Genomic DNA, 557,384 nt, shown 5'->3' on the forward strand with positions numbered 1-557,384 from the left:
TTTGAGAATTTGAAAGGTATTCAACATTATAGGAAATAAACTGTTTCCTAATAACATTTTTTTTTAAGTCTGATAAATGTCTTAGGGTATTCCATCTAATCCAGGAGTTCTGCCTGCTTTAAAGGATATTGTAGCAGACTGGAGTCCCTCCACTGTAATCAGGCCTTCACTCCTTTTGAGCATCGTTTAATTTGCTTTGGTAACTCTCTGGAAAAAAGTTTTGACCACATTCTATTTGAATAGTTTACTGATGGAAAGAGAATATCTTGAAGACATTTTTCTGATCTTTATCCAAATGTCTATGTAGCATTTCCTCGTGATCTGAAACAAGTTTAGAGATGTTGTTGTTTAAAACATTTCTTTGTTGGAGTCTCGAGAACAGTTTTGTACATTTCTCCCTAGCCGTTATCAGCAGACACGTTTACGACCTCTCTTCCTGCAGGACTCAGGACTGTGGATTAATATTACTTTTACCAAGGAACAAAGGAACTGATCAATGACTTAAGTCTCCCTCTCAGACAGGATATTATGAACTATTACAACACCTTGAATAAACAACCGAGCGGAGACAGAACACTCTGCTATCTACGAATTGACCCCAAAGACATGAACTATGACTGAAACCAGTCTCTGCAAAGTCGTAAAATTGACCATCTGTGGAAGGATTGCTGAAGAGCTGAATTAAACCACAGCGTTCAATTCTGCATCAAATGAACATTTATGTCTTTCTTCATCTAGATATTTGTAATTGTCACATTGAATGTATTATAATCATCTTTTTAAACTCAAAATCTGATCTTCAGAATAGGAATAAGAGTTATATTATGTTTAATAGGAATTTGACGTGGATCGCTATTGCCATCTAGTGTTAGAATATCCATGAATACGTAACCTTCATTCATATACATTTAGACGTGTTATAAAGCATACTCTTTGATATTAGCTATAGAAGGTGTTATTTAAAGATGCCAATTTCTTTTCCTACTTTATTAATATGTCTTATTAAGAATGTTGACTGTATAACATGTTTTTGTTCACCTACAGGCTGGGATTAACTGAGGATGTTCCCAGATGGTGTGATTTTCATCTCAACATGAATCTGATAGAAATGTTTGTCTAAATATATGACGTGAACCTACATCAACGTGGATCTGATATGTTTAGATTCTTATTCTTAATCTTATTGAGTAAACTCGGTTTAGTTTAAACAATTGTCCTCCGGTCAGAATGGGAGTCACCCGTGGGCGGCACCCCTCTTTGCCTGCAGACCCCCCTCCTCCCATCCAGGTGATAAGAGCTCACACTGAGCTCAGATCTTTGGTTCTTAGTTTTGGTTTCTTGAAGTTTAGAGCTTCAGCTCTTGCTCTCTTCTCTTCGGACTTCGGTCCAAATCCCTTCTTTTAAGTTTGTGCCGTAGAGACGAGTCGCTGCCGAACTTTCTTTTTCACGCACAATTTTTGGAACATCAATTCTTTCTGGCTCAAGCAAGGCTTTTGAACTTTCTTCTCCAAAGTCTTTGCTCTTCAATTTTGAACGCCAATTCCTTAGTTTGGATTCATCGAGATGGCCATCCGGTTAATCTGTATTGGAAATCGACGTATCAAAAGGCTCTTTAATATTTTTTCCTGTTGGATCCTCTTGGAGCTTCTGAGACAACAGCTAAACCGACGTACAATCTCCATCCCAGCTGCACACTCCGACCAAGTTGTTAAGGCATCTAATCTGGAGTCTAATCAGGAGTGTCTTAGGCAGGTCATGACCAGCTCTGCTGATAATGTCAGCCATGACCTCTACACCTGCATAGTTCAAATGGTTCAGTTTCAACAGGGCCTGTGACACAATTGAGCCAAAGATTAATATTTATGGGCTAGGTATGTAAACTAATCAGTGAAATCTGTCTTGCTCAAATAATGAGTTTGGCCTGGCCTGAGTCAGGCCTCAATGCAGCCGTTTCTATAATTACTGAGGTTGTATTTCTTCTTTTATTTGAATATAACGCTCTCAATTGTCTGTGTACGTCAGTTTATGGCAAAAAAAGAAAGTATGAGGGTGAAAATGACTGGCACTGTGATGTCTTCCAGCTGTGTGGCATTCTGCCAAACAAGTCCTCAAGGCCCAAAACACGTTTTCTAAAACACACTTGAAACAAGAACAAGGAGGGAAATGTTTGCCACAGTGAGCAGGATAAAACTTCACAATGTTGTTTAACATGCAGATATCTTTAATAATCAGACACAACGATCTATTTCCTTCTACAGACTTCTCTTGCAGTGATGGATTTAAAAATGGTTTCAAGTCCTTATAAATGAGCATCTACCCAAACACCTTCAGTGTTCAAGTTGACCCTTCAAATGAATGATATCCTTATATACTCGTGGTTAATATATCTGTTATAATTGTATAACTATATAACTGTAACTGTAAAACCATCGAAGAGAGCCAGAGTGCAGGTTTCCAGAAGAGCTAAAAGGACCCCTCCTGGTAAAAGTGGGTAGCATCCTGCATGACTTATTTTACTGTTAATGCCAAAGAGTATCTTCAAACATGTTGGAGATTGAGGGGTTTTACAGGTATTGCAGCATATTCCCCATAATTATTATATTATTATTATTATTATTATTATTATAAGTAACAACTTAGACTATAATAAAGCTCAAAGCTTGATCAGGAGGATTAAAACAAATCTGTAAGCTTGATTTTTTTTTTAAGTGATAGCCTTTAAGTTTGATTCATTGATTGAATTGCTAAAATAAATAATGTCAAACTAAAATAAATATTTGCCAGGCTCACTGACTACCAACCCAAATGATTTTTAATGAAGAAAAAAAATGATACACGCTAACTCAAAATCTTCAGAAAACAACTTTTACTTTTATTTTGTTCACATAAAGCATTTCATCCCAGTGCAAACACAGAAAATCTGAGGTTCACTGCACACGTGGTACTATACAACAATTCTGACATCAGACCGCCCTCAGACTGGACCCTGTACCTAAATGACATCACAAACTGACCTCACATGAAGCAGTTATTATCTAACCAAAATATGAAGAACACTCAAAGTCCCAGAGCCTCAATGGAGAGGAGACAATAATGTGGTTGCTGGAAGCTGGACAGATGACACACAGATGACTCACCTCGACACTGTAATGATCCACAATAAACCAGGACATGACCGTAAAGGATATGTATTCAAAGCAATCACCAGTTAAACACATTATACGCTGTATGTGAAACTTTGGTGGGCTGGTACAAGGCAATACTGTCACAGATCTAAACTGCAATCACATCCTTAAAAGTCAGTTCTGACACACTTTTCTTTTCTCCCTGTAGCAGGCTATAGCCTTAATACAAACATCATGTCTCTTTTCCCTGTCTTTCAAGTCCCTTCTTGGATCCCATCCCTTCTTGCAATCACTGTGACCTGCCAGTGAGAGCCGCCATTGCAGTGACAATCCCATGAGTTACCCCAATTAGTTCTGGGGACCACACGACCAAGTCAGAGATATCACTCGGATTGGAACTCTGACTAGACAGAGAGGCTTCAGAAAATCATTTAAGAACTGTTACATCTTCTTGCACTCCTCCAGGTGATATAACAATAGAAAATAACTGAAGTAGCACTTGAGATGACGCTTAAAGTGAGAGTTCAAATGTGTTTAAATAAAATCTTGGAACATTAGCTGGTGAACATATTTCAACACTGAATAACTTACTCATTATTCTCAGCCAGTTTACAAATGGAGTAACTTTGTACTTTCTGTATTTTTATTTGGCTGATGAAGAAAAGCTATGAGGACAGATAAGCAATGTCCAATATAGATCTTCTTTTATACCATTTGTATCTTCATTATGCACATTAGCCCTTAAAACACAAACATTCATCAGCAAATCACCCCCCTGAGGGGTATTAAACAAGAAATACAGCTCAAATATTTGACCAAGACTAATGTTTCAGTCTATGTTTACATCTCCCATTTACACTCTATATACAAAACACCATTTTAAAATCGTTTGATTTTAAAAGATATTTAAAACACATTCAAAAACGCAGGGTAAAAGTTGTAAGGTTGAGCATATTTACATTATAATTGCAAGTTTACAAGCACAACAAGTGAAAGACTGAGTATGTATGGTGAAAAAAAAGTTGACTAATTCAAACTTGCAGATAAGAGCTAAAGCAGGTCTAGCCAGGAAGAGACATCGAGAAAATGACAAATGAACATTTGGCTCCAGTGTGCACTGCCTGCTCTCTCCTAAGACACATTGGTTTATTCAAACCAGCACTGCTGTGCAGTATGCCATCTACTGTACACAGTGGGAAGGCTTTTCAGTACAATCAATGCCAAAAACAAGGTTTGTTTTTCAGCTTTCAACCATTGAAAATAAAAAATCCTGCACACTACTCTTGGTCAGCATCACCTCAGAAGCTTTGTCAAGTGTGTACTTTAACAATTTCCCCACCAGGATCTGGGGGCTTGTTTGGCTGTTTTGTTCCTGTTGCACATCATATTTAACACATACAGTACTGTATGTAAGTTTGTTGTGAAATGTTTCTTTAGCTTTCTACATCTGCTTCATTTTCTGCACATTTGGTTAAGTTTGTAAGTCCAGATTTTACAAGTTGGTGAGTTTTGGCTTTGTTAAATAGTTCAGTTTAACTTTGACTAAACATACTTGGTGTAATTCTGTTTGTCTGACTGTTTGTGTTTTTATTCACATCAGAGTTGGTCATTTGGTGAGTGGGTGTCTGGCTGTATGCGTGAAGTGTTTTGGACTGTGTTAGGACATCTCATCATTCAGGATCCAGGGCATAGAAAAGGCAACACTGCCAGAGAGAGGTGGTAACATTGACCTTATTGTCAACAGAGGGGCAGTGTACTGGAGTTTATGTCTAAGAGTCTCATTGATTGATTTAACGATGTATGTATAGATCCAGAGAGACACGTCAAAGTAGAACATTGGTGGAACATTGTCTACTTAAGGTCATGGTGGGGAAACTGTTTGAGGACAAACTTGGAAAAAGCTTCAGAGGGACCGAAACGTTGTGGTTTAAAAAAATAAAAATAAAAATATGATTAGCAGTGTGCAGGAGCTTCCTTTTCATTGCCCTAGATTTCTGTCCTACTCATCTACTTCACGAGATGGTTGGATGTGCGAAAACCTCGTTTTAATCAAAGCTTTCAACCATGACTATTGTAATAAATACTTCAGGCTGCATGAGTAACTGGAGTTGATAATTGCAGCTAGCTATTGTTTCCACAGATTTTAAGTAAAAAGGGATTCATCATAATAATCCTTTCACTCAAGTACCCAAACCTCTCATGGCTGAGGAATTTCTGCCACTTGTTTTACATAAGTCTGATGGCTGAGAGAAAGTCCAGGAACCGGCTGGCAGAACAGTCATGGACATTTAAATTGAGTTTTTTCAAAGTTGAATTTATAAAGTGGCCTTTACACAACAACTTATGGAGACGTAGTGCCTGACAGCAGGCTGAAGGAGAGGAGTGTGGATGGAACATGATTGTCTGCTCAGACAAGAGGTTCAGATGAGACCTGCAGAGTTGACTTTTGGTCGACAGCATGAATTGTAAGGAGTGTGTCTGTGTGTATCGAATGGCCTGTCGGATACACAATCAGCACCACCCTGAGCTAGGAAACACAATTTACAGGACCAAAACAAAAAAAATCTTGTCCACTCAGGTGGAGCGTGACGTCTGATAGTCAATACTACTCCAGCCTGGATAAAAAAAAAAGCTAAGAGACACACTCCTACGATAGTGCAAACACTGCTGTTGACTTCCCTCATACCCCGGCTGGGTAGTCTTGATGGGGCAACTCTTTTTACAGCCAGTTTTGGAGTGTAACCAGGTTCTTGTCCATCCAGCGCTGGTTTAACCTGATGGTTTCCAAAGCTTCCTGCACGCTCCTCATCTGAGAGCCACGCTCGTTTAGCCCGGAGAAGAAACTCTTTACCTGCAAAACACAATCACACCCACAATAGTCAAGTTAGCCCTCAAATAAACACACTTCAGTTCATCTCTATCAGTACCTGCACAGCCCGAAGATACACTTAAGTATTATTAAACTTTTTGAAATACAAACCTGATCAAGGTGTGCCTGCGTGGAGAACTGGGAGGTGGCAGATTTGATGATTGATTGGATTGCAAATGAGCCCACAGGGAACCTCGAGAAGAGACACAAAGATGTTTATTCATGAATTCATCTCCAAGTGAAATCATCTTTTTTATTCATACGTTTATTGAATTGTATTTTTTTCCACAAGAATAACATTTATACAAGTATGTGTATATAATGTATATGTAGATTAATAAAACACTTAGGTTTTATAACTATTATCTGATATGATTTTGTTGTCAATGCTACAGAATCAAACTGATTGCAATTCAGTCCTAGGCGGGAAAAAATAAATAAATCGTGGTCTGACACCTGCGAGGTGTAGAAAGAAAAGAATACTCTTTGTTAGAGGGGTGGAGACTCTAGAAGCTGACAGATCAATCGAGCGTTATACAACTAACCATAGAAATAACACACGTTCCATATCACACACGGCTATGATACTATTTCACGTGGAACATTGTAGGAAAAAAAGTGGAGAAGAATTAAGAGACGGCATCGAGCTAGTACTCTCGTAAAGCTAAATGTCTCTATCCTGGTCCAATGATAAAACATGATTAAAGAAACAAAATCTTTCCAATGTTGAAACATTACTGACCCGTACTGTAGGTAAAACGATCTTAAAATGGAGTGTCAGTGATAACATGTCTGAAACTGACAAGAGGCTTACTTCTCTATGAGGCTGTCCCAGTTCTCTTGTATAAAATCCCAGACGAATAAGTAGCCAGTGAATCCGCTACACACAGTGCTGATGACCAAAGGAAGCTCCTGGGTCTGGATGATGTCCCCCTTCAGACCAGCATGAAGAATCCTGCAGAAAGTGAGATCAGTTTTTCTGTTTACACAAAAAATGTTTCTACACACCCACACTTTCCTCACCTACGTACAGCAGGAGACTCAAATACACAAATACAGATTTGAATTATAACTCAGATAATAACGTTTCTATCGAGTCTCAGACATCTACAATTTAAAGTAAAGCTCTCAGCTGTAATCCTTGTGATTTTTTTTTTTTAAACATTGCATTTGCAGAATACAGTAAACAAGAAGAGAATAGCACAAAGTGTGTCGTAAGAGAAAGGGTTCTCAGTTATGGTAGAATTTGTGTTTTGTGTTCTTGTGAATTTTATGAGGCAACATATAACATCAGCTGAAAAGAAAAATTCTTCTTTTATTTAACATAGGGCATCTTTTGGTGGAATATAAGTAGGCACTGAAAAAGAAAAAACACTGCAACACTGAAAATACTGCAAACTGTATTCCTGCACAATCTGCTTGGCTTTACCTGAGTAGAAGTATAAACAAACATTTACCAGACTATTCGCCAAGCGTCTTGAGTGGATGCGAGGCCCCGAAGCATTTTTCGTTTCTCTGCATCAAAGGTGACATGAGTGTACAAGTCGCGCAAAGTCTCCCAGTCTTCATTTGATTGAGCAGCAACATTGAACACAGCTTGCTGCAAATCACCTGGGATCCTGCACAAATATATAACAACGTTACTCAGGTTACTATAACAACAAATGTATTTGAACTTCATCAGCTATAATGATAAAACAGATTAATGTCAATTCAATTTAATTTCATTCCCCCGACCCTGTTAAAGATACTTCTATGTTTGAGCCCCTCAGGCTGTTGTCACTGTGGCCCACGTAATGAATGTTTCTAGGATGCTATACGTACCGCAAGGTCCCGTTGGACTCAACATAACTCTTGAACAGGGCTTTGGCTTGCTGAGTGCAGTTTCCTTCTTTCAGGTGACATGCTGTTTCCAGCAGCGCTGAGCGCAGCTCCTGATTGGATACACTCTCCTCCTCTCCCCATGTTTGTTTCTCCATCAGGGAACCAAAATGATGCATAATATAGTTCTATCAAAAGATAAAAACAGACAATCATGGAGTTATGATTACAAACACAAAACTCACTTTTTCACTTCATGATCCTAGATAAAGAGTGATTGGTTAAGGACTTCAGAATACAGCTTGTACCCTAAACGCCTTCATGCTATGACAAGTTGTTACTCACATAGCCTCATCAAAACTTTTTAAAAGAGGCTAAACCAGACATGATAAGTGTAGATACAGTAACAACTGTGAATATGATTAATTTCAAGTTTGCTTTTAAAAGATGTGAAGTTTTTGTGTGCATTTAATGTATGTTAAAGAAAAACGATAACTTATTACTTTAATGTATCCTAGAAATATACATGTAAGCAGGGTCCGAATTCACTTTTTGACTCACCAGCCAAGGTAGCAGGTAGAGGAAAAAAATCACTGACCAAGCATATTTTATTAGTTATTAAGTTATAATGCTCCGTTAAATCAAATCACAGATTGAAGTCATGAATTGGATCATTTTATCAAATCAAGACATTGAAAAACGTTTTAAAAAACACAGTATATATAAAGGTCGTAGTTCCCAGACTCCCCTGCTACCCCCTAGAACCACCCGTGCATTACATCATAATAAATGTGCTTTAATCCACAAAAACAAGCTTTTCTATTGATTTACCTTTGACAGTGTTGAACACATGAGCTGACTGTTCATTATAGGACGTGTGTATCTCTGACTGCTGCTGCGGCGAGTGTTGGAAGTGAAAGTGGAGCATGCATTTACCGTGCGCTATATCTTCAGTGTTAATAACGCAGCGCTGTTTAACAGAGTCAGTGTGGACAAGTTAACAGAACCAAAAGTTGGACCTGATCACATGTGTTACAGACTCGGTCAGTATGGATCAACTGTGTGATGTAAGAATCCACTGATAGTAAACAGGTGTGTGATGTGTGTGTTTATGCAGCGTTGTATGTTGGTGTGTCTCAGCTACATCAAATGCGCTGTATACTCAGCAGGGTTTTTATACACGACTGTTGGGTTTAAACATTTTCCTGTCATGTGAAATTGATTTGCCAAAAGTAAAATGTACCCACATTTGGTGCTTGGCGGTTGTTCATTTTGGCCCCTGCATGTAAGTAAGATTTGGTAGGTGGTGTGTTTCATTAATGCAAAAACTCAGAATACGCATATTTAGGTGTAAGATGTGCTATTCATCATTCAAATTAAATATTAACAGCTTGTATGCTCATACATCCATTACTCTTACTATCACTGGATTATCAAGACTTTAAATAATCAGGATTTGTTTGGCAGACATGTGGCTTGATTCATGTTTGTCAAACAATTTAACATTACCCAAATTCCATGTGTTTATGTACCTTCATGCGGGCCACCAGACTGTGCTCCTGTCTTTTGCAGAGCAGTTGGTAGATATTGCTGAGCTGCAACAAGGCTTCTGTCACAGGAGACGTCTCGGTTTCATTGGATATGTAGCTCAACAGGTTGTTGACCTGAAGGAAGGACACACGTCCCAGTCTGTCCACAACATGGGACAGGGGGGTGAAGGCTTGTTAAAAGAATAAAATACAAGAATCGGACAAGTACTCCTAAACCTGAGTTTATCCTGTCAATGAATGTTAACCAAAAAAGAAAAATGTGTTACGTGCTTTACCTGGAGAGAGCAAAGATATTGTGTATAAGCGAGGCACGGTCCTCTGGTGTAAGAACATTGACATTTTCAGACAAAGCATCTCCAAGAGCAGTCCAACCCTCGTCTCCATAGTGGACGATGTAGAAGCCTGTGTTTCTGTAGTTTATCTTCAGCCACTTCACACTTTCTGCCATCTTAAAAGTCCCTGAAAAAAACACACACAGATGTACCAATTGACCCAGAACCAGAGACTGAGACTTGATGTTTCTGTTTGTGTTACATTGTGTTTTACCTGACTTGGTCATTAGATTGAACACCTGTCTGCACTCTGGAGCCGCACTACAGTTGTCATTCACGTATGTCACTGGAATATTCCACAAGCTACACAGAGAGAGAAATTTATAACCATGAGTGTGGTGTGTTTCTGCGATCTTTCAACAAGTGTGTCCGTCTGTGTGTTTAATATTACCCACCTGGAAGTGTGTGTTGCATTGTCGGAGGTGAGCAGGAAATGCTCCTGTGTGAGGGTCACCTGATCTCCCTGGCGGCTTACGGTGACCAATGGGAAGCCTTTCTGCGATGTCCAGGATCTCATCATCTCTGACACGTTCTGATGCTGCGGTGAGACTTCGACCTGAGGACAGGGAGAGAAATCCAGAGTGTGTGCAGTCCAATGACATGTCATTTGTTTTCTGAATGTGTGAAGTTACATAAAGAAGGATTCAAAGAAGCAAAAATAATATCAATAATAGAATGGTATAATATAATTGTTTAATGTAAGGAATTCTAGGCTCTTCCTTTGTTACGGAGAGTTAGCAAAAGTATAAATTGCCTTATTTGAAAATGGAATAATGTCATCACCAAGTGAATCACCAAAGACCACTAAACTAACCAAAAACATGCCAATGTGAGATCAAGTAATTTTGACAGTAAGCAGAGGAAAGTTAAGATGCAGCCAAAAAGGTAAACTACTGCTGTCCATTGTATGAAAAAAAATCAATAAGGCACAAACACTCACCTCTGTAAGGCTGTTCCAGAGGTCATTAGTGTCCGCGTTTGATCCACTGAACTGTTTTAGGTATTGAATGATACCCTTTCTGAACTGGTGTTCCCCGGGCAGTGAAGCGTTCAGCATCAGGAGAATAGATGCACCCTGAAAGGCAGAACACAAAGCAACTGTGATCAGACCGAAGCAGAGCAATGACCGTGGTTATAACTTAAGGTGCTTTCACACATGCACTAAACTCTTGAAAACTTCCTGAAGCTTTTGGGTTGAGCTGCATGTTCCCACAAACTGCCAAATGGTTCACTCCAGCTTCACCAAACAATGTTTCCTGCCAGCCCCCTAGTAAATGTTCCACATGAAGTCAGGGTGAGCTGATGGGTGAGAGCACTCGGCAGGAAAATATTCTGGAAAATCAACCACGAGCGAGCAGAAAAGAGGTTGACGTTTAGATCCTGCGACTGGCACACTACTAGAGACTGAATGTACACGACCAGTGCAACCTCTGTCCACTTAATGAAACAGCTTACTTATGTTTTTGTTCTCCGCTCTTTGGTTGATATTGTGAATGTGTCGAACTACACGTAGCATTGATATAAAGGCAAAGACTTTCATTATAGTGTCGGATTCCTTGCCAGCCACTTCTGTGTTGTTCTGTTTACATCACGTCTTCCTCCTGAGATCCAACAAACAACTCAGGGAGAGTATTTATTGTGAAGCACTTTGTGATGTCTGCTCTTGAAAGGTGCTATATAAATAAACGTTACTTATCGTACTTACTAGAAGCAAGGGCAGCCTGCCTTTCCAGAAATGTTTAGGAGTGTGTATGTGGATAAGGCTTCAGTGTGAGACATTATTTACTAATAAACAGCTATAGAAGTTCAGGGAAATCATAAATGTAAAGTACCCATCTATCATATATAAAGTTGTACCTTTTCATATGAGACCGAGTCAAACATCTCTTCCACCTGTGATGGTGAATTAACTTCTGTTGACACGGCATGGGAGGAGTTTAGTGCATCTTTGTCCAAGGCTCTGAATCGCACTGCCAGGAATAAATTACCCTGTCAACAAACACAGGGATCTCTGTTAAAGAACATATTGAGGCAAACGGCTTCATCTGTTAAGTACATATCTTTTTAGAGACCTGATAAGTAAACTTACAATTTCCAGATTCGGCAGGACTGTCTGCAGTGAATAGTACTGCATGTAAGTAGCAAAGCCTTCGTTAAGCCACAGGTCGTTCCACCACCTCATAGTGACCAGGTTTCCAAACCACTGCAAACACATCATCAGAGATAGATGAGGACCTCCCTACAGCACATACTCACTATCTGCTGTTTTCACAGACACACAGGTGAATAAGACTACCTGATGAGCGAGCTCATGGGCTATAACAGAGGCGACCACTTGTTTTTCCAGAGGAGAGGACTGTTTGCCCACCAGCAGACTGGTCTCTCTGAAGGTGATGAGTCCCCAGTTCTCCATAGCGCCCGCCAGGAAGTCAGGGATAGCAACCAAGTCTGGAAAAGAGAAATTGAGCAACTCGGGTGTGTAAAAAAGGGATGACAAGAAAGAACAGGTGAGGGAGAATTAAATAGTGTGCAACTTCCTGTGTGTACTCACCCAGCTTCTTGAAGGGGTAGTTTATTTCACAGAAGTTATTGTAAAACTCCAGCAGTTTAACGCCTGCATCCAGAGCATAGTCAGTGTGCTCCTTCTTCTCTGGCACAGAGTACACAGACACCTAGAAGACACAAACAGATGTTAAATGATGATTTATCAGAAACAAGAGAATCTTAATGACAGCTAAAATAATATATATATATAATATGGTAGCCTTCATCGAAAGCAGAAAATAAGTTATATCTGTGTCAGACCTACCAGAGTGTCTGAGACATTTTGGCTGATAGAGGTGAAGTCACCAACAATAAAGGCCACCAGGTAGGTGCTCATGTTGAAAGTGGTCCTCTCAAACTCATCTTCCATCAGGCCATTGGGAAGTTGTGTGGTTTTAGCCTGAAACACACAGCATATAAAGACGTGTTACTAACTAACTGACATCTTCTCGCTTTTTCTGTTCAGAAAACAACACAGCGAGTTTAAAGTAGCACAGGCTGTGTTGACGGCTGTGGCTCAGTTGGCAGAGTCATCGCCTTTCAACCGAAAGGTCGAGGGTTCGATCCCCAGCTGAGCAACATGTCCGATGTGTCCTTGGGCAAGACACTTAACCCTGCATTGCTGCTTCGGTGGCGGTGTATGAATGGATTAGTGTTGTACTTAATCTCTGATGTACATCGCTTTGGATAAAAGCGTCTGCTAAGTGAATTGTAACATGGTCTGTTCATTTAATTGTGCCCAAATTTACAAGTATCACAGTCACATGACTTTCTGCTGTATTGAAACTGGGTGTGAGATTACCGATCAGTTGCAGGTGACAAGACTTGGAGATCAGTTAAATAGGCTGTGCATATAATACCAAAAACAAAACTCCCTTTAGGTCATTACCAACATTTTTTGCCACAGATCATTAAATTTGCTCTGTCCCAGGCTAATGCTAGTAACAACTGACATATCAGAAATATGAGCATCAGTGCTAACCTTCACACACACCTGAGGTTTCTATTTTAACTATATATTTCTGTATGCTTAGGAACAATCTACAATGTATTAAAAGATACTCTATTTCACTCTGATATTAAACCTGGGACCTGTCTATGATCGTTTTTTTGGTTTAAAACTTCAAATTTAGCTGTCAAACACAACCAGAGCTTACTGTGAATCAAATTCTCTGTAAAGTTTGAAGGATAAATCCTGTTAAACAAATAGGCTGTGTGTGTCCACCAAAATGTTTTCCTGAGGCCATGGGAGTGCTGTTTATACACTACAAACAGTAGAAGCATTGCAAAGAAACTGAGCTTCTATTCTGCGCTGAGTGCTTCGCCTTTTGGGCCTTTTTCTGGTCAACAATTTTCAACTTTAGGTAAGTGCTACACTTAAATAAGCCGTCTAATCACATCGGAGGAGGGGCAGAAAAACTGCTGTTGCTGTCACAGCCTATAAACTGATGTGCTAAACAACTACAAAAACAACAACAACATCAAAGATAGGGAGATAAATATCACCCAATTCCAGAGTATCCCTTTGACCAATGTGCTTCAGCCGTTCCTTTATTCAGAGCAACACATGGAAGAAAATATTCTTCCTGCTAAAAAAACACTGCCTCCAAAAGCCTTCTCAAACTCTCCCAGTTTGGATTTTTCACGTGATAGTCTCTTTTCTGGACACGCTGCCAGCGCGAGGTGTTTCAGGAATTGTTATCACACTGTAACCATAAAACTAATGTTGCATTACCTTAGGCATATTGGAAAGAGTCATGTAGTCTGGTTTTCTGCTGATTTTGATCAGAAAAGTGGCTTTGAATGAGGGTTCATCAAAGCAGGGAAAGGCTTTCCTAGCAGACAGCGGCTCAAACTGGGTTGCAGCGAGGACCCTGAGGACAAGAAGGAGATGAGCGTGAGCATGCAGACTCACCAAATTAGATCAATCCTGCCTAAAAGAAAAGAACAGCCAGCAGTTTCCTTAATACATGGCCGTGCACTGAACTAAAGGTCACAAGCTCAGTTGTGTATACAGAAAATACTGTGCCTACAAAACAGTGAAATGTACCTTTTTTTCCCATCTTTATCAGTGTATGAGCTGTTGTAGAACCCATCGTAGGTGTGTGACAGGTTAGCAGAGTAGTCCAGAGTCAGAACACAGTTCTGTCCTGCCTTCAGCTCCTCAGGAAAATTAACAGCTATCTGCTGTCTGGGTTTGTACTCCAGTACGGTCACATCTCTGGCTGCTTCATCCCCCAGCTGGAAGAGAGAACAATTATCTCAAAATGTAACAGAAAACTTAAAGCAAAATGTTTAAATGTTTCTCGTGTTGCTAGCTAAAGCTAAATATTTTTATATGTAGTCAGGAGGGCTTTGCACGGCTCAGAGTGAAAACAATGTCTCACCTTGAAGGTAGCTTTGGTAATGTTGAGGTTAGCACTGTGCAGGACAATGCGTTTGGTGTTATGAAGCACAGACATGCTGATAACAGATCTGCCTGTGAAGGTCATACTGTCGAGGCTGGGGTTCAGGGTGAGGTCATAGCTCAGAGGACTTATGCTGTGAGGCAGCCGGTACTCTACCCATGGAAACAGTTCACCATTTGTGGAGAGGGGGAAGATGGTCTCCATGGGGGACGTCTTGTTCGGCTTACGACAACCCGTCTGCAGTAGGACGGACGGTTAGGGGTCAGCCAAGGAAATGAGATATCACAACAACAAAAAAATCATCCAACAGCAATGTATGCATCCTGAGTTAAATTATAATCCATCATTATATTTTTCCTACCCTGGTAAAGGTGCATCCAGGTAAGAAGTAGAGTACCATGGTCATGGAGCAGACTATTACAACGAATAACACACACACAACCATGGTGCGGGCTGAGGGTCGAGGACATGACCTGAGAGACCACAAAGAGTTCAACATTTCATTAGTCACATTTACAGTGTGAAAGATTGCAGACATGTTTATGTAAGTATAGAATTTTAACCAAAGTACCCATATATAGGCTCATAACTCCTTTTTTAATCTGCATCACATTTTGCCTAATAATGTGACTACATTTATGGTTTCTGTTTTTACAGGTTTGGAGGTGTCTCTACTGGATTTTAAAATGGTTGAGTGTTCAAAAATAATCAGGATTTTTCATGTCAACAATTGTGGGCATCATATGGAATAGCTTCTTTTTTCTCATCTGTGACAACACTGTTTTCAAAATCACTTTGAATACAGCTTGTTGCAATAAATGTTGCAAGCTGTTCTACAACACCAAAATGTGATGTTTTATGATCCCTGTAAATATTTGTCAAAGAAGTACACGCGTGAATTACTTCCCTTTATACCGACTGGCTTAATAAAGCTCTACTATCGTGAGACACGTTTCCAAAAATAATAGCTGCTTTTCAGTTTTCATGACATGTTAGTTAGAAACTGACAATGTTGAGATACATTCATCTAAATTCAAAATGTGTATTTCTTCAGACTGTATATAATGATATATGATAAATACTCTTGCAGCACTGCTTTGTAAAAAGAAATCCCACAATGTAGATCGCATTAGATAACCCCTTTTGGGTGCATTACCTGGGCGGAGCCTGTCTGGTGTAAGGGGAGGAGTTGGATCTATGAGCAGAGCTGCGGTTCATGAAGGACATGCCCAGCAGACGTGCCGAAGACTCGCAGTCCTCCTCATCCTCGTCCAGGTCGTTCTCTCCGAGGCCTCGCACAAGCAGCCGCGAACTGCGAGGCTCATACACTGCCTCATCTGGGTCAAGAGCAGGAAACGTCTGGGGAAAGAATTTGTTAGCCACTGATTTATTTTTTTACAGTAAAGCAGTGTAGTGTTTCCCGTAGATTTTAATAACTGGATTGTCCTCACAGGTCAATTCATTATCAGAGGGCAAGATGTCAGATAACGAGGTCAGTGAGGAGAGTGAGGGCAGGGACAGCAATAATGAGAAGTAATGCACGGACGACTGATAAAATTAGATGACTGCAGAGAGGATACAGGTAGTGGTGACCAAGGGAACAAATGTTCACTCTGTTTAAATTACATGAATTGGTAATATTCTTGTTATTCCTGTTACGCTGTTATATCATGTGTTTTGAAAATGAAAGCATGTACTATATTATTATTACCAAAAAGTATGTATAAAGTACTAATCACATCATGTTTTTTTTTGATACACACTATCATTTTGAGGTTATGACACTGAATAATCCAATTAATAATTTGACACATCTGTGTATGCCCACGTGATGATGCAGGGCGAACCTGAGGAAGCTACAAAACACATTGTTGGCTCACAATAAAGTCCCCTTCAGTGTGCGGGGGATTTTTTATGTATTTTATAAGACCGTGTTTATGAGGTTTTATGACATCTTATGTCCTTTGTAAAAGAGGATGGAAGAGGTAAACAGGTCAGGGTAGCACTAAAGAACAGGATATTAATACTTTCAACACACCAACCATACAGTGTGATCATTATGCATACTGTGGTTTAATTTGTTTAAAGCTGTCTACAGCTATAATAGATTTACAGTAATATGGGATGTAATGAACTGAAAGAGCGCAGATGAGCATCATCTAACAAAAAGTGTCAGCCAACCTCCAATCAACAGATACTGATCTACAAGTCTCCTCTGATCTTTTTCAATTATCAGCCTTGAGAATCAAAGCACATTTGTGCCTAGTGATGCAAATCTACATTTTGTTTCAAGTTCAAAGCACATACCGGAAAGGCAGAGGAGTCTTTTGCTAAATCCACAACATCAGGCTCTTCTTCAAACATGCTGTTCTCGATCATGTTCCTCGGCAGGTTGGCTCGCTCTGCAAGACAAAGAGGAAGTGAAAATAGACGACAAATTCTCAAAAGGAGAAATGAGAGGTGAGAGAGAGAGAAACACAAATGTCAAAAAGGCACGAACATCCAAGAAAGTTAAAGTACTGGGCGCTGGACGAAACACATCCAAAGATAGAAAAAGGATTGAGTCCGCACACCAGAAGCTGCTCCAATGAAGTAGAATTAAACGGAATATCACATGTAATGTTTCGGGCCCTCGTCCTTCATCAAACATGAGAGAGAAACAGAGAACTGACTGGAAATGATTGACACAGAGGAGACGGTGCTGTTTTTGGCAAATAAGTGAGGATATTTTTGTACGTGTCGCAAAGTATGGTGGCAAGCCATTTTTAAACACAAAGCCTTGTTATATCTTATGAATGTGCAGGCAACCTGAAGACCTTTTTGAGCACAAGGTATTACAAAATCTGACTAGAGAGAACGTCCATTTCCTTCAAAATTGATTTACAGCAAAAGTAGGAAAAACACTAATTCTCTGGCCAAATCACATGATATTGCTGTAGGGTATAAAAGCATTCATTTTTGAGTCAGCCCTTGCCTTTTAAAAATCCATGTGACCACAGGATTCTTTATTCAGCATTTCTTGAAACAATAAGAGGCATGTTCAACTTCCTAATTGAATAATGAAAGTAGTAAAATGTTCTGCAATGACAGTCTCTTGTCCGTGTCACATTCCAGTCATACTCTTAAAGTCAAAGACAATACATTATCAGTGTCAGCTGTTGACACACTTATTGGAAAGTGCAGAGAATCTTAATACACGGTGTTCATTCAGAGCCAATGACGCCAAACAAAGGTGACCCTTCATTCAATCTTTATTTGTATAACGCCAGTTCTTAACAAATGTTATCTCAAGACACGTTACAGAAGAGCAGATAAAAGACCGTACTCATTGTTATAATACCTACAAAGACCCAACATTAAGCCAACATGAGCACTAAGCGACATTAAGCAACAGTGGCATTGAAGAGGCAGAAACCTTGAGCATGTTGAACAGCAGTCTGCTGTAACCTCTGGCTTCCCAAAAGGAAGACAAGACTGCAGCAATTCACGAGTTGAATCTGTTCCTCTTCTTCCCTGCACAGCGTGTCTGTTAAGACTGTATGGGCTGTCGCTGAGTTTGAATCATTGCTCTGGTATGACTGTCTATTAATAGGCTAATAGCTAAGTAGATGGTTACTATAAATGTGCAGAGGACGATTTGATCAAAACTAAGACGGATAAAAGCTAAGCCAAGTTGATAAAGAATAAATGTCTAACAGCTGTGGGATAGTCATGTGATATGATGGGGAAATGTATTTCATACAAGCAGGATGACATATGATTGAAGCAGAAGGTGTGATGGTTATCACGAGACTACCACAACAAACCCTCTTTCAAATGTGCACAACCAACCCATCCTCTGCTTTCCTCATACTCGTGTGGAAACACGACAGACAGGCATTATCTGCAGCCTTCCTGTTTACTCAAAACATGCATTTTACCCTACCGCAGAGTCAAACAAATGTATGCAGACATACAATCTTTAATAGAAAACAAAAGGTAATGAAACATGTGCTGATGATTTCTTATCTTTTCCTTGTCAAAAAAAAAAAAAAGATGCTATTGTGTGACTTTAAAAAAAATCCCTTAGTCACGACAAAGAACAAAGAGTGTAGTTGTAGGTTTGTTGAATGCTTCTTATAGTTTGGAAACAACCTGAAATAATATAAAACACTTAAAAAGGAGGACAGACAGCTTATCAGCTCTCCTTACAAAAGAAACAACACAGATACTACCAGCTGTTGTGTTCCTGTTTTTGTTTTAACACACAACTCTGACTGTGTTTCTTTCAAAAAGGTCCCAACACAGCTCGTTTTTAGCTCGACTTTAAGCTTCACAAACCATCCTTTATGCTTGCAGGGTTTGAGTTTGTTCAGGAACATTTTATCATCTCCCTGCTGGACCGTCACAAGACAGATGCACAGATTAAGTTAGCTTGTGAGAATCCTCCGAGGGGAAAAAACAGAAACCAGTCACTCAGGAATATTAAGGTAGCTGTCGTTTAAGCATGGTAAATGTCACTTCCATCCAGCTTGCTGCTACTGTCCTGTTTGTTATGGCCTGCCGCTGTTAGCTCGTATCATCTGTCTGTCCTACCTGTGCTGTGGTTGTCAAACGGATCCATGGTTGAGTGTCTCTCACAGCTGCCCTCGACCAAAACAAGGTGGTGTTTACAGCTGCTGAACAGACGAGGTTGTTTCTCTCCGGTCAGACCGCAGGGTGTCACGCACTAACAATAAACACTACCTTCACTGTACTTGTGTTTGCTACGTAGCTGCTAGCTTCAACCAGCCAACTTCTGACAGTGTTAACTGACTGAAAGACATCCGGTGAGCTAACGCGAACGGATTTTAACAACTTTGTCGCCCATGTTGATTTTGCTGAGATGAAGACAGCTTGATTGTATTAAAAACCGAACAACAAATTTTACTTTAACATGCTCGGCGAACTAACGAATGTCCAAATGACACTGGTTTCCTCTCTAACCAGTTGTTGACAACTTCCTATCGAATTACAACACTGGAATCCTATTGGATGTTGCACAAGGGGGCGGGGCTATAGCACTGTGACGCTCCCATCTGTGTGTCCTACTCAGAACCAGGGATGGGCAACTTTGGTCACAGCAAGGGTCACATTCATTTAATTCTCACTGCCAGAGGATCAAATTGTAGGATACAAAAACGATTACAGTCAATTATGTCTCAAATTTAACTCAACATATACCAGTGATCAAATATTATTATGAACATACTTCTGGTTTTCATGATTTCGTGGCAGATTTAGTCATGTTTTCTTCATGTTCCAGATTAATTGATGTGTAAAAATTGACCTGAGGGCCACGTTGAGGGTTGATGGGGGCCGCCAGTTGCCCACCCCTGTCATAGACTGTAAGGTCCTACTATACTTATGAAGACAGTTTTGTCGCCATTTCAATCATTTTCTTTCTTACCAATATATATTGGTTTTCATTAAGCAACATAATTATAAGACAAGACAGACCTTATACAAGTGTAAAATGAACACTCCTAGATAGTGCATTTCATCACATCAGTTTAAGAGGTAGGCTACATTGTAATTGGACACAGATCATCATAAGCCTATAGGCTCCTTGCTATTTCTTGTCGTACTTAATTTCTAAAAATAAATCAGTCAAATCACTTTTAAATGCTTAACCTCAACCTCTAGCTTAACCTTACTCTATTTACAAGTTTTACTTTTACCCTTTAAACAATTCTGAACCTTATTGCCACCATGTTAAAACCAAGTCTTAGTTATAGAACATACAGTTGATATGATGAATGGCAAGTACACATAACAAATGAAAACATAGGCATAATAGTTCCCTAACACAGTCATATGTTCCATTTACCATAACTCACACAAAGGAGCCGTGATTTGCAACTCACCTTTTATTATATTAAGCATCCATTACACGATTCAACTTTGGAATCGAACTTTTTCTTATTTTATTTCAATTTTAATTTAAAAAAGGTATTATTGATAGGAGAGTTTCATAGAAACAATTTTGCCAAAGCATCACTGCAAAAATGTATCCAGAATTAAAAATGCACAATATTAAAGCAAAAATGTCTCTATCTCACAAACACACACCAATGCACACGCCTACACAGAAACACACACACCCACATAAACATCACACCATGGTATGTATACAGCTACTCATAAAAAAGTCTACTGCTGCATATTCAGTACAGTACTACCAATTACATTCAAGTTCTCTTGAAAAAAAAGATGCTTTTTCTTTCAAAACTAACAACTCTACAGTTACATTAAGAACATATATTTAGCAAATAATCACACAAATACAAATTTAACAAAAGCTTTCAATTATCATTATTACAACCTACAAATAAATCCTATCCTACAAATGATGTAGAATATAACTTAAATATTTCCGTGATGAAAATGTAGTTGCTGTCTGAAGTATTTAACAATACATGTAAGTACTCTGGAGATGAAGGGAGATGGTTTGCGTGGACAGGGCCCCTCTTTGGCTTCCATGAAACCCCACTTCTATTTCTGCTGTCTTCACTTCATTTGCTCATTAAGCCAGAGTCTCAGTGTCTCCAGGTTTCTCTGAACCCAGCGGACATTTTTCTGCACGTTGTCCAGGACAATCTGGGTTGCTCTTAGCTGAGACGCCTGCTCTTTGATGGACTCAAAAAACAACTGCACCTGAGGGTCAAACACACTGATATTTAGAAAAAAACACTAACAAACACACATGTATAGATTGCACACATTATGGTGTCTTAAAGCTAAGATGTTTAGGTCAGTAATTGTCAACCGAAACACATTCTTGAGAGGCTTTGAGTACAAACACTAGGATACGTTTCCAAGTCATTTTGAACTGGTTGACCATGGCTATCATTAATTATATTGCTATTTAAAATGCAAACAACAATGAATTTTTACTAGCACTTTCACCTCAGTGAGTTCTTCTGGAGATGAGAACTGGCCTGTGGTGCCAACAAGGATGTGTCTGATACAAGATGAGCCCAACTGGAACCTGCAGAGAAGACAGAAGTGAGTGAGTGAGTGAGTGAGTGAGTGAGTGAGTGAGTGAGTGAGTGAGTGAGTGAGTGAGTACCAACCTTTTTACCAGTGTGTCCCAGTTCTTTTTGACAAAGTTCCAGGCGAGATGATGTCCCTGTGGGTTCTTGGCCACCATCAGAATAAGAGAGGACAGGTCCTGAGATCGAATCACTTTCCCCTCCAGACCCAACTCCAACAGTCTGCAACAGAAATACACACAATATATATATGTGTATATATATATATATATATATATATATATATCACCCGATCTTTTAATTGCCTGAGTATCTAACAGTCCTAAAAAGCCTCCACATCTCTTTAACATGTCTCAAAAAGAGAGGCTATCTGTTCGCATATGTTCAATACAACATTTTATCCACATGGTGGCAGCAAAATCCAAGTGAAAATATAAAAGAAAGAAGACGTACCTGTGTAGTTTATTTGTGTCTGTGCTGCAGGTCAAAGCAAACAGAATTGTGTTTTTCTGAGCTGCAGAGAGGGAGATGTTGTATGTGTGTAGGAGTAAAGCCCAGCCATGGTCGCCCTGAGCTCCTACTGAATACACCGTTTCAGCCACATCAGTGGGCAAGCTGAGGTAAACAGAAGCAGAGACTTGAAAAAATATCCAACTATACAGTCAAGAATGGCACAAGGAATCGCTGCTGTTTATGTGAGTCATATCAGCAGGTTTTTGACTCATATTGATATGTGTAGAAATAGAATGTAGACGGACATACTTGAGAGTGCCGTTGGACTGAAGCCAGTCTTTAAAGCTCTGGCGTGCTCGCTCCACACAGGGAGGGTCATGCAGGTGGCAGGCCAGGGACAAGACTTCTGACCTCAGCCGCCGCTCTGACACAGAGCCGCTGTTGCTCCACGTCTGCTTGTCAATGACAGCACGGAAAAATCTCAGGATGTACACCTGCAACAAGAGAAACAGCATGTCAAATGAATGCATGCCGCATTAAGATGCGTATTCTAACTGTGTACTCTTTTCTTCTTACCCCGAGGTTCCTTGTAAGATCAGATTCGTTTAGTTTTTCGACCATCCGGTAAAAGAACTCCAGGTAGCCCAGTCCTTGGAGCAGAGGAACAGTGTGGTTCTCCAACCCCAGGTAACCAATCAGGTCTAAGGCTTTACTCAGTGGAAGATGACCTGCTCTTTAGAGGCATATATGAACACATTTAAATGGTTATGTGCCTGTACAGTAGGGATAATAAAATTAGTTTGGTTTGTGGGTCACTCTGTCTCTATTGTTGTCTCACACAAACCCACTAACACACGCAGATATATGCTTACGTCACCAGTTGGAAGGCGTTGTGTATCAACTGAGTCCTGTCTTTGTAGCTCAGAGCTGTGTGGTTTTTCCTCAGCAGGTTGGTCATCTCATCCCAACCGCTGTCCTCATAATGAACCACATAATATCCTGTCATGTCACTGTTGACTTTCACCCAGCTGACTTCCTCCCCTATATTTATACTGTCTATATGACACATAAAAAACAAAGAGAGGTTAATTAACTAACTGATGGCAAAGCACTGATGAAGGTACAAATAAAATATATTTATTAAGCAAGTTTATTTTTTAAAAGCATTTACTTCATATTTATTAATTGTCTATCTACCAGTGTATTTGAGTTTTATAAGTTGGAAAATGACTAAAATATGACATTTAGGTTTTACTGCTGTTACCTGTGAGGGTTGTCATCAGGTGTCTGTGGATTGTGCTAGAAGCATCTGTCTTGTATGTTAAAGGGATGTGCCAAAGAAAACTATACAAGAGAAGAGAGCGTCACTTGAAATGCAAAGTTTGAATCTAGGAAGCTTAAAATGTATGCAAGGATAAGACCAACAAACAAGAGTATGCTGTTTAGTGCATGCTCACCCCTGCTGCACTGTGGACCACAGGGGGTCAGAGGGCAGCACAGTCCTCAGGAACCTTTCCTGTCTGAGCAGCAGGCGAGACCCCGCCCTCTTTACTCTCACCAGAGGAATCCCCTTCTGCAGAGTCCAAGTGTTCATCATGGCAGTCAGGTCCAGGTGTTCCCCTGCAAACAGGTACTGTAGGAGACAATTAGAGATCAACATGTGTTAACACAAAAACCACAAAGTCAGAATCTATTGTTGTAAAGGTTAAATTAAGGGCGATGGGATGCGTGGTTGAAGTTTAAATGGTAACTGACTGCATTTTTTGAGGCCTGGCTGCTGCTGTAACAGTGTCTCCCTGAAATGAAATCCTCCTCTGCGCAGGTCTGTAAAACAAAAGCAAAAATTTTAGCATATAGATTACAAGTGACCATGTAAGTGTTTTAGAATTTAATTATGATATTCCACTTTCATGAAAGCTGTTGATTTCATTTTCTTTTGATCCAATAAGAAAATAAACTGAAGATTTAAAATGCATCACACAGGATCCCATGTCTGCTTTCATATTTGTCAATGGCTTGTTACTGTGGATTCATAATCAATAACCATTGCATTTCTGGGCTAATAAACCAAACATACGATGGTAATAACAACAGACATGGTCTTCACTTTGATTAATAACATGCCTGTAGGAACTATCAAGTCTCACTGATTTATAAACCAGAGCTAAATAAATGGTAAAAATAAATTATTGTCTCAAAGGAAAAAGAAAACGCACATCTAAAACCCTAGAAGATAAAAAAAAAAAGGTCCACACAGTGATGAAATGTGAGTTTTTACATTGGCTAGGCTGTCCCACAGGTCCTGATTGTGTGCGTTTGTGTAGCTGTATTTGCGTAGGTATCGTACTATCCCACTCTGGAACACGTCCTCTGTCAAAAAGTGTCGCAGCATGTGCAGAACACATGCTCCCTGAAGGGGGGGGGGGGGGGGGGGGGAGAGAGAGAGAGAGAAAAAGGTATTTTTAATCCAGGGGTCATTAGAGACTCGGTATCAGGTTTGTGTCAAGGCAGGATGAATTTTGTCAGTCAGGAACATTAAAACTTGGGATTTTCTGTCAAAAAATAAATATAGAGATCTGTAGTTACGCAGTAGCAACTGTCATTGTCAAGAGGCTCAATGCCTATTTCTTTCAAACCAGTGTAACCCAAATGTTGTAATAAATGCATACTTTTTCATAGGAGACTGTGTCAAACATCTCGTTGATCTGAGTGGGGTCCTCTGCTGGGCTTGATATCGCCCGAGAGGAGTTCAGCGAATCAAGACCAACTGCTGCAAAACAGGTGTGCAGTAAATATTCCTCCTGCAAGATGAAGCACAGAATACACAGTCAGAGCTCAAGGGCTTCATATTGATCCAGAAATCTTCATATACAACAGTGAGTTCCAAAACAAAAAAGTATGGACAAAAAGGCACTCCATGCATTTGATAGAGTACAAATGTGTATCACAACACCGAAGCCAGGTATTCTGAATCTGTCAGTTAACATTACAGCAGACTGTAAGTGTCTTTATTAATCGATAGTACAGTATATCTCAGAATCACTCAGCACACTGTTATTTCACTGGTTGCATTATAAATTTAAACATGTAGATACATGTAAAAGTAGCTTGTCTGTGGTATCCAAGGATGCAAACAAAGTAGCAGAGTAAAGGATAATGTTTTTTTTTTTTTTGGAAACCGTCTACTTTCAGTTAAGATGTGATACTTTTAGAATTTCTGATCTGTCGTTATTACTTTTTCAACTATTTACTGCTTGTATAACTGTTGTATAAAAGAAATGATATAAGAGAAATATCACTCTTGAGGTCCTGATTTACTGAATATCAGCTTATATTGATATTGGTTACAACTTTGTTTAAATAAAGCACTTACTACTTTAAGGTCAGGGTACGTGGCCTCCACTGAAGTGAACTCCATGTATCGGGCAAATCCTTCATTGAGCCAGATATCATTCCACCAGACCATGGTCACCAAGTTACCAAACCACTACAGAAGAGAGTGTTGTTAACTTTCTGCACTCTTCCTGAAATTCACATGAGCATAATGGAGTTCAAAAACTATACAGGCATGTAATATCTCTCACCTGATGGGCAAGCTCATGGCCAATCACCATGGTAACCCAGAGTTTATCAGAAACAGAGGATGTGAGGGGATCAAAAAGAAGGCTGGTCTCTCTGTAGGTGGTCAAACCCCAGTTCTCCATAGCACCTGACTGAAAGTCTGGGATTGCTATCAGATCTACAGTGAAGAAAGGCAGGGGAAACAGAAAAATAATTAACAACAACAAAAAAGAAGAAATGCTGTGTGGCTGAACAAAGAGTACCTTGTTTTGGTAGAGGATAGTTAATGTTGAAATACTCCTCATAGAAGTCTAACATTTTGACAGCAACCTCCAGGGCATAGTGTGTTTGCTGAATCTTCTCAGGGGCAGCATAAATGGAAACCTACAGATACAAAGCGGAATATAAACCCCCACCTGTAAAAAACCTTATATTGGTTTTAAGAAGTTAAGAAATGGCAGAGGCACCACACCTGCACCCCAGAAGATGTTGTTGCAGTGACGGATTTGAAGTCACAGACGACAAAAGCCACGAGGTATGTGCTCATCTTAACGCTCACATCAAAGTGGTCCTCAAGCAGGTCATCATTGAAATGAACGGTCTTAACCTGAAATACATCAACAATTCACTGCAGCCTTTTTATCCAAACATTAAAATGTTTATTGTTACTATTTTAAAAACTCACCACAGGCATGTTGGACAGAGAGATGAACTCTGGATTCCTTCTTATCCGAACCGTGAATTTGGCCTTGAAGCTCGGCTCATCGAAACACGGGAAGGCCATTCGAGCACTTGTGGGCTCAAAGTGAGACGAAGCTAAACTTCTGCAAGGGGACATTGGAAGACACTTGTATTGTGAAGAAAACGTACAATTGTAGCTGGACTCCCCCCCGCCCTTACATGTAATACATTTATATTTATAAAGTTTGCAGTGAAATAATCGATCTCCTCTCACCTTGTCTCTCCTGTGCTGGTTCTGTAGCTGCTCTTATAAAGGCCATAGAAGCCCTCTGCTAGTTTTGCTGCAAACTCAATATACAGAAAGTACTTTTGCCCACTAGTGAGCACCCGCGGGGAGAAAATACCAATCTGCTCATGGGAAGGGTTATAAAGAACGGGAAGAACCTATGAAGAGAAAACACCGGACATACAGTATTTTCAGATTCCGATTTTTTTGGTGACATGTAAGGAACAATAAGAGATAACAAGGAGTTTTTGGTTTACAGCTACCTGGTCAGACAGGTGAGCAAGGTTTTGGTCCAGTATGGTGGCTTTAGTGATGTTAAGACCCTTGCTGTGCAAGACAACCCAGTTTGTGTTGTTCTGGACATCAATCTGGATCTGCACTGACCCATTGAAACTGAGACTGGTGAGGTTTGGATGCAGGAGTAGGTCGTAGTGAAGAGGATTAATGTACCTAAGACAAAGTACATGTTCAGGTTTTTTATACAGCCACTCGTAAATATATGTTCAGCAATATTCTTGTAAACTCAGCATGTGGGTATAAAACAAACACAGTGTGAGGGATACCTTGGCAGGCGAAGGCGGCTCCAGGGGAAGGAAAGATTATCAGGACCCAGAGGAGACTGTTCTCCCACAGGGTGAGGAGGAGTGGATGTTTTTTTAGAGGTGGGCTGAGACCCCACAAGACAGAGATGGAGGACACACAGCACTAATGTTTTTAACAACACCATTATAGAGAACCTGTTCTTCCAACACTGATTGAAAAAATAAGGAAATGGTGTAACTAATAGCTGGTCTTATACTTAGTCATATCCCAAAATTGAGGAGTGATGAAGGACTAAACTGTGGTGGTGAGTGTTGATCACCTTCAGGATATGGTTGGAGGAAAATATCTATTCAGTAACATGTTCCTTGTACCTAAAAGAAAAAAGGACAGGATTAAAATCTGAAACATTTGAATGAGTCTCACTATGAGATGTCTTCCCACCTTTTTCATACAGGTTTTATGGCTTTGGTTACGGTTTCAAAGGTTACTGTCTGAACAAAACTACTCATGAAGTTTAGTATTATAAACTTCATCCAAAATAAATTTAAAATGTTTTCCCTACAAAGGTTTCAATTTCAGACATTGAAAGCATCACACGTAGCCTACATTTTGTTGAGCGAGCAGTTTATAGCCTACTGGCAAACTGAGCTGCTTTCAGATTTTAGGCTGAAAACATAACACATCTCAGCCTGTGGAAATCAAGCATGTGACAAACGGACCACATGATTTTCCATGCGGATAAACAAGATGAGGACACAGCTAAAACTGTGAGGTGACAACAGCTGCAGGAGCAGAACTACAGGAGTTCAAATGAGGCTGTCCATGCAGCGGCTGACAAGATAAAGACTGTGTTAACTTTAACAACAAATTCACCTGAAGTCGAACACGTGTTATAAAGTACGAAGTTAGTAAAGTCACTTGTGTCTTGGATCGGCTCCAGAGGTCATGGTTTATGAAAATGAAGCACAAACAACTATCAAAAAGCTTTTACCTCGATCATCGTTGCTTTATCATTCTTCCTGATGTTAACTTTCACTTTCTCTTTTCAGCTCAGCTCCCGCCCACTGCAACAGCAGACAAACTATAAATGCGCATTTGTAAGGATGTGATTGTGGGGGAGAAATACAAGTTAAGTATGTCTTAAAAATATACTGTAGCCTACATATTTAATATTTTAAATGACTACTAGATCATGTCTCAGTGCACCTGTGAATTAAAGTTAAATATTATAGAAGTGTTTAATAGTACATTTCAACTGGCACACATGTCACACACTTTAGTCTACAGTCAACATTGTGTGTGTGTGTGTGTGTGTGTGTGTGTGTGTGTGCGCGCGTGCGTGTGTGGTGTGTGGTGTGTGTGTGTGTGTGTGGGGTGTGTGTGTGTGTGTGTGTTGATATTATCAGTCTCTTACCTCAGATCTAACAGCTTTTGCAGGTGTGTCTCCAGTTGTTCAGAAGACTCAACTGGATTTCTACAGTCTGTTACTTTGCTGTTCATTATTGTTCTCCCTCTGTGTGTGTGTGTGTGTGTGTGTGTGTGTGTGTGTGTGTGTGTGTGTGTGTGTGTGTGTGTGTGTGTGTGCGCGCGCGCGCGCGCGCGTGTGGAGGGGTATCCATTGTCAGTATAAGGTCACAACAAAGAGGAATTTCAGTCCAGTCCCCCACAATGCAATGCTCCTGGCAAAGCCAAACTGCCTGCCCCCATTTCTAACACACTCAAATACACAAGGTACTCAAACACATATACACACAAACACACACACACACACACACACGCACACACCAAACTGTAAACAGTGAAGCAACTCAAAACAATTCAGACATGACTGAGCCTCACAGCGGACTATTTTACCTTCCTATTATCTATTTATGGACAGGTAAGTCATTTCAATTTATTAATAACAACCATGTTGTGTTATTTGTTTAAATATGCAAAAAAAATAAAGTTATCTTTTTTTAATCGTTGTTAAAAACACGGCCAACATGTTTGAGTTGAACATCAAGTAAATGCAAAACATTTCTTTTGTAAAGACCAAAATCAGAAAATAGTCTTGTTTTTAATCATTCCTGAAGTATTTTTATTACAAATTCAGAGAAAATATAAAGAGTATACAACTTTTTCTACTTAAGTAAAGGCTTTCAAATCTCCAAAACCTAAGAAATATTGAAGCACAAACATAAATCGTTGACATTTTTGGAGTTAAATCTAGAAGATTATGTTTCAATGCATTAGAGATTTAATCTGAAACTCTTTTTATCCTTGTGTAGCGTTTGATGTCCATATTATCAATTCTTACTTCACCATCTTAAAAACTTCTCATTTTAAACCATTGCTTCATCACAGACCTGTTTTTCATTCATTTGCATTTATTGTTTCATTTAATCCAGTTGATAGCCTTTATTTAGCTCTCACCTCAGCCTAAGCATATCGTTTCTTTTTGTTAATCCTTTCTCACCTGATCCTCCATCTTCCCTCAGGAGGAGTAGAGGGAGACATGCTGGCTTCTCTCGCTCCGGTCCACCTGTCAGGTGAAAGACTCGGCTGGACAATGCTGGTCTGTATGGTCTCTGAGTTCAGGACAGGGCACCTAGAGGTAAACTGGAGGTCACCATCAGAATGTCACATGTCCAGCTCGCCGTTCAGACTCTCTGTAAAAAGTAAGCATCGCAGCCACAGTGCTGTGGCAATCATCACTGTGGCCAGCAGAGACTGGCCATCGTACAGCTGCTCTGTGACTCAAAGACGACGGGCCAAAGTGATCAGGAGACATCATACATCCTCAGTAGGTAGGACTGAAGACAATCAGGTGTGAGGACACCAGAGGTTTTTTTCAATCTTTAACACTAACAAACAAATGTAACTTAATGTTTAATTAACACATTTTTATAAAATCAGGTCATCAAGACAAGTTCTGCTATGAAGAGGAAGAGACGGGAGGTAAATCTTTTCTAGCAAACTTTTTTTTAAATCCTGGGGACTCAAATTGCAAATGTTGTCTCATATGTCGGTCTGTGTGGTTTGATTTCCAGACGTGGTTGTTTGGACTAACACAGTGGTTGTCCTGATACTGAGGCTGCTTCTCTTTAAAATAATCATCTTTAACACGTTGATGACCACATACGCTGTTATTAAGTGGTAAGAGATACATCTGTTGACTTTATTATGACTTATCTTCATAGTGTTGTCAAACTGTGTGAAATGTGTCTTATGTTACACAATGTGTAAGTGTCTCAAAGATCTTAACCATGAATTTGAACTTTCAGATGATTGGAAAAGGAGGCCCACAGATGAACCATGTGACCTTAAAAGGAATCAAACCAAGAGGAAAACTCTTTCTTGTCTGAAGTCACCGAGGGGGTTGGGCACAGTCCACTCTTGAAGTTAACTTTGATAGAACGTTTGTACGCTGTGTTTTGGACTTGAATCTTGTATCAATGCTAAGTTATCAGGATCACTGAGCAGCAGGTCTCAATGCTCTGAGTTTTTGGCGCGCCTTTTCTTGCTGACAGCCAGGTGTTTGCAGACTGTGACAGTTGACGACAGATTATGTTTGTGAGGGCAGACCTGGTATCTGATCCAAACTTAACCTCAGACAGGTGGGTTAGCGCACATTGTGCTATGCATATGTTTGAGAAAAACTCTGTCTTACTTATTTTTTCAACTTACTTGGATTGTTGGGAGGACTTAAGTCAAGATTGTTGGTAGTTTACAAAAAGAAACAATTAGCTTGAATGTGACATAAATAAACAGAAAGGAAACTTGAACCATTTTGTATTTATTGTTTTTTAAATAAAACGCTTGCACACCGTTTTTTTGAGCACCTTGAGTAACACAGACATAGCAACAAAGCACCACTAAGTGGCAGTACAATCACATCTGACATTATTTAAATTATTATCCAACAGCAAGAATATGGAGCTTCACTTCCTCTACAGGACTCTACGATCATAAATAAGTTAAGTATTTCAACATTGATCAGCCACTCTTCACCAAAGTGACACGCACAAGATGCCCAAAACTGAAAACCAACTCATACATCCAACCAAATGGGGCATAATACTACAGAAAGTTACATGTTATAAGGCTCATAGTCTGAAGGGTCTATTAGATATTTAATAGTATACATTTTCCACAACACACAGCTGGTTTGCAGTGTTTTGTATCTTTAATGTATCCCAGTTAGGAGCAGCTCTTCAATCCTGGCTTTAGGAGTAAAACTGTCTACAGTAGAAACATTTAAACACAGAGAGAGTGAGGAGGAGACGTGCTGGTTTAAACAGTGAGTTCTGGATTTTTTTTGTACATTAAACCATAAATTAACTTTCTTTGGCTCAAATTAAACAAAGAACACACTGAGCCTGTTTGTCACAGACTCTAGGCAAAAAAAAAAAGGGGGAACACCTGCAACATGATTCTCAGAGGAATAAAAAAACACTGACACAGCCACACACACACACATGTGCACACACTCATTCACATATATTTGAAATCAGGACTGAGAGAAAACAACATACTCAAAGAGCAACATAAAGTAATGGCATTTGCTTTAAAGAAAAATCACAATACATTCAAAAGATAACTCACATTGTCTGATGTTACAGGGGACGCTGAGTCAAATCAGCTACTGGAAGAATGATGCATTTGAACAAATATCGCAGCTCCTTGGATTCAACAGACTTTTAGTTCAAATGGATCAAAAGTCAAATTATAGGTGGCTCTGAAGTGAACCATCAGCGATTTTGGTGGAGAAAGCAAGTGATGAAGAAACACTGATGTAGATTTGTAAAAAAAAAAAAAAAAATCTAAATAAAGTGCTTCTGTTAAAACATCCTCTGTCTGAGGTATTAAAGAAAGATCACATGAAATGACACAAAAAAAGAAACCCTACGGCATTACACTGTGCACTGAAGACAAGCTATTTACAGTTTAGAGAGTATATCCACACTCTCTTCACCCACTCAGGTACATGTGTGTCTCTGTCAAGTGTCCTTTCCAAAGATGATGACAGATTTAAAAAAGCCTTTATTACATGTTCAGTGTTATTCACCAGACGACTGATTCTAAGGGTAAGATGCAGTTCTTCTACAAAAAATCTGGTTCCCAGTAAGTGTCCAGCCTGCTGCTTCCTCTCTATGTGAGACAGGTGAGTGATCAGTAACAGTGCTCATAAAAAAAACTCTCTCTCTCTAGTGCGCTGCACCCCCACACACACAAAGAGTCCCGCTCCCTATCTTACATCAGTGCTAAGATCACAGCACACAGCAGGACAGCTGGAGAACCACAGCACAAGGTGGACAAAGCAGAGCTGCGAGGGTAGATCCTCCATCTATCCTGGTGAGGGTGGAGACTCTCCATGTCTTTCTGGGCACTGTACGCGGCCACAGTGAAGTTAGCATCCCCGGTGGTTAGGAGGTCAAACACACAGGAGTGATAGTAAATGTCCTGCACCTCCAGCTGTTCCCTGCATCGCTCCTTTGCCCCCTCTACCCCGAAGACCTGCATGGCACCGTAGGGGGATGCTTGTGTCTGTGAGGCGTATTCGGGCCTACGCAGCTGCTGAAGCTGCAGGCCAAGCGCAGGAGGGGAGAGAGGCAGGGGAAGGTGCCCCGCCTGGTCTATTCGCTCTCCGCTGGGGCAGCCGTTCAGACACAGCTGCAGGTCCTGGGTGGCATCGTAGGCTTGAGCCAGCTCCTCTGGGATCCGCACTGCAAGGGTCAGGTAGCGGCCCAGCTGGCGAACGATCACTGTTACACCAATGTATCCAGCGTGCAGCTCCACATGTCGCCCGGGGCTGCGCTCAGATATCCACAGAGCCCGGACTTTTCCGGCTGAACCGTCTGCACCTGCAGATGTGTGAATGGGGTCTCCACTACTGATTGTCCCATCATCGAAGGCAGCAGGGAGGCCGTCTGTAACTGCCTGGTACACCCTCTGCTCTGTGCACCCCTCATACGGTTTAAAGATGATGGTGACCTATAGAGAGGGAAAGACAGAGCATCAGGTTAACTCCAGTAACTTGATCAATTCAAAATTGTGTTTTATTAATGAAAAACGTACAGTGCAAGAAATGATTCAACTATACAAACAACTGAATCAGTGTTTGAAAATCATTAAGCTATTTGAACAAAAATTTGAACAACTATTTTTAGCTTCATATGTATATCATCTAGTCAATAAAACATCTTGTTGTTTGGGCAAAAACAAGCTATTTGAAGACTACACTTTGCCCTGGGAATGAGGGATTTTTTTTAAAGACGCAAGCCTGTTAATGATGAGGTTTTCAAAATAAATGATTTGGCAATAACTTTATTTAGTTTTTCAAGTAACTTCTTAAACAGGATCATATCCCGTATAAGTGAATAGTTAATTAATTTAGCATCTTTTGGTTGAAAGTTGAGCCTCTCTTTTTTTATATTTATATGACTTAAGTTTAACCTTGAACAAATGAATGACGAACAAAAAACCCAGTATACTTGAAAATGAGAAAGCCATTAAGCCTGGAGGGCTTGAGTGTGTGTGTGTGTGTGTGTGTGTGTGTGTGTGGTTGTGTGTGTGTGTGTGTGTGTGTGTGTCCCTAATAATCGTGACTAATAACTTGCCCCACCTTTGACACAAGGTCAAAACTTCAGCTCCACAGTTTAGCAAACCTGCTATTTGCTTAATGTGTGTCTGTGTGTGCCAGTGTGCGCATGACTAAGTGTCTGCAAGGGTGTGTATGTGTTTTAATAATTAAAGCTATCGACTGAGCAAGAGAGGCTAGATCATCGAGGGAAGCATCAACAAAGCTCCTTTAACACCACAAAGATCACCTTGTGTGGCTTGTAATCCATTTGGTGATGTTTGTGTGTGTCTTTTTTTGTCATACAAGGATATAGTTCTTTAACCCATAAAGTAGTTTGAAATATGTGAAAGCTAAGCTACTTAAGAGACCCACACACTAACAAGGACTTGCAGACACACAAACACACACACACACACACACACACACACAAAGTAAACAGTGGGTCCTTTCACACATATCATTCCATGTTATTAGAGGTCAGGCTGCATGCAACCATTAACCCAGTTAGGTTTCCAACACAGCTGCAGTTACAAGAAGAAGGACACACAACCACTCACACAGACGAGTCTGACTGACAAAAAGAGATAGAAAGAGAGATAGAGTTGTAGAATGTGAAGAAAAAGTTTTCCAGACACAAAATGAATCTAAAAGAGGACATTTATAAATAATGATATAAAATGTTTCTCGCTAACACACAAAATACATCAGAGATTATATAGATTACATCAGCTACTTTCATTTAAACTTCTCCAGCCCTTTAAACTAATTAGAACGTCAAAAACTTTTTTATTGTTCTCATCTCACCTTGTTGGTTGCTGTGGCACTGGAGCCAGGCACCACAGGGACATTAGTGACCTGCACCGACAGATAGTCATTGTCAATAAGAGGCCACGCCCCCTCCACCTTACATGTCTGGAAGCTGTCCTTAAATGTCCTCAGGTGTGGGTCCCCGAACAGCCCACAGAACAGGTACCCAGCCCGAGAGTGGCTATGGGTGTGGCTGTGAGCATGGGTGTGTGTGTGCACGTGGGAGTGTGTGTGTGCGTGCTGGGTTCGACTGTGGTAATTGCAGGGCTCGTGCAGCACCTCGGGGTGCGTGGAGGACGTCGGCCCGTCTCTGGAGCAGTTCCTCTGGCTCATGAGGTCTGAGATGCCCAACACGGCCGAGTGGAAGACCAGGTTCCCCCGGCAGGATTTGGCGGTCCTCTGGGTGCAGGCCGAGTACGCACGTAGAGCCTTGCAGAACTCTGTGTGGAAGCCATCCACAGCTGGGGTCAGGTGGGACGTGAGAGAGACAAAGTCAGTGGTGCACTTCTGGATACGACACTGAGGGGTGACAACCTGGCACTGACCTGAGGAGAGAGAGATGCAGAAGAATGTTGGAAACATAATGTTAATACAGTGATAGACAATCAGCCAAAACATCTGTTATAGTATAGGCATTTGATGCATTAATAGCTGGATTTCACTGAGAATTGAAGGTTTGTGTGCATGAAAGACAACTAAGATAACTGCTTGCAGACGACTTTGAACTTCAACACACAAAGCTACCGGCCTGTTACATTCAACCTAATAAAATTGGAAAAAGAACTGGCTGCAGGATGAAAGTCTTGATCAATCAGCCGGCTGCTCTGTGAGTGTAATAAAGCTGAAGTGTAATAAACCAAAGAGCAGCCAGAGGGAGAAGATAAAGAAGTTTTTTTTTTTTTCCACCAGCACTGAGATAATACTGCTTGCATAGTCAGGGAACACAAAACACAAACAGTATAAAAGACACAGAGAGTAAGACAACACAAGGTGTGCCGTGCATACTAACAGACCACCTGACTTGTTCACTTTTAGTGAGATTCAGTGGTCATTTTTTGCGGGCATTGTATATGTGATCTTGTGTATAGCTTAAACACACACACACAAAAACTGAAAAACCCATGATCATGAAATTGCATTAAACAAATGGAACTTTTAACTATATTTGTGTTTGTTGATAGATGGACACCACAGGAATGCATCCGAAAGACTCCATGTTCTACCATTTACACAGATACGCTGGAAAAACAGTTTTATCTGAAAAAGTCCCTGATGCTTTTATCCAATACTACATTTCTGAATTCAACAAGGGTCAAACCAGCCTTTTATATCACAGATCATCAGAGAGAGAGGGAGAGGGAGTCAGAGCGAGAGAGAGAGATTAGAGACCAGACCTAATGCATCAGTCACAGCATGCTCCTATTAGATTAGGCTGGAGAGAGGCTCTGCAGAGTATGGGCAGCTGCACACACACAAACACACACACACACACACACAGCTTTCTTAGAAAGAATGTGAGTCGTGCTTCCATTAAAAGGCACAAACAGTTCGTGATCTTCAGATGGTGGGATGATCAAAAGCAAAACCAGAGAGAACGTGTTTTTCACTGAAATCAACAGATTCTTTTAATGTCACACCATCGCTTAACAACCAGAAGTTTCCACTGACACGCACACAGCACACTTCTTTGTACATGTATTTGATTTTGGGGGCATGAAGGAGTCGAGTGCCACCATTTGGGGGCAGTAGTGTTCTGAGTTTTAGAGAACAGGGGTGCAGGTACAGACCCCCACTCACACAACGCTTCAGAATCTCTCTCCTGCCTGTTAAATACTGACACCAACCCACACAAGCCATATACACACACATACACAGACGGCCTGCCATGCCAGCAACCACTGTACAGACAGTCTGAGTACTGAGGACACATTGTGTCTTTGACTTGCACTCCAACAGCCTCCTTCTCTCCCTCCATCTGAGCTGCAGAACCCAAATACCGCTTGCAATCTAATCAGAGCGAGTTTATTCTCTTCGAGGGTATCAGAATCATGAGCAGCACGAAAAACATACAAAAGCCCTCATTCAGAGACAGATGACGTAGCAAGAAGGGAGTTCACCCTGAAACTGATGGACCTGGGTTCAACTTGGCGGCTTATAATAAATGTTGAAACCTTTCCGAGAGCATATCTGCTTTAGTTTCCAAACATCTACAAAGCTAAGCATGCGACCCTGTAAGCACAAGTAGATTTCAAAGCACAATTTTGGTCTTGAAGGCGTCCCATCATCCTTCCTTTGTGAAGTCCTCCTCTTAAGCTTCCTTTCTAAGCATGCACAGCTGTACTTTCAAAAGAAAAGCCAATCCATGCATACAAATAAGCAATTTGTGGTAACTTGAGTTGTGCTGATGAATACTGAATTGAGAAAATAGACTTATATAGAGAATAAAGAACTCCTCATGTGAGGAGATTATACACAAGGGCCATTTAACACGTCTAGAGTCTGGTTTGTTTCATCCACAGGAGTACGTTTTTTAATATAGACACCATTAGAAAAACTTCCTCTAAAGTATGAAACAATATTACTCACTCGATTCCATTCTCCCAGCTGTTTTGTTCATCTCATAGGTCTCATCTTTTCTCCTACAGATTGTTCTTTCCCCTGAGCTCAAACATTTACTCCCATCAGCACTATTCTAATACAGCAGGGCTCTGATGTGTTTTAAGCCTGCAGCCCTCTCAGTCTGATTCCCCGGTCACCTCTCTTCATCACTTCCCGAGGCTCTCTCACTCCCATCAGACAGAGGTCAAAAGATCCTCCAGCTGGATCTCTTGGGTCGACGGCTTCGATTCTTTGTCTCCCTATACCCGACAAGCCTCCAACTTCTCTGATATCTTGAGATCAAGAGAGGATCTACTGGGATCATCTCTCAAACTGAGGGACTAACTCTGTGAAGTGCTTATTGATCACCTTGTTGTGTGCACTCTAGCACACTGAGCTCAAATCACACAAACAGCACCTGCAAGCTAAGAGACACAAAGCTTCACAGGAGCAGTACAGCATGCACTCGACACTAAGAGCGAACAATAGTCCACATTCCAGACTCTTGGTCCAAACAGACACATGGAACGACAATGAAATATGCCCAAATACCTTGAAATGTACAAGTTAAAACAGATAAAAACATTCTGTTTGGTAAAACGCTCAAAAATCACACACATTCTTTCCATATGACGCACGTGGAGCAGAAGGTGCCAAAAGGGTCTTTAATGTGGAGTGGGTCTCTCTGTTCCCACAAGAGAGCAGGGGCTGTTTTGTCCTGCTGCCTGGGCTGTGTTAAACTAATTACTGGAGGTGTGACTGCTCAACAGACAGCCGCCACAACAGCCGACCCCCTGCACACACAGCAACACACAGAGGAGGCTTCTGGAAAGAGGACGTTATATACAGCTTCTGGATGAAAAATCCATTGTGTCTTTAACAAAGCAATGATGTGAGTCACAGTTAAACTTGACAATAATTATAGTGACATTTTAAGTGTCGATATTCCTAACAAACACCTTTGATTTTTAATAAACACATTTCTACTGAATTTAATTCTTTGTTTTTCCGTCCAGTATTTGGCTTTAATCTTGTAGTTATAATAACATTAACAATCACAGAAACAGGAGGCTGCTGTTCAGAAAAGCTTTCTTAGTGCTCATTTGTTAAGATTCTAGATTTTCTAACTTTTTAAATCATTTCTGATGCTGGATTTTTTGTGATTCTCATCATGCAACTGTGGACATCAGCGCATTCAAAATCAGGTGTAAGATTTAAAACACAATTCAGCCCTGAAGCAAACTTTGCAAAATCTTTTTCCACATGGGATGGATTATGTTTTTTTTTTCAGTTTAGTGTTCTTATTGAAGCTGTATTTTTGCTCATGAGGAGAGGTAGTCACCCACTCTTCCCTTCTCTTCCCCTCCTCCATGAGCCATTAAGGGGCAGACAGGAGAATGACGGCCCAGGAGAGAGGAGGAGAAACTCGATCCGTCCACATACTGCTGCACTGCCGCTGGAGAGAGAGCCATTGTCAGGCAGTACTTGGCCCAACACAATGATTACTAACACTTAATAACTAATAAAGTATCTCTGATGACGTTTAATGTAACAGACTGAAGGGGAATGTTGTTACTGGTGTACTTGTTGTAGCAAACAGTAATCAGTGCGTATTTGGATAACCAAGTGCGTAAAATTGCACGTTAGTTTCTAATGACACTAGTGGTTGCAGTGGTGCGGTGTAGTTGGTTACCTAAGTGAGCTCCGCAGCAGAGAGCGATGATCAGCAGCAGCAGTGGCCGGAAACGGCGCAGCAGAGACGGGGAGGCGAGGCGCTCAGCCCCGCGGCAACAGCATCCGGCTCTCCCCATCCCCGTCCATGCAGGGCCAGGAGGGGAGAGAGCACAGACCTTCGAGGGGCGAGGAAGGGTGGTGTCCAGGCCTTCTCACTTCTTCTGCTTCTTCTTCTTCTTCTTCTTCCTCTTCTTCCTCACTCTTCTCTCCTTCCTCTCCTCCTCGGGTGCGCAGGGGCATTAAAACACAGCTGCTCCGCGGAATGCAGGGCGGAGGGGGAGGAAAGGCAAAGAGAGGAAAAACAAAGTAGACGCAGAAGTCCCTCCGACAACACTTTTACTTGACAAATCCACGCGAGCAAGTGATAAAAGTGCACGACCTCCACGGGTGGACTTTTGCCTCGATTGGGATCACTCCGTGCTTTGCTTTCTCGTCCCAAACACGCACAATCACATCTCTCTCTCTTCCTCAGCAGGCCGGGGTTTCTCCTCCACTCCTCCCCTTTCACTTTCTCCTCCTCCTCCACTGCTCCCCCGACAAATCAATGGAGAATCAACCAAACGCTGTTGGCGGAAAACCCGCCTATTACCAACCCCAACCATACACACTCACACGGGGAGAAAGAGAGTGAGGGTCTAACAAGTAGGCCTAAATGAAGAAGCAGCAGATAAAAGTAGAAAAACGTTGGTGAGATGCCATTCAATCTTTAAACAGACGGGAATAATGGCTTTCCGATGTTGTGCTGCCAATATTTTTATTTGGCTGATCGAGACGAGATAGAATTTGTTTCTTATCGCGATGTCTATTAAAACATTTAGGGTGCTACTATTGCTTTATCTATTAGGCCTCCCACAGCAACTTATATTTCAAATGATAACCACAATCAATCACTATAGTCATCATAAGCATTATTGTCTTAAACATTTTAAGAACTGCTTTATTGTGTAGAAAAAAAGAGACAAATATTTGAAGTGAATTAGCTCAAATATTTTAATCAGATTCCACTGGAGTCACAAACTGTCCCGTAACCCAACTTTGTTTGTACAGAGAGATAAAATAAACACTCTTCATTATCCAAGACCGAATACATAAAAATCATGTTATATGTCCAGAGCAAATCAACTTCCATGATTAATGTTTGATGGTTGAGGAACCATATTGTAGAAGGCAATAGGCTTCCTTCTTATTATACTATAGGCTAACTGTTGTCTTAGTGTCTTTTTTTTTAATGCACAAGCTTCTCCAAACTAAATGCCTCGGTAGTGGGATAAATAAAGATGTCCAGCCATCCATTTTCTTCAGCTTATCCGAGGTCGGGTCGCGGTGGCAGCAGGCGCAGCAAGTCAACCCAGACTTCCCTCTCCCCAGCAACGCTTTCCAGCTCCTCCTGGGGGATTCCGAGGCTTTCCCAGGCGGGATATAATCCCTCCAGCGAACTCTGGGTCTATCCCGGTGTCCCAGTTCGGCATGTCCTGAAAACCTCCAAAAGGAGGCATCCTAATCAGATGCCCAAACCACCTCAACTGGCTCCTTTCGATGCGAAGGAGTAGCGGCTCTACTCCGAGCTCCCCCCGAATGTCCGAGCTCCTCACCTTATCTCTAACCTCTCCACCCTCCGGAGGAAACTAATTTCGGCCGCTGGTATCTGCGATCTTATTCTCTACCCATAGCTCATGACCATAGGTGAGGGTTGCAACAAAGATCAATGATAAATCGAGAGGTTTGCCTTCAGGCTCGGCTCCCTCTTCATCACAGTGGTCCGGTACAACGCCTGCATTACTGCTGAGTCCGAGCCAATCCGTCTGTCAATCTCACGGCCCAATGCCTGCTGGAGGTCCCAGCATGAGGAAGCCAACAAAACCACATCATCTGCAAAAAGCAGAGATGAGATTTTGAGGACCCCCGAACTGGATCAACAACACTGAAGAGGCGTGTCAGCCAAGACAGACCAACAATGTCCAGAGCCTTTAGCGTCTTGGGTCGCATCTCACCCACACCTGGCGCCTTGCCACTGAGGAGCTTCTAACTGCCTCAGTGACCTCTGCCAACCTCGTGTTGCCTGTGTTCAGGAGTTCCTCAAAGTATTCCTTCCACTGCCCAACAATGCCCCCAGTCACCAGCACTTTTTGGGTTTGCCAGGTCTTTCCGGAAGCCTTCCTCGCCATCTGTTCCAAGTCACCACCAGGTCAGTTGACAGCTCTGCTCCCCTCTTCACCCAAGTGTCCAAAACATACGGCCGCAGATCTAAAGAAACAACTACAAATCTTTGGCCTTGGGTGTTCTGGTACCAGGTACATTCATGAACATCCCTATGTTCAAACGTGGTGTTTGTTACGTCCAATCCATGATTAGCACAGAAGTCCAACAACAAAACACCACTCAGGTCCAGATCAAGAAGGCCGTTCCTCCAAATCACACACCTCCAGGTGTCTACATCGTTGCCCATGTGAGCGCTGAAGTCCCCCAGTAGAACTACAAAGTCCCCAGGGGGATCCACTTCCAGGACCCCACCCGGAGACACCAGGAAAGGCGTGATCTCCAAACTGCTGTTGGGTGCATTTAACCTCTGAGCTTTCCTCTCAGCAACCTGAAGTCCCAGAGAGTTAACCCTATCGTTAACCAGGGAAAACTCCAACCCAGCTGAGTCGGGTTCTTGTGAGTATCCCCACAACCACCCGGCGCCTCTCACCCTTGGTAACTCCAGAAATGGAGAGGAGCAGCCCCTCTCCAGGAGTTTGGTTCCAGAACCGGTGCTGTGTCTTCAGGTGAGCCCAACTATATCTAGCTGGTAGCGCACCAGCTCCGGCTCCTTCCCCGGCAGAGAGGGGGCGTTCCACTTCCCGAGAACTTGTCTGCGCCACCGGGGATTAGCATGCCCACGCCGACCCCCATGCCTCTCCTGACCCCTTAGTTTGATTGATTAGTGTATCCATCCATAACAAAACTCCAATTATTTAATTCTTATGATGTTTGCTCATTATGAGACTGCACATGTTCATGCACCCACACCAAAAACAAAACAGATAAAAACAGAGAATAACACAATAATCTGGAGAGTCCATGTTGATTTGCAACCCTGGAATTGATCACTTTTAATACAGGATGAATTCCTGTTTTCCTCACAGACATCATTCTGCTGCATGAAGTCTCTAATTTCTTTGATCCACTGTCCAAATGAGCTTGATATTTTTCAAGGAGAAAAGTTCTTAATTGGGCAGATATTCACTATCCATTTAATGGCTAACTCCATGTTTGATTTCTTGCTATAAACTTTCTAATGACACCCTCTGGAAGTATTCATCAAACTTTTAACTTTAATAAAATTAATGATGTTGCAGCTGAAACAAGTTGTGCAACAACCCTCCTCTGCATCCAATAGGAAAACGTTTATCTCTCCTAACTTAATTGAAAAAAGACAAACATAGTAAAGGTAAAGGGAGCGCCTGTGCGACTGAAAACAGTCCAGACATAAACAGACACCAAACTGTTCACACGGTAACAGTCGTAAATTTGAACAGTCAGAGCTGCAGGAGGTAGGAGGGGAGCAGACGGTGTAAACAGCCTCCGGCCTTAAAGACGTTGAACACTGCACACTGTTATATTTCAACATAAGCAGTGCCTTTGCTATTGTTCTTGTCACCTACACTATCATTCATTAATGAATAACTCTCTGCAAGTTGTTGAATTGATTTCTTATTAACTTTTTATTGCAGAGAAGTTAAACCTTCAAACTCCTCTATTCTTGAGCTGGAAAGGTTTCAAAGATAGTTCTGAAGTATCCATGCATCTAGATTATTTTTTTTATTCTTAATTGTGCAGATACAGATGCAGATTGTGTTTGTTCTTGTATTTCTCTGGAAGCTTGTTCGGATACTTGTGTATGCAGGACTGTTTATGCTAAAGCAGTAATCCTCTGCCCCCCCCCGACCTGCTGTGCCACACTAGCCTGCTCGTATGTGTATATGTCCATATGTGTGAAAATATGTGACTGTATGGTGTGTGTGTGTGTGTGTGTGTGTGTGTGTGTGTGTGTGTGTGTGTGTGTGTGTGTGTGTGTGTGTGTGTGTGTGTGTGTGTGTGTTGTACAGCAAACAGAGTGTCTTTGTGGCTGATATTTTATGTGGTGTGTGTCATAGCCAGGTACTTTCACTGTAAATGACTCAACCAGTATGCACGCTCACATCGCTGTCTTGTGTGACTTGCTGCTGATTGTGTGAGTAAACACACAAGGGTTTGACACAAAATGTGTCCAACAGAAATGATATGAGCAACTCAAACAGAATCTGAACAGTTTCGATGAGTAACTGTCTTAACTGTGTTGACCCTCTGCCACTACATGAGTAAAGTACTGTCACTTTTCTTAGGCAGTTCCAGTAGATACTTCTTTATACTTCAACTCCACTTCAATTAAGAGACTGAAACATTAACTTTCTACTTCTTTATAATTCATTACACAGCTGAATTTACTTGATACTTTTTAGATTCAATTTATGATCACTTTCTCAAAGCATTGAGAAATGTACACTAGAATAAATAGTTAGAATATTCACTTCACTACGTGTTGCATTCATGTTAATGCATTAGTATCAATAACAGAGTAACACTGTCCTGTAAACAGGGGACTTCTGCTTCTTAAGATATATAATAAAATATATTTAAATATGATTGTTAATCTGCTGTTGACTGTTAAATAAGGGCACAATCATCCCCAACAAACAATGTCTTTGCAGTTTTATAAACCTACATAAAGTAGTGGAAAATAATCAGTTTGGTCTTTGGAAGACAGGATAAGAGAAACACAGTATACAGTATCCTTTGACCAAATTACAAAGATATGTTTATGAGGAAAGAGTCGGGTTAATGTAGGTACACAAATGTAAAGAACACATTATATAATTGAAATCTCCTTTATAAGACATTTTGATCAAGAAATGCCCCATATTATACCTGAAGTGTGTCCATACCACCATTATCGAAATGTTAAATGGGGGAGAGAATATCTTTTGGAGGACGGCGACTTCTCTCACGTCCACAAAGATGGAGAAATAATGCTCATAACTTATTCTAAAATAAAACCAACTAAGACATTAAAAGCGTATTTTCCCCTTCATTTTCCAGCCAGCTGTGCAACCTGGACATGAGATATTGAGACCAGATTTAAAAAGCAGCTATCTCACAGTTAAACCTCTGTGACCTGTTAGCTCTCTCGAGTAGGAAGCAGATGAACGTTTCATTTACATGAACACAGAACAGTTAATTCAATTATGTGTGTGCATATGGTGCTATTCATTATGACTAATATCATATTTCATTCCAATCATCCATCCACCTACACACACACACACATCTGGATACCATATGACCCGATCCATGTTGTTTAATTCCATATTTCATACTAATTCATTTAATCAATTACACACAGCTGAGACTTGAGAGCAGAGGAGCCTGAAATACACACATCCAGGCACACACAAAACCAAATACACACACACTTCTACAGAGCTGTTCTGCCTCGTCACACACACATTCACTCAGTGAGCCTCAGGCACAAAGACAGTCTGTTTCCAAACGTCCAGCTTGTCTTCACCTCCACACCTCTGCCTCCCTTCTCCACTTCTACCTCTCTCCACCCCCCACCCCATCACGCCGACTCCAAACAACCCGTCATTCAACAAATGGCTCTCGCAACTCCATGCACACCTGTCTCTGCATGTGTGAGTGTGTATATGTTGAGAGTTTGCATTGTTGCTCACATGTCAAAGGCTGTAGCGCTTAAAGAAACTGAAAGATGTTGCACTGTCACTCACAGATGAGCACACACATGAAGTGGTGGAAAAAGAACAAAAATGTTCGTAAAAAAAGTAATACAACATTGTTATAACACGTTACTGCTCACAATGTTACTGAGGTAAAAGTAAAGTTAAAAAAAAAAAAAACAATAATAGTAAAAATACTGTAATATGGCCCATTTCTAAGTTAAGAAACACATCCAATCCCCATTCAGAAACAACCCTATAGCCAACCAAAACATGAACATTGACCTAAATACAGACAGGGGACAGGGTCTCTACAGTCACAGGCTCCATCACATATGTATGGAGGCCCATAAGTGATGATTGATTACTTTTGTACAAGTCTATATTTTGTTTTTCAGGAAAAAGCTACTGACTCTATCTATCTTCTTTTTTTTCTTGTATTTTTGGGCTTTTTGTGCCTTTATTGGAGAGATAGGACAGTGGATAGAGTAGGGCATCAGGGAGAGAGAGAGAGTGGGGAATGACATGCAGTAAAGGAGCCACAGGTAAGATTAGAATCTGGGCTGCCCGCTTGGAGACCTACAGCCTCCATACATGGGGCAAGCGCACTAACCACTGCGCCACCAGCTGACTCTAACTGTTGAAAACAAATGTATGGCACATTGAAACACTAGAATTAAAGACAACTTTTAACTTAATGTTAGAAAATACCTGAATATATTGAATAATATCATGGAATGAGGGGGCTTGCTTATGAAGCACATTAGAATAAAGGAAACAGGAAGCCTGTTTTAAATAGTGAACTGCACTGTGGAAACTCAGAGAACTTCGGTGGGCACCAAAATGCACCAACCAAATCCTACATAACGCTGCTTTAAGTAGCACAATAAGTAAAGATACCTTAATATTTTAGTTAAGTTCATTTTAGACTGACTTAGATTCTTTCTATCACTGCATAGTCAATCCATGCAGCCATTTTTCATACCATCAACAGCAACACAAAAACACACACAGACACAATTCCCAGAATTCCAGGCTAACTGAAGGGTGGTAAAGGTAAATGGAGACTACAAGTGTGTGTGTGTTTATATTCCTAACACGAGACGATAACAGAAAAGATAAAATCCAGGTATCAAAGCCCAGGGTAATACGAGTGGAAACCTTATCCTATAATAGCCTGTTTGATAGCAGCTTCACTGCCAGCCAAACTCATGTTGTGTTTTACTTTATTTGAACTTATCAGCCTGTGCTGCACTTTCATTCATCTGGTACAAAGACTGAGGTCTCTTTCAGATGCTTCAATGGAAAAAGAGTCAGGGTGAGAGCACTAGAACATTTATCCCTCTCTCAATTTATTGTAACGAGAATTCCTTTTGTGGAGATTATCACATTGATCCATATGTACTCTCACTCTTAGAATGGTCTTTCCATAGCAGCCCATTGCTTTTCCTTGACTGACTAGAACTGACGTAAACCCAAAATACTATCGTGACACTAAAATAGGAACAAATCAGAAAAAGTACAACACATGATAACAGTGCCTTCACTCCTACAATATCCAAATATATTCCTCCCTCTCCTCTTACTGCATTAAACTGCTTGTTTAATAGGCCATATACACTGGCAGAAAGTCAGAGTTACAGTTGCCAACTAGCTTATCACTACAGTTATTTAAAGCTGCAAAGGCAAACACACTTACAAACCCACCAAAACAAGTACAACATTGAAAAATAATGCAAAAGTAGAATGTGCAGGACAAAGCTCATACAAATGCATTAACAGCAAAATACCGCAAATGCATGAATGATAAATGAAAAACACATTCTGAGAGAACAAGAGCAACGGAATAACGCTGCATAACAAGTCATCACAACAGGATCCCTCTAAGCCTCTTGATGGGAGGCCTTGTCAGCCATTGTGCATTTACTGATATAAGCCGGTTGCAATCACTGGTTACATTTGGGAATAGATTATTATGCAAAATCAGATTGAAAAATGTATGCAGATTTATTCATACAACAACTCTACCATACATAAGTAATCACTTTATTATCTACAGGAAACTTAAATCAACTGTGGTTGTCATGTTAAGTCTGTTAAAACTATTCTAAATCTAGAAGCTAAATCTGGAAATGGCCAATGGGGTGCCCCGCACACAGCCAACCAATGTTCTCAGGTGCCGCTCAGTTGCAGGAACATACAATGAAAAATAAAGAAATAATCCGCGGCACGCTGAAAATTGCTTTACTGTAACTTTATTGGGAGTAAACAACGCTTTCGCCTGAAGCTTCCTCAGGTTCTCTATTTTGAGTATCGCTATTAAAACAACCCAGGTTATGGTTTGTGTTTTAATTAGTTGCATTTGCTGTTTTTCAGAAGATCAAAACAAAATCTGACACAACATACAGATAGTAGCACACCTGTCATGTTAAGTCACGAGTCCACAGAAACCTTTGGAAGGAAACAGACCCATTCCAATATTGTAAAGGGACATATATATATATATATAAATATTGATGTTCAGCAATGTAACAAGGAATTTGAAGTAAACAATAGTGACACATTTGACAAAGTCCACTGTTATTTGTCCACTATCTTGTCATCGTTTTTGTCTTTACCGTCCTCCTCTCCTTCTACATTTCCCTTATCTATCATTGTATCCTTTGTGTGAAAACATCTGAAGCTCACACAGCTGCATTAGACAGCACAGTACAAGGAAGCCTCTGTTTTCTCTGACGCACACCCCCCCACACACACACACACACACACACACACACACACACATAGCAGTGAGAAGGAAACAGCAGAGGGATGTAATGGGGCAGATGAGGATCATGGGGTTGCAGTTTGGTTTTGGTCAGGGTGAATGTTTGGCAGCTGTGAGACAAAGACGCGCTATTAAAACTGTTCCCTTCTCGCCTGCAGCTCGCTCTGCACTGAAACTTGTTTTGTCAGTTGATCTGCCAGCTAACATTGACGTATATAAGCAGACGCCTTGTGATTAAATCAGTTCCCCTTTTAAAGAAAAAAAGTGTTTTTTCTTGTCAACATGAGTGCATTTCAAACATGGGACATAATCAAACATTTACATCTGAAAAACTGTTCTTCTATCATTGTTGTGCCCATTTTGATTACAATACACACATATCTCCTTTCACTCCCATTTACATTCAAACACTTTGTTGGTGTGCTTTTTCCCACAATTGAACGTACACACACTAAAGTTTTTCAGAGATTTTGAATCAGCTACAGATGGTCATCTTAACGTCTTCCAGTGGTAACAGCCCCCCCAACACACACACACACACACACACACACACACACACACACACACACACACACACACACACACACACACACACACACACATACATACCCACACACACAGTAAATGTATGGGCATCTATAAATCACTCATACTCCAGAGCCATATGCTCATACCTGTCTGTGAGGAAAAATCCCAAACACAGGTGAGCCCCTGACATTCCAGCAACCTGACAGATATACAGAGAGAAGAGAGAGAGAAGAGAGAGAGAGAGAGAGAGAGAGAGAGAGAGAGAAAGAGAAAGAGAGAGCGAGCGAGAGAGAGAGAGAGAGAGAAAGATAGAGAGAGAGATAAAGAGAGAGCGAGAGAGCAATCCTCCCCTCCTTCTTCTGCATCCAGCTGTGAGAGCCTCCCTCTCTTCTTCTACCCCCTCCCCTATCTCCCCCTGGGATAGAGTGCTCACAGAGTGGCAGATGGGTGGAATGCATAATACATAGACTATTTGGGGGGCTGGGACGGTGCTGCTTGTGTGTGTGTGTGTGTGTGTGTGTGTGTGTGTGTGTGTGTGTGTGTGTGTGTGTGTGTGTGTGTGTGTGTGTGTGTGTGTGTGTGTGTGTGTCTGTCCGTCCACGGGGAGTAGGCTGTGGAGTCATTATAGATCTAATGGTTGTGTTTTAGAAGCTGCACTGCTCCAATCTCATTTGAAGTGCAAAAGCCAAATGAGTGTGAAGCGTTTCATTACTCATGCTCTGTGTGTGCCCCCCTACCCCCCTTGATTTATGCTAGGCAACAGATCAGTGATGCAGTCACAACTTTGGAAAACCACGTCAGACATGTGTGTGTTTGTGTGTGTGTGTGTTATGGAAGGACGTGTAAGGTTGATGGTAGACTGAGTGAATTTGAATGTTTTGTTTTGCACCATCGTTGTTCTTCTGCCTCCCTGCTCATGTAAAGCGACTATATTTCACTAATTACAGCAAGATGAGGCCCATGTATCATAATGTTGTGTAATTAGTGCTCAATTGTGAACTAACAAGGCCTCCTCAGGCATAGGTAATGGATTTTGGGTAGACAAGATGAGCTGAGGCATGACTAATACAGCATGGTTAAGTATAATTAAAGGCTCCTCACTGACGGAGGTACCCCCTTACATGCAGAAGAAGTTTAGAGACCAATACATCAACTGGATTAAAGTTCATGTAATTTACATCGGAAACAACACCAACGTCTATCTCGCACCATTTACCTCCTTGGGAGTTCATGTGGATATGTCAGAGGTGCACCCTAAATAGTTAAAAAGCTTGTTAGTTGATGGAGGAACCCACGGCGCTGAGACACACAAACAGTGAGGAGGGGGTAGAAAACAAGAAGAAGAAAGCAGAGCAAGAGAACAATGAAGACAAGACAGAACAAGAGCGAGCTGGCAGGTAGCGGTTCTCTGGAGATTCATTAGGCTTGTCAGAAACATGGGCTGTGAATACGCTTGCACAGCATGCTCCTCAGTGGGCACAAACACACACAAACACATACACAAACATATACACACATCAGCACAGGTTGTCACAGGTGTATAGAGCTCTCATCTTCTGACAGGTAGGGATGAAAGCGCGATAGGGACGGTGGGATTTGGAGTCAATGTCTGAACATCTCCTGACTGGCATTAAGACCTGCTCTGTTCAGCACACTGCAGCTCAGGTGATGACTGAAACATTTATTCTGTGTAAATGTGACACAGAGACAGCAGAGTTTAATTTCACGGGTTTTCTGGCACTGTAGACACAACGGCTTTGCTTTTAAGTATTTTACAACACTTAAAGTAAGAAAAAAATGCTGTCCTGAGACAGTAAAGGGGAAATAAAGTTACATCGCTTCTCTGTGTTTGCTTATCGAAGAAAACACAGCGCTGACTTTGTCAATTTGTCTAATCAAATAAGGCTTCAAATGCTGCAGAGTGAGCGTGTTATGATCTGAACAAAAGGTAGCATGTCATATCAAAAGTAAGCTGCTTGAACATGAACCAATTTGTACACAAGACTCTTTCTATGAATAAGTCAATGAGTGTATTGTGACAGTTTGTTTAAGGTGAAGAGCTTAGGATGAAAAATGACTAACAGATGATGGAATGACCTGAAATGTATGAAGCAATCTGTGCAAGTGAGTCCTTTGTGTGCATGATTTTATGCATATGCATGTTCGTCTTGGCACAGAAGCGTGTGTGTCTGGGCTTTGGGCAGCGTGTAAATCCCAGCGTTTAGGAGGGAAGAAAGAATCATCGTCTGATTCCCCAGCTGTTCTCACAGCCGGTTTTCTGCCTCGGCCGCTCACAAAGAAATGTTTACTGTACTCAAACACACACACACACACACACATGCAACCCACCGGCATGCCTACAAATGCACATGGTGAGCTTACTGACAATGAGGTTTTTTCTGCAGACATGTGTGTACTGAGTGAAGTGGCAGGCCTGCAGATGAAACCCCTCTCTCTCAGCACAGAAAGAAACTCCACAGCAGCTGGAGGCTCGATGACTGCTCCATGTGTTCATGTCTCACTGGAGATCCATAGAGCCCCGGGACCCTTCCTGCGTGTGTGTGTGTGTTTGTGTGTGTGTGTGTGTGTGTGTGTGTGCGCGCGTGTGTGTGTATGTGTGTTTAAAAGTCAGAGATAGACAGAAAGAGAACGACAAAGCCAGAGAACTGCCTGTATGTATTCATCAGTTCCAGACAAGTGTTGTATTTCATCTACACCCTTCTGCCAGTTGCACCGTAATATTTTATAGAACTTATAAAGAGTTACTCCTGCTCATATAAAAATAGACCCTGTCTCTTGTTCTTTCTGTATCTAGAGGGAGAAACATTTTGAGTTGGAGTGACGGTGTTTACTTTCAGCTCATTCTCTGCAGAAAATGATCGGGCGTGTGCTTTTTCTCCTCTCTTCCGGGGGACTCAGCTGCGGCCTAAGGATCATGGGACTATGTTTCCGTGACAACCAGACATTACCATTCAATACTGACACTAAAATAACAGACTGAATTATTCAGACGGATCCATTTTTAAACAGCATGTCAATTCACATCACTGGCCACAGACACCCTGCTTGGCACCCTGCAGACAGGCCCACCCAGGCCGGGTGAAGGGTGGGGAGCAGTGTCCAGAAATCATTTAACAACAGTCTGCCAGTGAGGGCTGGAAACATACTAAAACAGCTGTGTAGAAATGAAAGACGATTTTCAATGTAGGGCAGTGTTCCCTATTGAGATTTAAGAAAAGGCAGAACATGTTTAAAATTAATATTTGCAAAATGAAAAATGCATTGAGTTACATTCAAATATAGTGGAAATGCTCTGAGGTAAAAGCAGCACCGGTTTTAAAAAGGCAGCACATGGATCCAGATCATTTTCAGGTCTGATTCTCTTATTTAACTGTTTAAAAAAAACACTACAAAAATTAGCCCTAATGACATCATGAGGGATCGGTGCAGTATGATAATAAGAAGGTCCAATTAATCAAGACACATCTGTGATGGCTTAGATCAAGCAGCAAAATCTGTGCCAACAACATATTTTGAAAAGAAACAAGAGCTTCCACAAAACATGAATAATTTGCATCTTTTATTTTTTTATTTTTCTACATCATGTTTTATTATAATCATTATTCCAGTTGAAAAGACAAGCTAACAGTAACACTAACCGTCCCTTCTTTCTTTTTTCAAGCTTTTACATTTTAAGAACGTCTCCTCTGTTTTATGACAAGACGAGCTGCAATTCATAGATCTGTCCAAACAGAACAAGACACAAAGCATAAACAGATACGTCCATGTTCACACGTCACACACGGTTTCCAGTTGATGACTTATTCAGATGGAACCTCAGGCAGAGAAACAAATATTTGCACACGATCTTTCTGCAACGCCTTAGTTTTGAGAAATATTCAGACACCATTCTGTGTGTGTGTGCGTGTGTGTTTGTGTGTTTGTGTGTGCGAGTCTGTGTGTGAGAGAAACGGCTCCAATTTTGCAAGCTTTTACTGACACCCACACACACACACGCCTCATCACCAGAGGGCTAAACGAAATAACGGAGTAGAAGAGGTGAAGGGCCTTGCAGGTGTCTCCCTGCTCTCTCTTTGTCTTTGTCTCATTCACAAAATTGCCTCGTTCCACTCTGCTTCACTTCAGTTCTGCCTGAATGCCATTGTTGAGAAATTTGTATTTTATTTTTTGGATCACAAAATGTATCAACTCCCATGTCAGCAAAAGCTAAGCATTGTTTTGAAAAAAAAAAAAGGATTTGCAGAAGTGTCTTTCAAGGCAAGATCTGCAGCTTGTAGCAAATTTAAATTTAAGCATGAATCAGAGTCTTAAATAGTTTTACATGCAGAAAAATATATTTGGATGGATTTGTTAAACATCTGTTGAAACAAAAAGTAATCAAACAATTAATATCCCTCAACTAGCTTCCCAAATTACAAATACATGGAAAAAGGTTGTATGCCATATGAATGTAAAATCAACATTTATTAGCTCTGTACTGTTTTGTGTCATTCAAGTTTTCTTCAAATTTCCAGCTGTAATTCCGCATTAATTCGGTGGAAAATCTAAATTTACATAAAAATACCTTCCAGCTCTCTCTCTATTTTCTTTTTTTTTTCCCCCTGACAAGATATTTTGAATTTGACCTTATTTTGTGTCTTGGGATTTTGGGGGTAGAATCCTCCTGACACACCCTGTCATCCCTTCTCACATACAACACACAGACTCACACTATACACACATACACCCCCCTCTTACCCCCACCAACCAACCTTCAGGCAGTGCACCTGGGTACATGTCTTACTCTCTCACACACACTACACACATGCACACAAAGATATACACACATTCCCCTACATGCAGACAAAAAGGACTAAAGGGCAAAAATACACACACATGCTTACTCAGACAAACTATGTGTCCTGCTGGAAGAGGAAATAATGACGCTCAGAGAAATTCTGCCGGCCGCTAAAGGGCAGGTGGTCCTCGGGGAGACAGTTACCTCAGAGGAAGGCATTAGCCTGAACCCCTGCCCTGGTCCTATACAAGTGTGTGAGTGTATTTGAGATATACTGTGTATGAGTAATTCTTGGGTTTATGCCTCATCTCTGGTATTTCATCAGCTAGTCTGTCAGTTAAACTTATCGTGTGTCTCCGATGTTAGTCTTGAGTAGCTTTGGATTCACACACATACACACACAAAGACACACATTCCCACTCTCAGAGCTGGGATTAACATCAAGAGATATATGTTTAAAGTGTAATGTAACAGTATTATATTCTCCTAAGACACCACAGTGATTTTAAATATTTCATAAAAGCATGAATAACTTTCTTTACTAAAGCTACGAGCTGAAGACCCAAAAACGATAACAAAATGTAAGATTTACCGACTTAAGCAAAGTTTAATAAACTACTCGAGGTTATTTGGGTTGTTTCTTACAGATCCTGCAGTCCTAATTCTGTCACTATACTTTCTTGGGGATTTAAAAGCTTTGCCCATTTATTTGGAACTTTTGCTGTTAAATTCGGATTCACGTTAAAAGATAATGACACTGTAGCGTAATCTGAATAAAGTCATGATTATCAGTTGAAGCTCTGGAGGCCCCAGCTCTCTAATATGGTGTTGCTGTTTCGAGGTTAGCATTAAAGTACCACATGGAAACTATCTGATAGATGCACTTAAACTAGCAAACTAGTTATAATTGTATTCTTTTATTTGACAGGGACACATGCAGTAAACATTGCTTCATATGTTAAATACTAAGTATGCATAAATGTTTCTAGCCTTGGCTAATTTGCAACCCCTGTAACTGGCTAGGCTTTTAGGATTAAAACAGAATTATTAGACTAAAAGAAATACAGAAACAGTGATGCTATACAAATACAGACATTATAAATTCAATACAAAGAGAGACTAAATAAGGTTAAACAATAAAATGATTATTCTAAGAGGAAACGTCCACTTGCTTCAGTTTTACTGTTTTACCTGTGTCTTAAAAACACAAACTGCTTTTATAATTAAACAACATACTCTGTGTTTTCAGGTTCAATAAATAACGTGTAGTGTAGGGCTGATTTACTCTGACTTATTTGAGTTTGATGGAGGTTTTATATCAGCTCGGTCTGGCCTTCATCCAGCAGAGAAACCTGTCCCAACAAAGTTGAGTCCCAGTTTATTTGTCTCATCAAATCCAGTAACAGATTAGAAGTTAACAAACAAAACCCAGAAAGTCATTTTAAAACACTAACCACAATTTTTCTAAAGTATTTCCAGAATCCCTGAAGGATTTCCAACCATCTGCTAAAAAATACAAAAGGATTTTCAATCTGTTTTCCAATCTGCCTGTCTGTTTCAAAACCAAGACCAGTATGGCTGCCTTCCAGCTACCTTGATGGAAACAGAGTCCAAACTTATGTAGCTTGTTTTGTTTTGATTGTGAAGCAGGCTGAAGATTTAGTCGTTCAGATATTCCTAAAATCTTTGAGTATTTTGAAAATATTGACACTTTAAAAAAAGAACCTATAACGGCAGTAAGTGTCATTAAATGACCTTGTAGGGTTTTCTTTGTGTTAATGCAGATAAATACCTTTAAAGAAACTGAGTGTTACCTCATAGACAAGCTGGTTCTCAGTAAAAAGAGTGTTTTGGCTCTCTGCTTGTCATACAGATACACATGATAAATCAAATGTAAGCCCATGGCATGCAAAAGTACACGCCAAAAGAAACTCATCACCTTAAATTCATCATTGGGAAACCAAAAGTAAAGTCTGCACGATGCTTTACATCTACTCCATGATGTTCTTCCTCACCTTTACCTTGTAGTTTCATAGCAGGTGTTAGAGGAAATTGAGCCTAAGTTAATGTGGAGTTATGACCTCCAAGACATTACCTCCTTAAAAAAATACAATTTCTGTGATAATAAAAGTGATAGAACAATTCATGTGTTATGTGACCTATTTCTTTTTGATCTAAAATAATGTTTTATTTTACTTTTCCACCAAGCCGTATTTTCTCTGTAATTTAATGAATTTCTGAAGTGACTTCCCCAAGCTGCTCACTTCTGACTTTTTTAGGGTTGATTTCCTTTGTATCCCTGCCTAAAATTCATTTTGCTGAACACTGTACTGATATACTTGGCAATAATGGCAAAAAGCTAAAAGGCTTGCTGTAGTGCGTCGTAAATGTTTTGCAGGACAGTAACCTTCTCCTTGTAGCGCAAAATCCTGAATTTTTAAAAGGGTGTATAAACACTTAACTATGTGGGGTCACCTGTGGCAGAAAGAACTTGTGTGTGCAATAATCATACAGGACAATCTGGAAACTCATTTACTAAATTAGTGTTGAGCATTATGCACCTGAAAACATGACATTGAACGAAATAGTTAATGAAAAATAAGTAACGAATCAGTATCTAGAGTTTAATGATTCGTGAGTTTATGCACACTTTAGGACAGTTAAACTTTTTTTTCTTTTTTTCTTTTTTTACAGATAAAGCTTCCTGCCTTAGCTCTTCGAACATCATTCTAATCTGACAGGTTGCTGTTTAGACTCGAAGCAGCGGTCCACTTCTCTCCTCTCCACCTCCAAATGATTGTCTCCTCTTCTGTCTCTCTCAGCTCCCTTTTTGGCCTCTCTGTATCTCTGACAAGCTGGCACACTCAAAGGGCATTGTAAAAATGTCAAACTTTATAAAATATAGATATTGAAAGAGATGTACAGAGGCATGAGGGAAAAGGGAGAGAAGATGAATGGTAGGAATACGAGAGAAATGTAAAAAAAAGAGGGAAGACAGAGTGAAAAAAGAGATATGAGCTCTCTGTGGTAAAAGACAATAAAGTGTGAAAGGTTTTTCCTTTGTTTGATGTCGTACCCTCGGGGGCGCAGTGACACAGACCGCTACAGAGACCCAGTTAAAAGAGAAAAAATGACAGGAGCCATTTCTCTTTCTTTTTCTCTCCATGGCCCTTCAGGATGAGGGTTGTCTCATCCTATGAGTGTGTGTCAGAGAGTGAAAGAGGAAAAAGAGGATGAGATGGGGAAAGCAAAAAAAAAAAAAAGGGAGAGGGAGCCCTTTGGCCCAATAAATCAGGCCTGCATTGAACAGGAGGGTCCTGAAGGATCTTGCGTGGGAAGACAGGTGTCCATAGTCTTCTGGGGCAGAGGTTATGGTCAGACACATCAGTCTTCTCACAAAACACATACACATACATAGACACACACAGGGCTGAAATTACCCAGAGACAAAACCCATTTCCTCCTCTTGTACCTCATTACTATGTCATAGCCCCCTGCTTCATTTTTGGTTTGGTTGGAAATGTGAAATACTGCTGTGATCAAATAATGAGAGTAAACGGTGATGGGAGCCGCTTTTGTAAACAGTTTAGCATTGATTATTCCACCGCTTATTGTGTTTCAGAGTGTCTTCCTCACAGTTTATAAAAAAAACAAAGCGAGGCAGCCAGCTCAGCGCAGTGGCTCCCCGACAACATTAGCATAATAATAATTCAAAGGCTGGAGTTATGGTAATGAAATAAGATATTGTTCTTCTATTCTGCAGCATGAAGCACTGTTCTGCCAAGACATCCACTTATTACACATGACAAACAGGAATTTAAGACGTGAGTGTGGGTTGGAATAAAAGCGAGAATGGAAGATATCACACCCCCCACAATGGCTCTCTGCTGTTGAAAGAGGTGTGTTTGTGTGTGCATTATGCAAAAAAATGCGTGCTTGTGTTGTTTCGGCAACCCTAGATCAATAGTTTAGTAGCAGGAACATACGCAGGGGGTCCTGAGAAATTGCAGACTGTATATTTGTTTCCAGGGTAAAACTATTAGAGTCAACTCTAAGTCATCTGTTTGAGACATTTCCGTGTGTGTGTGTGTGTGTGTGTGTGTGTGTGTGTGTGTCGGGGTATGTGTGTGTGTGTGTGTGTGTGTGTGTGTGTGTGTGTGTGTGTGCATGCCTCAGGGTCAGGGTTTAGGGGAATGTTGCGTGCCTCTCTCACGTGTCCTCGTTTTCACCCTTGCAGTTGCAGAAAAATAAAACTATATGCCGCAAATAGGCCCACTTTGCACTCTCTCTCTCTCTCTCACACACACACACACACACACACACACACACACACACCCACACACACACACATGCAGACAGTCAAAAAGTGAAGGGTCCCGCAGAGTTCATAAGCTAGTGAATAATAAAAGCTGCACACTGAACCTGGCTGTCTGTCTGCTGTAAAAACGGCCAGTCTGTGACATGAATATGATTTTTGCTTTGTGAATGTGCGTGTGTGTATTTGTTAGTGCATGCAGATGTGTGTGTGTGTGTGTAAGTGTGCTCTCTATTGTAACTAGATGAATTATTCACTGTTTACTGATGAGGAAGCATTTAGGCTCCCAGGAGTGGTGCTCAGCAGCAGGCCTCACTGCTCTCCTCTTGGCCTCTCTGTCGTTTTCTCTTCCTTTCTCTCGCTCCTCATCACACTCTCATCTTGCCCTCCATTACTGGAACTTTTGGTTCTGACATCATGCATGTGTGGGATAGGAAGCACAACACTTAACTTACTCGACGTCTTCGTTTGCATTTTGGTCTAAATGCTGTGCCTGTGTGATCCCTCTGACCTAGTTGAGGAACAGTGTACTGACGGTGAAATCTCTGTTGTGATGTACACACTGGGAATCTATTTGCATGTATTAAGTAGATGAATGGGAATCGGATTTTACTCTTTGGTGCTGCCTGAGCTGAATTAACATCACTCCACTGACTAGACTCAGACGTACAAATATATACCCACATACACGCACAAAATGTGCACACACAACCACACAGACAGGCTCAAACACAGTTAATTCATCTACTAATCAAGCGTCTATTACCAGGAGGAGCCCTTCACACATGGGGACCAAACTCCCTTCATCTAATTGGTCCGCTGAGAAAATCGCTAAGCTGTTCACATCTGCAGGGGTACATATACACATATATGCACACACATACACACATATATATGGTCACACTGTGCCAATCAGTAGGAAGCTCCTTGGGCAATGTTCACAGTTCCATCCTTTCCTTTATCCATCCTTTATCCCTCGGTTCATCCTTTGCTTTCAGCTCCATCAGTCCCATTACCACAACCAGGGACCCCAATCCCTGGAACAGAACCTCCTCTCTCTCTCACACACACACACACACACGTACGCACGCACACACACACACATACATACACACACACACAGCTTTCACCATGACAAAACCAAAGGTCCAAGCTGTTTTAGCCTTTTGGTTATCTGTCCTGTGTTATTTTGGTGTGTGTTTGTGTGTGTGTGTGTTTGGAGTTGGGTGGTTTCCCATCCGGAGCAGCCGTTGTGCTGCTTATTAAACAAAGCCTGTCTAAAGCTGTCCTAATCCTTTCCCATAGCTATCCCTGACTACACATACAGACACACACACCCACCCACACACACACACACACACACACACACACCCACACACACACACACACACACACACACACACACACACACACACACACACACACACACACATCAGCACATTTGCTGAAGTCCAGTGCTCAGTGCTCATTCTGTCCTCTTTCAACCCCAGCAGATAGACGGGGAATAAGACTGTAGGGACTTAGCTACAGACACACACACACATGCACACACACACACACACAAACACACACACACACACACACACACACACACACACACACACACACACACACACACACACACACACACATACACATACATACACACACACACACAATATAGTTTCTTTAGGGTCTGGCGGGTAGATAACCCCTGCTAACCACAAGTGTACCCATAGCAGCAGCGTGCAGGGTGAGCTTGGTTGAGGGTGAGATTATATGTGTATCAGAACCCTTTGCACCCAGTCGCAACAAACCAGCACCAACCATCTAAAAATGACTAAAATAAGTGGTTTCTTTGTCCATATTTCAAACATAATTTGTCACAACTTATAGATCTCATAGACAACAGTGTATATATTACTGTATTTATATTAACAACAGTCCATTAAAAAAATTCTCTGAGCTGTGTGAAACAGTTTTAGGCTATATACTGGAAACCTCTGCTGGTTTTAAAAACTCCATGATGACTTCAGTAATCTTTCTTTTTGCACATTGTTGGGTATCAATATGCCCTTTTGGTTTGGTGTGCTACAGGTTCTTAATTGTCTGCTGTCTCACATGAGTTGCTGCCAACTTCACTAGAAGCTGCAACAGAACCATCCAAATGTGCTTTGTCAATCAGTATGTCTGCTTGATTAAGACCGTCGATTAATTGTGTTAGTCTGATGAAAACTTGACCTTAAAAATACATGTAAACGTGTTAGTCCGACTGAGTCTAATCTCTCAATGTCAGTCTAAAGCCGTTTTCACATATGCACTCCTGAAAATATCTAGATCATTTAGGGAGGACTGCTCCTGATATTCTCCTGACCTGGCTGTTCACACATGCACCTCATAGCAGGAGACTATCCCTGTCAGACAGGAGGGGGGGGCGGGGGATCTCCTGAGATAAGATGTGACGTGAAGGCCCTGGCACACCAAGGAGATCGTCGGCCGTCGGTCCTAGTTGGACCATCGGTGAGCCGTCGCCCCCCTAGTTTTTGCGTTGTGTCCAGCTCCGTCGCTACCTGTCGGCCCCCATTTGCATTTTTTCGGGCCAATTCGACATGTTGAATCTGCGTCGGCCGGCGCGGTTGGTGAGAGGAATCACTCCGATTGGCTGTTCGGGGGTTTCATGTTACTCCAACTCTCGACACAGGTTGTGGAAAGCCCCTTGAGCCTGCCGCTGTCCTTGCTTTCATCCAATTAGTGCGGTTTCTCCTTATTTTTCGCCACCGCCTCTCCTTTTATTTTTCCACTAAAAGACCAAGGGATGACAACGCCAGTGCCATTTTCAACTTTTTATCAGAAACCATACTCGTATCATAACAATGGACTACCGCCGTCTGCAGACATAGGGAGTTATTTCCTCTCACGCATGGGTGGAATATACGTGGTGGTTGGCCGTCGACTGTAATCTTTGCGGTGTGTTCAAGTGCAACTTTTTGGCCCAGACAAAAGGCGACATGAGGCGACGCCACAGTTCATTACTGTCTGCTTGGTGTGTCAGGGCATTAAAAAAAAGATGCAACAGAGTCAGTTATACGATGCTACAATGAGAATATTTGCCTTTATATCAATGCTGTGTAGTTTAACGGAATAACACTATAAACAAAAGAGTGGAGAACAACATTCCGGAGAACAAAAAAACCTAATGCAGCCGTTTAATTAAGTTCACGGACATCGTAGTGGTCGCGTGCATACACTATGCACCGTGCAGCAGTCACAATATATAAAGGTCACTCCCCCCACCCATTGGCTCGAGGTGAATTCTCCTGATAATATCCTGCTGAATTCTCACATCATCTCAATCGAAATTGCTTGGGAAAAAATACCAGGGGTCTGGCAGGAGAAACTCCAGGTGAAGTCCGAGCTATAAATTCGGCTGTTTGCTTTGACACATACAGCTCTATGTAATGCGTTTGGGAATCAACTTAATATTGCATGTATACATACACCTTAATCAGACCCAGACTGTTCTAGGCGTTCTGTGTGTAAACCACCATGACCAAAACATTTTTTCACAAAATGTGTCTGCACTCTTAAGTCATCAGTTATGGAGATTACGTCTAGGACTAGTTTCACATAAACACACACTTTTACAAACACACATGCATTTACACACACACTCACATACTCCATACTCACACACACACACACAGACACACAAACGCAGACATGATTTTACAAGGGCAGAGGCTCTTTGAAGAGCTGCTTCTAACTCGTACATATCCCAAATAAATTCAATGCATTTCAATGAAGAGTCCTCAACATGTGCGCAGCTGTTAAACACACACACACACACACACACACACACATACACACACACACACACACACACACACACACACACACACACATAAATATAACACACTCTTACACTCACAGTTGTCTCTTGAGTGATTGTGTTTTATATGTAAGGCCAGAGAATAGCCTGGCCACCAGTGCCTATTTTTTTCCTGATGCTTGTACTTTTTGTCAGGAGAGATTGTGGGCCCCACAGAGACCCTGAACACCCAGTAAAAGAGCATCACTCGCACAAACAAACACACCCGACTGGTGCAGTCTTTTTAGCACAATAGATGGCTATTGAATTTGTATTTTTAAAAGAGAAGAAGAGGAAACGTGAGGAGAAGTGCAGGAAAAGAAAGAGAGACAATTGTGTGTGTACGGAATATATCTATTGTCCAGCTTGCACAAAGCCACAGGAGAGGGCCCCTCTGTAACCTTGTCCTCAAGAGTCAAGGCATAAATCACTGTAAATTGTGTTTGTTCACACTAATCCAACCCTGGTGTAGTGTGGAACAGTGCAGTCAGCACCTATGTGCCCATCACCTCTCTCACACTCACACACACACACACACACACACACACACACACACACACACACACACACACACACACACACACACGGTAACCTGACCTGTGTCCTCTCTAAACTCCTCCAAACTGACATCAGCTTCACGTAAATTTCTGATGTCAGCTTTGAGTCCAGACTATCTAATACCTCAGGAAAAATTATAGATTAAGAACATTACATATTTAATTTTAATTTCCCAATGATGCCAAAAATGCAGTATCATATACCAGTGAGTAAGCCAATCATTGCAACAATCAGATACCATAACCGATTAGCCTCTAGAAATCTATTACTTTCAGGGAGATAATGGTGCGACAATAACAAAGAATAACAGTGTAGTAGAAAGCTAAATGTAAGTCAAGTTCAATGTTAGCAATAAGTGATTTTCCACCAATAAGATGTATATTTTTTTAAACACAATAGAATCAGAGAATAACTTGTTGTTGGCCAATACAAAAGTCTTTCTATTCCATTCTGCGTTGGAATCAGAACCTGTAAAAAATATTTCTGTCTGCTGTCGGAAGGTTTCTTATTTTAACTTTTTTTTTTAAATGAACTTGCAGAATTTTGCAGCCAGTGATGACAAGATGAGACTGTATTCACACCCACTGATAAAACTCTTCCCTTTCACACGTTTTCTTTATTCTGTCTGCGCCTCTCTCTGCATGACTGCATGCTGTAATCCCACTCAGGCCAGAGGAATGTTCTGGTGTTGTTCTGGTTTCTGAGCCTATACAAACACACACATAAAACACACACACACACACACACACACACACACACAGTATGCTGAAATCAAAATGGCTCTAACACATGCACACAAAGCAAGCTTATGCTTCTATAAGCACCATGGACCAGAGCGTTAGGGCCGAGTGGAAAACCACAGGAGAGAGGTGATGACAAAGAGATGTTACACCTCAATGTCCCTCCTCCTCCTCCTCCTCTTCCTCTGACTCTCCTCCCCTCCCCCATCGTTCATTCCCAAGCATCAAGGTCGGACCGTGTTACAAATGAAGCACTGCTCCACCCCTCTTCTATCCACTCCTCACATACACTGATGCACACACACAGAGGCTGATGAACGCCTGCTGCTGTAGCTCACTTCTTGCTGTGACATCATTAATACGACATACTGTCCACAATGACATCATTAATAAGAGCTGGGGTGCTGACTCCCCCTTAATGGCACTCTAAATATGACAGTTTTGACATATTGTCCATGTGGTGGTCATGTGTGTGTGTAGGTATATGGCATGTGCATACACTTGAGCCTGATTTACACTGCAGGCTGTTGTTTGCAGGGTGCAAGCAAATGTCAGCCAAAGCAGGCTCCCTGTCTCTTTTGAGCAATTAGGGAAACGGGTCCTGTCCCACCCTGCAACTCGTCCTCACACAACAACACATACACACATGAGCACACTTCTATTTTCCTGGTAGATTGCCTACACTAAGCTGAAGATAGATTCTGAATAATTAGGGAGATAATTGCCCTGGCAGGGGAGAAAAGAATAGATTAATGGCTGCTCTTTTAGCCAGTTTGTGTGTGTTCATGTGTGTGTCAAAGGGTGAGGACAAATATTAATATTATACACTGCCTTTCTGCTCAGTGTAAGTTTTTCTGTTTCAGAGATTGGAAATGTCAGAAAGGGACCAAAATATCAAAACAACCCTGCAACTTTGTAACAATGTGGCTCTCTTTGACAATAAATCACAGCATACACACTCCAACTGTGCCCTACAGTACATATTTTATATATAAATAGAATAGAAATGTGTCAGAATAAAGATACTTTGTGACAGCGGAAGTACAAAACAAAATGTGTTTTGAAGCATGCACATAAAAGGTACTACTACAAGGGGAGAATTTTTCATCCTGTGTCTTTGTTCAGCCTCACATCAGTAGGCGCAGACCGTGTTGCCTTTGTTTGGCAGAGAGGAGAGAAAGAATTAAAAAAAACAGAGGGATGCAGGTGCGCAGGGAGAGTGTGACAGGTCAGACTGCACCTGCTAAGCAAAGAATATATTGTCATGTTGAGGCAACCTTCCCTTGGTCTGTCTAACACACACACACACACACACACACACACACACACACACACACACACACACAAATCGCTGACAAAAGCTTGATCAAAGCCTCCTGTGTCTGCTTAAACTTCTTCCAAATCTTTGTCTCCCTCACTCTCGCCTACTGCTCGCTGCTCTCATTCTGCACTCCTCCTCCTCCCGTCTCCTCCTTCAGACAAAGGTGAGCTCACGTCAGACTCACAATCAGGCTGGAACTCAGAACGTGCATATAATTAGCACACATACACCCACACACACGACATACGCTGACATACATGACGGTTTGCCTACAGATCCAATGGCAGCCAAACAATGAGCCTCGCTTACATTCACCGCCATCATATTTATCCGTTGTCAGGCTGGGAAAAAAATCGGTATGCCCTGATATCAGGGAGTTCTTTTCTTCTTATTTTTCAATATGCATTTACATTCCAGCCTTCTGAATGTAGACTTGTTAATGAATTCTCTAGCCTACGAATAAAGGCAAACAACTGGGGCAGCAGTTAACAAAAGGTTCCACTGCAGCCCATATTGTTAAATGGTTATTATAATATGTAGAGCAGACACCAAGAGCAGGGATAAGAGATATATGAAAGACAGAGGGGGCAGCTGTGGCTGTAATGCTGCAGCAGATAGACAGTGACAGGTCAAAGCCTCTCCATCTCCATATGAAAAGAGCTCTGTGCCACTCTAAACACCACGTATGCATTCGTAATGCAGCTCAAACATAGGACTGGGAATTCATCCACCACTGCATGTCAGATTGTGTGTGTGTGTGTTTAAGCAGGTGCTCAGACGACAAATACTAATCAATCTGAATTCAGTGACTCCTGTCCCCACCTGGCACACGATATATCCGCCAACATGAGAGCGACTCCTGAATAAGACGGCTTGATTTTTTTGGAGCATCCATCGAGCCGTGTTGTAGAAATAACAAAGAAGATGGAGCTGTGATAACTAGGTGACCTCCCCTCTAATTACAGCTAAACGGGTGTTAAGCAGTGGCGTTATGATGTCTAAATTAGTTTTTCACAGCATGTCGTCTTCCCCGTTTGAATTCACTCAAGCAGAGTGGGCCTGTCTGTCTATTTTTGTGTTTGCTGCCTCCTTGTTGATCCATGATCTCAGCCCGGAACGGTGCAGCTTACATTATAGCTGGCAGCTGACTGACAGCTCCAGTCAAAATACATGAAATATGTTATGTTTCAGCACCTCCCAGCAGACGACACCCTGGGGAAGTATAGTTAACTTTAATGGTTTGTTTAGTTTGGATACGTGTGTGCTGTGTATATATATATATATATATATATGTGTGTGTGTGTGTGTGTGAGATTTTTTTTAACCATGGAGGCATTGAAATCGCAACAAGGCTGTGTGGGCCGATGACTTCATACTCAGTTAATTGGCCAACTTGGTTATTTCCGTGCAACACTCACCAACCTGGATCTACCACACACATACATATTTAGAAACACACACCTGCTGAAAGCTCTGTCTAAAACATAGAGTCTGCCTCTGCCACATGTTACCTTCGTCTTCCAGATATTGACTTGTTAAGTTTTTTTTCAAATGAGATATTTATTTCAACACACTTACTTGGATTTTGCTTGCTGCATTGGTGACACACATACATTTGCTTTTAATATCTAGAAATAAGACGTTAATCTGGACTTGTCAGGTGATTGGGGTCTATAATAAGTATGATGTGATATTTTTGGCTACAATTTTGGCAAATAAGCTTGCCAAGATTTGACATTCTGCAGTGCATAAACATGGCCCAATCTAAATTCACCTCCTTTCCGGATTTTAAGAGCCTGCAACTATAATTCACCATTACATCTTAGCAACACAAAGGTTGAAAAGGATGAAATGTTGGGATGTTGTAAGGAGGAAACCTTGTCCTAATAAATAAATAGACAAAAAATATATTGTGTAAGTTGCCGACAAACAGGAGGTAGCTCAACTTACCTGACTGGCTCATATTTTCTCTTTCTCTCCTAATTTATTATCCAACTTCTCTACTGTTTCCTTTCCATATGTATTGTGGTTAGCCGTCTGTGGTTAGCTATTGACAAGTCACTAGCTGCTGATTTCAGACTGCACTGGAGATGGTTAACTGCATAGGGTGTTGTTGGTAATGTTAACGTGTACGGCAATCACCTACATGTGTGTTACCCAGTAAGTGAACTCTACTCACCCGTCCAATACTATCGCAGTAAGACGTGGGCATCAAGGATTACCCAGTGATGTCACCGTCATATGGAAGAAGATTGTCAGTTACAATCACATGTCTGCGTACAGCTGCGTCTTCTACTCATCCTTTATTTTAGACCGTGAAAAGGCATTCTGCTGCCGCTAACTTCATTGTGGGGAATATGTAGCCTGCCTGGATGCTCATGCACTACTTGATCAATAAAACAGCTAGCTACTGAAAAGCTATTGATTCAGAAAACAATGACACTACCAGAAAGCTATAGGAAATTTTTTGTAAAACTACTAACTCCGCTATTTGTAGTGATGTTACTGCCCAACACTGTCACCTCAGTGAAAAAGAAAGTGTGAAGACGTGGAAGGACCAAGGCTGGGAATTCGGACTATAGGCTGATTTGTTTACTGGTAAAATGTACAATAAAGACGTGGACACTTCCAACATTTACAGAGAAATGCTGTAAAATTCTTGTCAGACGCTCAAAATACTGTACAAGGAATTACATTTTCAAGCTGTGACACATGACAAAAATGACTAAAGAGTGTACGACCATCACAGTCAAATAGCTTCCTGCAGCTTGAAAAAGGGTTTCATGGATCCAAGCATCCTGCTGGGGAACTTTATTCGCTCCAATCCAAAGGCATGCTGCGCTTTTACTTTTCAAAGGCTGCAACATTCTCTGCAAAATGACACATCAGAGTTCCATCAGGAGCTCTGTCAGACTTGATGTGGAAAAAGCTTTTTCAGCAGGGTAATATAACGTGCAAGGATGACTGTGAGCACATAAAGCAAGTACAAACGGTAACCACACGGTGACAGAAATGAGAAATAACACTGTTATGTCTTCCCAGCAAAACACAGAGCGCTATAATGGAATAATCTGCTAAAGACATTAAGTGAACATTAGACTGTCACAAGGTGGTCGATGTGCTATTTACTACAGCCACTATTACTGAACTGAAGGGCCAGTATGTTCATCAGCGGGTCCCTGCTGCTGCAGACTTTAAAGTCCTCAAGGAATTTTCCCACACACTTATTTTGTGTTTCATTTTTGCCATTTTCTGTTAATAAACATGTCTGTCAGAACAACAGAACACAAATCCAGTTATCCTCCATCCTCAGCGGAAATGACCTGGACCAGGCCATTTGAGTGAAATGTGTGTAATTGTGTGTGTGTGTGTGTGTGTGTGTGTGTGTTTTTTTTTTACAGAGAGCAGAATGGGTTGGATCTAAAGCAAAAGGGGTTGAGAGTTTGCTGCTGATGCTCATGTGTTATTCATAAGAGTGCAGAGAATTTGTGGAATAAAAGCTCTTTCAAGCATTAACCAAAGGAGAGGACAGCAAAGTAAGGAAGAAAAGAGACGAGGCTGAAAGTGTGACTTTCCTTGGCTTTTTGCTGTTCTATCTCTCTCCCTCCATCTTCTACCCAATCTTTTGTTTCCATTCTGAGGCTGTCAGGAAGAGGACAACGATGTGAAGGGCTGAAAGAGTCCCAGACAACCAGAGGCAGAGGAGAGAGGCAAGGGAAGAAAGGGCATCAGACAGGGGAAGAATTTGAGGAGAGGAAAGGAAAGGAGAAGAGGAAGTAAGATTGATGTGATAGGAAAGGGACTGAAGGAGGACAGAGGAGGCAGACAGGTTGAAAAGAGGGCAGTGTAATGTTCGAGGTGCCACATCTCAGGACGGGAGCAGAGGAGAGGAACATGTTGCTGTGAACTCTTCTACTGTCTAACAGACTGACATTTGTAAAGAAACTGATGCCAAACGGGTTTTATTAGCCTTTGGGAAGGCTTACAAATAAATAATAAACAAACAATAATAATAAACAATTACACAGCATTGTACAAACACAATGCATCTTAATATGCAAATGAAATGAAGCACACTCATGTCTAGTGAATAACACACACTGAGGGTGTTCATTTCTTCCCACACTGATATAACAGAGCGAGCATCTACTCTGAAACATGATTGAATGATACAGCTTGTTTGCTTTAAATGGTGTCAAAGCTTACATTGTCCCTTTTGTGCTGCTGTTATATACAAATGAACTTTTAATTACATTCTGATAACGTGACAAGTAGTTAACATTCTGTCCGGTGATTAATTATCCTGGCTGCCAGCATATATCTCAAAGTAATACTTCCTTTCTTTCAGTTGTTTGCCCGAGATCCCCCGACAAAAGGCCTGCTGCCTTCTTCTCCTTCTCCTTCTTCTTCTGTGTTTTCTGGCGGTTTGCAAGCAACGTTTTGGCCACCACCTGGTATGGAGGTGGATCGGGAACTATAACCGAATTTTGGTAGAAAATAAAAAAAACGGAGATAATAACAAAATTCTCTCCATCAAATTGCTAAGATATTCAAATAAAACAAACTATAACCCTTGTCCCTAGAGTCTCTTATGTCACCTACATCTAATTTCATCTTGATTTCTTTTAGTCTTGTCAGCTCCCTCCTCTAAGCCTCATGCTTTTGACAGTGAATCGTATGTTCTATTGTTTCATGTTGTTTACAAAAGTTGCATCTTCCTGTAGGATGTTTCCCTATTACGAATAATGTATTATAATTATACTCCTGTGTGCCCAAAACATAATCTGGATATTATTGTTTCTTCTCTCCTGGTTCTCCAAGCCCTTCTCATCTTATCAGTTTTACTTTGTATTCTCTAGAACCAACCAACTCTCACTTTTTTGCCACCTTTCCTTCATCTTATGTTTGATTATGGTCTGGATTTCCATTTTACTGTATGGTCCTTTTATTTCAATGTTGTTTCTCTTAGTGGAGGCCTTTTAAACCCTGCTCACAGAGAGTGGAAGCTACCAACAGTGCAAATTGGAGATGGGGAGACTTGGCCTCTTGATCTGCAAAAATATCTTCTTTTTTTACTTTGATTCTTTAACTTTAGATAATTCATTTTTTGTAAATAGTGTATTTCCTTTTGAATTTTAGTGTTGGTGTATTTCTAAGTTAGTTAGCTGTTTTGGGTTCCACAGATGTTTATGTTGGATTAGTCCGTTGTATATATAACCCCTACTTGTGTCAGCTATTGTCCAGTCTGTTTAGTTATGCTTTGTTAGGTTGAGGCCATAGTTCTTTTTTGCTTAGTTGATACTTTTTACTGGGTGTTTTAAAACAATAGAATTTGTTTTAATGATCAATACTATCCAAAAGTACTCAAGTTTTATTTTTAAAAAGACATATCTTTGATCATATTTTTAACAAAAGTCTAGCACAAGCTAAAGAGAGAGAGTACAGTCCAAGCAGAACAAATGCGTTGGCAGTATCAGAACTGAAACTTAGCCAACGCATATGTGAATTTCACACATTGGTTTGCCTTCATTTTTTGATAGTTAAAAGTAAAAATTACCCAGTATTGGATACCTTTGACTTCTATTTTTTGTCACTGTGCAATCAAAACCGGTATTGATATTATCTAATTTAATCATATTAAAGTTGAACATTGTGATATCATGACAGCCTTACAATAGAAAACATCCCTGCTTCTACATAATGCATTTTGATGTTATTGATGTATAAGATATGATAAGATACTTATATCATCCCCTTGGAGAAATTTCCTCAGTCCATCCAGCAACAAATTAATATATAAGTAATACAGAATTTGGAACAATTCCATAGAAATTAAAAAAACATACATCTGCAACTGCTGGTGGTCAGCACCAGACAAGAAAAAAACTATTTCACAGAGACTGAATATAAACAGTCAGTGTGAAAACCTGAAAATCAGCAATATTCTTCAAAGAAGTCCTCCAGTGAAAATATCTAAAACATGTATCAAAAACACCTTTAAAACATTTTTAAGAAACGTTTCAAAATTGTGTATCTTTGACAGTTAAAGGGAGAACCTGTTTTCACAATGGTTTGCAGAAGACTCAAACAGCTGTGCTTAAGGCTGAGAGACATTTTTCCATCTCACTATCACCAACATACTGAGTGCACTAAACCTGCGTCTGGAGCGCAGCGAGAGTGTGTCTGTGAGGTCAATCCCATAAAAGTGCACCAGCAGGTGCCTGCTACAGTACATCACACAGAATTACTCTTTACACACATGTAAATACACACAACACACATGCATGGTTGAGCTGATGAATCCAGACGTCTGACTCCAGAGCGCATGGCTCCTGAGTGCAGCTCATTTCCTTAAATCGCCTCAGAGGAAGAAAGACAGAGACACAGTGAGACTTCAATCTTATTTCTCATTTTGCTCCCTTGGGTGTGTCTAATTTAGACCCAACAACATGTTGTTTTGTATGCTAGGGTCAAACATAACATTATTTTTACATCATTCATAAAAAAACAGAGGCAGTTAGGGTGACTGTAGGTCCAGATGTCTTTCTGATTAAGATGATACACTGTTATGCTTCTCAGTTCTGCCAGGGGGTCTGGAGAAGACTTTACCACAAGGCTTCTGATTGGATGGCCTCTGGGTGACCTGCAGCTCCTGGGTGCCTTGAGATGGCTGATGTGTTTAGGGGAGTTGCATGTACTCTGTGATGCTCTGAGGTGGCATGAACAGTGTCTGGATTGGTGGTTGTATGAGATACTTTTGCATCATTTCACAGATTTGCCAAAAAAATAAAAACTGGGTCAAGTGCAAGGCCGTCCTTGTTGTGAAGAAAGTGTGTCACTTCAATCATTGTTGCTTGAGTGGCAAATGTGCATGTGCTATTCTGTTACATTCTTAGTACAGCCAGGTGGATCCATGCTTAAATTTAGAGTCAATACCATTCCTCCTTCTGCTATTTAATCCAACGTGCTGTTACACAAATGTGCAGTACGACGTCACCGAAATATTAATAAAACCATACAGACTGATTCAAGACATCTACAGCTACAATACTGTATGTATCAGAACAATTTAGTCTAAAGTTGTTCCTTACAGGCAGTCTGTTCCCACCAGGCTCTGATTGTTTTGTAACAAACGCTGACATGAATCACTTGAGCTAAACAAGAGGCCTTCAGTGGTCAGTGGAGTTATACACATCAGAAAAAAACTAATGACTCAGACACAAATGTCAGATCATGTGGCTGTTTGTTGGACAGAGCAGAGAAGAAACACTTGCATTTGCACATAACACAATCAATTCAGTCATTCAGCAAAGCAGATATACAAGTTCTATTGTATGTCACTGATTCAAATTCCTTAAGTTATAATACATCTGACCATAAACATCAAAAGCCGTTAATATCGGTCGATTAAAGGTTGAGAGACATCAGATGACCGAAAATTAATTTTGGGAACAAAACAATGTTGGGTTTTCTTTAACCTGACTTTTCAACCACAATATTACTTCTGGTCTTCAAAGTTAAGGTTAATTCCAAAACAAGTTAGGGTTTCAAAATCAAATTACTTTTCATATCAAACCAACATCGAGCAAATGTTAGACATTGGTATCAATCCATTCAAGATTCAAAATCTGTCCGAAGTTATGGAACCTTGTGATTTGATGTAATCGTAATTTTCATATCCAACCAACATTCAAAATCTGAAATCTAGAAGAAGAGATTAGAACTGGAATTATGGCAGTAGAAGCAGCAGTTTTTAAAAGAGATATTGACTCTCACACATGATGACCAAGACGACTGACAGATAAAGAATATCCCTAATAAACCAAACATAAAGGAAAATATCCAGGGGATAAAGTAACTGCAGCATTTTGGCAGCACAATTTATTGATAAGTACATTGCACTGCAATAACATCTCAGCGAGCCACTCTGCTGCTACAGTGTTGTTTGGTTCTGAAATCACAACACTGTGAATTAGATATATTCTGAGAGGGCTGAAAATGGGTTATGACTACAATCTCACCCACTGACCTCTTCCTGAAGCATAACATTAAAACAAACCACCTGTTTCTTCATCCATAAACAAGTAGACATCCCTATGTGTATATCAGTCTTTCCACCTGACAATCCATCTTTACGTCTGACTAACGTTCATTCATCCTTACTTCTGTGTAAACATTCATAGAAACCGTCCATCTTTCCAGGCAGTGAGCTGATCTCCCCTGGGAGAGGCTCAGCTGCCTCCATCAGCCCTCAGCCATGTTTTAATGGTGAGCCTCAACTATATAAGCTCCTCTGGCTCTTCTCTGGCGCACGCACACACACACACACTTTCACATACATCAAACACTGCATTAAACTGCATATATGTGGAGTTCCCTTTTCTTCTCCTTGCTTCCCCTTCCTCAAAATATTCAAATAGTGAATCATACCTTCACATAGCACGTCTTTGTTGTCCTTTTCATCTACATCCCTCAAAACATTGATTATTTGTCTCTTTGTTGCATCACTCTGTCCTTTCCTTTTTTTAACCCTCATTTCTCTTCCCCTAGCTGTTTCCTCTTTCTCCGCTTCTTTAACATCCCCCTCTCTCTACCCTCTTCTGTAATTTTCTCAATTTTGCTTTTCTGTCAGTATTTATATGCTGCCCTGTTTTAAATGTATTTGTGTAACTGTTTGTCTTATGAGGACAGGATGTGTGTGACAGACTAAGAAAGAGAAATGGAGAAAGGGAAAAGTTAAAACCGTGATCTGCACAGATGGAAGGACACCTGCTCTGTAATGGTGTTTTTTCAGAAGCTCCCTCCCTCTCTCTCTCTTTCATGGCCCCATGCAAGCACACAAACACAAACACATGCAGTTACTTCAGAGAAGCAAACCTGGGCACAACATGAAGGGCTATCCTCCTTCTCCCATGGTGCATCGCAAACAGAGTGACGGATGGGATGGAGAGAAACGGGAGAGAGATAAAACAACGATATGGAGCCACGATGCCACGTCCAAAGGCGGGGGGGTCAGACATTTGGCAAGTGAAAAAAGCTATGATAAATCCAGAGAAGCCTTATCTATGCTCAGATGTGTGACTGCATGAGGTGAGTTCGCTCCTGTGAGTCTGAGAGGGAACAGGTCTGTGCAGCTACAAGGACAGACAGAGAGACAGGGAGACAGGGAGACAGAGAGAGAGACAGGGAGACAGAGAGAGGGACAGGGAGAGAGGGAGACAGAGAGAGGGAGACAGAGAGAGAGACTGGGAGAGAGGGAGAGAGAGGGAGACAGGGAGACACAGAGAGAGAGGGAGACAGAGAGAGAGACAGGGAGACAGAGAGAGAGACAGAGAAAAAGACAGGGAGAGAGGGAGACAGAGAGAGGGAGACAGAGAGAGAGACAGAGAGAGAGACAGGGAGAGAGACAGAGAAAAAGACAGGGAGAGAGGGAGACAGAGAGAGAGAGACAGGGAGACAGAGAGAGAGAGAGAGAGGGAGACAGGGAGACAGAGAGAGAGAGGGAGACAGAGAGAGAGACAGAGAGAGAGGGAGACAGAGAGAGAGGGAGACAGAGAGGGAGACAGAGAGAGACAGGGAGACAGAGAGGGAGACAGAGAGAGAGACAGGGAGACAGAGAGAGAGAGGGAGACAGAGAGAGAGACAGAGAGAGAGGGAGACAGAGAGAGAGGGAGACAGAGAGAGAGACAGAGAGAGAGGGAGACAGAGAGGGAGACATGAAGAGAGTGAGACAGAGAGAGAGAGAGATAGAAACAGAGAGAGAGGGAGACAGAGAGAGAGGGAGACATCGAGACATGTATCCAGGTCAAAATGAGCATAAAATCTGCTTTAAGGGGGCTGTATTATTTATTAAAAATCAAAATAACAGTCACTAGAAAGACTCCCATTGTACTTTGAGGAAAGATGAAAGGCATCCTCATATTTAAACTGTTGTTAAGAAAACAGGAATAAAAAAACAGTAGACGGACTCTGGTAATATAGGCTCACTCTACTGTGTACGAGTGTTGTTTGGTTTGTTTCCCAGGGCATACCGAGGCCTTGGACAGTGATCACCTGAATAGAATAACACATGAAACACATTCACACTGGCCTTCTTACTGCAAGCCACCAACAGTGATATATGTGGAATAATTTACCCATTTTTGAAAAACAAACTCAGAAGACTTACCAGAGAAAACAACAGCAAACAGGCAGCAAAAAACCCAGCAGCATGTCCAAAGTTTGGTAATGGAAAATAATGTATCTGATGAATGATTATATATGTACAATATTGAAGAATCAAAAAATACATTTAAACTATAAAGAGGCTTTGTCACCAAGTATTTATTTTTTATTTCAGCCTTCAAAGAAAGAGTTCCTCTGTTAACCCTTTAAAAACACTTTCTTAGACGCAAGTAGAACCAACATTTTGTCAACATAGTGCACGTTCACAGATGTCTGTTTTTTTAAAGCATTGTTTTTGCAGCAAAAACAAAAACAATAAATGTTTACATACACACACACACTTTGACATGAAAGATGGTTTCAATGACTATTTTCTCTTTTCTGACCTTCTTGGATAGACTGTCCAACATTGCGCCCTGAAAAAAACAATCTTATTTCATTTCATACCAATCTATTCTTTGCTTTGTTGAACTGAACACAGTGTGTGTGTGTGTGTGTGTGTGTGTGTGTGTGTGTGTGTGTGTGTGTGTGTGTGTGTGTGTGTGTGTGTGTGTGTGTGCGTGTGCCCTGTCCAGGTGGATGTATTTTGGGTCAGGCTGTTTGTCAGAGCTGAGACCAGATCGATGTGGCTCTAATCTAAAGTAGAATGATGTGATTGATTACCTCACATTCTAAGGCCCTGCACATAGACCTCCACTGAGTGTGATGGACACACACACACACACACACACACACACACACACACACACACACACACACACACACACACACACACACACACACACACACAGAGCATCTCTTCCTTCGTTGCTTTTCTGCCACTCCACATAGCGTCCCCTCCAGGGAGTGTACACCACCACATACACACATACCATAAATATTAACTGAGAACCACAGTCTCACACAGAGTGGTCCCTGTGCAGAAAACATCCATGGTGGGATGATTTTCCCCGTGGGTGGCTGTTCATTTGTATGCCCCTTCCACTGTCCATCACCACCACTGCCCTAGTCCACGAAGGCAAACACTTGCCACAGTTTGACGTTCCAATCATTCTCAGCAGACTCAGGAATGTTGTGCATTTTCTATGTGTGTGTGCGTGTCATGTGTCTACATTTTACTAGCTCCATGCAGTCATTTAATTTATTAATGCTGTGAATTGTCCAAATCAGTGGTCTGTGGCATGATGAAGGTCCTTGCCTAAGGCGAGAGAGTGCAAAAGGAGTAGCTCTCTGAGATGTGCAGCTTTCACAAAATCATTAAGTCTGAGCTCAGGTCTGTGTGTGCATGTGTGTGTGTATATTGTGCATAAAAAGTCATCATTAGCACTAGATATGCAGTGAGGGTGTCAGAGTGTGATCCAGGTATTGTTTGAAGATCCCTAGCTGTCTACCCTGTAGTGCAGGCTGGAGGAAATCAAAGCCCTGAACATCTGAAATATGGGAAAGTGTGTGTATGTGTGAGTGTGTATCAGCCCCTACCACAACAGAGCAGAGACTGACATAAATGCTTCAGTAAAACTAGAGTCAGGGGCTGAAACTTTTCCACCACCTGTTTCATAAAATGACACATATGGCAGAATATACAATTAAATACAATATTTGATTTAATCTTTGCAAAGAAAGATGAGCTGCTTTGTAATCTCCATGCTGTTATTCAAACTGATAGAGTAGAAAAGAAATTTGAATTGAATAAATATCTAAATGTCTTGTCAAGTGCACCACAGCTAACATGCACTGAATGTAAAATACCTACCTACATATAACAGCAAAACTTAACACGGACTCTTCCTCTATATGATGTTGTGCTGTTAATACTGCAAGCTGACATTAAGTAAGCAACATTTTAAAAAGACGGGATTAATTTAAGTAATAAAAAATACAATATTTGAATATCTTGACAAGGCATGGATGAGAGGCTAAATAATACTCTAGTGTCTTTATGTATGTAAAACATGAAGCTACAGCCAGCAGTTGTTTAGCATAGCTTAGCACAAAGGTTGGAAAAATAGACTGTAAATATTAATCTACGAATCCTGAGTGATGCCACCCATTGGTAACTGCAGGGGGCATTGGAAGGCCGTCAGTGGCGGTCACCATGCTGGAAATGCTGGCTCACCCTAACTCTTAAGAGCTGGAGCTGTTACATCGAGCACACCCATCAATCAAATCAGCCACACAACTTACTTTGCACAACTCATATTCTTCATTAATCAAAATGGATGAGTTATAAAAACAACCTGATGTGTTACACTGATGTATAACAACCTATAAATAACATGTTTATTTGTAAATGTTAGAGATAATGCTAGTTGGACTCTGACATGTTTTCTATAAATCTATGCTAAGCTAAGCTATAAAATGTTCAGTGAGAGTAGAGGGTTCTAATCTTCTAATCCAAGCTTTGGCAAGACAGTGAATAAGAAAATATTTCAAAAAGTTGATTTATGAGATACAACTCTTTCATTCAAAAAAGATCCCTCTCTATTCAGTTTGGAGCGTTCTGTATGTCTCATATTCAATGTGCTCTGGTGAGAAACAGCCGAACAACGTGAGACCTGCAGAGACAGCCAGATGGACAAGTGACCAATAAAGTTCTACTAGAGGTGGAGGGATTGACCAATGAGAGCGCAAGACTGATTGGAGGTGATTTACGTTCCTGACATCTTTAACCAAATTACCCAGCATCCCTTGCGCTATGATTACTGTGATGCAGTCGTCTTTCTTGTGTGCAAAGCGAGTGTGTTATTTCACTTTTCCTGAGGCAACTGCAGAACTGAAGAGGAGATTTGGATACAACTTGTGAGATTCAAAACTACAAGACAGATAAAAAAAATATATGTTCTTGAGATTGATATTGGTCTGATATCTGCTATATCTGGAATTCATCACAGTAAGACTACAATGCCTTCTGACCCGCATGTGGGGATTAGACAACATGTTCAGAGCTTTTTAGGTAATCTTATTGATTGCAGGCGAAGACTGCTGTAAGGACATCCAGGCTATTTCCCAGCATTTGTTTGAATTTATGAGAATCTAACAAGCATTCCTTCAGCAATCACAAGTCTAATACATATTGATCTACAATGAAAAAGGAAAATACTTCAGAAACATCAGTGTAAATTTCCCCAAAACCTCACCATTTAATTCTAGTTCATTTAGCAGTCCAATGCGAAGTACATCAGAGAGTAAGTACAACACAAGCAAGGATCTAGAGAGGAGGCAGTAAATGCAAACGAACTGCTATAAGTCAGATCGGACACACAGGTGCTGACAGGCAGTGCACAGAGGCAAAGCACAGTTCTGTTTTTTTATTTTTAAAGACCAAATGAACAAACAAGCAAAGAAAGATTTTGGAAAGAGCTGGAGTGAACCTTTCTTTGGAATAAGTTTCATCATGTAATACAAAGTGTTTCCTTGGATCATAATGCAAGTGAATAAAATAGAGCAAACTGGTCCAATTAAAGACTGAATCTATCAGGTACATGTTTGTGGTTCATTGTGCATGTCTCTCTGAGACCAGCACAGTTTCTATCAGCGCACAGGCTCATCTAAGTGAAGCCTGCATGATCCATCAGTACATTTCAGCCACTCTGCTCTCTCAGCCCTGCTCTTAAAGACAGATAGTGGGAGACTGTCTCATTTCACGCTTGCAGGACTTAATGCTATTAAAGTAGACACACACATACACTCAAATGTGCTCACATCAAATTCAAACACACACACACACACACAGACACAGACAAGATGTGGCTGCTATCTGATGGCCTTAACAACGGCAAGCTCTGAGATAAAGTGCAGCTTTCCTGTTTCACTGACACATGGCCATGTTCATCCTCTCTAGACAATGCGTGTATGTGTGCGTGTGTGTCTGAGAGAGAGAGAGAGAGAGAGAGAGAGAGAGCGAGAGAGAGAGAGAGAGAGAGAGAGAGAGCATGTGGGTGGTTGTATCTTTGTGTGAGAGTTCATATTTGCACCTGCACTGTGACTGATGCAGGAACAGTCCCTCAGTGATCCCATTACAAAGGTCTGACAAGCAAGGGCTGTGTGTGTGTGTGTGTGTGTGTGTCACTAAGTGTGTATGTCACTGTGTGTGTGTGTGTGTGTGTGTGTGTGTGTGTGTGTGTGTGTGTGTGTGTGATGGAGAGGATCATCTGAGAGCTGCTGTTAGTTAGCAGCATTCTCTATCAATGTGGCATGTTATTATGTGGCCACAGCCTATGTTACATCACTCATGCTTACACACATAGATGTGTGCACACAAGCACATACCCTAACACAGATCTGTCTTGATATTTTTGTGAGGACATTGTATCAATAGCATCAGTTTCTTCTAAAACAGGAGCTGAGAGATATTGTTTCACATATTTAGAAATATATTTCTTATAACACTCGTTCTTCAAATATGGAGAAGGTTCAAAGAAAGAAATAGTTCATCTTAAAATACAGGCTATTTTTAAGGGGGAAAGGCACGTCAGTACAGAGGCATTGGTCCTCGCAGCGGGTGGCCCGGCTTAGAATGGATTTCTGGCTCTATCCACTGTACTGTCTCTCCAAAAAAGGCACCAAAGCCCCAAAAAAATGATTTTTAAATTAGTTATATGGGCCAGCCTTCAAGCCATTTAAGCAAGTAAATTTCTTCAAAACCCAAATATACTTATACTACACCTAAACCATATTTCTAACTTAATCCATATGAAAGCACTTTAAAAAAATACTGCAACCAAGACAAACCAACTAAAACTTGCCTGACAGAGGAGAACAATTTTACCAGTCTAGTCAGATATGAAGAGTTTAATGAAATATCACTTGCTGTTTACATAAACTGTACTTGCGAACACATCTACTACACCAATGGTATACTAAATATTTATAACAAGCTAGATGCAAACGTCCAGTTTGTAAACAACAAGTGCGTTAATTTGTGATTATTGAAAACTCTTTATAGCCATCTAATCTAAACTAATCAAATTAATTAATCTAATTTTAAAAGCAAACAAAAACATCACCTGTAAAAGGATGTGAAAGCTGTAAGAGAGTTAAGTGCTTTCACACAGCAACATACATATGAGCTTAAACTTCAGAAAAAAATAATAACTAATCAAATAGTGTGTATATGTGTGTGCGTGTGTGTGTGTGTGCGTGTATGTGTGTGTGTTTGTGTGTGTGCGTGCGTGCGTGCGCGTGTAAGCCTTATCAGCTGAGCTTGGAACAGGTTATACCTTCCTTCCTCATGTTTCTCCTGAAGCCACTCATTCACTCCGTGCTTGTGCCGGCACCTGAGAGCAGATTATTGTTTAGGAGACTTGCAGCAGAACACACAGAGTAAGTAGATCTCCTCTCCTCTGCTCTAATCTAATCAAATTTGATGTTTCCAAACACACAGCAGCTGGCTAAAGGCACAGCAATGATACCCAAGGAACAAAGCCCACGCTTGTTGCTGGAGACTTACCTAAGCTTCTCCAATTCCTGCCTCAATTTAGCATCCCCCTCCCTAAAGCTTAACTCTGGAAAAAACAAGAAAGCAATTTAACGGGCTGACACTGAGAGTGTGTGTGTGCTGAGGTGTTTATGTGTAATAACCTCAAAATTGTCTGCTTGTGAAGCATGGTGTCCTATATGGGCTGATGGGGGAGAGTCCCCCATGACCCTATGCTAAATTTTAGGCAACACAAAATCAAACACCAAAAGACAACACTGACACAAATAACCACTTCAAATATCTTGGCCCTCAGAATATATGTCAACAGTAGAAAACAATAATAGAATGACTATTAACTCTTCATTCACTGGTATTGGGTGAGGTGAGTTTACAAATCTAAATGTTATGTAATTAGCTACAAGAAGCTACAAAAATGTTGAGAGTACATTTGATTTGATTAAGAAACACTAACAAGGTGAAGACTTTTTATTATTAAAACATATTATGCATTTTCTATCTTCATGTGAATAAAAAGGTGTCAGGGCTGAAGCTTTGATACACTATATGTACATCAAATCATTTCACTTCAGTACTGCAGAGGTCCTTTCATCACTTCGACCTATCCAGCTCTCACTTTGATCTCATACTAACGAGGGGCTCATTAATTTCTAATCAAAGGGTCCTGATTTACTGCAGGTCCACTGAGGATATTCAGAACTCCTTACACAGAAAGTAGATGGGGTCAGCACTTTTAAAACAATACATCTGAAGACCAGGGGGCACATGAGTGCTCACAAAAACACACAATGTGAAAGTGTTGCTGTTTCATTCTGGTCACTTTTTTTAAATTAAAAAACAAACATAAGATTCTAGCGCCCTAAACATTTTAGAGATTGAGTGGAAAGAAAAAGAGACGAGGGAGAAAGAGATGGAACGGTATGAAGACTGAAAAGAGAGCTGCTTTGTGTTAAAGCATGGCAAAAACTCCCCTCAACTACATCTGGAAAGAAGACACTATCTCACTGTGAGTTAAAAAGGGTGTGTGTGTGTGTGTGTGTGTGTGTGTGTGTGTGTGTGTGTGTGTGTGTGTGCGTGTGTGCGCGTGCGTGCGTACTTGGCCGTTCCGCCATGTTCCAGATAATTCCACACACTGGCAGGTCCACACTCTGTCTCTTTACCCTAGGGTGAGCTCCGTGGACACAGCATCAGTTACTCTCTGTGATTTTGTGTAAGTGTCCAGGCTTAGAGAAACAGGCGACTGTGCCCGTCTGTCAGACTGTTAAACAAGAAACTCTGCCTCAGGATCCTGAACCTGCAGCTGCTGAGAGTTAGTGAAGCAAACCACAAGTTTTATCATTAAAAAAAACACACTCACCATATCAGACTAATCAGTCTTATCTCTTAAGATTTGTTCCTAGACTCAGAATCATGAAAACATCATATAAAAACTGGTGTAAGCACCAGAATATCCAAAATAAATTCCCCTAAGAAACAGAATTACACAACGTCATGAAAAACGTATCGAAATCAAGTTAGTGTTAGAGTATCTAATAAGTGTTATCATGTGCTTTCATTTGCCTTCAGTATGAACTGAATAGACAAGAAAATCAAGATAAAGAGAACACTGAAAGGTGTTTATGATTAAAACACAAGCAGTTCATTAAGAATCTAAATAAATTAGATAATATCTGCAAAATAATAAAGATAGATAGATAAATACTTTATTCATCGCCTGGGGGAAATTCAGAAGTGTCTCATAGCTCACGAGTTAGAAAAATAGAACAAACAGTGTCAGGCAAACTATCACCTCATTGTCAACTCTTTTTACATATTTCAATACTTACAACAGTATGATGGTTTAGCATCTGTCTGCTGAATTTATTGTTATTACTTAATTATGTATTTTTGACATTGTAGGATACAACAGAGTCAAGAGGAGAATTTGGCTTAAAAAAATCCATTGCTTGAACACTCTAAGGTTACTGATGTCTCACACTCATCCTGACCCAGTTCAAAATGTCGGCTCGATATGACAAATACACTTAGGTTCAAAAGAAAGGTACAGGTGTACTTGTAGAAAAATTATTCAGATCCAATACTTGACTCAAACAAGAGACAACAAAGGTCCACGAGACAAAAGACAGCAGTTTAACAGCCATGCCCATACATCTGTGTCACAGTGCCATCTAGCTGACACATTTAGAAATGCTATATTTTTAGCATTTTCTTTAGTGACTGTGAATGCCTTATGTCTGATATAAATAGAGGTTTCTAGATCACAAAAAAAACACTCATGTCTTCTATGTATTTTCCAACATATGGTGTACAAGACCTTGGATAAAAAATTCCTCTTCTAAATGAAATGGGAAACACAAGATGTGAAGCAGATTGCTAGAGAGGACAATATTTAGAAGACCATGACTATTTTTATCATGCATAAAGCAGACAGGTTTGAATATTGGCAGGTTGGCACAACAAGAGATGCATAGTGTAACCATGAGTGTTAGCACAAAAAGTTAGTTAGCATAAAAAGAATGCTCAGACAGTGAAGCACAAGAAGAGTCGTTAAGGCAGCAGATGCCGCAGTAGTCTACTCAATGATGCCATAAAGTATGTGCTGCCAGCAAGAGGTGCAAGTCTCACAAGGTCTCCAAAGTCTCTCTTCAGTATTTTTACTTCAACAGGTACATACATTACTTAAAAGAACCAACTCAATTTGAGGATTTAGTCTAAAACTGTTCTTAAGTAAAACTACTCAAGACTAGTTTTTAATTGCACACCAACATACATGCATATATACACACCAACAAGCACGCACACACAAACCACACACATCATGCCTTGCGCTCCTTGGATTTGGGCACTTTCTGAACCACAGAGTGTTAAATAAACCAGAGGAAGAATTCCATGTAGTCGACACACAGATTGTGTGTGTGTGTGTGTGTGTGTGTGTGTGTGTGTGTGTGTGTGTGTGTGTGTGTGTGTGTGTGTGTGTGTGTGTGTGTGTGTTGGGAGCAGAACAGAGTGGTGTCTGTTAAAGGGCAGTCCTGAGTAAACACACACACATGCACACCCACCACACAACCTCTGCTTAAAATCTATTTGCACATGGAATTCACAGAATCCAGTAGAGTCGGTATGGCAACAGATACGCTCAACCAATATGGCACTGCCTCTTCAGCTAGATTACTAATCAGCTAAATGTAATACAGCATTCATTTATAGCACCGGTCATAATGTCACTTGTTATCTTTCAGCTGTGTATCACCAATGATCATTTTTAAATATTCAGTGTACTGAAGCCAGATTGCATTTTAACACTTTCCTGAAATATTTTTTACAAACATCTAGGTGTAGCCTACATTGCTTTGTCAATGTCACCATAGCAACCTGTGAGTAAGATGTCATTCAAGTAGGCTATACAGTTTGTTCACATCAACATGGTTATGGAGGCTAATAGGCCTTCTAGTGTCTAAATTCCATATTACATTATAATGATAGTAGGCAGTTTAAATATGTAGTTTTGACACTACTGCAACTAAAATATTAGTAAATAAAACAAAAATCTGTTTCCAAACTATAATATTCCGACTTTGTACGTAAGTTACGGCTAATAACTACACTATCATCCCATAATGCAGTGCACAAATGAATAGATAATGTAGGCCTACACACAGCCCTCACAGCATTTTTGCCTTTTTTTCATGTTTTAATATTTACAGAAAGATTTTAGAAGATGTGTAAATGACTTGACACACAGCACAAAAATAAATTATCAGGGGAAAAAAAGCACTGGTGAACCGTAAAACATTAATGACGGTGATGCATCTATTCATCATCAGATCAGTATCACCTGTATATGTTGATGAAAAAGGTAAATTTCGCTTAACTTTTTTAATTTCACCACTTTACTTACGCTCGGTGGGTTTACACAATTCCTTACTACATATACCGTCAATTAAAATGTTAAAGTCATGAAATAATAACTATTAATTTTATTTAATAACCTACCCAGAAACTTTCCAAATGTGCAGCATCTTGTTCGAAGCTGTAGACTACACGGCACGCATTGGAGCGTCAAAGTGACGTCTGACGTAACCATGATGTGACGTACAATCCGTTTCCTGAACTTCCGCCTTGCACGCGTGTTTACCAAAAAATGTGGATACGTGAGCTGCCGAAGAAACAGTTATTATAACAATATTATAACATTAGCTGTTTTTGTTAAGGTAGTAATATGGGTAAATTAAATGTCGTGGTGCTGAGATATTTATGTCGAGATGACTTCCGGGTCCTCACAGCGGTAAGTTAGATAAGCTCAGCTATCATGTGTTAGGCTAACATGGTAGCTTTAGTCATAAATACATATACATCCACCAACTTGGTCATGTGCATATCAAATGTTACAAGATGAATGCGTGCTATAACACTATTTGTTTCACTTTTCTTGGGATTACAGAGTTAAGAAAAGGTTAAATGCATTACATTATTAATAGATAATACTGTTATCAAGCAGATACACATGTTGTGTAGTTACATAGATTCAAGATTTTGATTTGTCACGTGCTCATACAGATGTGCAGTGAAATGTAAAGACTGTTCCGCATAAAGATGAAGTTTGTGCGAAATTTCTGTTATTGATTATTGGACAGAAAGTGGACTTCATATTCTGTGCCTAATCATTTACTCCTCCCTTGATATTGTGAAAAGTAGCCCACCTTAGAAAGCATAGGAATGATAACAGCAACCAAAAACAGTTTCAACATACACGTTAGATTATAAGTAATGTCTCTGTCAGATGGATTTACATATATATCTCAAACTGTAACATGAATACAGACTTGAAATTAAGCCTTGTAATGAACCAACTTCCTCTTCTTGTAGGTTGAGATGGGAATGAAGAACCATGAAATTGTTCCAGTGAGTCTCCTGTCTTCCATCGCCAGCCTCAAACACGGTGGCTGCAACAAGGTCCTCAGAGAGCTTGTCAAACACAAACTGGTGGTCTACGAATGCACGAAAAGTAATAAAACACTCCAACATCATTAGTCCTGTCAGAAAAGATACATCTAAGTAATGTTTCTAATGTGAAATGTAAATGTTAATTTTAGGTGTGCAGGGCTACAGATTGAACTACGGAGGATATGACTACCTGGCTCTGAAGACTTTGTGCTCAAGAGAAGTGGTCTTCTCAGTTGGCAACCAGATGGGTGTGGGTAAAGAGTCAGGTAAGAAAAGAAAGCACAACAGGAATGCAATCTGTATGTCCTGTGTACGTTTTCTTAAAATAATGTCATAATACTGAAATATTTTTATTGATATTTCCTGGTATTTCAATGTGGATTTATTATATAAAATATATATCTATTTATTGAGGTTTTTCATAATCAAGAAACACTCAGAAGTCTTTATAACTGTCATGTTTCTAAAGTCACAGCTAGTAGTAGCAGCACTGAAGTGTGTAATGAATTCCCTTGATCTTGATGTAAATTACATTTTTTCTCTGTTCAGGCTTTTGAAGTTTAGGTCGGCTTTATAAGACAATATTTATTGTAATATTTTTCTGTGTACACCTCCTTAGATATATATATTGTGGCAAGTCCAAACGGAGAGCAGTACGCTTTGAAGCTTCACCGATTGGGTCGCACCTCCTTCAGGAACTTGAAAAACAAGAGAGATTACCACAAACACAGGAAGAATATGTCCTGGCTCTACCTCTCACGCCTTTCTGCCATGAAAGAGTATGCCTACATGAAGGTAGCAAAATCAGAAAAAAAAACACATAACTATATATATATGTATATGTATAACTTTCAGAAAATAAGTTGAAAATGTCACCAGCCATTCAAAAAATGTGTTTTTGTGTGATGCATTATTTGATACATCTCTTTAATTTCAGGCCTTGTATGATCGGGGCTTTCCAGTTCCCAAACCAGTGGACTATAACAGACATGCTTTGGTGATGGAGCTCATCAATGGATATCCACTGTATGTAAACAACAAGACGTCCTTCTCTGACTTTATATATTTATCTGGTTTTAGTAATACTATACTCTTCCTACTCTGTGCTCCGTTTAATAGTTTCTTTGTATTGTCTCAATCCTTCAGGTGTCAGGTGCATGAGCTGCAAGATCCACCGGCCCTGTACAACGAGTTCATGGAGCTCATAGTCAAACTGGCCAATCACGGTTTGATTCACGGAGACTTTAACGAGTTCAACCTCATGTTGGACGACCAGGACCACATCACTATGATTGACTTCCCTCAGATGGTGTCCACCTCACATGCCAATGCTGAATGGTTGGTTTCTCTGTTACAATCATACATTAACAACAAATCAAATTCATAAATCAACCAAGTGGAATTATTTGAAGCTAACCTTTTCTCATTTTGTTTACAGGTATTTTGACAGAGATGTCAAATGTATCAGAGATTTCTTTGCAAAGCGGTATAACTACGAGAGTGAGCTCTACCCAACCTTCAAAGACATCAGGTAACTCTTTTATTTACTGTTGTAAAACACCAAAATACATTGGATACTTATGGTGATGAGTTTTCAAGAGCAAACATTTTATACAAAGACAAAAAGAAAATCCTTATTTTTTCTTGCTTTTTGTGCGTATCTATATTTATTCCAAACCTGATTTGCAGAGAAACACTAACCTGATCTTTTACTGTCACTGTTTTTTTCCCTAAAGGCGGTCTTGTTCTCTTGATGTAGAAGTTTCAGCGAGTGGCTTCACCAAAGATATGGAAAGAGACAGTGCATTGCTTCACCCAGCTGGACCTGAGGAAGAGGATGAGGAGGAGGAGGAGGAGGAGGATGATGATGATGATGATGATGATGATGATGAAACGGAGAGTGATGACAAAGAGGCAACAGATGAGGAAGCAGAAAAAGAAGGAGAGAGTGTGGTCTTGGATGAATATAAACATGCAATGCTGGAACTGGAAGGGCTCAAAGTCTGTGACTTACAAGAAGACAAACAGGATGATAAAATAGAGGCTGGAGAAGTGGAAGAGCAAAAAGCGACTGAGACGAAGCTCACTGCCAGAAGTGATGAAGTGACAGAGGAGGACAAAGAGCTGGATGAGGCAGAGGATGAGTGTCCAGAGCTGGCAGACCTTTCTACCTGCAACCAAGAGTTCAAGCCCTTCAGGTAAACGGAAAGTTAATGTAAGTTAGCATATTTAATAGGATAGTAGTAAGTGTGAATACTCCAAACCTAGCCGTGATTCAGAGCCATCACATTTTTTTGACAACTATTTAGCAACAGATCAGTTTCATGATCTTTTTCAAATGCATCTTCACAATCAAATCAAATAAGTTCAAATTTAAATAATCTTGTTTCTGATAATATGATTGCTGGGTAACTTAGAAGTTGCTCCTGTCATTTCATTAAAAAAAAGATCTCATAATTTGTTTCTAGTGCGTGCATGATTGATAACCCGTGCAAGTTGAACCACAACAGTGCATTTTTGTGTTGTGTTGTCATATCAAGCCCCAACACTTACTCCATGCCACAAAAACATTGTCACTAATACAGTTCTGTACTTTTCCAGATGATTGAGAAGATCTGCTGGTTTAGCTCGGTTGATCCACGTGTAGCCCAGTCTCTCCTCCCAGTCCCAACATTTACTGTCTCTCTTTAGCTGTCCCATCGATTAAGGCAAAAAAGCGAAAGACAAAATCTAAAATAAATTACATACAAATAGAATTATTTTATTGAATAGCATAAGTGTGCAGTCTGAACTTTTTAGGTGAACGTGTCTTTTGGTTGCCTACATTGACTTGAATACCTACCCTGCTTTTATTTGATTGTTTATTTGTTTTTGTCCTGCAGAGACTCTGGCAGTCTTCTTCACATGACAGAACACACCAGGAGGAGGTCAGACAGCGAGGCCACAATGGGTAGCGTAGGGAGCTGCTCTACCATACCACCAGTAAGTAAAACACAGACACAGAGGTAAAGGGGAAACTACTACAGTACCATTATATAAAGCAGTTTTGCAGCAGTCACAGTATATGACAAACTAGGAAAATGTCCAGTAGGTGGTGCTAAAGAGCTTTTTTTGTTGTTAAGTTAAGTTATTAAAGAATGTGAAAGGTGACTTGTAGCAGACAAAACAAGTATGCATAATGTTGTGTCTGCCTCACAGAGACAGACAGTGCGTACATTTCACTGTAGTGAACTGCTGTGGTTGTTTTTTTGTGTGTCCTGCAGGAGGTGGTCCGTCAGAAGGTGCGGAGGCAGCTCACTCAACAGCAGAAGGCATCACAAAGGCGACGTTTGCAGAAAGGAGAGGCCAACTTGGTGACCAAATCCAGGAGAGAGAACCAAAATAACATCAAGTCTAGTCTGGAGAGTGCCTCATTCTGGGGATAAATGGGACAGATGGAATTCATGTCAACATGTTGTTTGTGTGGTCCTGTTCATTCCTCCACTCCTTTGTCTGAAGACACTCAAACACATGATGGACGATGGAAAAAGACTCAGGAGATTCTCTGTGCCACAGCTCAACTGGCATGTACTCTCATGAAAATAAACAAGAATGAGGAAACTTTCAACTATTTCTTTCTAAACTATCTTATTCATCATACAGTCTAATGTAAATATCAACTACTTACTTTAATGATGAATTATGATGGGTAATTAAACTTTGCAAACATCACTAATGAGTTGTTGGTTTTTTTTCACTTAGAATGGGCTAACAAGTATCAAAACTAATGTCTAAGGGCATTGCATCCACCTGTACTAAACATGTCTGCAAGTCAAGTAAGCACTTTCAATGATTCTCCAAGAAGGGCTTAAAACATTAGAAACGAATGAGTCACTTTTCCTATTTCCGTTTCAAGTTCATTCTCAATCAGTGTTTACCGGACATAGTGACTGATGTCAACTAATGAGTTAATGAAGAGCTTTTATGTATGTTAAAGTGTTCCACCATTATGATACTCTGAATGGATGGCTACCTCCACCCTCCCAGCAACCAATCAAAAAGCAGAGACTGGCACAAGCATGTGGGAACATGCATGCTCCACAACACACCCAAACATTCAGTATCAAAATGTGCAGAAAATACACACATTACCCCTTCACTGTGTCACTATGAAACTGCTCAAAACAGAGTGAGGCATGACATAAAAAAGGATGAGAGAACAGGACTTTTCGGGAGCATAGAAAACACTTTCTCAGAATTTGGTTCATTTATGTGTAAGAGGCTTTCAGCAGGCGGGTGAATTCAGATTTGAACAATGGCCTTTCATATTGAAGAGGGTGAATGGAGCTCAGACTCAGGGCTCCACGGGTTCAAATAAGTGTGTCAAGGAGAAAGTATCCCACCCCCACAACACATCTCAAACTCTACATGTTGGTTAAACTATTTTATATAAAATAGAAGACACCTCCAGTTGTATTCTGGGTTGTTCCTCTGTATGGTATGCTGCTGTTTGTGGTTCAACTTTGTGCAGGTCTTTTAACTATTCTGTTTAGGGATTAACCAGCTGCACAACCCGAGGGGAGGGGCTCAGCATTCCTGTCCTGCACCTCTGTGTGTGTGTGTGCGCGCGCGCTTGTATGTGTGTGTATGTACATGTGTAGAAAGAGTGAGGGGCCCTCTGAGCTAATTGGCAGTGAGGTTGACAAAGGTGGTCCGCTTCAAAAAAGAAACCATGGTGAGATGTTCACACAGGAGAGGAGGGGGAGAAAGGGAGTTTGGGAGACAGACTGGAAGGGCTTCCTAATTTGAGTCTATTCCCTTAGATGTTCCCATCCTGAGCAGCATTGCTGTTGGTATTTGCTTATTTCTGCGATCATGTGTGCCTCTTTTTAAGGACCATTCTGATGAGAAAAGTAAACTTAATGAGGTAGCTCTGGAAGTAAATGCTGGCTGAGGATGAATAAAGTCCAAGAGGAGGAGAGCATCATGTCATATCTGTCAAAGAGTGAGACTGAAACCAACTCAAAAGACCGTAAGTACCTTCATGTAAGTTTATTAAGAAAGTTTTTAAAAGAACCTTATAACTGAGCTTATCACTGAACTAAAAATAGTGCATTGAAATAACATAAAGATAGACACAAAAATTAAATGTTTTCACATATCTGTCTTGTATTTCCTGCAATATATTCCTCAAACTGGTGCTTTTCAGGTTAACGCTGCTGCCATAGACAGAGCTGCTGGAATAGTTTGGCACAAAAGTAAAGGGCATGGGAAATGTTTCAACCTAATTCAGGGTCAGAGAGAGCCAAAAGGATTTAACAAATGCTGATTTGTGTTTTTTATGGGGCGTTTCTTCAAGCTGTTGAATCTAGTCAAATAAACAGTCTTGAAATGCTAGCTAACAGACATCTAGCTTGTATATTTAGGTTTAACATTCAGAGCTGTCTTCATTTTGACATGTGTTCTTATTATTTGTGTGCAGTGAATGTAGTGGCCATGCTCCATAACTTCTGGGAGCGGAGGCAGATGAGTCAGTCAAACGGCTCCTCTTCTGAGTCGGATGGTTCTGTTGGAGACGCAGTGATCCATGCAGAAAGTTTGCTGCTCTATGAGTCTGCGCCATCCCCCGGTCCCCCGTACGTCTGCTTTGTCACCCTGCCCGGAGGAAGCTGCTTTGGCAACTATAAGGTGTGTTGGACATCCCCCAGAGCTGTCTGGAAATATATTCACACCTGGTGGTTGACTGCACTGTGTCACAAGTTTTCCTTTCTGTGAGAGTGGAAATATAATTTAGTAATAAAAGATTGTGATTATGTTAGAAGTTATTTAAGATTCTTGATGCAGGGGATGCATGTCAAACTGTAACACCCCCCGTAAATAATAGCATTATATCAACAACAGTTTATTCCTCTATGTAAATGACTTGTAGCTGCTGTTTTATGTGACAATAAGTTTCTACATACACCTTACATTTCTGTAAATGTTTCCTTACTTGTATCTGCAATTGCTTCTAGTCATTTGCTGCAGAAGCACAAAGTCAATTTCAACCCCCAGAATTAAGGTTTCTTACAAACTGTTTGTGTTTGGGAAATGCTGCATTATAACTGTATTACAAGGCTTTCAGTGGCTATGAGGTGACACGTTTAGGGTTGTTTTAAAGTGACGCTTTTTGAATCCCACAATTTCAATAAGCTTATTGTGACCCAGACTGCAGTTGGCAGCTCAGAGAGGTCATGTGATCTCATTGGTGATTTGTGTTCTGATCCCAAGATTAGCTGCAATGAAGTGTGAATTCAGTCAAATGAAAATAAGCATGGATTGACATTTGCAGACATTAGTCAGGCTTACACACATCAGCAGACCCTGACATTTCTCCTTAAAGTGATGAAGTCTTTTACGTCTATCTTATAGACCCTTTTTGACACATTAAACCCTCATAATGATCCTCTCCTCCTCAGGTGTGTGACAGTCAGGCACAGGCTCGGAGGGATGCGGCCCGTGTGGCTCTGATGAACTCGCTGGTGAATGAGCTGCCATGTCGACGCATCACCTCCCCGTTCATAATGCAGAGTTTGCAGCAGGCGGCCACAGACAGTGCTGTGAGTGTGAGGCCAACACAGACACACAGTATTCAACTTGTTTTTTTTAAAGAGTTCAAACTCAAGTTTTGAGTTGCACTGTTGTCTCTGTTCAGGTCTCTATTGACGATGCATGTGATTCAAGCACCAGCGTTGGGACCTACAGTCTGCTGCTCCACACATGCATAGGGCGGACCATGCTGGAGTTCCAGGTAAAACATGTAGTCAAGACATATTTTGTAAAATGGTATTTTTCTTGTACTCATGCTCATAAATCATGTGGAAGCATGTGGTGATAGTGTGGAGATCAATTTACTGTGAGGTATTCAGGCTTTCTGAAGTGCTACTTTGCACTGAGGGACTAAAACTAGTGTATATATATATATATATTGACACAGTTAGACATTAGGAAGCCAAACATGACAAAATACACAATCACTGGGTGGTTATCCCACCCTCCATCGTTAGCACAACACTCTTGGTTATTTTTTGTCGCATATTCCCATTCTGTCACGCTCTCAGATCAGCCATGGCAGGAAGTTCAGGTATGAAACAGCTAACATTTCTACCTTTGTGTATATAGGCATAGATCTGCAGACAGAGGGCTATTAACAAAAGGAAATGGGTTCATTATCATTCCTGGCAAAACATGGATAGAAAAACGAAGAACTTCCAAGTAATACACACACCTTCATAAGTGAGCACTTTTTACATCTACAATATATACACAGCTGTCAGTGCATACACTTTATGTATCAATGACATAAAGCATGTCATGTCATTGATACACAAAGTGGTAGATTGGTCACATAGAGCAGAATCATAAACATGTACCACAGGTCAGAAAAAACGTTGTGAAAATACTGTTAAAGTGCCAACAGGTACAAGATGAACTTTATCCCAGGAAAACTTACACGCCATTATTTTCCATCTGTGTCTCATTTGATCAATTTGAGTCAATCTGCAGCCTCTCTCTCTTATGTCTAATAATGTCTAATGTCAACAGCTCTTAGCATGTGGCAGCTACACTGTGAATAAATCAGAGTGGCAACTACCTGCTGCAGGAAGCAAAGTTTGTTCTATATATATATATATATATATATTTTTTTTTTTTTTTTTTTTTTTTTTTTTAAACTAATCACCCACAGTTTATATGTGGGTTCAGGAAACATCCCTTTACATATATTATCTTTGTCAGACCAATAAATACACAGAGCTAGATGTTTAGGTTAGGAAATCAAGTCTTGAGCATTACTTTCTCTCCCTATGTGTTTTATTATTAACCACTTTTCTGCCCTCTCTTTCCCTCTGTAGGAGATGATGACCATTTTCCAGTTGTTGCACTGGAACGGGACACTTAAAGCTCTGAGGGAAAGACAGTGCTCTCGACAGGTAAAACATGTCTCTTCACTGGTTTTAGATGATTTGGATGAATCGTCAGTTCTTTGCTGTGCAGTAAAGATGATTTCTTTCTCTATTTTCCTCTCAGAGTGTGATTGCTTATTACTCTCGGAGAGGACTCGATGAGTACATTCGCAGCAGCTTGGCTCTGGATTGGCTCGGACGTGAGCAGAAGTCACCGGGGCGACTCGGGGAGGAGCTGCAGGTAGCGCAGAAGGAGCTGATGTTGGCCCAGCGGCGAGGCATAGAGCTGCGCTTCTACAAGGAGAAGACAGAGATCCTTAGCTTGGCCCTGAGTCAGGCATATATTCACCACACACCTGATGACTTCAACCACGTGCAGAGTAATACATACAATCAAGAGCAGCTTCCTTTACACACGTTATGTAGCCAGGACACAGAAGTCCAAATAACTCCACCCAGAAGTCCTACACAGACCATCCACAAAAACACAAAGCAATCACTCTGTCAAACCTCTGGCAATCACACATCTCACAACAGCCCTAGACCGTACCCACAGCAGACCTTTGATACTTTAAATAACTTTGACTGGACTTAAGCAGAACACAGAGGACGGACAATAAATGATCAAATTTGACTAAAAATTGCGCTCTGCCACTCACAAAAATCTGTTTGGAGGACAGAAAATAAGCACAGTTATTGTCCTAAGAATTCTGTTATCATGAGGGATACTTATTTTGTGTTTATTTTTTATTATTATTTATAATTCCCTAACCTTACTAACATTATGTTCCGACTGTAGAACTAAAACTAAAACAAATGTGTACAATATTAACAACTTCAAGCACAAGAAATAGAGCCTTAATAGAATTGTAATCAATTACAAGGAATTGTAATAACATTCTAGATGTGAGTTTTTTTTCTGCAATAATGTAGCCTATGTATGTTCAGTTATGTTGTTTTTAAAAGTATATTGATATATGAAACACTTGCTCTTCTGTAACTAACTCTTCCTTCCGTTATGTCTGCCTAGCATGTCAATTTTGCTCATGGAAATAACTTGGCAGGGACATTCTGGACGCTGACTGTCTGTGTGACATGTTGACGATGAGACAGAGAGACTGCTATCAGTAACAAGCAGTCATATGGGGAGAGCAGCTGGATAGAAAATATAATCTGGTTCTAATGAATAAATGAGATTAGGTTTTTGATACAATATGTGTAGTAAGGTCAACAGCAACTATAATTAAGAACCTGCTTTTACTGTGTTTCTTGATATGCCATGCCTACAGACCTAGAGGACTCCATTTTCTTAGTAGATGCATTTTTAAAGGGAAAATGTTTATCAGAAATGTTTGTAAAATACACTTGTAAATAAATATTATTATTCTACTCATAAGTGCCTGTGATTCATATGAACTCTGCTTTAAGGCACTTTTTTTTAAAGTTTAATGTCACCTATTTACCTTTTTAAATTCTAGTAATATTATAAGTACAATTTAGATATGTGGGTTATTTTTTATGCATAAACATCTTAGTTGTGATCACAGTAAACAACCATGACACCAGACTGAAGGTAAGATGAAGAGAACCCTTATTCCAACCCTTGTCTTTGCCTTTGTCTTGAAAAAAATATTTTTTTTTCTATGGCTGCTCTTGCAAAAGAGATCTTTAACCAAATGGTAGGCTACTTCTTGAATTAATAAAGCTTAACTAACCCTGACATATACATTAAGTAGCTACACAACATTTAGAGCTAAATTTAATTCCAATTGTTTGATTAAAATTGTGATTTAAATCTTCTTCTGTGTACAATATTTAGAAGTAATTTTGTTTTAGTACCTTTTTATGTCTAAACTAAGAGAAACTGCCACTATGGCTTCTGATCATTGACTGTAAACAGTGGTGTAGTGCAGGGCATACAAGGGAATACAGAGTATACCCTCTTAATTCCCCCAAAGGCCAAAGGGTATACCCACTTCTAAATCCCCTCTCATTCTTACATACACCATTTATTGATTGACAATATTCAGTAGTAGGTAGTGGTAGTATGCTGCATTTTCTTTCCTAGGATGGTGAAGGGATGACCCCCCCCCCCCCCCCCCCCCAGCCTATGCACTAAACTAAATATGCAAAATGTCACTGTTTATAACAGAGGTCGTTTATCCTCTGCTGGACGGGTCACTTAAAAAAGACACATGGGATAAATGTAAGTCACCACTACACCACTGACTGTAAACAATGAGCTTGTTATGCTTTTTATGTTTTCGCGTATGACACAGTTCTGGCCATCTAGCTTTCCGTATAGAGGTGGAGTAGTCACGTGATCCAAGATAGCAAAACAAACGACAGCTGACCAGCGAAACGGGCCACTTGTTTCGACATGTTGAAACCTTGTTTCGTGGATTTTAATCAGCATACAGAGTCTTTAGAGCCTCTGGTTACTACATTTCCGTGGATAACGACAGCGTAACAAGCTAAAGGTTAAGAAGTCTGGCATATTTTATAAGCTGTACGTGTTTCGGTATGTAGCTTGTGTTTCATCAACAGAGATTGATATCTTTACTCAGTAAATGTATCCTGTGGATATTTCGTCTACCTGAATTAACAACCTTGCAAATTGTTTCCCTGCTACTCTCCGGGCCATACAGGAGGAGTGTTTTGTTTACAACCAGTGGAAAGTGTTTATCTTGACAGCCCAGTCAGCCACTAGCTGCTTATCATCAGTAATAGACCTCACCAGCGTTTCTAGCTGCTGTTTGTGTCTTGTTTTCGTACGAGGAGGACTTTGCGTTTTCAGTCGTTCAGCACCGTTTCCACCAGGGGACATCTAGTCAGCTGTTTGTAAATGTGATCTGAGCTGAGAAGCTTGTGTGTGGGCAGGCTGAAAATATGGAGGCTGTAAGACCAAAGAAGACAAAGACAAAAAGCAGCGGAAAAAATCAGGTGATTTAATCGTAACTATTTTACAGTTCTTCTTCTTCTTCTGCTCTTTCCTTTTGAGGTCATGTTGTGGTTTTTTTTTTTTTAATTTGTGCGTCTTGAGGCAGATCTCAAGACAGTTTGACACACTTCTTCTCATTCGTGACGACTGCTCTTATCCTCACATATCCTTTGTCACATGTAGAAAATCACAGCAATAAAAAGAATACTTGTTTTTCTTTGGTGTTTACATTTCTAGCTGGTCAGGAAACAGAAGCAGGAAGAGGAAGACAAAAGAGCTGCATCTCCCTCAGCTCTCTGTGATGAGGCCTCCATCTCTAGCTTCACTGATATCCCCCTCAGTCTGCCACATCAGGAGCCCGAGGAGGAGGAGGAGCAGCAGCAAGACCCTGTTCAGTGCCCTGAGACCACAGCACAACAATCACATGTGACTGAGAAACAGCAGACCTCCTCATCACAGACTTTATCCACAACAGTAATAAGTAAGACTTCAGGGTCAACTATTACATCACTGAGTACTGTTCATCTGACAGAGGAGGAGGAGGAGGATGATGGAGTTGCTCAGGGGGCTAAGCTTAGAGTCACAGAACAGACCACTGACACAGAGTCATGGAATCAGCCGTGTGTTTCAGCTCAGTTTCAGATCCCTAATGCACCGAGTGCCCCTGCATTGTACCCCTCTCTCCCGACACTGGAGGAGGGCCCTGTGATGCAGCTCTATGAGGAAGCTGTGAATAACATGGAAAAGGGACCTGCTGTGTTGGCCCTTCCTGAGCAGGAGTCATCCCCTCCCAGTTTGCAGCCTCTGGAGTCTGTAGCTGAACTTTCTAAGAGCAAACTGTACCCAGAATTACCCAAAACAGCTCCAGAAATTCAGGTAAGTCACATTGTCACTCAAATAAGATTACGAGCACTGCTGCAGTTTTTCCTGATTGAATAGGGCCGAGTTGGTTTGGTTACTGTGTTAATTGTATATATGTTTATTTTGTTGTCAAACTCAAAGTATTGTGAGGCCATTCCTGGAATAATGAGACCAGATTGAGAACTTTGAGCTTTAAAACTAAATATTTTTATCTTTCAATAGAATAAGAATATGTTGGTGGCGGGGAATAAACCTGTCTCAAGCTAACTTGAAATGGTTAGCTCATATGTGTTTATACACACCACTTCATGGGACCATGCAATTCAAATTATTTTGATTTCTTGAAACGTTAGAATTGCTCCTTTGTGTTTATAAAAAAAATATAGTTAGAAACCGTCTTCAATGTGTGTGTCATGTCAAGTGAAAAAAAAGAAGGTATAAACATGTCCGATGAACTCTGTCATCGTCATCATTTTCTTCGTCAGCCGTTCTCACTGGAGCAGCTGGGTGTCTGGGAGCCCGCCGGAGGTCTGCGAACTTGGTTGGAAGGTGTTGAAGTTTGCGCAGTGCAGTTCTGCGCACTAGCCCGGCAGGAGAACCATGAACTGACTGAGCTGCTGCAGAACTACTGGCGCTGCCGCAGGCAGCTGACCCAGTCACACACACAGCTACACACACAGTCGTCTGACTGCAAGAGTACGCAGAATCGACTGTGGAGCTTCAGAGATGAACAGCTTACACTTCAGGTGCGGTAAAAAGAGACATGTAGTTTGTGGAGAAAACGAATGACTAAGGTTATACTTAATGTATGTTTTCCCTACAGGGTGTGTGTGCAGACCAGTCTAAAGTGTGTGGGTACCATCGCTTCCAGCAGGCTGAGTTCAGTCAGAGTGTGCTGGCTGAGCTGAGTCGAATCTTTGAAGTTCGCAGTGAGCTGCTACATCAGAAGGTGGCGCTACATGCATACACTGCTCTGCTGTCACGTCTGCAGGTGGAGTCATATTTGTTTCGTCTACTGAAAGGTGAGAGATTTATTCAGAGAGACTGGAAGTCCACAAAACTATTTGTGCACTACTTTTAAGGACATAATCATGATCTTTTTTTTTTTTTTATCAGATTATTCTGGTAGCAAAACACAGCCGTGTTCTTTCAAACCCTTGAAGGAGGCCATCAGTGTCCTGTTCAGCTTCATACGCAGAGTGCTGGATGACACCCAGTTTCAGACTGACATCCATCACTGGCTGGAGAGACTGGTATACACAACAAAATCACTTGACCTTTTTTTTCTTACTCCCTTTACCTTTGGTTGAGGTAATTGTTTCCTCAGTGAGTTTTTCAAACATGGTTCTGGTACTGTCTTTAGGTTGCAGTTCTGCTGCATGTTGGAGGGTCAGGAGAGCACCTGTACCTTCTGTGCCATCTGCTGTGCTGTCCTGCTTGGGTTGGCAAGTGGGCTTCAGCCTTCCTTCAGGTCTGTTTGGGACAGGCTTGTTCATTTAGTGTTTTGATGTTAATCGTTGTACATACTGACGGGTTCCTAATTCCTGCCTTAGATCCAGGTTTGGGGGAACGTAAACGGAGTGCAGCACTTTATGCAAGCTCTGGCTGTCCTAATGTCACCTGCCAGGTAAATGCTTCTTTAGACAGTATTCATTCCCATCCATTGACTTGGAACTGTGCTGCTGAGCTTTGTTCCTAGTTCACCCTTTCAGGGACTAACAGCCTCACGCACCCAACCAGTGTCTTCTTTTTTTAAACTCTAGACAACGTGCAGAGTTTCTAGGACATCTAAAGCCTTGTGAGAGCCAGAGCTCGGCAGCTTCTGGATCTGAGTCTGGAAACTGGACGTTAGTGGATGAAGGAGGAGAGGAGGTATGTGTGGGAGAGTTTTAGGACACATTTAGCAAACTTTCCTGTTACAGTTTGAAAGCAAAAAAACACTTCTGAAAATCAGCTTAATATTTTATAGATATTTGTATAAGTGGGACTGAAAAATACAAGCAAGCATGTAGAAGGAATGTTTGTTCCTGATTACAAAGTCAAAATAGACCTTTATGATAAAAATCTAGGGAAAAAATAGATTCTGTTTTCTTGCACTGTTTTTGTGCTACTTTTAAGTTGATAAATACCCCGTCTGTATTTCTTCCATGAAATGTGCTGTGTCACTTACATTTGTAAGGGACACATTTATAAATGTGAATGTTCTGTCCTTTGTGCTAACCTGCTGAGTCACATTCAAAGCTGTTGTAAGAAGGATGCCAAATGAACACCTATGACCGCTTAAATATCAGTCTGCTGTCTTAAAACCACAACAGCACTTACATGTTGCTTAGGAACCACTGTCTTTTTAGGAAATTCAAGGAACTTACTATTTTCCAAAACAATAACATTTAAGATACTGTAATAAAAATAGCTTTAAACTTTTATCTTTTTTGATACTGTGTTATTACCATTTTAAAAAGAAAGTATCGTCCACTTTGCTACCTGCCTAAAAACATTACGCCGTTTAAAAGAATTGTACTTATTTATTTAGAAGAATGCATCATGGGATAATTTAACCTCCAACTCCTCATGTTCCTTTTTCTCTCTCTGTTCAGGACGAAGACCCAGACAGCAGCTGGCTGTTGCTCTGTGAGGAAGATCTGATTTCTCTGCTTAACCAGTTTCCTTTCCAGCAGCTGTATTCGCAAATGCTGGGGATGAGCAAGCTAGGTTAGTGAGTTTGTCCTTCCTTCTGTTTGTTGCTTCATATATAATTCACTGTATGAACTGACACATAACTCTCCCTCCAGGTGTGTATGAACCTCAGGCCTGCTCCAGTCAGAAGATGATGCGTGTTTTTGCTTTTGCGTCCTCACTCATCGAAATTCTTGCTCTCGGACTTCAAACCTACAACCGGGCACGATACAGACAGCTGGTGAAGCGAATAGGACACATCATACGGTCAGTGTAAGGATTCAAAATCTATACATGAATACAGTCATGACATGAAGTATTCACCGTGTTGTCTTCTCTTCTATATCTCAGGATGACAGTGTGCTACGTCAGTGATCATTGGGCCCAGTATGTGAGTTTAGCTGGGCCTGTTGGATCCAGCTCACACTCTCTGTCCTTGGACAAACTGCAGCTGGAATATGACCATCTCTTCCTCAGAGCTGTTTTACATGTTCTCAGAAACAAAAGGTGAAGAATTGATCTGAAATTTCTATTTTTTACTTGAAATAATCTCCTTTATAGGCTTCTTCTTTATTTTTTGTGGTTCTCTCTCACAGGTTGGGCATTTGGTTGTTTATGTCTGAGATGCCTTATGGGACCTTGTCCAGCTCTATGCTGTGGAAAGTCCTTTATGCTATGCAGTGTGCAGAGACAGCAGGACTGGAAAAACTCTACACTGCTTGCAGCACACAATCCTGCATTCAGGCTCTTAGAGGTACCATTTATGTTCTTTAAAATGAAATATGTTGTGTCAAAGCCTAGGAAATGTACGACCCCAGTTTCATTGTTAGAGAGAAAGATATAATCATCTTAAACTCATGTTAAAGCAGCTTGAAAATGACCACACTTCTTTAGAATTGAACTTTTATCAAAACTGCTTCAAATCCATTTCTCAGAATTTCACATCTGTTGCAATGGGATTTTAAAACAAGGCTCAAAATAAAGGATTTGTTTTTCTCCCCACTTCGAGTTTGACAGCCTTGTTTTTTTTATTTCATTTGTTTAAGACACAGAGCAGCAGGAGAGGTTCGAGCTCTGGCTGTGTGAAGTGAACAGCTCTGATGGCATCTCCCTTCTCACCGCACTCGCACACATGGCCACACCAACTCAGCACTCTGACCCTGCATTCATTACAACCATAACTCTGCTGGTTTACCAGGTAAAGGACTCTGAAATGTACAGACTACATGTATTATATCACTGTAAATCATTAAGGGATAATGGTAAATGTATAGAAAATACACAGAAAAGTTTTAAAGGTATGTTTCACAGATTAAATATTTACCATCCTGCTCCCTAGGTTAAAAACATGCAGTACTTACATTGTTCTTTTTCAACTTGTTTCTCATTTCTGCTCCAGGTGTCATATGTCAGTATGTCTACCAGAGAAACTTACTCTAAAGTCGGGAGAGAGTTGCTGGCTGCCATAGCAACAGTCCATCCTTACGTTGTCTCTGTGCTCCTGGAGAGACTGAGAGAGACCATACAAAGTGTAGGAATGGTTGGTAACACTAATGTTTTAAGACTTCAACTTATAACTGCATGTAGGTTGAACATATTTTAAGGATGATATCGAACTTGTTTTTTCTGCTTGTTGTGTATATTTGTGTGTGTCTCTTAGGTGGCTCTGTACTTGTGCAAAGAACTGCCTCTGAGTCTGTGGCAGCCGCGTCCAGAGGAAATATGTGTGATCGGGTCGTGGCTGCTCCAGCATCCTCTCTCTGCTGTGGAGAACCGACTGGCTTGTGTCATACTGGAGGGTCTGAACTGGGGATACACAGAGGTATGCGGTAACAATTCATGTGTATCAGGTATCTTCAGAAAACTTGTGGGTTGGTTGTTGAACTAGTGTTCTTCTTGCAGGATGGCTCCTTGGCCCTGTCTTCATCTCTTCACAGTGAAGTGGCTCTGCTGGTGGCTGAAGCCTATCAGAAGTACCTGACAGACAAACCGTACAGTGGCCTCATATCAGAGGGCATCAAACAGGTGATGCTTCCGTGCCCTGCTCACAGATGTTTACTGTGGCCTAATCAATGAATTCTTCCTAATTTTGTCCCATCTTTCTCTCTCACACATCCTCCCCTCAGGTGTCTTACCTGGCCAGTGTTCTACGTTTGGGTGTATCTCCTGAAGCTTCATTTAGTCAATGGGCATGGCAACTGTTGTTAAGGCTGAAGCTCCATGGCAATGTACAGAACCCTAAAGGAGCCTGGTCGGTCCCTGCTTTGGCGTCCAACACACCTCCTGAGCTCATGCACAGTCCCAGCATGCACTCTGTTATCAGGGCTGTAAAAGCTGGCATCCCCATTGGATGTTACCTGTCCATTGCCATGACAACTGCGGGACATAGGTTTGTACTTTCTTACACTATGTGAAATGTTTATGGTTTATTTATTAACCTGTTGACTCCTGAAGACTTACTTCTGTGGGATTTCTTTTAGTCTGGAACATTTTTGCACTGATGGAGTCAGTTTGCTGAAGAGTCTGATTCAGTCTCGACACCTGAGAGCTGCTGTGCATCTTCTCGACAACATTCTACCCCCGACCTACCCACTCAGCTTCTACCTGCTCAACAACTCTCAGTAAGAAAAGACACATCCCATCAAAGATAAGAAAGATGTTGAATACAGCAATTAAGTATGAAACATGTAATTATATTCCTGTTTCTTCCACCGCCCCCTTGTTTGTTCCAGGTTTGTAAGTTGCATCCAGCTGTTCTTGCAGTGCGACAGCGTGTGTCCTCAGGGTGTCACACAGCAGGTGACTCACCGGGTAGCCCCGCTCCTCACAGGAACCACCTATGGAGACAATGTCCGACTGCTGAGCAGCGTGATTCAGGTTAGTCGTAGCAAGTTTCTTAAGCCATAACAGAGAAACTAAAACATCCAGGAGATGGAAAAATACCATTAGAATTTTATAGGTACTCAGTTCATAAAACACACTTCAAGGTCTACACTTTGCTTATGTAAAGTATGGGTTAGTGATAATACTGTATAAGCCAAAAAGGAAAAGCTTTACAATTTTATTCAGGAAAAAAAGACCGCAGGGGAGTTTATTTTCACTTTTAATCACTGATGTGAGTCAAAGTTCCCTAACATTTCATCAAAGGTTGTTCAAAAGCTCACTTAAATATTTATTTATTTATTTATACATTTCAGACCAAAGAGGAAACTTGTGTGTATTTCTGTCTTCCAGAGTCATGTGGTGGAGAGTTCGCAGCCCGGCCGTGTTGGAGTTGCAGCTGTCCTTGAGTTTTGGGTGGGAATTTTGACTCAGCAGAACCTGTGGTACCGGGACAAAACAGTCCTGTTTCTCATGGATCAGATCTGCTGTTCTGCGTTCATACACCATCAGGAGGAATGTGTGCAGAAACTTCTGTACCAACAGCATAAGGTCTTTATTCAATACCGATAGAGGCTTGCTTTATTAATGAATACTTATAGGTTATTCTGGTGCTTAATTAAGCTCTAAAAATGTACACAGTTTAATTATTGAGATAAATATGATAAAGGGATTGCTGAGTATAAGCAGAATCTTGTAAATACACATGGAAGATTGAACTGATTGAAACTGATGCAAATACGACTGATTACATATAGAATATAAATAAAGTCTACCACTCAGTTACCATCCGTTTCCTTTAGGAAAACTAGCTGGGGCCTCTGAAGAACACTGAAATTTTCATTTTGATTCCTCATGCAGAATGCCTTGGGTTACCACGGAGATCGGGGTCTGCTCTCCTCTCTGGTTGGCTGGATTGCTGGAAATGCTACACCCTCTTTCATAGAGGGTCAATCCCTGAGTGTAGAGGTAAAGGTCCCTGAAGTGCCAACACTATGTCAGAGTGCTCTTGATCATCTGGATGCTGACTCGTCTGTCTATTTGCAGGTTTGGTTTGCCTGGCTCGTTCTGAACATGGAGGGAATATTTGAGGAAGATTCTCAGCTGAGACGTTGTGTTGAACAAGAGCTGCTGGCAGAGTCCAACATTACCCCAGAACAAGCCTTAAAGGTAGACACACACATAATCCAAAAGTTGTTGAGATGGAAATATAAGGAGGACTGTTATACATAGCAACATTCAGTATCACGTGAAACTCCTGAAAGTTTTAGGTGGTTATGAAACAGACTGGAAATAACACTGTTGCCTTTACATGACCTACAATTGCAACCCGGACTGCCAGTCAAGATTGGTCATTTTTAATACTTGTAACCACTGCTGCTGGGTAGGTGTCAGACAAAGTGAGTAACAACACTCCAGAAAAATCCCATTTTCCATGAAACAGATTCATAATAAGTCACACCTTCGACTAGTAAAAAACGCAGGATGACACTTTTTGTCGTAAAACACTTGGCACTAAAACACTGGGAATTTTCCGCCTTTATTTTAGAGATAGAACAGCGATAAAGTCAGCAATCAGGGACAGAGAGACGGAAGGACATGCAGGAAAGGAGCCACAGGTTGGATTCCAACCGGGGCTGCCTGCTCTTGAGGCGTGTGCACACTTGGCTACCCTATCATAAAACACTTCTTACACAAGTACAGTACAGGACAGTATCAGCAAATAGATGAAAGATTACCGATTGTCCAAACTTTTCATTTGCCTACCTTTAAGCTTTACTGAGAAGATTTTGATGTTCATTGATTTAATCAGCAGTGATATTATTGTGGCTCTTTTGTAGTCTGGCCTACAGATGGATCATACATCCATAAGACGCAGTGCAGACACATACATACATTGAGTGCAGACTTCAGCTGGTGTTAACATTGTGTCTCTATCTGATCCAGAAAGCCCAGCAGAGGTTGAAGTTGCCAGTAGCACCATCTCTGCAGAGGCTGCAGGTGTATCGCTGGGCGTGTCAGGCCTTAGTCACTCCTCTTGACCATCAGCTTCTCCCCCTGGTCTGGCAGAAATTCCTTCAGCTCTACCTCAGACAACCAGGACCTGAGTACGGGTAAGGTGCACACACACATCACTACCTCACCTAAAATGTGAAATAGACATACATAGGTGAAGGTAAAATGTTTCTTTATGTATGTATGCACCAGGCTGGCTGCAGGTGGATGCATCGGCCGCAGGTTCTTCCAGGCCTCTCATCAGGCTGCTTTACTCAGAGACCTGAGACAGAGGATACAGGAGGTGTCTGACTTCCACCATGTTGCCAGCCAGGCCCTTAGGGTGCCTCCAACACACACGCCTTCATCAGACAGCCAAGGCGACGAGAGCCCGGACAACCCCCAACCCCCTTACCTCACTTCTCCTCAGCTACATACAGAGCTGGTCAGGTACTTCATAAATGCTTATTTGTTTAGTTTATTTAGCAAGAAATATATATTTTTTTAGTTTGGGAACAATCTCTCACATCTCAGATGTTTGGTTTTCTGCAGGTTGTTTGGTGTATTTGCTGTGTGGTTGGATGATGAGACTTTGCAGAAGCAGGAAGTTTACCTCCCCTCTCTTCCTCCTGAGTATGAACCACACAGACTGGCACAAGTCATGCAACGGCAGCAGGTGGGTTTAGCGTTGTTGTGTTTTAACATTAATAAACAATACACTTGAGGTGCAGTTGTTGCATCGAGCTAGTATAATCTTATTGTGGTGTGTGTTTATCATGGGGCTCAAACATTTGTGCATGTGTTGTGGTGTTTTGCTGTAGGCACTGTGGCTGGAGTTTGTGGACCAGGAGCGTCTGCGGTATGATGAGAGAGAGGTTATGTCTCTGTGGGAAAAGGTGCAGAGTGAGCCGACCTTCTTGCAGGCCCAAAACCCCATCTTTATAGACAACACCAGCCTAAGCAATGGTACAAAAAGCCTTTAGCAGACAATTATGTACCACATTTAAGATGTTGATAATGATTGCCAAAAAAAAGGAGAAGAACCAATTCACAGAATCTGTTGTGTTCATGCACTAAAGATACAACATCAACAAATTAAAGTTGTTATCCCTCTACTTTTCTGTCCCTTTGCATTCAGATTTAGCCTCTTTTATTTTTCAAACACTTTTATGTTGTGGTATGTGTTTCTCTATTGCAGCAAGAGAGCGAATCCTGTCCAACCTGCAGAAGCATCCAGTTCCCCGGTTAGCTCCCGAGCTGCAGCAGCAGAAAGCTCCAGTAGCTGAAATCCCCATCACATGTCTCACTGACTCTAAAGCTGCTGCTAAACTGGTGCAGCAGGACCTGAGCACCCTGCAGGACCAGGCCAGGTACTTGACACAGTGCTCATGTGTATAAAATGAAGAGAGCTCCATTGATTGTACAGTAAAGTATGTGCAGAGTACAAAATGTTTTTTTTTTTTAATCCGTATCAGAATCGCAGTGGCACGTGAAGCCCAGCAGGTGGCGTTGGAGCAGGAGCTGCTGGAGAGTCTTCCTCTGCTGTATAAAAACCAACCCGAGCAAGTCACCATGGCCTTGGAGTGTAAAGGGAAGGGAGGGCAGCCGTGCCAGGGACCTGCGAACATATCAGTCACTGTATGACTACTGAAACCAAATTTGTATACATTTTAGAACCTCTTTGTCATGATTCAGTTTGTCATTTATGTGAGGTCTCTCAACAGTGTGAGCGCGTCCAGAGACAAGACGCAGTGCAGACACAGATAACATCACTGCGCAGGGACATCAAGAAGCTTCAAATCGACTCCATGGCTCCTCCACCACAAAGCCTGGCCCAGGCAGCTGTCCACACTGAGAACTTTATCACGTCAGTACAAGCATCAAAAACAAAACAAAACCAAAATAATTAAGCACTTCAAGAAAAATATTATTAGTACACACATGGGCTTAGAAAATAAATGTTTTCTGCATATAAAAGAGACTTTTTGAAAATGTATGGACTCTTTTGATGTGTTCAGGGCTCTGGTGAATTTGTACAAGCTACAGAAGTCTCCAGCAGCGCAGCAGGTTGGCGTGGCTGCTTTCTACCAGGTGGTCTCCTTTGTGTGCGAAGACACACTGCGTCATCCCCCAACACGGCAGTACCTCTCGTCGTGTGTGGAGATACTGGGACAGGTGCACGCACACACATCCACACACACAGCAGAACACAATTTATGTCGAGCATTATTTATTCAGAATGACCCAGGACGTAAAGCCCCTCATCTCCTTTAACTTTATCTGAACTAGTATTCAAGGATTCAATTAAACAGTTTGATATAGTATAGAAAACAAAAGAGGCCGATTCACTCTCTTATTTTAACATATAGAAATTGCTTGAGTTGATCAGCATTTTACTTTATTGTCTTGTGTGTAGGTGTTTATCCAGAATAATTCAGAGGAATGTGGCCGTGTCCTGAAGACCATCCTGGAGCAGAGGCGTCTTTGCCCCCTCATGTCCCCCTTCTTCACTCCCAACGCGGCTCCAAATCAGCTCGTCTTTCTCTACCAAGACGTTGTAACTTCTTTACACCTGGACAGTGCAGATGTCATTTTCATGCTGCTCACAAAGGTAAGCCTACATACAAATGTAACACTTCAGAGAAAAGTGTCGTAATCTTTGAGCAGTTAGCGTAACATTTATCAATCTTGGCCTCTCCCTTTTCTAGTTTGATTTGTCTCAGTGGTTGAATGAGACTCATCCTGTGTTTGCGGAGAGAACACGACTGCTGGAGTTGGTCCATGGAGCTCTCTGCGTATGCGGTCGAGACCCTGAGCCTGAAATCTTAACGCCTTTTCACCTCTTCACCAAACACTGGACCTGGATTTTACGCCATCATTTCCCTGATCACTACAGTGACTGCCTGCGTCTGCTTATGACCAGTATGTGTGTCTTTGTGTGTCTTTGTGTGTCTTTGTGTGTGTGTGTGTGTGTGTGTGTGTGTGTGTGTGTGTGTGTGTGTGTGTGTGTGTGTGTGTGTGTGTGTGTGTGTGTGTGTGTGTGTGTGTGTGTGTGTGTGTGTGTGTGTGTGTGTGTGTGTGTGTGTGTGTGTGTGTGAACAAAAGGCTGTACATCTGAAGGAAAGACTTGAATCATCATGTACTCAATCACATGATAGAATACATTTTTTTGGTTCTTCCTCTAACTGTGCCCAAAAACCACCACATACTGTATTGAAAAGGTAGAATACATTAGACTCTGTCACATTGAAAAGCAGCTTTTCTTTATTTTGTCTCTTGCTGTCGGTTACACATCGCCTGTTAATGCACTCAGGAGCAAGGACTGCTTTAAAAAGTCCTCTTGTTGCTCATTGAAGTGATTCATCAAAAAACATTCATCCCTTTGAAAAAATGCCTCCTACACTTCTTCCCACCAACAAAAGATGCAACTAATTAATAAGCAAAACTTAAGTTATGTGAATCATTCCATCAATCAGATGGGAGTAGAACATTTATGAAGGATACAGCCTTGAATTGTATTATTGTGTGGTTTATCAAGATCAGATCAGATGTATCAAGGAAATGTTTCTGGTTATATCTGTTTGACCCAAAAAAAAATGTTTTCCCTCATCAGGCTCCTCAAACCAGTTACTGAGTCCAGAGTGCTGGAAAGTCACTCTGCGTGTCCTGGGCTGTTTACCACCCCTCCGCAACATCAAGATCAAAACTGAACAATCCCCGGGCACCACTGATGCCCCCAGCCGCGCTCTTGTGTCCTCAGCTTCTTCACACAGAGCACCCATGGGCCTCTCCCCCCAGCAGGTAACTAATGTTTGTGGAAAAAGATTCAAACCTTTCTACCTCATAATTGCTACCATGCTATTACTGGAAAAGGTTTAGCCATGTGTACAAATTATCATTCTATCTGTCCAGTTGCATTGTATTATTCCTCAGTTTTTTAAATATAAAGCCTAAAACTGTTGCTTACAGGTGGATGAGACAGTGGATTGGCTGAGTGATTACTTCCTGCAAAGTCGTCTCAGTAAACAAGAACTCCGCAGCTTCGGCCTCTACTCAGCCTGGACACCTTACATCACAGAGGTGGTTTCTTTCTGGGAACATTTGATCAGCTGTTCGATCAGCATGCATCTCAGCAGTTGTGCCAGAGAGTCAGTGGGCAGCGGCAAAATCCTGAAAGGTAATTAATGTCAGCACATGATGAGGATGGTTATACCTGGGATTGTTCATACAGCTCAGATGATGTAGATGTACACATGTTTTGTTGATATACAGTATGTGACTGTTTGGACTCTTTTTTTCTAATTCCTAACAGCTCTTAAAATCATTCAATTAACATTCAACACTTATCATAGTATCAGTAATACTGCAAGACTATTAACACAACATTGTGTTCATATAAAACAAAAACACATGGAACTAATTATTGTGATACATAGAATCTAGTTACAGTATGGCTGCAGAGTCTTCACTTCTTATTTTTCAGTAAACGTAGTTGAATTATTTACAAGTGAACATTAAAAGCTTTCATTTTAGATGCTAAGGGTTGAAGGAAGGGATAAAGATAAACTCAAATATAAAGCAATTTAGTTGATTCAAGCCATTTCCCTGTGACAGCTTTCTTGCTTGCTATATTTGACTGTTTGTACTCTCAGCTCTGCAGGATCTCCACAGTAAGATTGTGAAGCTTTTTACGCCTTGGATCTTTCCTCTGGACACTGAGGACAGCAGGTAAGCATGGCAGCATACCCTGACTCTGTGTTGCAGTCATTTGTTTTAGATGGTAACTGTTGTCAGTGTGGCAGATGTTTAACAGATGTGAGCACAGACATAGCAGACTCAAGAGAGGGCAACAGATACAAAATATTCACATTCAAGCTACTTTTTGCATGTGCAAATCAGATGCTTCTGAGGTTCAACTACATTTTGTAAAATTCTTTACATTACAAAAAGTAAACTACAAACTCACAAAAAGGAAATATTAGATGTTCAGTTCTGATTATGAGTTTTGGCACAAAAAGAACTGTTAACCACGGCTTCTGAGAGAGAATCAGCAGTAGAAAGTGAAAAGGGAAATGTCAATATATGTGTTTTTTTATTCTCAGTAACCTCAAGTGTTACCCCTGGCTGGAGACGGATGCTAGTGCAGCAGGAAGTCTGGTCAGCCTGTACGCACAACTCTCCGACACACTGCATCACAAGTTCAGAGGTGGGCTCCCAGTAATCCTGTGTTCATAGAGGACAGAGTGTTGTGATGCTGCTGTTCCCTGTTGTCTGTGCTTTCAAAGTTATTTATAACTGCGTCGTTACAGATCGACTGCTCCCTGGTCAGAGAGGAGCGCTGTGGCTGTGTATGATGCAGTACTGTGAGAGCTGCACCTCTCCCCGTACACCCGAATACCTTCTCTACCTGTACCACACGCACCTCCGGAGTCTGCCATGGAGTCACCTGCACCCTGACACCCAGCTCATGCAGCAACTCTTTAACGTGAGACTCTCAGCCCTCAGACTAATAGACTTCAAATTCTGCTCTCTGCTCTCGTCATTTATGACACAGGGGAGCTTGTTATTTGAGACCTCAGTCCTTGACCCCTGCTCCTATTATTAGCCTAACTTCTTGTAACCATAGTCGCATCATCCTGTTCCTGGAAACATGCTCTTGTATCTCAATTCCCACGTGGCTCTTTAGAGACTTCTATTCAGTATCTGCTCAGACCAAAAAATGTAATCATCGCATCCAAATTAAATCCTCAAATATCCACTGACGGTTAAACATAGCATGTCAAAAAAGAGAGATATAAGTGAGCAGGAGGGGTCAAATTAATTAAGTGAGTAGAAGAGGGTCAAATTAAGGCAAACCAGCTGCTAATTTCATCATTCAGAAAAATATTTTTGGTAACTTAAATTCTATGGATCGTTCCCTAGTTTTGCTAGTTAAGGTAATATCTTAATCTCAATCGTCTCTCAATATAATATATATATATTTACAGTATGTAATCCCCCAGGATTAATAATGATTCTTATTCTGATTATTTGTGGAGGTGTTTCTAAATCTAAATAGATTTATAGTCAGGATATTCTAAGTACTTTTCAATCATTTGAATTGAAATAGAAAATCAAAAGCTATCATCAAGTATTGACAAACATTGCTCTATTCAGAAGAAATGAGCATCAGTTTGACTTTAGAGGTTTGGTGTGTTTGTAGTTCTTTGTTTTGTTTCAGAGTGTATTTGTGTCTATTTCTTGTGCCTGAAGGTGGAGAGAGGAAGTCCAAAGAGCTGTTTCCTCTTCCTAGGAGAAGTTTTATGTGAAGTGAACTGGGTGAGCGTCCTCAGTGACCACTTACATACGCCCCCCATCTCTACAGTGTATCCAGCTCTACCTGACAAGAGTGCTAACAAGGAGTCACATACCATGTTAGTCTATCTCCTTTACATGCTGGTTTTTCTGGCCATGGAGGAACAGCTCCTGAAACAACAGGTGAGTTCAGATCATTCCTCTGTCACGTCTGTCGCCCCTTCTGAATTAATTCATTTTTTCTTTATTTTATTACTCGTCCAGGACTCCCCTCTGCTCAGTCTCCTCGTCCAGTCCGCCTCTCTGCCCTGGCACCAGGTGGACCTGTCCTCATACCAGGGCATTCTGGGATATGTTAGCACCTACTACCCTCCATCTCTGCTGCTCAACACGGATTCTGCGCCTCAGATGCTTCTGAAATCACTGCGCGGTGCTGCTGGGCTCAACCCCCGTCCGAGTGAAGTACCACACAGGGTGAGACGATACAAGAATATTTGTTTTACTGGTCAACCTACAGATTCATCAAGGCATTGTTAACTTTTTCAAGACCAGCCTGAGTTATATTTATAGTGCATCAACACTGCTTTGATAGCAGTAGTAGGTTTCAGTCCAGAAAATATCAAAAGCACAAAAATGTATCACAGAACATTCATACTGATGGTATACCTTTTATAGTATATCAGATAGTTTTACAAATTGATACATCGATGTATTAATAAATTAATCTATTTAACCAATCATAGCTTATATTTAATGAGAGTCCATTTCAAGCTTCAGATAAGATAGTGTGTGTGTGTGTGTGTGACATTGAACAGCTGCATTGTAAAGAATACATGTTTTTCCTCTATATGCATATACACTGCCTGAGGCTTATACATCTTCTGTGAAAGTGGGAGGCTTGGAACATCCGCATTAAATTTAGACTTATACAATTCAGTTACCTCTGCCAGCTCTGTATCACTCAGCCAAATTATATAAATGTATCATTTGAATCTTTATATTTTATGTGGATGTAGAGGAACAGAGTTGGTAATGTTACAATTTGAACAAAAGTTGTCTGAATCCATATATGATATGATATGATATGATACACTTGATTGTCCCCTTAGAGAAGTTTGTCTTGGACTCCAGTTGCTGCAAACATTCAGCTGCCTCAATGTAATCCACTAGTTTACACAGGACTACAACAAGATCAAGCATTCTATTTTATATTTTATTAATTCAACTCCATTACTAAACATAGCCTCGCTGTTTATTATAGGTTCTAGTTCTTCATGAGAAAATATGTAATGACTATACCAACTTAATTACAGTTTCCCATATTCATGCCTCTTTTTCTGTTGAGCAATTATCTGAACTATTACAAAATGTTGAGGTCTTGTGACTCTTCATCCATCAGGAGGAGACGCTGAAAGCTGGAGTGTATCTGGGCTGGTGTGTTCAGTCTTTGGTGACTCTGGAACAGGGAGGCAGCATCAGCCTCAGCAGCCTGGAGGCTCAGCTGGAGGCGCTACTGGAGAGCATTGTAACATTCAACCCACCTGGTGAGTCGGCTTTCTTTTTTTATCATTTTCTATATTTTTTTTCACCACCTCACTTCCTCCTTTTGTCCTCTCCAGAGACTGGTTTGGAACAGAGGCACATGGCGTTCTGCAGCCTGTTCAGCGACGCTCTGGCTCTGCTCAACGGCGTGGGCGTCTCCACAGGCGAGGCGCTCACTGCTCATGTCATCACTTGGCTGGACAGGAAGGGGAGGGGTCTTCCTACTCTGCCTCTTCTCACAGCTTGTTCCCGTTGTCTCGCATCAGTGCGACACATGACACGCATCATGGAGGCATGCATTGCAGCCTACTTCAATCATGGTAACCAAAGTATCTATTTTTCTTTTGAGAATTGTTTGTTTATTATGATGTCAAGGATTTATATGTGAATATTTACTGTGTTGTCCTTTCAGCTGAGGAGGAATCTGTGGGTTGGGGTCCTGTGTTAGCATCGCTGCAGGTGCCTGAGCTCACAGTGGAAGACTTCCTGTCCGAGAGCCAATCAGGAGGCAGTTTCCTGACACTCCATGCCTTCGTCTTGCAGCGTCTCAACTCTGAATATACTGCAGCCAATGAGAAGAGGATGCTGGCTCTGATAAACACATGGACCTACACAGTCTTCCCCAGGTCTCAGCTCTCATTTGTTTGCATCATTGTGCTCTCAGAAGTCCTGTAATCCTGTCAACATTTATACACTGTATTTTATCCATGCTATGTTGTGTTTTGTGTTTCCAGTGGTCCGGGGGATGAAGCCAAGCTGTTTCTTTGGTGGCACAAAGCGCTGAATCTGTCAGCAGAACAGATGAAGCCGCAGGCCGGCCAGACTGAAGTGTTAGGAGTTGTTCTGGGTCTGTTGAGGTTACAAACTAGGCTGCTTCAGCTGGGAGAGGAGAGGCTGAACTCCGGGCTGTTAGGAGCTATAGGCCTAGGGAAGAGGTCTCCTGTTTCTAATAAGTAAGTGAATTCATGTTTTTAGCTAATGAGAAAAATATATGGCCAAAAAGAGTGAATTGTTATTTTTTGTTGTACAACCTTTGAATCTTGAGCTCCTGTCCATGTAGGTTCAGGGTGGTGGTACGCAGTCTGGCAGCATTCCTTTCAGTACAAGTTCAATCAGAGACCCAGCTGCGACTTCAGCCCACAGCAGACATGGAGCTCACTGCCAAAGCCCAGCAAGTAAGTCGCTGAAACTGCAAGCACAGTGTTTTCATTTTCTACTCTGTATTTATCTCCTATGAATAACTTTCTCGTCTTTTCTGTGGATGCAGACGCTCGGGGTATTGGAGGCCATGACCAGCAATAAACAGTATGCTGAGTTAGAGGACTCCGTGAATAAAGCAGTGCAGTTCATCCGCTACCCAGGACACTGTCTCAGAGATGGACCCAGACTGCTGTCCCTGCTAGCCAACCTACTATACCCTGAACTCAGATACCTGCACATCATCCGCTAGTCAGGACCTAAACTAAAACTCATGCTGAAAACCCTGGAAGATGTTAGTCTTCTGGCAAAAAACTGTGACAGTTAACCTCAGTTCTGTACAGAAAAGAAAAAGACTTCTGGGGCACACAGTTTCCAAGTAGTGACCCTGGTACTGAGCTGCTTTGAAAACTGCAAGAGCTACATGTTGGAAGACAGACAGAAACTGACTATTCATCAGAGCTCGCTATGCATTTGTGAAAATCACTTTTTAACAGGTAATGTTCAATGAAGGGTGATGAATTCAGTCAGATGCACAAGATGTCATGAGCTAACCCCTTATCGTTGTTTTATTCTCTCCTGTTAAGGCCTTATTGCTTTTATATGACTTGCCAACACATCTGTTCTAATCTTGATTTGAGAGGAAGTTGCACATATTTATTGAATCAGAATTAGGCTTTAGGTGTCAGTTTCACAACTAAACGTGGAATCTAATAAAAGATGAAGGGTCCATAGATTATATAGAGGACTTTGAAGGACATATCTAATACTCCTATACGTTTAGTAGCACCTTCTTAAAAATGGGTGGGGGACATACCAGGGAAGCTTGAAGGCAGGGTTTCGTGCCTGACACAAGTTAGCTTTGGATGCTAGCATGTAGCTGCAAGCTTCAATCTTCACATATGAATACAGTGTCTGCCTGAATGAAGTGATCCTGCTTAGTAACAGGACATGCCATTATAATTCCTATTTTCTGCCAACAGTGCTTTCATGTTTTCTGCCAAAGAGATGTTATTTTAGTTCTATGAGCCACTTAGATCTTCTTGACCATGCACCCTGGTTATTTCATCTTTCACTGTTCGGGAGATAGAACTGCTGTCTGAAAAAAACACACCAGAAGAAACACTCTATAGAAGTGCCGCTTAATCTGTGCTTCACCATTTGGCTCCCTTATAAAGCAGTATGTGCTGTAATACCAGCTGCTGATGGTGCTGGTACTACTAAAACAGCAGGTATGTACAGTAATGTGATGGGAGCTAAATCATATGTGGACTTGGATACACAAATGGTAGTACATGTTTTAGGTTAAAAGCACAGTGTGATTCAGATTTACAAACTGTACTGTACATCCAACACTCTTCTCCTCTGTTTAATTACCCTTGGCAGTTCACCACTTCTGTTGCTCTGTGCCGTCTCAATAATAATCGTGCTGCACTTCTGCTGCCTGAAGCTCGCCTTATTGCCTGTGTTCTGTGGCGACCGTTAATGTCAGAAGTGCTGCTTTTTCATGAGTCAGTGATCAGGAATGGGTCTGTGGGGCTTCTGGGGGAGGGAGAAACAAAGTGGAGGGGGCTGCAGAAAGAAAACATGTTCAGTAAAGGGAACTTTCTGTCTCTGCTGGTTTTTACCAATTTAACCAAGTGATTAAGGACTATATGCTGTGAAGTACATGTAGTAACTGGAATAAAAAAAAGACTGACATATACTACCTGGATGGATCACATTAGGACACAGCTATATGCATCAAGAACAAGCAAGAGACAAAATAGAGCCAAGCAGCATAATAGAATACATTGTGCAACAACCCAACCTGCAATCTGCATTCTCCATGCATAACAATGCAGATGGTCAAACTGAAATTAAAGCTTCATTGTCTAAGAGGAGTGTTTTGACAGGCTTGTTTCTTTTTGACTGGCGTAGCATCCTGTTGTTCTTTGCGTCAGAGTGAAGGTACAAAACATGTCCCCAGCTCAGAGCAGCTTGTACAAAGACTGCTCTGAGGGGGGGGGGGATCTTTATATTGATTTATGTGCTAACTTAGCACACAGCATCCTCATTTGACACCTCGTCTGTCTGGGAGAACTACCTCTCTTCAGGATACTGTGGTCTCTATGGTTACAAGAAGGGTAGAAGTGAGCGAGGAGGTGGCAAGGACGGGGTGTTCTGAGGAGAGAGGAGGTGGTAGATACTTACACGCTCACATGTCTGCCTCTTCACACCAGAACACAGCCTCGTCTGGCGTCTCGTCGTCTCATTGACCTTTTGTTCTCCCGTCTCTCAGGTAAGGCTGTGGAGTCGTTTTGTATTAACAGGACGGTTTGGCCTTGTTAAAATATCCTTCACACACATATAGACACATACACGTGCTCAGAGGAGCCATAGACAGAGTACTCCCAGACATCACTGTCTGGCAGATTCCTGTGTCACCATGGAAACCAAGCATCAGGTCAGGAATAGTTGTTCCTCAACTGTTTTGGTGCACGCTCAGCAGCACTTGGATCAGTCATTATTAGCAATTAGAATAAAGACATAAAAGTACAATCACACAAATGTGTCCAGTTATGCAAGAACCCCTGACAGTAATTAAGAAAAGTTTATTATGTAACCTTTATGTACCCACAGACAGAAAATCACATTTTGACCAAGTGTTTCTTTCTGTGGGTTTCAGCATACTTTAACATGGTTCTGTCTGTCCCAGTATAACACTCCACTCACTGGTGACCAGTTGCTCTATGGGACAGCTGCACTGGCCTAAAGACCCTCACACACACACACACTCTCAGCCGGACACACAGAAATATCTCGACGGTCTCCTCAACAGCTACAAACCTTCAACACATTTCTGCATTTTTTTTAATAGTACTTATTTTTAATGAATAGAACAAAGAGGGCTTGAACATCACAGAACAATCAGAGAAAATAAAAACACAAGCACAGTACATAATGTTCACAGAGGTATTCAGACATAAAGAAAAGGACAGTTAAAAGTCTATTTGATCACAGCATTTCTCCCCCCTTCACATCATTTTAAGCAGAAAAAGTCATCAATAGTCGATGATGTTGAAAAGGAGTTACACAGTTAATATGGACTTCTGATTCGGCGTAATAATCTCTCCCAAAAAATGAACTTGCTAGCAAGACTGAGATTTCCAAATCTGAAGCCATGTTTCTTCATACATTTCTGTTAGCTTCTTTTGTCCAGGGCTACCTAAAAGCATTGGCTGTATTGTTATTCACTGAGGTGAATACAATGCCTTTGTACAGTTTATATAATTATACCTTGAGTGATTTTTGATGAATAAGTTAATGTGTGATGTGATGCTTGCATTGTTTTGAATGTTTGTGTGTGTTCATGTAGATGAGAGCACATGCATGTGTGTCAGACAGGCTCCTCCATTGACAACACCCACTTTTCTCGCACCTCCTTGCCAGTCCAGAGGGGAGCGGTGAAAGCTTTATTTCTCTCTCTCTCTCTCCTCTCTCGCTCCCTCTCTCTCTCTCCTCTCTCTCTCCTCTCTCCCTCTCTCTCTCCCTCGCTCTCCCCTCTCTCCCTCTCTCTCCCTCTCTCTCTCTCCTCTCTCCCTCTCTCCCTCTCTCTCCCTCTCTCTCTCTCCTCTCTCCCTCTCTCCCTCTCTCTCCCCTCTCTCTCTCTCTCTCTCCCTCTCTCTCCCTCTCTCTCTCTCTCTCTCTCTCTCTCCCCCTCTCTCTCTCTCTCTCTCTCTCTCCACAATGTACCTTTCTGGGCACTTAACTATAAAAGTCAACAAAAATGAGTCAGACCTCCACCTGTGTAGTGTGAGATTTTTAGAAAATTGGGTAGGCTGCTTGTTGATCACCTCTAGACTTAACAGTGGATGAGTCAGGGAACAATGTTGGCCTTGAGGAAATACTTTGTACTGTGCTGAATAAAATCTTCTGAATATTGAATATTAAATTGACAGGAAATAAGTTTTTGTTGGTTTGTACCTGTATTGTGGGACTGAGGTGTCATGAAGGTCTACAGGGTAGGTTAAAACAGTCAAGTGTCTTCAAACGTTCTTGTTTCTGGTAGCTCCAGCATGTTAACATGGCTTGACATGATATTTAATCAGGGAATATTCACGCGTAAAAGATATCAGCTGTCATGACAAGAGCTTTGGAATGGATCCCATTTGAGACCCACAAAGGCAAACAAGGCCATTAGCAACAGCATTTCAGATTTTTAATGCATGTATCTGCTGCTACAGGTAAGAAAATACTACGCATGTGAAGGATAACTTTGTCCACAGGGGGCGCCAAAATCAACACAAATGTAAAGTTCCTCACAGGAACTTTAAGGGCGTAACAAAAGTTCAATCTATATGTTAAGGTTTTAAAATGCTGGATTTTTTGTTTTGTCATGGTGAAACATTTTGTGTTTAATACATTTCCTACACCGCTAACCTGAACCCAGGTGGTTTCCAGTTCAAATGATCTGTACACTGCACAGAAGATTGTAGGGCCGACGGCTGACTCTTTTGTGCTTATTTTCCTTTTAGGATGGGATTAGGTTTAACAGTTACACGAATTTGGTTTTAAATTGGGAAAGGTAGAGGCAAATGTTTAGGAATTTTGTTACTGGTATTTATTTATTATTTATTTTTAAGTAGGTAGTCACAGAGCACATTCCGAGTGAAAGGGGGTCAAGGGCAGGTCAGATTTGGGTTTGGGTTTAAGAAGGGGAGGGGGTGTGTTTTAAAAGTTGGTTGTGATCGTGAAAAACTCCTAAGTCTTTGCAAAGCTAGAAGATAAAAGTGCGTGTGTGTATGGAGTCATCACATGACTCAGAGGTGTTTATACCAACCCAAAACAGGCACGACTGCACGACCACGCGCACAAACACACGTACACACACACACACAATCACACAATTTCTATCAGATGATTGTTCTACTGTCAGCTATCAGAACTCTCCCTCTCTCTCTCTCTCTCTCTCTCCCTCCAAATATGACTCTGTTTCCCCGCACAGGGAACCACAGCCCCTCACATGCCTGCATGCTTACACCACTGAATCCTGCAGGAGGAGAGAATTAAGCACTGCATCTGTGGTCAGTCTCTACTTCAACATCTTCAGTATAAACTTCCTCCTACATGTAACTCTGGGAGTGTGTTTGAGGACACAGACCTTGAACAAAGAGCCCTGCTGCTGGTGGAGAGGGCTGGGTTTGCTCTCTAGTCTGCTAACGGATTTTGTTTTTTTTAGACGACGACAGAGGGAGCAGGATCGGACACAGCAAGGCTGCAGGCTCGGTGAGGACTTGTTTTTTATGCATTTCTTTTTTTTTTTTTTTACAGCACAAATTGTACTAATAAACTGACAATGAAAAGATTTATCATGGATGATGGTGGGATTTAAATTCTGGCTTCAAACCATGACTAGGGGAAACAGAGTTGGTGTTAACCTCGCATCAGCCTCTGTACAATTAAAAATCATTCACACAGTTGTAGATAATGGACATTTAACACAAACTATTAAGCAAATTCTGCTGAACTTTTCCCAGCGTTTTTTTTTTATTTTTTTTTATTATTTTATTTTTTTCAAATTAGCCTACCAGTCATTGTCGCTCGCCCACAGTAACAGCTGTAGCGTTGTGGTGGTGATGTGGGTTTTGCGGGCAGTTGTCCGAGGTTTTCCACTGAAACGTCAGATGCACCCCAGTGTTTGGTCACCGGTTATTTCAGAGGCTGCTGTGATCCTCCCGGCGTCCTGACGTCAATTTATAAGGACACAGCGAGTAGCCTACCGCGGAGCAGGCACACACAACAAGAGAGAGAGAGAGAGAGAGAGAGAAGCCGGACCATGGTGGTGTAATTATTCTAACGCTGCTGGGCTTTGTGGTAGGATCTCCCCCTTTACATTTCCATGTTTGTATTTCTTATTTATTTATTTCAATTAGCGTCGCCTGTGCTGTTTTGAATAGCTTCCTCGCACCGATAGGCTATTTGATGTTAGTTATGCGGGTTGATATTGTTAATAACCTGGGGGTTATTAGATAGGAGCCGATACTGCTGGTGCATGTTGTGATTAAAATGACCGCTGTTCGTTGCCATGCCTTATACATGATATGCTGTAATTGCGGATATATGAGGCGCCCAGGCTATGTGATAATATTTAGGCTGTAAACCTGATTTTTTTTTTTTTTTTTTTTATCAGCTTGTGTGCTATCCTTGTTAAAACAATCAGCGCATCCTGTTAGAGGCAGCGCAATGTTTCAGTGAAGGGTCTGAAGCTGTCTGACAGGTTGTGTTGTCTCTTCAGCTTGGTTCAACACAAATGATCGTCTGTAGAATATAGCCTCCGATACAATAACCAATAGTCAAGTCAGTTCTACTAATAAAAAAAAAAAGCACAAAATGATATTTCAAAACGAGAGTGTTCACAATTAACCAGCTTCAAGTCTAATAAACCAAATGAGGGGATTCCTCTTCACTAGACTCTACATCAGCACTGCATCTCCATAGCAACAGATAGTAAAAGCAGCACTCTCTCCTGCCGCTATCTCCATCTATCACGAATAGACTTCACCCTTTAGAAGAGCACTGAGTTCACATTGCTGCCGGGGCAGAAATAGTCTTTTGCTCTGGTCAGCATCCGTCTTGCAGGGGTGTTATAAAAATATTAAATAGCACTAAAAGAAGCTGTGTGTCTCACTAGTGACTGACCACGGCCTGAGCCAAACACCAGGGGGATCCCTGTCCAGACATTGTATGCGTGTGCAGCCATGGGGAAGGACTACTACAAGACCCTGGGGATCCCAAAGGGCTCCAACGAGGAGGAGATCAAGAAGGCATACAGGCGCATGGCCTTGCGCTTCCACCCCGACAAGAACAAGGATGCCAACGCTGAGGAGAAGTTCAAGGAGATCGCCGAGGCCTATGAGGTGCTCAGTGACCCCAAGAAGAGGGTGGTCTATGATCAGCTGGGAGAGGAAGGTGAGGAGGGGGGAGGATCCTGATCTGTCTTGGTTTGATCCTGTCGGTGTGTGTCAGAGAGTGATCTGTCAGTAAGGCCTTGTTAAACAGGCCTCGTGATGTCTTAAGTTGTTTTTGAAATAAATCAGGGCACACTGAAAATCTAATACCATTGTGTTGGTCTGCAGTAACTGAAGTAATAAAAGTGTTTCTTTTCCATGTTTGTGTTCATGTGCAGGAGTGTGTGTAAGATAGTCTATTGTTATCTTTAGTGTCAACAAGCACTAATACCTTATAGTCTACAATAGTAGACTAGTAGTACAATAGTGTGTGTGTGTGTGCGTGTCTGCGTGTGTGTGTGTGTGTGCGTGTGTGTGTGTGTGCGTGTGTGTGTGTTTGATAGCTGACAGACAGATGGCTTGAGATCATTACTTGGTGAAGTTATGAATAGTAGCGACTGCTGTAGTTTGCATGTGTGGGTGTTTAGTGCATGTGTCTCCTTTGAATGGTGTGTGTGTGTGTGTGTGTGTGTGTGTGTGTGTGTGTGTGTGTGTGTGTGTGTGTGTGTGTGTGTGTGTGTGTGTGTGTGTGTGTGTATTGATTGATGGATGAAGTGACCTGGTATTTTATGAGTTCCTCCACCTGCAGAGTTTTTTTGAAGATACGTGATGCTGTGGGATTTTTCCCGCCCACCTGGGCTCCACTCTTCTCAGCGCAAATACCAGCACACAGTCTCTTGTGAACAGGGTCCAGAGATTTCGTTTCTGAGTTCAGAAAATGTGTGTTCTTCAGCTAGTGGTTGTTTGAGTTTGCATGTGCCTCAGCGGTTCTTTTTTTTTTTTTTTTCTTTTTTTCCTCTCTCAGGTTTGAAGACAGGAGGCAGCAGCTCCTCAGGTACTCCCGGCAGCTCGACGTACCACTACACCTTCCATGGAGATCCCCATGCCACATTCGCCTCCTTTTTCGGCGGCTCCAACCCCTTCGACATGTTCTTTGGCTCCAACCGCAGCCACAACCGCTCCAATGGGTTCTCTCACCACAACGACCACGACAACGAGCAGGACATGGATGTGGACGAGGACGACCCATTCGCTCATTTTGGGAGACAGTTTGGCTACCCTAGTGGGATGAATAACGGCTTCCCAGGGGAGGGACGGAGGAGGAGGGGGGCACCGTCAGAGCGCCTGGGCACTGGGCGAAAGCACCAAGACCCTCCGGTGGTCCATGAGTTGAAGGTCTCCCTGGAGGAGATCTTCCATGGCTGCACCAAGCGCATGAAGATCACGCGACGGAGGCTGAACCCAGACGGGAGAAGCATGAGGACAGAGGACAAGATCCTCAACATTATCATCAAGAAGGGCTGGAAGGAGGGAACCAAGATCACCTTCCCAAAGGAGGGGGACGAGACCCCTGAGAACATTCCTGCTGACATAGCCTTTGTGCTTAAAGACAAAGGACACGCCCACTTCAAAAGAGATGGATCCAACATCATTTATAACTGCAAGATCAGCCTGAAAGAGGTGCGTGCATCCCTTTATATCTAATATTTATCTATTCTATCTCACCATTATCCTTTTCTCTCTCTTTGTCACGTCTCTCTAGTTTGCTGAATACACAATGTTGCAGAGGTTTTGTGTTTAATTCCCAATGAAGCAAACCAGGCTGATTTTTTTTAGTGCATTCATAGAGCTGCAAAGTTATGCATGACTTTTCAAACAGTGGCACATTTGTTTTTGCCACTTGTTTGTTTGTTTTTATATCATTTTTGTCACTCTACCTGGTCAAACAGTGGATTAGGTAGAGCGATGTCGCTGTAATTTCAGGGTAGGATTATATCTTGGGTAGGTGGTCTTATAAGATCTTGTGAGGAGTGAGTGTTTGTGTGTGTGTGTGTGTTGCTGGAGGGCAGGATCAGTGAACAGCAGCATCTCTGTCACTGCAGTGTGAGAGAGGCAGCAGGAATGTCTTGTCCTTGTGTGACCGGCGTGGAGCCATCGTCCTCACTTGTTCTGCACTGCTCCTGAATAAATATACATATACACATATCCAGGCCAGCACACACACGGGCATAGACATGCATGCAGGCTTTTACACTCGCATCTTTCGAGCGTATTTGCAAACACTCCCACATTTAAAGATGGATTGTAGTGTGACAGTGGTGACAATCCAGGCTGCTATTACTGTGACTGGCAGGACATTTAATTAGCTGCTCCTACAAGGGCATCGGGTCCAGTGGGCCCTGCTGTCTGTGAATTACAAAAGCTTTAATGTTTCTAATGGCGCTTCCACTTAGCGGCCTGCACTCCACATGGCTGGCTTAATAACAAGTGTTCTCAAAGAGTTGGAGATGTCAGGGCCATTTTTTGTGCTCCAATCAAACCAATTTTGAACAGTTTTTTTTTCTCTAAAAGCAGCACTGACTCTCTGCTGGAATCTTTTCAGAAGTGATTCACTGGGAAACATGGTAACCTGCGCACAGCACAGCCATGAAGACAGCCTAGTTAATGAGAGAGCATTAGATTTTGTTAAGTCGTATTAGAAGAGAGATGGCGCTCGATCAAACCTGAACCATGATTAAGTTTGCACTGCAGAACTCCCACAGCTAAGTCCTCTGCTCCAACAGCACACAGATAGGAGACTTAAGTCTGATGCAGCTAAAGACGTGGTGGGGGAGAGAAGGGGGGATGTGGATATGGGTTGGGGGGTATCGGGGGAATATGAAGGAAGTGGGTCAGATGATTCAGTATCCAAAGCAAATAAGAGCTCATATTCCACTGCCTGGTTGCCCTAAAGATGTAATGCTGCAGTAAAAACACAGCACCAGTTACATTCTGCACACCAGACAACCTGCAACATGATATAGCCAATGTTATGCAATGCACTAGTGGATAATATACCACGGCCCAAACGATGATTGTTTACATTACCCATGGGATAATGAAAGTACTAAACTAAGATTAACAATGAAGGAGAAAGACTTTTAAGACCTTAATATCTAAATGATCCCCCTTCTATGTGGTTACTCCGTTTTTGGTTCTCTCTGAAGCAGGTTCTGTTTGATCAAGCTTTGAACTCCAAAGTGTCATGTCGAGAGCAAACCTCCAGTTCTGCAGTGTCTTCTTGTGACAGCAGTCATGAGCAGTTAAGAGAGCTTAGTACAAATTTGACGGGTTGATTTCCCCCCCAAAAAAAACGGACCTATTCCTGGATCAGTTGGCTGCTCATTTTGGTGTTAACGATTTCTCTGCAGTGTGCCGGTATCTTCTGTGGCATCTCTATCTCCTGTAACCACTGCACTCCTGCCCAAACACACTTTGGTGCTTACTGTACCTGTTAGGATCTGACGTTCAGAGTGGAGAGCTCTATTTTTGATATCGTTTTTCTTTTTTTTTTAAAGGTAAGTGGACTGTGATCTGAAAGATTTTGAATCACAGAGAGTTAGGCATGTTTACATTTGACATAGTTTAATACTGCCAGTTTTATTAAATCACACTATGGCAGTACCCAGGACTGAGTACGCAAACTTGAGGCGCTCTGTAAATTAAGTGGATAAAGCATTTACCCCACACTGAGGCTACATTCCTCGAAGCAGTGTGCCCAGGTTCCAAACCCCTCGCCCTTTGCTACATCATCTGCCAATTTCTAATTCTAATCTTGAACAATGCATTAAGGCCCAATAAATTACAAATACATCAACATCATCATGACATAAACATGCACAATAAACACACCCTAAATGACTGCATGGATTGTTATAACAACAATCTTTTTTTACACATACTTTCCATTTACATCAGCATGCAAGCCTTGGATTTTTCCAATCACATTAAGCCCCAGCTTGTTGTTAGCTACCCTCAGATTTGATGGTGTCAATGAAAGTATAATGGACCAAAACACAGCAAACATGGTGAACAGCAAGTAATTGGGACTGTAATATATAGCTAATAAACTCATGTTTAATATTTGATAATCCCATGTGCTATTGCTTTAAAATATTGAACCATGTTATTCAAATTACCAGTTTCATACAAGCCTAGACAACATTGACATCCCAGTGCCTTTAACTAGTTCTTCAAGCAAAATGTAATCATAAAGGGTGAAGCAAATATAAATGAAGGCTAATACCAGGATTTGGTCAACGTGAATGAACTTAAATGAAGAGAAAAATTAATTTAAAAAGGTGTGTGTGTCTCTGCTATGTTGTCTGAGCTGAGGCTTATGCAATCAGTGAGCCCTCAGATCAGCATCAGTGTATGACTAGCACTATGGCACCCTGTCTCTCTGTGTAAACTCAGGTTAGTGAATGGAATTGTTCATAACAAGAGGATGAGCCGTCTTCTCAACCACAGACAGTGGCTCAATCACCTCCTAATGTACTGTATGTGTATGTAGTTTGTAAAAGGAGGCTGATGTCATGGTTTGAAATCTCTGTCTGTCCTCTAAGGCAGCTGTTCTGCTCCAGTGAACTCCATCTGTCCACATGGCCATTCCTGTTTGTTAAAAAAAAACACCAGGCTAGACAAGAAAATCCAGCAATGGTCTTTTAAAAAAACTAAAGCCACGGGAAGACATGGGCTGGGTGTTAGATGTTAAGCAAGGGGCCATTACGGGCGTAATCACTGTTACATCATGAGGGTCTGGCTGCCTCTAGATGGTACGATAAGAGTTGGTAGGTTTTGGAAAAACTTGAGAGGGCAACTTGAACTGCTAATACTCATTTCCATCAAAAAGTTATCCCTGAACAGCCCAGAGCTAAATAATCTTTTATTAATTATTGATTCTCGCAATGAGTGCAGTACTTGTGTTATAACACAAATCAATCAAAAACAGCTGAATCCAAATGAAGTGCATTTTCCTGTCTCTTCTCTTCTTCTTCAGCCATTGGGCTCGCTGTAGTTGTCCCAAAATGGACCGAAATAAACCTTAGGGTATCTAAGCGCTAACTGTTACTTCACATGGTCATGTACATAACTGAATAGCTGGTATTCCAATAACAAATTGGCAATTAGAAAGGCAACCTCTAATCAACCAGATTTTTACAAGCTAAAATATTTTGCTTAACCTTGTTTTTTACACCTGCTAAACATTAGTATGTTGGCACTATTTTTAAGGCATGTTAGCACAGTGACATTAGCAGTAAATGGAGCAGCTAGCATGACTGAGGAGACTTTGGAAAGAATACGCTAATTGTTCCAAGGAAAACGCATCCTGTGAAAGTCATTCCCAGTTGTTGGAAAACTGCTGGAGGAAGACGAGGTAGCTACTGTAAATCAATGTTATCTTTTTCCTTGGTTGAAGTTCAGTTGTGGGTCAAAATTATAAGGACTTGTTCAAGTGTACTGCAATAAACTAGCAGGAGATCATGAGACCCAAACAGCCTCAAACTCCTTTGTTCTTCTGTCTTCCTTTTTACTTGAATTTATCTTTTGTCAGTCAAGATAAAGTTTATTTCATCTCCATCTGCTTTTCTTCACAACTTTAAGGTGTTTTTTTTCAATACTTCCTTTTGTAACAGTTGCTTACTAACATATTATATAAGAAAGATTTTTATTGGCCAGGATGTTCATTCATAGAGCTCTGGATTTAAATAGTTCTCATGCGTATATCTGGCAAGTGATGCTTTTTGGAAAGCCTGTGGAGTCGTGATAACCACTGGTCTCCATGTTAAGTTTAGCGCTCTCTTTTCTCTGACTGTGTTCATCAAACATTGTGATGAGGAGGTGTGTGTGTGTGTGTGTGTGTGTGTGTGTGTGTGTGTGTGTGTGTGTGTGTGTGTGTGTGTGTGTGCGCTCTCTCTCTCCTTGTCTTGTCAGCCCATCTGACAAGACCTCAAACTATTTACGAGCTCAGCCGATTCCTGCCTCACTTCATTAGCCCCCGCTATGAGACTGTTGCTAAAATTAGCCCCCTGTGCAATGTGCAGCCCCTCCAACACAGACACACACACAACCCTTCCACCTACACACACACAAAGACGGGATAACTTTTCCACTGCCAAGTCATGTTTTCCTATTGGTCTTGTTCCAAAAGATGATCTGTGGACCCCACAGTGCTGGATTCTATTCCAAAACAACTTGCCAGGAACTCTCTTTTCCTTCTCTCACAAACACACTCAGAAAACATGTTCAAGATGGATGTGTCAGAATGAAGTACTGAGGGAGGATAAACTAGATTTTTTTTCTGATGGTAACATTAGGTCGTCAAGATGTTCATGGATTTGGTATTTCAATGCTACTAAGGATATTAACCCTCACTATTTCCTCTTTTCTTCTTCAGGCGTTGTGTGGCTGCACAGTTAGCATTCCCACGCTGGACAACCGCATCATATCGCTCCCCTGTCATGACATCATCAAGCCTGGGACAGTCAAGCGAGTCAGAGGGGAAGGCCTGCCTTTCCCAAAGAACCCATCACAGCGGGGTGACCTCATCGTGGAGTTTTCCGTCCGTTTTCCTGACAGGATCCCCCCTCAGTCCAGAGAGATAATCAGACAACATCTGCCACAGTCATAAGAAGACTCACATGATCCACAACACGCTACTGAATAAACCTATCGAACCCAGAAAACCAACACCTCCTTTATGTGCCATATTTTGACAATATGGCAGTTTCTCTTCCCACTTCCAGTCCCCATGCTCTGTGTAAATGCATCCAGCTCTAAACTCTGCTGTTTGTAGGGCCATCTTGGTGGGAGGATAAGGGAAGATTTCTACATGAATGGCAGAATCACAGTGTAATTATTTGCATTTGTTTTGGCCCCACACACACAAGCACCCGAGCATGGAGTGGTGCTGGGGACGGGCTCAGCACAACCGTGGCTTTTACCCAATGGTCTTTTCTTAACTGTGTTTTTTACAAATTTATCGGTGGTTTTATATGCTGTCCGGCTCTCTGATCCTCGACTTTTTGTGATGGGATGAAGCTTGGGATATTTTTTTAAAGGAACTTTTTTTCCAGGATTTTCTTTTCCAAAGAAAATTTCAAAATAGGAATATTTACTTAATCCTTGAGTGTACCAGCAGCCTCAGTGTGTTTAGAGCAAGGTTTTAACATACCCCCCCCCCACACACACACACACACACACATACACACACACACACACACACCTGCTGTTCTCATGAGCTGAGTCTGATTGAGTGTTACGCTTGAAGCCTGCAGACTGTTTCCTGTTTAATAAGATCTGTCTCCCTTAAAATCTTTTATTTTCTGATGTGTGCGTTGCCATAGCACAGAGTCATTGCAGTCATGCATTACTTAAAATAAAGTCTCAGCTGCATTGAAAAAATCTGGGAATGACAATCACACACTAACAGCAGTGTAAGCTTGGATAATACAATCTACACGTTATTTGGGTGCTTTCCCTTCTGAGCTGTGTGGCTCTTATACTTAACAGCCTCGCTCATGCTATGAGGGACATTAAGGTGCCTTAGCCCGGTGTCATACTACACATGTGAACAACCACACAGGTCACACTGTAACATAGAAAACCAGCCATGCAAAGTGCACAACAGATGAAGCCCTATGCTGTGTTAGGCATTACCTTTGGGATCTGGTGGTAAACACCAAGCAAGCAATACAACTGTGAAAGTTGTACTTTATGTAAGCAAAGACATTTCTAACAAAACTGATGAATTTTGCTAGTTCATTCCTGTAAAGTGCCATACAAGCACAGGCTGGATTTTCCAGAGGAATTTAGTTTTTAATTGTTCATAGTAAATAGTGACGATTTCTCTGTGAAACCCAGCTCTGTTGTATATTCTGCTTTATTTTGTGCCATTTGAAGGCATTGTCTCGGTGCTACTGTGAGCAGTGCCAAAAACAGACCCTCAGAGGATCTACTGTTTGGTTTCATGAGTCGTCAGTCTGTGATTTAAGAACTGCTTCTGTCATAGGTAACATCTGTACAGTAAACCTCCCATCTGTCTCTTCAAGTAGATAACCCTGCTTAGGCAGGTTTTGAATTCTTGCAGCAGCTGTTCTGTGCGTCAGCTCCAGGGGGCTCCAAAGCTCTCTTCAGCTCTTCCTGCTCTACTTTACAGCAAATATAAGATGTATGTATGAGTGTGGTTTATGCAGACAGACCTAGGAGGTCATATACTGTATATCATGTGTATGTGCCAATGTTTGAATGCAAAATTATAATAAAAGCACTTTTGTGTCATCAAGGATACTGAAACTATGAGATGATGGGGCACACTTAAATGATGTATCTTGGAGAGAGTCCTTCCTCTCAGAGATGAAAAAGAAACGTTGGACTGTGTTCAAAACCAAATGCACATGTGCTGCTGCTGAGAGACTGACACTGCTTCTGTGCATTTTAACATATTTATGATCTATTGAAAACAAATAAACCAAATGTGTGAACTTAACGCTTTGTGTCATGTGAATTTGTCTTTCAAGAATAATCCTCTACCTAAGAAAGACTTTAGTGTGCACCTGAAAACTCTCAGCAGTTAGTATGTTTAGATACAAGTTTATAGGCACTAGTAAGACATATGTGGACAGTTCACAGAAAAGAAGAATAGATTAGAAAATCATTTATTGTCTACATTTTCATGCAAAGGCAGAAATGAGTCTTCGACTGGAGCAAATATAATTATTTAGAATACAAGGTAACACATTTAAAGAAGGTGGAACATTTTAAACTGTTAAACAAAAGTCTATGATGAAAACAGAATAACAACAGCAGACACTATAGAGCTACATCAGAAGAGGGAACCAGGTACTTAATGGTAAATTCAAACATTTGATTTTTCATTTTCTTATTGTTTAAGTTAACTAAGTTTTTTGTTGATGATTTAAGGATTTAAAACAACTAGTTACAGTTATTTAACAAGCCCTGTGAAAGCAGATGAAACTATCAATGGCTCGCAGACTAAAGGTTGAAGACTAAGGATATAATAAACAACGTATATGCATTAATTTGGTTATTTGGAAAATGGAAGAGATCAAAACCTGAAGGTTGAAAGAGATCAGAATATTACAAAGTTTGTAAAGTGAAAAATCATCAAATGTAGATGGTTACATATTCCATTTCAACATATTACCAGATATTGTGCAGTAATGCTGAGGACCCAAGTATGTGTGGCGTTAAGTGTTTAGTTACATGGCTAACAGGGTTTCCAGAAACCTACTAAGGGAAAGTAATTGACTCTTTCCAATCAGACACTGCAATGATCTCAAATGTAATTTAATAATGTGATATATAGTATACTTAATGCCCATCACAGAGGCCATTTTTCTGTGTAATGACATGTGATATTTAATCATACAGGTTATAAAATCCATTGTAAAGCCTCTTTCTTTTGTCTTCACAGATCAATAGCAAGTGAGTTTGTTTTTTTCTTCCACAGGAACATCTGTATCTAAGATTCAAGACTTAGTGATCTCATTCAGGATATCAAGTCAACATAGAACATGATTGGTTGAAATATTGTTGATACCATGAACAAGGGCTGTACTTCAGTGAAAGTGATATTACTACAATTTGAAAAGAATCGACCATGAATAAAAAGAAAAGTATAAAAAGTAAAAGTCTGCTTTATTATCAACAAAATGTACAATGTAAACACGTTGGTAAATATGTTTAACTGCCTATTTTCTGCTTCAGCGCTTTGGAGTTTGGACGTTTTTCGGAAGTTTGAGTTACAGATAAACACGTGAAGGGAGACTTTGACCTCAGCCTTTAAAATCCAGATGTACCCTCAGCTGATCACTGGGTCATCTACCAGAGCGGCCTCAGGTAGGAACTAAAGTGTTGAGTGAGACTTTCCTTCACTGTTTGTGTACTGCCTATAACAATTGTAAATATTTAAACTTTACTCGCTGTTCAGCCGTTTGTTCAGGAAGCAGGTGATTTGTGTTAACAGACTTATCATGTGAAACCACTACTGCGAGTTCTATGTATCTGTGTGTGTGTGTGTGTGTGTGTGTGTGTGTGTGTGTGTGTGTGTGTGTGTGTGTGTGTGTGTGTGTGTGTGTGTGTGTGTGTGTCACATGTTAAGGATATAGCAGACAATTAATGAAGCATGGAAAAGCTATGAGATGTGCTGCAGTGACAGCGCACTGTGACTAATGTAATATACCTGTATTAGCTATTTCTGGCAGTGAGGCATTGAGGCAGGGTTCACAGACGGTTTAAAACTTCACTGAAATACTTTTCAGCTCAGAGGGTGAAAAGGAGGGAAAAACCAGATCATCAAATTAGTATTTTGTCTGCATGCAGAAAAAACAGATCATTATCAGACAGAATAAACGAATGTATTGCAAATCTTACACCACAGGCCTAACAAAACACTTTTCAGATCTTGAGAATAAATTATATATTATTATAAGTCATTACACAACAAAGATGGTATTCGACTTATACATTAGAAACAAAAAAACCTGGTCAAATCTAAGCACCACTTCAATAGCCCTGTACGACAGGTTAAATAAAGTTTATTTTCCTCACCGCTTTGTGAGGAGTGTATGTACACACACAACCTTGGCTGTTAGTGCAGGAGTTAATGAATTCAGATGTGTGTGTGAATCAGTAACAAAGTATTAGGACTTAGTCATGATGACTGGGTCTGGTTCTATAGGAGTCTACATGTGACACACACTCTATGTGTCACTGTCTTTTCCTCCCTCAGCACCTCAGAGCTGAAACATGAGCTCCTTTGTGACTCTTTCGACGGGGCAGAGAATGCCCATGGTCGGACTGGGCACATGGAAGAGCGCTCCAGGACAGGTGCAGATAGAAACCCTTACAGATGCTATGTTTTTTTTAGACTTTAAACATTTATGGAAATTGTCAAAAGATAAAATGCTCTTTGTGTCTGAACCTCGTGTTGTCAGGTGAAGCAGGCTGTGCTGGCAGCTTTAGATTGCGGTTACAGACACATAGACTGTGCTGCTGCGTACAGTAATGAACAGGAGGTGGGACAAGCTCTAGCTGTCAGGGTCGGTCCGGGGAAGGTAAGAAACCAATTTAGCTTTATTGAAACATTTTATTTTGAGTTTATTATTGACCTTGGAAACAGTGGTTAAAAGGACAGTCTCCACTGATTTGTTTATTTGGATGTTTTTAACTTCATCACAAATGTATTTTATAAGTAGATGGAGTTTGTTCTGGGGCTACAAACTCCTTTACTCTGTGTCAGTGTTGGTGCCCCCTGTAGACAAACCAGTACATCTCATCTTCCTTCTTATTTGTCCTGCACATGAGTAACTTGTGTATTTTAACTAAAAATCTCATCCTTCTGTCTTTCATCAGTCAAATGAATGTATCACTCATTAAAAACATTTGTAGCTTGTTTCAGTAGCATGTTGTCAATAACTTAGTCTGACACCTACCACTGCTGCAGAGGTTTCAGGCATTAAAAACAACTATTTTAAATTAATCAATGTCGTCACTGATGGTCCCACTTGCTTCTGTAGCTCATAAAGAAGCATCTGTACTTATTTCAGTCTGTTTGAGAACCAGCAAAAAAAAAAATCCAAACAGGAGCTTTAAGCATCTTCAATTACATTACAGCTGAGAAAACTTTTAGTCCAGGATGAAGACATTGCCTAAAAGATTGAACACCCTGGAACAAACAAGTGGAGCTTGAGTTAAGATTTCTTGTTCATAGTATACTGATGATAATCAGTTGGCCTTCTAGTGACTCTGGTGTTTCTATGTTCAAATGGGCTAAAAGAACAACGTTCCCAAAAAAGAGGAAATTATTTCAAATTCAGCTTAAAAATGTCTCAAAAAGAGGCAATGTAGTTATTATTTAAGGTCTGTTTGGGGTCAGTGTTGAATAAAGGTTAACTAAGGGGTCAAGATATGAATAAGTGGTTAATGTACATTATAAGTGAAGGTTGCCAGAGTGTAGAAAAGCAGGGAATAGTTGTGATTATGGTCTTAATAAAATGAATTTAAGGTCAAATTCTTTGGACATACACTGATCATTTTCACTCCAGGCTCTGCGCCGTGAGGACATGTTTGTCACATCCAAACTGTGGAACACCAAACATGAGCCAGAGGATGTGGAGGAGGCATGCAGGACCAGTCTAACCCACCTGGGTCTGTCCTACCTGGACCTGTACCTTATGCACTGGCCAATGGCATTTCAGTGAGCAGCTGCAAACAAAAACATTGATGTAGAATAATGACTGGGGACTTAAATGTATCACAGGAGTGTGTGTTTGGATGTTTCAGGAGAGGAAAGGATTTGATGCCTCGACGAGAAGACGGCAGTATTTGTTACTCAGACACACACTACAGAGACACCTGGGCAGCCATGGAGAGCCTGGTCGATAAAGGTCTTGTCAGAGCTCTAGGAGTGTCCAACTTTAATGCCAGACAGACTGATGACATCATCAGAGTGGCCAGACACAAACCTGTGGTGAACCAGGTACAAAGTGAAAAAATAAATTCATTTAAAAATGTTTCATGGATATGAGACATTCAGAAATAGGCTGAAAATTGGTCTGAATGTTTGCACTTATATGCCTCAGGTGGAATGCCATCCTTACATATCTCAGGCAGATCTCCTGTCTCACTGCCGGTAGGTTAAAATGCAGTTGAAACATTTTTGATGAAGCAATTTATTGTCTTAGAGACAGTCTGTATAAAATATTAACAGTGCTCATACCTCCTCCTCAGGTCAGTGGGGGTTTGTGTGACAGCCTACAGTCCTCTGGGCAGCGGGGACAGACCCTGGGCTTCTCCTGATGAACCAACCCTGCTGCAGGATCCTCGACTGGGAGACATCGCTCAGAGGTACCAGAAAACCCCTGCCCAGCTCATTCTCAGGTAAGGGGAATAAAAACCTTCAACTCCATGGCAAATTGTAAGCTCAGATGTTTATACAAATAATACAAAGTCAGATCCACACAGTGACCTCTTTGACTGATTACCGTTTCTGCAGGTGGCATGTTCAGCGGGGCGTCGTGTGTATCCCTAAAAGTGTGACACCCTCTAGGATCCAGCAAAACCTGCAGGTGTTTGACTTTTCCCTGTCAGAGGATGACATGAAACTGATGGAATCCTTCAACCACAATGAGCGCTTCATCGTCCCAACAGTGGAGGTGAGTGATCTCGCATCAGCAATATTAAACACTACTCCTTTCCCAGACAGAGCGGATATCATACCAATGACCTGAACTTATATACAGAACATACAGCAGCCTGCTCAGTCCAGATTTAGACTCACTGGTGACACCGCATGGCTGAAACATCAGCCCATTTTAGATCTCCATCAATCTCTGATATGGTCATGGGATATTCTGTCCTAAGAGAGCTAGACTTTAGGAATTTAGGTCAAAGATTGTCATGTTTAATGTAAACAGACCCTTAAACAGTTCTAACAGGTTTACTGAATGGTTTTCTTTTTTTAAACAGAGAGATGGCAAGAGAGTGTGGAGAGATGCCGAACATCCTCACTTTCCCTTCAATGATGCTTACTGAGGCAACACACACACAAAATGCAAAGTTGTGTAGCGAAGATGATCGTTACATTGCTGATTGAATTAAGATAATATCAACTTTTCATTTTTTTTGTCTATGGGATGAATGGCATTCATTAAATAATGATTTTAAGTGATTCAGTTTACCAAAAAAAGAATTGTCACACTGGCTTGTACACTGAGTTTGTAGTGAAGACTGAAAGGGAGACTTCTCTATTCCCTTCACTGCCACAGTGACACTCTGTGGTCAATAACAGAATTGCAGCTGCATGGGATGATCAAATAGTGGCTGAATCTTTCAGAGATTAAATATTTGTATTTCAAGAGCATACTCACAATGAATCCCTGTTGCAGTATTGTTCTCAGATGTAAAGTTTCAATCGTGATTCTCTTATCAAAGATAAATAACTCTTTCAGAATCAGGAACAATTAAGATGTGCATTTATTGTGATGTAACCAGTAGGAGACTGTCTGCATTTCAATCTGGCTTCTCTGTCCCTGATAACTGAATATACCAAATAAAAAAAGAACACATTTAGATCTTCTGCATCATTTTAAAATGTCAAGTTGATTTGCGCTTGATTATCAGAAAGTGAATCTAACACAGGATACATATGGCATCGATATTATTGTAAATCAGACTGAATGTACTATAACTCAATAAAAAAAGGTTCAGACGCAGAATAACACTTCCATTTTGTGAGATTTTATTTTCAACAACATAACCTTGACAAATTTGTAATACATTATATGCTACTGTTTATTTAAAAAAAAAAAAAGAGGAAGTCATTAGCAATATGTTTTTTTCTTTTCTTTCTTATAGTCTAGCATAGAATCCCATCACTAAAGCCATTCATGTTGGTTGTGATATACTGAGAATGAGGCCACTCAACAAAGCCCCCCCCAAACCCTCCCTCCCCAATCAGCATCAGTCACTCACCTTCCAGTTCCAACATCCCCTACCCCCACCCACATCAAAGCCAGGGCAAACCAAGCGGCTACATGCTTTCTCCAAGGGAAGTCATACAAAAAAAAGGAACACATGAAAGAAGCACAAAGTCCTAAAAATGTGGAATCAGGTGAGAATTTGTACAGGTGTGATCCCAGTACTGACCACCGTGGGGCAGTGTACATTTATCCGTAAAGGTCATCGTCGTTGTCTTCATTGAACACTGGACCACTGCCAGTTCCTCCAGAGCCAGTGGTGGGACCGCTGCCACCTGCAGCACTGGAGGGAAACCTGAAACAAAGACACGAGAGTATTTTTATCATAATGATCATGATCTTTGTTATATAAATCATAAACCTGTAGGGGACTATTGCAATGACTAATACTGCTTGGTACTTTGTCAAAAGCGGATATATTTGGGGCCTTTAACTTCACACCTCAGTCAATTTAAGAAATTACCTCTGGTGTTAATAACCTCTTTACAAACAGATTTTTTTAAATTACAGCAGAGAAGACTGGTTTAAGTAACACATAGCAACGCTCATGCTAATACTAAATGTTTAACATTGTACCTGAAGCTGCCAAAGCCCCGGCTCTGCTGCAGTGTCTGAGCAAACATCTCATATTTGCGAATGTCATTATCACTGACGGAGCGACGAGCAAATCGCATCGCCTCCTCAAAGTGGTCCTTCCTGATCTCTGGAACAGGATCATCCTCTTCCACCTCCTGTGGAAAAAAACCGACAGAAGGTGTTATTTACTTGAAAACAGTTGAAGTGGTAGCAGTGTGAGGAGATGTGCGGAGGTAAAGAAGGGGACAGAAGCGGCACTGACCATGGCTGATGGGTTGGTCTGCCTCTCCCTCTCTCTGCGGATCTCGTTCTCGATGCTCTCCCTGATGGCCAGCTTACACGCCCGCTGGCAGATCTCTGTCAGATCGGCTCCGGAGAAGCCATTGGTCATCTTTGCAAGGAAGTCCAGGTCCACATCCTTTAAATTAACAAATAACACAAAAAGGTTAAGGATGCTCTTCAGCTCAACTCTGATCTACATCTTCCAGTTTATGTTAAAGAGTGTCATAATTCTGACATCTGACAGAATCCCTGATAACACCAAACACCTGAACTGCAAGTAATCTGGCGTGAGATATACAAAGACATCTTTCTGCTTCTGTGAGCGAAACTGTTTGTGGCGGTGCGGTCACCTTGCTGATAGGGCTCTTGCGGAGGTTGGCCTTCAGGATGCTCATCCTGCTCTTCTCGTCGGGCAGGGGGATGTAGATGAGCTGATCCAAACGGCCGGGTCTCAGGATGGCAGGGTCGATGATGTCTGGTCTGTTTGTGGCGCCGATGATGAAGACATTCTTCTTGCTGGACATTCCGTCCATCTCAGTCAGGATCTGGTTGATGACCCTGTCAGCTGCTCCACCACCGTCGCCCACATTACCCCCACGAGCCTTAGCTATGGAGTCCAACTCATCGAAGAAGAGAACACAGGGAGCTGCTTGACGAGCCTGAAAATATTACACAGGCAAAAGATTACGTTACAACATTGGAAAGATTAATTTGTAAGAGTTTTATTAGTTACAAACACTGAAGCATGTTGGTTTTTCTTCAGAATAAATGTACAACTTTATTTTTTCTCCACACCATAGTTCTGTGAAAGAGACAAAAAAAAAAACTGTTTACCTTGTCAAAGATCTCTCTGACGTTGGCCTCAGACTCTCCAAACCACATGGTGAGCAGCTCTGGGCCTTTGATGGAGATGAAATTTGCCTGGCACTCATTGGCAATGGCTTTGGCCAGCAGAGTCTTACCACAACCAGGGGGGCCATAGAACAGCACACCTTTGGAGGGGGTCATGCCAAACTTCAGGAACTTGTCTGGGTGCTCCACTGGGTACTGGATTTAAGAAGAAGATGAATAGAGACACTGTAAGTACATGTAAGAACATTTTTCCAGGGAAACTTCCATTTCTAGACGGGCTTTTACTTCAGGGTGAGGTTCATACCTGCACCAACTCCTGCAGCTCCCTCTTGACATCATCCAGACCGCCAATGTCCTCCCAGGTGATGTTGGGAACCTCAACAATCGTCTCCCTTAGTGCGGATGGGTTACTCTGGCTCAGGGCCCACTGCAGCACAACATCAAACATGTTAGTAAGAGGCTCAGAAGGCTTTTATAGAACCACAATCCCACAGACCGTATTACATCTGTTACCTTGAAGTCATCCATAGTGACAGCAAGAGAGTTCATGACTTCAGCGTCAATGGTCTCATCCTCAAGGTCGATCAGGTCCATCTTCTTCCTGATGGCCTGCAGAGCAGCCTCAGAGCAGAGAGCAGCCAGATCTGCACCCACATGGCCGTGAGTTTCATTGGCTACCTAAAGAGACAGGTTGACATAATACAATGATTAAAAACCTGTCCTGTATCACTCACTCATAACACTTTCATTATAAATTAACATGATCATGAACACTATGAGACATTTACTCTAATATGATGTTAAACTAGCTGTGTTTTCTGGGAGGGAAGTTAGTCAGTAACAACAATAACCACATGACTCCCTCTCTACATAAAAGCTAATTGTTTTGTTATGTGCACAGACCTGTTCCAAGTCAACATCGTCAGCCAGTTTCATGTTCTTCGTGTGAATCTGGAGGATCTCCAGTCTGCCAGTAGCATCAGGGATGCCGATGTCCACTTCCCTATCGAAACGCCCTGGAGGTATTGGTTTTTAAAAACAAACCGATTAGTCCCAATGAAACAGATGAGCAAAAATACACAAACCAGACACACCTTAAGATCATCTTAAGTGCAGCCCGCTGGAAACGTTATATATCCTCTCTAATGGTCCATCAAGAGTATTGCATACAGTAGCTTTGAAAGGCAACAACTCAAATTATTTTGAACTGCAGCACATTCTTAGAATCTGACCCAACACTGAACTGCAGAGCCCACAAAACAAACAGCAACCAGCAGTTTTAGTCTGTTACTTCAAAAGATGCTTAGGTGAGCCATGAATGCAGATCAGCAAGACTCAATATTCTTGGAAAACAAGCTACTGTATATGTCTATGCAATGTTTAGAGCACTTTAACATATTTATATGAACTGGTGTTAAATTAAGACTTGTTGTGAACCTTTAAAGCACTGCAGGGTTGACAGTGACAACAAAACTACAAGTCTGTTGCTAACAGTGCAGACAAAAATAAAGGATAAAACAACGTGAAACAATAGGAGTAGGATTAGGAAGAAATAAAAAAAAAAAGAAAATCTATCTTTTACAACCTGTGTGCATTACATTTGATTACTTTATGTATAGATGTGCCTCTATGCTCTAAGTCACCTTTGTTATTGCATGCTTAAAAGACACAACTTACCGAATCTCCTGAGAGCTGGGTCGATGCTGTTGGGTCTGTTGGTGGCAGCCATGACGATGACATGAGCCCTCTGCTTCAGTCCATCCATAAGAGTCAGCAGCTGGGAAACAATGCGCCTCTCCACCTCTCCGTGAGTCTGCAAAGAAAAAAAAATGAGAGTTGTTATACAATTCACTTTTTTAAAGCAAAATTCATCTAAACATCACAACAACATTAACATTTCTTTTCCAAGGTCTGAAAATCCAATCGCTATTTAAATTATTTTCAAAACAGGTTCTGTACATTTACTGCTCATCTCTTCCTGCTCACCTTCTCTCTCTTCGGAGCGATCGCATCAAGCTCATCGATAAAGATGATGGCAGGAGCATTCTTCTCTGCTTCCTCGAAGGCCTTTCTCAGGTTACTCTCGCTCTCTCCTGCCAACTTACTCATGATCTCAGGACCTAAAATGGAGAGTCAAGCATTTTGTTTTCAAAAGGAACCTTAAGCTCACGCTTTTACTACTTTAAAACATGTGCAAATCACAGAAAAGACAATTTTGTAATAGATAAAGATTAAGATATGTCTGAGACAAAATTCAATACATTAAATACATTTAAAAAAATAAGTGAAATTTTAACCAGACCGAAAAAACATTTTCTGAAATCTTGATCAAGGAAAGAGACAACCTTTCACAAAAAAGTAAAACATCCTAGTTGCACTCAGGGAAAATAAATATTCTGACTGAAAATTTTCAACATATAAAACAAGTCACTCACTACATCAGCCCCCGTCATTTTGAATGGCTTTCTCTATCTAAGAAATATAACTGAAATATTTTTTTCAAGATCGAGGACGACGGATATGACATTGCTTTTTTTTGTTTTTTACATCTGGGACCTCAAATCCAGACCATTGCATGCAATTCAAATAACTGTTTGCTGGTGTTCTTTAGCAAACTCCAAAACTGTGTAAGTATGACAAGATACAAAAGATAATGAAGGAAAGGGGATCTGGGGGGGATTCTCCACCAGAGTAAAAATGTAGCTATTCTAACATGCAAATTAAGCTTTTTGGAGCATTTTGAGAGTAAGAAGTAAGAAGTATTGTTTTGCCATTAATATGAAGTTTAGTCATCCAAGTTTTTGACATGGACATACAGTAACATTGGTGCTGTAACATTTAACCATGCACAAATCCCAGATGCACTGCTTAGTGTTTTTAGAAAAATGCATAATCATGAAATGGCCAAATTAGGAATGAACTGTACAGAGAATAAGTTAAACTGATGTTCGCACCATTAATCAGGAAGAAGAAAGCTCCAGTTTCGTTGGCTACGGCTCTGGCAATCAAAGTCTTTCCAGTTCCAGGGGGTCCATAAAGCAAGATTCCACGTGGGGGCTGAAAACAGGAAAAAAAGGTTAAGATTAAATTTATTCATCTTACACATTATTTTTTATTATACAACAAAAGCAGACTAAAATTCTTCAGTCACTCATTGATGTCTGCTTTTTACAAACTGAAAGTCAAACTTCGTTTCCCCCTGGGATTAATAAGTATTTCTGATTCTGAAACAAGCAAAATAGCAGTGAACAACAGAGGCCTCCATACAATGAGGGACATCCTTTACCTCAGCTTTACTCTGGCATGAGACACTTAATATACTGCATCTCAGACACTAAACATAGTATAATAGCAACAAAGGTGTAGAAGATGAGAACAAACTAGCAAGCTTGTGTTTTTCTATAAGCCATTTCTGCCCAAGCGGGTTTGCAAATTATCACTTAAATTAATACAAGAGGTATTTTTGGTGAAATTAGTATTATTAGGATTTTGAACCTTATATTTGTACTTGTATTAATAACTTGTTTTTTTCACAGACTCTCCATAGATCTGTAATAAAGGCCAGATGCCTTTGCATATTCTTCAATTAGTGTGTCATACCTTGACTCCTATGGCCTTGAACAGTGCAGGGTGTCTGAGAGGAAGCTCCACCATCTCTTTGATCTGGGCCAATTGCTTCCTCACTCCTCCAATGTCATCATAGCCCACCTCATTCAGGGACTCTTCCTCATCCTGTGTGTTGATAAATACGATGTTAACATTAAGTGCAATTTTGTTTGGATTAATGTTATACGTGTGTGCCAACACCCACCTCTCTCCTGATTGGCTCTCCCTCACAGTGGATGACTGTGTCAGGGGCAACAATGCAGTATGGAGAGGGATCAGTCTCTACCACCTTAAACTCCACAGCACGCATGCCACCTCTGACCAGGAAAATGTCACCTTCACAAAGAAAATAAACCGTTCATTTTATTTCTCTTCTTTTAGTTCACAGCAAAAATGTATTGATCTGCCAGTCAAAATCTAATTTTGCACTGGACAATGGTAAATTATACACACCTTTGCGGATTGGCCTGTAAGCCTCAAGAAAGTATGGCTTAAGGTAGACCTCAAACAAGTTTCCAGTAATTCCCTCTACAGTGTCGTCTATTGGGAGGACGTGAATCCTCTTTCCGTACTTCACATCAGGGCATGGCTGAATGCTGAAGAGGATAACAACGTTAACACCACTTCTTTCATAAAGCCCAGTGGAAAGAATTAGAAAGGGGACATTTCCCACCTGATGACATCTCCCAGTCGGACCCTCAGATTGTTGCGGACCACCCTGTTCATGCGAACCTTTTCATCTGAACAGGTGTCGTCAGACAGCACAATACACACAGTCTCCCTCCTCTTCTTTCCCTTCATCAGCACTGTGTCTCCACGGAAGAGCTGTAGCTCATCCATCTTGGTCTAAAAAGAGACAATAGGAATCTCAATGTTATAACTTTGAATTATCCAGATTAGAAAAATTATCAAAACACCTGAGCCATCTAAAAAGAAAATTGTTTGGAATTATTCAGGGAAAGAAGGTCTACCTGAGATAGGGAGACCACGCTGTTGTCTTCATTGATGGATTCATCAACAATCAGTCTGTTGGGTCTGTTCTTCTGTTTTAGGATTGCAGTGGCTAGATCATCATTTTTGGATCTTCAATGGAGGAATAGATTGCACAGGTTGAATAAAAGATTGTTAAACTCCACTTAGATGACAGCTCTATGTGTACAGGGGGGTCAACACTGAGACCCCCCTAACCATCACAATTTAAAGGATTATTTAAAACCTAAGAACAAACAGTGGACTTAAATAATACAATAAGTATTTTAACTACCATTTGTTAGTTTTCTTTATTACAGTATTTGATACATGAAGAATAATAAAACAAATCTACTTCACTATGTTTTCACAACCAACTGAACGATCAATTTATAGTTTACATACAAAAATTAAATCAACAATATGCATTTCTGTCGCCGTACGTGTAAACTACAAAGACTACTGACTATAACACACACATGTTCAACAATGTGTCTTTAAAAAAAAGCCAATAGATCAAGTGTAGTGTTTCCAGACTACTCCAGGCCTGTTTTGTAGTTTCCCTTTCATATCTCTGGCATGCTAACGCTAGCCTCCTGGGCTAACTGGAGCCCAGATGACACAGCAAAAGAATTAGAAAAAAAAACTTTGTTAGCTCGCTCGGTTTACCCCACAGTCAGACTCATCATTTACAGCTGTGTCGTGACTACATTTACCAACGTCACATTTACCAACACAGAAACCAGCAGGAGAAATGATGTATCGCTTTTGAGCTAGTAGCGAAAAACAGCCGAAGAATTGTCGATCATTTAGAATCGATAGCCGAGCCCTGTTAGCATGCTACTTAGCCCCTGGAGATAGCAGTGTGTTTGACTATTATCAGATATTTAACTCACTACACACGGATGCGATTTGATGCTTTAATGTGTAATATCCAAAGCAAGACACAAAACACAACAAAAGAAGGTATTTGACGGTGGTTAGGCCGACTTGTGTGTGTGTGTGTGTGTGTGTGATGATGCTGCTGGATGGCGATGGCCTTGACACTGTTGCTAAGCTAACATTAGCATTCAAACACGACAGCAGTGACTGGGCTTTGTCACGTCGCTGTCACACTGCTGGTTTAATTCAACACCAGTTACTGACACTTTGACAACTACCGACACTTCATCCGGATAAAAGCGAAGTGTCAGAAGATGTGAGGTGATGTTAATCCAACCAGCGGACACATAGTGCGGAGGCTGAACTAGCTGACCCCATTAGCTCCTCTGTTAGCAACCGAAGCTTTAATAAACTAAACATTTAAAGGACATCCACTGATTGTTATTGTCTTGTAAAAAACGTGTTAAAATGACTTGAGATGTGTGTGTACTTACTCCCCTCCCGAAGCCATGGTCGTCCACCTGGATTACTTTGAATAAATAAAGATATTCTAGCTATATGTTTGAGAGGTTTTAACCGGGTCTTCGTTACTCGACGTTCTCAGTGATTTCACTCGACTAAACAGCCGTTTCCGTGCCGTTCTGTACTGTTATACCGTGAAGCTCGATGCACCCGTCGCTCTGATTGGCCGGAGGCAGCCCATCAAAAAACCGTCAACCAATGAGGGAGCGCGGGGTCTGACGTCACCGGGAATATTGTGGCACTTTGGCCAGTTACAAATGAATTGGGCGTTCTTTTTTTCGTCATCTTTTCTCCTATTGGTCACTTCAGCCTTGTCGCCGAAGTTCTGTCATCCAATTAACGTGTACCGCGTTGGTACTTAAGAGCAGAGCAGATAGATACTAGTTTTTTTTCCCACTCCTGACAATAACAGTTTAGGAGTAAATCGTACGAATTACTGTTTTTCTTTTCTTATGCTGAAAATAGTCATACAATATTAGGTGGAAACAGAAGAATTAATTAAAAGAAAAAACTGTAAATGTGTTTTACTTATTCATGAATGTATTCTAAAACAAATCAAATAATAATTAAAAATAAAGTATGTATTCTTATATTCTTCTACCTAATAGAAATAGACATTTTAAAGCAGAAATTCTATCTTCTCGTGTAGTATGCAATGTGCCTAATCGTGAAAAGTATAAACAAAAATGTAAGCAACTGTTTTGATTTACTTTGTCAATCCAAAGGCACATTTTGCTTTTTTAAATGCAGTTAAGACACCCACAGGTCAATTACAGCCACGACAGGTCACATCAAGCAAGCAATTATGTTAATATTTCATAATCCATTTACTAAATGTACCACCCACTTTATATAGTCTAAAAATCTGGATATTCTTTCCAAAGATGTTTTATTTCATTGTCGCAATAGATACATGGTTGTTGTTGGTATGAGTGTCAGTTCACAGGACAGAGAAAGTTGATCCTGTTCAGTAAGTGATAGGGTATTCTCCTTTTGTCTTTCTGTTGGCAGGCAAGGTAAGACCAAGTTCCTGTATTCTGCAACGCAGCTTAGTAGAATCTAACAAGGGGCCAGTCTGAGGTTCCTGTAGGTACACAGATGGACACCTGAAAAAATGAAAGCAAATACAATTTAGAAGGTGAGCAAAATCCCAGAATGGTAAATACACTGTCTTAAGCAACAATAGACTGATTAACCTACACAGGTCTTCAATTTAATTTCTGTTAAATAATTACCTTTTTTTTTTTAAACCTAAAATCATAAATCAGATGATATTCAGGTTATGTCTATATTCAAGTAAGAAAGACTGCAGTTTATTTTTCCTATTTGAGTGTGAGCCTGTGCATTTTAAGTAGGCAATGTTGATCTGATTTTTACCTTCCTTTTATACATTTGAGCTTATCTGCAATTAAAAAATGTCCTCTGCTTCAGATGAAAAAAAAAATGGCCACAAGAAGGGCTGGGTATTGGTGCTTAATACTTTAAATAAACTAAGAAATGATCCTTAATGGGTTGTATGTCAACAGTTCAAGTTAAATTATTCATGTATTTATTTCTCATTCTAGCCAGACCTAGAAAAAAAGGCACACAGTACACTATTTGAATGCTATGCGTGGCTAGCATACAGCAGCTACAACCCGCGCCGTCTGTGCAAGGGGACATTAAGCACCTGAAATGAAATTGTGCAAAAATCAACTGGTGCTCTCATTTACTCGATGTGCATCATGTATAGAAGGAGAACACATATCAAACAGGCTACTCTATTGGTATATCACTTTAATGATACTGGTATAAACCATGAACAGTGAATGCAGTGATTAGATCATAAGAATCAAACTGTTTACGTTTCTGAGGATAATGTGGTTCGGCTCCAAGTTTTTTCCCAACAAGCTGCTGCCTCCGATCTTCTGCCCAGCCTCCAAAGCACTTCACCGCACCACAACCCTGCACTCAGACACTCTGAAAGGAGATTTCTCATCATGGCATAATCTAACAAAAAGACTACACAGGCATAGATTTACTACAGTGCTATGCTACATTCATGTAAAAGTGATTAAGTTCCTACATGACAGAATTGTAGATGTAATTTAATTATTTTTTATAGATGAGACAAGATGAAGAGATAATACTTACAGTTTATTTAAATTTATTAACCACATGCTCATCATTAAAGAAGAGAGATGATTTGTGAAAAAATTGTTTCACATTTATTTAAATCATAATTCTATCAATAACCAATTAAAAGTTCACAAACACTGATTAAATCAAAGTTTATAATGCCCAAGTTTAGTTTCGCTTTAGTTTTGCTTCTGATCTATTTAAACATGCCTCTACTTATACAATTTGCTGCAGTGCATTGGCAATAATCCTATGACATAAAGTTCAGACGCATATATTTTTAGGTAACAGATGAAATGGGCGTACCTGGGAGTGCTTGCAGGCTGAGCTGGAGGTCTCTTAGTGCCTCTTTTAGCTGGTCTGTCTGGGTGAAGCTGATGCCTCGTCCAGCTATCGAGAGCCCCTTCAACCTTTGGAGAGTACACAGATCTGTTCTCTGCTTGCAAACCATATCTGCACTGGGAATCTGTGGTGGGAAACCTGTAATTGAACACCACATACATAAATGCACAAAGTTGAAGTAGTTAGAATTAGAAGTGCAACTTCTCTCCAAAGCATGAAAAAGTAATATACTCACCACTCTGTTTAAATCGTATCCTCATCAGGAGGTTTATACACCTGAAATCCAGAGTAAAATATTATGGGTTTGTTTTAAATCACAAAGATTAAAAAAAAAATTGTCATCAGGCGTACCTTGTGTAGTGAGTGACAGCTTGTTTCCAATCCTTTAGGTGTGTGTAACAGTGACCTTGGAGCAGGTAGGCAGCCCCAGCCCAGAGCATCATCTCCACCCTGTCCTCTCCCTCTGGACCCCCTCTCGTCTCAGCCTCATATTTCTGCTCCTGCTCTTCTATCACCACCTTCTCTGGCAGCAGCTCTAGTGTGGAGCTGATGACTTCATCGCACAGCGCCATGCAATCAGAGGGCCGTAGGGCCATGAGCAAGGCAGAACCGGCCTCCAGGTAAAGCTCGGGCAACCTGGGGAGGGGTAGGACCTCAACATGCACCTGAGACTGACAGACAGCACATAGTATCCCAATAATTATTGTCAAAGTTTTCACAGTTGTAGTATGCAAAAAATAGATGAAAAGCTTGATGGTAAATTATGCTGAATGTGTTTTTTGTCTTACTGTAGGTTGGTTTTCTGAGTGGAGGGCAGCCAGCAGATCCAAATAATTTTCCACACCCTCTGACACCCTAGAGAAAAAGCAACCACACCCACTTAACACCACACTGATTCGACTATTCTAATCTGTACGGTATCTATATTTACTGTTTCAAAGTAATGGTGAGGTGCTAGTAAAAACAGGAACAGAGACACTGAGCTAATGATGGCCATCTCACCTCCCATGGATCACACACTTCAGAGCCAGACTGTGAAGGACAGAGAGGGCAGAGGGAACTGAGAGAAGACTGTTCAGTGATTGGCTGCAGAGCAGTAAGGATGGAGAGAGGCGATAAGCACCAGGCAGAGCAGGATCGATGGTGCAGGGCAACATCAAAGTCTGCCGGACAAGAGAGGTTTCATGTTTCAGTACACAGACCTACACTCACATGAACAGGTGTAAACTGTCTGACTCACCTGCTTAAGGATGACATTACTACAATAAAGGAAAATAATTTTTTGGACATTTTTTTCCTGGACTGTTTGTGTAACTCACTGAGTGCAGCAAATGGAGCGCTTGTATCTCAGCCTGTGTGTTGCCCAGCTGTCTGTAGATGAGCATGCTCTGGTACAGAGCAGACACACACCGTGAGTCTGTCTCCAATGCTTTCCTGAAACACTGCAACGCCATCTGAGGGCGGGCCTGGAGATAAATGCAAACAAATGCACACTCTCAGTTCATGCAAACACTCAAGCCTCTGATTATGCATGTATGATGCATGTTCATTCTCTGTATGTGTTACCATATGGGCAAGGCAGGAGCCTGACAGGAGGTGTGTGTAGGCTACTAGAGTTCTGGGAGCGGGCAAGAAGGATGCTGTCTGAAGACCAGTAAGTGCTTCTGTACTCTGTCCTTCACTTAACCTTTCTGCACCTAAATGAAACATACAGAGTTCAATTAATCAATACAACCAACACAGAGGGACTATTTATACAAGGCTGTCATGCGTCTTTGTGTTCAGTATGAAGAAATATTTGCAAATGAAGCTTTTAGAGGCCTGGTACACTCTTTTTTATACATCCCCAATATTGCTGACTTTGATTTAAAAGTAAGCTCTGACAAGCAGCGTTCAAATACATGGCCCATCACATCAGTTTGTTTTGTTTTGTTCCTGTCCTTAAACTGGGTTGGTCTGTGCACTATTCTGACTCCACAGTGAAAGCACAGCGGAGCAGTCGAGACTTTAGCTCTGCACTTAGCTACTTGCAATATTTTAAGTTATTTGAAATTAGTTAGAGATGACTATAAGAAGCAGAACGTTACTGACCCTGTGCAATAAATGTACAGATCTGCAGCAGTTCAGAAAGCTGTCTCGGGTCCATCAGCAGAAGTGGCGTGTCAGAGGACTCTCTCCCTGTGTCGCTCCTCCTGTCCCCCCCAACTCCAGCACACAGAGTCTCAACCACAGAGGACAGCTCATCCTTCATCACAGAAAGAAGTACAGTTGTAGTTTTACACAATCATTTGAATTCACAATACCTTTATATCAACAAAAAACAAACAAATACTGCTGCTTGTTTATTTTTTATTTTATCTTTACTGCTATTGAGGATGCTGTATAGGTGTAACAGTAGACTTGTAGACAAATAATGTTGTTTTTTTGTACTGTAGTGTTAAATACAAGGTCAAGCCTGTACTATCCCGTACAGTTTGGGACTCGACACTGAAGCATGTATTTATATTTACATTTGATGTTTTCCCGGTAGAGAGAAAAACAATAAAATAAATGAAAACTAAATATTACATCTTTAGCATCGTTTTAAAGAAATCTTTGTCATAATCATCGTTTTTTAAAAGTTGTTGATGTCCATCTGTCTGTCTATGTCTCTCTCTCTCAACCCAACATGTAAAAGCAGACTAACAACGGTGGAAGATCAAATCAAGTCCATGTAAATAACATTATAAAAGCAAAGACATATATTCTAGAATTGCTTACTATGTGAAGAGTCATGAATTAACCTGTACTGTTATTTCACACGAGATAAACCGATTATGTTGTTCATGTTTTCTCTAACTCTAACCTTCTAGCATCAACAAAAACAATTCATTCCTCTCTGGGCATCTCGGAATTGGCAGTTAATTAAATTAGATATTTTCTCATATAAAGAAAAAAAGAAGTGCAATGACTTTTTTTTTAATCAACACTACCAACACACCAAGATTATGAGTAATATAGCTTTTAAATCTATGGATATAGAACACTTCCAAATCACAATTCATCTGGTTGTGTACATCATAAATTAAACATGATGGAGTTTGGTTTACAACAGAGGCTTAATCAGAGCTTTTATGATAGCTTGAACAAACTGAACTAGATGGGTAAATGTTCTTTTTTGTTTTGTTTTTAAAGAGGGGGGAGGGGGGCACACACAGCCTACATAACATCTCACCTTAAATTCGTTAATAGTTTTCAACTGGCAGGTGGCCAGCCATATTGCCCACTGCAGACACAGAAGTTGCAGCACACAGGATTTCAAAGCTATACTTCCCGCTGATTTTAAAAGGCTTTTCCACAACCCAAGATGGTCTGAAGCATCATGATCACCTTCTGTCACCTGTAAAACTACAGAGAAATAAAGCATTCTGTAAAAAAAAAAGATAGAGTTGAGCAATTCATCAAATTAACAAGAAACTTGATGTATGCTGTCCTCTGCTGTCAGACTTTCTGATATGATTTAAAAAGAGTCGGCCTACCTCTCTCTACGGCTTGAACGAGCAGCAACTCAGCTTCAGAGAAACAAGACTGAGAAGCAGAGCAAACACAGACATTGTACACCACTACGAGCTCCAACTGTGTGTGATCTGCACAAGGAGGGATACCTGAAAGGAGAAAGAATAACATACTGAGGTAGGTAAGAGCTTGACCCTCCCCTTGTACTTAATAACTCATTTGAATCAAGAAGAAGAAAGACCTTGAATTTTCCTTAAAAGTTTGTGAAACTCAGAGGAACACCTCAAATGTGTCTTGTTATGGTCTCCGGTCAAGACATCCTCTCCTCTCTCCTTCTACAGAAAAACAGGACATTGTTTCAAATGATTTATTATTTATACTCCTGTATTTTAGTATTAGTATTTCAACGGGACTTTCTACATAAAACAAATAATTACGTCTTCAAGTTCTGGTAATAATACAACATAATTTACTTTCAGATATAATTCTGATTACAGAAAACCCCAATGGACAAAAATATTGCCACTGCAACTTGTTTTCAAGCATAACCAGATATAAGTGAACGCTGGAAAGACAAAACACTTGGCAGCTAAACACCTACCCTCAATGTATTAACCAACTCGTTGTTTTCCTGTATCCATCCGTCTAAGAGAGAAGACGTGGGATGCATTTTATTGGACATGATATCGCTTTTTCGTGAAGTTACTGGTGATTTGTTTGAACTTTCCCTCGTTTGTCTAAAAGGAGCTCACACAGGAAGTAAACATTAGAGACTCGAATGTTGAAGAGTGAGGCTCTGCTGCCACCTGTGGACAAATCAGGTAAGACACCTGCAGGCTGCTAACTGTCCAGCAGATAGTGCTGTGACCAAGTTCAGGTGTGTTCTGGAAACTTCAGTCGTTAGATTACTTTTAAGCAAGCTGTGAAGTGCTTCTTTTGTGTGCTTTGGGTGATTGGCCTTTCAACCATGCAGACAAACATAGACACACGTTGTAGGAAATCCTTTATATATTTTGTGTATATAACTCTTGTGACTGCAATCTACTTACAGAAATCTGCATTTGCTACATTGGCACAGAGCAATAATCACATGCAAAAACACACCGAGACACACACATTTAGGTCTAAAGCAAGTAAACAGCTGAGTCATCCTTGAGACTGCCAGAACAGCCATTTTCTGGTTGCCCCTCTCAAGGTGACTCCCTCTTTTCTCACCCACTCCTTTCCTTTCCTCTCCACTCATCAGTCTTCCTGTGTCCCTGTCATCCCTCCATCAATGCATTGCCTTGCTCACTGCTGTCTGAAACCTCCTTCAGCACATCCTCCGGGCTCTTCTTTTCTTTCATTGTCTCGATCACAGAAAGCTCTAAATATAGGCTATACCACAGAGGAAAAAACAAGGGAAGCTCCTGACATTCATCCCCTGAATAATGTACACTGACACACTTGCAGCTGTATAGGAATGGACACACATAGGCTACATGCACATATCTTTCATATAGATTTTATTTTATTTTGCTGTTTCCTGTGCTTTAATCCTGCTATTTTTCATCTCTCTCAGTCTTACTGCAGCCATCTATCCAAGGACAAGGTCATGGCAGGAGCCTCCCACCTCCTTTTCTGCTGTCCCCTTCCCAATGTCATGCATATGGCAAGACTTCAAACCAACATCAAAAGGTTTATGTAAAAATGTAACTGCAACAAATCCACCATTTTCAGGATTAAAGTGTAAGTCGTGTTCTCATAAGAGACAAACAGCAACCTCTGTAGGTTGTTTTTAGTCAATTATGGTGTTCCCTGTGTTTGAAGCAGATGACTATAGCATTGGGAGCAGTGGCTGTAGATGAATTGGACTCAACCGCTCCCCAATGTGAACCGTGTGAGGTAATAATGAGTCCAAAATTGGACTTGGATTTGTTGTCCTAATATGCCGGCATCTTAGATGGTATACAGTATATTCCAACGCAGAGTGAGAAACTATGAGGCTTTTTTGTAGACATCAGCTGCATATAGTTGGTTCAAATAACAAGGAATTGAGCAACATACGATACTGCATATTGAACACCAGATCCTCATAACATCACAACAGAAATCTGCTAACGCTGCAGAGGCATACTCATTTATTAAACATGAAGCTATTTGTAGGGAGGGGGTGTGACACGTGTAATTCCTGTCCTGTATGACCCTCAGCCCCCCAAACATGTATGATCCGGTGCAAAACATTCAGTCTCATTTACAGCAACACTCTCCAACAAGCTTGGAAGACCTTCATTAAAAGAGATGCTAAACCTGTTATAGCTTCACCTTTAAGGATATTAAATAGAAATCACATGGTAGCTGGAGGACAGGTTAAGGGCTTGTGTGTTGCACAGTCCCCTGGGTGTCACAGGCTGAGGACACATGTGTTCACAGTCATTAAGAACAGCTGATACAGAGAAATGACTGTTTGCTGATCCACTTAATTACAACATACATCTTGGGGAAAGACATAAGAACAGTCCTACAGTGGTCCTTTTAGGCACGCAGACTAAACTCAATAACCCTCAGTTTCAAAAATCAATAGTTGCTCTGATCTTGCTCAGAGCAGACACACTTCAACAGAGAAAACTGTGCTGTGTGTGTTTAGTGTATGTGTGTGTGTGTGTGTATGTGTGTGTGTGTGTGTGTGTGTGTGTGTGTGTGTGTTTGTTGGTGATGTCACATGGCATAATGAAGAAATAAATAAAAAGATATTATAAGATTTGAAGTTTGACAGAAATGAACAAAAACCTGTTTGTGTGTGTGGTGAGTGAGCTGTCAATGGCCCAGCAGTTAAGTTGAGTCCCCTGGGTGTTGGCATGGATCTGCAAACTCACACTGCAGCACTGAAGCTACAGAGAGCATCAGCAGAACACACTGCACATCCTCACAATCCCTTCCCACACACATTAGCCTCAGCATATCTTTAAAAAAAATATATATATAAATATATATTGAACTTATTTTAAACTATTTTTCTTTCAACTATTTAACAGAAATATATTTTGCAGAACTATTGCAACCTATACTACAAACAATAATTCCTAACATTGCTCATGCCTTGAAATTAGAAAAACAGGTAATAGCCTATCATCCCCACGTTATGCATAACCTTTTAATAAGTGATGCTACAATATATCATAAACACTATACTTCCATTACAAAGGTAATGCTTTGGGCTACAATATGCCTCATTTACTGTTACAGTAAAATAAAAAAAAAGGGGAAAAAAGTCCCTCTGATAATGGTGAAACGGCTATTTCTGCGGAGCCAGTACTTTTGTGAAGCAAAGATATCTCTTTAAACAGAGTGTGAGCTGGTGCTGACGAGTGACTTTTCCCTCCCTCCTATAAAAGCCAGCACTCCCCCTCCTGCTGCAGTCAGTCCTCCTCCAGTCCGCTCAACATGAGTTTCATGGAGCATCCCTTCTTCGGCCCGGGCTCGTACCGCAAGGCTCGGCCCACCTCCGTGTCCTCCAGCGGCTTCCACTCCCAGCGCCGCCGCCTCACCTACAGCCAGCCGCCTTCCGTCGACAGCCTTGAGACCTTTAACGGTGACATGACGAGGAGGAATGAGAAGGAGATCCTGCAGACCCTGAACGACCGGTTCGCCGGATACATCGAAAAGGTGCGCAACCTGGAGATGCACAACCGCAACCTGGAAGCAGAAGCGGCGGCTCTGCGGCAGAACCAGGCCGGCCGCTCCTCAGTTGGGGAGCACTACGAGCGTGAGCTGGGGGACCTGAGGGGTCTCCTACAGCAACTTACAGGGGAGAAGGCCTGCGTAGCTCTGGAGCACGAGCACCTGGAGGAGGACATACAGCACCTGCGGGTAAGGCTGGAGGATGAGGCGCGGAACCGGGAAGAGCTGGAGGCTGCCGCTCGCACCATGAAGAAGTATGTAGAGGAGTGCCGACTGGCGCGAACGGAGCTGGACAAGAAGCTCCGTGCCCTGGAGGAGGAGGACGCTTTTCTTAAGAAAAACCACGAGGAAGAAGTGGCGGAGCTCCTCGCGCAGATTCAGGGGGCACAGGTGAGCTATGATATGCGAGACTCGCTCAAGACGGACGTCACCGCGGCACTGCGAGAGATCCGCACGCAACTGGACACTCACACAACCAAGAGCTCAACGCACGCAGAACAATGGTTCAAGGGTGAGTAAAGTCAAACTAGTTTGTCAAATATTCTGGTTTTTAATCACTGTGAAAATTTCCGCGTTCGATTTGCTTCTTTGCAAACGATGGGAGTGATCTCTGTCCAGGGTGCTGAAATGTAAAGTCACACCTCTCCTGAGATTTGCCCTTTCTGATACGATAACTTAAACTCCATAACCTTTGAGCTAGATGACTGCAATAAAAACGTACAAGAACCAAAATATACCGAGAATGTTCAACTATCACTTGGGGCGCATTGTTTTCGCAGAAAGATGACTTTCAGTTAAAGCCAGCACTTCAGGAAAGAGATGGCACACTGAGAAAATCCTTATTATTTTTCACCTTCTCCGTGGGGAACTGTTGCTGTGTCTTTGCTTCACCGATTTGTGGCTCTAACCCTGAAACTCAACAAACAAACAGAAACGTTTCAAGGTCACTGTTTGTGGTGGGCAGAAAAGTCAGATTAACAAATGCTTCTTCACTGGTTTCATGCATTTATTGCTGTCCTGTCGTGACTGGGGTAAAAAAAAAAAAAAAAAAAAAAAAAAAGACACTTGGATGCAGATATAATGTATTTTCCGAAGCCAGGCAGTAACTGAGACCTCATATTGTTTTAACCCTCTAGGAGATTCTTCTTCTCAAGTATGGCCAAGAGCTGCTGACCATGGTGCTCTACACAAATACACTATTGATTTGAAGCGTTGAAGCTTTGAAGGCCTAGAAGGGGTTTAGCTGTGCAGGTGCAGCTATGCAGCTGTTTAGTTGCATGTAACAGAACTTAATGAGCTATAGAGTGACTCGTACTGTACTGCTGCAAAGTGACTTACAAAGCAGCCAAAGGTGCCGACAGAGTGACCTTCTGTGTGCTGTCAAGCTGACTGCAGCAGTGTGGCTCATTCATGCTTTTATTGGGCAGCGAGCTGAGTCAGACCTCTGACTGACAGATGGACACTGTCAAGGTTAGCAGGGCTTCCAGCGGTGATTGCCTGCTCTCTGAAACCCTGTGGACAAAGAACCGGGCAAAAGGTTTAAGAGAGTGAAGACAAAACTGTACATTTTATTTCTTCAGTATATGCATCTCAAGTAAGACAATATTAAAACAGAGGCCAGTCAATGTGTGACACAGCAAGTTGGATTTCTAATTTGTATGATTGCTTTTGCTTGCTTTGCTGCAGTGCGCATGGAGCGTCTGTCCGATGCTGCGAGGTCAAACCAGGATGCAATCCGTGGGTCTCAGGAGGAGATCGGAGAGTACCGCCGTCAGCTCCAGAGCCGCACCATCGAGCTGGAGACTCTCAGAGGAACCAAAGAGTCCCTGGATAGGCAGCGCATGGAGAGTGAAGACAGACACCATGATGACCTCAACTCTCTACAGGCAGGATATTCACACAACAACCTCATTATTCTCATACACATTCATGTCTTTACATCAGCAGGACTTCTGACTTGTTGGTCAACATCTATTTATTTTGCAGGAAACGATCAATCACCTGGACAATGAGCTGAAAACGACTAAATGGGAGATGGCGAGTCAGCTGAGAGACTATCAGGAGCTGCTGAATGTCAAGATGGCTCTGGATATTGAAATAGCTGCTTATAGGTTAGACATGGTTAAAAGCACTTAATTATATTTAACATATAGCTTCTTTATGTCAAAACGTATTGATGTTTTCACTGACAGCATCTCTTGTTTTAAAACAACAGGAAATTACTGGAGGGGGAGGAGAACCGCTTCGTGTCAGGAGGTAGTCCGTTCTCTTACCTGGAAGGCAGATTCTCCAGCCACTTCAAAGTGAAAGGAGAGGAGATCTCAGACACCGTCATTGTGGAGGAACAGACGGATGAGACCCAGGTGACGGAGGTGACAGAGGAGGCAGATGATGAGGAAGAGGAGGAAGAGAAGGAAGAGGAGGAGGAGGAGGAAGGTGAGGAAACCAAAGACGAGGTGGGAGAGGGTGAAGAAGGAGAAAATAAGGAGGAGGTAGAGGAGGGAGAAGAAGAGAAGGAGGAAGAAAAGGGAGAGGAAGAGGAGGAGGAAGGGGAAGAGAAAGAGGAAGCAGGTGAGGAAGCAGCTGAGGAAGCGGAAGACAAATCAAAATCTCCAGAAAAAGGTGCATCCCCTCCTTCAAAATCCCCTCAGCCTAAATCTCCTGCTGTCGAATCCCCACAAAAATCACCAGAATCTAAATCACCAGCAGCCAAATCCCCTATTCCCAAATCACCCGCTAAATCGCCTGCAACCAAATCTCCGTCAGGAGATGAGTCAAAGTCACCTGCAGCAAAGTCACCTCCGTCCAAATCACCTGAATCTAAATCTCCTCGCCCCAAGACCCCTGAACCAAAGTCTCCAGTAAAGGAAATGGCCAAGCCTGCTGCTGCCAAAGACACCCTGAAAGAGGAGAAGAAAGAGGAGAAGAAAGAGCCTGTCAGTGAGGAAAAGAAGGAGAAAGAGCAACCTGTGAAGGAGGAGAAGAAACAAGAGCCCAAGGAGAAAGAACCGGAGAAGTCAGAAAAACCTGATATTAAAAAAGACACAAAGGCTGACGACAGTACAAAACCTGTCACTCCAAGCAAGCCTGCAGAGGAAAAACCTTCCCCCAAGTCTGAGCCGAAAGATAGCGCTCCCCCCGCCAAGGAGGAGAAACCCTCTGCTCCTAAATCAGAGGCCAAGCCAGAGGTAAAGCCTACTTCTAAACCCCAGCCTGAGGCAACAGAGAACAGCAAGAAGGAGGAGAAGAAGTCAGAGGAGAAGACCGTGCCTACAGCGGAACCTGGGAAAGCGGAGAGCAAGAAAGCGGAGAAGAAGCCAGAGGAGAAGAAGCCAGAGGAGAAGAAGGAGGCTAGTAAAGAGGAGAGTAAGGAGACAAAGGACGAAGGGAAAGCTGAGAAATCGTCTGGCACTGAGTCCAAGGAGAGCAAGGAGGAGAAAGTCAAGAAATAAGATGAACATGCTGCTTTCAAGGCACCAGAAGAGGAGATGCCAAAGAACTATGAATGCTGAGCAGGAGAAAAGGCAGAGAAATGACCAAAAGCAAAGCAGGCGATGGTATGTAAGCAATAGTGATTTCTGTAGCAAATAATCCCTTGCTCCTTAAGTATGGCCACTACACCCCCTCCCCCTATGCTTCTGATGTATGACTGTAGTGAATGCAGAATGCTCCTAACTCTTTATCTGAATGTGACAACTGCCCTTAATCAATAACAAGTGCATTTAAACTGAATCCCGCTGACGGGGACGGTAGAGGCCTGCTGTATCTACAGAAGCCTTCAAGGGTAGATGTCAAAATAATGTCAAGCTAAAGATTGTGACAAATATTATATATAAAAATGTATATTTAACAGATACAAATGTCTATTATATTTACTGATACACGAGTTAGAAAGACTTGAATTTTGCTTGTCGCGCACCTTAAAATGCAGCTTCTCCTGACAGGTGAGCTGCAGCATCTCACTCCTCTGGTCTGCAATGCTAGGACAATGATGACTGTGCTATGTATAACTACTGAGAATATGCAATATGAAACTGATAAATAAAGAATATAAATATCAAACTCAAACGCTTTTCTCAGTCTGTGTACAATACAAAAAAAAAACATCGACTGCATGTTTTAAGTGAAGATTCATGTTTTGAGACGAGTCATCCAGAGGTATGAGGCTGAAAGGTAAATGCTGCACTGCATTGCGGCTGAGTAGAGCAAGCTGTACTCACCCAAAACAGCCACCGCACCCTTGCTCACGTCCCAGAGTCCACACTCATGTATAAATCAGGATCAGAGCTGCTGGCATGCACAGAATACTCTCTTTTACATTTTTCTTTTCCTGATATGACTCTCTAGAAAAAGAAAAGGTCCCACACAATGCCCTTTTTGTTTTACAATTCTTTAATGCTTCCTAATTTTCCCATTACTTTAATCTAATAATTACCTTCATGACCAATTATGCATTACGCTGATCACTTGTAGGCTCAAGACTTTAATTCTGCAACAATGCAATGACTCATAGCAGTATTTGAGCTATTCATAGACTTCTACAGACCAGGTGTTGATATCTTTCTTTAATGAGTGCAGCATCAGGTGAGAAATGCTTCTTACATTTCGTCTATAAAACTGAAGAGCAAACAGTTCAATTGATGTTAAAAAACACTTTTAACATCACTGACATTGGACCCACTTTGGCTGACATTGGGAGGCTTTCTCTTCAGTCATCAGTCTCTCCTTCAAATGCAATCTCATCCAATCTGATGGATGGCTTTCTTTTAAAAGGATCCATGGCCACTGCATGGATCACAGCAGAGGGAAGTAAGCTTATTTTGCTCTTGCCAATTAGTTCTTTGATTTACCAACAGCATTACTCACCGATTTTTTTAGGCATATCATTTTTGTCCTTTATAAATGAAATGGTAAACATCTAATATATTTACCTTTTTCTCCTAGAAACATACACTATATTCTGGTTATCCATTCAGCCTAATCAAGAAGTATTCATGGCTGGATCAGGTTGGATTCTGTTAGATTCGGACTCCAATATGCAACAAAAATCACAATGTTTGTGTGAAACACTTATTTTGAAGGCTGCAAGCTGATCATTACTTAGAAGTAAATGACATCAGTATCCCAGGGGAGGGACAATGTTTTTCTCTCATCACAGCATCCAGGATGAAAAAAGAAAGGTCAAAGGCTAAACAATAAACCAGATATTATATCCTTCTACAAAATTCTCTGGGGAAATGACTCAGCTCACTGTTGCACTGAACCACAGCGGCATAGTAATCAGGGAGAGCAGACTGCACCTATAAATAGAGCAGCACAGAGAGAGGTGAGGGTAGAAGAGGGAGACAGAGGAGCTGAGCAGGAAAACAAATCATGGATGAAACACTATTAAATAGACCAGATACACACTCATTCAAGAATATAACGGTTTATTTTCAATTTGTAATGAAGACTTTAAAAAAGACACTTTAGAAGAAAAGAGTCACAAAAGGTACGTTTGATGGAGATTGAGTTGTAAAGTACAGACACATGGAAACAGGATTAACGGTGGCTGAAGAAGCCCTGAGGATGGTTGTACTTGAACGGCTTCAGTCGATTTGGGCCCCTGAGAAAGAAAGCGAGACGTCAGAGAAACAGTCAATTTGTCCCGACAGTTAATTAGTGTTTATGAGCAGAAGTTTGTAGAGAGTTAAATAATTGATTCTAATGACTGTGTACCTGACAGTACGTAGGCACATCTTCTCTCTGGGAAACTCTCGGGGCCCCTCCACGCCATCATCTTGTCCTTCAGTCTCCAAATACACATCCAGGCAGACACACAAGCGGGAAATCTGATTGGTCAGGAGCTGGTGGCCTGGCCGTGGTCCCTGCAGTTCATTTTTGAACACATTGACCTCGCTCTCCATGGCCTGAAAAAAAGGAGCAGATGATTCATGTCAAAAGACATCAAGAGAGCTTTCACAAAAACACAGGACACGCTCTTGGAAGATAAGTGATCAATGAAAAAAAAAAAAAAGGTTCATACTCGAAGGTTGTCATCAGTGCTTCCACTGCGCTCCCCCTTCCAGCTGAGAGAGAGGGAGAAGAGGGGGGAGATTTCTGGGTAACGGGGACTCAGCACCACAGCGGCCTGTAGACGAGCTGAGGAAGGAAAAGATCAAGGAGTTGGTTTTCACAAATGAAATGAGTCAACAAAAATTCTAATTCACTCATCAGTGCTAGCTAGTATTTACCTGTGCCCCTCTCCACCACACTCATGAAGTAGAGGTCAGTCTCCTTTGCGAGCCCAGCATCAGTCACATGACGTGTATACGGCATAGTCTATAAATACAGACAAATAGTATCATGACATCTGTGTTGTAAGAGGTGTATTTTGGAACAGATGATTTAAATGAAGTTCATATAAGTATACCATGTACTCCTCATAGGTGATGGTGTTCCAGTGAGCTAAATGGGAGATGATCTTGGCAGGGAAGAGGTGCTGACACTCACTGGACACCGGGATGATGCTGTGCTCTGAGGACATTAGCACAAAACAAAATCTTAGACATGATAACGTTTTACAAAGTAGTACTGAATGTGTGGTTGTTAAAATATCCTGTACCTAAAGAGGCAAACTGTTTTTGCAAGGCCAAACGGGACTGCAATCGTCCCCTCAGCAGCTTCATGGTGCTCTCCATTTGACTGGCACTCAGTGAACTGCCAGCACACACGCCCTGGATAATTATAAACATCAACACACATGATGGAGCTATAACACACAGGAATAAGCTCAACCGGGATAATACATAACTTTACACACACCTCTGAAGCATCATCGGGAAAATTGAGTCCTCCCAGACTCTGCACCCACTTGTAGGGGTGACCGAGCTCCTCCAAATAATCAGCAAAGGAAACAATCCTTAAGGGAAATTATGAATTAATTCAGCTGGAATTTTATGAAATACATTAAATGTGACAGGAAACACCGCATCTTCTTTACTTTAATTCAAACACTCACCCGACTTTATCAAACTGGTAGCGATTAGCTGGGTTGGGAGTGTCTCGCCCAAGGTCGCTGGTGTAGAGGCAGCTGAGCAGAGTGTCAGATTTCAGCAGATCCCTGCAAAAGAAGCCATAATTAGACTTTTCTTTCAGACACAAAGAGGTAGACAGGTGTTGAGATCCATACGCACCCTGCACTGATGGCTGTGTTTAGGTCTGAGGAGGTGGAGACCTTGGTCTTGACAGTCATGATGTTCAGATTCATGAGGTAGAAGAAGTAGAGATGGAGGGTGCTGCCATCTGTGGAGACATGATGGATACCACACGGTGATGAACTATATCAATACTACCTCTCTATTTTAATTAATCCTCACATTAAACGTCCCCGAGGGTTTACTCTACTCAGAGAGCAATAACGAGGTGTGGTCACGACGGTAGCTAGCAGCACCCAGGGGATACATACTATGCTGATGGTGGTCTTTCAAGCTTCACTGTCTGCAGTCACAGTGAACACAGAGACACTCTGTCACTCACAGGTACAGACACTGCTGTTTTTGCTTTTACTGCAGTAAACTGAACACTATAGCAGTGAAGATAACAGGGGAGAGGGGGAGGAAGAGGAAATAAAAGCACAAGTTACAGATGAGAAAATGTGCTTACAGCATGTGGTAGCTGCTGCAGACCTACAGTGCTGCAAACATCTCTCTCCCTCCTCCCCCCTTTAGGAAGAGTTACGCCTGCAATGCAGATCTCCCTTTTGTCTGTCACTATTCCTTTTGCCACCAGCAGAGGGAACAAGAGGGTCAAGTGGTGTCATGACATCAAAGCAGAGTGGGTCACTCATCCTTTCTTGGATGCCCTATGAACAGTATGTCAGTGGTGTACAGTTACCATCATATTCAGTACAGCTAAAGTTACATTACCCCGTCTGACTTTTGCTTTAGAGAGAAGGAGTGTGTCTGGGTGCACAAAATAAATGGCTTTTATGTGCAGACATGAAACATTTTAATCACTAAGAATGTAAACACTGTTACCTTTACACTTGAGGTCTAAGCAGAGGGACAGAGGGTGCCTCTTCAGCATCTCTCGTCTTTTGTCGTCCAGCTGGCCTCCTGTAGTCGGCCTTCTCCTCTTCTGTCACACAGGCAAAAAAACAAACACAAAAAAGGAAACGAGATGAAAAGAGAAGCAAAACAAAATGCATGTTTGACATTGTGGCACATCAAATAAATTGGAAAAAAAAGCATTAGCATCATATTCCAGCTGTTCACAAGAGAAATATGATAGTCAATTACCATGTCTGGCTTTTTAGCCTTCTGCTGTAACAGCTAGATGGAGGAGGCTGCTTCATTTATTTACAAAGAAAAGACTATTATGATGTACTGTTATATACAGACACTTAAAGTTCAAAACACAAAACATATATTCCCAAGTATAAAGAAGATTGAACACAAAGTCCGACACCAATAACAAGCACTGGATTGGTGCTGCTGAGCGAGCATGCAGGACAAGCGCTCCGGTTACAGTCACCCAGCCATTCTAGGAGAATTGGCTTTCGTCCTCAGATGCAGAAAGGGATCAATATCTGCTCTCCAACCCATCAGACCACAAAGTTAGACAGCTAAGGCTCCAGGGATTAAATTTGTGTTTCCGCTGCACAGCCCGGTATGTCAAGAAATCGCTGAACTCTATGACTTGAGTGTAAATGTCAGAGAGAGAGAGAGAGAGAGAGAGAGAGAGAGAGAGTTAAAGTAAAGCAAGGCCTGAGACTCACTGTTTTCTCTTGCTCCTCTTCTGCATCAGAGTCACTCTCATCATCTGGAAGAAAACAGAACATCATTTAACACTTGGTTGTTGAGGATGAATTTCTCAAAATTCTGAAATCTTGAAAAATTAAACAAAACAAATAACAGCAGAAAAACCAACTAGACACCAGATTTTGTACCTTGGGAATCATCTGGAGGTTTCGACAGGGCCTTGGCCTCATCCACATCTCCGATGATTGAGACACTCAGGTTCTTGTCTATAAAGGAAACAAAAATAATTGCAGCATTAACAATTACAGCTGCCATCCCATTCAGAAAATCTCTGAAAAACTTATATTATGAAACAAATAGCATGTTCTTCACTTACCACAGGCCTGGCCATAGGCATTAGCTTGAACAAATAGAACGTAGAGAGGTGGAGGCAGGTGGCGAGCAACCTCTGTTTGTTTCTGAGTCTGTTCAAAAGGCATGGACAGATACTTCTGCACCGGCAGAGAGGCCTGTGAGAGAAGACGGAGTGCAAATCATAATTTCAAGATCATTACAGGTGCAATCACAGCTGTTAAGACCTTTACCTCAATCAAATCCAAAAAGTCTTAAATCAACTTGCAAATATATTTAAAATGTCATAAATAGTGAATGAAGTTGCTGAGACTCACAGCCATTACAATATGGTAACCAAACAGTCATTATTCTGTACCTGCATGATGGCATTGAGTCCAGGCTGCAGGCTTGTCAGATGTTCCTTTTTCACCTCGATGCTCTTCTGGATCTTCTCCTTCGTCGACTGTGACTCCTTGTATTGCTCAGCCAACCTTAGTCCAAACACAAATGCTTAATACATGCAATCTGCTTCCCAAAAAAATAAATCATCAAGACTGTTTTGTGATCAGATTGTGTTATTAATGCACTGTGCAAGTCTGCTACCTCTTCCTCTGTTCGAGCTCCCAGTCCAGTCGTGCCAGCGTGAGCTGATGGGGATCAGTTTTTGTGACGTAAGGCATGGATATCTGCTCTGGAGCCTCCTGGTAAAACTCTTCCTCAGACACCAAGTCTATCTCCTCATGCTTAGACCTGCAACAGGAAGCAATCAGGTTAATTAAGCATATGGAGATGTACTTTGAGTATGAAAAGATATGTATGAATAGTGTTAATGAATGATAGACGCTTGCCATTTTTAAATGTGTAGGGAAATTTAACACCACAACTAAACACAGGGCTCCAGACTAACTTATTGCATTGGTTGCACTGGTGCAACCAAATTTTTCCATTGTGTCGCCTTTAACGCCGTAAGGTCACCTTTTTATCGCTCTCCATAACTTTCATATAATGTGAATGATTTTTAAACAAGAATAAAGGTGTAGAGCAGGGGTGTCAAAGTCCTATTGAGTCCTATCCCATTAAGCAGAGGTGTTAACTCTGTCATTGCAAACTGCATGTTGGCACATGGAAATATTTAAATGTACCACATTACAGAAGAAAACATAAATAATTATGTTTTGTTTGAGATTATTATATTATGTTTTAATATTGCTGTTCAAGGCTATAGAAAGTTTGACACAGGTTATTCTACCTGCCCTGGGATCAGAGAGAGAGAGAGAGAGACTTTAGATGTGTGTGTGTCAGGCCACAGCACAGTTTGCACTCGTTAAGGTTCATTACAGATAAAACCTGCTCACATGAATAAGTTGTCACAAAACACACAGAGTGTCTTTGATGCAAAGACCGAAGTCATCTTCGGGTATTTTAGTGTGAGGCATTATAAAATGATAACATGTTGTTTCCAAACCAACAGACTTGAATGTATCCTTCAGCGTTGCGCACTGCAGTCTGATCAGCTCCGTATGAGTGCACGTTCTTCAACTAAGTAAACTCAGTTAAACGACTTTTGATATGAGTCTGTTCTTCTACGTGTCCGCAATATCGTAATCTAACTCTTGTCACTGACTTTTTATGCGCCATGAATCTGTGCCATCTCCGTGCGCAATTCGAGGAAGAATTTTAGCGCTGCTCCACGGTTAAACCAGCGGACCTCTGTCTGTGGTGATAAAGGCGCAACAGCAGGCTACTGCATTTAGAAGTGATGTCGCGCTGAAACTTTTAGGTGACCAACACAACACGTTCACCTCTGGGTGACCTAAAAATGAACCATCTGTAATTAAAATCAGTTATGATTAATTTTATTTAATTTACTGTTTTTACAATAACCAGAGGTAAAATAAGTCTATCATCAGGCTCAACGCCGGTGTCCGCAACCTACACTCAGTCTGGATGTGAGGACAGAGGGCTCCGTGTCTTCGCTGGATGGACTCTCAGAAGTGGGGATGGATGGAATGACAGTAGTAGGGCTGGTTGTAACAGTAAGCTTAGTTTTCTTAATGTTTCTACCTCTCTTCATTTTCCCTCGTTTTGTCGCATTTATTTTCTTTTTCCGTTTCAGTTGGGCTACTCTGGCGCTCAGGTCGCTCGCAATTTTTAAACACACACAACTTAGAGCAGTGAACAGGACCACAGCCAATCAGTGGCAAAGACCCGCCCGAGCTCTGTCTCTCATTGGTTTAGACCACGATATGATCCTACCATGAGTGTGAGTTCAGTCACAGGCGAACACAGAGAGATGATGCGCTTGCGAAAGAAATCTATGTTTTCAGCCGGGCAGCGTCAGGTGCAACTGTGCGACCTAGAATGTTAGTCGCACTCTTGGTCTCTGGAGCCCTGAAACACTTTCAGTACTTGTTAGGTTGTGTAATTTCACTTCATAAAATAAATGTCCATAAAACTGTGTCAATGAGAAAAAAGGGTAATACTGGTACTATGTCAAGGTGTTGCTATAACTGTCTTATCCATCAACATGTGAAAGACAACTCATTTTAATGAGCTGTGAGTTCATTTTATTTTTAATTGTGTTCAAACTAAATGAAATATTTTGTACGAACTTGAACTCCAGACACTTGCTGATCTCCTTTTGAAGATGCATAACTTCATACAGCAGGTTTTGTAACTGAAGGTGTAGCACGTCCACTCTCTGCTTTGCCTGAAGAACAAAAGGGAGGAATTAAGGCTGGTTTGCAAACATAAACCCACTAACTCTGCAATCAATACATGCCACATTCCTAAGGGAATTACAACCAGGAAGCAATAAAAAATACAGTTCAATAAAAAGGATTTGATGCAGGATCCATATATTCGACACAAAAACCAATCCAGGGGTGTGTACGTTTTCTTTGCTGACAGAGGCAGCTACAGCAGTGAGGTGTTAAAAGTAGAAACAAAGAGCTTGGAGCTCAGCTTGCCTTTTCTAATCAGCAGAAAAAAGAGCTAAGGCAGCACTTTTTCAGACAATAAATGGAAGACTGAACTTAACTCGATTTGTTATTTCTATATATTTGGTTACTTTTTACAACACTTGAGAGTTGTATTGGAGTTACCTCGTGTGTCTGGTCTCTGCCTTTTTTCAGTCTCATGTGAGCCAGACGGTTGAGTTTCTTCAGGTTCATGAAGTGGATGCAACTCTGCATGCGTTTCTGCTCGACCTCAGCACACTGAGAACGGATGTAACAGGTTAGACTTCAGACACCAAAATAACTCAGTGAAATATACAATTCATTAGATTTCTCAAGACAACACAGTAAAATTGTATATACCATTAAAGATGGGTATTGTTAGGATTAGGGCTGAAACGATTCCATGAATCAATCGAGTAGCTCGATTTCTAAAAAGCCTCGAGGCAAATAGACAAGTGACGAGCTTATCTTATATGTTAATATTAGGTTGGTATATATTAATTGTGCTTTGTTATCTCACTTCTTTGAGTTTGTATCGAACAACTTAACCTGCTCATCTTAACTCTGTTCCCCTTATCAACACACCCAAACAAATTGGATGTTTCTCACGTCACGACTATGACAGCTGCAGTAAAGATATAACAGCAACATCAGACGCTACAGTTTATAACGAGACACGGACGTATTAGCGCCACAATCGTCACATTTACAGGAGGGACGTATGGTCCCCTCGTTTTTGGGGTCACGGTTCAGTACGACTCTGTTTCAACAGAAAGTCCTGGAATCATATTTCTAGATTTCTCTAATTAAATGATGCACATTGAATGATGTTAATTTATGTCTTTTGAAAGAGGGGCAGATTATGTAAGATTATTCTTCTATCTGCTCCTTTTGAGATTAGAGACTTATGTTTGTATTGTTTTGAATGAATTCATCAAATAAATAAAAAACTCTTATGGTAGAATACAAACTCCTATGGTTTTACCATGTTTTTATTTAATTAGGTTTTTTATATTTAACAGTCTACCAATCTCCCCTTCCATCCTTCTAATCTAAAATTAAGTCTACAGGAATAGCAAGCTGCAACTTGTTAGTTCAAACTACTTTATCAGACTCAACAAGAGAGAAAAAAAGCCAACTATATTGCAATGACAAGTCCACTGTTTTTCTGACAGCTTTCGTTTATGGAAAGCCCAACATTTAATATGAGGGACAGTTAAAGTTAATACCAACAGAAGCACTATTTGTCCATCAGCTTAACTGATTTAAGCATTTAACTTTCTGTAAAACTGATTTTCAGTACCCATCATTGATGGCAAAGTTGTTTAGTTGTGTATCTTAATAGTATGCTTCTTACCCCATCCTTGGCTCCGTTGGCTTTAAGAGCCTGGATCTCACTCATAAGTGTGGCCAAACTCTCACATGACTCTTTGTACTGTAGGTAATCCTGCCCAGGGTCCCTGGCATCCAGCTCAACATCCTCGCTGTACACACGGGCATCCTGGATGGAAAACAAATACAAAAAATGAATCAATATTCACAGTGTATATCAAACCATTGACGACTCCAGTAAGAGCATTATGCTTCAAAAAGGTAGGCTGTTGTTCCTTATCGACTAGAAATGTGGCTTGCCACTTGCCTTCATACCAATCACAGAACTATGTTTAACCACGATAATACTTTTTGTAACGATAGTCCTAATTTAATGAAATGGGGGAAACAATAACACTATGTATATAAACATATAAGTACTACATTTTTAAGCTAATACAATGTTACAATATAGTTGAACTGTAATCACCAAATAAGTCAATAACACAGCACACTAACCAGGCTTGAACTCATGTGTTGTTTTAGTGTAGAGCAATAAATTAATAACTTTGTGACATTGTGTGCTGTAATGTGATTTAGAAATGTAAAGTAGATGGAATTCAGCTCCAGGTTTTCTGGACCTTAGACCGCCTCCTATTGGTGGTCTTTGAGTAAACTGCAGCCCACTACTGTCCCTCAGTTTTCCTGGTTTTCCTCCACCAGTCCCTCCAGTCTCTTACGTGTTGCTCTCCATCCCCGCGACCTCGCTTCATCTCTGGGGTTCCTCCTTCACTGCGGACAACCTTTGACTTTCGCTTCTTCAAAGCATCTGACGACATGCCTGGCTGAATAAACACAGGACATTATGAATTGAAGGCAACAAGAAAACAATAAGCAATGTTTAGACATCTACAGATACGTTTGCTACGTACCATCAGTGTTTCATATTGCTAACAATGTAGCTCTGTGATTAGCTCAATGGCTAACAAGCGTAACCTTCCGGTTAACAAGGTTTCCAATCGGAAACATGACAAAAACAAATACATGGAACATTATTTTATATATTGATAAATATCCACTTACCTCTGTGATGCCAAAACACGAATTAAATGATAATTAAGTGGGCAAATGCACATGGACAGGACACTTTTTGTTTCAACGAAAAGCTCCACCAGTTACGGAAGCCCTGAAGTGCCAAACCTCAGACCGGATAGACTAAAGAAAACCAGTTTGTGTAGCTACACTGCCACCTACAGTAATATACATGTAAATACCTGTACGTATACAGGTGGTAAATTAAGACCGCAATACATGTTACATGAAATATAAGTACTTATTCTGTTCATTTCTAATACCAAAATATTATCTACAATCTGAGTATACAAGTATACAAAATACCAATTCCATGACAGAGATGCCATGCAATGGTATGTTTCACCAAAATATCCACATTTAAGTACATTTACATTTAATCTTCCATATTTAATCTTTCATATTTAATTTACAACCATTTACGACTCTGTTCTTGCACATTTACATTTAATCTTCCTATTTAAGACTAGTAATGCTTAGTTAAATCCGTGTTGTATATATTCACATTCTTAGTTTTGATATTTTTAGTGCTTATTTACTTTGTATTTATTATTATATTATGTTTAGATTTGCTAACATTGTGTTGTTGTTTTTTTAACTCATATTGTGTGTTGGATAAACTGCTGCTGTAATGTCACAATTTCCCAGTTTGGGATCAATAAAGTAATTCTATTCTATTCTAATCTTTGCATGTTAAATCAGAATTATAAAGTAACACAGCAGACCACATTAATCCAAAATGATTTATTCACAGTTCGAGTATTGACAGTTAAAAAAATGTACATAGACATATGACAAGGATCAGCAAGCTGAAGTTCCATAAAAAGCAAACATATTCTCTTTTACGCATGACAGATTAAGGAAGCAGTCAGTCCAACCTCACTTGGCCATATCTATCAGACTCTGCAAAGAAGTGGGCACCCAAGTCTTCTCTCCTTGCACAAACACAACCCCTCTGTCTATGTAGATGACAATACGCCCAAATGTGTACAGCTGCTTGCCCTCGTGCCGTTTGGCCACTAAAGGCATAAAGACGATGTTGTTCTCCTCTGCCTTGGTCTGGATAAGATCTTTAAAGTTTGTCGGCACACCAGCACTGATGCCTCTGTGGGCAACACTCTCGGCATCTCTGCGCTCCTGCATGGCTTCATACTGGAAATCCTTTCGTCTTTCTGTCTGGGTTAGATATGCAATATTCTCTCTCGCACCTGGTTGCATGTATCCACCTGTGAAAATGTCAAGAGTAAGTACTTTGGATCAGCAGAGGAAAAAGGAATGCTTTTCTATAGAGTTCATGTTTTTGTTTTCTTATACTGTGATACCAACCCATGCCTGAAGATACTGCACGGTTCATGATGTCCAAAGCTTCATTGAATTTATCTTTAATGAGCGGCTGTGCCAACAGGGCGTCACTTAACATGCTTTTCCAACCCAGATACCATTTAGTGATTTCTTCATAGTTAGGACTGTTGCTCAACCATGAACACAGGACCTATATTCAATAAAAAGACAATTGAGTGAATTAGTTGAATTCAAAGAGTACAAAACAAACTTTGCATCTCAATTACAATATTTTTTTATCTACAGTTTACCATGTTCATTTTTTTCACTGACCTGCAGCCACTTTGTGAAGAAGTTTTTGTCCAGCAGGGACACAAGGCTGGAGGGGGACAGCATGCCCTCCCAATCCATCACCCAGTGAAACGGCTCCATCTGCTGCTGATGAGGATTAATAACCAGCTCTTCCAGACACAGAGCTGAGGAGTGAAATTGAAATTGTCATGAGAAAAAGAGAAGGCAGAGTCAAAAGTAAAAAACAGAGAGGGATAAAACTGCAGGGTAATGTATTTACATAAACTGTCATGACAGACTTCTAAAGACATACCCAGTTTCGGGATGATGTTTTTCACCATGAAGGCCTCCCATGCACCAGGTGTGAATACATCTTTCCACGGCTGCAGGATGAGTCGAGCTGAAGCATCACTGGGATGCCACCTCTGCAGGGCATTGGACAGTTTACTTCTGATTGGTGGGTAAAGAGGCTCTAGACGAGATTGGAGCAGAGGCAGCCAAGGATGGATCCAGGAGTGGATGGGCACTGTGTCAGTTAAAGGGTTCCAGTTATCCACCTACATAAAAAAAAACAAAAAGGAAGGAAAAACAGTCAGCAATGTGGAAAGTTAATCATGGGAAAGTATAAAAACCAGAGTATTTATCAGAGTAAGGCTAAGGCAGGTTGTAGTACTCATGTCCAGGACACAGATCGAGTCCGACTTGAGCCCTGATTTTAAGAACTTGTGACTTGACTCTGACTCGCGCACTGTTGACTGGGACACAAGCATTTACTGCATTTGGACTCTGAAGATGGAAAGGAGTACTTGTACGTATTGATAACTACAGTGTTTATGTTATTTAAATAAGGCCCTAACAATTAATTGAGTTTACAGAAAAAGCTTGCACATGTCCCCCTGCACACACGTGAACATACTGTCTTCTTCAGCCACAGTTTGTGTGCCATAGTGATGTGCAGATTGCAGTAATTTAACTCTGGATTTGGCAAACAGCGTCATAGAATTCAATCAATGAATTGTAGACTTTTGAATTCTGATTAATAATAAGGGTGGGTTGCAGGTATTTTTGAGTGTATTAAACAACTGCGGTGATCCCAGCACAGCAAAAAGGATCAGTGCGTCTCCCCAAGAGGAGCAGCATGCGCATTAAGGCATGAGGCACTGCACACTCTCACATCTTCTAGGACCGAGGTACAGTATGCACATGAAGACACAGATAATAGAGAGTTACAGCTCTCTATCATTAAATCAATAAATTAATGGGCTAAAGTGAAAAACTGAAGCCCATCTTTGAATCAGACTTGAGGTAGCTTGGACTTGACAGGTAATAAAGACTTGACTCTGATTTTTTTTTTTGGGTGACTCAGACCCGACTCCTACTTGAAAAATGAAGACTCTAGACTTGACTCAGACTGGACGTTTAATGACTCGACTACAACACTGTCTTATGGTCACATGGTGTGAGCTCGTCTTACCTCTCTCTGAAGCCGCGGTAAGATCAGCTGCTCCAACATGTGATCGAGGATCCACAGGGGGAGAAGAGGAGCCCACACTTCAACACAGTCAACCATTGGCACTACGATACGAGGCTGCCAGCCTGACACACACGACCGCATAACTGGGATCCACACTTCCCATAACAATCTGAATCAACAAAAACAGGAGACAGAATGAGAGTAACAAAGTGTAACACTTATCGTTTACAAATGTGCATGGCTTGATATGTATGTGTGTTAAAAATGACCTGTGGTAAGGGTCCATGTTAGAATCTGGAGCACTGGAGTGGAGGTCTCTAGATTCAAGTATTGCTCTCCACTGTCCGATGTCTTCCAGACAATAAGAGCTATCCTGCAATTATTTAAAATAAAAAAAGGTCTGAGAAGTTTGTTCTACATCCTTAATAATTAAAGCAAAAGTCGAAAAAAGGTACCCTCAAAAAAACATTGCCAGAGCATACCTTCAGAGGGTCCCAGGAGCGAAGTTTCTCTTTGAGTAAGGGCTGAACAACAGCTACCGCCAAGTCTGCCAATCCCATTGTCTTGTATTCTTCATAATAGTCTGTTTGTAAAGTCTCAAAGATCCGAGCACACTCCTTAAGATAGAAAAGCAGAAAACGGAACAATTAGCTTTATGGTTGTGATGACAGAGCAAATACTAAATCGGCCGGCAGTTGTGGGTCTTTGTGGATTTACTGTATGTGTACCTGCACTGTGGGTCCCTCCCCTGGTGCCATCTCTCCAGAAGGAAAACGCTCCACCAGTGCCAGAACAGCCTCCATTCTCTGGATGGCATCTTGCTCTGCATCCAGTCTGCTCTGCAGCGCTCGAGACTCATGGCTCAGAGACACAACTACATCTTTTTCATGCTGCAGACGTCTAGCAGACTAGAGGAGCAGGTGATGAGACAGCAAAATCAACCGCAGGTCATGTGGTAACAGAAGAAGTAGCAGAAGGATTCATACAAACTTTCTAGGGGAGAAAAACCCTTCATTATATTGGTATAGCCAGAGACAACTGGCAGATATTTTTGGTCATTTCATACCTGTAATATGTCCTGTTCCGTGAGGTCTATCAGGAGCTGCAGGTTATGTTCCAGTTCAGGAAGAGCAAAGCCAGATCCCCTCTGATCCTGAGTTGACATGCTTGGTGGACCTTCATCTGGAACACTGTGCTTGTTGGTCATCTGACTGTAACTATAATACACCTTTTGCTCTCTTCCAGTCATATCAATTACCTATGGTTTGGAGAAAACATTATGGAAAATTAGTTCCAGCTACTTACATTTTAATTAAACAACATTTGAATTAGGACTGTACTGTGTGTAAAATGACATTTAACTTTAACGAGGCCTCTGCGGCCTAATACAAACAGTACATTTTAATACATGTGTAAGGATTAAAGCCATAGTGCCACCCAGACAAAGGATGTTAACATTCTTCTCAAACATACCTTAACCTGTGCCAACTCTCCAGCAGATGCTGCAGTACTGCGCACTGCCAGCTTGCCTTTAGCCTTCAGCTCGTCCACAGTCCTGTAGGAGTACTTTGGTTTCTTCTTTCCTCCAGGGCCTGTTGCATCTTTGCGCCACTGACCCAGCTCCTTCTGAAACTCCTACAAATGGCAGACATTTGGAAAAGGTTAAAAATACTGATGTCTTGGTTATAAATTTCACTTTGGCAGGAGTAAAAGTTACATTAAGGTGCAACACTCTACCTTTTCCTCTTCTTCCTCTGAGTCGACCACAGGGAAATCCTGAAGACTCTGCTTGGTTCGCTCATTGCCATAAGCTCCCACTGCTCCCTTTCCTTTACGAAGCTTTGCCTCAATGGGGTTTATAATACCTGCAGCAAAAGAAGTTGCAATTCTCAGAATAAAATATTCCAGTTTTACTGTGTTGTTCCTGTAAAACACATGTTATTATAAAAATGTTGATAACATCATCAGGCAAACCCACCTTGGGCATTCTTGCCCAGGCCTTTCCCTGGTTGGTAACCCATCTTCTGCAAAAGTTTTTGTCCAATTCCTTTTGTGTGCTTCTCCCAGCTACCAATGCCTTTACCAGACTGTATGCCACCTGCAAATCTCTGAGACTGGTTTCCTCTGAAAGTACCCTACAAAATAAAAACAAACTTGTGTTTGACAGGACAAGCTTACAGAATTCACTGCCATAGGTTTAAACAATGCACCACAATATTTACCATCTGGAGTTTTTTGGGTGCAGTACCACGAGGAGGCGGAGGGGCTGAAGGACCATCGTCATCAGACTCATCAGAATCACCTCCCCTTTTTTGCTGTTGCTCTTTCTCCTCAGCTGCACTCTTGCGCAGACCAGCACTCACAAAGTTCACTGGAGCGCTGTAGTCTTTAGATCTAGAAAAAAATACAACAAATCATTTAGTGTTAGTAATTATTGGAATGACAAAGAAAGGGTTCTGTTCTCTTTTAAACCAAGCTTGCTCCTAGATGTTAGATGTGCACTTTGTCCGTGGGGCGGAGATGATTTTAAAATCAGGCAAGCGATGGAAAAGATGGGGGAAAAAAACTTTGATATTACAGGGATATTATAGCAGCAAAAGAATATGCCAATGCATTACTTCTTTCCTCCAAAGCTTGGCCTCTCGTCTTCGTCTGAGTCCTTGTCAGCCCAGATGCCGTAGGTGGCCTGGTCCTTGGTCTGTCTGTGTCTCCGGCGCTCTGGGTTGAACTCATTAGCCAGGTCCCAGTCTGTCACCTCAAAGCTCTCAATCTCCACACCTTCCTCCTCCTCCTCCCCTCTCCGCCCATAGAGATGGGACATTGACATCTGTGGATATCACAAGAAACACAACACCAACTTTCAGGATAGTTTAAAAACTCACAGGGATCAGCTACACCTTTCCATGTCCATAACAACCAAGCTACCTGTAGAGGAAATCTAATAAGCTAGTTGATGTACAAAATATTGATATTTAATTGTTAAACATTAAATCCAAGTCCATCCTGTTGTATCTACTGTAAATGCTTTTTAGCCTTAATCTCATGGTCATTGTATTGATCAGTTAATAAGAAGTTAACAGGTTAACTCACAGAGTACAATCTCAAATGTAAAGGTATATGAGCAGGTTAACACAAAGTTACTCTTAATCAACATATGTAAACAACTTTATGGATAGATCTCCCTCTAAAAACTCAACGTGAAGACGGGTTAGCATTTACCATCTAAAGCTAAGCTATCAAAGGCTAATATAAAATGCTTTTATTAGCGTGTGGGAATATATAAAAGAGGATTTTTTTAACTCACCTTAAACCTTTTACCACTTCACTGAGTATCAGATGAATATTCACCTTCCTTCTAGCTGTAACGAAAGAAAATCCAGCTACGGCTGAATAGCAAGCGTATTCGTTTTTCACACGACAGGAGATGTACTTCCGGTTGTACTCGCAAAACCCACTAACAAATTTGGTTCCTCTGACAATGTGTGTCTTTTGCATTATTGTTTTCACATTTCTGCACTATTGAGTCTTAAATGTATCGAAGAAAAATAATTAATAATTAAATAATTTAAATAATTTAAAACAATATATATTTTTTAGTAATATTCGGCATAACACCGGAAGAAAACATAGGTGTTACAGTCAGAATTGTCCGGGTTCGCTTCTTTCTGCTGAACTAAAGCGGCACTTGAGAATGAACTTAGTTATCAAATCGTGAAATGTGTTTTAAAAGTCTACATTTAGTGTACATAGGTCACCAGTTATAGTAGCATAGATGTCGGACACAGGTGATGAGTGGCAGGTTGCCCGGCGACGAAAAGGCGCCGCGCGGAAATCAAAGTTACTTCACGTGTCATCAGATTCAACCTATGATTCAACATGTTGTCAGGAGCAGCTGGACATCGGGAAAACTATTAAACGTATACGAGATACGATGTAAGACGTATATTTTGCAGGATTGCACGGCATATTTATGTTTCAGGCGGGTACACATTTCCATCACTTTTGTAATAACTAAAGTTATCATAACCTTATAGGTCCGAGCTAAGATGTGAGAGATTTTGCCAGGAGTGGAAAGGTGAGATAAACATCAAATATTTACTTTGCCTGTGAAATAATTCAGGTTGCAACTGAGCGATTCTCTCGTCTTCTTGATTTCCAGAGCAGCTGCGAGTGGCAGGATCAGTATTTCTCTCAAAACCTCCTGAGAACAAGGATACAGAGAAACCTAGCGACCAGCTGCAGACAAACACAGATGTTGAACCATGTCAACAGCTGGAGTGTGTGTGTTATGGCCTTGGCTCCTTTTCCTCCTGTGTGTCAGCTCGCTACCAGCTGGCCATGTTGCTGCTGCTGCTGGATTCAGTACAGGTAAAGGAAATGTTTGAATACATTTCCTACATGGGAGCCTGTTCTAATAACAATGTTGTGTCCTCTCAATAGATTCCACTGAAAAACTGTTCTGTCTATGACCCTGTATTCTCCTCTGGAGAGAGGGATGTTTTAAGAGAGCTGGGACTGACTGTGCTCACAGAAAACGAGGTGAGTTAGTTGTCAACTACTAATTTTCTTTTCCTGCCCCCCAGGTAAAGGTGTTTTTATAAAGTAAGTACTGTTATTATGAAAGTTATTTTAAAGAGGAGTACGTTTTTTTAGACCAGTCGACTTGTCCTACAGATATAAATATTGTTGTTCATTATCAGAGCTGTAAGTGTGGACTGTTTTATAAGTCTTCCAGTATTGTTGGTTGGTCTTAAGGCTTGTGGGAATCTAAGAGTTTTCTACCAAAGGGAAAACATTCCCATCATATTTGACAGAATCTCAGATCAATAACTTGGAAAATACTATAATAAAAAAAAAAGACACTGAGAGAAATATTTACAAACATTTGGAACATTACTGCTTGCTTTAAATCAACAAATGCAAATAACAGATGCTTGTTCAATAATTATGAAGCCTTACTTTTTTGACTTCACTTCAAAGTCAAAGAAAATAACTTCACCTTCCTGTCTCTGTGTAATGTGCAGGAGGGGAAGCATTTTGCCACCAGGCCCACATTCTTTTACCTGATGCATTGTGGAAAAGCCCTTTACAACAATCTTTTGTGGAAGAACTGGAGCCCACAACGTCTTCCTCACTTAATAATCATTGGAAATGGCTTCAGTGGCATGAAGGACAGGTGCGTATAAGACATGAAGAGGAGTGACAATGTTTCAAGAAGTTGGAGGTAAGGTGACACTTTTTTGTCTGTCATCTTAACAGGACAATCGAGAGAGAGTTCAAGTGTGACTACAGCTACATTTCTCAGACTGTGCCTGTGTGTGAGGAGACACAGCTGCCTTGTCCAGCCCGTCTGATTGACATTTTTAATGACACAGCCGTCATCACCTTTCCAAACAGCGGGCTTAACAGACTCCCACAATCCACCTGGGTGGAGCCGCCTGAACCACAGTACCAACACTGCACTGATTTGGAGATTATTAGGAGGGAAACTCCAAGCTGAGCCAGGAGTTACACAAGACATGGACAGAACTGTGTATTTTTTTATTGTTGCCATGGATACAAGCGGTTCTAAAATAGATAAACTCTGCTTCAAATTGAGGAATACGTCTTGTAATGCTCAACTGTTGTAATAGTTTGTCTGAAGGGCTCTCACAGAGAGGAAAAGTGACCATTAAACATTAACCCCCCCGTCCCCTCTTGTTTCTACTGACCACAAAAGACTACTTCATTTCTCACTTTCTGCTGTGATTCGAAGGTGTAATAGATGACATGGGATCACTGTGGAGCAGTTTCAGGTTAATCCAAGTATTTATTTCTTCACAAAGCCAAACCCTTTCAGGAATACAAGGGGTGAAAGTAAGACACTGCTGTTCGTCCTCCTAAGTAAACATGAGAATAGTTTATGTGTTGTTTTATGCAGGGCGGATCAAGGCATAGGTAAAGTTGTAGGCAGTCGTCTACAGGGCCATGTTTTAGAGGGAGCCTAATGCAAAATATAAGCATGTTGACAATTTGACATCTTCCCTGCTTTTTCTGCTCCCTCTCTCTCTCTCTCACTTGCTCAACCACTCATTCACTGCACATAGTGGACAGGGTACAGCAGCAGCATTCAGGGAGAAAGTATTAAGAAAAAAATGGTAAGAAGTTAGTCTCAAGTAAATTGTTATTAAAGGTTTTAATTAACATATTGGACATTTCTCTTCATCTTCCCACCCACCAATACAGGTTCCTATGAATCCAAAGCTCCAATTAATCTAATCAATGGGAGTCTCTCCTGCCTCTGAGGTCAGGGACCTGAACCTCTATGTTTTTTTGTGAATGGTTTTTGCAGTTCTCCAAATGTTTTTTTGCATTTCATTAAATATTTTAGCATTCTGTGAAAATTTTATTGCATTTTATTAAATATTTTTGATTTTAATTTTTTTTTTTAAATGCATGAAGTTAAATTTTTGCAGTTGACCTTCAGGGTCACCGCAGCAGAGGCTTAAAAAAACATGCATTTCATTAATCATGATTTGCTCTAAATTTTTTCATTGAGTCAGTGATTTGGTTATGAATAGGGATTTGCCATCATCTTTTTTTTACGAGCATATATGCTGTGTATGTGCCAAAAAAACAATCACTTGCAAACCATAGTAAATAGTTTATTGTAGAAAAAAAACTCAACAGTACAGCCCTCTCCCAGAATCAGCAATAACATTTCCAACACAAATGAATACTCATCACAAGACTCGTTGTCAAATTTAGCTTTTCTTCATGATCATATCACCAAATTACATCTCAGAACCTGGGAGAGTTTAATCCTACAGCAGTGGCTTTTTAAAAACTCAACTACAACACTTTTCTCCTGCCTGTTTTCACTCCTCTGCTGCTCCGTTAGCAGTGACACCATCTGTGACTCCATTGACTGCTGTGTCTTCGTCTGCTTTTCCATTGGATACAGGAGCTTTAGAAACAATATCAGCCCAGGTTCCTTTGCTCTTGAGGGCTGATGGGCTGATGGGGATGTGAAGAGCTCCGTTTACTTCACCATTTACCTGCTCTGGCTTCATCTCACTACCTGTCGCTTCAGATTTTATCTCCCCATTGACTGTGCTGCAGCTTCCTCCATCAGTTTCCTCTCCTGTAGCTTCTGACTTTGACTCCCCGTTCACCTCCATGACATCAGCACCTGAAGAAGCTCCATGACCGTCTCCTCCGTCTACATCTGCCTGCTGGTTTTGTTCAGCTGGCTCCACCTCATGACCATTAGCTGAAACTACGTCAGCACTCTCTGCTGAAGTTTCCTCCTCTTTCTGCTCCTCTTGGCTCTCGCTGGCATTCTCCCCAGACAGGCTTCCTTTCTCAGCTTCCTCCCCGCTTCCTGTTTCTTGGTCTGAGCTTTTCTCTGCCCAGTTCATCGTCTCCAAGGTGAATAACTGCTTAGATCCCAGGTTCAACCCCAGCTCTTTGGCTACTGCTGCCTTTAACTCCTGATGTTTCTTCCTGTACTCTGTGAGCCTGTCACTATAAAAAATGAGATTTATTGGTTAGATAGAACATTACTTTTACTTTTAATTGTCTTCAACATAGAATTTCCTGTTCCCTTTATAAGTTATCAGCTTTAAAAAAAAAGAACAGATTTTGTGTTACAGCAGTACAAAGTGAGATGTAGTCCAAATGTAACAATGCTTAATTACTATATTTTTGTTTTTGCTAATTGCCTTCTAATAGTTTATCATTCATGCAAAACAAAAAAGGTTTAAAATGCAAATAGTGTCAAAAAAAAAATGGTCCAGGTCTCTTTTGTATGTAATGTTCAAATTAGAGCTAGATCTATAAATGTTGGATGCTTTTACTCATCACAGTCTTAAAAATACTGATTTATGAACAAGTTTGAAGCATGTAATCATCAATATATTTACCTTTGTGTGAGACTCCTGATCCCCATCACCAGAACCATCTGTTCCAGCACCGCGTCCGATGAGGGAGTCAGACACTTGAAACAGAGAGCAGAGGCATTAATAAACACAGTTCTCTTCTTCTTTGTGCAAGTTTAATGCTGTCAGAGACTTCATGATACCTCCACTGTTTGCTCTGTGCAGTGGGCTCCCGCTTGTCTGAGAGAGCGCTCCACCTTCACTGCCTGCTTGGTTATGGTGCACAGAAACTCTTTGCTGCCGCTCGTCTGAGAGTGATCCTCTCCAAGCTGAGAGAAAAAATAACCGTGAGATGAGATGCAAAGACAACCAGGGAGTTGAGCTGACCCCAGGGAGAATAGTTGATACTTTTCCAAATGAATATAATAAATACATAAACCAATCCACATATCTCCCTCTCTGTCACATATATACACTGACCAATGAGGTGAAAGCAGTGAGGGCCTCTTTCTCATGCATCATGGCACTTCTGTAGTCTCCCTTACTGCACATCCACTGGGCCAGGAGGTGCTGACTGCACAGACAGGAGGCAGGGAGAGAAATGGTGAAGATGTTGGAATAGATAAAAGAAAAAATATTTTTTCATGCTCTAAATGGCACCTTACCTGAGCGCAGTGTGCTGGTTTGTCAGGCCAAAGAAGGAAGTGTTGAGTCTGAGGGCGTTCCTTAGGTACTGTTCACACTGATCTCCGGTCAGCACCAAACCAAGACAGCACTGCAGGAAAGCATGAGAAGATACGCATTGTCAAAATAAAAGTAATTACATTCTTTGTTATTACATTTTGTGTGTGTTGTAACCTACATCCAGTGTTGCGATGTATGGATGGTCCTCTCCGTGGACTGTGAGCATCAGCAGGCGGGCTCTGAGGAGACACTTCTGGGCCAGGGTGGTCTCCCCTCCAGCAAACATATACACACCCAAGAGTGCCTACATGTGAAAAAAAAGTACATCAAAATTACATTTTACACACATGACCCAATTAACCACAGTGCATACGTTCACATATATATTCATAATCAACAGGAGTTTTTGGACCTCCAGACTACACTCATACAATTGGTCCAACAAATCAGAAATGCTGTTGTACTCACATATTGCTGGATGGTGTTCGGATGGTCAAAACCAAGCACTCTCTCACTGATGACCACCGCTGTCAGCTGAACACTGCGAGCCTTAACATCATATGAAGTCACAGTAAGAACAGGGGCCACAACAACGTGTATTAAGCCTTCTATCGCTTAAAATCTTTATTAAAAAAAGACCTTAGTATATGTTAATGTTTTTCATTCAAAAATCATTCTTGAGTTCCGGGGAACTAAAATTTAACTCAAGTATCAAATAGTCTCTTTGTAACACTTTGTTTAAACTTCTGAGCAATTCAGACTGTCTCATTTTTCTTGTATTTCTTATTTACCTCGTAATGCTTTTTCTAACAGTATAAGAGTGAAAGTTTTTGGGGAACTTTCCTCCTTGTTAAATGTAGCTGTAAAAAAAAGTTGTGGAGCAGACGGCCTACCTCTGCTGGCTTCCCGCGCAGATAGGCCATTTTTGCCAGCATGCTGTGGCAGAAACAGGCCTCAGGGTGTAGGTTATCACACACTCTTCCAAACAGGTATGCTCCGTTTTGCAGGTGCTCATGGGCCTGATCCAGCAGACCTACAGTGAGGAAACATGTAATAGTTAGATTGTCTGCTCATACCTCTTATGAGACATTCTTAACAATAGATTTTTTTTCATCCACCTTTCTCCAGGAAGGTCAGTGCAGCACGATATGCTGTTGAAGCATCAGCAGTTGGCATGTGAATGTGTTTGACGACAGGGAAGATGTTGAGGACATCATCTGGACCAATGGGAGCTTTATTTTGGTTGTCGAAGAAGTAGTCTCTCAGTCTCAACTGGTGCGGAATCAAAATGAACAAACTTGTTCACTTGTTGTTTTGCAGTATATTTGATAGGTTTGTATTCACAGCAACATTTGAAATTATAACTGAGTGCATATCAAAATATTACAAGTACATCGTTTTTTCAGTTATTATTTAAAAGACTAATAACAGGATGATTACATATTTCAGATGTTATTACCTGTAATCCAGTTTTCAAACAGACTTCTCTGAGCAAAGAGATCTTCTGAAGGCCGTAGTGCTCCACCAGGTAGTTTGGACCAGAGCTGTAACAGGGAGAAAAATGTCAGTAGGTGCTAGAACTTACTCTGACCCACTAAAAAGTTCTAGAAAAATCATTGACATAGCTCCTAATGTTTCAAGAAGGTTAAGTGCAGTAACCTGGAGGTCAGAGTCCCCTCCCTTTACATAATCTGCCTCCAGTTCAAACCTGCTGTAGCTTTTAAATTGGATCAAGCATAGGCTTATCCTAATATCCAGGTTTAATTAAAATGGTCAAAAAGATTGTCATTGATGGGACAAAGTCATTTTGTTTTCATGTTTGTTATACAAGTTTTTTTTATCATTGTTCTCCGAGGGAATAAGTAACACTGGTCTTGCATGATGGTAAATCCTAAAAATAAATATGCCCTCCAATAAACCTAGCGAACAAACTGACAGACATGAGGTAAGAACAAACACAGTCTGTGTCCTCACCCGAGGCTGTCACACAAGCTGTACGTTTCATCAGTGTCCTGGCAGACCAGGTTCCACAGCTCAGCTCCAGTGAGTGTGCTCCAGGGCATACTCTCAGAGGCCCCGGCCCCTCGGCCACGCCGCCTCGACTTCTTTTTGGTCTCTTCCCCCACAGCAGCGGGAGTGAAGTGGGGAACCAGTAGGCAGCAGAGGAAGTGACTGACAGCTGCAGAGACACTTGGCACATCCACACCCTGCAGAGACATAGTCAGAGGCTGATAGCTCATTCTTTCTAAAATGCAAAGACCCACACCTGCATTTTTTTTTTTTTTTTTTTTTTACTAAATACTACCTGAAGGAAATTGTTGAACACTCGTCTTGTTGAGCGGATGAAAATTTCACCAATGACCAACCTCTGTTTGAGACAGAATGAGGGACGTTAGAAAGCACATAAAGGAGGGTAACTACTCAATGGGAGTACTTCAAACATCAACTAAATTAAACACACCAGTATATGCCTCAGGCGCTCCTTGTGTTCTGACTGGTTGATGGCCTTTACCACATGACCCAGATAGCGCAGATTGATGCCTCTCTGATGGAGGACCTGTTTTAGAGAAGTGCCATCCATCGGTGCCTCGTTGCTTTGTAGGCAGTACTCAACCTGCAAGCACACGCACACACACACACACACACACACACACACACACACACACACACACACACACACACGTTGACATATGCTGATTTTGTTTCATGTTTGCACTAGATCATGCGCTTAATGAAGTATGCAAACAAAAGATCCTCTTACAAATGCAGGTATCTGATGTGTGGTGATCAAAACTGCAGCTTCTCTCAGCAACCTCTCCTGCAGCTTTGTTGACTTGCTTTCAGCAGGAGGGACGGAAAGCCCTGAACACGAAACACAAAAAACACGTTTGTTTGTTTTTTAACCCATAGAGCGTTTTGTTTACGTGTCAGTGTGTGTGTGTGTGTGTTTGTGTGTGTCTGTGTGTGTGTGTAGTTTCCTTTGGTACCTGGAGAGAAGATGTCTGGGTTAAGGCGCATCTCAAAGATGATGTTGCTAACAGAGCCCACTTCTTTACAAGCAGCTCGCACTGCATCAGTGGATCGAGAGTCACCTGCAAGTATGAAAATATTAATCAGGTATGAAATGAGCATACGTTGTGTAAGCTCTCACTATATTTTCCAATTGCCTTCATCTAGATCTTTTAAAACACTTCTTACCAGCTGTTGCACATTCTTCAAACCCTCCATTCTGCTCCAAGATCTCTCTCACCCGCTGTGTGAACTGGCAATATCTAAAAGGAGAACAGAAACAGAATTCAAACTTGTGACAAAGGTAAAAAAAACAAAAAAAAACAACTTAGTTTTAAGCTGTTTAATTTCATGTGAAACTCACTTGTGCTGGATAAAAAGCTGCACCAGTTCTGGCCTCAGTCTGCAGAGTGAGTGAGGAAAGCTCTTTGGAAGCCCAAAGTCTGACTGATAACTCTCAGGAAAACCCTCTTTTACACAACTCCCATTCTCCTCCTTCTCTTCACAGCTTTCTTTACTCCCCTCTTCCCCTGCTGCTGTCTGACTGTCTGTCTCCGCCTCAGGGCAGAAGTTGACATCAGTTGGAAAGGTCCTGAACACATCCAGTATGTAGAACCTCCCATCAGCCCCCAGCAGTCCTTGGGCATCCACTGAGGTGAACAGCGGTACCAGGTAGTTGTTTGGGGACACAACCGTGTGTTTCTGGATGGAAAGAGATTTTGCAGCTTGAGCCAGGTGCTCTAAAAGTTGTCTGCGCTGGGGGGACTCCTGGGGTCCCGCATTTACCCCGTACAGCAAGCCTCTATAGAGAACAAGAAGAAAGACAATAAACAGTGTGACAATACAGCCACAGTTTACTGGTATACATTGTTTCCATAAGGTGTACCTTGAGGCTGGAGTAGTTTCCTTCTCTGGCTCAGTACTCTGCAAACCAGGAGCCAGACCCTGAGCAGTAAGACGCACGCCTCTGTAGTCTACAACCGCTGTAGACAGAGTGTGTAGACCCTGCAGACCCTCTATGTCAGTGTAGGCCTGGACTCCTCTTAGCTCCAGTCTCTGAGCAGCCCTGCATGTAATGTAGACTTTTTAATCATAATGTGTTCGATATTATATCGTATCATACCATAATGTATAGTATCAAATCATATCGTATTGTATCCTGTCATATTGCAACATACCTCATAATACCATATCTTATTGTAGCGTATCATATTGTATAACAATGTGTTTTATCGTATCTAACTGTATCAAATAATATCTTTCATATGGTATGGTATGCCATTCTTGAAGTGAAACAGTAAAACAGAAACTATTTCATAATGTTCTTATCAGTCACACTTGGGGTGTGCTCTCACCTGCGACCCCTCTCTCCACCATACATTGCATTTGCGGTCCCCTGGTTCATGAACAGGCCCCCCCACATGAAAGCCGGGTCCTCAGGGTTTCCATTCACAGGTTCCACATTACCGTCTACAACAGTCCCAGCTGCCTGTGACACAGCCCTGATAAATGCACTGTTTACCTGAGGAGACAGGTACAACAGGTGTGAGGGCAAGAGAGATGAAACGTATTTTCTTTTTTTTTTCTTTTTTTGAATGACACAAACTGTTGGTTACCTGGAGCAGAGCTCTGTCTCTCTGCAGGCGCTCCTCCAGACATAGCAGTGGAAGATCTCTGGCTGCTTGCAACTCCTCATTCCAGTCCGGACCCTAAAAATAACACATGTAATTACATATTCACTGCCAACAGCAGGTCAATCGATAAACAATTACAAAATATTGTTTTGTGTTGTGAAATAAATAACCTGTGTAGCCGACTGATCATCCAGTCCCAGTCTGCTGAAGGTGTTTTTGTGAGTGCGGGAGGCACAGGGAGGCCCTAGCCAGCTCAGAGTGTGGTAGGGAGTAGGCAACACTTCTGCTGGAGGTAACTGGAGCCTAAAAGAAGGAAAACAATCAACTTTATATATATTTATACACACCTCACTGTATCCCACTGCACTGTCCCTTCTTCCTTAATATTTTAAGACATGTCACATAATTCATTAGGTTATAGTGTTACCTGCTTTTGCGTGCGGTAAAAGTTTGTTTGAAGGCGGGGCTTATTTGACAGAGCAGATCAGTGAAACAGTGACAAAGTGGGGCCGTCTGTGCAGGACGAGGATCAAACACTTCTTCCGTTGACCTGAGATATAGCGTGAAAAGAATTCAGAATCAGACTGAAACATTTATAAAGATAATTATTTAATCAAAGCAGCCTGATGAAAAAAAAAAAAAAAAGGAAATAACACAGTTGGGTACATAATAAGCAAATATAACGATTAAGACAACACATGGAAAATACAAAGTATTATGAAAGTATTTTTTTTTTACCTGTTGAGAAAAAAACCTTTCGGGCAGGATGTGATGTCACACCGCCGACCTTCTAAGGTTACCACACTGATGTACTGGAAGTCTCCCTGCAGCTTCCTGTGTCCAGGAGGCGGGTTCCAGCAGCTCAGAGACAAGTCTCTGATGTAGCAGGGAGCCTGGTGAGACACATTTAAAGACATAGGGAGTCAGTGTTTGTGTGTGAATCACAATGACCCAGTGTGGAAGAAGACTCCTGGTGTGACATACCTCTGGTTGGGAGCTGTGTGGCAGCAGGGCCATCAGAGGTCTCTCCGTGGAACCCGGGAGGAGGTACTCAGGAGGAGCTCCGTCCTGAGTGGGTGTTTCTGTTTTTGTGTTGCTAAGAGATCGTTTGAGGCTCTTTCCATTTGGTAAGCTAGAGTCTGATGCAGAAACAAAGGGAGGTTTTAGGGTGAGCTTGACCTTTAGCTTTGCATATTTGTGTATTGCACAGTATGTGTGTACCTGGTGATTGTGTGAGTGTCTCCAGCACACTTGGTGAACGTCCTTCTCGCAGTGCATCCTGAGGTCCTGACGCTCTCAGCAGCTCCAGCACACGAGCCAGATGGAGCCCGGACGAGCGGGAGGTGTATGACTCTGGAAAGACACAGCATGAATATAAACGTTACACTGACCTCTATGAAACTGCCAAACTGCAAAATTGCAAAGGACAAATATTTTCTAGGATAAATATATTTTCATCTTTGATGTGTACTCTCATAGACCTGCAGTGTACATTTTGTACACAGTCAAATTTTTGCTGCAGGATGGTTTGTTTCGGTATTTTAACAGCTAGCGGATGAGAGGCAGACTAATTGGTTTGCACGCAGCTGTAAACTTAGCAACTATAAACCTCTTCAGAAAAGGTGAGTCAGCTATTTACATTGAGCCGAGAGAAACGTAAGTGTGTTTCACAGGTGTGTGAAAGGGAAAGCGCTACGAGTGTGATGATATCACACAGACTGGATTAATCTTCACTACAGAAGCTATTTCAATATTTTATGACAACAAGCAAGCATCATCCTGCTATCTAAACAAACATAAAGATTGTTTCCTATCATAACTTCAAATGTTTATTTGAGATCAGGAGAGCTATTTGAACATACAAACATGGTGTCCAGACAACTGTGTAAAATTTGGATCAATGCGTCAGACTTCAGCTACTTCAGTCAAGGTTACACTGATTTCATTGTTACCCTTTATTGTAAAACATTCAGATCTCTCGTCATTTTATGAAAATGCTAGCCTGGCTGCAACTCTGCTGCAACACAGACAGTGTACCTTTTCATTAAATGGTCTTGTTTTCTCATGAAATAAGTATTTGGGTTTTTTTTTTTCACTGTCTTCACAAGAAAGATCTCTTGTTATTCTGACATGAAGGCATACAAATAATTACATACACTGCTGTTCTCTGCTGTCTTATTATGCTGAAATTTCCACATTTACCTATCGTACTATGAATGACAAGAAACTTATATTTAAGTGAAACAATATTTCTTTAACAGCTGGAAAAACATTCAACAGAGTGTAAGCTGCATTACACACCAAACTACTGCTGAAAAGCTTAGAGTGATGAAAATAGGATAGGATAGTACTTTATTGATCCCCAGAGGGGAAATTCGGGCGTTACAGCAGCACAGACAAGAATGCTCAAATAACACATTAAACAGAATAGATAAGATAAATAAAAATAAAAATGAATGTTAAAAGAATATCTATATGGAGTACATAATTATGTTATCATAATGCATGAAAAGGAAAAAAAATGCACTGATCATGAACATTAAATTACACAAAAAAAGCATCCTACAAATGCAGACTGGAAATAAATCAGAACTAATGAGAGGAAACTGTGCAGATACCTTCCACAAGGCGAATGACGGCTCCTGGTTTGAGCCCCTTGATGCTCTGTAGTTCTGTGAGGGGGTCCAGGGTCGTGCCAGTAAGTGCCAGGGACAGGTTGGTGCGTGGACACACCTCATCCCTCGAAAGCAGAGTCATCACTGCGTCTTGAACAAGCCAGAATCCATGAACCTACAAAAACACAGAATCATGCCAAAAATTGGATCATAAGCCAGTAAAAACTATTCAGGATAAATATAGTGAATCAAAGTTTTTTGTCGTCTCGCTTTCGCAACCAGTTTCTTTGATTTGTAAATCATTTGTGTACAGTAGAGTGAATAAAGGAAACAATAATCATGTTTTAGTACCTGCAGCTCAAAAGACTCCACTCCTGCTCCTTGGATCTTCACGGAAAACGACGTGTCCTCCTCCTGCTTAATACCCAGGGCCTCTTTTCCACCAGTCTGACTCACTGCGTCTGTTTGAAGGAGAAGTCAAACAAAACTAACTCAGGATAATCACAAAGCTCTGCAACAGACAAGGTTATAGTTTTGGTTGTTTCCTGCCCTCAGCTCATTACGTGCTGGGAATACTTCCAGCTCACTACGACTCTGAAAAGACTTGTGCTGCTGTATGAATCACTGAGTGAAAGAATGAATGAATGGATTACAGTATTGACTTCAATGGTTCAGATTGCCCCGTCCTTTGTACAGTAAAATTACCCTGAGCTGGACTGAAGAGTCAGAGTGTGTGTGTGTGTGTGTGTGTGTGTGTGTGTGTGTGTGTGTGTGTGTGTGTGTGTGTGTGTGTGTGTGTGTGTGTGTGTGTGTGTGTGTGTGTGTGTGTGTGTGTGTGTGCCTGCGGGCAAGAGTGAGAGTGAATTTGTCACAGAAAGAGAGAGCTGGGGTGTGTCTGCTTTCACACACACACACTCACACAACCAGAGGGAGAGCAGGACCCAGCGTGTTCCTCAACCTGCAGTGTGACTAAACCTGTTGAATTTGCCTACTGGCCTCCATGTCATCTCAGGGTGAAGGGACAACCACACCCAGCTCTGGCATGGGCAGACAGCAGAACAGTCACACACACACACACACAAACCCACAGTGTGTCAGCCGAGCACACCTGCATGCATAGATGCACACACATATTACACTTTTGACACACAGAGCAAAGCAGAGAAATCACCTTGCACTCGCTGTACTCAATTGTACAGCGAATGTTCAGTTCATGCTGTCAATCTGGCACTGCTTTGCAACTGGAAAGCACCCAAAAATAGCTTCTCTGTTCATGATTGGCTGGATGTAGGTCCCTCCTCTCCTCTTGTCCCTTGGAGCAATCAGCCTCCTTTCTATTGAAGCTGCTCCCTCACTACTACAGAAAACTATACTGATTTCAGCCATGATAAGTTTATCTTGGAGGTGTCAAAAGTGTTGACATTCATTACTCAGGTAGAAGTATAGATACTAGGGTTTAGAAAGACTTCTGTAGAAGTTGAAGTATCAACTCAAGTAAAAGTGTAAAAGTACTGGTTTCAAAACTACTTAAAGTATAAAAGTAAAAGTAATGTAAGGGGGAAAAAAAATGTCATTAAGGACAAAAGCTTAGGCCGCGTCACAGGGGCCTATAGTGCACTACCTCACCTCCCCAAAAAAAACATTTTTCTAAAGGCCATAAATGACTATCATGTTATATTAAAATGTTAATGTTGAAAAATTTGGGATGCACCTGTTTCAGCCGCATTTATGCCCATTGAAAATGAACACATTTTAATACAATGCAAATACATATATGTGTACTACTGAGCCTGTGTTTCATGGAGCGGAAGATATGATGACTTTTATTGGAATGTAAATGTACATCCAAGCTTAGCTGCAGGAATCTGTGAGAGCAACGGATGTAAGATAACAAAACTGGACAAGAAAATTGGTGTACCCAGGGCAGGATTAGTAACAATTATCCTTGTATGGTTTGTCTCTGCCACGGACAGAGTGTGACGTGATTTGTGTCATGTGCAGGTGCGATGGATCTCGTACAAACCAATCGGGTGTCAGAATGGTACATGTTTATACTTCTCATCCAACCACAATCAAATTCACTCTATCCGGATGGCGTGGTTTATCTGGATAGGGTTTTTTTTGCCGGAATGAAAACAAGAATGAAATAGGAGTAACGAGGCTATTTTTAAAATGTAATGAGTAGAAAGTAGAGATTATTGTGTGAAAATGTAAGAAGTAGAAGTAAAAAGTCGGCTGAAAAATAATTACTCCAGTAAAGTATAGATACTCAAAATTTCTACTTAAGTAAGGTAACGAAGTATTTGTACTTCGTTCCTTGACACCTCTGACTGCAGAGTAAACACACACTCTGCCTTAATTCAATCATTCTGTCAGTTTAAGGGGGAGTGGCAAAGGTTAAAAGAGGTTAAGAGGCCTACTTCAGACTGTGGAGACACAATTATAAGTTAAAGAAAAAGGGGGTGGGAATAAAACTTCATTTTGAATGAGAGCGCAAAACGCATAGATTTTAAAGATTGAGTTGAAAGGATCGTCATGGACATGTATGTATTCTCCTGAGATGTTAGGTTGATCATCAGGTTCTGTTTGAGTAAATCTACTACAAAAGTTAAAACAACAGATTCTCGTGTTCAAAGCAGAGAAAAGCACCAGCCATGTTCAGAGCAGCAGAGCGGTGCTAAATCTCCCACTCTCCTCACATTCTCCAGTGAGGGAGGAACCACACGCAAAAAAAAAAAAAAAAGAAGGCAGAGGGAAGTGGAAAGAGAGGCACAGAGAGTGGAGCGGAGAAGAACAAAAACACATCGCAAGGATTTCTTACCAGCCTTGGCCTGACTTCTTCCTCCTCCCTTCCTCACTTTGTCCTTCATGGCTGTGTGTTGAAGTGTTTTCTTCAGCTGTCTTTCACTTCTTTTAGTTGCTTCCCCTTTAAAGTCTAGCTTCAAAGTGCTGAAAGTATGCAGCAGAGGGGGAGAGAGGAAATGTACAGCTGGATTGTCTGAGAGCCCAGCAGAGTGAAAGTAAAAATGGTTGTCTGCTCAGGATTGTGACTCTTGTCCCTCTGTGCAGGGAAAACTCAGCTTATCTGTTCTCCGTGAGTAAAAAAAAAAAAAAGCCACACCCTCTTATTGCTCCACACAGGCTTATAACTCTGCATGTCTCTCACACTTTGTTGGACTGGGTGTGTCTATGAAACACTCACTCTTCCTCCCTTGAAAGAACTCACTCCTCCCTCCTGCAATACGCCCCGGAGGAGAGTTGTGAATTTAACTTTTTTTTTGTGCCATAAAGTATTGTAGTTTTCGAATGTTACAATTAATTTATAAAAACGAGGCATATTTTTATGTTGATAACATTAGTAGTTAACTGTTTAGTAAACACATTTATTCCTTTTATCCAAAGTGTCATGGGAGTTCTCTGTTGCGTCCTCTGTGTTGACTCATGATAATAAAGTCAGTTTGCCAAAAATTAAACAATGTTGAGACAGTTCACCTGCCGCAAACGGGTGTGGCTGATCATTCATAGCTGAGAGGCCTGCACCTACATGGGCATTTTACAAATACCCGTGTGCATATTTCGGTTCAAGTCAAACATTTGGGCTTTAGGGTTAGGCTGGTGTCTTTTTTTTTTTTTGTTTTGCCTGAATGCCATGCGATGTTCATTTGAATTCTATCTAGCATGTGCGGTCTGTTAGGCCACACTGGTGACTACCTCTGAGCAGAAAGACAGGAAAATCAAGCTTGTACCTAATCAAAATATTCAACGAATCACTCCTGCAACTGTTAGACATGATGGGGGGAGGGGGATTCAGTGTGAAAATATATATTGATTTGTCATATTATTTGTAAAAAAGAAAAAAAAACATTAGCCTATACTAGGCTATATCCATTTTGCAATTATTAAATTAATTTAAAAGTAACCTAATAAGCAGCAGTTCCTGTCGTCTATTTTCGTTTAAGTATGAGCCCCCCTTTTATTTTTGTTGTTGCAGCAGTTACAAAATGTAAACAATGTCGTGACGTCAGGCGGCGGTGGCCTTTTGATGTTTCAAGTTGTGATTCTCGTAAATGTGAAATTTATTCCGTAGCGTTTCGGTTAGCTACGTGATGAAACTGTTTCTGAAGAAACTCATTATTAACCTACCTTCTGTTACAGAATGATTTGAACATTAATAATGTACGTTTTTATTCAATTAGCCTATTTTTCCATAGGTTTTGGAAACTGTGTTAATGTTATTTATTCAGGCAAATTTTGTAAGATGGGGAATAATACAATTATTTTTATATTCATAAAGTTATTCGTTACATTAATTGTACCGCTAATGTTAAATGTGTGAGAGTTGGATCTCCGAGCAGACAGTAAGAGGGCCATAATCCGCTCAGTGCTTGACTATATGTGTGTCTTGCCTGAGTTTTAAGTGGAGCATTCAGGAATATACCCAAGTTTAAGGTAGAGTGGTGAAGGTGAAGAGGTGAAGCCCCTCTGGAGCTTAAAAAAATGAAGTTAGCCTTCCATTACTGTGTCAAAGTAAGAGCAAATGGACCAAACTTTCTAACTATTTGCCAACACCTGGAACAAACAGGGAAAATAAAAAAGCTTAACTTTGTGAACTCCATGAGGCAAAAAGCAGGTGAAGTTATTGAATAGGAAAAGTGGAGCCAATCATCTGTTGGCCTCCCACTCCTCTGTTGCCTGAGCCTGTCAGACTTAATATTGTCAAAGGACAAAAAGCTGGAGATCTAAATAAAGCCATGGAGCATCAGAAGAAAGTGGGGAAACACCATGTACATCTACTGATGGTTCCAGAGACCCCTTACAGGGCGAGTATAGCTTCAGGGTGTTTATATGGGAACTTAAAAAGGGAATGGGTGAAGGCTTCCTGATCGGTATACAGCAGAACTGTTTGTTATCCTCTGTGCCCTGAGGTGGATTGACAAGAAAATACCTCAGTCTAAAGTAATCTGTCGTCACTACTTGCATAACAATAAAACACTGTAAATCCAAGGCCAGACCAGACACAATGACAGAAGTTATGTTGGCAAAATCTAGAATTCATCATTAGGGATGCAGTGTGGGGTTTATGTGGGTACCAGCTCATATAATTCAGGGGAATGAAGCAGCGGATGAAAAAGCTAAAAAAAAAAAAAATGCTTATGGCATAATGGAAATGTATTCAATAACCCAGTTAGGAATTACCAAATCATAGCAAAAAGTGCAGGACAGGGAACACAAAGGCAGACATTTATATCTGTAACACATCGTGCTCCTAAAACCTGCGTGGAGAAACGAAAGGACCAGGTTAAGATGCTGAGGCTAAGATTGTGGGTTTAAAAGTGGGCTAGCCCTGATGGGAAGTATCAGTGTGGACAGACAGGGACAGTCCATGTCCTCCTTAAATGCAGTCTCTACTCAGAGCAAAGAAAGGGAAACTTTACTGAGACCTTTACTGAGAAATATCTTCAACCCTATCAACCCTGCTAGTTCAAGGAGTCCCAAAGAAAACAAAAAAAAAAAAACAGCCAGAATTTCTGCATTCCTCTGGCTTGTACCAGTGGATATAAGGACTAAACAATTGCTGACTTCAGACTGTAGGGGGCAGCAACACGCCAAAGCTGCGTGTAGTCTGCCAATCCAAAAGAAGAAGACTAACCAGCTGGCATTTGACAGGCTGTCCTCTACTGGCCGAGCTAAACAGCAGATACAAATCCTCTGTATTAACTCCAGGTATAACATTATGTAAAGCTGTGGGTGAGTAGAAGCAAACGACTGGTGCTTTATTTTTGCTTTAAGGTTGAATGTGCAAACAGGTTGTGAAAAGAGTTTGTCACTGCTAGTCCTCATAACTCAGCTGTTAGCATACACCTACTAACCTTTACGACCAGGGTGTGTTTGTTACCTGTTTCAGAAAACACCACTAACCGAGAGATAAGCGTCGTTGACATCAGGAGTCATAGATACATTTTAATAGGACTGGGATGGATAAATAAACTAAATTAGCTTGCGGTGACATTAACACGACTGTTCACATTTCCCATTCCGACCAGCAGCTAATGAGATAGGAGCTGGGATTACAGTGCTGTTCACCATGCTGCTCTCTAAATACATGTCAACAACATGCAGTCCACAGCATGTTGTTGTGTGATAGCGCCTCTCTTTTGCTCTCCAGTGTCGGGCTCCGTGTTGTTATGACCCCCTGCCCCTCCTCCGGTCAGAGCTGAGGGTTTGGGGTCACGTTTTGGACTAATGTCATGCAGTCCAGGTGAAGAGGGGGGTCCTTCAAAGGCCGCCCCGAACGTCAACACCCAAGAACTGCTTGACACCCCCAGTGGGACTGCGGCTGCAGGGACAACACCTGAGAATCCGGTAAGGGAGCATACGTGATGTCGTTATTGGTCTGACAATGGTGTTTTGTTGTTCAGGGGTTGGGATCTGGGTTAGACATCGCAGATGTTACTGGTTGAAATTCAGATTAATAAAGTAAGGGGTAACACAAACATGTGTGAAACAGACTTTAACACAACTCAAAGACCACGCGTATGCTCTGTGAAGTTTAACATTGGCCTTTATTTCAAGATATAAAAAAAATAGATTAGATGTATTTTTGCAAACGGAACGGTTATCTCTGTTAAAGAGTATTTTCAGTCCTATCATTATAATAATAACTTTATTTATATAGCACCTTTTAAAAACACAGGTTTACAAAGTGCTTTGACAAACTAAACCAAACACAGAAGAACATTAACAACAGCAAGAACATAACAGATGCAAAATACTAAAAATAATTAAATACAATTCAACAGGAAAGAACCCAAAGTGCACGATACCCAACAGACATATATAACCCGACCATCACAAGAACCATGATAAGAACCACCAGGCAACACAAGAACCCAACAACAAGAGCTGAGACCAAGAGGACCAAAGATTTTTAAATATGTAAGAAACTAAAAGAGCTGAAAAAATAAATAAAAAGATAACAGCAATAAGAAGGTAAGAGCAGTAAAAGAAATAGAAACAAGTGGTTAAAGGATCAAAAAACCCAAAACTATAATATTAATAAAAATACAAAGTAAATATAAATATAAAACATAAATAGACAAAGTAAGATAAGAAATTACCAAGTTAAAACACAAGAGGAGATTAAGATATGAGCATAAATACGAGATAAGACCATAAATAAAAGAACAGTAAGAAGTAAAAGAAGATAAAAATAGTAAAACCAGTAAGAAAAGACATTAAGAAGACAACATCACATAAAAGCAAGTCTGTAAAAGTATGTTTTAAGAAGGGATTTAAAAGAATTGAGGGAATCTGCGAGTCTTATCTCCTCAGGGAGGTCGTTCCAAAGTCGAGGGGCCCTGACAGAAAAGGCCCGGTCACCTTTAGTTTTAAGTCTCGACTTTGGAACGACCAGGAGGCCCCCACCTGAGGATCTAAGACTGCGGGCTGGCTCATATGGTGTCAGTAGCTCTGTTATATAGCTTGGAGCCAGCCCCGTCCATTGTTTCTCATTGATCAGCTGCATGGGTACAGAGGGCGACTTGGGTCCGTTCCAATAAAGTTTATTTTCAGTCTTTGACTAGGCTGATCTGTGATTAGTGAAACTCTAAAAGGTTTAAGCAGTTGGATGAAGTCGGATTGAAGTAAATCTATCCTATATAACAAATCATGTTGACACATAACACATTTTTAAAGCGGTGTTGGTACTGAGATCTTTCATCACAACAGAAGTTTGGGTAATAAACTTTATCCTCTTGTTATTATTTATTTAAATCTAAGTGTATATTTTAAACTTATTGCTAACTTTTTGTAAAAGACCAACAAAGGCTTTAAAAAACAATAGTAAATTTGATTTATTGCTGAAAAATTACAAAGTTTGACTCCTTTTCCCTCAGGCATGTAGAGATAGCTGCTGCATTCTTTTACCTACTGAATGAAAGGTTAGAGGAGATAGTATGAGCTTATGGAGAGAGTATAATGAAAGTCACATACTGTCTCTCTGTAAGGCAAGAACATGTTTTACATTTTTGACACTGCAAGGTCCAGAGGAGACCATAGAAGCAGCTGTGTCTGCCTGTCAATTATAAGTGGTAATTATTAAGCAAAGTATTATGAATCATTTTCCAGATGGTTTACTGCTGGAGGAACTTTGTTTTCATGTAACTTGGCCATTCAACAAACAGTTGGATATCAGAGACATACCAGCTGAATATCAAAGAGGATGATTTCTTAAGGAGGGTTTTGTCTCAAAATCAAATCTCTATACTTGCTGAATGCACATTGTCAGCTGTGCACAAAGTAGGCGTTTGTTGTTGTGCACTGTGCGTGTAAGTGATTCATTGGGAAAACGGTTGTTTACAAGCTGAAGCTGCATCAGTTGAGAAAAAGACAAGAGACAGCTTGTAGAGGAGGAAAGAATAAAGAAGTGTGACGCCTTCCTGTCCTTTCCTCTGTCTGATGTTCTCAGGTTCCTTGATACAAGCTTAAAATAGGGACACAGACTGAACTTAGACTTCAGTATTTACTTATTTTTAAGAGTACAAGGTTAAACAGTGGATCTTCTCACAAGGAAAACTATTTTGAGTCAGTGTAGTAGCAGGAATTTGATTTCTTTGTTCTCATCTGAGCAGTATTGAAGACATTAAGAAGAATTATTGATTAAGCATCTTGTCGTCCTATTTTTCTTCCAGGTGTCGCCTGTCGTGGATGAGGCCTCTCCTTGTTCCACTTCCTCTTTCGAGATGCTTGACATGGAGTCCGTCCCGGCTCCTTACCAAGAAGTGCAGCCTCACTGGTTCTTCTGCCGACGGGCTGAGGAAAGCACCTCCTGGCTCCCTTTCAGCAGAGAAGACTCTGAAAAACTGGAGAATGCCTGGACCACAGGTAAATACACTTACCATTAACAGCAGTTTAACTAAAAGCTCAAGTTTGGCATCATGCCAGTATTATCTCATTATGATTAAGAGAAAGGATACAGTATGTGCAGTTTTTTGTCTTAAGTTTATTAATTATCTACTTATATAAAAACATTCATAGCCAAAAGGAAAAATATAAACTAACAAAAAGAGCAGTAAATAAGTTCAAAGTGGGACAGGATGGCAGTTCTGTCGCCCACACTCTTTCAGAAGGAGAAGTCCATTCATTCCAAAGAAGGGCAACAAATGATGCAGCTGCAGAGGTCCAAGACAGCTAGCTATTGTTATTGTGCCATATTGTCCCATGGGTTAATGTGAGATCTTAGATCAAAAATGAACTACTCTACTAATCAGAAACATAGCTTGCAAAAAAAGTTAAGCTCTTGTGAATCCAATGCCAACACTTCAGCGCAGCACCAGCACACTCACAGAACCTCAGATTAAGATTAGATCTACTTTTTAAAGTTTGTATATGATTGTATGTGTGTTATTTTTGCAGTAAATGAAAAGAAGGAGGAGGTGGTGATAGCTGTGGAAGGAGAGCGGTATGATGTACATGTTAAGGGGAGGAAGCGCTATGCTGTGTACTGGGAGCAAGCTCCCACTGAAGTCCGACGCTGCACCTGGTTCTATAAAGGAGACAAAGACACCAGGTTCCTTCCATATCCTGAGGACTTCAGCCAAAGACTGGAGGTAGCCCGACACTGAACCCTCCCCATCACACTGCCCAATCCTAAAACTTCTGATCCATACTTTTCCTAATACTATGTTAATGCTAAACTCTTTTCATATGCGTCCTTAATCCTGCATCTACAGGAGGCCTATATGATTGCAGTGACTTTAGACGAATGGAAGACAAAACTGGAGTTTCCCACCGGAGAGACCGTCATCCTTCACAATCCCAAAGTAAAGCCTGCTGTTATAACGTCACTAGTAAACTAAAACATATTCGTTGAATGTGTACTTCTAAAAGTCCTCTTTTTCTATCATTTCCCTGATCCGGTCTCAGCTTATAATGCAGTATCAACCAATAGGATTGCAGGATGAGTGGGTGTCCTCCCCCTCAGAACAGACCCGGCCACGAACTGTAAAGAGGGCAGTGGAGAACATCTCTGTAGAGATACCTGATGGTATGTGTATGCATGTACTAGTGAGATATAGAACATGGAATATACTTTTTAACAGCAGCAGCATGAAAATTTAGGGCTCATATTTGTTATTTGTGCTCCTAGGTGAACCAGATAAAGTGGACCACCTCGTCTTTATGGTCCATGGCATCGGCCCTGCATGTGACTTGCGCTTCAGATCCATCATACAGTGTGGTATGTGTGACTTTGTGTGTGTGCGCGTATACTTTATTTATATATACTGCATATGCATATACTGCATCCTCTCCTTCTTAAACATCTCCAGTCAATGACTTCAGGAGTGCTTCCCTGTCCCTCCTGGCCTCTCATTACAAGCGGGCTCAGCAAGATGGCGGTATAGGGAGAGTGGAGTTCCTACCAGTCAACTGGCACAGTGCTCTACACGGGGATGCCACTGGTGTGGACGAGTGAGTATTAAGAATGATAGTTTCTGTGCAGACTAAAATGTATTATTGATTATTCTTATTCTTATTTATGTCTCAGATGTTTGCAGAAAAGTTTAAAGTCTGCCTTGCCTGCCTTAACTTTCTCCCTCATTCACCTCTTTCTAGGGACATCCAGAGGATCACTCTCCCCAGCATCAGCAGGCTGAGACATTTCACCAACGACACTCTGCTGGACCTGTTTTTCTATAACAGCCCCACCTACTGCCAGACCATAGTGGACACAGTGGCCTCAGAGATTAACAAGCTTCACACCCTCTTCAAACAGAGACACCCAGAGTTCAACGGGGCCATTTCAGTCGTAGGACATAGCCTGGGTATGACATGCACAGGCTAACATAAAACAAACGCAAAGTGTTCAAAGTACTGACTTTTAGCTGTTTCCCTCCCCAGGTTCATTGATCCTGTTTGACCTGCTAACCAATCAGAGGAATGGATCAGACGGGGTACAGTGGCATTTGCATTAACACTAGTATACTGATGAAAAGGTTGCATATTTCTCTACATATTAACAAGGTCAATTCTCTATTCTGTCCTTCATTGCGCTGAAGGTGCCTTCTGATGAGCCCTTTCGTCTGAACTCTGCCACTCTGGAGCAGATTCTTACCAGACTAGGCCTCCAGCAGTACCTGGATACCCTACAGGCAGAAAACTTAGACCTGGAATCCCTGGTAACACACACACACACACACACACACACACACACACACACACACACAAAATTCATTCATAATGCAGGGTTAAAACTTGTGGATTTCCTCTTATAGGCTCTTTGCCAAGACAGTGATCTCAAAGATTTAGGAATTCCCCTTGGACCACGTAAGAAGATCCTGAACTATGTCAAGAGGAAATGGCTTCCAGAGGTCAGAAATATTTTTAAAAGATCCCCATTATAACCTTTTACATTGATGTTTCATTAATCTGCAGTTTGTTGGATGGTTTAGTTCTTGGCATTGATATAGGTTCAGTGCCAAGTTCAACAAATAATCCACCTTTTGCTAAACAAACCACATAACTACATGCATGACTTAACCATTGTGTGTGTATTTACACAACCATTGATGTAGATTTTTATGACTAATGCTCACTGTATTGGGTGTTTTCATAGCTGTTATTACATTACAAAGAGAGGATGAAACTATCTCAAGAAACTGGTTACCTGTATCAACAGGGAGAAACAGGCAGATTGTCTAAGCTTATTTGATTTATGCTTAAGAGCCCTCTTTCCAAATGCTTGTTAACATTGTTTAGTATCTACTTTTTAGAAGTAGGTCAAATAATATCATATATACCTTACTCTAAACAGGATTGTAGGACAGGAGCTGTCCGTTTGGCACCAGGGTTGCAAGTCCCACCTCCAGAGACGAGTGATCCTGATGGTAACCAGCCCTCAGGACTGACAGTGCAGCAGACCCAATTCCACAGGGCGCAGTCCATCACCAGTGCTGTGGACTATGAATACTTTGACATGGGCATCGGACAGGTACCACACACTGACATAAATATTTAAACCTGTGCTCGGGAAAACATGTAGATAAATGCTGTGATGCATCACCTACCTGCTTCTTTCCTCCATCGCTTGCCTGGACAGACCAATGGAGGCATAGCCAAGGGACAGGTGTGTCTCACATGGTGCCGCCATGCTCTCAGGCTTTTTTCTTATCAAATTGTGCCTGGAGTTTCTCCAACATACAGTCCGATCTCAAGGCGACTAAATTACAGTGGTTATTTATAGAATATTAGGATATTGTGTGATGATAGAGGCTACCATCTTTGTCCCATCAAATCAGACAACACAGCACTACACTCTGTCTCTGTGCTCATTCGATCCTGCATGAGTGGTCAGCCCCCTGATGTCCTCGTCACCTGCAGTCATACTCCCTGCCTGTTTTTTTACGTCATAAAAATTGTTGTTTTAATGTTCCCTACACACCAGGGAATTCATTAATCTGTCCGTCTGGTTGTGTGTCTTCATCAAAAATGTAGTTTAAGGTCTGACATTTTTTAACACCAAATGTTTCCAACTCCACCTTTCATCCCCAGGTTTCCATCGACTACCCACAACTGGCTTTCCACCCTCAAACATTTTTTGCCTTTGGCTCTCCTATTGGGATGTTCCTGACTGTCCGTGGCCTCAAACACATCGACCCCAACTACACCTTCCCCACCTGCAAAAGCTTTTACAACATTTACCACCCAGTGAGTAATCCCATATAAATTGTATCTGCCCATTCATGCACACAACCAGTAATCTTCTCAAAAAAAGCAGCTTTTCTTTGCCACGGTCTGAATTTTTTGTTTCATTTGCAAACAAAGAGAATTTCACAGGGCAGATATTAATGGATTTTTTCAAAAATTGAAACATGTAACCACAGCAGTAAATTACAAATTAAGAATACAGGCAGCAGTTTCACAACTATGAATTTCGTAAGAACAAAAGCAGATATCATGAAGACAACCTCTTTATTGTGGTGCAGTATGACCCTGTGGCCTATCGGATAGAGCCCATGATCGTGACGGAGACAGACCTGGAGCCCATGTTGATTCCTCACCATAAAGGTCGCAAGAGGATGCACCTGGGTAAGGCTCTCTGTTTCCCTCTTATTGTCTTCATGAAACTTTAATGTGGTATTGGCTTCTGTTTGGCTTAATGATAATCTCTGTCTCTGTTTGCCTGCTAGAACTAAAGGACAGCTTGACCCGTATGAGCATGGATTTGAAAAACAATGTTTTGGGATCGTTGCGGACGGCATGGCAGTCCTTTGCAAGACTACCAGTAGCTGCGCTGCCCCCAGTAGAGGAAGGAGAAAATACAACGCAGAGAGACCTTCAGGAGACACTTGGTAGATATTTGCCTTTTTGTATTTGTGTTTTGTATGTACGCATGCACAAGAATGTGTCTATACCAGTGTCCTTGCACTCCTCTCACCCCTCTCTGCATGCAGCACCCTTCCACTCTCTTATTCTGCTCTGTGTGTTTTTTGCTGTGGCCCTCCTGAACCCTTACCTCCCTGCCTCTAACCTCAGCCTCAGAGGCAGTCACTGCTTCTGCTAAGATGGGGGAAAAAAGTGCTGATATTTGGACTAAAATGCTGGAGTGGCCCAGGGCCCCTCATAAAAATTACGTCTCAGGTAAGACAGGAGAGTCACTTGGGTAAAATAAACTACATAAAATAGTTAATATGTTTACCTCTTTTTAGCTTTCTCAAAGCTTTGTAATCTGTGTTTCTCTGCAAACCTGCCTGTTAGTGAAAGCCTATTTCCTAAAGCCTAATTATATGTATATATAATTTGCATCCTCACTAAGAGAAATGTTATGCAACATCTTTCATTATCGCTGCAGGCTCTCACTACTCCTCCGCTCCACCCCCTTACCTGCACTAACCTTTCTATACATCTAAACTGCAACTCAGCATTCCGTTTACTGACACTTCCTTCAGGCTCTTTCCTCCCTCTCCGGCTGCCACTTTTGATTGGTTGAATTTATGAACCGCTTCACTGACTGTCAACATCAAAAACAACTACAGCAGCCTGTCAATGCAGCTCTCTCCTATGTACTAAACAAACAGTATTAGAACTATAAACAAGTATAGTAGTGATTGCATTTGTTTTTTTAAGAATATTAGTTTATTGGACCTCAACCAACATGTAGGCAGTAGGAGATCGCTTACAGAAGCTGCATGCAAGTACATGTCCTGCCCTTTCTAACTGCACCTCAGGTTCTACCCTGTCAGTTGATTAAATTGATCAAATGTAACTCAGCTGGGGTAAGGACAGACTGTGCAATTAAATTACACAAAACCTTGTTTGTCTTCCTTTTCACTAACAGTTAAAGATGACTCACACGGCCTTTATTTGTTGTTTGAAGTATAGTGATGCAAGATCCAAAAATGTAGATGTCTATTTGGGACACAAACAATGTAATTTGAATACAATATTTTTAGGTTTTCCATTCAGATAACAAGTCAACACAGAGGTTGATTGTCTAAAATAGTCATTAAAAATGTATCAGATGCTAGCAGCCAGCATTTCATTGGGGTTCATCGGCAGTGCACTAAGATCTTTGTGAAGACAATAATGTTTATGATATACAATCACTTATCATGAAACAGAACCTGTCTGTCATTTAGTCCACATCATACGGGTAACTAAGGGGGGGAAACATAGAATTCATCTGGTCAAAGGAATGTGTTCAGTTCTAATCACAACACTGTCTAAAAATGACTTAAGCTACTACAACAAATTATCTGTAAGCCCAAAGGGCCCAAAGAACAATGTCCTGAAACTGACAAACATTTCCAGCTTCCAAAATAAATGCAAACATTGAAACAGCATACATTAGAGCTCCTGTGAAGAGTTCTTATTAGTTGGTTATGAAACAGACTGAAATCAGTACCGATGCCTTTATGTGACCAACAAAAGCAAATGAGTACATTTGAATGAAGGTTGATTATTTCTATAAATATAAATATAGTAGTATAGTATGTTGCAGTAACAGCCTTTTTTTTTATTTTTTTTTTTTACATTTTCCATATCAAAGATTCACAAAGAGTGTTACATTTAAATGTTAAAAGTAAGCATTTTGTGTTAAAAACACCACGCACACACATTTGCTGGACAAAATCAGTAAAGACATAAGACATAATCTTTTTATCTTAAGAGGGGTTGTAGGGGTGCAGGTGGCCTGGCGGTTGGGTGCTTCCCCATTTGCAGGGGCTGTGGTGTGATTCAGGTCTGACCTATGGCTCCTTTCTTGCATGTCTTCCCCTCTCTCTCTCCCCAGTTTGCTGCTCTCTCTACTGTCTTATCAAATAAGGGCTAACAGTTTAAAATGAATCTATAAACACATTAGTTGTAGACTGGTGTGAACTTTCTCCCTCCTGCATAGGTTTGTATACTGATTGCTGCAGAGAGCAACTTCTCTCTGTTCTCCCTTTTAATTATGTTCTTCATTAAAAAAAAAAAAAGCTATCTGCTGCTGGCTGTTGTTTTTGTTGTCTGTTTGTTGGCTGCCTGTAGAGACTCATTCATCTTTACTTATGTCCCAGTAGCAGCAGTGTGTGAGGAGGCAGAGTCCTCATCGTCAACAGAGCAGACAGAGCAGCCTGAGATTAAAGTGGGGATGTTGAATGGAGGACGAAGGATCGACTTTGTACTTCAGGAAAAACCTATCGAGAGCTTCAATGAATACCTGTTTGCCATCCAGTCTCATCTTTGTTACTGGTGAGTTTTGCATACCTGTGGTGGGTTTGACCTACAGGAGCTGTGCTCATTTGTATTTTATGTAACTGATATTGTTTCTTTCTTTACTCACATTTTCTTTTTTGCTTATTTTCAACAACAGTTACTTATGTTCTCCCTTTCTGTCTATCCATGTGTCTGTCAGGGAGTCTGAGGATACAGCTCTGCTGCTGCTGAAGGAGATCTACGACAAGCAAGGTGTGGCCTTTGAACAGCCACAACAGTAATGAAGTTTTATGAATGTCGACTTGTTTTTCCATCACGACTGTGACCTGAAAGTCATAAAATAAGACGCGCTGACAAAGCCAGAGGCTGCAACAATGCCCTTCAAGAATGCCTTACTGCCCTGCCCTCTCCGTCTCTCACAGTGGAGGCTGTTTGGCAGCAGTCAGGTGATTGTGTTTCAGATATGTCAGTCATCCTGTATTTTTGAGGTAGAGCGGTTTATTGGTGCCGCCTTAACGCCCATCACAGGACCTGATCTGATGTCTGAGAGTTGTTTCAAATTCCACCTAAACACCAGTGTTGTGCTCCTGGTCGCACTTTTCTTTCCATTTTAGGGTATTCTTTATTCTTAATTTTGCACTTTTTTGTACCAGCAGTTGTCAACATATGAATATCGCTGCAGCTCTATAAAATTGATACACACAGTACTTATAATAATAGAAAAACAAAATCTAACAATTATACTAATTTCACATTCAATCTCTGGTAATACCTCTGGGCTGGCATTTTACAACCAAAAATATGTTTAAAACTACCAGAATATAATTCAAATAGTATATTATAAGATTTAAAGTTGAAAGTATATCCCAGCAAATATTTCTATAATGTTGATGTGTCTAACAGGACATGTCCGTCAAATCAAGTAGACTTTAAATCAAGTAAGCTTTCCCTCAGCCTAACAGTAGATCTTGCTTTTATCAATTAAGTGGTCAGGGGATTTTATCGGATTTGCTTTGAAATGTTTACTTTCTCATCAGGGAAATGAAGGTTCATTTTTTGTGTTGAGAGTCCTCTTGGCAGCTACATTTTCTCTCTGTCAACATTGAGGACTCTTTAAAAGCCAAAGCTGCTACACTGACATATGTGCAATGCAACAATAATATTGATTTAATTCAGTTTCTCATTTCCCACATGCAGTCCTGTCCTGTTCTGCAAACATCTTTAAAGGATATTTAACCCTCTGCTCATATATTGCAAATCGTATTTCAGTTTGATCATATCTACATATGGGTTTTAAAGAAGTCAGCCTAATGAGGGTTTGTGTCATAAAGGAAGTAGTACATGCACATTCTTGAATTGACAAACTGACTGTCTTTTCTAACTGTGTTTATGTACTGTATGTGTGCGAGTACAGCTTGTACTTTATGTTTTAGTAGTGTGCAAACTGCGAACAGTACAGAAAGACCAGTTTAACTTCCTCTCTCTGAGGTCCATGCCACTCCCCTAAAATGTTTTATCCTCTCTGATATTTTTGATATTTGAGCCAAAATGAATCCTTCTGTAATATCTAACAACATTTTATTATTTTATTTAAACTAAAACAGACACCAACCAACACCAAACAGTTCCCATTACAGACTGGTATCTCACATATAATTCACTTTTTCATAATGGAAGGGCCAAATGATTCATGTTCTCTCCTCTTTACTTGTTTCAGGAAATGGGAACATCATCTCTTCTATCTGTATTGCATGAGTTTCTTTTTCAGGTTAGTGCAGGGTTTCTCAACAGCTTCTGCCTCTGACCCCATTCTTAGGGCCCAAAATGTTCATATTTCTCATGCAAAAGCATAAAGATAGTTGTCAAGTGAAAATAATATTTTTTTGTTTAGAGTGCATGGTAATACGATTATATATAACTCATATTGAATACATTATTTTTTATTAAAAACAAGAAGAATCAAATATCTATTAATCAGTGTTATAAATATTGTTTATCAGCACTTTTCGTATCAACTACGTGGGATCCAGACTAGAAAATTGAGAAACCTTTTGTTGTGATTTGTGAAGTGTGATTTGAGATGAGTTATGTGTGATGGACTGATGGGGCAGCACAGCCCACACCACCAAAGCTCTGAATAACCCTAAATGATATCTCAGTCCTCTGGGTATAACATCCACAAAATATGTGATTGAGCTTGTTCATTTTTCTTCATTAAATAATGCACTGAATACTTATCACAAAGATGTTTCCTTGAACATCCCCACTGTCTCTGTTACGTTCACTGTTTGTGTCTTAACAGTAACACTTGACTTTATGATCCCTGACAGAAAAACACTTTTGCACTCGATACATGTTGGAACTGATCGAAAACAAAATTGTTCTTGTTTCTAATAAAATTACCTACCAGTATGGTTACATTTTTTGTGTGCCATAATAAAAACCATTACAAGTATGTTTTGTCATTTTATTACATTTATAAAAGCACGCTCAATCTAAATGTGAAAACACAATATTGCCTTTTTATGTTGTTGTTTTTTTTATTACTATTAACATAAATTCTTTAAATGTTAATTATTTTTCATCAGAGATAAGACAATAGCCTACTCTCAGTGACGCTGCAGTGGTTCTCAAATGTACAAACTAAAAACATCGTTACTATGGCAAATCACGCGAGAGCATGCGCAGTCATGTGGACGACACAGCAGCATCACTTGAAGCGGTTGTTTAGAACAACAGCCTCCCAGGACAACTATCATGAGGCAAGTAAAACTTTAATTGTGAATAACTTTTTCTGTCTTATTTAAAAAGATATCCGTTGGTTGCCCATAATATGGGTTTTTGTACATATTGTTCATGTAATTATTCGATATTTACGGCGCTACCGACAAGCTAGAAGGTGACCAGGACAAATAGGTTGGATGATAATGATACACGAGTTCAGGTAAAATGAACTAAATTTAAAGTCAGGCTTGTTCTATGTGCTGTGTGTGAGGTTGTGCCCACTTTGTGTAAAATGTTTTGGAGTCAGTCAGAAGTTAAGACCTCAACAGTGAGCCTAATGTGAGTCATCTCAGTGGAAGAAAGTCATGCAGTGAACTAAAGCCTCTCAAAGGCAGGCCTGTCCCAGCTGGACTCCATCACCTGACCCACCATGGCTCTGAGGGGGTTAAAGCAGATTTTGATTTTGTCAACTGAGGCTAGATGAGACGGGCTTGAATCAGAAGGTATGCTTTCTTCTGTATTCATTACTAAACTACTATATAAGATAACAATGGATCAATGATTTAGTACATTTCTAGGCTTTCCCTTTGACTCTCGTAAAACATTGTCCAAGTAACCCTTCATATGTTTATGCCGTGTTTGACTTGAATTTGATATAAGGCCAAGGTAATGTTTCAGGGTAAAAGATCTGAACCCAGGGAATTATTCTTTTGCAAACAAGTCAAGAACTTGAACAGTATGTGTGTCAGTATGTGTTGTCATGCTAAAACCCTAGGGGGCAGCAGGGGTGGGTATGGTGCCCAGCAGGTAGTTGGAATGTGGCACAACAAGTGGAGCTGTGTTTTATGCAGCCTATTCTCCCTCCATCATCCTCCATCCCTCCCCCGGATCTCAGATCTGGCATTCAGCTGACTAACAATAGAAGAGACTCTTTCATACTTCAACAATACTCTCAACCCTGCTAGATACCCCCCACTCCCCTTATTGGTCTTTAAACACCCCCTGCACTCACACACACTCTGAAGGCTATGCAATGGCTGTCAAGTAAATGTCATCTGCCTCTGGTGTGTGTGAGGGAGAGAGAGAGAGAGAGAGCTTTCGGTGGGTGGGGAGAGAAGTAGAGCGAGGAGGTGGGGCTGTAAGCAGGGCTATTCATGTGGCATCTATAGTTCCCACAAGCATTTACACTGTACGGCATCGACAGAGACAGTGACAGAGAAACGACGAGGATAAGAGAGAAGCTGGTTGGTAAATAAATGCAAAATAGTGATGAGAAGCAGGGTCGTGTGGGGCTCCGACACTGAGCCAGGCTGCTTGGAGGAGAGGCAGAGGTGAATCCAGGGAGAGGGACAAGGACAGCCGGAGCATCTGGGATAAACCTGAGACAAACACACACTCAGCTGTTGCCATGGGGGGCTCCCTCAGCCAAAGCAGGAAGGGATCTGTCAGCTCTCAGAGGAAGAAGAGCAGCATGTAAGATGGGATAATGTTTTTTTTTTTTTTGTATGTTTTCATGTGCGAGTGAGACAAGGAAACATGCAGAGACAGAGATGCTCTGAAACAGCGGTGGTGGTTGCTGCTGATTGACTGATCAATCTTGCTCCTGAGGATTGTGTTGTTTTGTGATCTCAGCGGTTCTGTAACAATGAGGAGTGAGCGGTTAGGTGTTGAAGGGCGAAGCTGAGTCCTCGGTGCCACGACTTCCCCTGCTTGACTATTTCCCCGCCTTGCTATTTTGAATACTATTTTGGTATTCAAATTTAAGGAAAGAGGGAAAAGACGGAGTGATGTCATTAGCAGAGAGGCTGAACATGAGCTGATCGGGTCATGCTTCTTCTGAAAGTGTCCAATCATCCCTCATCTGTTTGACATTTCAGCAGCAGCTTTTGTACCTACTGTATAACAGCAGAAGATACATTGCTGCTGCTGCTGCTGGATATTAATTATGTAGCTGTGACCCTAATTCTGAAGTGGTATTTTTATCATGCAAGCTCTACAGTTTATTTTTGGCTCATCTTCCTAGTCTGTTCATTCACTGTGGTTGACATCCTCAAAACACTGTGTGATGTATGAAGTGTAGCGGTCTACCAAGAGCCATCATCTTGTCAGAAATAAAGGGAAAGTGAAAGAGACAGTGTTGCTAAGGCATTCATCAGAGCTTAGAAGCACTAAACCAGCAAGCTCCCTCTTTCTTTTTCTCTAATCCTTTGTGACATAGAGTGAGCCCTATTACTTTGTCCTCCCTGCTGGACCCAGTGATGCTTTAAATCTCCATTTTTAAAAGCCTTTGTAAGCCCTTTGTAGCAAAAACACTTTCTGCTGTCACGTGTAAAATACTCAGACAGGCCTTATTCAATCACTCATTTCTTTAATATCACTGTGTTGCCTCTGAAGTCATGGAGAACTGCAGTTTTTAAATTAAGAAGCAGGGTCGTCGGGTAATGAGCAGATGTTTTAGCAATAGCCGGGAAATATCCTGTGTAACAGAAAAGCAGGGATGTGAGAGATATCAGTATACAGAAAACGTATTGTAGGATTCATCTGTGTTTGTGATAGGGCAGGTGGGGGTTGGGGTCCTCCCTTTGAGAAAACTGAGAAGCCATCTAGCATCATGGGAACTTAGTTTCCAGCTTCTGGTCTAATTTTAGTTGGCTTAATAATTCGTCTCATGTCTTAACTGGAGCAGCCTTTGATACAAAGACTGCTTTCAGTTTTACAAAGCCCTGAACATGCGCATGGTCCCTCATTTGGGAAGAGACTGCCCTGTATTTGGAGCTCATTTCTTGCTGTAGTGGTAGGAGTTCAGGTCAGCATTGGCTCCAAATGTTCTCATATCTATGCCAAGACACATTATGAATAAATGATAGACACAAAATGATTAAAAAAAATACATTTGAATTATGTATTTGTGACCCAAACAGACTAGGTTTCCCAGCAAGGAAGTGAAACTACTGAATTATACCCATGTTAAGGCCTTCACTTAAAAATAAATAGATATGTGTAATAGTTATGTTTTTGAATTAAGGTCAAATTTAAATTTTTCAAGTTGTGTATGGCATTTTTAATGAAAAATTAAACCTTGTTAGAATGGGTTTATAAGGATGGAGAAAATGAAAGTAGAACCCTAGGGGATGAGTTGTGTTCCTGCTCTGTGCGTGCATGTGTGTACTATGTACATGCACTATTGTCTGGCAATTGTGAGTACTTGTGTGCCTCCTGTAGGGATGAACAATAGCTCTGTTGGTGTCTGTTCATGACTCCTCCTGAGTAAACCCCCCTCCTCTCCACTCTCTTGTTCTCTTTATTCTTTCTCTTTTTGTTTTATCACGCTACTGTCAGTTCATTATTCTCATGTTCTGTCGCGCCTCTGCTCCATTCAGTCTTTTCTCTCTGTGCTAGCTTTCTGCTCTGTTTGCAGCTAATTGGGCTCTGTATTAAAGATGCAGAGGTTCACAGTCCTGCTTCCCAAAAGTATGTCAAAGACTTTGGAGCATCCTGACTCTCTCTATCGCTATGTCTCAATCTGTGTATTTTATTCTTTTAGAGATAATGCTGAGATGCGGTATAAAAATGATTTTTTTAGTAAATATTGTAAGTTATTTTGCCCCTGTATGTGCAAAGCCTACTCACATGTCTTTTATGAAGTCATACATTGGGACCATTACCCAATTCGTCTCCATGGTCACCCCTGTTTCATCTCCCAAAGCTCCCTGTTATGTGTCTCTGGGGCTTTCTCTTTCACTTCTGTTCTCTCTGTAGGGTCTTTCATCTTCCCCACTGTGGTATTGTCACTAATGCTGCTGTGTTTTATGTAATAACATTTCATTATGTCAAGGGTCTGGTTGAGAGTACAGGACCAACCACTAGATGGAGCTGTATTACAGAGGAAGGCAAGAAGTCAGACCCAACAATATATTCTGCTTATACTAGATGCTGTCTTTTTATATAAGCACACCTCACATGTTGCTCACATGTTCATGTCTCACATGCAAAGACTTCGGAATAAATGCAACCCATAAGTTCTCGTGCCCATTCCTTATATTGGAACATGTCAGCATCAGCACAGCATGCACATGATAACTTTACACAACTTCCCTGTATTATAAATAACTTGTATGTTGCTCTCTATCGAATTCATACAAAACTAACTCAACCTATGGCCTTTTTATAGAATATTTTAATTATCTAATTTCAGTGCCTAATGCACCATTTGTTTATAAAAAAAAAAGCATCCTGCAAAGTACATGAAAAGAAGAAGACATTACTTTAAACACGTTTGTTTGGGAAAAACAGAACTTGGACTTCATAATTCCAATTCTAACATCTGGATGATATCCGAAGAGCCTTTATTCAGATGACATGCTATCTGACAACATATTTTAACTTTTCACATTGGGAATGTTATCCTCACTGTACAGCCAGTTTGCGACATATGACCAGGAGAACAAATATATACTGACACGGTCATGTTTATTACATTGTACAATGGTTGACATATGTGCTCTGTAAATGTTTATTTTAGTAGAAATATTTAAAGACAGCTCTTCATTTCTGTAAATGCTTCTTGAAAATCAATCAGGGTTAGTGTCAGAGTCTTAAATTCGGCCAAAAGAATGAAAGCTGCAATTACACAGCACAATCTGAAATATGAAGATGTTGGACATGGACAGACAGTCAGACATAAGTAGATGATGACGCTTGTGTGCATGTCAGCCGCAGAGCAGCATCACTCTACCTGTTGTATTATTAGCAGTACTGGGCAGAGGTGTCAAGTAACGAAGTACAAATACTTTGTTACCTTTCTTAAGTAGAAATTTTGGGTATCTATACATTACTGGAGTAATTATTTTTCAACCGACTTTTTACTTCTACTTCTTACATTTTCACACAATTATCTGTACTTTCTACTCCTTACATTTTAAAAATAGCCTCGTTACTCCTATTTAATTTCAGCTTGTTTTCATTCCGGCTTGTCATCGTTCAAAAAAACACAAAAAAAAACAAAAACCTATCCAGAAAAATCACGCCATCCGGATAGAGTGAATTTGATTGTGGTTGGATGAGAAGTATAAACATATACCATTCCGACACGCTGTAGTGCGGCCTAAGCTTTTGTCCTTAATGGCATTTTTTCCCCTTACATTACTTTTACCATTTTCAATGGGCATAAATGAGGCTGAAACAGGTGCATCCCAAATTTTTCAACATTAACATTTTAATATAACATGATAGTCATTATGGCCTTTAGAAAAATGTTTTTTTGGGGAGGTGGGGTAGTGCACTATAGGCCCCTGTGACGCGGCCTAAGCTTTTGTCCTTAATGACATTTTTTCCCCCTTACATTACTTTTACTTTTATACTTTAAGTAGTTTTGAAACCAGTACTTTTACACTTTTACTTGAGTTGATACTTCAACTTCTACAGAAGTCTTTCTAAACCCTAGTATCTATACTTCTACCTGAGTAATGAATGTCAATACTTTTGACACCTCTGGTACTGGGTATAAAATTTATATAAAATACAATTTGCTAACATTCTTCTGGAGAGAAAGATTATGAGGACAAAATGCCTCTATCTCTAGGGGTTAAGATCAACATGAGGGTTATAATTTTTTCTAATACAGGTTTTCTCTATGACTGATAATACAAAATGACCTAATTTTACCAGAAATTATCATGAGTCATCATCTGGGGAAATACAAGAATGAGAGTCAGCTTCCAAGCGAGCTGCTCTGTGAGGTATAGTTCTTAGGCACAGTGGTGCAAAGAGCTAAATACTATCATCAACTCACTATTCAACATGCTCACCAAAACAATGCTGATGTCCTGGTGTTGGTGACACAGTGATGATTTGTAAGTGCAGTGCTTCTCTTGATCATCCTCTTAATTAAGCATGTTACTCTGCTAACATTGGTGATTAGATATTTACCATTAGCTAATGCTGATGAGAATGTTATTAGTTTCTCATGTATCGGACTAACTCAGGTTTTGACTCATTGATGATGCCTGAGGAACACTTAGAGGATCACAAATATCTTGATTATTCATCCTCTTTGCTGTATGTATATTTTTCCATCCAGAGGCTGCAGTGATTGATATGTCAGTCCGAATCAGTGATTATATAGACGGACATTGCCATCTTCAGGTATTACTCTAATCATAGAATATTATGTTTTTAGATACTTTGTTGTGAAGAAAGGTTTTATGTGCATCACCTTGAGCTGACCTCAGGGTGGTGCTATACTGCATGTTAGCTTGACTGTTTAGCGTTTGTCATCATGTAGTGCTTAATAATATGTATGAGATAAAAAAACCTTCTCAGATTTTCGGTGTGAGCACACACTTAGTTATCTCATCCCCGATCACATCGTCTCTGTTGTGGCTCACAGACATATTTATCATTGCTGGGTTTATTCTTAGCTCATAAGTACCACACATGCTGCTGTCAGTCAAAGTATAATTGATGATTAAGGATGTGCATTCTTGTCGGATAAACTGGAAGGAGACACACATAATAACCAGCTAGGCTACAGTTTATATAGTGTAACATGAACATTTCTACGTGTGTTCCAAGATGGCAGCTCTAGCTCACATATGGGTGTACTGTATGTGCTGGTTTGCCACTGTTTCACTGTGTGCTATTTGTGGCTGTAAGGTATTACATAAGAGCTGTTGCCTTTTTCTTTTTCTTCCCTTCTTCTGTGGTTCACCTCTCTGTCAGGGAGAGAGCTACGGATAATCTACCCAGTTTGTCATGCCCTCTCTATATGTGAATAAGACACATTTGTTCTGTGTGTTCTTTCATGTCATGAGGCTAGTTTAAAGCTGAAGCGTGTAGCAAAGTAAACCGTTTGTGAAATTCAGGATGATCATGCTGCCAGCTTCAGGAGGTTTGTCAGCTTCAGGCAGATAATGTCTTCTGCAAGACAGACAGGTTTGTCCTCTCAACTGTTCTCACTGATACACAGAGAAACAAAGGAGGGAGAGGGGACAATGTCAGGAATGTTTGAGAAAAAACAAAAGGGCATTTCAGGTACCAGTCCTGCCCAAAAACCCGCTCTTTCTGCCTTTCGCTTGTTATCTCTTTGTCACTACCCATTTTTAATTAATGCCGTTGTTCATCTGCCGTGCCCTCTAATGTGCTCCGATTTTTTCAGTCCAGCTATCACATCCTGAACAGAGACTCTTTCTGTGTGTTCACCAGTGTGTGACATTATTTGTGAGAGTGTTTGTTCATGCATGTTTTCATCTCTCTTGCCTGCCTGTCTTTGTGGAGCAGCTCTGTGTGATCAGGAGCTTCTGCTTTTTATCCTTGTCTTTTTTCTTCATATGAGCAGTAAACCACAGGAAGAAAAGCAGATCACTGCTACTGCTTTCATACCTTTCCCACCTTTTTGTCACTGTGGCTCACACATCCTCCCTTTATTATCCACGGTCCACGGTCTTTTAAAGAACACATTTCATCTGGCCTAGATGTGTGTGTAGTTATAGTGTGTTTAAGAGAGTGAGTGAGCGAGAGAGATGCATAAACCGTAAAGCCTGGACTTACAGTTACATAAGCCATCCAGCAGCCTTTATTGCACATGTGAAAATGTGTGTTTGCGCAGCCGTGAGAGCTTTCATCCAGACCTCTTTTCTGCCGGTCCGATTGGTTTTGAACCATTACTGCTGAATCTAGGTTGTCTGTATTGATTTGTTTGCTGCCTGGCCTGGTTATTTTTATCCTCTTCTCTATGGTTCACGCATCCTGAAATTCACTGCTAAATATAACATCCAGATGTTATCTGTCTGTTTTGATTGTAGTATGTATTCAGTCAGGGAACTCTTGAAATCCTTGTTAAAATGTCTTCTTCTTTTCAGGTAGCTTTGAGTCACAATCACAGTTTTCCACAGCCCCTGCTGGGAGCTGCAAAGTAAACAAACCATTAACAACTCAGATTACCTTTCAAACACATCACGGGCTGCCCAAACCTGTCAGTATGTTCATTTACAAACAGAAATGCATTCAGTCCTGTTAAGTGTAAAGGAATAGAAAGATACAATATCTGTGTTCAAAGTGATCCTAAAGAATGCCATATCCCTGAACAGGTTTTAAAAATGCATTATATTTCAAAGTTTTAGAAAATGAGGGTTTTGTTTCTGTGAGATGAGCTTTTCTAGAAAGCCAATCTACCAGGAAACACTATGACTTCTTTTTCTATTCTAAAATTTACTGTTGGCCTCATCATTTCCTCCCTTTCTTTCCGTACTCTTTTTTAAGACACATGTGTCTGGTAGTCCGTCTGTCCCAGCCGTTACCAGACTTTTCTCTGCTGTTAAAACAGGAAGCATTCCCTCTCCTCCTCCCCCCCCCCCCCTCCCTTATCCCCATACTGTCGACACACTGTGAAAGATTCAGTGAGGGGAGAGGCAAAGTTCACAAACACGCAGGAGCAGAGCGAGCTGATGTCTGTGAACCAGCTGATCGTCCACCCAGACAGAAAGAGAGGGGAGGGCAGAGGAAAGGAGAGAGAGAGAGAGAGAGAGAGAGAGAGAGAGAGAGAGTATGACTACTGATGCTCCAGTAATCTGCACCGTGTGAGTCAGTGCCGTTGAAAGCAAAGCAGCTACAGAGACAGCGACTGCAGCAGCGTGAGCCACGTTTCTTTCTCACGAGAATCAACAACACCGAGTAGCAGGATGACAGCACTGAATCGCTAACCAAGGGGAGGAAGTGAGCACGCCATATAGAAAAGGAGTGCGACTGAAGCAGACGTCCGGAAGAGAGAGAGGGGCGCGAACACAAATCCTCAGCTTCTTTAGGAGAGTCGCTTTTTCTCAGTAAACAAAAATACAGATTGACAACTGTGATTATCGAAACTAATCCAGAGGAAGAGGAAGTTCACCGGTATATCTCGGAGCGTGGTGTAGAGATGTCCTGGTTGTCTCCGGTCCAGTGGGCCAAATGGACCTGGTCAGCAGTGACTGGGAGTGGGGGGGACAACGAGGGGCAGCCAGGATCCAAGGATGATGGAGAGGACAAGTAAGAGAGTTAGGCCACAATGTTTATGTGTGTGCGTGATAGAGATAGAGAAAGAGAGAGAGATGGTGAGTTTAAATATGGGCCTGTATAAAAAAGGGAGATACCTCGGATGTAAAGAGTCATTTTCTGTATTTTCTTCCACTTAAACAGCGATAGATTGATTGAGTGCATATATGAGTCTGCATGCAGATTCCCCTGAGTCATACTGACAGGTGGTTGATACGTACACAGACTGACAAACCGACTGTTACTCTGGTATCGTTTCAGATTCTTTCCTACTGTATACTGTTGCATCAGTGGCTGTCTCATGCTGTCAATGGCTTAAAACAGAGTCAATACTGCATCCTTAAACAAGAGAGAGTCTTTATTAGTGCTTCAATCGGTTTCCTTTTAAGACTCTTGACTGTTTAGGCCGGTTTTTGTGTGTGTGTGAGGGATGTTTGGCAGTCGGGGAACAGTTGCTGAAAGTTCAGGAAAGGGAAAAGAGCCACAGTTTCCAAAGCTTTTGATTCTTTTTCTGTCCATTTTTAGTTCCTAAGTAACCATCCAGGATTGCAGCCGTTGGGGCCATCACTGGGACGTGATTCAATGTGTGTGTGTGTGTGTGTGTGAGAAAGTGAGTGTGGGGGCTGGGTTATGTATATTAGGATTAGCTTTGTGTGGCGGTGTTTTTGTATAGAGAATGTGTGAATGTGTTGGTGTGAGCTTGGATCAGAGATGGAGTGTGGTCGGGTGTTGGCTCTGAGAGCTTTGCTCCTTGTGTGCTGTTTTTCATTAGAGTGCGGACGTTTTGATGTGCGTTCGAGAGCCTGGGAACGGGTAGACACACACACACACACACAAAACCACATCAACTCTCACTCTCCCTGTCTCACTCTTCCTTTTTGTTTCTCCACTGTTTGGAAATACATTTTTGCTGGCTGTCTAGGCGGCTGACACAGCAGACTCAGTGTTTATATGTCTGGCTGGTTTCAGAGCGTCCTATTCGTGGGGCAAAGGATGCAGATGGCCTTGTAGGACTCCACTTCCTCTCCCTTCCTCTCCCTTCCTTTAGAATAAAAGCAGCTTGTTTACTTGGAGCTGCTCTGAAGTCTTTTGTTTTTATGTCACTTAAAGAAAACAAAGATTGACGCTGGAAAGTAGATGCTTCTTTCTTAGAATGCAACACACAACCACAACCTTTATTGTTATGTACACTTCATTTAGCAGCTGTTTATAGACTAACGTGAAGATTGTCAATGCTTCTCTGTTCTCAAGAACAGTAGTCTGCTGTTTAAGAAGCACTCTTACAGCTTGAAATCAGACAATGTGTTTTTATCTGGATCACCTCATAAGAAGAGTTCATTTTGTGTTCTGGATCAAATTTGTCAGTTTCAGCACACTTTTAACCTGAATATTGAAGTTCCTGATAACCAGTCAAACATTCTGTTGTTACCTGACGATGTGACATTTTGTTCAGATCTTTCTCTCTCTCTCTCTCTCTCAACAGTTCAGACTCAGAGGGGACCTTTGAGACTCCAGAGGCAGAGTCTCCGGGTGTTGTAAAGCTTCTGAGCCAACTGGACAACTCCAACCAATCAGGTGAGATGAGCCACTTTTATTTTTTTATGGTTTCAGAAAAAAAGATTAAACATTTTAACCAACATGCCCGATACATACACTGTAAATGAAAAATTTCCAGATGAAATGACTTATACCTACATATAGAATGATCTGTTCATTTTAGTATCTTTTCAAATATAAGATAAATTGCAGTTATAACCATACACAAGATTTTACAACTTAATTTTAGATTCATTTCTCCTAAATGGGCCCCAAAACTTCAACAAATAAGAGGCTCATTGAAGACTCAAGGTGATTGTTCCATGAGTAATGACAATAGATCATCTAAAGTGAATCTTCTTTCTCAAAATAACACTAATAATATAAATGATGTATGGAAACTAGAACCCAACCGATTAATCAACAAGCCGATAATATCGGCCTATATTAACATATCAAGTGACTATTAGTATGGGCTAATTTTATCGCAGATATGCGCCAATATTATTGGATTTATTTATAAGTCTAATAGCATTTTCATTTGAGTATCACTGTATTACACCAGCAGTTCTCTTTCTGGCTGTCACCAGCAGAGTGTGCTGGGGCTGGGATTGGGAATCTTTGGTTGTCTCACGATTCGATTTCGATTCGATTTGGAATCTTGGGGTCACGATTCGATTCAGAATCTATTTTCGATACGAAACGATTCTGGATTCATAGATTCAAAGTCTATTTATGAATTAGTAAATACTTCAGGATCTACTCCAGTTATCTGTGAGACTGGCTGAATGTCTTGCTGCTCCATTTGGCATTCTACTGAGTTAAAGAGCTAGCCTCAGCACTTAGCAGGGAGTGACTGATTAGCCAAAGAAAAAAAAATAGATTTTTGGAAGTTATGAATCTATTTTTACATAAATCGTTTTTCCCCACCTCTAGAGTGTGCTATGGATTACAACAAGCATTAGAAACCTCCAGAGTGTCAAGCGGTAACACATATACATGTGAAGTTACTTTCCAGTTGAGTGACCATCTTGCTTTCATTATGTATCTTCTCCACGTTTCATTATGTATCTTCTCCACGTTTCATTATGTATCTTCTCCACGTTTCATTATGTATCTTCTCCACGTTTCATTATGTATCTTCTCCACGTTTCATTATGTATCTTCTCCACGTTTCATTATGTATCTTCTCCAAGTGTTAACAGCATATATCCATATCTATCTCCACAGACGAACATAGATCAAAGAAAGATATCCGCTGATATATCGGTATCGGCCGCAATGGAAACAGTAGTTCTACCTCTCAATCTACTAGAAGTAATTGGTTTAGACATTTCCTTTGTTTAAATTATGGAATTGGTCTGCATGTTTTGGATTGCATTGACCACAGCATATGGGACAATGTGCTAGATAACAACAGACCGATTAATGTGTTATTAATGAATGGAGATTGCAGACAATTAGTCTCCTTTTCATGCTCAAAGAGTCATGTACAATATCTGGGTTAGTCTCTTTAATAAAAGATTAGCTGTGGGGAGAAACTGATGTTCTGTTTCACTTTAATTAGACTCTTACAGCTCAGGGGGGATCCACTGTTTGTCCATGGGAACAACCACAATCCACAATCGAACTATATTTATTATTGAACCAAGACTGAAGTATTACTACCTGTTTCTTTTACACTTCCCTCTTTGTCTCCTTTTCCTCTTTTTTTGTGTGAAACTGCTGCAAAGTCTGCCGTTGTTTTTGTTGCTAGGCCACGTGGTGGTGTGTGCTCAGTGTGACTGGGTGTGGTTTCTCTGCATCTGTTCCTTGTCTTTGAGGGTGTGTTTGTGTCTGAAAGTACACAGATTTTGAGCAGAAGCTTACATAAACCTGCATTAATTGAATGTGTGATGTAATAGAATCACACATTAGCCATCACACATAACAGACAATGTGAGAAGCTATAACCCCCTGAGGTGAAACCACAATGACTTCATTCATGTTGTGTGCACGTTCAGGAGAAGTACAGGAGGGGGGTACAGCAGTAAAGTTATTTAAGTGTTATTACTCTATGTAGCTGTGTGAGTTTTACAGTTTGTGTGGGTGTGTTTTTCAGGAACAGAGAGCCTTGTGTTTTAGCAGCAGTATGACTCAACAGAGAGCAGCCTGCTTCTGTGGTCGTTAGCAGTTAACGGGATATGTGAGGACACAGGATGTGAAGTGTTCTGAGAGGAAGCCCGCAGACATCTTAAGTGATCTAACAGGGGCTTTAGAGGCCTTCACTCTTAGTTTAAATCCCTTATAAAGACTGTTAAATAGTTAAGAAGCCAAAGGATGTCTGATGTGGAGTTTTCTTGTTTAAGTACTGTGAAACTTACGCTGCAACGCTGGTAACTATATGTCTTTATCTGAAACTCTGTCTTGTAGTTGCTCAAGGTTCTCTCCTACTATCTTTGTCTGTTATATGCTTCCTGCAATACAACGGAAAGCCTGAAAGCAGCAACTAAATATTAAAGGGATACTTCACCCGTTGAAACATGAATCTGTAATGACATTGGGTCATATATGTAGTAGAAATGTGAAATACATTTTGAAGTTGGTGCCTTCTCGGCCGTGAAAAGGCAGAAAGTGTCATTTTGGCTCACGTGGATGAAAGACACCAAATCCCAGAATGCACAGCACCGCAGGCCACTCCCACTAAGGTCCTCTAGTTCAGAATCAGAAATACTTTATTAATCCCAGAGGGAAATTCGATCGATACAGTTTCTCCAAAATATACAGTATAGCAGTAGAAATATAGAAATAAAAACATTTACAGACATATTTACTTCATCACATAAGACCATTTCCTCAACTGATTCAGAGATTTCTTCCAGAATTGATCTTGGAAATTCCTGGCAGAAAACAGACTCTATGTTTGTGTCCATAGGAAAACAGTGAGAGCACCGACACTACCAGTCCGCCCCAGCTCGAGCCGGCCCGGGCTCCTCGTCCTCACCGCCGCCGACAGGCAGGCCTTATGTCTCGGCTGCTGAGCTGGCAGCGGCTGGCGGCGGCAATATAGCCGCGAGACAGTTGCTGCTGACAGGCCGGTCCTGTGTCGTGGCGGCCGGGCTCCCGGCAGCCGCAGCAGCCAAAACACAAGACCAGCCTGTCGGCAGCAGCCATCTCGCCTCTATATTTATATTTTTTCGCCATTATCAGCTTTCTCCATAGAGCCTGTTAGCATAGCTTCCAAGCAATATGGCGGACGTTAAGTTTCGATTCTGGGAGTGAGTTCCCACCCACTGATCTGCGATTGGTCTGTAGCTTCAGTGCTCGAAAATATGAAGAACTAGCAATGTAGTTTCACCCCGCTAACTGCAACAGCTTCCAGTGACGCAAAAATCGTCATTTTACGTCACTGGAAGTTTCTTTTCAGACTTAGAAATACAAAGATTTCTCATCTCAGGGGAAAATAAGGGCGGGATGCACGACCATTCAAAAATACTACCAGGTTTGTAATGATACAAAACTTAATGCAAATGGATGAAGTATCCCTTTAAGCTACCTTCATCTTTATAGAGCTTTATAGAAAGTTTGATCATGGCTTGGCTGCCCAGCCTGAACCTTCACTTTTTCGGTCCACTCTAACCGCTGTCATAGTGTTGTTGTTGTTTTTGTTGTTGTTGTTGATTGCGTTGTTTAGTCAGTGTTTGTTTGCAACAAATTCTGGTGCCCCGATATGCACAAGAGAGTACTATTATTTCAGGTGTAATGGTCAAAAAGACCAGTTTACAGCACATGATTACACATTTTATGCATTAAATTTGATTGCTTTTAGTCTGATAGCATTTCTCTGGGATCTCTACCATTGTAACTCCATCTTGTCCTAGTTTTCAAAGTGAAGCACATTCTGCATTTGAAATGTTCTATTTAAACTAGTAACACATTCTAACTCACTCTTCTTCCCTTTACACAGGTCTTGCTGATGTAACAAATCACTTTCTGGACAAGAACTCAAATCAGAGTGTGGGTACTGTTTCATCTCAAGAAGTTGATTCCTTAAACAATCTCGCCGGCTCCTCACAAAACGGCAGCAGCTTTGGTTTGGACCAGAACCTTAACCTGACCCTCAGCAGCAAATCCAGTCCTCGTGAGGGTCTCTCCCCGTCCAGCTTGATCCCCCAGCCTCAAGCCCTACGGCCCCCGTCGCTGTGTGTCCTCTCCTCGCTAAACAAACCAGATCCTTCAGAGGTGGACGATGAGGCTCCAGTGACGTCTGACTCCAGCCCGGACTCAAACTTGATCCCCAGTCATGGCATCTGTGTGGACCCAGATTTACTTAACGGCAACTTGAACTCAAACACAAAACACAGCCCGATTATCTCGTGAGTAAAACATTAGAGGCTGTATCTGCCATCTTTTGATATCTGTCAGAAGTTTTTTCTTCTTCTCCACATCCATATGTTTTTCACCAGTGTAATTATAGTTTTAAATTTGTGATATTGCTTTGAGTTACTTTAGAATATAAGTTAACTTTTATTATGAGTTCAGATTCCAGTTACATTTGTTTTTAGTTTGTTTACATTTCTTCAAGGATTATAATTAAGGGAGGCTGTTCTCTGTTCATAGAGTAGTACAATGGACCAACAGTGCCCTCTTGTGTAAGGTCTTTTACTAAAAAAAGAATCCTGATCCAGCTCTTTCTCACTTTGATTGACAAAGTAAAGAAACAGCACATTTACAATCATTGGCTTTTTGTTTATGTATTACTAACCATAACTCCTGCTGCCAGGAAAGTTTTACATTGTGCACTTAGAATAGATTCTAAAGTTGTTTTTTTTATATTTTGGAGCTAAATCACTACACCCCACTGTTCTGCAATCAAACCAGTAATTCTTTCCCTTCTAAACATTTTAAACATATTGACCATCTGAAGATAAAATTAGATTTCTCTCCACATTCACCCAGCCCCATGTTCTTAAAAGATTAATCCTGGGGCTAGTAACCTAAAGATAAAAGGATGTCCAGTTTTATTCCTTTTTATTTTTTACTTACTAAACTATAATAACCCTGCACTCGTCTTGTGTTAAACCTAACTGTCCCATCCTCTCCTGTGTCTTCCCTTCCTGATCCTTCCAAACCTGTCATTATGTTTCCTTTCTCTCTGTGTGGTACCAGGACTGCTGAGCAAGTCCATTTCCTCTGTGTTCTGTTGTAAGTACTGTAGAACCATGTGTGTGTTTTAAACTTCAGTCTTTGCTGCTCTTAAAACAAGATAAAGTCCTGGATCACTCCACAGCCTAATGTGCCATCCATCAGATCTAAATTTACCACAAAGCAAAGAAGAGAGACGAGTGTATGGAGTTGATTTATATAGTCATTAAAGAGTGCTCATGGAAACCCTGAAATTCCATCTATTTCTTTTTGCAACCACTGTTATTCTTGTTGGAATTTGGCCATAATGTTACTTATTTTTTTGTCAGTAATCTGCTTGATTTTCAATATTTATTTTTTCATGAATCTGCTTTTTCTACTGTAAGACCATGCAAACTCAAAACACACACAACAGAGCGATGAGGAGTGGCTGTCAGGCTCCTGCTTTTGCCTTTCATCATTACACCGCCCAGTGTTTACGCTCACAGACAGATATTGATTTGATTCGTGTTAACACTGATGTTGTTTTTGACCTTTTTCAGGAACTCTTGTAAAGCGCAGCAGAACCAGCCCATCCAAAAGGACCTCAACGAACAGGTTAGAATTCATAATGGGCTCATTGGACTCTCTATGTCTCCTTGTTATCTCCCCTTAAAGTTTTACGTTGTCTGTGGTGTTGATTCTGCTTGTTGTTAAAGGATGAGCATCACAGAGACCATGCCACAGATGAAGAGAAGTTGGCAAGTAGTGTCGGTGTCAAACCAGACAAGGACGAGAGCAGTGAGTAAAGAATCAATGAAAATTGATCTGAATGTTTTTCTCATGTCTGCATGTTTGAGGGCACACACTGATAGAGTAGTCAATCAGTGATTATTCTTCTCGGTAAGAGAGATTAGATAACTGCATGTTCAAGTTTTGACATCATACTTCCCTTAATACACACAGAGAGGCTGTTATCCTGCCTTACAGGCACAACTGTAATTATTAACTGAATGCATAGTTCTGCATTTAACTTTGTGGCTGTGTGGCACCATGGCAGCAGAGTTGCTTGCTCTGTTGTGCTGTTTGAGGAAGCAGTTTTGGTGTTAATAAACATATTCAGATGATCACACAGGTACCTTCAGGCTGCGCGCGACAGATTTAGTTTCAGACTGAATCACATGTTGCGTGACAGTGAATCACTGCTTTTAGTGCAGTAGCCTGCAGCGGTAGCTTTCCTTGAGGCATACATTTTTTTCACTCTGAATATTCTCTGGCTTTGTCTTAACACATGCAACTCTACAGGGCCCAGGGTTTATAAGTGTATGAATTATATTCAGTGTAATGTTCATTTTTGTTCTAACAAATCATACTGGAAATAAGTGAACTTATCTCAACGTGTGGGCGGAAGAAATATTTCACAACTAAATACTAGTTTCAAATCCTTTTAGTGACTTTGAGTGTTTGTGTTTTGAACTAAGAAATGTGCACCAAGAGAAATGTATGAAGATGAAAATATTGTGACACCTCTTAAGTATTATTTCTTTCTTCCAGTTCCAGACTGTCATGTGACATCAAAACCTGAGGACTCTGACTGCTGCTCTGTAGTGAGTAAACATCACAAGAAAAACTCCATGTGATTTTACCTACATAAGCTTATCCAGACCCATATATTTATATATATATACACGTTGAGTTATAGTGAAAGTAGTATGCTCTTATGCATGTCTTCCTTTTCTAAATAATAAAAGTAATGTGATGCCAACAGTGACCACCAGGTGGGGATGAAGCACTCTTTGTACCACCATATACTCTGTCACCCTCACAGATAGAAAGCTGCCCTGACATGTCCAAACTTGTTAACGCGTTTGCACATTCTGTTTTGATCTGTATATCAGTTGTTGTTGTTGTTGTTGTGTTTTTTAACCAGAGATATTTAAAAAATAATATTTTTAGTTTCATCACTTTTATTTTAAGAGCCACCTGCTCTGTTACTAAAGCTGCAATGTGAACGTCTGCATGACATGATGGCTGTACTGATCCACAGGACAGCAGGAGGTACTAAGTGTCTGCAGGCTTATCATGTACTCAGGTGACAGATGGATTTAGATTAGCTGCAGGAGATAAGAATATGTCATAATCCATAGAAACACAAGTTGGAGAGAGAGGATAGAAAAGGAGAAGGAGTTGAAGGATTGAGATCTGTAAGAACAATGAAAGTAAAGCAAGAGGATGATGAAGAGGGTTAAACAATGTAAATATAATAATAATCTGTATTTTAACAATTTCTTTTCAAGAACCAAACGAAGAGCAGAAATAACAGGAACAACGAGAGAATGTTAAAATGTTCAGTATAGATAAGTCAGGCAGCTATCAGGTGCAGAAAACAAGACTGTCTCGATGTGTTTTAATTAAGACAAAGATATGTGAATCAGTAAGTCTTTAGACTTTAACCAAAATGTGCATCTGGGAACGTGAGCTCCAGTTTTCTTGGCTGTAAACAAAACTGTTGTATATTGCATTTTTATTTGTTTTTGTGAAAGGTAAAGTATCTGATTCATTTCTCCACTACTTAGTCCTTGAAAAGTATGTGTGGGCTTAGCCCAGTTATACTACTGAATGTGTTCTAGCATGAGGAGGTTGAAATAACAGATTTCCCTTTGCAGTTTGAGGACCCATGCAAGCTGAAGAACAAGTTGGGGGGAAGTGAAATGCAGAAAACAGGAAGTCAGGTCCTGGATTCCATCTGCATCAGTGAGGCAGAGAAACAGGCTGTTCTCACCCTCATTAGAGAGGAGGTACAAACACTCACTATGTCAATATGTAGTACTCAATATGTCATCAAGGTTTTCTTTAAGTTCTGCTTAACTTGGACATCTCCTCCTTCAGATCATCACTAAGGAGGTGGAAGCCAATGACTGGAAGAAAAAATATGAGAGCAGCAGACAAGAGGTTGCTGAGATGAGGTTAGAAAACACATTTATGAATACATTTTATTTCAATCATTTGAACATTTATTTGCTGATCACTGAAACATTAACACAATGGCGTGATACAGGGGTAGTAACAAAGTCACAAATGAGCCATTTTAAAAAATGGGGTTTAACTGAATTTTCATTTTCCTTTTCATCAGTGAAAAAAGGTCTCTTTGATACCCACCAGTCTGTCATAAAAGGTTTTAAGACTTATCATGTGTTTGGTCTGATTACAGGAAAATAGTTGCTGAATATGAGAAGACAATAGCTCAGATGATCGGTGAGTAGAAATGTTTTTTTTAATGTTTGTGTTCACATGTCAGCTTTGATGATTCATACAATCACTGTTTCCAGACTAAATACAAAAGAAGAGTTATTTAGAACTCAACAAATCATCTTTGTTCTCGCAGAGGACGAGCAACGCAGCAACCAGAGTTCCCAGAAGGCTTTGCAAGCTGTGACGGCCGAGAAGGAAGCAGCCCTGGCAGACCTGAACTCGGTGGAGCGCTCTCTCTCTGACGTGTTCCGGCGTTATGAAAATATGAAGAGCACCCTGGAGGGCTTTAAGAAGGTAAGGGTTCATAGGACGAGTTCATGTTCTGAAAACCACTCAAGGAAAGTATCAGTTTCATGTTGTGAGGCAATCAGCTGATCTGAGAACAAACTGTCAGCTGGAAGAGGATTAGGGTCAGAAGAAGGTTAAATGTATCCCTTGATGAGGGGCTGTGGTCGCCTAATGGTAAGGGCAGCAGAGATTTACATATTATGTCCTGACATAATCTGTTTCTCGTATTGAAGTATAACAAAAAATTATCTGACTGATCAGAGATGAAAAAAACACAATTAAGAGCTGTTTCATCTGAAATCTGGCCCCCTGGTCGACCTGCACAGTGTTTACAGCAGCAGCTAATGGGCAGACAGAAAGCTGTGGTGGTTACACTGGTCAGCTGCCAGGAAAAAACAGGTGCAAATTAGAATTCTATATTTAGAATAAAATAAGATTAAAAAGAGCTTACATTATTCCGAAGAAAAAATACCATGAATAAGAAAAAAGGTCCTTTGTTTCCTCCTTCAGAACGAAGAGGTGCTGAAGAAGTGTGCTCAGGAGTATCTGTCCAGAGTCAAGCAGGAGGAGCAAAGATACCAGACACTGAAACTTCATGCTGAGGAGAAACTAGACAAGTATGTGCACATTTAAAGGAGAACTAATTTACCTGTCAATTCTGCAATAATAGTAATAAAAAAATCTGTTTTATTAAAACTTCTGAACTTAAGTTTATGTCACCAATTTCCATGTATCTCTCAGGGCCAATGATGAGATAGCTCAGGTGCGTTCAAAGGGGAGCTCAGAGAGCATGGCGCTGACCGCCAGTCTGAGGAAGGAGCAGATGAAGAATGAGTCTCTGGAGCAAAGTCTGCTGCAGAAGGTTACAAGTGCCCTCATTTTTCTGCATGCCAGTTCTAAAATAAACTTTCAGCATGCAGTAATGCAAAATAAAACATTTTCCTACTTTTTACACTGTACCTTATCCTTTGTTTTTCACAGAATCAAGAGATCGAGGAGCTCACAAAGATCTGTGATGAGCTGATTGCCAAAATGGGTAAAATAGACTGAGAGACAGTTTCTGAGAATCAGCTCCCTCTGTCCCTTCAGTCCTGGCCAACACTGACGATATGCATGTCCCCCAGCAGAGACCCAGCTCTCATACCTTTAACCAGCCCTGAATCAGAGACTGCTCATGTACAGATGTCTAAAGTAACTTCCTGTGTACTAAGATTTCACTATTTGTCACCAGAATCAAGAGGATTCTGTACACGTGAACTGTTATTTGAGTTGGGACCCTACTAAGTGTTTAAGATCATGTTGTTTTGTCTGCATTTCTGCCCGTCCATCATGCCGGCCAACAACCTGCTTGTGACTCAACTTAAAGAGCCCATATTATGCCCTTTTTGGGGTTCATATATTTAATCTATGTACCTACTTTTGTACGTTCATAATAGCTAAAGTCCGAAAAAAAGTGTCTGTTTTCATGTACTGCTCCTCCTTGCTCCCTCTACACTCTGAGTCCGTCAGCTACGCTCTGTTGAGCCCACACTGTTAGACCCCACGTGGGCCAAGTCTGCTCTCATTGGTCTGCCGATCCGCTCTGTCGTTATTGGTCAGTTGCTCAGCACGCTTCTCGGAAATGAGCTGCAGGGCTTGCCACAACGAGCCAATGGGCTTAGATCAGTGATCTCACACTGACAATGACGTCGCACTGACAAATTTTTATCGAGGGGGGCTAGAACCGAGCGTTACATGCAGCTAATGCTACAGCTAACAGGAGGACGTAGGAGAAGCTGCGTTTCCGCGGACTTTGAATTTTTGCACATAGATGTGCCTAAACATGCACAGGACACATGGAAAACACACTAAAGAGCATATAAAACTAGAAAAAGCATAATATGGGACCTTTACATTCCCAGCAGCCTCTCATACAGGATGACTGACCTGGGTGGGTGTGGGGGGCGGGGGTTACATTGATGTATACAGTATATTATGAAGGGGTTGTTTCCCATTAAAAACAATCCATTAAATATATATTTTTATGAAGTAAACAAAGACTTTACTCTGACAAAGAAAGCTCAGGGGCTTTGTGTTAGGCGGAATGAGGTTGAGTCGAGCAATACGAGATCTGAAAGAAAAGATTTAGGATTGTGTAAGGACGTGTGGTCGTCCATGGAGGCCTTACATCATTCAGCAGTGACGATGAAATCAGAATGAGCCTATCAGAAACAGCGATAGCTGTACCTGCTCAACAGTTTGCACAGAGAGTCAGTCACAGACGAGTATAAAAACCTGACAATCACAGACTTAGCTGGCACTGTGTCAGCTTTGTCTCATTGTGTTATTTGATTCAAAAAATCAACTTAATAAAAAAAAGTAACTATCCTGTGTTAAAAATCCAAGCTAACTGGAGAAAAAAGTGATTTTAGATTTATTTGAAGATATAAAAAATGTTTGAAGTTTTGCAAGTGCTGAAGTATGTCAATGGTAATTTGAATTTTTAAATAATCACTGTGTCCCGGATTGAGAGTTAACCAAAGGAAAAACAGTTTGACAGCTTTGTAAGAGTTTGTTTTCCACTTTGATTTTATGTGGATGTGTTTACACTACAAGTCTCTTTCTTTGCTTGTTTATTTTGAGACAGCAGATGCACCAGTGTAACTTTATCTAGTAATGAATGAGGAGGCTTTGGCTTTGTGTCGGGTATCACTGAAAGTGTTTCAGAACTGGTACCAGTATGATACCTGAGTTATTACTCAGATTAAAAAAACAACAACACTTTTGCTACTTAATAAATTGTCTTTCAAACTTGACAGATAGCTGGATATCTTTTAACTGTTTAATCAGGGTAACTGTGGTCAAATAACTGAAACGTTCAGGCCGAGCGTTAAGTTCTCATTTTTGGTCCTTTTCAGTTTTCAACACTCAGTTTTCGTGAAGTCAGCGTCTTTACTACCTTGTACATCCTCTTAAAATTCAAACCCATTGTTGTGCCACAGTTTATATTTGTGCCACACTAATCTCGTGTTACATCTTGTTACTCAGCTGCTTAAGTCTTTGTTTTAAGAATTATTGTTTTGCCACTTTATACTTATCTTTTATTATTGTTTTGTACCAGATATTCAAAATAGAAATGACGGTCTCACATTTGTGTCGACACATTGACGCAAACAGCAAGAGTGTGTGTATATTTGCCTAATTAAAAATAAATAACATTTATTGTACTGTAAGTTTGTTGTTTTTTGTCTTTTACATAAGTGTCTGATTCCCTTTAGCACTGACCAAAACATAAAGATATTAACTCTCACTGTGTTGTTTATTTTATGTCTTGGCCTTGGCCTACTGCTCAGGGTTCAAGTGCTTAAATCTAACTATGGATTTCAACACAGTCACACACGTTCTATCTTAGGTGGCTTAGGTGGTCTTTTTTTTTTTTAAAGCATCACTTTCATTGTACTGCCATGAAAACTTACAAAAAGGTGTTTTAGAAACTCCAAGAAGTGATGTTTCTGTCAACAAGATCAATAGCTCCCATTTACTAGAATGTAACAGTGTCTCCCTGTTTAAGGTCGATTAATAAGTTCATTACCACAGGTTGCTGGCTGTGCACCATAGATGGAGATTATAGACATAAGACTTTAATACCCTCAGACACCTTCCCATGCCTGAATTCCTCCTCCAGCCCCCCTCCTGGCGTCCTCACCATCAGATCCCCCCAGTCTCCACTTTTTATCTGGACTGTTAAAAACAAAGTGACCCTGATACCATGAAGACCACATTCGCCCTGCTGCTCATTGTCTCTCTGGCATGTCACAGTAAGTTCATACCAACATGGGATTTCAGCATTGTTTGTTGTGGGGGGGATTTATTTGTTAAAAATGTGCAGAGTCCAAGCTGAGAGTTTACAGAAGTACCAGGATTGTTTTCTGTCATAAAATCAGGTAAATTCATTGGAAATGTTTAATTTCCCCAACAGCACAGTTTGAGTTTATGGCCAGACAATTTGGGACATGTAAAGGGATAGATTTTTGTATTCTTGCAAGGTTTGAATTAGTGTTTTAATTTACATTTATTTGTTATGGATTAACCTGCAGATTATTTTTTTTTACAATTAACCCATTAAATGTTTAGTCTGTAACAATGTTCATCATCATTTCCCAGAGTCAAAAGCTGCATCTTTGATTGCTTCTTTGGTCAAACAAATGATTCAAAACTAAAAGCTTTTCATTTTCCAAATTCCAAAAAGAGCAGATTCTTCTTTAAGAAAGCTGGAACCAGCAGATACTTAACACTTGTGTTTCAAAATTCACCAAAGCCACTCAAAGATCCGAATACAATGCTGGATTTGATTATTTCTCTGGATTGGATAACTTTCAAATGACTGTCTGATTGATGAATTGTTGCAGCTCATAACTTGAATGAGGCGCATGTCAACTTATTGGCAACAAATTGATTTTTTTTTTTTTTGCTAGTGACGTCTTGTAATTTTGGACAAATTTGTCCATCTCATTCATTTAAGGAGGGGACTAACAGCCGTATTGATTGCTACTAAATGTAGTTAAGGTCAGGTGTGTTGTTCGTCTGTATGCCGACACCCTCCTGTGGATATAAATGCTTATAGGTGCTCTCTCCTGTTCTACCTGTGAAGGCCACGCCCTCAAATGTTACTCGTGTGTGGGAATGAATGAGGAGGACTGCAACAGACAGGGCTCCTCAACCTGCCCTCACTATGCTGATGCCTGCTCCACCATCACAGGGGCCAGTGAGTACACACACACACACACACACACTATAACACACAGGCAACACAAGTGTGACGTGGTCCAGTTAATAAAACTAGAGGTCAGCATTGCACTGATGACCAACTTCTTGTATCAGGTGTCATAGAAAATAATGCTAATGCTGTTCACATAGTCAGAGAACGTCTGTATAAAATCTTCATTAAAAAACATTATGCAGGAATTGATGTTGTTTTTGGTTGGTTAACCATTTACCAAAAGTAGTTGTTTTCTTGATGTATATAGTGTTATTAATGAATGTAACCAATTCAATTTGTATTTCTTTACTGCCAAATCTCAACAAAATATCTCACTTTAAATTGAGTGGGTCTTGTCTGTGTAACCATACAGATTGAGGAATTTCTACACAACAGTGGAAATGAAAACCCTTTAACAGGCAGAAACCTCAAGTAGGACCTAACTTATTGGTGAACAGCCATCTGCTGCCTCTGGATGGACCGAGATTAACAAACGGAACAACAACAACAAAAAGAGATTATGAACACTTATGAGAGCAAAGCTAAAGTTAATGTTAGGAAATCCCTAATATTACCAACCCTGACTGTAATACTGATTATATCAATGATAATTTGACTTCAAATAATAATACCTGGGGCTGCTGGATGTCCTACCTGTTCATAACCACAGTCCTCTGTTTGCCTTAAAGTGTGTACATGAGGAGTTGATGTAGTTCACAGCACTGAACCACCTCTCTCTGTCCATGTTTCAGACACTGTGATGAAGTCGTGCACCTTTAAATCGTTCTGTGACAAGGCTCAGGGTGAAAGCCCCGGGGCCAGAATGCACTGTTGTTTCAGTGACAGCTGTAATGGACCCCCCAGGACCACCAACCCCTGGGCTCACTACCACACCAACGGTGTGGGGGCCGTGTCCTGCAGCCCCATCCTGCTCATCACAGGCCTCCTGCTGCGTGTGGCCCTAAGTCATCTTTAAAAAAAGATAAAAAATATAGACAAAACTCCACTTTAGTTTTCCTGCAGTGATTTGACATCTTGTTTTTATCTGTGTAATGTGCTATGAGATCCATCAGTACACCCCTCCTCTTTTTGAACAGACTTTCAATGGAGACTTTAATTCCTAGTTTACAGAGACAGAGTATTTGAGCTTCATAAACATGTTTGTGATAACAATGTTGGTGCTGTAGATATGTTTTATTCAGGCTGTAGATTGTCTTTGCTATCTGTAATAGTAACCTGATGATGAAATGTTATATATTCATGTTAAGGTGTTTTAAGCTGTACAGCAACCTCACTTACAGTTCTTACTCCTCTGTATCCCCTACTGTACGTACGTTTTCAAAGGAGCTCCCCCCATTGCACTCTGTCATTGGGTCCATGATGTCATTTTCCCCATGTCAAGCTCATCTTTTCAAGCCCCCGTGTCATCTTTACGGCAGGTGATTTTGGGCCTCCCAGGTTTCTCTTTTGCCTGGTGGTGTCTATCTCAAGGCGACTCTTCTGATCTGGTTCTTTTCCATTCGCAACCCGTGACACTGACACAACCATCTGTATTTGATTTCCTTGATTATGTTTTCTTGTCGAGTTTGAGGTTGGATGTACACCAACTTGAACATGACAGTATGTCTTGTGAAAATAGTACTTAGTGAATAACACACACCAACCTACGGTTTTGCTCTGGTGTGGTTATTGTAGATGCCAGGATGCCTCATTGTGTGCGCACAGTCTGCTTAATGCAACAGAACCACATTATAAGCCTGTGTTGTTGCCATTGGATCCTGAGATTAAACCATTTTAGATCTTTGAAAAATGTGTAAAAACGTACTAACATTACTGTTTAGTGCATGAATTTGTGTCTGAAAGCTTGTCTGAATAAAGACACCACCTCGTTCTTTTTGTGTGTATGTAGAGTGTGTGGGTAAGATCACCTTGTTTTGACATTTGACACCCTACACTTGACCTTTAAAGGCCAGAGAAAACGCATTTATGAGATGTTTATGTTCATCGGCAAGGGCAAGGGCTATATACAGTAGAAGAAGATTTAAGTCTGTTAATTACCGGCAAAACTTCAGGACTTCCTTTTGAAACTACATAACTCGAACACTGTGCAGTCGCCACAGGATATGAAATCACCGAGGTAGGTCTCCTTCCTCAGATCATATGAGATGCAACCACTTCCTCTAAAGGGAAGGCTGCAAATTTTGCAAAAAAATAAAATTAAAATAAGAAAATAGAACTGCTCTGTTAAATGCGTAATTTACCACTTTCAAAATGACAGTTCCATCAGAAATGTGTTTCAGACTCAGGAGTTTCATCACCAGCTCAATCTGTGATCACTTTAGTGTGAAGATGAGATTATACTGAACACTGCATGCACTGTATTCACGCAGAATGAACAGTTTGTTCAGCTTAACATAGTGTCACATTTAGATAGTAATATTCTACTTTTACAACACAGCCTCTGTCTTCTGCTGATGATGCTAATTTGCAGATGAAGATGAAGATACATGGCTGAAGTTGGAACTGAGTAATTATTAAGCAGGACTGTAACTCTCTAAAAGGTGACATACAGAATCAGAATTAATGCCTGACAGCTTCCATTGATACTACTAAGACAGTCATTTTCATATCCACACATATTATTGCACAGGTCTGGGGTCTCTGAGGTTAGTTCCTTCACCCTTAATGTTGGTTTAGGGTTTTAAACTGACATATACTATATGTCTGCAATGGCTTCTTCTTTCAATTGAAAATACAAAATGATCTATCATGGTCAACAATGTTAGGTCAGTTAGCTGCATGTTAACACCATACACTGATGGACAACATGCCTCAACCTTTTCCCATCGTACAAAGATGAAACAAAATGAAAATTACCACAATGACATTTGGAGCCAGAGCGTGCAGGATCATCTGGAAGAACCACTGACGGAAACTCCCATCTAACAAACCAATAAAAACAACAAAGATCCCCTCGGGTCTGAACAGTCCAGAGCAGAACAGATTCTTGTGTCAGATTTTTTCCAAAAATGTAAAGTGCTTTACAAATGAGATGTATTATTATTATTATTATTATTATTATTGTTATTATGATTATATTGAATGGAAGATCAGACTTCTATTCAATATATTCAGATAAAATAGATGTTGGTTGTTATATATATACAGTATATGCATGCCATGCCATGTTTTTTCTTTCTGAGACTTCAGGGGCTCTCTAGAAGGGAATCTAAACTGCTAAAACATTATTTGCATTTCTAAATAATCTGAATTCATAAAAGTATTCGAAGCCAATGGTATGTCTTAAAGTTACACACACATTGCATACTTACTGTTTTAGGCATTAATAAACATTTGAATGGGTTTATTCCTTCACTAGAAACATTTTACGAAGTGCATGACACATAATTCACAGACAAACATATACATTTAAATGACTGAGTCCGGTTTGGTGTCTGTCAAACATTTGTATTGTACAGGGGAGAAATATCTGTCATTTCTGTATGCTCACATTTAGGAAACACATGTTGCACGGTTGCACCAGGCAAGATAACTCATCGCAATTCAGGAAGATACGCATGTTTTATTTAATTAGGTAGCCTGTATTTTTTTCAAAGCCCTGTAGAAAGAGCACGAGCTGTCAGAGGGGAATGGCATAAGCTGTTTGGTTTCCAGTCAGGTTGGAAATATTTTGAAATGTTTTAAGTTTTATTCCCAAAATGTTTTCCCTATATATATATTGTACCATATCTGAAGTACACATATAGTAAAAGAATCCTCAAATTTGATATATTGTATTTTTAGACTGTTTTGGAATGTTTTTCCTCTCCTCAAATGTGTCACTACCGAAACACAGTATTAAACTATGATAAAAACAATTTTATGTTAACCTGTTAGTATTAGGTTTACTTCCCTTATGTAAAGATTATTTTTACACAGTTTTATTGAAGGTTTTCACAATATAATCAATAACAATTATTTTTTTAACAAATTTCAAATTTAAATTTTTTTAATTCTTCAAAATCTATGTGCAATCTTTCTTTCTAAAACGCAAAACGCTGATCAGATTGATTTCAGAGTTAATGATTTATGAGATGGAACATACAGTTAACCAATCAGTATCATAACATTTTAGTTGATAACTCAATATATACATATATATATATATATATATATATATATATATATATAAACCAGTGTTTCGGTAGTGACCAGTATTTTCCTTGTAGTGTTTTATCATATTCCCTCAACCTTATTGCTTAATTTTAACTCATAACATGTCTGATGTTGGGAATATTAAAAGCACGTATGTTTAGTGGTCAATAAAATAATTTATTTTTGAAGAAGAATGTTCATCCATGACCATTTATAGTACAAATATTACTTATCAATTGCTTATTTGCTGTAAATAGATTGAAATGATGATACTTATAGAAACTCACTGATTCGAAGACTTTGGAACACATTTATTTCAAAATGATGAGATTTAACTACTAACCAGTCCATTTTGTCACTACCGAAATGATAATGTCAACTACCGAACTTGACCATATGATTCGGTAGTGACTGTTTCGGTAGTGACAATTCTACCTCATTTTGAGCATAACTAAAGAATGCTAGCAAGCACATGGCTAGCAAACACATATTTGAAGAGGTGTACACCCATAGACACATAATAATTTGCATAAAACCCAAAAAAGTTTACATAATTGAAGAGAATGTGTGTTCGGTAGTGACAATTTTTAAAGTAACACACTGATTTTCAGACTATGGAACACATTTATTTAAAAATTATGGGATTTAGCTGCTTATCATGCAGCCATGGGGGACAGAGATGCAATGTCACTTCCTGGTCAAAAATTCAGGGGTGTGGCTTAACTGTAGGCTCAGCTAAGCCACTAAAACTCTTGTGTTTCGGTGGTGACATGAATTTGAGCATAGCTTTTTAATTTAAAAATTAAACCCACAATAAATCTAAGTCTTTCAACCTTTGTTTAAACTTAATCATAAAGACATTTTAAATTACACCGTTGAAACAAATCTAAAAAATGTTTTAAGTGGTATTTACATAAATTGGAATTTAGGGGTCAGTATTGGGGACAGCTACTTCTCAATAGAAAGTACCCTATAAATGATGATTTTGTATTTATTTAGCTTATCACTATCTCATTTAATGCCCTGGGTTTAAATAGATCATAATATAATGTCAGTAAATATCCATGTCTGAATAATTAATTGTTTTGTTAAACCTTTTTTGTTGTTGTAATGGGACTGCACTTTGAACTAATTCTGCAGAATGGCTCGTATAGTTCCTCTTCTGTGAGAGCAGAGGGAGGAGGAGGACAGGGAGGGGGAGGGCCCGGCCGGAGAGGACGCATAGATCACATCCGGGGCTGGTTTATTCTAATAACGAAACGTCCAACCCGGAAAAAAGTCTTCTGTTATCCCAGTACACAAACAAACAGACAGGAGGGTGAGAGTCAGTCGCACGCGGGCCTCTTGGTGTCGACAGGTTGTAAAAGTTTTTCAAACATCGTCTAACATGCTCGGTACTTACTTACTTACTCTCCGACTCTCTCCCCTCTGCTGCGTCGCCGCGCGGGGCGCTGGCTGTGGATCAGACTGACTCCCAGTACAGCTGGTAAGTAGTCAGCCCAGTGTCACTTTGTGTGTCTGTGTGCCTGTGTGTTTGTGTGTTTGTGTGTCTGTGTGCGTCGTACAGTGCAGCAGTAGGTGTGGCAGGCCGCTGAGTCAGTGCAGGTCGTCTGAGCTGAACAAATGTGTGTCAGGTGTAGCTGAGTAATTGTTCCAGGTCACACTTCAACTTTTCACTGCACGCTCATGATCACGTTATACGTGCTGCACGCTCATGTCCACACTGGTCACTAAGCTGCGGGAAGCTCGTGTCTGATGTGCTGCTGCTGCTGCTGCTGCTGCTGTGTTATTTTCCAGCTGTCAGTGCAAAGCAGAGGGGCTGATGGTTATTCATGGTTTCTGTTTATTAACTGCTCTCTACATCTTCAGAGTGCAAAGTAACTTCAACAAACGACTATTCGTCCAATGAGCAGTCTCCAAGTCCAAACCCCCAACACATTTTCTAGATTTATGCTTAGTTTAAAAGTTGTTTATTTGAGTTTTTCTAGGCTATCTATAATGCTACTTTATATATAACTTGACCACATCAAAGTGGGCATTATTGTCTTTTTTTTTTTTAAAACACTTCCATTTTTTAAATAATACCGTTTGTTTTAAAGTTATAGTTGCTAAATAGTTTTCAGCTGAAACAGACTGAAATTTGTACTGACATCTCTTTATGATCTACAAAGGCAAACACGACAATTACCATGAAAGTTTATTATTTCTATCTTGATTTTTAACATCTCTAAACTACTGCTTTAGGGTAGGTGCCAGGTGATGTGATATACAGTAAAAAAAAATATTTTTACATATTTCAGTGAGTGATACTTTTGACTATTAAAAGTATGAGATTTACTTTGTTGAGAACACCACTAAAACATTTTCAGGACACAATCATCAAAGAGATAAGAGGTACCACTTTCTCCACAGGTGTGCCTAAAGCCATACAAACTGAAAGGTCCTCACAGGAGGTTTGATAAGAACACGCCTTTGTTTCCCATTTAAAAAAAATCCTACATCTAATATCTGGAAAATATATTAGTTTTGAATAAATACATGTATATCCAACAAAATTACAAAACTTGTAAAAAATAAAGCCAATGCAGAAGTGCAAAAAACTGCAGTTCCTTGAGTGTCCGCTTGAGGCTGGCTCCTAAAGACCCCAAAGTCACTTACACACCCCATATTAACATGTCCATTTTAAGCAGATTTTAAATGTTTATAGCCTGGTAGAAGCTCATTTGATTTTATGGAGGATATGAGTTTTTAGGGTGTGGCCGATCTGTTTAATAGAGTCACATTTCCAATATGGATGGGCTTCGAAAAGAGCCCTTCAGAAACCAATGGGTGACGTCACTGAGCCTTGTTCCATGTTTCTATACAGACTATATGCCTACAACATAAAGGTCATGTTAACATGTCCAGGCATCAGTAATATCCATTATACTGAACCCCGGACTGTCAGATTAGCCCCACAATGGAGAATATTTCATTTTGGGAAGTTTGACATTCTTGCTTTTAAACGACTCAGAACACTTTATCTGTAATTTAAAAAGTTCTCACTGACTTTTTAGTCCATTGAAACTGAACTACTTTTACATTTTATAATTAGGTTAATGAAATTGTCAAAGGGACTATTCAGCCAGTGAAACATCTTGGAGAGACCTCGATTCTGAGAATTCACTCCCATGATAACCTACTTCAGTTTAAGGTCTTAAAGCCGCTTCAAACCAGAATCCACAGTAAACTTTAACTATGTTGTCAAGAGTCATTTATGAACATTGTAGCTAGCATCAAAAATTGTCAATGTAACTTTCCTCTCGTTTCCAAACGACAGCGTTTTCCTTTGAATTTGTCAAACTCCTGTTGTTCTTGTTTTGCTCATGGTATCTGTATGTGAAATCTACCGTTGTTTTTATTTCAACACCTTTCTGATCAATCAGCAAATGTCTAGAGGGACATCAGACCACATTCAAAGTTACAAACAACATATTTTATAACCAATTACCAACAACAAGACTTCAAAATCTTCAAGATCTTAGCATCCAACCACTTTTGAGCTCACATTACTAATATTGACTCGGAAAGCTCAGAAGAACTCTTTAGGACTTCACTACACTTTATGACACATGAGTCACTGTTATATCGACAGCCAGACTGTCAATACTTGATTGGCCACACCCACAAAGCCTAAAGAAATGGTTTCAACTGCAAAATCAGCTTTTAAAAAAACAGTTTTTCTAACTGTTATCATTTTATTTTATGTCAGAGTTTTATGGACGCCAAATGAGACCCTCATGATGTGTTATTTGGATGTTTTAAAAGGCCTAAAATTGTAAGCAAAGATACAATGAGGCAAGAAACGGTCTAATGAAGTAAGGATCGATCATTTATGAGAGTTTACTCATAAAGACAAGAAACCTGTTCAGCTTTAATCGCTCTCATTTTCAGTTCTTTTGTCTTTAAATGATCTTAAAGAGGTATACAAACTAAAATACTCAAGCAAAGTAAAAGAGATGAAAACAAGAAGCTGAAACTGTCGTCAAATAAAGCTGATTTGTAGACTGAGTGTGGGTGGGTTTCATTTCACCGCCACAGATGTGGTAAAACACAATGATATCAGAAAACTGTGTTCTTACCTTTTTAAACTACGTTGATATTTATTGATATATGTGTGTGGAATAATGTGCAGGGAAAAAAAAGGTAAAATATGTTTATTTGCAAATTCGTGTTAAGGTTTGGAAAACCTCTCTGCTACTCCCGTCTGCAATGCTCGAGACATTTATTTCTTTCCGTGTGTGTGTGTGTGTGTGTGTGTGTGTGTGTGTGTGTGTGTGTGTGTGTGTGTGTGTGTGTGTGTGTGTGTGTGTGTGTGTGTGTGTGTGTGTGTGTGTGTGTGTGTGTGTGTGTGTGTGTGTGTGTGTGTGTGTGTGTGTGTGTGTGTGTGTGTGTGTGTGTGTGTGTGTGTGTGTGTGTGTGTGTGTGTGTGTGTGTGTGTGTGTGTGTGTGTGTGTGTGTGTGTGTGTGTGTGTGTGTGTGTGTGTGTGTGTGTGTGTGTGTGTGTGTGTGTGTGTGTGTGTGTGTGTGTGGTTGTGTCAGTCATAGTGTTGGTATCTGTGTGACCTCTGTGGCATTATTTCACTTTTCCATTACACCCAGAGTTTCTGCAAAAAAAAAAAAAAAAAAAATCGGAACAGCTTCGAGCTTTCTTAAAAGGCAGAAGAACAAAACTGCCTGACTAAAATACTTGAAGCATCAACAGCCCACAGATTAAAAATGAAGATTGTTACTTCCCACTAACTTTAAAATAGTGTTGGAGGAGTTTCACCAGCTCGGTGAAAATGCAGCCTATCATTTCACTGTGTAGCTGTTTATCTTTGTTGGGTATGTATGAGTGTTCAATGGAAAATTTGATCAACTGTATCCCTTTAAAGCCAGAACCGTCCTTTTAAAAGTACTGGCAGAAGTTTCAGCCAGTCTGTCCTTACTGTGTATTTTATATGACTGTCAATTACATTTTGACTTTTGTTCTTATTAAATACAATCAGTCACAGATGTGGCCTAGTTGGCTCTAAAGATTGCCATTTGTGTAAGCTCGTCCTTTCAATGAATTATAGTGCAGAAACAAGTGAGGACATGTTTAAAGGAAAATGTGCAGAAAAGGTGACCTGAGGTAAACTCTCTGAGCTCTCTCGAAGGAGAAAATAAAATAAAAAAATCGTGTTTTTATAAAAAAGTGCTCTCAAAGTGCCAGAAGTTTTCTAACTCCTTAACTCATTCTATCTGAATGGGTCTTGATTTTTGTCAAAGAATCAGTCAGTCAGTCAGTCAGTCAGTCAGTCAGTCAGTCAGCAGTTCCATGATTCACATGCCAGGCATCATCCTAATGAATACAGCTTTTACCCCATTCCTCCCACCCTCCTCTTCCTCCCTCTCCTCTCTCTTCTCTGGCCAGTGAAAATGTGCGTGTGTGCAGATCTTGAGTGCAGTCTGTAATTTTTGGCTGTGGTGGTGGAGGGCCTCAGCTCAGCCTCAGGCTTCAGGGTTTGCTGCTCAGCCTCAATCACGTCACATGAAAAACTGCTGAATACGAGTCGGTCTCTGTCTTCCTGTGTGTGTGTGTGTGTGAGTGTGAGTGTGAGTGTGAGTGTGTGTGTGTGTGTGTGTGAGTGTGTGAGTGTGTGAGTGTGTGAGTGTGTGTGTGTGTATTAGAACAGTAAAGGAAAGATAGTTTATCCTCCACATCTGCCTGTGTCTGCCTCCTCTGTCCTAGAAGTCTGCCTGCTTCTGTTGCTCCTGTTACATTTCACCTCTCAATGGCCTTCTGATTTTAGTATCTGTCTTTCTGTCTGTCTGTTTTAGTGATATGTGATATTAGCAGCATGCCGTACATTGATCGGCTCAACCGTGTGTGCGGCTTCCTTGACATCGAGGAGAAGGAGAACAGCTGCCGCTTCCAGAGGCGATACTTTATCCTCGACACGCAGGGAAATGCTCTGCTCTGGTACATGGACAACCCTCAGGTACTCAAACATACATGACAAACATTAAGAGGGAGTGAAAACGACCAATGGTAGGTGTGTAACCTTGGACTCTGAGCCAATGATGAGCCTTTGTGTTTGTGTTTGTATGCAGAACCTGCCCAGTGGAACCAGCTTCGTCGGCAGCCTGAAACTAACCTACATCTCCAAGGTAAACAGAGCTCTTTATTGCCTGTAGAGTCACCTGCCCGTTGCTTGTAGTTACATAACGTCCCAAGAATGAAACACACACATGTCTGAGCTGTGTGGACACAGGAATCCACACACAAACAGGATGCACACTTCTCTTTAGTTGTAGTTAAGGATCACATGCAGAAGCAGAGTTTGAGAAGTTTTCCAGATGTCAGCGCGCACGCTAAGCTAACCAGAGATAATGACATCTGGCTTCAGTGCTGACAGCTCCTCCCTGGATACTCTGACTCGAAGAGACTGTTTTTTTTTTTTTCTGTCCTCTCCTCATGATTTTGCTCCTCTCCTTTCCTTTTGCTGTCTCCTCTTCTTTCTTTTCTCATTTCTCCTTTTCTCAGGTGAATGAAGCTACAGCCAAGCAAAAGCCAAAGACAGAGTTCTGCTTTGGTGAGACTATTTTTTTTTTTTTTGAAAACACTGAGTCATGTTTATTCAGTAGCATTAGTTACATGTGCACATGTGATACATTGTATGATTCAGTTATGGTTTATATTGATGGAATAAGTGTTTATTTTTTTCAGTCATTAACGCAGTTTCTCGGCGGTACTTCCTCCAAGCTAACGATGTGACTGACATGAGAGAATGGGTGGCTGCTCTCAACAAGGCCAGCAAGATCACGGTGAGTACACGCACACACGCCCGCACACACGCACACCTGCAAATACACTTAACATTGTAACAGGATGTCTCTGTCTGATGCGTGGTTCAAAAAGGGCTAAAGCAGCAGTTATTGATGAGGGATTTGTTTCCACCTGAGCACAGAGGGCTGCAGTTTGTGGTGCTGTGACCAAAACCATGTCGTCTCTCGAGGGCACAAATGCCAACACAAAAAAAAACCCCTCTGACACACTCTGTGAATGAGGAAACTGCATGAATGTGAGAGATAGCGCACACACACTGTACGTCACTGTGGTGGAGGTGTCAAACACATCACTGTGTGTTTCGAAGTGAACTTGCCGTGGACATTCAGTTTGCTCATTTGCATAAAGGTTGAGTGAGTGTTCAGAGAAGTGACCGCTTTAACTGGAAAAATCCAGATGTTAAATGACTGCAGACGACAGCAAGAGTGTTTCTCTTTTTTGTCTCACCTGCACACCAACACAGGAAGCAGCCTCGCTCATTCTATTTTTCACTTCCTCTTTGATTGGAGGAGTTCTCTGTTGCCCTTTCGCAGCTTTCTGAGCCTCAATGAAAACCAGTGTGGCAACTGTGAGAAGAGGGGATGCTGTAAATTATGTAAATGCAGGAGTTAAAATAGAATCATTAAAGATGAATTCACAGAGGATAAAGGTGTAGCAGAAGCATCTCACATGAGACAGTGACTTGCAGAAGTATTCTTCCTCCTAAAATGTTTCCGTTTGTTGTCATGCTACATCTGCTCGTTTGACAGGGGTTGTATATAATGGACCAACGCAAAGTATTCAGAGCTTTAAGTTGCAGGTGGTGATGTTACATGGTATTAAAAATGATCCACTAATAAAGTATGAATAGCTTTGACTGCTTTCCTCTGCAACCTCTGACAAAGATCCGATTCAATTGTGCATCCAGTAGATGTGCTCTGTTTCTTAATCAAAGGGTAAAACATCCACGATATTTTATTTAAAATTATTATTTTAAAAAAAAGTGTTACCACTGTAAAATATGAAGTCCAAAAATTATTGTTATTTTTAGAGAGATAAAGAGAATATAGATTTACTTTATTTAAAATGTTTAATTCCATTTTAACGTTTGCTTTTATTGAGTGGCTCATTGTGAAAATAAAGACAAGATATAGGAAATGAAGCAATGGACTCTGTCCAAACTAGAGAGTTGCAGTTATTGCTGCAATAGCACCACGACACTCACTATTAATTATTTTGAATATAGTTTTGTTCTCTTAAGCTGTATTTCATCATGCTAGGTATTCACTTATTTGAAGTCTTTTTGACAGAAGTGCTGCATGATTTGAATGTTCAACAACATACTAGGGAGCAGGGGCCTAAACTACGAAGCGAGTTCAACATACCCAGGGTACATTTGGGTTGCCTGGCTTCACTAACCCTGACATAAGAGATCGTGCTTAACAGTCATACAAAGCTGGTTATCAACCCGATAAGTCAGCCTCGAGTTTCCAAGAGCGCGTTCACATAAAAGGGGCGGAGTTAGCTTCACATAACCTATCACAAGCAAATGCGGAGATTTTCACAGGTTGATCTCTTATCTTGAACGTAACCTGCCCCGGAGCAGGTTAGGTGTGCAGCATAAGTTACCGTAGTGATATACCCAGGTAACAAGTGAACAACCTTCGTAGGACTGAAACCCCAGGGTTAACCCTGAAGTAGCCTCGCTAACCCCAAATCATGCTTCGTAGTACAGGCCCCAGGTTTAAATTGTTATTGTGTTGTTGTTTTTTACAAGAGGAGAGATGACAGTTTCGAGATGGGAGTTGACGCTATACAAATAAAAATTGATTGATTGATTGACAGTATAACACTTTCTCAGACCTTTTTTTTTGCATGCATCTTCCCAAAGTATGTTTTCAGTTTTGCATAACTGAAGCTATGCAAGATTGTTTAGCTTTTGAGAGCATCTGTGGCCTCTTCTTTTCCTGTCCTGTCCCTGTTTACGTTAAATGGCTAATGTGCGACTCAAGTCTGTTTGGCTAATGAGATGTTAATCTCCTCGTCTGGCACCTACCCCTGCAGTAGGAGTGACTGACATTGCAAATCATTATATCCAGTAATCAGTCTTCCCTCTTATGGTCTCTTCTGCTTTTGTAGGTTGTGTAGAGACATCAGTATTCATTTCTCTCTGTTTCATTACCAGCATAAAAACTCCTCACTGGAGCTTCAATACAAGCATGTATGGCTTTTACTTTGATCCTTTGTTATTCCCTGTAATTTAATGTTCCACAGCTTGTCACCGACCTACAGACATTCAAGTTCTGTTCATTTGTTTTAAAACGATAATAAAATGAATGGTAACCCCATTTCTGGATGTTTTCCAGTAGACCACATTCTTTGCTGTTGCAGCAAAGTCCTTCTCATTTGAATGTAAACCACTAACCCCCAAAAATATATATATTACAATTGTTTTGACAAAAGACTCCACGTTTCATGACAGCCCCATAAAATACTTTTTATCTCAGTCTGTGAATGATTAGGAAAAGATGAAGCAACCTGTTATCCTTAATCTTCCTCAATTAATCACCCTCATTTAACTACCTAATAAACTATATAATGCTTGTTTATGTAAGCCTGCTTGTTGCTATGGTGACAGGTCCCCAAGTCATGCCCCGTCCCGCAAAGGTCAGATGTGACTGCAGTAATCAGCGACACTCAGGGAGGAAGGAGACAGCAGGCTTACAAGGCGGAGATCATCGGTGGAGTGGTGGTGCACACTCCCATCCAGGTAACAAACGGGAGGCTACACCTCACTGTGATGCCTTCAGGTGCATTGTTTTTGTCTGGTACATTTAACAGAGTACTGCTTACCCTCTGCCACTGAAACCACTCTGCGTGGAATGTGATACGCTGTAAAGATGGTGGTTACGTGATTGTGATGATGTTTGTTCTGAAACGTTTCAGAATGAGAGTGAAGACACTGAGGGGAGAGAGAGGAAGGGCAGCAGGCCAGGCATGCTGAGGTGCGGTTACTGTGTCAAACAGGGAAATGTGGTGAGTACCCAGCTGTGTATTTCTGATTAACTCAGTGTAGGAATAAAAAATAGATGATGTGGAAACTGAAAAACCTTAATGTGGTGTGTGTGTGTGTGTGTTTCAGAGGAAGAGCTGGAAGAGGAGGTTTTTCACCCTGGATGACAATGCAGTCAGTTACTACAAGTCTGAGACGGTGAGCAGCCAGCCTTTTAGAGGTTTTTCTCATTTTGTGTGTGTGTGTGTGTGTGTGTGACTGTTCTCTCTCTTTGTCCATGTCTGAATTCTGCTGATTTTTGTCTCAGGATAAGGATCCTCTCCGAGCTATTCTGCTGAGGGACATTCAGAAGGTCCATGAATGTCTTGTCAAGTCAGGGTGAGTCTAATGTGAAGCACTGAGTCTTATTCTCTTTTCTCTCTAGATCTTATGTTTTTGCAACAAACAAACAAACAAGAGGCTAACATGGGGGTACTGGTATTTTAAAATGTAATATTAAGACCTTCAGTATGGTTTATCCTCAATAACTTCTGTTTATACACAGTTTAGACAAACTTGTTATGGTTAAAACAATATTATTATTATCTTTATTTTAAAGAGAATTGTTTTGAGTTTTCATGCCTTTATAGTGAGGACAGGACTGTAGGTGAAGTCAGGAAACAGGGGTGAGAGAGTTGGTTATGACATGCGGTAAATGGCCATGGGTGGAAATCGAATCTAAGGGCCTTGTGGGACCTGCGATTTAACCTCTGAGCTAATCAGTCACACTAGCACTATATTATTTTTAATGTTAAATTTACACATACAAATTGAAATTGAAAGGCATACGAGAAATGAAAGCGATTAAATACAGAAAATGATGCCATCTCTACAGTGCTTTGTTTATTTTTGAATACATGAGTCCTGGTATGTTTCTAGGAGGAAACTACTGATACAGAGAGTCCTATATAACCTCCCTGTAGCCACTGTTTGATCCAGCATGATAATTTACCGCCCTGTGTCCATCAGGGAACTCCTTCTGAGAGACAACCTGTTTGAGATCATCACTAGCTCTCGGACCTTCTACATTCAGGTAAAACATTGTCTTCCCCTTACACCAGCCAATCCTTATCCATTACAGTTATTTGTTTAAGATCTTATAAAAAGTTCATGTGTTATAGTCAGAGCAGAAAGGCCCTTTGCTGCCAGGTGTGTTACTGATGTTGTTGGTTGTTTTCTCTAAATGCTCTGCTGCTGATGTGTGGCACGGGCATGGAAAGTGAGCAGCCATCTGTAATCATAACAACAACAACAACATCCTGCCTACTAGTCACCTGGGAGAACAGCTGACTGAATGTCGGACAAACTGAGAAGTGATGAGAAACAGATACATTTCTAGCTAGAAAACCTTTATTGTCCTTTTGAAAAATAAAGGAAGCCTGACGAACCATCACGAAATCTGAGATCTTCAAATAAGAGCTATCATCTGAAACTAAAATGACATTTTCAATTCAATGTTTCTTTTTACTATATTTAAATTGTAAGACTAAAGAGCAATAAATCTGCTGATTCTTTCAAATATACCAACTTTTTCAACTTCAACTGATAATTTTCATTACTGATGATTCTTGTCAAAAGTTTTTATGACTTTAACTAGAGGAATCCGCTACATCAGGCCTATTTTATAGTAGAATCGATTTTAGGGGGGGTTGGTCTTTAAATGAGACTTTCTAAAAGTAGGAAATGTGAATAATATTACTTGCCATTTCTAACACAAATTAAAAGAGCAAACAGTTTTTATCTTGTGATCATGATTCTCCACAGACAGACTCTCCAGAGGAGATGCATGGCTGGATCAGGGATGTTGAGTTGAAGATCCAGGACTTCAGAGGTCCTCCTAAGGTAAATTTGTTCTTTGATGGTATTTATGGTATTTTTTTTCTTTTTTACCTTCAAGAAAAGAAGAAAAAAAACTCAGTGCTTCCTTGTCCCTCTCATTTCAGGGTTTTCCATTTAAACGAGCGTCCTCTCTGTATAGAAGTCACAACTCCTCCTCCTCGTCCCGAGGTCATCATAGTGACGATCGCAGACCTCCTCTGACCAAGTCCTACTCTGTGAATCCAGGCTGGCAGCCCTGGATGCCTGTCCCACCCTGTGAGCCCTCCATCCTGGACGTAGAGGATGAAGACAGCCCTTTCAGCTCTGTGCCCACCGTGCCTTCTCTCTCCTCTTCCTCAACCTCTTCCTCCACCTCATCCTCCTCCAACTCCCTCTCCACCCCGGCTCCTGGCCCTAATGTTCCTCCCTCTGCATCCACCAGCGGACTAGGGATCCTCGCGGCATCAGGAGACGCGGCATTTGGGAGGCGGAGGCACCGCTCGCAGCCTCAGCCTCACAGCGGCTGCAGCTTCCCCTTCAGCCTGGATGACGATGGCATCCGCACCACCGACGTCTAAATTAATGAAGTCTTATGTGTTGGTACGTCCCTGCTTTAACATGAATGTGACTGGTAATAATAGTATATTATAATAGTATTCCCTGTAAATGAAGGGACACTGTGACCGCCTGCCCTGAGGCCATGATTTGATTAGGGCCCTCTGCTGGTCATTTAGCTGCACTGCAGACGAAGGATGCACCCAGCTGGAAGGGAGATGCGCAGTGTTTGTTGTTCACAAGACTGTGAAGAAGTTTGTTGGTGTTTTTAAAGTGCAACTTCCTCCTAAAACTTGAATAATCTTGTTTTTAATTGTCCCTGCAGACAAAGTATAGCACATGCTTTACATCTATTGCACCTTACCCAAACCGGAGATATTACTCTGTCATCACTCTCTCTATCAAAAACATGTTCTCAAGTCTGATTTACAAACAAGTGTTTAAAGGCATTTTAACACAATAGTATTCATCAGTTTTATATTCAAGCTTATGTTCACTCGGCTCTTTTGTAGTTTCTGTTGGCCCCAGCAGCTTTTCCCCCCTTTTCTCTGAGACACACTTCATATGAAAGCCTCACATCAGCTTACAGTTTACCAGCATTTTTTAGACTTCCGTGTATCAGGTGTCTGGGGGAAAGTACCCAGTTTTCATTTAAAAAAATAAATAAATAAAAAAAAGGTACATACACTCTCTCTGATACCTGTTGACTGATGGCTCCTCTGTCGTAGCAGAGAACATTTAGTCCACAGCAGGTTTCCTGTTTTAGCTTTTAATATTTGCCCGAAGATCAATTGTCAGTAAACTGTGAGTCCTATTAGCTCTTAAAAGGGTACAAGAATTGTACAGCAGTGTTTCCTTTTGGTACTTTTTAATAGTAAGTACGGCATACATTAAAGTACAACTGACCAGCTGCTTGACAGCTTTGTAAATGTGACTTTTTGAAGTGTTACGTGGGGTAAATGTGCCACTACTTCTGGTAATTTAAATGTAATTCCACACTTTGCTTTCCACCTTTTTACTTGTGTGTTGTTGTTTTTTTTGACACAGCTCTCAGCAGACATCACAGCTTCCTCTTAGTTGATGCCTCAGATACTTTGTGTTGTTACACTAGTAGTCACTTCAAGACTCCATTGATGTGGTACCTTGTTCATTCCTGTTTCTGTTGTCTGGAGCTGTGTGCACTATTCTGCCCGCATGCGATGTTAATTTTCTTTCTTGTACATTAAATGCTGCTTTTTATTTGTCTTGTTTGAGTTTTTTCTTATTCTAGAGATACTTCTGGTTTCATCAAGTCAATTTTCACAAAATATAAAAATCTAACCTCAGACTTTTCCTAAAAGCCTTTTGATAGTAGATATGGAATTCATTTTACAACTTTTTTTTTTCTCTTGAAGTGCAGAATGTCCACCTGCCAGGCATGCAGCGGGTCAGGGCTAACATATTTGACCTTCTACACAGCCACCTAGAAATTTGCACACCAAGTGCACACATACACAATAATGCACAAACATGCCAATCTAGTGCCCAGAGGTTGTGTTAAGTGAAGTGTTTCACACGTCCAGTGCAAAGGTCCATTAGGTAAAATGCCTGAAACTCTGTCCTGACCTCGGTCCACTTTGCTCCGTGCCCTGCAGTGCAGCTGGACTGGCGTGACTAAAACGTCTCCACTGAACGGTTTAAATTGTGTTGGTAGGTAAAGAGGCCCTGAGTGCCAGTGAAATGTCAGCTGTGTTGAAATGAGTTTTCAGTCTGTTAAAGACATAGCTCCTCCAGGTACTGAGAGAAATCCAAGCAGAAACGAGGCAGGAGGGGCAGGGATGAAAGTTTGGTTAGTTTGAGGACACAAAGAACAATGTTGGTGAAAGGCGGACAAGCTTGTGTGGTCTGCTAAAAAAGCAGTGATTTTTGACACTGGTCTAAAACCTATCAACAATATTGTATATTCATCTGGTGAGCTATAAATATATCCATTAACTGTTTTTCAGCCTGTATCTGTTATCACATTAAAAATCTCTAACTAAAAAAAAAGTTTTTTTTCCAAGAATCAAAACAGCTAAGGACTTTCCCACAAGATAAACAAGTTTTTCCAACCAATATAGACCACTTCCCATTCCACCTAAAAAGTATTTGAAATGCAATGTTTGTGAATGATTAATTTACACCTTACACAAAAATATGGGTTTAGAAAGAAACACTAAACAACAATGGCACTGACACACTTGATGGAAAGCTAGAGATAGAAAGGAAAGAAGTGCAGGTATTATTTTAAATGTTTCTAGAGCATTTCATAACATCAATCCCCATATGCCTATCATAACATATCTACTTCAGAAGCTTTTTTACATATTAGAGTAGAGATATAATAAAATAACCCGGGCCCATCACTACCTTAAAGATCGATAGTCCTTCAGTGTAAAAAGTCAAATTTTGTTCCTGTACTGTGGTGAACCACAAGGCTTAATTCTTGGGCCTTTGTTTTTTTATATTTAGCAATACCATACCAATGTCTCCGAAAAGTTGTGTAAAGTTTTTATTAGTAGATGACCGTCTTCTTTTTTACGAATTTATACTTACATTATCATAAGGGTGCTTAAGGAAGACCCCAGTTTGCTGTGTAACTGTTTTAAGTCCAACAAATTATCGCTTAAATATACTGTATATATATATTTTTTTTTTTCAAGCTTCTCATTCAAGATCATAACTGAGTAACACAATTACTACACAATTCATCAGCATTTTGTTTATTGAAACTTTTTTTAACCCATAGCTGGAATTAACTACATAACAATAAACAAAATCCTGCTGTTATGTTATATTACTTGATTGTTTATAATATAATATTTAATATAATATAACTTTTGCCAATGTTAGTCAGAACAAACCTGAGTCTGTATACCTTTTCAGGAACAGGCCATAAGAATTATAAATTGTGTACATGGAAAAATAATTTTGTCAGTCATCATCTATTTCATCATTTGTTCTTCCCTTTTTATTAATATTTTCAAAACTATTAATTATATTCCTTACTTATTTACTTACTTACTTTACTTACTTACTTACTTATTCCTTACTTAAATTAATCGCACAGTGGGACCAAAATGTGATTTCCTCTGATTAAATTTTTTGTAATTGTCCTTACAGCCGTTTATTAGAGCCCTGAAATCCCTTCATTTGTCTACCTAATATTTTCCACATGGACTGCTTAAGCTTGTCAAGGTACAACGTAAATAATGTACTATAAGGCCCAGCATGAACATCATGCTGTTTTCATTATTTTGTTGGTATTTTTTTTTTTATCTTTCTTGGTATATTTATAGCCTCAAAATCAGAGGAAGGTTAGTAAGTGGATAACTTATTTAAAGTGCTGGGCAAAACTAGCTTGTTAATTAGATCTGAATTATGATCAGATACAAAATAATTGTTTACATGTATGTATTTAATACTATAACAATCTATACTAATATACTGAAAGCCACAAGCACCCAGGAAGTTTTCATGAAGTTCTCATTTACAATAGAATTTGAATCTAGGTCTTTCTATTTAAAGGTTTATCTTAAAATAAAACGATAATGAATTAAATAAAGAGATAAAGGTCTGAAGATGTAGCGACACACTATAAGCCTTCTAGGTCTGAATTTGGAACATGAAGTAAAGGTCAGGCAGCACTTGAGTTTGACGCCTGTGAGTGACAGCAGCTCTAAGGGCAGGCAGATACACACACGCACACACACGCACACACACACTCTCTCTCTCTCTCTCTCTCTCACACACACACACACACACACACACACACACACACACACACACACACACACACACAGCTCCCCTAAATGTTAATGTTCACACATGGATGACTGATGCCATTACACTTCGCTGACTTTAGATGTTGCTCCTAAATATAGTGTCTGTAACTGTGTTTTCTTTTTGTTTGTTCAATGGTTGAAATTCAGGCATGATAATGAATATGATGAAGACGACCAGTACATTAGTTTCTTTGTTGGGTGTTTTGCTGTAAGCAGGAGAACCCCGCTGGAGGGAGCCACTACACACCACACTGCAGTGATCGCGCATGCAGTGTAACTATTCATGCAGCTAAACTGATAGGATCTCAAATAGCATTGATTTAAAACCAAATACAATTACATACAGAGTCCATTAGACCGTTCAATATCAATCTCCACATAAAAGTACGAAAAAGATAATGAAATGAGGGTGATAAACCAGCTGCTGAACGATGACAGAATATTAAGTTCTTACTGTTTGTGTGACAATACGACTAATACGTCCCCTTCAAAATAAAGGCGCGCCTATAACAAAACTTGTGGCTAAAATGAATACAATTCAATATTAAAACATATAAGTAAATGAACATGGATCAACTTCGTTTCAATTATAGTTCATTTTAGATTTTTTCTAAAAGCCCAAAGTTTGGTCAAGCATTAAATGATCAACATATAGCTTCCTCTGCTGGCAAATGTTTTAAGATCAATGTCATGGTGATCATTTATATTATTTATTCAATAGTCAGCGGTAAAATTAGGTTCCAGTTATTGATGTACACATAACAAATAACTGGTTCTAATTTCAGTACAAGAAATAGATGTTACAACCAAGGACTATGGATGTTTGTAAAACATGAAGATAGAACAGGGAGGGTTATTTTTCATCCCAAACTGATATATTTTGCATAGTAAAGGCTCTATCATCCAGGCAACAATGATAGTGTCAGAAATAAAGGTAAAGACTAGAGATTGTCTGATTTCATTTTGTTAAATGTTCAGAGATGTCTTCTCTAAAAGCTGCTGTGTGACATTAAAGCCCCTCTCTTTCCTCTGCACCATTGGGTCTGATTAGAAAACACTTTCACATGAAGTGTCTTTAGACAGGAACAGAACATTTAACTAAGCCTGTGCAGAGAGCAAAGTTTCCCTGACATGTGTAATATGAAGTCATATTAATGTGGACCAGCTTTTCCGTCATCTGGCCTCGGAGTCCTTGTCTGGACCACTGCCAACCCCCCCCCCCCCCCTACACACACACACCCGCGCCACATCAGACCACCTTACAAACTGGAGGCTGTGCTGGGGGGGTTGGAATGTATTTTGCCCTGTGTGATGTGATTGTTTGCAGAGGAATGGGTTGACCTTGCCCTCTTATGCCACACACACACACACACACACACACACACACACACACACACACACTGGACCCAGTTGAGCTGGAGGTGTGTGAGACAGACCTGCTGAGTGCAGGAGGTCTGGGACCCCCGTCACCACTTCCTCCAGACGGAGAACAGAGGATCCAGTCAGCTTAAGCCAGGATGGGACAATAATGAGCCAGCAAGCCTTCACCAATACCAGCTTCACCGCCACCAGCACCACCAGCACCACCAGCACCACCAGCAGCTCATATCAGGTATAACTGAAACTTTCTCCTATAACTTTTCCTCCTGCATATAAACAAAGAATCCTAAGGATGCCATTATATTTAGAGTTAGACAAACACATAAATTGTTTTAAAATTACCTGAATAAAAATCACCTGTGCTTAAGAAAGCCTGAACGTGTGATTGCTTTTATAGAGTTTATTGAATATTTAATTCATTTCAAGTTGATTTTACATAATTTGAGGAAACCATGAAATAAGATATTGACTTAATGAAACATTTTCTTTTATTTAGAACATTTTATGGAGATTTATTAAAAAAATATATTTCTGCATAGTTTATTAAAAAGTAATTTGTCTATTTTGACCTTTTTTTGTTTATTATTAATCAATGGCTTTGTATTTTCTTTTTTAAGAATTCGTTGTTTCATTGATTATTATTATTTATTATTTATTATCATTATTATTATTATTATTATTATTTAGCCACATTGATTCAGCCGAAGATGTTTGAACAAGTTATTGCAGCGATAACACCAATTATTAGAAAACTTTGATCGTGTGCCATGTTTCTAAATTCATATATGTTAAATTAGCATATAAACAACGAAATAAAGGTTAGTTCATTTGTTTGGATTACATTTAAGAGTTTATGATGCGGGTTATAGCCTAATAAAAGTCTACTGTTTTTTTCGATCGAGCAATGGCAACCTGTAATGGGGGAACTTTGAAGAACTTTTCGGAAATAATGCATTCAATAAAACCGGCTTTTGTTCAGGAAAAAATAATCAGAAATCACTTACTAAATAAAATGACGGATTGTGACCACCTCTAAACTACGTTTTGATCAGTAAACAGAGAGGTTGTTTACATGAGGTCGTGGCGTAATTGGTCAACTTTTTTTTTAGCCTATTCAACATGTTAATTTTAACCATAGCCTATTTTTCAAATATAATTTCAAAAAGTAAATCCTACGTAGTGATTTTTTACAAACTGTTGTTGGAATGTTAAGACACAATCCTTGTTGTATCATATGAAGAGACATTTCACCCGCGGCCTGTTCGAGAGTATAGCCTGTTAAAAATGTAGAAGCAAACAAATAATTGTCATTTAAAACAAAATGATTCATCAGAGCCCGGAGACTTTATTTGAAGCAATATTTGATTTTAAATTAATAAATCATTTTACTTTGTCTGGACTTTTTGGCAGCTATTTCGTATAATTACATTTTGAGAGTAGACTATATGCCAAATGCAGTCTTTGTCGCCTGTAGGTCAGTGTTTTGATTTCTACTCCTGTTTACATGTTTGTTTGTTAGTTGTTATTTTTAAATTGCCTGAATTACCTCTAGTAAGACTCCACTGATGTGATAGAGATATATCAGTTCATGTTCTGATGGACAACATGAGATTTTTTTTTTTGTTGAGATAGTCAGTTTGAGAAGTTTTACAGTTTAAAGACAACATTTATTATTTGTTGCACAAGTTCTTCTTTAGGGGCGACTACTGTGTTAAACAGTCAGGTATCCTGCAGTAACAAAAACTATATAAAAAAAAAGGTATGCTAATTGTTCTTTACGATGTCACACGCAGGAAATGTCCAAACATTGTCTTTAAACAGGCCGAGTGTTTGCCTGTCTGTAAATAGGCTTATTAGTAAGGTATCAGAGCAGATTTCACACACACACACACACACACACACACACACACACACACACACACACACACACACACACACACACACACACACACACACACACACACACACACACACACACACACACAGGGCACAGGTCCAGAGCCGCTTGACGCGCTCTGCAGGAGAGACTGTGCACCGAGCTGAGGGTGACCGCGGGTCTATTTACTACCGAGGAATTTTGTCTGCTTTTAGGCACGGTAAGGAAAAAGATCTGCAGAGAGTAATTATTATTGGATCAAAGATCACGTGCATGGGCTTAAACAGAGAGAGAGATTATCGCAGCCTGCAATCGATCAATTCATTTTTAATAAGTAGGCCTATTTATTTCATGGTTTATAGCACGTTGCAGGCTACCTTTCACAATCTAAGAGATCGATATATAAGCTTTTCAGATGTTTTCATACCATTTATCTGCTCTCATCTCCCCACGTGATATGTGAATCTATAGGACCCCTCGTGTAAATAAGCAATGTCTTAATATTAATGCATGAATCTGTCCACAACCCGGCTGAGTGGAGTTGATCAAAAATGGGAGAACCGAGCCATAGATATCAGAATCCTAACGGAGAGATCCGACATGTTGTCCTCCTGGTGACCCCGTCAACTTTAAACTCTGGATGCCTCCGGGGGTATCAGTAATCCAGTCAAAGTGATGCTGCTTCTGCGCATGATCATGCTATAGGCAAATATATTATCTTTAATCTATAGCCTAATAAGTGTGTGTTCCTGGTAGCCTAAGCGAAGGCCTGTGTGTTATTTAGCATTTAGGAAATGCACTTGTCAAATCTGCATCCCATCTTCTGTTTTATCCTTTTTATTTTTTTCCAGGAGACTACCAGGAAAAATAAATCTCAGCGATTGTTATAAGACGTCTTCTTTTGGGGACAGGGGGTGGGTAGAAGAAAAATCCCTTTTCCTTTGCATTTTCTAACTATAACGCGGGTTTAAGACGACCTTTCATCATGTCAGTTGTCCAACAATTGTAGCCTAATAATGCGAGAGTAACATATTAGTAAATTCCCTGCTGTTTCAGAAATAAAAATGGGATCAAAATATGGATAATTAGTCAACAATCATAGAAGGGTTTCGAGCACGTGTGTGTGTGCGTGTGTGTGTGTGTGTGTGTGTGTGTGTGTGTGTGTGAGTGAGAGAGAGAGAGATGTAAAAAAAAACAATTTAGAGGGCTGTAGTGTGAAGTGACAAATAGACAACAAATGGTTTTATATAAATCGTCCTCGACCGAGTGCGCTTGTGTCTTTAGATCCATGTCTGCTCCTCTCTCTCTCTCTCTCTCTCTCTGTGTGTGTGTGTGTGTGTGTGTGTGTGTGTGTGTGTGTGTGTGTGTGTGTGTGTGTGTGTGTGTGTGTGTGTGTGTGTGTGTGTGTGTGTGTGTGGGGTGTGATTGGCCAGTGTCACGGCCGTGGATTTGGCTGCAGATACGGCTGCTCGGTGCAGACCTATGGGATCGCAGTGAAGGCAGGAGGGGGAGGGCGGAAAGTCTGAGGCGGACTTGACTCCATTTGTAATGAAGGATCTGATGAGCGGGGTTCAGATCAGGGCTACCAACGAGTCTACGAGGCCACTAAGAAGAGGAGCGATATAAACGAGGAAGAAATGACCTCCGCTGTAAACGGATCTCGTGACTAGATGCGCAGCGGAGCGCACGAGCCGCGGTCTGCGCGCAGAGACAGCAGACAACAGAGCGACAAACAACCGGGGGATTTCTATTTCAGAGCTGCACAAGGGACATGCTGGATTTCTGAGAACCGACGCTACAATAGCTGAACATTTGGACATTGTTGATTCAGTGGAAATCAAAGCGAGCAACAGAAACAGAGGCGGGCTGCAGAGCGCGCGCGGGGGCAGGATGAGCGTGTTTTGTGCACGGAGGTCAGAGCAGTGCGTTTGAGGTAAAGGCCCGCAGGGAGACCATCCAAAATACACACACGCACATCACAGACAGACGCTGTTAGCTCGTTACATGTCAGAGATCTGCACTTTTAAAGGCTTCTTTCATTTTTAAACAGCGGGCAGGCTGTAGTTTAATTCAGTTGCCGACATAGCCTATAGGCCAGTTCTCTCATTTCCTTCCTCTCTGAGATTTAAATGGCAAACATTAATATTAATGTGAGTAATATTACCATTACAATTTGATGTCCGGATTGCTAGTCGCTCTTACATACATATGCATGTTCGACAACAAGCCCACCATCTGAAAATAATGTCAAAGTTCAAGTTTAAACATAGGCCATTAGCCCACATGCATTTATATTAATCTCTCTCTGAAGTGTCACTGCCTCAGCTAGCCTATATGTAAAATAAAGTGTAATATACAATTGTGCAAAGGCAATAACGAAAGTTAAAAATCATAGGTTTATAATCAATGATCGATATTTCGATTAAACCTTCAAATTAAATTAAAAGTGCATTTTAAGCGATTGACAATAAGAAGGAATTTATAATAAACCAATATTAAACTCTGCCTTTAAAAATGTAGTTCCTTATTATAGATAGCATATAAACTGTCCATCAGTTAGCTATATCAGTCTGGAAATTAAAATACTAACGTCATCATATTTTGTGATAAATTTGAGTGGATAGATACTGATCTGTATTTACTAAACAGAATTAAAATCCATGTCGATAATTCACTGTTACATGACATGTTTAAAAACAACCAGTCACTATCAATCCGGTCCCTAAAATGTCAAAATTTCTTATTCACTGTAACAGTGGCGAGCATGCAAATTAATAAACACTTGTTTAAATGGTGTGTTTTTGTACGTGTGTGTGTGTGTGTGTGTGTGTGTGTGTGTGTGTGTGTGTGTGTGTGTGTGTGTGTTAGTGGGACATGGCAAACGGAGAAGACCAGTTCGGCCTTGCAGATAGTCCGGAGTCGGACTGCATGGATTCCCCAAAAGACACCGAAAAGGAGAAACCGAGCTACACCCTGAACGCACCATCTTCACCGCAGACAGCCTCTAGCCAGCAGGTACCGGCCTATGCTGAGAACCACTATGTAAATATGAATGACCAGTTATTGATTTCACCTCACCCCCACCGGGAGCTACTGTGCTCTTGGTTATTTAATTTGTTTATTTATGTTCTTGAGAAATTAGCCTACATCACAGAGCCTTCACTAAAGTAAAAAACGAATATAATCTCTAGGCTATACTGAGTAATTTAAGTTTCGACCATGTCCTATAACAAACCACTTAATAAGTAGCCTGTGTCAAATAGGCTTAAACCATCACTTTAATTGTGCTTCATTTTGGAGGCCTGTCTCACTGACCACCTGTTCTAAGCTCTGTTTATGTTTTGCTGCAGGGGATGGAGGGAATCAAAGTTTTCCTTCATGACAGAGAACTTTGGACAAAGTTTGATGAAGTGGGGACTGAAATGATCATCACTAAGGCTGGGAGGTATGGGGCTTTATCTCCTGACCGGAGATTATTCTATGATTAAATCATCATGTTATTTATGAGGATATGTGTTTGTCAAAGGGCTGTGGGGAGAATTGCATGATCTAAACAAAGACTTTTTCCCCCATAAATCTGAGACAAACTATAGATTGAGTGTGTTGTTTTAGGCCCCTGGGGACAATTTGACTACATTTCCCTATAGAAACCCCTGCTGTTTTAATCCAAATGTTCAAAAAAATGAATGCTGATCTTTTTTTTCTCACACTTTCTTGTAGGAGGATGTTCCCCAGTTACAAAGTGAAGGTCACAGGACTCAACCCAAAAACCAAGTACATCCTCCTAATGGACATCGTGCCCGCAGATGACCATCGCTACAAGTTCGCAGACAACAAATGGTTCGTGCCTGAAGTGAACATTTGTACACTCTATAGGCCTATTCATATTTCGCTAAAACTTAGAATAGTGACTGATTTATAGATCGTATTGTTGGAAACCAAAACGCATATAGCCTAGGCTACGTCTATGTTTTTACTAATTGAGAAAGATTTAAAAAAAAAAAAAAAAAAAAAAAAAAAACATCAACAATTTAATAAAACCAGCACGAGGCCTTGGCAATCTGTCTACAAATGTCAGTCGTGAGCCTGTGTAACATAGTGGGTTTACCTTGTGCAGCATACACAGTCCTCTCCCTCTTCACGGTATTAAGTCCAGGTCGTACTCATACAGACTCATGGCCTAGTTCCCCGTGTTTGCCCTCGTGCCTGCCCGGCGGTTAAACCGGAGAGAGAAGGGGTCAGCGGGCGGACAGACGGCACACACTGGATTAAAAATCTCCCATTCAGTGTGCAGTGCTGCGGGGGGAATCTGAACAAAATATATTCTATAGGCCCACTAAAGGCTTCTATAGCCTAGGTCTCTTCGATCAGCGTCCCCAGATAGGACACCGGGTGTAATACTGCTCATAATGTAAAGTAGTGTAGCCTATTGAATTCAACTTTAATGTAGACTAACTATCTTTCATTTTTCATTAATATTATTGCACTTTAGCAGTTCTAAACCTACATTTCCAAGGCCAGTACATTTTATTTGTCAAAGCTGGAACGCCTGGATACACAGGCAAGCCTAAACGAATAGCTACAGTCCTTCTTTTTTTTTTTTTTTGCAAAGGTGACGTTTGAATCCTCAGATGTAAACATTAAGACAAACCATGTAAAATATTAATTTGGCGTGTTGATTAAACATTAATAGCCAACCCCGAAAGTTCAACAGGTTGGTCGTGCATAGCTTCAGTCCCCCTTCTGTTGTTAAAGAGCAGGGAAATAGTTCAAACAGTTCACAGATTAAATAGTAAAACATGGTTAGGCCTACACTTTTCTTGGATATGTGTTTATTATGTTCGCTCTGTGGCTGTTTAAGTTTAGTCTCTGCAGACATTGTTTCAGGGTCCCCACTCTGTGCAATCCTGTCAGAATGTAGATGGGCCTCCTTAAAGCATATTTTGTAGGGGGCCGAGTTAATTTCATCCAGCAATGCTGTGGCTTCAGTGTATTCTTCAGAAAAAAACAAGGTGCATTTTGAGTCTGTCTAATTAAAACACCAGTTAGCCCCCCCCCCCCCCCCCCCCCCAGCCCCACGGGGTTCCGATCAAATCACTGCAGACAAACTGTGACTTACTGACTGTCTCACTGTTTTCTCATCTCCATCACACAGGTCGGTGACGGGAAAGGCGGAGCCCGCGATGCCCGGGAGGCTCTACGTTCACCCGGACTCTCCTGCCACCGGATCTCACTGGAGCCGCCAGCTCGTCTCTTTTCAGAAGCTCAAACTCACCAACAACCACCTGGACCCCTTTGGACACGTGAGTCTGAATTTTTAATTGCCTTTTATTTTGTTTTTGTGTAATGTCTCTGTTTCAGTATCCTGTAGACTGAAGAAAAATATAGGTTTGTTAATTAAAACAAATAATTATTTCCTCAATGCAGCAGGTCAATTTTGGACCCGAATCTTTTATAGGCTTTTCATAAAAGCAAAGGACACTAATAATGGATTTTTTTAAACGGTGTTTTGGTCACATCATGTCGCCGTTAACAGGAACTTTAAATAATCAACCCTGACTTATGTTTTAAAATTAAAAAGAGTGATTACACAAACTACAGCCGCAGGTCCACGCAGGCAGGCTGCGCGTGCAGACATAACTACACTAGCACAAATCACCCGGATGGCAAATATGCGACCATTTTTACCATTCCTCCATTGTTCCTTGTTACTCGTTGTCCACATCATAGTCTGTATTTATTAAGGTCCACACACACACACACACACACACCACACACACACACACACACACACACACAGGCTACTGAAGTGCAACAAAAAACAAGCAGTCGGGCACGTGCAGTTTTGCACGAGCGTCATGGTGTACAGGGCGCGCGCACCAAAACCAACATCAGCGTCATCTTTCATACTTGTTAAATTAGACGTAATGATTTCAGTCGCTCTAAAATCCATTAGCTAATGTATGTCACCGGCGGACACGTCACTGCGATTAAACGAGCCCCTGCTGGATAAATAAACGTGCTCGTGAACTTCGTGCACACACAAAGGGCCGTGATCCAATTAAAAGCCACTTGAAGAGTAGAGACTGTCATGGGAAATAATTCATGTTGTCCTACAATGACTTGATAGAGTTGTTTTATTTTGGTTTTTAGTAATGGTTTGATAAATAATAAATGATAGTTGTCCAATAGAAAACCTTAGAGACTAGCCTACTGTCATTAACTTTTAATAACTGTGAAAATCATCTTTAACTGTCTGCCAGGTTAAGGATCAGTTGTATTATAAAATGTAGGTGAGGCTTTCTTCTGGTTTTAATTTACTTGTTCTGTGATTTTATAATGTATATTACATTATGAATAATACATGTTTTGCTCAGTTTTTGGTTGGGAAAAAAATGAATAATGAAATTCTATAGTATTCATTAACCCCTTTGTTTGCTACTTGGTTCCATACATAATGTTTTAGTTACACTGACAATAAAAGAGACAATACATAATAAGAGGAAAAAAAGTCATTTACGATTGAAGCAGATTTTTTTCTTCTGTGCTTGGTGACAAATAACATCAGTATTTTTTCCCCCTGGTAACAGCCTTGAAATAAAAGAGAACCAAATCATGAAAGAAATCTGACTACCTCCACATAAATTGGGTTTACCCTCCACATTGCTCCATTTGTGTGTTTTAGATCAGACTGGGACTGGACCCCCAGCATGTGCTTGTTGGTTTCTGGAAACATGACATGCCCGTCAATCTCACCTTTTCAATCTCTGCTCTGTGCAGATAATACTGAACTCCATGCACAAATACCAGCCCCGACTCCACATAGTAAAGGCGGACGAGAACAACGGCTTCGGCTCCAAAAACACTGCTTTCTGCACCCACGTATTCTCGGAGACCGCCTTCATTGCTGTGACGTCCTACCAGAACCACAAGGTGCCCTCTACACAAGACACAGCACACAAAAAAACATGGTTAAACTAGAGAATAGCTTCTTTCAAAGTAAAAGTAATACAGTTTTGAAGGTTTAAAAAAAGTGGAACATGAAATACAAGTAATTTTAAACTTTAAGTATCACAGACACACTTCAAACGCTATAAGGATACTACAGTGATTTGTAGACATTTTGTGTTTTGATATGAAATGGTACTTTTTTTAAAAGCTGAAGCTATAGATGGTACACAATAATTCTTATTATTTTGGAAATGGATCTTAACATCTGTGCAAAGCTTTGCCTTTGATCTTTGCCACACTAAAACTTCAGCCTCTTCAAATACACTTACCAACACACACACACACTAAAGTACAAACACTTATTTTGGTTCTTTTAACTGTTTTTCGTCTCTCTTATATTTTATAATCAGGTCCAAAACTGACCTGAGTGTCTGTGTGTGTGGGTGAACATATGTGGGAGAGAGCGTGTGAGCGTTGGTCTGTAATGACCCGTTTCGTTCCCTTGATCTCGGCCGATGCAGTTTCCTCCTCGTCTCCTGGAAAGATAAATTGCTAAAGCTCACTGTTAAGCTCTGCAGTTTTCAAAGGAGGCTTCATTTCAAAGTCCAAAACAAAGCATTTCTAACTAAGTATGCAAATTATTACATCAATGTATAAAATGCTTCTTTCTTTATTTTGCATTTACTTTGAAAAATTGGACACCTGGCAAAAGTGCATCTTTACAGCTGCATTATGATACTCTTTTATGTTATTAAAATGTGTAAACAAACAAACAAACAAAATGATGACAAGTATTTAATAGAATGGAAGTATTAAGTCAATACAGCTATCTAGTTTACAAAGAAAAGATAGAACGTATTTTATATTTATCATAAAATGTTTAATTACAATAATTCATAATTAGAGTACATTTCACAGTAATTGTTGTAAATGTCTAGTTTATTAGATCATTTTAGAAAGAAAATGTTATCAACAATTATTTTGGAGAATAACGAACTGTTTGTAATTTGAGGTGGTCATGGTGTGTGTATATAAAAAACTTAAACAGCTACGGCTTTTGTTAAACTTCTTATTCATTTCCAACATGGGTGTAAATAAAAATGAACTACTCAGCTTGTAGTTGCAGTAAAGCTATCAGAATGATCTTCACTTCAAACTGGTTTTGACCCGAGCTTGTTTTCCGGCTGTTGTGATGGACATGCAGCTCCGAGGGTTCCCTCCATGACATCACTGGGAAAGTTGGAAGACTTAAACATCAAAGCTTCCAGCTCTGGACCTCTAAAAGCTTTAGCCTGAAATCCTTAAACCTGGCGGCTGTTTGGGTAAACAGTTTATTCAGTGTCAGCTGGCGAGTAAGATGTCCGCTCCGTTTTAAACGTCTGAGGAATGTCAGCCGAGCTTTTAACATCTGCAGAGTCTCTGACTAAGATTGAACTATTAACTATGAGTTCATAAAAAGAAGAGTGGATCAATGTGCCCGTTTGTGTTTTTACTTTTATCTAACTGTGTTAAGTTATAATTTTGTGGTACATATTTTTTCTGTTTTGTGCTCAGATTACACAGTTGAAGATTGAGAATAATCCCTTTGCGAAAGGATTCAGAGGCAGCGACGACAACGAGCTGCACCGCATGGCCAAGCTACAAGGGTGAGTGTAGCTCTTTTAGTGTGTGTGTGTGTGTGTGTGTGTGTGTGTGTGTGTGTGTGTGTGCTTTTGAGCCTTCATAGGAAACTATTCTTCTCTCTGAGGGATGTTATGATAGGGCGCATATGGTGTAAGACATTTGGTGTGTGTGTGTGAATGAATGAATGAGTGAGTGGAGCCAAGTGGTATAAAGGGATGAGAGCCATTGTCACCTGAAGGTTGATCTTTGCCTGAAAGCTCTTCCAGAGTGTGCAGCACAAACACGACACAGTGAGCATCAGGCCCTGCACTGCATTGATGGAAATATGATATATGATATATGATATCACCATATTGCTGCTGGTCTATTAAACTGTCACTGCGCATCAGCTGATGGATGAACATGGTGTCTGTCTGCTCGCTGAACTAATCTTTATTCAAGCGCTGTTGATGCAGGCAGTTTAGAGATTTTAACGAGCCAATGGGAGAGGCAGAGCAGGAGGGAGACCCCGGTGTTATTGTGTTGCAGAGGAGAGGAGAAGAGAGTCTATCTGAAGTGACACATGGATGGCTGTTTATTTTTAGACCGGTGTATTATCTCACAGCAGCACGGACTGTGTGCATGCACGAGTGTGTGTGTGTCTGCGTGTTTCACTATCTCAGTGAGAGTCAGGGAGATGCAGTCTGCTGTCCCTACATACCACAGAGTTCACAGGGAGGGCAGTGTGCACAGAGAGAGATCAGAGCTGAAAGGATTGAGAACAGCTAAGTAGACTTGAAAGAAAAAGACAAGAGAAAAAAAAGAAGAAGGAAATCAAAGAGGAAAACAATAAAAAAAAAAGAATCTGCACAGAGGGAGGAGAAGGAGAGGCAATTTATTGCAGCAAACCTAAGGCCATAACAACATCAGATGCAAGTTGTCGCCTCTGTTTTAATTCCCATCGCCATCTTTGTTTCAGTAAAGACTACCCCGTGATCCCTCGCAGTACAGTCCGTCAGAGAGGCTGCTCCACCGGGAGTCCCTACAGTGGGGAGGGTCGGGGTCTGCGGGGATCCCCCGAAGCTGTCAGCTCCCCCTACAGCTGTGAGAATGGCTTGAACAGCAGCAGCCCCCAGGAGCTGCTGAACGCTCCCCCTGCACACTACATTCTCCCTCACCTGAACCTGCAGCACGGCCAACAGTCACAGGTTTTCCACTGCACCAAGAGAGGAAAAGGTAGGAGGAAGCTGCAGTCTCGAGCTGTCAAACAATAGATTAATTTTCCGGTCTATGCGATTTTAGCTTCTGTGCTAAAATTTTCATGGAGAACAAATTCTTAAGTTTCTGTTTGCAGGCTTCTCTGGAAATTTATGGAAATGGACTTGAGCTTGTGTAACGCTTTTCTAGTCTTCTGACTTCTTAAAGGGCTTTTACACCACAGGTCACACCTAACCATTCACACACTGATGGCAGGGAATGCTATGGAAAATGTCCCAGTATTAACGAATCCCATTCATACACATTCATACGTCGCCGACAAAGCAGCAGGAGCAACATCGTGTTAAGTGTTTTTCTGGGGATCGAAAGATAACCGACTCTACTACTGAGCCACAGCCTTTTAAAGTCGTTCAAGCACCGGGTATAGCTCGATAAGGCCATTCAGTGATTACTGATCTTCTCCCAGTTTACAAGCGCCAGGAGAGAATGGATTGATTGACAGAGTTATGTGAGACTCTGCCAGGTAGGAGGCTACATGCCCCCTTTCAGCTAGTCACTTTTGGACCTTCTTCCAGTCGCTAACAAGTTAGTAAGCGGAAAACTTGTTTTATGTCAAACAGTGAAAATATGGGACACGTTTACCGCTCTGTAGATTGCATACTGTACACACACGACCCTTTACATACAAATGTGATGCATGCTATCCCTCAAGCGTATGGTTATTGTCCAAAGGAAAGCGACATTGATGCTACGCAATTATGCTTTTCTACTTCTGGGTCAAAGTCTGGCATGGAAACTGTGAAATAAGTGCAGAATGTCGAGGCCGGTTTGGGTCCAATTGAGGTGAAACATGCTAGAGTAAAACGATCCCAGCCGCATTGTCTTGGTATGTTAGTCCGACGTTCCACAAAATCTGACGATTCACGCGATTTCTGTCGAACTAAAATATTTACAAGCATTTCAAAAGTCCAGTTTTAGTCTGATTAACATAATCAACTTCTTCTACCTGCATGTAAATGTACGGACGTGTGATTTGGCTAACACATGTATCAGACACTTTAACCTTTTCATCATGTTTGTTCTTATGTTAATGTCAAACAAGTTCTTAAACTCCATGTGGATATTATCTTTTTTTTCTAATGTACATTAGATGCCTCATTGATATGGGCAGTTGGAGATTCTGAGCTGGATATTTTCCCAGTTTTTACTTCACTTCATTCACATCTAGTAAAAAAATCCATGTTAAATATTTTTCTCTCTGTGTCTCTCTGTAGTGGAGAACTGCTCTTCAGGAAACCGCCATCACCCATACAAGAAACCCTTCACTGGTAGCTCACCAAGCGAGGGCGAGTCCTACTTTCGCCCCTCCTCCTACCATCCCCCTCCACCCGGCCTCTCCAACACCCCTGCCCTGGGCCTCACTGACTCCCCCTACACCTCAGACATGGGACAGCGTCAGGCGTGCATGTATGCCGGCTCAGAGCCCAGACTGGATGAACTAAACTGTACATCCTGGTCTTACACCTGCCCGCTCCCTTCTGCAATGACCCCTGTGGACCCCTACCCACCTTACACCTCCCACCCCCCCTACAGCTCAAGTCCTCAGGGTTCTCGACTCAGCGCAATAGCCCACCAGAGCTCATCTCCTCTGGGTGAACACATGGCCCACGACCCCTATCAGAGCCAGAGCTGCGGACCTCAGCCTCAGAGCTCCCAGAGTGTTCACAGCAGGCAGCTCAGCCCTCCTCTCAGAGAGTACCCTCGCTACACGGCCAACCTGTCCCCTCCTCTTTACCACACGCTAGAGACACACACACACATCCGGTGCGGGGTGCCAGAATGGAGCGCAGCCTCGTAAGTGAACCAGAGGACATATTTAAGACTCTTAAGTGGACAGAGATCCCTTGTTTCATATAAAATGACCCCCCTGAAAGACTCTGTACAGCATTCTGACTAAATGTGATATTATCTCTGTGAAAAAATAATTGTTAAAAAGTGTTGCTGTGTGAAGAGCTTTTTATCTGTTAGTCCCCCCAGCGCTAAATGGAGAGGTGGATTTAAAAGACTCAACTTGGACATCAATGACGCTTCCAATGCAGGACAATCAAGGTTGTAAAACACATCTCTCAGAAACCCAAAGACTGGTATCATTCTCATATTTGCACTGTGCATCCTGTTAAGGCCGAGCTGTTCTCCTCTCATTGACTCCAACTCTCTACATTATGAAGGATGTTGATTGTGACCCACTGTCAGACAGGCAGTTACATTTACTGACCAAAATTATCTCAGCTCTCACAGCTGAGCCAGAGGGAGACATTCTTTCAGCTGCGTGCTCAGTGTCAGTGAAGGAGAAAAGGCACGAGTTGTGTGTGTGTGCGTGTGTGTGTGTGTGTGTGTGTGTGTGTGTGTGTGTGTGTGTGCGTGTGCGTGCTTATATGTAAAGCCTATGTCAGCTCCGCTCAAAGATGCTATGATTTAATTTCCAATGAGACAGGCAGCAGCGGCCTCAGGCGCTGCGCCATAGAGATAAACAGTTTGTTTAGACGACGCTACAGGCTGATAGACCTGTAAACACTCTTTGCACTGCATTCTGGGTAAATGCACTACTCAGCGTCATGCAGCTGTCACCGCTGTCCTCTTAGTCACCCCCAGCCGGCCTATCAGCATTCTCCGTTTACAGAGAGCCACCCAATGAGCAGGCGGCTCTCTTTTATCCCCAGCTGACCAGTCATAGCTGTAGTGCAGCGTGTTTTATTGTGTGCGTGTGTTGGCCCATTTTTGTTTGTTTCTGAATTATTCATGAGTCCAGTGTTGATCCTTGACATGCGAGGATTGCTCAGCAAACACACAGAGTCACAGGACTGGAAATGTGATAATATTGATGCACCAACTCTTAATAATATTCATTTCAGCCTCTGTTTTTATGCAAAAGTTTCCTACCACATCAATACAACTGCTTTGACAAGACTGAGTTAGATACATTTTCCTGTAGATAAGAAGGGGAAACATTTGTGGCACTTCCTGATGAGCGGACGCAAGAAGAGATTTTTGTTTATTTGATGTAATGACGCAGTTTTTATATATCTGTGCTGGTGTTTTACATGAAGTAACATGACAAACCATCAGTATTACGAGGGCAGATCCTCATCATTCCTTTATCTGTCTATGATTTATGTGTGTCTGTGAGTATGTGTGTATATTACAATGAGATTTTTTATAGCCATGTTCCTTCCCATAGTATTTATTACTCTAGATTTGTAAAGATTACTTTGTTGTCGATGCCATTGTTCAGAGATTTGTGTCTCTTCAAAGGTTTGTTTCTGGTTTACCCTCCATCTCCACATGGTGATGAATAGTTGATACATTATCTGTTCTATGGAAATAAAGACAGATTTATATATAAAAAATGAAATAAATACATTTTTGAGAATTTTGTCAAGTGCTTGTAGTTTTCTTCTTCAGTGATTAGAAAACAAACACAGGAAAAACTATTAACATTCCTAGTGGGTTATTTTAAGTGTGTTCAACACCTCAGGGATGGAAAGTCTTTCAAGTGAAGAGCTGTTTATCAGTTTCAGTGCTTATATGATTACAAAAGGACCAGCAGCCTCCACCTTTCCCACATGTATATCCAGAAAACAAATGGAGAGTATTGTTTGAAGCGTATCAGTGAGTGTGTAGTCATGGTATGGGTGCTGGTGTGCTGTACATACTTTGTGCGCCTCCTCTGGTCTCTGACAGGTTGTTTGGCATCACCAGTCTCCTCCAGCTGGACCCCATCATTGACAACCTGCTGCCCAGAGAGGGGTGGGGTCTGCCAGGATGCAGGACAAATGAAGGTGGGGGTGCTTTGGCGGTCGTCCTCCTTTCTTCTCTCCTGACTTTCATGTTTCTGTGTCTCTTAATCTCTTACTCCTTGCACCTGCTCACAGTTTACAACATACTTACTATAGAAAAGAACACATTTAGAATGTTTGCTGAGTCATTAATCTTCTTACCCAGAGTATTTCATTTAACTGCACAGTTATGTCAGCTGTCACACCTCCCTCTCTCTCTTTCTCTCATACACCATGAGGTCAGAGGTTAAGCAGCCAGCTCTTCAGAGGGTCTGTTCCTCCTTAACCCTTTGTCTCCAGACAAACTCCGTCCAGGAAGAGGAGGGGGTGAGAGAGGGAGGCACTATGAGGGGGCCTCCAACTTTGAAGATGGATTGCATGGTTTCTTACATGATTGTACAGTAACAGAGCTGAGCTGTGACTGTGTAGGGATAAAAGTTATAGCTGGGAGAACAAAGCTTCCAAATAAAGTGTGTGTGTGTGTGTGTGTGTGTGTGTGTGTGTGTGTGTGTGTGTGTGTGTGTGTGTGTGTGTGTGTGTGTGTGTGTGTGTGTGTGAAGAACCTCAATCTATCTGTGGAGGACTTTCTCGGACACACTGGTCAGACAGTAGATTGATGAAAATGTGTGATCAAAGAGCCTAAGTGGTGCTTATCGTTATCATCCTGACCCCCCCCCCCCCCAACACACACACACACACACACACACACACACACACACACGCACACACAAAAACACACACACACACAAATACCACTAACCCCTCTGCCTGTCCTCTACATGTTTTTTTGCTCATTTTTATCCACATTTACAAGTCTATGATCTTTTTCTAACATACACACCTTGCCTTGTGCAACCACCACATGCTAAACCAAAAAGCAACTGACATTTTCAAATGTCACTCATTTGGCCTGCAACACAAATGTTTCTTATCGCTACCAGGCTGAGAGGGTTTCAGAGCAGGACTCATGTTTCTTCTGCATTGAATGTTTAAGCTTTGGGGAACAATTCCTCTTGCAAAGTAAGCTTTTTTTAAAAGCATCAAAGAATGTTTTAAAGCTTATTTCATTATGCTCTGAACAATTGGTTTGAAAATATAAATGTGTATTTGCAGTCTCTTGCAGGACTCTGGGAAGCATTTGTGTGATGTCTAGCATTAAGTGATGCCATTCTGTGAGCAATAAGTGCTCCGAGATGGAGTGTAATTGAGAAAGTTGATTATGGCTCCTCTCTATGGGTCTGATGGTGCCCCGTCTGAGGCAGCGAGGAACGACAACATGGTAGCATAGCATTTGAATACAACAGAGAAAAAGATCAAGCTTTTTGACTTTAAACGATTTTTATGTTTCTAAAAATTGGTAATTAATATTGAAATAACATGTTTCTCCTTTTTCCAGCACTAAAATAAAAACATACCAAAGCTTGCTCTGGTAAAACTTGAGTGCTTGTAGAGCGTCATCAGATGAAGGGCATGGTTGTAAAATGGTTTTATGAACACACACAAAAAAACATTAATCTCACCGTATGCTATTATAATAAGCTATATGTATCCGTAATGTATTATCTGTAAGCCCTGCATGACACTAAGAGCACAGCACGATTGGAGTACAATGATGTAGAAGAATAAATGTTTGTCCATTACATATGGTGCAACAAAGTAGGCTTTGTGAGATGTATTTAAATGATACTATCCATCCTGGTTATTTAAAAGCCACAAGAATGGCCTAATGTTATTAAGCACAGTATAGTAACAGGACTTAGACCCCGGCTAATTTCCTCCTAAATGAGAGTTTATGGCTGAAACCATCCTGAAATCACTGAAGTAGATCTTAATATGTGCGTCAGGGCTGTCAAGATAAGAGGCCATGTAGGGGTGTGTATGTGCGTGTGGTTTTTGAGCATGCTTTGGTTGGGCTGTGTGTTGCTCTTAAAGACAAAGGGGGAGGTGAAGGGTCAAGCTAACAGCAGACATGCCAGTGCGGGGTCAGAGAACTCAGACTAACCTGATCAGTGATGGTTGTTTATCTGACGAACCTCTGACTGTCACCGTAGTAGAGTGGCTTCATCTTCAGGCTCGACTCTCACTTTTACCACATTCAGAAACAGTTCCGAAGAAAAGCTGTCCCAATGAAAGAAATAAACAAAAACATCCAAACATTATCTAAAAAAGCAGATATAAGAAGTTATGTTATTTGTTGTTGCAAGATATGTATTGTGTCACAGGATCAAGTGCAAATGCAGATCTTTCTCTTCTTGATTTTTCTGTCACTGTTTGCAGTAAAAAAAAAAAAAAAAGGGGGTTTAAGAAGGACTATATGATGTGAAGTGAGCCAGAATAATTGTTTTAACTCCTCACTCACCACCAAGAGTCCCAAGACGGGCAGCCAAACACTCATGACAGGGGAAAGGATAGAGGCGCTCCCCCAGTGGGTGGTGGGTGGGGTTGTGGGACGTCATGGAGCCAATGTCCCGTCTGATTACAGCCAGAGGACTGGAGAGGCACGCTAATCCCACACGCACGCACGCACACACACACGCATGCATGCGCGCACACACACACACACACACACACACACACACACACACACACACACACACGCACGCACACACACACACACACACGCATGCATGCGCGCACACACACACACACACACACACACACACACACACACACACACACACACACACACACACACACACACACACACACACACACACACACACACACACACACACACACACACACACGTAGTGTCACACACAAGCCCATTCAATCAAGAGACTGCAGTCCATAGTCCCTGACCTCACTGTGGTCCTCTGGTCCAAACAGGACACACATAATGATATCACTACCAGCAGGACTTCACTTTGCCGCTCTGCTTGTTTGCTCACTGTACTGACTGACTGCGGCCCCTCACAGTCTCCTGGCTCTGAATAAAAGCACATTGTCAGGTCATTATTGTGCATGTGGGGCCAGGGCTGTACCCAGCATTTCAACAATACCACGTCAAGTTCCCGCAAAAAAACCCCTACCTCAGAAGTTTGGGGCAGACTTCGGAATTACATTTTTTATATATAAAAAATGTTTTTTAAAAAGTAATTTTAAAATTCCATAGCCTAAAGGCAAAGAGATACATTTTCTTTTCAAAAATGTTTGGGCCCAAAACAGTAGTGTTGATTTTGGCGGCCCTTGTAGTTGAAAAGGTACATCTTTGTTTCTTTGTGCTAAAGGTTTCAGCAAAGAAATGAACATAAGCCTCATTTCCACAAAGCAGTCTAGTTCCATTAGAAATGTAACACAATAGAACCATTACAGTATTACATTTTTATCCATGGCAAAAGTTGCAGATGGCCTGAATAGAAAAATACCACTTTGTCCATTTTTTCCCCACTCCTCTGTTGAGGTTACTTGCACACTAACCTAACATTGTGTTTGGTTGGATATGAAATAATGATACATAGGTGTACAAGGTGGCGTTACCATTTGGTAACAACCCAGCCTTCATTAGTGAGTACTTCTGAGAGTAGGATTCAGGGCTATTATATCAAAAGTGTTGGGTGTGAACACAGCTAGAAGGCCGTTTAGCATCTAAAGAGACAGATTTTCCCTTCAAGAGTTGTTAAAGACCAAAATCTGAGCTGAAACAATGGACGTTGGACTTTTATTCCAAATGAACCAGCAAATAAATGCTACGGTTTGCTTTGTATCAGTGCAAGAAAAATAAGCGTGTTTGCTCGAAAAGTTGCAACAATAACTAACCAAGAGATAATTACTGTCATTGGTATGTTATGAATCCTATTTATGTTGTTTAAGATTCACTGGAATCAGTCTAAAATATTCCCATAATATTTTCAAAAATTCTCAGAAACACAGGGTTTTAAATGATGTAAGCTGCTCTGTGAGGTTTCAATTAGCTTTGTGCTACAATCAGCATGTTAACACACTGCTGATGTTTGGCTAGTATAATAATCACCATGTTCATCATCTTAGTTTAGCATGCCATTATGCTAACAGTGCTTGTTAAAATAAACAATGTTCAGTGAATGCTTAGGGGAATGTTAACCAAAGTTTTGGAAAATTCCTATTTGAACGTGATTAAGGCCTCATCCTGAAGGGGGACAGAGCAGTATGTTTATTCTGTGAACCTGATTCCAGTGGTGGCCAATGCTAAAGAATGCAATTGCACTGTAGTGAGGAAATAAGTTAACATTTCCAAGACAAAAAAATGACTTGAGAGGTATTTATTTGGAAAAAAAAAAAATCAGAATCATCCGACTTTATTGTCAGTAACAGATGTGGTTAGTTCTTCTTAAGATCTGTAAAGCAGTCATGAGGCTGTTTGTAAGCAATGGTCCAATTATTTTAGATAATAAAACATCCCAGAAAAAAACATCTAAATGTTTAAAACATGTTTTACCACATTTTTCTTTTCACGAATTATAAATACTATGCATTATTTTGTCTTTTGTACAGATCCCATGTGCCTAGGCGGCCCCCAATAGGGTTTCCCCTCTTCCTGCATTTGGCTGCCTCTGCTCTTGTGTACATTTGTCTCCCCTCGTGTTCAAGCATGTTTGCAAACAGGCCAGACAGGACCACTGCTGTGAGACAAACACACAACACAAACATCAATAAACAAACAAATCCATTCATACAGCCTACTCCCTTCAAACGCCACATGCACACACTGCCCAATTTCAGAGCACTCACTCAGGCTGCTATCTGGTCCCATTGTTTGCCAGAAACAGCATTTGTTTGGTTCATATCCAGTGCATTTCTGCAATCCTGTCTCATTACTAATAGATGGTGTCAGAGAGTCGCTGGCCTCTCTGTCTGACAAGGCATTAGCATAAACACAGACTTCCTCTCAGTATCTGTTTGCAGCCCACTGTTGACCTTTAATTATGGATGTCTAAATGTTTGTTACCTGCCCACTCATGTGTGGGAGTCTCTGCATGCGTGTGTGTAAAATTGTGTGTGTGTGTGTGTGTTTGTGTGCGCGAGTGAGATACAGTTCAAGTCATGGTGTTGCACTGGTTATAGGTTTGACTATTTAATCAGTGTTTAAGCTTTTTGTTTTTTGCATTCTAGAGTTTAAACAGATGCTCGACAGTAATAAATTAAAATTTACTAAAATACAACTTTAACAATCAAAAATAGAGAGAGGAAAAAGGGAATGTAAACCATTCTGTAAAAAAGTTCCTCTGAGAAAGGTGCTGAAGAGTAAATCAGAGAGTAGTTGAGCATACATTGTGTCTGCCTACTGGAAAAACAGAGTTATATGAGTTATAAACTCACAATAGGGCAACTGAAAAAGTCAAAAATAAAAACAACCAAACAGCCAAAATATAAAGAAGAACGACTGACAATCAAATTTAGTTACGCATCTTTGTTTTAAGTTAAGTTGGTTTTAAGGGCTGCCTGCTTCGTAAAGATGCTAAACATTTATTTTCGCAATGACATTAAAAAAATCTGCAAATCCATCCTCCGATAGAGATACAACAAAAGGCCGTCGCCTGGAGTGTCTCTACAAGAAAACTGGACTTCTTATTCACAGAGAAATGTACAATAACCACATTCTCCACTACAAGGACAGTCTCTCTACAGCAAAATCAACGCACTGCGCAGGTATCATCAGCTCAGGTGAAGGGAATATAAGAACACTGTTCTCCATCGTCAACAACATACTATGACCACCGGACTCTCTCACTCATTTTTCACTGCCAAAGTAGACAAGATTCACCAGCAACTGACTCCTAACATCTCATCTCTCCCAGTCTTCTTACCCCCTCTCTCTCGCTCACTTTCAAGTTTCAAACTTCCTGCTGTTGCTGAAATATCTGACCTCATTCGGAAATCAAAACCATCTACCTGTCCATTAGACCCTCTTCCTACTGTCCTGGTAAAAGCTTGCCTACCCACTCTGTCTTCCCTAATAATGGTCATCATCATTTCTTTCATGTCAGCTTCAATAACCCCGGTACTTAAGAAACCTGGTGCAGACCCAAATGACTTCAATAACTTTCGTCCTATCTCTAATCTACCATTCCTATCCAAAATTCTTGAAAAAACAGTTGCATCTCAGGTGCACACTCATTTGTCTGACAATAACCTCTATGAACAGTTCCAGTCTGGTTTCCGCCCCCTCCATAGCACAGAGACAGCACTGGTAAAATTCACTAATGACCTCCTTATGGCAGCTGACTCCGGACTTTTAACCATCCTCATCCTCCTTGATCTAACTGCAGCCTTCGACACCATCTCCCATCACACACTCCTTGACAGACTTGCCTCCATTGAAGTTACTGACACACCCTTACACTGGTTTTCATCCTATCTCTCTGGTCGCACTCAGTTCACTCAACTCGGAACCTTCAAATCCCAGCCATTTCCAGTCACTACCGGTGTTCCTCAGGGTTCTGTCCTGGGCCCCCTTCTGTTCATCATCTGTCTCCTTCCTCTTGGCCATATCTTCCGTAAGTATAACATCCAGTTCCATTGCTATGTGGATGACACCCAGCTCTACCTATCCACCAAACCCACCTCCTCCCTCCCGCCCACTTCCCTGACTGATTGCCTGCAAGAAATCAAATCCTGGTTCACCTGCAACTTCCTCAAATTAAACAGTGACAAAACCGAGCTTCTCCTCAATGGCACCAAATCAACAATCTCTAAACTCGACAGCTTTTCTCTGGCTATTGACCACTCCTCAGTTTCTCCCTCCCCTCAGGTTAAGAGTCTGAGTGTCATCCTAGACAGCACACTATCATTCCAAGCTCACATCAATAATGTCACCCGGCTTATTTCCAGCTACGTAACATTAATCGCCTCCGCCCGTCCCTCACTCCCAGCAGTACCTCCATCCTCGTCAACACCCTGGTTACATCCTGCATTGACTACTGCAACTCCTTTCTCTTTGGTCTGCCTCTCAAGCCCATCCACAAACTTCAACTGGTCCAGAACTCTGCCGCTCGCATCATCACCAGAACTCCCTCTATGAATCACATCACCCCTGTCCTACAGCAGCTTCATTGGCTCCCGGTTAAACATCGCATCACCTTCAAAATTCTGCTCCTCACCTTCAAGGCCATCCACAACCTCGCTCCGCTTTACCTCTCTGAACTCCTGCACATCAACACACCTACCCGCAATCTCAGGTCTTCTTCTTCCATTCAACTCACTGCACCACCCGCCCGCCTGTCCACCATGGGGTCCAGGGCCTTCAGCCACTCTGCCCCCCCACCTCTGGAACTCCCTCCCACCACAAATTCGTTATATCGACTCTCTCTCCATTTTCAATCTCATCTCAAAACACATCTTTTTAAACTGGCATATTCAGTCTGATCATTCTCCACCCGGTCTCATAACTCCATTACATCCTGTACATTTGTGTTTTTTGTGTTTTTTAATGTTAATTTTATCGTTGTGTTGTTACTTGGTTGTTTTTATCTCTGCTCTGTAAGGTGACCTTGAGAGTTTTGAAAGGCGCCTTTAAATAAAATGTATTATTATTATTATTATAGGGCCATCAAAAGCTGAATAACAGCAGGAAAAACTCGTCACCACATGACACTTTGAACATTAACACTTAACACAGGATCTTCATGAGGTAGTGTACAGCTCAAATATCGTCATAGTTTTGTTATCACCTTTAGGTAAGAGCCATGCAGAGTTGAGTGGTTATTTGACACAACATGCTCATATTGTGCCACATGGTGACAGGGAGGGGTGGCATTAGCACACCTAATGGAAATGCTGTGTGCTGTTATTTTTGCATAATAATTGCCAGGTGTGATGCTGACATGAGGGCAAGAACCAGAAAAATGCATCTGATGTCAATGTACGTCCTGCACACACTCACACAAACACACAAAAAAAGAGCAGAGGAAATGGGACAGAAAGAAAAATAAAAGGCATGACCAAAGGGCAGTGAAGGGGAAAAACAACAACACAGATAGCTGCAGGCAGAGATGCCACTGTATCTATTTTTGATGAATGGATCGCTTGTTGGCTTGCTGTGCACGAGCACACACACACACACACACACACGGTTTTATTAATACGAATGGAGAGATGCTATTACTATAAAAGCATGTTGTGTCGGGTGATGGGCGCAGTGCGACACCGTGGAGATGGAGACCTCACACCTTGTAAACACCGACAGACCTTTCAACAGTTGAGGAGGACAAGAACAAGAGGGTGCAGAAGTCGCAGGCAAAGAGCTTCACCTCATCAGATGTAAACTGGTAGCACTGTTCATTTGTATACTTAATGTTACCAAATGTCCCCCTCAGTTGCATTTATATAATAGTTCAAATGCGTCACTAAAGTATAATTACTCTAGTTAGAATGAATTACTTTGACAAACCATTATGTTAAAGGGCACCGCTGTCTTTCTGTACGAATTATACACGCCTTTATTTTGTAGATATTTGCAAACCATTAAATCCTGGACAGTATGAGAACTCATCAGATTGAAGAATGTCGACTTGACATCGATAAAAAGGATTAAAATATCTACTGTTTGTTTCCTCTTTCGGTATCAAACGTTAAATCACAAAATTATAACACAGTAACAATCCCTGACATAATGAGTTAATTAATAATTCAACCCTGTTTATGATAAATGTTGAAGAGTCTGGGTGCTAAACTGGCCTGCCTGCAGTACCAACTCATCTCCCATTGAAAATATTTGGTGGATTATGAAGCGTAAAATTGGACAAAGGAGACCCTGAACTGTTGAACATTATTTTAATTAGTTTCCAAATTGCTTACAGAGTGTTGTTTAAAGAAGAAGTGATGCTACCAAGAGGTAAACATGGCCATGTCAAGGTCTTTTAAAACATTCTGCTGGCATTTCATTTAAAAAATGGCACATCATATTCAAAATCAGTTTCAACATTATGGTATGTTGTGTTTGATCTATTAAATATGGGGTTCACATGTTTTAATAGGTTTTATAAGTATGTCGCAAGGTCTGTATAATGGCTACATAACCAGGTATTGAAAAGCTTAGCAGCAGGTATTGAAACCCAAAGACAAAAGGTCCATTTAGGAGGTAATCAGGAAAAGATTGCAGCCATGCAGTTTGTCGTGAGGGAGACACATATAGAGGGTAGGTTTTTAGGCAGGCAGGAAACCAGGCCAACTAAAGGGTGCGAAGGATTGCAGGTGGATTTGGTAGGTTAACATGTTGTGCCACAGGAAATTGTTTGCACTGACCTGTGGCCTAACGTAGTGTTATGGTCTATGAGTCAGCGGATTGTTTGTTTCATAGGAGAACTGACAGTTCCCTGGGAGGACTCTGTGGAGGAAGCATATGAAAGGAAAAAGCTTAGATATGCAGACTTAGGGGCAGAAGCTGAACAGCGAGGACAGAAAGTTAGAGTTTGTCCAGTAGAAGTGGGATGTAGAGGAATCATAGCATGATCTGCTACTTCATTACTGAGAGAACTGGGAATATCTGAGGCAGGGCTTGCGAAAGACAGGAAGGAAGGGAGATGTCAGATGAAGCAACTAAAACCAGTCAGTGGATTTGGATGAGGAGAAATAATACCAGTTGTGGGGACAATAGTAGGAGAAAACCATCTATCTCCTTTGTTTTTCTCTCTTCTCTTCATTCATGAGGTAGCAGGGGGAGGTAGAGCAACAGCCTTATCCAGCAAGGGTCGAGTTTTAGCAATCAGAGCATCTCACCCTGGCTCTTCTTCCCCCAACCTTTTTTCTGAGATCTCTCTTGAAATTGCAAGAAATTGTTGCATTCTGGTTGTGAGAGTCAATAGGGGCCATGTGGTAGGTAGGTAGTACTAGCGTTGTCTCTACATGACAGTTTGCATAAAATGAGCCTGGATCTGTTGAAGGTGGCAATGCTGGTTTGGTTGTGGTGGCCATAGGGTAGTTTATTTAATTCATCAGTAGGGCATAGCGGCATAATTGGGATGAGGAGTTTCTTCACTAACTGTTTATCCTTTCATTAGATAACAAATATCTTGTGAAGTATTTTAAATTACATTTGGTATCATTAACACTTTCGTCATACTAGTATCAATGGAAACCATTTTTTTAAGCATTCTAGTCAGCCCACTGGTTTATGATGCATATCATGTTGTGCAATGCTCCAGTTCCATTAAAGTAATGGACATTTGTTTCAAGCCTGTTTTCTCCAATGCCCAACTTTCAAGTATCTAGTTCAGTTTTTGAACGACTTGTTGGACACTAAATAAATGCTTATTTAAATTAGGTCTACATCCTCTGATCCACAGTAGCCTTAACAATTTTCACACAGCAGATCTTGTTTTTGACATGTTTACAGCAAAGTGTCATCACGTCGGTCTGTGTCTGTCAGTCTAGTGTGTGGTGTCGAACATGGTGTGTAACCATGGCGTGTTTTGCATGCACTGCCCATCGTCTTTGGGAAGCTTCTGCTGCGTAAAGGTGTGATATGAAGTGTGACTTTTGTGCTTAAAGTGAAAACACAACACATCTCTGGTAACACCTGTCAATCAAACATCTGAAAGTCATGTTTCATGGTTCACTTCACTGAAGTCCATCCTGGAAACAGTCTTTCAGGAGTTTTCTAATCATACTGGTCCTTTACATCAACTGATTATGAGATCACGGGCCAAATCACAGAACTCAAATAGCCCCCTCAGCTCATTGCCTTATAATGAAAATGCTATAAAAAAGTAACTTCACGGGGCACCAGTGGACATGGCCTCGGCCCTTTGCTGCATGTGGTTACCAAATCTCTCCTCCCAGCATTTCCTGTCTCTCTTTGGCTGTTCTGGTAAAGGCAAAAAAGGCCAAAAAAAATAACTAAAAAGAATTAAAAAAGTAACTTCACATGCAGGCTTTCGCTGAGGGATCTAAAATAAAGGCCAGGGGTCTTTGTGCTATTGTCTGTTTTTCCTGCTCAATCATTCTCTAATAAAGTCGGACATTTTTATATTAGGCCTAATGGGAACAAATCACTTTTGAAGTAAGCTTCAAGTCTAGTTGAGGAATATAAGAAAACATGATCTTCTTGACAAACAATCCATCTAGAACTAAAAAATACTAAGATATTAACTAGTTTAAGATTTCAAGAAAAAGTTTCCCAATTGGTTTGGCTTGTAAGACTATATAACCAACTTGTACATTATGGTGTAGAGGGAAAATGTATCTGGGTTCAAGCTGATTTCTTCCACCACAAAAGAAGCGTTTGTCAGGGTTTCGTAAGACTTAAGTTGTAACTTATGTATTAGAGGTGGGAAAAAAATCGACTTATGTAAAGATTGAGGTTTTCTTCTAAGATTTAAAATCGATTCATAACTTCCAAAACTTGATTAAAAAAAGAATTGAGCTAATCAGTCACTCCCTGTTAAGTGCTAAGGCTTGCTCTTTAACTCAGAATGCCAAATAGAGCAGCAAGACATTCAGCCAGTCTCACAGATGACTGGAGTAGATTCTGAATTAAGTACTAATTCATAAATAGACTAATGAATCCAGAATCGTTTGAATGGAAAATCAATTCTGAACTGAATCGTGACCCCAAGAATCGAAATCAAATCGTGAGACACCCAAAGATTCCCAGCCCTACTATATATAAAGGAACATACTGGTCTGTTGGATCAATATTCTGCGCCTGACCTCTCCCTCCTGTTTGTTTTATGACCACAGCCTTCTTCTGCAGTCTCCTGCTGAAGGACGACTACAACAACCGGGCAAGACTAATCATGATTCTCCAAAAAAATTCCTTAATGTCTCAAAAACAAATACAAGTATACCATAAATAATCATTAAACACAGTGTGAGTCAAATCTACATTTACCCATGACAGCATCAGGAAGTTTCAACATGGCAGTAATTGCACTTCAAGTAAAAGCCTTTAGAGCTCTAAATGCAATAAAAGGAAACTTATCTAATGATCAAATTTGAATTAAAACATCTTAAAATAAATGGTAGTGTTATCTGGCCCATTGTGCTGGGGTCTATTCAGTCTTCATTGCTCCAACTGTCTTGGCAAACAACATCAACAGAATCATGACGAAAACTGCAGATTTGTTTTAAATATTTAAAGCCCCGAGACACGCTGCATTCAAAACAGTTCCACAGTTGGTTCTGAGATAAATAGCGCCTCTCAGTCAAAACAAGACTGCTCTACAAACGTATGACTTATTAAGCAATGTAAAGAAATGATTGGCAACATTGGATAAACACATAAGCGATGTGCATATATCCAGCAGGAGGAGTAGGTTTCACACTGAGTTTAGTTGGAGCAGTTTGGCCGGTACAGAGCGTGTGAAGCCTTGCCAGAATCAATCTGACCAATCAATGTTAATAACTTTCTACCATGCTTGTGTGTGAACAGGAGGTTGCCTACGGGGCCGAGCGGTGTGATGACAGGAGGCTTCTTACATGACAGTACCACTGCCCCCTTAGCAGAGGAAATGCCAACGATAAGGAATTAGCTCAAACTGGGTCCATTCTGGAATCTTAACCCATATTGAAACTAAGTTGTATTGAACACATGAAGATAAACATAATAGATATACTTACCAGTAACTTATTAGATACACCCAAAAAAAAATTGTATACTGTTAATATACTGTTGAGATATCATGTTTTAGGAGGGAAATTGCACCACTTTATCTCTCCAAGAAGCTAATTTAAACCACCATCCATGGTGCAACAATTAATGCTTTGAAGTGAGAAACTAAAACAGTAAGAGTGTGGAAGAAAAAGTGTTGTCGTCTCAAAAGGCATCTACAGATCTTCCAACATTCCCAATTTGAGCGGGAAGCTTCCTATTATTAACCCTTTCTACCGCTGTACTGCCAATTGGTATAATTTCTCCCGGTTATCTCCCTATTTCCTCTCCCTCAGCTCCGCTTGATTCATTCTCTCTCTCGCTGGCACGCTCTACCACTTACTGCGCACTCCACCAGCAGAAGGAGAGGAGATGTCAGAGCATTTGGATCATGGCAGAAAAAAAAACAATGGAGTCTCTTCTGGTTGTTCCAAAAAAAAGTAGTGAGGGTAAGGGGTTCGACCCGGAAGTAAAATGAAGAATGTTGATGAATGACATTGTACATTTCTTCATATGATCGTCTGTGCTAAGTGAGACGTGAGCAGATGATGAGAGGTTAACAATGTAGTCAATAATGATTTAATTGTATAATAATGTGTGTTATTGTAGGAAAACCTTTTGTACTAGGTATTAAAGAAATGTTAACATAGATGCTTACACGCTTACTATCATCATTAAATGTGTAATGATATCAGGTGTGCATCAAAATTGCAATGTGTAAAAAAGTAATGTAAATAATGAGCCCACAGTGCATAAAATGGCATCAAAAACATGGTCCATACGTGTCTTCACATTGTAAACTAGATTTATATATCAATATCCAATTCATTTCATATGTGCTGGATTACTGAGTGCTAAAGTGTTATGCAATGAATTTAAAAAAAAACAATGTTTTTTTGGCAGAAAAGCTGAAACAACAACAAAAGGGATATTATTTTACTACTGTTACTTACACTTACACTAATGATAAATTATTTATGAGATACATCAGCAGTATACAATAAAGTAAGAGAGACAGAGATGAAATGCAGACATTGACAGTAGAAGATGACCAGTGCAGCACTGCACTACATAAAATGCATCTGAATGTGTATTGTGAATGTTTATAAGTGAATAATAACAATACAAAAATATTAAAATTCAAGATTTGGGTGTGTATATTAGTCCTTTACATTTAAGTTGTCAATCTGGTTCAAGTTAATTTTAGCAAGCCCGAGTCAACTTCAATCATTTAAAACGCAATTTCCCAACAACAAAATTGTGGCTGGGAAACAAATGCTGAGTAGTAACTTTTGTAAAGCACTAGTCACAGTGGCTACTGAGGAAGAAGTTAATGTGAAGCCCTGATGACAATGTTTACCATTTCGAGGCAACACCGTCTTCTTGTCTATCGTTTCATTCGCTTGCTTTTCGGATGGACTATGATGAAAGTTTTCTCCCGTCTTCTGTAGTATTGAAGGAACATAGCTAAGATCAAATACATGCGGGGTTACTTTTCAAAAAGGCCTACAGGTGCGGCCTGAACCGCCTCACGCGCCCCAAGCCCCCCAAGCCCAACCGTTCTTCTTCTTCTTCTCCTCGGTCCAGTTGGTACATTACCGCCACCTACTGACCATGGAGTGTGGATCCGGAATTATAGCCAACATATAACAAAAATAGATCTCTTTTCCATTTCATTTCTTTTGTAGAATGTCACGTTTCATCTTACTTTATTCAGTGTCATTGTCAGGTACCTTGCCTCATATCTTTAACAGTGAAACAAATGTTTTGACTTTTCTCAATACCAGACAATAACTGCATTCAAAGAAGTATGATTGTCACGAAAAGAAACGTTATTTCAGTTGTTTATGACAGTTTAATTATTGAATTGTATATCAGACGTGATGCCACAACACACACACACACACACACACACACACACACACACACACACACACACACACAGACACACACACACACAGACACACACACACACACACACACACACACACACACACACAGACACACACACACACACACACACACACACACACACACACAGACACACACACACACACACACACACACACACACACACACACACACACACACACACAGACACACACACACACACACACACACACACACACACACACATGGGGACGGCTCTTGTATTTAGGCCTATATGAAAAACATAAACGACGAAGAGGAAATATATAATTACAGAGGTGAATGTTGCAACCTAATAAACGTCCTCATAGTCATATATTTATTCAATCATTATTTTAAGGAAAAAAATAAACAGTACTGAAGAATGGATTACCTAAAAGGGCTTATTGATCGGCCTATGTTACACAGTGAGAAGTGTACAGGATGGCTTTTTAGACATCTGGAAACCTTTAAGCTTCAGTGACAACAAAAGCCTCAGAGATAGGCAAAACCAGCATATGGGAAGAATTAATCAATCATTTTGTATGTTGCTACTGATGTGTGGTGGCCTTGTATACGCCTGTTAATGTGATTAACCAATAGGAAAATATTAAAGGTTGAGAAATATTAAACATCAATTGTGAGTTGACTTAAATTTATAAAGCTATGTTTGTCTAGCAACCACATCACTGATACTGCTGGTTAATTAAAATGCAGCTTCTTCTGCCCTCTTGACCAAATTACTGTAATGTATTGATATACTGTATGTTTAGAACACAAGTTGTGTACTGCCACCCTGTGGCCATTAAGGGAAGATGTGACCAGTCACCCAATGAATCAGTCCCTGTTTAAACCAACACTGATCAGGTCTGTTGCAGGTAAAAGGATAGTAGGGATAATGATATAGTCATTGAATACATTCAATTAAAAAAACCAAAAAACTCTTGTGTAAAACACCACTTTATAACATGAGTCATGACAAATAAAATCAGACTGAATAACAGATATAACGGGAATGATTCAGCAGCACCCCAAAAAATCTCTGGTATACGGTATATTTGTGTCCTTGTATCCCAAGAGTAACTAAGCAGTATAAGTGATTTATTTGATCTTCTTGCCTTTGCCTTTTTTGGCCTTTTTGCTTTTGCCCTTGTTCTTTAAAGCCTTGCGAGTCATGTAGCCTCTCCACCAGGCCTGGGCATAAATAGCAGCTTTGGTCTTCAGCACCAGATCCTTCATCTCCTGTTTCCTCTTCTCTTCCTCAAGCCGATGCTTCTCCTGGATCTGGTTGAACTCCACCTCTAGGACAGAAAATGATTGCTCCTGTTTCCTCAGCTCCTCCAGCTCCTTCTCATGATCTTTTTCAATGACATCCAGGTGGGTCTGTGATACATGATAATGACAGGTATGGTGTTGAGGATGAAAGAATGGATATTTTGTGAGGAAAATTAAATGAGAACAACAACATATATTAAGAGCAGGATCATGAGTATATCATAAATAGTTTAACAAAATCATATTGTGATTGTGTTGCTCTTTAGTGGATGAACTGAGGAGGGGGTTGAAGGAACTGGAAATGTTTAAATTGAAATGTATATTGCCATGTTAATCATATTAAATATAGTCTTCATAAGTATAAGAACTAGTAACAAGAGTATACACTTAACTTCTTTTTTCCTATATAGCTGTAAGCTTTGAAAGGTTGCATGTATAACAGAGTTTGTACCTGGAGTTCTCCGATATCAGCATCAAAATTTTGAAGCAGGGATTCAATTTCTTTTTCCAATTCTTCATTTTTCTGCAGAGGAAGATACACAAAACCACGTGTCAAATAAATGTCACTATAACCAACATGTGAAATATACGAAACAATGACATTTAAGACACACTACCTCTAGGATCACTCCCTCTGCCTGTCTGTGTTCAAGCTTTAAACTCTTCAGCTGGGTCTTCAGTTGATCTATTTCCTGTTCCAAACGGATCATCTTCACTGTCTTGACATGCGGGTGCTGCTTATCTCCAGAAATGGACAAGGCTGCTTCCTCTTTGTTTTTCTCTTCTAGACAACTCTGCAAATTTTCTATCTCTATATTTTGTTGAGAAATCTGTAATATAAGAAAATACAGTGAGATATGAAAGGATCAAAAGTAAAGGATAAATTAGACTAGAAAAAGTTGTTTGTTGTTTTCTGCCTTAAATACATCTTGAGAGTTTTACAAGTGGTAGAAATGATTCCAACATGGTGCCTCACCTCTGCATCTTTTTCCGTTATTGCTGCAGACAATTTTTCTTCCGCTGAATTTATGAGGTCCAGTGTGTGAGAGGGAATGGGGGGTGAAGAAGTAGGCTTGTAGAGGGTTTGCTTTAGCTCCTCACTCACACTGGTTAGCAACTTTTCCGCCATATGGCTGTGAAACTTTTTGAGCTCATTAATTAGTATGGACTCGCTCTCCCCTACTTCCATATCCTGCTCTGCCCTAAAATCAGAAATGACATCTGGACGGGCTCGTACAAGCCTGAGCAGATTCTTGACAGACTTCTTGAAGTCCCGTTGAGCTCTTTCTTCACTACCCTTCTCTTGCTCTCCTCCTGACTCCTGCCTGAGACCTTCTAGTGTCTCAAGTCTTTCAGCTAAAGTTTGATGTTCTTGGAGTGCCCTGCTCAACTCCGTATCAGCAACACAAGACAAACTGTTTAACTTGAGAAAAGCAGGCAGAGTTAATACAAACTCAACTTCACTGATGCAGTTTTCCAATATCTTTGAGCTGCATCCAGCCTCAGGAGAAAGCAGCTTCCTCCCTGACAGTTCATCGCAGCTCTTTGGAGCATCTTCAGATCTGGTCTCTGTCTTCACCAGTCCTATTGTCCCTTCTGACATTATATCTCTGAATGGTCACTGGAAGTAAAGAGTAGAACACAATAAAAAAAACAAATCACGTTGTAATCTTGGCACACTTTCAAATCTGAATACACATTTTGAGATTTTTGTATGCAGTCACAAATCAGAATAGGACATACACAATGAGATACATCTTAATTTACACACCCTTTTTAAATAATGGACCACGGCTCAGGCCATAGCGATTACCCAGGTTCGTATTTAAGAAATGTGTCTAATCTTATTTTCTGAAATTTGACCAGCTATGACTTAAAATGCAACCTTGATTTAATAACTACTGTGAGGAGCTCAGTTTATTTGGTTTGGGTTCCCTGTGCACAAAGCAGTAACTCCCTCAGTTTGTCAAGTGTTTACTGACAAAATCATATCAATATCATATTCAGATCCTACTTTTTAAATTTAAAGATAGGCCTGTCACTCTTTCTGTGAATCTTTGCGTCAAAAAAGTAGGTTTAATAAAAGGCTGTTAGGGCCTTAAATAAGCATGTTGATGGTCTTATTGACGTTTAGAGCTCTTATATGGTTAAGTGTTAAATTCAGTCAATGAGCTTAAGGGAGGATATTGAAAAGGGTTAGGTTACCAAGGGTTTGACATAAAGATCTACATTTGCAAAACAGCTAAAATAATATCTTCATATCCCTCGATCCTATGAGTAGGCTATGTGCTTTATCTTCAAGTCATATTGATCCAGAGTTATTCGCACTTAGTTTTGAATAAGTCATCTTCAGCGAGTTAATAAAACAACATAATCCTACTTGACATTTTTAAATAGCTTTTTGGACAAAGTCTCAAATACAGAGCCTAGGTTTTATATAAAGTTTTGATTTAAGCAAACTTACCTGTTCTCTTAAATGTAAAGCAGAAGCGTCTCTGTTGTTTCTTTCTTTGTTGCTAGGATACCACTAATGCGGGTGAAAGCGTCAAATAACCTGCGCAAGTGTATATTCCGGATACATATTACGAAGCAAAAAATAAACATGTTTTCACACACATTAAATAAATTATGAATAAATGTGATGGCGTTTAATTAAAGGGATTTTTTTTTTGTCTATGGTCACCTGACTATTATTTTGAAATGTGGCGACGCTCACTCAGCCTACCGTAAATTGCGTCAGTGTCGTAACTGTTTGTTGATCGAACTGTGCCATAGATGTGCACACAGATTGTACCTACAAAGCTTTTTGAAGTATCGTTCAGTGTCGTTATCATTGCTTGCGGAAAGATTAATAGAAACGTTAAAATTGGTCCGCAAAGTAATCGGTTGTAAAAAATGTTTGCAGAAAAGCTGCAGAGAATGCGGATGCGATGCAGAGATGGACTGATACTGTCTCCGCTTGTTAGCTGTTAGCTATGATCGAGGTTACAGCAGTGTCAAAAGTACTCTGTTATACCAGCTCACAGCTCTCCTGCGTGGCGTAGATTAACTCCTTATTGAACTTGAACAAATTAAGACTGAAGCCTGTTTATCTGCCAGCATGGAGGCTGACGACGACGTGCCTCTAATCCTGACCTGGGACGAAGCAAACAGCGGACTGCTCAGCGAGGAGACCGACAGAGGAGACGAAAGTAAGTCAATACCTGTGGTAAACACTGACATGTCATCATGTGTGATAGTGCAGCTATGCAATGTAAACTGTATCTGTGACTAGGTTGCTTTGGTGGCATCGTATTTGGTACACAAAATGTAAGGGGATAAGTCCATGATCAGCTGCCTGGCACACACAGATTATGTAGTCTAATAGGAAAAGCCTGATTATAATCAAACCTTCATAAAAGTCTAGTTGGAAGTAGTTGATTCAGCTTTAAGGATATTTGAAGGTTTCAAAGTCAAAGCAGCCTTCAAACTGATGTATCACTGAATCAAAGACGGAGCAAGCAATTACAATCAACATCATCATTTTGAGTGATCATTCAACCTTTCTAGTTCAATTATGTGTGTGTTTTTGTGTTTTCTAAATTACTTTTTGTTTTTTTTTGTTTATCAAAGTGTATTTTGAACACGATTCAATCACTATATCTTCTTACATGAAGTCAACGCCTGTCTACTTACCAGAGTTGCACTTGTTGCAGTTTGATGCCATTTAACAGTGTTGACTCTCACTGCATACATGCTGCATGTCCAGGCCAACACAATGCTTTAAATTGAGGAACAGGACTGTCCACCAGGCTCTGAGATCACGTGTGTGTGTGTGTGTGTGTGTGTGTGTGTGTGTGTGTGTGTGTGTGTGTGTGTGTGTGTGTGTGTGTGTGTGTGTGTGTGTGTGTGTGTGTGTGTGTGTGTGTGTGTGTGTGTGTGTGTGTGTGTGTGTGTGTGGGTATCCATGCAGCCACTCTACATAGTAATCCTACAGCCTTTGTATTCCTCACATATAAGCTACAAAATGACCCACCTGAGAAACTGCTGGTTCAGCAGACTGTGCGCCCCTCAGCCCCTCCCTAGGCAGCATGTGTGTGTTTGTGAATGTCTACAGCCGGTGTGTAAGTGTGTACGAGTGTTTGTGAGCTTACTGGAACATTTTCTCTGGAGTTGGAGCAGGAAGAGGAGAGGGGTGTTCTTTCCCCCTCCCCCCCCCACCACCCCCACCCCCTCATGATATCAGAGAGAGAGGATTAAAAGAAGGGAGTGTCAAAAAGTGCTCCTGCTGATATCTGTTGGAACTTTCTGGAAACGGGAGGGATTTTGAACCTGGAGACTGAGAAGTAGGCTTCATTGTATCACCTCGGTGACAGATCACATGCTTGGATGGGAGTTCACTTTGGCAGGTTGTAAGGAGGCTTCAAATCACCACAACACTAGATTTGTATTCATCCTGGAAGAAAACTGTCATGACTGCTGAGCCTGTTTGTGTTTCTGTGAGCCTGACCCGTCTGTGTTTTTCACTGGGATTATAAACATGTTATTGTTCTCACACAAACCACGGGTCGGATTTGCTCTCGGTGGACACGGGGTGTTCTTCTCTCAGGATAACATACAGGCTGCTGCTGCTGGACTGGAATTTGCTCTTTACACTTTTGCTCAGTCTGCCGCTGTCATGGTGGACAGGAAAAGCCTGTGACTGCATTTCAGAGACTCACATGGTCTTTTATCCCAAGGAGTTAGGCCTGAAGCAGATATATGTGATGTACAGTGCATGAAAGGAGCACCTAGAAGGACTCGCACAGGATTCAATATGCAGCTGCAGATAGACACAACTGTGATTTATGTTTTATTAAAGATGCTGCTGAAATCTGTAATCTAAGGCTACTTGAGAGTTAATTTAGTTTTCATCTTTTTCTGTGCAGGTTTGAGAAATAAGTACCAACCGGGTGCTATAAAAGTTATTCTTTGGTTATTCTGTGTTAGTCCTAATAGAATGCTACTTTCTCTTTGTATTCTAGATGTCTTCCTGTTCCTCGGGTAGGAACGGGACTTATTTCTCTCAGGGTTTATCCCTCTCTTGTCTGTATCCTGTCTGTGGCAGGAAGGAGGTGTAATAGATAATGTGACATCAGTGCAAGCAAGGCACTTTCTCATTGGGTTCAAAGTTCAAACTCTGTGGCTTAGGCAGGAGGGTAAAATCCACTTTGAAACCTTGTCAGGTTTCACTGTCACAGGTGATCCAGTCTCAAATCAAGAGAGAGCGATTGTGTCACCACTTTCTCTTTAAACCCCGAGTTGGCCCTGATATTTCCTGATGTGAGAGGACTTGCATCTCCACGTTTGTGACTGTCTCTGGGGTTTGCATCAGGCCGAAGTGGAATGTTCGACCATCTGTATCTCCAGATGTGTGTAGACGCTGGATCAAGACCAGCGTACTGTGAATGACACGCACGTACTCACACACATGCATATTTGTGTTGTGGACTTCAGGGACCTTTTAATACATTCACACAGCTGCAGCAAAAAGACAAAAGCGAACTAATCAATGGAGTGCTTATGCAGACGGGCAGCTGGTTTCCACGAAGATCAGATCCAAACTGAGAGTCCAGTCGTGATCTCCTCCTACGCCTTACAGTTAGAACTAGACTGCATTGGTAGGAACCTAAACCTCTATGTATGTGTATGTGTGTTTGAGAGAGAGAGACCTGAAAGTGATTGCAGTTAATAAAAGCGTTAATTAAGGTTACAGTGTGTTTTTAGTTTCTGTAACTATACACTGATCCATCATTGTTTTCTTCCAGATGGAGGAGGAGGAAATTATGACATCGTCAACAATGCTGTGATCTCAACACCCGGCCCACCAAACCACAGAGCCCAAAATGTGTCATTACGGCAAAGCTGGGAGATGAACTACCAAGAGGCAGCCATCTACCTGCAGGTATTCACAAACAGCACACTGAGGCACAGAGATCACATGGTGGTCATATAATGGCTTTATTACGCCCTCTGAACTGTATTCCTTGTAGATATTTAAACCGGATGATGTCATTTAAAATTTGAAGACAGTTGTGATGTGCTAACCTAATTTCACCCAAAAGCTTGTCTGCAGCAGGCTATGTTGTACCAGACATTTCCAATGCATTTACAGTTTCCCATCAAATCCCGATGTGTGTAGTCTCTATTCTTTAGAATATGTTGAAAGTAATTCCTACCTCTCTACTCATTTGCAAAGCTGATTGAAACCTGGAATCGTTTGGATCCACTATTAAACATTTGTAGGCTTCTTCTTCACTGCCTTTGTTGGCTCATTAATATATGTCTTTACCAACTTGTGATCAGTGGATAGCATGGAGCTGGCAGCAGATATGTGTTTCTGTCAGGCGATAGAAGCAGGCAATAAAATCACACAGACAATAAAAGCAAACAAATAAAAAAGCAATCAAGCTATGAAAGTAAAAAATACTATAAAAAAGGTTAGAATATAATAAATTAAAGTCACAGAGTTAAAGATTTTTTGTAAAGTTATGTGCTGAGGAGAGAAATAAATCAAGGGACTGACTACAAGTCTGATCTCTTCTGGCAGGCTGCTTCAAAGTCTGATCTCTTCTGGCAGCAAAAGCCCTGTCCCCTTTAGTCTTCTGCCTGGACCGTGGAACAGCCAGCATAGCACTACCAGAAGATCCCTGCCCATAGGGGGACACAGGCTCAGAAATATAGGGAGTGGCCAGCCCTTGTTGGTCCTTAAACATGATTAAAATAATTAAAAAAATCAATCCTTAAAACAACAGACAGCCAACGTAGACAACCTAAAATTGGGGATGATATTGTCACATTTGTTTCTTGTTTAAAAAGCCGAGCTGCTGCATCTTGGGCTGCCTGTAGGTGGTGGATTGATTTCTGCCTGAGGCAGGTATATAGTGGGTTGTAGAAGTTTTTCTTGATCTTTGATACACTTGTGAGCTGAAACAGGACTGGACAACCGTCTTCACCTGGTGCTCAAAACACAAGTCCTGTTATTTATAAAAGAACAGTAACAACCAAAGGTAGAAAACAGTACATTGAATACTCTAATATAAGGGTATTTAACCTCATACATAACAGTATGTTGGATTCATTTATTTTTCTCTGTATGTGTTCTTTGCATTTCACACACAGGAGGGAGAGAACAATGATAAGTTCTTCACTCATCCTCGTAACCCAAAGGCACTGGCGGCGTACCTGTTTGCCCACAACCACCTGTTCTACATGATGGAGCTGCTGACAGGCCTGCTGCTCATGATGCTGTCTCTGTGTGAAGCTCCCGCTGTGCCCTCTCTGCGCCTGGATGTCTATGTAAGTCAACATTTTCCCACACATACACACACCAGCTTATATACTTTTTTCCAGTAAAAAAAAACCATGTTGTGTATTTGATACCTCTGCAGGTCCACGCCACTCTGGAGCTACTGGCTTTGGTTATGGTGGCATTTGAACTATGCATGAAACTCCGCTGGTTAGGCTTCCACACCTTCATACGACACAAGAGGACCATGGTGAAGGTGACTGATGCATGATGGGTACTTTGTGTGTTGTTGAATCCTGTTCTTGTCAGGATCAGTCACTCCGTTATGCTGGATGCTTATTCTTGTAGAGCTAGGTTCCACTTCTGTCTGCAGGGTCCAAGGCATAATTCTGCATCCAGCTTCCATTTTTAGAGGTGGGAAAAAAATCAATTTATGTAAAAATCGAGATTCTTATCTTCTGAGATTTTAAATAGATTCATAACTTCCAAAAATCAAATTGGTTAATTAGTCCCTCCCTGCTAAGTGCTAAGGCTAGCTCTCTAACTCAGTAGAATGCCAAATGGAGCAACAAGAAATTCAGCCAGTCTCACAGATGACTGGAGTAGATCCTGAAGTATGTACTAATTCATAAATAGACTTTGAATCATGAATCCAGAATAGTTTTGAATCGAAAATAGATTCTGGATCGAATCGTGACCCCAAGAATCGAATCGTGAGACACCCAAAGATTCCCAGCTCTATCCCTTTTAGGGCAAAGCTCATTTGGTCTCCCTCTTCTTGTACAGACGTGTGTGTTGCTGCTGCAGTTCGTGGAGGCCATAGTGGTTCTGATCAGACAGACGTCTCATGTACGAGTGACAAGAGCTCTCAGACCTATTTTCCTGGTGGACTGTAGATACTGCGGTGCTGTGCGCAGGTACATAATGACCTAAACAAACACACACATGATGACAAACACAGATTCACTCAGGTCATGTCACAAGACATTGGAGAGAAATCTCAGCATTATTATTGAAAAGTTTTTTTTAACAACCAACAGAGGATTCTGTTTGTTTACCGGAGGGCTTTGACATTCTTTGACAGTGTCTTCTTCAGGTGCTACTGATAAGATCCACATCCAACTGAAGATTGTAAATTCTTAATCAAACTTGTTTTTAAATATTAATATTTACTGCTCATGTGATTTTGTTTTAATGTTTTGAAAATTTCAAGGTCCTTGTTTTTTCAAGGTGTTGTGATTTTGATTTTCCTTAACTTGGCTTCTTTCGTCCAATCAGAAACTTGCGTCAGATCTTCCAGTCCCTCCCACCTTTTATTGACATCCTCCTCCTGCTGCTCTTCTTCATGGTTATTTTTGCTATCTTGGGTAAGAAATATCTAAATGGGATGTTTTGTTTTTGAAATACTGTTGATTCTTACTTTAAATGTTTGAATAGACAAAGAATGAACTTTTTGTCACAGCATTTTGGTCTTTTCTGTTTTTTTCTACGTTTGTCTCTCTCTCAGGTTTCTGCCTCTTCTCTACAAACACATCCGACCCAGTATGTTGAGTCTTTAGTTTTTCTGATATCGGTTTGTTTGAGTAATGTGAGTTCTGGGACTCTCTTAGTTCCGGTCTGTAGTGGTCCCAGTTCCTGACTGAAACCCTCTCTTCTCGCCACAGTACTTCAGCACTCTGGAGAACAGCCTCGTCAGTCTGTTTGTGCTGCTGACCACAGCAAAGTAAGCATATTATCTCCATCTAAACAGCATTGCAGCAGTGCTTCCTACTTTCAGAGCTCATTGTAAATATTTTGGTGTGTTTCGGCTGATTCCACAGTTTTAAGCTCATACCTTATGACTGTCTCTCTTGCTTCTCTTTTCTTGTAGTTTTCCGGACGTGATGATGCCATCTTACTCTAAGAACCGCTGGTCGTGTGTTTTCTTCATCGTTTACCTCTCCATAGAGCTCTACTTCATCATGAACCTGGTAAACAAGGCATTTCTATTCAATGACAGGCACCGTCTGTGCCAACTGACATTTAAGAACTATTATATATATATCCTAATAAAAAGGGAGTGAGTAAGTCCATTGTCATGAAAACTCACCAGCTTCACTTCTCCCTTTCGTCCAGCTCTTGGCTGTGGTGTTTGACACGTTTAATGGTGTGGAGAAGATGAAATTTAAATCTCTTCTGCTTCACAAGCGCTCAGCTATCGACCACGCGTTTCAGCTGTTGGTCAGCCGGCAGGTACACGCTCACTCTTCTATGTAGTGTAAATGTAATAAGCTGTACGAAGCACTGACTTGTTAAAACCCCCCAGTGTTTGTGTTGTTGATGTTTTGTTTTTTTTCCTCCCTCAGAGGCCGTTGGGTGTGTCGCTGAAACAGTTTGATGGTCTGATGCGTTTTTACAGACCGAGGATGTCTGCACGAGATCGCTTCCTCACATTCAAAACTCTGAACACCTCGGGAGCTCCCATGCTCAGGTGACAGCCTCACACACCAGCGGTTATAAAATGCTTTCTTTCATTTGCATGATTATCTTTTAATTGTTCATGATTTAATGGATGTCTGCTCTTCTACAGTCTGCAGGACTTTTATAAGTTCTATGAGGTCATTGGCCTTAAATGGAAGGTAAGTCCCCTCACACTTGCTCTGTGTCGATCATATTCACTCTATATTGTGCTTTTCTCTGTTTATCATTTGCATGTTCCGTTTCTGTGTGTTGCTTAGGCACGACGTAGTGGAGAGCACTGGTTTGATGACCTCCCCCACACAACCTTCCTCATTTTCAAAGGCAAGTGCTCTATTGCTTAGCTTCTCTTTTTTTCTTTTGAAATCACTCTGTTCCTTGTTTTCAGTGCTCTCCTTCTTCTTCACAGGCATCAACCTGCTTGTGAAGTCAAAGGGCTTTCAGTATGCCATGTGTAAGTGTAATAATTAACATTCCCCCAGCTGTCCACATAGACACTGAGTCTCTCATCATTAACCTTTCAACCTTTCCTTGGGACTGTAGATGTGGTGGTGGCCATCAACGGTGTATGGATCCTCGTGGAGACGTACACGCTGAACAGTAGGATCTTTCCCCGTGTCATAAACACATGTCACTGAAGAGGAGAGTTTTTTTTTTCTCCCAACAACACATTCTCTTACCTTCCTCTCTTTGTGCAGGTGGATTTTCCTGGTCCAGAATCGTCCCGTGGAGTTACATTGTTTTCCTGACCAGTTAGTATGCTGCGCGTTCAGATTTCACACGCCATTAAAAAAAAATGACTAAAGATGGTGTTTTATGTTTTTTTTTTTATGCACTTACACTGACTTTAACTCTGCCTCTGTCTTTCCTTTCATAGTTTATGGTGTAGAGGTGTTGTTAAAAATTTCCGGTTTGGGGCCGATGGCTTATTTCAGCTCTGGGTGGAATCTGTGAGTAAAACTTTGGATACTGGGATTATTTGAATATAAATATTTGATGAGTACTGAATCCAAAACTTCAGACTGTTAGACACTGAAGTTGTTGACACTTTTGATCGCAAGTTATACAGTAGTAAGCATAAGACTTAATAAATAGATAAATAGAGCGTATATGAATCTGTACATTAGGATTCAGTACTTCTACTCAAGTGTCACAAATATTTTAATGTGGCTTTTCAGATTCTCTTTTTGTTTGCTCTTCACTCCAGGTTTGACTTCTCAGTGACAGTGTTTGCCTTCATGGGTCTGATTGCTCTCGCCTTCGATATGGAGCCGTTTTACTTCATTGTAGTTCTCCGACCTTTTCAGCTGCTCCGGTACATTTCTATCTATACATACAAACATTATTTTACACTGTTTTTTTATTTTACACTGTTTTTTTATTTTACACTGTTTTTTTATGTTTGAATTTGTTGTGTCTTCTCTCGCAGGTTGTTTAAGATAAAGCAGAGGTATTGTAATGTGCTGGACACCATGTTTGAGCTCTTCCCGAGGATGGCAAGTCTGGGTCTGACTTTAATCATCTTCTACTACTCCTTTGCCATCGTGGGGATGGAGTTCTTTGCTGATGTGATCTATCCAAACTGCTGCAAGTGAGTTTTTTTTTAAATTTCTTATAAGTATTCTACGTTTTGGTTGATTTGGATGCATTAACATTAACACAGATTAAGCATTGTGTCACCAGAGGAGAAACAATGTTAACTTCCTGTAATTAACGTGCTACGTTTATTTTTCTTCTCTCAGCACGAGCACAGTGGCAGACTCGTACAGACTGATCAATGTCACCTACGGCAACAAAACAGTACTAGAGGAAGGCTATTATTATCTCAATAACTTTAACAACATTCTCAGCAGCTTTGGTAAGTCCTTATTTTCTTCTTTTTTTTTAAGTTGTAGTGTATCTGCATTACTATCAGCAAAACCTATTAGAGGACCAACACTGAATGTACATTGTTCAATCTTTCACACTTCAGCTGTAAATCTTAAAAGCAGTAGAGGAATATGTTTTGTAAAGTGGTGTAGTTTTTATAAAACAGTAAAACAGCAGAAATAATGCTTTTATTTTGGAATATTTTCAGCATGGCTCACTGATGTAACATAAGAGGTCTACTTTACTGAGGAAAACATCCTCCGAGAGATGACTCATTTTTTCCATTTCTGACAGAATTGTTGTTTTTGTTTTTCTCTCAAGACGTGTAAATGTTGCCTGTTTTTAAAATTCTGCTCTATGTTCTTGCTATCTCCACTTCCAGTGACCCTGTTTGAGCTGACTGTGGTCAATAACTGGTACATCACCATGGTAAGATCATATTATTGTGTGTTGTTTTGTCAGTCAACAGTCTGCAGTCTTGTTGTTGACCAGTAGGTGTCACTGTTTGACCTCTGCTGTTCTCACTGTCTCACAGGAAGGAGTCACTTCTATGACGAGCCACTGGAGCCGGCTGTACTTCATGACCTTTTACATTGTTACTATGGTAAGGCGTGTGCAGCTCTTTGTGCTGCTGGAGGAGTTTGTGACGTTGTTTGTTGAAGTTTGCACAGTTTTGTCTTCATCTATGAATGTGATCATGTATGTGTTATACTCTCTCTTTTCCACATGCAGGTTGTGATGACCATTATTGTGGCGTTCATCTTGGATGCGTTTGTGTTCCGCATGAACTACAGCCGCAAGAACCGAGAACCACTAGTGAACCCAGAGGGTGAGACAGTTTGTGTTTATATTGTGTAGAAATGTACAGACTTTATAGTACCTTAAATAAAACGCCTTGTTTGTTTTACATTAACAATAAAATATTAATGAAAAGCTTATTTAAATGAATATGTACATGCCAGTAATGTATGTTGTAACCTTTCTGGTTCATGCCTTTAGATGAGAACGGGATCGTGTTTGAGGTAGAGGTGAGTCGTGATGAATCTCTGGCTGCTCTGGAGCTGTATAAACAGATCTGCCCAGGACAGTCCTCCCTCAGCTCTCTACAGGGAGTCCTACAAGCGATGGACAGAGGCGGGGTAAAAACCACAAACTCACACTCTAACCTCTTCCTCCTTTTGCTCTGCACATTAAAAGCCCCACTAACTAACTGGCTTTCCAATCTGCTCTGGTTTGTACAGCACATTTCTCTGGTGTACCTCGGGCGCAGGTCCAGGACTAAGAGTGACCTCAGCATGAAAATGTACGAGGAGGAGATACAAGTAAGAAACTGTTAAAAAAAAAAATAATGCTGAATACAGAGAACTCTAGCTGTGTGGTAATCTCCTAACTCTATCCACGCCTTTCTTTCTCCAGGAGTGGTACGCAGAGTATTCAAGGGAAAGCCTGCCTCAGCCAGACCAAAGCCTGGAGCAGGAACTGGACAGTCCTTTCTCTAATCTGTCTTCCTTTCCAGAGCCTCAGCTCAACTCACAGACTGGACCTCACAGCATTAACTAACTCCTAACAGAACATACACACCACAACAAGAGTGTATTTTAACATTGCTAAGAAACCCCATCAGTCAAGGAGACTTCTGAAGCTCCCTGAGCTCCATTTGTACCACAGTGGGAAGAACATCGTGGACCTTTTGGACTCGTGAGAGTGAGACGAGTTTAAGACTACCTTTTCCTGGAGAAGTACAGGTGTGTCGTTGGACCAGTGAGGCGGGAATGTCGCCCTCTTTTGGCCTTTTTAAAGACTGCAGGAAACATGAGCAGGGAATCTGAACTATTACAGCATGTTGTGTATGTATACTGCTGAAGGCCTTCTGTGAGCTCATGTCAATCATATAGAACTTCAACCTGATGCCTTAGTACAGTAGCTCATATGAACGGTAACTCAAACACACCTTCTACTAAAACTTTAAAAACCAAAACGTTATGCTATTACACTTTTAGCTCAAATAATGTCTCAACTGCAAAGTATTTCACCTTTTTATAACTTCTTATTCTGTAATGTATTTTAGTTAGTTATTAAGGGATTTTATTAAATTGTTCAAGTTGTCATGTGCAGCGATATATTTTTGTTATACTACCAAACTCTTGGTTACTGCTAATTTAGCTTCAACGTTTAAATCAACATGGGAAGCAAAGAAGGACCAGCATAGCATTCCTGCTGTACCACCTGTTTAAACATATACCAAACTCAGATGATTTTAATGCCCCAAATGCACTTTTGTACAGGGTCATTTTAACATTTGGATTGACATTACATTTAGTGCATTCACAATGTTTATAATTTTACAAATACATGTGTTTACCCTGTGTACCCACAAAGTGCTGTCACAGCTTCGGTCAGCACAAAAGAATGGTTGAATAAAGGCACAATGTGATGATTAGTTTGAGCTCTCCATGTGCAGAAGAGTTTGTTAACAATTTGCCCCCTCTGCTTCTGAAGAGCACGCAGTGCACAAAGTGAAGTCATGATTCTTGTATAAATAGTGTGTAGATCTGCCCTCAGTGCAGCAGCAGCCTCTGTTCAGGTGTGTCATGGAGGCTCATGACACTCTACGGTGCTGGTAACGTGTCCCTTATTTCAGAATGGCCTCAAAGTCAGATCTTTTAGATGTGGATCTCTCCAAACTCTGTAAGCAGTGCAATGACAAGGAAAATGAAGTAGAAGACAAGGAGGAAGATCCCATACGGACGTCCCAAGTGGAACCGGCACAGAGGAACGATGACGAAGGACAGGACCAAAGACAGACCCAGAGAGCCGGCAAGAATCCACGTCAGCAAACCCTCTATTTCAAACTGAGGAGGAGAAAGAGACAGATGTGCAGTATGATTACCTTTTGAGAACGATTAACCATAATTGTTTACTCTGAATCTGTGAGTTTGAGGAGATTACCTGCACAAAAGATTGTGTTTTGAATATTTGCGTCAAACATCCTAAACCCACTCCAAACAGCATGTCTGAAGGAAAAACTGTTAAGGACAAAGCCACTGAAAGCAGTTATTGTTCTTGAAAGTTTTTTTTAACAAACACATGTCCTCAAAAAAAGAAAAGGATACTGAAAATGATTCCCCCAAAGCAGGCAGAAATGGCCATCCGTGGGTAACCCTGCCGGGCGATGGTAATGTCAGAAAAACAGTCTGCGGAAGAGGGAAACATGTGAGAGTTTAAGTAGAATACTTTTTTCCACTGTGATGTATAAAAAAAAAAAAGTTTCATAGATTTTACCTCCAATGCTGTTGCCCCAGGCAAGAAGAGTCAAACCGAGCACGGTGTTACTAAGACTCAGCACCACACCGAGCATGTGCAGAAGGCTGACCACTTCAGAGGCCGCTGTACTGATCACCACTGCACTCACCACGAAGCCCAGGAGGGCAAACAGCTGCAGAGGCACAAAAATAATCAGAGACTTACCTGAACCCCAGAAATGGAACATATTTCACCATCTTAGCATTGCATTAACAATACATTCATCTAATTTGGTGATAAAAAATGCTTTAACAGGGGAGAGATAATGAATGTATTGTGATCACACAGTAGCTTTATTCTTAGATATTCAAGCAACTTCGCAGAATCTATTGAACCATTACTGTATGTGAGCATAAAGCTAAAAAATGTGGTGCCCAAATAGTGTCGTATTACCATTTACATCCTCTAATGTCTGCAAAAAATCAAGGTTACACACCCCATCTCCCCACCCACCACTCTTCCTCGACTTACTGGGTGATATTTTGGAGGACTGTCATTTGTGGTGGTGCAGAAGACAATAGCGGACAGGAAAAGTCCCAGCAGCAGAGTTAGTAGCCAGATGGGGAACTGCCCTTTGATCATATACTCTCCATCTTGATGTGAAAAAAGAAGAAGAAGAGGATTTTACATTGTCATCTTGTTACAGCTGCTACATGTATGTTAGCAGCATTTAGCATGAAAAGTGATGCACTTACATATTCCAGACTGGAAGGCGAGCACACACACCAGAGGAGAAGAGATAAGATGGAAGCAGTTTAGTGGGCGTCTCCAGTTCTTGTCCTCTTTATCAGGGTCGACTACAGGGATACAGAGCAGCAGCAGGAACTCGAGAGGTGTCTGATGACAGCGAAAACACAAGTGTCACAAGAACATCACAAACCAGTTCATTCAGATTTTGTGCTTTTGTGATTTTCTGATTTTTGTACTTCTCCTTGTGTCTGAAAACCAAACACACCTTCAGTACTTTGAGGGCTCTCCACCTCCATGATTTCCTCCTCCACTTCCTGCTGTCCACTGGGTTCAGAGTGCTCAGTAGGATCTGAGTCGTGGTCTCAGTGTATGGAAGAAGTGGTCTGTACTCTGACTCTGAAACACACACACACACACCACACACACTGTTAATGCAGTTGTGTGTTTCTGTACATTTAGTTATGTTGTGGGTTATGGGAGGGTGCTGCACTCCTACCGTACTCGTGCTGGATGGACCCATCAAGAATGCAGGGAACGTCATCATCAGATGAGTCAGACGAGTGAAACTCAGCTGCAAAGACAAGAAATATTTACAATTCACTTAGCAGACGCTTTTAACCAAAGCGACATACATCAGAGAGTAAGTACAACACTGATCCATTCATACACCTCCACTGAAGCAATGCAAGGTTAAGTGTCTTGATCAAGGACACATCAAGCATGTTGCTCAGCTGGGGATTGAGTGTCAGCTGGGGATTGAACCCTTGACCTTCTGGTTGAGAGGCAATGACTCTACCAACTGAGCCACAGCCGCCCCATCTTTATAATTTCTAATAACATGTTATTTTCGCCTGTTCAAGGTATTTGTGTTTTTCACCTGCAACACGTGCAACGTTCTGGTCACTTGAGTTGGTCGAGTTTTTCTGCCGGTTGTAGATATATGCACTGATGATAACAGTCAGCACATAGACCACATAGAGGCCCAGGTAACCTAGAGAGAGGAAATGAAGCACTACAGTGAACCTTTTTGGGAAATACTGAGAACTTGGAGTGAAACTTGGAAAAGTGGCTTTTACAAACAGTTTGTGAGAAAACATGACAAGATATGTGGGAGACATGTTGTGGCTTTTAACGTCTGCTGTCCTACATCTTCCACCAGAGTTTTTTTTATTAACTTGGACTTATTTGTTTAAATTTGGAGCTACTTTATACTTCTACTCCACTACATTTTCAAAACAATTTTGAAAGCACAAGTTATTGATTGTTCTCAAGATTTGGATTATATTTAAAAGTTTTCATAAATGAATGAATAATGGTGTATTATTAATAATAAAACTAGAAGTATAGGAGTGATTTAAAAAAGTCCCATCTTTACCAGCTGTAACATTAAATATTTACACATAAAGGCATCATAAATGATCATCTAGTGACATTAGTAATTCTTAAGTTAGCCACAATGCATGCTGAGTACTTTGCATTTGGATACATGAAGTATATCATGATGCAAACACTTATGTACTTTTACCTACTTATTCAATCAATGTAGCTTTATGTATATAGCACCTTTCATACAAATCAAATGCAATGCAAAATGCTTTGCAGTAACCTATTCAGTGACTTGTACTTTAGTCTTTTTTTTCACCGTGGTTGTGCTACCGTCTGAGTACTTCTTCCACCACTGATCAGAAAGCAGCTGACATTACAGCCTGAGGCTGGGCTGTAGATGTTGGCTCCAGCACAAGAAAACTCTTAGTGAAAAACCTGCTGCTACGCCGCAGAACCCTCTGCATTTTAAAATTAATAAAAAGGGGTTTAGAGTGACAACAAACTTAGAACATACTCAACATTTTTCAAGGGTTTCATAACAAAAAAACAACAACTTTTTCTTGGCTCACTTTCACCTAAGTCTCTTATTGATCTCTTGGTGTACAACTAAAACAAAGACTTTGCTCTGAAGCAGAAGGTGTTAGGAGTCGAATGGTTGAGGACTGATAGGGGTCACATCCTTTTTTGTTTACCAATATACATAATTATTATATGAAACAAGAATTTTTGACATTACAGTTTATTTATTAACATGCTATTACCTAAATGAAATAAAACATGATTTAACTCAGTGTCCATGCATATTTGTGTGTGTGTGTGTGTCTGCCTGCATGCATGTACATGTTTGTGTGTGTTTGTGAATGTACCAAGTGTTTCTGTCAGTGTGGTCGTTCCTCTGAACAACATGAGAAAAGTCCAAAACACGGCCACCATGTAGAAGATGACATCGCGAAGAAATGGACGTGAGGCCACAGTGAACGGCTTTACCAGAGCCACACTGCCTGCGACCACTGTGGTGACAAATATCCCGGCTCCTGAACAGGGAGGAAGATAAATGAATGAGGAGAATAACAAACCAAGTGGTTTTTATATTTAAAAAAAAGTTGAGTTGCTCATTTTCATGATGTGGTTGAGACTGTGCTCACCAAACAAGGCCCCGACAGCCAGCCCAGCAGTATGTGGGTTGGAGAAAGCTGCCATGGCACTAAAGATGTCGGGAGCGCCGTTACCAAGAGCAAGAAATGTCACACCCTCAGCAAGTCAAAGAAAACATTTCTTGATAGATGAATTTCACAACTCTGATAGCAGGCTAACAAGTAGAAAGACAAAGGGCAGAAATCCCTCAGAGAGGAACTGACTCAGCAGGCAGACTGCTCTGAACTGATTGTACATACAAATCAAAACAAAATCAGACCGTGTGAGGAGATTATATCGGATAAATATAAAGGATACAGCCACGTTGTGAGTGAGGTGCAGACTGGTACAGATGGCTGACAGGTTAGGACAGAAACTGTGGAATAAATGATGTTAGAAATGAAAGGGTTATCCAAAGCAAACAACTCACAGAACAACTGAATATTTTTTACAGAATAGAATATATCTACTTAGCTTTACTTAGCTATACTGTACAGCTCCACAGAAAACTAGTGCACTAGTGAGGGAATGAGGAAGAAATGCAGAACTAACTGTCCTTCCTTTAATGAAATCTTACAACACCTTTTTTCTGCATCATTGAAAAACTACGGTCACCTGACTGTTAAGCTAACCACACTTAGGAAATCAATTTGTGTCTGTCTGTGTGTGTGTGTGTGTGTGTGTGTGTGTGTGTGTGTGTGTGTGTGTGTGTGGGTGTTCTCTACATGAGGACCTGCAAACACGGTGTTCCGCCTTTCCTGGCAGAAACCGATCAAAGAAAATGAATGATTTATTCTAGGTGACACACAAACGGGAACAACATGTGCAGAAAATACAGCGTGAGCGACACTTACAACTTTGACGCCGTGAGTCCGAGGATAACAAACAGAAAGAGCAGCCATACAATCTGTGGAGAAACAGAAGAATGTCAAGTTTTGTGAGGACACACTAGTGCTGCTTTAGTCGGTCACGCTCGGATAAACGCTCGATGAACGAGGCTGAAAATGTTGAACTTTATAAACAAGTCCTTATTCCACCACATTGATCCTGTTGTTCCTAATCTGTAATGTAATCAAGAGTTTCATACACAGACAGATTTATGCTACTTTCAGGGTTACAGTATTATTACTTATGTTGCAAACAGGGATATTCAAGCAGGTCACTTCCCTTTACAGGAAAATCCATTATTTAGCATGAAAGACTGAAATGAATCAGTCTCTGTTCTGTCGCAGAGGAAAGTCAACTTCCTCAAATTATCAGCTGGTACTGGGAAGCAGTTTCACTCTCTATCTCTCTATCTCTCTCTCTCTCACACACACACACACACACACACACAGGTCTTACACAGAGAGTGATGATGAGGGGTGTGAGGTTGGCAGGGAGTAGACAGAAGGCCACTTTAATGTAGTTGATGAAGCCATCTTCCATGCTACAGTCGGACGTGTTCCTTACGAAGGCACAGCGTTCTGAGGCGTTGAGGTTCATCACAAGGTCACACTGAACACACACACACAGATACACAAACACACAAAGAGAAATAATCAGTCTTCCTTCTGACTGGTTTAAATTCCTCCACATGTAGCTAGAAGATTTAGTGTGTTGGAACAATTCCATATTGTTATAAAGCTGTCCTGCTTATTGATTCTCAACGCTGCCTTCAACAGCCTCAAATAGGAGTTTTGTTATTACTGTACATATACTCAGTGGCCAATTTCACCCCTGTAAAATAAAGTGTGATCCAATAAAGAAGTCCTTACATATATGTATTTTCCCTCTTACTAAATGTTGATGTCAGATATCAGTTTTTCTGTTTTTATTGATACTGCTTGCAGAGTTGATGACTGCTTTACATGGACATGGGAATGGCAGGTTATTAGAAATGATTAGACTATAATTATTATTGAATTTCTGGTGTCTTAAACCCACGAGGGTTGAGCACTTTGTGTGCATATGACATATAAATAGAGTACAATCAATCATAATTGTTAAACAGCATTGTGAAACAAGTGGTAGAGCAGCTAAGCTGGACTGCATTCTTGTGAAAAGCATTGCAAGAAGCAGACGCTCAGGCTAAATATCAGCAGGAATAAGACAGGTTTAAATATCGCCTTAGATTGAAGGTCCATCTACAAATTTACACAAGCTTAATATAAACAGAATTCATTTCCGAGGTCTGGTTCATTGTGATGGTAATGTTTCATTACTATAATAATAATTATTATTAATAAATAAAAATGAGTTGCCACCAAAATGTCAGGAGTTATGTATAAACGCTGTGACACCATGCAGCTCATGGTCCTCAGTAGGATACTAGACAAACATAAACACAATCCTACATGTCCAGCAGTGATCAGAGCACCATGATGTAAAAGTTAGTCCTGCTGTCATGTGAACATGCCACATTAAACACAGCTGTTAAACTTGACAAGTCACGTGACAGCTGGAAAACCTGCTGACAACCTGCTTGAAGTCACACAGCGCACTGGAACACCTGAAAACGAAGAATGTCAACATGTTATTTTTGTCTCTATTATCAATTCTTACAAACCTTATCTTCGTTGCTTTGAGACATCATGGCTAATGTTGTGTTTCCGGACCACCTCGCCTGGTTCCTGAGGGCAAGAGAGCCCAAGCTGGTCCGCTGCTGACAGGATAAAAGAACCAGAAGTGACAGATAAACAGCAGGAGACATGATTCACTCTATCCTGGAGCTGCCTCCATTCTGCTGCTTTCTCACAGGACTGGGTTTGATGGCTTCAGTCCTACAGTCCGGACCTTTCAGCTTCATTAAAAAAAAAATATATATATATATATATTCCGTTGTTTATACAGAATGTCCAGCTTTATTTCATATCTCCCATTTATTTCTCCAAGCTTTGTGGTAAGCCCGTGTGCTCAGCTTCACACTGTTCGCGTACACTGTGTACACGTTCGTTTAAAGCTCCACCTACTGTCTGTCCAACAAGATGCGCCACCTTCAGGGACGCCTCGTAAAGTCAAGACCTCCTCATTGCGAGAAAACCATATACACACACACACGTTTATTCATCTATATCAAAAAGGTTCTGTACAGCCATTGGTAGCCTTGTAAGCAAGCTTTACCCTCACCACATTTTAGAAATTAAGTTTGGCAAAATTACAGTGTAAACATATTTTACGGTCTTTTTCCTGTTCGATTTGATATAATTGTGATTAAAACTATTTCTTGTCCCTACAAATATGACTAGTGTTGTCTATATAAACAATACAAAATGTAAACATTAAGACAACTAAAAGGAGTGCAATTTATAAATTGTGCAAAACTATAGCGTTCATTTGTTCTCTATAACATCTTAAATTAGGAATTTTTCAACAGTGCTTGAAAGCAGCATGTAAATTAAACTCACTCCTGCAGTCAGAGCTCTTCTTGCTTTTGACCTGTGCTCCAGTTCATTTTTTGGTTTGTTGATCTTTGCTTCCTCTGGCTGTGAAAGCAACCAGGACGTGTTTGAAAAGCCTGGGGTTATGTGTTATTTATACAAATCACATTTTTACACATCAGGCCTTAGAAAAAATTCCATGCTACAAAAAAATTTAAACTATGGTTCACCCTTTATTGCATCCACAACATAAATCAGATATGTACATACAGTGATTAGGAATAAAAACATCACCACATAATTTCCTTACAAATAGAAGAGTGGTCTATTAGACACTTCATATTCAGTTTCATTTCTGTGTTTATATACATGGGTTTGATTATTTACTAAACATAGTCTTAGTGATAATATAAATGCTGAAAAACGTAACTAGATTTGACAAAATTAAAGAAAGGCAAAACAAGGCAGATTAAGTCACAGAATAAACATTAATCATCCGTTATCATTGAACACTTTCAGTCCTGAATTAGCTGATCATACACCAGTGCAGCATCGAGTGGAGGAGAGTTTGGATCATAGCAGCCTCTCCTCTGTTTAGTCACCACAGGACACAGGTCTTTCTCACACCACCTGATGACAAACATGTATGATGAATAAATAAATCATTTTTGTTTTTTAAAACTGAATGAGATTTGCTCCCTATTTTTTTTTTTTTTTTTTTACCTCAGAGCAGCATAGGTGTCAGATGGAGAGGCTCCTGTCCAACATGCATGGTCGATGAGAAGTGCACCTTGTAAACATAAAGACAGTAATAATTTAAAATACACATGCAGTTTACAGGTCTTCATGAGTGTTCTATATGAAAAAAAGAAGGATTTTGTGGCTCTAATGAGAATTCAATAAAGTCTGAGACACCTTCAATGAGTCTCTGCTCTGGGCTAACAACTCGAGTCTACATGAGCTAATCTGTTGGAGGTCAAGTACATCGTGGGTAATGTTTGCCATAGGTTTCGACAAGACAGGAGATTGTGTGGATAAGACAAGATGACTCTGGGTTTGCTGCACTGTTTATGTTTTTGTTTTTTTTAGAGAGCACAACAATGCTACAGGAGTGCAATTCTAAATCAGTGAAGTGAGAGGAGTGTGTGAGACAGTATGTTTACATGCACAGTTAAGTCGAGCTACGGTTACAGATCAATTAAGCCATTTAATTGGAATACTGTCCTTGTCCCAGTACACATGCACAGAGGGAGAAAATGTCCGACACCACTACGGCAGATGGCAATGGGCCCACTCCAGTTGACATTCCAAATAAGTTAGCAAAATAGCAAACGGCAAAGAGGTGGTTGTGAAATCATGGACAACTTTACATTTTGGTTTCGTACTTCCTCAGTGCTTTACTTTTGGGTTCAACTTCGATGCAAGCTGATATCTGAAGGCAGACAACAACGTGACTTCTGCTATGTTAAGAAACAAAAAAATCAACCTTTTCTCATTGCATGTAAACTTACTGAGTGTTGTGGTACGTACCTGTGTAGATGCGAGCCAAGCTGTATGCCAGGTCTCTGGCTGCTAGCTCCAGGTAGCCAGGTTCTCTGGTAGCTGCTACCTGTACAAAGTCCTTCAGTTCAGACAGAGCAGCATCTACCGCTGTTATTGCTGGAGCCAATGAGGAAACACCCGATGCACCTGAGAGCAAGGACTGCAAGGAAAAGGAATCAAGTGCACATCATATTTCTGTTCAACTGTGTCATAGGGAAGTTACTGAGCATGTGGATCATTCCCTGATTCTGTACCTTAGTGTGAGAAAAGTAAGCATGAAGAACCATTCCAGAGCTACGAGCCACACAGCGCAGCACATCCAGAGACAGAACATTTGTGGTACCTTCCCATATACTCAACACCTGAACGAAAAAGTGACAGGTGAGCTTCAAAGTTAAAATAATTCAATGCCAGAACTTCTGTTTCAAGAATTTACCTCACCTGTGCATCCCGAAGCATTGCAGGCAGCCCGGTATCCTCGATGTAGCCTTGTCCCCCAAAGCTTTCCAAACCCTCCGACACCACAGCCACCGCCTGGGACAAAACAAAGCATGGTAAGGTCACTGTAACAGAAAAGAGACTTTTATCACATCTGTATGAGCCAAGTACCTGCTTCCCAGTGTACAGTTTGACCACAGGAGTGAGAAGACGGAGTAGGTGTGCATCCAGCGAGCTCGCCATTTTGCTCTCCTCTCGGCCCAGCAGGCGACACACATCCATCACCAGCAGGAACGCGCCACGAGTCTCCACCTGTCAATGTTGCAGGCATGAGTGAGGCATGATGGGAAACTGCAGTGAGTTTGTGTTTTTCTTTTTTTCACCCTATGCCAGTTTACCTCCATCCTAGCCAGAGTCCGCATGTGCAGTGGGTGGTCTTTAAGAAGCTTTCCGAAGGCAGTGCGGCGAGTGGCATAGTCACGAGCTAACTGCACCACCCTGTGATCACACACAGACACACACATTTTATAATCAGCTTACGTAGCATTTAGCTAGGACTGGTGTGAAGTAGTATGAGTATTTTTCCCGCCTTCTCATTGCAGCTGCTGCAGATACGCTGTTGTGAATCCGGGTTACTGTTAACATGTTAGCTATGGAGGCCACACCTCGACCTTCTTCTGACAGCTGTGGATATAGAAAAGAAAAAATATGCAAATCATTTTTGACATATTTCTGTGTTGTCAAATGAATGATCATAAAGTATTTTGTTTCCATATAAAATGATTGTTGCAATGAAGCATGAGGTTATAAAACTGCCTAGGCTTTTGGTAAAAGCAGGAGCGTAGACTAAAATCCATACCACATGAAGAGCTATTCTAAGCATTGAGTTAGTATGTTGTACAATCACACTGAAAAACTGAAAAGATGAATATTCTCAAACCAGACAGACCAGGTTCGATCATTTCAAAGACACAGTTCATTGACATCTATTATCACATACGATTATATCCAAGTAGTGTAAATGGTAGAAACTGCTAAAACGTATGCTATCATGAGTTGCATGTATTGTACACTGTATTGAACTGGTGTGTATTATTGACTTAAGATGCAGCAATTTAGTGTGTTTACGCTAGAATAACAACAAGCATTGTTTTTTATTTAAGACTCTTTGAAGAATGCATGGAAAGGAAAAAGTTGCGTGTAGTTAAAGCTCCACAAAGCTGAACTATGATATTAACACTAATCATTGACTAATTCAGCTCGTTCAGCTTCCCACTGCTCCCAGCTCATGGCTCTGGTTTTTGCTGCTCTGTGTTGTTTGGAGAAAAGTAGAGGTAATTCACTTTATGTTTTGTTATTTGTTGTTTTTATCTCTGCTCTGTAAAGTGACCTTGAGAGTTTTGAAAGGCGCCTTTAAATAAAATGTATTATTATTATTATTATTATTATTATTATTATGTAATGTTTGCTTAGAAAGCTGCTGTAAATTTTCATAACTTTGAATGGAAAATCAATCAACATAAACATAAATTAAATGTAAATGCATGCTTTGGCAGAATACAGCAGAAAGGTTCAGTTCATTTCTGAGACTGACCTTGTGTGCAGGTAGACCATCCAGCAGCAGCTCAGCAGTCGGCATCTGTCTCGTGCCCAGCTTGTCCTTCAGTCTCTGAACCTCGATGCCCTTCAGCCGGCCATCCTCACCTCTGCACACCTCTGCATAGAACAAAGACAAACCTCTACTACCCTGCAGCACAGACACAAGCAGACACAAGCAGACACACAAACACACGCACACGCACAACATTATGTAAGTCATTTAACAGGAGTGATGACTGATGTTACAGGAGGCAGCTGTACCGGTGTCGTTGCTCCGGTTCGATCCTGTGTTCTGGCCAGTGTGAGAGTCATATCAGCGTCTGTAGCAGACGTGAACCACTTATAGCCGTGAAGTTTGTATGAACCATCTGTCTGAGAAACTGCTACTGTCTCTATGCCGCTGGCTGAGGAAATGCAAATTGACAGTTAAAGGCAACCCACGATGCATGACAGTAGTTACCAGTTTTATTCTGCGTTTTTCTTTAGGATGCTAGTTCATGACACTACTGACCCACATCAGATCCTCCCTGTCTCTCAGTCATCCACTGTCCAGACGTCCAGAATCGTTTGGGCTGACGGGTGGTCAGACGACTGTAGGCTTCATCCACCAGCCAAGAATCCCCTATAGACTTTACGCACACAGCCAGAACAGCACTCACGTTTTATACAAGTTCAGAAAAAAAACAAGGTGGAGTTCAGGACTGTTTCAAAAATATTCTGACTACTTTAAGAGCCATGATTACAGGAAGCTGTTTCTGGTATTTATTTATTTATGCAAGCATTTGTATGAGCTTACCACACAGTTTCTTGTTCAGCTGTAAAAAATTACTTTTCAACTCATCTATTCAGCTGCAGTCTAATTTTAGATTTTCTTTTGGATAAAGCGTCAAAGTTTCTGTCCCTTTCGGCCTGTTAAAATATTTGAACATCATGCACATCAACATAACTTATACACTTGTTTTTATATTACTTTGAAGAAATGAAGGTTACCACAGAAAGGCAACAATAGTGTGATTGAGCATGTAATCACAGCTACTATTAAACTAACGTGATTTCAAGCTTATGCTTTTGGTGGGGTGAGAACTACATTGTACAACGTAAGTCAGATGACTGTTTTTGTGTGACACACCTCGATGACTTTAGCAGCTCCATCAGTCATGGCCAGAGGACAGGTGTAGAGACCAGAGGAGGGCGAGAAGATGTATAACTTGCTCATTTGGAACACACGACTAGAACAAACACAAACCAAATTCCACTTACTGATATGCTAATTTAACAACTCTTATCATTAGAGACTGGTTGAAAAATGACATTATTGATATAAAATATGCCAATCATAGTTCAACTAAAAGAAGGAAGTACAACAGTTTCCAAACCTCCATTCCCTGTACGACCTCTCATAACCGATGGCAACAAGTCCTTCCTCTGCCGACAGGTCTTTCATGCGTTTCCAGGCCTGGGAGGTCACAATGTGGTCCACTCTGCGACCCCAGGGGTCGAAGTGCACCAAACGAGGAGGAGTAACCTCACACTCACGGCCCCACCCGTCCACCTCATTTGCTATACGTTCTCCAAATGCACACAAGTCTGAGGACACTGCCTGTGAACAAGAACACACACTTGAAAAATACCTCAGCTCATTGAACTCAAAAGATAGATCCTGGCCATCTGGTGGAGAAGTTCTCACATACAGAAGTTTTTTTGATACAAAGAAAGTCAGACGGACCTCAGAACAAAACTGTCCTTTTTTGCATGCGATTATTTGGAAAATGCAGGACTTGATGTGGTGGCTGAAAAGCTATGAGAAGAATCTGCGATGAGAGGATGAAGCTTTTGATTTTTTTTTTAATCTGTTCATAAAGAGAATCAAAACTTCATAAAGCTCCAAACTCGGCCAACAGTGACATCCCAATTTGTTTGTAGTGGCTTACTAAGCTGATAGCAGCTCTTCATGACAGAAGCAGAAGCACTACCACACCCTGCTGATATAAACAGTTTAGTCACACCAGTGAGCAATAACAGGCTTCAGTTCAATACTTCCACTTTGTGATAAAACATAATACACTTATTTTACTGACCTTTTTTGCCGTTTGTAAATGTACTATAAGTGGACACGTTTCAAAACTTATTTGATATTTATGCACATTAATTGTCTCAATGTTAGATCAAAAAAGACTTTCCACAAGCCATTGAGGCTATGTTTATTACATTATTACTTCTTAGTATGTAGAAATGTTTTCATACTTATTTTTGTGTCTTTCTTAAGTGAATCACTTCAATGTATTTCTCAGTTATTGCCCTCAAACTTTATCACCTTCCAAAACAAATGCAGTACTTTCTAAAGCTCATCAATATAAAGTGACTGCAAAAGAATATTGTAATATGCAACTCATCATACATCATGCATTAATGTCATCCCCGGCTTTATATCTTAAAAACAAAAAAGGTTGTGACTGCTTTTTCAGGCATTAAAGAGGATCCAAATGTGGAACAACTTTGGATCATCTCTCTATATATAATAACTGTAGCTGTAGACAAAGTTGTGCCATCTCCTCACCTCCTCTGGTAGGTGTCTCCTCAGGTATCCTCTGAGTAAGGCATCCTCTAGAAATGGGTTCTTCAACACAGGCTGCTCCTGAAAGAAAGAGCCGATCTTGGCTCCAGAGAATGGCAGGTAGCCTCCTGCCTCCCAAAGTGAGTCTTCATCAGATCTTTGTGTCCCTGGCTCGGCTACACTGGCTGATCTGATGTGGACCAGAGGTCGAGGAACACCCCACCAAGCCCTGCAGCAGCCTCCAACTAAATGGCGATTCAGCAGAGCTGAGCACACCGACATGGCTCAAGACCCGCAGCCTGAAGAGAGAAAGAAAAATCGGTGCTAAAAATGAAGCTTTCCAATCATATGCAGGATTAACAAGTAATGTAGGATGTAATAAATAATATTCTTTATTCCCACAAGCCATCAAGTCATAATCACTGTGATGAACATTTAATCAGTAACAATAGTTTCAATAACCCCCCAAATAACACCTACTTGCTTCAACATTACAATGAACATTTTTCATGCTTTTTGGTCTATTTTAGTTTTGTGCATTTAATCATTATTTGTCACTGTCAATATCATTTCTGCATGCTGTATATAGCTCTAACAGACACGACCTGAATACACTGTGCTGTACCATAACCAGCTAAAAAGTCCTCATTCCTTTATTAAGATTAATTCATGTCTACCTTTCATGTTATTTCTTGTTAATTAGGGATCATTTCACTGTTTTCGTCAAAACTAATCTGTAAGTGAATCAGTAAAGCTAGCTGTTAGCATTACTAAGTGGGTCAAAGTATATTTCACTCCGTTGATATATTTATGCAGATATGATAAGCAACCTGCTCCAATATAGTAATTTCATGGCATTATATAATAATGGTTCATATGGACAACAGCCTAATAGTTAGCCTGGTCCTTGTCGATCCAGCTGTTTATTTACTTAATTGCTCACTTTGCAAAATGAAGTGACCACAGCTCTGCAACAACAACCACGACAGAGCTAACCTTTACAAAGATATTCTTCATTATTAATGCCATAACTTTAAACCAGTTCATATGGATAACTGATTTGATCATATTGAATCCTCAGCATGTAAGACGTATAAGCTTCATAGAAGTAAGAGAAACAGGGTCTTACCTGTCGTTAGCTCCGGATTGTTTACATTCAGTACGTTACTCGTGTAGACTCTGGCCTTCAAAATAAAAGTCCCGGATTTAGGTCAAAGGATCCTTTCGCTTTTATTCGGCCAACACGTTCTGTGTAACAAATTAATTGGTACGCTATCAGCTTTGATTGACTTCTCAAAGATTTTTGCGATATCTCTTTTTTTGAGATTTCAGCTTTATTTCTCGGATACAATTGAGTTGAATTTGTTTGTTTGTAAAATGCAGTAATCCAGTTAGTCATGGTAAACAAAGTCATGGTAAACAAAATACATCAAAAAAGGTTGTTTACCATTTTTGACTAAAATGTATAACTTAATTGTTACTTTTTAAACTTGCACTTAAATACTTTTAATTATACTTTTGGATACGTAGGTGTATAACAATAACAGATATACATCTATCATAAGTTGTTACTGAACCTGCTTTATTGTTTATGGTAAAGATTTGTCAAAAATACAGAATCATTATTTTCCTTCATCAGAACGTAAAGACTAAAGCATGCACTGTTTAATAAAACATTTTCCATGACATGTTAAAAATCTGTTCAAAAGGGACACAGGCACTGAATAATAATGAACACAACGTTTGCATTTAAACGAGATTATTTTCTCTTCCAAAAATAAACACAGAACAGTCATAGTTTAAATTGGGGAGTGGTACAGGGGAATACTCATACTGATAAAACCCAGTAAGAAAATCTTGTTTGTGGGTGTGGCAAATCACCCAACCGTAAAACATTAACCTGGTTATGGTAATGACCAACACTGATGTGTTTTAGTGTAGAAAAATAAATTGTAATGCAGAAGTACAGTGTGGAGCACAGGACATCAACCAGTCAAGCCCAAGTCTTGAGTTAATTTGTGTCTGATTTTCATCTGACGATCAACCAAAAGAAGAACAAATGTAGTCTGCCGTTAAACAGCATTAGTTGACTTTATAAAGGGAGCATAAATTGTATTAAACCTACACAAACTATTCCAAAGATCATCCAGGAAAGGATGGCTTTAACATAGACTTACATATATAAGCAGCTATATAAAAAGGACTGAAGAGAAAACCACAATGTTACCCCAACAATGCATAAAACTGAAGGAACAGGAGCAAACAATTGAAAACATAAAAGATCAAACTTATGACAATCAGATTTAAGAAATGGAGGGATTAACAAGGAAAATAGCCCCAAATATTCACAGCCAACTGCACATAAGCACGAGTCTTTGGGGAGCCGTTAGAAAGTATCTGTTGTATTGAAAACTGCCGGTCTGTTTATTTGCAGGTCCTCTTCTCTCAGTTTTTTCATCTTTAATCACCTTTTGTAAGGAGGTCCTCAATATATGCATCAAGCTCGTCATCTGTGTTTATGTCAATGTCCTAAAATAAAAAATAAAAAAGTTTAACGTTTTACTTACTCAGAGAACAAAGTTTCAATTTGATAGACAGGTCATAATGTCACACTGTAGATAATCGGTTTCTGGTTCAACAGGTACATTCGTTAACCTTACCTCTTGTACTTTTTGCAGAAGTGCTACGATGTTTGTTCGTAGCTTCTGTAGTTTCTCGTCTGCCTCCTTCAGTTTGACCTCAGCGCTGTTACTCTTCTCCTCCACAGCTTTGGCCCTGGCATCAGCCCTGCTCTGGTACGAGTTACACAAAGACTGGAGACCTGACTCATACTGCTGGAAATACTCTTTCTAAAATGGGAGGGGGGGGTGGGAACAAGAGAATACAGCAGCAGTCAATACTCTGGACTCGTAACACAATGAGTAAAACCATTACCATTGTATTTTTGGGCCTTTTATACCTTTATTTGGATAGGACAGTAGATAAAGTAGGAAACTGGGGAGAGATGATGGAGAAAGGCATGCGGGAAAAAAGCCACAGGCCAGACTCGAACAGACTTGCCCGCTTTGAGGACTATAGCTTTCATACATGGGGCGTGACCTAACCGCTAGGCCATCTGTCCTTCCTCCCAGTATTTTTTACGTGTACTTTTTCTGGCACAATACATTTCCCTCTGCATGCTCTTTTTAAATAAAAAACCTTTACTTTCTATAAACACGTATATTGTATCTATCTCACCAAAGGAAAGGCCACCAACTCCTCAGCTGACATGCTGTTAACATCGTCCTTTGGAATCCGAAAAGCAGGAGGGAAGAAGTAGCGTAGCATTGTCCTGCAAACAAACAGGACAGTGAACACACCACAGAACTACAACACTTGAATGAAAGATAATAATCATGGCTGTTTATTAAAATCAGCTCACCTCAACATGTTGACTAGACTGTCGGTCACTTCCCGGCTGGTTCCTGGTTGGGTAGTGTCTGGCTCCATGGGTGCTGGTCCCTTCTCTGTCTCCTGTTGGGTGTCTGGTGTCTGAGAGATGGGAGATGGCGGCCGCATCAACCGCACATCATCGCTGCCCTTAAACACCCTTCACAGACCCACACATAAAGGTTATTAAAAGAACAGGCTTTTTGTCATGAAGTAGGTAAACAGAATTAGCCATTCGGGCAGCGACACAGACAAATCATCTTACCATCGGTCTTTTGGGGTGGTTCGAGGTACATAGTCAAATTTCACCTTCCAGCGTACGCTTTGTTTATTTGCCTCCACAGCGATGACTTTGCCTGTGTACCACTCCTTATTGACACGTACTTCAACGAGCAGACCCTTATCTGCAAGAAAAATAGAGATAGGGGGAAATCCACCCTTGTTTTTTTTTAGAGCCTTCTTTTCTGCTACATGTCGATACATTTTAGGGTAGTGTAGTCTTTCTCACCTCTCTGAGCATTTTTAGGGTCATTCTCTGGTTCTTGCTGTGGTGACTTCTCAGGGGCCTTAAAAAAAAAACAACTATCACCATCTTTCCAGTCAGAGAAACATTTTCTGCCAGAAGGAAGTGAAAGAAATTATTTGAATGTCATTAATAAAAGAAGTGAAAATTCCAGTGACCTCAGGAATTAAGAGAGAAAGGCATGCTTGACAGAAAGGGGCGAGAGAATGATAACTCTGATTCAAGAGACGATTGTTAGACAAGAGAACGATAATCTGACAGTTCACCATGATCTGCTGAAAGTTAAAGTTTCATGACTGTTAGAAGCTGTGAGCAGATTCAGCTTTTTATGAAGGTATTAGACAGGGTGACCGGGTAAAGCTACCTTTGCTTTAGCAACATGCGGCTGCACGGAAACAGATTTAAGGCCAGTAGATGGTGTGGTCGGCTTCTGCTGTGTCTTCTCAGGTTGTGAGCGTTTGTTAACCTGCAATGTCAACAGCAGAAGGGCTCTGATTTAAGGTTCAGAAACCTACTTAGTCATCCTTGAATGCCTGTATGTCCTTTTTTTCTTCAATGCACAAGGCAAAAACTTCATTCAGTGTCACTGTCTCGCCAGTATTGTAAATACTGTTGGAGGCAAACAAAGCAGTGCTTACCGCAGTTAACTTCAAGGACTCCTGATAAAAGTATGGGTTCAAAGAAACGCAAGAGTATGAAAACAAAAAATATCTGGTCATGTCATTAAAGTGCATTTGATTTGATGCTTAAAGAGGTGCTCATGAATGTCTGCAACAATCAGCAGCATGTATATGTAATATATTAAAACAATCCAAAAGTCAAAGGGTTATTACAGCCTGTCTACAAATGCTTAGAACAAAAGTTGCCTTTCAGCTTTGCCCTGTAGTTAATGTTGTTTATGTTAATGTACTTAAGAACGGGTCATATTTTTACTGTTTTCCCTGATTAGCTTAAGTTTGTAAGACATCATGGATAATGTGTAGAAGTCTTTAAATGAGTCTCTCAGTGATCAGTCATCTCTTGTACCAAACTTTACAAAAGAACCCAAGAACACATTTAGGGCAATTCAAAGATCGTCACGACACATGAAATGGAGACGCAGTGTGATCAACCATACTTACACACACACAAATGAAGGAAGGCTCCTTTTAAACAAGGTATAATGTAAAGAAAGTAAAGTATCAGCTGCAGGTGAAGGCAACGGAATAACAATTAATTTTGAGGCGTTTTTTTAAAAAGATTTCAAAACATTCTGCTGTTTTAATATGTAGGGAGGCTGTTCCAGAGTCTAAGGATGGGCCTCATCTCTGAATATTTTCGCTGTGTACAGTATGTGGGATGGTTAATAGCTCCTGATCAGAGGATCTGAGGCGCTGGCTGTACTGTATTGAGACAAGTTTTTCAATAAAGCTAGGAGCGAGGCCATGGATGGCTTTGAACACAAACAAAAACATTCTGTGTGGGATTTTGTGATAAATGGGAGTTCAGTGCAGGGATGCTAGTATAGGTTTGATATGTTCCCTTTTTTGCATCTGGATAGCATTCTGGCTGGGGCATTCTGTACAAGCTGCAACTGGTGTATGGAGGCCTCTTGCGAGAGGTAAGTGGTATTAGAGACAGAGAGGCAACAAGCAGCAGAAAGAAACAGCAGCTACACCATCACAGCACAGTCCTGAAGGCATGCTGCACAATGAGCCACACACCCTGACTAACACAAAAAGGCTAATTTAAAGGATTAATTCAAACACTTTAGTGCTGTTTGGAGCTTTGCTAACGCTGCCATTATATTCTCTACATGTCTATGTTTTTAAATATTTATATATTTTAAGTTTTATAAAAATAAATTCAGATTTATAATGTCTTTATAACGATCTGATGCAAAGAAAAGTCTTCTTTAACTGGTGCATCAGGTTCTGTTTACCTCGTCCAGCTTGCCACGTTTAGCAGGTGTTGATTTCTCGACCACTTTCCCACGGTTAGAAACCGCTGCGGCCAGCTTGGATTTTTTTGTCTGTGGTTGTTCCTCTTCACTTTCCTCCTCACTGTCATCGTCCTCCTTCTCCTCTTCTTCCTCCTCTTCCTCCTCCTCCTCCTCTTCGCTGTCATCCTCTATGATTCTCTTGCGTTGTCCAGCAGCTGCAGGTTTGGCTGATGGGGATTTGGCAGGTGTCTAAATAAGGAGATAAATATTATTAGTAAATTGTTTCTGGGAAAAACTTGAACATACTGATAAGTATACTGTATACTGATAAGTATGTTCAAGAGAGCTTTCTATTGGTACTGTTTGGTTCTGGTGGAAATCTTTCAAAATCTAGTAACCTACCCGTGAGCTGCGGCTGGGTGGGGGTGTTTTGGCAGAAGCTTTGGGTGCAGGCCTTGATGCAGGTGGAGGGGGCTTTGCTGCAGCTCGCGATCGAGGCTGAGGTGGAGTTGCGGGTGTTCGGGTGGAGCGCTGAGAAGATGCACGAGATGGAGGGGTACTCTGGGCAGTTTTGAGGTGAGCTGGGAGTGGTGGGGAGCGAGGACGTGTGGTGGACCTTTCAGAAGACCTAGTTGCCTGAAATCATAGAATGTGAAAAAAGAAGAAGGAAAAAAACACAAACATCAAAGTGAGATAATGATTGGAAAACAAGACAACAGGATTCAACTTAATTTAATTTTTTTTTTTTAAAGTGACCCAGAATTAGAAGAGTACATGAAATCTAGTACCTGAGAAGTGCTCTCTGTTGGTTTCATGCTGACCTCAAGTGGTAGCTTCTTTACATCTGCCGCAGATTTGATAGTGCTGGTTTTCTGAAAAATTAAAATACACTCCATGATGTCCTGATGTTCACAGAACCCACTGGACAGAGAACGACAGAACAAGGGGGAGAGATAGAGAGAGATAGAGAGAGAGAGAGCGAGAGAGAGAGACGTACCTGCAATGCTTGAAGTTTATCCTGCTGCTGTTTGATTCTCTCTGCCAGCTCTTTACGTTTGTCTTCGGCTGTTTGCTTGTCTTTCTTCAGAACACCACACGGCAAATTCTGTTTCTGCTCAGGAGCGTCACACCTGCAAACATAAAAAATAAATACAACAACATGAAGAAGCACTCCACCGTTTTCAAAACAGTGTTTTAGTGACACAGTTATTAAATTGGCATGAATGTTGCATAAATAATAAAACAAAATGGTGCAAGATACAAATGAAAACACATATCCTACAAAGAAAAGATCATCCTGTTCACCTGTCCTGGTTGCTGTCTGGGTTCATGAGACACACCCAACTGTCTGGGTAGCGTTTGTCCACAGCATCCATCTGGAAAGGAAGTGTTCTCCACTTCAAACATTTGTCTGTAAAAATGAAAAGCACATTCAGAGTCAGTGCGGGTTCATTGTTAGTTTACTGTGATACAACATCTGTGTGAATGTGTGTTTGAGTATGAATCTGCAACGTACCACACTGAATAGTAAGTGGTATCTCCATGGCTCGACGTCTCTTGTATCTAGATTCTGATGATGGAGGTGCAGACCAGCTGGCAGACAGGTATCCAAACTCATCCCAGAACTTCACTATTCCTTTTTGAGCTGTATACACACAGACAGTCAGTCTTTTAAAATGTAACAAGTTATTTATTATCATGAAATAAAAATGATGCAGGTAAATGTTTCTAATGCCAAATTTCTGTAACTTCCCTACTTGTTCCTTTGTGCATATGTACAAGAGTGGGCACTAGAGAACGATTAGGAGTGGAATGATTATGTATGTTTAAAAAAGGCCATTAAACAACTCCTCTCATTGAGAGAAGATTTACATAACCTTGTTTGTCAAAATCAGAAATGAAGAGTTAAAGGTTAATGCTTCATTGAATAAAAGTGGGGTACACACACAAGAAACTGTGTCTCACTGTGATGTGAGCATGACAGTCCAATCAAAAGGATGAAACACTTTGTTTACTTTCCAATTTTTGTGGAGGGTTTGAGTTTTGTTTCTACAGTCATAAGTTCCCTTCAACTACATTTTTTCCTAGTTCAGAAACTCAAAGAGATAAACAGAAATACAGACTTCAAAGGAAACTCACCAATGTTAGTGTCCTTCCAGTACTGAGCTAAATGTTCCCCCATGGATTTCAGTAGATGTCGATACTCCTTTGCATCAGCAAAGTCCTGTTTGTTGTGAGTCGGCTCTAAAACTAAATACGGGACATCGACTACTCCAACCACGCCTCCACAGGCCCTAAAACAAACAAAGCATATTGATGATTTACTTCACATTACTGCAATGAAAATAAACTAACCTTTCATTCTCAGAGGTCGTGTTACTCACATGCCTCCCTCCAGCTGTGGGCCTGTCTTCTCGTACATCTTGATGAGACGAGAGCAGTTGTACACAAACATCCCATCCAGCTCCCTCTGTTCTATGTTCACTCCAAATATAAAATTCAGTTCTTTTGGCTCCTTCAGTGCTCTGAGAAACAACAACATGTTGGAAACTGACTGATTGGACAAAGCCCAGCGATGAACAAAGACATTTAGAGCGTTGTGTTGAGTGAAATTTGCGAGTAAGTGTTCTCCTTCGCCAAAAAACACAAAAAGAGCAGCTAGTTAAAATGCCAAGATTAAAAATAACAACCTCTGTTTTTCTTTCTTTCGCTGTTGTAAGTTTGACAATTAAGGTTTCATGTTTTCTTTATCATACCTCTGTTTGGCTTCGAGAATCATTTTCTTCATGTCGGCATCCCGCCGCAGCATCATGGCGGAGTCTTGAACCTTTCTCAGGATTGCCTTGAGAAATAGAGAGCATAAGAAGACATCAGTTGAAATGTTAAAAAAGCTTAGATGAGATACCAGTTTAACAATTGAGCACAGTTACATCAAGTTTGAATTTGACAAATTAAGCAAAACATCCTCTTTAGCTTACCCGTGAATCTTTTGACAGGTCCTCTCCCAATCTGGCCTCCAAAGATACACGTTTACTCTCTGCCTCTCTGGCTTTGTCCTCCGCTGAAATAAAACATAACATTGTTGACGGATGAGAGTGACATGTTGGTTGTGACAGCATGAAATCAAATTAACACTCATTTTATAGTTCTCTCACCAATCTTAGAAAGGTGATCTGCTTTCTTCACTTCTTGCTCAGCTCGAGTTTTGAAACGAGTCGATGAGTATTTATAAACCCTTTGAACAAAACAAGAATGCTCATGAAAGTATTGTTACTAGAATCCAATATGAACTGACATCAAACATGTGCCATCATATTACCTTGGTTTATACAAACAGCATGACAATCTCTTGGTCCTGACTTTATGCCCCTGGATAAAAATCCTCATGCGTGGGTCGATGTACAACACAGCAGCGTATGCCCTGAATGACCTCTTCTCTGGCTTCCTGTGAGAAAGAACACGGCATGGATATCAACATTAACACAATCTTAATTAGTTTTAGCAACATTAAATAAAATTCATTGTGGAAATATAGAGCTTGACGTTTCGTTGGTTAAACGCTTTAATGACATACTCACACTCCTTGAACTAGTATCCCAGCCATCAGTATGTCCTGGTGATCCGTCTCTACATCCAGCTCTGGCTCTCTGTTGTCCATCAGTTTCAAGTTATAGATGATCACAAGGGTACCTTTCAACAAATAAAACAGAAAAGCATCATAATCAATATGACTCATGTCATAGCCCAACACTAGGTTTAAAGCCATTAAAGTTATCGCTAATAAGTTACTCAGAAGCTTCAAGTAGTAAGAACTTGTCTAATCAATGGGAAACATATCATTATATACGTACCACTGCTACTTTCTATTTTGTTGAACTGCTCCATCAGCTGCTGTTCATTTTTAAAAGGGGAGTATTTGAAGATCAGTTCTGTCTCTATGGCGTACTTCTCTGGGTCAGAAGTTAGAGGCTCTTTGGTCTTCAGATCCCATGAAGGGAGAGGCACTATCACCTGAAGAGAGACGATCAAAGTCTTTTAGTAAGAAAGTTAAGGGATGTTGAAAAGCCTGAATTTAAACAATTACATTCTAGAGGAAAGCCCCTCCTAAACAAGAAAAGGCTAAACTTTGTCCCGTGGTCAAGGTGGTCGATTTTGATATAAAGCCATAGCTAAGACCAGCATAATTTAACCAATGGCATTATGTACATTTTAATAGACCGAGTTTCTGCATTTAAAATCAATGTAGTATCAGAACTCCTTCTTGGCTGATTGGCAAAGAAAATGCATGAACATCAAATAATAAGATGTAGGTTGTGTGGCAATGCATGAATAAATATTTCCCAAAAAAATTTGATCACACATAAAGCCTGATGATATTTTTGTTAAGTTATAAGTTTATTTTTAATTGACTTGAGATTATTTGTTTAAAAAAACCTAGATACCATGAGTACTTAAGTTCCTTGTAACAATCCCTCTTAATTGGATTCTGACCTCATCTAGTCCTTCCTCTTCATGGAAAGTCCTTGACAGGAAAAGGCATGTCAGCGTGTCGCCCTTTTTTGTGAACAAGATGAAGTCTTTGCCAATACGCATAGAGCCACTGTTAAAAAGAATGATATGGGAATTTAAACACTAGTGCACCTCATGTATAGCACCAAAATCATACAAGTTCAGATATTGGTCTTACGATTTCAATCCGTTTCCATACTGGCCAATCTGAGTGGACTCAGGGGACCGTTTGCTTGACTTTCCAAACTGAATAACTTGTGTTGCCTCATCTAATAAAAGAAAGGCATTCAGTATCAAGTTTAAAACACAAAATACACTGAAACCTCACAATGGATACTCATGAAAAAGGACAGTTTAAGCAATTACTCAGTTACTCAAGTAGCACTTACTGGGGTCCATTCCAATCCCATCATCCAGAAAACAGAGCAAGTAGCCGCCCCGCAGCTCTGGTCTTTTTTCTGTCAGCACAGCAGGAAGGTGAAAGAGTCATGTTAAGAGCTTGAATAAACATGTATGCATCATTGAAGGAGTTATCCTGGAGTTTACCTGTGTAGATGTCTATTCGTGTGGCATTGGCATCCCTAGGAATAGAAAGAAATCAACTTTGAGAGTTTTTGCTTCAATCAACATGATAACCAGGCCAATGTAAGTTTGCCATGCTGCAATGCTTGATAACAGTTAGAAGCTCTTGTTAAGGATACCTTGAATTGTCAACCAGTTCTGCCAAGGCTCCAAATAAGAACTCATGGGTTGTCCTGAAAACAGACCATGCATTTAATTAATTCAATATAATCAATTATTAAAAATGAATACATCTTGTGTTAACAGGTATAAATATGTTTTAAAAACAACACGCTGAATTTCCTCAAGTCTTTTAAGAGATTTATTTTAATATCAGTGGAGAAGAGGGAGGTTCTTAATATGTTTAATGATTCATGATGAACCCCTGATTCTCATATTCTCTCAGACTATCCTACCATCCGTTTCGATTCTTTTTCTTATTTTACTTCTAGTGTTGTTAATCGATCAAAATTATTCTTATTAATTACATGCTTTGAAATTAATTAATCACAATTATGTATTAATTGCATATATCGATTACAGAGGATTGTATTACAGGTAGATTTATTGCATAACTGTGTTCCTAGTTGGTTACATCTACTTTGCACATTTTAATTGGACTCTATACTTCAAAAGAGTGAATTTATAATTTACTTGAATATGATCAAGTTACTCCCCCCCCTCTTAAAAGCAGAACTGGAGTTAAGTTCACTTGAGCTTTGAATGTTACAATGCTGAAGATGCTAACCAAGTAGGGGTCATAAAATTAGGACTGAGGAGGGCCCCTCATACAAGTTCCCAGACTTGTATCTTAATATTCAATGTACATCACAATTAAGCCATATCATAACTTTAGATGATCCATGCAGAGTTTAAAAAATAACATATTATTAAAGACAAAAACTGACAAGATAGTGAAATAAAATTGGGTGTACATTTAACAAAGCAATGTTTGGGCATTGATCTGATGTAAACTTCTTATCAGGTCACAACAGTATTAAGTTTAAATGTTAAGTTGAATGCATCTGAGTCTATTGGCATTTTATAATAGTTATCATAATAATGTGTATTAACCGGGTTATAATCAAGTACTTACGAGTTTGTGTGCAGGTACTCAAAGGTAAGCTGAGCCCTGCTCAGGTTGCTGTAGTTAGAATAGGCCATGGTCATTCTCTTAGTTTCCGTTTACTTATTGTTGTCTTCTTCTGTCCAACCGAGCTTCAGTCCAGACCGTCCATCCTAAAAGAAGAAACTATTACAGGTGTTGTATCATACCTACACAGGGCTTTCTCCAGTCAGTAAAATCACTGTGATGATTTGAACTGATGTGGGAGCTTAACATCAAGTCAAAAGGGTTAACACCCACTCCTCACTAAAAGTCATGAAGGGCACCACGTGGGAGGTCAGTCCAGGACAACACAACATTATAATTAAGATCAAAGTGCGTTTTAAAGCCAGCTCTTCGTTAAATACATTAACATGTATGTAATCATGCTGTTGCCAGTGTATGGGCTAGCTAGGTTACTGTAAACTTACGCCGAATCACGTTCAGCAAGGAGTATATGATACTAACATTTCAGCAGACATGAAATTACTTTTTTAAACAATTTTTAACATTACATTGTCAGGCTAACACAGGTAGCTAGCGGGCGTTAGCGTTTTCTACATTGATTGTGATGTAACGCTAGCTAGCTAGCTTCATGCTGTCTAAACATGTAGCTGACGTTAGCCATAAAATTATCACCGACTAGCAGACTGTTTCATATGACGGCGGCTTTGACGTGGCTTCCGGGTAGTGTAATAATCCTTCCGAGGAGTAACAAATACTTTCTAACGCTACGTTTCCTTTTCTTTTACATAAAACAACCCAACAGGCCGCGAAGACTCCAACCACTTCGACTATGGTTACTTGTGCTTCCACCAAAGGTATCCACTGGATCGTAGAAGTCCCGCCTCTATTTTGCTGTAAACAGCCAATAGGAGATCACCAAGTAAACATCCGTAACGACGATTGGCTTAGAAATCTCGCTACGTAGTTAAGGGAACATACCGGTGCATTAGCAGAGTGGTGGCACCAGGCAGGGGAAATAAGCATGATCAATGGTTATGGATATAACTTCAGGGAAACATTACAAGAACTTCTCTACATTTTGCGTCTGAAACAGTAATACACGCCACAAGATTTTTTTTAAAAAAAGTCTTCATTTGGAGTTTCAAACACATTTTGTCTGCCTATCTTTCAAGTCAGGCAGCTTCACTTCCTGTGTAGCCTCCCTCACTTTTTCAGATCTTGATAAATATGAAGACCGTTCATGAACTAACCAGAAGATACCGTTCAACTGTTCAGTGGGGTGAAATGACAGGGAAATCAAAATGAAAAATAAAACATGATTTACAGCAGAAAATGTTTTTATTGTGTAATGTTGAACTTTGATAATACAACCATGTTAACTATATATCCTATGACAACAATAACAGTCCGTCCTTGACACTAAACTTCACCCCCATGAAACACTACCCACATGACCTGCTTCATATTATCATTACTAACATTGTATTATTATAATATATAGAATGTGCAATATATATATACATATATACTGTACATTCTATATATTTTTATTATATTATTATACTAGTCTATATTATATAATATTTCATTATATTACACTATATTGTTCATATTGCACTATATCTTCTCTGCTGTTTACATTACTTGCTGCTATTTATCATACCAAGTCACTTTAATCACTTGTCACTTTATCTTGTCATTCTCTGCAAATACTGTCTCAATTCTCAATTCCCCCCAGTTAACTTCATCATTCATTTTGTACTGTATATACCCCCTGTTTTGATTTATCTTATCTATTCTGTTTAATGTGTATTTTTGAGCTTTCTTGTCTGTGCTGCTGTAACGCCCGAATTTCCCCTCTGGGGATCAATAAAGTACTATCCTATCCTATCCTATCCTATATCACATTTAGTGCCATAAATCTCATATCCATACATTTTACTGATGGCAACATTGAAATTCTTGTTTTTTTTTAATACGTTTTACACAATATAATATAGACAACAATTATTATCATTATCATCCATGGAATAAAATATCAGAGAATGAAGACATTTTCCAAGTCTGTGGAAGTTTATTTAAATACTGTGCTTGGAACTGATACCAATACTTTTCAAATAGGTAAGAAGAAAATATTTCCCTACCAAAATAAAATCTTCAGGAAAAAGCATGAAACCAAAAAGTCAGTTCATCAATTTGAGCTATTGCTGGTCCTGGGTTCCATTAAAAAACATTGTCATGTTCTGGTAGGAATACAGTGTATAACTTCAAAGTATTTGAATGTTTCCTTAGACAGGAAGATCATTCTCACCTGAATGCAGGTTGAAAGTAATTCTAGGAAATTTGTGAAACGAAAAAGACAAATCAGTTCAATGGAATGCAAAAAATGCTTGACTGCAGATTGGACAGTGATCAATGAACAGTGTGGACATATACACTTGAGGGATTGTTCCCATTACACTATGGTCCATTACATAATTTACTCCTCCTTTGTTAACGTTTTTTGACTTCATGCTGTATATTTGAGTTTCTTACAGCAAGGATGCCGTACTGATTGAGCTCTGCACTTTCAAAAAATGAGGAAACACTGTTAAATATGCATTTAAATGGCCAAACTGATGTTGCATGTATTGAAATATACCCTTTCTGAGTTCCCTGAATAAGCCATGCTTTAAAATGGCTACATAATATGAATTCTCCAAACCACTGTTGGAATAACTCTGATGATAATCACAAGGGTTTCTTTCTCCGGCTTTGGAGAAGCCCCTTCAGAAAATGTTATCCAGTGCCCCTCTAAACCTGGCATTTCACAATACTCTTCTCTTTCATTCAACAACTGATTTCTTCAGGATGGAGAACATTCAGCTGTCAATCAAGAGCTCCTGCAAATACAGTTAAACATTAAGGTTAGGTCAAAACAAAACTCTTAGCTTACTTAGAATACTTGATACCTAGATTTTGGGCAAAAAGGAAAGTATGTAACATGTAATATATTTCAAATATTCTACTTCAAATTTCCCCCAGGATTAATAAAGTATTCATGATTCTCAAATATTTCTTAAAATAGATTTTAGTCATGATGTTTTGTATGATTTTGCCTGTATAATCCTGAAGTTTTCTATTAAACATTACCATAAACAGAAAAGTACTGGTAATGTCGGAACCAGATACTGTATGAGAAAGTGTTTCTTACATTTTGAAGATCCAGTCCATTCCAATAGTGGCGGCGTACAAGTGAATGTGTCATACTAGCAGCTAAACAGAGAATCCCACACACTCCGAGCAGACACACACTGACTTCCAACAGATGTCGCGCTGCCACACTCCGCTCCTCCTTCAAAATAAAAGCAGGGAATGACTGACGTTATGACAGGAGGGTATTTCAATTTAATATTATTATATTTGTGCAAGTTGTGTTTGTCATGCGTTACACTGTACCGGTGTTAACATGACCATGAGTGAAGGGTCATTCTCGGAGCGTAGACTGTAGCAGGTTTGTGAAACTGTGTGAAGCTGTTTTGTTGCTTCCACATGGATGGGTGAAATGTTTTTCTCAGATGCAGGGCACTTTGATGGAAGTCTACATTAAAGTACAAAATATATTCATACGCACACATTTATGAGTTAACAGACAATCCTTTTATACACAAAATTGTTGGAGATTCAATATGAAGAGGTTTGGAAACACACTTTAGAGTGTGTATGAACTTACAGGCTCATGGGCAGGAGATGAGTTGGAGCACTAATAGTCAGGCAGGTGTAGGTGTCATTTCCAGACACAATCTCAAGAGTCATATTAATACTGTCATTGCCTAGGGAGAAAAATAATCACTAATTGGTGAAAATTCATGGTGATACACACTTTATTTCACAACTAAACCTGCAATACCAACCTTCAAGGCGAAGCTGACTGCTGTTCAAGGCAGTGTGTAGAGCTAGGTTTTTTAGAGAGTCACTGTTTGAGATTGGAGTAACAACCAGAGGAACCCTGAGATGTAAAGTGGTGACAGATGGAGTGTTTGTGGGGTGAACTGAAACGTCTCTTTTTCTCAGCCTCAGAGGAGAGGTCGTGGGTGAGACAAGCTCAGGTAAACTTGCATTTGAATTCACACAGAGCTTAAACTGTGATAAGGAGGACAGCAGGTGGTTCCAGTAAGAGGAGAATGAAGCATACATTGTATTACCTCAGGATACAAAACCTGCAACAACACAGCCTGCACAACACAGCATCACGTTTACATTATTCACCAGAATCCAAATCAGCGAGGACATAAGCCTCCCCTTTTTTTCATCTGTATTACTACCAAATAGACATTACGGCTGATCAAATCTGTTTCAAACTCAGAGACATTTCTTCCATTCTCAAAAATTGAATTGGATTATAGACTCCTTACCTTTGTTGTGTCAGGGTTAGGCACATTGTGATTATAGCTGTAAGAGCTGAGGCAGACGAACGTGACAGCCAGGGTCAACAGACACAGGAAAAATGTCACAACAGGAGGATTCTGGGATACATAATCTCTAAGGTTGGTGAGCGGCTGCCAGAAACCCATTACCAGACTGCAACCACCAGCTGTAAACAGAAGAAAGTCGCTCAAGTTATGCATAGGATGTCACAGATGTCAGTAGGATACAGTTTCATAAAGACATGATAATGTCCAATTTGTTAAGACATTTGGTTGCATGAACCACTGGAAGTTCAGATTATGGTTAAACAAACTGTTTTGCATGTAAATTGAATTTGGTCTAGTGAGATACAATTAGACTTCCGAGCAGCAAGGAGACGTGTAACTTGTGTTCCGTATCAGCAGCTCCATCAGTAACATTTGGTAACAGTCTTTGTATGGTAATGTTGCTATCATTGTAGCATACAAATATCTACATACCTTGAATTAGAACAGTGCTCTCTGATCCCGTCAACACTTATGGTAAGATGCAGTGGAGGCTTAGTTTTTCTTTCAGTAAGTACACTGGAGTTCCACATTTAAAAATGTTCGAAGTTCAGTGAGAGCAGCACAACGATAACAACGCGACAGCTGCGTAAACCTATGAGGTTACACAGTGGTCATGACGTCAGTGTCACGTGACTTGTAAGCAGCAGAAACCACCACGTTACGTCCGGACTAGGATATCAAAGTATGTAAATGTTGAATAATAAACTATAAGTTTGGTGAGTTTTTGTATACGGTGACACTGGATGTTGTTAATCTTCATTATCTTTTTTTTGACAGACTCAAGAGTCCATTAAAAACGAGGTAAAAATAAAAAAAAACAATACACCAACAACTAGTGTCTCCACAGTGTAGTTTTATTGGCACTGAGTCATAACGAGTTCCCAGACGAACATAACCATCATAACAATAACATTCTAAGTCCCGTTTGTTCTTACCAAGTCTCACGAGACTTACACTGAGTCCTAACTGTCTACATCCCCCTTCTTTAGTTTTGGTCATCAACCATGAGTAATGTAAACAAAGCGTTTTTGCAAACTGTTTCTGAACATATGACATTGTGCCATGAAATAACAACTTGGACAAGGTTAAAGTTATATCTGTTTGGGGTGACTGAAAATTAAAAGGATTTTGCTGTTATACAGTGACATACTGCAACAAACATACAGCTCAATCAATAAATGCATAAACAAAATATTTAAAACATTTTCACATATCCAGGTTCATATATGCTTTCTATCATTTCTAATTAAGGTACTTTGTGTTCGGCTTAGAAACTCTACCAGACCTAGTACAATACGTAGAAGTAGTAGGCTGAACTAAGCTTTTGCTCTGTTCCTCTAAACCCTTTTGTGGCACTTTGGGAGTCTTTTCAGCACTTGTTTGTTTTCGGGCATTGTCTTGCTGGTGTTTGCTCGCTGTCCTCGGTCCTTTCAGTTATTTGTGTTTTGTCCATTTGTGGCTCCGATATGTGATGTGGCATAATCGGCTCCTCTGTCAGTGTGACAACTTTTGGAGGTTGTGGCTCCATCACTGGCAGAATGTGACGTCGGTTGCGCCTGTATTCTTTCCCTTCAGATTCTGCCACGTATGAGCGTGGCTCATCACACTTTCTTGTTACAACACCGATTTTGTCATGTCCTTTTTGTGTTTGGAGTCTTACCACTTGATTTGGTGTTATTGGAGCTAGTGGCTTGCTGGACTTGTCATAGCTGCGTTTCTGTGATTTGTGCTTCTTTGAGAGCTGGGCCTTAATGCTGGCTGTTGCTTTTGCTGCTGGTTTTAACAGCTGTTTACAGACGGGGAGTGTTGTTAGAGTCCGTCTAGACAACAGTCTCTGTGCAGGTGAACCAAGGATCTTGTCTCGGGGCATATTCTGTATGTTTAAGATGTTCAGATAAAAGTCTGTTCCATCTCTTTTTGTTGTCTCCAACAGTTTTTTCGCACTCCTCACAGCTCTTTCACTGAGGCCGTTGGACTGCGGGTATTCTGGACTACTTGTCAGATGTTTGAATCCCCAAGATCTGGCAATGTCTTGAAAGGTTTGACTCGTGTATTGTGTGCCATTGTCTGAGTACAGTCTCTGTGGTATGCCATGTACTGAGAAGTGGCATTTTAGCTTGTTGATAACACATGAGGATGTTAAACTGCTGAGCTGGTCAATTTCAAACCATCCTGAGTATGAATCTACAAGTACAAGATAATGATGGTTGTTCCACTCAAACAAGTCTGTGGCAACAATAGACCAAGGTAGATCAGGGATTTCTTGTAGCTTCAGTGGTTCTTTTTGTTGGTGGGGTTTCATGCTGTTGCAGATGCTGCACGCCTGAATGGTGGTCTCGATGTCATCATTTACTGAGGGCCAGAATACACTTTCTCTTGCCCTTCTTTTTGTGGATTCCACACCTGGGTGTCCTTCTTGTAGCACTTTCAGATATTCAGACTGTAAGGAAGCTGGAAGAACTGCTCTGCTGCCTTTTAGAATTATGTTGTTTTCAACAGTGAGCTCATCACGAAAACCAAAAAATGGTCTCACCTCTGTTGGTACGTTGCATACACGTTGTGGCCAAGATAGAGGTGCTTCCCTTTTTTGTAGATGAGAGTCAAGTTGCGCTGTAAGCCTGCTGGAACTGTGTGAAAAGGCTTGTTATGGATTGTAACCAGAGGCTGGTGGTCGGTTTCAATCACAACCGGTTTGCCATAAATGTAGTCATAAAACTTATAGCAAGCAAAGACCACTGCTAGTAACTCCTTCTCTATCTGCGCATATCTTGTCTCTGTTTGGGTCAGTGTGCGTGATGCGTATGCCACAGGTTCACCTTCTTGGAGACAGGCTGCACCTAAACCATACTAGGATGCATCGCAGGTCAGAGTTACTGGTTTTTGTACATCGTAGTAGTGAAGCACAGGTGGACTGGTAAGACTTGTTTTGAGCTTATCAAAAGCATCTTGTTGGTGTTGTGTCCAGTTCCAGACTACGTCTTTGTGCAGCAGCTGGCGTAGCGGTGCTGTCGCCTCGCTTAGATTCGGGATGAATTTTCTTAGATAATTTATCATACCCAGGAAGCGTTGGAGGGCTGGCTTGTCCTCTGGAGGTGGCATCTCTTTGATCGCTGTGATTTCTGTTGGGTCTGCTTTAAGTCCCTTGGCTGTGAATACATGTCCAACATAGCCTACCTCTTTGAGTCTGAATTTGAACTTTTTGGGGTTGAGTCTGAGCTTTACCTGTCGTGCTCGAGCCAACACTTTTTTCAGGTTCTTGTCATGCTCTTCAACTCCTTTGCCACCAACAATGATGTCGTCGACAATTATAGCACATGGGTATCCAGCAAAGATTTGTTCCATGGACTTTTGGAAGACTTCAGAGGCAGTGTTAATGCCAAAAGGCATTCTCAGGAACTTAAATCTGCCAAAAGGAGTTGTGAATGTGGTGCGGAGAGATGAGGCATCATCCAGTTTGATTTGCCAAAAGGAGCTTTTAGAATCAAGCACAGAGAAGACAGTGGCACCTGACATTTGTGCCGCTACCTCTTCTACTGTGCGCATGGGGTGGTGAGGGCGCATCAATGCCTTGTTTAAGTCTCTTGGATCTATGCAGATGCATATGTCATCAGTCTCTTTTTTATGTGTGGCAACCAAGTTGCCGTTGGAGACCCATTCTGTGGGCTCATCGACAGGTTCAATCACTCGCAGAGCTTGCATTCTCTGAAGCTCCATTTCCACTTTTTTTCTGCATTGCCACAGGGATGCGACGTGGAGGGTTGACGACTGGAGTTATGCTTGGATTTATTTTCACTGAGTAGGTCACGGGTAGGTGACCAACTTCATCTTTGAACAGATCTGTGTATTCCTCGAATATTTTCTGTGACAGGGTCTGGTCTGGAACAGTGTTTAAGTGGAATACTTCTTTGCTGAAGGTGACCAGGTTTTTGTCCTTCTAGCCTAAAATGGATTGCACATTCTCTGTCACAACTTGGAATTGCAGGTCATATGGTTGGTCATTAAGCCTGCAGCATAAAGTCACTGCACCAATCAGTTTGCTCATGGCTCCTCCAAATGCAACAAGCTTAACTTGCTTAGGTGGTTTGTACAGGTTCTCAGTGTGCCTCTGCTCTCTGAATGTGTCAAGGGAAATAACATTGCATTTAGCACCAGTGTCCACTTTTAGTTTTAGGGTTTCATTGTTAACAGTTACTGTACAATGTCCTTCCTTTTTGTAGCTGTCATCGTCAGTCTGCACCGACTTTATTTCATTATCGTCGTGCAAGGTCAGGCCTTCAATAGTGAATGTTTCGTCACTATCTGAATCTGTTTCATCTGTCAGCTGATTCACCTGTTTGCTTGATTTGCCTGCTTTTGCAACTCTGCATTGCCTCTTGAAGTGATTCTGTTTCTTACAGTGGTGACATTGTTGTCCAAAAGCTGGGCATTGCTCACGTTTAGTGTGACTGCCTCCACAATTATAGCAGTTTGAAATCATTGCTGATGAGTTTTCAGCAGTTTTAAATTACAAATTGGGAGTACATCAAGATAAAGGGTTCATGATAGGGAGACTCTTGCTCAAATCGGGAGTGTTGGAAGGTGCTTCGGATACCTCATGTTATTCCCTTTATTCTGTAAAACTTTAGAAGCAGATATTTACTCCACTAGGAATGACTGGAAACATACGGAGCTCCTTAAAGCTCAGGAAAGAAAAAGTTAAATGTTTGTAAATCCATTGCCCATGGATTTGCATTCTGAGGGTACAGACTTCTGCCAAGTATATAAAAACGTGCCTATAGATTTGTAAACGGTGGGAATGGATTTGTAAGCAGCATTTGATTATTGCCTTACATGAGCCTTCAGGGGCGCAGTATAAACACCTGTCAAGTTGTGCAGGGACATTCATCTTTTGTTGCATAAATGAGTAATAATGACAAAACATAACATTTCATCAATACACATGATGTTCAAAAAATGAAACAACCAGGGAATTTGTGTTTAGAAAAACATATTTGATGTATTTATAGAAGAACAAATCATCAAGGCATTTTCATCTTTTTCCAGTAACTTCTTGGTGCTTTCCTAAAGAAAGGAGTAATCGTTTGGAAATCTTTTTCAACTCCAATGACTCCCAAAGCCATCATGAATTAGTGGGATCAGCATTTTCACACAGTTTGCATTACAAACAAAATCTTAAAAAGAAAAAACCAAAGGCAGACATTCTCTAAGGAAGAAGCATCCACTTTACAACAGCAAAGTGTAAAAATCTGATTCGACCCATTATTGCCTCAGTCAAGATTTTGTAGAACTTTCTGTGCTTAACTTTTGTAAATAGTGCAATAACATTATACTTAACAGTGCCAAACAATTATTGCCACACTTTAGTAGAATACTAAGTAGTAGAATATCCCTTTATTGAAATTGCAAACAGCACAGCTGGCAGCATTTAAAATATCATTTCATTTGTATGCAGAGTATTACATCAATTATGGAGTCCATGTGACTTTTATGGGCTTGAATGTCCAAGTGTCAGGGTGACCCATGTGCATAAGGTCTTTGTAAGGGGATGTGCTCCACTGGAAGGGTGGCACCTGGTCCCATGTGGGTCCACTTGCTGCCAGCATACCATAGTCACGAAACATCGCATAAGAGGTCATCTGCACAGGAACACACAACACAGCAGATTAATACATCGTTTCTTTAAGAGCACACAGACCTGATTTGGAGATCATGACTGGTCAAAAGTATGAGCAGAGAGATGGGTTACAGCGTTAAAATCACATGAAAAATGAAAACCTTCATGTCTGTTCCTCCATGTGGTCTCTGCTTTAAAGCCCCAAACGGATATGTTCCATTGGCTGGATTCAGGTCTGATCGGGCCGAGATTGCATTCTCTCCATTCCCAGGTGGATCACAACCATCACACCTAGACAACGGGTCTTCTTTGAAGTTATTATACCTGAGAGGAGACAATGCATCTCGTTATAAATACTACTAAAATAATAAATATAATGTTAAAATAGTTTGTTTTTATAATGTTGACAATCCAGCACTCAACAAATGGTTCACCTGTAAATCTGTTTAACAAACAGACCTTACCTCATGAGGCGGACCATTGAGTCCAGATCTGTGACAGCCGTCTGGTTTCTCCTGAAAATCTGAGCCCGAGGATTCTGGTCCAAAGAGAACCAAGGGCCGAACTTCTCAACCAGCTCGTTGCAGCCACTGGCATTAAATATGTCCACGTAGTACCTATCCATGAGCAGAAGAAAACAAGAGAACGTCACATATAACACTGTTACAACATACAACAAGTAATATGTACAAATTGTTAACATGACGATCAAACTTACGGTATATTGTAACTTGCCCAGTAGCCTTTCTCCAGCAGTTCCTGAGTTTTATCAGTGTAAACAATGAGTCCCCTGCAGCATTAGGAAGGGGGTAAAGTTATAGGTTTGAGAATCATACGAAAAAACACTCAAATAAATCCTGTGTTTAATTCAAATAGTTTGATAAGACTTACGGAATCTGCTCAAGCACAACAAAGAGCCCCTCTTTAGTGTCAGTCTTTCCTGGAGTGAAATGGTTGTAGTCCACAATCATCCACTGGTTGTTATATCTACAATACACACACAAAAATGTAAACAAACCTTCATTAAAACGCTACAGTTAACACTCCTCTGTGAGGAACGTTCATTTGGTGTCTATTTTGGCACCTCCCTGTGGGCAAAGCGGTATCTACTCTTTAAAGGTTTCAGGTATTTATGATAAGAATATTGTGTTTCTGATGATGTAATTTACTGTTATAGCTCATAATGTGACACCGGTATTCATTTACTGTTAAGTCTGTTTCATAATAACCAGGTAAAAACTCCTGACAGGAGCTTTAAATGTCTGTCTTGATCGTATATCCATGTAACTGCTGATACACAGACAGCCTGATGCCCCCTGACCAGCCTGACTCTCACATGACTCATGATTATAAATGCCCTTTTCCTCTTCCTTTACTGCTATCAGTCTACATTAAAATGAAAGGTCACATATAATCTTATCTAAACTTCTCATGCATTGACAGTTTCAAGACAAAGTGTAGCAAACAACAGAGCCTGTTGAGTAGATTACTTCTGGTCAGTTAAAAGTCACGAGAGCCAATTCCTCTCTGGTGCGCACAACTCACGTTCCACTGTTGAACTTGCTGAATGTTGTGGCCCACTCCTTGCCGGTAGTAGCCAGCCGATTTGCCACGATGTTTCTCAGCCACTCCATGACCGTTCCCGAGGGTTGAACGTATTTCCAGAGCGCGGGGTTACTGTTCCCAATGGTGGTTTCTAATGTGACCTGGAGACACAAGAAAGGTTAAGAACAAAAATAAAGAAACAATACATTTAAATGCTACAGTTTTTTGTTATGCATCATTATATCATTCCAAGTTAAAAGGGTTTACTCACCAAGCCACTACTTAAAATATAAAAGTCATCTCCAGAGAAGATAGATCCAGGGTAAGATGAGAAGGCCTGAATTCCTCCAGGGAGAAGACTCTGGTCTGACCATGAATGAATCAAAAGTTAAAAGTCTTTAGTTAAGTTGTCTGAGATTTAAGATGTATACAAATCATAGACAATGACAAAAAAAAACAGGTTACTTATATGGCTTCATATTTAGAGAGACATTTTTGAGATGGCTTCTTGAGTATGGCAATATGATTGAAAGGAATTGTTTGACATTTTGTGGAAAATGTTTTCCTTTTTGTTAACTGATAGTTCTAAGACAACCTTCCATCAGAAAAGTACCTGAAGGAGACACGTTAAAGGCAAAGATGTATTTCTTCATGATGCGCAGCATGGCCTGGTACACGTTCCAGGTATCATGTGACACGAGCAGCTCCTTAGTGTTCGGCAACAGCTTGATGAGAGCAGAACAGGAGCCAGAGCCAAGAGGTCGAGTTTGGCTGGATTTGTTCAGAGCTGACTCCAGGTCTTCTAAATCTCCGCCCATTTGGAAAAGTCTGTTTGGACAGAGTAGCAGTGGACATTGTGAAGTAACCATTTTAAAGTGTTTGACCTCAGCAGGTTTGATGAGACATGTTTGATTAATACAAAAATGAAGATAATTACTTACAGGAAGCCAAAAGGGTTAAGGGAGAAAGACCCTGTTGGAAATGAAAGCTCGTCATTGTAGCTGTCCTCCAGGCCTTTCAGCTGCAGGAGCACCAGGCGCACCTAGCAAGCAGAAACGGATAATGAAGCATATTTTATCAACCCAATTATTTTACTAAAGGTAAATGTTATGTAAAAGTCATTTTTATAGTGCTTTAAAAAACAAACATATTAAACACCAATAAAAAAGATCATCACACGGTAAGAAGGATAAGTGTAGGTACATGCACAAGCACTTGCACAGCCAGAGTTGATGGCTAAACCTCAACTATCTTTGTCAGGAAGCATGCGGCAACAGTGATGACAATCTCCATAAACAGATATAGACACACGCACCAACATTAAACAAGATAAGTGCTAATCAGACAGGGAATCAACTGCAAGAGAAGGCAGAGAAGTCCAGAGAATCTGCTGATCATAAGTAAGGGCAGATTGTTCCACAGTCTTGGTGCCGCTACAGAGAAGGCCCTGTCTCAAAAAGAATTTGAATTTGATGGTGGGATGAGTTGAGGGGCCTAGCTGTACTGTATGGGGATACAAGTTATGTGATGTAAATTAGAGCAGGGCTGTTAAGAGAATTTTGTAAGGTATTCTGTACTGAACTCAGAGCCAGTGTAAGGAAGCTAAGAGAGTTGTTATGTGTTCCCTTTGTTTGCATCTGCAAAGAAGTCTGGCTTCGGCCTTTTGAATGAGTTGTAGACCGTGTACAGAGGCGTGATTAATACTAAAATATAGGGAACTGTAGTAGTCATCAAATAACACATGAATTACCTGGTGCCAGTAGGGTGAACTTGGCTGCTTCTCTATTTGCTCCTGAACCCACTGCATATTGGTTGCAATGAAAGCCTTAAGACGATCGCAGTAACCGGTTTGAGACGTGAAGGGTCCGCAGTAACCCATCAGAGTGTTCATCCAGTGCTTATAGATGAGCTGCACAAACAAAAAAATCTTTGTAATAAACCAAAAATTCAGAAAGTTAAACCATATTGATAAGTTTGTAGAGTTCTGTAGATGTAAGGTTTGAGCTGACCTGAGACGTGAGTGCAGCCTCCACTGCACCAGCAGCATAAGCCTGCAGACTGTCATTATACTGGCTGCTGGTCGTGACCTCCAAGAAGGACCAGCTGAAAAGAAGAAAGCACACGTGACTTACGTGCACTGTGGGTGAGGATAAGAAAGAAGGAACAGGCTACAACAATAGGTAAAAACACATGTAAATAACCCTTTATTGTGTTAACTGGACACAGCTGCAGGTCTTAGATCCTTGCTTGGGAATCACTTATGTTTATCATGTTTTTTTTACCTTTGAAAACAAGATTCCCCAAGATCTAGCATTGATGTTTTTATACGGTTTTATTTTCCTGTGCTCGTCGTTTTCTTCTTCTTCAAATGTTTGTCCATTGACCAAAGTTGCTTCTTTTTTCTCCATTTTCTTTTATTGTTCAACCAATTCATACGTCTCTTGTGGTTTAACTAAGACTCTAAATTTGCTCAAGAGGTGCAGCACAACTTTATCCTGACCTCATCTTTGACTTGATTTACTACTCTGTGTCTAAGCTTAATGTGAGGAGGAGCAAAGGTTAAAGACGATTCTTCAATCACAGTAAATTATCTACTACAATAGAAATGATGCGTTTGCAGATTGTTTACTCGTTTTACTCGTCATATCATTTCAAAATTCCCAAATGTATATTGGTTGGTCAGACAAAAAAATATAGACATAATTCTAACAAACGTTGTAAGAACTTCACATTTAATTTATTTAGCAGGGACAAATTGGCAGCGATAGAGAAGTATGGACATTTCTCCTTCGGGCCCTCGGTGGTGGACACTTTGTGCTACGCAGTTTAATATTTATAGAAGCTAAACAACCCTTTTATCATGTTTACAGATTCACTTATTTAATTACAGTCGTAAAAGTATAGCCTGTCGTGCTTACTTGTTAGCTTACTAAACTGTCCGACATAACTTATTTCATATAGGTGTTAAAAAACTAAAAATCTGCAGCAGTAAATCTGCAGCGTCTGCATCTTGAACTCACCCTGATGTTTTGATGTCATCAGTGAAGTTTCCCCAGGCTACAAAATCCTCTCGATAGCCCTCGATGACAGACAGCTGTCCGGTTTGTTTGTCTAGAACTGCGGTTCGTATTTCAGCTCGAACAGACACACACAGTAAACACATACCAAATAAAACAGCTAAACCCGATTTAACACCTCCGGCGAACACAGTCTGCTTCAGCGTGGCCGCCATGTTTACGACCAGAAGTCACGTGATTCGGCTGGACCAGTCACCTTACAACAGTGATTTTCCCCAGCCACTTATACACACTTTAAAATGCCATAATAAAAGATTTTCCAGAAACATATCAATCCAGACCCGGTTCTGGCAATGTTTGGGGTTGGGTCAGCTGCTATGGAGCTCTCTTTATCAAGCAACCAGAAGAATGTGATATGCTTTGTAACACTGTTAGCATGAAGATTAATTCTGCTGAACTGGAAACAAAAAAATCCTCCAGTTTGTCAAGCTTTAATGAATGATGTAATGAAGCATTTGCAATTAGAAAAAATAAAATTTACCCTGAGAGGAAGGATAAATATGTTTTACTCAATATGGCAGCCATTTATAGACTACTATAACAAAAACAACCCCAGGAAAAAATAATAATTTAGTAAAATCCAGAGCACTAGACATCCTCCAAGTTGTATTATTATTACTATTTAAATCTTTTTATCTTATTACTTTGGTATTATATTTGTGTTTTACTGATTTTTTTTTATATCTTGAATTTTTATTTATTTATTTAGATTTTTGTGTTGGTTTGAGGTATGAATAATCATGTCTCGGATTGTTTTTTTTGTATCTGTATTTGAAAAAAGAAAAAAACCCAATAAAGAGAAGTTGAAAAAAAAATGCCATAATAAAGAAAGAACTTTTATAACATGAAATAAAATTTTATATTAGAAGTGACACAGTCCCATGGTCTGTCTTCAACACATCATTCAATAAAAAACATGTTTTATAGACACATAATCATGTAACAAAACATGGAAAGTCAGAAGTTCAAGGCTTTTATATCAGCAGCATTGCTGTGAACAGCTGGTAAATTCATTACATCTGCTTGGCACATGCCACTCAGGACCTTATTTTGTACATATTCTAGTTTTTATAGAAAATCACAGGAGCTCTGGTCAGAGTCGAGTCAAGGCTTCAACAACAGCTCAAAGGAAACTCAGTCTTCCACAGCCCCTCCAGTTTCCATTGTTTCCAGAATTCCTTCCAGAACTTCTGCTTTTCGCTGCTTTTTGGAAGCCACTGCCGTAGAGGAGCAAAGACATGGAAAAAAAGAGTTAACAAACTGGAGGGTTGCATTTAACCATGCATGTTGTTACAAAAAAAAAATGCATTCACCATGAAAATGTTCGGCTGTTTTCCGTCTCAAAGTCTCTACTGTTTCCTCAGCATCAGCCCACTCCAGCACAAGGCGTCTCCCATAAAGATGGGTGCTGTGGCACAGCGCCGCAAACGCTTTCTATAGAGGAAACAGGGTACAGGATTTAACACAATAGTGTACACTCTAATTTAGGACAAGTGGGCAGTAAATGTCCATAAACACAAACCTTAGCATCTTGTTTAGTAAGGAAGTCAATGAAGCCAAAGCCTCTATGATTCCCTGAACCAGCTGCTTTCTTTGGAAGACGGACTGTCTTCAGCTCTCCAAATGTACTGAAAGGACAGAGCAAAGGTTTTATTAAACTGTCCTGCTCTAAACATTCTGTCCACACTTAGAGGTAGAAAAAACTGTTGTATGTGTATGAAGGCTACCAGAAGAGTTCCCGAATTTCCCTGACAGTGGCCTGGAAGGGCACATTTCTCACGAGGATCTTCGATCCCGTCTGTTTCTTCTCAACTTGCTTCTTCTTACGAGACAACTCAGTGGTCCTGTAGACAGGGGGAAAGGGTTTATTAAGAAGTGACGATAAACATCAAGATATATTATGCTAAACCCAAACTAACATTTTCAGAATTATACAAAACTTCTTCTTCTATGTTTAATATAACTTATATTTTATTTTTTACATACTAGTTCATATTTCTAATGTTCTTTCTATTTATATTTCTTTATGCTGTATTGTACTTAAGAGCAACTGAAACAGCCAAATCTCCCCTCAGGGATTATTCAAGTATCTCTGATTCTGACTTCTGATTGAATCTCAGACACTACTTTGTAAACTGAACTTATTGACCACCATTTGAGTTCTTCGCCGCAATCAAATTCCCTTAAACCCATCAGATGCTCATCTTACCTTGTGGCTCTCTCAGATATCTTCAGTTCTAACTGATGATCGTCCACCATACAGTGCTGGTGGAGGGTCGAGGGAAAAAAACACATTAGCTAAAAACAAACGTGTAGGAAAAGGATTTGGGGGTTTAAGTATTGAAATGGGGATGATACCTGGAGCTGCCTCAAGGCTTTCTGTGCCGCCTCCGCCATCTGATATTGGACAAAACCGTAGCCCATGGACAATAACTTTCCTGGAAATCAAACGGACAGGGTCAGGTGGTTGTTAATGCTGTTTTAGATACTAAAATGTAGATATCCCTTCTTCTAGAAACCTTTGGTTCATATATGTTAAACTACAATTGTATCTCAACCAAAATAATAATTTGAAGGTATTATTACATTTAAACATGTGAAAGATCCTATTTTCAATCTTTAGTACCTGTTTTATCTTTCTTCTTCGAGATGGAACAGGAATTGACTTTGCCACATTTGGAGAATGTCTGCAACACATAGAGGAACAACATTAACCATCTCAAACATCAGGCTACGAGGCATTTCCACCTAACCCAGGATTGTATTTATGAATCAACCCACCTCCTGTAGTTTCTCCTCTGTAGTACTGAAATTAAGATTCTTAATGAAAAGCGTGGAACCCGGGGCAGACTCTTCTTCCTCCTCCTCTTCGTCTTCTTCTACTTCATCTTTGCCCTTCGTCACTGCCTCCTCTTTTTCTAATACTTGACAGAAAGATTAAATGTTTTAATTATTGAAACAATCATTTCAGTGTTCTAAAAGTACTAAACCTGAAAAGTACTTTTGAGTTTGTGTGTTTGTTGGATTTTTACCTGGTTTTGGTTTGCCTGCAACAAACACTCCCACAGGGGCCCACTCCAAATACAACGGGACGTGCTGAAACTAGAGTTCAGAGAAAGGTGGAAGTCTTAAAAGAGACCACACTATCAAAAATAAGCTGCATGTTTAGGTTTAGTCTGATGAAATATACACACCTTGCTGTAGGCGAGCTGAGTGAAGGCTCGTTTCGCCTCAGTTGGCTCCAGGAACTCGATGATGGCAGTGAGTCCAGAGGGCGGCAGAAGGACACGACCCAAAGAGCCATGAGGTGAGAAAAGCTCCTCCAACTCTGCTGTTGTCACTCCAGCCGGAAGGTTCTTCACCAGGATCACTGATGTACTTCTCGCCGTTGCTGCCTGTACACCAGGAGGAAACAACAAGAGCCAGGGTTATTAAGCACATCTGCATTAACAATTGTTTACAGATTATTAACAAACCACAGAATCAGAGTTGCTCTTTGATTTACCTGACTGAAGGAGTCCAAACTGACACCGTTGTCGAGCAGAAACTGTCTAGTCTCTTGAACGATCTGCGTCTCTCCCAGAGCCATCCGCACTGCAACGCTTCCCTTTGACTCCTGCAGAGAAGAAAACAGAACAGAGAAATATGAAGAAGCTTTAAATATGCATTAAATGATTCACACTTTGAATAAGCTGCAATGTGAAAAAAGGACAAACAGGATTGTTGTTCTTCAGGAAAGCAGTGCAAGTTCATCTAGCCTGCTTGTGCACATAAACACATCCAAGTACACGTTCCTGTTAAAACATTTTTTTAAACATGAATTCCATATTTCTGCTGCTTCCCTTGACTTAAATGAAGGATAGATTAAGTACTGCTGTCATACTGACTTTTCAAAGCAGTACAATCCTCTCACATAAACTCTTCAATCATTATACTACGTTTGAACACCCTCTAAGTTTTCAAACTCACTGATCTGTTCCTGAAATTGGAGCATGTTTCACCTTTTAAGGACGCATGAAGCATTTTCCATGCACAGTAATAATGCAGGGCTGCGTTCAGTCTGATCACCTACTATCACACAGAGAGCAGTGATGGAGAATAAAAGAAACTCACATGGTCCAGCACTTGGCTTTTTGTCGTGTTGTATTTTTCAGCGATGGCATCTGCCACTGCACTTGTGCCCAGAAAAAGGGTGTTCCAGTTGTGGGAGCTACAAATAAACATTTGATTAATAATTCGGCTGGATCGTGAAATCTTCAAGACACAAATAAAAAGTGCAAAGCCATTTGGTTGTCTATACCTGGAACTTGAAGCTTTGTTTTTAGCATCTTTTTGCCGTTTGAAAGAAGAAGAGCCAGGGCCGCCAGCATCTGAAGAGTCCGTCTTTTCCTTCTTCAGTGTGGAGGGGAGCAGGTGAAGCATCCTGCCCTGAAAACACAAGAGAATCAATGTTAATAATCAGCCTCAACTTCATTTTTAATTAAGTTTTTGCTAATGAATAGATAAAGTACCTGAAATATATGTCCGTCCAGCTGAGCCAGAGCTGTCACAGCATTTTCTGGTATCATGTACGTCACAAAAGCAAATCCTTTAGGCTTCTTTGTGAGATTGTCAATTGGAAAGAGCACCTCTGATAGTGGGCCTGTAAGAAAGGTAAAGTAATAATTAACTTGGACAAGAGTTCCTTCCTCTTTTTTTGTTTTGCAGGAGCAGGTTTCATTTTATTTACCATGTTTAGTGAATAGTTCTTTGATCTCCTCCTCACTGCAGGTGTAAGGAAGGTTCCTGACGAAGAGTCGACCTGACTCTGCAACGTCCTCCTCCTCTTCATCCTCCTTGAGTATCCTGGTGAAGTTTCTGTCTATTTCCTTGCTCTTCTTGTCTCTCTTGGCCTTCCCCGCCGAGGCATCCGTACGGAAGACCTCAATATAACGCCCACCTGAGAACGCGGGGACGAGGTCCGTCATGGTTAGTCAGAATACATGACTGACAAAAATCGTATCACAAGAGGATCAACTCTTTTTAAAAGTAGCAATGTGCTTCTCAATTATTGTCCTTTTTAGATAAAACATGGGTTTACTGAACACTGCTTTAAAACAAACAAACCAATTCATTCATGGTTAAATGCATCAAGTAGGAGTGCTTACTTAAACATTTGCATGTCTGTTTTGATTTGTATGATCTTTAGAGCATTCAAGAAAACAGGAAACATTGTCCTGGAGCGAGAGATGACATCAGCAATATTTTCTAAGATACACTCAAAAAGATTCACAAATTGAAATGAGAAAATATCCCCCACCTATATAGTCTTTATTCTTCTTCAAGGCCTTTTCCACCTGATCCTCAGAGTGCAAGTCCACATAAACGTAACCTGAAACACACACACAGACTTATAGTATACAACAATACGCACATACAACACAAGTATGTACAATGTATAATGCATCATGAAAATATTGTATTTTATGCTGAGTAATATTTTAACTGAACTAAATGGGCTAATATTAAAGTTTGTAATAACATACCGGTTCTGTTTCCACTTTCATTCTTCCCAATCCTGATGGCTGCGGGCTTCAGCGGGGTCATGAACTCTCGAATTTGTTGCTAATAATGTGGAACATAAAAAAGCAGTTTGTGATAGACAAAGTAATGTACACGGCGTTTCAAGGGCTGAATATCTTCAACACACCTCTGAAATCAGGAAGCTCTATCTCACTCACCTCTTTCACGTTGAATGGAGCTCCTCTCAGCTTGACCGTGAACTCTGTCACAGGCTCCGTCTGTAAAGAGCACATGTTGGTGTGAACTAGTTCAATCTGAAATCTCCCACTGTCCTGTGTTGAATCATTACAGTCTAAACGTGAACATCTCCATGAACACTCACCTCCTGTTTGGCTGTCGTCTTTGCTTTGCTCTGTTTCTTGCTCTCAGAGGAATCTGAGGTTTGTTTTTTTGAGACGTTTTCTCTGTCTCCACTTTCATAGGCACTGTCCGTGTGCTGTACAGGAACACCGTCCTCACCATCAGCACCTTCATCACCATCCTCCTCTTCATTTACCTCCATGGTGTCATCTGTTTGTGCAACCTTAGAACGCAGGTACTCCATATCTGATAACCCAGACTCCAGTGCTTCTTCACTGGCACCTGAAAGTAGCAACATGCCTCTGATACTTCAAATAGTCACACGTGTGCACCTCCAGAGTACGTTATTACACATGCATACTCGTTTTCTCATGTTTGATTTTCGTTGTTTTTGTTTTCAAGTATGATTGTGTGAATGTTTTTTTTCTAGAAGTAGCACATGATTAATATATATTTCTCTATGCATGTTGGTATCTCCATCACAAGAAGTGAGTGGAGTTCAAAAGATTTATTTAGTGTTATCAACATCAATTTTGTCCCAGTTCAGACACTTCAGCCTCATAGTCTCTTGAGAAGAACTAAAGGCCAGACTACACCAACTTCTTCTTTTTTTACATGTTTTTAAAGTGAAATATTTCCAAGTTATGACTAAAACGTGTAAATGTTTGTGGTAATCTGGGGAAAGTTAAATGGACTTGTATTTGTCTTGTGGCGCTCTGTAAATCCAGACATCAGAGCTGCGTCACCTTTACAATGGGACACAGCTTCATCTCTGTTGACTGAATGAGGGACCATTAATACCAACCTTCATCTTCATCACCCTCTTCCTCCTCCTCTTCCTCTGACTGGTCTGAATCGAAGTTGAGGTAATCATCTGTAGCAGGTTTCTTTTTGCTCTGAGTCTTCGCCCGTCCACTGTCAGGATCAGCCGTCTGCTGCATGCTGTCGTTCGCCCAGGTTGGTGCTTGGCTTCGATTCTGATGTACTGACAGAAACTCCTTGAAGCCCTGATCCTCTTCCAGCTGAAACACACAACACATAGACACACAATCGTTACAATATCACTTAAAATACAACATCAGAACAACATTTTTTTTGTTATTTGTACTATACATTGAGAATAACAAGTACCTTATCACAGAATATTATAAAACAAAACTCAAGAGTATCTCATGTGTTCTAGGTTCCTCTGGCTCGTTGATGGGGAAGGCCTGCTGCTATGGACCCCCCCCCCCCCTCTGTTTATCCTTCTTCCTGCATCGTATCCCATCTCCCCCTATCCCATTTTTATTTTGTAATATAATAATGAGTAAGGTATTGTACTTGCTGAGTCATCTCGAGATGACATGTGTTATGATTGGGTGCTTTACAAATAAAGATTGATTGATTGAAATATGGACAACAGCACATAATGACACATTTACTCACATTTCCAAGTGTGCTTGTGGTTTCCTTTTTGTGTTCCTTTTTCTGAGGGCAAAAACAAAACAAAAAAAACATTTTAAAAAGAAGAAATGCCACACTTACAAGTTGAGCGTCGCGGAAAACATTATTCTTCATTTCCAAAATAAACTAAATATACTATTTGAGTATGCAGACCCATCAGAGAGATTTTAGTCTGGATGATTTCTTCAGCAGTATCACGATCTTTGCAGGGTGGGTGACCTTTAATGCTGAGGTGGTCATCATTCATTTATTCTGCATGTACCTTCTTGCTGTCAGTGTCAGCAGGAGTAGTGGGCTTGTCCGGGCCCGAGCTCTGGGTGTGTTTGCTCCAGGCTTTGGCTTTAGTGGGATCTCCAAATGCTTTGCACATCTCCACCTAGAAGAAAATTACAACTACGTGTTCACGTCCATGCATGTAAAGTAAAAAGAGAGAGATCTTTGTTGCCATAACTGTACCTTACCATCACTCTGGAAGTGTCCACGAAGCTCTTATTGAAATGCTTCAATGCTTTGTTCGCATCTTCTTCATCTTTAAAACCCACAAAGCCGAACTTGCGGAATTTGCCGTCCTTAGTGAACTTGAGAGAGCAGTCAGTCACAGTGCCGAAAGCAGCAAACATGGACCTGAACCTCTCCTCCTTCATCTGCACACGAGATAACAACACGGTTAGATTTTCAGCTGGATTCAAACTACCTTCTTCTGATATATGGACGGGTTACTTACCCCATTTGGGAGGTTTTTAACGATGAGTCTCGACATACTTGTAATAGTTTTAAATCCAACACTTTCGCATAAACTTGTCTTATGAACATATGTCAACAAACGAGCGTGGATTCATCCTCTAGGTCGCCATCTTGAGTGGGAGGAGCCTCCTTCTTCTTCGTTTACTCCGGACGTCATACGTCAGTGTTTGTGAACATTATCGCCTCCCGTTGGAAAGATGGTGAATGCCCTCGATTTAACAGATTTAATAATAACAATAATAATAATAATGATAATAATAATAATAATAATAATAATAATAATAATAATAATAATAATAATTTAATATTTACAGTCTATGGATTTAACTCGATTTTTTTTTTTTACAATTAAAAAGAAACATTTTTTCCTTAATCATATTGTGTAGACTCACTGCACTCACTTTGATATTGTAACCTGTAAATACAGATGTGGTAAGATAGCCATCTTGGTAATCATTTTTGAATTCATCATTGTACAGAGATAAATTGTCATACATTTGACATATTCATATGGCTGTGATGGGGTATAACATTTACAGTCTATGGGTATAAATGGCTTGTCACCAAATTTCATCATGCATATTTCTGATTTTACAGTTAAATGTTTTATTTTTAGAACAGGATTTGACCTCTTTTCCCACAACTATCAATGGCATACTCTAATTGAATGGAGCCTGATATATCTTGGTACCATTAGACCAAAGTAATGCTGAGCTTCAGTCTCTTGAGCCAAATTTAGCATAAAACTCAACTGATTTCATTGTTTGACAGCATTATTGAAGACATTTACATCTGTATTTTATGCAAAAAAAAAAAAAAACACGAATGCAATGTCACAAAACGATATGTTGTAAATCCTATATGTGACATTAAGAAAACGCTGACCCTGCAAGTTGTAGATTATTCTTACAGGTTCACTGATTGTAAAAAATAAGTGGGTCTTACTAGTACAAACATAAATATATAAAGTGGAATTGCTGTGGCTACATGGAAAATGCAGACTGACTGCATGTTGTTGGAATGTGGTTATGTTGTGTGCACCACTTGTAACATCTGAAAAGATAAGCTGCTTATGTCAGGTCCTGCATTATTACTTCAACTTCAGGCCCCTGTCATGTGCGGTGGTCGTGTGTCAGAGCCTAGTCCAACAACTTCATTATTATTGATTATGGGGAGAATTGAGAGCAAGCCTGGGACCAAGTTCTGGACTTTTTTCTGGAGATATAATAAGTATAATTGTTTTGTCATGAAAAACTCTCTGTGCTGCACTTTAAAAAGCAGTGTGGGTGGTTCACTGGCACAGAGGACGAGTGGGATGGAGGTTACACAGCTCAATGTACGCCTCGGTCTCCTTGTGGATTAATCTGGTTATGTGTGGGTCTCTGCTACAGACAAAGAACCACTTTTGAATTAAAAAAAATAAAAATTGTCCCCTAGTTTAAAAAAAAAAAAAAAACAGTCACACAATAGAAACTTGCCAGAAATTACTGGCATAGAAGGAAAGCATGACTGTAATGTGCTGCTTCAGTTTAATTTACCAGTACATATTATTCTTAACTGTTCATTTTTCTTACCAAATGAAATATTTGTTCAATGTTTGCCAAACGGAAATCAAAAATATATTGGCAAAATAAATAAACCAATTCCATCCCAGTTTATTCAGCAGCCATTCATTCATTCAACATTCATTTTACATGTTGGGAATTTTAGTCAAACACTGAAGAGTGGCACTAAGCAGAATTTCTTTGAACGAGTTCCCTCTTGGTTATTTGTTTGCCTTGTGTTCATTCAAGAGTTATTTAACTAAACGTTGTTCCTATTTTTATGGAACAGGCCTCCGTAATGTGGGCTGTTGTCTTACAAGAGTGGAACCAATAACAAGATCTTAAGGAAGCGGGTTTGTGCTTTATGCAGTGACAATGTGACCCTTTTAGTGGAGCATATTTCCTATAGCCTGTTTGTAATATTTTGTCTATTTGACATTCTAGGCGACTATCTATACTTGTAAATCTCTTATGCTTTCTTCCTCTGGCACTGTAAATATAGGCCTGCATGGAACACACCTCAATGAAGCCCTTGTCCTCCAAAACTGAAATCTAAGAGGTTTGATTGGCACTCTGATGCTTTTCATGAATGAATCCTTACTTTTAAAAGAAAATCCTTTATGAAAGTTGTACAAACCAACATTTATTTTCACCAAAATATTACAGATTAAGATCAATTACATGCATATTTGTGGGTGACAGAACAAGACCTAATCATTCTACAACAGTACACTGAAGTTCAAGCAAGGCTCCATAACTTACAACACCTTTATTATCACGCTACATTTTCTAAAGTATATGACTGCTCTTTGTGATATAAGTAAACTCTATATAACACATATAAATCTCAACACGTGTGACCCCTGAGTCATGGGTTATGCTTCATATAGACGTCGATAAAAGTATTGCTCCTGCTCCATCCACGCCATTCGCCTTTTTGTGGTTGTTTGAATGGAACGCATTCTCGATTTCAAGAAAGGTTTTGTTCTTGGTTTCAGGAACAGCAAGACAAATGTATGTTGCCACTAAGGCACAGATGACCAAGAACACAAGGAAACAGTACTGCTGCAGCCCGATCTGTGAAAAGGAAACATTACAAAAGTAAGAGCCACTCTCTCAAATATCCAATATTTGTTTTCTTATCTGAAGTGTTCCAGGTGATGATTTAAAATATTAAATGAACTATTGTGATTTAAAAAAAAATATGTTTGGACATTTACCACAATAAAAGGGAAGGCCAGGCCGATGAAGAGGAAGCTGAACCAGTTGAGTGACCCTGAGATAATGTATGCTGCAGGCCGCGTGCTTTGTGTGAATAGTTCAGCGGTCAAGATGTTAGTCACACCACCTTCATGGAAGAGAGAACAACAAAAGATATCTCTGTTTTAACTGTGGTGCAGATCAGTGGCCACTGAAAGGATGTGTTTAGGCCATACATATTCAGAAAGTTACCTGGTCCTAGGCCAAAACTTAGAATGAAAGCAAATACACACGCCATGCTCAGGTATGGGACTATAGGGTTGGCCTCCTGTGACGAAGATAAAGACACAAAAGCACAAGTGTTTGGAAATTGAAATAGCATGTTATTGTTAAATCTGTAGTAAATCAAGAAGTCTCTTGAGATAAAAAAAAATAAATAAAATGGCATAATATGGAATGTAAAACGGGTCAGGAAAAAAATACAAATAAGACTAGGTAAAACATGATCACTTTTAACTTAGTTTCCAATCAGAGCTTTGAATGCAAAATTCCATAAGGCTGCTCTAGTGGAGTAAAAACCTGAAATGCTTTGTGATGTACCAATGCTGCTGTCTCCTGTCTCTTAACAAATACCATGCAGGACACCAGATAATTAAGTACATATTGATGTTAAAGGGGTAATGAAGTGGATTTTCAACATGTAGCACCATGAGATACTTTAGTCCAGTCAGCAAGGTGAAGAGAAGGCTGCATGTCATATATAATGTGCCCATAGTCTTAAATACGTCAGAACTTGGTCCATGTAAGTGTTTTGTTGAGTCCTAAATGAAGGAAGGCTCAGTTTCCGTAGTAGAAACCAGGCCTGATGGTTGGTTTCTTCATTAGGATCTCTCTGTGAGAGAGAGTATGTCAATACCAAAGTCCTTGACAGATGATGCTGTTTCATTTGGGTTCGCTCTTACGGTATGAATGCCATCATTATCTGATATTTCTGAGCGGCTCTGGAGAAGATCATACATTAGAGGAGAGGCTTCTGATTAGACTACTGTATCATCTGCATAAAGATGCGCTTTAGCTGCGAGAATATCTTTCCCAATCTATTTCAAACTTTAAGATCTCTGTGAAGCTTGACTTGTGACCGTCTGAATATACACAATGGGGTTCTGAACTCTCTACAGCGTTGCCAACCACACCAACGAGTCTGCACATCCGCAGCGCATGGTCAACAGAACTAAAATGCCTTGAAATGATCAAAAACACTAAAGCCAGATTGATTTTCATCCAAAGTTTTGGTATAAGCCATAACTTTTTCTAGTTGACAGTTCAATTGTTGAATCTTGGCACTGGTAGGAAGTTTGGACAAAGAGTAGTAGTTGTGTAAATCCAAAGGGTCCCCATCCTTCAATAAGGGGAGAACACGGGCTGCTTCCCCAGATAAAGAATAAAATATGAGCAAAGGCTTAGCAATTAATTCAGCCGAAGCTTTTAAATACTTTTTTGTTGGATTGTGTTCATGAAAAAAGTGTTGGCAATTTTTGGATTCCTAAAAAAGGGTTCTGTCGGATTAAATATCCGGGCATTTAGATGTTAAATGTAAAAGCAAACTGACAAGAGTGGTCAATACCGCTAGTAAAATCATAGCGAAACCACAGATGCCACTTTGTGACAGGGATCTACTGAACACTAAAAAGAAAGCCCGGGACATAACAAGTGACCCTTCTCATCCACTGCACTCCCAGTTCAAAGTGCTTCCATCAGGTCGACGATTCAGACTGCCAAGAGCCACAAAAAATGTTTATAAAAAATAATTTGTACCAAATGCAATAAAATTATTAAATTCATAAAGGAAAAAATTACCCCCTCAACTCTAACTGCACATTGTTTTATGAAATTATTGTTTTTAAACCTATAACTTTATGAAATGTCTTAAAACTCTGGCTTATTATTATACTAAATTATTATTTTAAATTCACGAACCATGCTGACTGTGATGTTGTCGAGGACTACAGGCGCTCTCCTGGTTTCCTGCTGTGCTTGAATGTTGTCTTGTTTGTCATAATGTTTCTTCTGTCTTGTTCCTTGTCCAAAGACAATTTTCCACTTTGTGGACAAATAAAGTTCTATTCTATTCTATTCTATTCTATTCTATTCTATTCTATTCCGGACCGGGACCTTTGGCCGACTATGTCAGATGAGCAAACAGGAAATATAACAGGCCTTGTACACACCTCCTTTATGCGTGCAGGGCAAACCAGAGGCACCCAATAGTCTAACCCAAAAGAATCACAAGTTAACTAAATGCCCATGTTTTGGTTATGCCCTCCAACATTTCTTACACATAGTGTCTTCTTCAATAATACAGCACGCCTCCACTTGCTCACATTGCAATCGTCTCATGCATGCTTTTTCATTAACCACTCTCCTTCCTAGAAGGTTTAATCTCCTTAAATGAACTAATCCTTGCAGATATGTTTATATCTTTAGTTTTTTGCCCATGAGCAGCGCTAACTATTTTCCTTACTGCAACGCTTTGTTCCTTAATGAATCCAGAGGCAGTGGGTGGAAAGCTAATGAAACCAGTGAATAAAATATCATTTTTTTTACACAGCTTTCTTTTTAAGGTCCTTTACCTGGAAAGTGAGTGTTAGCGTGATTAAAACGCAGCAGATACTCATCAGTGTGTATCCTCCTGCGATGAGCACTTTCCTTCCCAGACGGTCAATGAGCAGACCCTGTGAGACACACAGCATGTCACAAGATCAAGATGACTTTTCAGGCAAAAGCTGTCTCAAACATACTCCGACCTTTCATGGTCATGTTCTAGTTTTGTTCTGTTAAATTCTACTCCACGGTACTTAAGTTTGTTTCACCCATTATGCTGTTTCACACATTTGTTCACACTTTTTTTTGCTCTCCTTCACACATGTATATTTGTCTTGCTTTTTAGTTTTTTAACATTTACTACATGATTTGTTCTTGTGTTGTTCTCATTTCTATATCAGACACATTTGTCTTTGGTGGAGAATGCAGTTCTAGTTTTTGTATTTATGAATTTCACGAGGGTGCTAACTGTCTATATGTGAGTCATATGCTTGAAGCTCGTTTCAGAGATGCACAATAATGAGCTGTTTAGGCCTTGTTTTGTGCACTTATCCCTTATTGTGTTTTTCTGAAGCATGAAACGACGTCCCAAACAGATAGTGAGCCTCACCACAGCTATGCACACAAGATAAAAGTGTGAAACTATACTTACACATGTTAGAGCCGTGACACATTCACAAGCACCAGTGCCTATCGTCACATATGGAATCTTTTCAGAGGGAATGCCAGCTTGTTTGAACAAGTAATCTGCGTAGAAATAAATCTAGAGGGATCATAGCAAAGAAGAACAAACAAAATGATGATTTCTTTCATATTAATAAGCAGTATTACAGCAGAGAAACTGATATAAGACAACATCATCATATACATACAGCATTGATGCCATTCAGCTGTTGTGCAGCGTTGAGCAGCAAGATGGTAAGAAGCTGCCAGCGGATAGTAGGATCATAGAAGAGCTCCCAGGGTTTCTTTGCTTTAAAACCTACAAAATTGTTCCTCTCCTTCTCGATTTCTTCCCATTCACTGATACAGCCAGCTGCTCCGTGCAGCTGCGCCAGAGCTGCAGACAAGAGAGCACATGACTCACTTGTTAATTGTAATTTTTTCTGCATTCATCATTCATTTAATCTGATTGTGCTGTAGAGTCCGTTTTTCAGGGATAATACCATCAAAAGGTTTACTGCAACACAACACAGTTTCTTTTCACACTACCAGACTGTGGCCTCATGCTTGAACTCACATGAAGACAAATGACTCGGTCTCGAGTGATGCCAGACAATAGGGGGTCCACAAACGTTTAAGTGACCCTGTCATGTGCGCTAAATCAACCTTTATGTGCCAAATATCCAATCAGAGCAAGTGAGAGTTTTGGTTGACCTTTTTTACATCTGGCATCATCTCCTTTGTCAATGAGCAGGTATCGTGGGCTCTCAGGGAACCAGGGCAGGATCAGGAGCTGCATGATGGCTGGGACACATGTGGTGGCGAGCAGGAGATGCCACTGCTCTTCTCTGCCCAGGAGCTCTCTGTCCAATCACACAGAGATGTTTCATTATGACATGACAGATTCTGTTGAAAGGTTTATGTTTCGTATGATGGAAAAAAAAAAAAAAAAAAAGTACATATATCCAGCATTTACTTGAGGCCAATCACTTGTCCCGACAAAATTCCACCAGTGATGAAAATAGAAGTTCCTGTTCCCATGGCACCACGGAGAGAGGTTGGAGCTATTTCCCCCAAATACAGAGGTTGAACACAGAGTCCAATGCCTTTAAGAAAAATACAACATGGTTAATGCCAGAATTCAAAGATTAACAAGATGATATCACATTTAAAGGAAGTTATAAAGTTATCAAAAGTTTTGACCATTTCTTTGCTGATGATTTACATTGTTTGTTAATATCACTTTTTTTTTGTCATTGTACTTGAACGATTACTTTTTTTTACATGTTCGAAATAGAAACATTTAAATAAAATGTATTAACAATAATAACGTACCTGCGTTTATTCCACAGAAAAGACGTCCAGCAATGAGTAATTCAAAGTATCCAGTAGGGTAACTCAGACCCATTAGCAAAGCAGCAAATATTGCAAATATATTATTAGCCAACAGGGCCCCTTTTCTGAATAAAAGACAGAGTGTAACTTAATTACTGAAACACAATAAAGGAGAATACAAAAACAGGCATGTCTTTTCTGATCAATACCTCCCGAGCATCATAGACATCGTCCCACCGATCGTTACTCCAATAAGTCCTCCTACTGTGAATATAGACACAATAGCAGACCAGAGCAGAGTGAGAACATGGTCGGTTATGTCAGATTGGTAACGATCGCTCCACGTTTGGTTGATGAAATTATGAACGAACTGGAGAAAAAGAAAAGAAAAACAACATGAAAAATAAAGACGAGGGATCCCTGATGAAAAATCTTCATCACCAGCCATCACTATGAAGCGGATCAGTGTATGTTAGTGATCATCATAATTCATGTACAGTTACTACAGACTATTCTTCATACAGTGTTCAATATGAATACATGAGGTTGAAGATATTGTGGAGACATTTGGACCGTCCCTTAGAAAAGTTATTACCATTGTAGGTGCATTGATGATGGATACATTGTATCCATACTGAAAGGTTCCCCCTATACAAGCAGCACATACAGCCAGAAGAAGAGATCTGTGTGGAAGCTGCAATAAAAAACAGATAAAGAGATACACAAAGAGAATTTGACATAAAACACATAACACCAAAACAAACAGCTGCACTCCATCTTGTTTCATCTGAAGCTACATACCGTTGGTTGCTTAGTATCTTTGATTCCTTTAATAAGCAGAGGTTGATACTCGTCGATAAATTCTTTAGGCATTTTGAAGCGGTTGTTTTGCTCAGAGTATGGTCCAATAAAGTTTGTGCACAGAGACGGGTCTTTCCTTCATGTAAAGAGTTTGTGCTCAAGTGGAAACTTGAATCTGACGAGAGGCCGAGTTTATCCTGAGGATGATACAATTGATCTGTTGTCATAAAGTGACCGCGTGGTGGAGAGAATCGGCTGGACTGTGCATATCATGATTTCATGGCATCAGATCTGAATCAAATTGCGAGATTCGCCTCGGTTGTTCTCTGAATGAAAAGAAGGGGGACGTACTAGAGCCAGGGGCATCAGAATAAGGGTTGGTAAAGGGGGGTATAAGAAGCCCTCATGTGAGCATGGATGTGAATAGAAGTGGGCGTGAGGAGGGGCCCATACACACTGTATAGGTACAGGATTCTGAATTGTGTGCTACGCCCCTGACTACAGCCATCCGGGCACATGGTGTTGCGCAGAAGGTCAGAAGACTGAACATTTTTGAATGAATCGCCATGTAGTGCTGTGTAGATTAAATACCAAGGCTTCACAAACAGCTGCGGAGAAGGTTAAGGAAACTGACTGCTGAGAGATAAACTTTCAACAAGCAGCAGCAATACTGTCTTAATATCTTTTACCAAATCTCAATTACGCTCAGAAAAGGCCAGTGAAAGGTCCAAACAGTACAAAAAAAAGATTATGAATCAAGATTTCATGGGACCTTCAGCAAAGTGAAAACTGAATGAAACAATTTGTGTGAGTTAGGACCCCCCCGATATGTGTCAAAGTTCACAAGAGCAGGAATTGAAGTGATGTGAACATGCAGCAAACAAAAGTCTGTCTGAATATTTTGGTTTGAAGGGGTTTGTAGAAAAGTCGGAGGTTTATAGGTTCTAATCATTTGCTTTAGTTTGATTAATAAGTCAACTGCTAATGTTTTGTAAAGCTTTTAATAATGTGCCGATCATTAATTACACATTATGATAATCTAATTATAACCAAATAAAAATGACTGTCACATTAAATTCACAAAACCTGGAAACTTGCTGTAAGTAATGGCATTAAAATGATCTATAGGCAGATGAATGACTAATATACAAAGTTTATATTTATACAGTTATTGTGTTTTAATATATATATATATTATTACAATGCATAACCCCTTTCATCACAGAGAGTTCCTCATTCAATAGTAGTAGATATAGTAGTTGCCCGTTCATATTCTAAGACCATATTTGATAATATTGACCTCTCTCTTCTTCACTTCGACTTGTGGCATGGATACTTTAATTTAAGCAAAGCATCATCGTCCAATAAGTAGAAGAAAAATAAGACTAAAGAAACCAAAACACTTGTTGAGCAAAACTCTGTTTACAGGCCAAACCTCACACAGCTCCCCTGACATGGTCTTGTTGCAGGCCGTCGCAGAAATCAAATAATAATGCATGTGTGAACAAATACTCATATTCATAGCATATTGGCTTCAGTTCAAAAATTAATCACGTGGAAAGCATACATTTGAATCTAAGCCTGCTCAGGTGCTAAATGCTTAGTAAATGAGCTCAGTGGGTCGATTGCAACTCACCGTTTTCTCTGACTCCCTAGTTCCATTGTTGATTTTCATTTTGGATGCTGCCCTAAAAAACAAGTGTGAAAGAATCACGGATAATGGATGTTCAGTCTCAGCACTTACATAATGGTCCCTGTTGTCAGGTGCAGCATATGATCTCAGGAGAGGCGGGAGGGTCTGACTCATTAACTTCTCAAACACATTCCTAGCCCCCGGGTGGCCTAATGAAAGGAATGCTGAGTCAAAATCACAAAATAATATTGCCCCTTTTATTTCTCAGTGCTCACTAACAGGAGTGGACTGTATTTTGTGTAACAATTTTCAATAATTTGTTTGCCTACAATCCCCTTTTTATGTATTGGAAAGTAATCTCACAGTGTCACTTGGAGAAAGGGTCTCACTTCTTCATTCAAGATCATCATGTTAACAGCCGATCATGAAGCCGAGCATAAAAGATGACACTGTTAGATTAATGATTCTTACAAGTCTGTTCATATTTTGAAATGTACGTCTCTCTAAATTGCTTTCCAAACTTCACATTAAGTCTGTGGACCTTCATAAAATGAGCCACATCAATGCTAACAACACGAGTTGAATCAATTTAGGTCAGTGGCATAACTTTTTCTTTTTAGAAATTTTACACAACAGTTCTAGTAAATAGCTGACAATACCAGCCCGTAAGCTCTGTGAGGCTTTTCAAAGGCATGCTGCTCTGCACGAGTTGAGAATTTTACTGCCATAAACTTTTAATCCTGCATCAGCCTCTGAGAATTTGCAAACACTGGGAATTTGAGTCTCAAAGTGAAAATCCTCCTTATGCATAGAAGTTGAACATGTAATTTCTTTATCATGAAAAGTTCCCGATCAGCTTTGTAAGCAGCAGACAGTGTGAAGTGATGATGTCATCCTCAGACTGAACACGATGCAGCTCTGCAGACAGCAGACAAAAGAAACACTCATGTGACGCTGTTTTGGGCTGTTTGAAAACACATGTGATTCAAAGCTAGAAGCCCTCTGCCAAATAAAATCCTTTTAAATGTAATATATTACAAAAACTTGTTTGAGCTACCGTACTCAATAACAGTCAGATAATTGTCAGAAATGGAACGCTCTTTGTGTGCACAGTTGTGTTCAGGTACACGATGAGCTAAAGCAACAGGTGGTTATCATGTTCTCCATAGAAGAAGAAAAGGCTTCATTTTGAAGGGATGTTTGTGGAACTGAAGCTTAAGTGTTTCATGTCTCAAATCTACTTCTACAAGAGAATACGTTTAATCATTTTATTCAAATGTCCATAATCTCTATTTCTGTTTATTCTTTTGGAGACTGCCCAAATAAAATGTGCTTGTAAATTTATGGCAAGACTTTATGGATGCTTTAAATTTCCATGTTAGGTAGGTTCTTTTTACAGACTCCCACAAGTTTTCATCTTTTATCACATTTTATTTGTTAATGTATATCTCAGTTTTACTTTTCTAGTTTTTCTTCTGCACAAGTAAAGAATTCAAAAACTAAACTAATCAAAGCAGCTGTGCAGATGAGCCGGTCGATGGCTGTCTTGTAGAGCAGTTATTTTCAGGTGCACTGGGCACTTGTCATTTTCATGACGCAAATAAACAACAGTTTTCCAAAGTTGTGTATAAAGAACAATAAACAATTAGGATTTGGGTTTAGCTTTTCTCTGTAATCGGAGGATTGCTTGAGTTAATCCCTCTTTCGTGGTTCTGACTCTAAATTCCAAAAATACAAGCTTTGATGTTAAAAGTTGGCTGGGACCAAAATAGCAATGATATTAATTTCTTAATTTGATGTTGAACATAATGTAAAGGCAGTAGTGAAATGTGAGGAAATCCGTCAACTCACATACTTCACCACAGGACTGAGGTAGCTGCCTACTTCTCTCCAATGTTACATTGCTTTCTTATTCTTTTTCTTGCAGAGGAAATAAACAATAACTCCTACTGCTGTACAATCAAATCAACTTAATAACCACGTTCAAGTCAAATATCTAATAAATCATTTATAGCACAATGCTTTGGAGTGATGTGACTGCTAGGGATTGGTATGGATACTTCTAAAATAAAAACTTCATTTGCGATTATGCCCATGATAGCTTGGCATACTTAAAGGTGCACTATGTAGTTTTGGTAGAGACATTTGAATGTTGGAGAAGTGTACAGATTCTGTGGTATATGTTCATAACTCTATAGATAAACTGTGCTCAGAGGAAAATTTGGTCCCTGTAAGTTTGAAGATAAAATGATACGCGAGAGGAAATGGTGGTGGTGGTGGGGGTGTGTGAGAGACCGTAACTCTCCTGGTAGCTTTTAAGCTCTAAATAGTGTTCCAGGGACCATTTTTTTTCTTTAAGTAAAGTTTGTGTATTCAGTTCAGAAAATATAGCATGAAATTGTTTCACAACTTTCAGATTTCACCACCAAAACTCCATAGTGCACCTTTAATTGAAAAATAAAAATAAAGAGAAAATTGAAAAACACATGGGTTTTAAAAATATACTTAGGACTCATTTTATTGTTGAGGTAGGAAATTAATCTATGCGTAGGAAGCACAGTTTTGAATTTTCATCAGTTTAGTCATTGCTGGTGTGGGGTTACATGGCATTTGCCCCGTTGGTAATCCAAACGAAAGCTCACACCTGGGACACCCTATACGTCTGAGCAGCGCCTCGCCACAATGCTGTTACTCTCGCTGTGCTTGTCCAGGCCAGCGGGGGCAGCAGGGAGTTAATGACTGTTTACGATTAAGGGAGCTATAGGGGCTGGATGGATTATGAACAGCAGGAGCTAAGGATTTATGACGCAATAACAAATAATTCTACAGAAAATGCTGTTTCATTATCCAGAGTAAAGAATTGTAATGCATGTTATCTTGTTAACTACCATGTTGGATACACAGGAACAAATCAAGCACCATCAATAATGTGCTATATATCCTGAACAAATCAAATTCTTCAGCACACAGAAACACCAATTGATTTATACAATGCTGAAATTTTAAGCATAAGCGACTGTAGATGTTAGTTTGAATTCAATGTGCTGGTTGATAAGGCCGTCATATCTTAAATTAAACAACAAAACATCTACTACCCACTCCCTGCTAGCTAAAGGGTGGCTAAAGTTAGCCAGTGTTAGGCACGTACATGAAAAAACACAACCTACTTTTAACTCAAGGTGCAAAGTTACGCTCTTGAATGCAGTTTGTTCATTAAGTCTTTTTCTTCAACCTTCTCCTTGTCTTCATTATATATATATATATATATATATATTCAGATATCTGCCACACTAGCAGTTAGCATCCACGTTTCTCCAATTTGAACGGTCTCATTATTTTTCAAAACCGACATCATCCACTTCCCTTCTCCAAACGAACCATAATTCGAAAATTTGAATTAAACTTTGAATTAGCATTGTATCTCCCTTAAATCTTTCCAGTCTATGTATTTCAATCAGAGCTGCATTGACAAGAACAATCAAAAGCAGTCTATGGTTCAGATATTCAAACGTACCTAGCACAAGAAAGGCTCAGGTAAGAAAAAAGAAAAAGCCCTTTGCAACTTCGTTCCCACTGTTCACGGATTTGCAATCTGTAATAATAAATTTACAAACAACTTGTTTTGGATTGTCTCATAAAACAATTCAGAGAAATTAAAGGGGAGATACTATGAATATTATGAATCCACTTTTACAGTGACTTTGAACTGTGGGTAACCTGAGTGTCTACCGACCCACAAAATGTGAAATAAACCCATCCAGTCCTTAGTTTGTGGTCCGCATAAGTTAGACAAAACAGAGAAAAGTGCCCAGTTTTCACCTTGTGACGTCACAGTGGGATTCTGGTAAAAAACAAAAACAAAACAAAAAACATCCCCTCCCCTGGTATCTCTACCCATGGACTCGTTTGCATTTAAAGAGACACACACACCAAAACAGAGCGTTTTGAGAGAGCTGGTTTATACAGGGTCACAAACCTCCTCTGAGGCTTGATTCATGTTATATTTTGACCAAAGCACAGCACAGATGTTTCATTTATATATAATATGTCCTCTTTAATAGAATATCATGAGACTCCACTGTTCATGTTTAGTCTGTTGCTGTAGTGTGATGTCAGGGTTTGACCGCTGGAGGGCGCTTCATCCGCACAGGAGCCCGATGTGCGACACTGAAACTCTTCCCCCCGGAGGTTCATGGGGACCCGCTGAGAGGCGGCTTGGTGGCTGGTGGTCATAATGTCGGGCAGAAAGCCTCGGTCTGTGGCAAACCCCCTGGAGTCTGCGATCACTACGCCGGGGGAAAGGATCCTGAAAGAATGCCACAGTCTGTATGTCGACAGCGAAAACGGTAAATATTCAACAACCAGGTTAAGAAAAACGAGCCAACCTTTCAAGTTAGTTTCAAGACCGTGCAGCAGAAACAAGCAAGCCTAGTTGTGCTGTTATATAACTTTGTGGATCAGTTGGACTCTGAAGTTTGAGATGGTGTTAAAAGTGAAATCCTGTAGGTATGAGGTGGGGACTTGTTGGTGGTCTGCAGCAGCTGTCGGTCAGTGTCAATCATCACATGATGACATTGATAACTGAGGCTTTTCTGCAGCCTGCAGCCTGCAGCAGGGCAGCGCCTTAACTCTGTCAGATAACACCCCTGCAACATGTTGTATGGCAAACTGTCGAGCCCAGAGGGGCTAGGACTGAACCAACAACATGTCTCTTTTGTGTGCTGGAAGATAAATATTGGAGGGGTGTACAACAACACGTCTTTTATACTGAGAGGTTCACTCGATCACTGAGCGTCACAGAGCTCAGAGTCAATGAGGAGGTGTCCTGTCTAACTTTTACACTAATATTGTTACAGTAGCTGCATTATACAGTTGATCGTCAAACCACTTTTTTTTTGTCAAGTATTAAGCTAATTATAAGTTCGTTTTGGATATGTGACAAAATGTATTTTTGTTTCTTTACTCCCCTATGTCACTTTACTGAATATATTGAGGTTGTAGACAAGAGGGACATTTAAGGGTGTCCCCTTGGGCTTGTAGAAATAATGATCCAAAATATCCCCCCAAAACACCGGATCAATAAAAGAAACACATGATCATTCCATTATGAGTTATGACAATAAACATTTGTTGCAGCCCTTGTCATGGTTAACCAACAAAAGAGAAAGAAACGGGTTTGTATGATTTTGAGCTACAGTTTCACCTTTGACTGACACTCTTAACGGGTAATATAAAACTTCATTTCAGGAAGTTTTCTGGAAAGAATTAAGAGGCGCAAACTAAAAAGTAAGAATTATTCAGATGCCAGTGTGGGCTGCCTTACAACTCTGAAAAGAACCATTCAGCAAACTGGTTTCATTGTACAGCTGTTAGATTTTCAGGATATCACTCTGGTATAGCATCTCTAAACCTTATCCAGGATTTCTTACAAGTTCAGGGATCACTGTAGAAGGAAAAAAAAAGCAAAAAAACATCTCGGGTAAATGGGCATTTTTCTAAATGCTTCTCATCATTATTACATACCTTTTTAGATATAATGTTGATTAAATGTCCATAAAGGGACAAAAAATGCTACTTCACAGAGATCAAGGTGATGTCTTCAAATATGGGTTATGTCAAAACTATTGCTGTATTACCATTTATTCATATAAAATGATTTATGGCGAAGGAAGCCATAATTTGTATTTGAAGCTGTACATGTGTTTATGTATTTTCACCGTTTTTACTTGAAGAATAACTGCAGTAAAACAAAATAGTCAACAGTTACTTTGCTGTCTACAAAGATGTATAGATGAGCACCCAGTAGTTCTCTTTTCGTATTTCTATATAGTTGATGTAACACATTGCATTGTGATGATGCAACTTTAACTTCTCCACGCCCTGCTTATTGTGTCTTCATGTTTTTGTGTGTTTTCAGGCCTGGTGAAGATTGCCAGCAGCCTGGGAGTGTGTCTCCTGCCTCCCAGAAAGAAGATAATAGTGATGATAATGGGTAACCATTCTGCAGGGAAGAGCTCCTTCATTAACTGGTAAAACATTTCTCTTTTGATGGGATCTGTGGTCTTTAGGAATTAAATGCCACACTCGAGTCATTGAGGGATTTGCTGTCATTTAATAAACCGTGATGCTGTTTAACCGTTTAAATAAGTAGCTTAAGTTTTATTTATTTTAATTAAGTTTTTTTTGATATTGCAGCACTCAGTTAAAGGGAAATATTTAGAATCTTCTCTGAGAAGACGCTCTAGTGTTGAGTTTTACTATAATCAAGATTTGCATGAGAATGAAAACCGCCTGGGCGCTTGTGGCTCAGTTGGTAGAGTCATCGACTCTCAACTGGAAGGTCGAGGGTTCAATCCCCAGCTGGGCAACATGTCCGATGTGTCCTTGGGCAAAACACTTAACGCTGCTTCGGTGGCGGTGTATGAATGGGATTAGTTACTTCTGATGGATGATACTACATAGCGATCACTACCATCAGTGTGTGAATACTTTAGTTTAGTTCTGAGATCTGAGAGATTGGAGAGGACAAGAAAGTCTGTTTGTTCAGAGTTCAAATCACTCTTCAACAAGTCCTCTTATTAATAAACTGGTCTTTTTAAAGTGATTAAACATTTTTTAGTTTAATAGATGTTAAACCAATTGACACGCTGTGATAAATGACAGATTGCTGTGTTCATGTATTGAAGCTTCCCTTTTCGATGTAAATGAAAAATAAAGAAGACAGTCGGACAAAATCAGCAATATGAAGATGTCAATTTGTACTCTTGCACTGTGAATACAAGATGAAAGGAACAAATGGTTGCTGCAGCTGTCTTTGATGTGGATTGCTGTGGTTTCAGGTATGTTGAAGAGCACATACAGAAAGCTGGCGTCGCCATCGAAACTCAGGGCTTCACGTTCATCACAAGTGGGCGTAAAAGAGAATCACTGACGGTAAGAAGAGCAACCATCACTTATAATGACAGACTTAATGTACAACGTTATTAAAAGCTTTTACACAGATCGACCAACTTATGCATGAAAACACAACAAGCAGCTTCATTTTGCATGCTTCAATTAATGAAATGTACATTTCATATATTGTGTTTTTGACTGTCGTGAAGTTGTAGTCCGATATGTGCGATGTCAGCCTTTATGCAGTCAGTGGTGATTTGTCTTTCTGTAGGCTGCTCCAGTAAGAGGCTTTGAATAGAAACACACACACACACACACACACACACACACACACACACACACACACACACACACACACACACACACACACACACACACACACACACACAATGGAGGCACCTACTTCTCCATCTCCTCTCATCCTCTGCCTCTGTGTTCATCTCCTGCTGTGGCTGGAGGTGATGAAGTTGAATCATATATTTGTGGTAAAAGACTGCAGAGCGGAAGGATTATCTCCTACATACAGAAGAATCTTTAAGAACGTGCACTGAGCTTGAGTGCAAAGTATTGAGAAAGGAAAGCATACTCTGCTGTAACTTAGACTAACTGCACATAAACATTTATCTCACCATGTGACTGTCTTTGTTTTGTCACTCTTTCACAGGGAAATGCAACGCTACATCTCTACCCTCACTTTCGGCCGCTCCTTGAGTTTAAAGGTGAGTCTTTTCTTCATGTTTCAGCATCAGAAACGTGCACTGTCTTTTTAAAGTGCATGCTAGTCCTATGCTAAAACTCATTCTCGATTAGTAGCCGCTTTATGTGGATTTGCCTTGAATACTGAAACCAGCTTGTTTTCTCCTCTGCTGTGTTGTTAAGATCAGCGCCGCAGTAAACCCCCATATCAAGCTTCCAAATAAACCGTATACAGTGACAGCCATTTGCTGTATGTATACAGTGCTGGGATCTCTTCTCTTTCTCATACAGCTGTCTGCTGTTCATGAGAGGAGCTGTTTGGATGTTTGGAGGTATTATGACTGGATTTCAGTGTTTTTCTCACTTACTCTCTTTAAACACATCAAACAAATGATCACCAATGTAATGGATGCACCGTCTTCTACTTTAAATAATGATTCATATAGTATCCAGAGAGAAATTAAGAGGGATAGAGAGAGAGAATGAGAGAAACAACTCCAGCTCTCAGAGGGACACTGTGGAAAGCTCCATGCTGCACACCAGCTCTCTCCAGGCTCACCACCAGCTACCTGTGCTTTACTCAACGTCCTGTCAGTGTCCTGTCACCGTACGCTGCATCACTGCATCACTGCAGGGTCCCTCTTGGAGCTGGATCCCCTTCATTCTATCTGTTTCTCTCTTTTCTCTCTCTCTCTCTATCTCTCTCTCTCTCTCTCTCTGCAGTTTATTGTTCGACACTTATAACTGAATCCACACTTTCATTCATGTTAGTTTATCATATTCAGAATCAAACTACAATGATGACTGGATACTATACAAATCAGTTTAACATAGTTTAAGGAAATGCATCAAAAAATGTAACAAGTATTTTTTAAGCCCTGGATTTAAAAGCTGACATTTTTTGGGGCGATAAAAGAAAACCTCCTTTCAGCCTTTCTTTTTTTTTTGCTCTTTTTGTTGTTAAATCATCTTTAATATGTTAAAAAAAAGAACTTTAAAGGGTTATTTTTTCAGCTTGATGTTTGCTGCCCCCATCTGGTCAAAGAATACATTATGGAGGCTTGTGATCTGTTAAGCATCATTATGAAGCATGATGTTTCATTTGAGATAGTTGCAAATGAGGTTAAGTGTTCACAACATTAATTTATCACCTCAGTCATAAGACCCTAACACTGTCTGCAGCTTATCCAGTACGTATTTGGTGATAGTTTCATGTGTTTACACGGAGTAGGCGGTAAGAATATGGAAATCATATTTTAATATACAAACAAATTCAATGTGACTTGATTAATAATGATTACATGTGCTGCCTGAGAGTCAGCCAAACCACAGAATGTAGGGTCTGAACCAAGAGCACGGTTCATACTGTAGGTCCTATATATGTTCTCTGTGCTATATGGGCACATATATGTGCTATATGGGCACCTGCCATTTGCTGAGTGTGGCCTCATTTTGGAATGGTGTGCTGTCAGTTCACAGCAATCTCACATTAGTCAACTTTAAGCTAATAAAAAGGTTTAAAATGTCTCTTTAAGGCCCAAAAGACACAAGATTGTATCACAGTGTATTCAGTTTGCCAGCCACAACAAGTAACAAACCAAAGTATTTATGGGGTGCACATGACAGGACTCATTTCTCCAGATGGAGCTGGTATCTCTTAACATTATACTGTAAGTGTTGGACCTATATGCTGCCACGTGCCAAGTGTTGTGCATTGTCCAAAGACCCCTGGTTATTTTCCTGTATGGCCTGGTTACTAAGTAAGATGAAAAGCCCTGATGTGTGTGGGTTACACAGGCGACCCAGCTACTACAAAAAGCTTGAGTGTCGTTGCTTTTCACATAAAGTAAGCTCAATTTAAAGTCACTGTGAGAAACCTTCAGTTTGTGCCGACTTTGCCCCCCCCCCCCCCCCCCCCCCCCCCCCCCATGTGGACGGAGTGGTTTCTCTTGTTTCTTTGCTGGTTTTGTTCTGTGAATGTAGAAGTTGTCTTGTGATTTCATATCACCCTCTGTAAATGTTTGCTGTGTCCAAAAAGGATCAATTAGTCTGACTCCATCCCCCATGGAAGTGGTTTTAGGCATTAATGATAAAAGCATAGAAATATGGATCTTGTCACATGAATATTCAGAAGCATCAGGAGTTATCTGTTTCAAAACAAATACAAAACTCCTCACGTAGGAGCATTAAAACATGTCCTCCAACATGTGCTTTCTTATGACTATTTATTTATGTTATTGCTTATCCCATGTCTCTCGTGATTTAAGGTTTCACTCTGATGACTCAACGCTGAGTCATTCTTTGACGTGTCAAGTTTTTACCTTTTTAATTCAGAATCCTGCTCCCCTCCTGATACATCTGTGCAAGTAGTTTCTGAGATGTGATCCCCTGTTGAGATTCCTCTCACATGGAAGAAAGAGTGACATGATTACAGCACATTGTGCCCAGACTATCGCTCTCAGCTCGCTGTGCAGCAGCAGCAGTGATCTGAAGCTTCTGGATGTTGAGGTGGTCGTGAGGAAGAGTCTGGGTGTGCCTTCTGTCTGAGGGGGAGGGGAGCTGTGTGTGTGTGTGTGTGTGTGTGTGTGTGTGTGTGTGTGTGTGTGTGTGTGTGTGTGTGTGTGTGTGTGTGTGTGTGTGTGTGTGTGTGTGTGTGTGTGTGTGTGTGTGTGTGTGTGTGTGTGTGTGTGTGTGTGTGTGTGTGTGTGTGTGTGTGTGTGTGTGTGTGTGTGTGTGTGTGTGTGTGTGTGTGTGTGTGTGTGTGTGTGTGTGTGTGTGTGTGTGTGTGTGTGTGTGTGTGTGTGTGTGTGTGTGTGTGTGTGTGTGTGTGTGTGTGTGTGTGTGTGTGTGTGTGTGTGTGTGTGTGTGTGTGTGTGTGTGTGTGTGTGTGTGTGTGTGTGGACAGTTTAAGTGTGGAGAGCGAGGGTTCACTGGGTGCGGACTGGGAGCGCTCGCGGTATGGCTTGTGAGTCACACGCCCCATCGACAGCAGTGCAGTGGAGTCAGGAGGAGCTGCTGAGAAATGTCACAGCCGTTAGAGACGCCTCAGCCCCGACCGCAGCAGCAGCAGGAGCAGCAGGAGCAGCAGGAGCAGCAGCAGCTCTACACCGCAGGCCTGACACTTGCACAACATCACCCATCTACAGCTGGAAATCTTCTTATCTGAAGCTCATCTCTGCCTCTGAAAATCCACTCTATCAGGAAATTGTTCACCTGTCACAGCAGCTGAGGATGACTCATCAAAAAAGCAGCGTTTACATTTATGTGGGAGTAGCGGCTGCTTTTACAGTTTGTTCTCTTTCGGGATGTGCATGGAAGTACTTTTTAATGTCATTCCAGGCTTAGCATGAAGGACGTGTAACTCTGTATTTTTGTCTTAAACTTTGCAACCTGTTGTCATGAGGTCAGGCTGCGTGAGAGTTTTAAGAGTACCTCACAAGTGAAATGTTGTGTGGTTGTTTTCTCCGCCCTTGCACTTAAGTTAAATGTGCATTGTGTCTTGTCTGAACTGTTTGTCCAACACGTTCTTTTTTTAGTCTTGGTCAATGCAGCATTATGGCAGCCTTTGCCCTTTTCCTCGTGTATGAGATCTCCAGTGTAGCCTTCTCAGTTACAGCCACTTGAGGAACTTAGCACGCATGGCAAGCATCGCTCTCTTCCCTTCACTTTAAAAAAAAAAAAAAAGCCTGGCATGTGTTGTATTTCTTTCATTGGTTGTGTTAAGATGCATGCATGTGTATATTTTGATTGAATGATTCTGAAGAGGGAAAGTAAAGATTAGCAGCCTTCTAGAGAGCGAATGAAAGGATTTCTCCATCTAATGTTTGATGCATGAAAGCAACAGCCTTCCTATCACCTTTTGCACAAAGTAATATCTAAATATTGCAAGACAATTGGAATATACTTCTAGGAGGTGTTGAAAGAAGCATATGCGTTGATGATGTGTCCATGCTGATGTAAGAAAAACATAAGGGAATGCTAATGTGCTCCAGCAGCAGCAGCTTTGCTCTCTGCAGTACAATGATGTGATTTGTGCTGCCTGTTAACACCTGCCTCCTCCTATGAAACAGCCTCAGTCTCATCCCGGGCCTGTATGTATGTGTGGGGGATGTGGAGCAAAGATGAGGTTGTGTGTTGGTGGATGTGGGTGGGGTTTATTCTGTTCATAGTTGGTGTTTGTCTGAATAGTGATCCTGTTCTGGTGCTCAGACTCAGGGTTTCAGGGGGACTTGTATGTGGCTTGCTTTGGTGTATCGTAACCTCACAGTGCGTTGCCTCACAGTCGTTCTTCACTGGCTAGCTTTATGTCCCACGCCCCACGCTAAAGCTGCCAGTTGAAGAGCTGTTGTGTGTGTAACCATGACAACAGATCAGCGCAGAGTGAACTGTGAAAAAAACACATTAGCTATTAATGTTTTTACGCTTTTGATTGGACATTTTGTCAGTTAGGGTGTGGCCTACTGACAGACGTTCTCCCATGTGTTAGTGCATCTACGTAGTACGACGATGAAGTACATGATCTTATCTCGGATCATTCAGTACATTTTGCGATTTAAAATACAAAAATGCACACTAACGGAAAAACGCAAGCGTTAAAGTCGAGAACAGTTGAAAGTGTTCTTGATCTTTAGTGTCACCGTCCTCCCTCAGGGGTTCAAGTATTGACCGCACTGCGGCTTCCAGTAGCACACAGTAATACAGTCATTAGAGGTGACAGCTTCCTGCAGGGACTCAGCTTTTATTTCATCATCAGTGTTCTATTATGAGTTTATCCCGAGGGAAGCACCTGCACACACGCACTGTTTATGTGTTTATTCCAGGTGTTACAGACTATCTGTCTGCTGAGATCTCCACCTCCAAACAGAAGAAGTTCAGTCTGGTTACATTTGTGGACACGCCGGGTTTGGTGGACGGGGACATGGTCTACCCTTTTAATGTCAACAGCGCCATCACTTGGCTGGGTATGTCTTTGCATCTGTAAGTGTCACTTTCTACTCTAAAGCAATTTTTGTCTCTCTAATGGATGTCTCTTTTTTATTCTTTTTGGTGCAGGTGAACAGTCTGATTTGGTGTTTGTGTTCTTCGACCCGATGGGTCAGGCGCTCTGCAAGCGCACACTCAACATCGTGGAGCAGCTGAGTGAGAAATGTGGAGACAAACTGCTGTTCTATCTCAGCAAGGCAGATGAAGCCGGGAAGGAAACGGACAGGCAGGTTGGTCCAATGATCATGTGTCTTTTTTAAAACAAATGGATTTGATCTTGTAAAAATCTAAGTAAACCTCAATAAAATGTCCTTGTTTTTTTTTTCACAGAGGGTAATGATGCAGATAGTCCAGGAACTGTGTCGCCGTCCAGGTCTTAACAAATGTGGTTTTGATATGCCTACTATATACATACCCAACCCACAGAAGGTAAGACTGTTTGTTTGCTTAATGTTTCTGTGATTGATAGTTAACATTTTGAGATTGTCTAGTTTGTCATCGGCGTCTGTCAAGAAAAGAAAGTATCAAATACCAGGATGCACTTGTTTCACTTACCGGTACTTACTTGACTTTTATTCCTTACAAGCAAGAGCCTTCCCCCATATGACTAAGTAGAGAAACACACGTCTCCTTCTTTAAAGCTTTTAGAGCAATACACTTCAAGTTTATGCATGTGGCCTCACTCCAGATGTGATTGGAACGCTTGTAATTGGACTGAGAATCCAATCCTTCCTTTTGTATTTCCCATATGACTTACATATACATCCGTGAAATGATCCTCATCCCTTAACTTATTCATACATATCCACATATACAGATCCAATATCGAGTTTCGATATTTACACAAATACATTAAAGGGATACTTCACCCATTTGCATTAAGCTTTGTATCATTAGAAACCTGGTCGTATTTTTGAATGGTCGTACATCCCGCCCTCATTTTCCCCTGAGATGGGAAATCTTTGTATTTCTAAGTCCTACAAGGAGTTTCCAGTGACGCAAAAATCGTCATTTTGTGTCACTGGAAGCTGTTGTGGTTAGCAAGGTGAAACTACATCGCTAGTTCCTCATATTTTCGACCACTGAAGCTACAGACAAATCACAGATCAGTGGGTGGGAACTCACTTCCAGAATCGAAACTTAACGTCTGCCATATTGCTTGGAAGCTATGCTAACAGGCCGGGGCCACCGCTGGCCTCCAGGGCCGCCAGGGCCGCCGCTGGCCGCAGCAGCTGAGAAACAAAACCAGCCTGTCGGCAGCAACCGTCTCGCCGCTATATTGCTATATTGCTATATTGCTATATTGCTGGACGCCGCCGGCCGCTGCCAGCTCAGCAGCCGAGACATAAGGCCTGCCTGTCGGTGGTGGTGAGGGCGAGGAGCCCGGGCCGGCTCGAACTGGGGCGGACTGGTAGTGTTGGTGCTCTCACTGTTTGCCTATGGACACAGACATACAGTCTGTTTTCTGCCAGGAATTTCCAAAATACCAATTCCATCTGGAAGAAATCTCGGAATCAGTTGAGGAAATGGCCTTATGTGTTGAAGTAAACATGTCTGTAAACCTGACCTTAGTGGGAGTGGCCTGCGGTGCTGTGCATTCTGGGATTTGGTGTCTTTCATCCACATGAGCCACAAAGACACTTTCTGCCTTTTCACGGCCAAGAAGGCACCAACATCAAAATGTATTTCACATTTCTACTACATATATGACCCAATGTCAATACAGATTCATGTTTCAACGGGTGAAGTATCCCTTTAATAAGTATCCCTCACAAGACAGGAGCCTTTTTTTTTTCTTTTCTTTTCTTTCCTCTTTTAGACGTCAGACCGGGTCTGATCTCAGGTCAGGATTTAAAGCTCTCTGCTTCCTTTGGGGTTGAACTGCCATTGATTGCTTTTGAATGTAAATTCTCCGTTCCAGGTTTCCTGGTGGCTCTTGATGGCTGGAACAGCATGATTAATTTTGCAACAAGATGAATGAGAGATTTATCTACTCTGGGGTGGGGGGGGGGCAGGGGTTGTAAACCATGGCCCCGGATCAGCCACCTTTTACATTTTCAGCTCCAGTCTTGAATTATTGCTGCACCATCTTGTGATCTACAACCACAAAGCTCCACCACTGATGGTAGATTTGTGCATTCCTGCAGAAGTCCAATTTATTCTTGTTGAGCGAGTGCAGCTTAACTTCCTGCAGAGTGACCAAAGCATCAGTCAAAACACCCTCAGGATTAGAGTTAGAAGCAGCATTTGTTGTCAAAGCTTCCAGACCTTTCCTTTTTGAGATACACATCTGAACATGTTCGAACAATTATTCCAAAGAGGATGCTGTTGTTGTTGTTCTTTTCTTTTCATTCAGTCCTTTACAACTTCAATAAAATAACAAATCGGTCCTTGGAAAACAAATGATGAGAAAAACAGAAACTCTCCTTCATGTTGTAGAAAACTGTATGAAGGGTTTGGATTCAGAATGAAAGACACCAGCGTTTTTCTGTGATCAGTTTAAACCCTTTGGCGTTGTGACCAAACTTTATCCTTTAGTCCAGAAAACCAGAAGGATCTCAACACAAAGATACACCATAAAATAAAAGTACACTGACAGTCTCTCCCCTGGTATTTGAAGGTTTAATATGGTTTTGTGATTATATATTGAATGCTTCCTTTATAGAAAAAATAAAGTAAAAAAAAATCAATCATTTGCAGGATCACTTTTTCCTATGTGTTTTCCAGCCAAGCCGCTGTGTGAACCAGATCGATGGAGTGTGTCAGACCATCGAGAAGACCATAAACCAGGCTGTTCAGAAGACTTTGGATCAGCTGGAGAAAGACTGTGACCTTATCTGTTCCACAATCAGCAGCAGAATTGAGAAAGACAGGTTTGACTCTCGACATACAGCACGCCGTGTTTCACTGTGTTCAGGCTACAACTAAAGCTAATTAACCCTGATGCAAGATGCCTCCTGCAAAGCCGGAGATAAGAGTCGACAGATATTACTCTCTGCAGAAAATGTGATATTAAAACCAGATTTCTTTTGTGCGCATGCAGGGCTGACGCGACGCACAACAAAAGCGTCCGTCTTCACTCGTTCCTCTGTGGGGCACTGGGCATTGTCCTCCCTACCCTCTTCATCCTCAGCTTCATTGTGAACACCATCTCCAAAGAGCAGCTGGATGAGCTGCTTGGTGAAGGGCCGGCTCGGACGGTTTCCATCTTCACAGTGAGTCACACTGGCAATATATATATATTTTTTTTTACATCTTACAGATAACATCACAGTAGAATGTCATTTCATTTCATTGTGAACCAGGGTCTCTGTGTGTCTATTCAACATGTATCTCTCAGGGAATAGTGATGTTTTTATGGGACTGGATACCAGAAGATGGACAAGTTGTGTTTGTCCTCATCTTTGGAGCTTTTTGCTACCTTCTGCTGTTCCTAGCAAAGTACTTTGCAGGGTGAGTGTTAAAGTACAAACATACACAAAACTGTGTTATTGAAACACCAAACATAGATTTGCTTTGCTTGTTGGTTGTGAAGATGATCTGTCCCCCCACCCCCCACCCCCCACAGTTCACTGAATATGTTTTTAAACTGTTGATCAAATAAATAAGCCATTTAATGAAATAACTGTAGGATATTAGAGATGTGAACTCTGAATAAAATTCTGAACCATCGATTAATTGAGGGAATCATCCTCAGGTGAATCAATGACAAATATATAAATTGAAGCACAACTTGTGATGGCCATTTGGTTCAGGACCAGCTTATTAAAGCAGGTTACTTAACATTAAATACTGATCTTAAATGATATACATCTTTGCCTCTTAGACAAATGTCTCAAGCTGTAGATCACACAGACACACACTCACAAATACACAGATAATGATTCTTGAAATGCTGAGTGAACATTGTTGTGATGCTCTTCATTCTCAGCCGGGGGAATAAGACTCTGACGAAGAAGGAGAAGAAGTTGATGGCAGAGTACAATGAATATATCCAGGACATCGTCAAAACAAAGAAGGTTAGAATTTATTCTACTATGCCATGTCTAATATTAGGGATGTAACGCTACACTGATCTCACCATATGATACGTATCATGACACTGAGTTTACGATACCATTTAATCCAGATTTTCTCTGATTTTATAAGTTTTATAAATAAATTAAATTGATGTCAGGTTATGAAAAAATTAGATTATTTTCATTTAATTCTCTGCCAGTGAAAAAAACACAATATATACTTTTTTATTCTTGATTTGTATGTAAGACTTTTGAACTATTCTTATTATAGTTACTAACAAACCAATTCATATTTTTTTCTAATAAAAAATGTATATGATAACGTCTTACGAAAGACCTTTTGGAAAAATTTATTTAACATAAACAAAATACTTTCACTGAGCTCCTGAAGGCTCGGGTAAGACAAAATAAGAAGCCAGTTGTAAATCTGTGCACCGCTTATTATCAGTGACAATGGATTGCAATTTGTGGGCGTGATTTTGTAAACTGTCCCGTAGGACTTGTTAACTGAGTGCACAGTTTGCAAAAAATAGCAAAGTGTACACAGATTGCTTATCCATGTGCACAGTTTGCAATCCCAAAGACTGTAAATATTGGGCACGTATTAACAAACGTTTTTTTTATCTTTTCTTACCTGAGCCTTAAGAGTCTTTGTAGATTTGAGAACAAATCCCAAATCAGATAAATACATCTTTACAGTAAATACATCTATAGCACACATAATGATAATCTGTTTAAATACACTGGTACAGTCTGTGTGTCCGACATTGAAGCACAGAAAGCTTTTGGAAGACACTGAACAACCGTCTTTTGATCGCCTAATAGAAATTTACATCTTTTTTTTCAAAAGTTGGGTCATTACAGCTTGCTCTAATGCGTTAATCATCAGACATAATCATTTCAGTAACAATACATGTAGTCATTTCAATGTGTCTTGCCCTCGTTTGGGTGAGGGAAGTTTCCAATCTGCTTCCCAGCATATTTTATTATGTTCCTGGTGTCTCGAGCTCGCTGTGCTTTGTGCTGCATCATGTTAGTTGTGCTATTTTGTCATTCATCTGTCTTTTGCAATGTTATTATATAATATATTTTTGGTTTAATCGATTTATATTGTCCATATTTGTATCGATTTTTAAGGTATTGTTACATCCCTTTAATATAGAAGTTGCTCATTTGTTGCTCAGCTGTTCATTTGTGATTTTGGACACATCTCACACAGTTAATTTTTCCTCCACAGGGGAAACTGTATGAATGGTACCTCCAGCAGTGCGCAGCAGAATATGACCTCTGACCCCTGGGTAAACTGGAGACTGTTTCAAGATGTGTGTCTGCATCTTGCCGCAAGCTCTGTGTGAAGGGAAGCTTGAATGCCACATTATGTAACATTTGCTACTTATTGTGGTTTCAGGTGGAATTTTGAAGAGATGAGCATCCACCAAATAATGTGATGTTTATCCTTTGAGTTAGCAGGTGTTACCTCTAATGCTGCAGAGTTCACTGCCAACATTTCTCATCTCAAGAGTTTCAATATTCAAAATCTCAAAAGGGCTTTTATACGTCAGTACAGGAGAAACTGTGATTGTAGTCGTTTGACAAAAAACTCAGAATGTGAATTTTTATAGCACAGTTATGTCAAACGTACACATTAGTGTTTGCAAAAGGATTTTTTCTTAATCTCCAAAAGGAACTTGTGGCCAGCAAGTGTTTCTTCTAGGATGAAGCCTGTTCTTGTTGTCGTCTTGTTCCTCAAATCTCATCGCACCGTCCTGAAGTCATGTTGTGTGTGCAATATAAGAGAAGGCCCTATATATAGCAATACTACAACAGCTGATGCTCTGAAAACTTCCCGGGCATTACAGTCAGACTTTTCATCACATATTGTTTTATATAAATAAGAGCTTTAAGCTGTCTCCTGCCTCCAAATATTCTCTAATCTACTGTTGTTTTTAAATATGAACAATGACTAGTGGTCATATTTACATGAACCACAGTCCATTATGTGACTGAAATACTTTAAATACAACAGTGAATTTTAACTGGTGAGCAATAATGTCTATTTACAGCACTGATATGTATCTTCCAGTCGTCACTGAGCCTACTCATGTTTACAGTACCTACATGAAAAACTACTTTTAAGACTACACCACCATTCACTGCCTTCACTCCAATGTTTGTACGTAGACAAATAATGTACACAACCTCTACGGCCTGAACACGATCAGTTTGTGTGGTGTGTGTGTAAGATGCTTAGAAAAGAGATGCTTCATTTATTTTTAAATTGTGTGTGACTTAACATATTCTGTCGACATCTTCCAAAAATTGTTCTTATAAGAAAGTTTGACTTACCTGGCTTTTCTAGAAATCTTTTTTTTTTTGCCATTAAAGCCTCAAAGAAAGAAACATGTTATGAAGCTGCACGCTGTGCTCTTTTACATCCTTGAATCTTATTAAACATTTCCTATGACTTGTAAATTATTGGCATGACTCCTGGATGTTCAAATATGCTCACGTAAATAAAGGGAGGGGGGGGGGGGGTTAGGTCTGTGGAGAATAAAATACGTAAAAACGTTAGTAGCCGTGTTTGAAGACTTTTATTCCAAAGTTTAGTTTAAAAAAAAAAAAATGCCGCCCCCAGGCTTCTCTTTTTTAAAAGACTTTGTCAAGCATTTTGGGATCATCAGCAGCATTTCAGGATGTAATCAATCATCAGCTCTACAGCCATTACAAGCAGTTGTGAACAAATATGAATGTGTCGGGGAGCAAAGATTCAAGCAAAAAACTCATTTCTAGTTGGAAAAAAAACCCAAACCATAAAGCTCAGTTCCCTGAGTTAGTAACAAAGAATATTCCAGCTATGCCAAATGTCCTGAAGCTCCTATAAGAATCATCTAAATCATTAAAGGGGTTACCTGTTAGGAAGAAAAAAAAACATGAATCTATTGAGCAAGCACTAGTATGTGATCAAAACACAATTATACTTCAATTTGTGCCATCTACAAGAAAGGCAGCCATTACAAAGAGGTAAGGTTGTAATCCTAGAAACTCTCATTTACTGTATAACAAATTAAAGCTTAGTGTGTGTGTGTGTGTGTGTGTGTGTGTGTGTGTGTTAGTAGGCCAATCAAAGCTGCATTCAGGGTTCTGCTTCAAGTCATTATGCAGTTTGTTGTTAGCAGGTTTCAGATTTGTGTGCTGATGCATTTCTAGAATCAAAACTCTCTTTTCAAGGGGCTTATTTGATTAAACTCATTGTCAATTATTGCATGCAGATTCAAGGCCTGTATGTGAGCATTTAACCAAACCTGTTATAGAAGCTTAGAAAAGTGTATTCTCTTATTCTTGTTACAGTGCATTCAGGATTACAGCTATATACAATGTTATTTGTTATTTGTATAAAAGGAAATTGCCATGCCCATTCTTGGCTTCTTATTAACAAAGTGTACAGGTAGATACATCTTGAATCCAGTATTGCTTGTATTTAAATGTCATAAAAGACCTGCCAACACAGTGATGCAGTGTATTCAGACCGTGTATGGCTCTATCTGTCACCTTAAAGTGTCTCTAAAGAACAAAGCAGGTTTCAGTGTTGTCCTCGGGGAAGTGTGTCTCCAGAAGTCCTGTTCTCCAGTGACAGTGTGAGTGTGTGTGTGTGTGTGTCCAGACCTGTGATAGCTGCTTAGTGTCCATATCTAAGTGGACTTTAGGTCTGTCCTTGTGACCTTCAGAGGTAAAGTCATTAAGACCCTTTGTCAATCAACCAGGAAATGTCTCCAGTCCTGCAAACCCAAAGAGCAGCAGTGAGACACACACACACACACATCTACACGTTCATTACAGTGACAACATTCTGCAAACATGGAATATGAGTGAAAGGAACAATAGAGAAAGGTCATATTTGTACGTACTTGCCAAGCCGTGCTAACATCCTGGAAATTTTAAGTTTGCATTTTTAAAAAACGAAAGACACAAGAGACATGAGCGATACTGAGAAATCAGAGCAAAACAGACAGAAATGTGTACGCTATAAACTAACACAAGTAGAGCAACATGACAACAGCATGTTGATTCTGATTTTATATATAGATCATTCAGTTTGGTTCCAATAACACATTTTAAAGATAAAGAAAAAGAGATGAACATTTGTTAAAAATTCCAAGAAAGGACTTTATTTGTTATTTCATCTTCACTATAAAAACAAGTGGATAACTTCTTATCAGACTAGAATCAGTTTTGAAAAAAATATGATGCAGTCATAAGCAGTATGTTAACATACTTTCTCTTTATTAAACATTATTTAATTTAGCATGTAAATATGTTATCTAATATCAGTTATTGTGATCAAAGCCATGTAACTGTGCTATCCTTATTTATGATCCATTACCTGTTTGAACACCTGTTGTGTGTGCTTCAAGAGGCTCAAACTATTTGTAATATCTGCTTACATTACAGTGTCTTATAAACAATGTATTATGTCTTTTGAATGGAATTATTGGGAAATGATTAAACATATGAAACGATGTTTCACAGTATAAAATATAAAAAAATATCAACTGATATTGAGTTCATGAAAAATTCTGATGTGAAGTTTCTCAATAAGCCTTGTGTAATACTTTCCATGTGATTAAAGTCACAAGCTTCATGACTCGATGTGTTCTCCGTCAAAGTCTCAGTGTCATTTGTCATGTTTTTCTTCACATTAGAACCTGAGAAAACCTAAAGCTATTGTAACCGTGACCAGATTTAGATCATACTTACTCCACATCTCGTTTCTTAATCGTCTTTCCCGATCCTAAGACCTCTGCTACTCGGGATACAATGGGATCATAGTTCATGCTGGCCACAGCAACCACCTCCTCACTCCTATGGATGGACCAGAAGGAGAACATTGAAAAACTAGAATGAACTTGACAACAAATCTCTGTTTAAAACCAAAACATATATTGAGGAAAAAACCCAACAGACATCAACTTTGCATTTTCTTGATTTTTAATTAAGATTGTAGAGAAAATAAACTGAGGATCAATACAAAAAAACATACCTGGTATAAAACGCCACAAATCTCAGTTCATCCAGATCTCCTTGAATAATGACATCATCAAATCCCTCACCATAACCTTTGCAAAAAGATTTTTTAAAAATGCAGAATTGTCATGAAAAAAATCCACATCTGTCTCAATCTCAAGACTTATTGGTCTTTATTTCTAGTTTTACAGCTAGGTGGCAGTGTTGTTTAGACTACCTCTGATGTCTCTCTACAGTTGCATGTTTCTCTTATTTGAAATGTCATGTGCAACTAAAAATGTCTTTTACATCATAGACATGTGGGAGGCCTGTTCATACCTGCATAGCGTATGGTCTTCCCAAACATGGCGGACCAGAAGTAAGGCACAGTTTTGATCTCGGCGGCTCTGCCCATCATGCTGAGAGCTGCCACTCTTCCTGTCAGTAACAATTAAACATTAACATTAACACAGTAAAGTAAAAACAGCCTAAGATATGCATTCAGGACCGAGCTGTAACACACTCACCGTGTACATGGGCCATCTGCCAGTGAGGGATGTTCACCTTCTTGTTGTTCCGTGGCGGAAAAGGAAAAATCACCACATCTCCTCCAGCAAACACCCCTTCAGCATTTGTCTGCATCATCTGGTGACATTTTGACACGACTTAATAAGAAACAGTGGACGTAATACTTTCACTCAGGCTTCAGGATGTTTACCTTGTTGACAGTGATGAAGCCCCTGGAGTCCATGTGGATGCCGCTCTGCTTCACGAAGCCTGTTGCTGGAACACTTCCTGCAGGAGAGGAGACATGAGAGAAAGTGTAACATTTCAAAGGACAGCTACGGGGAGTTGGATCATTTGCTTTGATATCATGTCATTACAGATACACACACAAGAATTCATCGAAATCCACATCACCTGCACAAATGACACAAACATCTGCCCGCAGGACTTTTCCACTCTTCAACGCCACCTCTTTCAGCTGAGACACAGGAAAAAGTCACCATTCAAACAAGTTACTGGATAACCATGATTATTCATTTACTGCTGTGACATTTCATTTGGTATCATCTACAAATTAATGCAAAATGGATATTACTCTTAGAGTAATATTTAAGTATGAGCTCTTTGTGTCATTACACATGAGAGAGTTCAGTGACTGGGTTTGTGTTGGACAATGGAGGTCACAAAATCAAACTTAGTAAATCACACCTTATTTTAGGACATGTAAACATTTCAGCTTCCACTATTATGTGAGTGTCGAAACACTTTTCTTTATCTAAACTCTGAGTATGAAGTAAATGACCCATATGTGCCTCAAAAATCTAAGGCATAAAAAATGTGCATCTGTTAGTCACATTATAGTGGTGCAGTAATGAAACACACATTTAATAATACAGTCACACTTTTAAGTAGCAATTAATTTAAAAAGACACGCCTGTATGGTAAAATATGTTCACAAAGTTGTGTAAAACTATGTGATCTCACTGGGTTTGGAATTAATAATGATCAATGATCACTTTGCGTACTTTTGTAAAACAATTTTTCAGGAACACTGAAGATGACAAAATCTTAAAAAAAGTTCCTATCTTTTTGATCGACAGCTGTACTCATCTTTATCATGAAAACAAGGGACTGTAGTGATTCTGAGCATCATGTCATGCTGTTTCTCTCACTTTCTGAATACCTGTCCATGATGACCAATCATCTCTGACACTTCGTTCAGCATGTAGAACTTCACCCTGTTTGCCTCAAACAGCTGCAGAGACAAAATCACACACCACACACCCAAACCCAGTAAGCATGAGAAAACATCTGCATGGTTGTGCCTGCAAATATCTATTTTGTGGTAACTGTGGTATTGGCCTGGAAAAAAATGGCAGCTTTCTAGAAGTTGTGCTTTATGGTCATTGTGCATGTATGTGTGTGTGTGTATATGTGTGTCTCTACCTTCATTATTGATTTCCCTAATTTCTCCCCGAGGGCTTTTTTGAAGGGGACAGTCTCCATGCCGATGACAGAGACTGAGTGGGCTTTGTCAGTTAGAGCTGCAACCACCTCCATGCCTTCAAACACAACAAAGAAACAGCATAGTTTATATATAATCAAGCCAGTACACAATGATACAGCAGGACAGAAATAAAGACTCAACCAGGATAAATGAAAGCTCACTGAATGGTTTGATTGGATTGGAAATGGTGCATTATCAGTTGTGACATTCACAGAAACCAGGTCTGTATTTAAACAACTTAGAGCAACGAATTACCTCTAAGTGATGGAATAAAGTTAAAAGCTTTTATCTTCCTCTTTGCACCTTTAGATTAGGACCAATTGTTAAAAAATAACTAATAAAAGTACCTTTTCAACAAACAGCATCTCTTTCAGCCATCACCGACTCTCTTGACTCATTCCATACACACTATATCAAGTTAAAAACTGGTATTCATGTCATATTACTAGCTAGATGTTTATTTTTATATTTATTTCTTAATTTTACCACCTTATCTCATAACAGGTCACTTTAACTTGACTTTTACTGCACAACATGTCTGAATGTCCTGTATCGTTTTTTGTTTGGCAGTGAATGGGTGTATGGTTTACTTTACTTAATAGTTAATAGTTGTACATACATTGTATTTTTTAATGTATTCCCATCTATTCTTATTTTGTTTGCACTCATATGCATACTCTTTTTACCGCTGCAACACTTGAATTTCCCCACTTAGATGATTCGATTTAAGAATCTTTAGAACAGATACAAAGGTAAACTGAAGCAGCTCCAATTCTTAAAATATTATGTCATTTTTTTCACATGTTTTATCACTCACAAATGTGAAAATGGTGTCACACATTTCTCATACCAACAAAGGATGTTCCAATAATCACAGCGTTCTTGTTGTTGGCCAGCTGCGCTATGCTGTTTGCATCCTCGGGCGTCCTGAGGTGGAACACATTCCTGACGTCCTTGCCTTTGTAGGTTATTGCTTTTGGTCTTTTATGGGAGGACATTGAAGCAATAAAAAAACAAATCAATAAAATGATTTAGAATGTGACGTGTTTGATTTCCATGAGCACTAAAGGTTGCCCTTACTTGCTTCCCGTAGCAATAAAAAGTTTCCTGTACTCCATTCTCAAGCCATCTTCAAAGGTCACGGATCGAGTTTTCACATCTATTGCAACTGCCTGAAGCAAACATCAATCAGTGTTACAATCTGGATTTTCAGAAATATCCCATTCATAAGTAGATCTATCATTATCTGTTATGTAATCACATCAGAATCTGAAGGCAGGACATCTCACCTCTTTCTCTGTGAGCAGCTCTATGTCATGGTCCTGTAAGAAGCTCATGGAGCGCAGTCTCAGTTGCTCTGCTGTGCTCTCTAAGGACTGAGCATAAGAAAGTTAGAGCTTAATCTATCAATAAAAACAGAATCTAAAAAAAACAACAACCCTAAAATCTCTAGATGTCGAAGCAATCTTTCCAAACCATCCCCTATAATGTGGTCAATGTCAAATCTTACACTCAGTAATGATTGTTTACTTTCTCTTTCTTCAAATCTTTGTTGCAGAGAGGTGCAGCTGTTTCCCAAAGAGCTCCTGTTCTAGCAGCACTGACCGAAGCAGCACCTCTGCAGTCTGTTTATGTAACTTTTTTGGCAAAGACGGTTCTTTCTTAGATTTATGTGGTCTGGGTCTGTGTACAAACCTTACTCAGTTTAGGCCTGTCATATGGAGGATGTCTGTCCATCGTGCACATGACGATGCGATCTGTGAAGCCCTCTTGCCTCAGTGTCTCTGCACACACCAGACCTGCTGGACCTGCAGGAACAGTCACCATAACAGAGGAATAATAATAGTGAAAGTAAAGAAATATACTGCTAGAGAGTCAAAAACAACTGGATCCGTGTAATTCAAAGCATGTCAAATAAAGAAAATGACAGTGACATGACACTTACTGACCTGAGCCAATGATGAGAACATGGCTGAAACCTGTGTTGGAGTTAATGACTGCTGAGCATCTGGCCATGGGCTTTGACCTTTTCTGCAACTGAAGAGCCTGTAAACATTTGTTTATTAAATAAAATCTCAGATCAATCCGATGCTCTGTTTATTCTCCTGCATAAATTCCCCGAATTATTTTCTTTTTACCTGCTTGTTTGCGCGAATGATCACCTTGTCCTTTTCAACTCTGACCTGGAGCAAACAGACATGAGCGATGTGTACACTTTTTGATGGTGCTTAGAGACATGATAAGGCAGGGAATGTGTTAAGAGACAGCACCAGCAGGGAAGGTCACCTGGAAGGTAGGCAGGCTGTCCAGTCCAGGGAAGTCCTCTATGTCTCCTGTTGCAATGTTAAAGCATGCACCATGCCAGGGACAGCGCACGTGGCCTTTTGACAACACACCTGGATGGACGGAAAATGAAAGTTCATGATTTTATATATACATGTAATTACAAAGTTAAAATAGTAATTGAAAACATACATTACTGACCTTTGACAAGAGGTGCTCCGTAGTGTGGACACTTGTGGCCCATGGCTGCAAACTCTCCATGTTCTTTGATCAACAAAGCTTTGCCACTTCCCAAGTCAACCTCACGCATCCTGTCCAAACAAAAAACAATAAAGACTTTTGTAGGCATTCCTTGCTATTTCTTTATTAAATCATATTAGACAATACTGACTGACATGAAAAAAAAAAACATAACTGGAAGAAAAACATTTGAAAAAACAATTGAAAACAAAAGTACAAAAGGCCTACAAACACAAAGTTATCTTCTGTAGTCTATTGTAGATGCTGAATCTATCTGTCGAAGCTACATGCTGATAGCAACAATGAGCCACATAAACTCAAGGAACAGTTTAAAGAAAAACACTATAATAATAACATACATCCAGAGGGCCATCCTCATGGTTCATCAAATCATGGCTAAAAAAGTTAGCTATCCTACATTTAGACAAGAGCTTAAGTTGGCATTTGAACACTTCCTTGCCAATTCTATTTACTTACTAGCTTGATAGAGCCAAAATATTATCAACAAGCTTTGACACATTCTTAAAAACCACTAAGGAACACGCACTGGACCTACACGAATATTAGTTAGCTAGAGAGTGTTTGAATGCTAATAGTAGCTGTTGTCAAATGCTAGCTAATGGATTATCAACTATGGTACATTGTTCCTATGAATACGTGTCCCCCAAGAATTTTCTCCATCCATCTGCTTTATTTTCTGACCATTTTGGAAGCAGTGAAATTATAATGATTTGTTAGTTTCCCAACTTTAAAGGCTTATGACTTGCAACCACAGACTGTGCAACCTGTTACTATGGAAACAATATTTCACTTCCAACCTTGAGCGTGACTGACGTCACATGCAAATGGTGGAGTAAATATGATGAATAGAGCCCTCCTTTTCTAAAGAAATATTTAGGGGGGTTTATTAGAGATGTGGCAGTGGACAGAGTGAGAAATCGATAAGAGAGAGAGAGAGTGGGGAATGGCGTGGTAAAGAAGCCACAGGTTGGATTCGAACCCTGGCCATCCACTATCGAGGACTTTAGCCTCTGTACATGGGGTCCCTCCTAACATTAAACATTACAGCAAGGCTTACCTTTGATGGATTCTTCCTTTCTCAAATCAAAAGTCAAGCAATATAAAAGTCTTGCTTAATCCAATAGGCCTACTGTTTAAGTGACTGTTGGATGTAATTACAACACAGTGCCAACAGGGGGCTCCAGTGTATGTTTGTCCGCAGAAGTTGAAGTTCTAATGGAGACGAGGCTGTTAACTCACAGGTGAGCTAAGTTATAGCGTGAAGAAGTTGTTACCTGCATTAAGTCAGGAAACTGTAAATGAAAAGTCTGCATCTTATTAATGATGTCTGCAGATATCACACATACCGTCAGGGTATTTTCTGCTACAGTATCATACGTTTACATAGAAATCAATTGCATTTTTTACATTTGTTAGCACAAGTTTGCTAAAGCTAGCAAGGCCTATATGCTGTTGGCTCATGAACTTGAGCTACTCTCGGTTTAGGCTGTTCGATTATAAAAGTATTTCGTTTTTTACCATCTCAAATGTTCGGCTTGTTTCACTGTATGTTTATTTTTGCTCGTCCAACGTGTTTTCAGAGTAGTAAAAGTTGTCTTACTGTCCGTTTTCCAGATCTTTAACGTGACAGACGGAGACCTCCACATAGTCTCGTGGTTTGTGGTAGAGGGGGAGCGCGGTGGAGTCCTCATCAGAGCCGTGTCCCAGGGCCCCGTTAGGTCTGCAGTCAGCGAAGGGACTCGCTTTGCCATTAGGCGAGAGTCCATCCACCTCTTTTTCTTTTTCCAGGAGTGAGAGTTCCACTTTAACTTCAACTGCACAACACAGACACGTTTTCCTTAGAAAAGTCTGAAATGAAGTCTGACATCTTACAACTGAAAGCCGGTAGCAGGTGGGAAAATGTGTTGGGTCTTTTCTTTCCCTTTTGTTAAGTGTAGCGTATTGCATAATCACAGGTATCATTCAGGTGTTCAGCGTTTCATGTGAAAACATAGTTTTCTAAACAGCAGGAAATCATGCAAGTCAATCCCCAAACGTTCCCATGCAGAGTACAGCCAAGCAGGCCGTACAACTTGTGATACTCATACCAGTTTTACCAGAGATATGTGGAATGAAATATCCACACACAGCTCAACATGTTGTTACTTTTCAGAAATTACTCACCCTTTCCCCTCCATGCCAAGAAGAACATTTCAGTATAACTCAAATCTGTTTTCAAGTTGTTGCTGCTTTCCTCTTGAAAACAGAACAGAGTGGAGTGTTTCTTTCTGTATTTAGTGAGACACTTAGTTTCTAATGTGATGCGTCATTGTTTGGTATATATTTCTGAACATTAAGAAATGGTTGTGTAACTCCTTTATTTCACTGCAGCAGGCTTTATCTGTTCGGCTGGAAAAATGTGCTGATCATCCGGTTCTTACACAGTAATCTGGCTGGAATTTTCTCCTGCTGAGCAAGCCTTAATTAAAATCAATGGAAAATCATAATAGTGAGTGCAATTGCAGTAGAAATGTAAGAGAAAGCTTTGCACAGCTGAAGAGATGCTTCCACTAAATCATTTGATCCATACTTAAAGTTATCTGCTGTTCCTAAAAGGCTTTTATTTGCGCTTTAGATTGTTTTAATCTTACCATTACATTTTTTTCAAGTTAGTTTTTGTCCATTCCTTTATTGGATAGGACAGCTAAAGAGGGACAAAAAATGTTGGGAGGAGAGAGTGAGGGATGACATAGGGCAAAGGTCCGAGGTCAGATCTGAACTCACGGCTGCTGCAACGAGGACTATATCCTCTGTACATGAGGCACGCGACCTAACCGCTAGGCTATCCCGGACGTAATCTTACCATAACATTTGTTGAGTTGTAAGTGAGCGCAGGGTGTTCAGATCCATCTGTGTTATTTTACAGTATTTCTAACCGTCCTGTATTTTCACATTTTGATGCAATAAAGTGGGCAGGGTTTTATTTCAACAAGCTCTCCTTATTTTAGATCCTTTCGCGTTTCTCTTTGTATAACTTGTTTAACATATATAACATCTAACTTTACTATACAGTGTTTCCCCTAGGTTTACTGCTTTGGGGGGGATGGGGGGTGCGGGCAGACAGATGCCGACACAAACACTTTAAGGAATCTTGGTGTTCATGCGTTACTTTTAATGACAGCTGTCCTGTTCTATCGGAAAGTTATCCTTAAATTACTTCTTTCCCTGATTTCCGACTCTATCCACTACCCTTTCTCTATGATAAAGGCACAAAAAGCCCAAAAATAAATCTAAAAAATTATTAACTTGACCTTCAAGGGGGGCGGGGGGTGCCATTGGGGGAGCGGGCCGCCCCCCTAATATAATGGTAGAGGAAACACTGCTATATTTTCATTGGGTGTAAAACTTTTTTTAAAATAAAGGATTATTTTGATAACCATTGAGCAATCTATTATTTAGATGAAAACTTGAGCCAGAACATGATTTAATCTCCAGAGTACTTTGATGTAGAGGGGGATGAATGAACACATTGCTTGGTATTGCCCTAATGTGGCAAATGTCCCTTAAATTCCCCCCCAAAAATGCAAACACCAGTAGAATGTGTCATCTTGCTGATGGCCACAACTTCACAGCAAAATTTAACATGTCTATAGCTTGTTACAAAAAATACTCTTGGTCTCTTTAGTTAATATCCTAAATATCTTAAAATATTTCAGCAGTTAGGTGTGTAGTTGTTTTGAGTGACATGCAATAAAAAACCACAATGTTTTTCAAACATTGGGTAATGCATATAGCAAATAAATAGGTGTATATCTTTAGGAGCCACAGTGTTGCTAGTTTTTGTGCATCATATCCAGTGGGTTCTTACAACTCAGCACCTGAATAAGTGAAGTGCGTGTGTTTGCTCACTTTTTCTGTTTTGAGTGACAGACAAGTGTCTGCCTTTTAAGATGATTAAATGCAAATATATGACAAATAATATAGATGTCTGATCAGTTTATTGTAACCAAATACACATAAAGAAAGATGTGCTCCAACTCTCTTGGTTTTGGAATCAATTGTTAATATTGTAACACTAACCAGCATGTTTTGCTGTCTGCACTCACTATACCTGGTTTGTCAGATTGTTTGGGGTTTATATAAATATTATACTCACTGTGTGAGAGAAGGCTTTTTTGGGGGGGCATTTCCTTGCTGAGATGTGTTAGCGGTGATATAACAGGTTCTTCCGAGTATCCTGGCTACTCTTAATAGAAATGTGGTGAAGTGAGTGCTACGATCCACAAGCTCTCTTGGCTTTGTCGTGTAATACATAAACAAGTCCAACCAGGTACCACCACAAAAAGAGACCCAATCCCCTTGGAAACTGTCACTGGCTAGCTTATTAGCCAGCTAGTCAAATAGCCTTTAGCATAGGCTGAAAATGGGCAGATCTTTGATAACTAAGCATTTCCTTACAGCGCACTCCTCTCTTAATCCACCCTCTGGTATCTCTATGGTCGACATCTGACTTCTGCCTACATAAAAACAAGATGGTGTCAACCATTATGCAGGACCTAAGGCTTCAAAACCTTACTTCAAAGACCTAATGTTGGTTACTTCCAGTTTTTCTATACAGCCTGAAGTTTTACACTTATTAAGAAGCTTCATTTTCCCTAATTGTCAAACATTACTTGATATGTTTAACTAATGACTGTTTTCTTGCAAGCAATAGCAGAGCCTGGTGGAACATGTACAATTAATTTTTCTTTTTTTTTACAGGGGCATTGCCACTGAAACCTAGAAGATAATCGTTTAAATTCATGAGCTTTCAGTATTTAGTTTTTAGTTTGATCAGCATTGTTTTACATAGTTCAGGAATAGACAGAGGTCAAGACTGTGACTCACACACTAAATATAATTTTTAGCCCGACAGTAAACAACCAACTCTTCTTCCTTATTTCACCTGCACATGATGCATTGAATCGATGACTGTAAGCTTGTGTTTCTAAATAAACCTGAAAGGCATGTTGTGTTCAGTCTGTCATTGTCACTTGTAAAACTGCAATGGAGCACTGAAAATGGATACAGATACATAGTGTCATATTTTTACATTCGTGTCTCTGTAAGTAATCCTCTTGACCAAAGATGCCACAGTAATCATTGAAATTCCTCCCACACATAACACAAAACCTGCACACAGAGCAGGCTGGTCGTGATGTATAACAGGATTTGGAGGCTGTAGCTTTGAAAGGATTCAAGCTGAACAAGATGTCCTGTAAATATATGTTGGGAAAAAGTGTTTATTTTCTACTTTCTACAAAAACAACAATTTCCCCATAGAAACAGTGAATTATTTATAGTATTTCAATAGGAATCATTCTTTTCTTTTATACTACCTATACCCAAAATACACTCCCTATACCTCATGTTTACTGTCACTACATAGACTTCCATGTTATGAAACGTTTTAGTTCCAATGTTAAACCACTGAATAGATATTTTCATTTGTTGACTTTTAATTTATTAATGGAAACAAGTAGAGTAGAGCAAGATTAACTAAAGTGAGTCAACATTCATTTTCACTGTATTTCATGTAAATAAATTATTTTAACCACACTCCTGCTGGAAATATTTAAAGCACAATATGCATCTACAGTGGACTAAATAACGATATTTTGTCCAATTTAGTACAATTTGAAATAAAATGAAGCAGCCACCTCTAATCAGCCATAATACCAACAGAAAGAAGAGTCTGTAGAGAGATATTGGAAAGAGGACAGGGATTGCAGAAGCCTGTTTGGGCCTTAGCTCAACACTGCCAATTTAGGCTGTATTTACCTCCCCCATCCTATCCCCTATTTTCATAGAGGGAAGATAAATGTTTGAAAGAGGACAGGGAAGGCAGAGCCAGTTTAAGAGCAGAGATATTTATATGGCAGTAAATTTATAAGAATATAAGATGTTGTGTTAATTTGGGTATAATGTTTTCCTTGAAACCGAGCCCCACCAGAATGAGATAGGAGTTGGTTACCTGGTTTGGTTTTAGAAAAGCATCCTCCCATGGTGGGCCTGGGATCAATACACACCCAGGTCGAGGGAGGAAGGGGGGAGAGGGAGGAGAGGAGCGGTCAGATCCTCGGGCTGGGCTGTTTGGTCGGGAGGTAACGATAACACAGAACTGTGCGTATGAGAACCTGCTGGTCCAGCCTGGCCATCGCACACATCAGCTCTTCCACATAAACTGAACGAAACAGAGAGAATGACATCAGCAAAACACAGAAACAAGCACACCAGACAAATGTGTGTGTCAGTGGTGTAAATGAGTGTGATTGTGGTTGTATGTAAATAAGAGAGTTTTTCTTTCATACCACGGCTTGTTTGCTGTTGTTCAGGAGATATTTGTTAAAGTTACACTTTTCACTTACAAATTTCTCTGTCAAAGTGACAAAACATTTGGCCCTCATTTGTGTCCGTACTTTTATAATGCTCCTACTAATCAATCACTGTCATTGACTGTTTGTTACATAAAAACTGGTCTGATGTTGCTCTGAAGTAAATAAAAGAGTCAGGATATAACTGCCAGGGAAATCAAGCCTATTTAGTTTCTGTGTGTGTGTGTGTGTGTGTGTGTGTGTGTCTGTGTGTGTGTGTGTGTGTGTGTGTGTGTGTGTGTGTGTGTCTGTGTGTGTGTGTGTGTGTGTGTGTGTGTGTGTGTGTGTTTGTGTCTATATAACAAGTGAGTTGTTGTAAAAAATGAAGCTGTTGTGTTAATTAGGAACATTTCCACGCACATAATTACCTTTGTTCATGCATATTGCATGGGAAGGTGTTAAATATTAACAGCACTCAGACACATTAACTTTCACGTCACACTGCACTTTAAACGGAAACAGGGGCCCCTCCAGTTTCAAAATCCTGCTTGTTTTATTGTTGCCACGTTGTCCTCACATTTCTGCCCGCTCTGGTATTTCAGCCCACATACTGTTAGTAAGTTTCTCACAGAGAAGTGACCGCAATGAATCTGACCAGATGAGGGGATGGCAGGTGTATCAGTCAACATCCATCAAGGACCAAATTATCCTTTGGAGGTGCGAGTAAAAGGACTGTTTGGTATTCTGAGCACATCCTAATGTGCTTGAACTTTAGAAAAAAAAAGGTGCAGTGTTGAATGAAGCACTGCTTAGAAAAAGTTCCTGAGGACAAATGAGAAATGGAAAGATCTCCTCTGACCACAACTCTGCAGCTGAGATTCAGTTTGTAAACTAGGAAGGGATTTTCTTTGCAGCTTTTAAACCTTATATATACAGTTAGTCATATTTGTTCCTCAACTTTAGTATATGTTTGAGATACTTGTTCCTTACTTGAAACGTATTGGGCCTTTACACTTCTTTTCAATGAAAGAAAATATATAGCCCAAATAATATTTGAACAGTAGCTGAGACTTTTGTGTCACGATTAGTGACAAATGATTCAACATTTCATTGAAAGTCAGAATAGTGCAAAAAAACAACAACAACAACACAGACTTGGCAGCATTCATGTTTTGGGGCTCTATTCTCTCAATGATCATCCTAGGACCCCTAAAACTTAAGTTAGGATCTTTTGAGGGGGCCAGACACACTGGGAACCACTGCACTAAACTCCCTGACTGTGTACAGAAGAAAAAGTTGCTGGGCCAACCTGGACAGTGAAGTGTTGATGTAAAGTTATCAGTCATATGAACCATAATCTGTAGAGACTGACCGTTTAGCTAATGATCCCTCTGTACTTTAAATGAAGTAGGATTTTGAATCCTCAGGTCTATCACTTGTAGCTGAGTATTGCTTTTTTTCTATAGATGTCCTAAAGTTTCTCTGCTGATTCTTTGAAAATGATTTCAGTGGAAGCAGCTATACAATCGATAAATAAATGAAAGTCAAAAACAAATGTTTTGGTCTAGTATCACATCAGATGTTCCAAACTGAATCTCTCCTACAGGTGGAAAACCCATATTTGTCCTTTGAATCTGCTTTATACATCTGTGCCAAATCATTTTCAAGTGCCAGCAGAGCCTTTGATGTTGTTTGTAGGACTCAATACAGACAACAACATGTCAAATCACTTCATGAACGGAGGCATGTTGCCCTTTTAATAATTTGTCATCTCTGAAATTTTGATGAACAACATATTGGATCGCAACGATCTGCCATCAAGGAGTTCTAGCCAGCTCAAGATATTTTGTGCAAAACTAAAGTAGGTTAAGCAGATTTGGTCCTCACAACATATGACGCAGATCCCGCTCACTCACTGTTGGGCCTGTCCCCAAGCAGTGCTAATAATCCTGCTGCAAACAAGCTGTCAGTTTCACTCACTTGCCTACAAATGTAATACCTGTTAATGGAATGTTGGAGGGGAGAATTAGTCAAATGCAGCTCCTGGTAGGGGGTGAGGAGGCCGATCTGTAAACTGCCTGTTAGTGAAAAAAAAAACAGGAATGTTCTGTGCTCGGACATTCACAAACATATTTTAAAACTGGGACTGAAAACATATTCTCCAACAGCAAACAGTCATTTATTGATGATGAATAGACTAAAAATGGCACTCAACACAAAGGGAAATCAGTCTGAGAAACTCTTTCTCGCTGTTAATTACAAACCCAATGCTCACTAATAAATATCATCAGCAGGGAGAGAGATGCTGTGAAGTCCATATATAGAAAAAACAATGGGCATTTATCAGCCCTCTGGTAATAACAGGCCACTTTCCAACTCTCCATGGCACTAGAGTCTTAGCAGCACCTGAATAAAGACGAGCTGCTGAGAGTCTAAAGGCTCATCCACCTCCTACAGTCCAAACTAGTGGTCTCTGTTATATTCAAACACTTGTTTGGGAGGTATGTTGGCCTGTAGTTAAAGATTAGGGCCCGCTGATCCTCAACTGATAATGGATAAGAGCTCAAAACAATCTAACCGGCACTCACCCTTCACTCCTTCACTCAAGTTCTCCTGGTTTGTGAAACAACCAGATAAGCTGAGGAATCATCCCCTCATTGCGTAAACCAACTGTTGAGCAAAAAACCTCTCTCACCGGGCTATTAGTGGTTTTATATTGTGTTTACCTTCAGCTTCAGAGGTCAATTGGGTGAAATTGTTCAGGGTCTTGATCTTTTTGAACCTTTTCTTTTTAAAAAAAAAAGGAGACATAGAGAAGTGTTTCAAGCCATGTTTGAAAGAATTCCCAAATTGCCAAGAAGCTTTTGATTAACTTCTATTTATTCCCTTACCTACGTGTCTTAAGTATAAAAGAATAAAGAGTGGATTACAGTTTACCACAATCCCCATTAAGAAGCTCTGTGAGGTGACACAATCAAACAATGTGAGCAGGCTCACTCACATCATTTCTGAAAAAGGTTTGCATGAATGTTGATATTGTTTGCTTCTTAAATAATGACAGTCATTGTTAACCCCCCTAGAGATAAGATCTGGATCCTAAAAAAAAGGTTCCACAAGGTCCGAAACACTTAAGTGTCAGATTGTGTTTATGAAAAGAGAACAAAGAAGGATGAAACTAAAGGTACAAAGGTATAAGCTGATAAAATGGTTTTTCAATTAAACTTTTTTTAAAGCTCTATTTTTGGGTTATTTATGCCTTAATTTTAGAGACAGGACAGTTGATAGAGTCAGAAATCAGGGAGAGAGTTTGTGGGGAATGACATGCGGGGAAAGGAGCCGCAGGTCGGATTTGAACCCGGGCTGCCCGCTTCTAGGGCAACAACCTCTGTTCATGGGGGGCATAACTATCCTCTAAGCCAACGGCGCCCCCAAAATTTAAGCTTTTAATGCATTTAAAAGACAAAAGCTTTAATCTTCAGAGTTATTAAACATAGAGGCCACATGGCTCTAGAAAACAAAGATTCCATTTTTATTCAGCATTGTTGATTACAGCAATTAAAGACTTTCAAGTAAAAAAAAAAAAATTCTATATCCTTTCTTTTAAGTGAACTCAAGCTACAGACTTCCATCGGGTCATTTTGCTGATGCTTCGAGCTATAACCTCTCCATGATGTCATGGAAAACTAGAACTGTTTGTGCTGCCGTATAACAATTCTGTTATGGAGCATTTCCTAAGCAGGCACACATTCACACACAAAAAAAAACACAAAAAGTTAAATGGATAAAGTGTGGTTCTTTTCACAGTTTTGTATAAATTATGTAGATCAGTCTGGTCTTTTTTATACAGTATTAAAAAAAAGTACTGTGGCTCTGTTGTGGTTTCAGTTCTATAGACTGCAGCACAGTTCATGGTTCTCCAGGGACCCACACAGCAACTTCCATACAAGAACTCTGTGTGCCCTTACAGAAACCAATGCAGATAAATCCACATGACAAAGTAAGTCTAAACACAGCAGCACATAAACCCATCACACTGAGAGCCAATAAAACAGAGCTACATTACCCTGCTTGTAGAAAGAAATGAACCATCTTACCAGTGTGCATGGAGCAGGTGCACTGAGATCCTGTCAAACTCCCCGGTGCTCAGCTTCCCCTGCGGAGCTCGGCAGCATATTAGCACATGAGTCTCCAAACAAATCCTGTCAACTGGAGTATTCCCAGTCTGTGTGTCCCTCTGAACCCTCCTTTGCTCTGCTCTTCTGCCCCTTGATGCAGCAGAGTCTCTATTGAATGTGTTTGAGAGAGTAAGTGTGTGTGTGTGTGTGTGTGTGTGTGTGTGTGTGTGTGTGTGTGTGTGTGTGCGCCCCTCACAGAGCCCCCCCTTCCCTTGCCCAGCAGCAGCAGCAGCAGCAGACTGAGCCAACCGGTCGTGGGAGTTGCTCTCTCTCTCCCCGGCCGAGTCTGCAAGCGCAGCACGGAGGACCTTGGCCAGTTTCTCAGCTGTATGCAGTATTGATGGAGTTGCTGAGGGGATGCTAACACAGCATGAATCTCACCGTTCTCTGCTCTCGTCCTCCCATCCACCTCTCTTCTCTCTCTTTCTCAAACACACACTCACACACTCTCCTCTTCTGCTCAGACTCTTTCAGCCTTGCCTTCAGATGCTTAAAGACCTGACTTGCTTGTTAAGCCTGCCCTCCCCGCTATACTGCCTGCCCCGACTGCCCACTTATCACACTGCCTGCTAGCTGTGCATGCATTGTGCTGCATGCCTGTGCTGCAGCAGGAGGATCAGCTTTTGTTCAAACTTATCAGTGTGGTATTTCTTGTACTAATACAATATATCGTACTCATACTGACCAGGAGGAGACAGTATGAGACATAAACATGTTTGAAACACTGAAAATGCTCTTACAGTATGTGTGTTTTAAACTTATTTCAGGTTGTAGCAGAGGTAGAAGGAGGAAAAGTGCAGTTGGTGCAGTAAGTCCTAGTTTCAGTCAGGGTGGGGCAGGATTAAAAAGGGATACTGAGCCTTAAGGAAATGAGCTCCAAACATATTTCCATTCTTTATGCTGCCCCCATGGGAGAAAACTGTGCCTCCCTTGTAAATAACTGCTGTAACAAGGTCATTCGCCTGATAATCTCAATCTCATGTTAATCCTAAGAAAGTGAATGACAGCGCTGACACAGAATGCTGCATTGGAAACCAGTACAGAATGTGACAAAATGGAAATGGAGCCTATCAGAGAAGAAGAATTCACTGCTGTACTGCCACACTTTCCACGCTGTGCTGGCATGTGCTCAAGCGTCACCATGTTTGTGTTGCTCTCTGCTTGTGTTCGAGCACATTTAAAAGCATGTTTGAGCCCCGAGCCGGGGGAGGGCGGTGTGCACATGTACGACAAGATGACTGATCAGGCTCTCCCAGCGAGAGGGGAGGGCCTTTACATCACTCAGTTTAATTTAATTACAAGGGGGCTCTCTTCTGCAGGGGCCAGACAGAGCTGCAGCGTCCAAAAATCCAGATTAAGAAGAAGCGAAAGGAGCCAATGAATCCTAAAATAAAATCATAGCCTACCAAAATATGAATGTAAGCTGCGACAAAGGTAGGTGTTTTGATCTTAACAGTGTCAGTTAAGCACATGAGCATGTTACACTTGTTCCTTACAGCTTGATTTGATGTACACTGATCCCAGTATTTTATTTTGTATCAATCCTTGATTTGTTGAGACGTACAAAATTAGCTCTAATCATCACAATGTACAGCAGTATACCAATTCCAGACAGTCTATTAAGGACTAAGGGGAGCAGCAGGTGCCAAGTCCCTCCCTGAAAAAGAAATTTAACACGGAAAAGCTGCAGCACTGGAATGCAACTCGCATTAAAGACATCCCCTCTCGGGGCTCAGGGCTGGTATACACCAGCACTGTTGGACAATTTAATACTAGTCCCCTAAGTAATACTGACCCATACATGTGTCTCAAGTGTTGTAGTTCATTTAGAATACTTCTTAAGATCTCTACAGAACTTTGCTTTTAAGATGCTGTGGTACTCTTCATTTGTATCCAAACTATACTCAAACTAACTTTAAAATGAACAGTATATATATATATATATATATATATACTGTTCATTTTAAAGTGTATATACTATATATCTGTAAAGAAAAGTTACACATTCCTATTAAAAAAAAAATTATCATTCAACCCATTAGAGAACAATAAAAACTTTAATGAGTGATATAACTTGTCCATATTTCAATGCAGTAAATATACAAACCAAAGCTTCTCAAGTTTAACAACAAATCAGAGTAATTTATTATAATCATTTTTAATGAATGTCTTTCTTTTCCCACTCTTACTCTAGGAAAGCTTTTATTTTTCATGTCTAGTAAATAGAGGCATACAATGTATACAGACTCTACTTTAAAACTCAGCAGCTTATTATTATTTTAAATGTCTGTCATAATTTGTAAAACTTAAAAACCAGAAGTGACTCCATTAAACAGAAAAGACATCACAGAAAGGTATTTCATACGTCAGTGACAATTTGACTAAGAAATACAAGCAAAAAGTAAAAACCTTGTTGCTTTAATGTTACTAAAGTCAGAAATGTTATTCTTGACTTTATCATACAAATACTTCACAGGTCATTATTCACTCACAAGCTGACGGGCCTCCACATTAGACAATAAGAGGTCTATAACACCTCGGTCTTCAGGTAGTGCTTGCTCCTGTGCTTCACCTGAGGACTGTTTGGCACACTCGGTGGTCTCTGATCGAAGTCCTCCATGCACACAGATATAAAAAACAGAGTCCCTCCGGTGACCAGAGCCAAACCTCCAAACCACCCTGAAAACATGGCCTCTCCATACTCCCAGCGAGGCATCACATCAGGGAAACCCTGGTCCCAGAACTCGACCACCGTTGTGTAGGCCACAATAGAGACAGGAGCCAAAGTGGTGAGCCCTGACACCCAGGACAGCACCCCACCCAGAATAAGGAGCTGTCTCTTCAGGCCAGGCTGCCCGACACATATGTCCACCCCCTCCAGTCCTGGAAAAGCAGCCAGCAGAGCCAAGCCTCCAGTTCCTACAGACACCAACATGAGCACCCTGGAGATCTGCAGGTCCAATGGCAGTCCCATGAGGGTGTCATAGGCCTTACACTGAATCCCCACCTCCTCCGTATAGAGACACATGTGCCACAGTCCTGAGAACCAGTTCTCCACCTCATTCAGGTCAGAGTTCATCGTCTTCCACAGAGGAAGAAAAGTGGTGATCAGACAGGTGACCAAACCTCCAAACGTCACAAAAAGTGCCGACCTTTGCATCATTTTAGTTGTCAGAAAAACCATCTTCCTCCTTGCTGTGACCACTGCTCACATCTGCAGGTCTGTGTCACAGGTTTGGAGATCCAGAAAGACTCTGTAGCCCAACCCACCTGTTGAGGTAGCAGCACCGACCCGGACTGCCCACAAAGTCAGCCTCCTTAATAAAAACCCACCTGATAAGTGGAGAGATAATGTGAAGCTGAGGCATGACAACAGACATACTGTTTAGTTTCAGCGCTCAATATCGTGGCAGTGAACAATGACCTCTGTTTTTAGATGAAACCAGATACGTCCAGAGGGATTCTGGACTATGTGTGCACAAGTGCACTTAAATCAATGAAATGTGAGTAAGAGGGGCATAGGTGGTTCACAAGAAAACAAGAAGAGGAACCAAAAGATACCATTGGTGTAACTTTAATAACCTATTTCATGGCTCTTTTAATGCATTCTTTTAGATTTAATTCATTTGAGAATCATAGTTTAAACGATTTTATTGATGAGACACTGGCATTTTTTTTAGTCAAGACATTTTCACTCTGAAGAAATGGAAAGAGACGCCTTTGACCGGCCAAGTGTCTCAAGTATCTGGACCATGAATAGCACTTTGTGGTTGATGCAACGGTTCTTACAGCAGAGTTCCAAAGAGTCCAACACTTTGTGTATTCCACTGAGGCTCTCTATCTTTCTGTACAAGTGGAGGCTAACAGGATATTTCAACTAGTGCCTCAGCATTTGGGTCAACTATTTCCTCCAATGATGACAAACCAAGTGTTCTTTTTTATCCTCAAAATAAAATGGTAGTTTAAATATTAAAAAAAAAATGATTTCCTAAAACTGTTTAAGTCATTGGTTTTTAGGGTAGAGTATAAAGAGATGTTATAAGTAGCTGCAATCTACATTTCATAATTAGCCTTCACTTTCAATCAGCCTTGTTTTTTAATCAATTAACATCTATGCAGGAGCGAACCTAACACAAGCTCAGAAGAATTCACCGTCTCAAACCAAGGAGCTTATCACCGGCAGATCTGTGGAAACTGAAACCACCCAAAGGACCTGGTTAATTTAATGAAAGGTCAAGGATTAACCTTCAGCTTTTTTTCATATAGTGCAAAGGTTAAAAAAAAAAAACGTATTTATTGTCAGGGGTCTGTGTAAGATAATGACGTGTGTGCCAGTTCTCAGTTCAGAAATACTATTAAAGAGACTATAGAAGTTCTGGTTTTAGAAAAATATATCCTAAAGTTGCTTATTAGTTTGAGACTTTCAGTTTGAATACAAGCGAACAGAAAAATCACAAAGCAGCAGATAAGTAGAAAAGATTACATCATTTCAAACTACGCTTGAGTCAGAGCAGATGTATTATAGGTGTCAGAACAGATCAACCTGCTGAGTATCTGCTCTTTGTTGGGTTACGTAGTTTCAAACAAAGGTAGGCGAGGGGTAGATAACCATGTCTCACATGTTGCCTGATACCTGTTGCACAGCAATTAAAAGTAAAAAGGAATACCTGAACAGTCTCTAACTTCCGGCCCATTGCACTACTTAAGGACGGCTGTATAATAAGATGGTTAAATGAGTACACTGGGAGCCTATAGTCATTAAACTAATGTTTCAGGTGGATTCAGCCTCCTCAGGCTCTGTGAATGCAGGAAGGCACAGACTCAATACAAGACAGATTTTGTATGAGAAGATTTATTAAGGCCTTAAATACATGAAACCCATGTGGGTATACATTTAATAACAGCATACAGTCACTAAATACATAGTACATGAAGCTTGTGTGTTAGTAATGGTGATTAGTATAACAGATAGATGTGCGTCGATTATAACAACAGTAAAAGAAAAAGCTTTAAGACAGACAGACATACATTCAATTTATATTCAAATCATGATTTTGACTCCTCTTAACGTTGAACCCAGGCTTATTTGATGCGACAGAGCTTTGAATAATACAAGTGATGAATAAATATTTAGAAAATGACCACTTAGTTTGTTGTGATTACATATCTGAACAGTTAATACAACAGCTGAGGGCAACACATGAACATTTCTGTCGTGTCATGAGTATGACTTATAATAGTCCACTGCATATTTAAAAATTGTATTATACTGAGTGGATTCAAATGAAGGCTTTTTCTTCTGCGAAATCAAAATAAATAAGTGTAAACATTTAAGGTTTTTTTTTTTTCAATTGAAACTGAGAAAGAAACTTGTTTCTTTACCTCTTTCTTCCCTCACTGACACGAAACGAAAGAAACATTTATACTGCATCTATCAGGGCCGGGATACACAACACAGAAAAGTACTGTGTGCCATAAAGGAGGGAATGACTGAGAAGGAAGAGGAGTAAAGTTGTATGGCTTCAGTGAGAGGAGAAACAAAAACAGGTCGGCTTTGTTGTCATCCTAAATGTCCGAGCCCATCTCAGCACACTGTTTGTCTGATATGTGTGTAGCTAGAGACTCAATGATGTCCAACAGCAGCAGCTGGCTGAGAGACCTCAGGTTTGGGAGCTTGGATACCTTTGGGAGGGGAGGAGAGCAAAAAAAAATGAGAAAAAAATTAGCAATAAATGAAGACAGAACAGAGAGTCAAACAGAGTAAATGAGGAATAAGAAGCAGTTTGTTGCTCATGCAGGAAAACTGAAAGTAAACAAAAGAAGCTCAACAGAAACACTGACAAAAGGGTGAGAATTGAGTTCTTAGCTGTTCCTTTAAATAACAGACAATAATCAGAGCGCCACTTTGACTCTTCTCAACATGATGAATTGCTTGTACAGCCGGCCGGCTTGTAAACAGTCTCTTCTTTACTTAGAAGATTGAGGATGATCTACTCAGAGGCCAAAAGGTGTCAGTGTCCCACAAAGAAGAGTGGCCTACAGGGTTAGCTCAGCTGCAGTGAGTGGGCAGCAAACCCCCAGGGCTCCAGATACAAGGCCACCCACCTTGATGAACTGGTGCACAATGATGTGCAGGCAGTGCTTCTTCATGTCCAGAGCCTGAGTCTTATCAGCTGCCTCCAGAATCTGAAGCAGAGAAAACATTTATGATGAGAAGTAACAAGACGACTAAGAGGAAAAAAAACAGCAAGTACAGGACAGCATAGTCGAATTAGGTCACCCCCACCCCCAAAGTAAAATCACAAGTACCTGCAAGACATTCTCCACAGTGACGTTCATCTCCAGATTCTGCTTACAGTAAGCCTGCAGCCTGTTGTTTGAAAAGCCGTAGTAATATGGTGCAGCAAACAGATAGCTGTGTGTCACAGTTCAGGAAAGTGAAAAACATTTGTTGATCTTCATAAAACTGAAGAGTAGGACTACGTGTGCTTTCAACAGTTTTTAAACAACAGGCACAAGACAGTTGAGAATAAAATGAATGAAAACGAAGAATCAAAATTAGATTTGGGTTTTTGCATAGAATCTTAAATAAGTAGCTTCTATAAAAGGCCTACTGCTGTTTCTTTAAAAAGGAGCTGGACGAGGGCATTCTATCCTTATCCGTCATGTCAAACCCTTATTGAACCTCTAAATATAATGTTACCGTTCATAAAATGTTTATCTTGTTAAGTCTATCCCAAGGTGTATATCTAAATATAACTTATTCAATCTTCTGCCTAAACCTAACAGGACTTGATGGTAGAAATTTGCTAAGTTCTTCCATAAAAAATTAAGTGCACACATCCCCCCCCCCCGCTGTAATTCAGGTCTTAATTTAGAACGCCATGGTTGAGAAGAACTGAGTCTCCTTTCAGCATCCGCCTGACGTAATTTTTGGATATTTTCTTGAACGTTCTTTGAATGTTCTCTGCTCCGGGGAAGAAAAAAAAACAAACATTTGTCTTGTAAATGAATATAATGCAGTCTAGCTTAAAAAGGATACAGAGAATCTTCTGGAGGCATGTTAACATCACCATAGTAGATATAACGAAGCATGGACTCAAAGGCCTGCTTACTTGGAACCATCTCACCAATGGAGATATTAACCTGACCGTCCTCTGGCATGAACGAGCGAAACATAGCCTCAAAGTAACTGAGGAGTAGAAATGGAGATATTAGAAAAGTGTCAAACGTATAATTAAGATGAAATGGAACACAGTGTCTGAAAGTAAAATGATGAAAACCACTTTTTATTTTTTGACATGTTTTTGATAATCTGTTATTCACTCTTTAATCCGTCTCTTTTTGCAACCCACTCAAAATAAATAGTTCAATACAGACGTTTAAAAAATACTAGACAGAAAAATTAAAATTTGGTTTCTACATCTGTTTAATATAACATTTGTTAAGCTTGTTTCCCTAAATAAAAGTAAATGACATGTATATACAAAAGTCCTCAGTCTGAGAAGTTTCTCGAGCTACTGCTAGTTTAGTCACTCATCATTAAATCTGTGTTGTCTCTACCTGGATCGGGCAGCCAGTATGGCTTTGTGAGCAGGTCGTGGATGTCCGTCCAACAGCAGGACAATGTCGCAGAACTCGAGGCCGCCTCCCTCCAGGTAAGCCTTCATGTCCTGGACCAGAGAGGTCCCGATGTCCACAGGCTGGTCTGAGTACAGCCTAGGAGGAGGCTGCTGTTTCCGTCGCACGATCTCTACTATCAGCGGTGTGGACAGATGTTCAAACTCCTTCGTCATGATCACCTGGTTGAAGTGCGACTCCTTCACCACAAAGTTAAGGCAATGTTCCTGCAGGAAGAAATGGTTTGTAAGAGTTAATTATAGTGTATAAAAGTGTATTTATCATCCCTCTATGTTTGATTTAAAAACAACTGTAGAATATGTTTTATTCTAACCTGATGAAGTTATAAGAAAATATGAATTGCACTGACATTGAACCACTAGAGGGCAGTAAAAACAATATGTCTTACAAGTGAGTCTTGAACAGTTATTAAGGTGTACCTTGAGCTGGTCCAGTTGCAGCTTGTTTGCATTCTCACAAACACTGAGGACATTCTGCAGGTCGACAGACGCCTCGATGTACTGCACACACAGCTGCTCCAGACGGGACAGCTGGAAGCTGAGGGCCAGCTTGTAAACATCCATGATAAGAAGAACATCTTGAACATGACCTACAGAAACAATCAAGAAAAGGACAGTTGATCAGCTTCTTCTCTGTTTCGTTTTTACCCATTACGACCCAAAGAATGACAAACAAAGAGGTACCTCTGCGTGGGTACTGGATCTTGTCTGTGTAGAGGAACTGCATTAAAACTTCAAAAGGCTGGGCCTCCGCTTCCCTGATGGCAACCTCCAGCAGCGGCTGAGTGCCTGATGGCCTGTGGCATGCTGGGATATCTCTCTGGCCGCCAGCTGCCCCATCGTCACTTTCCTCACTGCTCTCCTGTTTAGTCTTCTGCACACGAAGACACAGGATTTTGTCAGACTTAAACAGTCCAGAAAAAGTTCATTTATAGCAGTGACCTCACACTATGTAATCTAATACACACATTCCTACTGTGTGTGAAGCAGGCAAATAAAAAAGGATAACATTCTGACTAGTTCTAACACTTTTATTGCATTAACCTTTTAAAGCTAATACAGATCCATTCTGCACCTTGACCTTATGGCAACACTATTTTTAGTGTCACTTGAGTGAAAAGACTTTTGAAATGTTGCTGTAAAAATATTTGTGATTTAGTCGATGGTTAAAGTTGGAGATGACATCTCACAAAACATTTTTCAATCAGGTCCATTCAGATCCGCACAGCATGCGAGTTCGTCATTTCCTGAAATTCTGTATGAGGCTCCAATTGTAACGTATTTGTGTATTTTAATGACATGAATAATTGTCTATTGCATTATCAAAAGCAAAGATTCGTGTTATGTTATATGTGATTGTAGGGCACAGGTATACCCTTACATAACTGGAACCTTTAATTTGCCCCTGTCCCATTTGCATCTTTGTAAATGAGGGGATATCCTAAATTTCTGTGCAAAACTGCCCCCTTCTAAGTAAATAAGCCTTGTTAGCTTTTTTTTTTTTTAAAACACAGTGAAACTTGTTTAACATTTTTCAATGTTTGCATCAAACTAAACACAGGTGCAGGCGGCTTTTCTCTTCATTCAGCTGTAAAACAAGAGCAAACTGCACGGAGCACAACTACTTTTAGGGTGTGTATCATTAGGGCTTTATGCTTTGTGAGTTACACTTTGGGACGGATTCTTTGCAGATTGAGGGGGCAAATGATGCACAATTTTTGGGAGTACTATCATCCGCAATCCATTCATAGTGAATCAGGCCTTTATAGTCTTCTTTAGTCTCAAAGGAATACTTCCTGCATGGCTCTGACCTGTCGTTGTCTATCCCAAGCCTGCAGGATTTTTTTCCGCAGCCACTGACATCTTGCAGTCACTATAGCGATATGCCCCAAGACTCTCTCTGCCCTCTGTACACAAAATGAGACAAAGAGATGGAAAGAAAAATCATCTTAGCTGCATAAAAGTCATCTGATCATTTTTATCACCTGACCTTGAAGACCCACCTCGCCCAGAATGAACTCAACATCACAGAACTGACGGTTCTCCCACAGTTTTCCGTAGTCTTCGTGAAGAGTACACTTGGGGTAGCAAGAGAACTGAAAGAAGGAAATCATTATTTGTAAAAGGTACATAACATTTCTCTTCAAATACATTTGACTTCAGGTTTCAAAAGATTGTTATTTTTTTATTTAGACAGGAGAGGCTTTTGACCACAATGTCCAAATGATGAAAACTATGGATTTATTGGATGCTTACCTGGAATCTGTACATCTCTCCACTGCGCACATTGTTGTCCACGGTTCCTCCAAAGATATACATGGCATCTTGAATCACAGCAGCAGCATGAAAGAGTCTACCACTGGGCATCTGAGGAGGCAGGGACAGAGACATTCAGCTTATGACCTTAAGAGAGCAAGACAACTGTTCAAATTGCTGTTGAGTAATAAGATGCAGTTAGATGAAATAAAGCAACGTTCAGTCAGGAGGGTTAGCAAGCAGCAACTTGTTGTTTTAGGATTCAGCAAGTCACCAAAACAAATGTGTTATTTAATTAAACTTCTTTTGTTCACTCACAGTAGCTTGTAAACACTTTGTTTCTACCTCGCTGTCTACGCTGGGGTGGATCACCTCCCAGGACTGAGAATCCACATCGTAGCAGTGCAGCTCGTTGGGCAAAGTGTTGTCAGCAGCACCGCCAACTACATACAGATGTCGGTCAAAGGCAACCATAGTGTGGCCGTAGCGTCTCTGAGGAGGGGGAGGGGAGCCTCGCAGTAAGTGTTCGGTTGGGATACGTGTCCACCTGAGAAGATGGAGTAGTGATTAGTCCCATCTAAAACAGGGTGAGTGACAGAGGTAAGTCAGACAGACGGATGCACTCACATGTGGCCCTTAAACTCAAACTGGAAGAGGTTGTTGGTGATCTTTGCTCCACTCTGACCAGAAAACACAAACATCTTGTCCCTGCATACAGCTACAGGGAAGTTACAGCAAGATGGAGGAATCTCACCACTCTGGTCGATCTGTTTGAAACAAAGACGAAAACAACGAAGTTAACACTTACATAGATACAGAACATTGTTGAATGGTGCTTAAAATTTGTTCTTCAGGTTCTTATATATATATATATATATAAAAATATTGTACTGGCCTCCTCCCAACATGCGTGTTCTCGATCCTGCAGATTGATGGTCCACATGTCGTTCAACCTGCAGAGTGGAAAATATCTGTCAGTATTACTGAAAAAATCGATTTGAAATTGTGACAACATGAATTAAAGTCACACATACCTGGCATTCCCATCATAGCCTGCAAATATCCACAGTTTATCACTATAGACTGTGGCCCCATGTGCAGACCTCGCTACTGGCAAGCTGAAACAGAGACAAAGCACAGGATAGCTGGATTTTGACACTTACCAGCTAAGTTTAAGGTTCTTGAAAGGAACACAAAAGTTAATTCAGTCAAAGACTAGCTTTAAAGAGCCCATATTATGCCCTTTTTGGGGTTCATATATTTAATCTATGTACCTACTTTTGTACGTTCACAATAGCTAAAGTCCGAAAAAAAGGGTCTGTTTTCATGTACTGCTCCTCCTTGCTCCCTCTACGCTCTGAGTCCGTCAGCTACACTCTGTTGAGCCCACACTGTTAGACCCCACATGGGCCAAGTCTGCTCTGATTGGTCTGCCGATCCGCTCTGTCGTTATTGGTCAGTTGCTCAGCACGCGTCTCGGAAATTTCAACATGAGCTGCAGGGCTTGCCGCAACGAGCCAATGGACTTAGATCAGTGATCTCACACTGACAATGACGCCGCACTGACACATTTGTATCAAGGGGGGCTAGAACCGAGCGTTACATGCAGCTAATACTACAGCTAACAGGAGGACGTAGGAGAAGCTGCGTTTCCGCGGACTTTGAATTTTTGCACATAGATGTGCCTAAACATGCACAGGACACTTGGAAAACACACTAAAGAGCATATAAAACCAGAAAAAGCATAATATGGGACCTTTAAAACAATTGATTGGGAAATCTATCCCAGAAACACAACTCAAGCATCTTAAAGAATACATTACCTCCCCTCCACTTTCCATTCAGTCCACTGCCCCGTTGCAAACTTGTACTCAAAAAGATCATTTTTGTTTTTCAGGTTTGAGTTTGAGTAGATGTCTCCAGTATACCCACCTTCAGGGAAAAAAAACATTTTAGCATCAATATCGGTTTTAAAATATGTTGCATGAATGACGTCTGATTATAAAAGAAGAAAAGCATTAAAATAGTTACCAAAAACAAACATGCTGCTGCCATAGACGACAGCTGAATGGTGATATCTGGGAGCAGGTGGAGTTCCAGTGGTGAAAGCTCTGCAGTGAATAACAGACACAGACAATGAATCACACTGCACAGTCTTCTATATTACTTTTATTTGATTGCATTTCTGTATTCTTACCGACACCATGAGCAGTCCTTTACATCGAAACGTAGCAGGTCATTCAACATGTTTTTCCTATTAGATGACAAACATTAAGAAAGCATGTAGTGTAAGTTTCGCAGCAGAGAATAACTCAAACATGACACTCACCCATTGTCTCCCCCAAACACGTAAATGGCATCTCTGTATGCAACAACGGTGTGCTTACTGCGCCTAGAAAAGAGCAGGATAGTTTCAGAGTGAATTGAGGAAGGCAGATAAAGTCAGATTAAGTTGTATTAAAGTGTCTGTCATCGTGTTACCTTGCACCAACAAACTCATCACACGGAGGGAGTCTTCTCCAGCGGTGAACAGTCTCAAAGGGACCAAAGTTCAGTGTCAAATATTCCACGCTGTCGGAGCAACTGTGGTCAAAATCAACACTCGGGGCGACTTTGGTTGATCTGCAGGACATTGTTGCTAACTCATCCAGCTGAATCACAGTCCTCAGGGCAACCCATCTGCAGAGGCGTACACCGGTGACGCCATCGTTAGTGCGATCCTCCAACGTAGGAACTTACTGGAGGGTTTCTGATCCCCTGCTTATTTAATTGCCCGTTCCTGGTATTTCCTATCTGAATTAATCCAAAATCCGCTCGATTTACTTTCGAGGATTGTGGACTACCGGCTAACAGTTAGCTCATCGCGAAGCTAAGAATGATAACTAGCCTAATAGCTAGCTGGCTACGGAGCTTCTTCGTGCCACTTCAATGCTGCAAAAAAAACATTTAGCACCTGGCGAGAGATTATTAACGGACAGTATTGTAACACTGAAATGTTTGTTTCATCCGGTTAATTACTTACGTTACAATTAAAACTAAATTGCTGGTACCACAACAAGCTACGAGCCGTGGATTAGCAAAACAAAACAAGCGCTGTCAGTAAAGATCAGTCTGCCAACCACGCCCCCCGACTGCGAGTAACATACGTCACTTCCTGTTACGTAAAAAACAACTATAAAAAAAACCTATAATACACTCTATTAATCCTTATTGCGTATTGCTCTGCATCTGTATGATTCCAGAGGATTTAATTTTTCTATTTTTATTCTTGTTCTTTAATCTACACAGACTGTCACTGAACATAGAATTACTTTATATTTAGACTTCAGTGAATAAAATCTTTTCACCAGTTTTAAAGCATGTGCATAAATACCAAAGTTAATACTTTAAAGAGTACTGAGAACTAAAATAAATAAAAAAAACCCAATTAAAAAATAAAAATGGAAAGAAAAGTCCCTTGTGAGGCAAAAGGGTTATACATATTATCATTAATGTTTGCATACAGTTATTGGCTACGACTTCAGAACCCTGCTACAGTGCATGCTGGTGGACTTACTAGAGAAAACATTAAACTAAAATACTGTAAACTTTTTCTTTTTGACTTGTCAGATGTCTGCTTTTAAAAGTCAAATGCCATAAGCAGAAAACAAACTCCAGAGCTCCTGCGAGGAACTTCGGTTTTCGACTGTTTGGCGACCCCTGTGGCCAAAGAGATACCTCTCATCTCTTTGATGATTTCAGCTTTCTCATCTTGTTTTCTTAGAAAAATTAATTATGTCACTGATCAGAAGTTTTGCCATGCACAATGGAAACAAATAGAAAAGTTTCATGTATAAAAAAAAATAGACTATAGATTAACTTTATTGATCCCAAACTGGGAAATTGTGGTGTGATTTTACAGCAGCAGGTTATCAGAGCATTTCCTTATGAATAACTTGGCTCAGCTAATATTTTTATTTTATTTTATATTATAGTTTCTAAAATAAATGATGCTCCAACAGTCACTGACAACACTGGTTTACATACCAAAGAATTAGATGTTTGTTTTGGACAGTTTCTTCTCTATGAGAACTCATTCAGACATGTTGAGATGTCATATTATTATATTAACAGTAATAAGGATGAAACTCACCGTCAGAGATATAGAGGACAAATTCAGTTTTATGAATCAGACATAACATTTCATATGGGAAATAGTACACGTAATTTTCATTTTATTTAATTTCTGAGTATCTAAAGATGATCACATATTGCCAGGAGAAACAGGGAGGTGTATGAAGGACAAAATCAGACACTTACAATTATGGAAGAATCAGTACATGAATTACTACAGTAAATATATTAGATGTAAAGAAATACAGAGTAAACACATATGAAGGTAATTCAACAAAAAAAGAAAGAATTAGATAGATAAAATATTACATATAACAAATAATATTGATGCTATTTTCAATTTGAATCTTGCGGGCTATGATAACGGTCTGTGCAAACACCCTTGGGTGTTGTTTAACACTATAAGTCAGACAAGAGTGAATCCTTCAATGATTAATGTTATGATATCAGGGGAAAGAGGAGAAATGGCTACAACTGCAAAATGCCCAGGAGAAATAAACGTGTTAAAACTAAACGTATAATATATAATTTACTGAAAAAACTTCAAGATTCATAAGAAACATTATTGTAATTGATTGCATATGATGAACCTCATTTTTTTTCGACTTGTTGATTTCTTGCATATAAGTCAATAGAAAAATCAATTTGACATGTTGCTGCATTTGATGGGAATGACATTTGATCACAATGTACATCTGAGGCCTCTGACCAGATGCAATCATTATTATTTTCACCTCTGCTTTCTCTCTTTTAAGTTAAACATCTGTCATCAGAAAAGTCTCTAATATTCACTTGTCTTATAACTTAAGGCTGATGTTATCCTCCATAGGTATTAAAGTGGGCTCTAATACTCACATTCAGTACCTTCAAATCTCCAATGTATCAACTTTCAGGGACAACATCCTATGTTTTCAAAGGTGTCCTCAAACAGTCTTCAAAAAACTTCAAAAGTTTGGCAGTGATGGCAACTTTTGTATTTATTCTAATACAAGGGGCATAACCTAAGGCCGTCACTGCAAGTCACTCATAACAAGCTTACATCTGAGAGTGAGAATATTTTAGGCTCCTTCTACGTTTATTAAAGTTGTTCCATATTTGTAGATTTAAGGTCTACAGTATCTTGTTTTTTTAAGCACTCATCAGATACACAACCATAGGAAGTGCACAAATTTCAATGTGGATACAAAATGAGACATGACATAAGATTGAAATGTGACTTAGACCTTTTAATCTTTCACTACAACAGCTACACAGTCAGATTCTTCTTCTTCTTACACAGTTTGTCAGAGATGAATTGGCCCCTCATGCTCTCAGGCCCATAGTCACCAGTTGATGATGTCTCGGATGTGGCCCCACAGCTTTGTGATCCACAGGTTGACCCCAAGCTCTGTTAGGTACTGTAGCTCTGGCATCAACATCTTGCGGCACAGCTTGCGATGTACCTTGTCCACGTTCTTCTTCAGGTTGTAGCCCATGATGGACTTTTCTCCAAAGGGCTGCCACGGCTGCATGGCTGTCTCCTGGATGCTGCTCGCTTCTACAGCACGGCCCCCCTCAATGCAGATGGACGCCATGTCCTCATTCCTTCTCCTGAGCTCTGTAACATCCTCAGCCATCCTCTCCCGTCCATATGCATTTACTTTCCTCCAAAAAGTCTGGTTGAAATGCTGGTACAGCTTCCAATCAATAGCGTTCCACTGCAGAGCCCTGGCCCTGAGCTCAGGGGTCAGTCTAGACACAGTAGAGCCTTTGCGGGCGTTAAGTTTGAAGAAGAGCAAGTCGTCCATCTCCCAGCAAAGGGCGTCCTTCAGCAGGATGAGGGATTCCTCAAAGTGTTCCACCAACATGACTAGCTGAAAACGCTCAGTGATGAATTTTATTCCCTCTTCTACACGCGGGTCGTTCAGCTCCAGAGTGTTGTCCTGTCCAAAGTCGAAGAACAGCAGATTCTTGAGGTAGAAAGAGTTAAAGCCTTCTTTATCAAAGTAGTAATTTGGGTCTCTTAAAAACTCAGTCAGCTTGTCATCACCTGGTATCTTCCATGTAAAAGGCACCAGCCGGCCAAAGTAGTGGAAGGAGGACTCAAACAGCTCAGCAGGGTCTCTGAGGATGGTGATGTAGGAAGTGTCCAGAGGTAGCAGCTTGGCAACTTCACTTGCATTGAAGCGCATGTGATTACAGATAACATTGAAGCACATTCCAGGTCTGTAGTCTTTAACCTGTGAGCGCTGAAAAACAGATGGATAGAAGAAGTCGTTTCTGCTGTCAGGGAAGGCAAATTTGAGCCGGTGCTTCTCTCCAAAGCGGAAAAGGATGTTGAGGAAGGTGCTGCTGGCTGTTTTGTGGGTCTTCATGAACATGATATCCACTTTGGGGGTACAGGTCTGGCCTGAGGTTTGTTGGGAGATGTTAGTGGTTGATTTAGGGTGGAGCTGGGAGGGGCGGTGGGCACAGGAATAAGGCACTGGAACCCTACAGAGAACAAGGAAAAAATGGAAATATACATGTACTAATGGTGTTAATAATAATGTTTACTCCATAGACTGTATATTAAGATGGACAACGTGCCTCAACCTCCTCCGTTTTTACAAAGAAGAAGCCAAAAAACCCCTGTGACAGGCACTGACACTGTGCATTTGGAGCCGGAGTCTTTGCTGTAGGGATCGACTTGTATTGACATCATGTTCATCAGCTAACAAAAACACACATTTAACTTACAGATAAACGGCATCAGGTCGGTACAGTCTACAACAGAACAGATTCTTGTGTCAATCAGAAGCAAACTCTAAATGAATGCACGGTGGCCAGTTTAGAACCTTCTCAGAAAAAGAAGAATTTAACACAAATCAGCATCTTGTCATCCCGAAAAACTCTGGGTTTAAGGAAAATGTATATTTTGTGTATTTTGATTTTTCAGTTCGACCCATTTGTTAACATAGCGGAGGCAGGATTTATGTCATATACTACAGCCAGTCAGTCGAGGTAGATCTATATATACTTAAGGTGAGGTGTTGCGCTGTCCATTCTTGATACAGCCTATGGTTTACTCTTACACCAACTAAGAAAACAAGAAATGTTGTAATGTATGAAAAAAAGACTAATTATTATTTTCATCGTTCAATGAATTAACTATTGCAACTCTTAACAACAAAAACTTCTTTGGAAAATTGACACAGATTTAGCTTTACATGCTATTTTTCAAACGAAAGTATTCAAAGCAGTGTGATGAGTCTTACTCAGGCAGGCTGAGGTGGATCTGTGGAATGGAGAGAGAGTAAAGCAGGATCATGCAGCTGGTCAGCAGGGTACCCAGGACCAGGCCTTTGCACATAGACCTCCACTGCCTCCCTTTCTTACCGGTCATGGTCCAGCAGGATTATCTTCAAAACACAAAATGATCAAGGTGGACATTTTCTACCTGCTGTATTGGTATTGTTTATTCTCAAGGCAAATACAAGAAAACAAAGAAATCCAGATGATATATATTTTTTAACAGTTTCTTGATTGTTCCTTGCTATTAAGATATAAACTTTGTTGACATAATGACGACACTTGATTGATGATACTTGAATGATTTATTTAGACTGCTACATGGAGATAAGTGTAATGTGACTCTACAGATTACTTTCTTCTCTGGTTTCTGCTGAGTGGACACAAGCAAAGCATCTTAATGATTTAGAGCAATTCAATGCAATACATAGGAACTTAAGAATCAGTACAATCATGTTTTTTTCCTCAAAAAGAAGAATGAGGTGTCAATTAAATTACGCTTGTTAAAGTATTGTATTGGTAATTTCATGATACACACTGCCCAAGGGGGGGGAAGAGTTTTGTGTTTGATGCTGGCTCAATTATTTTTGTAAAAAAAAACTCACTGGCAGCTCCAAAAACTGTAATTCCTTTAGGAATGCAGTACTGCCATTTAACTGACTATAATTAAAAGTGGTGATAATTCTATACCTCCATGGAAGGTACATGCTGTTCACATGACACATTTCACAGCTAACATCTTCTCACTCGGCTGTCCACACGGGGCTGTAGTTTCAATTGGATGTTGGACTACAAAATGACACACTTGTGACTTGAAATGAACAACCGTGTGTTTCTCAGTTGGCCCATTAGAATAAATAATGCATCTTTGTGGAAAGTGATCTTGCATTCTCCCCTGCAGACTGAGGTAAGACGAGCCACCGGCTGACTCAGCTCCACAGGTAACAAAGTGACACTCTCCACCTGGAATTTGAAGCATTATGTGACCCAATGTGACCTAAATACAGGCAGTATACATATATGTGCCGTGTCGGTGGCTACGTAAGGCACCCTTTTCAACTTTTATTGTTGTATTATTGTTCCAGTTAAGTATTTGTGTTCTTTAAAGCTCCTGTGAGGATTTTAACAGGTCATAGCTTGTAAGTAAGATCCCTTTCTTAAATGGAAGTGCCAAAGCTTAATGCATTACGAAAAAGTGCCAGCTTTCAGACCTCCTCTTAAGGAAGGTTACAAAGTAGGAATCAAGGTGAGTCAAGGGTTAAGTGTAAAGTATTATAACTGTATGTATCAGCTGGTGGCGGAACTTAGACTAGAGATGCACAAAAGGAAAGCCAATTGTGACAAAATAGAACTTTCTTACTCTTAATACATTGAAAGGGATGTAGGGGATCTGCCAACAGCTCATAGACACGGACTTAGACATGGAATATTATTGTTTTTAGATTGAACAATTCCATCTAAAGAAGTGCATTTTGTCATCTCAGCTTTTATTAATTATTCTATTTAACTAGTGCATACTGCTTGTAAATCTTATGCTGTTAAAATACACCATTGAAGTCTAGATTACTGTAATTAACATACAGCAGACACCATTGTGTTGACAACAATAGCCTGCATCTAATGTGACGTGCCAAGATAATCTGTTATGTGAGTGACTCCAAAATGCAAATAAATGCTTCCAGTGCAGACATTGTTTTCGCTGGTCTGATACCATCTGTGTCACAACACATCAACATGTCATCCTCCTCTCTCACTGAAATAGAAATGCTCCTTTTGATGTCACCATACATCTACTTTAAAATACATATAGTGCATTTTAGGTCATTATTTTTTCCACCAGTCAACAAAATGGTCTTCATTATGAAAAAAACATTATGGAGATAGATGACCAGATCACATTGAGCTTAATGTGAGATTTTATTTTTTTAAGTTATTATAATGTAGTGATGCAGAACAGATCTCTCACATAAATGACATCTATGAACGCAATTATATCGCCATTAATCACATTTTTAATCGCATGTTTGAAATTCCATTATTTCACATTTAAAAATATGTTAGGCATTTATTTTCCTGTTTCCTATTTTGTGTACTGTCTTAAGCTGAGAGTACCTCATTTTCTGTTCTAAATAAAGTAAGGACCTTCTGGTAGATTGAAGATTATTAATGTCATATGGTTGATATTACTTTTGTCTCGTCAAATGAGCTGTCTAAAAGTTTTTTAAAGTGAAATGAGAAATTCAAAGATGTAGCAGTGTCGTTCTTTTCCATTACTGTGACTACAGAGACACTGCTGAGGCTTTTCCACAGTGATCCTAAAGGATCAAAATAGCCTGATTTTCATGTTTGTATATCAAACAGAGTTTAGATGAATCCAAGCACAATAATGATAGCCACTTTACTTTGCAAACCAAATCAAGACATATCCCAGGCCCTAGTGTCACTTCTTAGTGTCCAGTGTCATTCACTATTCATTTTGGATTTAGTCCAGTTTTTGGCTCTGGCCTAATATCTTGATAAATATCTTACAGGAACATGGTGGCTTGAGTTACTTGTATGTGCCATGAACTGCTGAGTTAAAATTTCTTATAATCAAAGCATTGTTCAAATACTCTCCCGAGTCCGAACACAGTTATAGGGCTGTTTCTGCCCTTTTGTCTGGACCCCATGAAGGGGCTATTATAGAGGCATGAGAGGGAGCTTTCTCTCTGCCATCAGAAGCCACTCTGTTGGGAGACATTTGAGGACGAGGCTAGTTGAGGTGGAACAGTTTAGAATTAAAATGCAGTGTGAATTTTTAGTGATATATTTTTCTCTCCTGCAGTAACACTCAGACCTGAAATCTAAATTAGATTAATTTCAGGAAGTCCGCTTTTAGGCTAGACAGTTATGTATATTATTATTAGATAACACCCGGTAGATTATTACCTAAGGGTAAACACCAGTGAATTCAGAGTGTAATTCATGTAGCTGTACGTGTAGATAAGACTTACCCAATTGTCTAGTGTTTTAATATAATCAATACAAAATATTGAAAAGTATAAAACTATAGAATTTACAAGAAAGCTAAATTCCAACAAAAACTTTTTTTTTTTTTTCTTACCCTCATGCATGCATCCAATGAGAAATCAAAAGTGTTCCCTGTCCATCTGCATCGTCTTTCTTTGTATTCCCAGATCACTAGAACAAGCCGATTTCCCCCCTGCAGCGTTTCTTCGGTCTGCTCTTAACATGCACATTCTGTTATATGCACAGCACCGTCCCTCTTCTCACATGTCCAGTGCTGCTAGGCTTAGTCATCTGGTTGCTACTCCTCTTTCTCTTCTCATGCACACCTGATGCCTTAGACTACCTGACTCCTCCCTCAACTTTCAACTCCAAAACTGATCTTGCTGAAAAAGCACTGCTGGGAGGCTCATCTAGCCACCTGTGACGTCAGGCTCGCTGTCAGGGGATGAATATTTGTCACTGAATGTAAAAAAAAAAAGGAGGGGCGGAGGGGACTGTATAGTCCCTGTTCTGTCTTCATACAGAGGGCCATTGAGTGTGGACACTGGAGTCTGAGCTGCAGGCTAACAGGAGAGGGGGGGGGGGAAACAATATAAAAAGAACAAATGCAGAGAGCCTGAGCACAAAGAACTTAATTGTACCACTTGATCAAGACTGCTGTGTCTGTATTGTTTGAAATGCTAATTGCTTTAGGAAGACTGTGTACATAGGACAATTCACTTCACTACAGCTTTTACATTTTGAACATAGATTGGATGATTATCTAAACAAACAGTGCAACCTACACAGCCTGGACTATCAGGTGATAGTACCATGCATACACACGATATGATTTTAATTCATAAAGAAATATTTTATTCTAATATTTTTCTGTAATATATGTATTTACAGAGATCTAGTTTTTAAATCTATGACTACAGTTTGAATTATGGTACATATGTTATTGTATGATTTGGAGACAACAATGAAATCCTTAGTTTAAGACATCAGACATTTCAATAGAGAACCAAATGAACATTCAACCTCCTGTGACACTCTATTTGGCTCTGCTAGCCGGCATGTAGCAATATGTGATACTATCGCCTAACACATTACAGTAAGCGCAAGCACTCTCTCCTCAATGCGGCCCCTCACTCCTGGTTCAGTGTTGCTCATCCCACACGTCATGCCACAGCACCACACTGCAGCTTTTGTTGAGCGGGGCGTGCCCTTGCCCTCAAACACCCAGAGTGCCAGGCTGAGACCTGGACTGCGTGGGCATGCGTAGAATTCAGATCAGGGTGAGAGGGGGCAGCGAGCGTGACAAACTGAATGAGGAGATTGAGGAGAGAGCAGCATGACTTGCCTGGCCTTCAGCCCACCACAAGGGCCACAGAGCCTCAAGAGGGCAGAAGGACTTCTGCTCATTCGTCATCTCCACCCACTCACCCCAGTGTGGACAAATCACTCAAGAACAGCAGGATGGTGACCCTCGCCCATGCCCACTGCGGTCCTGTGGGACAACTAAAACTTTATTTTGACGTATTGTGAACACCTATTCTGATGCACAGAGTTGTTAAGAGACACCCAAGAGATAATTTGCTTCACTTCTTCTGATTTCTGTTTGGAGATCACAAAGAAACAAGTTTAATTCGGTAGGTGTTTACTTTAGAATACAGACCATTTTAAGTAAAGATTTGAAAATAAACAAGAGATATCACCTGTCTTGTAGAATAGTTCATAAAAACAATGAAGGACACAGTCACTTTTACATGAATAATTACACAGTTAGCATAAGACACGTCCTGCATTTTAGCTTGTAATAATGCAGAAGTCGATGCACTTACATCATTATGCATCACTCACACAGCTCTCAAATGCATGTTCAGGAGATATTGTTTCACCTGTGATGCACATTAAATACATAGTCAGTGTGATCAATACATCATCAGATGAGTTATTTCCTGGCCTTTTTCTTTGATTTCTCAGCGTCATCGTGGGCTTTCCTCTTGGCGGCGAGCTTGTTAGCCTGAAAGAGCAGAGTGAAAGCAGTTTAGGTATTTCAGAGGTCAGTGAACTCAGGGGTCATCGCTGGGCTTGAATGTTCTGTGCACACAGCAGCTTTACAAAAACTGTTCTCAGGCTGAGATAAGATGCCTGATCCTATAGGATCAAATGTTAAGAATGTTCCCTGTACACATGGCTGCACAAACAGACTTATCTACTCATGAATCCTTTATCAATCAATAACAAAAAAGGAACATACCTCTCGGACTTTTCTCTTCTTTCCGAACATGATCTTGTCGTAGAGGTACTTTTCCTTCTTCTTCATCATCATGATAGCCAGACGTTTCTCCTCCGCTTTCTCCTCCTGCTCCAAGCGTGCTGGGTTTTCTACCTTTACTTTTCCAGGTGTCACTTTGACCTGCAGAGACTAAAAGGAAATAAATATTATTGAAGGGTTCACTTCTTGGTAAAAACACGAGAGGAGAAAGTGATGAAGGAAAATGGACCACAAGCCTCGTACCTTCCCCTGGGATCTTTGTTGTTCCATCTTTTTCAGATTCTTCTCCTCTGCCTCTTCTTCATCATCATTATCCTCCTCTTCTTCTTCATCCTCATCATCCTCTTCTTCTTCCTCCTCCTCCTCTTCTTCATCATTGGCTGTAATGGAAGTTAAATAAATATTATGTGCCAAGCCTCTAAACACACCTCATACAGGCTTTATATTCGACTCATTTTCAAGTCTTCACAGATAAAAACAAACATTATCACCAATCTTAAACACAACGTAACAACATGATGCACATTATTTACACTTAACGACAAATGCTTGTTTTCGTACCAGGTTTTTCTCCTCGCTGCAGGGCCATGATCTTGAGTTTTTCAGGGGGCACATAGTCTCCGTCCTTCTCCTCCACGAAGGGGGAGAGGTGGGGGGGCAGAGTCACTCCCAGGAAGTAGTCCTCCACAGGGAGGAGGATTTTGGAGTTGATACAGTCATACACCCACTGGGGCTGGATGTAGTACCTACAACAAATAGTTTCATATGTAAAGCTATGAAGAAATGCTTTTGATGCACGTTTTTCTCGGTATGGAACACAAATCAAGCACACATTTCCTGTTTTAATCGCAAAGAGCCAGATGGAGAAGATATGTTTCTTTGAAAATACTGAGCTATGTTTACAAAAAGGCCAGGGCCTGTAAAACACAATGAACAAAGCTGCTTTGAGAGAAGAAAGCACAAAGACGTTAGTGAAAAAATACATTGTAGGGGATATGATAAGGCACAATGAGAGAGTAACACAATCCACCCAGCTCAGATTTCCTGTATTTAGGATTCAGATAAATTCTATGAACGGAACGGTTGAGTAAAACGTCATAATCCTCTTTGTTCTAAAAGAAGACATGTTGTATTGAACTTCCCAGCATCCTTTACCTGTTGATGTACTGTTTTTGAATGCTGGGTCTGTCAACAATCTGATGTGTGATGGTCTCATCCTTCACATCATATGTGCTACCGATGCAAACAGACTTGTCCCAGGACACCTCGCCACCAAAACACCTGGAAGGTAAAAGCAAGACAGACATTACAATAAAAGTCCATGCATCACTGTGAAAAGTAATGATCCTAACAAAAAGGGCACTGAAGCAGCCGTTACTCACCGTATGACAAAAGCCAGAGATTCTCTGGGAGATTCTCTATTGAGGAAGAACTTGAGCCCGACAAATATCTTTTTCTGAACCTCCTGCTGTTGCTGTTCCTTTTCCCTGGCCTCCATCTTTTCTATGTCCTCCTGGGGAAAAAAAAAAACATTGGCAGTTTTTTTAATGGTGTTTTATAGCTCATGAATGCTTAGGCACCAGAGGGCAAGACATTTAAAAATGTATTCTGATTGACAATCTCTTCAAAGAACTTTCCAAATACATCTAATTTAACTGTACTTACAAGAACATCAGGTGTAGAGTGCAAGTCTATTTACAGTGATATAACACTAAGTTAGAACTCTGGCACAACGTTAAAGAGATACTTCACCCATTTGCATTAAGTTTTGTATCATTACAAACCTGGTAGTATTTTTGAATGGTCGTGCATCTCGCCCTCATTTTCCCCTGAGATGGGAAATCTTTGTATTTCTAAGTCTGAAAAGAAGCTTCCAGTGACGTAAAATGACGATTTTTGCGTCACTGGAAGCTGTTGCGGTTAGAGGGGTGAAACTACATCGCTAGTTCTTCATTTTTTAGACCACTGAAGCTACAGACCAATCGCAGATCAGTGGGTGGGAACTCACTCCCTGAATCGAAACTTAACGTCCGCCATATTGCTTGGAAGCTATGCTAACAGGCTCTATGGAGAAAGCTGATAATGGCGAAAAAATATAGATTAAGTGGCGAGACGGCTGCTGCCGACAGGCCGGTCTTGTGTTTTGGCTGCTGCGGCCCGCCGGGAGCCCGGCCGCCACGACACCGGACCGGCCTGTCAGCAGCAACCGTCTCGCAGCTATATTGCCGCTGCCAGCTCAGCAGCCGAGACATAATGCCTGCCTGACGGCGGCGGTGAGGACGAGGAGCCCGGGCCGGCTCGAGCTGGGGCGCTCGGTGCTCTCACTGTTTGCCTATGGACAAAGACATTGAGTCTGTTTTCTGCCAGGAATTTCCAAGATCAATTCTGGAAGAAATCTCTGAATCAGTTGAGGAAACGGTCTTATGTGATGAAGTAAATATGTCTGTAAATGTTTTTATTTCTATATTTCTACTGCTATACTGTATATTTTGGAGAAATTGTATCGATTGAATTTCCCTCTGGGATTAATGAAGTATTTCTGATTCTGAACTAGAGGACCTTAGTGGGAGTGGCCTGCGGTGCTGTGCATTCTGGGATTTGTTGTCTTTCATCCACATGAGCCAAAATGACACTTTCTGCCTTTTCACGGCCATGAAGGCACCAACTTCGAAATTTATTTCACATTTCTACTACATATATGACCCAATGTCAATACAGATTCATGTTTCAACATGTGAAGTATCCCTTTAAGGAGAATGATTAAAATGTACACGAAAGAGGAGCTGACCTCAAAACTAGAACTAGTTAAACCTTGTTGAAATGCCAGTCAAGTCAATGTGTTTGAAAAGAGCCAACCCTTGAGAAACTTAAAGTAGTTAGGCAATTCAAGCTTGGAAACATCTTGTGCTAAGTAACCAAGCATGAAGCTGTAGTCCCCAGTCTCACACCTCAAAAAGCTTAGACTCCTCTGACAGAGATCCTGACCTCTCACTTCTTCCCTCAGAGACCAATTAGTTTAAACTCGACTTTTGTTTATCTGTATGGTTTGAAGACAGATCATGTTAAGATGTCCGTCCCCCCCCCCACATTATTTAAACGAGATGAGATACATTACCCCTTCAACAGGAAACTGGTCGACTTCAGCCTCCTCTTCCTCTGCAGAAGAAACCACTCGCGTCAAGCTGGAACTCAGAGCCGACAGTTTCTGCACAGCGTACAAACAGAGTTAGAACACCACCAAATTGTATTATATACATGAACACTAAACCAGACTATGGTTGCAGCTGAGAATAAAAAGAAGAAAAGAAGACCCGCTGTTTCTTTAAATCAGTTGATCAGATACATATTTAAGGCTATGCACACACAGTTTCTGCTTTCAAAAGAATGTCCTGCTCACTGAGTAATCTACATGTAATGAGAGGACATACTCCTAAAATACCATGAGCAACACAATCAGTATCCCATCCTCCTGTGTTATAAGCAGGTAAAGGAAGACATCTCAGAAGAGTAGTGGGTTGTGGGCAGATCTCACAAAATAATGAATTACTTAAAAGCCTCACCTCCAAGTAGCTTTCTGAATTCATGGCGTAATCTCCCTCATCCTCCAGTTGTGACTCTGCTTTGCTGTCCAGCTGCAGAAAGAGAAATGACTTTAACAGAGCACCGGTGTGGTAACAGGAGACAACCACAAATCCCTGATCTGTTCATGCTGTATTGTTGTTTACAACTTCCAAATAACACAAATTAAATCTCATTGAAGTTGTTCACTGTTCGATATTTCAGATTATAAAAAATACCACTGTAACAGCTATTGAAAGTTTGTTTTTTGTCTCAACACCTCCCACATGAATCCAGTCCAATACATAATGTGTTAATAGTAATGTTTACCTTCGGGGGATAGATCAGGTTGAGGGAATGGTAGAGTCTGAAATTGACAAACCCCTGGAGAGTGGTGTACATCTCTGTGAAAGTTGCCATGACTCTGTAGTCGACATCTGTTGGATGCTGAGAGGGTACAAAAAATAGTTCAACTTGGTTTCACTGACAAAAATGAATTATGACCATTGCATACATTTAAACATATATCATAATCCCTATAACAATTGATTATGGCAGTCAGTCAACTCTATTTAAAAACAATTGACACATAAACATTGACTCCACACTGTCAGCTGCTAAAAGTTTTCTTGTTTATGCCACAAACACTGTTGGATGATTTACAATGGAACCAAATGCTGACGGAGCTGTGCGACTAAAATTAATTATTACAAACATATTCACTGTGGACTGCATTTCATCATTCACTTACATCATGGGAGAACTGATATGGCACCAGCCATGTAATGAACTGCCCCATCACCTCAGCCTGGTAATATATTCCCTTGATGGAGATGAACACCTATCATGAACAGACCAGTGTTTAGTTCATTACAGCACATGATAGGACATTTGATTTGACATGTGAAACCAATAACAATGGCTGCACCTTTTTGAGAGAACGGGATGCAATCACGTAATTCATCCACTCAACAGTGAGACGTCTGCACAGCTGGATTGTCTGAACGTGACATTTTCCTGTGCGGGCAAACGTGGAGAAGAGGAAGCACATGCACAGGGCGTCATCGATATCACGGAGCGCATCGATGAATGAAGGATATCTGCAAAAACAAAAATAAAGGACAACCAGTGAGACAATTTTAGTTTTACGTTTGTAAACTCCCACAGTAAAATCGCTACAATAGCAAAGTTACCCCTTTTGGATGGACGGTCTCCTACAATTATTTAATACATACTAATAGTTTTTGTGTACTTTGATATTTAATGATGTTATCACAATCAAAGGAATTTTTTAAATTTTGCATTCAAGCTGGGGATGTGCAGGATTAGCAGAATAACAATTAAACGTTGTCACCCTCGCTAGTTGGAACCAGGGTTATTAGTCAGTTAAACTAATTATTCATATTTGTATCCGTATTATGTCTAAGCAGCCTTCCACTACTAAACAGGGCTGTAGCTACCGTTAAGGCCGAGTGCCATACTGCCCTACTACAAAGATGTAAACCAGCACAGTGGACGCTTGGCTTTTCACAGTCCAAAGCAGATGGGCAGTATTTTGATTCACAAAATAAGGCTTCATTAATTAAAAACATTCACCCACAGAGGATGTGATCGTGTGATAAGTCGTATTAAATAAATTGTGTTCAATTTCGACTGTTTTCTTAACTTAATAATTGTCTGGATTGCGTTTAATCAACTTTGAAATGAGTGACCTAGGAACATCCTTAGTTATATATATATATATATATATATAAACACATGAATATATAACCCCCCCCCCCCCCCCCCCGAAATGATTATTATTTGTTTAAACAAAAAGCCCTTCCTACATTACTTAGGCATCCAATTATTTCTTAACATGGGAAAGTCAGTTCAGCTGAATAATATCCTCCAATGTGGTGTATGGAGCTAAATTATTTCACCTTTCTTTGATGATGTGGTCCAATTTATAGGTCGGCTTGTTCTCCTTTAGTCTCTCCACAGCAGACCATTCTGTTTTTCCATAGGCCCTCTTAAGTTTGCGTACAAATACCTGTTAAGACAAAACATATAGACAAAATGTTCACAATATATACCAATCAGAAAATATGAAAAAAATCAATACTTTCACATAACACAGACTCGTTAAAAAAATAACAAAAAGGCCAAAACAAACCAATTTTACCTTTAAAAAACACACTCCAAGAAAAGTTAAAAATATCTACTTTCTATGTATTGGCGAAAAGCATATTCACAACAGTAAGACTTTTTAATCACAGCTCACTTAGGGTCCATTTCCAAAATAAGAAAATCTACTTTAACCTATAAACAAGTCTGAACAGAAGTGTCGAATAGGAAATCTAAAAAGGGTAAAATGTGTCTTTAATACCTTGTAGTCTCTGAACTTGCCAACGATTGGCTCGTGCAGCAGAAAGCGGATGTCTTTGAGCAGGTAGAAGGTCCTCGCCGCTGTAGAGCCCTTGTTAACCTTTTTCTTGTGCTTGGGCTCATGGGGGTAGATGCCTTTAAGGATGCACAGTCGCCTGAAAGTCAGAGAGAGATCAAGGATTACTGATCATCTACTTTTGGTGGTCTATTTTCCACTGGGCAACCTGATAAGGAAATATGGAAAAACTTCTCTTACTCAACGTATTTTACCTCTATCTATCCATTGTAGGCACAGCTTCTTTGAATTCAAAACGTATCCACTAAATACTAATTAAGATCAATCAGATTTTTTATTATGAATTGTTTTACAGGGGCGCTGGTGGATCAGTGGTTAGTACGCGCGCCCCATGTATGGAGGCTGTAGTCTCAAGCGGGCAGCCGAGGTTCAAATCCCACCTGTGGCTTCTTTCCTCACTCTCTCTCTCTCGCCCTGATTTCCGACTCTATCCACTGTCCTATCTCTCAATTAAAGGCATAAAAAGTCCCCCCCCCCCCCCCCCACAAAAAAAAAGTTGTTTTACAGGGAAGAAAGAGAAAAATTGTCCAGACATATCCTATTTAAATCGATTTGGCAACACAATATACATGGATATAAATCAGATACATCATGCAGAAAGTTGTCACAGAAAATGTTTAGTCACCTGAAATCTGGGAGGCTCAGAGATAACTTCTTACGAGCTTTGTTTCTTGTGATGTAGTTGGTGGCAGATCCACTCTCAAACTGGAAAAAGGAAACAATTTGACATTAAAACTCCCACCAGCCACATGATTTTAATTCCTGGTCTGCTAACATGTAAACAGATCAACTCAAATGCTCATCTGGAGCAAACAGATTCTACTGTTATAGAAAACAAACCACAGCTAACATAGCTTCGTCAGCTAACTATGTAGCCATGAAACTCTCTCGGTCTTATTGTGGCTTCAAATCAACCCGACATCAACTCTTACCTTTTTCTTTTGAAGACCTCCCATTCTCAAACGGTGTGTGACTCTCCGGACAGGTTACGGAGATTTAATTGTCTAAATTAAATCTTCACATGGGTTAGCTGCTCTGAAAACACACTTCAACATCGATGCACGTGTCGTTGACATGCGCGGAGGAGGAGGAGGAGGTGAGAGCTGTAAATCAGGACCCCAAAGAGCGGTCGGCCGTGGTCCGCCTGTATAAAATGAAAGCAAACAAAAATACAAACACTGTTACCCATTAAAATAGTTTTGCTTGTTTATATTTTCGTAAGAAAGTATTTATTTCGTTCAGTTATTTGAAGTGCCGTATTAACATAATTATAAACGTTATAATTAGTCGTTTTTTATTCATTTATTTAACCAAAAATATCTTATTTTTCTAACCAAATATTGTATATTTCTACAATTTTAACTTGGAAAGACTAATTTATATTTATGATAAATAGTTGAAAATGTCAAATTTGAAGACAAGTCTCAGTTTTTGTGTATGTGTGTCTTGTCAAGGACCATAAAGACTAAAATTACATGAAATACATTTCATGTTTCGGGTTTCAACCACTTCTGAGCCCCACCCCCTTCGCTTCTTCCTCTCTCTAGCTGATGTCAGGATGCTTTAGAGAGATGCTGGCTGGAGCTGAACAGGAGCAGAGAGTCGGAAAGAAAACTATTAGAAACATAAAAAGCTTGATTAAGACAGATCATTTTATTTAGAAATAGGGTTTCAATCTTGGGATATGTGTGAGCCATCGAATCAGTTCACCATGGGCCTACGGGACTTTATAAAGGATTATTTTCTCAGTTTCTGGGACTATGAGACACCAAAGGTGATGGTGGTTAAAAACAAAACTCTTGGAATTATTTACAGAGGCGTCCAGTTTCTTGTGATCACCTATTTCATCTGGTAAACTTCATGATTTAATTTATTGCATGCCAATGATCTTTAAGGAACAATCTCTGAACTTGAAAGGTTAGAATAAAAAAATGTATTTTCCCTGCAATATTTTTTATCTGTGGAAAAGACTGTTTAATGATTAAAACAATGTACTGCTACTTTAAATTCTAAAACCCACAAATTTTAGTTTTGTGGGACTGAAATGCTTCCCAAGTACAGTTAAGTGCAAATAATTACCATCATTGATGGACTATCATAAGGAATTATGATTTAGTCTATCAATCTATAATATGACATGTGATTTGAACTGAGAGGATCAGTGTTCAGTAACAATATTTTACTATTAATCCGACTGTTTTAAATCTTAAACTACTTCTTGGATTAGATGGATTTTAGAACTGCAGTGCATCATGTTTTCTTCCATCTTGGCCTCAGCGATACCCTCAATTTAACTTGATGTCATGACAGAAAATGTGATATTGGGTTTGTCTGCTGTATCAAACTGAAGGTATGTCTTCATAAGTCAAAAAGCCTACCAAGAGAGTGAAAACCGTCCAGAGAGCTCAGTTTACACGCTCATGAAAGGCTCAGCAGTTCATGGAGATGATGTCTTGGACACTGTGGAGTATGCTCAACCCTCAGAGGTGAGTCAAAAACAAATGCTGCAATTCAATTAAGATACACTATACACTGTCTATTGTATTATGTCTTAACACTAGAGTTACTTATGGTGTGTTTCTCTACCTCAAAGGGTGGCGATGTTATCAGCGCAATACTGAGGCGAGAAGTTACATATGATCAGAAGCAAGGAACCTGTGCAGAGGTGAGAAGTCAACAAACGGTTTTGAATATACTGCAGCTGTATGCAATGAACGATACAAATATATCAGTAACATAATCACTTTTGTTCTCCAATGACTGAGCATCTGTCTGGTTTAATTTCAGTATTTCAATGTTGCAAACGCCAACTGTACGACAGACTCTGACTGTGTCGAGGGAGAGGTGGACTTTGACGGCCATGGTACAGTATTTATTCCTCAACAAAATCTTTCTTTGAGCTTGGTCTGCATTGGCAACAGTCTTTCCTCTGTTTTAACTCTTGCAGGCAAAAGGACTGGCAATTGTGTTCAGTACTACAACCACACCTTTAAAACCTGTGAGATACAAACCTGGTGTCCTGTTGAGGATTATGCTGTAGTGCGGTAAGAATGATGTTAGAATTTCTATTTTTAAACTCAGTTCAATGGCATATGGATGACTCAAGGACTTTAATCTTTCTGCTCTTTAAAGAGAAAGGAAAGAAAAATCTCTTATTAGCTGAAAGGTTGTACAGCATATTGAGACTAACGTTAACAAGCAAAAGGCTAAAAGGCAGGGGAGTTTGGAACTGTGACTGTGTCAAGCCCCCGCCCATGGTGAGACAACATTTGTCTGGATTGGTTAAGGAAAAAAATATAGACTAGCTGTCAAAACAGTTTGACAGCCCCTCATGCTCCCAAGAAACTTTGAAATATCAAGAGCTCAGAATGATCTTTAAGCTTCTATAGGAGGTACAGCACTTTAACAAATCAAGTAAGTACAGAGTTAGTACACAGTCAAAAGTAAAAACGTGTAGAATATACTGAAAGGCCACATTTATATCTTACTGTTCTATAAATGTAGAATTGGCACCTCATTCATTTAAAAAAGCTAACCCAGATAGTCAAAAAGAGTTGTTTTAAAAGAGCTGCACTTCAGTCAATGCTTTTACCATAACGGCAATAAAGAAGAAGATCAAATATATCAGTTGATATTTGCTTGGTCACAGATAGGGCTATAATCAGAATGGTGTATGTATGAAGTGTCCTGAACCAACTGATCAGTTATTTGTTTCTTCAACAGTGAACCACCGTTAGTGGAGGCCATTAATTTCACAGTATTCATCAGGAACTCCATCCACTTTCCCAGATTCAAAGTGCTGAGGTACACACACACACACACACACACACACACACACACTCACACACACACTCTCTGTAACTGCAGAGATTCTGACTAACTCCCGCTCTTTTCTTTTCTTGGCGTAGGGGAAACATCAGAAATGCCTCAAACAAACGCAAACTACACAAATATCTCAAGACGTGTCATTATGATGAAGAGAAGGACGCCTACTGTCCGATCTTCCGCCTGGGCTACATCGCAAAGCAGGCGGGGGAGAATTTCAGTGAGCTCTGCAGGACTGTACGTATGGGTTTTGCAAGCAACATGTTCTAATGTAAATGTATGTGTGTTTATGAATCTCATGAAGATTCCTGATGTAAAAATGTATACCCACTTAAAGAAGATGGTATTTGGACTCGGCTCTATTATGAACTGTAAAAACTGACTGATATTATGAGGATGGCCACACGTGTTAAAATGTCCTGTTTTGTATTGCATTGCATAAGAGATGATCATAGCAGGGTTTTTTTTTCTCAGGGAGGAGTGATAGGAGTTTTTATCAACTGGAAGTGTAACCTGGACTTGGATCCTTCAAATTGTAAACCATCTTATTCTTTCCGCCGTCTTGATCTTCGAAAGGATCAGGCCAGCTCTGGTTATTATTACAGGTGAGCCCATCTTTTTTTAATGTATCTTTACCAAACATTTTATGTTTTATACTTTAAAGTGTTTTTGTTGCATTGGTTTGTATAACGTTTTAGAGCACTAACTGTTGTGATGTGTATTTAATTTTTCCAGGTTTGCCAAATATTACAGGAAAGACGGGGTAGAGTCTCGGACACTTATCAAGGCCTATGGCATGCGCCTGGACGTCATAGTTCATGGAAACGTAAGTGAATACTCCTACATTTCTACAGCTTACTCTCTATTCACTTTGATTAACACGTGATATTTCTTTAAGGCTGGTAAATTCAGTCCCATCCCCACCATCATCAGCACAGTGACTGCTATGACTTCAGTTGGGATTGTGAGTAACTATCTGACCTCCAGAATGTAAAAATCAGCAGCTATGCTCTTTGTATCACATAGTGTAAATCTGTTTTCTTATAATTCATCCCTCTAGTGTACCATTATCTGTGACTGGATCATGCTTACATTTATTGACAAGAACGAGGTCTACAGTGACAGAAAGTTTGATGAGGTGAGTAAAACACAACTCTTGTTCAATCTCAGCACATGTTGGTTCTTCTACATGTTCAGGGCAGCCTGAAGATACTGACCGATCTAGTTTTCACAAAGAATAGCCAGCGAGATGATTGTCATTTGCAACAATATCTACACATTTTTTTTAAAAGGAAGACATCACGGTGATAATCACCATACCAGCTTACAAGCAAGCAAAGACATCAGGTCAGTTACTTGTGGCAGCTGTGGTAGAGTCAGTCGTCTCTCAACCAGGAGGTTCAATCCTCAACTCCTGCAGCCATATTTTAAAAGGTCCTTGGGCAAGACACTGAGCTCCGAATTGCTCATGCTTCTACACTACGTACGTGTGAATGTAAAGTACTTTTGGGCAATCGAGCACTTTTCGTAGTCGCCTTTGCCTTCACTGTGTGAATGGGTAATCGTAACATGAAGTATAAAAGTCAGAGGACAAAGGAAAGTGATATACAAGTCACAGTCCATTTTTCATGCAGTTGCTTTGTTCTCCAACTCCTGGTATTGTGTGTACTGTCTCACTGAGTTAAGGCTATCTGTCCCCCGCAGATTGTCAAGGAGCCCAAAGTGCCCATTACCACAGAGCTCAGCTTCATCAACAGCTACGGCTCAAACCATTCAGACCTGTCAGAAGGTGTGCCTCTTTAACATCGTCACAGTTGCCTCCAGTCGCAGCTGGCCAAGAGTTTGGACTCTCCTCAACCAGCTGACTGTGGACACAGCTCTCAGACGTTTATCAGATCAGTTATGGACTGCCAGCGGCTGCTATAATGTGGTTAGAGGGGATGATCTAAACTGGAGAAGCACAGAGACAGAGGATCGCCTGAAATCATAGCTGGTATGCAGATAATTAATTTGATATATCACGTCATACCTTGATGGACTCCAACTCCACTACAATGTATCTGATTGTTTTTCTTTTCCAGTGGCAGAATTTTAGAGGATTTATGAATTTTTCCAGTATGTAAAGAAAATAAAATGCCTCATTGCAGAAAAAGTACACAACAAAGAGTACACAACCATTCAAACTATGCTGGTTTATATCAGTGTATAGCAGACATTGACTGCAATAAATGTATCTATTCACTCAAATTTCAGAAATGGACATTCATGTTAAGTTGACTCTTTCTGCTCTCATAAATCTGCCTTAATATAAACATTAAACTTAGAAAAATCTGCATATTACCATTCATTTCAACCTGATATGTTCAGAGGATGTAGGAGGAAACAGCCAGGAGACGCATGAGGAGGGCAAAGAGCAGTAATCTAATAATGCTGCCATTTCCCGTAAAAATGGTTTCTCTAACAAGATTGTGGGAAGTGTGAATCCATCTGGACCACTGAGACTAATAAAAATGTCAGTTGGGAAAAACGATTTAAGATTAAATCTAGTGGATCGATAACTTACCATGAAGTATGAAGGAGCCCACTAGATAGTGACATGTCAGCTTTAGAAGTCATGTTTATGAAATGTAAAAAAAGCTGATGATGAAGAATGTCTTATCTTACGTTTTATCACCTGTTTGTTTCATTACTCAAAGTGTCAGATCTCAGATGTCTAACTTTGAAAATGTAAAGATTTTAGTCAAAGGCCCTCAAAGTGCTTCACTTGCCAACCTATATGTGTACTTTGTGTCAGTGAGAAGCTCCAAGAAGCCAATCTAATTGTGCCTCGGATCAGAGTTTGAATGCGATTACTTGTCTGGGAGACACCCATCAGCAGGCAAAGTGAGTCATCTCAAGGGCCAATGAGGTTAAAGTGATGGAGATGCAGCGGGTTTAGATCACTGTAATGCTGACTTGCTCACAGAAAATCAACAATCACAAAAAGATCCTCCTCCAGTCAATAACAATAAAACATGTATTTAAACCTTAAGAGAAATACTTGATCTCAATATTCTCTGAAAAATGTTCTGCCTGTATGAAAGTGTTAAGACCTTAACAACTTGAAATCATGGGGGTTTAGATTAAACCAATAATACCTAAAAATACCCAAAAAATCTAATTCAGTCAATACCTTGAATTAAAGCTCAACGCAGCTGTTAACAGGCTCTCTTCTGAAGGATTCTAGAATCTTCATGTGCAGAAATATTGTAACCTTTGCAGCTGATTTTTCTGGTTATCGATGTTACGAAGAAACATGAACTCTGACAGGGACAAGCGGTTTTTGAATATGCATGAAAAGGCTATAATGCACTAATACAATCCAGTACTGTATGCCACACATTTCAAAATTCCATAGAAGTGAACTTATTACTTGAAAAACCACAATGTAATGGAAAAAAACCCATACATTTAAATAGGTTAGCACTGCAAGGTGGCATGTTTGTGTAGTGGTTACGTTGGCACTGACACCTCATAGAATTCTGGGTATTTTTATAGTTTGAATCCCACCTGGGGCCTTTTTCAGAGCTTGCTCATTCTTCCTTCCATCGATTGTGGACCATGCTTTTAATAAACCATAATGTAATGGCAAAAAAATGAAACCTAAAAAATAGAATGCTGCAAGGAGCACTTAGGTTGGTAGTTAGCTGCCGCCTCACAGCACGATGGTTTTGGGTTCAAATTCCTGCCAGTGTCTTTCTTTCTTTCTTTATATCGAGTATAAATGTTTTCAAATCTCAACATTTTATACTGGAAATCAAATCAACTTGAACAAGCAAACTCTGCGGGGCTGCCTCAAGCCGGTTCTTGGTTCAGATCCTCACAGGGGCTGCAACGTTCTGGCTTCCTGCTACTGGGGTTTGACCACGCTTTTGAACCACCACACTGTGCTGCAAAGTGGAAAATCAACCAGCAATCTCCCAGCCAGAAGGTTTAGAGTTTAAATACCAGCAGGGACCTTTCCATGTAGCTTCAATTATGTGACTTCCTCCTACTTGCGTTTGAACCACACTTTTGGATTGGAAATACGTACGGGAGAGTACTTCAATTAAAAAAGTAAACGCTGCAAGGTAGGACAATGGTGTGGTGGTAAGGACTGATGCCTCACAGCAAGCTTACAAAAATCATGGCAAGGGCTTTCCCTAGAGAGCTGGGGTGTAGACCAGGCTTTTAAACTTTCAGAATGCACTTGAGGAAAAAAAACCAAACCTGAATAGGCAAGTACTGCAAGGCAGGAAAGCGATCATTCAAATCCAGCTGAAGTAGAGCGCAAGGGATTTGAAATACACAGAAGGTACGTGTGCCTTAGTAAGAGGATAAGTGAGCAGTAAAGACTTCCCATATCCCAACTATGGCCCTGTGCCCTACTGATAAGTGACAAAACTGATGCTACCCAACCTACCACATGCCCCCCATAGACAAAATGCAACTGTTCCTTGAGCTAACATTACACAGGAAAAGAACGGCAAAGAGAACACAAGAGAAAAGAGAAAGACACAGTCTGAAGAGAGATCTTAGAAAGAGGCTGGAGAAGCAGAGTCAGGGTGAGGTGCCCTGATCAGTGCAAGCACTCACCCCTATCTGACCAGGCCGTTGCTCTACCACCCCTAGCTCCCTCATTTTTCACGAGGGAAGAGAGGAGAGAATACAATATCATGCACATAAGCCGCCAAGTACGGAAGGAAGGTTTAACACACTCAGAATGTGCAACAGTACTGAGCAGTGAATAAATTCAGCTTAAAACTGTCGAAAAATATTTATTAACAGTCAAATATAAAAATGTACACTCATACATACTCTTATTTCGGCATAATCACAAATTCAAACATATCTATAGCACATTTCTCCTCCAGCCTGCCTCCCCTCTGTCCTGACATCATTAAGGCTTAAGAACAAGTGGACATACTGGAAAAGTTTCCCAGATTGAACAGAGTTTGCCGCAGAAGTCGCTCAGGGATTAATGCACTTCTGTGGTAGATTTCTCAATTAGTGCGCGCTCTTGCTGATGTGTGGGCTCATAACAAGCAACCAGTCGATGGTCTCCTCCAGGAAGCTCATGTTGTAATGAGACGCTATGCTCCGAAACACCGCGATCTGCTCAGAGAAGCTCTATAAAAGAAAGAAAAAAGAAAAGCTCAAAAAAGGAGCAATCACACACGGTCATCACCACACGGAAGGGTGAAACTTTAGAACATTTGCAATGTTTGGTGTGATATATTTGAGTGCAAATACCTTGGCGGGGAAAGTGAGGTCGAAGTCTCCAGCACATTTGCAGTACAAAGGCATGTTTGCTTCCTTCACTCCTTTACATTTTGAACAAACCTGGAATCACACAGATTTTTAGAAGTGTTGCAGCTTTAGGAAACAGATGCGTGTGAATGAAGCAGACAGTTAAGATGCAGATTATCGGCATTCTTGTCTCACCAGGTCCTGCAGTGTGTAGCTCATCAGTTTCTTCTGCAGAGCTTCCACCAGAGCCACCTCGACTGACTCAGTCTCATACTGCGCCTGGCAGTTTGAGCAGAACCACTGAGGCAACACAGATCCATCCTGAGGAGAGAAATCCAATTGTCAAACTCGAATCTGAGGAAGAGTAATAATAATGTTGGTATGATGAACGTCACTGCTCCTCCTCTCACTTGTGCCACAGATGGGTCCTTGCAGAGGTCGAGGTCACGACAGAAGTTGCAGTGGTGACAGATGACCTCTGGCAAGATGTACGAGTTGCAGGGGTCACGGAACTGAGCGTTCTCGGAAAACTCTCCGACGTCGACAAGGCGCAGCAAGTCTCTTTTCAACTTGTTCACCTGGTTCATGATGTTAGCGTCCAGTGAAAGGACCTGTAGATAGATATGGTGGAGACGAGGAAATAGAACTGTAGAATAATCTAATGCGATTTCAATGCGTGAGAGGAAAATCATGACTGCCTAGATTAATATTTTTTTTTCTTTAGTAACATTACCTGGCAAACATATTTGATAAACTCCAGTGCTGGGTTGTTGAGGGGCAGGTGTGATCCAGGCAGGACAGGGAACATCTCTGAGGGCTGTGTCACACTGCGGGTGCCTGTCACCTTCTTCTGGATTTTTTGAGTGATGGTGAAAAAGTTTTGGGTGAGCTCACTCGACACATATTCCTGGGAGAAGGAGATCATTCCTGTGGGAGAGATGCAATTAAAACTAAATCTGAGAGAACGTCTCGACCTTAATGCAATTAAAATCGCTTGTTCCACTTGACCCCTCCCTGACCCCGACCGGATTAGATCTTAAGTCATGATTTAAAAAAAATGTATATCTTTGTTTCATTTCAAGAAGTATTACGTTTTTATCTATTTAGAGCTGTACAAAAGAAGAAGGAAAATGATAGTGTGTTAGCATTTAAAAAACATTGTGAATATAATTATATCATTAAAAAACTTTACGTTTTAAAAAAGCCCCATTTCATTTGATTAAGTGTAACTTTAACAACTTAAATGAGAAGTTCCTAAGAAACACCAGGGAAGACTTCACTAACGTCATCATTCTCCCCTCTAACCAAAACAAAGTCTCTAAGCTTATGCTAGACTCTCAGCCCACCACCTTTCCTCTAGACCCAATCAAGACAATCAAGACTCCTACAGACCATTTCCTCTACATTTAACGCTGCAGTTGTGCACATCATTAACTCCTCTGTGTCAACCAGTGTGTTCCCAGTTTATTCCAGCAAGCTCGACTGAGCCACTGCTCAAAAGACACACACACACTCAACCCAACCCAGGTTGAGAACTACAGGCTGGTTTCACACAATTAACCAACAAATCCTCCTATCCATGCTCTCTAAACTTGCTTCACAGAATCTGCCCTCTGCTGTTTCGTGTCCTGGAAGTGAGAAGTGACCGAAGTGGTTCCCCTTCTCTTCTACATATACACCACCTCAGTTGGTGCAATATTCCAGTCTCATGTTTTCTGATACCACTGCTATGCTGACGATACCCAGCTCTTTCGTCATGCCTAGCTGATATCTCTAAATGGATGATTGAAACCCACCTTCAACTCAAACAATCAATGACTGAGCTTGTTGTCATCCCAGCCAGTCTCTCTATGCAACCTCAGATCAATATCCAGCTTGGAACAAACAAAATCATGCCTACAAAGTCTGCCTGAAACCTCGAAGTCATGACAGATGACCAGCTAACGTTGAAGTTCAAGTGGCCTCGATTGCCCGGTCATGTTGATTTGCCCTGTACAACATCAAGAAGATCAGACCTTACCTGTCAGAGCATGCTGCACAGCTCCAGGCTCTTGACATATCACACAATGACTATTGAAACTGCTTATTGACAAGTCTTCCTGAATGCACAATCAAACCTTTGGACATGATCCAAAACGCAGCAGTGACTGGTCTTCAAACTACCCAAAACAGCACATGTGCTTAGCGTCTGTGCACTGCATGTGCCTTAAAGCACTTACAGACCATGTTGCCTCCTCTCTAGATCCTTGCTTGTGTTCTACTTACTTTCTGATGTATGTCTTTGGACAAAATAATCGGCTAAATTAATTGTAGAATTGTAGATCTTACCGGGAAGGGCACTCAAGTCTCCCACTGCCTGCTGGGAAGCCTGGCTACCTCCACGTCTCTTGACAGGTGTTGCACCAGGAGCGTTGCGTCTCAGCTCCTCTTTCATGCTGTGGTACACCGCTGCTATGTAAGCTGGTGTGAAAAAACAGGAGGTGTCTGAGTAAGATTTGGAAAGTAGAAAAAGCAAGAAATAAATCAAATGTGCATTGATTATTTCTTACCAGAGACGATCATGAGGAAGTATTTCTGACAGGATGCAGTTTGGGGAAGATACTGCATGATGTTCCAGTTGCTCTCAATCAGCTCCTCCACATCATCTGTCTCTCCATCAGCATCTTCCTCTTCCACCTCGTTCTCCTCATCCTCACTGCCCTCCTCATCCCCCTCGTCTTGTCTCTTTTTCTTCTCTTTGGCTCCGTTCTAACACAATTGGGGAGGTTGTGTGAGTTCAGTTCTGCAACTTTAATTAAATATATTGTGAGGCAGAAGTTTGTTTTACCTCTCCATACATGAAGCCGGAGGGCAGCTTGCCCTTCACGCCGCCGCAGTTAGCCGGATCCATCCACAGCAGGAACTCCCAGCAGCGGGAGAAGGAGATGGACAAGGAGTGAAAGATTTCTCTGGAGTGGATGCTAGAGGAGAAACAGTAAGTAAAGGATGATGATGTGTCAGATTTTGGGTAATGTGAGGAGAGGATTAAAACCTCAAACTGAGGGCGACAAAAGTTTATAAACACATCTAAATGCTTGGAGATGATCATCAGAAATCTAACAGTTAAAAGCACCAGGGTTTGTTCTTGTGAGATGACCTCAGAAATGCTGCTGTTACGCTGCACCGAAGGTTTTGGACAAACATTTGGTGCGAGCCACAACATTAAACTGACCAAAGACCTGTAAGACATGAATCCCCGAGTTACAACATAAGTATAATGGCCTGACTTCATTCTTTAATTTTTCATTCCATTAGCCTAATGAGCAGTTTTCCCCTCTGTTTTTTCTTTATAGAACTCACTTTGGCTGAGACAGTGTTGTGGTTTACATCATCAAAACATCAAACTGCTCCTAATGGATGTTTTTTATTTTTATTCAGATTTTAGTGTCCTGGCTCAGATGCAAATAGTCTGTCTCAGTTCTTCTGGATATATATAATTTATATTATAAAAAAAAAGCTCTAGTGTTGTGCTTAAATGTCTTGTTTCGTAGGGACCCCAGGAGTTTTACTGCTGTAATAGGTAAAGCAATAAATATAATTGAAATTTATATTTTTCTATGCATGGAGGAAGTTTATGCTTGTTCATTTAATTACTGATAATATAAACGCTGTTACATTCCTTAAACCTGTTGATAAAAAAAAAAAAAGAACATGCTCTCTGGTGTGACCTGCAGAGACTAGCTGTCTGACCTGTTTGTGATGTACTCAACGTAGCCGATGGCGTCGTCGATCCTCCGCTTTTTAGTACACAAGATGATCCTGTTGAAGTTTCCGTAAACCACAGTGGAGCCGAGACGTTTGAACTCTGCCACCAGTCTGACATCACAATGAGAGAACCATTATCAAAAGGAGTTCACACTGCAGCTCGATAATGTGTGACCAAAGGATGGCTTAGAAAACCTCACCCTCAGCAGAGCTACTATAAGCTCTTTATCAATTTGTTCTGACATTGTACATTATAAAGTCAAAATTGATTACTCTCAGAACTGTATCAAGTTGCAACAACTAAGTGTAATCGGCACTTTAATGAGTGCAGTGACATTTAGCTCAAGATCTACTTTATATTGTTATATTTCAATGTCTAGTTTTATACAGACCCAAGGAAGAATAGTTCTAGAGTAATAGCTAAAAGGGGTTCTAGCTAAACAAATAAATGAGCACTCACTGAATGATAAGAAACATGTGATTACTCTACAGGTGAAGAAGAGTAATTGGAGAGGCTGATAGCCTGTCCACTTGTACTAGTTAAATCTCTCTCTTGTTCATGACACAAAGTTTGATACTTAATCAATATGTTTTGCAGCCAAGAGGATGATGCAGCACTCACTGTAGAAACACCTTCTTCATCATGTTGTGCAACGTGCGGTGCAGGGCAGGGTCATAGAGCAGAGAGCTGGGTGAGCGCAGCCAGCGGTAGAAGTGCATCACCTGGTTGTCAGCGTAAACGTTGTGAAACTGCGTGATCTCTCTGACCCATCCGACCACCATGCTCTTCAGGATCCTGTGCAACACAACACAGTACAAAGACTGAGGTTAGCAAAACAATGAGGAATAAAGAAACATGGACCAATAAAAAACCCTGCACTAAGTTACCAATATGCATGTGCGTTTCATATGTACAGCCTGTGTTTACACACCTGAAGGTGTTGGAGCAGAGAGCTGTCTCATCATAGCTAGCAAGAGAGCTGGCTCCCTGGTTTCCTGACATCATGTCCTCCAACGAGGCCTGCTGGATCACATCAAAACTGACACCCAGACTAGCTCCGCCCTCCATGTCGTTGACGTGCTGTGACTGGAGGATGGTGTTTACTGCCAGACTCTGGAGGTCCAGCTCCACACACACTGACATAAATAGAAAGATGATGGTTTAGAAACACGGAGATAGACACTCTAAGAATGTGCACTTGCTCTATGGTCTGCTTTTTTGGCATTGTGTCATGGCTATGTGGTACCTGTGGAATAGCAGCCCTGAGCATTGATTTCCACAGAGCACCTGTCTTCATTTTCCATCACCAGACGACTGTCATCGGCCTCTTTTCCTCCGAGGTCGGGCCTGGCTGTGGGAGAGAGCCACAGCAGGTGGTTGTGTTTCCGTAGATGTCTCGCCAGGAACAAGTCGGAGCCAAAAATGGACACATCCTGAGGCAAGTTCCCCACAGGTAAGTGATAATACCTGAAAGCAAGAGACATTGTTAGTTCAAATGATTCTTAAAACTAAATCTAGATTCTGTCAACCAAACTTTCTAACGGAAAATACAATGCTGGAAACTACAGCCACCTTCTCTGTAAAAGAATATCAAATCCACAGAGACAGCAGTGTGCAGTTTGTACCTGGCCATGTCAAAGGCCTGTGACAGACAGCTGTCCAGGTTCAGGTAGTGACGGACCATGCGCCGAGCACCGTGGCGTTGCCAGTCCAGCACATTATAGCTGATCTCATCAACCACATGTACTGGAACGACAGGAAACTCCTCGAGCAACGGCATGCCTGCCGCCAACCGCCGCAGCTCCCAGTTTGACTGCAAAGCGATGAGGGTGGGCCCACGACGCTCCTCCTGTTTGCAGCAATAAACCAAGCAAAGGCATTATACTACACCAATAACCCAGGCACATGGAAGTAAATAGTAATCTGTGTAAGAGGACAATTCCTTATTTGAAATAGCTGCTGTATATTTTACCTTGTAGCTTAGCAGTATGCGCTGCAGAGCGCGGTAAATAGCCTTCACGTCGTTTTCAGCTCGGACCTCAAAGTTGTGTTTCTCTGGAGGGAGGAGCTCCTCTGTCGTCTTCTCCAGGAGAGCGGTGCGCTCAGCTGTGTAGAGGTTACTCAGGTTGGGCATCTGGTTGCTCCTCACCTTAGTAGATCAAAATACAGAGATCAGAGGGATGTTGTATTTCAGCTGGGATCAAAACATATATTCCTCTTTTGCCAAACTCTAAACAACTATTTTTATGTTTCCAGTAGAGCAGCCATAAATGTGTTGGCATTGGATGAGCCTCCCGTTGAAATATATGATTCAATAAATCAACACTCTGCCACTAGAAGAAATCATAGGGTTTGTTGTTCTTACTGTGTCCAGGACGAAGATGCTGGCTTTGCGCTGAGAGGGGATGAAGAGACCAAACAGGGCTTTGTGACCCTGGCTGTGATGATACAAGTACATATGGCGAACACTACCTAAAAGAGTGAAAACAAGACATTGATGTAAAACTTATAATATAACGGGAAACATGATACAAAAATGTAGGGTTGAAGAGAGAGAAAATGGTAAAAGAAAAAAAAGAAGAAAACAGGTTTTACCAGGCTCCAGGTAGCTGAACTGGGCCAGAGACCTCATCTCCAGATGCTCCAGGTCAAAAGTGTCGGCATCTCTGCCAGCCTGATCCCTCACTACATGCTTGTTGACCATACACACACATCCAAGCTTCACCAGTGCCCGAAACAGTAACGGAACCTGAAGGAGATCACAGTAGTAGGATTTTGTGTGTTTTGACTTTTATGGCATTGTAGAGCTTCATGAGTGAGGTAATGAACCACTCGAGGGAAATCTACATGAATCTGTACCTGTGTTTCATAAACTCCTTCAATGTCGGGGGCGGACAGGTCCGCATTGATCTCGTTGATGTGCTCCTGGTACATGTCCTCTGGCACACAGTACTCATACAGGTAACAAACCATGTTAGAGCGAGGCAGCATGCGGTTCACCTGAAGCCACACAGTACGATAACATGCAGCTCATTATTTTGACCACACGTGCTCTCACAACATAGATCACAACTACAATACATTTTTACTGCATCTTCTCATCGCATGCCTTTTTGTATGTGGCTCCCTCCTCCTGTTTGGGGACTTTCTGGTTGACGTAGAAAACTCGGGGGATGTTGAGCTTCATGCAGTGGAGGTCATTTCCAATCACAGCCCACAGCTTGTACAGACCGGGGTGAGTCGTTTCTGCAATCTGAGCAGGAATACAACACCACACGAGAAAAGATGAGTGTAAAAAAAAAAAAAAAAGTTATCGGTTAACTGATTGGAGGATGACGACTAAGGCGACATTGTCCCACCTGAACTATTTGCCACGGCATGTCGAGGATGCTGCGAGCGGTTTTGCGGAGGAAGTTCCCCAGGCCGGTGGTGGGGCCATCTCTGATCACGCCGCTCCCTACATGCTGCACTTCACCGTCCAGCAGCCTCCTCCTCTTCTTCCTCTCCTTCCTCTGCCTCAGCTGCAGCTCCCACTTCTTCTTGTGGTACCGTAGCCACACAAGACGCTGCTCCTGTACACAGGCAGAGGCAATATTCATGTTTTTCGACTGTTTTGTCAAATTTGTCTGATGAATCCTTTCTCTGAAAATACAGCTTTGGAAAAAAATCAAGAGACCACTGCACATATGTTTTTCTCTTGTTTGGCTATTTATAGGTTTGTGTTTGATTTTTTTTTTTTTTATGTTCAACATTTTTCCCAACTTACAAAAAAACATTATTTTTATTATGGTCATTTATTTATAGAAAATGACAACTGACTTAGATGTTAAGCAGATGCACTTTTTTTTTCTCCCAGACTTCGAATGCCGCAAACAAGTTCCTATTCATTTTGAAACACAACACAAATGTTTTAACTCAGAAAGGTTTCAGACTGAGAGATAAATTAATACAACTTTTGCCATCCAACTCGTCCTTCTAGATAATTTTTATTTCCTATATTCTTAATACTTTTTGTCATGAGATTTGGTTCAAGTGATCTCCAATTCAGTGCCTCATTACATAGAAAGAGGTGTACCTGACATTGGAGTAGAATGTGAGAGATGCTGATTTAAAGAACATTTGGAGTGTCTAAGTGGTGTCAGATGTAACAGAAAACACTTTGTGCTTGTTGCTGCTAGCTTACCCTTGTGTTTCCTGTAGATGGGGGTGGCCCCAAAATCTCTCTCCAGGACTGAGTGAGCTCCACATCCTGAGACTCAACCTGGCTGTCCTCTCCCTGAGATGCCCGCTTCCGCTTGGTGCTGATGAGGATGGCTGGCAGCAGCGGTTTGGCTGGCCTCCCGAAGTCCTCGATGTCGGCGGCTTGGCCTTCTGGGAGAGGCTGATGGGCCACCTGACAGAGGAAAGGTTGTTTGGAAAAGAATGAAAGAAACTCACAGAAGGAATCGTAGAAAAGCTACTTCACATCCAAAGTGTTTCTGAAGTCCGTGTTGAAATTCTCATGTTTTGCTCAGAGGAGAACAAACCTGTCTCTTGCCCTCACTGGTGAACAGCTCACTGATTTTCTTCTGCTTGTAAATATCATTTTTCTCCAGGAGTTTCTTGTGAAGCCAGTCAGGATGCCTCACTCTGGGAACTGGATTCTTCACCTGATGATGATGAACGGAAACATTTAGTATCTGTTTACATTAAAAAGGGATAGGCTAAAATACTTATGAAATGTGTAAATTTTTTTGCTTGCCTGTTGAAGAGCTGCAGGGATGGTGATGATTTTCTGGATGGCACTACCCAATCTCTCGATGTAATAACTCCAATCAAGGATCTGAAAGGGCACACAGCAGCGTCAGAAAAGAGGGCGCACTGGAGTTCATTACGACAGAAAAGTCCAGCAGACCTGTTTGAAAACTCACCGAGCGGATGTCCAAGTCATGCAGGCTGGGCATCTTCAACCACTTACGGAGGAAATGTTTCTTCACGCTGGACTCGGCCTGGAAGATGGCCAGAGGAATGGCTCTGATGGAGCAAGACGCACATCAGTCGCTGTCACTCTCGAAGCTTTTACTCTGCTTATGTTACAAAGTGCTTCTTCTCAACAACATTTAACAAAGGGAAAGCAACACTGACACCATTTTATTGGATACCACTGACAGTAGAACATCTATCTGACACCATGCCTGCTCTTTTCATTCCTTTCTCTATACAAACAAATAAAAAGAAACAAAAGGCCTTTGGCCAGAATTAACATTAGTTACAGTTACACTGTATTCTTCTGAACAAGGTCACCAATGGCCTAGGAGTCTGACTTTTACTTTTAGTTTTTCTAAATACTTTAATATTTGAATTATACACAGTGTTTATAGTCTGAATTAATGTAGCGTAATCACATTTCTGTAACTTCATGTTGTATCAGTAATGTTCCCTGACCTCTAAATGAACGGACTTCTTTGGCAGGATAACGGTCTAACATAAGGGTTTTGTGTTCAAAGTGGCATAGCTACAGCGCCATATAGACCCTTCACCTTCCCAGAGTTATGAAAAATATATAGTCCCACCGTTCTGTGACAGGAGCGCCCTCTGGTTTTCTCGAGATAATATAGCGGCAGCTCAGGCCGGCATCCTTCACCATTTGGTCTCCCAAGAACTCAGCCAGTCTCTTTGCTGTGCTGATGGAGGTCGATTTCTGCTCTCCATAGTCCTCCAGCTTCCTGGACATCGAACGATTCTCTGAAATCAGTTCAAACAGCTCGGCGTCTGGCATGTTGGCAGCCTGGGAAAACAAGTGAAATAAGTCAATCAGCTTCTTGTAAAGGTGATGAGGACTAGTATTGATGACACAGTTTTTCTTGGAAATGAAACTGTAGTTAAAACGTATGATTAACAAGTGGTTCATGTCAGCTTCTCCACAGGTCAGAAATAATGATGAAAATAATCAGATATGATTTTCATGGTTTAAACACACGATTGTACCTTGCTGTACAGAACATCCAGCCAGTAGTCGGCCACTTTGGCCACAGAAGCGTACACTTCCTCCAGAGTGGTCCCTTTGAGGAAAGCCTCAAACACTGATGACTGAAAAATCTTAATGAGCTGGAGCTCTCCTCTTCTCTTCACTTCAAAACCCTTCAGCTCAGCCAGAGAGCCGTCCTCATTGAACACGGCGTACCTGAAATAAACAGAAAGAAATCCCTCAAAGCAGATCCTTTATAGGTTTAATAACCAAACTAAAGAAATCCACAATTACCTTACCTTTTCTTGAGCTTCTTTCCCTCCTCTTTGGAAGCAGGCAGGATCATTGCCAGGTACGGTCCGTCCACCTCAAAGAAGATGCTGTTCTCTGACCTGGTGTTGTAGGTGAGGGTGGCGGGGTCCACCAGCTCGTGGTACTGATCGTTGGTGAATCCCTCCTTCACCATGATGTTCAGCATGGCCCCAGGGTAAGAGATGGTCACCTTGGGCTTCTTCTCGTTACTGGTTTTCACCACAAAGTTCTCTGGGAAGGTGTTAGGGAGGACGCACCAGATACCATCAGTGTCCAACTCGAGGGGCCGCCTGAGGGGTAGAGAAGCAGAAGAGAAAGAACTCATGTGACAAATGGAAATGTATTACATCATCTTTTAGCTCATGTATTAGAGATGATAACAACAATGCAGTACTTTACTAGTATTAATGCACCAAAGTCACGTTACCAACATCTTAAATAACCGGGGTAGGAGCAAAATATATTCCTGAGTTAGCCCAGATCTTCCTCTAATCAAAATCATTTATTTTGAAAGTAGTGTATCAAAATACACTCACCCTATTTGTTCAATGAGCTCCCTGGCCTGAGTGATGATGTTGGCTCCAGTGAAGCACACAATGCCAGCCATCTCCATGGAGTACCAGCGCGCCCTGATGGAAGCACAGAGACAGCACAGACAACATCAGCACCAGCAGCATGGCTGAAGGGCTCATGGGTAAGGAGACGGTTAGATGGTGTTTGCGGGTTTGAATGGCGAAAACCGTCGCTGACTCGTACCCTTTCCTCATGACGTAGCCGTAGAAAGAGTTGAGGATACACTTGTGAGCCAGCTGCAGAGACTCGTACAGGATCTCCATGTTTTTACAGCGCTTCGCCTCAGCGGCGTCTCCATTGTCCTGAGCTGCTGAAAGCTTCTTCTTCCACACCTATAGCAAAATATATTTAAAGAGAAACAAGATTTCACTATAGCATGCTATTTAAAATGAATTTGAGTTTAATTGCTGCTAGGGATCGTTGTTAATACCTTGTGAAGTCCCTTGAATTCATATCGGCGATCTCTAAAAGCTCTCACGGTGTCGACGTAAAAAGAGTTTTCTCTCTGACAGATGGTGGTTGTCCGCTCCTCCAGCTTTGTGACGTGAATTTTCTTGTAGGCCTTCTTACAATAATCTAACGCAAAGAAAAGACATGTTAAACAATGCTTTAAGGCAGCCAGTCATTTAGAGATAGAAAATCTAAAGCGCTGACCTGCCAGACGTTTCTTCTCGTGTTTGGCCTGCTCTTCTCTGTTGAGCGTGTGGAACGCCCGAGGTGGACCGTTTGGGAAAAACGGTGGAAACTTCTCAGACTCAAGTTGCTGCTGGATGCGATGGAACTCACTGCGACTGGCCGGCACTGCAGGAAAAGTGAACACAACTTTTTTTTTTTTCCTCCGCGCGCTGTAAAAGCAATGTTTGCAGCAGCTAGTTACAGGTTACATGAAACTTACTGATTTCTCCTCTCCACTGCCAGGCCATCCTCCTCTGACAGGTAGCACCAGGTTTGTTAAAGTCACAGGCAGCACAAGTGGCTTCATCAACCATGGCAGATGGCTTTAAAAGGTTTAAATGAAAGTGTTTAATTTCGAGCCTCTCTATGCGTTTTATCCCATGCATTATGCATGTTGATTTATGTTTTACCTGCAGGCGGTTGGTGAGGATGATATTGGGGTACATCGCCCCGACATCCAGATGGTAGATAAGGGGACACTCGATCCGGTTTGGAACCTCTTTAAGGGAAGTTAACTTCTTTTTGATCTCATCACAAACCTGAGAAAATATACCAGAGATATTTGATCAGTGCAGAGAAAACTTCTTAGCATAATAAACACTAAGAAGAGACCAAACGATAATGAAAGGAATCAATTCAAAGTCAACATACCTCATTGAAGTTGGTGACCTGCTCCAAAGGGATGCTCTCCTCTTCCTCGATGGCATGGCGCATTGTTCTCTCAACTCTTTGCATCAGGAAGTCAAATGCGGCTGGGTTCTGTCAACACACCAGACCAAACCGTCATGCTTACAACGACATACAAAAAGCAGTGACGTAAAACTGCCGTAAATTTAAAGTGTACCATTTTGAAGCGGCAGGGGATATCACTGCGAAACACGCCGGACTCCAGCGCCTCCACATGGCCGCCTACATAGGTCTCAGAGTCCAAGACGTGGCCATTGTCTGTCAGCTTGTTGAAGACCTGCTCCTGCTTGTTGGGGAAGATGATGTTTGCGTGGAAGGCCTGCACCATAAGCAAGGCTTCACACAGAGTGCCTGAGCCTTTACGCAGCACCTGGTGACAGAGACAGAAAGACAAGACAGGAAATGATCAGTCTTTGAAATGCAGGATCTTTTTTTTCTTCTTCTATAAATAAATCATACAAAAGACAAACCTCATCAGGCTCCATGGGGATGATGGTGCACAAAGCAAAGATGAAGGGGTGAACATATTTCATGTAGAGGTAATATGTGGCCACAGCGTCTGACACAGAGTAGGTGGCTAACGTCTAAAAGAAAAGCAGAGAGTCAGAAAAAATAAATAAACAAGGAAATATACTCAAAACAGATGAAGTCTTTGTTTCCAGTGCTGTAAAAGCTGAAGTCCATTTCTGTACCTGTGGCTCCTCAGTTGCCATGCGACACATCTCCTCTGGGTCCAGCTCCACCGGGTCGTAGCCCAGTTTAGCCTTTGCTGCTGCCTTCAGATTGTGACTCCCCACCGGCAGGTAGCTGTCCCTCTTTACCCACCTGACACAGCAGAGACACAGGTTAGAAATTAACTCATCGAAAAAGAAACCTGAAGTGTGTTAGCCAGTGTTCTCATTTGAACTGCAAACCTAAAGCTGTCCATGTGGATGGCTTGACTGGACTTGTACTCCCCCTGATTGTCCTTCTGGAAGCCGATCTCCCGGTACATGTTCAGTCCATGCAGGGCAGCCCGAGTCTCAACAAAAGGCCTTTAAAGAGCACAACAAACACCATTAATAACCTTAGGGTAAACACCATATTGTGAGTAATTAAAGTAATAATTCTACATAAACCGCTCACCAGTCAAAGAAGTCTCCATTGTATGTCACAAAGATGTTTGGTTTAGTTTCATGAACGTGATCAAAAAATCTCTGGAGGAGGGCCGCCTGCAGACGTAGAAGTTTACGTTTAAATTACATTTATGGAAAATAACAGAGCCTCACATTTGTAAACTGAAGACGCATTTGAATGGACCTTCGTTTTTATTTTCAGTGTGATAGATCTACTCTTATGCATTCATATACCTCGTCATCCTCATTGAACACAGTGAAAGGCCCTTCATACTCAGGTTTGGGAGTGAACTCAAAATCTTCAATATTCTCAGAAACGATCTCTCGGTTTGTGATTAGAAAGCCCTTTGAAGGAAACGAAAGTTATTGAAAGTGACAAATCTCTTACGAAGACCATACACATCGTAACGCTTGAAGGAAGAACGACTCACCTGTCCATCAATCATGTAGGAGATCATCATTATCTGATCGCTTTCTGCATCTGGAAATTTCAGCGGAAGTTTGGTGGTCTCGATGTCAAAAGCCAAAACGACCGGATCCTGAAGAGAAAAATAAACAATGCTTAAGTACCACAAAACACTAACCTGAAAAAAAAAAGAGACAGATTTCGACATAATTAATAAATCCCTTTTACCGGTCGCTCCACTAAATCATCTCTCCGCACTATTTCTGGCGGGAAAGCGCTGCCTCTGTATCGGACATTATACCAGTGAGCCTGGGAAAAACAGAGACAGTAAAGGTTAGAAAATCACTTTTAGCTTCTTTCTTAAAACACCGGAGCGACAGGAATCTCTCTTTACCACGTGGATCTTGAGGTCGATGGACAACCGCACATGATAGGGAACATCATACTCCCTCATGTCCACTATGTTGTCTAACTGGTCTGAAATGCTCTTCATTGTCCCCTCTTCGTCTGCTGAGGTCACAAGGCCTCCTGATAGAGCACTGTAAAAAGTAAAGACATTAACAGATCAGTAACAGCCTGAGAAAGAGTTAAACGAATAAAGATTTCAAGATAATGGCAAACAGCTAATGAGATGGTTTGTTTGGAGGTACCTTGATAACATAGAGGTGTAGGCGTCATTGGACTGCTCTCTCTCTCTGTTCTTTCGTACCGCTGGGGAGATCTCACGCCTGACCTTGATGAGGTCGTCGACGGTGTTGAACGACAGCTTGACGTAGCTTCTCTTCAGCCCGACTAGATGGTTTGGCTGAGGAGGAAAAGCAAGCATGGTAAAAGATGATACGTGTTTGGTACAAAATTGATTCAAAAAAGTATCTAAAAAAAAAAACAATATTGTGTTTTTGTTTGTGTCATAATGTATCAAAGACTAGTGTTGTTAGAAGATACTTCAAACAAAACTCTCACCAGGTCCAGGTCCTCCTTGGGTAAAATTTCAAGCTTTGCCACCTTTCCTTGAAACTTCTTTGACAAGTATGAAATGACTTCTCTCTCGCAGTTCTGAAAAAAAAAAAAAAAGAGTCGTCGTCTTTAGGACAAAGTTTGAACATGTTTAGACAGACAAAGAACTAAATGTGGGACGCTCACATACCTTTTTAGTTGCAATGTAGAAATATGGCTTAAATGGGAGGGCCACCTACAGTCAGAAAACATAGGGGGAGGGATATGTTAGGACAAGTGTTTTATGATACAGAAATACTCAGTAAGTCAGTAAGTTTATCTGGTAACCAGTTTCAACTTACCTTAAACCTGCTTCCATCCTCCTGTATGAAATAATAGTCCACAGCACTGATCATCCTCTTGTCTTCATCTAGGATCTCCGCCTGGAAGCAGAAAGGGGCCATGTTGTTATAAACTTTAAACCATAAGACATGCAAAAAGCTTAACGCAGTATACTTATTGGACTTACAGGATGCATGTTGATTAACCAGCCCGTTTTCTCCCCCGGCTCCTTCATCCTGTCGAACCCGAAGCGGGCGTCCATCTCGTCGGTGAACTGGCTGCGCTCCAGCCGCTTGAGGGCTGACATCGCGGATCCATCGTCCCTAGTAGTTCAAACACAATAACAGCTAGATTTCTCATGTCATACATTATCCTGTGGTAAATATCACTCACTGTATTTTAAAAAGGGCGATAATATGAGATATGTGAGTGAGAATACTTACTGGTTTTCCTGATCCCCTCCACTTTGTCCTCGGTCAGATCTGTACCTGCCACTGTTTTGCAGAACCATCTTATTTAGTAGTCTGCCGGCTTAAACTTGCCGAAATGAAGAGAACTTCCGTTTAGTTTAATGCGTCCGTCGGTTAATTCACATTTGAGAAGGATTTTAAATCTATATCAAAGCTTTGTCGTCCTGCTTTCTCTGTCACTGTCACTAACACGGCTTGTGTTTTCTTACTTTGGCGCGTTCCTGCAGTTCCCGCGAGAACAGCGGTGACGGGAGAGTGAACATAGATCGTTTGTTGATAAAGCGCTGAATCGCACCGGACCTTAATATTTACAGTCTATGCACCCGACGAGAATCCATCTTGATTACGTAGAATTATGTATATTTCTGTTTTTAAACACTTTCCTAATTACAAGAAAATTAATTCGTAGAAATTGTTTTCTTTACCTGTAATTGCTGGCATCAAGAAAATGTTGGATTTCCATTACTAAATGCTCGATATGTTGGCACATATAATCTCATCAGTTTTTTTTATTACTAATGAATTAATATCATAGACTGTGAATATTAAGATAAATATACAAGCGTCCAGTTAACAAAAACGTCGTATATAAAAGGTCATATGTGTAACCAGAGTTTGAAATATAATCGAGTTTGATTATCTTGACTGAAGGAATTGAGCAATCATTATCATCTATGTTGGCTCCCTTTTGGCCCTTCCATATTACCAAGATTAAAATTGGAAATACGCAAATTTTCCGAATCCACCAGTGATTGTAAAGGCAAACTTTCAAGGATAAACAGGGCGTCATCCAACAAAAAAAACCCGATTTATTACTTTATTGGTGATGCACAACGAAGTTATGTCTTCAATTACAACATACGGCGTTCAGTACAAACCATAGACTGTAAATATTACGGTACAAACAGAAACATCGTTAAAATATGCGATCTTTGGTTGGGTCCCCTTCTCCTGGGAGGAGCTTGAAATCCCCCCCTGCACATGTTTACTATCCCAGCTAAGAGGAGGCGGACGGCTGTGGGGGGCTCAGCGACACTGAAGTGGTGGTAGGAGGCTTCTGCATTTGCTGCTGCTGCTGCTGTCATGAACATTTTAAGCCATAAATCTTTAATTTTGGGCCGAAATTAAGGTGTCCAAGGAGATAAAAGACTGTAAAAAATGGAGTTTAATTCAAAATAACTTTGTTTTTAGTGATGATAAACAGTCAGTAGTTTGCTGTCAGCTAGCTCGCTAGCCTGGTTTGAACTGCAGCTACAACAACAACGACTGAGCAGTGATGTCCGTTACCTGTGGTGGTGAGTGTACATTCACTTTCACCTTGAAACACACCATTTATCCTGCTGACACAAAAGGTTTTCACAAGTCAGGCATATTTCCCTGTTGTTGGGAAATGCTACAGATTGAAGTGTTTTGACAGACTTTCTTCAACATCCTGCGTTGCTTAAACTTGGGTGAGTATTTCCTGATGAGAGAATAACAGCGTAATGTGTGTAGTGAGGTTACAGTGAGCCACGTTTTTACTTCAGTCGAAGCTAAAGAAAACACACATTTTTTTAACCACACTTTTTATTATTCACTTGATTGACTGCCAGTATAAACTATGGAAATAGGCTGGACGATCTGGAAACGATCTGGATTTTACGTGTTTTTAAATAAATGTGCTTCATCTGAAAAATGATTGCACATCATTTGTTGGTCTGTGTCAAAGTCAAAACCAGCTCCAAGTGACAAATGTGTCGTTGTCTCTGTTCTGGTGTTTTATGACAAAGTGAAACTTTGACTGAATGAAGTATCCATTTATTAAAATTTGAATTACATATCATTATATTCTATATTTTTCTTTCCTTATTTGATGTCCTCAGATGCCCCTCCCCCCCCCCCCCCATGCTGTTTGTTTGGATGTTTGTACCTCCTCCTCCTCCTCCTCCTCACCCTCCTCCTCACCCTTCATTCTCTCCATGCTGACCTTTACCCCATATGAAGCAGCCACACTTGGCATTCACGTCAGCTGTCACAGACTGGCTGTTCACTGGACATGTAGCTCAACAGGCCTGCTGGCATCGTAAACTGCATTAACATCTTCTTGTATTGATTTGAAGGGCGTGCAGTTGAGAGGATTAGAACATTTAAATGATTTTCTTTTTTTTCCCTTAACTTAAAAGTTAAGAATTTGTAGTTATAGCGTTGTTGTATCAGAATTGTATCGGTATGGAATGAAACCTATCTCTTTTCTCTTGGCCACCAGTCCGCCAGATCTTATATCAAATTTCCCAGCATGCTCCTCTCTTTAGAGGGCACCTGACCTTTGATCAGTTGAACGGAAATATCTCCATACTGTTGTGACTGTGACGCCAAAGTCTTTGATCTTACATGCTGGATTTTTGTGGCAGATATTTGGTAACAAAATGATATTTTATGTTTTTCAAACACAGAATATTCTCATGAATATGTTTTGATACAGAAATATTTGATGTGTAATTTGATAAGTTTGAGGAAAATATGTATAAATGAATGAGACATTCTCCAGTTGAGAAAACCCCACTGTCATGTTCTATGACGGACAAAGTATGTTGTCACTGAGATGTAACGTGGGATAATAATATTGTGTACATTCGCTTCAATCAACTGTCCATTCTTCTGACTTTTTGGTTATTTATCAGGATAGTGAAAGAGATATGTAGTCTTGTATAGATGTGACTGTCATCACTAATAATAACTGTAAAGTTCACTTTGTTCTTGTTGCAGTCTCAGGAGGATGCCAGTGAATGCTCCCGTTTGCACTTTTGGGGTTGATCCTGTGGATATTGTTAATTCTGTGGAGGATTAATATCCAGACAGAAGCAATGCCCGTGAAAGGAGAAGAACCTTCTCCTGCAGACGAGGAGGATGTTCCTGCTAAACAATCCCCTCATCCAGGTGCAAATTCCCTGGCAGCAGCTCCCAAAAGCTCAAAACACAATGAGGATAACAGTGTGCAGGCTGACAGGGCCTCTGTGGCTCTTCAAGTCAAAACAAGAGGCTGTGAGGCTGTGCAGGCGACCTCTGAGGTAAATTCAGGAGAGCCATCCCTGCAGAAGACCTCACAGAAACCTTCCAAAGCCACCAGGCCGATGCTCGGCTCGGGGCCTGAGGCGAGGGACCGCCTGAAGTTCATTCTGGGAGCATCAGAGGACAACTCTTCAGACGACGAACCTCTGGTCACAAAACCTCCAAGCGGCTCATCTCAGCCACCTTCCTCCAAGCCCAGAGCTTCATCCCAGCAGGCGTCAATAGCAGCGCTGCAATCCAGCTCCTCAGGCATCAAGTAAGACCTTTTTAAAAAAAAATTCAGTTATAAAAAACAAACCGTCTCTTGTCTGCGTGTTTAATCACTCCAGCACGTGACTCGTAACTCTGACATGTGACATAAACATTGAGGCATTTCACCCAAACTAAACCTTTAGTCTGAGTGACTCGTATGAACTGTCCATTTCTGTAAATGTTGTCGATGTGCTGTTATGTTCCCGTTCGCTGTGCGTTATCACCTGACTGCATCGAGCTGACCTGTGTTATTTTTGCATGCCGAACAGTCCGACTCTATTATTGGAACAAGAGTCTGAACCAAGGGACTTTGAAAACTGGTGGTGGTGGTGTGACTCTCGGTCACAACACAGCCAACACAAAACCGTTTTTAAATCTTCAAACTATCTTTATTTGTAACGTTTTTTAGTAGTCTGCAGAGAGGAGAGAGTTTTTTTTTTTTTTTAACACAGTGATGGTACATGATATGATCATGGGTCAGAGGTTTTGTTTAGTGCACACAGCTACACGTCATGCTTGACATGCTTTTGTTGGATTGACCTATCGAAGTGCACAAAGCTGAGTGTGTTAGCAGGAAGCATGATGAAGAGGAGAAAGGTAAGGGGTTTTTCCTCTTCTAATTCCAAACTTTCCAAGCTTCTTCCTGCACTTCAGAGTTCGAATATTGCAGGAAATGTAGCTGCAGTTTTGTACGTTTTCATGGAAGTCCTATTCATTTGTTTGTTTGTGAATTCAGTTTTTCCTTTCTTACAACTTTGGCAACATATTTCGCCTGCATACGAGGTTGCTTTCGTTGATACATGAAGTAGAATGAACACTTTGTTCTGGTGCTGGCCTTGCCTCTGTTTTTATTTGTAGCGAGCAGCCTGTGATCTGTCACACGGGCTCTGTAGATTATTTTGTGCTACATGTGGGAGGGGAGATTTGAGGGGGAGCGCCTGAGAGGAAGCATTTTTGTAGAGAACTTTTTGTTTTGGTGTCAGATTTCAAGATTTCATATCACTTCTAGGGAACTTAAGAAAAGTAAAGTTGTCTGTATAATGGAGGGTAACGGCTTGTTCCCATATCTCAGAAGGTAAATGCCAACAAAAGCTTGATATCCTTTGTTGTAATATGATACTTTTGCTCCAATGTTTGTTGTGTGGACATTTATCACAGGCTTCATGTGTGGACTGCAGAAAAGAATAAAAACAGAACGGAATGATTACTTTGTACAGTGGGAGAAAATATACCGTTGCAACTTCTGCAGATATGTGTGTGAACAGGAAGGATCGCTCTTGTGGCCATACTTAGCTGTTATGTAACTGAACAGAGCGTGTCTTGGCTCATGAACGTTTGAGGAAATAAAAAACATTTGTACCCTCCAGACACGAACTACGATGTCCTTTTGAAGCAGCAGATTAATTAGCTTCCATGTTTTAGGCACAAGCTGTACTCCTCACAGACCCTCAATCATGTTTATGAATAGATGCTCCTTGTTTGTGCAGTAAGGTATGTGTGATAGTTATATTAAACCCTGCCCCGTCATACCTTACATCCTGGCAAAAGATCAGAAGGTGGAGCATGCATGACACCGGGCTGGTTATCAGAAGAGCTCTCAATGACAGAGTGCAATCTGTATTTCCTGAGCAAACAGTCCAATACAGGAGTTAAGTTTAAAGTTCACATCTGCTCGGACAGAATTGCTCTCCAGCTTCACAATATAGCAAAGGTAGTACTCAGTCATATCTTAACATGGGACTGAAATACTGTGAAGGGTTTTGTGGCGCAATTGAGACGAGACTTTGAAATGAATAAAGGTTTGAGCCGGCTGATAGCCATGGCACATACAGTTTCAAAACATGGAAACCATTGCTTCAGCTGTTATCATGTTAACCCAGTTTTCATATGTATATGTCTGTGCTGTAATACTGTTATTAAAATGATAAATGCAAAGTTCAGCTTGAAACTTAATAATATCACAGAAACTTACATTATCCACTTCTGTGTTATAAAAATAGACACCGTGAGTGATTTGGAAACCTGCTGCTTTATGAGATCGAATTTAGACTGTCAAAGTAAACGTACCATGCATACATGATTTTTAGTATCAGGGAAGACTAGTTGACCTCATTAAACTTTATATACAAGTGTGATCAGTGATGGAAACAACCTACAACATTTTCTCTTACAGTAACACGGAGGCTTAAAGCTAAAAATTAGATTCAATAACTGTTATGTTAGCTCTTGTTTTTTATAACTTCATGCCTGTTATCAGTGAAGCTATCCCTTTTGATGCATGATTATATTATTGAATAGGTTTGTATTATTGAACATGTCACTTTTGGAACACCTGATGCCTTTTCTGAGCATTGTGCTGACAAGACAGTCACTTCTTTATAGTGCTCACTTCAGCAGAGTTATTCTGAAGATAAGGTCAGAAATAAATGGGCTGGTCCACAGTCTGTCTATGTTGAGGAGAGACTGAACTTTGACTTTGGTTTTGATTTGCACTGCCGGTGTTCTCTTGTTGTAGCTCACCCTCTAACTGTATGTAGAGCAGCACTGCAGGTGTTTGCCTGCTCACGTCTGACTGTTTGGAGGATGATATGCGCCCTGCAGTTTCCTGGATTTTTAATTTATAAAAGAGAGCACACCCAGGTAACTGCATTTGTTATGTTGCTGTGCTATTGTTCAAGCAAACTAACAATGGGGCTTTTCACTGCAGGCCTAGCATGTCTGGTCTCCACTTGGTGAAAAAAGGACGTGAGCAGAGAAAGATGGATCTACAGAGGGACTTCACTGTGGCCTCTCCTGCTGAGTTTGTCACCAGATTTGGTGGCAACCGTGTCATTGAAAAAGTAAGATTCAAAGTCCTTTCTTCTTTCGGGAATCTTGTTCTTACTCCTAATGGACATGCAGCATTTTTTTTTGTCTTGTCTACACATGGTTTGTGTTTGTGTTTCAGGTGCTGATAGCTAACAACGGTATAGCTGCAGTCAAGTGCATGCGCTCTATCCGTCGCTGGTCCTACGAAATGTTTCGCAATGAGAGGACCATCCGTTTTGTGGTGATGGTGACCCCTGAAGACTTGAAAGCTAATGCAGGTCGCTGTAATTCTGGATTCTTATCATTTTTTAATTACCCTGTAGTTATCATGATGTGGTTATCTGGGCGAGAGTGAGACACAGTCAGTTATTTGTTTAGAAAGTTCTTCCTTGATCATTATTAACAACCACTTGCTCTTTTCTCGTTTATATAGAATATATAAAAATGGCGGACCACTATGTGCCAGTACCCGGTGGGCCAAACAATAACAACTACGCCAACGTAGAGCTGATAGTGGACATTGCAAAAAGAATCCCAGTGCAGGTGCTCTCCAGTATTTGTCTTCATTGAAGTGTTTTTCTGCCCTCTGGTCTAGGCTAAACCTTTTGCTCTTTGACCATGTTTTCCAGTGATCAATGATAACATGTCTGTGTTTATCACTAATTACAGGCCGTGTGGGCTGGTTGGGGTCATGCCTCAGAAAACCCCAAACTGCCCGAGCTGCTAAACAAAGCAGGAATATCCTTTTTAGGTAAACTCCAGTTTAAAACTTCAAAATATTTACATGTTATCTTTTCATTATATGGACCTGTGTCAGATCTCTTTGTCACCCTGTCTACATTTGTCTCAGGGCCGTCCAGTAAGGCCATGTGGGCTCTCGGGGATAAGGTGGCTTCTTCTATTGTGGCTCAGAGTGCTGACATTCCCACACTACCGTGGAGCGGATCAGGTGATGCTTTAACGCCCACACAGTTTCAATTCACAAAGGGCCAGATCCACATAAGGATTGCACTGCTTTTGCTGGTGCTAAACTTTTCTGCAAATGAGAAAAAAAGATAGCGTGGAATCCACAAAGCACACGTAAAGGCTGAAATACTTGCAAACTGCTAAGCAGATGGCGTCCTGGGTGCCCCTGTCTTGTTTGCATCTATGTAAATAACAAATATTCAAAAATTGCACACAGCTGGTGGTAACTGTGATTAATATTTTTAAGAAATGTCACACAAACGTTTCAGTGATCAGGAAAACAATTCCTCTTCTGTTGGACATTCAAATAAATGACCTGTTAAAGTCTGTAGATATTACGTTCTTATTATTGATAGAATCAGGGCTTGAATTAATAAGTCTTGGGCTACTCAACACTGACTGGCATCAAAATAAACCCTGACAAAGGTTCCCCCCTCCCTCGTAGCTCATCACCTTTATGTGGGCGAGACAGCTCCACTATAAGACACCATATCGTTCTTGCACATTCTTTTATGGATAGGGTGCTAAAACAGGGTAGATTGCATGTGATATTTCTGCGAAATTCATGATGCTTTTAGCGGGTGCAATCCGTTTCTACTGGATCTGGCCCAAAGGATGCTGTTAACTCTATGATGGCGTTATTTTCCGCTTTATATTCGTGCACCTCCTAATGTTTTTATGTTGTATTCTTGTGTGTCTTGTTGCTCCAGGTCTGAGAGTGGACTGGGCAGAGGAGGACCAAAAACAGGGAAATGTTATCAGTGTTCCTCCGGAGGTCTACATAAGAGGCTGTGTGCAGGATGTAGATGACGGGCTGGCGGTAAGCATATTTAGCAAAGTCTTTAATATTCACATGTAAGCTCTTCGGATTTCCTTCAAGCAGGTATTTTTGTTAAACATAACATTTGACATGATTATTGTTTGCAGGGGGCTGAGAGGATTGGTTATCCGGTTGTAATCAAGGCCTCAGAGGGTGGAGGTGGAAAGGGAATCCGGAAAGTTGAAAGCTCTGAGGATTTTACAAGTTCCTTTAGACAGGTTATTATTATTATTATTATTTTAGGCTCTAAAATTTAGAGCCTGCTGCTTATCCATTGCGTGATTTTGGTTATTTACATGTTTCAGTTTATTTTCCTTTTCTGATTACAGGTTCAGGCGGAGGTACCTGGCTCGCCTATCTTCGTCATGCAGCTGGCTCAGCATGCGAGACACCTTGAGGTACAGATTTTGGCTGACGAGTATGGAAACGCCATCTCTCTGTTTGGACGGGACTGCTCCATCCAGAGGAGACACCAGAAGATCATCGAAGAAGCTCCTGCCACCATAGCTGCTCCCTCAACATTCGAGCAAATGGAACGGGTCAGTTCATTTAACTGCATGTATTTATTTTTCCACCCTTAATAACACTGTTTGATTGATTGATTGATTGATTGATTAATTAAATTTATTTCAGACATATCAAAAATACAAAACAAAATGAAAAGCACGAAAATACAATAAACAAAAAACAATGGTCAAATTATTTCACAAAAAAAGAAAAAGCAAATTACATATATTCAGTTGATATGCCTGAAAAGGAGTAGGAAGAAGTATAAAACTTATTTAATCCTACCCCTTTTCCACAGCTCAATAATTAATATTTATTAAATTAAATTAACTTCCTGTGTATTTACATTTTATATATTTATTTCTCTCATAAGACTTGACGTTTTGCCTCCTTTGTGGCTCAGTTTGCAGTGCGACTGGCCAAGATGGTGGGCTACGTGAGTGCAGGCACTGTGGAATATCTTTTCTCTGAGGACGGAAGTTTCCATTTCCTGGAACTGAATCCTCGCCTGCAGGTGGAGCATCCCTGCACGGAGATGATCGGAGATGTTAACCTGCCAGCTGCCCAGCTTCAGGTACCTTCTGTCAGAGGACATTCAGAGAAATAACTAGAACTTAGGAACACATTTTGTCATTTTAAAAGTGTAGCCAGAATTTAAATCAATCCAGTTTAACACAATGTTTCATCTCTGATAGATTGCGATGGGCATCCCTCTGTATAGAATCAAAGACATCCGCTTGCTTTATGGAGAAGCTCCATGGGGTGACACCTTCATTAACTTTGAAAATCCAGACTGCATACCAAATCCAAGAGGACACGTTATAGCTGCTCGGATCACCAGTGAGAACCCTGATGAGGTAATGCTCACTTTAAAACCACGCCCTTTTCTTACATTCTCATTCATTTACACCACTGACTTATTGTCCTCCCTCACAGGGGTTCAAGCCCAGCTCTGGCACTGTGCAGGAGCTGAACTTCCGCAGCAGTAAAAATGTCTGGGGTTATTTCAGCGTGGGGGCAACTGGTGGCCTGCACGAATTTGCAGATTCCCAATTTGGACACTGTTTCTCCTGGGGCGAGAACCGTGAAGAGGCTATTTCGTAAGCCTGAGTTTTTTGTACTGATAATGCTGAGACATCTGCCTAGAGGTGTAGACTCAGCAACACCAGCATCAAAAGTTTTAGCCTAATCAATGAGCTGCACATGATGTATTAAACAGATGGAGAAATACTATAACCATAATAATATATAATGACATTTTTGAAGACAATATGGTTTTGCAACAAAAGCAATTTCTTAACAGCAAATTTAGTTCAAGAATTTAAAGATCCAAATGTTGTAGGATGCATGAGTGTAATAGTTGTCATTTTTGTCACATGCTTCAGGAACATGGTGGTGGCAATGAAGGAGCTGTCCATTAGAGGTGACTTCAGGACCACAGTAGAATACCTGATTAAGCTGCTGGAGACAGAAAGCTTCAGAAACAATGACATCGACACCGGCTGGCTCGATCACCTTATATCAGAGAAAGTGCAGGTAGGAGACTAAATGCATTTATCCTTTAGATGAATGTACTGCCACTGAATCAGTGTTTACTTTCTAAACGTCTTGACATGAATCAAATGTTCTTCTTTAGGCGGAGAGACCAGATACGATGCTGGGGATCGTTTGTGGGGCTTTGCATGTTGCTGATGCCAGCTTCAGAAAAAGCATGTCTGACTACCTACATTCACTGGAAAGGTCAGTGGACAATGTCCCTCTTATGATTGTCCCTCTACAATTCTTACCGGTCATAAATATATTCGTAATCATTTTATGCTGCATCCACAGAGGCCAAGTGCTGCCAGCAGCCAGTCTCCTCAACTCTGTCAGTGTGGAGTTAATATATGAGGGAGTCAAGTTCTGCCTCAGGGTATCTGCTTTATTTCCGTCATATTCACCTTATTTATGTAATTATCTTGCTGTTTCTAAGACAGACAAATTGTCATTTCTGCTGCATGCAGGTGGCTCGCCAATCTCCAACCACCTATGTCATCATAATGAATGGCTCCAACATAGAGATAGATGTCCACAGGTTGAGTGACGGAGGACTCCTGCTGTCCTATGACGGCAGCAGCCACACCACCTACATGAAGGAGGAAGTAGACAGGTAAGTGCTCTTCATGGTGTCAATCTGGATTTGTCTTTTGTTTGTTTTATTTGTTTTCATTTTATTGATTTTATCCCCACAGCTACCGCATCACTGTTGGCAACAAAACTTGTGTATTTGAGAAGGAGAAGGACCCCACAGTGCTGAGGTCGCCCTCTGCTGGCAAACTGCTGCAGTATATGGTCGAGGATGGCGGTCACATTTTTGGAGGGGAGACGTACGCAGAGATTGAGGTAAATTTAAATGCGGACACAACTGATTTCTTGAAGCATGCCATCGCTTTTTTTTTTGTAACTGGCTGTTTGTTCTGTGTTGTCAGGTGATGAAGATGGTGATGACGCTGACTGTGCATCAGTCTGGATGTATCCACTTTGTGAAGAGACCAGGAGCAGTTCTGCAGCCGGGCTGTGTGGTGGCACGAATAGACCTGGATGACCCCAGCAGCATACATCGGGTGAGTGGATTCAAATCATACATTTTCTAAATGGGGTCTAACAATTTGTACCAATTCATAACATTAATATATTCTTGGCTAAAAAGTGTAAAATAAACATTTTTGCACATGTAGCCCTATGGTTGTGCAGATTTACTCTTTATACCATTGCACTAAAAGTATTTGCTTATTTGTATTTTTAACCTGTGCTTGGAAAAAAAAAATCACTCTGAGTCTGTTTTGGTTGTTTAGAAGTTCCAGATAATAATTGAATCCGTTCCCCTGTTTGTGTACAGGTAGAGCTCAACACTGCCATATTGCCACCCCAGCAACCTCTGCCCATTATTGGGGAGAAGCTTCACCAGGTGTTCCACAGCGTGCTCGGAAACTTGTTCAAAGTCATGGATGGTTACTGCCTCGAAGAGCCCTACTTCAGCACCAAGGTCGTTACACGTCATTCGTTCTGCCTCCACAGATTCTTTTTAGGCATGGTCAGATTAATTTTACTTATATGTTTGTGCTCCTGTCTGCAGCTGAAACAGTGGGTGGCTACTCTGATGAAGACCTTACGGGACCCCTCGCTGCCACTTTTAGAACTCCAGGAGATCATGACGAGTTTGGCCAGTCGCATTCCTCCCAGTGTGGAGAAAAATATCCGTAAAGTCATGGCTCAGTACGCCAGCAACATCACCTCTGTCCTCTGCCAGTTCCCCAGCCAAAGAGTGAGAAATGCACAATATTCTCTAAGTTCTTTAAATGCAAATAATCAATGTGGTCATAACAGGATGATATCTTGTTTACTCCAGATTGCAAATATCCTGGACAGCCATGCAGCAACCTTGCAGAGGAAGGCTGACCGAGAGGTGTTCTTCATGAACACGCAGAGTATCGTTCAGCTGGTACAGAGGTCAGTCACATGCAGATTGTCCAGCAGAAATACACAACATGTAGAAAGACTGTAGTGAAGCTTTAATTGACACATATTTAAATATGTGCGGTCCAGGTATCGCAGTGGAATTCGTGGTTATATGAAGTCTGTGGTTCTTGATCTGCTGAAGCGATATCTGCAAGTAGAGATGCAGTTTCAGCAAGGTGACATTCATTCATTTGACTAGAAATGGAGACTTGAGAATTTAAAAAAAGTTTTTTTTTGCTCAACTAACAAAGTTTTACTCTTGTTTTCCCAAACAGCACATTATGACAAGTGTGTAATCAACCTGAGAGAGCAGCACAAACCTGACATGAGCCCTGTGCTTGAGTACATCTTCTCTCATGCTCAGGTTTTCAAGAAGAACTTCCTCGTCACAATGCTCATAGTAAGACGTTTACTCATCTTAAAAAGTAGCATGCATAAATGAAACAATCCTCCGACATTAATGTTTTAGTGAAAGCCTCTTTGTGTGCTGTCTAGGACCAACTGTGTGGACGGGATCCCACACTGGCTGATGAACTGATGGCCATCCTGAATGAGCTCACGCAGCTCAGCAAGATGGAGAACTCAAAGGTGGCATTAAGAGCCAGACAGGTAACATCCAAGACCTCCTGTATCTCAGGAAGAAAATATTCTCTGTTCCATAGTAACCTGGATATAATATATATCAATTCGTCCTAGGTCTTGATTGCTTCCCATTTACCATCATATGAGCTGAGGCACAACCAGGTGGAGTCCATCTTCCTGTCAGCCATCGACATGTACGGCCACCAGTTTTGTCCAGAAAACTTGAAGGTCAGCAATGTTTGCAGAAAGTCCTTATAATCATTTGTTGTTGTTGTTTTTTAGAGTTTAAATATATTTTTTTTAATTCTTTTTTTTCTTTTGCACAGAAACTTATCCTCTCTGAAACCTCCATTTTTGACGTTTTACCCAATTTCTTCTATCACTCAAATCAAGTGGTTTGCATGGCTGCTTTGGAGGTACGTCAGTTCATTTACTCTATAGAGTTTCTACATGATGCATTCATGTGTCTTAATGACTTTTGATTTCCTGTTTTACCTTACCTTTCAGGTGTATGTGCGCAGAGCTTACATCGCCTATGAGCTCAATAGCATCCAGCATCACCAGCTGCAGGATGGGACGTGTGCTGTGGACTTCCAGTTCATGCTGCCATCATCACATCCCAACAGGTTGCACATACTTTTTTTTTTTATGTCACTCTATTCAGACTTTTTACTGGTGTTGATCACAGAGTGGGCTACAACTGATAAAGAAAGATCTCATCAAACCAGATTGAAGAAGTTTATGCAGAGAAATGCCTCACTGATCATTCTTATTGAGCCCTCACTAGATTATTAAATATTACATTGATAAATAAGTTACACTCCATGAGTCATAGCATGCATGTGTATGTGTTACTTTATGCAACGGAGTGAAATAACTGATATTCCTCCAAAGGGATAACAATAAAGTGACTCTTTCTCTTCTTCTGTACCCAGCGGTAGAAGAGGTGAGCTGCTGCTGGTCATGGCTAACTTTGAACTGAGAATGTATTAAGCTTAAGGACATTTATTTGATTTGTGCACATCCTCTTGCTTTATCTAATCATTGCGAAGTAGAGGTGCATTCTGATCATCCACTGCTGATATTCATCTGTCAATCATCTTATTTCAGAGGGAGCAGCCCTACTCTCAACAGGTAGAGTAAAGCTCCTCCCAACCAGCCCAACCACCATATCGTGTGTATGCCTCTCCGCGAAGCATGTCCAATGCACTGTGATGCTTTTCTTCTTCTGTCCTGTGAACCAGAAACTTTTGCTTAAGGACTCCTCTAACAAGTCACTTTAATTCACCTTTTTTTTTTATCCAAGTTTCTCCACGTGTTTTATATTCCTGCTTCTTTCTTCTTGAAAAAGTGAATCTGAGCTTTTTGAGAGGAACCTCTTTTTTTAATTCCACCGTCCTCTTAAAAACTTCAAGCCTGCGATTCTGTTGAATGAGGAATGAGGAGCCTGTACCCTCAACTCTCAGTGAGATCTTGTAAAGTAGTGTTAAATAGATAGAAAACATCCTGACTTGCTGTAATTGCTGTCTGTAGGAATATTTTTACATGTAGCTGTTCAGTTTGAGTGGTCTTCTCTTGTTGTTATTGTCTCCATCTGTCTCATTTCAGGGTCCCGGTGCCAATGAGTGGATCATGCCAGTTTCAGTTGCGGAGGCAGAGCAGCGAGCTCTACCTGGAGGGAGCTTTCTCGCCACCCTGCCAGCGTATGGGCGCCATGGTGGCTTTTCAGTGTTTTGACGACTTTAAAAGGTTCGCTTCGGCTAAATGTTTTCTTTCCCTCTCTCATCAATTCATCCACGGAAAAGGATAATGATTTTCTTTTCCTCCTTCAGGAATGTTGATGAAGTTCTCTCCAGCTTTGCAGAACCACTTTTGGAGACCGCTCCGTTCTCAGAGTCCTGTTCAAGTCTCTATGAGGAGGAGAACTTCAAGGTGAGAACTACGGGTGTGTAAGAGTCCCAGGATTTGTCAATACAAAAAGGATGTTTCCATCAACAGTTTCCCTGCCATCCCCTTCAGAATATAAGGGAGAACCCCATCCACATCATTAATGTGTCCATAAAAACAGCAGACACTGAAGATGACGATGCCTTGGTCACAGCCTTCACTGCCTTCGCCCAATCAAAGGTCAGCTAGACACTTAACACATGGCTTCTTATGATTAGATATGTTCTTTTTTATGATCATCATTTATTGTAACATGGTGTGTGTGTGTTTACAGAAAGCTGTCCTGTTTGAGTATGGAATCAGGAGAATCACATTTTTGATTGCACAGAAGGTAATTCAGAAGGTTCACAATTTTCACGAGGCTAGCTGTCAATCAGTTCTACATTTAAAGTACTTAAAAAGTCATGAATGGCTCTTCAAGTTTGACTCTTATTTATAGCAGATCAAAGCTGGTGTATATGCTTATGATTAAGATGGAACTGTTTTTTAAATTGGCACCATCGTCAATATTAAAACGTAGTAATAAAGTAAATGTGTGGCTAATAAAAAGTATAGAAATAAAAAAAACAACAAATGTTCACAGTATTTATATATTTGTGTTTGTCTTAAATGATCGATGTAACCTCCATTACGTTCCATCACGTACATGAACCATATTCTCTGAACTCCTATCAAATGGTTCTTTCATCTTAAGCTGTGAGTAACAGAGCACAGTGTGTCAGTACGTACAGCTTAGACTGAATCAGGATTTAGTATGTGCATCAAGGTATTGTAGCTGCTTTAACTATTTTTAGTAATGCTATCAATGTTACTGCTATGACAATAAACACATTTCCTCTGAACATCATCCTGCATGGTTCCTGATTATTATTTTGATTTATACAGAGAGAATTTCCCAAGTTCTTCACGTTTAGAGCAAGAGATGGGGTACGTTTTTTTTTCTCTTAGCAGAATTAACTTTATAGATCATTTGAGTTTACATTTGCTAAAGATCCCAGCTGCTGTCAGAGGAGGATGACAACCCCTCCATTCTGTATTATTCCACAGTTCCAAGAGGATCGTATCTACCGTAATCTGGAGCCAGCTTTAGCGTTTCAGCTGGAGCTGAACCGCATGAGGAACTTTGGCCTGACGGCTGTCCCCTGTGCCAACCACAAGATGCACCTCTATCTTGGTGCTGCTCGTGTGCAGGAAGGGGCTGAAGTCACAGACTACCGCTTCTTCATACGAGCGATTATCCGCCACTCAGATCTCATCACTAAGGTAGGAAGAGCATTATGAACAGATTCTTATGTTATTGATTTGCTTTTTTTCCCCGTGAATACAGTCTTGTTATGTTGATGATTAAATCTCTTATTATACAAAACCAGGAAGCCTCCTTTGAATACCTTCAAAATGAGGGCGAGCGTCTTCTGTTGGAGGCCATGGATGAGTTGGAGGTGGCCTTCAGTAACACGAGTGTCCGCACCGACTGCAACCACATCTTCCTCAACTTTGTTCCCACTGTTATCATGAACCCCTCTAAAGTCAGTGTTTGCACCTTACTTCTTAAGCCTATATTAACATTTGGCTTCTACCTTTATCATCTTTGTGTCTTTGTTGTCATTTTACTCTTAGATTGAGGAGTCGGTTCGCTCCATGGTGATGCGATACGGCAGCCGTCTCTGGAAGCTTCGAGTCCTGCAGGCTGAGCTGAAGATAAACATCCGTCTGACGCCAACCGGGAATGCCATTCCCATCCGCCTGTTTCTCACCAATGAGTCTGGATATTACTTGGACATCAGCCTGTACAAGGAGGTCACTGACCTGAGCTCAGGACAGGTGAGGACAACATACTATGAACTTTTTTTGTGATTTGGGAACAGTAGTTGTATTTTGCAGAGGATTTATTCTGTGTACTCTTTTTCAGGTTTCAGCTTCACATTTAAAGGAGTCTCTGTTTCAATGCTTCTCATTTTTTTCAGATCATGTTCCAGTCGTATGGGGACAAGCCGGGCCCTCTTCACGGCATGCTGATCAACACTCCGTATGTGACCAAAGACCTGCTGCAGGCCAAGCGCTTCCAGGCTCAAACTCTAGGGACCACCTATGTCTATGACTTTCCTGAAATGTTCAGACAGGTACTGCTGACTCACTGAAAACATTTTTTTCTCTCTTAAGGTATCTTACTCAACTTTGAAAATCTTTTAATAGGCACTGTTCAAGCATTGGGGTCCAGGGGACAAATATCCAAAAGATGTGCTGATGTGCACTGAGCTGGTTCTGGACCCTCAAGGTGGACTCGTGCAGATGAACCGCCTGCCTGGAGACAATGATGTAGGACCCTATTCCCAATATCTATGGTCATGCTTTCCAGTGTTGATATTATTTTAAAACCTCTTGAGCCCTTCCTCACCAGGTTGGAATGGTTGCCTTCAGGATGAAGATGAAGACCCCTGGGTACCCAGAGGGCAGAGATATCATCGTCATCTGTAATGATATCACTCACATGATTGGCTCATTTGGCCCTCAAGAGGACGAGTTGTTCCTAAAGGCGTCTGAACTGGCTCGGGCCGAGGGAATACCACGCATTTACATTGCAGCCAACAGCGGAGCACGCATTGGACTCGCTGAAGAGATCAAACACATGTTCCAGGTGGCCTGGAATGACCCCAAAGACCCCTACAAGGTGACCCCTGCATTGTGCTTCTGCTGATATTTGTATTGTAACTTTTGGATGACATATGCTTAATGAGTAATGCAATTATATGTGTGGTTTTAACATCTTATCATACATGGATTCCTTCTCTGTGTAGGGTTTCAAGTACCTTTACCTGACACCGCAGGACTACACATGCATCAGCTCCACCAACGCTGTTCACTGTCACCATGTAGAGGAAGGTGGAGAATCCAGGTACAATAAATCCTCTTTTCTTTGTTTAAACTATGCAGCTAATTAAAACATTTAACTCACTTGGCTTGTGTCTATGGTTTAACAGATTTGTTCTTATTCTAACTTCCTCACGTGTGCAGGTACATCATTACTGACATCATCGGGAAAGACGAAGGTCTTGGGGTAGAGAACCTGCGAGGTTCTGGTACTATAGCTGGAGAATCATCTCAGGCCTATGATGAGATAATAACAATTAGTATGGTGAGAAAAATTTGAATTTGAATTCTTTGAGTCAGAGGACCAGAGTCAATCTGGGACATTTTTCTCCAACTCACTTTTTTTTTTTTGCTGTAGGTCACATGTCGAGCGATTGGAATTGGAGCCTATCTGGTGCGTTTGGGACAAAGAGTGATTCAGGTTGAAAACTCTCACATCATCCTGACTGGATCAGGCGCTCTTAATAAGGTTTGTTGCTTTAATCGAAGCCACTTATATTATAATTTTATGTAAAATTATATATAAATGTACAGTATATTATATAATAAAACATACAGTATGTCACAGCTGATCGATCAGCATTTGATTGTGTATAAAGCCGTTTTTTTAATAAAAAACTGGCTTTACTATTATTGATTTCTTTATCCTCATCATGTATTCTGTTAATGCTTTCGGCAATAAGATAGTTTGGAGTCAAGTTTTGGAACAAAAGATAAACAATAAAGAAATGAAATGAAGCAAAAATCAGATGGAAATGTAAGAATGATAAGGCCATCCTAAAAACAGACTCCTCTGCTGGTCACATTCCTCTTTGTTGTGTGCCTTAAACAACAAACAATCCTCCCTGATGATTGCTGTCTGTCTTTCTGTCCAGGTTTTAGGCAGGGAGGTCTATACTTCCAACAACCAGCTGGGAGGGATCCAGATCATGCACAATAATGGAGTGACACACAGCACTGTGCCCGATGACTTTGAGGGTGTCTTCACTATCCTCCAGTGGCTCTCCTATATGCCTAAGGTTTGGCTGAATATGTGAAAGTTCACATTTTAGTTCTATAAAGTTACAGAACACCTTGTCAGAACTCTGTGTTTCTTCTTCTCTTCCCCTACAGAACAAACACTCCCCTGTGCCGGTTCTAGCAACTACAGACCCGGTAGACAGGGAGATAGAGTATACTCCTACAAAAGCACCGTATGACCCTCGCTGGATGCTGGCTGGGAGACCTCACCCCAGTGAGTGTCAGGACTTTAACTCTGAAAGTGTTGTAGTTCAATATTCAGCCTTGTTAATTTCCCTTTTTGTCTGTGTTTGTGTCATCAGCTGTGAGAGGAGCCTGGCAGAGTGGCTTTTTTGACCACGGCTCCTTTATGGAGATCATGGGATCATGGGCTCAGACTGTGGTAGTGGGCAGAGCACGGTAAATATGTTTGCACTCTACATACACACCCAAAATATAAACTTATACCAACCTTACATGGAAATGATTAAATCTCTGACTGAAAACAGGTTAGGAGGAATTCCCCTCGGTGTCATCGCTGTCGAAACGCGTACAGTCGAGTTAACAGTCCCAGCAGATCCTGCAAACCTGGATTCAGAATCTAAGGTGAATGAACCCTGCCACATGGTCATGATTCAAAATTAAAAAAATTCACAAGTTCTCATGTATTTGTGTGTTTATTTCAGGTATTACAACAGGCTGGCCAGGTGTGGTTTCCCGACTCAGCGTTTAAAACAGCTCAGGCAATCTGTGACTTCAACCATGAACATCTCCCTCTCATGGTGTTTGCCAACTGGAGGGGCTTTTCTGGTGGAATGAAAGGTAAAAATGAGCACTAGAGTGCATTTCTTTAAATGGTTTCTGGTCTTCAGTTAAAGAGGGTTTTTATCCATTTTCCTTTCAGATATGTATGACCAGATATTGAAGTTTGGGGCCTACATTGTGGACGCGCTGCGTGGTTTCCGTCAGCCGGTGCTGGTGTACATTCCTCCTCATGCTGAACTGAGAGGAGGATCATGGGTAGTGATCGATCCTACCATCAACCCACTGTGTATGGAGCTTTATGCAGACAGGGAGAGCAGGTACAGGCACCTTGTAAAATTCCAACCTAAGCAACAGGTGTGTGAGGTGTAGTTATTCTGTTTCCTCACTGTTGCCGCTGTGTTTTGTACATCCAGAGGAGGTGTGCTGGAGGCTGAGGGCACAGTGGAGATCAAATTCCGGAGGAAGGACCTGCTTAAGACCATGAGAAGACTAGATTCAGTCTATTCTAGTCTGGCTGAGCAGCTCGGTAAAGGCTCTTTATTTTCTGACTCGAATAAACGCCTGCGTTTATTTTTCCTTTTGATATGTTGCTGATTTTCTGAACTTTTATTCATGTCTTCTGTCTTCACAAGCTTCCCCTCAGCTGACTGACAAACAGAGCAAAGAGTTGGAGTCAAAACTCAAAGCGAGGGAGGAGTTCCTGTTGCCCATCTACCACCAGGTGGCAGTGCAGTTTGTAGACCTCCACGACACCCCAGGCAGGATGCAGGAGAAGGGTGTCATTTCAGTAAGTGAGATTGATATCACAAGGAAAATGTGTGGAACATGGCATGTAGAAAACACACCTGTGTTTAGAGTGAGTTAAACTCGTCTTAACTTATTCTATTGTGCCCTGTAATACTCTGCAGGATATTTTGGATTGGAAGAACGTGCGAACCTTTTTCTACTGGCGTCTGCGTCGCCTCCTGTTGGAGCAGGTGGTGAAGTGTGAGATTCTGCAGGCCAACAAGGACCTCAGTGACGGACACATGCAGTCCATGCTGCGACGCTGGTTTGTTGAAACAGAGGGGACAGTCAAGGTGAGCAACAAAATCTGAGACTACTGTGTGAGTGCCTGCACTAAGTATAATGCAAACATTGACTTTTAAACCTTATTCAAAAGTAGAATAGCTATGTAACATTAACTTGAAGAGTCATGTGTTAGTTTTTGTGACAGATAAATCCTGTGCTTTCTTTAATTAATTTATTTTGAGCACATACATTTTAGAACCAGCAGTAATTTATATGTGCTTCTGTCTGCCCTTACAGGCCTACCTCTGGGATAACAGCAAAGCTGTAGTTGAGTGGCTTGAGAAGCATTTGTCTGAGGAGGACGGAACACGATCAGCCATCAGAGAGAACATCAAATACCTGAAAAGAGAAAACACCTTAAAACACATCCGCAGGTATGCAGACATAACAACACGATTGTTTTGTCATTTTAATAACCACTATCTTATTAATGCCTCAAATCAAGGTGTCACAACATAATTGTAATAAAATGTAACGTTAAAAAAGTAATTTGATGTGGATAGTTTCATGTTGGTGTTATGCTACCACAAGAGACTTTTAAATATACAAGAGGACTAGCAGCTGAAATAGTATTTTCTTCACATGCAGAACACATAGCTCAGATTACGTCCTCATTTCACCAACTGAAGTAACGCTTTTAAGCATATTAAGTAGTTATGTTTTAGTTCTGATTTTCCTCTTGTGTTGTAGCCTGGTGCAGGCCAACCCTGATGTAGCAATGGACTGCATCATCCACATGAGCCAGATCATCAATCCCTCCCAGAGGGCTAAGCTCTCACACCTGCTTGCAACAATGGACAGCGCCAGCACCAGTTAAGCTGAGGGCCTCTATCAGGTTATATCATTATTATAACAAAAGATGGATTATAGATGATTGTACTATGAAGAGATTGAAATATAAAGCTAAAATAAATGATATATGTTTTTTGGATTATAGTTGGGGCAATTCTTTGCAATAATGCACATGTACAAAATGACTGAAACACTACAGTTCTATGTCTGTTGAACACATTACTGTTAGGTGGCATCTCTGCAGGGATGGCATAACCCGTCCAGTCCTGACTGACAGGCAGAGAATTTGTCTTTCACATTTGTGAGGTAAACAGTTATTTCAGCTGCTCATTCAGGTTCACAAACTGTGACTGTGACACATTTAAATGGCACACTTGTAAATAATCCTGTATCAGTATTAGACATGCCATTATAGGCTCTATCCAGCCTACTGAGTCCTGAGGTATACAAGTGTCTTGAAGTGAGACACTTCATATTTAGGTGTGGGTTTTCGTGCTCAGTTATTAGTATTGAATGGAGAATTTGGTTTCATATTTGAATGTAGCTTCAAATAAAAATAACAAAAACAGTAATTCTGGAGACAGGTAAAACTTTTTTTAAATTCTTTTGTCTAAAAATATCAAATGTTTCCCACAAGTATTGATGTGCTGCAATGAAAATTTAAAAAAGCAGATGTAGCTTTTGCTCATACCCAGTATAAATTGTGTTTTGTCATTTCACTGTTGACATTGAACTAACTTGTCACTTTCAGTGAGTTTATTTTTACATGTTGCAGTTTTTGTTTGCTCAGACAATGTTACGAATGATAGGAGAGATTGTGATGCCGTGTCAAACTCTTCTTTTTCGTTTTAGTTCAATATCATTGAAATAATGTAGTCATTCTTAACTCTCAGGTTTTTCAAAAAGATAATGTCATGAAAGTGGACCTCTAAGGGATGGCTTAATCTGCCTCACCTGTGATCAAAGTATCAGCCAATGAAATTTCATTTGAATGTATACAACTCTTTCCTGTGTCTTGTATTCTTACAGTACTAAGGACTGTTTGTTAATAAATGTCATTGAGATATTTTTGGCAAAAGAAACTTTTTATTTACCCATTTCATTTATTGTGATTAATGAGCATGATATACATCTGACTTGGAGACACGTTAATCACTGTGTAAAAAGAATAATGTGTAAAATCTGGATCACTCAACATGTTGGCGTTCATCAGAGTTTTGGGCTGAAGTGGGTCAATCCAGGCAAAAGAAAGCTTTTCTGTGGCAATAGCAATTTGAAACATTCAAATATATACAGCAAAAGATTGATAGAGTCATCACCTTCCCCAGCTGCCTTTTATAAATATAAATAAAACAACACAGCAACAATGTCTAGCACAATACAACAGACAAGAAACGAGAGGTTACAGAATGAAGGGGCTTTAAAATGCAATGTGTGGACTGTAGAAAAAAACTGGTGGACGCTAACTCACACGTACATCTCCACATAGAGTCTTTGTGCTCATACAGGCTTTGAGTCTTTGCTTGGCAAAGCTAGATATTAAAAGTCTTTCATACTTTTTCATACATTTCTTTATTTATCAGCTGTTTCCGTTTTTAATGAGCAGTTTAGTGTGATGTTGTTTTTTAGTAGCACAAAGGATTTAGATTTTGCGCTCAGACTTCTTCAGTCGGCATCCACAGATATCCAAAGGTGGCTGAATAAACTCAAACGTTTATAACAGAGCAATGGGCTTGCTGTTGTTTGGTGCGCCCATGTACTGAGAGGACAGGGGGTCCTGGGAGGTGTAGGAGGTGTAGAGGCCCGTCACTTGCACGTCTGACAGCTGCAGGTTCGCTCCAGTGGAGACAGGAGGGAGGTTTACTGTTCCCAAGTCACAGTCTGATAGTCGGAGGGGTGAGTTACTGAAGGTTCCCAAAGCATCAAGGTTAAAGCTGTCGTCCTTCATTTCTTCCCACAGATTACCTGGCAGAGAGACGGAGAGGTTAGTGTACTTAAAACACTTTCATTTTCTAGCAAACAAATAAAAACACTTAATTTAAAAAAAAAAGATTTACCTTGAAGGGCAAAGTCCATGATGCTAGGGTCCAGAGCATCCACCTCTGTGTGTGTGTCATTGTGCACGCTGTAGAAATCCTCTGGCGGTTTGCTGGACTGCTGGGTCAGGGGACTGTGGGTAAGGTCAGGGACTGTGTGGAGGGGGGGAGTCTGGGCCGGGGCAGGGGACATAGGGCCGAGGCGAGCCTGAGCTTGGAGCTGGGCCTGGAGCTGGTGGTGCTGGTGTAGGGGCAAACAGGGCAGAGACAGGGTGACTATAGGCTGAGGCTGCATCTGGGGCAGCGTTAGACCGGTAGGACAGCTGGTCAGCCGAGTCATGCCCGCCTCCAACACCTTACGTCTGCAGTTCTCTGGGCGGTCTGTGATCAGTTTGTCCAACTCATCTGAAGGGAAAAAAGACAGATTATTAGACAACGAGAATTACTTCTGGAATTTGGGGGGGCAGTAACCCTTGTACATTTAAAAGACAAAAATGTCTGACCAGGGTTAGCCATGCTGCGCCGGATGGCTGGGAGGTCCTTGCGTTTCCACTTCTGCATCTCTTCCTCCATCTTGTCAATCTTGGCAGGGTTCAGCGCCCACAGACAGCCCTTACGGGAGGAGCTGCTCGTCTTGTTCTCCACTTTCTCAAAGCATTTGTTTAAGGACAGATTATGCCTGACCGAGTTCTTCCATCCATCAGGTGCAGTCTACAGGAATAAGAGTATTTTTGTATTCAGTCATAGTCTTTATCGTCACTCTATCTTTAGTTTTCTGCAATAATAACAGAGATTCATACCTTGAAATAGGGAAAGTGCTCCTTCATAAAGCTATAGATCTCACTGACAGGAAGGCTGCCAGTTTTGCTGTTCTTTAAAGCCATGGCAATCAAACAGCTGCAGAGAAACACCAGAAACAAATTGTTATTTGAAGGTAGTTTAAAGTTTATAATATGAAATACTTTGCTGAATAGGTGAGGTCTGACCTGTAGGAGTAGATAGGCTTGGGGAAAGACTTGGGCTGCAGCTCCTGGTCCTGTGGAGCCAGGCGAGGTTGTGTGAATAGACTTTGGTTGTTGAAAGAGACGTTGCTATAAAGTCCACCAGTTGAACACTATGACAAAGAGAGAATAATAAGGAACTTGACTCTTCACAGTTCTGTTTCTTTCAGAAGCATTGACTGCAGAGTTGAATCTAGGACGTTTATGTCCGAAGCCAAAGAAAAGAAAAAAAATAAACAATGATAAAACATGAGAATACAGGAAGAGAGAGGAATGAGCTGGCCTCTGTATTTAAGCCTCTGAGTGTTCTAAAGTCAGGAATAAAGCAAAGAGGAAAGTGTGGAACATTGTTTTCCCAGTTGATTTGATAAGCCTCTGAACAAGCTTAGGGTCTGTTACCTGTTGTCCAGTTTGGGTTAGAGAGTACACCTGCTGCGGCGTCGGCTGGTAGACTGAGGTAGGGCACTGGTATCCCGGAGAGGGCATCCCATTCATGGAGAATGGAGACATCTGTAAAAAAAAAAAAGGTGACAGAATAATTACACAATCAATCATATAGCCAACATAAACACAGATATAAATACATACATACATACATACATACATATATACATATATATATATATATATATATATATATATATATATATATATATATATATATATTGCTTTGAAAACTCACACTTCCGCTGTGCGTGTTGATGATGCTGATTCCCAGAGGGCTGTGCTGCATGTTGCTTTGGAGGTGGAGCATGGAGCCCTGGCCGGCTGTCATTGTCATGTTGTTTAGCTGAGCTGTAAAAGGAGATGTGTAATGTGATGACTTTGGGTTAGTCTTGTTGATAAACATTTCATTATGTTTGAGAATGTAAGAATATGGTCTTTTTTTTAAATTTATAATTGAATGATCTTTGTTGTGTTGATCAACAGATCATGGGGCCAAAGCTCTTGGCTCAGACCTAAAGAAAGAACTAGTTCAGAACTCTTGCTTATATTTACTTCAGGTTTACTCACTAATTGTGAGGTACCGTATATTAATAATACCCAATTCCAAAAAAATAAGTATTGTAGTGTTCTTTTCAGGATATTATCCAAACTGTCCTCTATCTGCAGAGGCAACAAATCCAGAAGAGTCCATTCACCCTGAGACATCCAATCAGATAGATGCTGCAGTTTTTGAATGTTGCTGTCCCCTCCCTGTCACCTCACCTGTCTGTTGCTCCAGCAGGCTGCCCTGAGAGGGCCCGTTACTGTGGCCTCGACTATCAGCCATCTGCTGTAGTCGGGGCACATCCACGGAGGTGAGCCATGACAGAGACTGCAGGTCCCCAGGGAGGTCCTCCTCCCTCAGCTGGGAGGGGTCTGTGGTCAGAAGCCTTCAAGAGAGGGAGAGGGGGGTGGGGGGTGTAACATGGCTGTCGGTTTAGACATACATAAACATATACAAGTGGAATTTAAATTTAAACACTTCAACAATATTAACAATATTTGATCCTTCAAAAAAAACAAAAACATGGCAATGAGTCAGAGAGATGAAAGATGAAAGCTGCTCAGTCAGGCTTTGTTTTAACCATCCAGGATTTACGATAAGAAGATTAACCAATAAGTGTCATTAAGCAGTGACAGTTTCAATTCACAATGAGGGAGTTAAGCAAGGTTTCCATCCAGAGGAAATCATCTTTCAAGACTGTTTAATTTTTTAGAAGTGAAATATCTATCTTTGATTTTCTTAAAGTTTAAGAACTAATTAGAACAAAATAAATAAAGTATTTGTAAGAAAAAAATTTTAACTCAAGAATTTTATTTACCCCATCATTTCATTGGTTAGGTCAAATAACTGGACTAATTGTAGATTTTTGTATTAGTGCACTGCCAGGCTCAGTCAGCTTTCTGTCACTTTGTCTTTTATTTGGTGAGCCTCGACATAAAGAAAGAAAAGCACGGAATCCTCTTGAATCCTCTCCAGTCTTCTCTTCACACACACACACTTACTGTGCAAGGGTTTAGTAATTGGGGTTGCTATGACAACACATGCTATTCAGTTACTTTTCGGGTCTGTGGACAGTGCAGGAGTACACCCCCCCCCCCTTCTCATACACACACCAAATCTCCTATTAAAAAAATCAACCGTGTGTCAGGTGACCAGGATCTGGCCCTAACCATTGGCTGAATCATAAGTAAACAACGCATGAGATCGTTTGAAACATGGGACAGCAGCACATGTTGCCTGCAACAGTTGGCCTTGTCTATTGAAAAATGATCACCTATTGTGTCCCAAACGACAAATCTGCCCAGTGGCACGTGGCTCTATTGTCTTCCCCAGACCCTTCCTTGATTGTCTCTGTCGTTTCTTTTCTTTAGCTGGCCCTTGCATTAATCTGTTGGAATGACAGCCCTCACCAAAGAGGGACAAATAGGATACCATCTGCTCCCCTGTCCCTTTCCAGCCTCTGTCCTCCCTGCCGCCCCCAATAGCTCCCCAACATCAACCCCACCACCACCACCGACCCCAGTCCTACCTAAATGGGGAACCAAAGGAGCCTCGGGCCAGAGGGAGTGCTAATGTGGTTTGAGGTCAGGGCTATGTGTCTGCCATCTGAATTAGTGACATCATTACAGCCAGGAATCAGCAGCACACGTCTCTAAAGGCCTCACCTGTACCACTAAATGATTTGGAGGGATTATTGTTTTGAGCAGATGGCATAGTGAAGTTTTCACAGACTTGATAGTATATTAGTTAGCAGTTTAATGTTCTCTTTTTTTTTTTTTTTTTTTTTTTTTAACAAATCCTTTATTTTGCTTTTTCCTCCTCTCTAGCAGCTGAAAGATTTATTTTATAACATACAGAACAAATGTTCAGCATGAAGAGCTTGATCAAACTTCTATGACTGATTGAATCATGATTAAAAGTATAACTAAGCTACAGAGGCAATTGTTTTTTTTAAAGACAGAAATAGTGAAAACTTATCCTAGAGCTATTTTTCTACACCTTTCCTTCAGAAATCTACCCAAGATGGCAATTATCCATAAAAAAAAAGAACTATAAATACTGGTGTAAGCTATAAAATAGACAACACACTGGGCGGTACTCCCACCTCCCCTCTCTCTTCCAGCCGTATAGAAATTGTTCACTGATGCACAACATGTTGAGCTGGTGTCTCCATGTATCATCCCAGCTTTAACAGAGGTTCAACAACCCTAAATATTGCACCTCCTCCCCCATCCTTGCATCCCTCCTTTCCTATTTCCCTCCCTTCCTCCCTCCATTTCTAATTGGTAGCCACTTGTTCATACTGGTGACCCAGAGCGCCCTGTCTCCCCCTGAGCTGGCAGGCCAAGAGGCTCAGGCTCTCCGTGTGCCGACAGCGGGAGTGTAAACAGAGCTGATGGTTTCTGACAGATCCATTCAGACTGAAAATCATTTATTCTTCAGGATTTTTTTTCATGAAACCCCCCATGCACAAAAAGAGCTGTCCATCTACTTTGAGATGAAACGTACTGGGGTTAGGCAATTTGTTCCATGACCATTTTGGAAACACCTTGAAGGGTTTGATTTATGAAAATATGCCTTTTATCTATTGAGGCGTCTCAGAATTGATCCTGAGTGTTTGAGACAATGTGCATCAGAATATAACACGTTGTGTCGTGCTAGAAGATTATGCAAGTGCTTCTCCTTATATCAATATTAAATCCGAAGTCTTACCTGTAGTCCTGTGGAGACGGATGATGCCCGGCATTCTCAATTATTCCTGACATCCTGGATGTTATTCCGCCTTCTATCATTTCCTGGGATGTGTGGTACCTCTAAAACAAAATAAACAAATGTAAAAATGTAAGGTATTGCCAAAGTGAGTTTTACAACTAAAAGAATGAGCCACATAGAAACATATATACTTATATAAACTTATATAATATCTTCCAAAGTAAGTATACATGACAAAGCAGCATGTTCTATTTCTGAAAGGGGGAAAAAGCAATATATCTAGTAAACATTAAAACTCAATTTCAATTTAAGACCAGAATAAACAAAAAATAATTCATTGTACACAATACAATTTCTTATTGGCATCAAAATGCCTTGATGTAGCTGAAGCACAATAACAATTGAGGTGCTTTCTGTTCCATTAACTTATTTTAAATGTTATAAAAACATGTATTATTTAAAAAAAGCTTGTGTTAAATTAGCGTTCCGTTCAAGTGTTTACATAACACTTTGACTGCATTAACTATTACTCAGCTGATGTTTAAATGACTTATCATATAGCATGCCTACAGAGCGATCATTAAGTCTAAAATTCATAAAAATATATAATTATTCTGATACTAATCACGTAGTCAACAACAATGTCGATGCTGAATGAAACACATTATTTTAAAATTACCTGTTTTGAAGATATTGAAGGATGTGTGAGCTGGTCGCGAGTCCCTGTACTGTATTTCTCTGTGTTGCACTTGATTCTCCAAAAACGTTTTTAAATTTCCCTCTCTGGAGCTGTCCGGTTCTCTGACATGCGCAGTAGAGACCTCAGTAGAGCTCCCAGTCGCCCGGGGGGCAGGAGGGTCCCATGAGTTTGACAGCTGCTGTTAACGTACTGTCTGTGAACAGTCCCGACAGCATCCACACTTCACACAGCCGGTGCAGGGAGATTTGATTTTCTCTGTATTTTAGGAGGTTTTCTGTCACAGTGTGGTCGTAACGAGCGTCTCCACCCCGTCCAAAAGATGACAAACACAAGTGTGTCACATGAAAATCAGGCCATACTCCTTTGAAACATTGTAGTCCTCTTATTGAATACGTATTCAATAGATAAGATGTATTTAGAGGAAGTACACTTTTTATCATACAGTCCTTCTGTACAGGTGCGTCCTTTTCATAAAACTCTACTACAAAAAAAAAAAAAAGATATCATAAAATCATTTTACCAGACTAAGCCCAAGAAAAGCAACAGGAAATATTTTAACGAAACAATAAAGGAGGAATAAAGTTTAAATATCCATTAAGCTTCACTAAGTCCTCCTGTCTTTGTCAGGTTACTCCCGGTAAGCTCCCTCGTTCAGGTCTAAATCGGTGTGTGTCGCTACTTGTGGTGGCATCTGTATAAGTGAGTGTGAACTTTTTTTTTTTTTTTTTTAGGGAAGTGCTTGTAGATCATTTGCTTCCCGCCGCTGTGGCCGCGTCCTGCTCCTCACATCGGTGGGAAAAGGAGCCGGGGAGGCGCGGAGGGAGGGCAGGCAGGCGGGCGGGCAGGGGGCCGGAGGGGCCGGAGGGGCTGCTGCTGCTGCTGCTGCTGCTGCATGAGGCGGCAAAGGCACACAGGCTGTTTAAAGTGCAAGGAACTGTATTACAACACACTTATCTGTCCAGAAAATACGAAATAACTGTGACCTCCTTACTTTACCAAAAACGGAAAAATAAAACAACAACTCAATGGCGAATAGTCTAAATTAAATAATTAAATAACTCTACTCGCCATTGAGTTGTTGTTCTGTTAAATAACAAATGACCTGTTATCGAGGTAATGGGTAGTAGATTCGATGTTATTTTGAATGAGCCTAAATGTTTTTTTCTTTGAGAAGATGCAATAGGCTGCTTGTGAAATTTACAAGTCGGCTAGTGTAGAAAAAAACTACTCTACATATTGGTATGCTACTTAGGTAGGCTATTTTTAAACAAGCTCTAAATACTATGAAATTATTGGGCCAGGCGTTAAAATAAATGAATCAAATGAAAAGATGTAAATATATAAATGACAAAATAAATAAAAGACAAAAGGACCCCCCCCCCCCCCCCACACACACACACACACACACACACACACACACACACACACACACACACACGCACGCACGCACACGCACGCACACACACACACACACAGTGGATGATAAAAGGAAGATAACACAGGCAGGTGTGGTGCGTTAATCGCAGGCTTAAATGTGAAACCTGTTGGAGATTAAAATGTGTTGCCGGAAATTAAAGGGGCATTCCTTAAAGTCTGCAGGGAGACTGCGGTGACAGCAGTATCAGCCCCATGGGAGCCTACAGATGGCAAATCAAGTGTCACAATAGGCACAATCAATGATTACATGCATGAACGTAACGGACAAAAACAAGACCATCCTCACCGAGACATCCTGAGGGTCCTAAAGCCCGCGGGGTTGCGATCTGGAAACAGCAGAGAACCTTTATTGCAGAGGCATGATGATGATGGTGATGATGATGATGATGATGATGGTGATGATGATGATGATATAGGCTGCATATGATTCCACATTGCCATATTGTCCTTTAAAAGTTTGTTCACTGAGTTTGTATTAAGTGCCAGTTGTAGAGACAGACAAAACACAGACACATCTTACTTCAGCTAATTTCAATGTACATTGAAAAAATCTAATTAAATCTCATTAAAACTGATTATTGATGTCAATTATTTAAACATTCAAAATCTCATTTAAAATGACATTTGATTAACTTTTACTTTACTTTATGCTATTTTATACTTAGTCCTACTTGTTTTTTTTTTTTTTACACTATTCCAGATTTAAATTTTTCTCACATCCCTTTGATACTTAGTGGGGGGGTTTTCAATAATCTTTTTACACACAAATGTATCTTTAGCTATTCAAATGTTTAAAACGTTTTGTAACACACCACCTACAACAAAGTCACTTACAGTTTACACATTATATAATCAAATATGTAGTAGTAATCAGTACTCTAACCTTCATGATTTTTTTTTTACCACAGGCTTTTATTTGTAGCTGAGTATTGATAAAAGGTTAAAGCACTTTAAATTAAATTGTTACTTGATTACTTCCTGCATTGCTTTTCACTGGAGGGCTGCTCTGAAAAGTAATTCCAGGACATCACCTTGGACTTTGGAAAACGACAACCAGCACCTCAATCATCGTTGGGTCAAAATCATTCAATGTAATATAGAGATAATGCTGTATTTAAAAAATGAATTTAGTTTCATGTTAATTATATGTTGTCCTGTATGGTTGTTAGTGTCTTTGTTTCTTGGTTCAAGGCAAATTCCCCTTGAGCACGTAAAGGTATCATTCATTCATTCATTCATTCATTCATTCATTCATTCATGCTCTCAGACATTAAGATGTTTGCATTTGCCAAACTGAAGAATTATGGTCACAAATTTTAACACTAAGTGCAACATCTTTCACTGAGTATCATTTTGTTGCCAAGTGGTTGTAGTTGTTCTAAAATATTAAATCTGGATATATTATGTAATGTCTTCATGATTTTATTGATAGGCTGACATTTATTGCCACTGTGCATAGCTGGTTAGAAACAATAGCAGAAACAGTTTACAATAAAATAAAATCATAGCATGTCTTTCTACATCACATTATCTTCATGTACTATGTTATATAATACTATAATATATTTTCCTGGGAGCTCCTGAGTTCTCTTGTCTCGTGAGTTCCTCTGGAGCATTGGTGGGGACAGCCTGCTGGTATGGATCCCCCCCCCCCTCCCTCCCCCCCACCTGACTCCAACTGCCACTACTATAATATCAGCCTTACATCTTTATCATTTTGATAAATGTTACATTTAATCTAAGAGCTGCAACTATAATATCAGCCTTGCAACTATTATCATTAATATAAATATTAAAGTGAATCTTAGAGCTGCTCAACTTCAACCTCTATTATTATCACATTAAATTGTTACTGCTAATACTATAAAACTACGTACCTTTACTATTGTAGCTATAAATCTCTCTTATTCATTGTTGTTGTTGCTGCTCTGTTTGTCCATATCCTTATTGCTGCATCTCTCTCTTTCTCATTTTTCAAACCCAGCGCAGTTTCGGCAGATGGTTTTCATCATGAGTCTGGTTCTGACCAAGATTTCTGCCTCTTAAAATGAAGTTTTTTCTTGCCACTGTAACTTAGAAGCTAAGTAGCTAAATGCTGCTAAGTGCTGTGCTCACGATGGAACATTTGTTATGAACTGGCGCTATACAAACAAAGATTGATTGATTGATCGACAACTGTGCAAATTAATATTTGCATAAAGGTGATTTTAATACAAAGCTCCTCCCTAAAGTTCTTTGAGAACATGCTACCATGTGAGGTACTGGTATTGACATCAGGGGTCATTTTGGGAACAGTGTCTTGCCCAAACACACCAAGCCAGGTGGACAGGAGAAGCAGAAGATTATCATATGACCTGCTCCACCTCCTAAACCACAGGAGGCCTCATATGAAGTAACTTAACATTTATTTACGGCCAGCAAATGACACCTTTAGAACAGTGAAGTTAGTGGCTGTGACCTGTGCACAACTCTAGCTCTCTGTGTGCTATACTCGGCATTAAGACTCCCTGCAGCTCAGGAACACACAGATTCGTCTCTCATCTCTCATGCCTGTTCAGAAGTAACGGGGAAACAATGGGATCACTTCCTTAGGGTTGGCCAGTGTTTGTAGCCCGTGTTTTTGTCTTACACCAAGTGTTTACTCAAAACACATCGGCCCCTCTGAGAACGAGGTCAGCTCACCCCTCTAATCTCCTCTGCAGGCAGAGACACTGTGTCCCCCCAGAACAACATGTCACCCAGAGTGACCCTCCGGCCACACAGAGGAAGCTGCTGTCAGCTGTGCTTAGCTAAGGCAAAGCATCAGTGTCCTTCCAAAACTTTTGTTTTCTCTCTGAAGCCTCACCCTGGATGCAGCAGAGAGTCCAGACTGCAGTCCTTAGGTCGCCATGTCAAAGGTCAGACATGGGAGACTGGACCAGCAGCATTAAGGTGTTTATTTTATGTTATCCTTCACTAATGCATGCATTTCCTTCACATTTTTACTATCAAAATACAATATCAAAACATTTTAAAGTGATAGTAAACTAACACAAATTTAAACATGGGTCAAACTTCTGCAGCTCAACACAGCTGGTCCTATTATATGATAAACATGTGTTAAACAATGACCTCTACTCTAAGTAAATGTATCAAAGGACAAGTCAACCAAACTTTTATTTGTTGAGCTTTTTACCGAATCCAATGCAGTTAACACTTGTTGTTACTGCATTGCTAAGGGACGTGGGAATGGAAGTGATTGCTGCCACTTACATAATACATTTCATAATTGAATTTGACAAAGTCAGCATCAACGCTTTAAAAAAAGTATCATGACTAACAAAACTATGGCATCATTTTGTTACTAACAGTGATGATGCGTCTGTTTCATTCATGTCCAAGTAAATCAGGACAGTGTGGCTGAGAGCCACCATAGCACAATCCTAAAAGTTAAACAGAACAACAATGTTAGTTTTGTCATAAACTTTATTATTTGCTCAAGTGGTTTCTATAGCGACAAAATCTCTCAGGAGAAAGCTATAGTTGGTGTGTTATTAAAAACCCCCGGTGCTCAAACTCTCAAAACAGAAAATAGAAAAATCTGAATTGCTGAAAATTGTAATAGAAAAGGTTGTTTTTTTGGGTTAACACTTCATACTGCTTTATCAGTTTATATGCAAGTGTATGCCAGTCTTTCATTAGATAGATATACAATTGCGGCACTCTACTTCGCTACAATTCAAAGATCAATGTATTAAAATAGCAGTATTAGCCTAACTAAAGATAAAGGCACTGCATATATTTAGAAATAAATTCTATATTTGTAATAGTATAACAGTATAAAAGACACATTGGCCATTTTCTGCACGATATATAATTTCCTTATTGATACTTAATTTATGTTTAGAGTATGTCATATCTTAAATGCTTATTTTATGTATCTTTTTCATTTTAAGTGAAGTTTCCATGCATTTCTGCTTCCACTGTTAGAGTTCACAACCACGAGTTATCATCATCAGTTTTCATCAGCCTGAACAATGGAGAGTCTGAGCTGTGGACGATGTGACTGTGACAGAGTCTTGGTCAGCGCTGCTCTTGCAGACGACTTCTCCGGACTGACTGCTGGACATCACAATCCTTTTGTCCCGATTTGATCACAGAAAACCAGATTTTTAAGGTTTAAAGGGGTCAATTGGGTTGACCTTTGTGTGACCTGTGTCAACACCAAAGCCTCTGGTCTGAGGCCAGGTCAGCCCTTTTCAGTGTCCTAAAGGGTAAAGATGGATGAAGTCCTTTTCTTTTTTACAGCCCATTGAGTGAAAAAGAGCCTAGTTTCCAAAAGAGCTCTCTAACTTTTTTGATGTGTCACAGCAGGCGCATGATGTCTCCTAAGGATGGCCCTCAGACAGCCCTATAAGTCAAGTTGTCTGAATTACTGTGCATTTAGTTCTTGCAATGACCTTACAGAGGTTACCCACTCGACAAATATTTGATTCCATGTGTTTAAGCGGATATTGTGTTAAAAAAAAAATCATCAAGTCAAGTGTGATCATATATAATATTTAAAAATACATTACTTAAAAACAGGCTGGAATATCAAAGCAAATTCATGATGCTATATTCCTCTAGTCTTTTAAGCAAGACATAAATTCAATTTAAAAATGTCCAGTGTTGGGTGTGAGGTACCCTCAGTGACCCAGCACTTTGGTCTTGAAATGATGACGGAGCCCAGGCTTCGTTACGCTGCTCTGAAAAATTAGAATAATGGACAATGAAAGAAGGAGAGATGCAAAGAAATGGGCAGACTGTCTTTTGGGAAAGACGAATAAGATAGGAAGAGAGGGAGAAATAAAGGGAGGGAAACAGTGAAATGGAGACAAAATAAGAAGGGGGGGGGGGGGGGGGGGCAGCAGTGGTGTGATGTGAGTGTTATCATCAGTTCTCATTCTCAGCATGGAATCTATAATGGGAAAATCAACCTCTCTGACTCCTGTGTAATTGGATTTGCCGGGTCTCGTGCTGAATCAGAGCCCAGTGGGTAGCACAAAGCTTGTTAAGATTGGACAAGCATTGCTGGGCTGCTGGGCCAGGGGAAAGGTGGGGCCATGGCAAAGGTAACCTTGACAACTTTTCTTAAGTGGAGAGTGAATAATTCAAATATCTTCAACACTCTGGTCAACCATTATGGACTATTTACTGAACGCTTTCCAAAAATTAATCGATCCTTTAATTGAGTGAAACCTGATCTTTTCTCACATTTAGGTCACCAGAGCAGAGAAAATGGACACCTGCCTCACCTCACAGGGTGTGGGTTTTCTAATGGTGGTTACCAGGATACACAAGTAAACACACAATTTAATTGTGACATAATCTCGCCCCACAGCCACTTTTAAGTCCATCTTATTTTTGTAAACTGAAGAAAACTGGGTATTATTTATTTGGAAAATATTTGGAAATAAGAACTCTGTACTGAACCAACCACCAATTCAATACAAAAAAACGTTTATTAGAGGTGAATAATGACAATTTTAGAAGACGGGGAAGTGAGTCAGCAAATGATTAAGCAACTTGTTGAAAGCAATAATTTAAGTGTTTAAACTAACAGTGCAAATACAAAGGTCTGATGAGGATTTATTTATTTTGTACCAGCTTTGTTTTACTAACATCTTTGAGTCAATTACTTTGGTTGAGACTGAAATATCTCAAAACTATTGTACAACATTCATGGCTCCCAGAGAATAATCCTCTCATATTGCTATACAAAGTGAATGCTAAACTCCACTGAAAAATCTAAAGTGTTTTTATTGCCAAAAGGGTAAGACACATTGTTCTTTTGTTTAATGTAAGACAGAACTCTTCCAGCAATCACAATGGATGCAGGAATCATCATCGAAGTCTACAAAATGTGACCTTTTTGCTCAACTGTGTTGATTTCTCAAGAAGTAAACATAAGAAACATTAGCATGTTAGCACATTGTGACAGTATATGAGCAGGCTGTTAGCACTTGTGAATGCTGACTCTTTTACTATCATAGATTATCTGTCCCATTTAAAGTCCTTTTGATTATGTAATCTTTTGAGGGCATTCATACTTTCCTTAAAGTTCGGACCAGTGTATGTGTGATTGCCTTCAGGCCCCTGAAAACCTCAAATAATGGATGGGTGGATGGATTTCTCTTCTGACATTCAAAATACTTTTAAGAAATCAACAATTTTAATATATACAATGCTTTTGGTTTAATTTGCTGAACTCTAATCCCCCCTCCCTGTTTTGAATTCACCCTTAGACATCTGTTGTCATTTTCAATTTTTTTCTCAAATTTCTTTTAACCACTGCACCTTTTAATAAAAGAACCCCCCCCCCCCCCACACACACACACACACACACACAAACTCAACAATTAAAAGCGGTTTTATCTGATAACAGTTTTCTTTCAGTGATTATTGTATTTGGGCATGGACCCAGCAGAATTTGGCAGAAACAGCAACCATTGGCAGCTCAGACTGCTGTTCATAATTGTGCTCCAGGCTTTTACAATGAGTTATAAAGCAGTCAGTGATTAGATGGTAATGTATCCATCCAATCAAAGATCAGTAACCAGACCTAATCTGTGCTAGCAGGGTGAAAGAAGTGGGGACTTATTTTTAGTAATGAAGCTAAGAGAGAAAGAAGTTGAAGATATAGAGAAGAAGGAGAGAGGGAAAGGGGGATGGTTGGATTGGTGTGGTTTGGATCCTGTTTCCGTGTCGTTATCTTACACTCAGTAGAGCAGTAGATACTCAGGTAAGCACTGAATAAGATCTCTCTCTCCCCTCGACATGAATGATTCAGCACTCAGCCCTCAGTGTTTCAGTCTGAGTCAGGAGGATGTGGAGGAGCTCACAGGTGCACACTGGCCTCTCTAAGCATCACCAACACTACAACTTACATCACACTGAATGAATGAGCTCACAGAAAAACCAGGGGACAGTAAATGTATTTTTCGATTAGATTTAAGTAGTACAGACAAACTGGACTTTTGCCATCTAACTGTCAGTAATCCAGTGTTTACAGGTTAACTGATTGCCTCTATGCAAGCAGACACGGGAGGACACGCTGCACCTGTCTAAAGAGAAGGGATTTTCCCCCAGATTGGATGCTGATGAAGATTCTGCATCTGAAAGAAGAGCATTAAAACTTCAGAAATGCAGGTTTGAGTTTGATTTTTTTTTTTATGTATGCAGGGTATATTATTTTCATCAGCAAACTTAATTTTGTAGCATTTCAAGGTTTTGTTTGTTTTAGTTTAAATTATCAGCTGCTAGCGAAGAGTTTTTAAAGTTGCTACAGGAAGCTTCATAGTGCAGAGGAATTTCTGTTCTGTGAATGGTTTTCAGACCAGGACCCTTCCTCTATGTGACATCTTAAGGATGCCTTTTTGGAGCATCTTGTAAAGAACAGTTTGATATTTGGGAAAACGTGATAAACTTCTAACCTGGATCCATTTCAAGGTTATAAATCCTCCTGGCACCACAAGTGCTTTTGAGTTAAAATGTTGAATTGCTTACTGGTTGCTAGCTGTCGCTTTACATTTAGTGGATGGATACGAGTTAGGTATGCTTCTTCTGAAAAAAAAAATGTAAAGCCCAAAATGTTGAGCTATGGCTTAAGAATGCTTTGGGAAAATGTTTTGGGCAAACAAGGCCTGGTCAATGAATTAACATTTCAAAAAAACATTCTTAGACTGTATCCCTCTGTTGTAGCAACGTTAAGGGGTTTAAGGGTCAAATGGAGATATAACTAGCACGAGACAATCAGACAGAATGGTTTTTAAGAGGGAGATAAACGTTCCTGTTTCTTGGTTGGTGATTGCTGCAGATACCCTCCTCCTCCTCCTCCCCCCCCCCCTCTCTCTCTCTCTCTCTGTAGAGAGCTCCTCTTCTTGACTCAGATGAGGTCACTCTGTCTCAGGCAACAGTGACACTCTAGACCAAGATGAGGGACCATCTCTTAATTAAAATACAATTGGTTGTGCTCTGAGGTAACAAGGCAATCCAACTGATCCTACAAGTTGGCTCATTACAGAAACATTATTTCTGCTGTGTATCAGATTGGCCTGTTAATTGTTTACTTGTAAGGGCCCAGTCCTTTTCGCATCATATAAAGCTACAAGGTACATGCACTAGGAGATGTCTTTTCTTTTTCTCCTGCACTGAGAACGCCCATTCAATGTTCAGCCTTTCTAGCACAGTGTCTACAGAAACACTAGTGCATGCTGCAGACAGCTTTCTTAAAAAGAAATACCTGCAGGACACCAAAGTGAGCCTGAATGGAGAACAACAAAGCTTGAGGTTTTGTCAGTGCATAGAAAGAAATCCTAAAACATTAGCATTATTATCACCACTGAATTCATTAATCCTCTTCTTGACAGTAGCTTATCTGTCCATGTTATTACTTGTAATACTGTATGGCAGATCCCTAAGTCACGCTGTCCCAGCACATTGTCTGCTTGCACTGCCCTGAGAGAAGTTTGTTCCCATGAAGAAAAGGGGGTGTCAAAGATACCCCGCACCAGCACCACCACCATCACATTGCCAGATTGATTCTGACGTCCAAAAAAGGGCTCCTTCAATGATATTGTTCACCTGTCTCATTGGCTTAAAGTGGGTGGCTGGGAGGGGGGAGCGATGGGAAGGGGTTCGGGTGAGGGTTATTGGTGGGGACATGGGGTGAGGGGTATTGTTGCGGAGAGAAGGGTGAGAGCATTGACAGGTGGAAAAAAAACACTCATCTGACTAGCCTCCTCTATCCTTAAATGGGGCCCCGTGTGAGCAGAGTAATGAAGTCCAAATTACAGCACAGGATTGCTAAAGAACAAGCATCTATTGTTCGCCCTCGGGGCGCACTAAATGAGTGTCACAGCAAGCAGCGGGGCACAGACCGTTACTGCACTATTTAGTCTGTCCCGTTGTCTCAAGACGGCCCCGTTTCAGAGGTTCTCAGATCAGACAAATACTGCTCCCCTCCTCCTCCTCCTCCTTCGCCTTCACCCTTCCTCTGTACAGCCAACCCCTCCCCAACTCCTCACCCCAAAATAGGCCAAATCTCCTCTATTGTGTTTCGACTGCCTAGTGTGAAATTCACTGTGACGTTAAATGTTTTCTAATGAATAATTACTGAATGGATATGCAGGGGGAATTTGTGTAATGGATTGTAGACTGCATTTTAAAGACGTCTTTTTTGTCTCTGCTCCGTGGTATTTACAGGACAAAAACACTCAGCCTTTCTCAGAAGAATGAGGGCCATAGGCGGAGGATGGAGGAGGGGGAGGAGGGGAGGGAGACGGAGGGCTTTGTGTCAATTAGATCCAATGGATTATCTTTTTTAATGTTTTTACTGAGAGAGGGGAGAATCAAAGGACTTCTGCTTCCAAAGGAGAGAGAAAAAAATACAAAACCAACAAAAGCTGTGAAAACCTTTGGTCTAAGTGTTGGTTCTGAGAATGCAAAACAGACTGGTGGAATTTTTCCCACTATGCCTCTTAAATGTGCCGCTGTTTTCGGGCTCCCTGAGTCCATTTTCACACTGTGTTGTGTTTGGTTGGTGCATCAGCTCTCCTGAACTACGGGCCGCCAGCCAAGGTCCCTGTGTGCTGTGTAGCGATCATTAGCTTCTGTCTGTTCTCCAGCACAATCACAGAGCTCTGAATCAAAGACACATAGGACCTCTAGACCTCTTGTTTCAATAGAACTAACAGGGACCATGTTTGTGCTTTTCTGGTGCTTTTTCCAGCCCCGTCGTCCCCTGTGGAGCCATTTATTCCAACATTCAGTCATCCAGTCTCATTTGTCAAAATACATGGCTGAGGAATTTAAATATCATTGTTGTGAATGCAAAGTATGTAACATTTTTTGGTTTTAGGTAGAGTTATCTTGCTATGATGTTTGGAAATAATCTAATAAGGTTTAAAAATGATGTAAGTATTGATTGTATAATAAGTTTTGGAAATCTCAAGATTACGATTCTTAACACCAGGAATTTGACATGTATAAGTTATTCCCATACTTCTTAAGATGTTTATTTGACTGTGATATCATTGACACAATTTGTTGTACAGGGTCAGCTGGACATGGAGGGTGCCCTGACTGCCAGGGACCGGGTTGGAATCCAGGATTTCGTCCTTCTGGATGAAACCACAGATGCGGCCTTCCTCAGCAACCTCAAAAAACGCTTCAGCAAAGATCTGATCTATGTATGTCTGGGAAATGCCTTTTAAAACCTGTTGTCAACATTTTAACGATCCGCTTGATTATTTTTTACTTTTTATTTCAGACCTACATCGGCACATTGTTGGTGTCTGTCAATCCCTACAAAGAGTTGGACATCTACAACAAGAAACAGATGGATCTCTACATGGGAGTCAACTTTTTTGAGCTTCCACCTCACATGTGAGTGTGTAATTATATGAAGACTGTGAATATTCATATATGAGCATTTGACATTCAATAGCTCTTGATAGTGACTTGAAGTAACTGTAAATCAAATGTTCATCTGTGTCTCTGCAGCTACGCCTTGGCAGACAATGCCTACCAAACCATGCTGACAGAGTTCAACAATCACTTCATCCTGATCTCGGGTGAGAGTGGAGCAGGGAAGACCGAGGCCTCCAAGAAGATTCTTCAGTATTATGCTGTCAGCTGTCCCAGCACCACTCTGCTCAACACTGTCCGAGACAAAATGCTCATGTCCAACCCCGTCCTCGAGGTCTGATCAAGGCTCATGATTTTATTACAGCGTAATAAAAAGCAGGTCTTTGTACCATTCAGTAGTCCGAATGATTTGATGTTTCTCCACAGGCTTTCGGCAATGCCAAAACACTGAAAAACGACAACTCAAGTCGGTTTGGGAAGTACATGGACATCGAGTTTGACAGCCAGGTAAGAATCAAGAGACAGAATCGCAGAGGTTTACAAGAATTATATATTTTTAAAGCTCCTATGAAGAGTTTTCTTTAGCTCATTACAAAACAGACCAAAATAAATATTGATGCCTCAACATAACCTACAAAAGTAAACAAGACCATCAGTAAGATATTATACATATTACACATACATATTTTTAAAGCAGGAAGGACCCACTGAGACAGTTGTATCTTTTCCAGGGATGCCCTGCAGCAATATAATTAAATAACAACACAAATAATTACACAGTAAGAATTTGAGAGTTCAAATAAATGTGTACATAAGCGTTAATACATAAATATTCATTTCAATACTTTCACATTTTAAAACAGTTACTTTTACTTTCATTAAGTATAGTTGAGACACTAGTTCTTTAAAAACACCATAGATACCAGAGAGTGCAGCTTTGCTGTCATCTAAAATGATTCCACATTATGAGTGCAGCAACACTAAAAGTGTTCTCCCCCATTCAGTTCTTAACTTTTGTATTTTTTAAAGTGACCCAGTTTTGAGATCTGGTTGTATAACTTGAAATGTTAGCAGAAAGGTATTTTAAGAGGTCATGTTTGTCCTGCATGTTGTAGAGCTGGTGTCTTAGGATCATGATGCTTTTAGGGTGATGCTGTCGGAGGCCACATCCTGAACTACCTGCTGGAGAAGTCGAGGGTTGTGCACCAGAATCACGGGGAGAGAAACTTCCACATCTTCTACCAACTGGTGGAGGGAGGAGAGGACAACCTCCTGCACCAGCTGGGCCTGGAGAGAGACTCCCAGCATTATAACTATTTAACCCAAGTATGTTGGACTCATATACCCTGTTTAATTCAAAGTTATAAAGGCAATGGTAAAGTTTGACAAACCGGTGCTGTGTCTGCTCCCTCTTACAGGGAGAATGTGCCATTGTGTCTTCAATTAATGACAGAAACGACTGGAAAACTGTCAAAAATGCTCTGCAAATCATCAACATTGATGAGATAAACACTAATGTAAGTTGGATGCTGTCATAGATGCTTTGGTTTAACCCTCCCTTAACCTAGTGATTTGTCTTGCTACATGTTCTTTGCAGCATCTTTTTGGGATCATTGCCAGCGTTCTCCACCTGGGGAATGTTCAGTTTGACTCGGACAGCAAAGGGCATGCCCTCCTGAACAACAATGCAGAGCTGCACTGGGTGTCCAATGTAAGAAAATATTAATAAATAGTCCACGATTATAACAAAGAGCCAAGAATGAACTCTCCATATTCTCCTGCAGCTGCTAGGAGTCGATGCTCGAAGTCTCCAGGAGAGTCTCACATTCAGGAAGATTGAAGCCAGACAAGAGCAGGTGCATGCGTGTTAAAGATTCTTTGGCTTTAATTTAAACTTTCCATGTAGAGTTTGATATAACCACATTTTTTCTACCTGTTTAGGTCCTCAGCCCATTCACCATCGACCATGCCATCTATGCCAGAGACGCTCTGGCCAAAGCCATCTATGGACAGACCTTCACATGGCTGGTGAGCAGGATCAACGAGTCTATGGAGAACAAGGTGAGAGAGGAGAAGGATGTGTGATAAATGACAAACCCCAGAGAGTTAGGATGAGTGTTCACCTACTTAATACTTTTCCTTTATGCCAGGACCCTTCAAGGAAGACGGTCATAGGTCTTTTAGACATTTATGGATTTGAGGTTTTCTATGTTAACAGGTAGGCATAAATTTGTTATTACAAATAAAAGTTTCTCGTCTTTCTGTGATGATTTTTTACTGAGCTTGTTTGTCATGTTCTTAGTTTTGAGCAGTTCTGTATAAACTACTGCAATGAAAAGTTGCAGCAGCTTTTTATCCAGCTGACATTGAAGGCTGAGCAGGAGGAATATGAAGCAGAAGATATTGAGGTAAACGCGTCAAACTAAAACAAAATTGACATGCAGTACTGTTGAATAGTTCTGTTGGCAATCAGTCTTTTCTTCTTCAGTGGGAGCCGGTTCAGTTTTTCAACAACAGGATCATCTGTGACCTGGTTGAGGAGAAACACAGAGGAATCATATCTATACTGGTGTGTATTCACTGGAGCTGAACTGTGCTGGAATCAACTACTCTGAAGGGAAGAGTAAATGTGTATAAATGATTATCCTGCAGGATGAGGAGTGTCTCAGGCCAGGGGACGCCACAGATCTCACCTTCCTGGAGAGACTGGAGGACAAGATGGGGAATCATCCTCACTTTGTAACGTGAGTTTAACCCGAACCTCAATAGTGCTATCTCAAACACACAATTACAGACTATTCAACATGACAATAGGAGTTGAGAAGACGTTTCTTGTTTTGGGTGGCTTTTAATTTCTTTATGTAGAGATAGGAAAGTGGATAGAGTCAGATGTCAGGGAGAGAGAGAGAGAGAGAGTGGAGAATGACATGCAGGAAAGGAGCCACAGATCCGCCTGCTAGGAGGACTGCAGCCTTCATACATGGGGCTGGCGCACTAACCACTACTAGCACCCCTGAAATTATATTTCTAAACTTCAGAAATAACCTAAACCAATTTTACAAATAGAAAAAAAACAACTTCTGCATATGCTAATATTATTTAAAAAATATTTGAATAATTAATGTTTTGGAGTTTCAAATTCCATAATCAATTTATGCAAACTAAATGCAAACTCAAGCCAAAACTTTCAACAACAAAATCCTATTCACAGACCTTCTGCCAGTGTGTCTTCTGCAGTGAGCCAATAGAGACAAAGCTTTAGGATTGGACTGTAAAGCCTCTCACTCTTCATCCCTCTTTGACTTCAGGCACAAACTGGCCGACAAAATGACACGCAAGACTCTGGAGAGGGGGGATTTCCGCCTCTTACATTATGCTGGAGAGGTCACCTACTGTGTTGTGGGTAAAAGAAATCACAATATCAGGCAATATCACTCAAACATCTAAAACCTCTTTTAGATTTTCAACTGAATAACAAATGTCTTTTTGTGACATTCCAGGTTTCCTGGACAAAAACAACGACCTATTATATAGAAACATAAAAGATGTAAGTCTGAAAATTAACACATTTCACTATAGGATGTAAAGAATGGCACCATAAAGGAACCTCTTTCACAGAAGATACTTAGACTTGTAACAAAAGAGCTCCATGACTGTTCTTTTTCTGTAACCATTGCTAAAGCCTTTGATACAGTATAGGATTGCAGGATTGATCTCTCATTATGGTTAATCAGTGTGTAATAATCTGTGTATATATCCCATCTTCTCCTAGCTGATCTGTCAATCTAAAAATGCAATAGTCAGAGAGTGCTTCTCCACAATAGATCCAGACAGCCTGCGAAGACCCGAAACAGTACGTACAAACCATGTTTAAACATATTTTTTATTTATTTATTTATTTTTATTTGTAAATTTTATTTCATTCAAACAAACAATAAAGTTAAGAAAAACTAACAACATAAAATCTCAAATTTTGAATGAAAAGGAGCAGAGAGAAGACTAATCTTATAATATCTGCCCCTCTTTCACAGAACATTAATTAAAACAAAACAAAACACTTAATTCAAAAACAATTAAAATTAAATTAAATTGGCTGCAGGCAAACACAGCCACTGGCAGCCCCCCTGTAAGTCCTCCTTAACAATTCATTATACACTGTACAAAGCATATCACAATACATTTTTGTTACAGCATCACGAAACAAAACAGTATCTCACTGACATATTTCCACATATTTGTTCAACAAACTGGCTTTCATTTTTCTTTTAAATATCATGTTTGATTTTGATTATTTAGTTTCTCTGTTGAGATTGTTCTATAAACCGATTCCTTTTACAGTAAAACAATGTTCCTTCAATTTGGTTCTGAATCTCGGTTTATTAAAGATCTTTATTCCTTTTTAATTAAAACGGCAAATTTTTCAAATCTGTTTTGGATGTTTTTTGGCAATGTTTTCTGATTAGCTTTAAACATAATTTGCAGAATACTGTAATCAACTAATTCATGAAATTTCAACAACTTTAACTGAATGAATAATGGGTTTGATGGATCTCTATACCGACTTCTACTGATGATTCTTATGGCTCTTTTTTGCAAAATGAAAATTGAATGGGTGAATGTTTTACAGGCACTTCCCCATACTTCAACACAGTATGTGAGATATGGAAGAATCAATGAGTTATATAAAATGTACAATGCTTTATTATCTAATGAATCCTTAACTTTGTGTACCAGAGCAAGTCCTTTTGATATTTTCATTTTTATATAATTTATATGTGACTTCCAGTTCAGATTTTCATCAATCATGACACCTAAGAACTTAGTTTCCTTTACTCTTTGAATTTCCATACCTTCTACATTAATTGAAGCATCAATGCTTTCCCCTCTATTACTGAATATCATGAAATTAGTTTTTTCAAGATTCAGTGATAATTTATTTATAATAAACCATTCTTTTATTTTCTTCAGTTCATTTTTGAATACATCCAACATCTGTGATATGTTATTCCCAGAATAAAATAAGGTGTTATCATCTGCAAACAGAATACACTTGAGCAGTTTGGATACATTCACAAAATCATTGATGTACAAAATAAACAGTTTTGGTCCTAGGACTGACCCCTGAGGTACCCCAAAATGAATGTTGTACAGATCAGATTTTAAATTATTTATCTGAACGAACTGTTTCCTGTTTTCTAAGTAACTTGCTACCCACTGATGTGCCACCCCTCTGATACCGTATTTGCTAAGTTTTTTAAGAAGTGAGGAATGATCTATGGTGTCAAATGCTTTTTTGAGGTCAACAAAAATGCTTACTAAATACTTTTTCTTGTCTATTGCAGTGCATATTTCTTCAGTTAATTCCATAAGTGCCACTGATGTGGAGTGATTGGTCCTAAATCCATACTGGCTGCTGCTTAAAACATTATGTTTGTCTATAAATGTGTCCAATCTGGCTGCAAATAATTTCTCTAATATTTTTGAAAACTGTGGAAGCAAGGATACTGGTCTGTAGTTGGAGAAAATATGTTTGTCTCCATTTTTATAAAGTGGAATCACTTTGGCTGTTTCCATCTCATCAGGAAATACTCCTGTTGAGAATGATAAATTACATATGTATGTTAATGGAATATCCATATCCTTCCCCTGTATCACTTACAGAGCTTATGTTGCATTATCATTAATACCATGTATAACTCTCACATCATTCATTAAGTTTCTGGCATCAACTTTTTTTATTTATTTAAACAAAACAACCTTTCAACCTACAATATATTCATCACACAAATATCCATGATAATAAAACAACAACAAAAAAGAAGCTATCTCTTTAGACAACAAAAGAAAGCTTTACCTTCAACATGGCGATCACATATTACAAATCAGGACCCATAATCCTCAAACAATTCCATATGCACATAAAGAGCACAAAACACTTATAGGAGAAAGCCATGCAGCCCTCACAGATATATCTGATGCACAATTCTTTCACTGCACTTTTTAGAGAAAAATGAGACAACGCTAAATAAGAAGAAAAGAAACAGTAGGTGGTCCAAATGAAATGGCCCCTGAGACTGTCAGTGGCAGTCAGACTGTGTAATCATTAAGCCATATGTATCTGACAGATGAACTGTTCGGGATTATGACCCTCATGTTGTGTCTGTAGGTGGCAACCCAGTTTAAGAGCAGCCTGCTGAAGCTGACAGAGATCCTCATGGCTAAAGAGGCCTGGTACATCCGCTGTCTGAAATCCAACGAGTCCAAGCAGCCAGGTGATTAAATAACAGAAGGCTGTTATATAACAACCGGATTGAGATATTTGAATTTGATCTTTGTATCTGTCACAATAACACAGGTCAATTTGATGAAGCATTGATCAGGCACCAGGTGAAGTATCTGGGCCTGATGGAGCACCTCAGAGTTAGACGAGCTGGTTTTGCATACAGGCGTAAATATGAGGTCTTTTTACAGAGGTATGAAGGAAAACAGAGATGGGACCATGTGCTTGATTTTTTTAATTTAAAAAACCTCAGATTGAGTGCATGCTGAGTGGGTTATTTGCTGCGTCTTATAGATATAAACCCTTGTGTCCGGCCACATGGCCTCACTGGAACGGAGTGCCCGCTGATGGAGTGGAAGTTCTGGTTCAACATCTGGGCTACTTTCCTAATGAGTACAAAATGGGACGGTGAGGACATCACTTCCTAAATACATGAGAGCAAATGCACTTTAAGGCAGGAGGTAAAAAAAAACACAGTTGCTTTTTCTTCCTGTTGATTTAGTACAAAAATATTCATCCGTCATCCGAGGACACTTTACGCCACAGAGGATGCTTTTGAGAAGTGTAAACATGAACTGGGTTAGTGCAAATCAAATCAGATTAATCTTAAGTCATTCCAGCAGCTCAGTTATTAAATGCTTTGCTTTTTTTTCAGCAACAAAGCTGCAGGCCAAATACAAAGGATACAGAGCAAAAGGAGAATTCAAAAAACAAAAAGAAGCTGGTAATTGTAGCAAAACAATTGATGCAGACATGATGGATTATTCTGTTTTGTGTGTGAGTAAAGGAGAGGTTTATGTTTTATGTCTTCAGCCACTAAGATTGAAACCTGTTGGAGAGGAGTTCAGGCAAGGAAGGAGAAAGAGAGGAGAGCCTGGGCTGTCAAAGTCATCAAGAAGTAAGAATATCATCACACTACTCCTCTCAATGTTACTGTGAGTGTCTGTGTATATTATTACATGTTTATATTATCATTCATACTTCATCCCTAGATTTATCAAAGGTTACATGACCAGAGGACAAGCAAAAACCACAGATAACTCAGAATATCTAGCCTTTGTGAGACAAAATTATATGAACAGACTTAAAGAAAATCTGCCAAAGACCGTTTTGGACAAAACAACCTGGAAAACTCCTCCAGCTGTGCTTGAAGAGGTACTTTTATTTTCCAATGTATTGAAAAAATTAAGTACCAGACAATATTTTATTTCAACACATCTTGTTCTTGTTAGACGTCAGAAATACTGCGTAAGCTTTACTACCGTCTTATGGTGCGGAAATATGTGAGAGGAATCACCCCCCAGAGAAAAGTACAGGTAGACCACATGTCGATAATTATAAAAGATTTGATCATTCTGATTTAATTTTATAGGGATGAACTTTTTTATTTCTTTGCCCTTCAGCTGCAACTAAAGCTTGTAAGCAGCTCCATCTTCAAGGGCAAAAAGGAGAGTTATCCACAGAGTGTCGCTCAACCTTTTGTGGACACCAGAATCAGTAAGTATCAGATACATTCACCAGTACTTTTATTTTGAAAACTCCTTGTTTACATCATCCAATACCTCCAGGTGAACAAGAAATAAACATGAGGGTTCTCCAGATGATTCGCAACGAGCAGATTAAGGTATTCATATATGAAAAACAGCATTATATGTAATTCTTCTCATCATTTAGCATCAAAAACAGCTTTCTGTGTTTGATCATGTGTTTGTGTAGTACAGTGTCCCGGTGATTAAATATGATAGGAACGGTTTCAAACCGAGGCCACGACAGCTCATCCTCACAAAGACAGCTGCTTATGTGATAGAGGAGGCCAAGATCAAACAGAGAGTGCTGTACACCTCCCTCAAAGGTCAGGAGAATATGATAGACTACAGCTCACATGCAAGGTGTTTTCATATTGGACTAAAGTGTCTCTATTCTTATCAATGCAGGTATTTCGGTCAGTAGCTTGACTGATGGCATCATTGTTTTCCACATAACATGTGAGGACCCTAAAGAAAAGGTTTGCTGAATATACATGAACCATATTTTTCCTATTTGGACCCAAAATATGTCAAAGTGAAAGTGATCAGCTGAGGCAGATTATAACAGCACTTTTGTATTGCTTTCGTTTTTCTAGTTGAAACTAGGAAATTAAAATGCACTTTGTTTGCTGTTAAAGTTAACCTCACTGGATATCATTGAAAAGATCCCAACCTACCATAGAAAATGTGTAGTTTTTAATTAGTCCTGCAGTCTCTTGGTAGATTTATCTAAAAAGCCTTCAGAAATTAAATGTTTTTGTTTTTTGCAGGGGGACCTTGTTATGCAGTGTGACCACTTGTTTGAGTTTCTGACCAAACTTACCGTCATTGCTAACAAACAGAATGCAATCAAAGTGGTTCAGGGCAGGTGAGTTTTTGTGTTCATAAATGAATTGAATAGGTTGGATATGATGTGCATCTTCTACATTTGTTCATGTTGTTTTTCAGCATCAAGATTGAAATCCAGGCAGGTAAAGAGAGTGCCGTGGACTTCAGTGCCGGACAGGAGCCCATGGTGTACAAGGCCAAGAATGGACATCTGATGGTGGTGAGGAGATGTAGTGATGATGAGGAATGAAATGAATTATTCTGCTGAGTAAGGAACAGCATGACCCAAAGTGTTTGTTGCTGCAGGTTACGACTCGGGCAAGGACACGGTAACATATGTGGGGGTGAGAAGACACACAAGAAGCCCCTGAATATTTCATCAGGAAACCCCTACAGGGAGATCAAAATGTCTACAGGAAACACACATTTAAAGAAACAGCACCACTCAGAAACTTTAAGGTTTTTTTTGTTCCATACATATGAATATTAAACCCACATTTTAACGTAATAAAATTAATGTAATAAAACAAACTAAAAACATTTGTTTTTAACATCAATGCTGAAGGCAAAGGCTGAACCTAAGACAGCAAATCAAACGGTTCAATCTAAAATCTGAAGTTTTACACTCGACATTACTCATTATCAGCTAAATGTGTCCCTCTAAATTTGCATTGAAGCCATATGTATCATATTTTTGTATGTTCACTGATGATGGGAATGTGCATATTAAAGACAGACCAAAAAAGTGTTTCTAGAAATTTATTTGTGATAAAGTACGTATAAATATAAAAGATACATATATGTTCACTTCTGTACAACAGATCTACAAGTACTGTGATTGTTCAACATATTTTACCTCAAACCTATTGTGTGCAAACGGTTCATTCTGTGATGAATGCAGCGATGAAGGACAGCTCTAATTTCTCTCCCTGTTAGATGCTTGTAGACAGGACTCCCTTCCTGCCAGGGAGATCTCTGGTTACAGTCATTCACTTCAACCTCAGCACCCATCATTCAGTCAGCCCAAGTACATTTAACGCCTCTGGTCACAGCTCAGGTTTCATTCACTGAAATAATGAACATTTAGTGAAGTGAAGAGAAAATTCATACATGTTAAAAGTAAATAAGAAAGAAGCATTACAGTGAAATGTTGCATCCATCTGTGATTACTGTATCAAAATCTTTTAATTTCTATTTTTTTGCTATAATCCGCAGGGTACCAAACAGACCTTGGTAACATCGTCTAAGAGTTCAACAGTGCCCCCATGTGGCCTTACTGTGTACAACACCTAGTTTATGGCCTGATGACCTCACAGTAGACCCGTCAGAGCCATGGTTAAGGAGAAGCAAAAATTATATAAAACTTTAGCTGCTTACATAATATAAATCCTGATGTCCTGGGTGTGATGGTGTTAGGACCTCAAATAAAAAGATTTATTCTGATAATACGCTATTTTTTTCATCACACACAAGTAACTGTAACCTGCATTAATGAATGCTGATACTCATGTCAATGGAAATCTGGCAGAGAACATTGATAGAAGTTATCATGACTATCAAACAAATAAACAAGGGACAAGACCACACAACATATGTCGCTATGACAACACACAAATAAAATCACTCCACCACTACACACTGTTGTAGACACTCATCTCACAGTAATCTCCTGGAGAAAAAGCTGGTAAAAATAAGAGAGGAAGTGAGACAGAGAGGCGCTGGGTGATGTAAGGCACAGACGTGGTGCAAAGACTGTCCGTGTTTAGAGACACAGGATGACGGGTCAAGAGTGAAAGGTCACTGGTGGTGGTGTGTGCGGTCATCGGGTCGTTTGATATGAATCCTACGAACTCGCTCGATTCGCTCTCGCTCATCATCCTCGTCCAGGTGATGGGATCGTCCTGCTGCGCCCCCTGTGGCCTCCAGCAGGGCGTTATCAGGCCCCCTCCCATCATGCGACTCATACAGCAGGATGTTGAGGGTCTCCTCATAGATTCGAGCCTCAGGGAACTCAACCTACCAGAGAAGAGTTACATTAGAGATATTTAGGTAACCTATTGTTGCTCGAGTATTACGAAAGACGAAAAATTAAATCTTCAGAGGCAGTTTATTACAATACATTCTTACCTTTGTCTGTTTCTTCTCTGTGGCATAAACAATGGAGGTGCAGCACACTTCAGCAATCTTACGCCCCTGGCCATAAAATGACCAACAACAGATCTCATCCCCAATAACATCCTTAATGAAGAGTACCCGACCATTGAACCGCAATGAAAGCTTGTCAAACAGCTCGATATTTTTCAGCATGTTGTCATCAGAGTTACTGGGAAACACAAAAACAAAAATCAAAACGGGTAGTAATATTGATTTATAAATAATCAGACATAGCGAGAAAACCAATCCTTTTAGACTCTCTCGACGTCATTGTAAATGGAGGGCTTGCCCTCAATGATTTCTCGACAATAAATAAAGGTTAAAAAAAATGAAATGAAAGACTCACCTAGTATATGAATATTTGTTGTTGCTCCTGTTATACAGCAGTTTGACAGTAGGCTGTGAGGGGGAAAAAAAGATTGTATTTTGAAAAACGGTGACAATTAACCAAGTGTCTTAATAGGAAATAAGAAATTCTGCAAAAGATGGAGAAAAAAAAGACAGCACAACTGACCTTATTAGAGGTTGCAATGAGCTTTTGCTCCTCCTTGGAGGATGTCATCAGAGGCACTTTACACAGGGGTTCATAAGATTCTTTGTTCTGGAGGGAAAAACACAATGTTTACATTAAAGGAGCTCAACCTGAGAAACTGCAACAGGAAGTATGTAATGACTGTGAACAGAGGGGGAGAGATGTGGACAGGGCTTGATTATTAACACCCACTAACCTGCCAAAAGCAGGTGGATTTCAGAAGTGGCTTTTCACTCCCATGTGCCACTTGGGATGGTTGAATTTTACATATATGTCTTAATTATAGTCTTCTTAAAAAAAAAAAAAGGCATCTGCAGACCTGCCCTGCTCTCAATTTTATAACCCTCTCTGCTGCTGTATTCCTGATTGCTAATTTCTGTCCTCTCCCTCAGCTTTGCTCGATTCAGTCTCTCTCTCTCTCTCTAAAAGTATTAACATTAAAAAAAACAGATGGCCCTCTATGGTAAGGTTACCTGCAAGGCAGCGGTGCATTCATCAGCAAGGCCTTGGACAAGGTAATACTTGGCCTCAGCAAGCAGCTCCTCAGTTTCCCGCCTGCTGTCAGGGAGCGGCACGGCTCCATCTCTAAGGTAGTTGAGGATTGTTCCAAAATGTTTTCCACAGCGATCAATCAAAATCCAACCTGTTCATTTGAAATGGAGAACATTATTATAAGTGCATCCCTGCCAATGCATAAATCCCTCATACTATTTCATGTTTTCGTAGAAAAGCTCACCTTCACTGTCTGTAAGGACCTCCATCCTGCCACTGAACATGGCTTTTAGCATTGTGTCCTGTTTGGTTAGTGTTTGCATTGTAGTGTAGTACAGTGCTCCACCAACATTTAACTTCACATATTTAGAGCTGGGGCTGGAGCCCTTGAAGGATGTAGTCCTGGTTGTAGCTGCTGGCACTGCCGAGCTCACCACACTCTCTCCTGACATCTCTTCCTGGGACAACACAAGATAAAACAAAAAGTGACACCAGGATCAGGACTGGTATAACACTGGATTACTCGGTTTAAACACACCTAGTTTAGAGTGGGAAAAGTTGAACTGTAAACAAACAAGGCCACAATAAAGATGATTTCCTTTTTAAAAATTAATAATATTTATTTTAATTATTTTTAGTTGCACTCAGCCCTAACCCCCTTGCAACAACCTGTTTATAATATAAGGTCTGTAAATCAGACAAAATATAGCAGGACGTTGCTATGCTGACATCTCTCCACTAACGGTCTAATTGAGGGCGGCAGTAGCTCAGTCTGTTGGGACTTGGGTTGGGAACCGGTTCAAGTCCCGTTGCAGACCAAATATGGAAGTTGGTCTGGTAGCTGGAGAGGTGCCAGATCGCTTCCTGAGCACTGCCGAGGTGCCCTTGAGCAAGGCACCACACCCCCTCTCCACCACCAGCTCAGAAGCGCCCGCTGTGGGCAGCTCTGTCACTCTGACATCTCTCCATTAGTGCATGTCCATAGGATCCTGTTTCTGCATGTGTGTGAGAAGCATGTCTCTGTGGTGAACTGTTGGTATTGTTAAGGGATTTGTAGAAAGTAAAAAAAATGTTAAGAATTATCACCATCATTATCCTTCAACTGAAGATTGACATACATTAGAAGCACCATTAATTTATCACCTCAATAAGTTATCGACCTGTAAAATATGTCCATATTCTGTATATTATCTGTAATCTAGTATAGCATGCTCACTGCACCTTAATCTGTATATTATAATCTGAAGAATATACTTATATTATAGCATCCCATTAATCCAGCCATATATACCCAATAATTCACTTTTTTAGTCTACATCTGTAAATTTTGTAATTACTTGTACATAGCACAGATTCTTGCACTTTCTGCTTATTTGCACTTCTGGTGAGATGCCAAACCTAATTTCGTTACTCTACACTTGTATATGTGTAATGACATTTTCTTCATAACATTGACAAGTTTGGTCCAGTTCTAGGACTGTCACATATAGTTGTCTCATCGCAGTTATAGGCTGTACAATACAAAGATGTTTAGATTATTACACAGTAGTACAAACAGCTGACACACAAAGTATTTTTCCTTCATGGGTAAATATGTCTATCGGCTGTTCCTGAAACATGCTGCAGACATTATTAATAAACTGTAATCTCTTGTCAGCAAATACTTTTTTTTTAAATCCTTTAACAACGTGTTAGCCACCGTTCGTTACTTTCCTCCTCTCTGTGGATTGTAAAACACTGAATCGTAACTTTTAAATCCAGTAAATAGTCATTTTTCAGATTAGCACGGCTAACGAACCAGCTACCTCGTTAGCATCAACCAAAGTAATCGTTATTATAGCATGTCGAGCAAAATACAAACACAATATGTTACTAACAATACAAATAAATACTTTTACTCTTCCATTGTAGAATGTTTTTTCACTGGCCTTTAATAAAACGTATATATATTTACCATAGAACCCGCAGCAGACTTGTGAATTGTGGCTAGCTAACGCCAATCAGCTAACACCCACTTCCTTCCGGTCCAACGTTGCGCATTTATAAAATTACGTCATCGTTCCAGAACTCTATTTAAAGGGACAGTGGATATTATTTTATTTGATATTACAGGATGTTTACGTTGCAGATAATGAGACAAAAGTAACAACACTATATTTAACGTCGCACATCTCCAAGACTTGAAACGTTTTAGTTTATATAATAAAAGAATAGCTTTAATTGCGGTAGGTTTAGCCTGCGCATTTCCGCTATTGAAGGAGTAACAGTGAAAACGGTCCCCCACCACCCACCCAGTACACTGGGCGAAGGGTTTATCCACCATCACAAATAAAGTTGCTGTCGCTTCTACGCGAACGAAGATAGTCGGGCATAGCACACCCTTTCTATTGGTACATATTTTAATAGGGAATTACACATTTGGACAAACTACCCGGAAACATTTAATGCGACACTGGGGATTAATGGCTGCAGTCAATGCACGGATCCCTTCTCATTGTTTACATTTCGAAACGGTATGTTCCCTGTGTTTTTGAAGCTGTCATTGAAAACATCCCAGACACAAGCATGTAATGATCGTAAATTGCGCTTACTTAACGTGAACTGCATCTCCTTGAGACAGTTTAACACCGATTGTCGAAGGACCAGGACTAGCCCTGTGTGCTAACTATACCAGCTCCATCTTCACTGCCCGCTGTCCTACAGATGGCAAGTTAGTCCTTTTCTTACGTTTGCCTTTCCTCCTGCTTGGACCTGAAGGACAGCCAAATGACTTGGGAGGTATAGCGCTAGGTGAGCCTACAGGCCAGAGAGAAGCTGTATTTGAGTAATATCGCAGGTAAGTTCACCACTATGTTAGATCAAAACAATATGATGTTGTTCTCTTGTTAGGATGCAGTAGGCTTTAGTCGTAGTTTACAATGTTTAGAAAGCAGAGATCAATATCCTAGGCCAACATTGAAATTGTATCATTACAAACATGCGGATGATTACTGTATATTTTTGCATCATGGCAGTCAAATGGTAGAAATCTTCTTTTCCAGGGTGCATAATGTTCAGTGTAACCCAAAGCTCCAAGTCCGAGTTCCTGGACAAAGCCAGGCAGGCCAGGGAGGAGAGGAAAGGACAAAAAGATAAGGAGAGAGCAGCAATCAACATCCAAGCCCTGGTCAGAAGATTTCTCTGTCGCTGCAGACTACAGAAGCAATTAAGGTACTTCACATATTTAAAAATCTCAATTGATTTGTAGATTATAAAAACAGCGAGTTAAAGAATACACATTTGCTTGAAATAGAACTGTATTAACTCACTTACATGCCAACGTAATCAATGGTTAAATCTCTTTTTCTGTGTTTGACCAGGAATGATGTTGATGAATTTTTTCAAGCGTCTGAAGCTGGGACAACTAAAAGAAATGCACTCTCAATATTCAAAATAGCTCGGAAATTACTATTCATATATCGTCCAGAAGATAAGATGGTGAGTTGCTGTTAAGACTGTTGTAGCATAAGAATGTAAGTAGAGGTAGTTCACTTAAAAAAAACATCTCCTCGCTGTCAACGCTTACTTTTTGGAGATGTTGTAAATGTAACATAGTGGTTTTTAAACTTGTCATTGGCTGGGTCGCTCAATTGACTATCATTTTGTTCATCACACAGAGGTTTGAAAAGCTCTGCCGTGCAATCCTTGCCAGCATGGAGGCTGAAAATGAACCTAAAGTGAGTGAGCACGAGTTTAAACCCTCCATATGTCAATATTTTTTTTAAAGTTAGCTTTGTCTCAGTGGCTGTTCTCAAATTTGTCCCTCAGGTCTGGTATGTTTCCTTGGCTCTCTCCAAAGACCTCACCATTCCCTGGCTCAAACAGATTAAAGATGTGCTTTGGACTTGCTGTCAAAGAATTAAAAGTCTGAAGGTTAGTCTGGATTGGATTCTTATAACTTTATTTAAACGTTACTTTACAACTTTGTACATTTGCCTGTCTTTTTTGTGATTTGCAGCCTGACATACTTCAGGACAATAAACTGGTAACGCTGTACCTCACCATGCTGGTGACCTTCACTGACACCTCAACCTGGCGGATAGTCAGAGGAAAGGGTGAGTCTCAAAGAGGCTGAAGTTTTGTTTTATAAACACAACTGCTGTTATTGCAGGACACGCTCCCTGCAAAGTATAACATCACATTTTCCCCGCATTATTTCAGGAGAAGCTCTTAGACCTGCTTTGACCAGGATTTGTGAAAATATTATGGGTCATCTCAATCAAAAGGGATTCTATTCAGCACTGCAGGTTCAGTATAACAGCTTGCTTTGCTTTTCAGTTTTATCACACAATTTAATTAATTAGTGAAACAACTTGTTTCTTTATGTCATATGATGAAAATCTGATTTGATATCTTTTAACTTTTCATGTTTAGATTTTGCTGACCAATGGATTGGCTCGTTCTAAACCGTCGCTCTCCAAAGGAACTCTTACAGCTATATTTACCTTGTCATTAAGGTGAGTTCGAGCCCGTAGATTTATGATCATTAAAAAAAAAGTTTCATACATGAAGAAGAGTCTTTGTATTTACTTTGTTGTATTTTAAGATTGTCTTTTTAACCAAAGTCTCTGTTTTTTTTTTCAGGCCGGTCCTTGCTGCTCACTTTTCCGATAACCTGCTAAGATCATTCCTCATTCACATCATGTCAGTTCCAGCTGTCATAACCCACCTCAACATGCTCACACCAGAGGTAAAAACCCCTGTTACAGATCATGTCTTCCTTGCATGGCGCTTCTGTATTGTTCAACGTGTATTTAAACTTCTGCCTTGTCGCGACAGTGTATGGCGTCCATTCAGACACATGACCTGCTGCGGAAGTTCATTCTGTTTCTCAGCCGGGAAGAACAGTGTTTGGACATCTGTGTGTGTCTCGAGGGGAGTCACACACTTTGCCTGCTTGGTAAAGGATTTTTCAATATGCGTTCTTATGTCGATGTATATTGTGGGGTACATGTGAGGAAATCACTGTGTGTCCTGTATATTGTTCATTTCACAAATGAACTTCTCTGATGTCTGACAGGCAACTTAATTCACCTGGGCTTCCTTAATGAGAAAGTTCTGGAAGAGGAGGCCAACTATTTTGTGAAGGACCTGACTGACATGCTGTCTTACTGCCAGAGATATGTGTCCCAGAAGAAGTCAAACCTCACCCACTGGCACCCTGTCCTGGGCTGGTTCTCCCAAACTGTAGACTACGGGTCAGTGACACATTTATATTTGCTTGAATCAAATCAGAAGAAAAAAATAATGATAAAGAATTGCTCTGGAGGACAAAATGTACAAAAAAAATGTGGTTTGTGGCCCTTTGAAGTGCAGTAATATGATTTTTTTTATAGCGTACAAAACTGTCATGTTATATGCTTTAGCAGTCACTTTTACTTTAGCATGTTAAAATAGCATCATGTCAGATATGTATACTGAACTTTGGTCTCCTCCTCTGCCTCCCGTTCCTAGTCTGAATGAATCAATGCCGCTGGTCACCAAACAGCTTCAGTACCTGTGGGGCGTTTCTGTCATTCGGACACTTTTCAGTGACGTCCTCTCAAAAAAGCTGGAGAGTCAGGAGCCCACTCCCCCGCCCCCGCAACCTAGCACATCACAAAACAATCTACCAGTCAAAAGTGAGTAATGAACCCTAACCTACTGTAATGTTCAAAATAAGTTCTATATGTTGAGTTCTCTACATCATGGTGTGTTGTTTCTCGGTGTCCTCACAGACCTCTTTAAGCGAGCGTTTCAGAAGTCGGCTTCTGTACGGAACATTCTGAAACCAGTTGGAGGGAAGCGAGTCGACTCTGCTGAAGTTCAGAAGGTTTGCAGCATCTGTGTGCTCTATCAGACAGCTCTATCCACGCTCACGCAAATACGACTCCAGATTCTCACAGGTCAGTATGAGAGTCTTACTTTGTGTTGCAAACATTCAGTGTTTTGTAAACACTCACGAGTCCATCATTGAATTCGGTACTGGACATTCTGTTTTTTTCTGCAGGCCTGACTCACCTTGATGAACTTCTACCCAAACTTTGGGCCTTCATCTGTGAGCTGGGTCCTCAGGGGGGGCTTAAACTTTTCATGGAGTGTCTAAACAACGACACTGAAGAGTCCAAACAGCTCCTGGCCATGCTCATGCTTTTCTGTGACTGCTCACGGCACCTCATCACGTAAATTCCCTCAACCTGACTCTTGTGTGCACAAGATTCCCAGCACAGGGACTGACATTTAATAACTCACCTTTAATGTGTCGCAGGATTCTGGATGACATTGAAGTCTACGAGGAACAGACATCTTTCAAGATAGAAGAACTCCACACCATCTCCTCATTTCTGAACACATTTGTCTACAAGATGGTCTGGGATGGCATCTTAGGTGAGTGAATGACCCTTACTCATTCTTGAACTTATGATATCGATTAGTTAAAAAGGAACACTTTTAATGGAAAATCTGTTTAATATCTTGTGTTTTAAAAAAGAAAATGCAAAGGGAGAGAAGCTGGAGTTGTTCCACAGTGTTCATGGCTGGTTGATGGTGCTTTATGAGCGGGACTGCAGGCGACGATTCACCCCGGATGAGCACTGGCTGCGAAAGTAATCACAAACACTAAACAGCTCTTCATATTTTCCATTTTCGAAAAGCTGGTCATAACTACTGTTTTATCATCTTCTTTTAAACAAAGCTGTTATTCACGGAACAGTAGCTTGTTCTGTTCTGTGAAAACATTCAAAAGCTCAACTCTACATCTTTGTGGTGTTGCATTCAGGGACCTAAAACCCAGCCTGTTGTTCCAAGAGCTGGAGAAAGGCAAGAGGAGAGCCCAGCTGTTGCTGCAGTACATCCCACATGTTATTCCACACAAAAATGTGAGTAACCACAATCCTTTCAGTAAACACTTGAGTGTAATTTTCATTTTCAACTCTATGATTACTCTCCTCTCTCATTTTAGAGGGTGCTGCTGTTTCGGAACATTGTCACAAAGGAAAAAGAAAGTTTAGGATTGGTTGAAACGAGCTCTGCTTCACCACATGTCACACATATTACCATTAGACGCTCCCGGATGTTAGAGGTAAGGACAACAGATCAGATAGAGTCTTGAATTAAAGTATGACGTAACAATTGTTTCCTAATACTCTTCATTTTCCCTCCTCTGTCAGGATGGATATGACCAGCTCCGTCGATTACCAGCCAACTCTATAAAAGGTGTGATTCGGGTGAAGTTTGTCAATGATCTTGGAGTAGACGAGGCCGGTATCGATCAGGACGGCGTGTTCAAAGAGTTTTTGGAGGAAATCATTAAAAAAGTGTTCAATCCTGCTCTCAACCTGTTCAAGGTAATATGAGGAAAATAAAAATCATTATTAAAAGGCGTCACACTTCCGCTGCTGACATCGAGTTTACTTCTTTTGTGTGATATTTGTTTCTGTAGACTACAAGTGGAAATGAGAGGCTGTATCCTTCACCTACATCATATATCCATGAGAACCATTTGCAGCTGTTTGAGTTTGTGGGGAAGATGCTCGGGAAAGCTGTATACGAGGTATACTTGGGATTTTCCTTTTTTTTTTTTGTTTGCCCTCTCTTTGAGCAGAGTGTTTCAGGTGATCTTGAGTGAATGTGTTATTCCTCTATATTCAGGGCATTGTGGTCGACGTCCCTTTCGCCTCCTTCTTTCTCAGTCAAGTCTTGGGTCACCATCACAGCACTTTCTACAGCTCCATCGACGAGCTGCCCTCACTGGACTCTGAGTTTTATAAGAACCTCACTTCCATCAAGGTCAGGGAGAAAAACCAATCGGGCATTTTTTCATTCATCTGTCGCAGGTTCAGCTCTATCTCACGTCTTTGATTTCGTTTGTTCTTTCAGCGCTATGACGGAGACGTAGGGGATCTGGGACTGTCGTTATCCTATGATGAGGACGTTATGGGGCAGGTAAGAATGAAGAAAAGATAATCCTTTGCCTCAACAGTTGTACTTTAATTAGAAGATTAAGTTGAACTGTAGTAATGTCCCTATATATTCCCCAACCTAATTCTTCACCACATATGTATTTTATTTTCTGTTATTAATCGTGCATTTTGTCTTTTCAAGAAAAGATAGTTAGAATAGTTCAATGTATGATGTAAACAGCGTTTTTTGTATCTTGCCTTACAGCTTGTCTGTCACGAGTTGATACCTGGAGGGAAAACTATGCCAGTCACCAACGAAAACAAGTATGTTAATCCATATCCGATTACAAAAAAGAAAAAAGTCTAACCTGTTCTCCTTTTTCTGATTGTCGTGCGGTAAATAAATTCACTGTCTGACTCCATCATCTCCCGCAGGATCAGCTACATCCACCTCATGGCTCACTTCCGGATGCACACGCAGATTAAGGAGCAGACGGCGGCTTTCATTCGGGGCTTCCGCAGCATCATAAACCCAGAGTGGCTGCACATGTTTTCCACACCTGAGGTTCAGCGTCTCGTCTCGGGAGACAATGCTGAGATAGATCTGGATGACCTCAAGTATGTTTTGAGTCATCTTAACTGTCACTATACCAGTCATACTCATTGAAGTTTTTATTGGCGTGTGTCCCAAAATAGCAGGATAAGTATTTTCATCGTATCTTTCATGTCTTCGTCCTTTCTTTAAAATCAGAAAACACACGGTGTATTATGGAGGATTTCACAGCAGCCATCGTGTCATCATCTGGCTGTGGGACATTCTGTCCAGTGACTTTACTGCAGAAGAGAGAGCTATGTTCCTTAAAGTAAGAAGTTGTTATTTTGTGGTTGTCATAGCAATTTTTCTTTTCAATTTAAATTGCAATGTGGTGAAGTATTTTCTAATTTAAATATCTTATTTGCTTTACAGTTTGTTACCAGCTGCTCGAGGCCACCTCTTTTAGGTTTTGCCTACCTCAAACCACCTTTCTCCATCCGATGTGTGGAAGTTTCAGATGATCAGGTGAGGATCAAAAGAGAAGAGCACCAGAGATGTTTTTTTTTTTTTCCTTCTTAAAGTTGTTGCTTAAGTACTAACAAAGCACTTTCTGTGTCTAGGACACTGGAGACACACTCGGCAGTGTCCTCAGGGGCTTCTTCACAATCCGGAAGAAGGAGCCCGGTGGTCGGCTCCCCACTTCATCAACGTGCTTCAACCTGCTCAAGCTGCCCAACTACAGCAAGAAGAGCATCTTACGGGACAAGCTGCGCTACGCCATCAGTATGAACACAGGATTTGAGCTATCATAACTCTGTCGCATCAGGACAATCTTCACGGCAGGAGGACTGTCTTCAGCAGTCGGAGCCTCGCAAAATGCTCGTCTTACAGTGACTAGAGCCTGTCGGTCAAAAGGGGCTTCACCGGAACAAAAAGGGGGACCATGAAGGATCTTAAACCCCTCTAAACTGGATGAGCTCCACTCCCTGACACCAAAGGGGATGCTGTTTCTGCAGCACAATCCAATTTTTAGCATCTCCCTTTGCCACTCCCAAAACTCAATATGTTGTGTGTAACTCGATGAAATACAGACACACAGTGGCTAGATCTCTGTTTCTCAGGCTTAACAGAATCGCTCTCGGATCTATCACTCCCACTTTAAGCGAACTGGAAAGCAATACAGATGCAATGCAAGCCATTAGACACGTGGTCAACTCACTCAAGTGAATCCAAGCGATGCTTTGATAATATACTTACAAGCTTGGACTCCATTATCCAGGCAAATTTTAGCTGATATTGGATGAGTCTTAAAATGTTTTGCTGAACATAATGCATCTTTTATAAATGGAAGACAAATCAATGTCTTGTGTTCAACCCCCATGAAGGAGGAGTGAGTCATAACACTGATTCTGTGTTGATTACATTACGTCCCATTTAGGAGGAAAAATCAACCTGACCTCACTCCATTTGTCCCCATTAAAGACACTGCAGCCACCTGAGAGAGAGACATGGGCCCACCGGTTTTATGTTCTCAGTACATTAAAAACAAATCTTAACATCTGACGCATTCGGGTGAGCAGCAGAATCTCTAGACACGAACAAAAAAAAAAAAATCTGATCCTGCTGGTTTAAAAAAAGAGATGTCCTTGCTGTAGTGTTTAACTAAACTGGACGTGTTTTGTCAGTATTTGTAACTGCCAAGTATAGCAGACACAATTCTTCATTCATCTGTGTGTGACCTCCACTCCAAAAAATGAAGAGTAAAGTGAATCATCAATGTTAGTCTTTGTATGTAATAATAGTAAAACTAATGATTTCTCACTACACCTTTGAATAACGCTGAGTGCCTCATATAATGCCCCCCCCCCCCCCCCCCCCCCCCCCCCCCCCTCCTCCTCGCTCTTTCATGTCTGACTCTATTTCAACTCTAACCAATAATCACATATTGGAAACAAGCCATATAAATGGGGTTTACTTACCTGGATTTATTCTGCTCCTACTAACATAAATAGTCTGGAAATTCAACCAACACTACAAATACAACAAACCAAGGAGGGTTCGACTACGATGCTCTCTGATCTCTGTGGACTTTTTAAGCCATGCGGAAAAATGAATCTGAGGTTTAGAAAAGAAACCTCACAACATGATGTCATGGACTGGTTCATCAACCAAATGTGACTGTCTTCTTGATGTGATTGAGATGTTGCACACCTGTCTGCTGTTTGGAAAAGGGGACATGCGGGAAAATGTTACCTTAAAGGCCTAAACACTTCTTTACACAGGGTTCAGTTCCATATTAAAAATACAAAGAGACTTTACATTCATTCAGCAGAAAGAGGATTGCAGCTTTTAAAGAAAGGGTTAAAAGAATTAGCCAATCTTTACCACATTCTTTATGCAAAAAAAACACTTTTCAGTCATCAAAGGGTCAAAGGTCAAATGTATCTTTATTGTCCCCACAGATGATGAATGAGTATTGATACATTTATTAAGTAACTCAATCCCTTGACCATACAGTTCCTTATCGTAATGTTTATTGAAAATAATATAATAGCCACTAACTTGTGTAAAAACAACAGAAAATTAATTAAAAGGCAACCAGCACACATACATGTATAAATAACTTTGGTTGTCTTGAATTTACCTTCAGTATACTAATGAGATTAAACACATTTTTAATCTGATAAATCAAGTCAGGAGGATCTTGCTTTGGCTGGATTTACACGACACACGACAGTAAAGTGTGTTTTAGTGCGAGAGGGATGAAAGATACCTCACAAGCTTGTATGTTCTGTCTGATGAGGGCACTCATCTGTTTAAAAATGATGTCATAAGTAGGCTTTAGAGGCTTTAAATGTACCAGTGGACTGCTAATGATGCTGATTTTGGATTTCCACTCTTTTAGTACAATAAATCATTTAAAAATGCTCCTGGAAATCTTCTTACCCTTCCTGTGAAAGTTGTCATGTCTTTATACAGTTTCTTTGAAATGTGTACTTAGGCTATGTTTGGCACTATAATGTTACATCATGTAGACCTACACTAGTATAAAATCATTTACTTTAATTCTTTATATTATTTCTTTCTCTCTTTTTTTTTTTTTGTTCCAATTTCACCTGCTGACAAGACCTACGTCGCCACAGAGCATATTGCATGATGGGAGTGTAGTATGTAGGTCTCTGTTACAGGCTAATAATAATAATAATGGAATGGAAAATGTCTTGTAAAACCTGCACATTCTGTCTTTTGTATATAATGGAAAGTCAATGGCATGACTTTGCATGTTTGACCCATAGTTGGTTAAACCTGGTAAGAGTGGGCGGGCTGTTCTGTTACACATTAACCTCCACAAGAACCATGAACATGGCGCAGAGCCCCTCTCCCACCTTGTGCTACAAAATCGCTACAAAGTTAAATACACCCAATTTACGTTTCCAGTAGGCTGTTAACCTACAGCACCCTATACTGTCATACCCTACAAACCACACCGATAAGACCTTCACAATACCAAATGCGTTGGTTGTCTTGACCCTTTGAAAGTATAGGTGACATTCTTCCAGAAATCCTTACTCTTCTTCTAATAGGTTATAATGTTAGAAAAGGTTAAAATGGTATAAAATACAGTTACCTTCATTCTGTTGACTAAATTGTTTTTTTATGGCAACAGAATAAAATTCTATTGCAAAAAGTGCAAGAAGCTACCTTCATATGCATTATTTGTATAACTCTGAGTTAGTCAATCGAACACTGTAAATCTCCTTGTTCTCCACATGATGCCTTTAGAGTGACTGGGTTGATAAATATATAATTGAGAGCTTTTCTTGGTTTTATTAGGAGTTCATGTGCGGAACCTGATTGGCTGATGTGTTTGGATTTTCACTACTCTCCCTGCCCTGCCGTGGGCTTTTACTTAACCAGGCTTTATAGTAGGCTACAAACACTGTTAAGAAAGGCAAGCAGTGGAGAATACTTGACTGGAATAAACATGAGTATGAGGGCGTGCTATGGTTGTCAGAGAAACGGACGGTTAACATGCAGGAGGTATCACAATGATGATGATCTAGAGTTTGGATTCAGGATGTGTTTTTTTTATTTATTTCATTGCCCTGTGATGTTAAAAACTTGTGATGCTGCTGCTGTTTCAGGACCAGGCCGGGGGAGCCGTGTTTTAAGACGTACCCTCTGGTGTGTGTGGATCTGCTGAAGAGATCCCGAGTCACCTTTCAAGCTGGACGCACCCTAAAGGAGAGCTTCAGAGTGGCCCAGCTGGAGGCTTTGGTGCGGATGCTGCAAGATAATGAGGGTGATTTTGTGGATGCTCTTGAAAAGGACCTTCATAAGGTCAGAATGGGAGGCCGCACCTACAATGTTTGTGCTTGATTAAAAATATACATGTGGCTTTAACAGTGCTATTTTTTTTGGCATTTATGAATAATTTTCTTAATTCTTTTTTTATCAGCCTCGATTTGAGACAATTTCATCAGAACTGATTCCCATCAAAAACGAGGCACTTCATGCTATTAACAACCTTAAGAAGTGGATGCAACCGCAGCATGTGGAGAGAAACTTGGTGAGACTTTTTATTAAACTTTACCTTTTTTTGCACTAAAACATATTAGTAATATTGAGATGATTTATGATTTAAATAACCCACTTGAGAACATATTCCGTCGTGCTAGCACAAAGACACGTATTGTTCCAGCCCTGCCAAAGCAGATTAAACTAAATTGCCTTGACCTCTTTTCAATAATCCCACTTTCACTCTGTTTAATGTAACCTAATTTTGAGCTGGTCTGTCTGAAATAGTGCACCACGTTGGATGAGTGTCTGGTGGTCAGTGAGCCGCTGGGGGTGGTTTTTATCAAGGGGGCCTGGTGTAACCCTGTCCAAATGTGTCTGGTGCCACTGGTAGGAGCCATAGCAGCAGGTAATGAGACTCAAGACACTAGTTTAAGAAGTCAAATACTCGTGCTTTTTCATTTCACCAAAGGTTACTGATGATATGTAATGAATCTGTTTAGGAAACTGTGCAATCATCAGCCCCTCGATGTGCACTGCTCACACAGCAGAGTGTCTTCATCGACTCGCCCCTTTCTACCTGGACAATGTGAGTCATTACATAACAGGGATGATGAGTTCAGTCATTTGAACAAATAAAGTTACAGAAGACTCATTAGTTGTCCAACATTCACTAAGACTGTTTTTTTCTGTGCAATAAATGCTTTATTTTTTTTTTCATTGCACAAATTTTAGCACAATGATTTATGTATGAGTTTTGTTAAATGACCGAGTTTGGTCTGTGTGCTTTCAAGAAGAGCACACAACCAGACTCAAATCATCACTTTCAAGGTCAGATGAGACTTGAAAGAGACTATGTTATGTTGTATCTCTTGAGTATGTAAAAAAATACCCCACATTTTTTTAATCCATGGCCAGCTCAAAACCTGACTCTCATTCTTTGAATTTGAGGTTGTAATCTATATTAATTGATAGTTCAGACCTTTAATGGTGATTGTTCTTTTCCCCAAGGAATGCTTCCATGTGATACTTGAAGGCACTAATGACTTGCCTGAAGTTATGGAACTGAAATTTGACCATGTCTTCTTTACAGGTACAGATAAAACTCAGCTCTAAATACATTTTGACAGAACATTCAATATTTTGAAGTGGTTTCTGATTTCTGTTATTGCCTAGGAAATAGGGAGGAAGGAACCAAAATTGCTCAAGCTGCAGCTCGCTCACTAACGCCTTTCACCCTGGTTTTGTCTGGAAAGAACCCATGTTATGTAGACCAACACTGTGAGATTAAAAAAGCCGCTCAGCGCATCGCATGGGCGCGTTTTCACAACGCTGGACAGAGCATGGTGGCTCCGGATTACATCCTGTGCCACAAGGTTGTAAAAGCACAACTGGTTCAAGCCTTGAAGGGCTGCCTGCTGCATTTTTATGGTTCTGATCCGAGAGAGTCCCGTAGTTATGGCAGGATGGTCAGTTCAGAGGTCTTCAACCGTACCAGAGACCTGATGTGGAGATCTGGCAAAGTGGCTGTGGGAGGGCAAGTGTTCGAAGCAGAGAGGTATATTGGTAAGCGAACTGTGTGGGACTCTGTGATACAATGTCGACTCTGTAATATTCTTTACATTTAAAAAATGATTTCCTTTTCTGTCCAAGCGCCGACAGTTTTAACTGTGGAAGATAATGATCCCATCATGCAACATGACTTTTTTGGCCCAGTTCTTCCTGTCCTAACTGTAAACAATATTGACGAGGCCATCACCTTCATTAATAAGCAGGAGAAACCCCTCTGTGTGTATGCATATTCCAACAATCACAAGGTACCAGCCAGAGTTAAGACACTTAGTATTGACTGCCTGAGCCTGGTGCATTTATTCACATTATGGCTTTCCTGACAATGCAGGTCATCTCAAGGCTAATAAGTGAGACTTCCAGTGGAGGCTTCTGCTCCAATGACAGCGTCCTGCAGAGTCTGATGGTGACTCTGCCTTTTGGTGGAGTTGGTAAGTGGTCAGCCAAAAGGTGCCAAATGTACCAAACAGTGTCTGAATAAATATATAACTCTTTTTGACAGGTGCAAGTGGAACAGGTGCCTACCACGGCCGCCACAGCTTTGAGACCTTCTCTCACAGGAAATCATGCCTGCTGAGAGGCACGGGCTTCGAATGTGTTACAAATCTGCGTTACCCTCCCTATGAGGACCGCAATCTGTCTCTGATGACATGGGCCAGCACCTTGTCCCAGAAGACACAGGGCTGGTGCCAGATCCTGTGACTGCGTGGGGGGTGACGACAGAGCCATGATGGAGGACAGCCGGATTGCTAATGTGCTAATGTATCGTTAGTGTGTGTTTAAAACATATAAGAAAAATAAAACATATGACTAGGCTTAGCCACATCTTAGAGAGGAATAGAAATCTCCTTGAACTGTCAATTGTTGCTGTCCATTACTTAAAGTTCTCAGTTGCTTTGCATTGACTGTACAGAAGTTTCCCTGAATGTTTGAAGCTTTACCTGCACTACAAAGTTTTATTACCCAAAAGTATACTGTATGTATTGGGAGAAGATTTAGGATTCTGCCAGTTTTATTGTTGCCCCTTAGCGTCACATTATTCTGAGAAGAAATAAAATCAAGATAAAAAACAATTTCAAAACCTTACAGATTTATTTTTATATATACATACATAGTGAAAATGAAACACGGTCATTACCAACAATCCCCAAACCAAGACAGACCTATCTGATCTTATATCTTGTTATCATTTAAAATCTGGTCATTGTGGTCTTTTGTAGATTGTTTCCTCCTTGCCTTCCTTCATGGCGGCATGTCTGGCCACGGTGAACAGGTAGTCACTCAATCTGATTGAACATTAAAGGACATTTATCAGATTTGTAATTAGACAAAGCATGTTCTCATGCTAATTTGTATGCAATGTATTGGACTGACCTGTTCAAAAACTTGGCAACATCTGGATCTGCTTCGCCTGAGCGCACAATTGGAGCAACACTATAACCAGAACAAAGATCCGTCAGGACACATTGTCAGAAATGCAAGACTAAGAGGGTCTTTTACCATTACTTAAGATAGGAGGCACGCTGTAGCTTACCTGCGTTCTGTTCTCCGGCAAACTGTCCGAGCCAAGTGCAAAGCTGCGCTGCTCTTCCCTCCAGACTGTTACGCACAGGACAAATTTATTAACACAGCAACAACTTGGCTTACATCAGAACTCAGACTTAGAAATGGACTTACAGGTAAAATGAAGTTTGTCAGTGGAGGGAGTTCTTCTGTTAATTCATCAATCCAGATTTCCAGGTCTGCAATTGGCTGAGCTGTGAATTTTGTTCTCTCTCACAAAAGAAAAAGAAAAATGAACCCAAGAGATCAAGCCAACAAATCACATTTTTAATGTAATAGGGAAAAGAAAATCCATACTAATGTGAGCTTCTCTTGCAGATGACCGCGGGGTGGCAATGTTGGAGCCCACGTCCTGTAAAATGCACTGGATCTACAAAAAAAAAAGGATCAAAACACCGTCAAGAAATCTTATCTGGTTCATGCTACATTTCTGTGAGCTGTATGAGAACCACACCTTGTCCAGCTGATGTGTGAATGTGTGACCCTTGTCAAGGCAAAATTCTCGAGCCAACCTGAAATGCAAAATTAAAAACATTGAGTGGGTTTGTAACCGATGAAATTAAAGAAAACAAAAGTGTTCAAGTGATTGTGTGATAATATAAATGATACAAATGTTACCCTATAGCTGATGACAGCTCATCTGTATTTCCCAAGGCTTCAAAAATATGATCTTCCTTTGGCCTCCTTTCTCCTGTGAATGTGCTTGAGAAACCTTTGAATGGTAAAAGAGGGAATGAAGCACATTTTGTAAGGACTCCTGACTTTAAAGAAAATATATAAAAACATAATGTGAAGCTTTCTTAGACGACCTTTGTCTCCGGTTTTGGTGTATATTTTGGGTCCCTTTTCTCCTTCAGTGGCAAAACTGTTGACAAGTCGGACAGGATTGACAAAAATAAACATTTGATATAAAGTCCATGTTTGTCTCGTTCAGAATCAAACAATACTTATTCTACATCATAGTGTGTTTACTACAATACTAACACTGGCTTTACATAGTTGATGTTTTACAGATACAACTTATATATAACCAAAGTTACATGAATGACACGATCAGCTCCTTGTTGGTGTTCTTTCACAGAGAGCATGAATGTTAAACTACCTTCTGTCTGAACACGATGTTATCCATGTCCGATGCCGGCTTACGAGCCTGCAGACCCTAACAACGCAGCGGAGGTGCACAGGTTTTATCATCATTGAAGTCATGTTATGCTAAAAAGCTAGAGGGTAACTCTTGGAAATAGCTGATAACCTTTTTTGTCCGTTCGTGATTTCCGTAGATAATGGGCGTTTTCGTTTCATGGCACGATTGGTCAACACACCGTGCGGTTGGCGAATGCGGGATGCTGATTGGGTAAAACAATATCGGTTCAACTCGCTCTGGTCCTGATTGGATAGTGTCAGACAAACTCCATGTTCGTCCCTCCTCCTCTGTGACAACTATGTTTTTAACATGATTTTCTAAAGCAGAGCCACACGGCGTTGAGAAGTGTCTATCCACAGAGCATTTCAAGAGCTTTTCTTGAAAAAATGCAGTTTCAACTCACTGTTTTTGTCGACTTTTCATGAAGACTGCATATTGGGTCCATGTTTCCTTCTGCTTTTGTCTGCTTTGGAGGATTAGCAGCACGTAAAGTTGGCTAAGCTTGTTATTATTAGTGTGTGACTTGACAGTGACAAGTTGAATTAGAGGGTTTCCGAGCAGACTAGTTCTGGACATATTTAGTTCTGAAAACTGTTACAGTAATGCAAGTCACAGACCTCTACGTGTCTGCTCCAGGGAAGGCGATCCTGCACGGAGAGCATGCAGTTGTTCACGGAAAGGTAAAACCAATTTACACTTAACAATCATCAGTCAGTAAATCACACTGCAAAAATACCATAACATATTTCAAACGTTGCATGTTTAGACAGTTTTCCATCTTACATTTATTTAGTGTAATTGCTTGACTAATAATAACCAGGGACGAGGGTCTAGCACACATGAAAAAAAAAAAAAAAAAGGTTTATTTCATTGGAAATGACATGCTATGAATCTAAAATATAATACATTTCCAAAACATCAGATTCCTTGTTTGTAGGAATGAGGGAGCTTACTTTGCAATGACTCTAAGACAGGGATGGGCAACTTCGTTCACAGCAAGAGCCACATTCATTTAATTCTCACTGCCAGAGGGCCAAATTGTAGCATACAAAAAACGATTGCAGTCAATTATGTCTCAAATTTAACTCAACATATGCCAGTGATCAAATATTATTATGGACATACTTCTGGTTTTCATGATTTCATGGCAGATTTTGTCATGTTTTCTTCATGTTACCAATTAATTGATGTGTAAAAATTGACCTGAGGGCCACGTTGAGGGGTTGATGGGGGCCGCATGTGGCCTCCGGGCCGCCAGTTGCCCACCCCTGCTCTAAGATGTGCTAAACAAGTGTTACAAATTTCCCACTGTATTTAAAAATGACCCTGTACTCTGTGCTCCATTACAGGTGGCTCTTGCTGTCAGTTTGAACCTGAGAACATATTTAAGGTTAAAGGCTACGACCACGGACAAAGTGTGCATTAACCTTCCAAATATCGACACATTCCTCTGCTGGGACCTGTCCGAACTGTCACAGCTCATTCCTTATTCTTTTGGTAAGCCATGATACAAAACTGGGGACCATGAACACTTCCATTTGGTCAGATATTTTACGTTTCATCGTTACCCTGCATCCAATTGTCCAGTGCTTGCAGGGAATCACTGTTTTTAAGGATTTTTTGTAAATTCTATCAAACATATTTATGAATATTAATTAACATTGAATGAGGTACTTTTATCATCATGTTGCACTCAGGGTCATTTGTAAGAAGAGTTTAGCAGCCTAGAATAAAACCTTTGTAGGTTATAATGCAGTGATAAACTGTCTGCATAATGTCTGTGGACTTTTACATGGTATCAGCCTTTGGAAACAAAAACATTAACAGGAAAAACTTCTATTTACATGAACGTCACAATGTGAAGATTTAACATTTAGCGTTGTATAAAATATAATATCATAGATTTTATTATTATTATTATTATTTTGTATTTTAAATACCTACAGGTAAAACTAAGTGTGTTTAGTTTACTCATGCTGATGGTTAATAATACTTATGTCCACAGATAAGAGGGAGGAGGTGAAACTTCTGGATGCTGAACTTGTGGGCAGACTGCGGGATTTTCTTGGTGTAACAAATGGAAACTTGGATACTTGCAACATGGCCACGTTATCTTTCCTCTACATCTACATCTCATTATTTCGATCAAGGTGAGGTGGTACTTCTATTCTGTTTATTAGATTTCATTTAATCATTGCTGCGATGTGACTCATATGGCCACACAATATGGAAGCTAGAGAACAGGACGCACTCATGTCTTCTGGTTGTAGAGCGGCCGTGCGAGTTGTTTTACCTTTAAAAGTTCAGTTAAAAAAGTAACAGTGAGAAGCTGCAGACGTACACTCTGTTGAGAGTGTGTGTTAGAGAGAGAGAGAGAGCGAGAGAGAGCGAGAGAGAGCGAGAGATAGAGAGAGAGAGAAAAAATTTACAATATTACAACTTGGAGAATTCTCTACTTTGTACTGGGCAGTATGTGTGATTTGTGGGGATAAGTGTGTGTGTGTGTGTGTGGGGGGGGGGGGGTCTTCACCTGATCTGAGACTAACTGTTCATGTCAGAAAAAAATAGATGTTTTATTTGTGTAATTTTGGATGTGAAAAAAAGTATATAGACTTTCAAAGAATGCAGCCTCCTCTATGTCTGTAATCTATAGCCTGTCAGACCTGAACATGTGAGTTTGCAGGTGACAGCCTAGGTCAAATTAAATAGAAATTGGCTGATCAATGTTTTTTTTGTCACGTGTATGTAAGGGATGAACTAGTTGAGGATAGGCTTCTTAACAGGAAATAAGTTGAGACATTTAAAAAAAGAAAAATGCTCATCAGAATGTTCCAGAACCCAAAAGGGACGTCTTCAGACAAAAGGCAAACCTTGTGTGAAAGAAGCTGACTTCAGCAAATACTTGAACTTTTCTTTAAGAAGGACTGAAATGATTATTTGCTTACCAATTTTCTGTGAATTGACAAATGAATGTATTGGCTTTTCTTTACTGCTGTAAAAGATTTAACCCAATTGAGATAGACATGTGCAGGGAGTTGAGGGCCATTTTTCTGCATAATAATCCCTTCATGTGGAAATGAAGATAGCTAAGAGAGGTGGCCTGAGAGGCAGGAAGTCCGCTGTTGTGACTCCAGCAGCTGTGAACAGGGAAGATGCTCAGGAACATTAGAGCTGCAGGTTGCTGGCGGGGTTTAATCGACGCTGACACAGTGCAGCCGTGTCTGAGCGAGGTGATGGGTTCTGACAGGATGACCACTAATGAGAGTCTGGCAGGGGGCCAAGGTGCAGCCTTTAACAAGTCTGGATGTGTTTTTCCCTCGAGAGAAGAGCCGGACAATTAGTTTAGAGTATTCCCCTGTCTGCCCAGCAGCAGCTTCCCTGACAGACACTGACAGTGATGTCAAGCTAGTTAATGTTGCTGAGAGAAGTGTATGGATTACAATTTATTACACAGCCAGTAAAGTTTTACTGTTACTGTATCGCTTAATGTGATTGTAAATAAAGAGAATTACACATTTCTTATAAAATACTTTGTTTATTGTAAAATATGTTTTTGGGTTGTGTTGTTTTTTTTTTTAATTAAAACTTCTATGACATTTGTAAAAGTAAATACTTGTAGTGTTATAATCATATTTGCAGTAATCTGTAACCAACACTGCTAAGTCATAGAGACAGTATTTAAGTGTTTATATACAAACAGAAGTTCAGTTTGTACTTTCTTTACTTTACTTTTTCCCCTCAGCGCGTTGCCCAGCCTGACGCTGACGGTGTGGTCAGAGCTGCCCACTGGAGCAGGACTCGGCTCGAGTGCTGCATACTCGGTGTGTTTAGCTGCAGCTCTGCTCTGTGCCAGTGGAGCCATCCCCTCCCCTCTCAAAGAGTGCGATCACACCGCCAGGTAAAGACAGTATGTTCCATTTTCTTACATATTGGTGAGTTCTCTCTTAAGAGTTGTGTATGCAGTTTGTTCCGATTAATTACAACAATGTTCTCTGAACCAGGACTGATTGGACTTTTTGCACATCCCGTACTGTGTATGTCTTAAAAATGGTATTTGTTTAGAAGTTTATGGAGAACGACTGATATCAGGTTATACTTACTTACCAAACTTCTTCACATGGTGTAAACACTTGTTACAAACGTACATGTTGATACGGTATAATGCTACCTAAAACAGAAGCCTCTGAATAAGAAATCATCTTTGAAAAGACTTTGATGTTAGAATTTTCATCAATCTTTGTTTAATTTGCCTTTTAGTAAAGCTAGGGTTCTTTTCCAAGGGTGTTAAATATCTATGTCTCACAAAGCCACACAACCAGCTCCCAGAGGTGAGGATAAAAAGAATAAAAAAAGTTTTCACTGTTTTTGTTTCTTTAATTAAACACTACGCTTTCCCATTTCAACCCCTTAACTCTGCAATCATTTGAAACATTCTTATGGAGTTGGTCACTTAAACACATTTAAAGTTTATTTTTGTTCTGATTTCAACAAACGCATTTTCACAACTGATTAGTCTTCTACTCAGAACTAAATAAAATGTTGGAGTGAGTAAGTAAAGTTTATTTATATAGCACTTTTCACAGACATTAGCCACAAAGTGCTTTACATGAGTCCTGACAACACTAGAATTTAAAGTCATAAGTAATATTTAAAGTTCAACGCTGTTTTTATGCATTAAGTATAAAAAGTAATTTATACTTACCGAAATAAAACATTTAAAAATGTTACAGAAATTTGAGTCAAAACTAAAAATTTCAACACAGTGTCAGTGATGTAAGATAATGCTTAATCATTTTTCTGTTCTTGGAAATAAAAACACTTTTCTTTTCAGATGTATCGTCAGTAGAATAATGTTGTACTGCATCATGCAGGAAATCCTGTGCTGAGCTGTATAACCATTTATAAACAGTCTATCCCTCCCAGTCACTGTTTTTGATAGCAGATGAAGAGGTAGTTGGAGGTTTGGTCCGACAAAGTCAATTAAATAGTTTTTGAATAAATGCAGGTGGTGTCAGGAGGACCTGGAGCTGATCAACAGCTGGGCTTTCCAAGGGGAGAAGATCATCCACGGAAACCCATCAGGAGTGGACAACGCTGTAGGAACATGGGGTGAGGCCTGAAATGATCTGAAGCACATTACACCTGGTGTTTTCCCTCCTGTGGACAGAGAGAACCCTTTAATACAGGAGTATTTTACCACAACAGCTTATTATTTCATGATCATCTTAATGATGAAGATTTCCATGTTCGTAGGTGGCATGCTGAGATTCTTGGCTGGGAAGATTATACCACTGAGCAGGTATTGACACTGATAAACATTTTTTAATTTGTTTTCATTTAATAGAGTACACAGTGATCTTAGTTTCTCCTCTTAGAGAAAATAAAAATGATCTGGCTAATATGAGTGTATCTGCAGAGCAGCACAATTAACTCTCTGTTGTGTATGCTTAACTTGCAGGGTGCCGTTATTAAGAATCCTCCTCACTAACACCAAAGTACCCCGCAGCACCAAGGTACTTGTTGCCCGGGTGAAGGACAAGATTAACAAGGTACTAAACGGTTTCCTCCTCCCCCGTGTGTTACTTGCCGACACTGTAATTAATATAATAGGCGGCGCTTTTGCATTGCAGATACTCCAGAGCCTGGTGTTGAGTGCCTTCATAAAATATTGAAATTAAACTCTTAGGCAGTACCCCTGTGTGCTGTTGCCGTGGTGACGCCAGCAGGTGTGCGGCTCTCTGCCTCACACACAGACAGGTCTAACACAGTGTTGTGGCAGTGTTGTGATCAGCCTGGTGCATAACCAAAGGCAAACCTGCTATTTAACAAGTGTGTTTGTATACGCCTTATCCATCACAAACGTGTTACCGGTTACTTCAAACACTTGTTGTGTAACAGTATATCTGCATCACTTTGTGTAGAAACACTGTGCACAGGTAGTGTTGGAGATGTTGTTTTTTCCTCTCTTGCAGCTTCCCTCTATCATGACCCCGGTGCTGGACTCTGTTGATGCTGTTTCCTGCACGTGTGAGAAAGTCCTCTCAGAGATGACCTGTGAGCCAATCAGAGGAGAGCACTACAATACTCTAGAGGTACCCAAATACTTGTTGTTTGAAGCAGACCTGTTCAACTGTTCCCTTGGGCCTTGACTTATACCAATCAATTAATAAATAAATAATAAATAAAAATACATAAATAAAGTCCTTTAATAACAGTTATTAGCTCTGCCACTATGGATTCAGTCATACAGAGCTAACATCAATCATTTGCAAGAACACAGATCACTAGATAATGTAACCTAATATGATGATACTTGATATGTTGGCTTTGTAGCTCATTCACTACTGTTTTAATTTGTTAAGAAGGATGCAGAATGAATTTAGTTTTGCAGTTTAAAATCTGTCTGTTTCAGTAGAAGAGATCTAAAATAATTTAAATGTGACAGTGTTTTCATTGAAACAACAATAACCTACTTTTCTACTAAGATGAAAGATATCCAATTATTTAGATTCCTAGATTGACAGTATGTCAAAGAATATGAAAATGAGACTTAAAAGTAGCAAAATACAACTTTCTTTTTTTAATGTCTTAGATCAGAGAGACAATATTCAAGTTCACATAAAAAGTAATCTGCCAGTAGCAGGTATTAAAGTCTATGTTCTAACTTTTATAGGAGCTCATTGACATCAACCAGCACCACCTGAATGTGATGGGGGTGGGACACCCTGCTCTGGACACCCTGTGCCGGGTCACATTGACCAGAGGACTCCACAGTAAACTAACAGGTGCAGGAGGAGGAGGCTGTGGCATCACCCTACTGAGACCAGGTACTGTGGACCTTTTACCCCACTGTGTCAGAACGGTGTAAACATTAAAGATAGTCAAATTGAAGATGTGTCCTTTTCAAAAGAAGAAAAGGATGAAACATCATCAAATATGCCTGTAGAGAATTACATTTATCACAAACTACATTCAGTCAAGTCTATTACTCATTGCAACATGTCATTGATTTCTAACTTGTATACTTGTTATTACCTTTGAGGTGACGTCATAGTATACAGTGCGTCCACTTCACAACCTAAGGTGGTAACTTAAATCAAGTCAAACTGTTCAGGCCTTAATAATGAAAAAGAAATGTATTTTCTGCAAATATTCCCATTGATAAACAAAATCTAATTTATTAAAGAGTCCTAGGCAGACAATCAGCATAGAAATGTCACATGAAAGAACAGACAAAAGAAAGACTTACTTAAAAAATGTTTTGCAAATGGTATTATTCAACTCAACTGAATGGTTACCATGGGCCAGTTTAAAAACATGATTACAAATCACTGTGCTCATGAGTGTCAATGTTTTTACCTGTGGTTGCCGGCTCTACTGGCTTATTCTTCCCGTCTTATAATCGATGTATTTTGTCTTCGATGTTTTTGTCATCTATTCATTTTAATTGTACTCACAACATCATTAATTTCTCGAGAATAAATAAAGGTTAAATTAATGCACTTATGATGCTCAGCAAAGCAAGAAATTCCTGTTCCCTCTACCAGACTGATGGATCTCTGTTTCTTCTCAACACCAAAAAGACCATAGTTCTGGGGGATAGTTCCTCCGGTGGAAACAGGGCTTACACGTTAAGCATCAACATTTTCTTATATTTTAAAATCTCATTATTTGTGTGTGGTTCCATTCCTGTAAGTGATCGAGATGTTACAGGTTCACTCCTGTAAACACAAACTTTTTCTCTTCCCAACTAATTGTTCCACATCTTTATTTTTAAATGACTATGCTTCCTCAACCAAACCTTCTTTGACACGACATTCTTGTGACTTATTTCTTTTGTAGAAACAGACGCCTCTGTTATCCAGACTACAGTGCAGGACTTGAAAGACTGCGGCTTTGACTGCTGGGAGACAAGTATTGGCGGGCCGGGGGTCCAGCAGCACTCTCCTCTCTCTGTTAAGGAGGAAGTTCTGGAGGTTTTAAATCATTACTGACACACACCTGAGACTGTGGCTGAACACCAGGCCTGACAGGCTGTCTATCTTTGTGTTGTTCTTCCTGGAGACCTGCTTTCTGCCCATGGAATGAATTAAGCAGATTGGACCGAGGAGAATTTTCCACTGAACATGTCTGGAGGCTGTGTCCAGCTTTGCTCAATTTAGTTTTCCCTGTCTAAAAAAACAATATTATCCTTTTGAAGCTGCTGTGTCTCAAAATACTGATATTAAATTTAAACAGAGGGGTAATGAAGGGGGTTTCAGTTTTTGAAGAAGCCAATCCTGAACCGTTTGCGTGTCAAACACCTCATGGGAAGAATTATATGTGCTGAGCGCTTTGACCACTAGATGGCATGAGAGTTGCGCGAATGCTTTTTTATGAACCAGGATTTATTGCAACATCAATTGATTGATTAATGTGTAAGCCAAGCTCTAGTAGAATTGAATTTATAGTTTCATGAAAATATTAAAAACTGCAGGGACAACCTGAATGACAGATTGGACCATAAATGACTCTTACCTGGAACCAAAAATACAATGTTGTTAGGATAATAGCTATAATTAAAGTTAAAGCGAGACAGAATGATGATTAAAATCCTGTCTAAATTTCTAGTTTTCAATCAGCCCACTGTCTACTCTACAAATATTTTAGTTGTTCACAGAACTGGAAGAAGTCTTATTAAAGCGGCTGTGCTTTTATTTTTCTCTCCATTATGAACAATATCAGTGAGAATACTTCTGAACAAGCTGGAGGCAGAAGAAATACTGTCATAAACATAGTGCTTTGCTTATAATGTAATATTCACTCTCATCAGTTATTATAAAGACAGATGTATGCTGCTTTAATTCTGCAAAGATTTTGTATTGTGCTCTACTTTTAACATAAAAGTGTTCGGTGCAAAGGGATCGTAAACTCATTAAAAATCTCTCAGATACTAATAAATATCTGTCAAGGTTTGGTAAATAATGCGTGCCACATGGTCTTGGTTTATGTTCTAGACAAACCGGCTGTGTTGTTTTGCTAACAGAGGATGAGGAGAGGGGACAGCAGGAGTGTGTGGCCTCTCTAGAGCCTCTGGATTAGCGCCACTATAATGTGAATCAACAACAACCAGCGCTTTTCTGTGAGTCACACGTTTGTGCTGACACACACACACACACACACACACACACACGCACACTAACACACACTCTAGCTTTTCCAAATACTTCTCCACCTAATTGCTCATCCTGCCTGAGCATTACCAAATATTCTGCACATGCTGCAGATACAGAAGACAGATCTGTTTAGAATATCCCTGATTTGGAGAAAAGGTCATGGTGGGATTCAGTTGAGTCTGAATATCCATTTCATTTTCTATTTTTTAAATGTCATGAAGATTGAGGAGCACCAATCTGGCACTGCACGTGAATAAACAACATTTGTCACCCTCCCTCCTTTCCGCCTGGCCCCCTCTGTCCTCTTGAATTGTGTCATCTTTATGTCAGGGCAGCCCCCCGTCAGTGTGCCGCACAGTTGCCCCTAACCCCTGCTGGAATTTAATTACCACTGCGCTTTTCAATTGAAATGGCATTGACGAGGGGGGACAAGAGGGAGACAACAGAGCCTGTTTCATTTGAAGCCCCTCTCTTTCTTTTCTGTCTCCTCTCTCACTCCTTTTACCCCTGCGAGGCACAGATGGTATTTTTTTTATCAATGTCAGCGCCTGCTTCTTTCTGCTCTGATGAATAGAACCTAAAGAGGCCCTGAGATTATTTCAGATAACAGAGGGAGTGAAGAAAGGGGGTCAAGGATAGAGGGAGAATGTCAGAATCGGAGAGATATGATGGAAAGAGCGAGCCGTCCTGGCTGCGAGGACAGAGACGTACAAATCATTTAACATTTTACGTTTAGGGAGTTTTGTCCGGATGGATCAATGTGGGAGAATAGAGGATGTATAATTCATTTAGTGCAGGAATGAAATGTTAAATGTGAACTTGCTGAGTGGTCACGCTCGCTGTGGCACATTCCCTCTGGTCTCTCAGTGGACTGGTGAAATACTTGTCAGGAGCCATTAAGTTTGAATACAGAATTAGATCTGACTGACAAGATATCGTGTTGCTGCTGCCTCTGGCTTAACTAACAGGGATTCACAGTTTGACTTCCTACATTTACATATAGAGGCCTCTGCATCACAATACGTTGTTGCTTGTTATTGACTCGTGTGCGGTATAATATATGTCATGGCTCTGTGTCAAAAGGGGGGGATGTGCAATTGTCCTCAGCAGGGAAGATTTGTGTGAGCATTGACAGAGCCAACATGAACATCATGAGCTTCTCCCTGTCATCATGGTCTCTATCATCCTCTTAGGGGTGTTTGCCCTTTCAGTAAGTCGGGGGGGGGGGGGGGGGGGGGGGGGCTTGGACGGAGTTAAGAGCAGGGGTCCAAAGAAGCAGCAGGATTTAGTTTTACGGAGAACATTTGAATTGTTGGACTAAATCAACATGTTGATAGCTGAGATCACAAACATTTTTGCTGGTGACCAAAGACAGCAATGTCTACTGAGGAACTCTCATCATCAACATACCTTTATTAGCTGTGAAGGAAAAACACTTTTTAAAAGAGGTAAAAAGCTGTTGTTTAAAATGATTGGTACATATATTCACATCAAACAAGGATACGTTAAAAAGGCTTGTCTCTCTCCCTTTAACTCGAACGCAAGTTCCACCTAAAGGTAAAAGGTCAGCCAATCAATCAATTTTCATTTGTACTGCTCCGATTTAGAACAAATCTTGTCTTGAGACAAGAAAAGAGCCAGGTCTAGACCTTTAGTCTTTGTGATGTTATTTACAGAGACCCAACATGAATCCAGCATGAGCTAACACTTGGCAACATTTAGCAAATAACAGTTTCAAGGAAAAACGTGCATTAAACAGGCAGAAACCTCCAACACAACCAGACTCATCGTATGCAGCCGTCTGCTGCGACTGAACGGGAGATTCAGGACGAGAAAGATTGACATGAAGAACCAGAGCAACACCAACAACTCTTGGCTGAGTCTGAGTGGTATAAGCGGGAACAAAACGTAATAATAAATGTCTGATAATAATGATAATGATTTAGCATGTTAGCGATTGCTAGCTAGCATAATACACAAACAACAGCGGAGGCTTCTTAAACTTTACAGCTACGCTGCGATTTAAATTTAAATCAACAAAACTTCATGATCCTTTCAGTTGCTGCGGTAGGCTACATCTGAACAAACCAAAACTGTGAACCTCTTGTTGGAGTTATTAAAAAAAAAAAGACACAATGTTTAATTCTCAAGACCCTGTTGACCATGAATGTCTGAACATATATAAAAGTAATCCATCTAGAGGTGATTGATTTATAATCATGGATCCAGAGTGGTGGCAGAACAATCTTATAGATTTCTAGTGTGGCGTGTTTTTTTAAAAAGATTTTCCCGTCCTAGTAACAACATTAGTTTTTTCCTTTCTATTTTTGTGACCCTTAGTTGAGCTCTTGGCCCCCCCAGAATGGGAACCTTCTTTCATCTCTCTACTTAGACAAAACATTTGAGCCGAGGTTTCCACCTGGGGGATCTGTTTGGTCTACAGCTGGGCCTCCCCATGTTTATAAAATGGGCCCAGGGTGTATAGACCTGCCTGAGCTGTATTATTGTAAACATGTGAAACACATGACACAGAGCGGCTCCCCGTCCACGTCCCATTTTCCATCATGGAATTGTATCATGTCATTGTATCGATCCTGTAATTGATTGTGTGAAGTCGAGGGCACCTGCAACACACTCTGTCATTCCTCAGTGCTAGAAGCGCTCCTGTTTAATTGCAGGCGAAGGCGCTGTTTTTTCTTGTTGCCTTTGAAAAGCCTCATTGATTTTTATACCACCCTTCATCCTGGCTGTGCTCCGTTTTAAGAGCAAATCCCTCGTGTCGAAGTTGCTCAGAATGTAAAAGTATGAAACCTGTCAGCTCTTTTCACAGGGCTTCCAGGTGCAATCCAGACACGTTAACACTGAAGTAAAAAAATAAAAAATAAAAAAATCCCGGCTTTTGTGTGTGTGTATTTTAAAATAAATCTTTAAACAGAAGAAGGAAAAAAAGAGGCTGAGCTACCTTCTGAATCAGCGGCTGTGTTTGAAACAACCCGATCAGACTGGAAAGGTTCAAAGTCACCACTTAATTTGGTAGGAGAAATGTTAAATAAGACACACAAGAAAACTGTGTTAACTTGAACTGACATTGCACTTATTAATCTTTAGCAAGTAATCCAAACAGAAAGTGTAATGTAAGGCTTTAAAATGCTCTTTATACACTGGCACATAAATATATGCAGTGCATTTGGGTCTGTACAGAACAAAAATATCCTAAATGAAATTTGATTTGCATTAATTTGAGCAACAGCTTATCCAACATTCATGCACTGAACTTGCTTTGACAAAAATAGGTTCTCATTTTTTCCCTGGGATTGCAGCCAATTTATCGGATTCCGTTTTTTTTTCCCCCATAGAGGCTCGGGGAGGAGGATGATCTCTAACTGTTATCACGTGACAGGGTGTGATTGATGGACCATTAAAATGTCAGACAGATGTACTTAAAACCACAGCTTTTAGGTTGATAAATCAAGGCACAAATGGAAACATAAAGCTGTTAGAAACAAATATTCCCATCTAGAGCGATGTGTGGTCTGATAGTAATGGACGTTCTTTGTGCTTGTCTGTCTCTCTCTCTGTATGTTTCGTTCTTTAAATTCTCTAACAGTGTGCATCTCTCTCAACCGCTGCAGTCATGTAATTACAACAGGACAGGTAGGAGTGTTCATATTTCATCTGCTGCGTTCACGATAACATCTAATAATCCGAAAGCGTTGCAAAATTGGTATCTGGTTGCTCATGCATTATGAATGAGTCACTGATTGCTTTTTTGCATAGATTAGCAATCATTTCACAGAAATCTCTCATATAAAAATGTGCCAGGAGGGTTTCTATCTCTTTTTCTGAAGAGTTGAGGTGACACAAACCACCGCTTTTTAGAGATAAGACGGATCAGGTGATAGCACTTCTCCTCTCCTTGCACCTCTGCTCCGTCTCTTGCTCTCTGACTTTTTCTCCATGCATATCATCACAGGGGGATAAGTGTAATTTTCAGCCCACTTTGCAACTGATTGCTCACTTAGTGAATATATTCAGCATCCGCAGTGTTATTGTGTTTGGAGCCAAGTGGCTGAGTACCGCTAAGATTCTCTGGCATCAAAGTAAACATTTGCAGACTCCAGACGTGCACAGAGGGAAGCAAATCTTCCTCCTCAAAGCTTTGAGATTGTGCACCCTAGGTACAGATTTCACTGACCTTTGCTTGCCCTGACTCTAAACACATGACCTTGTATGGTCTGTTGGTTAGGAAAATAAGCCGGTGACCGAGATGCAGTGAACAGGCCCAGATGAGGTTTACCACTTTAGTTTCCTGTCAGGCAAATAACCTGTGTCAAAGCTGCATTGATCTGCATCATGCAGTGAAAAGTTAAGTCAAATGTCTTTCACAGAAATAAGCTTTTTAAACTGCAGGAGCAGAGCAACTTTTCTTGTAGCTTTAACATGAGAGTCGATTTTTACCAACTTACTTTTACCTACTTAAAAAAAAAAAGCTTCTTTAGCACTTTTTTTTACCAAAAGCTCTTGGTTGGTGCTCTGATGTGGTAAGCCTAAATGTTAGCTTTGTTGTCTTTCTGATTGAAAAACGGTGGAAGTCTGTCAACAGAAAAAGGCTGCACGAGGTGTGTGGATGTGTGCCTGGTGTCGCCCATCGTAACCCCTGGCCTTTGCCCCCCCTCCCCCCAGATGGGCAGTCTCTCAGCCAAGGCCCTGTGGAGGCTGGTGCCCTCTGCCTGACAGCCTGTCACTGCGCTATGGTGGAGATTTTTTTCTGCAGGAGATGGTGTCTGATTGGGAGCAGTGTGTGAATAGCCCTGTCACACTCGATAAGCCAGCAAGACGACCTGTGACGGGGACATATGGCATGTTTGACAGGCAGAGAGGGTGCGAATCGCACTGAATGATAAAATGGTGTTTTTCCCCCTTCGGCAATGTCATGCTTTCAGGCAAGCGTGTGGACCATCGCTCACTCAAGCGGCTGACTCCGGCCTCCTTGTGACATCTCCTTCAAGGTTCTGGGTTTCTCAGCCTCTTGCCCGGCCAATCCTGACACTGCAAACCCGCACTGCTCACAGCTGCTCTGTTAGCTTGTCGATGTGGGAAACATAATTGGATATCAGTTTAGTTTAGCAATGCAGACTGGGAAATGCGTCTTAAGAGCCTGTTTGTCAGAGCTCCTCTTAAAGCTGTGGCACTGCGGCCCTTCATCCTGTCTCTTTTTAGCCTGTCACACTGTTGATTAATACACACACAGGCTCATCAGACGGCTCTAATTGATGGGTTCAGCCTCCTCAGGACCCTGATTTATTTAAAGGGCCATGAACACTGAGAGAGAAAGAGGAAGGAGACAAACAGGCTAGGGCTTAAGTGTGTCGGGGAGATTATTGAGTTGAACTGCACGCCTCTCATCCTTACTGTCAGCCGGGTCTTGACTTGTGCTGTTGCAGCCTCAACTCCTATCCTGTCAAGTGTCACATTGTGTGTGTTTGTGGCCGTGACAGACAGCCCAGGTGTCACACTCAGGCTTCAGTGCACCATCAGGCACCTCTGTTCGGGTCCCCAGTGGCTCACAGTCAGAGAGGCGGCACAGTCCAATAACCCCTCTCAAACCCAGCGTGTCTGGCTCCCCGGGGACTCCCCTGTGGAGTTTACTCTCTGTCCATTGGGCTAGAACTTAGAAACTCTGCCAATGGTCACATGATCCTGCTTACATCCTGAATGCCAATTATAACAGTCCAACTGCAACACTGCTTCTTCTTCCATTATGTGACAGGAAAATGTTAAATAGGAAACAAGGACATAGGGACTGGTCCTTACAGATTAGTATTATGCGTCATAATCTGTTTTCACATATGCACTCCTGAAAACTTCTAGAAAATGTCAGGACAGGCTGCCCCCTGAAATCTGTCTGAGGTGGGGTCAAATTGATTAAACTTGCCAACTGGTTCAAACTAGCAACTTCACCAGTTACACCAAGCAGACATCGCTTACACTGATGATTCTATAATACTGGATATTTTATAATACTAATCAGGCTGCTTTTACTGTGAAATTACTGCAATTTACTGTTTTACTTTAACTACATGTAGCAGATAACCCTGTAAATACAGGACTGTAACTTGTAATGCAGTATTTTAATTAAGTGTTGTAACTTTAACTTCAACAAATGATCTGAAACTTTTTTACTGACAGAGAAATGATGCGTCACAGTGTAGCCTTCAGTCCTTGCATATCCATAAATGATGTTGACGTCTCCACATTTGTCAGAACTACTGCCCATGCCTGTGTGTGCTACTTTGTGCAGCTACTGGTCCAGTAGAGACACTTGCAAGCTGAGCAGAGAACAACCAGGATCTCCACTCACTGACCCCGGATCAGTCTCTTTTTTTTATCCTGGATTTCATCAATGAGGCTTGATTAACAGGCTGTCTCGTCATACAGACACTCTTTGAATGCTTAAGCAGAATCAGCCTTGCAACAAGTGATCACTGTTTTGAGCGTTGTGCTGCAGTGCCAACTGGGGACAAGAGGGGTCTACATCATGTGCTGTACATATGGGATGTTCTTCCTCTGTGAGATGATTGTTTGTTTTTCAGTTTATAGGGTCCTTGGTTGTCAAAGAAAATTTAGTCAAGTAGCCATTTATAAAAACATCATTTCATGCATTTTCCTGGATGATCGTAGTGATAGCTGGCTCTATAATATTCATAAATATGGATTTGGCTTTGTTAGACACTAGAAATACAAAAGTGGCCATTTTGCATGATTGCATTCACTTAAAGGAGGATGATACTGAGAAGCACGCAATTTTAAGGAATAGAGAAATAAATCATCTCTTTGATGAGCTAACAAATCTCTTGACTGCTGTGAAGGAAACAGACGTTTTTAGAAAGCACAAAGAGAAGGGAACTGGGCCCTTTTTGGATGCAGCAGGATTACTAAAATATGCTGTGTATAGATTATTGTCTGCAGATAATACACAAATAATGTGGGTTCGTTTATATTGATGAAATGGCTCCTGTTAAGAAAGGTGATTGCAGGAATTTCCACCATAACGGATCCCCTTGTTCTTAAAGAAGGAAGCACAATGATTGAGATCACAATAAATAATCTGAGGTTTGCCCTTTTTGATAACCCACAAGAGTAAGGACGGTTTCCCTTCAGAACATAGCATTTAGTGCTGTAGTACTTTATTACTGTATCAGAGTATATCAAAATTAAGTATATAATAAATAATTAATATTTCTAAAACCTCATTCAACAAATCTGGCCTGGACCAGATTCATGAGACTATCTTCTAAAGGAAAGAATCACTGTCTTGTCTTGATGGGGTCTACATCATAGAGTCTATGGTTTACCGTAAGAAAACATTATACGGCAACTCTGCTCAGCAAACAGTCCACTTAAGCTACAAGTTCAAGGTAGCAACAAGATGAATAACAAAGCAAAATAAGTTAAATCCAGATGTGTTCGATTCTCAATGCACAACATCTCACCTCCACTAGTGGGACTTTCACACATGCTCTCACTGTGATGTTGAACCATTGTATGATGAATGTCCACCATGATGACTCAAGGGGCGACGTGAGTTCAGCGTGTCATTCTAGTTGCTAACCTTCTAAAACTCATTTTAATATTTATTTTAATATTTCTTTAATATTACCATATACGGTAACTAGTTTCATCCCAATAGATAACTGATGATGTACAATGAGCACATCAGCAGGGTACGCTCCATTTAAAGAGTCCTTGTTGCATCGGCCGTTGCTGCATTTCAGTGCACTCTCTACTGCCAACCCTAACATTTCCTCTCTCTTTAGCTGTCCTTCCAGTAAAGGCAAAAATGGCCCCAAAAATATAACTCATAAAATGTAATGTAATGTAATCGACGATACTGAATACTTTTCTTTTTTGTGTCAGAGCATTTATATATTTTTATATTTGATAGAATATCAATAATGCAAGCCTAAAAATGTGTAATATAGCTTAATTTAAACAAATACATTTCCTAGCTGTCTTTGAATGTCCAAACATCAACATTAAATAAGTTTTCTTTTAATTAAATATGTAATCAAAAAGCTAATATTATTTTCCAAAATGTTTTAAACTCACAGAATGTGATTTCACTAACATTATGACTTGATTATTCGTAACATTTTACACAACAATTGATAAATAAAAAGTCAACCTGCTTCTGAAGGTTTTAACGTGAATGTAAATGTCACGTTTAATGCTTCTCTCATTCTCAGTATTTGCAGTTAAAGAGGTGATAATTAATTCCAATCACTGGATCAGTTCAGGACATTGTTCCTGATTTATGTTGGTGTAAAAAATGATTTAACACATGTTGTACTCATATTGAAGCATCCTGTCCTTACCAATCATGTGTAACATCCATATTAGGAGTCCAGTGATTACTGTTCTCTGCCTGCTCTGCTTCTCATGTACTTATCATTTTATTTCCATCCGGTGTGTTGCACAAAGAGAAAAAAAATCTCAACCACTGCAGCTGAACACTGAAGTATTTAGTCCTCATCTGTAGTCATGAGGGGCATCAGCTCTGATGAGCGCAGTCAGGGTCACAGCACTTAACTCTCCAAAGGAGGACCAGTGCTTGTAATCACATAATATGTATGATCTCTCATTGAAGTGGAGCTGACATTCTGCAAATGCAAATGTATTCATGGACTTCAGCTGTGAGAGTTTTGCTCTCTGCATGCTATGGTATGATATATACACATGTAAAGCACTACAAATGTAGGCTGTAATGCTCAGGTTGGAAGAATGATTGACAAAATATAACCTATTATTTTTAGCACAGCATGTGGACTGCTATGTGCAATTTGCCTGCATTCTGCTTTTCAGAAATTGAACGAGGGGGATCATGAACAAGCTGCAGCTCCTCTCTGCACTGTCTCCCCCCTCTGTAATTAAGAGCAGCATATTGTGTTAGATTATAGGGAGACCCATCGTGCCATTGAACTGGTCTGCCTGATTAATAAAAGGCAGCTAATTTCAGTAGAGGAAGGCAGCGCTCCAAAATGGTTCCTAATTACACATTAGGAGTGTGAAAGGCTCCTGCCGCTCCGGCCTCAATCCTCCACCCAACCCCCCTCCCCTCCCCAGCCGAAGTGCATGTGCTGGCCCACCAGCACATTAACACCACTCCCAAGAGTAGCTAATTCCAGCCAACCCCATCGGCACAATCAGTGGCAGATGTCAGGAATCGAAGATGATGAATTATGAATATCCCGGAGATGTGGATAGGATACCAGCGTTCTGGGGAAAAAAGAGTCCTTTTTTTCTCTCTCTGCCATTTTTGGCAGCCAAATAAGCAGACTGATGCGGGAGGAGTGTGCAGAGGTTGGAGTGATTGATTTCTATTCGTCATTATAAATAGGGTCCGACTGAAATTGGATGTTTTAGTGAAGTCGTCAAGAACTTTATGAGTTGGAGGGGCTGTCTGGCAGAGTGGGGACTGAGGCTGACTGTGATAGCAGTAATGACTTCCTCCTCTTCTTCCTCCCATGGGTGGTCAACTTGAGGGCTCGGGCAGCTGTTAGTTAAGTTCTAAGGCCAACATGGAGCTTTCAGTGCTAGTATTTGTATGGCGACATGATTACAGCTGAGTTGGATGAGCTGTGGTGTGGGTCGGGTAGGGATGGTAGTGACAGTCACAGCTGCAAAGAAAAGAACAGGAAGCTGATAGCAGTTTTTTTTTTAAGCCACATTCACAAGGGCATGATTGGAAAGATTTGATGAAGAAGAAACGATACCTTTACAGTGATGAGAAATGAAAAATGTTCTTGGTTTAATTCAAGAAGCACCCTCTGGTGCTGAAAAATTAAGCCAATGTGGAAGTGAAAAATCTGCAGTTCCTTAAGTGTGCACTTGAGGTTGGCACTCAGATCATTTAACATTTTTCTTTCTGTTAGTTATTTCTGTTTTTCTAAAGATTGAATTGAACCAAGGTTATTATAGATTTTAAGATCAACAGTATTGCTTTAAGCTAGAGGCAGGTGCTCTAAGCCTGACCTTTACATATACCCTTTTCACATGGATGGAGGAGAAACAGTGGACACTATCTGTTGTATCCTGGGACCAAGAGACACATTGATAAAATCTGATTACTTGTCAAAACAGATGTCAGACTGACATAGCTGTCTATTACCGACTGACCAGCAAAGAGATGAGCTGGCTGCTGATATGCGAGTGTACACCTGGACGTCTGTGGGGGGGTCACAACCACAGCGCGGTTCATGCCCGGGGCAGGCTGCCAGGCTAGCCTTCACCTTGCCACTTCCAATGAGCCCACAGCACATTTCCTCAGCCCTTCCTGCCATTTATCAGCACACCATGACAGGCAAATTCATCTGAGCAGGAAAGAGGAGCTAATCCTCCATATCTGAGACAGTGATGACTCGCTGCTCCACACGACCAATGAAATTAGGCTAAAACTGCTGTGGGGGTTCACAGGAAATTGGCCTTGCCAATCATTCACAGCAGCCCAGCGTTGTACCACAGGATTCAAATTTAATATCAATCTAGCCTGCATCTGTTCATTTACATTGCCGTTTCCACAACGTTAATGTTTCCATCTCTGACTTTGATCGCCCTCTCTCTGAAAAGTTCTCTAACATGATGTAGAGACTGAAGCCAAAAGTGTTTTGAATCCATAATCGGAGGTAAACAGTAGCCTTATGTCCATAGTAGAGGATCAAGTGCGTATTATTTTAGATCTCTCCAACTCTCTATGTGGCTCTATTGATGTAATTTCAACCCATTTTCCTGATGAGTGCCTCAGTTCTGACGCCCACACAGCTTCTCATAATCGCAGCGGTCAGCATATAAGTGGGCCCTCCACCAGCAACTCAGCAATATTGAAAAGCGAAAATCTATTCATCAACATGTTTTTCCGATAACTACATCTGAATGCAGAGTGAAAGTCCCGATAGGGTTGAGTCATTACTTTCAGTAAAATAACTCCATTAAATAAGAGCGAGCACAAAGCTGTCCCCCTCACGCAGCCTCCACTGGTCCCTCGAGCTGCTCTCCCTCCTACTGGCTCCCTCGGCTCTAATGCTGTCTGCCAGTGTAGCTCTCCACAGATCTGTGAGGAGACCAGGGGTGATAATTTCTTCCCTCTCCCCCTCCCTTCTCTCAGGTGACACTTTGAAATATATTTTGTGTGCCCTTTCAGTTCAGACGAGCTCAGTGTGGAGGAAGCCCAGAGGAGACTAATGAGAGAGCGCAGGGGTATGGCTCCGTCTGCCTCCATGCCTCATTTTTCTTGATTTCAGCCGCTCCAGTGTCGGCATGGGCTCCTGCTGGTCAGGTGATGGCGGTGCCAGCTGGTGCATCCAGCTCGGACGGACAGCGATTCATTTCCCCTGGCCGGTGATTTATGGCACAGCAAAGCAGGGAGAAGCTGGTGAGCGTGGCACCGGGCCGCCTGAGTTAGTGCACTGTCCGGCCCCGTCATGCTTTACCACACAGCGGGCTGGACTGCCTAATTTACGCTGGCAGACAGTCACATATATCACACCACGTCTGGCCAATGAAGATTGGTGGTGTTTGAAAGGGTCTGTATACACAGTCGATTTTATCCACGTGTTACTCTCTGCCTTGCATCGCACAGAGGAATATTGTTTTCCTTTTCCTCTTCTTCTATGTCTATTTGATATTTCATGCTTCATTTCTACACCTCTTTTGGTTCCCTCTCATCTCTATCTTCCTTAGTTGCCCCCTCCCTCAGTGTGTGGACATAATGTGAAGTGACTGTAGTGGAGGGAGGCCCTCTCTTGCTGGACCGGCTCCTGAGGACGGTGCCCTTCTGTTCAGGGGAAACTGGGGGAGGTCACAGTAGGTAGCTCCCTGGAGCCATGGCGTATTAATGCCCGGGCTGACCTCGGCGATAAGAAGGAAGCTCCTGGCGCATGTTTGATTCATGAGTCCATCCTCACTGGGCCCTGGGGGGCTTTTTCCACTGCTGTCCTTTTACTGGCAGGGTGGAGGGCTGCTGCAGGGGAGATCAGTCCTGTCTGTCACAGGAGAGGTTGGGGTGTGATAAAGGCATGGGGGCAGGGAGTTGGCCAGAGCACACACAGATTGGCCCCTGTGTCGGGCACAAGCGATGACTTAATGGTGGGTGGTGATGCGACAGCCGACTGTTGAGGGATATTAGAGTGGATATCAGTGATGGGGCCTGACATCATGAGCGCCCCACCTGCCTGGAGGAGAGTTTGTCCAGGAGCAGGAGAAAGTGAGTTGAAGGGCACTTGGCAGCTCCACTTCTTCTCCCCCCCCCCCCCCCCCCCCCCCCGTATCTACCATTTCAAAATACTGAACTTGTCTTTGGATTGGTGGGAAAGGAGTTGGATGCCTCAGATGGGGTGAAAGATGGGGTTTGTGGGAGTAAGCCGACACAGTTTTTCGGTTCCAGCGCATATCTCCAAATTACATCCTCTGGAGTTTGGTTGGGGATTACTCCTGTCTAATCCTGACAAATGCTGCAGAGTGAGACACATCTCTGAAAACAGAGCAACGCCACAGCCTGCGATGACCACGGTGATCCGTTATAAAAAAAAAAACAAGTGCAGGGAACAGCATGTACTCTCACGCACTCACAACATGAAAAGCTGCAAGTGTTGGGATGAATATTTGGATATCTTTATTAGCTGAATAAAAAGGGCCAAAAACAGTTCCACTAAACTGAATTTAGATGAGTTTTTCTCACTTAGTGGTCCCTGAACATTTAGGGTTTTTGCAGTATTCCGGTCATGGTTGCATGAGTCTATAAGACACAGTTTTTTGAAAGCTCAGATCTGGGTAATTACAGCACAGAGAGGGAGAGAGGGAGGTACATCCTTGAAGAACAGTATCTTGCCAGACACTGCAGTGCTCCTAATGCCAGCTGTTTGAATGTGGCTGTGTAATATGTAATCCTGATTTGTGTTCCTTTCATTCACTGAAAGATCTGTACATGCCTAAAAGAAACTTGTCAAGGCTTTTCAGCACACAATCAAGTCGATGCTTGTCAACGCTCATGCTATCAAAATAGTCACAGCAGGGAGGGGCAATCCACTTTCCACATATCCTATTGCTGTCACCTCCTTCTGCCCGTCACTAATCTTTAAAAGCTATTTGCAGTTTTAATATAGATCTCAAATCCTGTTTCCCTTTCTCTCCTCCACTTGCACACGCACTAACACTCATTGTTCTGCTTTTGTGGTTTGCTGGAGAGCCGGCTGTGAGCGAGCTTTCTCATTCCTCCATGCGTTCCCATGGTCGTGCTTTTGTTTTAACTAAGCTGGTGCCCCCGGATTAAAGTGAAAATAATCCTTCTTTCATTTTTGTATTTGTTTTAAAAAAACCCGGTGAAAAGCGATCTGTTGATTTTTCTCTCATCTTTCACAGATTAAGTTTAAATTGAACGATGAAAGGAGAATTTGCCACTAATGTCTGTTTATGTCTGTGGGTGCAGAGGCAGCGGTAACATCCACTTAGTTTTTTTTATTCGGATTTCTTTTAAATGCGGTCGATTGAAGAAAGTCTACGACCTTTTCCAATTTTCCAATCTGTGATGCACATTTGCTCCAAAATGTGCTGTATGTTTAATTCATCCAATCTCCGATTCATATCCACTTGAATGATTGTCTGGCCCAGCAGCCAAGCTAGCCATTTGTGTCAGATGGCAGAATAATGGTGATATTAATGAAGTCATTGCTTTAGTCAGAAAATCAATAGTCACTCCAAACAGTCGATGCAGGCGAGTATAGGCTTGAATGGTGACCTAGTTCCCATGTAATGACAGCCCCTAACCCATTCTGTATTGTTTGATGCTCACAACATCTGCTGCCATACTGCCATCCCATCATATTCCTGCAACAAAACAAAGTACAATGCACAGCAGAGTATATTAGGAAGAAATTGGGGCAGCTGTAATCATTTGTATGTTACAATCAACATTGCAGACAAAAAAATGAATTTGTTGATGCTTGAGACAACAAGTTCTACTAATATCATTCCACATCATCGGCTGTGAACAAACAGTTTCAAGAAACATCAACCCCGGTCTTCTTTTGGCCACAGAAGGCCAAAGGGTTAACCTGGTTTGGCATTAAACAGCCCGCCTGTTTTTGTTGGGTCTGAGCCTGTAAAAAGAGCCAGCAGCGTTTGAGTCGAAGTGGGGCCACACAGAGGTCAGCTGGCCCTGGGGTGGTCAACATAGCAATGAGAAGAAGTTTTGGGGGGGGGGGGGGGGGGAGATAGCTCTGGTTCCTGCTTACAGAAGCAGCCCTGCGCCTCACTGACATCAGTCAAAACTCCTGACTGTGTTATTACTGTGTTCTGTTGTGCGCTCAGAGATGAATAGGCTCCGCATAGAGCCTAACAAAGAACCTTGGCATGCACACATTAGCAGGAAGTGGAATTCTAATACTGCTTTATCATGGGCAGTAAAAGGAGACAATGCGAGCTGTCCCCTCTGAACTGGTTCAGTCAACACTCAAATCCCTGTCTTCTGTGGAGAGACACTCCCTGCAAGTCATTTGACTGAGAGGACACTTTTTTCCCCTCCAGAATGGATCACAATGGCATGAGTGCGTACTTGTTTCAGTGCTGCTCGCTCCACAGTGAATCAGTCACCACAGCTGTCGCAGAGTCGAGTCTTTTGTTGTCCCTGGAGTTACTTTGTTAGTCACACTTTTTTCAACAAGACAATTATCTCCACTCATGCAACAATCACTTTTGTTTTACAGATGTTTTCTTAAGATTATTCTCAAAGACTTCTTTTTTTTTTTCTCTTCCCACAGTTTTTGTAAAAGCTGAAGAAAATCGATTTAGTCTAAAGGGCTTCTAAGTAGCTTCCTTTATTTAGAACCTCATCCGAACATAACTAAATTACGATATGCTACGAATAAGATACAAGTTGTTGTTCCCATTGGGAAATTTGTCATAGCACACAGGTCCGTGTTCTACATGACAACTCTTTTACCACACATCCCCTGATTTAGTGCTTTGATATCATTGGTGGCAATGCTCTCTAAATCATAATTCAGATTTTCCGATTCAGACAACTTTATTAATCCCAGAAGGGCACTTCTGTTTAACAGCCTATCGAGTCATTAAAAAAAGCAAAGACAATATAAAGGAAACAAACACAGTCACAGCAGCCTTCAGACAATTACATTCACATGTAACAACAATTCAACAGATGAACAGGTCGCCAAATGAGAAGCCGGAGCTAGAACATTTAGAAATGAATGAATACAATGCCAGAAATGTATTCAATAAATAGATACATAAATGAATGCACCTTACAGGTTAGCTTGCTAATCATTCACAGCGTACAGTCCATACAGTAAATCAATTTAAAATGTTCAGCATTCAAACAGCATGAAAGCTAAAGGGATAAAAGAGTTGGAGTATCTGTTGGTTCTACTTGGAGGGGCAAGATAGCGCCATCCAGAGGGCATTAAAGAAAAGACAGATGAGAGAATGTGCCCATGTTGATTTATGATTCCTTTTGCTTTCTGCACCACACGCTCCGTCCACATGGAGCTCAAGTCTTTCAGCTGGACAATGATCCAGTGATCATTGAGGAGACTTTTACATTGTGGTTCAAACTGTTCTTGTCCTTCACCGACAACCCGTTAAACCAACAGGTAAAAGATGTCGATGAAAGAATGAGAAAATCTACATGAAATCAAATTAATTCTCTGTTGACCACTTTTAATTATTGATTCATTTTCAGAAAACTTTAGTTCAGAATCGAACATTGTTCCAAGGTATTTATATGAGTCAACTATTTGAACATTTTCTCTGTGGATAGTGCCAGCTTGAGGGTTACAACAGTTCCTGAAATATATTATCAGTTCCTAGATTTTCATGACATAAAGAATTGATGATGTTGTCATCGCACCATTTAACAAAAGTTGATAAAGCACCATGGCCTGACTCTGAGCAATGAATTACCCATAGATGTTCTGCTCAAGAACATTACATATTGTAATGTACACACCATTTTTAATTTATTTTTTTTGGGGGGTGTTTTGTGCCTTTATTGAAGAGATATGACAGTGGATAGAGTCAGAAATTGGGTATAGAGAGAGTGGGGAATGACATGCAGGAAAGAAGCCACAGGTCAGATTCGATCCTGGGCTGCCCGCCCGGAGGACTACAGCTCCATACATGGGGCGCACGCTCCAACCACTGCGCCACCAGCGTCCCTTCACACCATTTTTTATTTTTATTTCTATGATTCCTTGTGCTCTGTTTGGAAATACCTACACCTACATTTGTCTAAATTTTCTATATTGATTTTGTGTTTAAAAAAAGACAATGCTTAACTTTAATATAAAAGAAGGAATCTCTTATTTGAATCTACCATGTTGAATATTTACAATTTGATAGTTTGATATGAAATTCAAGTATTTATCAGCCCGAAGTGTATTGTTTTGAATATAACACACAAGAAGCCTCCTGTGGTTTTAAAGTGGCTGAATATGATATGATATATTCAAGTTTTAACTTAATAAAATAAATAATGGCTTTTCTTTTTAAAAAGAACATGCTTTTCTGTTGTGACCTTTAATGCCACCGTGCTGCCTCATAGCACCTTTAACACCAAATGTATCATATACAGTTCATGATTATGTTTATATAAATACATATATAGGATAAATAAAGTATTTGTATAGTCAGACTTGTGAGACTAGGGGAATGACAGTATGCATTGTTGCCCAAAATTGAAACAGCACTGCAGTAGCATTGAGGTTAAATGTAAAGAGCTTAATAATAATGAAGATTGTTTGTGCACAAAAGGCCATAATCTGTGTCTGTGGGGCTAAATTAGGAATAGCAATGTAAATTCAGCATCTCCTCTGTGGGCTGCAGAGCAGATGCAACTAAAATGCTGTTACCAGAGACAGCCTGGTCCTGGGGCTAAGCTCAAATACGCAAATGCCAACCTTACCCCCCTCCATCCCCACTCCCTCAACCCCCTTCAGCAAAACTTCCACATTTTAATCCAATAGTGTGCATAGAGCTCAGGGAAATGATATTTAGGAGACAATGAGTGCCCTGCAGAGAAACAGAAGGGAGGGGGGGATTAGAGTGTGTCTCTGAAGTGGCTTTGACTCCCCTACTGATGGAGAGTAATTAAAGCAGCCTACTGTGTAGTCGATGTAGCTAAAGGGGGATAATAATGAAACATCACAGCTCATAGAGTTCCGGCCTGCAGCACCTTACTCTGGCCTAAAGCCCAGATTAGGAGCACAGTCATTATGTAGGTTGTTCCTCGACTTGATGCTTAATATTCAAACACACACCAACAAGCTGCCTCTTTAAAGTGTTTGGACTTACTAGGTAAGCTAGGTATGATTTAAAAATAGTCTCAGTAAATGTCAATAAAGTGATCACAGGCTTCTTTAATGTGTTCTATTCTCATTAAATGTATGTTTTTGATCACGATTCAGAAGTGACTTTGGGCCTTACAAGTACAACTAAGGTAGGATGGAAAATGAGCGTTATTTTTCATAGTTATCTAAGGTCACTGTTTTCTCACAGGCCAATTGCACACAAACTATGAATGTATGTGACTCATCGTCATAGTCTGACTCCTCTTTTCTTCCTTTAAGATAATCTGGCAACCCTAAATGCCACTGCTTGTAACCTGAAAAATGTCATTTGGCTCAACAAAGTGCATCGTTCATGCAGCATTGAATGAAAAGGATGAATCACAAATGCATGACTTATAAACACTCAGCTATGGTTTCAACAGGACACCTGAGCTCTCCTGCCGGCTCTCTGAGGTTCACAACAGCTGTGAGTCTTCCTTTAAACATGACACTCATCAGACACATGCCTGTTTAACGGACGCTGTATGAATATAATATTGGGAAATTTATTTATTTCAGGAGATTTTGTTCATTTCTGTGTTATGATGTGATGTGATTTTTGGCCTGGCTCGAATCAATGAGGGAATGTAACGGTTTCCTGGATTCGTGGGTCCCCGTTTATCCTTTTTGGGGCTCTCAATGTTTTTAATTTGGTCTGCATTACCCTACTACTACTATTATTACTTTAAACGCTACGTGTTAGAGTTACATATTCCCCCCTTTAAAATGAGGTCAATATAAAGTGTTAGTCCCAACAAAGAGTTTTGAATCCAAATGTATTCAATACATTATTCAAATGTATTCAGCCTTAGTTTTTTTTGCATCTAGTTTGTCTCAGAGAAGAAATCCTTACATTACATATTTATCTGGATCAAATGCTGAGTATACCAAACACAAACACATTTTTTTTTAAAGTGAAAATAATAAACCACAAAACAACACATTTTCTTTATGATACTCATTATATCGTATTGAGTGAACTTGTGTCAAAAGAAATTGTCTTAAGCACATGAGCTCTGTCAAAAATGAGCATGTGGATTTCTTTTTTTGGTTTATCCTTATCACACATCTAATTCTGTCCCACTTCTGCACCATCTGACATGATTATCATTCTTGAGGCTCAATGTAAAGGGTTAAATAAAACAAAGACAGGAAGACCGGTCCCTTACAAACTTTTCCTCAGTTTGTGTAAAACTATCTCTAAAGGAGCAATATGTAACTCTGACACAAAGCCTTTAAAATTGGTGCAGTCCAAATTCATAATTGAAACCTTTCTGCCTTCTTAACTCTCTCCATTTTTCAAAAGCATCTCCAATATTTATCCTAGTTTTATCACTCTTCCAGTCATGGAGCTAATTAGATAAATGCAGAGGCTTTTTATGTCGGGTAGAATATCTGAAACAGTCCTATCGTTGTACCAACTGTAAGTTCCTTATTTGCCTGGCAAACCGAGTGGCCGTGTGAGGGTGCCTTAAAACCGCCTTTTCTGGTCAAAACAAAAACTAACCAATCCAGACCGGAATTGAAACTTAAGAGGAGGACGCACATATTATTGCACAGACATTTTTGTTCCCTATAGTCATCTTCTGTTTGTATATGAATGAGAGATTCAGCCAGACTTACCTTTTAACAGCAGTTTGGTTCAAAAGTGTAAGGAGGGGGTTACAGGTAAGAGACAATGTTTCACCTGTCTGTTTCTCTCAGGCTCAACAGTTGAATTCTCATCATGAGAGGTTTGATTCAGAGAACATTCAGAGCATATTAAAAAAAAGAGATATGAACAGCTGTGATAGAGCTCACTGTACCCGAGTCATGTGGATTATGGATCATTTTCATTCCAACGCCCATGCATTCGCACAAGTTAGGGGTTAAAGAGTGGGGGAGTCAGCAGATGTTAAATTAAGCGTGCAGTGAATACAAAATTAGCTATTAAAGCTAAAAATATGTCCTTATACAGTGGTATTTTGCACACAGATCCCAAATGGTCAAAGGACACAGTCTCAAAGCCCTGACCCCTGCGGTGGTCCTGGCAGGGGACGAGGATATGAGGGTGGATTTTGAGGAGGCCAATTCTGGTGCTTTTTGAATTTTGCATTTCAGCATTTAGGTCAAACTTTACCCCGGGTGCTGCTACCATCTGCTCCTGGGAGGCAGGCCAAGGCCACAGGGCAGGCTTTTGGTAGCAAGGAGGAGGCCTGAAACCATCTCAGCCTCCATTAAGAGGCCTTATGGAGCTCAGAGTATCCCTGTAATGTGTCCTCTCCCCACCCTTTGTTTCAGGTGTTTTCCCCTTTTAGCTGCATCCTCCAGGGAGCCGGCTTTAAAATGGATGATTGCCTGCGACCGTCGCATTAAAAGCATTAATCCCGCTCTTATCAAGCGGGGAATGATGAATTAGGAGCGTCAGCTCTGGGCTCACCTTTGTTGTCATTTGAACAGAATCAAAGCTTTAAATCACAGGGCTGCACCTGGTAATAGGAGGGGGGATGGCGTTCTAATACTGTGTGTGACAGAGCCACACTGCTTCCAGCTGATTTAATAAGTCTAGAAGGAGGGGGCGGCGCTGGGCTAAATGAAAATTTGAGCATGGTTTTGAAATGTATGATTGCAGGATGAAATGGCAGCTGCCCGCATTTCTCTTCGGGTACAGTCCTTTTTCTCACTGTGTTGTACAAGTCAGCTGAATGTGAGCTGTCATTCAGTTATTATATGGCCATTTTGATAAGTTTGTTTGTTAACAATGCAGCACAGTATGTGCTCAGTGTACTAAACTTGCTTTACTTTTCTTTCTCGGGTCGATGGGAATTCAAGTCCTCTTTGAAGGATCAGACTGACTTGCTGATGTTCCCGTGGGGGACGTTCTTGTTTTAATCAAGTTTGATTTGTTTAGAGGTAGAGTTTGTGTCGGTACAGAAGCAGAGAAAATGCTTCACTCAGGGTAGGACATTTGTTCCCTGTTGGACTAAAGCCACGGCAACACTATTTGCAATTCACAAAAATAACAGGCTACTGCTCTCATAACACAAGTGACTGATCTGATTTAACATATCCACGGTGGTGTAAATAAGACTGACAGCATTACTTATTGAGTGCAGCAAATGAACATAACAAAACAGATAAACCCTGTGTTTGAATTTGTACATTTGAATATCTGAATGAAAATTAAATTGTTTGTGAGCAACACTGAAGCAGCTAACCTCTTTTCTTTATGCAGTGCTGTTTATGATAAAAAATGAACAGAATTAAGCAACTGCTTTAATGAGAAATGACAACTCTATGATTTAATTATTTCAGCACGTTCATTCCTCTAAATTCCTACATCAAAGCAGCTCATTATACTTTGTTAATTAAACCTAGCATAATTTAACCTTACTTCAAAATGCAGATTTTGAGAGTGGGTTTCTGCTTTCCACTGAAATATGGATTGGGTAGTTTTCTGCAACATCAGAGGCAGCTAGAAGTGATTATCCACTTTCTAAATTATATTAGTACTCCCCTGTCCCTGTGTTTTACTCTTCCTGATTCTTCTTTTTTCTCTGGCTCTATCAATTCTTTGCCGAAACACCCACAAGGTCTGTTAAGCACTCAGCCAGCTCAATCCATACCCTTCAAGTAGCATGGAGACCACTCTCCTTTGAGTCTGTAAATGCTGCAGAGAAATATGTGAAAAGACAGTTCTGTTGCAGTGAATATTAATGGCTCTTTGAGTGCTTGCTCCCTGGTAAACAGAAGGATTGAGTTGACATGTAGCCAAAGACATAATTTAAATCTGGGGAGGTCACAGGAAACATTAGCAAATTATCTACCCAATGCCTTCCAAGATCTCCCAGCAGATAATGGAAAAGCCAATCTATTTGGCTGATCGGTATCTTATCGGAAAAGGCTGAGAAAAGCTCACAGTAATTTCGCTTGATATGATAGAAGATTTCCCTTCACTTTGAGATTAGGTTTGCCTCAGGGGTCTGTGCTATAATTGTAAGCTCCTAACAAGGTGAAACATTGGTGGAATTCACAACTATATTTCTCATGAAGCTACAGAGAGGACGGCTCCGTCTGAGATGTGAATGAGGGGCAAATATGCATGTGGTCAAAGTTGGAATGATTTAAAACGTAACATCCTGTTTTATATACAGTATACTAAATAGTGTGTATGCTGGATAAAATGACCAACCCTACCTTTAGGTCCTGGATAAAGTAGGGTGATTATTGTCAATTTGGTTCCCTTCATGCAATTTAAGACTTTATTCACGTCAAACTTTTTATGGACTGTATAGTAGAGAATATTTTTCTTTATTTTATTCTTATTTATGTTCAAAAGACCCAACACAAAAGATAATATGTCATTACTTGTGATTATGTGCACTCTATATAAAGTAAATAACCATTTATAATTATAATTATTTACATTACAGAAATGTGAAAGTTAGTGAAATTACGTCTGGCTATTATATATTTTCTATAAAAAGCTGTTCATGACAAGAGGAAGAGTTAGTGGCCATGTTAGCTGCTCTACTAGCATAACACAGCAGCGCTAAATGCTAATACCAGCAGTAAATGCTCATATTGACAATAAACGCTAACACGCTGATGTTTAGAGTTAATGCTTGTTACCGTCTTAGTTTTGGTTGATAGCATGCTAACATTAGCATCAGAACCAAACACAAAGTAGAGCTGGGAATGTCGTTAGATTTGTAAAAGAAAAAGATCATTTGGACAATTGAATACTGACCTGTGGATTGTGGAGATGAAAAAATGTTGACTGACCAATAAACTGAAAGAATTATTGTGCCATCTATGGAGCCACACTGCTAGCATAGCTTATAATTTAAAATCCAAAACAGATGGGAGGATGGATGGCTGGATGAGCGGAGTGATGACTCATTCATTTAATCATAATGTAATCTTTGGTGTGGCCAAAATATCATACCAATCTGTCTAAATTAGGCTTTGCTGTCATTATGGGGTCATTCATGCTGATATATGTTTGTACTTGCTGTTTGTGAAGCCATTGTCTGCGACCTTAAAAATGTGGAAATGAGCCGTCAGTGAACTTGAAGCCATCTGTTGCACATCTGCAAACTGTGGATCTATCGACTTCCTGAAGAAGAGCAGATGAGAGAGGGAGGCACGGACAGACAGAGGGGAATCTCACCTTGATCTTCTGTCTATCCAGTCAGATTCCATCAGACTGCTCTCAGCCCTATATTGCTCTGCCCTCAAAGGTTTTGTTTTAGTTAAGCCCAGCTGAGCTACCTTCAGAAACGGTGGTCCATCTTGACGGGAATGAGCTCTGACAGCTGTGGCTATATAGTGGAAACATATCCGAGGGCGGGCTGCATGGCCTCTGGAATTCCACAGCTTTCTGGAGCCAAATCAGCTGTCCTTTACACCTATTGATCCAAGACCATTGATTCCTACGCCGATTTAATTTGCTTTCTGGTGTCTGATTAGTAATGATTTACAGCGCCCTTTGTTCTCCATGCAAAACATTAAAACAATCCTTTAGATGAATTATCTATTTTCTTTGTGCCCTGTCATGTATGAACCTTAAGAATTCATAGGTTGTGACCCCAAGATGAGTGTGTTCCGCCTCTGGTGATCAACAGGAATAAGAGGAGTTCATTTTTACCTCAGCTCAGTAAATCTAGCAGCAGAGGCCATCAATTCTTGAGACACTGACAAAATGACTAACTGACAGGTTTCTGCTGGTGGCTGACTGAACTGTTAACAAATGGCTTGAAAATGTTGCAAGAGATTGATTTCTAATAACTATTTCCATTATTTGATATGTTTATTAAGCATTCCTTTGTTTTAAGGTTATATAAACATAGTTAGTTATGGGGATTGCTTCTCTTAACACTTCAAAAACTGGCCTATGCACACACATTGAACATGATGTCTACTATGAAGACAGGTTTAAATTGAAAAATGTAATTTGTTATACTCACTTTAGTTAATCATACAAATGGCATTCTTAAAAACTGTAGAAAGTGAGAGTATCAGTAGTGTATGTACGTAGATAACTTATATTATTGCATCCACCAACCCGGCATGCCCTGCTCTCCTCTCTGTGTAACCTCCTCCCACCATGTGGTGCACAGAGAGCTCTGAGGTCACAGCTGCAGCATGCAGGGGATGTCAGGGCAGGCCTGGTAGAAACCGGGGCCTGAGAGGAGACTTTCTGTTGAAGGGAAGATTTATAAAGTCTCTCCTGCTGTTAGGATGGAGGGCAGGAAATGAAACTTACACCAAAGCTTCACAGCTGGAGCTCTCCCCTGCTGTGACCCTGTGACTCCTGCTGTAGGTTTCACTTGTGTTTACAGCCAAACATGAGAGGTACTAGAATGAGCAACAAAATATTGACATAAAAACTGGAAGTAAAAGTTCTGCGCTCTTAAGAGGAGCTTAGGTCGCTTTCACATATAAAGTTCAGTGGACTTGGTGCGATTCAGGGGTGAAATTTTTCATTTGTTTTTTTGTCAGAGCACCAAAGCCTGTCAAATGTTGTGTACCATGAATCGTCACAAGTTGGAGCTGTGGGACAGTGGCTCCTGCCATCCGGCCTAATGCTGCACTATGACCTTAAAGTAAACAACAGGACAGTGGAAGAATGGCAGCCCAAAGTATTTTGATCTATAAAATGGAGATAAAGTTATATGTAGGCTGTGTCAGGTTAAACTGGCATACTGACAGGAGCAATGTGTAACCACACAGGCATTAGCACCTTAACCTGTAAGGAGTACTGAAGACTGGTGTTGTTAGCCATGCTAACGTTAGCCATGCTTGGCAAACATATGGACATCGTTTACAGATGACTAAATTCAAACCACAATGCACTGCATTTTGGTTCACTTCCCTTGGTAAGTTCGGAATGCTCACCTACCATGAACCGAACTCTGGTGCACTTGAAAGCGAACCAAGAACCCCATTTTAAAGCGGACCTGAGTTCGGTTCTTTGGTCCGCACCAGAATTCGTTTGAGCATTCACACCACCCCAAACCAAACGAACTATCTGACAAAGTGCACCAGAGTTCGTTTCAAATGGACCAAACGTCTTACGTGTGAATGCACCCTTAGAGAGTTAACATTTAATCATAATGGCAATTCATTTCAGAAATACCTTTGAAGATTTATTTTATACTTAAAAGCCCAATAATACTCTTTATAATAAAAATAGTTTTATTTTTAGGTTGCTTTATGAAGTCGCATTTTGTTGGAAACCGTGTATAAGATGAGAAAAAGTGTAAGATGAGAAGACCAAATCAGTCTCTACATGAATTGCAGACTCGGTGCAGGGCTGACCTGTTTGTGCAGTCATGCTCGGTGTCAACAAAGACGTAAACTTAGAAGAGAGAGCTGAAAAGCAGATTTAATGACGCAGAATGGTGCAGAATGTATAATTATGTTACAAAAAGAAGATGGCACAAGGCTTACAGTTAATTTGGAAGGCTTAAAGGATAGAAGAAACATTTAGAGGAAGACATCCATGGGACAAAAGTAAGAGTTTCAAATGAAGCAAGTCCAGAACTAGCTTACAAAACTGACGTCACGAAACTTAACTATTATTTTTAAGGTAATTTGAAGTTTCAGAGCCCCTTTCATTTCTTAGCATTCGTATTGTTATCTAATCATTCAGGTTAAAACCAATAACTTAAATTTAAAAGCGTATTACTAAGCTGCTTGAAAGTCTGCTAGCTCGTTTTAATGGATGTGCAATGAATCTCTGGATATGTTGGGTCATGAAGGATGGACCAGATGGATCCACCACTTGTTGGGGAAAGAAGGACGCTTTTGAACAAGCCTTTAAAATGGGCCAACCTTTGACACCTATCTTCAAATGTGCCCGGATAAATGAACAAGCTATTGCAGCCTGACACATGACAATCAGATTAATTGTACTATAATTCATTTATATCTAGAAATATACATCACTTTGTAGTCTGGTTATATATTTGATAGTCCTACCTAGCTGATTAAGTGTGGTTACAAATGGATAGTAATAGAAGGACCCATATATATTGTAATGATATCACCAACATGGTTTTTAAATCAAAGCTGAGAATTTTACAACCAGTATGTGAATGTTAGATTTCCATATGGAGCGCTCCTGATGTGAAATAAAGGAACCGCACGTAACCTCTGGTGTGTAAATGCGAATGTTTGCCCCCAGTCATTTGCCTGCCAACAGACATGGAGACTCGGGGGAAATGAGGTGTGACACACGGGCCCACACACGCCAGGTTGTGGCAGTTGTTGCTTTGATGATCCTGCAAAGCTTATGGGTCTCCAGGTGAAACACAACTCCTTCTCCCAGACGTTGACTGTAAATATTCTACTATTGTCTCACCACACAAGTAGGGGTTTGACTTTCCCATCTTGCCCTTTCATCTTATTTCACTTTGTGTTATTTTCAATCTTCTTGAGAAATGTCTTGATTTGATGCATTACAAACCAACAGCTCATGAGGTTATTATCCTTTGTTTGGTCGATTCTAGATGGTCTGTATTGAACAATGGGATAAGATTGCGTGTGATTATTTGGAGGTAGATGATGATTGATAATTGTTATGGCTGTATGTTCTCTGTACTGTTTGTCCCTTCTGCCTTTCTGTTCTCCAGCCCAGGTGAAGCCACTAATTGAACAACGAGGCAGACCTGGCCTCAGAGCTTAAAAGGCCAGTGCTGGCTGCTGAAAGGAGGCATTTTTAGGAGGCATTTTAAGGAGGCATTTGAAGGAGGCATTTGGAGTTGGGATTTGGAGTTGGGATTTGGAGTTGGGACTGCTGTGCCTCTTGTGTCTGTTGTTTCTCATTTGGTGTGTCATATTGTAATAAATCCCATTGTTTTGCCTTGTTAAGGTGTTTTAAGTATTGTATTGGGTTAATGTGTGAATGCCTTATGGTGGGGCGTAACAAAATTATATTTCAGCTTTGTCTGCACTACAATCTCTGTTGGTCACCCAGCTTCATGATAACCCCACATCTGGTCTGATGGTGAGATAAAAAGAAAAGGAGCCTTGATCAGCTTAAGATATCACATCTTAAAATAATCAGACATACAACAGTGGAACAGTTGAGGAAAATAAACTTTGCAAAGATGAAAGCAGCTTCTGTTTGTGCACATCCAGAAATCAAAGACCACCTATGCCTCTTGGTATGCAGGATCGTGTGAGGTGACATTGCTAATAAAACCAATTTGCTTTTAAATCCAAAAGAACACCTTGAGCCTAGATTCCTCTGTGTTTTCAGAAACAGGCCTTGATTATTGTTCTGCCCTTGCCTTCAAAGCGAGCTTCAATAACACTGCTCACTCGCAGGTGTCAAAAGTACAAGGCTTCTCAATACACACCGTCACATTCTTTCTTTCTGTCAAATGATTCCTCTCCATCTCTGCACTTTCTTTGCCATCAAAAAACATCAAGCAGGGGCCCGCGTTTTGTTTTCAGGCTTCTGTTTGTATATGTGACTTGGTGTGCACAGTGGGTCTGCTGTGCTCAAACAAATAGTAAGCTGATGATGGCATGTGATGGTTGATTTCTGTCAAAGACATAAAGCAAGCCGAGGCTGCACCGAGACAGCAGGTGGAGATTTGTGTTAATGGCAGAGCGACCCAGCCAGACTCCACTGAGACACCTGGAGTGAGTGTAGTGCTCTTAAGGTCAGGGAAGTGTGTGTATGTGTGTGTATATTCTGCATGCTGAACACAAACACACCAGAGCATAGCATAATGTGTGCTACAGGATGTGTTTCTTACTGACAGTCAGCGAATAAAAGATAATTGACAGACCTCGGAGCGGGGATTGTCCAATCTAGAAACCAAGGCCCAGCAGTTTGTTCAAGCTTTTGATTTTACATTTTGAAGCAAGTACATAAAGAAAAAAAAAATACTTTGGAAGTTGGTGTCCTTTTTTAAAGCAGAAGTTGCAGGAAAATATTTTACAGTGTAAAGGTCTGTCCTAACAGTAGTTGCATACATAAGCATGTCAGGCTAACTAGCTTAAAAGGCCTAGCAGTAGTCAAGTGTTGTTATTTTTAAGGACTGGGTTCTTAAAGTTTTAATGGGAGGTAATCTAAAGACATTCTCATATATTTCAGGAGTGCTGCTCCTGAAAGTCTCCTGACGTGGCTGTTCAAATAAGCCCCTATGTCCCTGTTGGACGGGAGGGGGGGGGGGGGTCTCCTGAGGCAAGACATGTAAAAAGAATGATGCAGAAGTGGTTGATGAAGCAACAGAGTCCGCTATACGGCGCTGTAATAAGAATATTTGCCTTTATAGAGAGTAGAGACGAACATACTGGAGAACAGAAAACATAATGCAGCAGTTCAGCTTAGTTCACAGAGATTGTAGCGGCCGCGTGCATACCGTCCACCAGTCACAGGATATAAACTTCACCACCCCCTCCGACTCACTCGATGTGAATTCTCTGGATTATATCCTTCTGCGTTCACACATCAGCTCACTAGACTTTCTGCTGAAGAAATACTAGGGGGCTGGCAGGAGAAACTCTGGATAAAGTCTGAGTAAAAAATTCAGCTAGGCGTCACATATTCAGATCGAGAGTCTAATAGGGCTTTCAAGCTTGAAGAAAACTCCTGAAAAACTTTGTATAGCCTTTTCTCATATAGAGATGTATGGCTAGTTAAACAGAAGAGTTATGGGAGAGAAATAAAAGGATTGTCTTTCATATTGCGTCACAGTTATATGAGGGGACCGACTAGCTCAGCAGTGGAGTTATTTTATTTCCATGTCTTCTTAGTCAGCTCAAGATAACTGACTTTTTGCCCAGGGCATAGAACATTAGCTTCAGTGTTTTACCATGATATAAGCTGTTTGTAGCTATCATGTTCATACTTAATGGGGTTCTCGTTTTAAATCGAGTCTTTCTGAAATACATCTAACAAAAATCCAGCCAGCAACAGCAGAGAGTCGTTTTCAATTAACTCAAAAAGTGAATTGTTGTTGGTTAGCTTTCGAAATAAGAAGCCTGCTTTGGTCTGCCCCTGTGTAAATCCAATCAATTGATATCATGAAAAATATAGGCTTTTGGTGAATTTGTCACTGTAATCATACTCACAGACAACAACAGAAAGCTTGACATGCGTAAACAACTACAAAGGGCGCAGCTTACCAAATGGTATATTGTCTCTATAGAAAGTCCTACATGTCCTGTCTGGGTGCTGCTTCCTGCCTCCACCCACACTTTTCTCCATTTCCCTCTCCTTTACTGTGGTGGATGTGGCCGGGTGTCCTCTCACCTCTCCTCCCCAGAGGGCCCTCTCCCTTATTCAGTTCCCCCCTTATCTGCCACATCAAAGGATCTCATTACGAGCTGTGACACCACCCCCACCCTCAGCCAACCTGTTCCTACCGTCACATTTAAACAGCATCACATTGTATTCCTGATAGGTAATGTCATGCACTGCAGTCTCTGATGTCTTGCAGATCCCCTCTTTCTCTTCCCTTCCTTTCTACTTCTCTCTCCCCTTTTCAACCCCACACGCCCGACAGACGCCCCTCTATAAAATTCTCTTTTATTTATAGCTTGTTTGCTTTTTATAAGGCAGCTGTGTAGACCAAAGTCGCTCGTCTTGTTTGATGTGCGCATCTCTCATCTGTGATTACGAAGTGAATCTTAAAAAAAAAAGGACAGGCTGTTAAATGAAACGACTGGAGTGGAGCCTCCTTAGTGAAGATTATTCTGCTCGCATTTTTATTTGCCTTCTCTCCACTGACATCACATCATTTGTACCTCAGACCCCTTTTGAAGATCCCCACTGCTCTTAACGCGGGCAGAGGGGCCTAAATTTGGCAATCCCACCTAAAAACTGCCATACATCAGACCCTACCTGTTAACTCAGAAGTCCCAGAGCTGCAGCCAAGGCTTTGATTAGGGAGTGGGGTCCCATTAAGAAACCTCATTTATTTACTAAACAGAGCATTGCCTCAACTTTGCTCATGTTCAGGGAAAGGCTCTCCACACTGGCAAGAGCTAAAGATCAGAGCAGCGCTTTCTTCGTGTGTGTTAAATAATCTTTGTGGAAGACTTTACTGGGGCCGCTGCGCTCGGCCAGAAATGAATTTGATTCTAATAGTGGATGGGGAGCTTGCGTGAGCTGCATTCATCATGACCAATGAGAAGATGATAATATCCGGCGGGAGTGATGGATCTTTAACTTTGTCTCCCTTTTGACAGATATCACTCATTCCCACCTACAGGCAGCCAATTAAATCAGTATATGATCCATTCTAGATACTCTCACTTGCCTGACCCAGTGTCAGTGTGCAGGTGTATGCTGTGTGTAGTGTTTTAGTGGTGGAGTGGGCACATGCAGAGTTTAGGCAGAGAAAGCACAACTGCAAGGACAACTTCTCCATCTCTTCCAGACATTCATCCGACACTCAAGAGTAATAGATGAAGGTTGCAGCATTTTTGGAAGGGGATGCTAGAGTTTTATTTCACAGGATGTTTTGTTTTTCCCGTGGAGGATTTATTTTGGCAGGGCTGTTACTCACAAGCGCTGCTCTTTCCTCCCTCCTGTCTTCCTCTCTATCTATCTCTGTCCTCTCTTCATCTCCATCCTTTATTTCTCTCCGAGGCGCTGTCTCTTTCTTACAGCCTCCCCCTCCGCTTGATAAACTTTCGAGATTTTGTATAACAAAGCACACAAGAAACAGCAGCCACATGAAGAGAAAAAAAAGGACAATCACACTGTCAAGGTGCTTTGAAGAGCAGAGCAGTGCAGCAGCAGATTAATGTCCTCATAAAGAGAGGGAGCTGATTTTGATGGAGGACTTTATAGATTTTGTAGGTGGACCACCTCCTATGGGTGATATTTCTTTTCTCTTTTGTTCTACATACTTGAGGTAAAAGAGGGAAAGATGGGAGGAAATGATGTGGAGTGAGGCAGTGGTTGTCAGTGACAGTGACAATAACACAATCAGCTACACAGTCAGTCATGTATTTGAAAATCTCTTCCATTTAGGAGAATGCCATACTGTTCCAATGATTATTACCTCTCAGGAACATTAGACAGCATGTATTGCCTTAAGCCTCTTCCTCCTAACACAAACATACACACACACACTCCCACACACGTAAACAGAGTTCTTCGACAGCTGAAGAGTGCCACTGATATTGCACCATCAAGAGGCAATTGTCCAAGAAGGATTGGCCCCTTACAAACAATGAATCACTGGTTACTATGGAAATAGAGTCAAAAAGAAAACAGCAATCGCCATTGATGTGGGCAGGTAATACAATTATAATACCCTACAGATGGAGCGATTGCTGAGGAGTCATTGACCTTGATTCCTCCATTAGTTCCTCCTTGTCCCTGAGCCTCAGGGTTGATGAGAACAAACAACAATTGTACAACATCAAAAGACCTGTCCGATCAACACTTTTGTCTAAAATATTTTAGATTGTTTTTTTTCCACCCCATGCTATGTGTATCTGTGTTTGGTGCTGGCAAACAAAAGTGAGGGTCTATCCTCTACTGGTGAGTAAAGACTGCTGGAGCGATAACTCAGATGGTGTTTGCTTTTTATAAAATCAAAAGCAAACAGCAGCTCTTCCTGAACATTAACTATTTTTGATTGCATGTTTGTCTGGAGGGCAAATGGAGAGCCTGTGGAATACAAAAGCCTTATGCTATATATCCTTCCTTTTTTTTTGTTTAGACCTTTTGATGAAATTCAATTTAAGGGCCCAAACTGCAGCAAAAAAGGAGAGTTGATGGAGGAGAGTCGAGCCTGAGCTAGGCAATTCAGGGTAAGGAGACCTCCCTCTGCGCTTGGCAGACCAATACAGTTTATTGATTTTCTGTCCTCTCCTTCAACATCTGGAATGCACCATACCCAATAGATTATGACAAACGTGCCCGCCAGAGACCAACGATCGTCTAATTGAACTTGATGGAGTGCAGCTGAGGATCAAAGGTTGGGAAAATTCGGTGACAGAGCAGGTTTCTCTACTCCTCCCAAAGACACTCCTTCAAATTCTACAAAACCGTCCGGGGTCTGTCTCCCATGTTACGTTCTCCGTGGTCGTGGACAGCTAGACTTTCACCGCACCACTGAGCACAATGGAGTCAGTGCTTTACAATAACAACCTCCTGCCAAAAGCACAAAAAACAAGGCAGGAGAAAGCTCAGTGCTCTATTTTGATGAAAGTAACAAGCACAGCTTGTTGTAAATAGGCTTTCTGAAGCCTGAGGCAGCTTTTCTCCCCAGGGGACGTGCTTTCTGCATCTCTCCCAGGGTTGCTGTCGCCAAAAGGTTCTCTCTGTGAGCGAAAAAGGAGGCACAAACAAGAAGTTGCTTCAGCTTTTCTGGGAACAGGAAATCATCCTTGGGTTGGGCACACTAGCTGGGATTTACCATCCATTCAGATAGGAGTAAGATGTTTGGGCTACAATACATGATTGTTTATGGGCCTTTTTGTTGGCTGCATTGTTAGGATTACAGTCCAGGTGCACTCAGACACATTGTTAGCCGAGCATGTCGAGTTGTTGAGCTGCTGAGAAAAGAGGTAGAGCCCTGTCTGCCTGTGAGCTCTTACTCCTGATCCCTGATAACTCGGATGTGTGCTTATTCAAATGGGTTTTGCTCCAGGCACCCTCTTGCAAATCAGGTGCCATCCGCACTGGCATTGTCACACAAATTAGGAACGGATGTTTTGGGCAGAGCCGAGGTGCAGAGTCTGTGGACATAGTTAGCCCCGGTTCCTTTGACATTTGAGTGTCTCTCTCCACAACTCCACAGGAAGCTTTACAGCGGGACAGAGTCTCTCTCACCTCTCTCCTTTAAAGAGGGAAGAGAGACATAAAAGATGATTGTCTTCAACCTACCACCCACATTTGAAAGAGTATTTTTTTTCTTTTAATAAATCTCCTCAAACCTCTCTCTTCAGTTACCTTTCTCCCCAATGCCTATAAGCCCCTCTGATCCTTTCCAATAATAATGGCATTGCCAGCCAATCTCTCTGAAAATGGGTTCAGCGCATACCTAATCCCATTTAATTACTTAGACACACAGGGCTCAGGACACACTCCTCAGGCGGTGCCCCCCCTTCTATAAGCATGCCCTGTTTGCACCCCATCCACCTCTCCTCATGAATTATGGATCCCTTGCTATGAGGCAAGGGGTGATCATTCCGCCTGCTCTGTCATAAGGCTCAGGGAGAGCCTCAGCTCAGTGTAAATATGGTGCCTGTCTGGGGTTGAGGTGCCCTATTGTGCATGGTATTAAAAGCTCACCACTCTCTCTCTCAGTCCCTCCACCACTGCAGCGCTCTCAGCAGGGGGCCCAGGGTAATCGCACAGGCCTTCCAGCACTCAGCTTGGCTGCAGCCGGGCTCACGCTGACCAGCATTATGGCTGACGGTCATCATACCTGAGAGGAGGGGACAAATGAAAAGGAGATTGAAGCTGGAAACTGGAGAAATGGGCTGGATCAGCCCGCTTTTTTTCCTGTTGATTTGTCAGCACAAACGCTGGTTTACACAGTGAGAAAACATCAACACTTTCAGTGTGATCGAATGTCAAAGTCCACCCGACCCTGAGCTTTTGGTGATGTAATGGTGATATGACTTGAACAGACAGTCCCTGTAAGATAAGGGTTTTTGAATGCCAGGCAGTGGCTGTTTGCTTTTTCAGCAGGGAGATCTATATGCTATCTGAACACTTTGAGGGGCTGCTGCTGATTCCTGTTGCTGCCACGAGCTGAGCAGAGGAGCACACTGGATAAATCATGTTGTCCACTTCTCATGTGCTCGGCTGGCAGGATCAGACCTCTCCTCTCCAGCTGCTATCACATGGTGCAACTGCACACACTTCTGGGCATGATATCCCATTCTCTTGTGTCACCACCAGGCGGGGAACACATTGACATGTTTATAGAGAAGACAAGAGCCTTCATCAGGATGGTATACAACCAAAGAAACAGCTAAATAAAGTACAAGACGGCCACCTAAGGACTCTATAATTGGCAATGTCACAGCTCTATCCTTGCCCTAGGAAAAGAAAAGAAAGATGATGTCTGTGTCAGCTCTGAGATGGTTCGATGCTGTCTGTCAGGGCCCTGAGCACATTTCCCTGAGCTTGATACAGACAGGGCTTGTCTCGCTGCCCTCAGCAGCAGACAGACGTCTCATCTTTATCTCTCCAGATTTCTACCTAATCTGTTTCTCTCCCCTTGGCCTCTCTTCATGAATCTGTCATAAATCATTTTTGGATTCTGGCCCCGTTTGCACAGACGGTTTCATAAAGGGAGAGGAACGGGCATCAGATATCCAGACTAAATAGCGATCAAATTACATGGGATATGAAATGCTGTAGTTTGGAATCCATTATAGTACTCAATAAGAGTCTTCTCACTGTAATATGTCAGCTCTGGCCCTGAAGGGACAAAAGCACAGATGGTACTCTATATGTGCAATATGCATATGACTGAGCAGTCTAATAACTATGGTTGACAGCTGAGCGAACAACATACAAGCTTAGTGCACACAACTTGTTAAAACACAAGCCTGCATGAGTCTGACCATATGTACATTTAAAATTGAAGATTGATTGAAGCTAATTTAGTACACCATACACAATGCTCAAAAACACAATAAAAACAATCACAGAACCTTCAGAATGAGTGTGCTGATGCTTTTAAACCGCCCACACCAGTTTCTCTTATCCACAATGAGGGTTCATCTTATGCTTCACTTTTTTTTACTGGTCACATTAAACCTGCAAGTTAATTACAATTTTTTGTTGTAAATTGTTTCAATTTACGGCACAAATGAAAACAACTAATTACATTCAATATCAAACTGAAGTGATGATGGCACTAAATTGACTGAACCTATCTCCTTCCATCTGTTAAAACCATTGCTGTTTTTTTAAAAGGTCTCTGCATTTGGACAAGTATCATTGAAAAAATTGAGTAGCCATGGCAACGGAAGACTCATTACATTTAATCCACTAATTGCTAACTAGCTCCACAATTGGCTGTAATTGCTTAGGGGACATGGTTAACCCCTCGGTTGGTATGCAGAGCAAAGCTACTTCTGCTGCTGTCGGACAAAGGCCAGAAATGAAAGATGGTGCAGCGGAAGCTCCGCCCCAACCCCAACACAAAAAAATCTGTGCACGTTCCATCTTCATCATCCAAGCATCCTAAATCTCCCAGTGCAATATTAATTAATGGGGATGGTTGCCATGGTGATTGATCACCATATTCTCTGTCAGCAGTATTTAGTCAAATGGGCCCTAATGTTTGTTTGTTAATGGAGCAGTAAACAATACTGCTGGAAGTCTTTTATAACCTCCTCTGCACCTGGGCCTTTTAACAGCACACTGTACACCCGGCAGCACATGAAAGAGAGGAAATGTAGGCTCTCTTTTTAAACTACAGTTCTTTATTTGCTCTTATAGACAGTGAAACTAGGACTCTGATAGGCACGTTTATTTGTTTATTTCAGCAACAAGGCCATCCAAAGTGCTTCATACAAGAAAAGCATCCTGACAAAGAAAACATTATAAGAGGGCATTTAAGACCTTTAAGATATATTCAAACATCTATGGCAAAGCCAAGAGAAGTAAATATAGTCACAGCTGAAACGGAAGCTTGAACATAATAGGATTGTAAAAACAAAAACAGTGTTATATATAAAAAGGTATTTTAAGACAACAACTATTCTCTTTATTGTTGTTGTAACTTTGGTCATCTCCATGTATTGTCCTGTCTTTGTGTATTTTTCATCCCTTTTGTTAAGCACGTTTAATTAATATAAAATGCAGCTATTAACAGATGTAACCAAACTGACAGTTTTGACTAAGAGTTTCTGTGGACTTGTTCCAGATATATGGTGCATAGACACTGAACGCTACCTCCTCGTTTGGTTCTGAATCTGCGGGGACAGAAAGCAGACCTGACCCAGATGTCGCTTATCAGACCATTCACTGTTTTCTAAAACCAGCAGTAGTATTTTGATGGCCACCTGACAGACATCACACAATGCTGAAGCCATTACAAACTAGGAAAGCTACTGAAACATGTAGCAATTTGAAATAAAAAAAAAAGGAAGAGTGCACTCAGGAGATATTAATGAGTCCTTTATGAGATCAGTAATTGTAAGTTATTTGATGTCTTGTGGTATCTGTGTCTTTATTTAAATAACTCTGTGGTGGTGGAAATATATAGAGTGACCCATATGAAAGCCGCTTTTCTCTGTTACTGTGTGTGTGTGTGTGTGTGTGTGTGTGTGCGTGTGTGCGTGTGTGTGTGTGTGTGTGTGTGTGTGTGTGTGTGTGTGTGTGTGTGTGTGTGCGTGTGTGTGTTCACATGTTGGTGTAAGACTCTGTTTTAGTGTGTGTGTGACAGAGAGAGCTGGTGTGTGTGTGTGTGTGTGTATATGAGTCGGGGCACTGAACAAACCCAAACCCCTTTGAAGAGTGAAAGGCTCAAAGGATGGAGAGGCAATCCGAGAACTTCACAGGCGCAGAGGGGAAATTGCCTTGAACCTTGAGGTGTATGAAAGTGCAATTTGTGTCCCATCTGTTCTGCTTCCCTTCCATTAGGAGGAAGGGTGCTCTAAGGCCACCAAGGAGAAAATGCCCCTGTGAGGGTCTCTGGCTACACAGACGCTCTCGTAGATTTAATTTGCCAGACTAGTTGTTCCTTCTTTCTTCTCTGTTCTATTAGTTTTCTGAATGTTATTACCTCAGTCTACTTTTTATTTCATTTTATGAAAGAACAATGCATTTTGGTTTTTGAAATGTTATATTCTCTTTACAGATGTGGCTTTTGGATTCACGTCTCTGTGAGAGCCAATAAGCGATTTGTGCTATAACATTTCCTGGCTGTTCTGACCCTCTTTCCAGAAGAGATGGGAACACTGGAGAGGACAGACTGAAAATGAGAGTGATACAACCCGACCGCCCTTTAGAGCCGAGTCTCTCCACCATCACTGAATTCTGTCTCTGTCACACCACACTGCAAAGTGGCTGCATTGGCTTCCTTAACTTTTTGCCCTTTCTTTCTTCGGAGGGGATTTGCATGACAGAAGCCAGGAGAGAAGTTTGTTGCCGGGTAACGGATTGCCTCCATCTGCAGTTTGAGCAGAGGTGTTACTCGAGGAGCTGGAAACCATGGCATCAGAGATCAGATAAGACGGATACATGTTTTGTCAGAGCTAAGTTGCAGAGTGCATTACTGGCACAAGAAAGAGCCAATGCCATTGATTTACCTTTTAAATAGAGCGTCTGAGGAGAGGCTGTTTAAAGTGTTCAGCAGCATCATTTTTGCTTGCAGGTATCAACACAAACATTTACATTTGAACAGATACTTACAACACCATTTACATTCACCATTTAGCATAAACAGTGACATTTTGAAATGAGCTTTTTTCCGCAAAATCTCAAACTGCAATTGTTCCAAGAAGTATTAGAACCGGCTATTGTCTCACAATGATATATGCCTCTGGAAAGACGGCCAACTGTATAATTTATGGTCATTTCTGTGTGTTTTCTGTGGTGGCTATGCAATGCATTGTATAAAGTCCAATTAGCAACTTTAGAAGCCACCACGTGTTGATCAAAGACAAAGTGAAATTCACCCTCCAGATATGTCTACACAATGAACACCGTCATTTCATGGTTCATTACATCCACCTGAGGAGATCCTGTTCATCTGCTTCTGGTGAATCTTTGTTTAACTGTAAATAGTAAGTTAGACAAAGACTCCACTCTGCCTTATTTCAGCGCTATGAGCCCGTAAAAGAAACAGATTCTCTTGTGATTTAAATCCAAGCTTTTTCAGATCTGTCCTCAAGAGAAAAAGAAAAACATTTTTTACAATGCTCATTTGTTGAATGGAGGTCGGATCAATCATTTCTGACATATGCCAGTTGGTCGGAAAATCTAAACTCTGATTGGCTTTTTCTTAAATTTTTTAAAATCTAGGAAAGTATTGTTAAATGCACTTGTTTGAAGATATATGTTTACAGAGATGAATAATTAGTAGCATGATAGGTCAGTACTACTAGGTCTTCTAAGGTACGACAAACAAAACAAGAACACTTCCATTGGAAAAATCCAAACCCACGACACCTCAATTTTATGTAGAATCTGTTTATAGATTAGGACCCTTCTAAATGTAGAAATGATTATTGTAGAAGTTAAATGAAAAAATGGACAGAGGAATCCCTGTTGGGAACTATAAGGAGCTGTACTGGACTTGGAGTGTTCTTAATAGGCCCTATTGTAATTTATTTTCCCATTTCCCATCAGCTTTAGTGTGACCGAGATGGATTTGTATTTAGTAATTTAGATGCATATCAGAGGGAATAAGATAAAGTCTTACTTCCAGAGTTTGTGTGACAAGTGTTCTCTCTGTGAAAGTGAGACTTCAGATATCCTGCTGTCTAACCCCTAACCCTAACCCTTTGTTTCAATTTGTTTGCTTTCTTCTCTTAATGTTCTGGTAAAAGCAATACAAGAAAAGTCATCCAGAAAACTTCTTTTGTAGTCAGCACAGTGTTTTCTCTTT

The 557,384-nt window shown here is 40.6% G+C and overlaps 45 protein-coding genes and 1 long non-coding RNA gene across 67 annotated transcripts; 21 read left to right on the forward strand and 25 right to left on the reverse strand.

Moving 5' to 3' along the window:
* Positions 1-2,851: 2,851 nt before the first annotated feature.
* lnpep (leucyl/cystinyl aminopeptidase) lies at positions 2,852-19,607 on the reverse strand. Its single transcript, XM_061038043.1, has 22 exons — positions 19,225-19,607; positions 16,957-17,051; positions 15,806-16,008; positions 15,011-15,122; positions 14,629-14,886; positions 14,292-14,482; positions 13,977-14,115; positions 12,507-12,641; positions 12,249-12,369; positions 11,994-12,145; positions 11,787-11,900; positions 11,555-11,686; positions 10,638-10,772; positions 10,093-10,253; positions 9,912-10,000; positions 9,641-9,824; positions 9,348-9,504; positions 7,819-8,003; positions 7,452-7,613; positions 6,809-6,949; positions 6,106-6,187; positions 2,852-5,976 (listed from the first exon to the last, which is right to left on the reverse strand). Exons 1-22 carry the CDS (start codon positions 19,250-19,252, stop codon positions 5,845-5,847), a joined length of 3,108 nt encoding a protein of 1,035 aa, XP_060894026.1. The 5' UTR covers positions 19,253-19,607; the 3' UTR covers positions 2,852-5,844.
* A 911-nt stretch (positions 19,608-20,518) lies between these two features.
* Positions 20,519-28,258, reverse strand: erap2 (endoplasmic reticulum aminopeptidase 2). The gene is made up of 21 exons (XM_061038044.1): positions 28,178-28,258; positions 27,207-27,557; positions 26,907-27,093; positions 26,632-26,801; positions 26,362-26,500; positions 26,149-26,283; positions 25,940-26,060; positions 25,700-25,854; positions 25,489-25,602; positions 24,785-24,916; positions 24,394-24,525; positions 23,871-23,939; positions 23,573-23,748; positions 23,380-23,459; positions 22,988-23,171; positions 22,692-22,848; positions 22,425-22,609; positions 22,116-22,277; positions 21,744-21,884; positions 21,577-21,658; positions 20,519-21,324 (listed from the first exon to the last, which is right to left on the reverse strand). The coding sequence occupies exons 2-21, from the start codon at positions 27,368-27,370 to the stop codon at positions 21,178-21,180; spliced, it is 2,832 nt and encodes a 943-aa protein (XP_060894027.1). The 5' UTR covers positions 27,371-27,557; positions 28,178-28,258; the 3' UTR covers positions 20,519-21,177.
* A 2,685-nt stretch (positions 28,259-30,943) lies between these two features.
* Positions 30,944-39,385, reverse strand: rgmb (repulsive guidance molecule BMP co-receptor b). The gene is made up of 3 exons (XM_061038045.1): positions 38,850-39,385; positions 34,556-35,103; positions 30,944-33,162 (listed from the first exon to the last, which is right to left on the reverse strand). Exons 1-3 carry the CDS (start codon positions 38,965-38,967, stop codon positions 32,422-32,424), a joined length of 1,407 nt encoding a protein of 468 aa, XP_060894028.1. The 5' UTR covers positions 38,968-39,385; the 3' UTR covers positions 30,944-32,421.
* A 43,828-nt stretch (positions 39,386-83,213) lies between these two features.
* On the forward strand, positions 83,214-87,774 carry riok2 (RIO kinase 2 (yeast)). The gene is made up of 10 exons (XM_061038046.1): positions 83,214-83,406; positions 83,988-84,126; positions 84,215-84,331; positions 84,685-84,860; positions 85,003-85,091; positions 85,212-85,403; positions 85,504-85,596; positions 85,802-86,263; positions 86,948-87,047; positions 87,329-87,774. Exons 1-10 carry the CDS (start codon positions 83,341-83,343, stop codon positions 87,488-87,490), a joined length of 1,596 nt encoding a protein of 531 aa, XP_060894029.1. The 5' UTR covers positions 83,214-83,340; the 3' UTR covers positions 87,491-87,774.
* A 987-nt stretch (positions 87,775-88,761) lies between these two features.
* On the forward strand, positions 88,762-93,065 carry LOC132974183 (protein limb expression 1-like). Its single transcript, XM_061038048.1, has 6 exons — positions 88,762-89,076; positions 89,527-89,732; positions 90,503-90,643; positions 90,739-90,834; positions 91,937-92,014; positions 92,112-93,065. The coding sequence occupies exons 1-6, from the start codon at positions 89,001-89,003 to the stop codon at positions 92,580-92,582; spliced, it is 1,068 nt and encodes a 355-aa protein (XP_060894031.1). The 5' UTR covers positions 88,762-89,000; the 3' UTR covers positions 92,583-93,065.
* A 1,274-nt stretch (positions 93,066-94,339) lies between these two features.
* On the forward strand, positions 94,340-114,256 carry epg5 (ectopic P-granules autophagy protein 5 homolog (C. elegans)). The gene is made up of 45 exons (XM_061038049.1): positions 94,340-94,930; positions 95,166-95,804; positions 96,275-96,535; positions 96,613-96,811; positions 96,906-97,042; positions 97,153-97,260; positions 97,343-97,416; positions 97,553-97,661; positions 98,387-98,501; positions 98,582-98,732; positions 98,817-98,972; positions 99,062-99,219; positions 99,512-99,663; positions 99,865-100,005; positions 100,126-100,287; positions 100,368-100,490; positions 100,592-100,854; positions 100,946-101,086; positions 101,198-101,342; positions 101,700-101,897; positions 102,207-102,314; positions 102,393-102,515; positions 103,293-103,459; positions 103,554-103,790; positions 103,893-104,016; positions 104,162-104,306; positions 104,539-104,710; positions 104,816-104,978; positions 105,065-105,207; positions 105,359-105,515; positions 105,757-105,951; positions 106,049-106,262; positions 106,954-107,141; positions 107,310-107,517; positions 107,993-108,068; positions 108,443-108,546; positions 108,650-108,825; positions 109,593-109,817; positions 109,899-110,108; positions 111,034-111,178; positions 111,254-111,496; positions 111,589-111,802; positions 111,911-112,129; positions 112,237-112,351; positions 112,444-114,256. Exons 1-45 carry the CDS (start codon positions 94,877-94,879, stop codon positions 112,624-112,626), a joined length of 7,740 nt encoding a protein of 2,579 aa, XP_060894032.1. The 5' UTR covers positions 94,340-94,876; the 3' UTR covers positions 112,627-114,256.
* A 3,069-nt stretch (positions 114,257-117,325) lies between these two features.
* On the forward strand, positions 117,326-127,670 carry dnajb5 (DnaJ heat shock protein family (Hsp40) member B5). Of its 3 annotated transcripts, XM_061038056.1 has the most exons (5): positions 117,341-117,439; positions 117,605-117,641; positions 119,047-119,324; positions 120,168-120,823; positions 125,580-127,670. In XM_061038056.1, exons 3-5 carry the CDS (start codon positions 119,114-119,116, stop codon positions 125,811-125,813), a joined length of 1,101 nt encoding a protein of 366 aa, XP_060894039.1. In that variant the 5' UTR covers positions 117,341-117,439; positions 117,605-117,641; positions 119,047-119,113; the 3' UTR covers positions 125,814-127,670. The 3 variants fall into 3 exon arrangements, with proteins under 3 accessions (XP_060894036.1, XP_060894039.1, XP_060894037.1); XM_061038053.1 differs by having other exon boundaries at positions 117,326-117,641; XM_061038054.1 differs by lacking the exons at positions 117,341-117,439; positions 117,605-117,641 and adding an exon at positions 117,927-118,229.
* Positions 127,671-128,988: 1,318 nt separating this feature from the next.
* On the forward strand, positions 128,989-133,389 carry akr1a1a (aldo-keto reductase family 1, member A1a (aldehyde reductase)). Of its 2 annotated transcripts, none has more exons than XM_061038057.1 (9): positions 128,989-129,043; positions 129,936-130,033; positions 130,141-130,260; positions 131,251-131,402; positions 131,489-131,684; positions 131,788-131,837; positions 131,936-132,085; positions 132,201-132,360; positions 132,674-133,389. In XM_061038057.1, the coding sequence occupies exons 2-9, from the start codon at positions 129,953-129,955 to the stop codon at positions 132,737-132,739; spliced, it is 975 nt and encodes a 324-aa protein (XP_060894040.1). In that variant the 5' UTR covers positions 128,989-129,043; positions 129,936-129,952; the 3' UTR covers positions 132,740-133,389. The 2 variants fall into 2 exon arrangements, with proteins under 2 accessions (XP_060894040.1, XP_060894041.1); XM_061038058.1 differs by having other exon boundaries at positions 129,034-129,153.
* A 33-nt stretch (positions 133,390-133,422) lies between these two features.
* vcp (valosin containing protein) lies at positions 133,423-141,512 on the reverse strand. The gene is made up of 17 exons (XM_061038050.1): positions 141,345-141,512; positions 139,971-140,082; positions 139,673-139,845; positions 139,453-139,595; positions 139,205-139,335; positions 138,994-139,125; positions 138,348-138,450; positions 137,380-137,513; positions 137,071-137,206; positions 136,297-136,409; positions 135,907-136,071; positions 135,698-135,820; positions 135,376-135,588; positions 134,892-135,200; positions 134,522-134,677; positions 134,260-134,414; positions 133,423-133,978 (listed from the first exon to the last, which is right to left on the reverse strand). The coding sequence occupies exons 1-17, from the start codon at positions 141,359-141,361 to the stop codon at positions 133,873-133,875; spliced, it is 2,421 nt and encodes an 806-aa protein (XP_060894033.1). The 5' UTR covers positions 141,362-141,512; the 3' UTR covers positions 133,423-133,872.
* A 732-nt stretch (positions 141,513-142,244) lies between these two features.
* Positions 142,245-148,121, reverse strand: fancg (FA complementation group G). Of its 2 annotated transcripts, none has more exons than XM_061038052.1 (14): positions 147,929-148,121; positions 147,569-147,659; positions 147,351-147,476; positions 147,047-147,219; positions 145,924-146,077; positions 145,399-145,529; positions 145,152-145,298; positions 144,835-144,995; positions 144,621-144,687; positions 144,184-144,503; positions 144,068-144,108; positions 143,797-143,970; positions 143,217-143,331; positions 142,245-142,478 (listed from the first exon to the last, which is right to left on the reverse strand). In XM_061038052.1, the coding sequence occupies exons 1-14, from the start codon at positions 148,007-148,009 to the stop codon at positions 142,340-142,342; spliced, it is 1,920 nt and encodes a 639-aa protein (XP_060894035.1). In that variant the 5' UTR covers positions 148,010-148,121; the 3' UTR covers positions 142,245-142,339. The 2 variants fall into 2 exon arrangements, with proteins under 2 accessions (XP_060894035.1, XP_060894034.1); XM_061038051.1 differs by having other exon boundaries at positions 147,569-147,662; positions 147,929-148,120.
* Positions 148,122-150,668: 2,547 nt separating this feature from the next.
* LOC132974189 (neurofilament medium polypeptide-like) lies at positions 150,669-155,049 on the forward strand. Its single transcript, XM_061038059.1, has 4 exons — positions 150,669-151,498; positions 152,674-152,873; positions 152,974-153,098; positions 153,203-155,049. The coding sequence occupies exons 1-4, from the start codon at positions 150,751-150,753 to the stop codon at positions 154,437-154,439; spliced, it is 2,310 nt and encodes a 769-aa protein (XP_060894042.1). The 5' UTR covers positions 150,669-150,750; the 3' UTR covers positions 154,440-155,049.
* Positions 155,050-156,399: 1,350 nt separating this feature from the next.
* thoc5 (THO complex 5) lies at positions 156,400-165,554 on the reverse strand. The gene is made up of 20 exons (XM_061038060.1): positions 165,416-165,554; positions 165,073-165,177; positions 164,379-164,522; positions 163,166-163,279; positions 162,674-162,771; positions 160,665-160,811; positions 160,438-160,552; positions 160,105-160,237; positions 159,917-159,994; positions 159,746-159,789; positions 159,006-159,105; positions 158,163-158,271; positions 157,988-158,089; positions 157,792-157,888; positions 157,592-157,703; positions 157,400-157,503; positions 157,221-157,308; positions 157,013-157,128; positions 156,706-156,896; positions 156,400-156,592 (listed from the first exon to the last, which is right to left on the reverse strand). Exons 2-20 carry the CDS (start codon positions 165,169-165,171, stop codon positions 156,529-156,531), a joined length of 2,055 nt encoding a protein of 684 aa, XP_060894043.1. The 5' UTR covers positions 165,172-165,177; positions 165,416-165,554; the 3' UTR covers positions 156,400-156,528.
* Positions 161,957-162,209, forward strand: LOC132974191 (uncharacterized). Its single transcript, XR_009673101.1, has 2 exons — positions 161,957-162,097; positions 162,178-162,209. It is a non-coding gene; the product is annotated as an uncharacterized LOC132974191 (long non-coding RNA).
* A 599-nt stretch (positions 165,555-166,153) lies between the features above and the next one.
* On the reverse strand, positions 166,154-171,899 carry tfip11 (tuftelin interacting protein 11). The gene is made up of 15 exons (XM_061038061.1): positions 171,775-171,899; positions 171,089-171,297; positions 170,693-170,864; positions 170,449-170,605; positions 170,208-170,335; positions 169,944-170,105; positions 169,537-169,728; positions 169,199-169,378; positions 168,953-169,087; positions 168,740-168,843; positions 168,471-168,639; positions 167,310-167,553; positions 167,039-167,181; positions 166,751-166,916; positions 166,154-166,650 (listed from the first exon to the last, which is right to left on the reverse strand). Exons 2-15 carry the CDS (start codon positions 171,295-171,297, stop codon positions 166,304-166,306), a joined length of 2,508 nt encoding a protein of 835 aa, XP_060894044.1. The 5' UTR covers positions 171,775-171,899; the 3' UTR covers positions 166,154-166,303.
* Positions 171,900-172,108: 209 nt separating this feature from the next.
* Positions 172,109-174,156, forward strand: srrd (SRR1 domain containing). Its single transcript, XM_061038083.1, has 6 exons — positions 172,109-172,403; positions 172,505-172,545; positions 172,630-172,838; positions 172,911-173,009; positions 173,495-173,646; positions 173,730-174,156. Exons 1-6 carry the CDS (start codon positions 172,243-172,245, stop codon positions 173,968-173,970), a joined length of 903 nt encoding a protein of 300 aa, XP_060894066.1. The 5' UTR covers positions 172,109-172,242; the 3' UTR covers positions 173,971-174,156.
* A 937-nt stretch (positions 174,157-175,093) lies between these two features.
* On the reverse strand, positions 175,094-283,962 carry si:ch211-166a6.5 (clustered mitochondria protein homolog). 2 transcript variants are annotated; one of them, XM_061038072.1, is made up of 29 exons: positions 283,951-283,962; positions 187,093-187,172; positions 184,623-184,732; positions 184,275-184,446; positions 182,878-183,009; positions 182,641-182,795; positions 182,395-182,549; positions 182,084-182,206; positions 181,827-181,959; positions 181,639-181,731; positions 181,378-181,544; positions 180,909-181,088; positions 180,387-180,824; positions 180,212-180,285; positions 180,001-180,105; positions 179,775-179,875; positions 179,475-179,627; positions 179,319-179,381; positions 178,988-179,220; positions 178,473-178,557; positions 178,132-178,285; positions 177,907-178,046; positions 177,482-177,562; positions 177,192-177,317; positions 176,995-177,104; positions 176,810-176,903; positions 176,533-176,658; positions 176,375-176,448; positions 175,094-175,976 (listed from the first exon to the last, which is right to left on the reverse strand). In XM_061038072.1, exons 2-29 carry the CDS (start codon positions 187,139-187,141, stop codon positions 175,328-175,330), a joined length of 4,275 nt encoding a protein of 1,424 aa, XP_060894055.1. In that variant the 5' UTR covers positions 187,142-187,172; positions 283,951-283,962; the 3' UTR covers positions 175,094-175,327. The 2 variants fall into 2 exon arrangements, with proteins under 2 accessions (XP_060894055.1, XP_060894054.1); XM_061038071.1 differs by lacking the exon at positions 283,951-283,962 and having other exon boundaries at positions 187,093-187,370.
* On the forward strand, positions 189,903-202,419 carry ddhd2 (DDHD domain containing 2). Of its 2 annotated transcripts, none has more exons than XM_061038062.1 (18): positions 189,903-190,019; positions 190,438-190,634; positions 192,962-193,154; positions 193,686-193,879; positions 194,003-194,092; positions 194,196-194,316; positions 194,419-194,508; positions 194,600-194,741; positions 194,886-195,094; positions 195,171-195,223; positions 195,329-195,448; positions 195,545-195,640; positions 196,084-196,260; positions 196,821-196,976; positions 197,255-197,357; positions 197,459-197,620; positions 199,826-200,000; positions 200,164-202,419. In XM_061038062.1, the coding sequence occupies exons 2-18, from the start codon at positions 190,515-190,517 to the stop codon at positions 200,243-200,245; spliced, it is 2,283 nt and encodes a 760-aa protein (XP_060894045.1). In that variant the 5' UTR covers positions 189,903-190,019; positions 190,438-190,514; the 3' UTR covers positions 200,246-202,419. The 2 variants fall into 2 exon arrangements, with proteins under 2 accessions (XP_060894045.1, XP_060894046.1); XM_061038063.1 differs by having other exon boundaries at positions 199,829-200,000.
* On the forward strand, positions 203,874-225,100 carry LOC132974195 (transforming acidic coiled-coil-containing protein 1-like). 2 transcript variants are annotated; one of them, XM_061038065.1, is made up of 13 exons: positions 203,874-204,161; positions 213,199-213,290; positions 217,198-217,606; positions 218,918-218,972; positions 219,074-219,155; positions 219,909-219,961; positions 221,021-221,152; positions 221,244-221,320; positions 221,566-221,609; positions 221,740-221,900; positions 222,405-222,511; positions 222,636-222,756; positions 222,876-225,100. In XM_061038065.1, exons 1-13 carry the CDS (start codon positions 204,097-204,099, stop codon positions 222,942-222,944), a joined length of 1,467 nt encoding a protein of 488 aa, XP_060894048.1. In that variant the 5' UTR covers positions 203,874-204,096; the 3' UTR covers positions 222,945-225,100. The 2 variants fall into 2 exon arrangements, with proteins under 2 accessions (XP_060894048.1, XP_060894047.1); XM_061038064.1 differs by lacking the exon at positions 203,874-204,161 and adding an exon at positions 211,091-211,709.
* Positions 225,360-228,523, forward strand: si:ch211-113d22.2 (three finger toxin MALT0052C). Of its 2 annotated transcripts, none has more exons than XM_061038066.1 (3): positions 225,360-225,691; positions 226,498-226,638; positions 227,385-228,523. In XM_061038066.1, the coding sequence occupies exons 1-3, from the start codon at positions 225,643-225,645 to the stop codon at positions 227,606-227,608; spliced, it is 414 nt and encodes a 137-aa protein (XP_060894049.1). In that variant the 5' UTR covers positions 225,360-225,642; the 3' UTR covers positions 227,609-228,523. The 2 variants fall into 2 exon arrangements, with proteins under 2 accessions (XP_060894049.1, XP_060894051.1); XM_061038068.1 differs by having other exon boundaries at positions 225,398-225,691; positions 226,525-226,638.
* Positions 232,024-244,283, forward strand: plekha2 (pleckstrin homology domain containing A2). The gene is made up of 12 exons (XM_061038069.1): positions 232,024-232,273; positions 236,632-236,792; positions 236,905-236,961; positions 237,338-237,386; positions 237,521-237,618; positions 240,258-240,389; positions 240,566-240,655; positions 240,762-240,830; positions 240,940-241,010; positions 241,641-241,704; positions 242,436-242,513; positions 242,615-244,283. The coding sequence occupies exons 2-12, from the start codon at positions 236,652-236,654 to the stop codon at positions 243,065-243,067; spliced, it is 1,302 nt and encodes a 433-aa protein (XP_060894052.1). The 5' UTR covers positions 232,024-232,273; positions 236,632-236,651; the 3' UTR covers positions 243,068-244,283.
* Positions 248,294-263,313, forward strand: LOC132974198 (T-box transcription factor TBX5-like). The gene is made up of 9 exons (XM_061038070.1): positions 248,294-248,459; positions 252,972-253,118; positions 253,454-253,548; positions 253,824-253,943; positions 255,259-255,406; positions 256,884-257,036; positions 258,609-258,700; positions 259,636-259,892; positions 261,149-263,313. The coding sequence occupies exons 1-9, from the start codon at positions 248,376-248,378 to the stop codon at positions 261,730-261,732; spliced, it is 1,680 nt and encodes a 559-aa protein (XP_060894053.1). The 5' UTR covers positions 248,294-248,375; the 3' UTR covers positions 261,733-263,313.
* iqcd (IQ motif containing D) lies at positions 278,504-283,461 on the reverse strand. Of its 2 annotated transcripts, XM_061038081.1 has the most exons (6): positions 282,187-282,269; positions 281,926-282,015; positions 280,438-281,082; positions 280,079-280,291; positions 279,913-279,984; positions 278,504-279,569 (listed from the first exon to the last, which is right to left on the reverse strand). In XM_061038081.1, the coding sequence occupies exons 3-6, from the start codon at positions 281,062-281,064 to the stop codon at positions 279,288-279,290; spliced, it is 1,194 nt and encodes a 397-aa protein (XP_060894064.1). In that variant the 5' UTR covers positions 281,065-281,082; positions 281,926-282,015; positions 282,187-282,269; the 3' UTR covers positions 278,504-279,287. The 2 variants fall into 2 exon arrangements, with proteins under 2 accessions (XP_060894064.1, XP_060894065.1); XM_061038082.1 differs by lacking the exons at positions 281,926-282,015; positions 282,187-282,269 and adding an exon at positions 283,137-283,461.
* On the forward strand, positions 282,518-293,494 carry tpcn1 (two pore segment channel 1). Of its 2 annotated transcripts, none has more exons than XM_061038077.1 (26): positions 282,518-282,652; positions 285,248-285,384; positions 286,602-286,778; positions 286,871-286,984; positions 287,515-287,645; positions 288,007-288,095; positions 288,236-288,270; positions 288,393-288,451; positions 288,599-288,698; positions 288,844-288,960; positions 289,074-289,198; positions 289,298-289,346; positions 289,446-289,509; positions 289,595-289,639; positions 289,729-289,785; positions 289,884-289,937; positions 290,063-290,135; positions 290,393-290,500; positions 290,615-290,776; positions 290,928-291,043; positions 291,437-291,483; positions 291,590-291,658; positions 291,787-291,883; positions 292,054-292,193; positions 292,296-292,376; positions 292,471-293,494. In XM_061038077.1, the coding sequence occupies exons 1-26, from the start codon at positions 282,562-282,564 to the stop codon at positions 292,612-292,614; spliced, it is 2,481 nt and encodes an 826-aa protein (XP_060894060.1). In that variant the 5' UTR covers positions 282,518-282,561; the 3' UTR covers positions 292,615-293,494. The 2 variants fall into 2 exon arrangements, with proteins under 2 accessions (XP_060894060.1, XP_060894059.1); XM_061038076.1 differs by lacking the exon at positions 282,518-282,652 and adding an exon at positions 283,744-285,100.
* On the reverse strand, positions 293,284-300,448 carry slc8b1 (solute carrier family 8 member B1). Its single transcript, XM_061038080.1, has 15 exons — positions 300,056-300,448; positions 298,852-299,004; positions 298,362-298,414; positions 297,826-297,883; positions 297,519-297,624; positions 297,240-297,407; positions 295,925-296,038; positions 295,544-295,618; positions 295,313-295,443; positions 295,053-295,194; positions 294,829-294,950; positions 294,337-294,490; positions 294,168-294,248; positions 294,004-294,068; positions 293,284-293,906 (listed from the first exon to the last, which is right to left on the reverse strand). Exons 1-15 carry the CDS (start codon positions 300,197-300,199, stop codon positions 293,718-293,720), a joined length of 1,755 nt encoding a protein of 584 aa, XP_060894063.1. The 5' UTR covers positions 300,200-300,448; the 3' UTR covers positions 293,284-293,717.
* A 631-nt stretch (positions 300,449-301,079) lies between these two features.
* On the reverse strand, positions 301,080-308,211 carry LOC132974203 (acyl-CoA dehydrogenase family member 11-like). The gene is made up of 15 exons (XM_061038078.1): positions 308,129-308,211; positions 307,003-307,298; positions 305,822-306,045; positions 305,575-305,674; positions 304,957-305,074; positions 304,707-304,849; positions 304,441-304,593; positions 303,436-303,530; positions 303,245-303,344; positions 303,018-303,158; positions 302,850-302,942; positions 302,663-302,770; positions 302,397-302,568; positions 301,590-301,656; positions 301,080-301,496 (listed from the first exon to the last, which is right to left on the reverse strand). The coding sequence occupies exons 2-15, from the start codon at positions 307,279-307,281 to the stop codon at positions 301,382-301,384; spliced, it is 1,908 nt and encodes a 635-aa protein (XP_060894061.1). The 5' UTR covers positions 307,282-307,298; positions 308,129-308,211; the 3' UTR covers positions 301,080-301,381.
* Positions 308,212-308,560: 349 nt separating this feature from the next.
* Positions 308,561-319,877, reverse strand: morc2 (MORC family CW-type zinc finger 2). 3 transcript variants are annotated; one of them, XM_061038073.1, is made up of 28 exons: positions 319,691-319,877; positions 319,039-319,181; positions 318,083-318,136; positions 317,928-317,962; positions 317,771-317,839; positions 317,560-317,650; positions 317,364-317,472; positions 316,724-316,883; positions 316,451-316,562; positions 316,192-316,317; positions 316,028-316,107; positions 315,851-315,933; positions 315,629-315,714; positions 315,257-315,397; positions 315,012-315,166; positions 314,389-314,517; positions 314,178-314,283; positions 313,870-314,002; positions 313,661-313,744; positions 313,275-313,508; positions 312,873-313,121; positions 311,316-311,417; positions 310,937-310,994; positions 310,694-310,832; positions 310,421-310,588; positions 310,237-310,330; positions 309,660-309,848; positions 308,561-309,528 (listed from the first exon to the last, which is right to left on the reverse strand). In XM_061038073.1, the coding sequence occupies exons 2-28, from the start codon at positions 319,110-319,112 to the stop codon at positions 309,460-309,462; spliced, it is 3,129 nt and encodes a 1,042-aa protein (XP_060894056.1). In that variant the 5' UTR covers positions 319,113-319,181; positions 319,691-319,877; the 3' UTR covers positions 308,561-309,459. The 3 variants fall into 3 exon arrangements, with proteins under 3 accessions (XP_060894056.1, XP_060894057.1, XP_060894058.1); XM_061038074.1 differs by having other exon boundaries at positions 319,687-319,877; XM_061038075.1 differs by lacking the exon at positions 311,316-311,417.
* Positions 319,878-320,330: 453 nt separating this feature from the next.
* On the reverse strand, positions 320,331-324,059 carry zgc:158398 (uncharacterized protein LOC568894 homolog). Of its 2 annotated transcripts, none has more exons than XM_061038084.1 (7): positions 323,901-324,059; positions 323,408-323,587; positions 322,908-323,168; positions 322,727-322,826; positions 322,453-322,594; positions 322,208-322,348; positions 320,331-321,896 (listed from the first exon to the last, which is right to left on the reverse strand). In XM_061038084.1, exons 2-7 carry the CDS (start codon positions 323,565-323,567, stop codon positions 321,876-321,878), a joined length of 825 nt encoding a protein of 274 aa, XP_060894067.1. In that variant the 5' UTR covers positions 323,568-323,587; positions 323,901-324,059; the 3' UTR covers positions 320,331-321,875. The 2 variants fall into 2 exon arrangements, with proteins under 2 accessions (XP_060894067.1, XP_060894068.1); XM_061038085.1 differs by having other exon boundaries at positions 322,908-323,160; positions 323,400-323,587.
* A 4,379-nt stretch (positions 324,060-328,438) lies between these two features.
* Positions 328,439-333,883, reverse strand: plbd2 (phospholipase B domain containing 2). Its single transcript, XM_061038086.1, has 12 exons — positions 333,648-333,883; positions 332,637-332,730; positions 332,378-332,536; positions 331,569-331,669; positions 331,241-331,455; positions 330,899-330,993; positions 330,628-330,788; positions 329,974-330,069; positions 329,801-329,872; positions 329,547-329,699; positions 329,244-329,406; positions 328,439-329,104 (listed from the first exon to the last, which is right to left on the reverse strand). The coding sequence occupies exons 1-12, from the start codon at positions 333,857-333,859 to the stop codon at positions 328,934-328,936; spliced, it is 1,692 nt and encodes a 563-aa protein (XP_060894069.1). The 5' UTR covers positions 333,860-333,883; the 3' UTR covers positions 328,439-328,933.
* A 778-nt stretch (positions 333,884-334,661) lies between these two features.
* Positions 334,662-341,891, reverse strand: rbm19 (RNA binding motif protein 19). The gene is made up of 24 exons (XM_061038087.1): positions 341,737-341,891; positions 341,474-341,656; positions 341,275-341,388; positions 340,995-341,036; positions 340,372-340,588; positions 339,589-339,848; positions 339,425-339,484; positions 339,230-339,308; positions 339,004-339,075; positions 338,434-338,643; positions 338,216-338,346; positions 338,005-338,132; positions 337,818-337,914; positions 337,210-337,320; positions 336,899-337,099; positions 336,737-336,806; positions 336,486-336,628; positions 336,331-336,391; positions 336,063-336,142; positions 335,914-335,969; positions 335,432-335,548; positions 335,227-335,332; positions 335,018-335,138; positions 334,662-334,921 (listed from the first exon to the last, which is right to left on the reverse strand). Exons 1-24 carry the CDS (start codon positions 341,770-341,772, stop codon positions 334,839-334,841), a joined length of 2,778 nt encoding a protein of 925 aa, XP_060894070.1. The 5' UTR covers positions 341,773-341,891; the 3' UTR covers positions 334,662-334,838.
* Positions 341,892-343,919: 2,028 nt separating this feature from the next.
* slc2a11b (solute carrier family 2 member 11b) lies at positions 343,920-351,660 on the reverse strand. Of its 2 annotated transcripts, XM_061038089.1 has the most exons (13): positions 351,537-351,605; positions 349,901-350,097; positions 349,695-349,793; positions 349,309-349,469; positions 349,100-349,224; positions 348,741-348,870; positions 348,479-348,627; positions 347,974-348,161; positions 347,754-347,864; positions 347,131-347,232; positions 344,753-344,828; positions 344,521-344,648; positions 343,920-344,377 (listed from the first exon to the last, which is right to left on the reverse strand). In XM_061038089.1, the coding sequence occupies exons 2-13, from the start codon at positions 349,970-349,972 to the stop codon at positions 344,183-344,185; spliced, it is 1,536 nt and encodes a 511-aa protein (XP_060894072.1). In that variant the 5' UTR covers positions 349,973-350,097; positions 351,537-351,605; the 3' UTR covers positions 343,920-344,182. The 2 variants fall into 2 exon arrangements, with proteins under 2 accessions (XP_060894072.1, XP_060894073.1); XM_061038090.1 differs by lacking the exon at positions 349,901-350,097 and having other exon boundaries at positions 351,537-351,660.
* Positions 351,661-355,711: 4,051 nt separating this feature from the next.
* si:dkey-98f17.5 (uncharacterized protein LOC569123 homolog) lies at positions 355,712-370,597 on the forward strand. The gene is made up of 13 exons (XM_061038091.1): positions 355,712-355,879; positions 357,451-357,562; positions 358,373-358,466; positions 359,092-359,146; positions 363,944-364,084; positions 364,176-364,336; positions 364,437-364,535; positions 366,834-366,979; positions 367,150-367,321; positions 367,447-367,559; positions 368,038-368,125; positions 369,363-369,451; positions 369,488-370,597. The coding sequence occupies exons 1-12, from the start codon at positions 355,768-355,770 to the stop codon at positions 369,414-369,416; spliced, it is 1,347 nt and encodes a 448-aa protein (XP_060894074.1). The 5' UTR covers positions 355,712-355,767; the 3' UTR covers positions 369,417-369,451; positions 369,488-370,597.
* A 100-nt stretch (positions 370,598-370,697) lies between these two features.
* On the reverse strand, positions 370,698-388,327 carry LOC132974212 (apoptosis-inducing factor 3). 3 transcript variants are annotated; one of them, XM_061038092.1, is made up of 22 exons: positions 388,111-388,327; positions 386,016-386,094; positions 383,677-383,886; positions 379,285-379,498; positions 377,625-377,734; positions 377,427-377,536; positions 377,279-377,323; positions 377,090-377,186; positions 376,836-376,948; positions 376,430-376,516; positions 376,221-376,312; positions 375,991-376,121; positions 375,080-375,195; positions 374,817-374,888; positions 374,048-374,111; positions 373,845-373,921; positions 373,654-373,771; positions 373,466-373,564; positions 373,164-373,239; positions 372,881-372,985; positions 372,031-372,051; positions 370,698-371,901 (listed from the first exon to the last, which is right to left on the reverse strand). In XM_061038092.1, the coding sequence occupies exons 3-22, from the start codon at positions 383,705-383,707 to the stop codon at positions 371,862-371,864; spliced, it is 1,818 nt and encodes a 605-aa protein (XP_060894075.1). In that variant the 5' UTR covers positions 383,708-383,886; positions 386,016-386,094; positions 388,111-388,327; the 3' UTR covers positions 370,698-371,861. The 3 variants fall into 3 exon arrangements, with proteins under 3 accessions (XP_060894075.1, XP_060894076.1, XP_060894077.1); XM_061038093.1 differs by lacking the exon at positions 386,016-386,094; XM_061038094.1 differs by lacking the exon at positions 372,031-372,051 and having other exon boundaries at positions 388,111-388,326.
* Positions 388,328-390,452: 2,125 nt separating this feature from the next.
* On the reverse strand, positions 390,453-391,436 carry cldn26 (claudin 26). The gene has a single exon (XM_061039330.1). It carries the CDS (start codon positions 391,373-391,375, stop codon positions 390,719-390,721), a length of 657 nt encoding a protein of 218 aa, XP_060895313.1. The 5' UTR covers positions 391,376-391,436; the 3' UTR covers positions 390,453-390,718.
* A 1,591-nt stretch (positions 391,437-393,027) lies between these two features.
* On the reverse strand, positions 393,028-401,211 carry lztr1 (leucine zipper like post translational regulator 1). Of its 4 annotated transcripts, XM_061038096.1 has the most exons (20): positions 401,106-401,204; positions 400,569-401,018; positions 400,417-400,479; positions 400,285-400,341; positions 400,119-400,198; positions 399,911-400,019; positions 399,122-399,205; positions 398,983-399,040; positions 398,715-398,854; positions 398,406-398,634; positions 398,088-398,198; positions 397,835-397,927; positions 397,643-397,738; positions 396,516-396,705; positions 396,252-396,421; positions 395,755-396,038; positions 395,234-395,383; positions 394,501-394,606; positions 394,297-394,377; positions 393,028-393,873 (listed from the first exon to the last, which is right to left on the reverse strand). In XM_061038096.1, the coding sequence occupies exons 2-20, from the start codon at positions 400,718-400,720 to the stop codon at positions 393,757-393,759; spliced, it is 2,370 nt and encodes a 789-aa protein (XP_060894079.1). In that variant the 5' UTR covers positions 400,721-401,018; positions 401,106-401,204; the 3' UTR covers positions 393,028-393,756. The 4 variants fall into 4 exon arrangements, with proteins under 4 accessions (XP_060894079.1, XP_060894081.1, XP_060894080.1 ...); XM_061038098.1 differs by having other exon boundaries at positions 398,433-398,634; positions 400,569-401,211; XM_061038097.1 differs by having other exon boundaries at positions 396,516-396,702; positions 400,569-401,211.
* A 2,202-nt stretch (positions 401,212-403,413) lies between these two features.
* Positions 403,414-408,891, reverse strand: gal3st1a (galactose-3-O-sulfotransferase 1a). The gene is made up of 3 exons (XM_061038100.1): positions 408,574-408,891; positions 405,437-405,580; positions 403,414-404,672 (listed from the first exon to the last, which is right to left on the reverse strand). The coding sequence occupies exons 2-3, from the start codon at positions 405,562-405,564 to the stop codon at positions 403,523-403,525; spliced, it is 1,278 nt and encodes a 425-aa protein (XP_060894083.1). The 5' UTR covers positions 405,565-405,580; positions 408,574-408,891; the 3' UTR covers positions 403,414-403,522.
* Positions 408,892-410,104: 1,213 nt separating this feature from the next.
* On the reverse strand, positions 410,105-417,836 carry pes (pescadillo). The gene is made up of 15 exons (XM_061038099.1): positions 417,676-417,836; positions 417,369-417,448; positions 416,669-416,822; positions 416,223-416,332; positions 415,229-415,400; positions 415,052-415,141; positions 414,631-414,747; positions 414,303-414,374; positions 413,858-413,947; positions 412,125-412,255; positions 411,898-412,023; positions 411,304-411,488; positions 410,986-411,122; positions 410,725-410,892; positions 410,105-410,487 (listed from the first exon to the last, which is right to left on the reverse strand). The coding sequence occupies exons 1-15, from the start codon at positions 417,697-417,699 to the stop codon at positions 410,416-410,418; spliced, it is 1,728 nt and encodes a 575-aa protein (XP_060894082.1). The 5' UTR covers positions 417,700-417,836; the 3' UTR covers positions 410,105-410,415.
* Positions 417,837-418,282: 446 nt separating this feature from the next.
* p2rx2 (purinergic receptor P2X, ligand-gated ion channel, 2) lies at positions 418,283-422,644 on the forward strand. The gene is made up of 12 exons (XM_061038102.1): positions 418,283-418,594; positions 419,094-419,229; positions 419,337-419,408; positions 419,531-419,606; positions 419,691-419,787; positions 420,467-420,547; positions 420,652-420,805; positions 421,043-421,173; positions 421,304-421,394; positions 421,467-421,532; positions 421,629-421,706; positions 422,273-422,644. Exons 1-12 carry the CDS (start codon positions 418,428-418,430, stop codon positions 422,369-422,371), a joined length of 1,248 nt encoding a protein of 415 aa, XP_060894085.1. The 5' UTR covers positions 418,283-418,427; the 3' UTR covers positions 422,372-422,644.
* A 2,704-nt stretch (positions 422,645-425,348) lies between these two features.
* pole (polymerase (DNA directed), epsilon) lies at positions 425,349-441,247 on the reverse strand. The gene is made up of 48 exons (XM_061038103.1): positions 441,018-441,247; positions 440,762-440,897; positions 440,595-440,675; positions 440,444-440,488; positions 440,260-440,352; positions 439,947-440,101; positions 439,691-439,835; positions 439,525-439,605; positions 439,322-439,429; positions 439,125-439,235; positions 438,901-438,986; positions 438,690-438,809; positions 438,468-438,600; positions 438,246-438,359; positions 437,933-438,145; positions 437,740-437,847; positions 437,499-437,627; positions 437,309-437,411; positions 437,068-437,214; positions 436,844-436,989; positions 436,597-436,745; positions 436,377-436,469; positions 435,828-436,130; positions 435,549-435,744; positions 435,134-435,348; positions 434,492-434,594; positions 434,323-434,403; positions 434,108-434,230; positions 433,765-433,974; positions 432,941-433,153; positions 432,691-432,834; positions 432,441-432,581; positions 432,177-432,330; positions 431,947-432,053; positions 431,554-431,730; positions 431,207-431,430; positions 430,828-431,048; positions 430,513-430,717; positions 430,203-430,376; positions 429,566-429,691; positions 428,664-428,796; positions 428,386-428,584; positions 428,165-428,296; positions 426,570-426,763; positions 426,247-426,447; positions 426,032-426,157; positions 425,840-425,929; positions 425,349-425,716 (listed from the first exon to the last, which is right to left on the reverse strand). The coding sequence occupies exons 1-48, from the start codon at positions 441,083-441,085 to the stop codon at positions 425,594-425,596; spliced, it is 6,879 nt and encodes a 2,292-aa protein (XP_060894086.1). The 5' UTR covers positions 441,086-441,247; the 3' UTR covers positions 425,349-425,593.
* Positions 441,248-442,107: 860 nt separating this feature from the next.
* acacb (acetyl-CoA carboxylase beta) lies at positions 442,108-463,033 on the forward strand. Of its 2 annotated transcripts, XM_061038104.1 has the most exons (54): positions 442,108-442,339; positions 443,790-444,348; positions 447,052-447,184; positions 447,292-447,430; positions 447,586-447,695; positions 447,822-447,903; positions 448,003-448,101; positions 448,829-448,938; positions 449,046-449,156; positions 449,268-449,477; positions 449,849-450,019; positions 450,141-450,302; positions 450,382-450,545; positions 450,831-450,981; positions 451,082-451,185; positions 451,276-451,357; positions 451,449-451,594; positions 451,677-451,827; positions 451,914-452,048; positions 452,324-452,470; positions 452,561-452,749; positions 452,834-452,934; positions 453,031-453,119; positions 453,219-453,343; positions 453,439-453,552; positions 453,640-453,753; positions 453,852-453,941; positions 454,033-454,151; positions 454,636-454,659; positions 455,134-455,274; positions 455,358-455,457; positions 455,545-455,652; positions 455,747-455,803; positions 456,358-456,399; positions 456,520-456,735; positions 456,843-456,998; positions 457,090-457,293; positions 457,437-457,592; positions 457,666-457,788; positions 457,871-458,140; positions 458,268-458,365; positions 458,485-458,605; positions 458,699-458,809; positions 459,216-459,359; positions 459,454-459,574; positions 459,663-459,759; positions 459,849-459,945; positions 460,026-460,161; positions 460,244-460,421; positions 460,518-460,630; positions 460,737-460,891; positions 461,013-461,183; positions 461,413-461,549; positions 461,866-463,033. In XM_061038104.1, the coding sequence occupies exons 2-54, from the start codon at positions 443,810-443,812 to the stop codon at positions 461,990-461,992; spliced, it is 7,290 nt and encodes a 2,429-aa protein (XP_060894087.1). In that variant the 5' UTR covers positions 442,108-442,339; positions 443,790-443,809; the 3' UTR covers positions 461,993-463,033. The 2 variants fall into 2 exon arrangements, with proteins under 2 accessions (XP_060894087.1, XP_060894088.1); XM_061038105.1 differs by lacking the exon at positions 454,636-454,659.
* On the reverse strand, positions 463,032-470,216 carry foxn4 (forkhead box N4). Its single transcript, XM_061038106.1, has 10 exons — positions 469,387-470,216; positions 468,708-468,808; positions 466,214-466,380; positions 465,687-465,799; positions 465,404-465,514; positions 464,990-465,117; positions 464,804-464,900; positions 464,507-464,714; positions 464,025-464,408; positions 463,032-463,932 (listed from the first exon to the last, which is right to left on the reverse strand). The coding sequence occupies exons 2-10, from the start codon at positions 468,785-468,787 to the stop codon at positions 463,682-463,684; spliced, it is 1,539 nt and encodes a 512-aa protein (XP_060894089.1). The 5' UTR covers positions 468,788-468,808; positions 469,387-470,216; the 3' UTR covers positions 463,032-463,681.
* Positions 470,217-480,920: 10,704 nt separating this feature from the next.
* On the forward strand, positions 480,921-490,623 carry myo1ha (myosin IHa). Its single transcript, XM_061038108.1, has 31 exons — positions 480,921-481,055; positions 481,136-481,251; positions 481,369-481,567; positions 481,660-481,740; positions 482,380-482,559; positions 482,652-482,750; positions 482,831-482,944; positions 483,018-483,097; positions 483,183-483,312; positions 483,399-483,451; positions 483,536-483,641; positions 483,722-483,802; positions 483,886-483,977; positions 484,542-484,636; positions 484,734-484,780; positions 485,006-485,086; positions 487,400-487,505; positions 487,589-487,706; positions 487,808-487,921; positions 488,016-488,092; positions 488,169-488,237; positions 488,327-488,411; positions 488,506-488,668; positions 488,746-488,829; positions 488,917-489,010; positions 489,082-489,137; positions 489,230-489,365; positions 489,448-489,518; positions 489,810-489,907; positions 489,988-490,087; positions 490,174-490,623. The coding sequence occupies exons 1-31, from the start codon at positions 480,933-480,935 to the stop codon at positions 490,198-490,200; spliced, it is 3,075 nt and encodes a 1,024-aa protein (XP_060894091.1). The 5' UTR covers positions 480,921-480,932; the 3' UTR covers positions 490,201-490,623.
* kctd10 (potassium channel tetramerization domain containing 10) lies at positions 490,613-495,104 on the reverse strand. The gene is made up of 7 exons (XM_061038107.1): positions 495,000-495,104; positions 493,290-493,503; positions 493,027-493,196; positions 492,536-492,622; positions 492,368-492,420; positions 491,995-492,190; positions 490,613-491,883 (listed from the first exon to the last, which is right to left on the reverse strand). The coding sequence occupies exons 1-7, from the start codon at positions 495,000-495,002 to the stop codon at positions 491,665-491,667; spliced, it is 942 nt and encodes a 313-aa protein (XP_060894090.1). The 5' UTR covers positions 495,003-495,104; the 3' UTR covers positions 490,613-491,664.
* Positions 495,105-495,313: 209 nt separating this feature from the next.
* Positions 495,314-503,323, forward strand: ube3b (ubiquitin protein ligase E3B). Its single transcript, XM_061038110.1, has 27 exons — positions 495,314-495,881; positions 496,087-496,255; positions 496,405-496,522; positions 496,702-496,761; positions 496,853-496,957; positions 497,043-497,139; positions 497,246-497,331; positions 497,459-497,541; positions 497,669-497,774; positions 497,864-497,984; positions 498,105-498,282; positions 498,539-498,705; positions 498,802-498,969; positions 499,074-499,245; positions 499,332-499,450; positions 499,554-499,668; positions 499,842-499,941; positions 500,025-500,144; positions 500,233-500,409; positions 500,505-500,615; positions 500,714-500,851; positions 500,942-501,007; positions 501,230-501,288; positions 501,400-501,582; positions 501,716-501,827; positions 501,932-502,024; positions 502,120-503,323. Exons 2-27 carry the CDS (start codon positions 496,095-496,097, stop codon positions 502,309-502,311), a joined length of 3,207 nt encoding a protein of 1,068 aa, XP_060894093.1. The 5' UTR covers positions 495,314-495,881; positions 496,087-496,094; the 3' UTR covers positions 502,312-503,323.
* Positions 503,324-505,642: 2,319 nt separating this feature from the next.
* On the forward strand, positions 505,643-508,410 carry aldh3b2 (aldehyde dehydrogenase 3 family, member B2; the record flags this gene model as incomplete). The annotated part of the gene is made up of 9 exons (XM_061039331.1): positions 505,643-505,840; positions 505,959-506,069; positions 506,306-506,426; positions 506,521-506,606; positions 507,029-507,110; positions 507,194-507,583; positions 507,671-507,834; positions 507,918-508,017; positions 508,089-508,410. Coding segments are annotated over 9 exons (1,452 nt in total), but the record flags the coding sequence as incomplete, so codon positions are not given.
* Positions 508,411-508,659: 249 nt separating this feature from the next.
* On the reverse strand, positions 508,660-510,416 carry mmab (metabolism of cobalamin associated B). Its single transcript, XM_061039332.1, has 9 exons — positions 510,252-510,416; positions 509,959-510,014; positions 509,768-509,861; positions 509,604-509,661; positions 509,447-509,519; positions 509,264-509,361; positions 509,121-509,185; positions 508,961-509,020; positions 508,660-508,872 (listed from the first exon to the last, which is right to left on the reverse strand). The coding sequence occupies exons 1-9, from the start codon at positions 510,353-510,355 to the stop codon at positions 508,788-508,790; spliced, it is 693 nt and encodes a 230-aa protein (XP_060895315.1). The 5' UTR covers positions 510,356-510,416; the 3' UTR covers positions 508,660-508,787.
* Positions 510,417-510,632: 216 nt separating this feature from the next.
* On the forward strand, positions 510,633-519,723 carry mvk (mevalonate kinase). Of its 2 annotated transcripts, none has more exons than XM_061038111.1 (10): positions 510,633-510,973; positions 511,643-511,790; positions 512,299-512,443; positions 514,036-514,191; positions 515,299-515,402; positions 515,547-515,592; positions 515,752-515,842; positions 516,266-516,385; positions 516,967-517,120; positions 518,136-519,723. In XM_061038111.1, exons 1-10 carry the CDS (start codon positions 510,896-510,898, stop codon positions 518,285-518,287), a joined length of 1,194 nt encoding a protein of 397 aa, XP_060894094.1. In that variant the 5' UTR covers positions 510,633-510,895; the 3' UTR covers positions 518,288-519,723. The 2 variants fall into 2 exon arrangements, with proteins under 2 accessions (XP_060894094.1, XP_060894095.1); XM_061038112.1 differs by having other exon boundaries at positions 515,752-515,806.
* The last annotated feature ends 37,661 nt before the right edge of the window (positions 519,724-557,384 follow it).

This window comes from Labrus mixtus, chromosome 5 (genome assembly GCF_963584025.1).
Source record: "Labrus mixtus chromosome 5, fLabMix1.1, whole genome shotgun sequence".
Lineage (NCBI taxonomy): Eukaryota > Metazoa > Chordata > Actinopteri > Labriformes > Labridae > Labrus > Labrus mixtus.

Excerpts from the sequence above, each read along its gene's own strand:
- lnpep (XM_061038043.1), bottom strand. The coding sequence starts at position 19,252 with ATGGATCCGTTTGACAACCACAGCACAG. Across the intron at positions 14,887-15,010 it reads CTGGATGCACCTTTACCAGG|ACGGGTTGTCGTAAGCCGAA; the intron begins GTAGGAAAAATA and ends GTCCTACTGCAG. Across the intron at positions 14,116-14,291 it reads GATAAAGATGGGAAAAAAAG|GGTCCTCGCTGCAACCCAGT; the intron begins GTACATTTCACT and ends TCTTGTCCTCAG.
- erap2 (XM_061038044.1), bottom strand. The coding sequence starts at position 27,370 with ATGGTGTTGTTAAAAACATTAGTGCTGTGTGTCCTCCATCTCTGTCTT. Across the intron at positions 26,061-26,148 it reads CAACATCTTCTGGGGTGCAG|GTTTCCATTTATGCTGCCCC; the intron begins GTGTGGTGCCTC and ends TTGTATCTGTAG. Across the intron at positions 22,610-22,691 it reads ATCTTACAAGGAACCTCGGG|GTGTACATCCTGAGATTTTT; the intron begins GTAAGAAGAAAA and ends CTCTTGTTGCAG.
- rgmb (XM_061038045.1), bottom strand. The coding sequence starts at position 38,967 with ATGGGGAGAGCCGGATGCTGTTGCCGCGGGGCTGAGCGCCTCGCCTCC. Across the intron at positions 35,104-38,849 it reads CTGCTGCGGAGCTCACTTAG|GTCAGTGCCAGGTTGTCACC; the intron begins GTAACCAACTAC and ends CTCTCTCCTCAG. Across the intron at positions 33,163-34,555 it reads GTGCCACAGCAACCAACAAG|GTCACCATCATCTTTAAACC; the intron begins GTGAGATGAGAA and ends CCCTCTCTATAG.
- riok2 (XM_061038046.1), top strand. The coding sequence starts at position 83,341 with ATGGGTAAATTAAATGTCGTGGTGCTGAGATATTTATGTCGAGATGAC. Across the intron at positions 83,407-83,987 it reads ACTTCCGGGTCCTCACAGCG|GTTGAGATGGGAATGAAGAA; the intron begins GTAAGTTAGATA and ends CTCTTCTTGTAG. Across the intron at positions 84,861-85,002 it reads AAGAGTATGCCTACATGAAG|GCCTTGTATGATCGGGGCTT; the intron begins GTAGCAAAATCA and ends CTTTAATTTCAG.
- LOC132974183 (XM_061038048.1), top strand. The coding sequence starts at position 89,001 with ATGAATAAAGTCCAAGAGGAGGAGAGCATCATGTCATATCTGTCAAAG. Across the intron at positions 89,733-90,502 it reads GCTGCTTTGGCAACTATAAG|GTGTGTGACAGTCAGGCACA; the intron begins GTGTGTTGGACA and ends TCTCCTCCTCAG. Across the intron at positions 92,015-92,111 it reads AAAGACAGTGCTCTCGACAG|AGTGTGATTGCTTATTACTC; the intron begins GTAAAACATGTC and ends TTTTCCTCTCAG.
- epg5 (XM_061038049.1), top strand. The coding sequence starts at position 94,877 with ATGGAGGCTGTAAGACCAAAGAAGACAAAGACAAAAAGCAGCGGAAAA. Across the intron at positions 102,315-102,392 it reads GTCAATCCCTGAGTGTAGAG|GTTTGGTTTGCCTGGCTCGT; the intron begins GTAAAGGTCCCT and ends GTCTATTTGCAG. Across the intron at positions 103,460-103,553 it reads CAACCAGGACCTGAGTACGG|GCTGGCTGCAGGTGGATGCA; the intron begins GTAAGGTGCACA and ends TGTATGCACCAG.
- dnajb5 (XM_061038053.1), top strand. The coding sequence starts at position 119,114 with ATGGGGAAGGACTACTACAAGACCCTGGGGATCCCAAAGGGCTCCAAC. Across the intron at positions 119,325-120,167 it reads TGATCAGCTGGGAGAGGAAG|GTTTGAAGACAGGAGGCAGC; the intron begins GTGAGGAGGGGG and ends TTCCTCTCTCAG. Across the intron at positions 120,824-125,579 it reads GCAAGATCAGCCTGAAAGAG|GCGTTGTGTGGCTGCACAGT; the intron begins GTGCGTGCATCC and ends TTTCTTCTTCAG.
- akr1a1a (XM_061038057.1), top strand. The coding sequence starts at position 129,953 with ATGAGCTCCTTTGTGACTCTTTCGACGGGGCAGAGAATGCCCATGGTC. Across the intron at positions 131,838-131,935 it reads GATCTCCTGTCTCACTGCCG|GTCAGTGGGGGTTTGTGTGA; the intron begins GTAGGTTAAAAT and ends CCTCCTCCTCAG. Across the intron at positions 132,361-132,673 it reads TCATCGTCCCAACAGTGGAG|AGAGATGGCAAGAGAGTGTG; the intron begins GTGAGTGATCTC and ends TTTTTTAAACAG.
- vcp (XM_061038050.1), bottom strand. Across the intron at positions 139,596-139,672 it reads CGACTGGGAGATGTCATCAG|CATTCAGCCATGCCCTGATG; the intron begins GTGGGAAATGTC and ends TATCCTCTTCAG. Across the intron at positions 135,821-135,906 it reads TCACTATGGATGACTTCAAG|TGGGCCCTGAGCCAGAGTAA; the intron begins GTAACAGATGTA and ends GTTGTGCTGCAG.
- fancg (XM_061038051.1), bottom strand. The coding sequence starts at position 148,009 with ATGTCCAATAAAATGCATCCCACGTCTTCTCTCTTAGACGGATGGATA. Across the intron at positions 147,220-147,350 it reads CGTTCAAGCCGTAGAGAGAG|TTTTACAGGTGACAGAAGGT; the intron begins GTAGGCCGACTC and ends ATTTCTCTGTAG. Across the intron at positions 145,299-145,398 it reads GCTCCTGCCTTGCCCATATG|GCCCGCCCTCAGATGGCGTT; the intron begins GTAACACATACA and ends ATTTATCTCCAG.
- LOC132974189 (XM_061038059.1), top strand. The coding sequence starts at position 150,751 with ATGAGTTTCATGGAGCATCCCTTCTTCGGCCCGGGCTCGTACCGCAAG. Across the intron at positions 151,499-152,673 it reads CGCAGAACAATGGTTCAAGG|TGCGCATGGAGCGTCTGTCC; the intron begins GTGAGTAAAGTC and ends GCTTTGCTGCAG. Across the intron at positions 153,099-153,202 it reads ATTGAAATAGCTGCTTATAG|GAAATTACTGGAGGGGGAGG; the intron begins GTTAGACATGGT and ends TTAAAACAACAG.
- thoc5 (XM_061038060.1), bottom strand. The coding sequence starts at position 165,171 with ATGTCGTCAGATGCTTTGAAGAAGCGAAAGTCAAAGGTTGTCCGCAGT. Across the intron at positions 158,090-158,162 it reads AACACAGCCATCAGTGCAGG|GGATCTGCTGAAATCTGACA; the intron begins GTGCGTATGGAT and ends CTTCTTTTGCAG. Across the intron at positions 157,309-157,399 it reads TCACCTATGAGGAGTACATG|ACTATGCCGTATACACGTCA; the intron begins GTATACTTATAT and ends CTGTATTTATAG.
- tfip11 (XM_061038061.1), bottom strand. The coding sequence starts at position 171,297 with ATGTCAATGTCCCATCTCTATGGGCGGAGAGGGGAGGAGGAGGAGGAA. Across the intron at positions 169,088-169,198 it reads GGGAGGGACCCACAGTGCAG|GAGTGTGCTCGGATCTTTGA; the intron begins GTACACATACAG and ends TTCTATCTTAAG. Across the intron at positions 168,640-168,739 it reads AACATGGACCCTTACCACAG|ATTGTTATGGGAAGTGTGGA; the intron begins GTCATTTTTAAC and ends TTGTTGATTCAG.
- srrd (XM_061038083.1), top strand. The coding sequence starts at position 172,243 with ATGTCGGACACAGGTGATGAGTGGCAGGTTGCCCGGCGACGAAAAGGC. Across the intron at positions 172,404-172,504 it reads AAACGTATACGAGATACGAT|GTCCGAGCTAAGATGTGAGA; the intron begins GTAAGACGTATA and ends ATAACCTTATAG. Across the intron at positions 173,647-173,729 it reads TTCAGTGGCATGAAGGACAG|GACAATCGAGAGAGAGTTCA; the intron begins GTGCGTATAAGA and ends TCATCTTAACAG.
- si:ch211-166a6.5 (XM_061038072.1), bottom strand. The coding sequence starts at position 187,141 with ATGAAGGACAAAGTGAGGAAGGGAGGAGGAAGAAGTCAGGCCAAGGCT. Across the intron at positions 182,207-182,394 it reads AAAGGTTTTTTTCTCAACAG|GTCAACGGAAGAAGTGTTTG; the intron begins GTAAAAAAAAAA and ends GCTATATCTCAG. Across the intron at positions 181,732-181,826 it reads ATGATCAGTCGGCTACACAG|GGTCCGGACTGGAATGAGGA; the intron begins GTTATTTATTTC and ends TGTTATTTTTAG.
- ddhd2 (XM_061038062.1), top strand. The coding sequence starts at position 190,515 with ATGTCATGCAGTCCAGGTGAAGAGGGGGGTCCTTCAAAGGCCGCCCCG. Across the intron at positions 195,224-195,328 it reads AGAGGAATGGATCAGACGGG|GTGCCTTCTGATGAGCCCTT; the intron begins GTACAGTGGCAT and ends ATTGCGCTGAAG. Across the intron at positions 200,001-200,163 it reads CAGTCTCATCTTTGTTACTG|GGAGTCTGAGGATACAGCTC; the intron begins GTGAGTTTTGCA and ends TGTGTCTGTCAG.
- LOC132974195 (XM_061038064.1), top strand. The coding sequence starts at position 211,600 with ATGTCCTGGTTGTCTCCGGTCCAGTGGGCCAAATGGACCTGGTCAGCA. Across the intron at positions 213,291-217,197 it reads GGACAACTCCAACCAATCAG|GTCTTGCTGATGTAACAAAT; the intron begins GTGAGATGAGCC and ends CCCTTTACACAG. Across the intron at positions 221,153-221,243 it reads TCACCCTCATTAGAGAGGAG|ATCATCACTAAGGAGGTGGA; the intron begins GTACAAACACTC and ends CTCCTCCTTCAG.
- si:ch211-113d22.2 (XM_061038066.1), top strand. The coding sequence starts at position 225,643 with ATGAAGACCACATTCGCCCTGCTGCTCATTGTCTCTCTGGCATGTCAC. Across the intron at positions 225,692-226,497 it reads TGTCTCTCTGGCATGTCACA|GTGCTCTCTCCTGTTCTACC; the intron begins GTAAGTTCATAC and ends AAATGCTTATAG. Across the intron at positions 226,639-227,384 it reads CTCCACCATCACAGGGGCCA|ACACTGTGATGAAGTCGTGC; the intron begins GTGAGTACACAC and ends TCCATGTTTCAG.
- plekha2 (XM_061038069.1), top strand. The coding sequence starts at position 236,652 with ATGCCGTACATTGATCGGCTCAACCGTGTGTGCGGCTTCCTTGACATC. Across the intron at positions 240,831-240,939 it reads GTTACTACAAGTCTGAGACG|GATAAGGATCCTCTCCGAGC; the intron begins GTGAGCAGCCAG and ends TTTTTGTCTCAG. Across the intron at positions 241,705-242,435 it reads CTCGGACCTTCTACATTCAG|ACAGACTCTCCAGAGGAGAT; the intron begins GTAAAACATTGT and ends GATTCTCCACAG.
- LOC132974198 (XM_061038070.1), top strand. The coding sequence starts at position 248,376 with ATGAGCCAGCAAGCCTTCACCAATACCAGCTTCACCGCCACCAGCACC. Across the intron at positions 248,460-252,971 it reads CCACCAGCAGCTCATATCAG|TGGGACATGGCAAACGGAGA; the intron begins GTATAACTGAAA and ends TGTGTGTGTTAG. Across the intron at positions 257,037-258,608 it reads CGTCCTACCAGAACCACAAG|ATTACACAGTTGAAGATTGA; the intron begins GTGCCCTCTACA and ends TTTTGTGCTCAG.
- iqcd (XM_061038082.1), bottom strand. The coding sequence starts at position 281,064 with ATGTCAGAAGGGACAATAGGACTGGTGAAGACAGAGACCAGATCTGAA. Across the intron at positions 280,292-280,437 it reads TAACGGAAAAAGATGCAGAG|ATTTCTCAACAAAATATAGA; the intron begins GTGAGGCACCAT and ends CTTATATTACAG. Across the intron at positions 279,985-280,078 it reads CAGAGGGAGTGATCCTAGAG|AAAAATGAAGAATTGGAAAA; the intron begins GTAGTGTGTCTT and ends CTTCCTCTGCAG.
- tpcn1 (XM_061038076.1), top strand. The coding sequence starts at position 284,992 with ATGGAGTGCTTATGCAGACGGGCAGCTGGTTTCCACGAAGATCAGATC. Across the intron at positions 289,347-289,445 it reads TCATTGGCCTTAAATGGAAG|GCACGACGTAGTGGAGAGCA; the intron begins GTAAGTCCCCTC and ends TGTGTTGCTTAG. Across the intron at positions 291,484-291,589 it reads ATAACTGGTACATCACCATG|GAAGGAGTCACTTCTATGAC; the intron begins GTAAGATCATAT and ends ACTGTCTCACAG.
- slc8b1 (XM_061038080.1), bottom strand. The coding sequence starts at position 300,199 with ATGTCTCCTGCTGTTTATCTGTCACTTCTGGTTCTTTTATCCTGTCAG. Across the intron at positions 295,619-295,924 it reads GAACGTTGCACGTGTTGCAG|CTGAGTTTCACTCGTCTGAC; the intron begins GTGAAAAACACA and ends TTGTCTTTGCAG. Across the intron at positions 295,444-295,543 it reads GTCCATCCAGCACGAGTACG|AGTCAGAGTACAGACCACTT; the intron begins GTAGGAGTGCAG and ends TGTGTGTTTCAG.
- LOC132974203 (XM_061038078.1), bottom strand. The coding sequence starts at position 307,281 with ATGTCGGTGTGCTCAGCTCTGCTGAATCGCCATTTAGTTGGAGGCTGC. Across the intron at positions 303,531-304,440 it reads ATGGTCTACCTGCACACAAG|CTGTCAGAAGAAGGTCGAGG; the intron begins GTCAGTCTCAGA and ends CTATATCCACAG. Across the intron at positions 302,569-302,662 it reads CTTACTTTTCTCACACTAAG|TCCTTGCTCTCAGGTGCATC; the intron begins GTACAGAATCAG and ends TTTTCCTTGCAG.
- morc2 (XM_061038073.1), bottom strand. The coding sequence starts at position 319,112 with ATGACCATGGCCTATTCTAACTACAGCAACCTGAGCAGGGCTCAGCTT. Across the intron at positions 316,563-316,723 it reads CAAAATAGAAAGTAGCAGTG|GTACCCTTGTGATCATCTAT; the intron begins GTACGTATATAA and ends ATTTGTTGAAAG. Across the intron at positions 316,108-316,191 it reads TGCTGTTTGTATAAACCAAG|GGTTTATAAATACTCATCGA; the intron begins GTAATATGATGG and ends TTTTGTTCAAAG.
- zgc:158398 (XM_061038084.1), bottom strand. The coding sequence starts at position 323,567 with ATGGGTTTCTGGCAGCCGCTCACCAACCTTAGAGATTATGTATCCCAG. Across the intron at positions 322,827-322,907 it reads CAGTCAGCTTCGCCTTGAAG|GCAATGACAGTATTAATATG; the intron begins GTTGGTATTGCA and ends TTTTCTCCCTAG. Across the intron at positions 321,897-322,207 it reads ATGGACTGGATCTTCAAAAT|GAGCTCTTGATTGACAGCTG; the intron begins GTAAGAAACACT and ends CTGTATTTGCAG.
- plbd2 (XM_061038086.1), bottom strand. The coding sequence starts at position 333,859 with ATGGCGGCCACGCTGAAGCAGACTGTGTTCGCCGGAGGTGTTAAATCG. Across the intron at positions 331,670-332,377 it reads GTTCACCCTACTGGCACCAG|GTGCGCCTGGTGCTCCTGCA; the intron begins GTAATTCATGTG and ends TCTGCTTGCTAG. Across the intron at positions 329,700-329,800 it reads TGGGCAAGTTACAATATACC|GTACTACGTGGACATATTTA; the intron begins GTAAGTTTGATC and ends GCTCATGGATAG.
- rbm19 (XM_061038087.1), bottom strand. The coding sequence starts at position 341,772 with ATGTCGAGACTCATCGTTAAAAACCTCCCAAATGGG. Across the intron at positions 338,644-339,003 it reads GAAGAATAAAGACTATATAG|GTGGGCGTTATATTGAGGTC; the intron begins GTGGGGGATATT and ends CCGCGTTCTCAG. Across the intron at positions 337,321-337,817 it reads AAAGCCAAGTGCTGGACCAT|GAGTCAAAGGGAAGCGTTGC; the intron begins GTGAGTTTCTTT and ends TCTTCTCTGCAG.
- slc2a11b (XM_061038089.1), bottom strand. The coding sequence starts at position 349,972 with ATGCCTAAAGAATTTATCGACGAGTATCAACCTCTGCTTATTAAAGGA. Across the intron at positions 347,233-347,753 it reads GTGTCACGGCTCTAACATGT|GGTCTGCTCATTGACCGTCT; the intron begins GTAAGTATAGTT and ends TGTGTCTCACAG. Across the intron at positions 344,649-344,752 it reads AAGTTTTGGCCTAGGACCAG|GTGGTGTGACTAACATCTTG; the intron begins GTAACTTTCTGA and ends TCTTCCATGAAG.
- si:dkey-98f17.5 (XM_061038091.1), top strand. The coding sequence starts at position 355,768 with ATGTCGGGCAGAAAGCCTCGGTCTGTGGCAAACCCCCTGGAGTCTGCG. Across the intron at positions 366,980-367,149 it reads AGCAGAATTGAGAAAGACAG|GGCTGACGCGACGCACAACA; the intron begins GTTTGACTCTCG and ends GTGCGCATGCAG. Across the intron at positions 368,126-369,362 it reads ACATCGTCAAAACAAAGAAG|GGGAAACTGTATGAATGGTA; the intron begins GTTAGAATTTAT and ends TTTCCTCCACAG.
- LOC132974212 (XM_061038093.1), bottom strand. The coding sequence starts at position 383,707 with ATGGGAGGATGCTTTTCTAAAACCAAACCAG. Across the intron at positions 376,949-377,089 it reads TGTTCTCATCATTGGCTCAG|GTCCAGCAGGTCTGGTGTGT; the intron begins GTCAGTAAGTGT and ends CTGTTCCTGCAG. Across the intron at positions 373,565-373,653 it reads GCAGATGGCCCATGTACACG|GAAGAGTGGCAGCTCTCAGC; the intron begins GTGAGTGTGTTA and ends TGTTACTGACAG.
- cldn26 (XM_061039330.1), bottom strand. The coding sequence starts at position 391,375 with ATGGTTTTTCTGACAACTAAAATGATGCAAAGGTCGGCACTTTTTGTG.
- lztr1 (XM_061038095.1), bottom strand. The coding sequence starts at position 400,720 with ATGTCCTGCAGATCAACCAAAGTCGCCCCGAGTGTTGATTTTGACCAC. Across the intron at positions 397,739-397,834 it reads TTGAGTTCATTCTGGGCGAG|AGGGCAGAGAGAGTCTTGGG; the intron begins GTGGGTCTTCAA and ends TTTTGTGTACAG. Across the intron at positions 394,607-395,233 it reads ATGCCTCCAGAAGATTCTCT|CTATCTGTTTGCTGCACCAT; the intron begins GTATCCTTTTTA and ends TGTGACACACAG.
- gal3st1a (XM_061038100.1), bottom strand. The coding sequence starts at position 405,564 with ATGACCGGTAAGAAAGGGAGGCAGTGGAGGTCTATGTGCAAAGGCCTG. Across the intron at positions 404,673-405,436 it reads ATCCACCTCAGCCTGCCTGA|GGTTCCAGTGCCTTATTCCT; the intron begins GTAAGACTCATC and ends TGTTCTCTGTAG.
- pes (XM_061038099.1), bottom strand. The coding sequence starts at position 417,699 with ATGGGAGGTCTTCAAAAGAAAAAG. Across the intron at positions 415,142-415,228 it reads CATCCCGTTCTCTCAAAAAG|GTGTTCATCTCCATCAAGGG; the intron begins GTGCAGCCATTG and ends TGTTCATGATAG. Across the intron at positions 410,893-410,985 it reads AACAAAGATCCCAGGGGAAG|TCTCTGCAGGTCAAAGTGAC; the intron begins GTACGAGGCTTG and ends ATTTCCTTTTAG.
- p2rx2 (XM_061038102.1), top strand. The coding sequence starts at position 418,428 with ATGTGTGAGCCATCGAATCAGTTCACCATGGGCCTACGGGACTTTATA. Across the intron at positions 419,409-419,530 it reads AGCAAGGAACCTGTGCAGAG|TATTTCAATGTTGCAAACGC; the intron begins GTGAGAAGTCAA and ends GTTTAATTTCAG. Across the intron at positions 419,788-420,466 it reads GAGGATTATGCTGTAGTGCG|TGAACCACCGTTAGTGGAGG; the intron begins GTAAGAATGATG and ends TTTCTTCAACAG.
- pole (XM_061038103.1), bottom strand. The coding sequence starts at position 441,085 with ATGGTTCTGCAAAACAGTGGCAGGTACAGATCTGACCGAGGACAAAGT. Across the intron at positions 434,231-434,322 it reads TCCCTGCAGCTCTTCAACAG|GTGAAGAATCCAGTTCCCAG; the intron begins GCAAGCAAAAAA and ends CATCATCATCAG. Across the intron at positions 425,717-425,839 it reads ACCTCACTTTCCCCGCCAAG|AGCTTCTCTGAGCAGATCGC; the intron begins GTATTTGCACTC and ends TTTCTTTTATAG.
- acacb (XM_061038104.1), top strand. The coding sequence starts at position 443,810 with ATGCTCCCGTTTGCACTTTTGGGGTTGATCCTGTGGATATTGTTAATT. Across the intron at positions 450,982-451,081 it reads TTATATCAGAGAAAGTGCAG|GCGGAGAGACCAGATACGAT; the intron begins GTAGGAGACTAA and ends GTTCTTCTTTAG. Across the intron at positions 453,754-453,851 it reads TTTGTCCAGAAAACTTGAAG|AAACTTATCCTCTCTGAAAC; the intron begins GTCAGCAATGTT and ends TCTTTTGCACAG.
- foxn4 (XM_061038106.1), bottom strand. The coding sequence starts at position 468,787 with ATGATAGAAGGCGGAATAACATCCAGGATGTCAGGAATAATTGAGAAT. Across the intron at positions 465,118-465,403 it reads TAACCCAAACTGGACAACAG|TGTTCAACTGGTGGACTTTA; the intron begins GTAACAGACCCT and ends TCTTTGTCATAG. Across the intron at positions 464,409-464,506 it reads GCGCAGCATGGCTAACCCTG|ATGAGTTGGACAAACTGATC; the intron begins GTCAGACATTTT and ends TTTTCCCTTCAG.
- myo1ha (XM_061038108.1), top strand. The coding sequence starts at position 480,933 with ATGGAGGGTGCCCTGACTGCCAGGGACCGGGTTGGAATCCAGGATTTC. Across the intron at positions 487,707-487,807 it reads TATGAGGTCTTTTTACAGAG|ATATAAACCCTTGTGTCCGG; the intron begins GTATGAAGGAAA and ends TGCGTCTTATAG. Across the intron at positions 488,238-488,326 it reads CAAAAAACAAAAAGAAGCTG|CCACTAAGATTGAAACCTGT; the intron begins GTAATTGTAGCA and ends TTATGTCTTCAG.
- kctd10 (XM_061038107.1), bottom strand. Across the intron at positions 492,421-492,535 it reads TCATTGCAACCTCTAATAAG|CCTACTGTCAAACTGCTGTA; the intron begins GTCAGTTGTGCT and ends TCCCCCTCACAG. Across the intron at positions 492,191-492,367 it reads AACAAATATTCATATACTAG|TAACTCTGATGACAACATGC; the intron begins GTGAGTCTTTCA and ends TGTGTTTCCCAG.
- ube3b (XM_061038110.1), top strand. The coding sequence starts at position 496,095 with ATGTTCAGTGTAACCCAAAGCTCCAAGTCCGAGTTCCTGGACAAAGCC. Across the intron at positions 496,523-496,701 it reads ATCGTCCAGAAGATAAGATG|AGGTTTGAAAAGCTCTGCCG; the intron begins GTGAGTTGCTGT and ends TTCATCACACAG. Across the intron at positions 497,985-498,104 it reads TCACACACTTTGCCTGCTTG|GCAACTTAATTCACCTGGGC; the intron begins GTAAAGGATTTT and ends GATGTCTGACAG.
- mmab (XM_061039332.1), bottom strand. The coding sequence starts at position 510,355 with ATGACTTCAATGATGATAAAACCTGTGCACCTCCGCTGCGTTGTTAGG. Across the intron at positions 509,662-509,767 it reads GAGCTGTCATCAGCTATAGG|GTTGGCTCGAGAATTTTGCC; the intron begins GTAACATTTGTA and ends TTTGCATTTCAG. Across the intron at positions 509,520-509,603 it reads TCACACATCAGCTGGACAAG|ATCCAGTGCATTTTACAGGA; the intron begins GTGTGGTTCTCA and ends TTTTTTTTGTAG.
- mvk (XM_061038111.1), top strand. The coding sequence starts at position 510,896 with ATGCAAGTCACAGACCTCTACGTGTCTGCTCCAGGGAAGGCGATCCTG. Across the intron at positions 510,974-511,642 it reads ATGCAGTTGTTCACGGAAAG|GTGGCTCTTGCTGTCAGTTT; the intron begins GTAAAACCAATT and ends GCTCCATTACAG. Across the intron at positions 511,791-512,298 it reads GCTCATTCCTTATTCTTTTG|ATAAGAGGGAGGAGGTGAAA; the intron begins GTAAGCCATGAT and ends TTATGTCCACAG.